This window comes from Manis pentadactyla, chromosome 6 (assembly GCF_030020395.1).
Source record: "Manis pentadactyla isolate mManPen7 chromosome 6, mManPen7.hap1, whole genome shotgun sequence".
Classification (NCBI taxonomy): Eukaryota; Metazoa; Chordata; class Mammalia; order Pholidota; family Manidae; genus Manis; species Manis pentadactyla.
The window spans coordinates 49,107,813-49,684,528 of NC_080024.1; the positions used below are offsets into that span (position 1 = coordinate 49,107,813).

The 576,716-nt window shown below is 37.6% G+C and overlaps 3 protein-coding genes, 1 long non-coding RNA gene and 1 other non-coding gene across 7 annotated transcripts; 1 reads left to right on the forward strand and 4 right to left on the reverse strand.

The window, feature by feature from the left end:
* Positions 1-29,047: 29,047 nt before the first annotated feature.
* Positions 29,048-49,112, reverse strand: LOC118920087 (uncharacterized). The gene is made up of 3 exons (XR_005027754.2): positions 48,671-49,112; positions 29,724-29,788; positions 29,048-29,154 (listed from the first exon to the last, which is right to left on the reverse strand). It is a non-coding gene; the product is annotated as an uncharacterized LOC118920087 (long non-coding RNA).
* Positions 49,113-108,302: 59,190 nt separating this feature from the next.
* Positions 108,303-440,125, reverse strand: PLCL1 (phospholipase C like 1 (inactive)). Of its 2 annotated transcripts, XM_036900516.2 has the most exons (7): positions 439,680-440,125; positions 186,790-189,264; positions 184,282-184,485; positions 150,199-150,274; positions 147,987-148,096; positions 116,330-116,362; positions 108,303-112,967 (listed from the first exon to the last, which is right to left on the reverse strand). In XM_036900516.2, the coding sequence occupies exons 1-7, from the start codon at positions 439,920-439,922 to the stop codon at positions 112,779-112,781; spliced, it is 3,330 nt and encodes a 1,109-aa protein (XP_036756411.2). In that variant the 5' UTR covers positions 439,923-440,125; the 3' UTR covers positions 108,303-112,778. The 2 variants fall into 2 exon arrangements, with proteins under 2 accessions (XP_036756411.2, XP_036756412.2); XM_036900517.2 differs by lacking the exon at positions 116,330-116,362 and having other exon boundaries at positions 108,304-112,967.
* Positions 229,640-229,744, reverse strand: LOC118920103 (U6 spliceosomal RNA). The gene has a single exon (XR_005027763.1). It is a non-coding gene; the product is annotated as a U6 spliceosomal RNA (small nuclear RNA).
* Positions 440,126-467,947: 27,822 nt separating the features above from the next.
* Positions 467,948-536,359, forward strand: BOLL (boule homolog, RNA binding protein). The gene is given in 12 exon segments (XM_036900524.2): positions 467,948-467,968; positions 471,091-471,228; positions 473,737-473,828; positions 475,664-475,718; positions 477,010-477,085; positions 480,590-480,717; positions 484,671-484,742; positions 488,725-488,772; positions 489,533-489,661; positions 494,546-494,644; positions 536,213-536,271; positions 536,273-536,359. Coding segments are annotated over 12 exon segments (996 nt in total). The 3' UTR covers positions 536,352-536,359.
* MARS2 (methionyl-tRNA synthetase 2, mitochondrial) lies at positions 518,105-548,980 on the reverse strand. 2 transcript variants are annotated; one of them, XR_008998238.1, is made up of 3 exons: positions 542,511-548,980; positions 519,447-519,535; positions 518,105-518,414 (listed from the first exon to the last, which is right to left on the reverse strand). XR_008998238.1 is itself a non-coding variant. In XM_057503818.1 (1 exon), exon 1 carries the CDS (start codon positions 548,776-548,778, stop codon positions 546,727-546,729), a length of 2,052 nt encoding a protein of 683 aa, XP_057359801.1. In that variant the 5' UTR covers positions 548,779-548,980; the 3' UTR covers positions 536,500-546,726. The 2 variants fall into 2 exon arrangements, 1 of the variants encoding a protein (XP_057359801.1); XM_057503818.1 differs by lacking the exons at positions 518,105-518,414; positions 519,447-519,535 and having other exon boundaries at positions 536,500-548,980.
* Positions 548,981-576,716: the final 27,736 nt, after the last annotated feature.

Genomic DNA, 576,716 nt, shown 5'->3' on the forward strand with positions numbered 1-576,716 from the left:
GAAAATATAACAAAGACAACCCTTCCTAGAATAAAGACCAGAGGACACAGGACAATATCCAGACCACATCCACACCTGAGAGAACCCAGCGCCTCGCGAAGGGGGTAAGATACAAGCCCCGGCCCCGCGGGAGCCGAGCGCCCCTCCCCCCAGCTCCCGGCGGGAGAAGAGCAGGCAGAGCGGGAGGGAGACGGAGCCCAGGGCTGCCGAACACCCAGCCCCAGCCATCCGGGCCAGAGTGCAGGGCCCTCGATACTGGGAAAACAGGGCAGCAAGAACAGTGAGCAGGCACTGGAGGCTGGGCGACAGAGGACATAAGAAAAGCGCGCGACCATTTTTTTTTTTTTTTTTTTTTTTTTGCTTTTTTGCTGCTTTGTTTTGGCGAGCGCTTTTTGGAAGTCTTAAAGGGACAGGGACCCCAATACTAGGGAAACAGGGCAGAAAGACCGGTGAGCAGAGGCCCGAGGCTGGCACCGGAGAATAAAGAAAAACGAACGACCACCTTTTTTTTTTAATTAAAAATTTTTTTTTTTTTTATTAAAAAAATTTTTTTTTGTTTTTTTTTTGTGGTCGTTGTTTTGTTTTGGCGGGTGCTTTTTGGAAGGAAGTCTTAAAGGGGCAGGGCGGGTCACTTAATCCAGAGGTAGGGAATCCGGGACCTCTGGGCACCCTAACCCCTGGGCTGCAGGGAGCAGGGAGGCCCCTTACGGAGATAAATAGCCTCCCAGCAGCTCCTGCTCCAACGCGACTCCACCACTTTGGAGTAGCTGCCCGAGCCAGGCCACGCCCACAGCAACAGCGGAGATTAACTCCATAGCAGCCGGGCAGGAAGCAGAAACCCTATCTGCGCGCAGCTGCGCAGCACAAGCCACTAGAGGCCGCTGTTCTCCCAGGAGAGGAGGGCCACAAACCAACAAGAAAGGAAGTCCTTCCAGCCGTCACTCGTCCCAGTTCTGCAGACTATTCCTATCACCATGAAAAGGCAAAGCTACAGGCAGACAAAGATCACAGAGACAACACCAGAGAAGGAGACAGACCTAACCAGTCTTCCTGACAAAGAATTCAAAATAAGAATCATAAACATGCTGACAGAGATGCAGAGAAATACGCAAGAAAAATGGGATGAAGTCCGGAAAGAGATCACAGATGCCAGAAAGGAGATCGCAGAAATGAAACAAACTCTGGAAGGGTTTATAAGCAGAATGGATAGAATGCAAGAGGCCATTGATGGAATTGAAATCAGAGAACAGGAACGCATAGAAGCTGACATAGAGAGAGACAAAAGGATCTCCAGGAATGAAACAATATTAAGAGAACTGTGTGACCAATCTAAAAGGAACAATATCCGTATTATAGGGGTCCCAGAAGAAGAAGAGAGAGGCAAAGAGATGGAAAGTATCTTAGAAGAAATAATTGCTGAAAACTTCCCCACACTGGGGGAGGAAGTAATCAAACAGACCACGGAAATACACAGAACCCCCAACAGAAAGGATCCAAGAAGGGCAACACCAAGACACATAATAATTAAAATGGCAAAGATCAAGAACAAGGAAAGAGTGTTAAAGGCAGCTAGAGAGAAAAAGGTCACCTATAAAGGGAAACCCATCAGGCTAACGTCAGATTTCTCAACAGAAACCCTACAGGCCAGAAGAGAATGGCATGATATATTTAATACAATGAAACAGAAGGGCCTTGAACCAAGGATACTGTATCCAGCACGACTATCATTCAAATATGACGGTGGGATTAAACAATTCCCAGACAAACAAAAGCTGAGGGAATTTGCTTTCCACAAACCACCTCTACAGAACATCTTACACGGACTGCTCTAGATGGGAGCACTCCTAGAAGGAGCACAGCACAAAACACCCAACATATGAAGAATCGAGGAGGAGGAACAAGAAGGGAGAGAAGAAAAGAATCTCCAGACAGTGTATATACCAGCTCAATAAGCGAGCTAAGTTAGGCAGTAAGATACTAAAGAGGCTAACCTTGAACCTTTGGTAACCACGAATTTAAAGCCTGCAATGGCAATAAGTACATATCTTTCAATAGTCACCCTAAATGTTAATGGGTTGAATGCACCAATCAAAAGACACAGAGTAACAGAATGGATAAAAAAGCAAGACCCATCTATATGCTGCTTACAAGAAACTCACCTCAAACCCAAAGACATGTACAGACTAAAAGTCAAGGGATGGAAAAACATATTTCAAGCAAACAACAGTGAGAAGAAAGCAGGGGTTGCAGTACTAATATCAGACAAAATAGACTTCAAAACAAAGAAAGTAACAAGAGATAAAGAAGGACACTACATAATGATAAAGGGCTCAGTCAAACAAGAGGCTATAACCATTCTAAATATATATGCACCCAACACAGGAGCACCAGCATATGTGAAACAAATACTAACAGAACTAAAGGGGGATATAGACTGCAATGCATTCATTCTAGGAGACTTCAACACACCACTCACCCCAAAGGATAGATCCACTGGGCAGAAAATAAGTAAGGACACGGAAACACTGAACAACACAGTAGAGCAGATGGACCTAATAGACATCTATAGAACTCTACATCCAAAAGCAGCGGGATATACATTCTTCTCAAGTGCACATGGAACATTCTCCAGAATAGACCACATACTAGGCCACAAAAAGAGCCTCAGAAAATTCCAAAAGATTGAAATCCTACCAACCAACTTTTCAGACCACAAAGGCATAAAACTAGAAATAAACTGTACAAAGAAAGCAAAGAGGCTCACAAACACATGGAGGCTTAACAACACGCTCCTAAATAATCAATGGATCAATGACCAAATCAAAATGGAGATCCAGCAATATATGGAAACAAATGACAACAACAACACTAAGCCCCAACTTCTGTGGGACACAGCAAAAGCAGTCTTAAGAGGAAAGTATATAGCAATCCAAGCATATTTAAAAAAGGAAGAGCAATCCCAAATGAATGGTCTAATGTCACAATTATCGAAATTGGAAAAAGAAGAACAGATGAGGCCTAAGGTCAGCAGAAGGAGGGACATAATAAAGATCAGAGAAGAAATAAATAAAATTGAGAAGAATAAAACAATAGCAAAAATCAATGAAACCAAGAGCTGGTTCTTCGAGAAAATAAACAAAATCGATAAGCCTCTAGCCAGACTTATTAAGAAGAAAAGAGAGTCAACACAAATCAACAGTATCAGAAACGAGAAAGGAAAAATCACGACGGACCCCACGGAAATGCAAAGAATTATTGGAGAATACTATGAAAACCTATATGCTAACAAGCTGGGAAACCTAGGAGAAATGGACAACTTCCTAGAAAAATATAACCTTCCAAGATTGACCCAGGAAGAAACAGAAAATCTAAACAGACCAATTACCAGCAACGAAATTGAAGAGGTAATCAAAAAACTACCAAAGAACAAAACCCCCGGGCCAGATGGATTTACCTCGGAATTTTATCAGACATACAGGGAAGACATAATACCCATTCTCTTTAAAGTTTTCCAAAAAATAGAGGAGGAGGGGATACTCCCAAACTCATTCTATGAAGCTAACATCACCCTAATACCAAAACCAGGCAAAGACCCCACCAAAAAAGAAAACTACAGACCAATATCCCTGATGAACGTAGATGCAAAAATACTCAACAAAATATTAGCAAACCGAATTCAAAAATACATCAAAAGGATCATACACTATGACCAAGTGGGATTCATCCCAGGGATGCAAGGATGGTACAACATTCGAAAGTCCATCAACATCATCCACCACATCAACAAAAAGAAAGACAAAAACCACATGATCATCTCCATAGATGCTGAAAAAGCATTTGACAAAGTTCAACATCCATTCATGTTAAAAACTCTCAGAAGAATGGGAATAGAGGGCAAGTACCTCAACATAATAAAGGCCATCTATGATAAACCCACAGCCAACATTATATTGAACAGCGAGAAGCTGAAAGCATTTCCTCTGAGATCGGGAACTAGACAGGGATGCCCACTCTCTCCACTGTTATTTAACATAGTACTGGAGGTCCTAGCCACGGCAATCAGACAAAATAAAGAAATACAAGGAATCCAGATTGGTAAAGAAGAAGTTAAACTGTCACTATTTGCAGATGACATGATACTGTACATAAAAAACCCTAAAGACTCCACCCCAAAACTACTAGAACTGATATCGGAATACAGCAAAGTTGCAGGATACAAAATCAACACACAGAAATCTGTGGCTTTCCTATATACTAACAATGAACCAACAGAAAGAGAAATCAGGAAAACAACTCCATTCACAATTGCATCAAAAAAAATAAAATACTTAGGAATAAACCTAACCAAAGAAGTGAAAGACTTATACTCTGAAAACTACAAGTCACTCTTAAGAGAAATTAAAGGGGACACTAACAGATGGAAACTCATCCCATGCTCGTGGCTAGGAAGAATTAATATCGTCAAAATGGCCATCCTGCCCAAAGCAATATACAGATTTGATGCAATCCCTATGAAACTACCAGCAACATTCTTCAATGAACTGGAACAAATAATTCAAAAATTCATATGGAAACACCAAAGACCCCGAATAGCCAAAGCAATCCTGAGAAAGAAGAATAAAGTAGGGGGGATCTCACTCCCCAACTTCAAGCTCTACTATAAAGCCATAGTAATCAAGACAATTTGGTACTGGCACAAGAGCAGAGCCACAGACCAATGGAACAGACTAGAGAATCCAGACATTAACCCAGACATATATGGTCAATTAATATTTGATAAAGGAGCCATGGACATACAATGGCGAAATGACAGTCTCTTCAACAGGTGGTGCTGGCAAAACTGGACAGCTACATGTAGGAGAATGAAACTGGACCATTGTCTAACCCCATATACAAAAGTAAACTCAAAATGGATCAAAGACCTGAATGTAAGCCATGAAACCATTAAACTCTTGGAAGAAAACATAGGCACAAACCTCTTAGACATAAACATGAGTGACCTCTTCTTGAACATATCTCCCCGGGCAAGGAAAACAACAGCAAAAATGAGTAAGTGGGACTATATTAAGCTGAAAAGCTTCTGTACAGCAAAAGACACCATCAATAGAACAAGAAGGATCCCTATAGTATGGGAGAATATATTTGAAAATGACACATCCGATAAAGGCTTGACGTCCAGAATATACAAGGAGCTCTCACGCCTCAACAAACAAAAAACAAATAACCCAATTAAAAAATGGGCAGCGGAACTGAACAGACAGTTCTCCAAAAAAGAAATACAGATGGCCAACAGACACATGAAAAGATGCTCCACATCGCTAATTATCAGAGAAATGCAAATTAAAACTACAATGAGGTATCACCTCACACCAGTAAGGATGGGTGCCATCCAAAAGACAAACAACAACAAATGTTGGCAAGGCTGTGGAGAAAGGGGAACCCTCCTACACTGCTGGTGGGAATGTAAGTTAGTTCAACCATTGTGGAAAGCAGTATGGAGGTACATCAAAATGCTCAAAACAGACTTACCATTTGACCCAGGAATTCCACTCCTAGGAATTTACCCTAAGAACGCAGCAATCAAGTTTGAGAAAGACAGATGCACCCCTATGTTTATTGCAGCACTATTTACAATAGCCAAGAATTGGAAGCAACCTAAATGTCCATCAATAGATGAATGGATAAAGAAGATGTGGTACATATACACAATGGAATACTACTCAGCTATAAGAAAAGGGCAAATCCAATCATTTGCAGCAACATGGATGGAGCTGGAGGGTATTATGCTCAGTGAAACAAGCCAAGTGGAGAAAGAGAAATACCAAATGATTTCACTTATCTGTGGAATATAAGAACAAAGGAAAAACTGAAGGAACAAAACAGCAGCAGAATCACAGAACTCAAGAATGGACTAACAGGTACCAAAGGGAAAGGGACTGGGGAGGATGGGTGGGTAGGGAGGGATAAGGGGGGTAGAAGTAGGGGGGTATTAAGATTAACATGCATGGGGGGGTAGGAGAAAAGGGAGGGCTGTACAACACAGAGAAGGCAAGTAGTGATTCTACAACATTTTGCTATGCTGATGGACAGTGACTGTAAAGGGGTTTATAGGGGAGACCTGGTATAGGGGAGAGCCTAGTAAACATAATATTCGTCATGTAAGTGTAGATTAGTGATAGCAAAAAAAAAAAAAAAAAAAAGGGCAGTTCCTGTGTGGTAACCTCCAACGAGTTCTACACAAGGGTATAAAGGGCATATAAAAGTGTAGGCAAAGGGTCTGTTTGTGTTTATACAGAGGATCAAAGCCTAATTGGGCTACCCCGAAAATGAACTAAGATACGATATGAAAAAGAACTTCCAACATCTGCACTCTCTGGAAGACTCATGCCAGAAGATGATCATCAAAAAACCCCAACAAAGATCCACGCACTGCTACAGCTGTAGATGCACTCATCCCACCAGTTCCTGGACTTGCCATGGGAATGAGGAAGGAGATATCTAAGCTGGCCTGTGCATACAGTAAAACAACAAATTTGACTGGATCTATACTGTTGGAACTCAACCAAGAATTTGGAGAATTGCAAATTGTAGCGCTCCAAACTCTTACAACTACAGACTATTTACTGTTAAAAGAACATATGGCATGTGAACAGTCCCCAGGAATGGGTTGTTTTAATTTGTCTGATTTCTCTCAGACTGTTCAAGTTCAGTTGGACAATATCCACCATATCATAGATAAGTTTTCACAAATGCCTAAGGTGCCTGACTGGTTTTCTTGGTTTCACTGCAGATGGCTGGTAATTACAGATATGCTTTGGTTATGTAACTATACTCCTATTATGTTAATGTGTGTGCGCAATTTAAGTAGTAGCTTAAAACCTATATATGCTGAAGTTACTCTACAAGAAGATTTGTCAAAGAAATAATCAATCTTCCCATGTTTTCTTCCGCCTGCTACTTCTATAGCTTTTCTTCTTCCTTCCTAATTACAACCCTTAAATAGAATTCGTGCCTCATATCAAATTTACCGAGTATCATAATTCTTCCAAGTGGTAAAGATACCTCAAGACAAATGCTGGGCATAGAAGCCACAGGGCATAAATATGCAAAGAAGTAAAAAGCTAACTTTTTCAAACAATAAGGCTTCTCTCTCACTTACCAACTTCACATTTCCCTGTATGGCCCCGGAAGATGACTGGTTAGCCAGAGACGGGTAAGATTCCTCAAGGGAGGAACAACCTAAGACAGGCACAGTCGCAGGGGGGCCATCAGGTGAGAAATTGGGGATCAACAGAGGTGAGGCTTAGAACCTCACCCCCCCGTTCTGAGAGAAATCTTCTGCATACGTGGATGTTTTATTGCCCTGGTCTAGCTTGGATTAACACATAGTCTACAGGCACACACCTGATCATCTACATGTGCTCTCTTACAACACTAAACTATGTTTTCTACCTTTATGTTGTATCTACCTACCACTTCAGCATTTTATTAAAAATAATAATAAAGAGAGAAATGTGGTATCCACATATAAATCAAATATAAAAACCAAAAGATTATTCATATTTGAACTGACTGTTTATAGTTCATAATGCATGAGCAAAACCGAAAGTTTCTGTGATGACTGCCCTTGTACTGTTCACTATGTAACTTATTCATTATGTAAGAATTTGTTCTACATGTAAAAACTTGTTTGTTATGCCTCAGAAGATTGGAGACTGACAAAAATTAGGCTTGGGGTGGAATAATGATTGTGCATTGAGCATTGACTCCCCTATACAGAATTTTATTGTCGTTAACAACCATTTGATCAATAAATATGAGAGATGCCCTCACAAAAAAAAAAAAAAAAAAGAAGGACAGACTTCCAATGCTAAAATAAATTAGTAACCGGGATGTAATGTATAGCATAAGGAATATAGTCAAGATATTGTAACAGCTTGGTAGGGTGATAGCTGGAACCTAGAATTATGTATATAAATGTTCTACCACTGTGTTGTACACTTGAAACTCATGTAATGTAATACTGTGTGTCAACTACCCTTCAATAAAAAATAATTATTAAAAAAAAAAAAAAAAAAAAAGTTAGAAAGTACAGAAAGACAACTGTAGTAGAAAAGAAAGGTGAAAATAAGGTTTGCATTTGTCAGTATTTCATTCAGTAAGGGATGTATGTGTGTACATGTTTGTAAATGTATATCAATGTGCATAAATACACAGATGTATTTTGTTGCTACATTAGTTTATAAGTGTATGTGTGTGTATGTGTAAGTGTATGGGTGTATTTATAATATATAATACACTGGATAAATAGGAAAGAAGGTGGAAAAAATGATTAGGAGTGAGCTAATAATAATAATAGAAGAAACTACTCAGAACCGGAAGGGCTGACTAGTACCCTAGGGACCCAGTTTTAACCACCTCTGATGGTCACACAAAGTAACTGAAAAGAAGCAAACTTCAACAATGTGCCACAAAGTGCCAAAACAGAAAGGTGGTCCAGAGGAGGGCTCATGAAGCAGGCTGACCTCCTTATTTCCTAGGAGCTAAAACCTTTAGATCACCCACAGATTATTATGAAACACCAGTAGTGAGCGCACATTTCTAATGATGCTAACAGACTAGGTCAAAGAATCATAATGACAGGACAATGGTTAGAACTCAACCATATGAATGGTTAGTACTCAACCTTGTTTGTGTCTCATCTGTTTTTAATGGGTTTCAATCTTTTTTAAGATAATCTGATCTGTTAAACTTGTGATTTTAACTAATGGCTTAAGGTGTTTGATTAAGTGTATGGTTATTATTTAAATGTTGGGGAAAATTAATTTTAAAATACATTTTGGAAGTAGTAGGTAAATAGTATAATTGTTTACTTTTTACAATGCTAATAGTTTGATATTTGGATACTTAAGGTTAATAAAAAGAGATTTTGCATACCTTTCCACACTCAAAAGCCCTTTGAAAGAGAAGAATCTATCCATTCTTTGTTCATTGTAAAACTAATGTAGAGTTGCAATCTTTATTTGCATTACATTAAATATAACTTATTTTGATAAATTTAATTCCCTTCTTAAAGATAGTCTTATGTAAATTAGCTTGAACCTTTTGTACATCAGACTGTATAAGTGGAATTAGCCTGAGATTGATCTTACCACTGATTCTGTTTTCAATACTTTCCAAATCAAAACTTTCAGAGCAATAAATAGGGAAGGACATAGCAAAGTTGGTGTTGGGGTAGGTGTGTATGTGTGTGTTTGAGGAGGAAAGGATAAAATAAAAGAATATGGAATTCTTCTTTTAAAAGTATAAAATGCTGTAAAATGTAAGGTTATTTTAGAAGTTGTAGTGGTTGAGGTAAGGTCATAAGGGGAAAAGGGTAAATAAAATTCCCAGGATGAAGTAAGCATGTGGAAGGCCACAAAGTGATGTGCCAGTGACCCCGGTTGGCTGAAGATCTTCCATGGGGCTCACAACAGCATCAGTGACAGTGCTCTGAGAGGAAGAATACAGGAGTCTCTCTCGTAAAAGAACTGAGGCTTCTGCCCAGGAGAGGCAAGGCTGCCGGGTAGGTGCCTCCTCAGTCAAGCAAGGGGGCACAGCTGGTGCTCACTGTCGCCCAGGGGCAATTCCAACAGGGTGGGGAGGGGGTTCCTGGCCCCTGCCTTCCTGACGCAGGGTCTGCTGACCCCATATGTGGAGTGACAGAGATGGGAGGCCCAGAACCAGGCCCTGGCCCCTTACTGCAAACAAGACGTCATCATGATTAGAGGGAGACAGTCCATTCTCCAGGAATGGCCCTGGAGCTCTCCGAGCTGAACGAGAGCTACCTGCGCCATCCCAGACGCCTGCCGAGACCTGCTCCTACTTCTCCTCAGGCTCCCCTGCCTTTGGGAAGAGTCCTGTGAGCAAACTGGGGGTTTCTCCCGATTTGTTCTGACTCTGGGTTTGCATGAACACCTGCTGCCCCTCAGGACAGTCCTGTGCCTGCCCTCACCTGGACTGGACTGCTGCTATCTGTCTGATCCACATACATCTCTGACACTTAGCTTTCTAACCTGGACCTTGACCTTGAGCCCAACGTTGGAGGAAGTTCTTGACGTTGAAGGGTGTTATCTCCATCTTTCCAGTTATCACAAGCACTCTGCAGCACCTGTTAAAAATCCATTGAGGAAGATGTTGTTGGGAGAGGATATGGACAGTCACCGAGGATCCTACATGGGATCCCCATTCGTTCCCACTGGGGAGAGGTACCAGTACAAGGAGAGACCTGGCAGACACCGCTTCTGAGATGAATTCTGTGTGTCAACTTGACAGGGCCACAGGATGCCCCGGTACTTGGCCGAACGTTATTCTGGGTGTCTCTGTAAAGCAGGCTGCCCTTCCTAATTAGGGGGGGCCTCATCCAGTGAAGGCCTGACTAGAACAAAAAGCCTGACAGTCCAGTAGAGGGGAGTTCTGTCTACCCAACTGTGGGCTGGGACATTGATCTTTTCCTGACTTTGTGCTGGAATGGAAAAATTGGTTCATCTGGGGTCTCAGCCTGCTGGCCTTCAGACTGAAGTTTACATCATCGCTGTCCTGACGCCCAGGCCTTCACACTCAGACAAGAACTATGTATGCCATTGGCAGCCCTGGGTCTTCAGTTTGCTGACTACATGTTATGGGACTTCTCCGCCTCTGAAACTGATTGAGCCAATTTCTTCTTTTATGTATTTTTCTTTTATATATATTTTATTCTTATATATATTATATAGATATATCTGTTATGTACCTTATATAATATAAATACTATGCATTTATTATATATAACACAAATATGTAAACATATATAAATATAATATATAAGTATATATTATATATAAATAAAATTATAAATATATATATTTTTATATAAAATAATAGGGTACATATAATAATAATGTATAATAAGACAGTTGTTAGCATATGGATGAGAGGCAAGTTATTATTTTTCTTTTTCTAATGTCATTAAATAAATTACACACGACTCAAATTTTACAATGCCTTGACCTTGGGGTACTCCTGGAGCATGTTTCTTAGCAGAACTCATTAAGTTAGGCTGGAGTTACTTTTGGCAGAAATGCCGCCAACTTCCTTCCCTAATCCATTTCTGAAATATGCTCCAATTACTCCTCCCACAAAGAATATAAGAGCAGGAGCTTTAAGATGCTTGTCTCAGCCTTTTAAGGACAAGCCTTCTTTAAGGTGAGAAGGGAAACAGCATACCATGGAAAGTGCACCCAACTGGATTCTGACCACCCTTGCCAGCCAGTTATGTTGCTCAGACAAATCACTCACCTTCTACTCTTCTCTCCAGGCTTCTTTTTCGTTTTTGTTTTTAATAAAATCGGCTGGCAGATGAATTGTGGGATCCCTTCGTACTCAGGCTGTCTAGAAGAGCTCTCCGGGGACACACACTCAGCCATGCCTACCTAGCAGCCAGCCCACTTACTGAACAGAGAAGGAGCTCGATTTGCACTTAATAAACGGGACAAGCCAGAATGCCAAGCAATGGGTGAACATGAGCACAACCCCCCCAACCTGTTGATCCAGAGAGTTTCTGACATTTGTCTGTCCCTTTGCCCTGGATCTTTTCAGGGTGTTAATCGCATTGTCCCCCGCAATTCCCCACAGGCCGCAGAAGTGAGGCTGGCTTATCACATCTGACCACTAGATGGCAACACGAACCAACCACAGAATCATTTCCAGCGCTCCAGGGAGCTCTGACCAGCTGCTCCAGCAGAGCCTGTACAATGGAGCCCGCGGTGAATAATTAAGGCTGATGCTGCTCTGGCTGGGGTCTATCCCTCCATCCCTTGTCTTTGTCTTTGATTATAAGAAACCTATAGGAGTTTCATTATTGATGGGAACATAACTGTTCTGTTGTTTCAACCCTAGGACACTGATCTTGTCTTTAAATTTTTGAGATTTTGTTCATCGTGGATATTTTTGCATTAATTTTTATCTTTTTAACAACTGCTTTAAAATCTGATTCGTCTTGGTTGCTGTTTTTTGGTGCCCAAGCCGAGTGCTTCACCTCACTGTCCTCACCACAGTCCTGAACAAAAATAAGATTGTTTCTAGCAAGCTACAAAATAATTGCGCAAAAACCCAGGAATAGGCAGCGTGGGAGACACTGAAGGCATTAGTGCATGTCAGCCCTCAAACACACATAGAAGGGGCTCAGTGATATGCATGGTGTTTGAATGAACAAGGAAAAGGATATTCAAAAAAGGAATACATGAGTTAAAGATGAGCCGTTGTTCCTTCATTTAGCCTCCACCCTCCACCTGTGTCACATTCCCCTCTTCCTAGTCTTGCCACCTGCTCGTCCCCTCCTCGAGCTCCCCCTGCCTCACTGCATTCTACATGCTCAGCTGCCTGTGCTCAGAATGCTTGTCTTACTCTCCTTCTGTCGTCGCCCTGTTGTCCTCTCTCACAGAGAGAAGTTCCCCTTAGTTCTGAGTCTCTCTTACTTCTTCTTAGAGCCAGAGGAAGCAAGAAGATGGGGACAGGGGGTCAGAGAAAAAGGGGAGAGATTCAGACAGCAGAAAACTCAGAGTACTGTGCCTGGAATCCAGGTCTCTCCATTCAGACTATAAGCTCCTCAGGCATAGGCTGTGACTGGACTTGGCACAGGGCCTTGCACAAAACAGAGGCACGATAAATATCAGCTGGTATGGATAATTACTTGGGTTAAATTAGCAGCATGTGCTCACAAATAAGGAAAAGTGATAAAATGAATAGCTGTAAACCATGCCCTATGAATGACTGTTTCAAAGGCTTAACCAGGTGACAACATCCATTAATATGGCAGATGATGCCCTTTGTGCCTCTCCCCACCTCCTGGGAGATTCCAGTGTTCCACTCTTGAGAAGTATGAGGGTCAACAGGCCAGCAGATCCCATGCTCCCCTTGGCACTCTCCCTGAGACCCAGTCAACATCAGGCCATGAGCCCTGCCACCTTGTCTTCTGGGGCTGGTGAAGCATTTACTGTGCATACGGTCGGATCTTGATCTGCTCTGTCCACTGATGTGGCCTGTGCCTAGTACCTTTATGTGCTGCTCTGCATTCACTCTGGACACTTCTGGGCCTGGGGTTCCCTATCACAATGACTCCCAAACCCTCTGCACTCTGGCTTTCAGCAGGAAGATATCTCCCTTTGCTCCCTCCCTGCAAGACTACCTGCAGATGAATATGTCTTTAGAAAGATGGTCACTCCTGCTCAAAGGCAGTGGTCTACAGACCGTGCTCCTCCCTCCATGCCTTCAGCTGGTTCAGCTCTGCTTCTGCTAGTAGATTCAGGCACTGACCAACCTTTACTGAGGTCCCCACTTGCAGAAATTGCTGTGTAGGCACGACCCAGAATTCCTGCCCAAATAGACACAAGCTGCTTCCAGGGACCAGGCAGGACTTATTCCCAGGTCCGTCTCTGAGTAGAGGGCTGCTGTGGCACTGGTATGACCATCTGTAGACTCAAGAGTGGCCCAAGAGCAGCTGTTTGTGTGGTTGTGAGCAGAGCTTGGACACACAGGCAAGGGTGTCTGTACAGAGCTGGCAAATGTGTTAGCTGTGCACAGGCAGCTGGAGGAAGGATGAAGAGGAGGAGGGGGCACTGACTGGCTGTGCCTCAGCACCATGTTCTGGCACCACATCTGCAACTCAAAAGAGTGTGATAATTCTGTATGGAGACCTAGTCTTCCAGGTCACCATGCAAGTACGCCATTTGTTAAGGTAGGAGGATCGAACAGACTGTATCCAACAGCATGTTAGCTTGAGTTGTAACTTTGAAATATTCTGATCTGTGACATGTGGGCCTCCACGTGTACTCTTGCCAATGGCCCCACAGCTGTCAGGGAGAACTGACTGCTGGCCCCAGCTCCTGCGCTGGCTTTGCAGATCCACTCACTCACAGCTCTGCAAACAGCCCCTAGTATGTAACCTGTCCTTGAATGATCTCAGTTAAAGTGTGCCCTGTTTTTGATTGATGCCCTGACTGATATAAATCACAAAGACATAACTGTATCTGGCATATAAACTCTCAATTTTAAAGAAAATGTAGATTTGAACTGAATGAGTAGAAAAGGGAGAGAAACAAACCCTCATACAAAACTAACACCCAAAAAATCTCACCCATGAGACAACTCAAATCAGCCAAAGTTGGCTGGATGAGGTCAAGGTAATGCTCTTAGGGATACATGTTCCTGGAAAATACAGGTATGCCAAGGACATGGAGGGGAGATGTCCAACCCCCTGGCTGAGACTCCTGGAACAGCCCCACTGGGCCACCGCATTTGAGAAGTTATGGGCCATAGGGCCTACAACATGCTCTCTTTTCCAAAGGCCTTTAAAATTAAACTTTCAAATGTTGTGTAATAACATCCCAGAGATGCTGTGAAAGTTCTGGTTAAACTGTTGCCTTTCAAGTGTAGTGATCTTGGGTGGATCTCTCTGAATTGACCTGGTCGCTGGGCCTTTCTAGAAACTTCTACGGATATGTCCCTGGTTTGCCATGACTATGTTTCCCTCAACAATACTCTGTGCATTGCTTCCTTCAGGATTGGTTCATGCATTCATTTAAAAATAGTTACTGAGACTGTATGTACTACCCACTGTTGCAGGAGCTAGGGCAACAATGTGAAGAGGGAGGCCGAGGTCCTTGCCCTTGGGGAGATTAAGTTCTAGTGGGAGAGACACATGATATTCAGGTACACATCCATTTGCTCAACTAATATTATCTTCAGTGAGCCAGACACTGTTGTAGGCTCTCAGGATACAACCCTAATGAAATACACACACACACAAACACACACACACACACAGTACTGCTCCAAGCATGATATACAAGGAGGGGAGACAAACAATAAACACAGGTAAAAAGTAAAGTATACAGTACATGATTTACACGAGGTTCTCTAGAATGCAGAACAGAGCCTGAGCAAAAGCTTGTGGCTAAAACCTTCTTTGAGTGTGAAATCCAGATAAACAGGAATAAGAGGAAAGAAGCTGAGTCAGAGAAAGAAGAAAAATACAAGAGGATGGGTTAGCAAATGGGCTACAGCTTCATGAAAAGCACAGCCTGTTAAATTACTCACTGTTGAAACACTGTGATGTATATTTGGAACCAACATGAAATTGTATATTAAGGAGATCTTAATTTAAAAAATTAAAAATTGCTCAGTCTTATGCAAGGCCTTATGAATTACTGTGTAATTCACCCAGAGCGAGAAGCATGGCAGATTAAAAATAGCTGCAACTTCTCTGACAGGCTTCCCACTGAAAGCTGGAGTCTATGTCCCTTCTCATGAATCCGGATGAGCCTGCATCTATTTGTCCAAAAGGATATAGTAGAAAGTGACCCTGTACAAGCTTCTGGGCCTTGGCTGTGAGCGATGGGCTCCTTCCACTGCCTGGCTTTTGGAGTGCTTGCTCTTCAATCCAGTTCATGTGCTGGGAAATTCAGGCAGGCCTGGGGCGGGCCCCCAGGTCGAGAGGAACAGGGATAGGATTTTCTGGCCTGTCAGGAAGTGAATGGTCATTAAGGCTACAAACCGAATAAAATAATTGCAAACAGCAATTTTAAGAGAATTAGCCAACAGGGTCCTGTAACAGAAGACACTGCCAAGGGGCTGCCCAGGTAGGATGGTCAGAAGCCTGTCGAAAGAGAGGAAAAGTGAGCTGAATCTTGAACATGCCCATGATCCCTTATACAAAGCTCTTGGGGAAAGATGAGTGTCATGATTAGCATTTTCGGGCCTCAGAAACAGACTGCAGTACATGTAATATATTGTGTTTGATATCCTCAGCAGCATCTGGGCAGCCACCTATGATCTGAGCAATATCTTGGCAGGAAACATATTTTCATCTCACTAACCAGGGGAAATAAACACCAATGGCTTCATGTCAGTTCAGATCACACTTTGCTGCTAAATTAGCTGCAATAAACCTATAAGTTTTTTTTCCACCTTGCAACGCAAGGCACTGCTTTAAGTACTCACATACATTCATTCACTTCATCTTCATGTCAGCTCTGTGAGGTAGGTTTGTTACGTTCCCCATTTTACAAATGAGGAAACAGGGGCACACACAGAGATGAACCTCGATCCTACCACCAGCCAGCTCCCAGGTCTGCCTCTCACCCACCATGTCACAAGCAAGAGCAAAGGTCCTCAAGTGGGAACAAATAGGGCATTTGAGGGCGTTTGAGGAACTGACTGGACAGAGGTGTTTGACAAGCAGGAAGCTGTGCGGGATGTGGCGGAGGGCCTGGCTGAGATCCAACCTACGGGCTCTCCAAAGACTCCTCTGTAGGGGTGCAAATCCTGAGTGCAGCATCTGTTTCTTCTGTTTCTGCTTGTTTGCTTTTTAGCAATGAATCAGTTATGTCTTCAGAAGTTCATGCTGGCTACCCCACAAAGAAGAATTTGGAGGGGCATATCATGGACGAAGTAGGTTGGTCCCTTCTCCAGGTCGCAGCACTTCAAACCCATATTCTGATCTCTGCAGCCTCAGAAAATGCAAATAGCATACTAAAGACTTCAAATTGAAATGTGATAAAGGGATACGTGGATGTCACCCAAGCCCAATATTGGCCATTTAATTAAAACAAAATCAATCCAAAACTTCACTTGTCATCTACAATTTTGTTCCATATATATCTTCTCTGTGATATTTCCTCACATAAATACTTCATTATTTTTTTAACTTTACCCCATTACTGCCTTTTTGCTGCTTTATGCCTTTAGGTTTCTTGAGCCAGTTATTGTTATTAAATTGCATGACCCTCCCAGTCTTTGAAACTCTGTCTCACTTTATCACAATAACCAGAATGGACACCGTGGTTTCTCCAGTCTGCAGAGCCACTCTGAGATCCCCACTTCCCTGTATCTGCCCACAGCTTTCAACAGTCATCAGGAATGCTCTGCTGGCAAATTCACTTGTGGGCTTCCTGGAAGGAAATTTTGTTTGACAGCTAATTGCCAAGTAGGACTGAAAGCCTTAAATATCTAAACGTGCAGTAGTGATCAAGGTATTTATAAGCAAATGCTTAACATTTCTTATCAGTCATAAATACTTTCTACATTGTCCAGTGTAGTAGCCATGAGCCACGTGGAGCCTCTGAGCACCTGACACGTGGCGGGACTGAACTAAGATGTGCTGTGAGTGCAAAGTACACACCGATTTTATGTGGAATCTAAAAATAAAACAAAATGAGCAAAACAGCAATAGACTCATAGACACTGAGAAGTGACTGGTGGTTACCATCGGGGAGGGGGTTGGGGTGGGTGGGTGAACTAGGTGAAAGGGGTAAAGAGGTACAAAATCTCAGTTATAATATAAATTAATCATGGGAATGAAAGTGCAGCGTAGAGAATATAGTCAATAGCTCTATAACATCTTTCTGTGTTGATCAGATAGTAACTACACTAGTTGGGGTGAACATTTACTAATGTATATATATGTTATATATTTGAAACCAATATAATATTATGTATCAACTCTACTTCAATAAAACAAAATTTTAAAAACTTAGTATCAAAAAACCCAAAAGAATGCAAAATAGCTCATGAACAATTTTTATATTGCCCACATATTTATGTCAACATAATATTTGGGGTATATTGTGTTCAATAAATTTTTATTTGTTTCAAATTAATGTTTCTGTTTACTTTTTAAATGTGGCCACAAACCATTAGAGGAGCAGAAGGAGGGGAGAGGAAGAGAAAAGAAAGGGGAGGAAGGGGGAGAAGGGGAAGGTGGGAGAGGGGAGCATATGGGCGGGGAAGAGGAACATAGGAAGGAAACCTACATTTTTATTAATACCATTACCTTTTTTCTCTGGCCTGGCCTGATTCTAGGTTTCCAGGGCTCAATGGTATTTCTATAGTTTAATAAGATCTCCTCTACATAATCTTTGTCTATGAGTCCTTTGATCTCTGAAAGAAAGAAAGAAGTTATGTGTGTCCTTTGATGAGCCCTCTCAATTCACTGCGGAGTCTGCCCAGCCATGTCTCATTCAGACAGAGCCTCTCGGATCCTCCCAGAAGTTACTGGGATGGATGGGAGATCTACTCAACTACACTAGGGGCTTTTAAGGCTCTTATCTTAAATGGTATAGATAAAATACCTCCCACGCCAACTTAGCTGGGACATGGTTCATTGAAAAATAATAATAATAAGGCAAGGGGAGAAGATTAATCATTTTCTTCTTGAACGACTTGTAAATGTACAAAGTCCTTCTCCTTAAAATAAGTGTATTTCTGAATATCATTAAAGGCAAGCCTTCTTTTCATAACTTACAAGGCATTATAATGTGCCTAAATATTATATCATTATACAACTGTGTTATAAAGTTGGCCTTCAGGTAAATTGTTAAATATTGTAAATACACCATCTTTAACAGCACTCTTAGAAAGGACATGGGTTACATTGTGAAGGATATTTCACAAAATGCTAATGGGTTGATATTGCCATTTTGAAATCAAGTGTACTTGTCAAGTTATCCTATACCATATAATCAAGTGGAGTCCGCCTCCTCCAGTAGACTTGGAAGTGGCTTTATTATATACATCAGAAGACAGCCTTGGGGACACAGATCTGGACAAATGTGTCTCCCCTTTTCAGGCATTAGCTCTAAAGGGAGGTTTAATTCCATTGACGTCCTTGGAGAATGCATTTTTCCAACTCTGCAACATCGAAAAGTAAATATTTATTTGATTATATGCTTTACTTTCTTCTCAGCTATACAAAATGTCCTAATGTTTATGGCTTTTGTTTTCCAACTCTGGAGAACACTTGAAAAGTCAAATCTTAGGACTTAAAATGATCGTCAAGTGCTAGTAACACTAAGCCACAAAGATGACTTAATAGTCTGGTCTCTTCTATTTCATCCACTGATTTTTCAGAATACAGACCACAAAATTGGCTCAGCTTTAGTCTTCCAAAGCATATAATGAGAGCTGTGCATTTTCTGGCTAAGAACCTCCTTGGTAAGGCCTTAGAGCATGAACATTACATATCCCATCAATCTTTTACTAAGTCCAGGGACTTGGCTACGCTTCAAGTAATAAATTGCTAGTGCTCAGCATCTAAGTAGACAAATGGAGAATATTTTGGGAATATGAGAACACATTTATTTCATGGAGCCCAGGGCAGATCTCAGCAGGACAGTGGTCCTCCCTGCCATGTGGATCCCTTTATCCCAGGACCTGCCCTCTCACCACACACAAGGAAATGGAGCCAATATCTGCAGAAGCCAGTGTTAATGCAGTGTATGCCAGAATGAAAGGAAGAAGAGAATGGAAACGTTGGGAGAAAGAACAGGGATGTTTCCTCTAAGTAGCTAAAACTATGCCATCTAGTGTCCACATATGCTGTCTGGTGATTGGCCCATTATAGAAACTAACTACTATAGACTGAATGTATGTTTCCCCCTAAAATTCATATATTGAAACCTAATCCCCAGTGTGATGGTATTAGGAAGTGGGGTCTTTGGGAGGTGATTGAGTCAAGAGAATGCAACCCTCATGAATGGGATTAGTGCCCTTATTAAAGGTGCCCTGGAGAGACCCTTGTCCTTCCACCATGTGCTAAAAGATGGCTGTCTAAGAGCCAGAAGATGGGTTCAAGGTGCCAGAACCAGATCATTCTGACACCTTGACCTTGGACTTCCCAACCTGTAGAACTGTGAGAAATGAATTTCTGATGTTTACAAGCTACCCAGGCTGTGGTCATCTGCTATAGCCAACTGAATGGATTAGGCCACACACTAAATCTTGAAAAATTCTATCTCACAAGATTAACAAACTGAATAAGGAAACCTGGAAAGATCATTAGTAGCCTCTGAATATTTGGAGATAATAGTGCATCTGTAAACAAGATAAGACTATGATGAAAATGAGTAATCAAAGACTTTATTTAGAAGAGTGCATAAAATGAAAATTTTATCTGAAATAAATATAATGGATGAGCTATAAAATAAAACTGGCACAGTGAAGACTAACTAGGTGATCCAGAACAGGGATTCTCAATTGTACTGTGCTTATTAAGCCCCAGATGACCACCTGGGATTTTGTTAAAATGCAGATTATGAGAGAGTCAGTCTCAGTTGGGGACTGAGAAATTGCATATCTAATAAATTCCCAGGTGATTCTGATGTTGGTGTAGGATCCAGAGTCTAAGAACCACTTTTCGAGATGTTTGCCAGTTACAGGGTGAGCCACACACCAGCAGCGTTATCCCTCGGCAGCTTGTTGGGAATGTCATCTGAGCCTCACCTGGAGTAGGAAGGTGAGGGTATGTCTCCGATTGTGATCCCTGTACTAGCAGCATCAGAGTCACCTGAGAATTTGTTAGAAATGCCATTTCTCTGCCCCCACCCCAGAACTATTGAGTCAGAAATTCTAGGGATGGAGTCCACTGATTTATTTTTAATAAGCCTTCCAGGTGATTTGGAAGCACACAAAAGTTTGAGAACCACTGATCTGGACATAGCAAAATGTCTCCCAGAACATACCACAAAAAAGAAAATTAAGGAGATAAAAAAAATTGTAAGAAGAAAAGGTGAAACAATAGGTGTTAGACATGGTCAAAAGAAGTCATAGAAGGTGAGAAGAGATGCAGTGAAGGTAAGAAAGGAGAAGTTTAAGATCAAAGGACCCATTAAATGCCAAGTAGGATAAATAAACAATATCCACATGCAGACACCAGCCTGTAAATGTGCAAGGAGGTAGTTCTAAAACCATCCATATAGAAAAGATTTTTGCTCTTTTCGTTCACTCTTTTAATTTACAAAGTCTATAATTAGTATTGGTACATCTTGTCTCCTGCCCAAGATGAACAACATGGAATTAAAATAAACGGACATTAAATCCTCTCAACTTCTCTCCCATGTATCCTTTAAATTATTTCTAAAACCTGTTTTGACAAATTATTTGGTATTTTCATATTTCTTGAAGAACACTGGAGCATGATGTCAGATCAGAATTGTAACTACCATTCTTCCTGTTGATGAAGCAAAAATGCTTAAATGATACTGAGTTTTGTTACCTTATACATGTATCAACCAGATTTTTTAAAAAATAGAAAGAGTTTTAACTGCCAGTCATTAGAAAGCAACCAAGTTAGCTATAATCTATTTAGTAGCTTTGAGTCTAGTAACATAATTATTAAATTATGTAGTTAATATTAAATACATGTACAATAAAAGAAAAAAACGTTATAAGATTTTGGGCAATAAACTTAGTCTCCAAGGCTTTTATTTGACAAATCAGAGCAATATATATTCTATTAGTCCAGAGGGAAAGCTGCAAATATACAAGGCATTCCCATGACCTTTTTGCAATTTGATTATCCTCAACCAGCTGTTGCGAACTTCTTAGGAGCCCATCAGGCTCTTAAGAAGCAACAGGAAAGGCAGCCACCGGTTTTGTCCTCATGGAGCTTACATTCTACTTTTGAAAACTGCTAGGGGAGAGAATAAGGGGAGAGGGGTGTTGGGGAAGGTCCTCGAAATGTGGTCAGCAATTGACCCATGAGCTGGACTGCAGCAATCCGAGTTTCCTCATTTCCCCTCCAAACCTTGGAGTGTGGGTTCTGCCTGCCTTCCCTGCTCCCAGAGGCCGCCTCAAAGCCACAGCCTTGAGATAGTGATGTAGCATTGAGACCATCTGGACAGTATATATAACTGAACCCTGTTGAGGCTTCTAAAAATCCTTTTAAGATGTGGTTGGTGTCTCAGATTCAAAAAGACAGATGCACACCTATGTTTATCACAGCACTTTTTACAATAGCCAAGATATGGAAGCAACATAAGTGTCCATCAGTAGATGAATGGATAAAGAATATGTGGTACATATACACAATGGAATACTATTCAGCCATAAGAAAGAAAGAAACAAATCCTACCATTTGCAACAACATAGATGGAGCTGGAGGATATTATGCTCCGCGAAATAAGCCAGGCAGAGAAAGACAAGTACCAAATGATTTCCCTCATTTGTGGAGTATAACAACGAAGCAAAACAGAAGGAACAAAATAGCAGCAGACTCAGAGACTCCAAGAAGGAACTAGTGGTTACCAAAGAGGAGGGGTGTGGGAGGGCGGGTGGGGAGGGAGGGAGAAGGGGATTGAGGGGTAATATGTTTAGTACACATGGTGTGGGGGATCACAGGGAAAACAGTGTAGCACAGAGAAGGCAAATAGTGAATCTGCGGCATCTTACTACACTGATGGACAGTGACTGCATTGGGGTATGGGTGGGGACTTGATAATATGGGTAAATGTAGTAACCACATGTTTTTTCCATGGAAACCTTTATAAGTGTGTATATCAATAATACCTTAATATAAATTAATTAATTAATAAGTACATAAATAAATAAGTAAGTAAATAAATAAATAAATAAATGATGTGGTTTTTAATTAGGTGGCTGTGGGATCTACTTATCTTGCAGCCACCTAAGACAAGCCTTGTATATTTTATTAAGCCTTGCTTATTAAACCTGCCATCTACCAACCTGAAGTGGCCTACCTCCTTCTTCAGTCTCTCCCTGCCCTCTGTGTGTGGGGGCCAGTTTCAGATTACACCTGGGGAACTCCCTGAGAAACTTGCAAACCCAAAGGGGGTATCCTCACAAAGGGTGCTTAGGGTTCCTTGTGGAGGGAGAGACCCACAGAGTGATAAGCAGCCATCCACTCAAAGTAAAAGAGTAGGGAAGTTATGGCAGAGTGAAGAAGAAATATAAAAGTCCTGACAAAGAGGAGAGTTAGGGTGCCCTAGGAAGGTAAGGGGGAATACAGAATGAAATTAGAAAAGTAAGCAGGGGCCAAATATGTTCAGGCCCGATGGCTATGATAAGAAGTCATGAAAAGCCAGGGGAGTTTTAAATGGAAAGAGATATTATTTAATTTTTGCTTTAAAAAATATCACTTGCATACCCATTAGAATGGTTATTATTTAAAAAGATAAAGATAAAAACAGAAAATAACATGTGTTGACAAGGATGTGGAAAATTAGGAATCCTTGTGCATTTTGGTGCATCTGCTGTGGAAAACAGAGTGGTACTTCCTCAACAAGTTAAAAACAGAATTATCATATGACCCAGCAATTCCACATCTGGGTATATACTTGAATGAATTGAAAGCAGGGACTCACACAACTGTTTGTACACCAAAGTCCACTGCAGAGTCATTCACAATAGACAAAAGGTAGAAACGACCTAAATGTCTGTTGATTGAATAGATAAACAATATAGTATATACATGCAATAGAATATTATTCAGCCTTAAAAAGGAAGGAAATTACACATGCTGCAACATAGGTGAGCCTTGAAGAGAGTAGGCTAAGTGAAATAAGCCAGATTCAAAGGACAGATGTATGAATCCATTTAATATGAGAAATGTAGCATAGTCAAATTCACGGAGTTAGAAAGTTGAACAGTGGTTACCAGGGGCTAGAGGGCAGAAGAATGGGGAGTTGGAGTTTAATGGGTACGGTTTCAGTTCTGAATGATGAAAAAGTGCCGGAGATGGATGGTGGTGATGGTTGCACAACATGCCTGTGCCTAATGCCACTGAACTGTATACTTGAAAATGGTTAAAATGGTAAATTTCATGTTCTTTATATTTTACCACAGTCTCTTTTTAAATGCTAGAGACCTTAAAAAATACATATCCCTCTGGCTGTCAGAATGGACTGGAGAGGGAGAACAATGGTAGTGGAAAGAACAGTCGGAAGACAGTGGGGCAGTTGAGATAGAAGAAAATGTCTAGCTTGGGCTAGTCACCTTTCTCATTGGTGAGGCCATTATAATAAATAATTTTGTAACAATAATATGAAACAAGTATCTTCTACTTCCACCACCACAAGTAGGTGAGCAAGGATACTTACATTTCTATTCCAGCCACTTCCACTTTGAGTCAATTTAATTAAAAAAACTTAAAAAAAAAAAGCCCAGTGTTCCTCAGGGTTGTAGATGTATGTATATGGCATGCATGTAGGCACTTTGGAGAGAGGGAACACAGTACTCTAAACTGTGGGAAAATCTTCCTGCAAACCCACATGAATGCTTAGCTCAGATTTCTAGCTTTTTTTTTAAAGTAAATGTACTTTAAAATCACAAAGATATTGGATTAAAAGTACAGATCCTATCAATTCTAAACTTTTATATGACAGACATTGGAATATTCCTAAAGACTGGGTCCTTTTTATTTCAAAATGTTCCAATATTAATTGGTCTCTATGAACTTTACCGAATGTTTTACAGTTTAAGTGGATAGACTTATTCAACCTGCATGACATATACATACAGGAAACAAATAGATTACTAGCATTTTAAATACTATTTGTGCAAAAGGTCCTTTCTCTTTGCTGAACATTCAGAAACATTCTATTTTCATCCAGATGGATTTCTTTTTTAATTTCTGCAGTTAAGAACTGTTCATGGACATCTTGTACTGATGTGAATGCAGCTTCCATATCAGACTTCACATCTATATTGCAAAGTGATATGTGACATATCATGACATAAAAACACATAGAAGGATTTTTTCAAGAGTAGGTTTAGCACACTGAGGCCAAAGAGTGAAGTGACTAGTTTTTTTTAAATATATACCTATAATATTTTAATATTCTCTCTATCCCAATGACCTATATAGAAGTGATATCTTTGTTCTAAATGTAGGCTTCACTTAAGGAATATTTTTCAGTCTTTACTTTGGCTTTTCTCTCCTCCCTTTATAACTTGTGAAAACTTGTAACTGTACTACTTGGTGAAAACTTTCAGAATGTATTACTTAATTCCGTCTGTTCTAAAAGGAACATTATAAAACAATTTCCACTGGCACATGAACAAATACCTTACATTTGTGAAACAATGCCCTTCTGGTTTTTAACTCTCTGGCTTCCTGAAAGTTATTTCCAAGGAAACAAATCATAAATGCAACATTCTATTTGTTCAGATTGAATTGCTACTTCCTAATGAATTAAGGTTCAGGAATTTTTACATCTTCCTCCGCAACCGAAGTTCTGCTAACCATCCACGTGACGGCAGCAGAAAATGAGAAGACAAAGAGGGAAAGCTCTCCACAAAATCTCTGTGGACTGCTGTGTGACCTTGGACTGTACATTGGGAAAATCTTGCTTTTAATTGGAAGCATACACACACATAATGCTTTTGCCAGCTGAGAAACTGAAGCTTTTCAAATGTGACTAGAAAAATGTGCTAGATGACTTTCCAGTGGAGGGGGTTAAAAAACTAAGATTTCACACGGCTACTCCTTCCTAGCATAAGCTCACTGGTTAAATTAATAGCTTGTAAGAGCAATACTATAAAACAAATTAGAAGTAATGTTGTGAAGTTAATGTATTTGTTTTGAAGGAGAAAGTACCTCACTTCATTATAATCTTCTGCAACACGAGAACCAGGAGTGGAATTTCATTTCTCCTGTATTTACTTCAGTTTCTAAATTAAACCATATCATAACTTTCAACTCTACTGACCTGACCAAGTAAGTATATTTCATCCCTGCCATGAATAATAGTTGGCCATCTTCCAAGACCTCCTACTTCAGTAATTGTGTTCTCAAAGAGTCAAAGCAGAAGGTATTTTAGTCTTACATACATATATTTGAAAATTGCCCAAAAAAACTGTCTGATTTAGAATTTAATATTAAGAGAGATAAAAATGACTTTAGGTTAATTTTAAAACCACTAAATGTTATCTTAATTTTCCATGAAAATATAATATGAAAATCATGGACTCTATAGTTCGCTTTAGCAGGGGTAAAGGAGAGTTGTGGACAATGTCATATTTTAGGAAAGCATTTTGCATTTTGGCATCAGTATCACATTAATAAATAAGGTAGCTAGTGAAAGCACAAATTAAATAGCCATATAAATGTCTAGAATTATCTTTTATAGGTTTTCTGACAAAGAAAAAATAAGAATTGCTATTTTGTTCTTATGAAAACCATATAAATGTTGTGCTCCAATGTATCTCAAACTTGTATATGCATATGAACATCAAATAGGGATCAAAATACACATTTGAAAGCATTAGGCTCAGCATAGGGCCTGAGAATCTGAATTTCTAACAACTTTTCAGGCATGCTGCCCACCATAGCTTATTACATGCTCTGCTTTAGTCTCTGTCTACACTGTGTACATGTTTTGATATAAAAGATATTCACCAACCATCATTAAGTGAAGAAAGCAGACTTCTAACCAGTATATATTGTATGGTACCATTTTGTGTGTGTTAGTGTGGGGTGGGGGTAATTTCTATATGCCAACAAGAGGGGGAAAATACTGTTAAAATAATAACTGGTCAGAGCTGCTTTTGCCCACTGGAGGAATGGCATGATTTCCCTCAAGCCTAAAGCCTTTGTTGTTTAGAAAAGATGTCTGAGTAGGCCTAAGTGTGGAAGCTGAGACCCTCCCGAAAAGGGTCTGGAGAGAACCATCAAAATAGAATGTTGAATTATTCCCTAGAAGGAAAGTCACAGGATCTGGGGCAATGGGAAGACTGAGTGAGGAGGGATTGGTTGAGAGAGAGATTATCCCAGCCCAGCAATGCAGCAGGCAGCTTATACTTTTAGATAGTAAAACATTTTCATGGTGAAGTAGCTAAAGGCTTTTTGAAAATAGAGATGCATTAAGCATTTTCTCTTCTGTGACATTTTCCAGCCCTCCCCCTCGCCCCCAGGAAGGAGAATCATGGAATCAGGGATAGGGGCTATGCTGCATATTTGGGACTACACAAGAGGCTAGACACTAGAGAGATCAATATAGCAGTGGAAGAAGCAAGCTGAAGCAAAGTGGAAGCTGGGCAACCATTTGCCTACAACAAGAACCCCTAGAGACACTGAGAAGGATATTAAGTTTCCAATGTAAAGGAGTAGTCCTGATGTGAATCACATGTAAAATTTACAGGGTAGAATGACTCCCACCAATCACAGGGCTTGGGGCCATCCAAGCAATTGCATGCTATGTAGACAGAGAAGACGTCTAGAAAAATACAAAGCAAAATATTAACTCTATTTACCTTTGAGTGATGGGATTGGGGATGATTTTTTTTTTTTTTGCTTACCTATATTTTCTGAAAATACATTTTTCATTTAAAAAATGTATTACCCTAGAATTGAAAAAAGCATTTTTAATTACACAGATACTCACACACACATGCACACATGATACCGCATTCCAGGAGAAGTGATACTTAAGCTGAGACCTAAGAAAAGAGTATCAGCCAGGTTAGGACTAGGAATGAGTGGGAGGGCTTTCTATGCCAAGACCCTGGGACAGAAGGGGGCTGGGTGCACTGCAAGAGCTCAGAGATGGTGTGACCAGTGTGAGCGAGAGGAACAGAGCGATGCAGGCTGGGACTAAGCCAACAGGCATGAGACAGAGCGCACTGAGTTTTGGAGGCCAGAGAAAGCAACCTGCTTTTCTTCTGAGTGCAATAGCAAGTGACTGAAATGTTTGAAATGAAAAGTTACATGATCTGATTTATGGTTTTAAAATATCGGAGTAGAAGAATGGGTAGGTTGAGAGAGGTGGCCGAGTGTGGAAGCCAGAAGTCAGTTATGAGCCCTTTGCAGCTCCCAGGCAAGAGGGGATAGTAGCTTTGACTACAGTGATGGACTTAAAATTGACAGGTCTTGAAGATAGATGGGCTGAAGATTATGGAATTCTAGAAAAACAAACAGAAAAAAAAATCATATAAATGAACAGAAACAAGTCTCTGGGATTTGGGATTTGAGCAATTGAGTGGGTGGAGGTGTCATTTTCTGAGATGGAGACTGAGGGCAAATGGGTTTGGGAAGGAAAAGAAAAAATCCAGTTTTAGAAATATTAAGTTTGAAGTGCCTGTACCATAACCAAAGAAAGATTAATAGCAGAAAACTCAATCAATAAGAAGCCATGGGCAAACTGGGAGTCATTGGTATCTAGCTATAGGGAGAATGAATCATTTATCATCCAACCTGGGACACTCTTGAAAGTGGAAGGGGATGCTATTAAGAATTTTTGCTGGGACAGTAGGCATAAGCAGGGCAACCCGTGGGAGAGTATAGAGTGAGAAGAGAAGGGGGCCTAGTACTGACTTCTGGAGAGTTCCAATACATATCTTTAAGTAGTATGTGGAGGAGGAAAAACCAAACTACAGGCAGAAAGAGGAATACCAAGAGAATGTGATGACATGGCAACTGAAAGAAGAAAGTAGTTTAAGAAGGAGAGACTGCAAAACTGAGTCAAATATGGCTAAGCTCTGATAAGATTGAGGGGAAATGTCCATTGGATTTAGCAATGTGAAAATCATTGATAACCTTAGCAAAAGTACTTTGGGTGCACAGGTGGGTGCAAAAGCCAGAAGAGATTGAGTTGAATGAGTAGACACTGAGTAAGTAGACCAGACAATGTGCACACAGCTCTTAGAAGAGTCTTGGCTGGAAAGGAGAACATTGAAAGCTAACAGCAGTTGCAAGGGAATATGGGGTAAAGGTAGGGATGGGCAAATTTAGCATAACAGGCAGTAGAACGTATTTAAATGATAATGAAAATGATCCAGGAGAAATTATTCTAGTAGAATAAATCTACTAGAGTGTTTATAGTAGTTTGTTCATAGTAGCAAAAACCAAATATCTATCAACAGAAAAGAAGACATATACAGTATGGTATATTCACACAATGCAATATTATACAACAGTAAAAGTGAACAAACAGTAAAAAGGAATGAACAATAAAACTATGTGAAATAGGAGGGAAAAGGAAAAATGATGAACGTGGTATTTTGGCTGATGGTCATCTCAGGTCAAGGAGGCAGGTGATGGGAAGATGGAGCAGAACCTGGGCCTAAAATGGAGATTATTTCAGCTTCCTGGTTTGTGTTTCAAGCAGTAAGTTTGCAGATATTTACTACATTGTGAAAAATAAAAATACCTAAATACTAAAAGAAGACAGGAACAGAGCTATGTTAGGAGTGTGTTATGAATCACATCTGTGATTAATTTAGGTCTGTGTACCTGAGGTCCAGTGGCCAGAAGGGGGTGGAGGAAAGAACTCACTTCATCAGTTCCGCAGTGATGTCAAGACAGCTCACAGAATACTGATCACAGAGCTATCTGCAACATAATGGCTCAGGCGGAGGAAGGAAGACTGCGGCAAAGACAAACAAAAGCTAAAGGGAAAAGTCCTTCTGTCTTTACAAATAAGGCAGTTCGAGGCATTTTCTATAGATAATAGAGAGCTATTGTGTCCCCCTCAATTCTGATATTTCCTTGTATCTCTTTTTCTGGGCATCAGAGAATATCCAGTCCACCCGTGCGAGTTGTTTGGGGATGGTTTGATTTTCCAAATCTATTATTCTCCTTGTTCCAATTATAACAGCTACTTAATTGTCTCACATATGGTGAAATGTTCTTTCTAAAGTAATTTTATTAGTGATATTTCTATTGATACACAATATACCTATTATCATTATAACACACTCACTTGGCTCATAATTATTTCACTAATAGTTGAATCTCCAAAACCAATTTAGCAGTATTACTGAAACTAGATTTTGCCCCATTAAAGGTTGTTTTCATTTCCCCCATGTGAGCTATTTTATTAAGTTTCCTTTTACTGATTTCGCCAATGTCTTTTATTTATCAAGATCACATTGTATTTTAAGAACATCTTCCTAAATAATTTGTAATTGCTTACCTCCCCAATTTTTATCATCTGTAGACTCATTCCATCAAAGTACTTTCCACTTTCTCTTCCAAATGCTGCAGAAACATATGGGGGAAAAGACTGAAACAGACACTTGACTGTAGGCAAGCCAGAAGTTTGTTAGAGACAAAAGCAGTGAGGGCAGAGCAGCCTCACACAACTCATGTCTCACTGCTTGGTTAGCAGCTGCGACGCACTTGTAAGAAAACTCACGGTAGCTTGGCTTTTGTGCTGTCATCATAACGATTCCAGAATACTCTTCAGGCTGGGCAGGGAGTACCTCTGATTTCCTAGGGGTATGTTAACCAAATGTCTTCCCTAGAAACAGATTTGCCCCCATCCCCTTCCCCCAGGGATTCTCCTTCTGAGTAGAATCCGGGGCTCTGGGATGCAGTGTTTTAATCAGCCTCAGCAGCACCATCACTATTCAGGCTGCTTCCTCAGACTGCTGGGCGCTCTCAGAGGAGGCAGGACGGCTGTCGGCCAGATTTTCAACTCTTCCTCTGGATTGTGATTAATTCAATGATTTGTTGATGTATTAACCTCTTCATTTATTTAGATAAGTATAGAGTCTAGCAAGCATGTAGTCGATTATGAGATAAGGTCTAGAAAATCCGAGCCAGCTGGCCACACCGTGCAGATCTCCTCATGACTCCCACCTCCCATACTGCATGGTCGCTTCCTCCCTTTGAGCAGAGAGGTAATGATCTTGCAAGCCAAGACTTGTGATTTGTAAGATCCACTATTTTGGAACTCAAAGGCCAAGGCTTAAAGGAAATTAGTTTCAGAGTTCTTGCCAACAGAAAATTGGAAGGAGACTAGAAAAAAGCCAGACCACCCCATCTCCACAGAGAAAGTCTGTTCACACTCTGAGCAGGACTTTCATACAGAGGCAGAGAAAAGCTTAGACGCTGTGTCCTGCCTCACCGTGGCTGAGTTCCCCACCGCTACCTACCTACATCATCCCAGGAAATCCCTTTTACCTGTCTCTACCTCAATACCTTCACTGGTCAGAAGGCGCTTACTGTGTGGTTACTGTGCCTTGCTCACTGTGCTAGCTGTAAAGTTCTATTACAAAGTCAATTACAAAACCAGCAGCTAATGACACCCTTCAACTTTCTCTTTAGAAACAGCCTAGTAATTGCTTATTCAAACGATATTTGTTGAGAGCTACTTTGTGCTAGAGCTATGTACACACACTGCATGAGGTACTGGGAACAAAGGAAGGAAGGATGAACAAAACTACACTTTCCTGACGCCTGAGACTGCCTTGCAACCCTGAGACTCCATGCCCGAGGATGAAAACCCTGTCGGGCCGGAGCTGGCAGAGGAGAAGAATGGAAGCAGCCCGGGCCACGCTGATACCACTGAGTGGATGAAACAGTTCCTTCTCCAGGCTTCCTGAGCTTCCTGCCTCTACACTTCCGGTTATGTGAAATAATTAAATGTTTTATTGTTCAAGCCACTCTTGGTGGGTTTTCTGCTTTTGTAGCAGAAGGCATCCTAAGTGATACTTACTTACTGTGTCTCCACTGTCAGCTGTCCCAAGACCTTTTCTCACTGTTGGCTTCTGAGGTATAAACTATACTCGCTGGTATTCAGAGAAGGCTTTATCGGGCCCCTGACATTCTCCTGTGATTTCAGAAGTACCAACCCCTTTCCATTTACCTCTGCCCAACATCTGTCTTCAGCGGGCTCTGCAATCAGCCCACAACCCCCAGCACAGGTACGACTGTGTCCTTCTTTCCGGCACCCACAAGCCACTCTCGCCTGATGAAAGATTCTTCTTTCAACAGTTCTTTATCTGAGTCCCTAAATATATCAGAACTTCCTTTTTCACAATATTTTAAACCATCAAATAAAAAATGACATAATCAATGCAAACAGTTTCACTTCACACAAAATCATTTTGTTAGTAAGTCTATAAAGTTATAGGCCAGGGCAGATCCCAATACTAATGTTATCAAACTATAAAAAACAGAGTTGAAGATATCATTTGATAAGTGTATAATCTTGTCCTCAGTTCTAAGGGGAAGGTAATGAAACTTGAAAAATGCCAATAGAGTTTGGCCAGAATGGCATTATTGTTTAGACTCCCTTATCTCATCTTGCTCCCTCTTATCCACACAATAATCAAAATTACCTTTCTGAAAGGCATATCTAACCATGTCTATATGAATTTGTAACCATGAACAAAGAACAGACAAGAAAGAAGTTTCTTAAAATCAGCCTAAAGGTCATTCTGAGCCCCATAGTCAGACACGTGTGAAGAAATTCTGCCTCAGTGATGAATGTGGCTCCCCTTCCTTTGAATCAGGCAAAGACCTTGCAGGACTGAAGCTTCTTTGGTCTTTACCCAACAAGGCTCATGCCTGAAATGCCCAGTGTCCAAGGCTTCCTGTCCCTCAGAGTCTGAGGAACTGCTGTTCCTGTGCCCTGGGGCCAGGCTGGGAGGCCCTCTGCTTAGCCAGGCTCACCTGGAGCATCTCTCACCCACTCTTCACCAGTGCAGGCCCAGACACCAACTCTCAGCAGGGTCAGGGAGACAGGTGTGAGCCTGCTACTTCCAGAGTCCTCGAACTGCAAGTCCTTCCCAGGCTTGGAGAACTTACTGTCTCTCTCCAAACCCTCACAGGCTCCCTCTCCCCCAGCCCCACTCAAAGACAGGTATCATTTCTTCTGTGAGCTTAATTTCTACAAAATCTAGAAATGCCTCTTATAATTAAGTAACTTCTCCTTCACCCACCTTCCATTGCCACCAAAAAGTCCTGAGTCAAGAGGACACAAGCACCAGCACTGCAGAACTGAAGTAAGAAAGGTGAAATAAAGTGGAGGGCAGTGGGGGGATATCTAAAAGATTGTCTCCACTTGACTATATCACTCCTCTGTTTAAAATCCTTCAGTAATTTCTCATTGCTCTTAAGAAAAAGTCTCAACTCCTTAATATGGCCTACCAGGCCCACCTTCCCTTTTGCCCACCTTGTCTGAACTGGAAGACCCAAAGGGGTCTGACATCATCCCACCTCTCTAGCCTTATCAAATGCCCAGTGAGATGCTTGTTCCCAAAATATTCATGAAATTGTAAGATGCTAAAAGACTAACTACCCCACATTCTAAGACTAGAGACCCAGAGTCCTGCCCTTTGTTATGGCCTTCCAGCTTCTCTAAGGGTTGCCAGAAATTTCTGCCCATAACCCTAATGCCACTATCGCTACAACTGAGTAGTAAGACTGAGGACAGAGAAAGGTTGCATTTTGGAGAAGCACAATGTCTGTGAAAAGACTATTCCTTCCCTAAGCTAACTCGGGGGGCAGTAAAGGGAGTTATTATCATCCCTAATGTCAACAGGGGGCCAAAACAAAAGCTCTCAAAGAATAGGTGTGACTCCACCCTATAAAAAAACTAATGACCATCCCCTCTCACCTGAAAGCCATCCCATCACTGAACCCTGGAACCACTAATACGGCTGAAATTCCCAGCAGGGCATATTTTCACCTTGTGGGGAACAAGAATCTACAAGTTTCTTGGGGGTAAGTGGAATAGAGGGAAGGTGGCTGAGTTTGAGATGTGTGTGTGTGTGTGTGTGTGTGTGTGTGTGTGTGTGTGTATAAAGAGATTTTTTTAAAGGGAATTGGCTCATGTTTTTGCAGAGACTTGACAAGTCCAAAGTCTGATGGGAAAGCCAGCAGGCTGGAGACTCAGAAAAGAGTTGCAGTTTAAACCCAGAGGCCATCTACCATAGAACCAGGCAGAGCCTTTGCAGATGAAGTCCGAAAGCAGGCTGCCCCAGAATTCCCACTTGCTCAGGGGATGTCAGTCTTTTTTTCTATTCAGGCCCCAGCTGACTGCATGAGGCCACATTATGGAGGCAATCTGCTTCACTCCAAGTCCACTGATTTAAATGTAAGTATCATCTAAGACCACCCTCATAAAAACATCTAGAATAATGTTTGACCATATCTGGGCATCATGGCCCACCCAAGTTGATACATAAAATTAACCATTGCAACATTACTTCACCAAAGAGTAGGAATGTCTACTCATTTTGTGGCAGCCCAAGATAAGCCTTGTACGGAAGTTCCCTGGTTATTAAAACTACCACTTACCAATCTGGTGTGGTCTACCTCTTTCTTGGGACTCTCCCTGCCCTCCGTGTAGTGGTGGGGGGCAGTTTTCACCTGAGGAACTCCCAAGATTATGAACCAACATGGGTAATAAAGGAAGGAGACCAGGTCATGATACTGACACCCCAGGAGCCACTACCCCAACCTAGACTTGTGTCATTCCAGACTCCTTATTTCTGAGTGAGAAATAGACCTTATTTTATTTAAACTACTGTTATTTCTCAATCACTATAGCTGGACCATATCCTAATTAATAGACCCCATTGGACCATAAGCTCTAGTATCGAGATCAAATATTAAGTTTTGCTGAAATCTCACCAGAAATATTAGGTTAGCAAATGGGCAGGAGACTAATCTGGTTGACTGGACAAATTAACCAACTCTTTCCTTAAGACATGCATCAAGTTTCTTTCTTGTCCCTACACTGATTTCTGACCAGAAACCAGGAACCCAAAAAAGCCAGTTTGTAAGCAAAATTTCTGCAGTTTCCTTTATTAGCAAATGAATCTGCCTACAAATTCCAACTCCACAATTTACTGCTTTTCATCTGTAAAATACTGGATTTGCACCACCACTAACAATTTTTAAAATGTAAAACCTATAGGAGCACAGTCAGCTTTTCTAAAGTCCCTCTACTGAAACTGCTTCATCCATTGGGAAAAGTCTATTTAAAACTGGATCACATAGAAAAGATCCCACATCCTGTTTTGGCTGATGACCTTCACCAGATGTGGTTTAACTGGTTCTATCCCCAGTGTTTCCTGTGAGTTGAGAGTTATATTCCCAAGTCAGTAACATAATTAATGTTAATTAGTCTCAAGTTTGACTTTTTGACATACATACCTCATAAGTAGTGATGTCATATCAGAAGATACCTCTTGTCTGGTTTTCTCACTTTTAATGTTGCTAAGGTTGATCAGACCATTCAGTTTATCTAATGCCTTCAATATTTGTTGATGACCATTATCTGCATAAGTTATTTCATTAGAGCTTGCAAAATAATATTTTCCAATTTGTTATTCCTTCTCCATTAGGTGAAATTCATCTGTACAGAAAACCTTTCCCTCATCAACCAACACTGTTTGATTGCCTGAAAAATAGTATTTACCAGAAAGCCAAGGTGAATATTTAATTCTTTTCTTTTAATTATCAATTTTCAGAGTAATGAGCCATGCCCTGTCTCCACTTGTTCTTAGTCAACCCAAAAGAACCCAAGTACAGCATATTCATCATTGCAATGAATATTCATGAGTGATCAGCCACTGCTTTCATTGCTCTAGGCAAGACCTGTTCCCTGACTCTATTAAGCTTTTCTTTATGCTTGAGGAGCATGTGGGCCCAAGCAAAACAAAAGGACTAAGTCAGGGCCGGTTTCACTAACGTTGTAAAACAGATGCCTCCCTGCTTCTCTGCTCAACACCCTGCTTGGTTATCCCTCTAATTCTTGGTTCTCTTAAAATGCCATTTGATGAACAACATCAAGAGTGAACTCTAATGTAACCCTTTGAGTGATAATGATGCGTCAATGTACCACTCTGGCAGCAGATGTTAATGGGGGAGGCTGCTCATGGGATGGTGGCATGAAGTATATGGGAAATCTCTGTACCTTCTGTTCAGTTTTGCTATGAACCTAAAATGCCTCTAAAAATATATTCTAAGAAATAAATGGATTATTTTATTGGCTTCCCAGAGCTGTCTGCATCCTCACCCCTTCTAAACCTGCTTCATTATGTCATGCCTGATGCCCCCCCAAATTATTCCTGTTCCCATCTAGGTACAAACTCTTGTAATGCCCACTTCCTTATTTCAGGTGTCAATTTCCATTAATGCACAATGGGATTTTAGAATGGAGTATTTAAGAAACATGATGTTTATCACCTTAAAGTATGCTAGAAATGTTCCCAAAGCCCTTTGAATTATACTTTTCACATCACATTATAATTATGATGTTTGTTTTACAGTCATCTAGACTGTGATACTCTCAAGTGTAGAATTTCATCTTACCCCTCTTTGTACCCTGCAGCACCTACCATGGCTTCTGACCCATAGTAGGAGCTCAATAAATATTCTGAGTGAGAAGAATAAATGAAAGATTTTCCACTTAATAAAAGTAAGTGCTGTGTATTATATACATAGCAATCTATACCAGAGCTTGGGATGGAAAATAAGAAAGGAGAAACCACCCTCTGATCTTTAATACCTCAGCCATAGCCAATGTAGGCCCTAGAGAAAGAAAACGCAGAAATGGAATGGTGCCTCAGAGTGTCTGCACCTGTTTACAAATTGCACAGTTGAATTACAGCTATCAAAAGATGATACTGTTTAGTACCATATGGATGTTTACTTAAAGACAATGCCATTCACATCACCTAGCACTCGAATCACTGAACACTGGGACAATTCAAAGTAATGATACACCATTTCTTTTACTTTATTATTTCTCTAAATCTCCCAGATTATCCTATAACCACAAGAGGTATAAGAAAATTAATCATGCTAAGTCTTAGCATTTCATTTCCTTTCATCCTGTAATACCTCCAAGTAAATCTCGAACCTGATCTATCTGCATATTCTCCCTGAACAATTTTTAGAAATTTTTGTTTAATTTAGGAAATACTATTTTTTGCCAATTCTCCTCTCATGAATGTGGAGGTACATTGTTTAGGCCCTCTTTCAATGATACCTAGAAATACAGCCATCACTGCTAAACTATGTTTATTATAATTTCTAGATGTTTGACTCAGTATCAAGCTCAATATTTCCATTTTAATTGAGGTTGGCTACTGAATTCATGCAAATCTTTGTTGAGTACACTAATTTATACAAACCTAGACATACAAAAGGAATATGATGGAGATAGTGTCATCACAGCAAAGAGGTTATTATTTTCACTCGTAATTGTGCAGGGAGGCCACCTCCCATTGTATGTGTAGATTTAAATCCTTAAAAGATAATCTTCAATGTCAACTTGGAGTTGATAACAAGTATTTTTATCTGACCATGCCTTGGCATTACCAAACACAATATTCTAAGTATTGTTTAATCTCCTACAGCTTAGACAAATTTATAAGACAAATCTTTGTTAATCTGAACTTTCAGATCTGTGTAACTTATTTCTTTTCATTACACTTTTAAATCACTAGTGAGTCATCCTATAGAGCCCCTCACTGCAAGCCACAGGAGTGACATGCCGTCCGTTCTCCTCTGCCTTTTGGCTCTGCATTCCATGTAGGGGGTTCCAGAGTTCTCTGCCTTAGCATCTGCCAAACTAAGATTTGCCTCCACTCTCCAGACCAGACCTTTCTGATTATTTCATTCTTTACTTAGTCAGAGTGAGGCAAAACTTAAAAGTTATCGAGAAAGAGATCAGTCAAAAGATTGTGCTTTCCCTATCAAATCCAATGCCAAGCAATATTTGCTTACTTTTTAAATGTGGTTATTAGAAAAATCTAAAATTATCTACATGGCTGACATATGTGGCCTGCATTGGATCTCTGATGAACAGCACTAATCTAGACACCACTCCTTCTGTCCCTGCCCTCCCCTGAAGGTAGGGTTCTTTCAACCATCCATGGAGTCTAAGCTTCAGAACTGGCCTTATCCACTAGGTGTTGGGAATGTAGGGCAGAAGAGGTCCCCGCAACTTGCAGCTGAGCATGTATGAACACAAACCTACCTGGGCAGTGTGCCAGGTGAGGAAATGGGAGTTGCTCTGACCTTTTTATTACATTCCCTGGGACAGGAACATTCCCTATGGCCTCATTATGACACTCCATCACTCAGTTACATCAGCTCAGATGTGGGGGATTTTCTCAGAAACATAAAAAGCAAATGAGCACTTGAAAGAGAAGGACTAGATAGGAACTTTGGCAAAATCACATGTGTTCCTCCTTGACATGTACCTAATCTGTATCTTGGAAGGGGATGCAGAGGTAGGTAAACCTGGCCCAAGAAGTGTAGAGCATCTGTACAGTCAGCTAATGGCACCCATTTCCATTAGAAACAGAAATGGTCACATGATGATCCTAGAAAATGTAGGCACCCATCAAAGGGGATTTTTCTAAGTGTCTTCCATGCAAGGTTAGTTGATTTCCCACAATGAAGAGGCCAGCACTATGTCATATGCGCACTAGGCTCTAACTATCTTGGCAAAGGGAACACTGTGCATCCTTTTTCAGAGGTCTCCAAAAATAGCTAATTATCAAGGTTACCTGGTAAAGAGCTTTCAAAGACCACAAACCCAGTCAGGATCTCTGGGGGTGGGTTAATATGAACCAATGGTCAGAATCTGAAGGTACTCACACTTCCTTCTGGCAAAGAGAAAATCTCAAGAGAATGAAATGAGAGGCCAGTTTCTGCATTTTGATTCTCTGATGAATTTTTTGTGTATATATATATATATGCTGTGGGGGGGATGGGTAGAGTAGAACATTATGGTAAGAAATAAAATAAAATTTGGGTATGTTAATGAACATGTATACCATAGAATGATTCACGGATTGTACTCCCTATGCTTATAGTACATAATATATGCAAACTATATTAATTTTTAGACATTTAGAAACATAAATTCTATGTGTTGTTCTTATAGTATTTTAAAAATACACTGGTGCACATTATGATTCTGTTCTTAAAATCAATGCCTAAGGATGTGGTATCATCTCTGGAAGACATCAGCTCCTTGTTGAAGGGCAGAGAAGCAGAATATCAGACAGAGCGAGCATCTCTTCTTTTTATCCATCTGCTGCCCTATTTTCGTTGTGAAAATGTTCTCCCCTGTTCCGTGTGATATGGCAGGAAGCGTCAGTTACAGGACCTTTCCTGACATACGACCACATGAGTGGGCAAGTGAACCAAGCCTGGCCAGTGATGATCTTCCAAACTGTAGTTGGTCCACACGGGGTCAAACAAAACCAAGTCCCCAAGTAGAGTCTAGGTATACGGACCCTACATGAGTGCTCCTCTTCTCTCTAGGGTTGTAACCTGGGAGAACCTTGAAGCTTAGACTTCTTCCATGTCCTTTCACTCTTTCGCAGTTAGGTAGCAGCCATAGTTTGGTGTGACTGGACCAAGCCCCAGCTGCAGAGATGGGCTCAAAGTGGCATACATGTCATCTGACCCTCCTGGCCACAGTGATTGGTCCCATCTGTGGAACATGGCTTTCTGTTTAATGGCTGAGTTAAGAGAGGTCGCCTCTCTTGTCCTGGACAATATGGTGTACCAAAGTGATAGATGAAGCTGCTATGGCCAATTGCCTACCTGAGAGAAGTCAGTGTGAGAATGTAGTCAACATGAAGGGACAGGGTCAAACCAGAGACCTGGAGATAGAGCCTTGATCAAACCTCACTTGAAACCCTAGCAACCTCTCAGCCTCCCGAGCGCAACCTCTAGTTTTGTTAAGCCATGTAACTACTTTGTTATTTAAGTTATATTTTCCTTTATTTGCCCCTCAAAGCTCTCAAACTGATAAAGAACTTAGTGCTAAGAATGAAGAAATAAACCTCTAAAAAGTAGACTCGGCTGAGAGGATTAGGACCAGCAGGGGGCAGTGTGGATCCCACTGTCCCCGCATGGAAGTTGGTGACCCCCATCTAAAGCAAAGTGTCAGCTACCTTTCACCACCTTTATTGTACTGCGGTTTTCCTCACTGTAGAGAAACGTATTCCTGAGCCCATGTCTCTACCAAGAGTAGAAAAACAGAGGATAGCAGAGAGTACTGCTGGTTCCAAGACAAGGGACAGGAGGACCTCTGGGCCTGCTGTAGTCATTTACACTGTAGGCTGATCTCTACAGGTATTTGAGTTTACAAACCCTGGAGTAGCCATACACCTCACTGCAGGTAGGAATGTGTGTGTGTGTGTGTGTGTGTGTGTGTGTGTAGAGGATATGGGGTCAAGGACGAGTAGGAAGTTGAATTACATTATCCCCAGGTCCTAGGGTCCTATGACTTAAAAATACATGCATCCTAAAAGTTCCTATTGATTTCCTTAACTGAATTTAGTCATTTCAGTCAACAAAGGAATGCATAAAATTAGGGGCTATCACATCAAGAGGGTATCCTCCTATGACAATAGTTTCAAAATTATTACTATTATTAATAAACCATTTCAAATATTCTCATTCTTGAATCTATATGGATGCTATCAAAATAGCTCATACCACTTAGGATTCTGATCTTTTTTATTACAATAATTCTGAACATTGCTGCATCAAAGCCTCCAAGAGTCATCAGGATCTTTATAAGAATATTCTCAGATACAACACCAAAAAAGAAAATTGCATAAAAATGCAGTCCAAACGTACCTGTTACTATAGAGGTCTTGCAAGATGGGTGATGTGTGCAAGCAAGGCACAAGGAAATGTAAATGTATTCAAGTTTTTATTTGACAGCATAAGTTCTAGGAACAGAGTACTAGGAAAAAATAATTGCGTACTTCTCCCAAGGAGTAATTTATAAAGATTGATATAATCAACTCTAAAACAATACCCAAAAGGTAGGACAATCAGGGTTCTGTGTTAGAGCTGTGGGCCTCTGCAGACACTTTGTGAGTCTGTTTTCTGATAACTTGTGTTTCTATTATTTTTTACTTCTTGAGCCAGGACCAGCCTGAACCAATTATTAAAAATGATCACCATCAAAACCAGATGTCTACAAAATCTTACCAGGCAAAATTCTATGTGGCTTTATATGACAGTCAGACATTAACCTGGCTAAATTGGTATTTTCTCTTTGGTGAAAAAGAATAAAAGATGACTAAAGGTGTTCTACAAAGAGAAGAAAGGGGCCTTTCCAAGGCTGAGCCCCATTCTGCATGATGAGGCAGGCTTTAAGAGGAGCAGGGACTTGGAATGAGACTCCCTAGTTTGTATCTATCTCTGTCATTTACTACTGAGGAAACCTTGCACAAGTTACTTACCCTCACTGGATTTCCAATGTTTTATGTAAAATAGAGCTGGTAATAATATCTCCTGAAGTTATGAGGATTACATGGGCTAATGATATTAAAACAAAACAGCATCCAATGATAACAGGTTCTAAATAAATAGTGCTATGCCCCTTGCACCTAAATGTTGACATTTTTCAAGATGTCTAGTAATATCAAGTTACTTTATGGGTTTTCATAATTTGTTATTTCTAGGATACATCTCATCACTTTCTTAGAATTGGTTGACTTCTTCTGCTGCCCTAGACTTTTGTGGGGAGGTGTATAATATTGATTCCCTAGGCTATTTCTCTGCAATATTTCCTAAAGGTCAGTTTCTGAGAATCTCTGAACAATATCTGAATTTTACAATTCCATGTATTAAGTTACTTTTATTAAATGCCTTCAAAATTGGACACTTATTGGCACAAGGCACAAAATACAATGGCTGATGGCCACTTTGCTCTTTTGCTTTAAACAACTCTGCTTAAAATAGTGTAAGGAGATTCTTCTTCAGGCTTAGGGATTTTCCTGTACAAACAGGATGTATGTCAAAGCTAAAAATTGGGTTAGTGTGCAAATAGGGGAAAAGCAAGTTGCACATTACTTATAATCCTATTTTTAGTTCCACTGCTTTCCACACTGCTGCCAGAGTTATACCAGAAACACAGATGGGATTGTATTATTCTGCTGCTTAATAGGCTTCAAATGGCTCCTCACTGCCTAGAAAATGTCCACATTCCTTAAAAGCCCAGGGCTTTAAACAATCTGGTCCCAGTCTGCCCCTGTAGGCTCATCTCCATGCAGCCTCTCCTCTACATCCATGTTCTTATATCCGAATACAACATGTACTTATTTTCTTCTTTTCCTCTACTTATGTGGTTCCTATGGCTGGAATACCTTCCTTCTCCAGGATATTATATTCTGCCAAGCTAAACTGATACACTATCTCTGTTAGGCTTACTTCATCTCTTTGAGGGTTCCAAGCAAAATTAATCATTTCCTTGTCTGACCTTATAGAGGACTCATGTTAAGAACTGTGCTGGGATACAATGAGAGGTTCAAACAGATATCATCACTCCCTTGTGGAACATACAGTCCATTGCAAATTGGATGTTAATCAATTATTATCACAAATATAAAATTAAACTATAATAAGAAAAGGAATACGGTATTATAAAATCATTTAGGTGTTAAACAAAAAAAACGCTTTGCTGAAAGATCTGAAGAATAGCAGTAAACTAGATAAAGAGATGGAGGAAGAATATTCTAATAAAATCATGGTCAAAGACCCTGTGGCAGGAATGAGCACCAGAGTGTAAGAGCTGGAAGGCCAGGGTTGCTAGAAAAGAAAGATCATTGAGGAGTTGGTTGACACAACAGCTTTTAGTCTCAAACCACTACATCATCTACTCTAATTCATCCTTCTGTTCTAGAGGAAGATAATATGAAATTGCAAGAAAATTCAATGTGGAATTTGTCAACCCTCTGGATTTTCAATATCCTATTACTGCTAATTCTTAGTGACAAGAAGGTAAACCATTCCCTAAAGATTACTTTCAACATTCACAAATGAAATTTCTCTAGTTTATTCTTCTTAGTTCTTTATATATTGCTCTCAACTGTTCATCTGATCACCATCAAATGCCATGCCCAGCACCAGGGTTAGTAATTGCTCAAAAAATAAGACAATAGCTTGTTTCCCTAGCAGGAGTAAATCAACATTCCTCACCAACAACCACGTCTAGTACATTTCCCCTAAGCCAATACCACTAGTATGTCCCCACCACACACTGTATCCCCTGTCACGGGTAAATAAACTCAAGAAGTTATCAACAGCCCAAGTTAACTCCAGGTTGGATTCTGCAGAAGACTCCCAGTATCATTGATCTTAGGAAAATTGAGTATATTGTTCTAACAGTAAATTCTTTTAAAAATTCCTTAAGAGATTCGTTCACTAGAGCCTTTTAACAGTAAAAACAAGGCACATAGTCAATTTCTCAGGGTTCATTAGAAAAACAAGGGTTTTTCCAGGTGGAGGATTCAGGGCTCTGCTATTTTTTTAAAGTCAGCTTTAAAAAGAAACAAGTGGGACTACATCAAGCTAAAAGGCTCTGCACAGCAAAGAAAACCCTCAACAAAATTAAAAGACAATATATTTGCAAGTGATATATCCAATAGGGGACTAATATCTAAAATTTATAAAGAACTCATATAATTCAACACCAAAAAACAAATAATCCAATTAAAATATGGGCAGAGGAACTGAAGAGACATTTTTCCAAAGAAGACATACAGATGGCCAACAGGTACATGAAAAGATGTTCCACATCACTAACCATCAGGGCAATGCAAATCAAAACCACAATGAGGTATCACCTTACACCAGTCAGAATGGTCACTACCCAAAAGACAAGAAATAACAAGTGCTGGTGAGGATATGGAGAAAAGGGAACCCTTCTACGCTGTTGGTAGGAATGTAAATTGGTCCAGCTACTGTGGAAAATAACATGGAGGTTCCTCAAAAACCTAAAAATAGAAATACCATATGATCCGGCAAAATCCCACTTCCGGGAATTTACTTGAAGAAAACAAAATCCCTGACTTGAAAAGCTATATGCACACCTATACTCACAGAAGCATTATTTACAAGAGCAAAGATGGAAGCAACCTAAGTGCCTACCGATAGATGAATGGATAAATAAGATGTGGTACATATTTACAATGGAATATTACCCAGCCATAAAACAGAAGGAAATCTTGCCATTTGCAACAACATGGATGAACCTGGAAGGTATCATCCTAAGTGAAATAAACCAGGCAGAGAAAGACAAATACCATATGATTTCACTTATATGTGGAATCTAAAAACAAAAGAAACAAACAAAAAAAGAAATAGACCCATAAGTATTGACAACAGACTATCAGTTGCCATAGGGAAGGAGGTAAGGGAATGGGTAAAATAGGTAAATGGATAAAGAGCTACAAACTGAAAATTGTAAAGTAAATTAGTCATAGGAATGAAAATACAACATAGAGAATATAACCAGTAATACCTTGGTAGGGTAGCAGGCAGTAACTGCTCTTACCATGGCAAGCATCTAGTAATGTATATAATTATTGAGTCACTATGTTGTACATCTGAGACCAATATAAGATTGTATATCAACTTGATTCCAGTAAAAAGAAGACAGATTTATATCTGAATCCTATGTGCATTATGATTACAGTTAGAAAATGCAATGATTTGATATTTATTTCAGTTACTCATTCAACAGCTATTTATTAAGTATATTACGATAGCCTTATTACCATAACAACAATGATCAGATGTACTATATATTGGTGACCTAAGTATTTTATTTCCTTAACATAGACAACTGAAGTGCCATGGAAAACAAAAGTAATCACTATAAGACTTGAATATGTTTTATTCACTTGATTTTGAAATGCATATGTAACATATTCATTTCCATTTTGTGACTGAGGACATTAGCATGCCATAACTAATTATAGTGCTGGTCTCAGAAATGATAAATGGGGCAGCAGGAATTGTGAAGATGAGTCCAAAATCAAAGCACTCTATCACTTTGATAGAATCAGAACAAAACTTTCCATTCTGTTTATGTGAAGCAGGTTACAGAGTAAAACAAAAATGTAACCACTGTCTCTCAATTCTAAACTTAGTTTTTTGTGTGTGTTTTTACAAAATGCCTTTGTTGGAGCTTCTCTCTAACCATTCAGGACAAAATATCACAAAGCTTAAGTCACTGGGGTAGGGAAAAGATAGAATTACGGCAGGCAGGGCTGTGCTCAGTTTTGGCTAGTAACCCTGCTTATGACATAAAAGGCACCATCACCCGTTTGCTTACAAGTAGACTGTCTTCAACTAGACATCCAAGCACGTTGTTATGGTGTCCCTTACCAAGTTCAGCTGATGTTATCTCTGTACTTTTTAAAAGGAACTTTATGTGACTGTTGCCTGGATACCAAAGACTCCGACTTGTATTGCAGTAGCTCATACTTCTGTCTCCATCTGTCAAGTCTTTAAGTGTTACAATATCAAACACTCAGCCTAGAATTTATGATTGTGGGGAAACTGAATGCCCTCCAAACAGTAATAGGAGAGATGGTGGTTTCTTTTTTCTCCATTAAATTAATGTTTTACAGAGAACTGTCTTTGTGATTTTGGAGAACACAAACTCCTCAGTATTTTATTTTCAACCAAGGGTCACCCTGCTTCTTGTGCTTGTGTGTGTTTAGATTAACTTTTTGAAAAGAGTGCATTTGCAACAGGATGACCTCTTTAAAACCATATCTTTAAGAATTTTGAAATTCTTATAGGTAGAAGCTTAAATAACTGACATTTAAAACCTGCAGGAATATTTCACCTTGTAAGATATAGCAACACTAATTCTCTTTTGAGATGATTTTCTTTGTTCTTATGACTGAATGGCAACTACTTTAACTTCAAAAACAAACAAAAAAATACTTATCCATTCACATTGGGGATGACTAAAGCTCCATAAACTCTTATGCTGGCATCATGAATAAGCAACTAGCAGATTGACTGCTAAGATAAACTGGATAGAGTCTCTGCAGACATTGTTGCTTTTTGTTGGGTGACCAGTTGCACAGAGAAAAATATTTCTTTTTCCTTTAGAATTTAGTGTGCACTCTGCCTAAATAGTGTCCTTGGTTTGTGTGAAGAAGTTGTATTCTTGTTTGAGCAGAAACTTAGTCAAGACAAGGAGTTGAAATCAAGAAACCTAGGAAAATGATTTATATAGGCTTCTTCAAGGCAAACTGGCAAAGAGACCCAGAAGAAAATGGATGGAATCCAGTGACTTTCAAGCAAGAACAAACTGTTAATGTTCTTCTTCTAGAAAGAAGAAAACCCAGACTTTGAGGAATACACTGATTTTGGACCATTATGTTGAAGGTTATTAACTTATTGAGGCCAGAGTATGAGGTCACACCCACACCCTGCAAGTTGGTCCTGGACTTTCCTTGACGGCAGTGGATTTCACGCTATCAATAACCTAAGAAGAGGTAGCTCCAGGAACAGGGGAGGAAACCCTCGGACTTTGCTGAGGGCAAACATTTCTTACCCATTTCTTGCCTCATGGCTATTTGTAATAAACCTACAAATAAAAAACAAATTCTGTTGCTTTCCTGGTTTTTAGGATCAAACCATTGTCAACTAGAAATAGTCTGGAAACAGCACTATCTACACTAGAGCTAAGCATGGAAGTCCTGGTAAGACTTCCCAGTATAAGAAATCTGGATCTGTGGACTATGAAAAGTCTCTCATCCAGTAGCAGTTGCACATTTTTTTGTGCTAATTTTCCCTTTGATTATGTCCAAACACACAGTAAAATCTAGTTTGAAGGTTGCAGCCTGATGGAAGCCTTCCAGAATGGTGGAATAGGGATCTCTAAAAAATCTGCTATTTAAAAGATTGTCAAAACCAACCAGTTCAAAATGCTGAACATTAACTAAAGATCTGCAACAATGCAAGGAGTTTTATTGAAGAGAAATGGCTGAATCTCAATAAAAACAGTGAGTTTTGTGCCATTTTAACTCACCCTAGTCCTGTCCACCATTCCTCAACTCCATGGTATCCTAGAAAAACAATAGCCTTATAACTATGATAGCTATAAATACCTCCATCCTAGCAACCACTGGAGGGAGAATTGGCTTGAAATGCTTCAAAAACCACATCTCCAGCAAACTGTCATTATTTGACTTGTCTGGAAGCTTTCTGAAAAGCTCCATTCTCAGATTGGGTCTTATTTGGCCTGACTCAGAGCTCACTCTGAGGTACTTGATGAAAGCTTCCCCAAGGTATTTGATGAAAACAATCAGCAACAATTGTATAACATCACAGCTACTGAGGCAGCATTTCCAGTTGGGGATAGCAAGAGGCTGACCAGAAAACTTGAAAGGAAAAACTGGCAAGTGAAATATCCATAGAGAGCTTTGAAAATCTGCTATATATTCTTGGGACTCTAGAAATCCATTCCCACATTTAGGAGTTAAGTGTGTGCCTACAGAAAACATAAGAGGACTGCAATCACTCCCAGCTGACAGACCTTGAGGCTGTGCAGGAAGTGAAGGCTAAGACAGAGCTGTGAACTGCCTGCTGAAGTACTGAAGTCAGGCCTCAACACACACACAAAGAGCTCCTAAGCAAAGGCTGAGAAACTTACTGGTTTAAGGCACTTAAGGAAATTTCTGCCCAAACCTTAGCTGACCACACTAAGAAAAACAACCAGAGACACCTATGTACAACCAACCAGGCTGCATGTAAAGAATACAGCATGTACAAAATTAGTGCAAGAAAGTCACTAAACAAACAAACAAAACAAACAGCAACAAATGTTGGGGAGTGGAATAATCTGATTCCCAGAGTTTCTGCATTATATTCAGTGTCCATTTTCAACAAAAAGTTACAGAACACACACCTATGTGCACACATACCCAAACAAAAACCTCCAGGAAATCATAGCCCACACACAGGAAGAAAGAAGTCAGTGGAAACTATCCCTGATGAAAGCCAGGCATTGGACTTACTAGACAAATGCCTTAAATCAGCTATTATAAACATGTTCAAAGAACTAAAGGAAACCATACCTAAAGTACTAAAGGGAAGTATGAGAACAACATCTCACCAAATAGAGAATAAAGAGAAAGAAAAAACCAAATAAAAATTCTGGAGCTGAAAAATATAGTAACTGAAATGAAAATTGCATTATAGGGGCTCAACAGCACCTCTAAACTGAAATAAGAAAGAATCAGCAAAGTTTAAGGCAGTTTAAGATTATACAGTCTGATGACAAAAAAGAAAAAGAATAAAGAACAATGAATAAAGCTTCAGAGATCTGTAGGACACCATCAGACATGCCAATTATGCATAATGTAAGGTTCAGAAGGAGAAGAGGAGAGAAAGTGACAGAAAAAAAAGTGGAGAAATAAGTAAAAAGCTTCCCAAATTTGATGAAAACTATTAATCAGCACATCCAAGAAGCTCAACAAATCCTAAGTAGGGTCAGCTCAAAGACACCCATACTTAGATGCATTGTACTCAAACTGTCGAAAGACAGAGACAAAGAGAGAATCTTGAAAGTAGCAAGAGAAGAACGTCATCAAAAACAAGGGATTCTCTACAAGATTACAAGCTGATTTCTGATCAAAAACCATTTAGGTGAGAAAGCAGTGGGATAAAGCATTCAGTGTTGCTAGTTCTATTCACCTAGAATTTATATCTCACAAAACTATTCTTCAAAAGCAAAAGAGAAATTTGAAGACATACTCGAATAAACAAAAACTGAGAGAATAATTGTCAGGTAACTCATGGCTAACACCAACCCATCTTCAGTTACTCATACTTCCTGCCCTAATGATTGTCTTTATGTTCCCGTTACTGCTCTTCTTATCCTAGACTTGACACTTGGCCCCCAGCTTTTATTCCATATAAAAGAAATTGTACTATATCTCTGAATCATTTATAATATATTTATACATCAGTGGGAATTGATACACACTTATTAATGTAACCAAGAAACAGATTTTAAAGTACACTTTCTCCTGTTTTGAATGGATGTCTTTCTGTCTGAATCAAGGAGTATACCCATAATATAAGTTCTTTCCCTACATGTATTTATAGATCTAGCAGGTAAGAATCAAGGGAGATAGAAAGAGGAGCTAACAATCATCATTTTTTAAAATTCACAAAGTTTGGTTAACTCTTAATAATTGGATAGGCTAATGTATTTCAAAAAGTGTTCATTATTTGAGAGCTCTGTGTATAGACTTTGCTTATCTTCCACGAAGATGCTAACCATATGCAACCTGCCCATCTGGATGTGCTCAGCCTCTGTCCCATTACCTTCGATAGTTGTTTTCAGGCCAGGCTCATCTCCTGCCCCGAGAGCTTAATGCCAGGGGCCTCTTTGGATGTGCCATAGTCTTCCTAGGTGGTCCATTAACCCAGCCAAATTACCTGTTTTTTTAAGATCAAAATACCCTGTCCTCTGCAAATCCTTTTCTGATATCCTGGGCAATTGGCCCGGCCCTCCTCCACAGTTCCAATTCTGCTTTTATTTCTTGCAAGGACTTTGCACATTATACAATAATTATCTGCCTACATGGCTGCTCTACCATTAGACTCTGATCTCCAGAAACGGTACCTCTCATAGATCTCTATATCTCTGGCCCTAGCACAGTAACCAGAAGTGGCTCAGTGAGGCCTGGCTTAATGAATTAGTTGAAATAGGTAACTAATTTCATTAATGAATTATAGATACAAGAACCTATAATGGAATAATTGGGGATCCTTAGCACAACAGTTTCTAACATCAGCTACCTGCTAATAATATGCTCTGTGATAATCCACCACAGTAAAGAAAACCCCTGCTCCTTCATGACTACTATTGATATAGAAGGGATGTGATTCCTCATTGCTCACATCTAGGGTATTTTACGTATGTTTTATTTATTTGAGTAAACATATGAAGCAGTATCCTTGAGAAGCAATCAGTGCTGCCCACAGCAATTTGATCACTCATGCAAATTTATGCCTGATTGGGGTCTCTCACAAGTATTGCAAATATGCCTAGGTATGTCTGACTCTGAAAATGAATGAAGGGCTGTCAGGGAATGTAGTACACACACTTAAGTAACTTCAAGCACCTGAATTAATCATCTAATGATTCTAAATTCATATGCCTTATTCCCTAACATAATGCTTAGCATATGGTAGATGATCACCATGCATTATGTCAATTAATTAAATACAATGGCCTTGGTTTAAATAGTACAATTATCTCCTGCATCTTTTCTTGTATTAACCCTTGCTTCTAACCTTAGCCAAAAGCAGAATCCTCTCTTTCAGCACACTTTTTTGCTAAGGAAATAAATCCTTTCTCAGAATGATGTTCTATAGTTATTTCTCTTGAGGTTGGTTCAGATTCTATTGCCAGCACTTGATATCTCTACTAGAAATGATTTTCTAGTTTCCCATTTCAGAATTTGCCCTGAAATATTTGAAAGTTTTATTTGATCACACAGAAATAACATCTTTTCATTAAGCTCTTAGCCCTTGTGAGCTTTCCAGAATTCACTCTCAAGACTTTTCTAAATGATTTTTCTGCAAGACAATCATAAAACTTATCTCCCCATTTTTCTCCATTTTCTTTTATAAGAAGCTATAAATAGCTGTAGATACATAGAGAAAGATAGCTACGGATAGTGGTCAACCATCATGTACATTTCTGTCCTTAATAGAGACTCCTTGACCTAAAGATCTGCCTCAATAGTGGTACCTTCTCTTGGCCCACTTTTAAATACCATGGAATTACATTTTCATCTGTGGCCAAATAGATTTCAGTGAAATCAAGAAATTGGAAAGAGAAACATTTATTCACACTCCTCTCAATGATGGATATTTGGAAATAATTATACCTGTAATATGAGAAATAATTCTAAACATATTTCTCTACTATAGCATTTTATATAAATGTTGGTAGAATATCAGTTTTAACGTATTAGTCAGCTTGGCCCGCTTTAACTAAGTACCATAGACTGGGTGGCTTAAACAACAGGCCTTTACATCTTACAGTGCTGGTGGTTGGGAAGACCAAGATCAGGGTACCATCAGATTCAGTTCCTGGAGGCTCAGGATGTCTGCCTTGTCACTCTGTCTTCACATGGCAGAGAGAAGGGAAGAGAAAGCTCTCTGGCATCTCTTCTTACAAGGGCACTAATGCCATCATGAAAAATGTGGCAGGATTCGCTGGGAAATTGATTACATATAGGTAGTTGAGCGAGTAAGTACTGTATCAGTCATAATGGACACCAGCTTCTCAATGAAATATGAGGCAATGTTAATTGCTAGGTGGGAAGACCTGTGAGAGGGTATTTAAGAAAAGAGCAGCCTTGAAACATTTGTTTTGGAGAACAGAAAACCAAGTATACTGGGAGGTATAATACAATTACCAGTATTGTTGATATTCCATAGCTATTGAAATTGGCTCTATGTACTGATTTTGTATTGATGCTGTGTAAGAGATCACCAATTATTTGGTGGCTTAAGACAATACAAATGTATTATCTTACAGTGCTGGAGGTCAGAACTCTGAAATGAGTTTCACTGGACAAAAATCAAGGAGGGCCTAGGAGAAAATCTACTTCCTTGCATTTTCCAGCTTCTAAAGGCTGCCTGCCTTGTTTGATCATGACCCCCTCTGCCATCTTCAAAGCCAGCAATCTTCAAGTCTCTGTCTCTCTCTCTTACTTGTTTCCATTGTCATACTCTCCTACTCTGACTCTGCTTCTGTCATCACAACACCTTCTCTGAATCTGAACCTCCTACCTCCATTTTACAAGGACCTTTGTGGTTACCTTGGGCCCACTTTATAATCCGGAATAATCTTCCCTATCTCAAGATCCTTAATCACATCGGCAAATCCCATATTCACAGGTGCTGGGTTTTGGAACATGGACATCCTTGGTGCAAAATGTTATTCTTTCGACCACATACTATGACTCCAAAGTACGAACACTAAAAAAAAGCTGCTAGGGAGTGAAGGCATGGAGGAAGCAGAGGGTTTGGTTCTACCGGGATTGTAACCCTGGAGGCAGAAAGGGAAAGAAGGTAATCCTAGTGACAGATCTTAGAATCTAAGCTGGATAAGACAGGAAGAGAAGACATGTTGGAGGTGGGAACGAAGACCGATAACGAAACACCACTGAGTTAAAGGTCTCAGTGAAATCAAGGACTTGCTGATCGGATGCCTAAAATAGACCAGTGGGTGCAAGGAATCAAGACTTCAGAAGTGTGCGTTCATGTTGTGGATGAAGGTAAAGGGTGACCCTGAGGAAGGAGAGCCGAGCTGGGTAAAAGAACACTTACTGGATGCAAGGGAGTCACCTGCAGCTGTTCAGTTTAAGAAAGCTGGGAAGGGGGCTCACTGAATATAGCGGGTGAGGTTCATGTTTGTCAACCACTGCAGGCCATGAAACCAGAGTAAAAGAAAAATTCTTTAAACTGGCTTACATTTCTAATCCTGTAGCTTTGGCTTATTATTTCTTTCACAGACTGCTAGTAATCTGGGCTACTAAGTGTTATGGACTGAATTGTATCCCAGGAATTCATGTTGGCCCCTAACTCCCAGTACCTCAAAATATGACTGTATTTGGAGACAGGACTTTTAAAGAGATGACTAAGTTAAAATTAGGTAGATAGAAGGGGATCTAATTCGAGCTGTCTTTATAAAAAGAAGAAGTTTAGACGCCCAAAAAGAGAGACACCAGGGATGCATGTGCCCAGAGGAAAGCCCAGGTGAAGCCACAGCGGGGAGGCGGCCACCCGTCAGCCAGCAGAGGGGTGAGGCTCCAGAGAAGCCAAACTTGACATCTTGATCTTGGGGCTTACAGACTCCAGAAGTGGGGAAAATTCCTTTTGTTAAAGCAATTTCATCTGTGGTGTTTTGTTATGGCATCCTTAGCAAACAAATGCACCTAGTTTGTTTTAGAGATTATTATTTAAAACTTGTTCCTAATTTTAACACCAGTTTAGAAAGTTCTTTCTATCTGGAAAGTCGTTTTTCTTTAGGATCTCAGAATGCATTCCTTCTTACTTCTGGTCTCAGAGAAGAGAACACAGAGAAGTGCTCGTGGTACGAGAGGGGATGGCCTGTTCTCCACCGGCGCTTAGACTGTGCTTCAGACTGCATGGAGGCAGGCTTGGTGCTATGTCATGACGTGCTCATCAGCAAGGACACACAACCAGGTCTTTTCCACAGGCTGTGCCTGGAAAAGTTTGAGTGCAAAGTTGGCAGTAATTTAAGAGCAACTTAGCAGTCCAAGTTCTTTCCTGCCTGCCTCTACCACATGTCTTCTTTGTGGCAATTGATTTTCCATTGGCAGATAAAGAGGTTTTGTCATTTTTGAGTGAAGGTGTTTCTGCTAAAATATCCAGGAAACTGGCAGAAAGAAAATGGCTGGCTGTATAGTTAGAAGCAGCAAGAAGTGAAACATGAAAATTAAGTAACTTACAAAAGATGGCTTGGCAAGATGGCCCTCATTCTACTACAAAGACGTTAAAGAGGCAATTTTATCATTTGGAAATATTACAAGAACATAAAGTTGTGTCTGTTCTTGTGTGTTCTTGCTTCTTAGCCACCATGACATTAACTTGTGGATACCTTTCTACTCTTTCTGATCTTAAAGTAGTGATAGAAACTATCAAACTTTTGGCCCTCAAACAACTTGTGGAGCTATTGTATGAAAAAAAAAAAAAAGTAGGAATTGGTCATTAACCACAAGCTGGGTGAGAGTCTTGGTGGTGTTGGCTTACCATGACTCATCACTGGCAGCAGACAGCTTTTATAGGAACCCACGCCTGGTGTCCTCAGTTGAAGCCAGCCACCTGCACTGTCCACCTCGAGAGCAACCTCCAGAGCACGCATCACACAGCACACCCCATCTGTAACTTGTCCAGAGAGGCCTTCCCACCATCCCATCACTAGTGCAGCATGCTGGTGCAGAGTGTGCACTCTCACAGAGCATGTCTGGATTCAGTGATGCTCCATCTGACACCCAAGAGGCCGCGCATAAACAGTAGTCCTGCCACAAATGCTTGCCACTGCCAAAAACACATGGCAAGAGAAGAGCATGTGTTAGCATGCTTACGGTGCAAAGGGATGCATGCCTGTATTTTTAAACAAACAACAGAGTTAAAGGCATAATTATCACTCTTGACTCCTTCATGTTGGAGTATCTTACCAATGTGAGAAAACAACCAATCTTAATATGTTAAATAAAATCATAGAACTGAAGCCCCTCATTTTACAGATGAGATCCAAAGACATTCAATGTCACAGGGAAGGTCACACAGATTTCTTAACATCTGATAAAATATACTTCTAAAAGTTTGCAGACCCTATGTCCCACAAGTTCTGATTCAGTAAGCCTGGATGAGGCCCAGGAATATGCATTTTAGCAAGCATCCTGGTGTTTCTTTACAGGTGAGATACTGGGATAATTGAGGGCAAGTCTCAGTCAGGGCTCTTTCCAGTAACAAGCCACCTCTTCAGTAGCCCAAAGATCTCTTGCCACATATAGCTTCACAATTATACCCTTGTCTTAAATCACAAGTATATGGAACTCATGTTGGGCCACATCTACTACAGATGACTTGTAAGCAGCTCAAGAGTTTGTAATTATTTATTTAGAAAGAAATAATAAACATTTTATTTATAAAGTACCTAATCATAGAGATAAAATAGTAAAATAGGAACAGTTGGAACACTGAAAGACCTACGTTAAAGCAACTACCTTTTAAACAGACAAAACTGGAGTTAAGAAATGTTTCCCCTTCTTACTCCAAAGTCCCAGATTTAACCAGTATCAGCCCATCAGCACAGGAAGGGACAACAAGACAGGGAGAGGCTGGTGGTGTGGGACAATGGAAGGACAGTAACTTAGGAGTCAGGAGATGTGGCCATTGACTCCAGCTGTTTTACTTAACTAGGTAAGTAACCTCAAGTAAATCCCTACATCTTTGTTTCCTATCTGTGAAAAACAGGACTGCAATGGCTTCCAACCTGACAGCCCATGAGAATTACCAGTGTAAAGATTCTTTGGCTGCACTCCCAGAGATCTGATTTGGTAGACCTACTTCCCCATGCACAGAGATTTTGGAATCCAAGAAGCACACCTGTTTTGAAAGGTATTTTCTGCCTCTGCTAGAGAACCTAACCCAGTATGAGAAATACTGTGAATGATGTATATATTTTAATATATCTAATATACTTAAAACTGTTCACCAGCTCTCCTTTAGGTACATTGAGGTTTTTTTTTTCCCTTTCTCACTTTACTGAGATATAGTTGATAAGTAACATGTGTAAGTTTAAGGTATACAGCATGAGTCAATACATACATTTTCAAAATGATTGCCACAGTAGGCCTAGTTAACACCACTAGCAGCTCACATAATTACCATTTCTTTTCTGGTGAAAAGAACATTTGAGATCTACTGTCTTAGCAACTTTCAAGTATATAATACAGTATAAACTCTAATTACCATGCTATACATTAGATTCCCAGAACTTACTCATCTTATAACTGGAAGTTTATACCCTTTGACCAACACCTCCTTATTTCCCTCACCCCCGCCCCCAGCAACCACTGTTCTACTCTGCATTTTGTAAGTTCAGCTATTTTAGATTCCGCATAGAAGTGATATCATACAATATTTGCCTTTCTCTGACTTATTTCCCTTAGCTTAATGCCCTCAAGTTCCATTCATATTATTGCAAGTGAATGGTAGGATTTCCTTCTTTCTCGTGGCTAAATAATATTCCATTGTATATGTACACACACACATTTTCTTTATCCATTCATCTATAGATGGACACTTGATTGTATACCTTGGCTACTGTGAATGATGCTGCAGTGAACACAAGAGTATCTGTTTTTATACACATGAGATACAGTTTTGGTTATTACAGTTTGTAATGTAATTTGAAATCAGGAAGTTTGATAAGTCCAACTTTGTTCTTTCTCATGTTGCTTTGGCTATTTGGTGTGTTTTGTGATTCCATATGAATTTTAGGAATTTTTTCTATTTCTGTAAAAAATGCCATTGGAATTTTGTAGGGATTGCATTGACTGTAGATGGCTCTGGGTAGTATGGATATATTTTAACAATATTAATTCATCTGGCTCTTGAACTGGGATAGCTTTCCATTTATTTAGTTAGTTAGTTTCTTTCATCAAAGTCTTATGGTTTTTGGTGCACAGACCTTTCACCTTCTTGGTTAAATTTATTTCTAAGATTTTCACTGCTTTTGATGCTTCTGTGAATGGGATTTTTATTTAATTTATTTGACAGGCATTTTGTTGTTCGTGTATAGAAAACCAACTGACTTTCTATACATTGATTTTCTCTGTATATTCCTCTTGTATCCTAAGCTTTATTGAATTTGTTGATTAATTATAACAGTTTTTTTTGTAGAGTTTTTAGGACATTTTTTGGGGGGTTATAATAGTTTCTTTTTTATTTGTATTTTTCTATTTTTCTTCAAAGAATATATATATTACTAAAGTTATTTTTAAAAGATTACAAATTGTTTTTAAGATTGTATTTGTAAAAATGAAGTGATTGTTGCAAAAAAAACAGCAAATCACTGCTGCTTTCGTAAAATCTACATTGTTGTTCATGCCCATGTTATCTGGGGGGCATGTAGGTATGACCCATCATGAGAAATAAAGTCAGATTCCTCAGAGTGGAATATTTATAAGGACAAATGAGTCTTCTTTTTTGCTACTATTAGGTGCCTCTCATAATAAAACATGAATATTTTATTGTGTTAACAGACTGATTCTTTTAATCTTACTAAAAGCTGCCCTCTCCTCCAAGGGTGAGGAGTGGACGTAACAAAGTGGTTACAGGGAAAAAAATCTCATTCTTTCATAACAAATAATTTTTCTCCCTGTAGGAATGAAGTAAAGTTGCAAGATTATCACAAGACTAGCAGTAAGCAATTGACAGAAAAATGCTGATAGACCGAGGTTCCTTTAATGTACTTAGAGGAGACAGCTCCCCACACAGGAAGATACAGATAGGGAGTCACATAGCAGCATGTCCAAGCATCCAAATACTCATGAATATTCCACGATACTGGGCGCAGGAGGGGAGACTGGGTGGAATCTGGTGGGATTAGGGGGGAATTCTCCTTCACTATTCTCAGTTTTTGTAACTGCATGGCCCTGTTCCTGCCTGTAGATGCTGGCCACCTGCTTGCCTGTCTAGTAGGTACAAGTAACAATGACCCCAAGACATTCCCAAATGCCATATGAAAGGTTGAGAGGCTAGGTGAACTTAAAGTCAGTTTTCCTTGTATATCACCCTTGGTACAATGTACAGCAAATCTTGAATGCAGTTAAAATTACCCAGGGAGCTTTTTTTAATACTAGTACCAGGGCCTCAGGCCTAGACACTGAGTGAATGAGCTCTGTGTGGATCTGGAGCATTGGCAGTTCTTAGTACCTGTCAAGCGTGGCCAGGGTTGAGGCTCACAACTCAGAGAGAACCATGTCCACATCTACCAAGAGTCATTTCTGAAAGTGCTTCTTAATACATATACATGAATCTACCATTGGGAATATCACAGTTCTCTGCCTCTATTGCCCAAAGCAAAGACGAAATGGAATTTTCCACTTGTTAACTTTAGCCACCTTAAAAAAGCCATTTTGCTTAGCATAATCCCCACTCCACAGGAAGACTGAAAGAAATGGGGTCGGTCAGCCTGCTGCCGGGCAACTGCCAAAGACCTTTAGTCCCATTCAGAATGGAGTGTGGGGTTCAAGAAGGAGAAACCATTTATCTCCTTCTCCACAGGTCTTTTTGGCACATTAGAGCTTTGTTAATTTTTCATTCCCACACAAGATTTGTCCAAATTAAAATTTAGGTGCACACATATACAACAACAACTTGATCTTAGCTCAAGTCCTGCTTTGAACAATAGGCCCTTAGCTACAACACTCCCTTCATGGAGAAACTGAGAAGGAGGTGGTCACTTTGTTCAGCTTAGATGCCCTTCTCCCAAGAAACAATCCCAGTTCCCCCATGATCTAAACCCTTGTTCTCTCATCCCCTCCCATACTTCCTCTATCAGAGCACGTCCCACGGTGTTACAATACCCTATTATGCACCAGACTCGAATCCCCCGAGAGCAGAGCCTGCATGTACTCTCCTGTGCTTCACTGTATCCTCGGGGCCAGCGCTAAACCACATTTTAGGGGAGATCATTTTCAACAAGTGACTGTCATTTTTTGAACACATGGAGTCATATGTCCTAATTTCTCATTACAAAAACACATTCCATCTTAAGGAACCTGATGGGAGTGTGTGCTCCCTTGAATCCATACCACTATCATCATACATAACGTCATGTTCAGAATTGACGTGGGAGTTTGGAATGGGTCTAATAATTTTAAAAAATTATAATGGATAACTGGGTAAGAATTAAGAATGTAGCCCAAATTGTGCCAGAATGAATCAACAACGTTTTTATTTCCAAAAAAACATGAAATGCGAAGGAAGTGAGTTGAAAAGTGGGCACAGACATCAGAGCTAAATTGAAGAGGAGTCACTGGCTGGGCCACAGCAGAATTTTTAGATGATTACATGCAGTTTTGGCTGGTTCGAGAGTGCTTGGAAGAAAATCAACAGCCTGTTATTACTAAAAAAATGAAACTATAAGATGTAAATCAATAGCACAAGGTACTAATCCCAAATACCTAGAAATCTTAGTTTTTCTTTTAAGAATATTGTGGAAGAAGATAGCTAATGCAATGTATGTTTTCAGAATCTCATACTTTTTCTAGGGTTCTCACTTTTCCTCAAGCAAAGCCAAGGTACCTTTAAGTCATCATTTTAAAGGAAAGCATTTTCTTGTTAAAATATATTCTTTCCCAGCAAATGCCCTCTGTTCCCTTGAATGTGTGAATATTTGGCTTTTCTTTTTTATCTTTTTAGAAAGACAACTATATTGGTTTTCTTTAGAATATCTGGGTCTTTGCTAGGTGAATGTGTCTTTAAAAACCTTTGCTCTTTCACTTGAAAATACAGAAGAAAATAACCTACCGTGTCTTTCAAACAACTCTGTAGAATTTTCTTCTACTCCTTGATTTCTTCATCTTGTGAACTGTGTGTTACTACCAGTACCTCCATCTGCCTTGCAAAAATGAAGATCTGGTAGGATCGTTTCTTTCCTACATGTTTGGCAAAACCAGAGAAGGCTGTGCTCATCTTTTTCACCAGCCCTGTTGCCGGCTCTCTGCATTCTGCCACAGGAAGAATAGGAGGACACTCTGTTTTTCCCAGTTCCCACTCCCTATCTCACTGATCCTATTAGAACGTGCTGGTGGTGAAAAAACGGAACATGGCCTCTTTTCTGCAAGTACAATGTTTGGTCAGAAAGAAAAGCAGTGTCCACAGAGCAGTGTCCCCCTGGGTGACTGGTAGGAGAGGCAGGCAACTGAGAGATGTTATTGGGAACAGTTACCTGAGAACAACAAAAATTTGAGCACTTGGGTAACCAAGACATGAGCTGATGGGTTGTGGGTCAAGCTGAATTAGGAACTAAAGAATTAGGAGAGAGTAGTGAACACACTGTTGGGTTTAGTCTCAATAGCCAACGTCAGCATGGTGAATCAGGTCTGGGCCAGCTCATTATCAGCTCTGAGCCTGGAAGTCCTGCTTCAAAGCAAAAGACTGAGCTCCCCTGCCTGGCTTGGGAATTACAGGTTCATGAACCCCAGATCAGGTCTCAGTGTCCTGATACCCAGTATAGTGGGATAACATTTTTAGAAATTAACTGATGTTTGCCCCTACTCTCTTGCTTAAAATATCTTTAAACAAATTAGTAATGAGAAAATATAAAAAACTTACTAAGTCTTGATCCAGGAGTAAAGGGCTATAGCAAACAAAATGCAAAAATTCAATAAGGAATTTATAGAAAAAGAAAATGGCTGGATCAGTGTTTCTAAAGCTTAGCACTAATGACATTTTGAACCTGATGTCTTTATTGAGGGGGAGGCCCTCCCAATGCATTATAGGATTTTAGCAGCATCGCTGGCCTCTATGCCAGTAGCAACACGCTCGCCCCTGACCAGGTGGTAACAACCAAAAATGTCACCAGATATTGCCGAATAGTCCCTAGGGAGCAAAACTACCTCTGGTTGAGAAGCATGAGGTTAGACTGTCATTGCTAGACTCAAATCAAAAAGAAAAGAATGGTTGGTTAACAGTTATTAAATTTTTGACATTTATCAGCTGGGTAAGTAAGTGACCGGGTTCCCAAACTAAGTTTTAATCCCACTTATGTTCTTCAGGAATTGGCTTAAAAATTTTATCAAAAATGAATTTTCCTCCCTGGAAGGAGGTTGTAAATTATGTTGCACGAAAGTTCTGTCCCAGATCAGATCAGTTTCTTTTACAGCCCCCATGACACACATCTTTATATTCATTAACTTCTCCCCAAGCATTTAGGCAATAACAATGGTAGTTTTTCATCATATGTGCTGCTCTTGAGAGAAGTGAGATAGAGCATGAAAAAGTCAGGTAGACAAATTTCTGAATATTATTATTAAATGCCTAGCAGGAACAATCACGGGAAAGTTAAAGTCCAAAAGCCAGACCTTCTATTGTAAGAACCAGGCCTTCTGAGAGACCAAAAATGTGTTGAGCTCAAAGTTTGAGAATCTGGAGCATTCAGAGTATGAAAAAAATGTAAAATAGATGTCTTGCCTGAGGGTTTCAGCCCAGGGCAAGTTCACAATGGATTCCGTGAGACTGAGAACAGAATGTTCTTGGTGTAAGAGGGTTTATACCTGGTTTTATCCTCATAGCAGTAGGTTGAGCACTAGAATCATGTCTGCATCCAGCAGTTGGAAGGTCTGTAATCCACCTCCATCTCTGCCTCTGCCCACAACACTGAGCAGAACTCTTTATATAGTGACTCAGTCAATAATAACTTTATTGCCTATGGTTGTGGAAGCATTAGCCTAGCAGTAGGCGAATTACATCATTAAGTAGTTTAGTGTCACATGAGGATCCTGGCCTTAAGAACTTCGTTTTCCCCACATTAGAATATTCACACACACAGAAAAAATACAGAAATAGAATTAGACACAAGAAGTTATCTAAAAGGGTACTACTCTTGACACCTAATAAAATTAAAACACTGAGTCTTGCCAGTGGGTTTCAGCCCCATGCAAGTTCACTTTTGATCCAATGAGACCAAAAAATGACAATGGAACATTCTTGAGGTGAAAGCATTTATATCCAACTTTATTCCCAAGGTGTTAGGTCAATCACTAGAATCCCATCCACCTCAGAGCAAGTCTGCATGCAGCAGTCAGGTCTCTGCCTCTGGGCCTCTCTGCCCCGCAGCCGTATCAGTCTCTGTGCTAGACACTGCCACCACCCCAGCCTCTGCTCTCCTGCAACCTTGCAGCCCAGAGCACTGAGGGGAGCTCTTTATAAGTGTCAATAATAATGTATTGCCCACATGTGTGCAGTGAGCAAGCCGACCAGGGTCAGGTGAGAATCCTGGCCATAGAGCTTTCATTTTCTCTACACACAGATATTGGAGAGGAGGCAGTGCCTCCAGTGTTTCCATTAAGAGAAGCACCTTGCTCTCAAGAGCAATGAGGACAGGTACCGACAGACAAAGGGCCTAAGAAGCTGCCAGTGCCACTCCCATCTCAATCTGCCTCCCTCGGCTTCCCAGTAACATGGGGCAGACAGGCACTGGGAAGACAGCTGAGAGTGCTGATGGAAAACTTGCAGAGGGGGAAGGTATCACTGAACAGCGACAAAGTGATCCTCTAGCAGAGAGTTAGAGGACTGATGACCCAAATCAAGGTTTAAATGAGAATCACAGCTAAATCTTTGGAGAACCCATACCTCCACTAAGTCTGGGTCAGCGAGTCAGCAGGATGAGACCTCTGCCCATGACCATGCTAAAAGAGTGAATGAGTTTACATCAGCAGTGGACACTTCAAGAGTAGATACAGCAAGAGAAGACTGGCAAGAGGGAAGAAAGGGGGCAGTAGAGAAGACATATCTCAGAAAATACAAGGTTGTAGTGCTTTAAACACATCATGAGAATAACAAAAGAGAGCCCTGGACCCTCTAGGCAAATTATAGTGACTCCTTGTCCTCCCTTTCTGAGAAATTCAGGAAACCACCTCTCACCTAAACACCACCAGCAACAAGCAACTGCAATTCAATTCCCTATAAATGTGTAAGCAGAAAACAAGAACATTGCTGAAACAATAAAGGCATACAATAAAGGCATTTGGAAATTCATGTACAAATACAAATGCATTTATAACATTTTAAAACAAGCTAAAAGAACTTAAGGAAACTGTAGAAGCTATAAAAGAACAGCATAAATCAGAATCTTAAAAACCTCAGGAATGAGAAGACTGGGCAAAAGAGAGCTGACAGAGCAGAAAAATTAGAACTAATAATAAGGCATGTCAGGAATTAAGAGAAATGATAAAGAACACAAGAACAAATTATAATCCTATAAAAATAATAAGAAATTTTAAAAATTGTTTTTAAATCAAAGGGAAAAAGGCAAAAAGTTTTTTTAAGGATTTGAGAGAAAGTGAAAGATTTAGAAGATAGGCAAAGAAACTTCAGCATACATACAATAGAAGTCACCAAATGCTTATAATTAAATGAAGACTTCCTGAAATAAAAAACTTGCATCTACATATTTAAAGGCATTTTGTATACCTGGAAAAAAGATCTCTTTCTGCGTATAGTAGCTTTCCCATTGATTCTTTTGGGCTATCCAGATATACAATCCTTTCATTTGCAAGTAGAGAGTGTTTTACTTCATTTCAATTGTTATACCTCTAATTACTTTGTCTTGTCCAAATTCACTGCCTAATGTGTCCAGCATAGTGTGTAGATGTTCACCTTGCTTGCCATTTTAGCAGAAAATCTTCTAATGCTTGCCCACTGAGTAAAACTGGCTTTATGGGGAGGCATATATATTTTCTCTTGTTCAGAGAGTATCCACTATTTTCCATTTTATTGATATAATGTTGAACTTTATCAAATTTTTCTGCATCTATGGAGATTATCATATGATTTTTCTCCTATTCCTATTAAAATAGAAATTATATTACCTGAATTTCTAATGAGCCTTCCATTGCAGGAAAACAACTTCATTTGGTTATAATATTTATTAGTAGGTTGTCGGATTATTTTTCTTAATATTTTATCTAGAATATTTTAAATCATGCTCATAATGAAACTGAATTTTATCAGGTTTTGGAAACTGCTTGATTCTTAGAATTTGAAAGATTTTTTTCTAAACCATGCTCTGAAATAGTTTAAATTCTATTAGGATTAACTGATCTTTAAAGTTTAGTAAATTCCTGTGTGAAACCTTTTGGGCTTTATAATGGAATGGTCTTTGATTTTTCTATTTCTTCCCTATTAATCTGTCTATATATACTGACAAATTGTAGTACCCCAGAAAATTATCCCTTTCAAATTTATTTGTAGAATTGTGCAACATAGTCTTTTATAGCTTTTAAAGGCTTCTTTCTTCTGAACTTTAACCATGTGACTACTAATTTTGAATAAAGATTTCTCTTTTCTTTCTTTCTTAATTTGGTCAGTGTTTTGTCTCTTATGTTAATTTGTTCCCAGAAAATCACCTTATGAACTTATTTATTAGTCCTTTCTTTTTATGTGTTCTAATCATTGTTTTCTGTTTTCATCTTTATTAATTCCTTCTTTCTGCTCTTTTTTTGCCTTTGTAATTCTTTTTGTATATTTCTTTGTAGGTATATAATTCATTTACTTTCATTTTAGTAGCCTATTAATACCTACTTATAATACCTTCTGTTTTCCTTTTCTGATATGTCAATAGCTGTGGAACCACATTTTGAGGTCTAACTTGATATAGCCAACTGATATTACAAAACACGCATGGGGAACTGGGTGGATTGAGTTACATTCATATCATTATGCAGCCATGAAAGTAAATGAGTTAAATCTATAGAGGATGCTTGGCATAAATTTCTACAAATATTTGTTTTGTGAGAAAAGCAAGGTGTATAAAGTCTGTATAATTTTCCCTAAAACAAACAAGGACAAGCCTTTCAATACATACTTGAATATGATTACAATCAATGGAAAAGGACTGGAAGGATAAACAGATGATTATGCGGGGAAGATGGAGAGCATGTGAAGATAAGAATACACACAGAACATTTTTTAAATATGGCCAACAAAAATAATAATATGATCATACTTAATATAAATTACAAATGTATGAAAAGAAATATAAAGAAACACAAAAAGATGACCCTGATTTCCCAAACTCGTGTGATTTTAGATTTTTTAACTTTTTAATTTATATTTACATGTCTAAAAGAAAATAGAAAACAAAAATTCTCTTTTTATGATGTAGGGAAAGCCTCTCACAGTTGTACTTATCCCAACTGATCTTCATTTCCACCAATGTATTTACATATTTTCTATAATTTCTATCTTATTTTCCATATAGATTAAAAAGTCTCTCAAAGATAAGCTGATTTTCTATCTGAGTTGATAAGGGTTTAGTTATAGCTTTGCAGAAAGTAGTAAGGTTGATGTCAGAAAACCATGAAGGAATTCTTTACTTAATAATGATATTTATTTTAAATATCATTATTTATTTAATAATGATATTTATTTTTTAAATGAATACTGTTTAGGAATAAGTAGCCCTTGCATTAATCTCAACAATGTTTAGAACTGTAGGAGAGTTCCATGAAAACTGAAATCCCACAATTTTACAGCAGTATGGTAAAATTAAAATAGATGTAGAGAAGCACCAAAAAGATCATTGAAGGATCTGAAAAAATAAAATTTATGGGCAAAGTTAGAGGAAAGTATTGTTCACCAAAGTATTTCAAGAGAAACTGAATAATCATTTTCACATCTTATATGGAAGGAGGCCAGCTGGTTCCAATCTCCATTAATGATGTAACCAGAAGGGTGAAGGAAGGTGGGGAGGAAATTGCAGCAGATGAGACATGGACTAACTATGAGGACCCTATGGTGGGATTTGTCAAACATACGATGAGTTACTAAGAGGGGTTGTGGGATTATTGCTTCCTTCTCCTAAGGGTCTCTTCTCTCATCTGTCTGGAATGGATTAAATGCAACCCAGCCTCTAGAGAAGTGAACACCTTCATGACTTACAGGCTGTATGTCTAAGACAAGGGTAAATTTGGACAAGGGTAAATTTAAAGTTAAAACAATTACATTCCCTTCCATCACTCTTCACCCCAGTGTCCAATAATAGAATATTTACTATAAAAGTTTATGAGGCAGCATGGCAAAGATTGCCTCCAGCAGGTGGTTTAACAGAATAGACCATGCAACAGCATAAACCTGGCTCCACTACACACAATTTCAACAAAGAAATTTCATTGTGTTCTGGTAAACCTAATTAAAATGTTTTTGCTGGTTTCCTACACAATTTGTTTTACTTTGGACCATTCTATTGATAAATAATCATAAAAGCAACTACAAAGCAAAGACTCTTTGCAAGATGACTGTCTTGTTTTGCAACTTTATTTCAAAAATAGTTGCCTGATTTTATCATTTATATCACAAATATTATTAAAGTAATAATGAAGAAGAGATCAAAGATTGTCCCATAGCAATATGGGATAAGGATCAAGGATCTCCACAAAGTAATATGGAAAACCTATAGAAATCAGGCTGAGGTTAATAAAGAGGCCTAAAATGTCTTAGAAATAGACAGTTCTTATGGACTCTAATTTTTTTTAATAGTGGTAAAATACACATAATGCAAAATTTAAATGTACAGTTCAGCAGTGTTTATACACACTGTTGTGCAACAGATCTCTAGAACTTTTTGATCTTTGTGAAACTGAAATTCTATATCCATTAAAAACCAACTTCTAATTTCCTCCTTCCCCCAATCCCTGGCAACCATCATTCTTTCTGTTTCTATGTGTCTACTTCAAATATTTCATATAACTGAATCACATAGTATTTTTCTTTTTGTAATTGGTTCATTTCACTTAGGATAATGTCCCCAAAGTTCAGCCATGTAGCATATGGCAAGATTTCCTTCTTGTTTTAAGGCTGAATAATGTTCTATTGAATGTCTATACCAAATTTTGTTTGTCCACTCATCACTGGAGGGACATTTGGATATGGGTCCTATATTTTTTAATGTAATGCAATTTATTTTAAGAAATGTGTGAGTTATTAAGCTATTGTCTCTCAGCTCTAAACCTACCTTTTTATCTCTGTTTCACGCCAGTGGGGTGGAGACTCTAAATTCAATTTGTTTGACCCCTGATTCTACGTCTGGTTGTCAATAGGGGGTGCTAGAGTAAGCACGCTAGGCTGGAGCAGGAGGTAGGAACTTAACTGTAAAAGTTTATGAGGCAGCATGGCAAAGATTGCCTCCAGCATAGACCATGCAACAGCATAAACCTGGCTCCACTACTTAACCCTTTTTGCTTCTGGTACACTTACAGTTCCAGGGTCAGCCAGCAGTGTTCACCTTACCAGGCATGTCCTTCTTGGGCTGTATTAGCAGCTGAACAGAGTTCACAAAGTTTTCTAACACTAGCAGGGCCAGCCTGATGACATCCTCCTCAGGGACACCCACACCAGCAACTGCTGAACACCTGAGTTGAGCCCTTGCAGGCTTGTCCTCCAAGCATCTGCATTTTAGTAATTTCAGCCTCAGGCCTCTAGCCCCCAGTTCCAGTTAAGGGTAATAGCCACTCCCTGCAGTTGCTACCTCTGAGGTATATCAGCATTCTCGTCTTTCCTTTCCAGTTACTTAGCTGATAAATTTATACCTAGTCAACAATTCTCTGTATTAAATTCACTCTGTTCAAATAGCTGATCTGATTTCTAGGTGCCCTGAACTGATGATATAGAAATCATGCAAAAAATGGCACCTAAAATTCTCTGAACCTTCCAGAAAGAAAGAACAAGCATGGGCATGGCCAAATAATGAATTGATCGATTCAGTTATTCATAAGATAAAAAAATTAAAGTATGGTAAGTTATGTTAAAAGAAAATGCAGGTTGCTGTGGGAAGGTAGCCATGGGGCCACTACCCCTGACAGGAGTCATCAGGAAAAGCCGAGAATCACGCAGCTCACCTGCGCACCACAGTGTCGGGGAGGGACCCGCGCACCTGCCTCTGCTCTCCCTCGGGGTGTTTCTCCATGGCCCTCCATCCAGTTAGGGAAAAAAAGTGCGTATGTGTCCTATCTCCTTTACATTCTGAGGACCTTAAGAGAAAAACGAAAACTTTATCTTTAACTCTGACTCTTCCAGCCCTGAGCAGGGCCCAGACTGAGGAAATTAGTTACCAGTAGTCAGTACTCTGAGTCTCTGTCACAAAATCCGTTCACATAGAAGATGTTTAAGAGCTATTGTGAGACAGACCCCTGGGAGCTCGTCAGAACTGTAACTAACATTTCCTGCACAAGGGTTACTGTGTCAAGAATTGTCTTGATTGTTTCTTATCCATTAACTTATTCAGTAATACCCTTATTATCATCACCATCATTTTGCTGACTCTCGAAGAAATTAGGCTCAAGAAGAGTTAATGAACTTCCCCAATGTCTCATAAGCAGGATTTGATTGAAGTTTCATCAGACACAAAAGCCTGCCGTGCTCTCTCTACTGCTCCATGTGACTGCCCATTTTTATGAAAGAAAATAAAATTTCAAGAAAGTATCCTGCTAATCTGATTTATCATCAACTTAATTATACTGTTTCAGATGTAATACTTAATAAAAATCTGTTGTTTGCTTTTAAACATAAATAGGCTCTCCCTTGAAAGTAGAAACTATTCATATTTTATGATGATAGTATGGATACATGTAAAGTTATTTGTACATGAGACTTTTGGAGTTGGAGAGTTAGACTAGTGGAACCATTCTAGAGAGTAATATTCTGGCAGTGATTAGTCAAAAAAAAAAAAAAGGTGTGCATATATCCTATAACTCTGCTATCCCACTGCTGGGAAAACATCCCAGAGACAAGATCACACAGTCCAAAGAATCTTCATTACAGTTTTGTGGTTGCAGAAGACCAACAATTTCATGCTGCCTGTATTAGGGGCACAGATAGGTAAAAAATGATGGTTGCATGTTACTGAGTTCTATGCTAGAAACTTTAAAACACACACACACACACACACACACACACAGACTCCCTTGCAGTGAGGGTTCTGGATATGGTTGAAGGTACCATCAGGTGTACTTTCTTGACATTTGAAAGACAGCAGGGGGGTGTAGGTTGGATTCCACTGCTTCATCTGGTTCTGCTGGCAGTGCAAGCAGTGTCCTGAAGGTGCCTATTTTTGCTGCCAGAGCTTCCTGGCCACACTAGCCTCATAGTCGTGACAGGACAGCTTGATTTTGGTACCAGCAGGTTCCTAATACTGTAGTTTCTTGTTTGTCTTTGTGCTGTCAAAGCAGTTCTTCAAGGATCAACCTCTAATCTTCCCAACAACTCTGTATGCTGCTTATTACCCTGTAATAAATCCATTTCTGCTTAAACTAAGTAGACGAATTCCTGTTCCCTGTGCTGACCAAAAATACCACATCACTGTCTCCCTTGAAAGGATGCCTTGGACAAAGCTGGTCAGGACCTGTGAAGAACAATCTGCATTTTGGTGTCAGAATAAACAGTTCTGGGCAGTTTTTTGGCTTTTTTTTTTTTTAACTAAAAATAAGACTTTAGTGTTTGGCATGTTTCATGGTCAGTAAATTTGGTATTAAAAATAAAGCTTCTTAAAAGTAAATATGCAATGATATTTCCTACAGGCTACATACACAAAATGTTTAGATATAAAACCTATCTACATCACCAGGCACAAATATGACTTTATTTATACCAGTACACTTTGTGCAAGACTTGCAGGCACCTCAAGAGAAACCTTGAATCATGTACTGTTTATTTTTGTTTTACTTTATAGTCCAAATTAAAATGGAATACACTTTCTTTGTTTGTGTGGTTTAACTTTAGCTTATGTAAAACCAACTATGGAATCTGAGGAATCTTAAGGAAACTTCTCAGATTCCCCTGCAATGAAACCAATAGCCCCAGCACTATATAGGATATAAACTCCACCCCTATTCCGACAAGGCATTTTCTGCAGTCTCTTTCCACTAGGAGCACCAATTTCAACATCAGGAAGGAGGGAAAGCATGTAAAGCTGGTTTTACAACAGGGCACATTGTTTTATAAAAACAGCATGTTCCTGGTAGGCTGCTCAGGCCAGGATTGGAGCAGTCGGGACCACTGAGAGGCCAGTGGAAGGAAGCCCCCTGAACAGCTACAGTTCCCGGACCACTGCCCTTCCACCCAGTGACCCCAACACCTGCGACATACTTGAATTTGGGGCAGAAACACTAGGCTTCTCTCACCTCCTATCCTTAATGCTACAGCCAGTTGTACCTGAAAAGCAATCAAGAAAAAAGTAATCTGTTCTCATTTACCAAGTAAAACAGAGAAAAGCTTAACCCAAGATTCTAGGAAGGAAAAGGGATAACCCGAAAGCCTACCAGCATTGCTTTTATTATTTGAATTGTTAAATGCCGCAGTTGGCAGAGAAAAGCCTGCCTATGAGCGCCCACCCCAGGACTCCTTACTCTGAGTCCTTGGTCAGGTCACTCCGAACAGGCTTCTGTGGCTTCACTGTGCAGATCATGGCTTTCTGCTCTACTCCCATGACCGGGTCTACGGTGACATAAAATATTGTGCATGATATCAGAAGAACTTGAGAAGGCTCATGCAATCATCAGGTATTAGCATAGAAATATGTTATATTCTTGTCATCCATGTGATAACGACCAAGTTCCAAAACCAGCATCTGCTCCAAAAACTGCTGATAACATCAATCATACTTTCTTCAGTAAATAGTTATTGGGTGTAAGTGTTTGTTGAATGACCACATGTATGAATGAGTACCGTTGCTCCAGGGAGGGGGGCCGAGCGCCGTCACCAGGTACTGCTCTGCACAGCATCGCCCGGAGCCAGGAGAGAGAACAGATGCTTCGTGGCTTCATCATCTGCATTTTTCGCTCAAAACAGAGTGAGTAAACTGTGATTACTTTTGAAATCCCTTGCAGGTGTTTTCCTTGGCCCCACCACACTAGCTCCAGTGACTTTCCACACTCTGGAATCTATGGTAATAGCTGATAATGATATGTGATGACAGTAATTAAATTATGAAAGAGAGGAAAATGTGTGTCATGGCTGCTTTCAATGACTACAAAATATAAATAAATCTTGTATCTATGATGATATTAGCAATTTAGAAACGGATGCTGTGGTAATACCCAGAATTCTAACAGACTCCAGACTCCATGGTGTTCCACAGTCATTTCACAGGCCTGGTGCATCTGTGCCAGCCGCTGCACAGCCCTCTGATGCATATAGATAGCACTTGCTGGGCCTATGAGCAGCATTAAAACATTAAAGGATGGGCAAACAATTTCATAAGATGTGTATTGAGCATGTTCTCTTTTACTTCCTCTTTTTCTAGGATACTGGCAGATGATTGAAATATGAACTCAGCTGTTTATTTTACACTCATTATAAATAACCTTTCAAATTCAGTGAATTACCATAGTGACTACTTAATGTTTACTACACAGGGTCTTTTTGATTCTTCTAAATTTGAAACAAACTCTGTGAGTTCTTCAAGTTATTTCTGGGTTAATATTTTATAAAATATTTAAGATTTCACCATCCCAAAGCAAACAACATTAGGAAGGAGAAATCTTGCCAAATTTGGAATCTTTGTATTTTGATGTAGACAATCTAACTGTCTGGAAAGTGTCCTCCTAAGGATTATATGAAACACATGCTGTTTCACTAGTCCAAAAAACTTTTCCTAATACATTTACCAATCTTTGGGTGGAAACTATTTTTTAAGAAAACGTTCCCTCCAATAATAGAATATTCCCAAGCCACAGTCCAGACTGCTAAATCAGCAGCTCTGGAGGGCAGGGGCAACAGGCTGTGTTAGAAAAGTCCATCGGCTGATTCCCAAGCATTGCTTCTAACAGTCACCAACCCAAGAACTGGCATGTGTAAGTCCCCACATAACATTGATGCTACTGATCTGGGGACCACATGTTAAAAACTACTGTTGTACAGTAGTTTTTAAATCCTGTTATCACTGTAAGAGTCTTACAAGCCAAAAAACTTTCCCAAGTAATTTGACTAAAATTATCAATCACTGAAAAATATCTTTGTGGATTTTCTTTCATAGGGACAATATATAGTTACATAGTGAGTAGACAGGTGTGTAATAGCATTTCATCTTACCATAGGAATTTGTTGTTATTTCAATAGTCCTGTGCTTTTCCCAAATGGCAGGGTCTTAAAACCTCTTGTTATGTTCTGTTGCCTTTTGGTGTTTATGGACATTCCTCTGTTAAGCTACTTAAGGCTCTGTTTGGCTCCATCACTATTTATAGATGATGGACTTGGGGAGAGGTAAAATTTAGTCCCAGAATTGCTCCAGCCTTGTGGCACAAAATTTATAAATGCCACATGAGTGATTTTATGGTAGAAGAAGTCCTTAAGCAAAGTTGAGAAAAAGGTTGCCACTTTGCAAAATTCCAGGAAAGCACCATTCACATTACCGCCGAATAGTGGCTCCTGGAGTTGCACTGTTCACAGCTTATAGGCCCTTAGCAGCAAACCTGGTTGTGAAGCAGACAAAGGTGTTTCCACCACCTCCACACACATATTTAGTACTTTCTTTAATTCCTGACATTTAGTTAAAGTGCCTAAAATCAACCATCTTACCTTCTGTTTGAAGGAAAGAGCTCTCGTAGAATGATGACTGTACGTGGTATAGGATCAGTACGCCTACATTTGAGTAGCTAATACCCTTCGGGGTGCATTCCCAGCCATGGCCCTCTCAAACTGCCTTCTTATGCAAGGGAGTAGACGATGATATCTATATCCATACTACAGGACAGACTGTGGGCATAGCTAATTCAGTCTGACAAAGGAAAGAGACTAGACTGCCTAGGTTATCTTTGTTAAGACAATGAACTTGGGGGGACTAAGAGATACTGGGTACTGAATCATATCAATGCAAAGCATTCAAAATAAAGTTCGATGAAACTCTAAGATTCTTGAAACTAGCTGGGAATAGACATTTCCTCTGGATAAGCATTTGCCTTTCCTGCACACAACCCAAAACTATCATCCTTACAGAATGTCTTAACCATTGTTATGGTATTCCACACAGCATTGCTTCTGATCAAGGAACTCACTTCATAGCAAAAGAAGTTCAGCAATGGGCCTGTGCTTAGAGAATTCACTGGTCTTACCATGTGAATTCCATCTTCAAATACCTGGTTTGAGGGAATCATGGAATGTCCTTTTGAAGACTCAGTTATAACATCTTCCACATGGCAATACCTTCCAGGACTGGTGCAAGATTCTGTAGAAGACTGTATATGCTCTGAATCAGTGTCCAAAAATGATGCTGTTTCTCTCATATCCAAGAATCAAGGCATGGAAATGTGAGTGGTACCACTACTACCCCTAGTGACTCACTATAAAAATTCTTGCTCCCTGTTCCCATGACCTTATGTTCCACTGGCCTAGAGGTCTTATGTCCAAAGGGAGAAATGCTTATACTGGGAGACACAACAATGATTCCATTGAACTAAAAGTTTAGACTGCCACCTGGCCAATTTGGACTCCTCATGTCTTTGAATCAAAAAGCAAAGAAGGGTGCTATGTGATGGTTGGGGTGACAGATCCTCACTTCCACAGAGGTAATGTAACTACTACTCTCTAGTGGAAGTAAGGAAGAATATGTCTGCAATACAGGAGATTCCTCAAGGCACCTCTTAGTATCCCCCCACCCTGTGCCTGATGTCACTGGAAAAATGACAATCACCCAATCCAGGCAGGATAACTGATGACCCAGATTCTTCAGGAATGAACGTTCAGATCACCCCACCAGGCAATAGCCCAACCAGGTGAGGTACTTGCTGAAGGCAAAAGGAATATAGAATGGGTAGAATGATTATAAATACCAGCTACCACCACATGACCAGTTACAGAAATCAGGAAACCCAATTTTCTCCTTATTTTGTTATGAATATGTGTGTTTTAAGCAAATATCTGTTTTTGTCCTTCTGGCACTCCCTTATCATGTAGTGTAAGATGCACTGACTTTATACCATGGTAGTTAAGTTATAAGATATCAAAGAGAAGAGGACATCATTCAAGGACTTTCCCTCTTCTTCTGGGGAAAGGGCAGGTGTGTTTTGGTTGCAGGTTAGCCATATCATGTTAGGTGGCATTATGACACTATATTGTCTTTTATTGGAGGTTAATTATGGTTTAAGGAGATGCAAATGGATGCCAAGTTGAGAAGGGTTGAACTTGTGACAATTTTATGTATCAACCTGACCAGACATTTGGCCAAACATTACCCTGGGTGTGCCTGTGAGGATGTATCTGTATGAAATTAACCTTTGAATCAGTAGATTGAATAAAACAGATTACCACCCCCCAACCCCATCCCAGCGCCCCACCCCCACCCCCACCGCCTAATGTGGATGAGCCTTATCCAACCAACTGAAAGTTGACAGAACAAAAAGGCTGAATAAGAGGGAATACCTCCGGCCTAACTGAGCTGGGACATCAGTCTTTTTCAGCCTTCAGATTAGGACCGAAACACCAGCTGTTCTTGGGTCTTGAGACTGCCGACTTTGGGGTGGGAATGTGTACCACCTGCTCCACAGGTCCTCAGGCCCGATGCAGACCGGGGCTGCCCCAGCTCTCCTGGGTCTCCAGCTTGCCGGCTGCACTTCTTGGTACTTTTCAGCCTCCATAAAAGCATGAACCAATCCTTTAGTTATATATATATACATGTATTTTTAATACTGCATATTAATGTAATATATTAATATATAATATCCTATTGGTTCTATTTCACTGGAGAATCTAATACAAAAGGCCTTACCAAGTACCCTTAAAAGAAACGAAAAAAGGTCCACAGCCAGTCACCACTGCCAATAACTATGAAGGGTCTGAAATTTCACTCAGCTTTGCAAGCAAACAGGTTAGTCTGCCAATTTCACAGATGCTGGCAGAGGATGTGAGACTCCTGGGTCAGAGACAAAAGATCTTATTACAACACAGCAAGTAGCATGAACTTCACATTCACATGGTTCTACTTGCTTCCCAAGTCCCATGTGGGCAACACAGAACAAAGGAAGATGCTGCACGTGTGGGTCGGGGTCACACATGAGAAACTCTGAACTTGGGAAACCCAATTTTTTATGATGGGCTCCAAGCAAAACTGCCCAAAACTTTGCGCCAGAGGGAGGCACTGCCTTTATTATGCTAGATAACAACCAAACATGCCCTCTGTGAAAAAGCATGATAGTGTATCTTTCAAGGCTGTTTTCTAAACAAACTTCTTTGAAGAGAGAGTTCAGAATGAAAGGCTATCATTGCCTCAGCTCACAAGACATGTAGAAATGCTAGAGATCCATGGAGAATTATCTCCCAACAACCTTATATAAAAACAAAAAGAAAAATTTCAATGTTTCCACAAGGAAAGAGCAGATGCATTCAGACTTTTAATCACCAACTCTGTAAGCAAGAAGACAACAAAGAAATGCCAAAAGTCAGAGGGCAACTATTTTCAATGTAGAACTATATACTCAGCCAAATTATCAATTGAGTAACAGATACAATAAAATCATTCTCAAACATGCACAGATTTTTCTGAAAAATTAATTTCTATGCACCTCTTACAAAAACTACCAGGAAGATAAGCAGCGAATAAAATGAATATAGGAAGGGAAAATATGACATCCAGTTTATAGGAGATTCTACACAGGTGAGCTGCAGAGAGAAATTTTTTTTTTTGAGAGGGCATCTCTCATATTTATTGATCAAATGGTTGTTAACAACAATAAAATTCTTTATAGGGGACTCAATGCACAGTCATTAATCAACCCCAAGCCTATTTCTCAACAGTCTCCAATCTTCTGAAGCATAACGAACAAGTTCTTACATGGTGAACAGTGCAAGGGCAGTCATATCACAGAAACTTTCGGTTTTGATCACGCATCAACAATCGAGTCAGATATGATTATTCGTTTGATTTTTATACTTGATTTATATGTGAATCCCACATTTCTCCCTTATTATTGCTATTATTATTTTTTTAATAAAATGCTGAAGTGGTAGGTAGATGCAAGATAAAGGTAGAAAACGTAATTTAGTGCTGTAAGAGGGCAAATGTAGATGATCAGGTCTGTGCCTATAGACTAAGTATTAATCCAAGCTAGACAAGGGCAACAAAACATCCACGGATGCAGAAGATTTTGCAGAGAGAAATTTTAAGGTGATGGTGAAAGAAATCTGAGGATAACTACACAACAGGTCATAAGCATATCCACTGTAGAATGCAAATGGAGAAGAAATGACTTTGGAGAGAGAGATCAGTTGGTAGGAGACATGAAGGACGGAGAACTGGAAGATTTCATTTCACTGACCATTCAAAAAACTGTATTGACAGTTTGATTTGAGTTTGAATATACCTATTTAGTAATAGACATACTTTGAAAAACAAGCAAATGAAAAAAGATTGAAGCAGTTATAAGTCCAGAAGAGCTAGAATTATAAAAATAGTGTAACAGTATAGTATCTGACTAGTAGCAAATATTAAATAACCAAAGTAATTTCAACACATTACTAGCTATTGAATAACTGTGTTGTAAGTACATTGGGAAGACAGGCAGGAAAGAATCAGAAGTGATAGTTATATAAAAGCTAAATTCTTTTCTACTAGCAGAAGTCAACAAACGATGTTTAGAATTAACAACTAAAATAAGTGGCAATTTAAGCATTTCATTGAAAAATATGAAAGTAATACCAGTAGCAATAGCTAAAAATATTTAAAGTGGTTTCTTTGTCAGAGAGTGAGACCAGGAGTGAGGCAAAGGAATGACTTGTGAGGGAGGTAGTAATACTAGTTTTCTCATTGACTTCAAACTTATTTTTGTTAGTATCTTTAAATTCTATATGGCTTTTAAAACATATGCTCATCTGACCTGGATAAACTAAAAATGAGCTGAAGACAAAGGAGGGAGAAAAAGAGAGAAACAGACAGAAAGAGACAGAGACACACAGAGACAGTAACATACAGAAAGTTAAGAGACCTCAAAGCCTTAAACCAGTGATTTTCAAACTGTATGTATAGAGCTCCAGGTCTATGGGGAGGTGTTTTGGGCCCCACCATTCTCTCAGTCACCAAAGCACCTCTGTTCTCCATGGTTTTATACACTGGGGTTCTATGCAGGTTAATTTCAAAACACTTCTTCTTTTAAAATATAAATAACATAATGAGTAAGATAGAAACCCAAAGTAATAATATGACCTAACAAAATAAAGTAATAATGAAATGAAATAAAAATATAAAGTAATAAAATACTTGGAAAGTACTACCTTAAAACATAATAAAAATTCACAGGATGTCCTATATTCAAAGTAGTCTAGTGTAGAGATAATTTGAGGATGAAGAGTGATTTTTGTTCTTTTAATTCAACCTACACTGGCAACACAGAGCAAGCTGTCACACAGTCCAGTTGTAATTCGTCTAGGGTAGGAAAATATTCCCTTACACCTTTGTCCTTTATTTATATCAGCCAAATCTTATTGATGCATTTGTAAGCAATCATCTTTTGATTGCAAGTGGCATAAGTTCAATTCAAATTAGCTTAATGGATATAAAATAGAGCGTATTGAACGACTCAAGTATAGATTTTTACACTTGGATGGATCCAGGAGTTCAAATATCAGGCCTCAGGCAACAAGTCTTAGTCTCTCCTTGTCCCTTGTTCCACCATCTCTGTACTGACTTTATTCTAAGGCAAGTCCTCTACTCATGGCATGAAGTTACAAGCTTATACCCAACAGTTTCTCTTATCCCTCCCAAAAGAGCCACTGTTTTCCAAAAACTCCATGAAAGTTCCAGATGGGTCTGATTGAACCAACATAAGTCATGTGTCCTATAATCAAAGCTCTCTAGATCCATATGGGACACTACAAATGGAGAATGAAAAATAGAGGACTAAGAAAATCCTTTGTTAGATTTATTGCTGATGAGTATTTAATGCTACCATAAATGGTATTATGATTCTGGTCACCAATTGCAATGTGTGTGTTTTTTCCCCCAAACCAAGCAATTCTCCAACAAGTTAATCCAATTCTGGCACTATCTACCTGGAGATAGAATTAGATCCCACAGATTAAGGACCCAGTCCTATAATACTGCTGCCCCCACACTTCAGACACCAATCACAAGTTCCAACTGTTTCTGACAAACTGGCTGTAGATCAGAGGTTGCACCAACTCTCTCCTTGGGTTTGATTTGTTTGGAAAGCAGCTCACAGAACTCAGAGAAACATCATACTTACCAGATCTCCAGTTTATTATAAAACAATACAACTCAGAAACAGTCAGGTGGAAAAGATGCACAGAGCAAAGTATGGAGAAAGGTTAGGGAGGCCCCATGCCTTCTCTAGGCACACCTGGGCACAAACCTTCTCCCCAAATCTCCATGTGTTCCCCAACCCAGAAGGTCTCCACACCCCCTCCTCTAGGGTTTTATGGAAGCTTCATTACACAGGCATGATTAATTTAATCATTGGCCATTGGCAATCAATTCAACTTCCAGCCCATCTCCCTTCCCAGAAGGTCAGTGGGGTGCAACTGAAATTTCCAACCCTCTAACCCATCCTTAGGTGCCAGCCAAAATTTGCCTCATTAGTGTAACAAAAGATACCTTTATCATTGTCATCACTTAGAAAATTCCAAGGATTTTAGGATCTCTCTGCCAGGAAGAGGGACAGCGCCAAATACATATTTCTTATTATAAACCACATTATCACTGGTATTTTTTAAAGTATTTTGTGTTTGTTAACTTCTGTCTTCGAGAAAGAGTTAATAAATCTTCTACTGCCCTCACTACTTCTGCTCATAATCTCCCAAACATTCTGCTACCTACTAAAATATAATTTCTACTCCAGTACTTCCTGCCAATGGCAGGGCGTCCTCCTTAATCCATACCTTACGCTCTGATAACCCAGCACGACACTGATGACCCTTCTGCCCTTCTAGAAACACTCTCTCCTCTTAGATTCTGTGACACTATACTGCAGTATCTCTAGTTCTCCTCTTCAGTTTTCTTTGGGAGTTCTTTTTATCTGGTCCCTAGGTTAGTACTTGTCAACATTTTTCTCCTCAGCCTTCTGCCTGTTCTATTTTGCATTGGCCCTCTCTTCTGCATTCATTACCTTAAATATGATTTATACCCAAATGACTACAAACTGTGTATCTTAAGCTCTATTCTTCCTCAAGTTCAGAAATCTTGCCAGAGACTGTTCATGTTCACCTGCATCTATATCTTCCTGTTCTGTATGGGTGCAAAGCTAGAACGTATTTTTCAGCCACCTTTGTTGTTCAGAGTGATTATGTGGTGCATTCTAGATAGGAGAAATGGGAAAATGATATTTTCCACTTCTAGGGCTATCCCTTCAAGCCCTCCCATGTGCTATACTCATTCTTCCGGGTGAATGGAAGAATGCAAAGCATCTGGAAGAAAGTCCTAAATGGAAAGAGTCTAAATTATTTTATGGAGCACATTTCATATCACTACTCCAACACACATCGCATTTTTGAGTGAGAAATAAATACTCCGAGTCCCTCCCCTTATACTGCTCTTCCACTCTGGGGGATAGTATCACTATCTACTTAGTCAAAACTGGGTCACCATGGTTTCAAGCCAGTAAGAAAGGAGAAAAGAACACAGAAGAGAAGGGAACATGGAGAAGAAAAGAACATATAGGATGTATCAGCCAGGATCCCACCAGAAAAACAGAAGCAGTAGAATAAATATATACTAAGATTTATTGCAAGTAATTGGCCTATATGATTACACGGGCTGGCTAGGCAAGTCCAAAAATCCATAAGGCAGACTTTATGGAAGAGCAGGCTGAGAATTCTCAGGCAGAAACTGAGTCTTCAGCATTAGGTAGAATTTCTTCCTCCTGGAGGAAATCTCAATCCTGTTCGTAAAGGCTTTCAATTGATTGGATCAGTAACACCCACAAGATAATCTCTTTTACTTAAAGTCAACTCAGATATCAATCACATCTACGAAATACCCTTAGAGCACACCTAGATTAGTGTTTTATAACTTAGGACTGTAGCCTAGCTAAACTGACACATAGAACTGACCATCACAGAGGTGAGGGGAACATACAGGAGGAGGGGGTCAGAGAAGAGAAGGGCCTAGAGAGCAGTATCACCCACTGCCTCGAGTTCTAGTTGAAGTGGGCCCATTCCGTCCCACTCACGTTCCATTATGAGATCTTAGTCACACGGGTGCACCTAACTGCAAGGATGTCTGGGAAACATAGTCCAGCCATGTGCTCAGTATAAAGGGAAAAACAGTTTTCCTGGATATTTAGTAAACTCCACCACAGGAATGATCAATTTCAAGAAAGTAAATCTCAATTTTTGGTTGTACATACCTGTTATTCATGCTACTGAAAATGCATTTTGCTCTTTCCAAATAACATCTTACTGATACCTAAAAACCCCAAAGCACTGACGATACAGATCAGCCCATGTAGGCAACAGACCACACAAGGTTACTCCTCACCCAGCTGCTGTTTTTACAGCATTGGTGTGTTTTTTGACCAAACTCTAGTAATTACTTCTGTAAATTTCCATCTCTTACAGTCCAGCTAAATATACTGAGTCAGTATAATATCATTACACTCTACCGCCTACTTTAGAGTAATCTATTGAAGACTTGCGATTCTAGCAATTACCTAAGAGGGAATAACACACTGAAATATTTTGACTACTTAAACCAGAGAGACCTGATCATGTAGGAGCATTCTCAAGCTTCCTGCATTCGGTACGTGTACAAGGGTATGAGATAACTCTGGGACTGCTGTGGGAGAAAGACATATTAAACCTATAGAATGGCCCTAGAATGAACCTTCTGCTGGCACCTTTCCATTTGTGTCCTCATTCTTACTCTTCCTAAAATCTAATTAGTAAGCAAGAAAGAAAGAAATAGGAGGAGACAGTCCCACCTGCTCTGCTCTTCCCTCCTTCCAGTTTTGATTTCTCCACATGCTGCACTCCTGACATTGCTGAAGTTCAGAGACCTAAAGTGACTCCTGGGTCAGTGAAACATCATATTGCTATGGGGTCCCTAAAACATGACACGTGGCCGTGGATCATAGAAGCACTTCTAATATTCGTCCCACTGCAAAAATGAGGTGAGTGTAATGGGGAACGCAAATAAGATATGGTGCCTGCTCTCTAAATACTTATAAATAAGCAACATCAGAGATGAGGATAGAGCAAACCTAGGGACCACCCTCACGAAAAGAACCTTGGGGCTTTTGTGAACAAACCTTCCTCCTCCCCTCCAGGCCCGTCTCTAGATCTTTCTGATAATGTTACTGAAGCTAGCCGGGAGGAAGTTAGTTTGGAATGAGGGGAGATAAGAAAGGCTTAATAAAACTAAGCCATTGATCCTCGGAAGAATAAACAGCTGACACCACCATTCTGGGCTGTGACATTAAGTTATCCATCCTCCTGGACTGTTTGCCTTTTGAGTCAGGTACTAACTAACAGGTTAAAGTGTGTTAAGCACTTTATGTTTACTTTTCTAAAAGCTAATTCTGTTAAGTATGATTAGCTGCAATTTTCAAATACAGAAATTAATGCTCAGTGAGGTCAAGGAATTTGCCCAAATTGCTAATATGAGGCAGAGCCATTGCCGTAGCTGTGCTTTTTCTACCACACATACACGACAATGAGTGATAATGAAGTCTACAGTAGATTTAAAAATTATTTCCACTCATTAAAGATGTAATAAATAAAGATATGAATCATTGAAGATTTAAAGAAATAAGGAAGCTGACTGCAGAGTATGTTTTTTAAAGATCACAAAACTGCTTGGATAAATTAAGTTGAGAGCTAGGCTGGAGAGTAAGAATGGGTACGAGGACAAATAGAAGGAAGAACCCTAAGTTTCATTTTTTCCTTTGGCTGCTCAAAAGTTTGTCAGAAGTTAGCCTTAACTAGAATAAAAAATCATCTCCCGCAAATACTCAGAATCAGTGGATCTTAAATTACAATTATATGAGATTTCTTTAGAGACCCAAGATATTACAAATGAAATTTTATTTCTCTATATTTTTACTCCCTCATGTTAAATACGCCCTTTAAACTAGTATTACAAAATACAGCTTTCACTTTCTGAATGACTTCAGTCTATGTTCTAATTGTCCTTCCAGACAGCTCATGGGGTATCTCATCCACGAAGACAGTTCCCAAAGGATCAGACTTTGTTCTGCCACTGCTAACATATGTTTTGCACTGTGATGGAATTCTTTTTTATACATATGTGAGCAACAGCTGACATGGTACCTGATGCAGAATAGATAATAACAATTTGTTCTAGAAAGAAAGGGGAGAGGGGAAGAAAAAGGGAGGGTAAGAGGGAGAGAAAGTAAAAGTAAAAGAGAAATAAAGGGTATTGATTGGTTTCCATGAGGACAAAGATTTCGCTAAACACCAAGAGAGAAAAGAGTATCTTTTCCCACAATGTACTAGTGGTCACAGAGGAGAGTCCCAGCTTTATTATCACTAATAACATCGAGTGAGTGCTTACTATGTGCCAGGCCCTCCTTTCTATATAGTGACCGTTATCCTTCTCGTTTTAATGGACACACTGAGACACAGAGATGAAGCAACAAGCCCAAAGTCACAGCAAATGATGAAGCCACCATCTGAACCTTAGCAATCCAAGCGCAGATGCCACACTCATGCCCAGGACGCCCTGCTGGCTCGCCACCCGGGAACTGTAGTGTTCCGCGCCAGAGGAGACCTCTGCTCCAAGAGCTGAAGGGAGAGCACAGAAGGGCGGTTCTGCCTGGGTGGGAGAGGCGAGGGTGTCCGGCGGGGCTAGGGAGTGGCTGGAGGAAGGCATTTAGGGACAACGTGTGTTTGGGTTTCATCTTGAATGGAGGGAAGGAATTTTCCAAATTTGTTTGGTTGGGGATGTTGAGGAAGGGAAGACAAGCCCACTCAGGGGAAAATGCGTCCCAAACTAAGGATATCTGGAAGCGCACGTTCTGAACGTGCAGAAGGTAGTAAGTATGCGGGGTGGGGGTAGCAGAACTAGAAACTCTCAAGGTGGGAATGGACTGTGAAAAATATTCGTATCTCATTTTCATTCAACAGTCAATGACAACTGAACACCTAGTATGCACTGGCACAGAGCAATGAGTAAAGAGACAGAAATTCTTTTATGGGGCTCACATCCTAGTGGAGGGTGACAGACAGGAGCCATAGAATACCGTAATAGAATGTGGCAGGTAGTGACAAGAAGGAGAATAAGCTAATATAAGGAGCCACAGAGTGAGGGGGCAGGTGCTGTTTGAAGCAGGTGGCAAGAAAAGGCCTTTCGGACAGGGCCTTTGAACAGAAACTTAAAAGGAAGAAGAGTTTATCTTATGAACGAGGAAAGTTTACGAAGGATTTCTAGCATGGATGTGGCCTGATCGCATTTCCTTTTCTGAAAGCCAGTCATGGCTGACGGCTGGGTGCGGAGAGGGCGTTAAGGCTGATGAGAGGCAGAGGGCCACTTAGAGAACCATCACGATAATCCAGATGAGAAAGTATGATAGACCAATTAGAGCAACTGTGTAATTTTAAAATAAGAATGAGCTCTGAGGGGGGCCTAGAAAGCTGAGGAAATCTTTCTAGTAACTTGGCCCGGAGGTCATTTTAGACACGCTAAGAGCCAGACGCTACTGGGAAAGCTGTCGAAGGCGGACGCTGAGAGTTTTGGCTCAGCCTGCAGCGTCAAAGGGAGTGGACAAGAATGACTGGAGAGAGAGTCTGGGCCATTTCCTCACTTCCAAAAGTGGGTGTGACAAAAAGGAGGAAGAAAACCTTCAAGCAGTCTTGGCTTGCGACAGTGATATCATCCAATGTCATTACTGTCAGGGAAGAAAATGGGAGATGAAGTGTTCTAAGAGCTCCGAATTCCTCCCGGTCACACAGACATTAATCTTCCCGTGTTCAATCCCCCACCTCTATGGTCACTGAGGGAGCAGAGATGAGTGAGGGCTGACACCCGGCTGTGGGGCAGGGCGCAGAGGCGAAGGCGGTAGGCAGATGGGGAATGGGACAAGGGGCTCCCGGCTGCATGAGCCCGAGCACGAGAGGATTAAAAGAGCTGGGCATGAAGACAAATTCCAAAGACTACCACACAAGCACATAATGGGGGCTTCAGGATGATGTGCAGCCTAGAGGCTGAGGGTGGGTGGCTGCATCCTCTTTCCTTCTCCCTCCCCAAAATTCCCACAGCTGTGAGTGGGATTTCTGGGGGAAGTGTAAGAATTAAACCAGAGCTGCTGTAAATAGATAATGGATGTTCCACAAAATACTGATGGCTGTAAAATTTTCTAGCATGATGACAAATTTAAATAATCTTAAAACAATGATCTACAAATTTATAACATTTGAGATTATGCTTGGTAAGTCATGGTCCTTCTGGATCTTTCCCGAATTCATGAATTCTTACTTTGCTGTTAAGGTTGTATGAATAACAGTCTACAGAGTGCTACCACATAGCACAACAAGGATGTTATGCAAATACAGTTTTTCCACGTTTGCACCAAGTGCCAAGACTGGTGGCATGGAGTTAAACCATTCTTTTTTAGGTGGGACGTGGTTTGTGACAATGTCTTCCTTACCACAGTGCCCTTACCACTCTCCTGGTACTATGAAGAGTTCAGTAAATGCCTGTTGAGCAGGAAGCTGATTTAAGAGCCCTGGGAAACTGCTTTAAGATCTCTAGTGGCCGTTTAGGCAGTTGGAGGCCCATGTGGGCGGCTAGAGGTGCCTGCAGCCTGCCAGTTCTTTCCGGTTCTGGAGTGCTAGAGGAACTGGAGCAGGACAGGGAGGAAGGGAAGCTGGCTGCTTGCCAGGCTCAAGCAGAAAGATAAGGAGGCTCCCAAAGTTTTCCTCAAGTCTATTCAGCCCAGGCTCTCTGGGAAGGAAGGGTGGCCTGGCAGGGTCCTGCAACCACAAGACGAACAATCATTTACATGCTTAACTTCCACGCATCCACCGATTTCTGCTCTGTAACAGGAGGTGACCAGGGTTGGGAGGAGTGAAAAGGGTTAGAGGAGATGAGAGAGAGAGAAGGAAGGAGAAATAGCCAAGTAGTTTTCCACACACTGAGCATCTCCAAGCAGATGTGAACCCGTTGTTCCCAAGGCCACTTGGTACCCACATGCCTTTCACAATATGAACATACTGCTGAGCTGTGCTCCTCAGACATTTTGTTTTTGTAGAGTAATGTATCTGAACACAGGCACTTCATTTGAAACTCAATTATAGAAAGACTTTGTTGGACTTGTAAGAGATGGGGTGTTGATCTCCACCATCACACCTCCCTAGGGGATTTTTAAAGGTTATTTGACACTTTATTTCACCTTCTGTGCTGGGCTTAGTGTCTAACTTTAGGTCTCTAATAACATATGCTATTGTTATTTTGCTCAGAGACCTGTTCCTGATGAATTGGAAAAATTAAAAAAAGCAACTTTTCTCAGCCAGGGACTTGGTGCTGCCATTTTAAATAACAAGCAAATTTGCCAACTTAGTAATATGATAAAAGACAGGGATATGAAAACATGGTTTGCAGTCAGGTGTATTGCTCTGCATGAGTCAGATGCAGCCAGAACTTCCTCATTGGAAGAAATAAAGTTTTTCTCTCTCCAAACATAGTTTCACTTCTACCTTATAGACTATCTCCCTCACAGTCTTCCAGGCACCCTGTATTCTAGTTCCTAGACCAGAACAGGGACTTGATAGTCCATGGTGGTTATTATTTTTGCTGTCAGTCCCTCTGCTACCCAACACTGCTATGTTGGGCCTGGCCTGTCACTATCTCTCAAGCTCTGCTATCTGAATACATCCATAGGCACCACTTCCCACGCACTCCCCTCAACACCAGGATTGGCCATACAGACCCTCACTGCTGCCCTCAGGGCCTCAGCATTTAGCGTCCAGTGCCTCAGCCATTGCCCAGGTTGCTTATGAGCTATTGCACGCAAATTGGGCTGAGTGCAGCCACTCAGGGAAATCCCCTAGGCACATCATTTTCCTCTTCTCTGACGGTGACTTTCTCTCCCTTGGGTCTGTCCGCTTCTACCTCACCTATCCCACAAACCCACCTCCTCTAGAAAAACCAAGCTAATCCATCTCAGTAATCTAGAAGCCCTTAAACTGTTTGCTGTACCCAGCAGGCTGCAGGTGAGGATAGAGGCAGAGGGCAGGAGAGGGGGCTCAGCTTCTAGGAACCAAGGCTGGTCTCTTTTCCCTGGGATGGGGAATGGGAAATGAAAGGAGATAGTCAATCTACAGGAAGGAAAAAACAGTTTTTATTTTCCCTTTTCTAATAGCTCTGCCTATTGCATGTGGTATTAAAGAAAGAAGAAGTTGGTAGTCTAGTCCATGGGGAAAAAAATCATTCTGAATTCTTGCAATACATATAAATTGTTTCTTGAACTAAAATGATGAAAGTATCACAGGAATGATTTGAGGGTAAAAAGTTCATAGAAAATATTTTCCTAATTTATAGCCCAGCCTTCCCTTGAACAGAATTTCAGCTCCTATCAGGATAATTAATAGACCTGAAAATTCAGCATTCCTAACAAAGGTGATACTTAAAAGTGCTTATTGCATTAAAAAAGCAAAATATACTACACAGCATGAAATCGTCCTTTGTTTCCATCTCATAAATCCAATCTTTCCCAAAACATAAAAACATCTTAAGGCTCAGCACTTCAGATATTAAACACAATCAGCTAAACATGAAAGTAAGTTTTGATATTGACTGATTAAAGTGCCAATCTGGAGTATTAACATTCAACAAAAACTGGCAGCAATTTTTAAAAAGTCATTTTCAGAGGTATCATCATTCAACCAGTGTCCTGCAATACTGTGAGAGTTCAAAATAATGTGGGAGTTGCGACTCCTTGTTCTGTCTTGAAGGAAACACATCCATGGGGAAGTCATTGCAGCTGACATCAAAAGGCCTGGTGTTTGATCTGGCACTGCAGACATCACCCTAGGCAGTGTGGGGCCAGCCATTGGCCCAGATGCTCCTTTCCTCCTCGCTACTTTGGGGATAATACCACTTAAAATGCCTGTCACCCTGGGGCTCAAATAGACAATATGCAAATCCCTCTTCAAAACCCTATGCACATGCTAATTACCATTACTACTGTGGTTGATGCCAGTCTTGCAGCAGTTGAGAAATGGTCCGAGACAGGATAGAAGAGACTGTGCTCTAAAATTGTTTCTTGAACTAAAATGATGAAAGTGTCACAGGAAAGATTTGAGGGTAAAAAGTTCATAGAAAATATTTTAGAAAAAGAACTTAAATTATGGTTACAACGATGTGTGTGTGTATCATGTCACAAGAAAATAACAAATAAAAAAGCAATGTTTTCGTGAAGACTTATACAAAGAAATATTTGGGCAGAATGGATGTCAAGTCCCTTTACCTTCTGTAGTATTTAACTTTTTCATTATGAGAATTTTCAAACATAATACAAAAATAAAACTACATAATGGATTCCCATGTACCCATCATAGAAAATCAACCCTCTGCTTAGAGTTTTGGGCTGAATTATGTCTCCCCAAAATCCCTTTGTTGGAGCCCTAACCCTGTAATACCTCAGACGGTGACTGTATTTGGAGACAGCCTTCAGAGAGGTGGTGAAGTCAGAGTGAGTGAGGCCCTGAGGGCAGGCCCAAACCCAACCTGAATGGCATCCTTGTGAGAAGAGAGGACTAGGACACAGCAGAGGAACCAGGCACACCCTCACTCAGAGGCAGCCGTGTGAGGACAGAGCACGGTGGCCACCAGCAAACCGGGGTTAGCAGCCTCAGGAAAAACCAAACCAGCCCCATACTCCCATCTCGGATTTTTAACCTCCACAAATGTGAGGAAATATATTTCTATTGCTTGATGGATCCAGTCTGTGGTACCTGGTTATGGCCGCCCTCACAGAATAATACATTGCTGTTCTTCCTTCTAGCCCCTGCTGTTATTCCATTTTTATCTTGCTAGGGTTCTTTAGTAAACTTGACACTAGTTAAAATACTGCTGCTTAGCACCTGAGCACCCTATTCTCTTCTGAAACAGTAAAGATAGTTTCAGTAGAATAGGTGTCATCCTGAGCTCCAGGGCCACAGGACAGCAGAGTATTAGGGGAGGACCTGAGGTTGGTACTCAGAGAAGGGAGAAGCATGATCACTTGTGTTCCTACAAGTGGGCAGGGCCTAGGGTCCCTCCCTCTTAGACCAGGGACAATGATAGCACGACTGTATTTTCTATTTCAAGCTCTGTCTCTTTGTTACAGGCCATTTTTTTTGCAAAATTTATTCCCACAGATTTGGAGACATACTGTTGTAAAGTTAAGGCATCCTTGAGCTACTCTACATGGGAAATATTTTTAAATATTTACACAAAAATAAAAATTTACCCAAAACATTTATAACCCAATAAGCAAATAAAATATGCTAGATAATAGGAACCTAATCACTCTACTTACAGGGCTGTCCCCAAGAGGAACACATCTATGTCAGCCCTGGGTAGCATGATAGCCTTGCAGCCACACCACAGAGATAAAGGTCAAGGGCAAAGCCCACAATATCAGGTCAAACTGGAAAGGTATGAACTGCAGGAGGTCAGGAGATCTGGAACTTGCCAAACTGGTCCAGAAAGGTGTTCCCATGGGGCTATGGGCCAGAGGCTATTTCCACAAAGTCCTTCCAATTCCACATCTAAGGATATGAAGGATTCAAGACTTGTGAGTTGAGGAAATAGGAGAGGAATGGAGCCCAGACTTGCAACTTGCATTTCCAATAAATGAAATAACAGAGACTAGATTTATCCTCCTACATGTAACAACTGAAAATATATATATATGAAACACAGGCTCCCATGTCACTGTACAAAAAACAGTGATCTCCTAGACCTGGGAAACAAATGAGATAAGCCTTATGAATGTCCAAGTTTACTGCCTAGAGAAAGTTTCTGGGCCATGATGCAGGGAGGGAAAATGTAACCCTTGAGTCAATGGTCTAACAAAGCTTAAAGGCAAGGCACCAAAAAAAATCAGACCATTTCTAAGTAACTTAGCTGTATAGCAAATATTACAGAATAAATGTTACAGAATATTGAAAATAATTAAAAATATCCAGCAGCCACTATGGTACAAAATACAATATCTGGCATCCAAACAAAAATTGCCAGGCAGGTAAGGAAGCAAAAAATACAATGCATAATGAGAAAATTAATCAAAACTGATCCAGAAATTGTAGAGATGGTAGATGGTAGATAATGCAATAACACTGCTTTACTGTCCTTATTTTATTATTGTAACTCTACTGTAAATGTGTAACTGGATCTGTATGTTCAGTTTAGAGGAAAAACTAAACATGTTACATAGACATGGAAGATATGAAACGGTTTTAACTTTTTAGAGATGTCTGAGATAAAAAACAAAGTAGATGATATTAGCTGCAGGTTAGACAATGCAGGACCAGTATTAGTGAACTAGAAGACATAGCAAAAAAAAAAAAAAAAAACTATCCAAAATGAAACACCAGGAGAAAAAAAGATTGAAATAAAAATGAACAAAGCATCCATGAACTGTGGGACAACTTCAAAGGGCTAAATATTTGGATAATTAGTGTTCTAAGAAGCCAAAAAGGGACAGAAAATATTTTAAGGAACAACCATTACAGTTATTAAAAATTTGATGAAAACTACAACCTTATAAATCAAGAAGCTCAACAAATCCCAAGCACAAAAGACATGGAGAAAATTGTAACAAAGCACATTATAATTAAATTCTCAAAACCAGTGATAAAGAACAATCTTAAAAGCACACAGATTTAAAAAGATAATTTATATAAAGAGGTGTGTAAAGATAAGAGCAATAGTATATTTCCTGTAGAAAATCATGCAAGCTAGAAAACAGTATATTTTCACATATAGAAAAGACAATTTTAAAATGCGTGTTGAGAGCCAAGGCAATTACAGGGGCCAAAGCCATTTTGACAAAGGACAAAGCTGGAGGACCCACACTACCCGTTTGAAGACTTAGTATAAGGTTCTAATACTCAAGACAGTAATATATTGGTGAAAAAATAGAAACATAGACCACTGCAACTGAATAGAAAATCTAAAAATAGTCCCACACAAATACGGTAAATTGATTTTAGACAAAGGTACAAAAACAATTTAATGTATAAAGGATAGTCTTTTCAACAAATGGTGCTGGATTTCCAACCTATACCTCACAACTTACACAGAATTAATTCCAACTTGATTGTAAATCTAAGTGTGAAATATAAAGAATTAAAAATTTAAAATATAGGAGAAAATCTTTGTACCTTTAGGTAGTCAAAGAGTTCTTAGCTATAACAACAAAAGCAGTCTGTAATAGAAATAAACTGACAAATAGTCTTCATGAAAATTTAGAACTTTTGCTCTATAGAAAGATTGTTAGGAAATCAAAAGTTACGCTAGTAAGTGGGATAAAATATTTGCAAATTACATATATGACAAGGACTTGGATCCAGAATAAGGAGCTCTCAAAATTCACCAAAAAGAAAATAAACAGCCCATTTTTTTTAAATGACCAAAAATTTGAACACTTGGCTGAAGAAGATAAATACTGATGGCAAGCAAGCACATTTTTTTAGAAATATGAATTTAAAATGTAAATAGAAAGTTAATGTCAATTTAATTTTATAATTTTAATGTAAATTAAAGCCACAGTGAAAGACCACTGTATACATATTGGAATTGTTAAAATAAAAAATAAATTTAAAAATGCCCATACAAAATGTTGAAGAGGATTAGGAGCAACTAGAACTCTTGTATTCCTAGTGAGATCACAAAATAGTAGAGCTACTCTTGAAAACAGTTTGACAGTTTCTTATGAAATTAAACATACACTTTCCTCATGAGCCATCAATCCCACTTTTAAGCATTTACCCTAGAGCAAGTCACACATTTTTGTAAATAAAATTTTATTGAAAACACAGCCACTCTTATTCATTTAAGTAATGACTATAGCCTTTTTCTTACTTCAGTGGTAGAACTGAGAAGTTGCAACAGAGACTAAATGGCCAGCAAAATCTAAAATATTATCTGTCCTTTTACAGAAAAAGTTTGCTTATCTCTCCCTGGAGAAATGAACACAAATGCACACACAAAAACCTTCATACAAATGTTCATAGTAGTTTTATTCATACTTGCAAAAAAAACAAAACAAAACTGGAAACAACTCAAATGTCCTTCAATGTGAATGAATAAACAACTGGATAAATCCATACAATGAAATTTTACTCTGCAATACAAAGGTATGAATGACTGACATAGGCAACAACATAAATGAATCTCAAAATAATTATGCTCAGTGAAAGTGGTCAAATAAAAAAATTCATGCTAAAGGATTCCCATTATAAAAAGTTCCAGAAAATATCAAATCAATAATGACAAAGTACAAATCAGTTGTTGCTTGGAAAGGAGGGAATGGGGCAGGAAGAGGTGGGAAGGAGGAATTACAAATGAACAAGAAACTAAGGGATGATGGGTATGCTCATTATCTTAGTTGTGGTGATGGTTTCATGGATGTGTACCTGTCTATCATCTACCTATCTGGTCAAACATGTTAAATGTGTAGTTACTTGTATGTCGATTTTATCTCAATAAAACTATTAAAAACCCTGATGTGCGTGAGTCCAATGTGCATACATTTAACCATATGCTTAGTTGTATGTTCCTTCCTAAGTCTTGAAAAAAACCCCAACCACTGACACCAGGCTGTATGTAATAACAGGCTGCGCTCCTTTAATCCCAATGCTCTAGTCTTGGGAGTTGAGCCAGTTAGGAAGACACAGCTGCCTCCTCACAGGACTCCTCTGCCGGCACCAGAGCCAGAGCCACAGGCCACTCGGCAAATGAACCTGCAGTGCTGCCCCAGCTGCCCCTGACTGCCTCGCACGGCCGGGGAGAGCCTCTCAGAGGTACTGAGAGAGGCATCGGCACCTTGATTTTTGAGACTCCAAGAAGCCAGAGTATAGATGTGTCTGTCTTAGGTTGGGGTCTTGGGCAGCATATACTGAGATTGTGTTAGGGTGCAAGAAGTTTATTAAGGATCAACACCTGTGAAAGGAAAGGGAAAGAAGCAAAACTGGGCAGAGGGAAAATTAAGTGACAGAGGCCCTGTAAAACCTTGGCCAACCTGGAAGGGAGCTCTGGAGGAGCCCCCGCTGAGAGATACCCCCCCCCAGAAGGTCCAGATGGCTGGTGATTACACCCCGGCCTGGCTCAGTCAGTAGAGGCAGGCTATCAGGAAAGGATGTGACAGGCGGGTACCTCTGAAGCTGAGGCTTACCCTGCAGGGGATAATGACTATATGCTGCTGCCCTGTGTCTGTCTACCACTTGGTCCTTACAGTCAGCATGATTCAAATAACTATATATGTTCATTTCTTATTTAAAAATCTACCAGGTAAAAAAAAAAATCAGTATGCAAAGTATAAATGCCACTTCTACCATTTTGCTGGACAGGAAGTCCAAGGCATGGGAAAAGAAATTGGGCCCCATAATTATAAACAAGTCAATTTCACTAATTTACCTTCTGTGTCTTTCAAACGCTACCCAAGGTTGCAAAACCTTGTCATAATGTAAGAGACGATGTTGAGTGGCATATTTAAGAGCTAGCTAAAAATTAAAGTAAAACCACATACCTACCTATTAGGAAGAAACTATATATTATATTCAGAAAAAGAAGGTAGAGAACTATACATTAATTATGGATATGCTTGACTGATGATAGGAAGCCAGATAGGTGTAATGCAGTAAGAAACTGGAAGAAGATAATGAGGCAGCCAGCAGGGGCTGAGAATCCTATTTATGGTGTTGCACGCTTAAAATGAGTGTCGGCAGAAGCAGCAGGAGGAGTGTGGGCTGCCAGCTCTGTGATTAACAACAGAATCTCAGGGAACAGTTGCTGCAGTAGTAAGATTTTGCCAAATACCAATCGCAAAAAGTTAGTATGCTACAGGATCAAGAATAGAAGCAAGTGACTATGAGTTGGTATTTCTCAAAAATGAACTGTCAGGAATAAGCTTTTATTAATCGAATGATAATGTTTTTGCAGCTGAGTGATACTGTTTGCAGAGTGTGGAAAAAAAATGAATTGAATTCACAAACTCTTGACATTCTGGTCCATGACAAGAAAAAGCATCACTTCTAATGATAATAGAAAACCTCTAGAATTTCCATGGAAATTATATCAGCAGACAAGTGTAAATAGTGCTGGCAGTAGAAAAAATGGTAAAATAGGCAAAAATGGGCCTGTGTCTTCTTTCCTTCATTTGTCTCTTCCACAGCCTCACCTGGGGCCTTGGGGTCCTGGCAGCTATTGGCTCCTCTTCCTCTGTTCTGCCTGCTCTGTCCTGGTCAGCCCCCACACACCAGCCCCTTTCCAACATACCCACTGTGTGGCTTTTATATTAGATGACCTTAATAAAGAAGGCACAGCAGAAAGCCTCCCAGGTCCCTTTATTAATCTCCAGTTAAATTAACCCTAATGAATATTATCCTTCCAGAACCATACAGATTTTTAAAAAGGACTTCAAGACTCAAGTTTCTAGAATGTTTGCAGGAAAATGTTTTTAAGATTGGGAGTCTTCCAGGGATTCCCAGATCACAGTGTAGGTAGTGACCTCTCTTCCTAGGACTCAGGCTAACCCAGGGTCTAACCTTGGCTACGGCTTAAGGATAGTACTTTCTTTCCATGCCTTGTTTCCTACCTCTTTTTATTGTTCAATTCCCTCTAAACACATGGAAGATGCAACTGGGATGCAGTGGAAAGATCAAGAGAGCTGGCCCTCCATTATGACTTTTCTACTCCTCAGACTGGGCCTTGAGCAGGCTACTTAAACTGCTTTAAATCTGTAATTCATCTGCAAACACACTGAGAAGATTGATTTACAGGGCAGCTGTGAGGAGAACAGTTTGATGCTGGGCATGTGGCAGGCTCCCCAAGCCAGTGGACCACAAACAGATATCTCAGACTACCATGTGCTCTCTTTTGAATACCAGCCTATGGAGAGCAACCAAATCACACTATACCCATTAAAGAATGCCCAGAGGCTAAGTACAGAGGAAAAGAAACACCCGTTTTCATACCACTGAAGGTCTAAGGGAAAGTGCCAGATTTGAAGCTGGGAGATTTGGCTGCAAAGTTGGACTTTCCCACAGACAGGCTGCATCATCTTGGACACTCAAGTGTCTCCCTGAACTTTGGGGTCTTCAAATGTAAAAGAAGCATAACACCCATGGCTTTCTCTATTCCAGCAGAACATAATACGGGTCAAGCATAAATAAAACATCTTTGCAACAGTAGAGGTTTGAACATAACATCACAGTCCCAATAATTCCTTGATGAGATGAAAGAAATATTTATTAATTTTTATTAAATAATTATTATATTATTTAATATAGTAAATACATATTATTAAAAATATTTTTTATTTATTATTAATTGAACTGCAAGAGATATACTGGTACAAGATCCACAGCTTGGACTTTAGCTACTCTACTTTCCTCCTGATACAAAATGCAAACTGGCTTCAGATACTACCAACAAATGAAAGGGTGAATTATTCTTTTTATTTTAAATTTAAAGAAGACAAGTAAGTTTAACAGTGTTTAAGTAAGAAAATATCAAATACTGTGTGAATTACTAAGGTTAGGTAATTCCTACATGTACCTAGCACCTTTTAGTATATGACACTTATTTCTTAAATCGGTCAAAATACTTTTGGTCAAAGAAGTCTGAACTTATACCATGGCCTATATTATTCAGAATAAGTTCTGTTTTCCAGAAGGAAATCCATACCAAACTGATAGAGCCCCCATATGCACTAATGTGACAGTAACCTCTCATTCAGACAGCCACGTCATGTGGTGCTCCCAAAGTGCCAGTTCTCAGCGAATGGGAGATTATATGAGAAAGCTGTTTGTGAGCATGTCTGAAGCTCCTTGAGGACTCCCAGAAATAACTGGGTAAGGTTTTCATCAAAGTGGGACTATATGTCCTGACAGGTGAGAGGGCAAGCGGCAGAAAGATATAGATTATTTTACCTGACATGACCTCCACCCACAAATTGAGGGGGCCTGGGTAAACACCACGGCGTCCACAGACATGCCAACAGACTGGGATGCAAAGAAACAGCACTGCCCCACCTTGCATGGTCAACAACTAGAAAATCTTCTGAGGTTCTTCGACAGAAAACTTGCAGTGTGGATTGGGCCAAATCCTTTCAATGTACTTCCCTTGCATATATATTGATTATGAAGAAAATATAATCACCACGAACTCTGCATCCTGAGATAATTAAATACAGTAATGGAAAAGGTGGTACTGTTTACACTAACACTATTATCTTGAGCTGTTTCATTTGGTTTAGTCTCAGTCTCTGCCAAGGATCTTAAAACAGGCTGGCATTAGAGGCAAATGGGAGCACATGAATAAATGTGCAGGGGAAAGCTGTAGTCCAAGTAGAAATGAGGGGATAGGAAGGTGAAATAAATACATGGGCAACAATGGTAGACATGGATAGATTAGGGCATTTTCTCAACAGCAAGTGACTTCAAATTGATGAGAATATCACAGGTATACAGAAAATCTGTATTTCTTTGACTTCTAGATAACCAAATAAAAGAACAAAACTTTTCTAAAATAAATTGAATTCTTATTTTTCCTTAAAAACTGTTAAAAGCAAAATTTTAGATCACTCAGCCCACTGGTACATGTCTGAGTTCTACAAGACTGTCAATAAACTGCTGGAACTCCCTCTAAAACATTGCTTCATTTAGTTACCTACCCTTAGTTGCAAGTTAGAGAAATTATTCGAAACCTTGAGTTTGTAAATCTCATTGGATTTGCAGTCCTGTGGCCCACTCTGTTTCCAATTAGCCAAGGCAAGTCCACCTTCTCCACCTCCATTACCTCTCAACAAACACCTGTCTGCGGGGAGAAGCTCTTCCCCCGTGGGGATAGTAACAGATTTCTTCCCACCCACCAACACCTGTGAATCTTTCTGACATTCTAGGGAGCAAAACACATCACTTCTCCATGTGGCCCAGATCTATCCTTTTTGAAAGGAGCCTTCTGCACCTGTAAAGCTCAACCCTTCAGCGTAGTTCCTTCACCTGCTCAGTCTTTGCCCATTTCTTTTGTGTATTATTTCTTTTTACTTGAAACCCTGGTCATGAGCTGACAAGCAAACTGGTTTTCCCACAAGCCTTTTTAGCTCCTCTGGCAGGAGACGAGCTTACTTCACACTCCAGGTGGTCAACTCCTCTGATCAGGGCCCACGGATTTTTCTTTATATCCCTAAAGTTTGTTGAATGCCCACAAAAAACAAATATCCAATAAATTCCTGTTGAACAAACTTGCATGAGTGGGAAGACACGCCTTCTCACACCATTATACATAAGTGACTAACTCCCTTGAGAGAAAAAGCTTTCCTCAATTTCTGCTTCTCCCTTGGAATTCTGCAGGTCTCCTGAGACCTTCCCCAAGACCTGCTGCATTCTTGCAGGGCTCCCAGAAAGGCAGCCTGTCGGCAGCCCATTCTCACCTATTCCTACTATTCTGTGCACAAGAGACAGGAGCACTAGTTTGCTCACCAAGAAATGACTAGTGTCTCTAAATATCCACTGCGGAGTATTGAATAGTGTCCCTCAAAATTTATGTCCACCTGGAACCTCAGAATGTGACCTTATTTGGAAATACAGTCTTTTCAGATGTGATTAGTTGAGGATCACAGTGTGAAATCATCCCAGACTTATGAGGCCCTCAGTCCAGGAGCTGGTATCTTTAAAAGACAAATGATAAGGAAATTTGGAACAGAGACACAGAGGAGGCACATGGGAGGCCACATAAGGACAGGCAAAGACTGGAGCGATGCAGCTACAAACCAAGGAGTGCCAGGGATCACTGGAAGCCTTGATGTCAAACTTGTGGCCTCCAGGGCTATAAGAGCATAAATTGCTACTGTTTTAAGCCACCCAGTTTGTGGCACTTTGTTACAGCAGCCTTGTAAAAGTAACATATGGAAAGACAATCTTAATATGCTCAAACCTGCCCTTTACGTTTCACCAAATCCCCCCTGCCCATTTGCTACCAAGTTCCCAGAATATAATCTGCTTGACTGAGGTTGATGAAGATGTGAAAGGGTAAAAAAGCACAGCAGCTTTAGAATCACAGGTGGTATGTCACAAACGTGACTCATAGAGTTACACAATGCCTCACGTTCCTCTTCTATCAGGGGGAAGTAGTACCTTCCCTACTAATCAGATGACTGAGCATTTAATGAGATTATATGTATAATACATATATACATACTTTGCAATATTTAAAACTATCTGGTGTGCCTTGATTAAAACTGGAATGTAGGCCCATATGTCAGAGAGATACGATGCAAAATGAAACACTTTATCAAATAAAATGCTAATAACTTTGAAGTGATCAAGCTTATCATTCTTGGTGACACAGTGAAATCACCTAGAAATCTTTTTTAAAAATTAGTCCCACCCTAGACTAGCCTCTGGGGATGGGACAAGCATTGATCTTTTTTTTTAATGCTTTCCTTTTAGCTGTCTTTCATATTTGTTTCCATTTCCCAAGACATGAAATAGAATCTTTTAATGGATTGTATCTCCTAATGTCTCCAATAATTTGCTCCCCTCATGTCACATCATAGAAAATATGAGAAAATAATGACGGTCCAGACACAGAAAAAGAGTCATAGCCCAAACAGCGACCCTTGCTAATATCCCTAACACCTCAGACACTTGGTGGAAAAGACACCACTGATTATGGCTTTCATCTCCATTGCAAATTCGAGTCAAGATGACTGGAAATAAGCCCTTCCACCTCAGTGCTTAAGAATATAGAGTAGCTGTTTATTATTCCATGATGTCTGCTCTGTTTTGTCATCGATGATGTGTGTGGGCACATGTGTAAGTTTATGTATATGTGCGTATATTACAGTTAGCAGTGGCTGACTTGTTATTTTCTGCCTATCCCCATTCCTTTTGTGTTTCCTTTGCTTAGCCACACAAAAACTTTCAATCACACAGTGTTGCACAGTCCTTTAACATAATCTTATTTTGCTTAGTAAAGAGGCATTGATTGTTACATATACTTGAAGTGGGACGGCAGTCATTTCAGTAGTCACAGTACCTCACAATGCACCTAAAAATAAACATTAATAAAGAAGATGGCTCTGAATCTCAAATATAGAGTAAGCCGTCTTAAAGAGAAAGCTAGAAGTGTCCTTGGTGATGGAGTTGCCTGTTGCCATGGGAATGAATACAAAGATTCTGTGATATTTCCTGGGACCACATGAGCCAAGTGGAAAGGATGCCTTTTAGACACCAACCCATGTTCATAATGTTTACCTGGCAAAATTCTGGGCAAGGGAAAACTCGAGATGATAGACATATATATAAGAACTCAGACATTGTAAGATTTCTATCTGAAAATTGTAATTTTTAGCTGGTACACAAACTGCAAAAAAAAGCAAAATGAGAGAAAACAACAGATCACTAAATTTTAATTCCATTATATCCCAAAAGTATAATGTGCAGGATAACTGAACTCTCAATGAAGACCCCAGTAGACTTCTCATTTTCATGTCACTAACTCTGCTCCAAGACAGGTAGTGCTAAGCCTTGCTGTTCACACATGCACATTTTATCTGTGTGGGTTTCAAATAAGGTCCTAAGGACTTAGCTGACTGGTTCTCTTAGCTGATGCAACCCAAACCAAACCGGGAAGCCATTCTGACTTACTTGGTCTGTTCTTTATCAGGGAACCATGCTCAGAAGTCAGCATGGAAGCTGACCTGCTCTGCAGCCCATGGACGCTGCAAGAGAGCATCACCAAGGGACAGCTCTGTTCATGGGACTGGGTCATCACTGGCCAGCTCCGCCCACCGGCCTGCATCTTAGGAAGGCTCATCCTTTTCTAAAAGTTGTTGCTGTCTGGATATTATGTAGAAGCAAACAAAACTGCCAGTCTTCAACTCTTTTTGCCATAAAAATGTCAAGTTCTTACAGCTGACCTAATACCGTGCTCATCTACCAGGCTCTACTTAGAACATAGGTAACAAATACTTTGATATAAAAAGAATCCTGTATGGTTTAAGATTTATTTAAACATGATAGCTGTAACTACATCACCTAGCTGTGCTAAAGGAATTTATTTCTTAGATATTCCTATATTTCCATAATAAGTATTGAGCATTTACTATGTCCTAGGCTGCACTAAATATGCTTTTTTTTCCCCATTTAAGTCAATAACTCTATTAGGTAAATACAATTATTACCCTCATTGTACAGATCGGTTTGAGGCTAAAGCTCATGAAGTGCCTTGTCCTAGGTTTTATAGCCCAGAAAAGGGATTGTGGGGAGGGCATGAATTTGACCTTAGGTAGTCAGACTTTAAGATTTAACCAACCAGGGTCCTGTGGAGTGTTAGAGTGGACAGGGCCTTAGAAAGCAACTAATCTAGTACTTTTCCCATTACTTTTTTTTTTTTTTTTTTTTTACTGTAATGGAAGTCTCTTATCAAGTGAAACTTTATGTGGAAGTCAGTGATAAACTAGTTAGAGCAAAGCTGCTTTGGTCGAACTGAAAGAAAGCAGGGGACTCCCCGACACTTCTGACCCCATTGGGCATTTCCACCTGGTTTAACCGTTGGCCACTAATGTGTCCATGCTTCAGGGAGCCATCCAGCAGCAAATTATGACCAGGGCCAAGTCCTTGCCCTTGCCAGGCAGGAAAACCTGTATTATGGGAGAATTCTCCCATGTAACCTCCTGTCAAGCCTTATGCTCTGTTCTCCATGATCCAATACTTCCCAGACCAAATCCCACGTGAGTTCTCTTGGTTTTTTCCAAAATATGTTAGTCAATTTTTTTTTCATTGAGTAAACTGTGTTCTCCTGGAAAACCCCCTCTTGGGCTATAAAAAGTCCCTACTTACTTACTGGTCTGGAGGAATGAAGCACGGTGAGGGTGAATCCTGAGGAGGACAAGCATCTCCTTTCAAGGCATCCTCCCCAGGTCAGGCCTCTGAGTGGGCCCCAGGGATGGGAAGGCAGGTGGCCTCAACCCTAGGACGAGGGAAAGAGGCTGCTGCTGCCAGTCCAGAGTTTAGAAGAAGCTAGTTTCAAGCTTTTCCGACTCCTCTATCCAATCATTCTCATTCCAAGTCTTTCTTATCACGACCTGTGTTTTTGCACAGGAAACCTGTCACACCTATGCATCCAGTCTCCCTTTAGCTCTTTCACATCGGCATGATTTTCAATATAGACTACCCCATGGCCTCATAAAAAAAGAATCTCTTTAAATCTTCCTTGAAGGACCTTAGATTTTTCTGGTTCACTCTGAGCTGAGAATTAGCTAAACTGAGCCTATTGTCTTTGTTCTTGAGGATTTCCACAGCCAGCACCATAATCCTTTAAATTACCAATACCACATACCACTCAGTTGTTAGCTATTAGATCAGCAACTACTCCGCCTTCCACCTGTACCTCATCCTAATCTACCCAGGTGAGTCTTTTTCATTGCATTGCTTCAGCATGCCACAGGTTATTATCCTGTGCCACAAGGCATCATCCCTTTCCCATCAACAATAGCTCCTTGTTGCTGATTGTCTAGTGAGTGTTCAGAATCCCATCCTAAAGGTCTGCTTTCTAGAGCTATAACTGATACCAACTAGCTTAGTTTAGGTTTCCGCCAGATCACTGCCTGAGACATGACTTGTGTATATGTAGTTTATTTAGGAGTTGATTCCAGGAAAGGGAAGTGAACCACCAGGAAGAGAAAGGGCAAATAAAGTGTCATGTATCACATATGTAACATGATTGTTATTGTTACGTTATTGACATGGCAACTGTGGAAAACAAGGACCTCGGTCTCTCCAGGACCTCCAGAGGAGGATAAAAAGTACTTCCCTAAATTGTCCCCTGGAAGGACTAGAGGTAGAAACATTTCTTCACTAGTTCCCATGCCCCACTGGTTGAAGTGTGTCCCCAGGTCTATTAACTCCTCTGTACTTCTAACTGCACATGGAGTGTGGTCCAAACAAACTCACATCCATCTTGGGGCATCAGACGGGTCCTGGAGTGGCTGTGTCCGCTTGAGGCACATCTCCATCAGGATGAAGTGAGCTGGAGCAAGCGTGGACCTATTGTCCCGTAGCTGGAATCAGAGTTACGGCCAAGAGGGTGTGCAGCAGAGCTCCAGGGTGTGTCTGATACACACAGTGAGCGTTCCTCCCTCTGAGTGTCCTATCCCTTTATCAGCCACAGCAGTAGAATTATCTAGACTAACTGTATTTACATCTCTTTAGAAGTGCCTTCACAGAAATATAATTTAACATTATACTTCTAAGTTTTATCATGAGTTTTGCAATGAAAGGAACTTCTCTGAGCCTTGTAAAATAATATTATCACAAATATCATTATAATTTTAATGACCTGTACATATTAATCTGATATGACCCCACCCAAAAACTCCTCAGAAAATGTTCTACCCAGTCCTGTTCTGCATAAACCTGGGTAAGACAGTATGAAGGCCACCACCCACACCTTTTCCACAGTCTGACAATGCATGCGTTAGGTAACCACTTTGTGTATCCTCGCACAAACCATCACTCAGTACCTCCTGGGTCTCTGATCATTGGGCTTCCTCAGATTCCATGTTTGGGACTCTTCTCAGGCTCCACATTCTTCCTGCGTGATCTCCTAGCCCCAAGATTTCAACTTAATTATAAATGCACATTTCATCGTGTTTTTTATTTGAATTTTCTGTATGGCTAATGATATACAGCAACTGTCCATGTGTTTGTTGGCCAACTTTACATCTTCTTTGAAGAAATGTTTATTTCAGATCTCTTGCCCATTTTTTAAATTGGGTCACTTATCTTTTTATTGTTGAGTTGCAATAGTTCTTTATGTATTGGTCATTTCTTTATACACAAACTCTCTTTCAACCCCACACTCTGCCTGGCACACTCTTTTAAGTTCTAACCCCACTCACTTGGTCTCATCCTTAGGACTCCATCTGGGCTTCGTTTCTCATGGAATGTCCTACCCAACTCCCTCTAGATTGGTTTGGGAGATACCCGCGAGTTCTGTTCTTCTCTGTCATGACACTTACAAAAACGTACTTTTTTAAGTGCCCACAATGTGTCAGGCATAACTCCCACTTAATTCTCTCAACAAAGTCATGATTTAATACTATTAATCCCATTTTACAGATACTGACATCTGTACAAATTAATTAATTGAAATTAATATAAAATTAATCTGCAAATTAATTAATTGAAATTAATACAGAAAGGGAAACAATGAATTACAAAAAGCACAGGCTCTGCAATTAGATTTACTAGGTTCATATCCAAGCTCAGAAATCATACTAGAAAATCATACTAGAAAATTCATGTTTTGCTTTATTCAACTATCTATATTCTCACTCACTGTACGCCAGACACAGAAAAAAACTGTCTAATTTGCTCACCACTGAATTTCTAGACCAATTCCAATGCCTGCTGTATCATAGTTGTCTAATCAATTATTATTATATTAATGAATTAATGGCTCAAATAATCAGATCATGCCTCACTCCACTTAAAAACTTTTGGTATTTTTCTGTTAAAGAAGTCCACATTGTTTTTCAGGGTATTGGGGCCCTCCCCACTCCCCATCTGACTATAACAGCACCCCTTCCTCACATTCCCCTCTCTTAAACCACATGATTTCATTCTAGCAATACTCAACTTTTTATAACCTCAGACCTCATCAAGCAGTTTTATAGTATAAACCATAGCTTGAAATGTTTGTTTCTACCATTTTACCTAGAAAACTCATCCACTGGAGATCCAATAGTTTTTTACAGAAAAATTTCCCTGATATATCCAGTGTACCTCCTCTACACAAGTACCTTGGAATTCACTCCCTCCTCTCTGTATCAAAATATTATGGGACTTTGCATATATTTTTATTGTGGCATTACCAAACTGTACCGTAACCTAATATAGTAATGTCTCTGCTTTCCCTATTTGACTGTAAACTCTTTACTCATATTTTTTTTCTTTTTAATCAGAATGTGCCTTTTAGATGAAGTTATGCTATTGTTGAATTGTCAGGATTTTTTTTCTGATTAGTATATAAAATAATGGTGCATTTTATAATTTATGGTACCTTGAATCAGCAAAGTACAGTACCTAGTACTACAGTATAGGTGTTCAATAAGATATGCTCAATAAATATACCTACTACATAATAAATGTTTATCTTTTGAATAGTCTTGAGGCTTTTGTTTGGTACAGAGCTGTGCAAATTTTTTCTACTAATAAGTTACTATCTTTCTTTGCTTTTTTATGAGAGCTTTACTAGGTATTCTGTCACACTTTTTGCCCAAGTTATCTAGAAGCTCAGAGCTAACTCTTATAGCCAATTAAAGTAAACTAACTTGCTAATATTACACATTGTTCCAAGATACCACGTATGGAAACAAGAGAGATTATATTATTTTGATTATATGAACATGAAAAACACCAGCTCCCCTTGCTATAGGAGGGGCAGCCTGCTGTATTCAGGTTACAAGAGACAAGTGCTCTTTTCGGAGAATTAGGATATATAGGAAGAAGTTTAGTTTTAAAATGTAGAATTAATGGGCCTGGAAAAATATCCCAGGGAAGATAAAAGAATTCTAGAACGGATCCTTTAGTAGGATTCAATGGTTTTTCTGAAGCAAAGTATACATAATCTTCCCTATGCAACTTCTGTTAGCCAATTTATTCTGTTGTGCTATTTACTTCATAACATTTATGAAACGGATATTTATAGGGCATTTCCTATGTGCCAGGCACTGTGCTGGAAGGCAGGAGTATAGTGATAAGACAGATGAGATCCCTGTTCTCATAGCATTTATATTTTACTAACAGAGGCTGGTAATAAACAAATCAACAAGTAAACCCAATGCTCCAAAGAAATAAACAGTAATGCTCTAGAGAATATTTGAGGACACTATTTTAGATCATGTGGTCAGGAAGGTCTTTCTGAAAAAATGACATTGAGATCAGAATAACATTAAAAAAACACAGCCACTGCAAAATAGTCACTTGCTTCAAGTGCAGAGGCAAAAATAAGTTTGGTGGACTGAGTTAGGATTACAGTGTCAGAGGGGATGGTACACGTTTAGGGCAGGGTCTCAGTCAGCTTGTGCTGCTATAACAAATACAATAGATTAGGTAGTTTGAACAACAGACATTTATTTCTCACAGTTCTGGAAACTGAGAAGTCCAAGCTCGAGCTGCAGAACAATTTGGTTTCTGATAAATGGCCTCTTCTGGTTTAGAGACATCTTCTTGCTGTATCCTTACATGGTGGAAAATAGCAAGGTCTAGTCCTTCTCTTACATGGATACCACTGATGCTGTGGGGGCTCCCCTGCCATGATTTCATCTAAACCCAGGTAAGACCTACCTCCTAATACTGTCCCATTGGGCATTGGGGTTTCAACACATGAATTTTGAGAGGATGCAAACATGGGGTCCATAACAGGAAATGAGTAGGCAGGGACCAGGGCTTACAGGTCATGAGGATTGTACCTGTCAATTTGGGTTTTAAGTGCATTCAGAAGTTGTTTGAGGGTTTTAAGTAGAAGTATGAAGCAAATATATATACATACACATATAGATATACATGTACATATATGTTTTTCTGATTACCACAGAGAAAAATAATCTAAAGGGTCTAGCTAGAAGCTAGTTCCATAATCCTGGCAAGACAATGGCAGATGTTGGTGATAGAGTTAGAGATAGAAGGAAGCAGAAAGATTCCAGAGCCATTTGGGTCAAGATGCTATAGGAGTCAGGTATAGATTGGATATAGGAGGGTGAGAGAGAGAACAGAGTGGGGATGGTCCTCTGAGATATTGATCAAAGCTCCTGAAGAGATGGGGATGCTGTTAATACTAGAGAATAACACTGGGGAAAGAACAGGTGGTAAGGGGGATGGGAGTTGAGAATCAAGACTTCTTTACATGATAATTTGACTTTAAACCTTGCCTGGTTGTAATGGCAGAGAATACTGCTGCATGTTTACAATAGTAAAAGGGAAAAAAGCATTATTTTGTGAATTGCAACAGAGATATTGCCATATTATAATTCTTTGCACATACCTTAAGAAAGAACACAATATATTTGTCACTGACTGAAAATTGAGTTCATAATCCATAAAGCTTCATTCTATCTGTGGAATATATTTTTCATGCCTATTTAGAAAGTGTTCAAGAAAGATAAAATTATTGAGCAGTATTTTCTTACTCATAAATTTATTTTAAATCTTAGAGGTATCAAAATATTCTCTATGGAAGAATTGGGGTAAAATGTGACACTATTAACAAATGAACAAATATAGAAACCAATTTTAAAAGCATATTCACTTATATTTTCATATTTAAAAATAGCAGAATTATAATTCCTTAAAAGGTCATGTTAAATTCCTCCCCACAACTAAGCTGAATGGATGGCACAAAGAACAAATCCAAATCCAAAATTTTGATGATATTTCAACCAAAAAAAAGGAAAATCTAACTTGATGACTGCTAAAAAACACAGCTTCAGTGTGAAAGCCTTTGTTTTCACAATGCTGGGTGGTCTGCTGTGGAACATTTGACCCACAGAATAGGCTCTGAAACATGGTTTATCTGAACAAATAGAAGAATTACATTTAGAAGTGGGAATGGCACATAACAACCAAAATCAAATGAATAAGGTAAAAGGATGAAAGTGGATTTGATTTGGAGGAGCAAACTCAAAGAGTACTAGTTGGTTTATCTTTGTGTGCTTAGGAGTAAAATTTTTAAAAGTTTCTCTGAAGACCTTGATATTTCTCTTGCTTGAAAGGCACACTGAAAATTTGAGCACAGGAGGGAATCGATGAATCTATGAACAGATCATGGAAACACAGACAAACACGCAGAGTGTGATGGGGAAGTGCAGGAAAACTGCCATGAAAGAGATGGAGGGAATGCAGCAGATGGGGCTATAATTGACTATAAACTTGGATCTTTTCCTATGTGTCCCCCTAGTGCTCTTCCAAAGGAATAAAGGCCTTCATAGGCACAGCGCACTGCAATTTGAACCAAATATGATGACAAGGTTAAAATATTGCAAATCCAATATCTTATTCAGGCCTTCTCAACAAAGTGCTAGGATGTTTACACTCTCTCAGTCCCATGTGTCTGGCAGGATTTTATTTTTGAAGGAAAATCTGAATACATGGTGTCCCAGGGTAGTACACTGCTAAAGGACACTGTGAAGATAATCTAAAATTGGGACTCTCCAGCTTGCAAGTCAAATTACTTTTATATGTGCTGACTAGCAGCAGCTACATCTTCTAAGTAAAACAGATAAAGAGAACTTCAAGAATACAGGACATTAATATTAGCTACTGAGAAAAACTTCTAATCATTGAACAGTTAAAATGCCCTTGTGATTTTGTTTGAATAGCATTCTTTTCCCTTCAGCTGTGTCTCATGGCTTTTTTAGAGATAAGAAGTGCTGTACAACGTTCATATAAAAGCAATTGTTACCCTTTCTTTTATGTCAATGGTTTGTTTTACTCATCAAGTAATTGTGAATTCCTTGTTGAGAAATGCTGAAACCTGTGGTTATATAAACAAAAGAGAGATAAAAAGGACTATTAAGCAATGTGTCAAGAGCTATCAGTATGTTTGTTTGTTTTAGCAACCCTAAAATGTAAACATTTATGTATTATATTTTACCAAGAGATTGTCCAGAAGAGGCAACAATATTTATACAGCACATTTGGAAATGGACAAATGCAGACACAAAAAGTCAGTATAGCAGCATCAAATCTACCAATCACTAAACAAGCAAAATATATGTATAAAATATATATTCCAATATTTGTTCAAATTACGGCCTAGAGAAATTTAAAGAATTTAGAAAAAGTTGAGAGCCTAGGAGTCCCTTTATGCCAATGCCACCAGGCTGCCAGTAACATGTTCACCACATGAAAACATATGAAGCAAGAAATTCCCACCATTGCATGCTTGGAACTTTCTTGGGTTTAAGCTGAAATTGACTATGACCTAAACATATTTTGGATGACTTACTGTTCCCATTTCCTTTATCTTGTTGACAAGGTACTGGTAACATAAATGTGGAGACATGAAAAGTCAGCAAACTGAGAGCTAGTAAGTATTCCTTTATCCCCAACAGCCAACAGAGGAATATAAAACCTAAGACTATTTATATAGACATAAAACTGTTGCAAAATAAAATGCTACACCATTTAGGTATAAAATCAATGAAATCATGCAAAATCATTCTTTCCCTTTTATTATCAAAAAGTTGTCTTTTCATTAGGAATTGGAACACTTGAGGCTTTGCTAAGTCTCAAGTCCTTACCTCTAAGAAAATCAGATTATTATATAAGTAACATCAGATCCTGCAGCTTAACTTAAATTTTTAGAAAGGGTTTTAACAGCATCCAAGTTAAAGTGAAGAAATCTATCAAGAATAACTCATACCACTTCTTAAGAAACAAAAGAATGATTAGATAAAATATTACAAGAGTAATCAGAAACCAATATGGATTTATAAAAATATTTTGTAACATAAAAGACTGTAACACAAAACTGAAACATAAAGGGACATGATCCTAATGTAAGTAAGAGTCATGGAAGGTCTTATACATTTTTTTAAGAAAATTTGAGATAGCATCTCTTCATACTCTATAAAATTTAGTATAATTTCTGTGAAATAAGATTTCTATGAAATAAGAACTCTTACTCTGTTATTATCATTTGACTTGGGAAAATTATTTCATTTCTCTGTGGAAGATTATAATTTCCAAAAATGGCAATAGCAACGTTACTGATTTCACACGCTCTTTCAGAACCTTACTGCACCTTATCAAGAGTTAAAGCCTGTTACACCTCTCCTCCTTGAAACTGGGTATGTATGCCTTTGTGGTTGCTTCAGTGAATATAATGTGGTAGAGATGGTGCTGCATGACCTGCAAGGCTAGGTCAAGACAGGTGATAATGGTTTCATCCAGGCTCACTCTCGTAAGGGACACTCACTCTCAGGACCCAGCCACCAAGTCTGAGGAAGCCCAGGCCACATGCAGAGGCTCCTTGTAGGTCTTCCAGCCGATGGGTGGGAATAAGTCTTCAAATGATTCCAGCCTCGATCCTTCAAATCATCCCAACTAACAAGGGAAACTGAGATGGGTACCCCTGTTGAACCCTATCCAAATGCAGATAAATGAGCAGAGTCAATGGACTTGATTTTTTTTAATCACTAGGTTTTGGGGTGCTTAGTTATGCAGCAATAGATAACTGAACACCTCTAAGTCTTGGTTTCCCTTTCTAATGAAAATAATAATAATATCAGTCTCTAAGGCTGTCTTAAGAACTAAATAAGATTATGCATGTAATCATTTAGCATAGTATTTGGCACATAGAAGGCACAGTAAATGTGAACTGTTAAAGATGGGATGAGAAAATAGATCATTAGGGAGAAAAACTATCTGAGAGGCAAGCAGGAATTTATATAAAGAGCCAGATGAGATAAAGAAGTGCATTGAAATGAAAAATGTTGAACAGCAAAATGGACAATATCGGTAATGGAAATTTTCTTGTAAAGGAAAGTCACAAGAAAACCTTCCAGGATTCAAAGAAAAATGAAGAGAAATAACACAATTACTGAAAAGATAAAGGAGAGGCTATGATGATGACATGGGCAACTGCTGTTCCAAAGGAGACTGAAGCAGGTACACAATGCGAATGTATCTCTAAACACACACGAAAATACAAAAAGAAACCTTTTTTAAACTAAAAAGACACCTAACTCTAAAAACTCATGATTTCCCAGGTAAAAGTAAAATTGAGCTATCTGAAAATATACAAAGTCTTGAACATCAATGAAAAAAAGAATAAACATAGAGGCAGGAGAAAGCTTTACTTAAAAATTAAAATAGTTTTGCTGAAGGCCAATCTTTTGTCACGTGTTCTTGGTGTTATATCTAAAGTTCATGGCCTTAAAACCTAGATTACAACATTTTCTCTTATATTTTCTTCTCAGAGATTTTCTGGTTTTATCTCTATAAATTGGTAAAAGTTGCATTTAAAAAATTTCGAATTCCCCAACAGAATCTACAAAAACCTAGGTTAAACATCACACATAATGATGAAATATTGGAAACTTTCTCCTGAGATTGGGAATGAGAAACTATCACTAATATTCTATAATATCACTAATACAGAATATTGTACTAGAGGTTTTAACCAGTTGAACAAAGCAAAAAATACATAAATAAAACACAAAAATAAAATGTATAAAGATCAGAAAGGAAAAAAAAACTCTCATTATTTGCAGATGACATGATTGTATACTGATAAAATCCAAAATAATACATAGATAATTAAAATTAAATGAGTTTAACAAATTCACTTATACATGACAATCACAAAACAATCTATGGTGTTTTCTATATACCATAAATAAGCAACTTGGAAATTTAAATTTTAAGATGTTACTATTTCTAAAAGCAGGAAAAACACCAATATCTAGTAATAAACCTAATGAAAGATGTGCAAGACCTTTACACAGAAATATATAAAACGGTATTAAGAGAAACTAAATAAGACTTGAATAAATGGAGAAATACATTATGTGAGTGGATTGGAATACTGAATAAAATAAATGTCAGAATTCCCCAAAATGATACATACATTCAATATAAAACCAAAGTTGCAGGATGTGCCTGACAGAAATTGGCAAGCTGATTCTATAATTTAAATGGAAATGGAAAGACCCAAAAATAATGAAGAAAATGTTCAAGAAGTGAGGAGGCCTACAGTCTCTGATATCAAAACACTATAAAGTTATAGTAATTAAGACAGTGCAGTAGTGTTGCCAGAACAAAGACTGATGGAAACCAAATAGAGATCCTAGAAAAATTGACACACACATACATGGGTGCTTCATTTTTTACAAGGATGGTACTACATAGTTGCAACAAAGGACAGTTTTTACAATAGATGGGCTGAGTCAACTGATTATCCGTGTTGGGAAAAAGTGAAATTGGACTTCTATCTTACACTACACATGATAACCAATTCTAGAGGAAGTTTAGAATTAAATGTGAAAAGTAAACCAAGAAACTACTAGCAGGTAATATAAGAGAATATCTTCATGAGCATAGGTAGGAAAAGATGTCTCAACACTAACAATTAAGATATTAGCAACACATATAACAAACACAGGGTTAAGATTCTTATCATTTAAATTCCTTTAAAAAAATTAATCATACAAAATAAAAATTTACCACGCCACCAAAAAATGATCAGAAAACACAAATAGATGAGCTATATGAGATTATTTACAGTCAATGAATATACTGGTATGTGTTCAATTTCACTAGAGAGTAAAGATAAAGATAAATTAAATTTTTTAACCTAGCAGATAGGCAAAGATGAAAATAAGAAGAGCTAAAGTTTAGTGTTAGCCAAGATTTGAGCTCTTTCATAAACTCCTTGGTGGAAATTTAAATTGGACAAGTTTTCCAGAGACTATTTGGCAAAATATCTCAAAATCCCTAGAAAATATACACATCTTTTGACCACTTCTGGAAATTTATCCTAAAGAAAACGTTGAACTTTGCAGAAATAGATTTTCATCATTGCAATTCTTATTTAATAATAAATGAAGAGAAAAAAGTCTAATAGGGGATTGGTTAAATATATTATGAAAATCCACATAGTAAGACCCTGTCATTATTATAAATAATAATTTGATTAAGGATCACCACCTAAGACATCCACAATGTCAAGGTGTAACAAATGAGCGAAGAGGTTCTTTGACAAACTAACAGCACACGCCCCTTCTGGAGCTGGCAGCTCCTATCAACTGATGCCAAATAAGAAGTGGGAGGTGTGAGCAGTGTCTAGTGTTGTCAGAATTTCCAGTATTTTAAAAGATGTACAAAACTGGATATTTTATGTGAAATCTCCTGATTTTTAAAAGGTTTCTATGGTTTAAAATTTTTTGGAAAAGATTCAGTGGCCAAATAAAATACGTCATTTGTGGACTAGATTCAATTCAAAGGCTGAGCATTCCAATGTACACAGATTTTTATTGACATAAAAAGATATCCATTATGTATTGTTTTTATTGTTGTAAAAAGCCAGTAATAAAACAATTTATATAATGTGATCTCATTTTTGTTAAAAATGAAAGTTTATTTACATGTATGTAAAAGACAGTATGTAAAATAAATACAAACTAAACAGTGTATACATATACACGGTGTATATGCACACTAAACAGTGCCTGAAAGGTTCTAAATGTTAATAGTGGATGATTTTTATTTTTACATATTTCTGTACTTTTGCATTTTCATATTGACCATCAATATTTTATTATCACAAAATATGATAAAACCTCTTTTCATTTGTTAAAGGAGTTAATAGTCTAGTTTAAAATTCTGATAATCCAACTGAAAATCAAAGCACTGAATAAAATACTTGCACACAATATCAGACAAACCAGAACTCAAAGTCAGTTCTTCCATTTACTAGGTTAGTAGCCTTGGGCTTTCTCACTTATGAAATGTCAGTGATAATACCTACCTACTCTGCCTCAAACCCCCTTGGTAGTGTAAAAATTAATAAGTAAAAATGGAATTTATATCTACCACGCTACTTTCCTAGAGCCACCAAAAGCCAAGTGGATAGAAGGGGGCTTTTTCTACTGCAGTTCAAGTGCAGAAAGGAGGCAAGACCCTTACAGAATAATAAGGTGAAAGTTTTGTTTGTTGGTTTTTGCTGTTCCATCCAGAGGCAAGACCGCCACTGTGACCTTTTCCCTCAGGCCCGCTCCCCTCCCCTTGCCCACCGCCTCACTCCCTGTCTAGCAGCAATACCAATGCAAAGGAGCAGAGAATGGCTGGACATCCCACTGCAAGAAGCAGCATGGGAGGAAGTGGAAGCAACACCATGTTCTCAAGAATAGTGGATTTTTTAAAATTCAATTTACTTAAACTAAAACAACAACAACAGTTCAGGAATATTTGGGTAGGCCCTAAGTATGACTGAAGCTCCCAGGCAAATGGAATGAACTAGGGAAGCCACTTTCAACGTTCAGGTTAAGAAATGAATAAATATTCTTCAAGAGTTTGCCACCCTTGATCTTCTCCTCCCATCTCTCTGTATCACCAGTAAAGGCAAAGATTTCCTCACATGGGAATCAGGGAGGTGTAGATGTCCACAAGTGAAACCAACCTGTGGCTAATGTAAAATGGGTTTTGTTTCTATATCACCTCTTCTTTATCAAGAGGGATTAGATACAAGTATTCCACTATTCCGTCTACCATGCAGGTTAAGTATAATGGAAGGTAATGAAGTTTTTTCAGGCTTATTACAGCACCATTGGAAACCTACCTTAGAATGAGCTCATGTACCTTCCCAAGTGCCCAGCTGTAAACTCAAGGAGAAATGTCATCATATCTGGTCCATGGAAATATCCCTTTAAGCTATTTTGGATATAATATCCCATTTTCATTATCTTTCCTTTTCAATTAATTCACAATAAAGGAAAACACTAAAAGTGTTGTTTCATATCTTTACTGTTTCAGTAATGTGCAACATGAACATAACAGTGTTAAGAAGTCAGAAATAACTTAACACAGTAGCTATAGAAGATATTTATATTTGCAAAATTTCAACAATTACCTTCCCTAGATTTCCCCTAATTAGCATATTTGTTAATCAAATTAATTAAGAAGCTTTTCAAAATAAAAGCAATGTTGTAAATAAATATATTTTCATAACCATAGAACATTTAGTTCTCCGGGAGGTAACAAACATATAACACTCAAGTACTTTATGAAGATATTAGGGTAAAAATGATCTGGATGCAATTAAGTGTACTAGTAGCCATCTGCCTCTTCTGTGTGCATGTTTTCTGCATGTGTTAAAATTATATCATAGATATTTTTGTGATCTGTTAGTTCTTAAATCATCATGAAGATGTTATCTGACCCACAGAATTTATATCAGCTCAACATGACGATATGGTATTGTTTAAACAATGTCTAAATTTAAATTTAGTACTTTAAATTCAATCCAAGCCAAGACCTCCTAGCTGCCCATGTCTGTTATAGAAAATGAATGCCACATTCCCAGTTTGGAAGAATACTTCCCTACAAATCTCAGACTTGAAATGTTAGAACTGAATAATATTGTCACGTCAAACTTGTAATTACAACAGATCCAGATCTTTCACTGTGTTTCAGAGTACCACACAGATGAGTATAAATTTAGTTATGATCAGCTTTTCCACTGAAATCTTATCTTTAGTGAATAACTACAGAAAACTTTCTAAAATTTATTTTTTTGATAAATATTTTAAAGAGGTCACTAACTGAAGAAATGACTTTGCTGATCTTTCTAGAATTCTGATCATTTGTTTCTCTTTCATTTACTTTTATTTCTACTATGATTCTTAGGAATTTTTCTAATCTATATTAAATCTATTAAAACATCTATGCCTTGGCAAATTTGTCTTCCTTCAATAATAAGCTATGTTAAGATCTCTAAATTAAATGACAAAGGTAAGAAGCAAAATTAAACAGCAACAGGTTATAGTAGGTGCTCTGTAGAATCTCAGATTAACAAATTTGTCCCCAAATGATAAAGTAATAACTTACAAAATGAATAATGCAACACAGAATAGATTTTAATAAGATTTCGATATCTCTCAATCTCTCTCAACTTCACTGCTTTTTTTTCTGTGTTCTCTCCTACTCTCTCCCCCTCTCTCTCACACATACACACACACTTCCACCCACATCCATACACAGGTGTGTACACACATCTCAGAATGTAAAACACGGCTACTAAAGGTTTTAACTTAGATAAATTAACTATGTTAAAATTCTGACATAGTGAAAAATATCAGTTTATATCCAACACCCTATAGAGGGTGTCTTTTTGTGAACTTCTAAAACGCTTAAAGAAAGAAAACCTGAAAGAAAAACCAGAGTCCTTGCCGGGCAGGACAGGTGCAGATGTCGGCGCTGCTCAGGGTCCCAGCCTCCCGTTCTCCTCGCCACTCTCCTTCTCCTCGATGGCTTCCAGGCTGCGCTTGCTCTTGGCCTCGGCGCCGGTGCTGGGGGCTTTACTGAGTCCACAAGACAAGCATGCCAGCTGGATCTGCTTCATGTTTTCTAGAGCTTCATTTTTGGCACTCTTCAACAGATCTCCTTGGCCCTACAAACAGATAGAAATATACACTGAAGAAGGAAGTTACGGGCCGGGCATATCCTGAGTAGCATCACTCGCCGCCCGTACCACTTAGGGAGAAAGCAGACCTAGACCCGAGAGCCACTTCTCCAGGGTTCAGCCCGAGGCACTTTCCAGCATCACTGAGGGTCTTTGCTCGGTTGCTGGAAGCCCTTTGAGATTCCAGTCGTGGGGAACAACCTCAGGGGACCCTCTTCCAAATGTACCAAGGACAGTCGTCCTTCCATCACAAGGTCTGAGACTTTGCACACCACTGCAACTCATGTCCCGTCCCCGCCCAGCATTCCTAAGCTCGGAATGAATGAAGAAAGAAGCTTTTCCTTCAAGAACTGCAAATTAAACCAGCCCCTCGGTGTACAAGAGCTTACCAACCAAATATCTTCTGTAAAGTAAATCACGCACCCTGATGCTTGGCGGGCAGGCTTTTTGTATACTGGGTTATCTCTGTAATCTGCCTTTTGATAAGTTGTTACCCACATTCCTGCTACATTTCCATCATCCTGAGGACAAAGTTCCCATCTGGCTAATGGAGAAAGAAAGGCTCCTGAAGTTAAGTATGTCAATGAAAACCAAAAGCAAATGGGGATTACAGGAACATGTTAGCTGTCAGTTATGTCAGTGCCTGAGAAACATCTTTTCCCATTGTTTTAATTTATGTTAGTTCATCATTAAAGTGATCAAGTGCAGACGCTGACTCGAACCTGAAGGACCAAGTGTGGGGAAGCCAGAACATGCTTCCGTAGGGTAGGGGACAAAAGAGGAAGTAGTTCCTTCTCTCTCTCCTTGCCAGTCCCAGAGCATCGCTCAGGAGTGCGACCCTGGAGCTGTGAAGATGATCTGGGAGGATATGGCACTCGCCCTGGTTGCTGGAGGATTCCTCTGCAAAGCAGAGACTCAGAGAAAGGATAAGTCACCCATTTTATGCAAGGACTCCGTGATACACTCTTTTATCTCTTTAATTTGATTAATGCTTTTCCCTTAGGGTATATGAGGAAGCTTGTAATAAAAATGCCTTGCTCTGCTTCCGTCCTTAGAATCTACTGAGGCACTTGCCAACCTATCCTACATAGTAACAGCTAAATCCTTCTGATAATACTCTTTAAATGGGATAAATAAGTAGGATTTTGCCTATTATTTTTATTAAAGTGAAATTACCCCGATTGCCTCAATCATGGAATAGGATTTTAGAAGTAGACTCTGAAGTTTTAGAGTCTAGCCTTCTCATGAGGAGAAAAGAAGCTGAGGCTGGTGAGATTAAATGACTGACCCAGGGTCACCACTGATCAGTGACTGAGCTGCAACCAGGTCTTCTGTCTTAGCTCGGTGCCCTATTCCACACCATGTTTATAATTTAGACTAAGACTGAAAACGAGAGACTGAACACTATCAGTTAGAGGTGAATTTTCTAAGGGAAAAATATTCACTACACCAGCAGAATGTGGGGAGGTAGTTCTTAAGAATGTGACATAATGAGTCTCCTCTGGACACTGATAAATGAAGCCACACACACTTTGAAAAATGCAATTCTAGGTAATAAGACTACAAGAAAGAAAGTGCCTGTATGATACGTATGTTCATTCATGCAATTGTCACTACATCCCCATGAGATAGGCACTTTCGTTAATCTCAGCCTGTGGATGAAAAAACTAGGCCCAGAGCCATCACCTTCCCTGGAGTCATGCAGCTGCTACACAGTGGAGCTGGGGTTTATATAAAGCCCAGCAGTAGGCTCCAGAGTCTGCAGTGTTAACCACTACATGATATGGCATGTCTTCAGGGCAAATGGTGAACTCTCGACAAAGCAAATTAAGCCTCCTATTCATCGTTACCCATGGAAACAACATGGATAAAAAGAAAATCATTGCCCATGTGGCACAGTCTGACAGAACTCAGAGGTGGGAACTAGAGAGGTAGGAAATAGGGTACAGCAAGAACACCCTGGCAAGGACAAACATCAGAGTATCTTAGCTTTATTTTTAGCTCCAGCTATTTCTCCCTGAGCCATTTTCTCTTCTGTTAAAACAAAATACCCTTCCACCTTCCTCACAGTTCCAAAGTGTAAAGAAAATATATTGAAAAACTGTTTGCGATTTAAATAATCACGAGTAAACTATGCTTTAGGTGACATGAAAAGCAGTTAACAAGGTCTACTACTATAATAAGTATCTTGATACTGTGCATATTTTAATATAAATTTTTCTAACTGGTTTAAAATGCATCTGTAAGAATCTGTTTACAGAGGTGTGTATAGTGCTACTGTATTTACAAATGGAGAGAGTCCTTTAAAAAGGCAAACTGTAATAATAGATTATATCCACACTCATTTTCAGAGCACTGCTTTTAAGCGCTCCCTTTTCTTTTAATTCGGAAATTTTCATCAAGCATTTTAAAAGCAAGACAAAAGCAAAATTGGCATCTTTCCTAATTGCAAGAGAACAGTGAAGCACGCAAAAATATCAAGCTTGATACTACTAATGCCTAATGCTCTCACATCCCTTTTCCTGCAGCAGGTCATAAAACATATCTATTAATCAGCCAGAATGTCATCTCATCAGTTCTGAGAGGGGGCACCAGGCCTAAATGCAAGACAGTGCCAGTTCTAGTACATAGAAGTCAGTTTCTCTAGAAAACAATGGCCAGTTGGGAAAAACAGTTTGTGCCAGGGCACAAAGTCACAACTACATCATCTCCTGACAACCAGGAGACAACACAATCTTGGCTGACAATCAGACATAAAAAAATAGAAAGAGAAATTACACTGTTAACTGATAGAAGAAAAAATGAAAGACTAAGTTATGAAAAGTTTATGGTGAAACATTTATGTAAAGATTTTGTTTTCAATTTTTTTAAGAAGGAGGAATAGAGATCATCTTTCTGTTCCACAGTTCATGGAGTCAATTCCATGAGTTGTCCTGATTAACGTATGAGAAACAGACAAGATCATTCGGGACAAAATTGTAGAGAGAGTGAAGTTTATTGCTAACAACCCCCATCCTGGCATGTTTAGTGCTGACTTATTCCCATTTATGTGCAGGGATTTCCCTTGACCAACTAGCATCCCTCTCTTTACTCTGTTACACTCCCTCCCAAACTCCTAAGTAGCCCACTTATAGTGTATCATTTCCTGCAAGATGTGTTAGGTATTCAGATTAGCTAAGCCATTTAAAAATATCAGGGTGTAGTATGTATTGAAGGAGTATTGTAACAGGGCATTCTAAAGAATATACCAAAAAATTCTCCTCAGACAGAGGGCTTGGGAGGGGAGGGGAAAGAAGAGAAGCCTGGGACAATTCATTTTACTTGGTGGCATATATATTAAAACACCTCACCTCCTGGATACCAAAATCTGGGATTGTTGTGGCCTGGAATGCAAAATTAACATGCAATTAGATCACTGAACACTCAGCTGGAAAGAAGTCAAGCTGCTGCTGACATGTCACTAGACTGGTAATCTCATGGAGTCCGGAGGTTCTGCTGGTACTAGGAATACTCGAGGAAAAATAAACGAGAAGGCCTGAGTAATGGGGTGCGTCTCAGTCAGGCTGAGGTGGATGGGACAAATGGGACTTTTCAAAAGTCTTAAAAGCAATAGCTACCAATTCAGCCTCCAGTTATTTGGCTTCTGAATGTAAGAATTCATGAAAAACCCAACACATTCAAAAAGTAACACCTGGAATCATAAAAAAACCATCAAGAGATAACTATAGAGACATTGAATCTACAATTAGAGGTGATTAATGAATTTTTTAAAAAGAGACATTAAGCATTCATAATCAAATCCTTCCAACTGCATTAAGTTGCAACTAAAATACATTATCTAGAAATCAAGAAATATCTGATGCAATTTAAATTATAAATGGGCCTGCTGTACAATACCACAATTTTTATTATTACTAACAAATGTACTTGCGACAATAAAATGCTATCACAACACTAAACAAAAGCTAATATTTATCGAACATTTAATATACTAAGTGCAAACCAGTTTCCACATATCATAACCATAAAGGGGGCAAGAATTCTAAATATGTTATCTGTGAGTTTTATATTTGTAAATTATCTACCAGTAATATATTTTATAGCCGACCAAAAGACATTTGGGATTTGTTATTCTTGTTCTTACTAACTAATGCAGTTCTCCCCGACTGTTTGAAAAAGTTTGGGCTAAATCTGGCAGAGTAAATTACAAAAGGCATCCATGGATCCTCCACACCCATTTTTCCCAAGAACTGCCCTATTCCTTGTGATGTTAGTGCACGAAAGGGCAGGAGGACATCATTACCAGTGCCCTTGTCATGTGTGAACAGAATGCACGGGTTGTCTCAGAGCACACCACAAATATTTAAAATGGCTAATTAGGGCTCTGAGAATGGAGAGACCCTCACATATACATAACTACACACATAAACAAATGCAGCTCTGTCTGCAGGCAGACATGGGTGTTTTTCAGTACATGGTCAGTGGCTTACTGATTGCCCTGAAATTCTTTTCATGTTAGAGTCTACGCCCACTGCTAGAGTCACCCATGATCCATGAGCAGATCCAAATGGATAAGACTGCCGTATAAGTCGACTACAGACAATATGGTAGAATTAGCAGCTCTTTATTTGTGCCAGTTACTATTTGGTGGACAAGACAATACTGTGGTGCCCTACTACCATCTTACTAGTTCAAAAATCAGGCTTATTAGGAATCTTTGTATTACCTAAAGAGGCTAAATGTTTTGCTTCAAAAAGGTATTATGATGTTCCTCATTTGGAAAATTAAACTAGCAGATCAAAAATGTGTTGATGTCATAACAGATATATTTCTCTTGACATTACATTTCTGGAATATTGGGTAAAACCATACAAAGATGGTCTGGAATTCTTGCTCTCCAGAATGAAAGCCCAGTCATGTAGGGAATGTATACAAGATGTTAACAAGAGGGCAGAAGGCACAAAGGTGTAGCCATTAGGGGACTGTGTACAAGATATTTTAATTGCACAAAAATAGAAGTTTCCATTGCACTTAGTTCAACAATCAGATTTATTATTTTTCAGCACATTGGCAACCAAATATTTCAACTGCCACTCACCACTTAAAAAGTTGAATTTTTACTCAATGAACACTCAAAAAATAAGGGTAAACAATTTTAGAGTATTTATGGTCTAAAAATATTGGCTTAATGAAGCTTTTTATATTACTCTTCTTCTGAAACTCTGAACTCAAAAAAATTAAACACTGCTTTCAAATCTTTTACATAATGCAATTACATTATTTTATTTTTATGGGAACAGAAAGGGAATTACATTGGACATGTTCACCTAAGCCATTAGATTTCATACTTTCACATTAAGTTCAGTTTTTAAGATTAGTTTTGTGACTAATACATTTTAATATTGGTCATAAACTCCATTAATCAAATGTTTCTGAAGACTATGGAAACAGAATATAAATAAGTCTTTTTAACACCTGAGAACCAAATTCTGAAGGAAGAATAATTTAAAAGTATAGAAGATATTTCAAAGAAATTTTAAGAATAATTTAATATCAATGAAAAGACAACATTGCAAAATAAAGCAGAATGACATGTTTAATAAGTACAATCATATAAAAAGTATAAAAAATTGAAGTCATTCTCTGTTAAATTCAACATAATGAAAATTTATGTGGAAGTTAAATTTGAAAGTATATATATCATTTTGTTCTGCTAAGTAAGAGTTCTGAAAATTTTTTTCAATTTTTTAAGACAATTGAAGACAGTTACAATGTTTTAACTTTACAGGTGAAGAAATGGACTCAAGAAAGCTAAATAAATATATTGCCCAGGTTCACACAGGAAATAAGTGTGAATGAAATGTTTAATAATGCCTGCTTCCCAGGCCAATAGATGCTTTTCTTTCCCTGTATTACTTTTCTTTGCATTTAGGTACATTACATGATATGTTGCATATGTCATCTAATAGATCTTAGAAATGTAAAGAAGAAAAATTATAGTTTAAGACCAGTTTGGTTTAAAAAAAGAAAAAAATGCTTTGATACAACCCCATGTATATCCCAAACATAAATACTACCTTTGTGCTAATACTTTGATGTCTGATTTTTTTTACCTTCAATGTGGGTACAGAGTTTGGAAGAATTTAGTAATTTTAATCTGAGCCAAATTTTCAGAAATCTGAAATAAAACGGCAATAATAGAAGACTCAGAAATGGGAGAAGTATGGAAAAAATGGTTCATTTTAAAGATATCATCGTAAGACCTAACTGATCAGATCCAAAAAAAGGAGATTATAAAAGAATCAAGTTCATCACAGGCACAAGCTATACATTTTGAAGAATGCTGTAAATGTGAGAACCCATCAGTTAGCTCCCAGATCCCCGGGAAACTGGTTCTCCTTGCTGTATCCCAGAACCCCTAAAAACTTCCACATAGTTGGTGGTCCAGGATGGCAGCATGCACAAACTGAGAAGCAAAACCAGAACTCCGGGAGTGATGAAGGAACAGATGAGTCGAAGGATTCCACATTTCTTATAACAATATTTCAAGAAACAATTTGGCCCAGAGGCTTTGAATTGTAACCACATTGCTATTCTATAGGTGAACTTAGCAGTGCAACCTCCACTGTCAGACTATCTGGATTCAAATCCTGGCTCCAACACTCACTAGCTTATTGACCTTGGGCAAGATCACTCGGTGCCTCAGTTTCCTAAAATGCCTATAATGATTGTACCCATCTCTAGGCTTACTGTAAGAGAGATAGTAAGTGTGAATAATTCAGAATAATGCCTGGCATACATGGCAAACGCTAATGACTGTTAGCTACTACTATTATTCTATAACAGAAAATGTAAACGTTTTGGTAAGTGCAATATTTCATTATTAATAAGGACAATGTTATAGATGTCTACCATACTTAAATTTGTAAAATACAAGAGAATGAAAAACAATTTGAAACTTGAAAAAGGCAAGTTGGCAGAGTAGGGGAATAAACGGTTACTGAGAGTAAAATTCAGGATTGATCATCCACTGGTCTTATGAAGGGCCCCATACCCATAATCACTAAAACCTTAAAAGTAGTAATTGCCTCAATGTGGGAACTTTCCTCGGAGAGCCCTTGAAATGTGTCATCCTTGTCCCTCCTAAAGCTCGTTTTCTTATTTATAATTCAGAGGGCACAGCATTATTCAGTGTAAAACACTGAAGCATGGCCCACTATTGAGATAAAAGGTTAAACAGCAGTTTCATTTAAGCCAGATGAGAAAGTAAAAATGAACTGAAATCATCTGTCACCAAAGGAAATTAATGCCAAATATTATCTTCTGTGACAGACCCATTGTATTTCTGAAGATACCATAAGATAGGCTCCTGTGAGGGTGCTCTGGTTAGGAAGCCATCTGTCTACTTTGGGCAAATGACTGCAAGCCTAATCCACTTACAGAAAATGTCAACAAAATTCCTTCAACACCAGTGAGCTGCATAATAGAAAACCCTGAGCTAAACTTTAAAAATATGAGTCAACTGCAGAAAGCTTCATGAATTTAGGTTTGTGTGATGATACTGGTATCCTGAGGATTCTCTTGTAGTCTTTTTGACAAAAGAACCATTCAATGAAACAACAAGAAGCCACTGATGGCTGATTCCCCTGATCTCTGCTCTTTCCTTCCCGTTATTGTGATTATCTGCCTTCATGTCAACAGATCTAATAAGAAAGGGCAGAAAAGTAGAATCAACCATTAGCAAGGTGACAAATGTAATTGCATTTCAAATGAAACCTTAGTAATGGATGGTCATCAGCACAAAAAACAAATATTGTTTAAAAGTTCCAATACCTCAAAATTTCTTTCCTTGGATAATAAATGACCCTGAAATCTGAATTCATACTAATGTGAGTGCCATAAGGCAAATGCAGAAGAAGCTTCTATAAAAACTTGTACTAAGCCAGCTCATGCTATTTCCATCTCAAATAAATCATTTATAACACCTTGAAAGATGTAGGGTGCTCCAAACTCCAGAGCAGAAAAAGGCTACAAAGACAGTGACTAATATTAGAAAGATATTATTTTTTATTAAGGTCATTGATATGCACTCTTATGAAGGTTTCACATGAAAAACAATGTGGTTACTACATTCACCATATTGTCGAGCACCCCCCATACCCCACTGAAGTCACTGTCCGTCAGTGAAGTAAGATGCCACAGAGTCACTACTTGTCTTCTCTGTGCTACACTGTCTTCCCCATGACCCCCCCTCACACCATGTGTAATAACTGTAATACCCCTCAATCCCCTTCTCCCTTCCTCCCCACCTATACTCCCACACCCCTCCCTTTTCGTAACCACTAGTCCCTTCTTGGAGTCTGTGAGTCTGCTGCTGTTTTGTTCCTTCAGTTTTGCTTTGTCATTATACTCCACAAATGAGGGAAATATTTGGTACTTGTGTTTCTCTGCCTGGCTTATTTCACTGAGTGTAATACCCTCTAGCTCCATCCATGTTGTTGCAAATGGTAGGGGTTTTTTTTCTTGTGGCTGAATAATATTCCATTGTGTACATGTACACATCTTCTTTACCCATTCATCTACTGATGGACACTTAGGTTGCTTCCATATCTTGGCTATTATAAATAGTGCTGCAATAAACATAGGGGTGCATGTCTTTTTGATTCTGAGAACTTGTTTTCTTTGGGTAAATTCCTAGGAGTAGAATTCCTGGATCAAATGGTAGAACGATATTTTTTAAATGCATTCTCCTTGCTTGGTAAGTTCTCACAAAATCACTTATCACCTTACTTAAACTATTGGCCACTTGATCCACCCAAAAAATAAATCTGCAAAAAAGCTGGAATAAAAGAATAGATGCAATAACAACAGTCCACACCCAGTGCCAACGGATTACAAAATGGCTTCAGTGGCTTAAGCATCTCCACAGTGCTGAGAAATTCAGCAAACAGGTGGCTTTTCATGGCACCTGGTCCTGTGCAGCACAGGAGCACTGATCACACAGCCTTCTATGTGCCTTGTTTGCCCTGCAGCCGAGTGACAGCCGCACTGCATCTGGTCCTTTGACCAGGAACATTTATCCTCTACCCTCTGTGAAATCATTGAAAATGGGCTAAAACTGTCCCCATTAAGGATACACTATGGTGGGCACAGGGCTAGCCCATCCAGTGGCCCTGTAAGGCACTGACTGACACCACCATGAGCTCTACGTTCAGCATCAGCCACAGTGTCCCAAGAGCTATTAGCAAGAGATGGTCAAAGGGGAAACTGCTTTGCACCCTCCATCTAGTGGATCACTCTTTGAGTAATGATGGTAAGGCAGCTGTCAAATAAAATGAGTTTCTTGTTAATAGTTAAATCAAAGATTGGCCAGCTTAGCTCCTTCCACAGTAATCTGAGGTTTGGTCACAAATGAGTGATCACTGTTGGTGCCTCAAACCCCGCAGAGCATTTGGTTAAATACCAGGCTACTGTTACTCCATGGAATTGTCAAGACCTGTTTTCCCTAATCTGAGACTCACTCAAATTTCAGATCTCACACTCAAGTCACCCACAACACCAAAGTACTAGCAATACATTTTCCTACAATTTTTTGTTTATTTTAAAAATTCTGCTACACAAAATTTGACATAAGAGCATCTACATTTTCCAATTGTTTATATCTTGTCATTTTGGCTTCATACCCTATTTAACTCCTATGATACATACATAATCTATCAATGTATGTATATTTCACCCTAAATACCTCAGTAGGTATATCATGAAAATGAGGATTTTTAAAAATAGCCACAATGCTATTATTACCTCCAATGAAATTAACATTCATTCAGCTATTTCATCTGATATGAAGTACATATTCAATTTTCCAAAATGTCCCAAACTATCTTTTATAGCTTATATTAACCTAGAATCCAATCAAGGCTCAAACATTATCAGCATCTTTGAAAACAACAGTCCAATTATATGAAGTGAGAGTAAAAGCATGGGTGGCAGAAGCGTTCTTCGAAACTCAACCGCAGGCTCGCAGCAGGATGTACCGCTTCCCTGAAAGTCATTTCCTCATCTTCACTCCTGTCCGCTTTATGGGATATACACCATTAAATTATCACACATACTTGTCAAAACATTTCTTCTAAATGTCAAATACCATCGCTCTTACATTCTTATTTTTGAATCAACTTTATAAATATATGTGCCTGAAAATATTCACCGTGCATTCACCAAGCCCATTCAATTTTGTGAGTGTCACACTGATGCCTCCCTAAGCATTCTTCATATCCAAGCCTCACATTTCTTCTCAGAATAGATGACTGTGAGCATCAAACTATCAGGAACTAGTGGGAGGGAACATTCATATTCAATTCCAATTTTTCAGTTGCTGATTTTTTTTTAGGTCTTAGATACACAGACAAAAAAAACCCCATACTTTCAGAGGAACTTTAAATTATCACCATGTAGAAAACCCACAACTTCATTTGACAAACCTGTGACCCTGTGCACGTGCACAAGCCCTCGCTAAAGAAACTAGCCCCAGGCTGACTGAGGTGCCACTGTTCAGTACTATAAAAGCCCACCTCCTCGGCCACAGCCGGCTGGACAGAGCATCACATGTGGCCCAAGAGTAGCCAGTCAGTAGTTGGCCAGTGACCTATGAGCTGGCCCAATGCCAGGCAGCAATGAAGGTAATTAGTCAAAGCAATCACATGAACTCTCTCAGAAAGTGAGCCTGGGAAACTCAAAAAGCCTTATTAGTAAAATGCCAACAGAAAGAGGTGCTAGAAAAAACAGAGGAAAGAGCTCAGCCCCACTAAAGCCATAGCACTGAAGTGAAAATCCACACAGTCCCCTAAGGCCTGCTTGAATTATAATGATCTAGCCCAAGATTTGGGGAGGCTGCCCATTCTGTGGCTTCTCTTCTTTTCAAAAGATGTGTTTCATAAGGGGGAGGAAAAAATGTAAAAAGTGGGGGACATTACTATTAGCAGACATAATGTGGAGGGGGGACGGGGAGGGCTGTGCCACACAGAGAAGACAAGTAGTGATTCTACAGCATCTTACTATGCTGACGGACAGTGACTGTAATGGGGTATGTCGGGGGGATTTGGTGATGGCGGGAGTCTAGTAACCATAATGCTCCTCACGTAATTGTAGATTAATGATACCAAAATAAAAAAATAAAAAGTAAAAAAAGATGTTTCCTACATTGTCACATATTGTTTCACCTGGAGTAGCCTGACTGAGTCCCTATTCCCTGAAACTCAGAGAAAAAAAGTTACTTGAAATGAGGAAATGGCAGGCCAATTACAATTTTAATCACACCACTTGATTGGTTGATAATCAAGGAAAAATAGAGTTTAAACCATGCTTTCGTCCCAGCTACAACTTACTGGGCTTCTTGTACAGAAAGACAGAATCTGTCGAAAGGATAGAAAGGGCAGGTGCTGCAGCTGGTGTCTGCAGTGGGGAGAATGATGAACAAATTATGGATCGGCGATGTGAACTTGAGAATAGCGCTAATTCCTGTGGGCTACACTTTCCTTTTCTGCTAAACGAGGGGATTGGCTGAGATGTTCTTTGAGTTCACCTTATATACTGAAGGTCTATCATTTATTAATTGTGCTCAGGTGACAATTGCTGTGTTACAATTCATCACTTAATTATTTTAAATAAGAGAGACTGTCTAGTGGGAAAGAGATAAGGAAGCAATTAAAGTGTTATGATAGGGGAAGACCAGGGTACTGTGGAAACACGTGCAAAGGCGCCTAAGCCTCATGAGGATGGAGGGGCAGAAGAGCCGGTGTCAGGAAAGGCGTCCTGAAGGCGTGGTGCCGCAGCCAACAGCAGAAGCACATGTGTGCTGACGAGTGCGGAGATAGCAGGCAGGGCTTCCAGGGAGCAGAAGAGACAGCCCACACAACTGCGCAGCATGACAGCACAGCTGGTGCCACTGAGGACCTGGGAAACTGTCAGGGTGGCTGGAGCGGCACAGCAAAGAGGAAGATGGGTGAGAGACGAAGCTGGGCTGGAGGACGTCACAGACAGCTCCGCAGGAGGCAGGAAGAAGGCTGCAGGGGCAGCCCTGGGACACCTCGGAGGGGCCGTAAGCAGGCAGAGCAGCCATGACTAGAGTAGGTTTAGAAAGGTCATCCCAGCTGCTGTGCGGGGTCGGGGCAGGGAGTGGGGATTTGGAAAGTGAAGAGTTTTCACTCATCCAAGTGATCAAGGAAGAGAACCAAGACAGTAGCCCTGGGAGTGAAGATCTCGTAGGGAGATATTTAGGAGGTTGACCCAACAATACTTGGGAAGTGCTTAGGGGTGGAGGGTTAGGGAAAAGATCAAGGATAACCCCCAGGATTCTGCAGGCGTAACTCCCGAGTTCATTCAGTTCGTTCATCCAAGCCGGGAGGGATACCAGAGGTGTTACAGAGACGGCAGGAGCTGAGGGCGGGGATGGGCACAGCCTGGGGCTGGCACCCCCCTGGGGCTGAGAGGCCTAAACCTCCAAGTGTGACGCCTGTGGGTAGCTGGGAGGCAGGAGTGGTGCGTGGAGGTCATCTGGAATAAGGAGAGACACAGGGACCAAAGATATACATTTGGGATTTGACAGCAGACAGAGGGTAATAAAAACCATTTGCATGCACAGCATGACCCAAGGAGAGGAGATGGAGTAAGACAGAGGAGAGAGCCTCGGCTCGAACCCTAAAAACACCCGCATGTAGTAGAAGAGTGGAGAAAGGGAAACCCGAAAAATCTCCTGGGAAGAAAGAGCCAGAGACGTAGGCAGAGACCAGGAGCATGTGGTGTCCCAGGAATCAAGGGAGGCACTGACGCAAGGAAGAGGGAGCGATCAGCCACGTAGAATGGTCCCAAGGAGTCCGGCAAAGAAAAGCTGAAAAATGACCCCAGGATATCATGACAGGAAGGTAACTGGTGACCTTGGGAAGAGTGATTTAATGGCCTGTCGGAGGAGAAGACAGACTGAAGTTGGCTAAGGAGTGCGTGGGAGGTGAGGAAGTGGATCGAGCAAGCGTAACAACCTTGGTTAAGAAGTTTGGCTGTGTAGGCAAAGAGAGAGAAAGTAGAGTAGTTGGAGGGAAGCTGAAAGTCTTTTATAAAACCCTTTTTACGTATAAACACAGGCTGTACAGTGAACTGTGAGAGGAAAAACACAAAATATGAAATGGAATAAGTAAAAGCCTCTAATTCTTGGATGGATCTTCTAACTCAATTATCATAGTATCTTAATGTTTTTCTCCTTATTTTAGAGGTTTTTTATCTGTATGAAGTGGGAAAGTTCTCAGCAATTTAAAATGTGAAGCGTATGAATTGAAACAGCTAAGTACATCTCCCTAAACTTAAAAGTAAAAATGCAGGGATTTCATATGGTCTATGCATTTATGACTACCTCTAGAAAATGAATTATCACATTGTCCACCAGGTGGCGCCCCTATTTGGGGCTTAGGTAGTGAAGTTTCTGTCCACCAAAAGCTTGTGGTCCAATGGTTAGAGATGGCCTTCTAAAATCATTTGGTTTATTCCTCTGCTTCCACGTAGAGTTTCACCTTAACCATGCTCAGTATGTAAAAGTGACCTCAAATAAATTCTGATAACTTACAAAGTCAACAGAAAACATTAATGTATCTTCAACCCGTATAATAAGCATGTAATTTAGAAAAGAATACTATGTACACAGGTTTTCAGAAAGAACGTATCTTAGCAAAATCTAAAATAATCATGGCCGTGCAAAGGTAAAAAAATAATAATAACTACTTTCTTTCACAATCTGATGAAAATAGACAAAAAAAGGTAACTCTAAAATATATAATAAAGTATATTTTATATAATAAAAAATAAATATGTTAACATATCAATGTCTCATATCTATAAGGCAGTATCTTTATAGTTGCTGCTTGGAAAAGTTAAACATACACAACTCAGTCTAATATGATGTAAAATTCTTAGGTTTAGGATGCTTATAAGACTATGAAGAGTCTTCCTCTACTTGATAGGGGTTATTAGCATGATTTTGCTTGCAGAAAATATTATTATGCATTTGTGAATATTCACAACAAGGGAAATACGTAAGTTGAAAATATATGTGAAAAATATTGAAAAGTTCTACACCATAGATAGTTCCCTTTGATTTTCTCCTCTCCTGCTATGGCTGAAGCACCTAGCAGAAATAAAAAGGGAAGGGGCAAAGGTCACTTTACAACTATCAGTGCACAGAAGGACTAAGAACACACACACACACACACACACACACTTTTTCTCTCTCTCACCATACTAGCTAAAACCACAGCTCCCTCCCTTGGCTAATTGTCTTAGGAAGCAGTTCTACCATCTTTAACTTGCTGATAGTGCAGAATGAACTCTAGCAACTCAGGTTTGGAATCCAAATGGAAATGAGAGAAGGGAGAGAATGGCTCCCTCCCACAGCCCCTTGGGAAATCATTTTACCCCTACTTTTTCCATTTTTCCTCATTTTCAGAGAAACTTAAAGAAAAAAAAATCCAAAAGATTAGCCACTGAGCAAAATCACTTTGGAAGGCAGGAATGACCATGATATATTTGGAGAATTGCAGAGGGATCACCATGGCTGAGCATTATGGGTAAGCAGAAACTAAAAGAAGAAGAATGGAAACCAGTCATTAAGGAAACTGACATACTTAACAAGAGGAAGCAACCTCACTAGAGATAAATGAAAGGAATTGTAAACACTTAGGACTTCAAGATGTTGTTAACCTAGTGACTTGAGAAGCTTTTTGCTCTAAGGAAAATATTTGTTTATTTAATATTGTTTATTTCATATTGTCATTTGTTGTGCTGCTTATGTAAAAATTTACATACTGTCTATTAAGAACAGACTTTGCAGCATTTTAACCATTTACTAGCAAAATCTCATGGGCCACTCTTCCTTACTCATTAACTTTCCATATTTATGTGTTCAAACAGCCAGGCTGACACCTGCCACAGGATGTGTCAGTACCAGAGAGAAATCAATGGATTCTGGCAGGCGCCTTGGCTTCCTTCAAAGGGTGACCTTTAGGTGTGGGAGCAAAAGCACATCCCCCACTGGGACTTTTTTTTTTTTAATCTTCAGGTTCAAGTTGCATATTTTAATAAAGTCTTCCACTAATGCCAACTTCAAGGGTAATAAACCACCACAGCTGATTTCCTTCTTCTCTGCCCACATATTAGTCTCTTCTTTTTTCTCTCTCATTTTTCTCATCTCCAAAAAGTGGAGATGGGCTGTGCTGAAGCTGACAGTGATTCCCTCAGTGGTGCAGAGTCCAAATGCGGCTGTACTCTTTTATAGTAACAGTTTCTAATACTCCTCATATCTGTAAACCACAGGATGTTTATTTTACACAGCCAGGTTTTTAAATAAAAGGAAAAAATATAAAAATCCCTTAGTCACTATGGACAGATTGTCCACAAATATAAAAATGAGCACTCCAAGAATGCACACCGTCAATACCCACAGTACTAAGAGAGAAGGGAATCTGTCCGCAGGGTAAAATCATGTCTGATTTCTCATTTTGAAGGCCAGATGTGGGTGAGATTTGTATTGCAGCCTGCAGCCAAACATGGACTATTTTGGTTGCTATATGTGTCTTTTATTCTCCAAGGAATTAATAGTTAAGAATTCTTTGATTTTGCCTCATAATTCTGGCATAACCCTGTACTCAAACCCGTATTCACCAAACAAAACTCCTGTGATGATAGAGCTATTCTAGATTTCAGCTGCTTAATGAGGTAGTCACCAGTCACATGTGGCTACTGAGCACTTGAAATCTGACTAGTGCTGAGGAACTGAATGTATAATTTAATGTCATTTTAATTATTGGCTAGTGTTTTCCACATTGGACAGTGTAAGCTAAAAGATAGTGCCAGCCATCAGCAATATAGTGAATTAAGTAAAATTATTCTCCACTCCAGCTTCTTTCCTGACATAGTACTTGTCACAATTATAATTTAATAACTAATTATGGCTCATACTTTTTAACATCTCTATCTCCCACAAGAATGAATACACTCCTTGAGGGCCGTGGCTGCCTCTGTCCTGTGCACAGCTGTACCCCCAGCAGCTAGCACAGGGCCTTGCTCAAGGCAGGGACCCAGAGCATTTGACACTCTGATCTCCGATGTCTCATCTCGGGAATGGTGAGAAACAAATGTTTGTTGTTTAAGCCACCCAGTCTATGGTCTTCTTGTTATAGCAGCCCAAACTGACTAAGGCGGTCACTATATTAATTTGCTAGGGCTGCCATAACCAAGTACCACAGACTGGGTGGATTAGACAACAGAAATTTATTTTCTCACAATTCTGGAGGCTAGAAGTCTGCTCTGCTGTCAATGTGTGGGCAGGGTTGTTTTTTTCTGAGTCCTCTCTCCTTGGCTTATAGATGGCCATTTTCCTTGTGTCTTCACACGATCTTTGTTCTCTGTGTCTCTGTTTAATCTCCCCTTCTTATAAGGATACTGGTCCCGTCGGATTAGGGCCCACCCTAATAACCTCATTTTAACCTCACTACCTCTTAAAAGATGGTATCTTCAAATATAGTCATATTCTGAGCTTCTAAGCACTAGGACTTCAACATATGAATTTCAGGGGAACAGAATCCAGGCCATAACAATCACTCTCTTCCAATGTTCCAAGCTGTGTCTCAACTTATTAAATGTTATATTTATTCTAAATTTAAAGAGATTTATGGAAATCTCTTTGTTTAAAATTTTGGGATGGTTTGCCTAGTGTACTATGAATGATAAATCTTTACCTATCTGAAGACCCCCTCTGCATTTACATATTTGTAAGCTTAGATCATTAATTATTATTATAAAATGTGGCTTTGCCATTGTCAATATCCTTTTCGATACATTATATATATATGAAACAGCGACATTACTGATGGGGCAGTCTTACCGCACTGGACAAGGACTTCGGGTTCAGACTGCCTGGCGTTCAGTTCTGGCTCTGCCGCTCTTTAGCAAGCAGAGCTGGGTGAATGTCAGCCCTTATTTAATCTTTCCATTCCTCACTTTTCTTGCATATAAATCAGAAATATTAACAGTACCTACATCATATGGTTGTTATTAACACTAAGTGATTTTCAATTAGGGTGAAGCACTTGGAACATTGTCTAACAGAGAATAAGCATTTTATAACTGATATTTATTATGATTTGTTTTTGTTCCTAAAGTGCATTCTTTATTAAGAAAAGTATTTGAAAGAGAATCAAATTCATCAATTCCAATCTGTCATATGCTTGATTCCAGTATTACAGTGAATATTTTGATTTTCCCTAAAATGTCCCATTTCTTTCTGGTATACAAAAGTTGCTTTTCAATAATTCTCTAAGTTAACGGATAAAAATGATTATGGTCTCAAGATGAGAGGATTTTTTCAGAAGTTTCCAAAAGATGAAAGGGAGGAAGTTTGCCTGTTTGGGGCATAAATGAATTCTAGGAAAGAGAGGGAACTCTAAAGGTATTTTCATATATTTATAGCACTTGGTATATGATGAGCTCTTGATAAATATTTAAAGAGTGACAGTGATGAAGAGGGTCGTGACTCACAAAGGGAGGAAGGAACTCAAGGATAAGAGTTACCCAAATTTTTTTTAAAAGATCATGTAAAAATAATGATAAAGTTCACTCACGTGGATTGCTAATGTTATCTGAACCATGCTGGAAAAAGACAACAGACCCAAAGAGAATTGAAATATCTTTTTTCAGTCCTCTTATGAGCAATTAAAGACAATAGTGACTAAAGTCTTATTGCTGTAGGATAATTTTCAATATTGTTTTAGGTTTATAGTGATTAAATTCAATTAAAGAACCACATCTTGAGCACATACCATGCTTTCTTTCACTTGTGATAACAAAAAACTGAATGTGGACATTAGAACTGTGAAATGTAGAACAAAGCCACCAAAAACTGTATACATGGATGCTCAGAATATTTGTACAGGTGTGCACACACTGCATGTGCACTGCATGAATTCAGAGAAATGTCTGCAAGGAGCTGAAGTAGTGATCTGGAAACTGGTGCAACTCTATAAAGAAGCCTGAGAATAATCACTAGTTGCCATACAGACAAAAGATAGGCATCTGGAGGATGAAAAAACTAATAGTGGACATTGGACCTATGGAGAGAAAAAGCTAAAACCAAATTACCAGTTTAGTGCACATGGGCACCTACCTGCGTTCAGCTCCCAGGAGGAAGAGGAAAGAAGAGGGCAAAATGTCAACCCCACAAGGAAATGGAGCTGCCCAGAACTGCAGAAGCACCCCTTTTCCCAAAGGGCACACAGGCTTCGAGTGGTGCCACTGGACACCGTGACCTTGGATGTTAAGAACAGGCTACGGAATCACAAGGATCAAGCTTTGCATCCAGTTGCACTGCTAAGTACTGAACCAGTGGCTCGGCTTTTGTGATCCTCTGTTTTCTCAGCTTAAGCTCAGCGCCAAGCTAAGGCGCAGTCCCCACCCTGAAGGAGCGCAACCCCATATGGGGAAAGGCTCAGGAACAAATCATTATGATGTGGGGAGTGAGGGTGGGGAACACAGGAATGAGATTGTGTATAAGCTACAGATAGAGTACTAAAAAGGAGATTATCTGATTTTGATTAGAACTGGGGATCAGGAAAGAGAAGAGCAGGAAGCTTCCCCAGAAAAGTAATAGATAATACTTGTGCTGGATTTGAGTGACAAGGAGGAGCTTGTTAGGCGACTGAGGAAAAGAACATTACAACTGGCAGGAGCAGCATGTGTGAAAGCACAGAATCCTGCAACTGCCCCAAATGGTCTAGGAACCACAGACCTGTGGGAGTGTGGAGCATGAAACAGCGCCAAGCTAAGGCGCAGTCCCCACCCTGAAGGAGCGCAACCCCATATGGGGAGCTAAGCAAAGGCCCCACCCAGAGATCATCTATCCAGGCCAAGAACTTGGAATGATGTCCTATAACTGACAAACATCAGAACACTTCTCTCACTCAAGCCTACCAAGACTATTTAAAAGTTTTCTTTGTTCATTTGTTTTCAATCCTCTTAAGTGAATTTAGAGCATTTTTTTCTGAAGATTAAAAATTTTAATTAAATTTTCTCTCACATGAAACTTGTATTAGACTTGAAAAGAGGATTGGATGTTATTTTTCCTAATACCTTCTGTTTCTGTCATCTGGACTTGCAAACTGAATCAACTCTGTTTGGTTGTCAAGACCAATCAAAGATCTAGCTATGCTACAAATGAAATTTTCCTCAGCTAATGTATAAAATATCCTGGACTGCTGAACTTCTTTACTGTGCTTCAACATGCAAACAAATGATAGGTTCAACAGAATTCACACCACTGCACCTGGATCCTTTGGAAATTATTAACAACTTCTAGATGTAAACCTTAGCAGGGAAAATAACTGGAGTAGACAATAATTGTAATTAATATAAGTAATAAATATTTAAAGACATTCCTAAAAACTTGATGGAAAACAGAAGTCTAGAGATAGAAAAATACTCTCAGATTGGCAATTTTCAGGACAAATCCCAAAAGCACCTTTCACATGGCTTCAAGGGAATGGTGCCCTCTAGATTGGATAGTGCCATGGTAGGACGTGGTAGCTCTGGCCAATTCAGGGATGAGATTGTTGCTAAAAGGGATGTGTTGCTAAAAGGGATGTGTTGCTAAAAAGAAATTGAGCTGGTGCAGAAATGTCTATTCAAGAGCTCCAGGGAGATAATCTGGGTGGTATTCATGTTTAACTTCAATGAAATTCATAAAATCTCGTGTAATTAATTATCAAGGCCACTGTAGTTCAAGGTCTCCTGTAAAGACTCTTCTTGGATATCCTTGGCAAAGGAGACAAAGGAAATGGCCTTCCCAGGAGCAGTTATTTAAAGAATGAAGACAGTAGTAATGACTTCACTATTTGCTCCTCTCCCTCCAACCAGAGAGGAAGTTCTAGAACAAAATCATACTTTCTGAGACAAACCCAATAATCTCCTAGGTGGTGGTAATTAAGTGAAGGATAACAGAAATAATGAGTCTGAGTGAAATAACTGTGATTTAGTAGCTGAGACAGTACTTTCCAGAATTCAGAAATGGACTTTCTACCCTGGCAGTGCTAATAATTATTATATTGTTATACACTTGTATGTTTTCCCCAAGAACTGCGAAAACTTTTTGATAACAAAAAATTCAGATGATGTTATTTCCCTAATATTATTATTATTATATAGTATTACAGAGCTTACAGTGAGTAGGGTTAATAAATGAATTGCTTAATATAAGAACCAGGGTCTATGTTATAATGCACACACAAGCACACACTATATATATATACACATATAATTGTTCCTTTCAATGACTTTCTTCCTCTCCCAGGCAAAAATGTATTACAGATAAAAGAGAACAGGAAGGAAGTTGCTGGCTTTATCCCTCTCTGGTTTCAGATTACATGAAAAGACTGGATGGGCTGACTCAGAGCATACACAATATACATTGTTAAGAATCTTTAGTCCCATTTATTCAGACTTAATATTAATACATAGCTACTATTAAAATATATTTTTCATACACAGCATCTGCATGCTTGTTTCATTTTTAGCAGCCCTGGACATCATTTTCTTGGTTGATATCAAATCCACAATAAACAAAAGAGCCTGTTTCCTGCAACATGTATAATAAGTATAAAGAACCATCTGGAAAGTAAGGGAATGAGGAAATGATGTAGTACCAGCCACGATTTCAACAGCAAATAAACAGTCTATACTCTTCAAGTGTCAATATGACTGTTCAATCAGATGTTCAAAATGTATTCATCCAAGCAGTCTGAAGGAATAAACCACTTTTTCAATAATATACTACCAGAGAACACAAGTAACTGTAAAATATTCAACCTGCTCTCTATGTTTTTTCCTAATGAAAGTGAAGCTCAATTAAATCTGGAGCAGTAGAAAAAATTACAGTGAGACAAACCCATATTTTTGACCCAAGGCCATCAGAATTAATTGCTAAAACCCAGGCCATACTTTAGGGTACTTAGTATATTTTAAATATGTATAAAACACATCTCTTATCATATATTTAAGAAAAAAAGCTCAACTTTCTGAAACTAGATTTGTTAGTAATTGATCAGGAACTTGTTGTTGACCCAAAAGATTAATATTTCTCAGACAACAAGATCCATAAACCAATTTTATTCCAGTTGTTCCATAATGCCAGGTGCTGAGTAATAGACACTGGGAAATCTAGAATATTCCAGTTGATTAAGGGATACCTCTGAGAGATCTGGACTGCAATCTTTTTTATACTGGAATACATTGCAAAGCAATTTAAGTACCTTCCATCCCTGAGTCCACTGACTCAAAAGTCCATTGAGAATAGTATCTTTGAAATAAACATTCAAAGTGTTGCTATTTTAGAACACATAGCTTTGTCCTGGCAGATTTACAAACCAAATCATGAGGGGTTAGTGTATTTTGCTGCATACCAAAGGATTCTCTTCAGCTTGAAAACAGCCAATAGACTTTTTTTTGTATCTGAAAGCAAAAAGCTTCTACCTAATGATTTGATAACCTTTCCATAAAATCAACTGATAATGCAAAAGTCTAAGACTCAATTCTAAGTCATAGCTCTGTGATAAGGAAATTTTTCCTTTTCCAGAAATTACCTTCTTTCAAAACATTAATATGATGATTATAATAATGATGATGAATGTTTCTTGCCCTGTTCAAATATTCTTCTGAACAGTAACGTGCAAATTTTTTATGAATCTAAACTTACTTTTAAAAATCTAAGGGTATTTCTTTTTCAAAAAATCTGCAATTAGTCTTATAAAACCATGGATTTAGTTCCTAATTATCCTGCTTTGGTGAAAAGGTAACTTCACTTCCTACAAGTGCTTAAAGTATCACTAATACATGGAGAGCAATTACCAATACAAAATTGTTTTACAAGAAGTAGGAAATAGGAGAGAAGAAAGATTCTTCCCCTAACCCCATATTTCCTTGAAATAAGAGAAGTCTATTTAAATTGGAAGACAATCACTTCTGGACTGAGGGAAATTTTCTAGCTGCCCAGTGTGATCTTTTCAATAGGGCTTTTAAAGAGTAACATCTAATTTCATTATTCTTAACATAAATTGTCCTTTACATATTTATTTTTACAGCTATGTATATACATGTGTGTATACACACCCACATAGAACATTTAGTATACATATTTTTGATGTATGTGTATGTGTGAGTGCATATATATATATACACACAGACAGCTTTTTGTTGTTGTTGTTTTGCCTGAGCCGTGTACTCCTGGAAAGGAGGGACAGTTAAGAAATCCCCCTCCCTCTTGTGTTCCAGGAAATGGCTTCTGCAAAGAACACCCTTCCCCATAAGACTTAGATAAGACTCATGCACGTGCCTCTGTCTGCCTATGCCAAGGCCAGACACAGACACTCCAAGTGCCTTTCAGAAGTGATCAGATGAACTATTTGTACATACCAACCAATCTGGACAAAATATCTGCTTGCTTGACTTGGCTTAACTTTAGTTAAGCTTCTTTCCTTCCTTCAGGTCCCTGAACTTTGACCACCCCTCAAGCCTAAGCCAGCATGTAGCCCTTTTTTTTTCTTTTTAATTTTTTAATAAAGTATGATTGATATACACTCTTATGAAGGTTTCACATGAAAAAACAATGTGGTTACTACATTTACCCATATTATCAAGTCCCCACCCATACCCCAATGCAGTCACTGGCCATGAGTGCAGCAAGATGCCACAGATCCACTATGTGCCTTCTCTCTGCTACACTGTTCTCCCCGTGATCCCACACACCATGTGTACTAAAAATAATACTCTCAATCCCCTCCTCCCTCCCTCCCTACCCACCCTCCCACACCCCTCCCCTTTGGTAACCACTAGTCCCATGTAGCCCTTCTTAATGGCCTTTCCGCATCACATACGCCAGCCACCCACTGCCCAAACCTGGTTCTTTCTGGCATTGTTTGCCCTTCCCAGTAAAACAAAAATATTTTTGCCTGACCTTTAAGAAGCTTACAGATTTTTATGGCAGGAGCATTCTCCCTATTTATTACAATTCCCTTCCCCATATTGCAATAATCCTTTGGAATAAAATCTCTCTTCACCTAAATCTGGATTTGATTTTCCTTAACAATGTACACACCACACCTACATATACATTCAGAGGAGTGAACTCATGCTTCTCTGATTTGGGTTAAGAATAAGGAAATTAGATGGATGTATCCCATCTTCTTCTCCCTAGAGTAACAAGAAAAGAGGAGGAGATTGTATCTAAAAAATCTAGAAGGGCTATGAAGAAATGAGAATGAAACACTTGTGTTATCAGTGTTTTCTCTCCACTTACATCATTGTAGACATCATGCTCACCTTAGCTATTACTCACCTTATACTAAGACCCTGTGCAGAAGAAACAAATTTTATCTCAAAAAATTTCTCCTGCAAGAAAAGTAAGATCTCTCATAATCTCACAAGTTGGAGCCAAGTCCTCTGGCCTATGATGCAGCTATTCATTAGAATTCTGTCACCTTTAAATTATTTAAAAATCATAAAATGCAGCTTTCATCTGAAAAAATATATACCTCCAAATTTAGTTCTACTGGAGATAAAGTAAAGTGGTCTGTGCTTCCATAATCATGTCAACAATCTGGCTTTTATCTCTACTAAACAGCTGGGATTCAGCCACCCAATGCAGAAATCTGGATACCATATAACCAGCCTGCTTACTACTGCTAAAAAGCATTAATATTCCATCTGAACTGTCCTATATTGTTGGACAGGAGCTGTTTAGTTTTAGATCTGTGACTTTTTTATTTTTATAGATGTATTCATTAAACTTTTTAAAAAAAGAATTTACCCTTTATTCTAACACTGACACAGCTAATATTGTATATTACATAATTCCCTCTTCATATCTTTTCTGCTTTAAATCACAGAAATCTCTCAAAAACCAACCTTCCAACATCTTCCTCTGCAACTATAAGCTTTCAAATGAATTTTATGTATACACTTGGATACAGAACGTTATTGCAGATTTTTTTTTAGAAGATGAGTGATTAAATTCGCTTGTAATTAACAATATGACTCATGACCAGATTTGACATAATAGCAAATTAGCTATGATGTTAATGAGTGTTAATCAAGTGAGCAAGGCAGGAATTTTATAATTCCCCAGATCAAGTCGAAGAGGTCCAGCACATCTTTATTTTGATTTGTTTTCTTTCACCATTATTTTCAGATTACTGTGGCAACCACACTGAAGGATCAAGACATAAGGCAGGATTTTGGAAACCATGAAAGGCTAAAGATATTTACCCTCTGCTCAACTGATACTTTCTCGTGGAAGACTTCCATCACCTCTCTGATTAGGTCAGATCTCACTGAACATTCTCATAATGCCACGCAACTTCTGCTTCATGGCATTCATCACAGTGGCAAATTTAATATGCATTGTGTGATTATTTATAACTGCCTCCCCCACTAGCTCCAGGAGATCAGGGGACCATGTTTTTTATTCACCAGTACATTCCCAGGCCCAGAGCCTAGCACCCAGAAGGAGCTTATAGACATTTATTGAATAGATGAATGTGGGTTCACCAAAAAAGTTTACTGTTCGATAATTTATGGATTAGAGCTTCTTTTTATTTATAAATGTTGGAATGGAAATAAATTAAATCAGCTTCTTGAGATATGAGGAAAAACTCGTTATTTAGCACTAATGAGCCAAGCAATAACAAGATTCTAAAAATGTGTCTAGAAGTGCCTTTTCAAATACCTCATCTGATATAAATATATCAAATTTAGCTTATAAAATCCTAGAAATAGATGCTATGCCTGCTAAATGTATACTCTCTACTTCATAAGGCCTAATATTTTAGAAAATGTTTACTTATGTGCATAGAGATAATGGTACTGACACATGAGATAAGAGTTGTTTTTCTAGAACTGATTCATCCATTCTGTCTCACCTGCCACCTTCTTCCTGGTGATAAATGATATGCATTACAAGGCAGCTGGCTGAGAGTACAGGTGAGTCTCGGGCTTGCTAGATTGAGTGAGACTAAACCGGCTGCCAGTTTAAAATCAGACCCTCAGTTTTGGCATCATCACTATTTTGCCCTTCACAGTTACAGTCACTAAATATTTCTAGCATGACAAATACCACAACTACTTGCCAACACTCAAATATTATTTTTAAAACATTTAATAGGCCAATGCAGAATTTTACAGGTGAGCCCTGCCATATCCTACTAATTCAGTGATTATGTCTTACCAGCATGGTTAATACTACAAATTCAACCAGTTGTAAGCAACATAAATTGACTGTAGTAAACTTAAGAAAAAGGGCATTTATTGATAGACTTTGAAGAACTTGGAAAATCAATAGGAAAGCCGGAGAACAAAGCAGGAACTGAGTGTTTCAGATCAAATATGTACAAATGGCCAAAAAGCACATGAAAAGAAGCTGAACATCATTAGTCATTAGGAAAATGCAAACAAAACTACAGTGATATACCACTTCACACCCATTAAGGTGGTCACTATAAAAAAAAGTGCCAGTGAGGATGTGGAGTAATTGGAACTCTTGTGCACTGTTGGAGGGAATGTAAAATGGTATACCTAACATGGAAAACAGAATGGTGGCACCTCAAAAGTGTAACACCTGGAATTACCACATGGTCCAACAATTCCACTTCCAGGTCTATATACACCCAAAGGATCACACTCATGTTCATAGCAGCATTACTCACAAAAGCTAAAATATGTCAGTGTCCAAGTGTCCATCAACAGACAAATGGATAAGCAAAATGCAATATTTATATACAATGGAATGTCATTTATTCTTAAAAAGAAGGAGATTCTAACATATTACAATATGGATGAACCTTGAAGACATTATGCTAAGTGAAATAAGCCAGTCACAAAACATATACTGCATGATTCCTTCCACATACATGAGGCACCTAGTGTAGTCAAAAATCACAGAGACAGAAAGGAGAATGGCAACTGCCAGAGCCTAGGGAAGGAGGGGATGGGGAGTTACTTCTTACTGAGTATAGAGTTTCAGTTTTACAAGGTGAAAACATGGAAATGGGTGGCAGTAATGATCGTACATTATGAATGTATTAATATCACTAAACTACACACTTACAAATGGTTAAGAGGGTAAACTTTATGTTATGGATGTTTTACCACAATAAAAAACATTAGAAAAAAATTCCCAGCAAGATGATAAGTACAGACCATCTTATTTGGAAAGAGCAGTCAGGATGGGAGAAGACAGTAATGGGAAGAATCACAGTGGAAGACTGTGAAATAAGAAGAGAAACTGAGTATGATTAGGGTTGCATAGCACCATAGGTTAAAAACAAGGTGGGGGAGCAAGACTAGAAGATATTTAAGTAGAGAGATTTAAGGTATTGATGTTTAGTGACAAAGGATCAATGTATTTAAGCAGTACAATATGATTAAGCCACAGAAAAAGATTGAACACAATATATAATTATAAAATGTGAAGCCTTTAGGACTCTAGCTATCATAAAGTCTGATTTCATTAGTAGGTGAGAAAAACTGGCCCCAGAGAAGATAATTTTGAACAATCATATTAGTTGCATATTCCTAGACTCATAGCCCAATTTCCTATAGATCTAGACTCTTAGATAATTTTAAGATAAAACAGATGGGAATTTGCAGACCAAGAATTTGTTATTTTGTACTTATTATTAGAGAGTATTTTCCTTAGACCTACTGGAATTAAAAGCTTTGTTTAAACTCTGAATGTTCAATTCTCAGGATTGGTGACTTAAAGTCTCTTCAACTTTGCATTTGGAAGGTTCCTTTCTCTTCAGAAAGGAAGCCTGAGTAATTTACTTATAAGAGGGACTTCATCTCTCATTCTGAACCATCTCAGGTTTGGTATTCAAAGAAAGAAGATTCCATGATTCTGCTTTAACAGTGGTGAAGGACAGATTGAGGATCAGAGAGGCAGAACTGAGGCCATGGAAGAGTGGGCTGAGGAAGGCATACGAAAAGCCTTTGCCAAGTTTTGATGGAGGTATGGCTCTTAAACTTCTATCTCATCACGATGTAGAGTCTGGCAATGTCTAGACTAATCACCAGTGAACAGTGAAACTGTCCAAGAAAAGCTGGAGGAAGCTGGCTGGGTTCTCAGGGTGGGTTCAGGGTCTGGCCCTCTGCTTTGGTATCTTTGTTATTTTGTTTTGCTTTCGTAATCTCAGTGGTTCTGTCCAAGGGCTCAGTTGCATCCAGTCACTTAGTGGTGATAAGGCCCTGGGGAGCTGATTCATGCTAACCAAGCTCATAGGAGAGGGACTGATAAAAAGGAAGTGACTGACTCATTCAAAGAGAAATGTGACTGCCAGGCAGATGGGACTAGTTATGTCACTTGGTCAACCCATTCTATCTCCACTAGAAAAGTATACTTGGGAAGTCAAGTTAAAAATAGAGAGTTGCTTGGTAAATGTAACTTCAGAACAAGGATTGGTGGTCTTAAGCTATTCTCTCCCGACGTACCTCTCTGCACACCACACTGTCAATGTGATTGGAATACTGCTGTTGGCTAGACACACATGCACTCACATGGATTAAGATAAATATAAAGCACCTACCAATACTTCATATTCAGTTAACACAAGCCATCATTATTATGGTGCTATATTTTGACAATACAGCATAGTGGGCTGACAGCATGGGCTTTGGAGTTAAAAAGCTCCATCACTCACTACTTACATGCCACTAGGAAGTTTACTTAACCTTTTGAACCTCAGCTTGCCTACCTGTAAAATGGATGAAATAACAGTAACTTTACAGAGCTACCTTTAAAATTACATAAGATGTGGTGACCTCCAATAAGTTCTTCACAATGGTATAAAGGGCATATCAAAGTGTGGGCAAAGGGTCTGTTTGTGTTTATACAGAGGATCAAAGCCTAATTTGGCTACCCAGAAAACGAACTAAGATACGATATGAAGAAGAAGTTCCAACATCAACATACTCTGGAAGAGTCATTCCAGAAGATGACCACCAAAAAACGTCAAGAAAGATCCTGGTGCTGTTGCAGTTGTAGCTGTATTCATCCCACTGGTTCCTGGACTTGCCATTGGAATGAAGAAGGAGATATCTAAGCTGGCCTGTGCATACAATAAAATGACAAATTTGACTGGATCTATACTGTTGGAACTCAACCAAGAATTAGGAGAAGTGCAAGTTGCAGCGCTCCAAAATCTTGAGACTACAGACTATCTACTGTTAAAAGAACATATGGGATGTGAACAGTTCCCAGGAATGTGTTGTTTTAAATTGTCTGATTTTTCTCAAACTATTCAAATTCAGTTAGACAATATCCATCATATCATAGATAAGTTTTCACAAATGCTTAGGGTGCCTAACTGGTTTTCTTGGTTTCACTGGAGATGGCTGGTCATTGTAGGTCTGCTTTGGTTATGTAACTGTATTCCTATTAGGTTAATGTGTGTGCACAATTTAATTAGTAGTCTAAAACCTCTACATGCTTAAGTTACTCTACAAGAAGATATGTCAAAGAAATAACCAATCTTCCCATGTTTTCTTCCATCTGCTACTTCTATAGCTTTTCTTCTTCCTTCCTAATTACAATCCTTAAATAGAATTCGTGCCTCATATCGAATTTACCAAGTATCATAATTCTTCCAAGTGGTAAAGATACCTCAAGACAAATGCTGGGCATAAAACCCACAGGGCATAAATCTGCAAAGAAGTAAAAAGCTAACCTTTTCAAACAATATGGCTTCTCTCTCACTTACCAACTTTACATTTCCCTGTATGGCCCCGGAAGATGACTGGTTAGCCAGAGACGGGTAAGATTCCTCAAGGGAGGAACGACCTAAGACAGGCACAGTCACAGGGGGGCCGTCAGGTGAGAAATTGGGGATCAACAGAGGTGAGGCTTAGAACCTCACCCCCCCTGTTTTGAGAGAAATCTTCTGCATCCATGGATGTTTTGTTGCCCTTGTCTAGCTTGGATTAATACTTAGCCTATAGGCACACACCTGATCATCTACATTTGCTTTCTTACAGCACTAAACTATGTTTTCTACCTTTATCTTGCATCTACCTACCACTTCAGCATTTTATTAAAAATAATAATAATAGTAATAATAATAATGGAGAAATGTGGGATTCACATATAAATCAAGTATAAAAACCAAATGAATATTCATATCTGACCTGATTGTTTATAGTTCATAATGCGTGATCAAAACCAAAAGTTTCTGTGATGACTGCCCTTGCACTGTTCACCATGTAAGAACTTATTCACTATGTAAGAATTTGTTCACCATGTAAGAACTTGTTTGTTGTGCTTCAGAAGATCGGAGACTGATGAGAATTAGGCTTGGGGTGGATTAATGATTGTGCATTGAGTCCCCTGTACAGAATTTTATTGTTGTTAACGGTTAACAACCATTTGATCAATAAATATGAGAGATGCCCTCTCAAAAAAAAAAAAAAATTACATAAGATGTTTGTGAAAATGATCACTGTAAGCAGTGAATGTTCATTATTAATAATAAAAATAACAAACATTTACATAGCACTTTTTATATGACAGAAACTGCTTTATGGATAATAGCTCATTTAGTCTTCACTGTACCCTATGAGGCGGGTAGAGTTGAGGAACCTGCCACTGGTAGATTATATTCACCAACACCTGTTCACCTTCCTTGACAAAGCATATACTTGCTTCACTCCACCAGTCAGATGTGAGCATTTGGCTGGTTTCAGCCACCCAAAATTGAATAATAGAAGGAACGTGATACTTCTTGGCAGCAATGTTTAAACCAATTTTTGCATCCCTACCTCTAAGACTGTGGAAATATGTATTGAGATACAGCCTAGTGCATTAGCCTGAGCTCCTCAGTGACCCTACTGACTCAGGATGGACATACAGTGTGAGCAACAAATAAGATCTTTGTTTCCACAGCACGACCTAGCATATCCCAACTGATTCTGAAGCATAGAGACAAAAGGAAAGATCCCCCAGGCTACATAGCTAGAAAGTGTCTGACTCCAGAGTTTGTACTCAATCATTTTTTGTGTGTGGTTCTTAATAATTTACAGTAATACCAATATGAAGAATAGTTTATTATTAATGTATGGTTGTCATTGGGGGTCTGTTTCTAGACTTTAAAAAGCTGTTCTTTTCTGAATGAGTTGGCTCAGGAGGAAATCTAGGCTTTCTGCAGCTTCTACTGCAACAAAGCCAGAAGCTGCCAGACCATTGGTGGAGAAGTTCTCAACAGACAACATGGAGGATACTGGACATGTTCGTTCCCTATATAACCTTAGGGCAGCCCCAGGGGCACAGTCACTGTGGCTACTAGAAAAGCCTGGTTTGATTTCTTCTGTAACACACACACTCATAAAATAATTTAAACAGTACTTCATAGAATAATCTAAACTATGGTCATTCAGTTGAAGGTGACTCCATTCTTACTGTCACTCAGTCTTTCAGAGATGCATGTGTCTCCTCTTACTTCTTTCCCCACTAGCCCATCATCTTGTTTCCCTTCTTCTTCTGTCTGTCCACAATAAGCAAAGACTTCAAATGTTTGCGGGCTCTGCTAGAAAGCATACTGCTACACTGACACCCATGTAATTTCCCTTACAGAGCAAAATTCCCCACAAATGTGAGGGCCTGAAATTTGGGAATTCAATGAGAGCATCTGCCTGGGTGCCAGGCAGCACCCAAGGAGAAGTGAGAAGCTTCAGCCTCTGCTTTAACCAAAGAACATGAAAATGTTGTGAAGATAAAAACAGAAGGGCAAAGGCTTAAGCAGTGATATAAAGCCAGAAAGTTAGGTGGAAAAAGATTAGTCACATCTACTGAACATAAATCTATAAAAGAGACCCAGTATTTTTATGCCATACACTGAAATGTATTAAATTTTAAGCTAGAAATTTATCTAGGGAAAGTATAAATACATACCAATTAATACAGGTGCTCGTTGATGAATTAATCATCTACTCATAATTTAATATGTGTTAGCCAACTAGTAATCAATGAAATTCATGAAAAAATAAAGTCAATCACTTCTTAATCCTTTTACTTCTTTTGAAGTTCTAGTGATTACCTACTTCATAGATTTTTCCTTTATAATTAAATGTTTACTACTAATTATATGTCTTCAATATTATTGTTATGTATCTCCACTTGACACTTCTCTAGTCTGCTAAAACCAATTTTTTCATCAAACTCTTAAAACTGTAAAGACAATAAAGTTTAGTACCTTAAAACAGCCAACAGGTCATGTTAGAAAAATATACATTGGGAAAGCTCGCTAAAATGCTACTCTCAGGTTCTTTCTAATTTCCGTTTCCTAAGTATGACCACCTTACAATGAAGTTCTTTTTGTACTTAAAGAGTCAAATCACTCTGGATGGAGCCCCAGCTTTTTAATTAATTCCTCTTCATAATACAATGTGTTTTATCAGTGATACAGTGCAAACTCATGTCCCTCTTCCAACAGATCTCATGAGTGAAACACTTCCAAAATTAATAACAATTTACTACAGTAGGTTGGCTGTGCAAGTAGTTGTAGTATCTCTTTCTGGAAAACTTAGAGAACAGGAAAAATTCCCATCCTAAGATTTTAATATTATGTTAATAACCAAACAAAACATCTCTGAAGGACAACATGCAGGGGACAGAAGGAAGGAACTGTTAAGATGTGAGGTGGGATGAGATGGAGCTATCTTGGTCTAATGATTATGCTGAGGAGACAGATACTGAAAACTGAGTCATTGAGATACGCATCATCATAGCATCCCAAATAAGCCCAGTAGCTATTTGAGGAGTTCGATTTTGTATTCATCAGTGAAAGAGAAAGAAAGGGATGGGAAGAAGATGACTGCTATTGTTGGCTATTGGCATATGGCAAAAGTGTGGGGTAATGTAAAAGATCTGCTAAGAAGTTCCTACTCTGGATCCGGGCATGGTGCTAAAATATGAATGAAAGAAAGATGTGTGGGAGCTTCCAGAACCACTTTGATTTCAGCCTCTTTGCTGTATTCTAAATCGTCATCTCTGGCTTGGAATATTTGGATGCTTTAATTATAATTTATATTCATTACATTGTAGAGTTATCCATTTTTGTCTCTGCAAATTTATCTCCCATTTATCTGGCATATATTAATATCAGATCAATGTATACCGCACTGAAGAAAACATAAACTAAAGGATTTACTTTTTGGTCTCAGCTTAATTTGCTTTAAAACCAATGTCCCATTCTACCACTCTAGGCTGCCAACCCACCATATCCCTCAAAACACACTCTTCATTTTTTCTAGCTTCTCCCTTACTTGTTGGAAATTACATTGAAATTAAATATTTTTAGCTACATGACCACATATATTCAACCAATGCTGGTCAATAGCCATTCTTTCCCCCTAGCTAGTGGGGAGTACTTGTATAAATTGTATATAAAGAAACCTTTTCAGTAGGCAATGCAGAACTTTATAGGTGAGCCCTGCCATCCACCACTAATTCAGTGATTATGTCCTCCAGTGTGGTTATTACTAATTCAACCAGTTGTAAGCAAAATAAATTGACTCTAGTAAATGTAAGAAAAAGGGCATTTATTGGAAGACTTTGTGAGGCTTGGAACACCAACAGAAAGGCTAGAGAACAAAGCCAGAACTGAGAGCTTCAGATCCAAGATGCAAGAAATAAAGGATGAGTCTGAGAGAGAAAGGTCTTCTTGGAGAGGCACCACTGCACTAACCAGTCTCCAAAAGAGCCCAGTCGCTTCTCCCTCAGATTAAAACTCAAAAATCCAAGGAGGCCATGTGTTCAGCACTTGGGGAAAGGGCACCTGGTTAACAGGTCCACCAGACACAGTAAGGAAGAGAAAGGAAATATGAGAACTTTGGAAAAGTTCACCGTTCTTGTTTAGTGCTCAGGTTGAATACCAGCAGCCAGTACATGAGCTATAATCATAAAAGACTGATTCTATTTCAAAAGATCAGTCTTGGAGTGATTACTACAGCATTTACTCAGGCCCATCCTGCAACAGGCTCCTGTCCACTAGCATGAATAAACACACAAACCTCAGAAAACAGTGAATGGGCTTAACTCACACGTTAACAAAGAAACAATCAAGTATATCTCAATTTAAAAAATATATGAATGAATATTTTAGAATGAAAAGAAACAAGAAAAACAAAAAACATATTCCTCCAATGGTCATCTTCACCTGGCAAAAGCAATAGCTTATATGTAGAAAAAGGAGATCAATATATATATATATATATATATATATATGTATATATATCAAGAGAGAGAGAGAGAGAACACACATACAGCTATCAGGCAGCGACCAGGCAGTCCCCGCAAGCCTGTGCCCTTGCCCCTGTACTAGGCTGCCTGGGCTGTCACACGTATTGAGTTTTACAGCAGGTAGGAGGTCAGAGTAGTAGTTAGAAACCATGGTCGTGAGTTAAAATCTCAGCTGCTTACCAGCTGAAGGCAAGAAATGTAAACCTCCCTAAGCCTCAATTTCCTCACTGTGAAATGGGGAGGGTCATGTCAGTATCAGCATGAGCTGTTGCAGGATCACAGTTGTGACAAAGAGGAAAGGGGAAATGTATACAAATTACTTAGTCCTAAGTGACTGTTATATATACATGTTGAATAATCTCTGGCCAATAATCTGTCTGTCTCCTCTTGTAGACTAGTCCTAGAGGCTCAAATATTATTCTTTTGATGTTTGTGTCCCCAGCCCCTTTCTCAATGATTTGGTGCATTAAAAGTGCACATATATATTCACTGAACAGGAAGTATTTGTATCAGGGTTGCACTCTAGTATTAAAAAAAAAAGCTCCTCTTCACATTAATACTATAGATCCTCCCTGCCCATTAATCAAATGATGCCAATTTTCCTCCACCCCATCCCCAGACTGTTAAATCAGGAGGTCAGGGGCTATACCTCTTTTGTTTTTCATAGATCCCCAATGTCTAGCACAGAGGCCAGTACACAGTAGGAGCTTAACAAATATTTGTGGACTGAATTTTTAGGAAACATTTATGATACATGTGACAGTTCACCTAGCACTTTCACATAAACATGTGCAGTATCTCGGCAGAGCAGGTTAAAGACATGCTCTAGAGCCAACTGCACCATTTTCTCACTGAATGGCCTTGGATACTATACATAAGTTTCCAAAGCCTCAGTTCTCTCACCTGTAAAATGAGAATAATGTTGGTATTGAATGGTTGCGAGTATTAAAATGTTAATTTGTATAAACCTTATAAAACAGTACCTGGCACATAAGCACTCTTTAAATTCTTTAAAATGCAATTATGAATTTTGTTTGTGGCTATTATTCTCCTATCACACCATCAAGAACAAATTATTCCAATTGCCTAAATCATTTATCCTTTCATATAAGAAAAGATGAGAAGTGGCATCTCTCCTTCAAAATCCTAAAATTAATTTTCAGCAAAACAAATCATAGTCCCAAGCAACTGACATCCAAAGCTATTTGCAAAATAAATGTATTCATAGAGACTGCTATAAAATAATCCTAAATGGCTCCAGATATTCTATAGTTTATGGCTCTTCCAAATCACGCGTTGGACACTTCTCCTGCAACATTTGGCATCATTCTTTCCATAAATGAGGTAGCAGCCACATTGGTTTGACCAAAGTGTCCATGTAAATAAAAATACACATGCACAAACACCAAGCATGCCGCCCTCTGCCTCCTCCACAAATCTCATTGTCGTGTTACGGCAAAAAGTGCGTGAATCCCAGTATGCATCTCCCCATCACTTAGAGCATGAGCCTGGAGATTAGGCCTAACATTTCTTAAGTATTTAAATCACTCTATTTAACCACTGATGCTTCTCTACATATTGGAGAAATGAGGAGGAGAAAAATGCAGGTGAAGGGAGCACCTGGGAATGTCATGTACCTTCAGCACTGTAATATTCCAAGCAAAGCTCTCAGTTGCCTTGTTGAGTTTTCTTCCTTTCAAGCCTTCTTTTGCCCCTAGATTATGAAGTTCCTCATGGAACTCCATCCCTTTGAGAAGAAAACATACAAGAATTCTTAGTATAAATTTCAGAAAAATAGACATTTTATTATAAAATATTATCAGTAAAAATATAATTTCCCATTCTGTCCATCTCTCATAATTTATAAATCCCAAAATTGAATTCTCCTTTCCATTCTGTTCATCCCCACCAAATGGCTATCCTTAGGGGCCAACTAACAATACTTAATGCTTTAGACCAAACTGCACTTTAAACAGCCAGGAACCACAGATAAAGACATGAGAAATTAAGAGGCAAATTCTTCCAAGAGGTTACATGTATCCTGTTGGTCCTCTGCCTAGGTTTTATGTGAAAAACCAGAGCATGTGACTAGTAACCATATGTTATGAAAGCACATATCTTACTTGTCCTTCTGAACCATCTATATGGCTTAATAGTAGGCCTTGGAGCCAACTTAGATGACAATGGGAATTAGGAAATGTTGAGTAAAAACTAAAAGATGATTTTAAGATAGCATTTCTGGAAACACCTAACACCTAAATGCTATAGATTTGGGAATGGCCGTAAGCTTAATTTTAGCTCAACCATTTCTCAAAAAAGCATCACCATCATCCACTTCCTCAGTCTTTGTCTTAGCACCTCAAAGATGGGAATCACACTTTCTCCTGGACATGTCATTCCATCTTTGGAAAGCTATGACTGATATCAAGCCAAAGTTTCACTCTAGAACTTCCACTCCTTGGCACTAGTTAGACTCAGATCAACAAGGTATAATCTCTTTTTCATAGTGCAGCCTTTAAATATTTGAAGAAAGATATTAAGTAAAGTCTACTAGAATCTTCTCTTCTCCAGATAAAACATTTTAACATGCTTCAGTTTACTAATAATGTCTCTTCTTGAAGGATGACATCCAGGCAGGGATTCCAGGAGTTGAGCTTGTGGGGACCTGCCTCCAGGAATATCCTACTCAAAGTGGGCTTGAAGGAGCCCATACTAGGTAAGGATTTACTACCGCACTTCTTGTTCTAGTTACTCTGCTTTTATCAATGCAGCCTAAAACCTTAACTTTCCTAGTGCTAACATCACAGACAGCTCATATTAAGAGAATCATGGGGCCCAGGCTTGTACTCTGGCTCTATCACCTACTATCTACATGAGCATGAACAAGTCCCTGAAACTCTCTGAAATTCAGTTTCCTCATTGATGAAATGATGATAACAAGAGTGTTTACCTCAAGGTACTCAAGTAAAAATTAAATAAATCAATATATATTAAGCTTTCAAAATAGTGCCTGGTACATAGGAGATGGTATAAGAATGTGGTGTTATTATTTTTGTGCTTCCTATCAATCGAAACACTTAAGCTTACAGGTCAGAGAAGAGCACCATTTTGAAAATTTGATCTGGGTTCAAAGGCCAGGCCTACCACATGTTGGTATAGCATTTTGGGTAATTCACTTCATCTCTCAGAGTCTCATATGCCCCATCTGTACATTGAGTATAATGATGATTACTGTGCAGAGCTGTTATGGAAACTAAGTAATATAGTATATGTGCTTAGTATTATCATATGCAAATATATCAATTATCATGATTACCATCACCTTCATCATAAGCATTGTGTGCAGGGATCAAGTATAACATGAATCCAACAGAAATAAAAGTACAGGGTATGGAAGAAGGTGAATGTAAACAAACAAGAGGTGTGTCCTTGCAGATGAGATTTTTCCAATCCTTAAAGAAAGAACAAATCTAAAATGAGGACTCATACATGAGGCAAAGGCCTAGAAGATTAATAGGATTATGGTTCAAGTTGTACAAATGAAGTGATTTTTAAGGGGCAATGTATAGTAAAAGGTCTAAGGTTTCCAAACCACAAAAGTATATTCAGAACCCCTCACCTCTCTATATATCTAGACACTATCCCCCTATATACACACATACAACCCACCTACTATTACTTAGATTTTTTTCTGTACCAAACAAAGACTTAAGTTTAACTCAAGGCATAAACTATGGCAGAAAATATTTGAATTTTAAGAATAAGAACAGAAACTTTAAAAATCTGCCAAGAATTATAATTATTATTTTTTGAACAAAATGTAGGTGAGAGGTGGTAGGGGTAGATTACCTGCTTTCTGACACTGCACAATCTTTTCCTGGACTGTATCTGCCATTTCTATGAGTAACCGGCTCTCTTGAATCATCTGTTACAAAATAAATATTAAAAAGATGGTTGTTAGAAATTCTTATACTAGATCTTTAGAAATATGACATACAGAGACCCACGTGATACTGGCAGTAATGGAGAACCATGGCCTTAACCACAAGAGATTGGAGAAGAATAATCTCTGTGCCCACCCTCATCCATTCTAACACTACAGCTAATTATATATCATGCCAAATAAATAACTGTTGAATAAATGCATACACATTCTTTAAGTCCCAGATAACATTCATGAACACCCCTATTCTGCCCCCTCACCCCAAAAGTAACTACAACAAGACAACTGGTATTGCAACAATACCAATGAGACTCAGAATAGGGAATCACCTAGTGATAAGCTAAAGTACTACTGTACATCAGTGAAGTTGGTAGCTTGGGTTTGGGTGGCCCAAAGATGGCACAGGTCTAGTCCTCCCTCTAGAAGGGCTCCTGCTCCACTGACAAGAAGGAGAAGTGAGTCAGATTTCAGAGAAACCAATTCAACAAAGCTTGTAGGCAATAACAATGAAATGGTTGTCCCTGCCCTCCACATTTGGGTAGAAAGCAAACGTAAGAGGTAGTTAGTATATACTGAGTGAAGCAGGAGAAATAACTGTTGTGGAAATGAAGAAAATAAAAGGCTGTATGTGAAGAAGGGGGATGATGATAATCAGTAAAGAAGTGATTAGAAAGATAAGGAGTTGGGGCCCTTTAGAAGAAGTGATGAAAGAAAGGTAACCAATAGGCAAACCAAAATTTCCTGAGTTTCCAGCTATTCTTCTACCCTCAGTAAATGTTGTCCCACTGCATCTGGCTGCTCCACACTTTATCTCAATATTCTGGGCTCAATATGATGAAGGGAGTTCAAGGCAGAATCCACAGTGGACATAAAAGGTCTTGAGTAAGACATTTCTCATTACTAAGTGCTGTTAAACAGATTGTAGTCTTGTACGATCACTTCCAAATACAAAGTGGTTTATGACTACAAATTCTCAAATGGGAAAGAACATTAAATCACAAATTTTTAGTGTCTCCATAGGAGTAAAATCATATCATTCATTCATTTAACAAATATCTATTGGGCAGCCACTATATATAAGCACTGTGATAAGTAAAATGGATATGATGCATCAGTGAGCTCATAGTCTAACAGGGAAGTCTACTCAAATGAGTGAAATATGGTAATTAATTCAACCAAAATTCAATTACTTGTATTTTTTTTTCACCTAAAGCAATAGTTTAAAGTGACTTATGATGGGGTTAGGGGACAAATTGACTATCAAAACCATAAAACTAGACACCTAAGGAGGTCTAGACTGAATCAAACTTTTTATTTAACTGCATTAAATTAACTCTACTCCAAAATTGTAATGCTTGTTAATAACAATTTATCAAAAGGCTAACAGCCTCAGTTACTGCAGATTCCATGTGAATGAAACTCAGGCAGAGAGAGAATTCATATGAGGATGAGCTGATTTAGTTTTTTCTAAGCTTAGCATCCATACCTGCAATATCAATTGAGTTTTTATAGCACTTCCAAAAGTTATCTGATGTTGCAATTAGTAAAGTAGCAGACAAAATGTTTTCATGAAATTCAAACAAGAGAAACATTCATAAAGAATGGACATATTCTGTGACTTTACCATGAGCAAAATAGTTAATACACCATACATTATGAGAATCATTTCAATTTAAGACTAAAAAAATCTTAGCTATCAAGTCCAACCCCTTAATTTTGTTAAAAAAGGAACTAAATTGTAGGATTTAAGATTCTCTCTAAAAAGTAGAACTAGTTAATGACTGCACTGGAGTTAAAATCCCAGTTTCCTGGTATCCACTTATTTTCATGAAAAAATAGTACCTATTTGGTTGTGTCTGGCCTGGTCATGCTCCATGAGAGAACACATGGCTTCACATGCATGCAATCTTTTGAGCCTGAAATATAGGGTTCCAAAGTCTAAGGGCCCAGTACAGTAGAAAAAACATGTGGGCATGCCCCTAAATGATCTATTTCAACCAGATTCAAATATATCCTTTTTAGGCCACAAAACAAGTCTTAATAAATTTAGGAATATTGAAATCATACCAAGCATCTTTTCTAACCACAAGAATATGAAACTGGAAATCAATTATGGGAAACAAAAACTGGAAAAAATAAAACATATGGAGGTTAAACAGTATGTTACTAAATAACTAACAGGTCAACAAAGAAATTAAGGAGGAAATCAAAAAGGGTTTGTAGAATAATGAAAATAGAAACACAACAATGCAAAATCTTTAGGATTCAGGAAAAGCAGTTCTAAGAGGCAAGTTTATAGCATTACAGGCCTACATCAATAAACATGAAAAATCTTAAATAAACAATCTAATCCTACACCTAAAGGAACTAGGAAAAGAAGAACAAACTTAGTTTGCCCAAAGTTAGAGAAGGAAGATCAGAGCAGAAATAGATGAAATGGAAACTAAAAAAACAATAGAAAGGATCAATGAAACTGAGATTGTTCTTTGAAAAGACAAACAAAATTGACAAACCTTTAGCTAGACTCATCAAGAAAAAAGAAAAGAGAAGTCAAATAAATAAAATCAAAAGGAAAAAGGAGAAGTGACAACTGATACCACAGAAATACAAACAATTATATTTTGAATTTACAGATTCAATGCAATCAAAATACCAATGGCATTTTTCACTGAACTGTAGTAAATAATCCTAAAACTTATATGAAATCACAGGAAACCCCAACTAGCCCAAGTAATCTTGAGAAAGAAGAACAAAGCTTGGGGTACCCACTCCCTGATTTCAAACTACACTATAAAGTTACAGTAATCAAACAGTATGATACTAGCAAAAGAACAGATACATACACCAATAGAACAGAATAGAGAGCCCAGAATAAACCCCTTATATGGTCAATTAATACACGACAAAGGAGGCAAGAATATACAATGGGAAAAAGACAGTCTCTTCAATAAATGGTATCGTGAAAACTGGACAGCTATATGTAAAAGAATGAAACTGGGTCACTCCCTCATACCATACATAAAAAATAAACTCTAAATGAATTAAAGACCTAAATTTAATACCAGAAACCATAAAACTCTTAGAAGAAAAGATAGGCAGTGAATTCTTAAATGTCAACTTAAGAAATTTTTTTCTGGATATGTCTCCCTAGACAAGGAAAATAAAAGCAAAAATAAATAAGACTAAATCAAAACTAAAATGCTTCTGCATAGCAAGGAAACCATCAACAAAACAAAAAGGCAATATACTGTATGAGAGAATATATTTACAAACAAAATATCTGATAAAAGGCTAATATACAAAATCTATAAAGAACTCATACAACTCTACACCAAAAAAACCCCAAATAACCTGGTTGAAAAAATAGGCAGAGGAGCTGAATAGATAATTTTCCTAAAGAAGAAATACAGATGGCCAACAGACACATGAAAAGATGCTCAACTTCAGTAATCATCAGGGAAATGTAATCAGAATGGCTAGTACCATCAAGGACAATAAATAATGAATGTTGGAGAGGATGTGGAAAAAAGGAACCTTCATACACAGCTGATGGACTTGCAAACTGGTGTAGCCACTGTGGAAACCAGTATGAAAATTTCTCAAAAAAACTGAAAATAGGAATTCCATATGACCAAGCATTTCTACTTTTCGGAATCTGCCCAAAGAAAACAAAATCATTAATTCAAAAAGATATATGCAATCCTATGTTTATTGCAGCATTACTTACAATAGCCAAGATATAGGAACAGCATAAATGTCCATCAATAGATGAATGGATAAAGAAGATGTGGTACGTATATACAATAGACTATTACTCAGCCACAAGAAACAATGAAATCTTGCCACTTGAGACAACATGGCTTGACCTATAAAGTTTTATGCTAAGCGAAGTAACTAAGAGAAAAACTACTATCATATTTCACTCATATGTGGAATCTAAAAAACAAAACAAATGAACAAATGAACAAAACTGAAGTAGACTCATAAACACAGAGAAGAAAGAGTTGGTTACCATATGTGGTAGGGGGAAGGAGGAGAGGTGAAATAGGTGAAAGGGAAAAAAATAGGTGAGAATGTTTGGTATCTTGTTCAGGGCAATGGCTCCATGAGTGCATACATAAGTCAAAATTCATCAACCTCTACACTAAGATGTGTGCATTTTATTATATGCACCTCAATTAAAAAGTTTTTTTTTTTTTTTTTTTTTCAGTGGGGCGGAAGATGGCGGCGTGAGTAGAGCAGCGGAAATCTCCTCCCAAAACAACATATATCTATGAAAATATAACAAAGACAACCCTTCCTAGAATAAAGACCAGAGGACACAGGACAATATCCAGACCACATCCACACCTGAGAGAACCCAGCGCCTCGCGAAGGGGGTAAGATACAAGCCCCGGCCCCGCGGGAGCCGAGCGCCCCTCCCCCCAGCTCCCGGCGGGAGAAGAGCAGGCAGAGCGGGAGGGAGACGGAGCCCAGGGCTGCCGAACACCAAGCCCCAGCCATCCGGGCCAGAGTGTAGGGCCCTCGATACTGGGAAAACGGGGCAGCAAGAACAGTGAGCAGGCACTGGAGGCTGGGCGACAGAGGACATAAGAAAAGCGCGCGACCATTTTTTTTTTTTTTGCTTTTTTGCTGCTTTGTTCTGGCGAGCGCTGTTTGGAAGTCTTAAAGGGACAGGGACCCCAATATTAGGGAAACAGGGCAGAAAGACCGGTGAGCAGAGGCCTGAGGCTGGCACCGGAGAATAAAGAAAAACGAACGACAACCTTTTTTTTTTTAAATAAAAATTTTTTTTTTTTTTTAATTAAAAAAATTTTTTTTCTTGTTTTTTTTTGTGGTCGTTGTTTTGTTTTGGCGGGTGCTTTTTGGAAGTCTTAAAGGGGCAGGGCGGGCCACTTAATCCAGAGGTAGGGAATCCGGGACCTCTGGGCACCCTAACCCCTGGGCTGCAGGGAGCAGGGAGGCCCCTTACGGAGATAAATAGCCGCCCAGCAGCTCCTGCTCCAACGCGACTCCACCATTTTGGAGTAGCTGCCCGAGCCAGGCCACGCCCACAGCAACAGCGGAGATTAACTCCATAGCAGCCGGGCAGGAAGCAGAAACCCTGTCTGCGCGCAGCTGCGCAGCACAAGCCACTAGAGGCCGCTGTTCTCCCAGGAGAGGAGGGCCACAAACCAACAAGAAGGGAAGTCCTTCCAGCCGTCACTCGTCCCAGTTCTGCAGACTATTCCTATCACCATGAAAAGGCAAAGCTACAGGCAGACAAAGATCACAGAGACAACACCAGACAAGGAGACAGACCTAACCAGTCTTCCTGACAAAGAATTCAAAATAAGAATCATAAACATGCTGACAGAGATGCAGAGAAATACGCAAGAAAAATGGGATGAAGTCCGGAAAGAGATCACAGATGCCAGAAAGGAGATCGCAGAAATGAAACAAACTCTGGAAGGGTTTATAAGCAGAATGGATAGAATGCAAGAGGCCATTGATGGAATTGAAATCAGAGAACAGGAACGCATGGAAGCTGACATAGAGAGAGACAAAAGGATCTCCAGGAATGAAACAATATTAAGAGAACTGTGTGACCAATCTAAAAGGAGCAATATCCGTATTATAGGGGTCCCAGAAGAAGAAGAGAGAGGCAAAGAGATGGAAAGTATCTTAGAAGAAATAATTGCTGAAAACTTCCCAAAACTGGGGGAGGAAGTAATCAAACAGACCACGGAAATACACAGAACCCCCAACAGAAAGGATCCAAGAAGGGCAACACCAAGACACATAATAATTAAAATGGCAAAGATCAAGGACAAGGAAAGAGTGTTAAAGGCAGCTAGAGAGAAAAAGGTCACCTATAAAGGGAAACCCATCAGGCTAACGTCAGATTTCTCAACAGAAACCCTACAGGCCAGAAGAGAATGGCATGATATATTTAATACAATGAAACAGAAGGGCCTTGAACCAAGGATACTGTATCCAGCACGACTATCATTCAAATATGACGGTGGGATTAAACAATTCCCAGACAAACAAAAGCTGAGGGAATTTGCTTTCCACAAACCACCTCTACAGAACATCTTACAGGGACTGCTCTAGATGGGAGCACTCCTAGAAAGAGCACAGCACAAAACACCCAACATATGAAGAATCGAGGAGGAGGAACAAGAAGGGAGAGAAGAAAAGAATCTCCAGACAGTGTATATAACAGCTCAATAAGCGAGCTAAGTTAGGCAGTAAGATACTAAAGAGGCTAACCTTGAACCTTTGGTAACCACGAATTTAAAGCCTGCAATGGCAATAAGTACATATCTTTCAATAGTCACCCTAAATGTTAATGGGTTGAATGCACCAATCAAAAGACACAGAGTAACAGAATGGATAAAAAAGCAAGACCCATCTATATGCTGCTTACAAGAAACTCACCTCAAACCCAAAGACATGTACAGACTAAAAGTCAAGGGATGGAAAAACATATTTCAAGCAAACAACAGTGAGAAGAAAGCAGGGGTTGCAGTACTAATATCAGACAAAATAGACTTCAAAACAAAGAAAGTAACAAGAGATAAAGAAGGACACTGCATAATGATAAAGGGCTCAGTCAAACAAGAGGATATAACCATTCTAAATATATATGCACCCAACACAGGAGCACCAGCATATGTGAAACAAATACTAACAGAACTAAAGGGGGATATAGACTGCAATGCATTCATTCTAGGAGACTTCAACACACCACTCACCCCAAAGGATAGATCCACTGGGCAGAAAATAAGTAAGGACACGGAAGCACTGAACAACACAGTAGAGCAGATGGACCTAATAGACATCTATAGAACTCTACATCCAAAAGCAGCGGGATATACATTCTTCTCAAGTGCACATGGAACATTCTCCAGAATAGACCACATACTAGGCCACAAAAAGAGCCTCAGAAAATTCCAAAAGATTGAAATCCTACCAACCAACTTTTCAGACCACAAAGGCATAAAACTAGAAATAAACTGTACAAAGAAAGCAAAGAGGCTCACAAACACATGGAGGCTTAACAACACGCTCCTAAATAATCAATGGATCAATGACCAAATCAAAATGGAGATCCAGCAATATATGGAAACAAATGACAACAACAACACTAAGCCCCAACTTCTGTGGGACACAGCAAAAGCAGTCTTAAGAGGAAAGTATATAGCAATCCAAGCATATTTAAAAAAGGAAGAGCAATCCCAAATGAATGGTCTAATGTCACAATTATCGAAATTGGAAAAAGAAGAACAGATGAGGCCTAAGGTCAGCAGAAGGAGGGACATAATAAAGATCAGAGAAGAAATAAATAAAATTGAGAAGAATAAAACAATTGCAAAAATCAATGAAACCAAGAGCTGGTTCTTCGAGAAAATAAACAAAATAGATAAGCCTCTAGCCAGACTTATTAAGAAGAAAAGAGAGTCAACACAAATCAACAGTATCAGAAACGAGAAAGGAAAAATCACGACGGACCCCACGGAAATGCAAAGAATTATTGGAGAATACTATGAAAACCTATATGCTAACAAGCTGGGAAACCTAGGAGAAATGGACAACTTCCTAGAAAAATATAACCTTCCAAGATTGACCCAGGTAGAAACAGAAAATCTAAACAGACCAATTACCAGCAATGAAATTGAAGAGGTAATCAAAAAACTACCAAAGAACAAAACCCCCGGGCCAGATGGATTTACCTCGGAATTTTATCAGACATACAGGGAAGACATAATACCCATTCTCCTTAAAGTCTTCCAAAAAATAGAGGAGGAGGGGATACTCCCAAACTCATTCTATGAAGCTAACATCACCCTAATACCAAAACCAGGCAAAGACCCCACCAAAAAAGAAAACTACAGACCAATATCCCTGATGAACGTAGATGCAAAAATACTCAACAAAATATTAGCAAACCGAATTCAAAAATACATCAAAAGGATCATACACCATGACCAAGTGGGATTCATTCCAGGGATGCAAGGATGGTACAACATTCGAAAGTTCATCAACATCATACACCACATCAACAAAAAGAAAGACAAAAACCACATGATCATCTCAATAGATGCTGAAAAAGCATTTGACAAAGTTCAACATCCATTCATGTTAAAAACTCTCAGCAAAATGGGAATAGAGGGCAAGTACCTCAACATAATAAAGGCCATCTATGATAAACCCACAGCCAACATTATATTGAACAGCGAGAAGCTGAAAGCATTTCCTCTGAGATCGGGAACTAGACAGGGATGCCCACTCTCTCCACTGTTATTTAACATAGTACTGGAGGTCCTAGCCACGGCAATCAGACAAAATAAAGAAATACAAGGAATCCAGATTGGTAAAGAAGAAGTTAAACTGTCACTATTTGCAGATGACATGATACTGTACATAAAAAACCCTAAAGACTCCACCCCAAAACTACTAGAACTGATATCGGAATACAGCAAAGTTGCAGGATACAAAATCAACACACAGAAATCTGTGGCTTTCCTATATACTAACAATGAACCAACAGAGAGAGAAATCAGGAAAACAACTCCATTCACAATTGCATCAAAAAAAATAAAATACCTAGGAATAAACCTAACCAAAGAAGTGAAAGACTTATACTCTGAAAACTACAAGTCACTCTTAAGAGAAATTAAAGGGGACACTAACAGATGGAAACTCATCCCATGCTCGTGGCTAGGAAGAATTAATATCGTTAAAATGGCCATCCTGCCCAAAGCAATATACAGATTTGATGCAATCCCTATGAAACTACCAGCAACATTCTTCAATGAACTGGAACAAATAATTCAAAAATTCATATGGAAACACAAAAGACCCCGAATAGCCAAAGCAATCCTGAGAAAGAAGAATAAAGTAGGGGGGATCTCACTCCCCAACTTCAAGCTCTACTATAAAGCCATAGTAATCAAGACAATTTGGTACTGGCACAAGAGCAGAGCCACAGACCAATGGAACAGACTAGAGAATCCAGACATTAACCCAGACATATATGGTCAATTAATATTTGATAAAGGAGCCATGGACATACAATGGCGAAATGACAGTCTCTTCAACAGGTGGTGCTGGCAAAACTGGACAGCTACATGTAGGAGAATGAAACTGGACCATTGTCTAACCCCATATACAAAAGTAAACTCAAAATGGATCAAAGACCTGAATGTAAGCCATGAAACCATTAAACTCCTGGAAGAAAACATAGGCGAAAACCTCTTAGACATAAACATGAGTGACCTCTTCTTGAACATATCTCCCCGGGCAAGGAAAACAACAGCAAAAATGAGTAAGTGGGACTATATTAAGCTGAAAAGCTTCTGTACAGCAAAAGACACCATCAATAGAACAAGAAGGATCCCTACAGTATGGGAGAATATATTTGAAAATGACACATCCGATAAAGGCTTGACGTCCAGAATATATAAGGAGCTCTCACGCCTCAACAAACAAAAAACAAATAACCCAATTAAAAAATGGGCAGAGGAACTGAACAGACAGTTCTCCAAAAAAGAAATACAGATGGCCAACAGACACATGAAAAGATGCTCCACATCGTTAATTATCAGAGAAATGCAAATTAAAACTACAATGAGGTATCACCTCACACCAGTAAGGATGGCTGCCATCCAAAAGACAAACAACAACAAATGTTGGCGAGGCTGTGGAGAAAGGGGAACCCTCCTACACTGCTGGTGGGAATGTAAGTTAGTTCAACCATTGTGGAAAGCAGTATGGAGGTACATCAAAATGCTCAAAACAGACTTACCATTTGACCCAGGAATTCCACTCCTAGGAATTTACCCTAAGAATGCAGCAATCAAGTTTGAGAAAGACAGATGCACCCCTATGTTTATTGCAGCACTATTTACAATAGCCAAGAATTGGAAGCAACCTAAATGTCCATCAATAGATGAATGGATAAAGAAGATGTGGTACATATACACAATGGAATACTACTCAGCTATAAGAAAAGGGCAAATCCAATCATTTGCAGCAACATGGATGGAGCTGGAGGGTATTATGCTCAGTGAAACAAGCCAAGCGGAGAAAGAGAAATACCAAATGATTTCACTTATCTGTGGAATATAAGAACAAAGGAAAAACTGAAGGAACAAAACAGCAGCAGAATCACAGAACTCAAGAATGGACTAACAGGTACCAAAGGGAAAGGGACTGGGGAGGATGGGTGGGTAGGGAGGGATAAGGGGGGGAGAAGTAGGGGGGTATTAAGATTAACATGCATGGGGGGGTAGGAGAAAAGGGAGGGCTGTACAACACAGAGAAGGCAAGTAGTGATTCTACAACATTTTGCTATGCTGATGGACAGTGACTGTAAAGGGGTTTATAGGGGAGACCTGGTATAGGGGAGAGCCTAGTAAACATAATATTCGTCATGTAAGTGTAGATTAGTGATAGCAAAAAAAAAAAAAAAAGGGCAGTTCCTGTGTGGTAACCTCCAACGAATTCTACACAAGGGTATAAAGGGCATATAAAAGTGTAGGCAAAGGGTCTGTTTGTGTTTATACAGAGGATCAAAGCCTAATTGGGCTACCCCGAAAATGAACTAAGATACGATATGAAAAAGAACTTCCAACATCTGCACCCTCTGGAAGACTCATGCCAGAAGATGATCATCAAAAAACCCCAACAAAGATCCACGCACTGCTACAGCTGTAGATGCACTCATCCCACCAGTTCCTGGACCTGCCATGGGAATGAGGAAGGAGATATCTAAGCTGGCCTGTGCATACAGTAAAACAACAAAATTGGACTGGATCTATACTGTTGGAACTCAACCAAGAATTTGGAGAAGTGCAAATTGTAGCACTCCAAAGTCTTACAACTACAAACTATTTATTGTTAAAAGAACATATGGCATGTGAACAGTCCCCAGGAATGGGTTGTTTTAATTTGTCTGATTTCTCTCAGACTGTTCAAGTTCAGTTGGACAATATCCACCATATCTTAGATAAGTTTTCACAAATGCCTAAGGTGCCTAACTGGTTTTCTTGGTTTCACTGGAGATGGCTGGTAATTACAGATATGCTTTGGTTATGTAACTATACTCCTATTATGTTAATGTGTGTGTGCAATTTAAGTAGTAGCTTAAAACCTATACATGCTGAAGTTACTCTACAAGAAGATATATCAAAGAAATAATCAATCTTCCCATGTTTTCTTCCGCCTGCTACTTCTATAGCTTTTCTTCTTCCTTCCTAATTACAACCCTTAAATAGAATTCGTGCCTCATATCAAATTTACCGAGTATCATAATTCTTCCAAGTGGTAAAGATACCTCAAGACAAATGCTGGGCATAGAAGCCACAGGGCATAAATATGCAAAGAAGTAAAAAGCTAACTTTTTCAAACAATAAGGCTTCTCTCTCACTTACCAACTTCACATTTCCCTGTATGGCCCCGGAAGATGACTGGTTAGCCAGAGACGGGTAAGATTCCTCAAGGGAGGAACAACCTAAGACAGGCACAGTCGCAGGGGGGCCATCAGGTGAGAAATTGGGGATCAACAGAGGTGAGGCTTAGAACCTCACCCCCCCGTTCTGAGAGAAATCTTCTGCATACGTGGATGTTTTATTGCCCTGGTCTAGCTTGGATTAACACATAGTCTACAGGCACACACCTGATCATCTACATGTGCTCTCTTACAACACTAAACTATGTTTTCTACCTTTATTTTGTATCTACCTACCACTTCAGCATTTTATTAAAAATAATAATAATAAAGAGAGAAATGTGGTATCCACATATAAATCAAGTATAAAAACCAAATGAGTATTCATATTTGAACTGACTGTTTATAGTTCATAATGCATGAGCAAAACCGAAAGTTTCTGTGATGACTGCCCTTGTACTGTTCACTATGTAACTTATTCATTATGTAAGAATTTGTTCTACATGTAAAAACTTGTTTGTTATGCCTCAGAAGATTGGAGACTGACAAAAATTAGGCTTGGGGTGGAATAATGATTGTGCATTGAGCATTGACTCCCCTATACAGAATTTTATTGTCGTTAACAACCATTTGATCAATAAATATGAGAGATGCCCTCACAAAAAAAAAAAAAAAAAAAAAAAAAAAAAAGGACAGACTTCCAATGGTAAAATAAATTAGTAACCGGGATGTAATGTATAGCATAAGGAATATAGTCAAGATATTGTAACAGCCTGGTAGGGTGATAGCTGGAACCTAGAATTATGTATATAAATGTTCTACCACTGTGTTGTACACTTGAAACTCATGTAATGTAATACTGTGTGTCAACTACCCTTCAATAAAAAATAATTATTAAAAAAAAAAAAAAAAAAAGTTTTTTTTCATCCTTAGGAAAAACTAAAAAAAGGAATAGGATTCCTTTTTTGATAATATCTTGACTGACATCCTATATTCATTTCTCTCGTTTTTGCTCTCAGTAGAGAACATATGATACCATTCTCTGATTTAAAAAAAATCTTAATCTATTGATTTGTGACCAGCTTTCTTTGTAGTGTTTACTAAATATCTCCTCAGTGTTGAGTATGAAAGAAATATATCCAAAACACAATAGCTCTTTGTAACAACCTGAGAAGGAAGCATCCTCTGGGCCAAGACTAACTCTTGTTGTTTGGTTGGTTGGTTTTATTTTTTTCTTGGTCTCATTAATCTACAATTACATGAGCAACATTATGGTTACTAGGCTCCCCCCTTCACCAAGTCCCCACCACATACCCCATTACAGTCACTGTCCATCAGCATAGTAAGATGCTATAGAGTCATTACCTGCCTTCTCTGTGTTGTACAGCCCTCCCTGTGCCCCCCCATATTATGTCTGCTAATAGTAATGCCCCCTTTTTTTCCCCCCCTTATCTCTCCCATCCCACCAATCCTCCCCAGTTCCTTTCCCTTTGGTAACTGTTAGTCCATTCTAGGGTTCTGTGAGTCTGCTGCTGTTTTGTTCCTTCCATTTTTTTCTTTGTTCTTATATTCCACAGATGACAGAAATCATTATTTGATACTTGTCTTTTTCCACCTGGCTTATTTCACTGAGCATAATACCCTCTAGCTTCATCCATGTTGTTGCAAATGGTAGGATTTGTTTTGTTCTTATGGCTGAATAATATTCCATTGTGTATATGTACCACCTCTTCTTTATCCATTCATCTACTGATGGACACTTAGGTTGCTTCCATTTCTTGGCGATTGTAAATAGTGCTGCGATAAACATAAGGGTGCATATGTCTTTTTCAAACTGGGCTCCTGCATTCTTAGGGTAAATTCCTAAGAGTGGAATTCCTGGGTCAAATGGTATTTCTATTTTTAGTTTCTGAAGGAACCTCCATACTGCTTTCCACAATGGTTGGACTAATTTACATACCCACCAGCAGTGTAGAAGGGTTCCCCTTTCTCCACAACCTCACCAACATTTGTTGTTGTTTGTCTTTTGGATGGTAGCCATCCTTACTGGTATGAGGTGATATCTCATTGTGGTTTTAATTTGCATTTCTCTGATGACAAGCGATGTGGAGCATCTTTTCATGTGCCTGTTGACCATCTGAATTTCTTCTTTGGAGAAGTGTCTGTTTAGATCCTCTGCCCATTTTTTAATTGGATTATTTGCTTTTTGTTTGTTGAGGTGCATGAGCTCTTTATATATTTTGGATGTCAACCCTTTAATGAATATGTCATTTATGAATATATTCTCCCCTACTGCAGGATGTCTTTTTGCTCTATTGATGGTGTCCTTTGCTGTCCTTTTCAGCTTAATTATAGTCCCACTTGTTCATTTTTGCTTTTGTTTTCTTTGCCAGGGGAGATTTGTTCATGAAGAAGTTACTCATGTTTATGTCCAAGAAATTATTGCCTATGTTTTTTTCTAAGAGTTTTATGGTTTCATGACTTACATTCAGGTCTTTGATCCATTTCAAATTTACTTTTGTGTATGGGGTTAGACAGTGATCCAGTTTCATTCTCTTACATGTAGCTGTCCAGTTTTGCCAGCTGTTGAAGAGACTGTCATTTCCCCATTGTATATCCATGACTCCTTTATCATATATTAATTGACCATATATGTTTGGGTTAATATCTGCACTCTCTAGTCTGTTCCATTGGTCTGTGGTTCTGTTTTTGTGCCAGTACCAAATTGTCTTGATTACTGTGGCTTTGTAGTACAGCTTGAAGTTGGGAAGCAAGATACCCCCTCCTGCTTTATTCGTCCTTCTCAGGATTGCTTTGGCTATTTGGGGTCTTTTGTGGTTCCATATGAATTTTAGAACTATTTGTTCCAGTTCATTGAAGAATGCTGTTGGTATTTTGATAGGGATTGCATTGAATGTGTAGATTGCTTTAGGCAGGATGGCCATTTTGATGATATTAATTCTTCCTAGCCAAGAGCATGGGATGAGTTTCCATTTGTTAGTGTCCTCTTTAGTTTCTCTTAAGAGTGTCTTGTAGTTTTCAGGGTATAGGTCTTTCACTTCCTTGGTTAGGTTTATTCCTATGTATTTTATTCTTTTTGAAGAAATTGTGAATGGAGTTGTTTTCCTGATTTCTCTTTCTGCTAGTTCATCATTAGTATATAGGAAAATCACAGATTTCTGTGTATTAATTTTGTATCCTGCAACTTTGCTGAATTCAGATATTAGTTCTAGTAGTTTTGGAGTGGAGTCTTTAGGGTTTTTTATGTGCAATACCATGGCCAAGACTACCTCTTTTACCTAGACTTTAAATCCCACCTCTCAGAAACTCACTCCTAATGTTGCCTTCTTTTTTATTCACAGTCTCTACTCTCCCCTGGCTTTTTCCCTTTTCCATTCATCCCCTACCTTAAAATAAGCATGCAAAAACAATAACAAAATATTTTATTGGCTTTTGAGTAGTTGTCTTCATCAATCCTTCCTTAAAAAATAAGTCCATGTTTATTGCTTTGAATTTTGCAGGACTTTATTGAGACCTTCAAAGTCTAACCTTGGTCTCACCATCAGCTACTCCCTGGCCACTCCTCCATCCCCCTTCTCTGCAGCTAGGCAGTTGATACCACAGATCATCCCTTCTTCCTGACTTCGAAGACACTGATTCTTTTTCTGCTTTGCTCTTTCTCTGCCTTCTGTACTGCTTCCTTCTTTTTTATATGCATGCATACAAGAATCCTCCAGGTCATCTGACCTCAGCTGTCCATTCTTTCCCTTTACTATGAGCTCTCTGCTTGGTAACATCATCAGTTCCTGCAATTATCAAATATTGCACCCATGCAGATTATTTCAAAGCCAATGTCTCCATCCCTGGCCTTTTTCATAAATTCCAGATTCACACTTCCAAAAGTCTACAGCAGTGTTTTTCAAAGTAGGAAGGTACATGCACTCTGGGCCAGGGGGCACAAGATAATCCAGTGAGGTGTGAGAAGAAACAAGGAAGACTTTTACTTACATTTATTTTCTCTGTAAAATGAGAAAAGAAATTAAGTTTTACAAATTGATCTTGGCCCTCTTGCCAAAATAAGACAGTGTGTACCAATAGAGTAAGTAAGGTAAGAAAAGAAAGGAATTCCACATTGGTGAAGGCCTGAAGCAGCATGCTTATTTATTAGTTCCTTCCAGAATATTTTAACTTACATATGCCTATAAAATAGTAAAGTAAGTATCACTTATATTATCTAAGAAAAACTAAACCTTCCCAATATGGATTCCTGAAAAGAAAAGGAAGATCACACAAGCATGAGCAAATCAAACAACATGAAGTGGCAGAACAGCCTCTCATCCCATTCCCACCATGATTTCTTCCTCAGCAACACTGAGAAGTAAAAACAATGTCATCTGATCAGATATGACATATTCAATCACATTGGGAGAACAAAAAGATTATTATTATTCATAAGGAAAACTATATTCAAAATCCAATGCTAATTTTTTTCTTCATATGCTTTATACAGTATACATCAGTATGTTATTAAGTTTATATAGTTTATAAATGAATGAATTCTCAAAATATTTTTAGAGTTGCCTCTCCCTTCATCCGAGATCCACTCTCTGCCATGCTCTGTGCTGAGGAGGTTGGTCTCTATGGGCAACAGTAACCAGGTCCCCTTGCCTCTGACTTCTATTGGGATCACTCAGTGGGTACTACCAACAACAATGGAAGGAGGCAGGAAGCAAGAGATTTAGGGTAATGACTCCCTTGACTGATGCCTCCCTGTTGGAATGTAGTTCGGTAGCATCCTCCCTGCAAGGCCACAGCTCCTTCCAAGTGGTCCCTCTCTGACACTTTGGATATTACTGAGTGCCAGGAACTGCTCCTTCCCCTTGCCCTTTTAGGCCTGGGTGTGATGGCAGCTCTCCACGCTGCTAATCCTACAGTGCTCACCATCCGCTGTTGCTTATCTAGCCTTAGCCCATACTTTTATAACCAATCCCCCCATTTGCTCCTTAAATCACCCTTTTTGAGTGTGCTGTCTGTGGAGAGCCTGAGGCAGCGCTCAATCAAAAAAAGTAGAGATGCTTGGCCTACCAGATACCTGTACCTGTAATTTCCAGCATTCTCTGTCTCACCCAGACATCCAGGCTCAAATCTCAGACCACTGCAGCCTGAAGGCAAGTCCCCCCAGTCTGTTAGTCACTAAGTCTTCCCTGTCCTACCACTTTTATCCTGTTGTTTTCTTCTTTACCACAACACTTCTGGTTTAAACATTCATTCCCGCTCCCTAGACCATCTTTCAAATTCTACTTATCCTTCCAGATGTTGCTCAAGTGCCTACTCCCACCAAAAAAAATGAAATATCTCCTGTTTTCTCCAAATTCTCACAAAAGTCCCTATAGGATACTCAGAGGTGACTTTGAATCCTTGCTCTACTACTAGCTGGATCTGGTTCTTCCTACCTAACTCCTTCCAAATGCCACTTCCAGAATCACCTTCCAAAACCATAGCACTGAATTCCTGGCTTTGTCATTTTCTCCCTCACCTGAATGAGGCAACATTTTTCAAAGCTAGAGTTTGAGTCTTTGTATTTGCCTCAGCAGCCTTTCCCAATATGGTTTCCAAATTCTCCCAGATCCCAGTTTGCCTGTGTGACTTACATTCTCCAAACACACGTTCCTCTTCCTACATATTTCTTTCTACTAGGGAAATCTTCTTAAGCCATCTGCCCTGGTCAAAATCTTACCAGGCCTCAAAGCTCATTTCAATACCCCCTCTTCTATTGGTGCCCTGATCTCCCCTTCCCTCACTTACTCCTCCAAATTCTAAGAACATTTTATTTTCTTGTTCTGTTTATAACACTTCTTATTTTCTACCTTAAATTGCAGTTAATTGCTTACTTATATCATCCCCTACCCTTAACTTCCCCAGGAAACTGTAATTTCAGTAGAACAGGGAGCAAATGCTATTCACCTTGATATCCTGATTCATCTATCCATTTACATAGTTACCCTTTTCCTATTTTACATTGTGGTACTTATTTCTTCTACATATTGATCACCCACACATGTATGCACAATAAAATACTTTTTATTATTGATCACTTCTAAAAGCTACAATTGTCTTTTTTTTTAACTCTAATGTCTCTTTTTGTCTCTAGTCTTCATTTCTGAGCTTCTCCATTTTTCTGTACTGTTACGTGTCCTTAACTCCCTTTCAAATTGAGTGCTGAATAATAAACATAAAGCTTTTAACAGTATTACACATATAAAAAATATGGTATTCAAATATCAGAAAGTAAAATTTAAAACTTCATTACTTATTTGAGGTAAAATAAATTCAAGACCAAAACATACTACAAACCGTTTAATTCAAGTTCTCTTCAAAATCCCTCAAGGGAATATCTGTTAACCCCTCAGTATAAGAAGTTTGTTTTTCCCATTGTCAAACAGATCACTCCATAAAGATAGTCAAATGATTTAACCTTCAACACATAAGAGCATCCCTTTGAGATTCCTTCAAGGATAACCTGAAATCCTTTAGTAAAAAAAAGTCTCTACTTTTACTCTAAAATACCTCATCGTTAATATTCTCAGAACTTAAAATCATTGCTCACGTGAACTTTCCTCATAAGAGCATTTGATCTTCTCTACAACAATTTCCATTGTATTTAAAGAATAGTTTTATTCTACTTTCCATACTCAACTTCCAATTATTAGTAGTTATAAAGAAAATAAATAAGATAAATGAATGTACCAGTAATTCCAAACCACATTTAAATCAACAATTGCAACCTTTTCCCCATCTAAGTAACTTTTCTAAATTGTCAGGAAGGAAAAATTTTGATTAGAATTTCATCTTATTAGGTCTCTACAGAATCTGACAGAAATAAAATATAAAGTACAAAAGCCAGGGAGAGAAAGTGAGAAGCATGTCCTCAGATAATCCTCCAGCAGGATAGTTAGTACAATTAACCAGCCAAGGATAGTTGATCAATCAATAGAATTTAGCAATGGCCTGACTAACATATCTGATGTCTAAGTCTGAGTTCCCAGTTGCCTTTGCCTGTTATAGTAACACAAAGAGCTTTTCTCTGGTTCTGTCATGTGAGTATCTTCTAATGGATCTTATTTCCTTGCCACAGCTTTGAATCTAAAATAATAGAAGACTTATCCAGATTAAGGCTGGCATTACTTTAAGCATTAGATGTATCCTGAACAGGGGTGTCTAAAGTTGTCAGTTAAGATAAAGATCGTTTATTAAAAGTGAAAACTTTACTGAAGGGGACAGTAATGCTTTTATTCATAGACAGATTAAATTGTCCGACCTGTGTGAAAAAAACTGTCCAGTCTTATCAAAAGGGAATTTAACTAATTGTGATCATTGCAGAATCAAGTAAGTATTTAATGGTGCTGAAAAGATGAGTCTTCATATCATGACTCAGAACCTTCCATAGGTTCCAATTTTCTCTTGAAGTATATATATATATATATATATATATATATATATATATATATATAAGTTCCTAGAACCACATAACTTTATAATTCACCTTATGGACCACCTATCGTGGACAATTCCATTTCATAGAAGAAAAAAACTGAGCCCCAAATTGACATGCTTACAGCCACACAGCTAGCTAGTGGAATAGTTTAGACAAGAACTCAGGCATTATGAGGAGCAGACCTGAGCTTACAGGTTGTTCTGTGATGTTATATTTAAGTGTATAATTCCTACTGCAGTGCAAGTTAATGATAAACATTTAATAAAATGGAATTTGCAAAGTAAAGCATCATGAAAATACATTCCTGGCATAACTGCTCCTCCTTCCAAATCTAATTTGCAATAGGCATCAATTAATATAGATACTCTTCCTATGAAACCTAGAAAGAAATGTACGTATGTGTGTCCATTGCTTTTTCAGGGAGGAATTATCAAATTTGGAAAGTCAATAATTTAAGAATATTTGAGTCCACAAAAGCCAATCTGCTCCAGACATATTTTGTTGTCTCCCCTTAAGAAAATTGAAATAATTAATCTACCTCTTACCTTCCTTTTAATCAAAACACTGGGTTTTAGTTTTGGGTTCTGTACTAGCTCATCTGTTCAGATTGTTTAAACTAAGACCTGAATTTTATTAAACTTTGTATGTTTTTTTAATCTGATTGCTATTAAAAATATATTTGCTAACTAGAATGGATATAACTTCCTTTAATTTTTAATTTCCTTAAAAGTTTTAAATCAGATGGATAAAAGCATTGTTAATAATTGGTATCTTTTGTTTTTAAGCAAAGTTAATCCTATGAAGACTGTTAATTTTCAATGAAACAGGAACACACATGAGGTCAGAAGCTTTGCAAGCTTTCTGGAAGGCCTCTGCCGGAGCATTCTCTGTCCTGGGACTACTGCTGAGTCTTGTTTCCAAGTCTAATTTTCATAATGATTCAGGGCAAGAGAACTCACACATAGCAGGCCAACCAATGTTTGTTTCCACATTCATGACTGACAGGATATACTTTAGGGAGTACTTTCTACATAAAAGGATCATTTTTAACTTTTCTTTGCTCCAGTTGTTCTGTTTCCAAGATATAGTTGCCATCTATATCTTTAATCATTTAAAATGTTTGTTTTTATCCCAATGTTATTAATATATAGTTCATTCATAAAATTACCAGGTGACTAACCTTCGTGAACCTTCTGCACAATTTTCAGCCCAGTTTGACTATCTCAAAATTTGCCTTTAACAAAAAGTGGTGCAAGAACTTGAGTACTCAGGAATGCAAAGTGAACTTTGATGATGTACACACTATATTCCACAAATGAGCCTGCCAGAAACACTTACTGATGCATCTCTGATATCCACTGTTCTTGGGACCCTGATACCAAGTGGGAATGTTGCCAGCCCTCAAGATACTGACAGTTCTCCCAAGATACAGAAAACGTATCAGAAGACATTGCCACATACACAAATGAAAGGGGTTTTGATGCACCAAGTGCAGGACATCTTGTTTTTAAATACCAGCTCTGGCTGAGCACATGCATCAGGCTGTTCTTTTTCTGAGCTCCATTAAGTATATAAGGTAACATACTTTTGGAAATCTAAATTAATATAAATTCCACACAAACTTCACAGTGAGAGAGAGTGAGGGAAAGAAAGTATCTTTGACTTATCTAATTTTAATTTATATTTATTTCAATAAACAAAACTATATTAAGGGACTGTAGACATACCCACAACTTGTTCCTATTCCAAGGCTCAATGTATCTTGGTAACAACACTGACAGAAGAGAATGTATTTAATCCAACCCACTATGTTTGACTGAATTGACACCTGCCAGTGTACTGATTCCACTCCAAGAGTGCTTAAAGATAGCAAACAGCCCTTTTTGCGAGATTCCTATCATGCTGACACAATCAACTGCTCTCCAAATCACATCCCAGCCTACTTAGTAAAAGATTAAATAACCCTTGACTCATGTTCTCTAGATTGTTTTGATTTCTTTTTTATCTTCAGAAAATCTATTGCTCTTACCACAGTAAAGTTTTAACTTTAATGTTAATGCTAAATAATTTAACACAGAAGTCACCTTCAGAGAACACCTTGGGTTTATTTTTTACAGTTGCATTTATTCCTCTGAAACTATTCCACCTCTGAATGCTATATTCAAAACACTAATTACCTCCAGAGTTTTCACATTAATTTAGTATGCTTAAAAAGCCCAAATATGTTAGGCAAATACTTCTTGACTGTGCATGAAAAATTAAACAGGTGTGAACACTAGAAAAGGAAATATTCGACTATCTAAAGGAAAAGTTACATAAAGGATAGATAATATTTTTCTTTTAAAATTACTTGCAAATCAAATTCTGCTAAGCATGGGGTGGGAGTTGGGGTGTGGGTCCATTATAAGTCACTGTGAGAAGTCCAATCCAGGACTCAAGATCCTTGCACTCCATCCAGCTCAGGACAGAAAACCATGTGATCCACTCTTTGGTATGTGTCTCTGCTCCTTTCCATTTAAGGTTTAAGTTCTGCCTTCCCATCAGCATTTCCTGTTCCTCAAGGACAGAAATTTTGCTTCATACCATTTCTTTCCCCCAGCACCTTGCACAATAACGGGTGTCCAAAATGTGTCTGTTGAGTTGATTAATTGAAAGCCTAAAGGCATACACAAAATAATATGCTAAGAGAAAGTATTGTTTTACAAACAGCAAATATGCATGTTCCCATCTCATTTTACTCATACTTCTCTTGAGTCAAAGAGCTGCCCTGCTTTACATTATGGCTATTTATGCTGATAACTGTCCCTCTTAATTCATCTCTGTATTGCATAGAGCCTCCTAAAGTTCTTTATATGTGGTATGTATTAAATGTCATGAATAAAATCAATGAATGAATCACTTCTTATTAAGATCATTTTTGTAAGAGCTTAGGACAAAGGACTGGACTTAGATTGATGGAAAGGCAAGTAAAGCTAGGAAGGCATTCTAGGTGATATGGAATGGGAAAACAAAGAATGGAGAATGAAAAGGAGGGGGCAAATACATCAGCCTGACTGAAGGAAACAGTTGAAACAGAAAGAAATGGGAAATGAAGCTGGCAAAATAGGTAGCACTGGTGGGTGAAGGTTTTGCAAGGCTAGTTATAAATGAAAAACAGGACTTGAAGATGATTAACCCAATTGCTGAATTAGGGAAAAGCAGAGATAAATGGAGGACTAGACTAGTTAGCCTATTGAAAACTTCAAACAAGACAAGAGAACCTGGTGAGAACCCTGGCTAAGTCAAAGTGAGGACATGGACAGGTGTGAGAAATACTATGAGAAAGAAGCAATGGATCTCATTAGCACTGAATTGTGAATAAAAAGACCTTATGGGAGTGAAAAGACAGAGAGAGCATTTGATATGATTTGGAGGAATTGAGGACCATTGGCATTGTGATATCTTTTGCAGTGGTCAGAGAAGGGTAAATGAGTACCTAAAAAATGAGAATCTAAAAAACCCAGTTTTTGACCTATTAAATTTCTGTTGTCTGTTCTTTAGACACCCAGGTGATATCCTGTAATCAAATGTACTAAAGTGACTAGAGTAAAATGTTAGGGTTGGGGCTAAAGATAGATCTTGAAAATCATATTAAATTTACATGCATAAAAACACTACTGTAGAAAGAAAGAAAACAAACCTATTCAAACAAACTAATTTTGATAAAGTCCTACCGAAATTGCAGTGTTTCCCGATGTAATCACTCAATGTTACAACCTTGTGTTAAGTGATGAGGAACATAAACAAGTCACCAATCCTATGAAAGCCCAGGAAAGGTCCTACCAGATCACCTGTCGCAACTGTAAACTCCTGGAGCACAGGGTCTGCCATACCTTCCACAGCATTTAAGGCAGTGGATTGTACCTGGGAGGAGCTTGGTACATGCTTATAAAATTAAACATCTTCACTTCTGGTTCTAACACTAGGCAGCTCTGTCAGTAACCAATTTTCATTCTTCACCCCAAGAATAAGATTAATTTTAAGTGGGAAAAAAACACTTCACATCATATTATTTATATTTGCAAAGCATAATTATACTGCATCAACAGCCTTAAAGGATTTAGTTTTGATCTATGACTCTGTTATCTACTTCAGTCAATATTTTCTATGAGAAAGTCAAAATCCAGAGTGGAGAAGTGGAGCTTGCTCTTTCAGAGACCTGAAAGGGGAAAAAGAAATCACAGTGCAATAAAGGGGCAAGTCACTTAGAAATGGTGTTCTGGTTTTAAATTAAGTTCTTGAGACAATATTTGGAAAACTGTCCTGATAACCAAAAAGCCACCAAAATGTAGCAAGCAGTGTACTGCCAAGAGCCCTCCTCTGTGTGTCCTTAGCCTGGGAAGGAGGCATCAATTCGAGTTTCAATTTTTAGGGCCTGTTCTACTTTCCTGAGTTATTGATTAAGATTCAATAACTTTTCCCAATTTACTTTAAAGCTTTTTTTGTTGTTGAAAGAACCCCATTTATTTATTTATTTTTCATTCAGATTTTTTTTTGGTATCATTAATCTACAATTACATGAATAACATTATGTTTACTAGTCTCCCCCCTTCACCAAGTCCCCCCCACATACCCCTTCACAGTCACTGTTCATCAGCGTAGTAAGATGCTGTAAAATCACTACTTGTCTTCTCTGTGTTGTACAGCCCTCCTGGTGCCCCCACACACACCATACATGCTAATCGTAATGCCCCCTTTCTTTTTCCCTGCCCTTGGACCTCCTTTCCCACCCATCCTCCCCAGTCCGTTTCCCTTTGGTAACTATTAGTCCATTCTTGGGTTCTGTGTTTCAGCTGCTGTTTTGTTCCTTCAGTTTTCCTTTGTTATACTCCACATGAGTGAAATCATTTGGTACTTGTCTTTGTCTACCTGGCTTATTTCACGGAGCATAATACCCTCTAGCTCCACCCATGTTGTTGCAAATGGTAGGATCTGTTTTTTTCTTATGGCTGAGTAATGTTCCATTGTGTATATGTACCACTTCTTCCTTATCCATTCATCTACTGATGGACATTTAGGTTGCTTCCATATCTTGGCTATTGTAAATAGTGCAGCGATAAACATAGGGGTGCATTTGTCTTTTTCAAACTGGAGTGCTGCATTCTTAGGGTAAATTCCTAGAAGTGGAATTCCTGGGTCAAATGGTATTTCTATTTTGAGCATTTCGAGGAACCTCCATACTGCTTTCCACAATGGCTGAACTAATTTACATTCCCACCAGCAGTGTAGGAGGGTTCCCCTTTCTCCACAGCCTCGCCAACATCTGTTGTTGTTTGTCTTTTTGATAATGGTGATCCTTACTGGTGTGAGGTGATATCTCATTGTGGTTTTAATTTGCATTTCTCTGATGACAAGTGATGTGGAGCATCTTTTCATGTGCCTGTTGGCCATCTGGATTTCTTCTTTAGAGAACTGTCTATTCAGCTCCTCTGCCCATTTTTTAATTGGATTATTTGCCTTTTGTTTGTTGAGGTGTGTGAGCTCTTTATATATTTTGGATGTCAGCCCTTTATCGGGTCTGTCATTTATGAATATATTCTCCCTCACTGTAGGGTACCTTTTTGTTCTATTGATGGTGTCCTTTGCTGTACAGAAGCTTTTCAGGTTGATATAGTCCCACTTGTTCATTTTTGCTTTTGTTTCCCTTGCCCAGGAAGATATGTTCATGAAGAAGTCACTCATGTTTATGTCCATGAGATTTTTGCCTATGTTTTTTTCTAAGAATTTTATGGTTTCATGACTTACATTCAGGTCTTTGATCCACTTCGAATTTACTTTTGTGTATTGGGTTAGATAGTGATCCGGTTTCATTCTTTTACATGTAGCAGTCCAGTTTTGCCAGCATCAACTGTTGAAGAGACTGTGATTTCCCCATTGTATGTCCATGGCTCCTTTATCAAATATTAATTGGCCATATATGTTTGGGTTAATGTTTGGAGTCTCTATTCTGTTCTACTGGTCTGTGGCTCTGTTCTTGTGCCAATACCAGATTATCTTGATTACTATGGTTTTGTAGTAGAGCTTGAAGTTGGGGAGCGAGACACCCCCACTTTATTCTTTCTTCTCAGGATTGCTTTGGCTATTCAGGGTCTTTGGTGATTCCATATGAATTTTTAAACTACTTATTCCAGTTCATTGAAGAATGCTGTTGGTAATTTGACAGGGATTGCATCGAATCTGTATATTGCTTTGGGCAGGATGGCCATTTTGACAATATTAATTCTTCCTAGCCAAGAGCATGGGATGAGTTTCCATTTGTTAGTGTCCTCTTTAATTTCTCTTAAGAGTGTCTTACAGTTTTCAGGGTATAGGTCTTTCACTTCCTTGGTTAGGTTTATTCCTAGGTATTTTATTCTTTTTGATGCTATTGTTAATGGAATTGTTTTCCTGATTTCTCTATTAGTTCATTGTTGGTGTATAGGAGAGCCACAGATTTCTTTGTGTTAATTTTGTATCCTGCAACTTTGCTGTATTCCGATATTAGTTCTAGTAGTTTTGGAGTGGAGTCTTTAGGGTTTTTTATGTACAATATCATGTCATCTGCAAATAGTGACAGTTTAACTTCTTCTTTCCCAATCCGGATTCCTTGTATTTCTTTGTTTTGTCTAATTGCCATGGCTAGGACCTCCAGTACTATGTTGAATAACAGTGGGGAGAGTGGGCATCCCTGTCTTGTTCCCAATCTCAGAGGAAAAGCTTTCAGCCTCTCGCTGTTCAGTATGATGTTAGCTGTGGGTTTATCATATATTGCCTTTATTATGTTGAGGTACTTGCCTTCTATGCCCATTTTGTTGAGAGTTTTTATCATGAATGGATGTTGAATTTTGTCGAATGCTTTTTCAGCATCTATGGAGATGATCATGTGGTTTTTGTCCTTCTTTTTGTTGATGTGGTAGGTGATGTTGATGGATTTTCGAATGTTGTACCATCCTTGCATCCCTGGGATGAATCCCACTTGGTCATGGTGTATGATCCTTTTGATGTATTTTTGAATTTGGTTCGCTAATATTTTGTTGAGTATTTTTGCATCTATGTTCATCAGGGATATTAGTCTGTAGTTTTCTTTTTTGGTGGGGTCTTTGCCTGGTTTTGGTATTAGGGTGATGTTGGCTTCATAGAATGAGTTTGGGAGTATTCCCTCCTCCTCTATTTTTTGGAAAACTTTAAAGAGAATGGTTATTATGTCTTCTCTGTATGTCTGATAAAATTCCGAGGTGAATTCATCTGGCCAGGGGATTTTGTTCTTGGGTAGTTTTTTGATTACCGCTTCAATTTCGTTGCTGGTATTTGGTCTGTTTAGATTTTCTGTTTCTTCCTTGGTCAGTCTTGGAAGGTTGTATTTTTCTAGGAAGTTCTCCATTTCTCCTAGGTTTTTCAGCTTGTTAGCATATAGGTTCTCATAGTATTCTCTAATAATTCTTTGTATTTCTGTGGGTCCATCGTGATTTTTCCTTTCTTGTTTCTGATTCTGTTGATGTGTGTTACTCTCTTTTTCTCTTAATAAGTCTGGCTAGAGGCTTATCTATTTTGTTTATTTTCTCAAAGAACCAGCTCTTGGTTTCATTGATTTTTTCTATTGTTTTATTCTTCTCAGTTTTATTTATTTCTTCTCTGATCTTTATTATGTCCCTCTGTCTGCTGACTTTAGGCCTCATTTCTTCTTTTTTCCAATTTTGATAATTGTGACATTAGACTATTCATTTGGGATTGTTCTTCCTTCCTTAAATATGCCTGGATTGCTATATACTTTCCTCTTAAGACTGCTTTTGCTTCATCCCACATAAGTTGGGGCTTTGTGTTGTTGTCATTTCTTTCCATATATTGCTGGATCTTCATTTTAATTTGGTCGTTGATCCATTGATTATTTAGGAGCATGTTGTTAAGCCTCCATGTGTTTGTGAGCCTTTTTGCTTTCTTTGTATTTCTAGTTTTATACCTTTTATTTCTAGTTTTATACCTTTGTGGTCTGTAAAGATGGTTGGTAGGATTTCAATCTTTTTGAATTTACTGAGGCTCTTTTTGTGGCCTAGTATGTGGTCTATTCTGGAGAATGTTCCATGTGTACTTGAGAAGAATGTGTATCCTGTTGCTTTTGGATGTAGAGTTCTATAGATGTCTATTAGGTCCATCTGTTCTAGTGTGTTGTTCAGTGCCTCTGTGTCCTTACTTATTTTCTGTCTGGTGGATCTGTCCTTTGGAGTGAGTGGTGTGTTGACGTCTCCCAAAATGAATGCATTGCATTCATTTCCTCCTTTAATTCTGTTAGTATTTGTTTCACATATATTGGTGCTCCTGTATTGGGTGTATATATATTTATAATGGTTATATCCTCTTGTTGGACTGAGCCCTTTATCATTATGTAATGTCCTTCTTTATCTCTTGTTACTTTCTTTGTTTTGAAGTCTATTTTTTCTGATACTAGTACTGCAACACCTGTTTTTTTCTCCCTGTTGTTTGCATGAAATATCTTTTTCCATCCCTTGACTTTTAGTCTGTGCATGTCCTTGGGTTTGAGGTGAGTCTCTTGTAAGCAGCATATAGATGGGTCTTGCTTTTTTATCCATTCTATTACTCTGTGTCTTTGATTGGTGCATTCAGTCCATTTACATTTAGGGTGATTATTGAAAGATATGTACTTATTGCCATTGCAGCCTTTAGATTTGTGGTTACCAAAGGTTCAAGGTTAGCTTCTTTACTACCTTACTGTCTAACTTAACTCACTTATTGAGCTATTATAAATGGAGCCTGGTAATTCTTTCTCTCCCTTTTTATTCCTCCTCCTCTATTCTTCATATGTTGGGTGTTTTATTCTGTGTTATTTTTAGGAGTGCTCCCATCTAGAGTAGTCCCTCTAAAATACCCTGTAGAGGTGGTTTGTGGGAGGCAAATTCCCCCAACTTTTGCTTGTCTGGGAATTTTTTAATCCCTCCTTCATATTTAAATGATAATCATGCTGGATACAGTATCCTTGGTTCAAGGCCCTTCTGTTTCATTGCATTAAATATATCATGCCATTCTCTTCTGGCCTATAAGGTTTCTGTTGAGAAGTCTGATGTTAGCCTGATGGGTTTTCCTTTGTAGGTGACCTTTTTCTCTCTGGCTGCCTTTAATACTCTGTCCTTGTCCTTGATCTTTGCCATTTAATTATTATGTGTCTTGGTGTTGTCCTCTTTGGGTCCTTTCTGTTGGGAGTTCTGTGTACTTCCGTAGTCTGACCAACTATTTCCTCCCCCAGTTTGGGGAAGTTCTCAGCAATTATTTCTTCAAAGACACTTTCTATCCCTTTTTCTCTCTCTTCTTCTTCTGGTACCCCTATAATGAGGATATGTTCCTTTTGGATTGGTCACACAGTTCTCTTAATATTCTTTCATTCCTGGAGATCCTTTTATCTCTCTCTGCATCAGCTTCTATGTGTTCCTGTTCTCTGGTTTCTATTCCACCAATGGCCTCTTGCATCTTATCCATTCTGCTTATAAATGCTTCCAGAGATTGTTTCACTTCTGTAATCTCCCTCCAGACATCATCTCTTAGCTCTTGTATATTTCTCTGCATCTCTGTCAGCATGTTTATGATTTTTATTTTGAATTCTTTTTCAGGAATACTGGTTAGGTCTGTCTCTTTCTCAGGTGTTGTCTCTGTGATTTTTGTCTTTCTTAGATTCTGCCTTTTCATGGTGGTAGAGATAGTTTGCGGAGCTGGGGCAAGTGACAGCTGGAAGAACATCCCTTCTTGTTGGTTTGTGGCCTTCCTCTCCTGGGAGAACAGCGACCTCTAGCGGCTTGTGCTGGGCAGCTGCATGCAGATGGGGCCACTGATTCCTGCTGGCTGCTATGGAGTTTAGCTCCGCAGTTGCTGTGGGCATGGCTTGCCTCGGGCTCCTGCTCCGATGTGGCGGAGCAGCATTGGAGGGGAAATGGCCGGGAGGCTGTTTATCTCCATGAGGGGCTTCCGATCTGCCCTGCTGCACAGGGGGTTAGGGTTCCCAGAGTTCCCCGGGATTTCCCGCTGCTCAGCTAAGTGTCCTGGGACACTTCTGTCCAGCTGTGGTGTCCCTGTCCCTTTAAGACTTTTAAAAAGCACTCGTTTTTCTTTGTCCCAGAGGCGCTGGCTGCGGGACCCACTCACAGATCTTACTGTCCTGTTTCCCTAGTTTCCAGCACTCCACGCATGCACTGTGTGTCTGCGCTCTGGTGCGGATGGCTGGGGCTGGGTGTTTAGCAGTCCTGGGCTCCCTCTCCCTCCCCGCTCTGACTCCTCTCCTCCCACCGGGAACTGGGGTGAGGGGCGCTTGGGTCCTGCCGGGCTGCTGCTTGTATCTTACCCCCTTCCCGAGGTGCTGGGTTCTCGTGGGTGTGGATGTAGTCTGGCTGTTGTCCTGTGTCTTCTGGTCTCTCTTTTAGGGAGAGTTGTATTTGTTGTATTTTCAAAAATATATGTGATTTTGTGAGGAGATTTCCGCTGCTCTACTCATGCCACCATCTTGGCTCCGCCTCCACTTTAATGCTTTTTAAAAGCTGTCACATCCCACCTCTGTCTGGGACATGTGTTTGGTATTGGGAAAGTCACCTTTGCTTCAGTTGCCCTAAATATCACACAGGCATTTATAGAGCTACATCTTTATTCAGTTTTAAGGGAGATTGTGGACAGGACTGCTCTCAGGAAAAATTGTGATTCTTTGAGCAATCTCACCCTCAATCTTATCCAGACTTGGGGAACCTAAGTCATTAGCATCTCTTCCTTTTCCCAGGTAGAAACCTGCTGTAGGACGGGATCTGTTAAATTCATTCAAAGATACAAATTACTGATAATCCAATATATTATTACTCATGGAGACTTTTTTTTAAGGTAGAAATTTTAAAAGAGAGAGAAAGTAAATATTATATTTCCTGTTGATAAGTTATGTAGTTTGATACACTAAGGTTGACTTTCAATAAATGTAAGTTACCTGGCTGCCTGATTTGTTTATTTTGATACTGAAATAAGCCAAATATTTGTATCTATTCAGAAATGACTTCAGGTTCTTTTTTATTCTAAATATATTCTGTATATTTTTTATTGGTTACAACTTTTCCTCTTGGATAGCAACAGTTTGTTACCATTTCTGAGAAATCAGAACATTTAAGTGATTTGAGTTTCAGTTGAATATGCAAGCTGTTCATTTTGGAATACCTTCCCTGCTACCATGACCACCAGGCAATAAACCGTGGACTTGTCTTCTGTCTTAGTCATTCAAATAAGTTTTTATTAATAGTCTGGAGGGGTATTTTTTTAGACATCATTTTTATGAGAAGTTTTAGGTTTACACAAATATTGAGCTGGAAGTGCAGCATTCCCATACAGCCTCTTGCCCAACCCCCACCTTTCCCTACTGTTAACATCTTGCATTTGTGTCACATATTTATCTCAGTTGGTGAGCCAACAGTGATGCATGATATTAGCTACAGTCTATGGTTTACACTCAGGTGTGACCTCTTTGTATTGTACATTCTGTGGGTTTTGAGTAATGCATAATGACATGTATCCAGTATTATTACAGTATCATACAGAATAGTTTCACTGCCCTAAAGGTCCCCACTGCCCACTGGTTCATTCCTCTCTCTCTCACCCCACCCTGCCCCCAGGCCCTTGTAACTACTGAACTTTTACTGTCTCCATACTTTTGCCTTAGTCTGTAGGTTTTTAACGGTAGGTACAAGACAGAGAACAATTTGGCTAGGGCAAGTCATAGTGGCAAAACAATGGAGATTTTTTAATTTTCCATAAAACACATCAATTACAGCATGTAAACCATAGAATTTTCACCAATAACAGATGCTTCTATTTACTTTTTATTCAACTGACCATCAATTCATAACATACTATGTGCTAACAGTAGTAACAAGACAGACAAGATCTCTGCCCTCATGGTATATAATTCAAATGAGGGAAAAAAAGACAGAAATTAAACAGAAAGTCAAGCAGAATATTTTTCAATACTGCTAAGTAGGATGATGGAAATAGAACAGGGTTATGTGATAGAGTGACAGGTGGGGGCAGTGGTTAGGGAAAGCTTCTCTGGGGATATGATATTTGAGCTGAGAATTAAGAGATAAGAAGCAATTATTCATGTAAGAAAACATTCCAGGCAGAGGGAATCACAAATAAAATGTCCCAGAGATGGTCTTACTGAAGGAAAAAAAAAAACCTCCTGTGATAATAGGGGAGGGAGAGTGAGCTGAGGAGAGAGTAAGGGGTGAGGCCGGGAGATGCACGGGAGGCAGGGAGAGGCAACTGGGATGGATGGGCAAGGCCAGATCATAAAGGGCGCTGTGGGCCACAGTAAGGAGCTTCAGTTTATTTCAATCAGAAGCTACTAGAGGATTTTAAGCAGGAAAGTGACATGATCTGATTTACATTTTTAGAATGATCACTCTGGATTTGCAGAGTATCTTAGAATACCTCTTCAAAATAAATACTAACACTAACATGTCAAGAGCATTAAAGATGCCAACCAATACAATTCAAATCCTAGAAAGTAAAAATGGTGCTTTTAACCTTCAAGTCTTATATCATCACTTGTATCTGTCCCTAAAAGAAATAACCAACACAGGTATCAATAGTATGTTTGATCACTTCCACAGTCTGCCGAGCTTACCATTAAACACAGGGATATTTACACTCAATTCCCTACCAAACAAAAAATCATTTCCAAAGAGAACTATAAATAAATATATCATTGTAGGTATTTCTGCTTTCCACTTTTCCTTTAAGCTTTGGAAAACCATGCTATGCGGGCAATTACAAATTGCATTTTAAAAATACAGATGAGAAGAGGCTGATGTTCAGATTTGGCTCCAGCAGATAAAAGTGAAAAACACCATGGGACACTTGGGGACATGAAATGGAAATTGGCCAACCACAGTCCAGGTGCTTCCCTGCTTATTACAGGCCCAGCTCCAGGGGACCAGGCTTCCCTCTCAATGAATGATTTTTCTTAGCTGAAAAGGGAATTAGAGGAATAGGTGATTTCTACTGTCTGTCTCTATGGCAACTAGAACCTTAATTTCACCTCTTAGATGGCAATTATACCTATTCACTGAATAGCTTTCAGTCTCTACTTTTATGATGAAAGAAATTGATTTCAATTTCATGGAAAATGAGATATAGGTAATTGGTGAATTTTCCCCCAGCAACCATGAAGTACAGTTTATAAGAGGTATGATCATTCATAAGAATACACTCAGTGTTTTTTTTCTTTTTCAATTATAGGATACTTATCCTAATATCTTTTTCTAGTTGTTTCTTAAAGATAAAATATTTTTCTTTCCTTCCTTAATGTTTATTTTTATCAATTATAAAAATTAGTTGGGTTTGTTGTAAAGAGTTTGGCAAGTACAGAGAAAATATAGAAAAACATAAGAAAAAAAAATTCACTATCCTTATTTAAAAATCATCACCATTAACATCCTGCTAGCATTTTAGATGTGTATCCACATAAATATAATTTAAATCCTATAGTGTATTTTTTTTTGCAATTGGACTTTTTAACAAAATATGACTTTTCCATACCATGAAATACTCTTCTAACACATGATTTTAATGTCTTCAAACAAGTCCATAATATGGCTTATTATATTTAACTGAATGCTTATGTATATCACTATTGGCTTAGACTAAATCCCTGGGAAAGAAATATATGAATCAAATGGGATTATTTTAAAATTATATTGATAAACTTTTCTCCTAAAAATTATACCAATTTATTTTCCCACTTAGAGGTAGGTGGATGACAGTATCCATTTCCTTAAATTCTTTCATCAGAAGTAATATGGAAAACAATGCCAATTTGATGGAGAGAGGGTGTATCTCACTATACATCTTTAATAAAAAACTTACTTTAAGGTTAAATTTGTCTTTACACTTACACTGATTTTTAAGAGGGAGGAGATACATGAATTGCCTGTTCACCTCTGATGCAAAGAAAATTTGTTATCTACTACTCATTCTCCCTCTATGTTTTAGTTAGGCACATAGCTCCTTCAAAAAAAGACATTTCCCATTCTCCTTGGCAGCTAAATGTGACTATGGGTTAACTCCAGACTGATGAAATGTAAACAGAAGTGATCTGTGCTAGTTCAGAGAAATGCACTTAAAAGGAGAAGATATACTCCGTTTTTCCTTTTCATTATTCCCAGTGGTTGGAATGCAGATGACTGGAGCACCAGCAGCCTTTTTGGATTATGAGGACAATGGTCACACTTTAGGGATGGTGAAGAAGGTTAGAAGGAGCCTGGTTTCCTAAGAACTTTGCAGAAATGCCATCCTTAATAGCTGGTCTCCCAATTTTTTATGTGGATGAATAAACCTTTGTATTTTTAAGCCATGATTGTCTTGCTTTATGTTATATTAAAATGAACTTAATCCTGATTGATATACTTATTTTCTCTTACTGATTTTTAAGTGTCTTTCTATTTTAAGGATATTTACACTTGTATCTGGCATATATGTTACAAATTTTTCCAGTTTGTCATTTGCTCCTTAATTTTTTTATGGGATTAGATGTAAAATTATAGTTATTCTTAATTTAATTGCTACATAAATTCTATTATAGATTCAGAAAAATAAGATAATAATATTGGCTTAGAAATATAATAGCCAAATAAATATTTTACATCAACTATTATAAGGCAGCACAAAACATAGGTTTACTTCCTACGGTATGCAATTAAATGGTTATATCACAGGCTAACGCCATTTAGATGATGAGAAATTGTGTATAGTTTTGAGGATGTAACCAATAATTCATTACTAAAGTACATATCTTCTATTTGCAATCTGTGGAGCTCTGGGTTCAAAGCATTGCCTCGGAGGCCTTCACTGTGGCTTAGGGGAAGTTGAGTAAGCCAGCTCTATCAGCCACTCTCAATCCAGGTTTCAAAGGCAGTCACTCTGTGTTATTTATTAGAGTTCCACAAAAGAGCCCCTGCCAGATGATTTCCCACACACAGAGAGAAGGAATATAGAGTCACAATTTCCTACCAGATCATAAGCAGCTAGCATCTTTTTCTGCACATCTGGAATTGCCCCCAGAGGCTCCAGATAAGGAAAGTTGTCTTTCATCACAAGAGACACTGAGGGAGTATTGTCACTGGTGATGAGCCGAGAGGACAGGGTCAACAGGCACTGCTTCAGACTGGCAATAGGAGGAAGTCCGCACAGTTCCTTAATGGACACTATGGCATTCTATGGGGAGGAAAACATGGAATTACACTTCTGACTACATGACACATCACCCCAGCACTTCTAGATTTACACAAAAGTATACTCATTAAAAGTACACCCTAAATACATATGTAACTTGGAGTAAACTGCATTAAAACCAATCAGAAACATATTGTTGTGCATGGAGGTAACACACACTCTTCCACTTCAACTTTCTAAATCTTTAGCAACCTCCACAAATGCGTCACAAAGCAAGACAGATTGTGACCCAAGGCTACACAGTGCTTTTCAAAGCAGAGCACTGGAATATTCACAGAAACCAGCATTGGTTGGTCATGAATATTCTGTCTGGTTTGTACCATGATGATCATAAAAACATGCCAGCGGTTGCAGACTGGGTGCACCTCCTTTGGGCTTTTCCCCTCAAGGGAGCAGGCTGCTATTACCACCGTCCATCTGACTAAGCATCAATTATATTCTTTTGTCATCCCGTTAGAAATGCACTTAACAAGCACACATACTAAACATATTCCATGTAGAACTACATTTGTCTATGTTGCAGGCTTTTAGAAAATTCATTTGAAATAGGAATTATGACTATTTTATATTTTATCAACAGTGAATACCTAACCTATTATATATCATGAATTTAATGACACTGATGGTATTCATCTTTCTACTGCTTAGGCTCCAAATAATCCTGAAAAGACTGTTGAGATGATACAAATTATCAGTATTACCTGGAAAGACTTTATCCATAACCACTTCTCCTTAATATGTGCTTTAAACACATAATATATGTAAAGGATATATTTCAAGAATTATATAGAAGTGTATGAAATCTATTTCTAATATATAAAATTAGGCATAGAAATTACTCATAACTAATCTAATAGGATTTATAATAGTTATAGAATCATCTCAGAAAAGGTCAGGTAGAAGATGCAAATATTCGGATCCTATTTTTAAAATAGTGACTAAGGCAACCCACCTCAAGTTACATATTTACAATCTAAGTATTTATATGAGATTTACGTACCACCCTATTTCTACCATTTTGGCTTTTTAAAGTTGATTTTAAGTTTATTCCAAAATTTCTCTGTGAAATAATGTAAAAATAAAATTTTTGCCAACTGATGGGTTTGGGGTTCAGTATTACATGACTAAAAACCATGAATGATCCTGGCTTTGGTAATAGGCAATTCTGAATTTAAAGCCCAACATTGCCATTCACTAACTGCAATTTTGAGAATTACTTAACCTCTTCAACCTTGTTTTCTGTCTTGAAAGAGGGGATGTTTTTGGTGAGTGTCACTATAAAATGTTAGTTAGCTAAAGGAGCAAATAAAATGCCTTGAAAAGCATTCCACCCTGTTTTGTTCTCATACACAGACTGCTGCCACTTCAGTCAACCGACACCTTCTTGCATTTTACAGGAACTTAGAATTTGTTGTTTGAAATAAAGAAATTGGTAGCCATCTCTGATTGCATGCATTAGTAAAGGGAAAGAAACATTGAATTTCTGCATGCCAAGACTGGGCAATTTACAGATGCTGTCATTTAATCCTCATAATAATCCTGTGATGTAGGATTTTTCTTAGTCTATGTAGAGAAAACTGATGATCAGAGAGATCTGAAATAATGTGCTCAAGATCACATGGGGATAGAGTTTAATCCAGAATCCATGTTCTTTCGATTAAACCACATTTCTAAGAGAAGACTAAGAAGTTTTCAACAAGTTCAAGTGCTGAATTGTGTTTGATTGGTCTTGCTTGCTCTTGTGGGGAGCGATTTATTATTGCTGTTGTTGGACATTTAAAGAACTAAAAAACAATTTAGTAGGCATTACATTTGTTTTATATGATTTCAAATTCCTTTTTATGTTCATTACTGCTAATATTTTTCATATATATTTGTAAGTATGTGTTGGTATATATATAATATTTTATATATTACACACATATATAACATTTTATATTCTATTTTTTCACATTGTTTCATATATACATTCCCAAATATTCATTTGGTTATATAGTAGAGATATCTAATTGGATATATATAAAGCATTTTAGTACATTGATACTACATTAACTGGCTTAGTTCAGGCCAAATGTAACATAGCATTTGTTCATAGTTAGAAACATAAAATGTATCTGTTTTATCACAGGCAATACTGTACTCAATTCAGTGGTACATGGGTTTACACAGCCTTTCTGATAACATTCTGAGGAATCAAGTCATGAGCAGAACACAGTGTTCACTGGAGAGAGAGGGACAGGGAGAAGTAGGGGAGGGGAAGGGAGGCGAGAATGGGGTTTTTCCTACCTGCATGTTTTCTCTCATATCTATGGCTTCTCGTAATGGATGAACTGCTATTTTAAAGATGTCATCTATGGTTTTAAGACCGATATTCCTGAGCATGGTGTATTCCCGAACTTTCTTCCCCATTCTCACGGAAAGGCTGCGCTTCTGTGCCTTTCCTCCTCCACTTCTGTTAGTTATTGCTATGTGGACAAAAAGGGTAACGTGCTCCATGACGTCACCCACAAAGGAGCGCAGGGGAACGTGCCGATATCCGGGCTGCAAACACTCAAACGGTATCGTATATTGCCCTATAAACTCATCCCCAATGTAGTCATCATCCAGAACCACAAAACGGATCATGGCCAACTCAGGTAGGTTCACTTGAAACTCAAAAGTTTCATCAAAAATTGGATTATCACTGTTTTGTTGTACAGTTTTAGTTCTTTGTTCTGAACAGTCCGCCGGAATTCCATGAATCTCTATACAAACATAGGGATCTATGACATCCCCTTTGGCACAAGCTCCCTTGGGCTTTGGGAAATTCTGACCACTGATGATCTTGATATGAAGAGCGAGAGGAGACACACCAGGTACAATGCCCTTTGTATTTGCGCTGAAGTAAGAGACTTCGTCTCGCATGATAGATGGCCTTAGAACATAACCACAGCCTCCATTTTGAAGAAACCAGCCTGTGTGAAGGTCCATCATTGGACCTGGAGTCTGGAAATTCATTGCCACAATCTGACAGCCACAATTCCAAAAGTCCTGTGGATTCAAGTTACTGGAATCAATCCTCATGGCACTTGGATAGATTCTTGATAAGAACTTCTTATTATAATTTACAAAATCCTCTGGGTATTCATTTGCAATTCGGCTGGCTTCTGTTTCACTAAATGAACAAATTTCCCAATAGTTTTGGCTTTTCATAGACAGTTCAAAATCCCTGTACTGAACAGATTTGCAGATAGATACCAAGTCAGAGAGCTCCCTACACAGCCAGATTTGTTTCTGTTCACCATTGTAATCTGCTGACATCCTTCGAGACATTTCAGCTTCTTCATCTTCATCTGTTACTTCTCCTTCCAAAACTTCTGGGTCAGAAGGCAATTTCTTTCCTTTTACGATGATCATTCTTTTTAACTTTTCTGGCGATGGGAGGTAGGATTCTGATGGCAAAGGTGCTTCAGTATAGAGTTTCCTGCCAAAGACCTTTTTCATCTGTTGAACCATTAACTTCTGCTGTGGTAGAGAGCAGTGATTCCCCAAGCAAAGAATGAGTGGGTATTCAGAAGCAACAAAGGCAAATTTATTTATTACCTCTATGACACTTCGAAAGGAAAGATGTATTGTCATGTTATTTCGATTGCAAAGAATTGGTTCATTGTCTGAACCGTCACTTACATCAAGTTCAATGCTTCGACAGCCCATTTTCAAAGCTCTAACATACCCGTTAATATCAGCTGGCCCCCTGAACTGGTCTTCTATGAGATAGGTGTTGTGAGAGGCATTGATGTAGTAGTGAGATAATGGCTGGGTCATATCTTGAGCAACCTTTTTTTGCTCGGGATCAAAAATGTCACATTCTGGGGACAACAAATACTGGGTAAAGCCATCAATTGCGAGAAACCCTTTTTGACGTCCCTCTTCGGAAAGCTCGTATCTCCGAATAATATCTAAGCACATATCCTCACTGATATGGGTAACTCCTTGCTCAGCTTCTAAAAAGAGCATGAGATCATTGGCATCCAAATATTCTTTGTTTTTAGATATCTGTACAAGTAAGAAATACACTTCTGGCCTGGTGCAAAGTTCACAAAAAGCTTCACAAAATTCCTCCTCCGTCACTCGGGTGGTTAGTTTTTCTTTGCTCTTCTGGATTTCTTTAAACTTTAACCTGATCTTAGATTCCTTCAGGGTAGGATTGAGTTGTTTTATTAACTCTACAGAGGTATGTTCCAACATAACCCCGTTGCCGTCGACATCTGCTGCTTCAAACACTGTTTTCAGCCACATGAGCCTGGGTGTATTCTGCTTGCCCTCCATAAAATCAAGAGGTTGCTTACTTCGAGAAACCAGGTACCGTAACCCTGACACCCAGATGTTTGCTACATCTGCTGAGTTGGCAACTAGGTCCAGAGACTCATAGTTCTCCCCATGGAGTACAGAAAAGGCAGAGTCCTCACAAATCTGGTCAGCAAGGCCGTTGTTTCTGAATGTTTCCGTGTTCTTCCCCAGCCGGATCTCTTTAATGGCAGATATATCAAGCTTAGCTTTCTCAAGGTCTTTCTTGGAAGGTTCCCAGCGAAGAGCCTGGAGGTCTGTGTCCAGAGTAAAAAAACGGTTGTAAATGCGAGAATTTGGCCGGACTTTCTTCAGTTCACAGCCAGCTTGCATAAAGCTGATGCAGTCGCTGGCACTGCTGATTTTCTTCTCCGATGGCATACTGCTGAAAGACACGGTCTTCTTTCTTCCACCACATTTTTGGTTTGAAGGATCCTGCAAAATAATTTGAAAATAATGAATCGATTTCCTGTAAAAAAAAAAAGACAAACTCAGTAACACCCTATGAACTCCTCAGACTCTATTCAGATATTATGATTATTCAGAAGAAGCTAGCCTAAAACATATCTTTTTTACTGCTTCAGAAAAGAGAAATTTCCAACAAGATTGATGTTATTAGGTTCAGAAAAAATGTGTGTTTCAAGTGGCTGTGTTCTTTGAAATACGATCAAGTATTAACTATAAATCACTTACTTGTTCATTAAAGCAGATTTCATAATAACGTCTGCAACTTAGCTCAAGTCCCTGTGTGTGAAAGAAATAAGGCCGGATTTCTTTTAAAAGTTTTCTTCATTTATACTTTGCAATGGTTTACATTCTATACATAAAACTAGTTCAAATAAAAGATTTTTCCCTCAATATCTGTTACATCAAAAAGGGTTCACAATATAGTTTAACTAAAAATCACTTTTTTTTCCTCAAGCTATTTTGAAGAACATAAGTGTCTTGAAAGTCAGATTGGGAGCTAACAATAGACAAAGGACACTCACCTGAGCAAATTTAAAAGCTAAGGTAAACAACTGAAGTGAACATTATGAGAATTCACACCTGTCTTTCAGTATAATGCTATTAGCAGCCACAGCTCAGACCAAACAGAAATGTGAATGGCTCTACCAACTTTTAAGGTTCTTCCAATGTAAATTAAATTTCAAAGCCTTTGCCCTCAGATTTCACAGGGAACACTTGCTTTTTTTACCCATTGCTGTAAATGTCCTTGTATCTTAGTTTCATAGAATCCTGGTCTCCTCAGCCCATTCCCGCAACAGTGCCAACAGGACATCAAAGTTCATCTTTTCAGATCAGAGTATCTTAAGCAGGTTAATTATTTCTTGTGGCTATTTCTTCTTGGATGTTACTCATCCCTCTTACCTATTGTCTTTCCTAAATTACAGGTCTAGTCCTCTGAATGAAAGAAGTGTGATGAATTTCATCTTAGGCCTGGACTATCACTGTGTCTATCACTCCCACTTCATTTGCACTGAACATCTAACTAATGCCACTTAAAAACTGGATATTTCTTTATTCTTTCCACGTTCAGACCAAAAACTCACGTTAATAATGTTCTCAATTGTATCTTCAACTCAGATAATTCTCCCAGGAACAAATTGCCCAAAAGCAAACTTAATGTTTACAGTGCCTGGTTTTATAAGCCTATCAAAGAGGCAGCAAAGTGTAGAATGCAAAAGAAATTTTCCTTAGGGCAAAAGTACCTAGTCCAAAATTGTGATTATTCCACTTACTAGATATTTGACCTTGGGTAAGCCACTTAGCCTCTTTGAATCTTAATTTCTGCTTTTAAATAGGAATTAATGATCCTTATATATATAATGATACTGTTATTGTGGGGCTCAAAAGAGAAAATGCTCATGAATATTCTTGTAAACTGTGTTTGTAAGGGTCATCTTTTTGACAGAAAAGGAAAATTTCTTCATACTCCTGGTCACTGTAGGACCATCAGTAACACAACCAGGATGTTGGGTGTTGTTAAGAAGCTGATTCATTCTGGACCTTTGATCATTTAACACAAATCTTCAGTGATGAACTGAAAATATTTCTAAAACAGCCACATGATATTACTATTTTCAGCATGGAAAAGTATAGCCAAAGTAGTCAAGGCTGTCTCTTTCACTGGCATTCTTTAAAACCGAGTAGAATCTCTCCTCCACAGCTTCATTTAATTGTGATCCTGCCAGTAAGAGCCTCCTTATCCTGTGATTCAGGAAAAGACAGGATGATTTATTGTTCAATTGACTAAAATCTTGCCTGTGAAAAGGAAACAAAATTTGCTTTAGTTATGGGATGTTGGTGGATAATTCATTAACTCAAATATATATCTGATCTTCAAGTGACAAAGAAATAAATTACCCAATTTATTTACAGAATAAATAAAAAATATTCTATACAGAAGAGAATGGTGCCTCTTGGTGCTCTGGCATTTAAGAACATAGCTCCTGCTTTGCCAGAGAGCTGTTATTTTAAATTATCCCATTGTGGTCGATTTTCTTATCCTTAAGTTAAAAAACAACTATAAATCTTTGGCTGCTTATGTGCAGATGTGCTTTTAGAACACATTTAAATTCAATGCAACCCACATGCTCAGAAATTTCAGTTGTTTGTGTGTATTTTTTCACACCATCAAGGCAGACACCTAATAGCACTGGTGAGATGGGATTAATCTACCAAGTAAAATAAAGAGGGAAACTGCACATTGTGTTAGTGAATTAGACTGTGACTCAGCTTTTAAAGCTACCACTTGACTAGTTTTTTAAGCTAATAGGAGCTTCCACATTAAATATTATCTTTATATAAGCAGATCATGTTCCAAATAGGATTATTGTCAACAGAGTTATAAAACCCATAGTAGTTCCTAACAGACTTTAAATGACAAATTAGTGTTCCCCTCTGCATGTATATAATTCCTGCACCCTATGTGTGATTTTTACACCACTCTTCAGAGTCTAATACCCCATTTTTGACAGAAGCCACTTTTTATTTATGAGAATAAAACTACTGTTGTCACAAGAGCTTTCTCTCATAAGCCTCTCTCTTCTTTGTGGTGCTTTCTCCTTAAATCAAGACTTTCTCTCCTAGTAAGATAAGCCTTCAAAAGATGAATGTATTGGAAGGAAAAAGGAAAGACTGATATGGAAGAAATCATTCAGAGAATTGAAAATGTTGTCCTTGATGCAAATTGCAGTAGAGATGTGAAACATGCTCTTGAAGCTTGTAGAACTCCAATCAAGTAACTGGGGTAGAGTCCATGCGACCTCAACACATAGAGAAGCAACACCTGAAAATGATCCTAACTATTTTATGAATGAACCAACATTTTATACCTCCGATGGTGTTCCTTTCACTGCAGCTGATCCAGATTACCAAGAGAAATATCAAGAGTTACTTGAAAGAGAAGACTTTTTTCCAGATTATGAAGAAAATGGAACAGATTTATCAGGGGCTGGTGATCCATACTTGGATGATATTGATGATGAGATGGACCCAGAGATAAAAGAAGCTTATGAAAAGTTTTGTTTGGAATCAGAGCATAAGCGAAAACAGTAAAGCTAAATTTCAGCATAGCGGTTTTAGCAGTTTAGGTTATAGCAATTTAGCAGAACACAGGAAAGCAAGAAAATTTGTCACACTTATACCAAATTAAGGATGTTGAGTTATGTTACTAATGTATGCAACTTTAATTTTGTTTAACACTATCTGCCAAAATAAACTTTATTCCCTATAACTTAAAATGTGTGTGTATATATATATATATATATATATATATATATAATAGTTTATTATGTACAGTTAATTCCACTGTTTTGGCTGCAATAAAATCGATTTTGAAATTTAAAAAAAAGATAAGTGTATTATATTTAGCCTATGAAACAATTCCTTACCCCATAATGCCTACTTCTTGCTTTGATCTCCAATACCTACATGACTATAAAACATCCCAAATGCCTTAAAACTTGGAACTAGTGAAAAGGATATAATCTTAGTTGTCATCTCACAAAGGATAAAATCTAAAGTTATTATAAGCTCCCAAATGAGCAAAAAACTGGCCATAGCACAAATGAATAAATAATTGACTTGTCTGCTGTTAGGTAGAGCCAAGATTATTTATTGTCAAAATATGCTGAAAGGTTTCAGGACTGATATTTCTCTAGGTCTGTTCTTTCAATGTTGGGAGGAGGGGAGACGGAAATTGTGTAAGAGTGGACAGGGAGGATGGACAACTTCAAATCTCCTTCTGAGCTTCTCTACCAGTTGTGGCCTCTTTGCCAAGTCCTACAACCCACAGCTGTATATCCCTCAGGAAGATCTTGGCAGATTAGGAGTGGGGAAGGAAAACTGTTGAGGTAAATACACAGGGTGTATCCCCCACTGATAAACGTTGAAGTGTTGATGATAGATCTTCCTGTTGATATATACAAAAAACAGAGAAAGCAAATCCATTGTAGTTATCTGTATATTGAGGAGACAGGTACTTTCAGAGAGAAACCAGACTTCATTATCAGTGCCGGGATGCTCTTGGAAGCTTCCAGCTCACTAGAGGATTGAATTGACTCCAGCGATCCTAAAGTCATTATTCTAAAGAGATTATTATAAAGCATGAGGACTTTCTGTTTATTTCAAAGCTAAACTTCCTTACTTTGGAATGAAGGGAAGAAGCTAAGGTACCAATTCCCTCCAAAGTTTCTCTTACAGCAAAGCAGCTTTAAAAAAGTTTAAATTTATTAGGATGTATAGCACATTGTATGCCCCTGTTGCCTGTATTAAAGATTAGCTTCCTACACTAGTGGGGTCTGAGAATTAGTCAGGCATTGAACTCAATCCTTTCTATTTTCTAACATTCTGTGTTTAAGTTTCCAAATCACCATTTCACAAGAAAGGATCAGATTTACAAGTTAAATTTTAAAAAAATAAGTTGTGTTTATATGGTTTCTGAACATTTATAGATAATACATTATATTTTGGAGTGATTGTCTTTAAATTAATCAACACTTCATATAAAGGATTTAATCATCAGAATTGAGAAGAGTCTCATAAACTAGTAGAGCAATAGACAAATTTTTTACTCTTTCATTATAACAATATAAGACACTGATTTGCCTATAAGCATTGTTTCTAATACATTCATATCCTGGAGATAATTTCTATCTGAACTCATGAAGTAAGGGTTGATTTCTAATCTTAGAAATAATTTCAAGGTATGAGGTAAAATAGCCAAGTGTTTGGTTTTTTTTTTAATTTTCATTCTTTTCCACAGCACTGCTGTTTTTCCACGATTAGGAATAGGAACCCAATCATAATTAAATAAGACTCCTATGCAACAGTAAAATAAATATATAAATATACTTATAGCCCCCTAAATATATTTTATTAGATAAAAACTGAAAAAATGTTCAAATAAACTAAACTAATAAACCTCTTTCATAAGCTCCCACTGACATTCACTCTCTGAGACCAATAAAGTAGGATATGCTGGAGTTCTTAACAAAAAGTCAACACACAAAACCGTTTTTCTTCTAAACATACCAATAAGCCCCTGAGAGAACTCTGCTTATTCTAGCCAAGCTCTGCTTTGGGTCGCAATAATCAAACTACTGCATTATTTCAATATAATAATTTCAGAAAAAGGTACAACTAAATCAGCACAAAAATGTGAAGATGCCACATAACTGTACCCTTAAAAATGGCTAAAACAGTAAATATATATTTCAACCACAAAAAAAGAGCCTATGGAAGCATCGCACAGAAATGTAAGAGAAAGGGAAGCATCATAGCCATATTTCCCTACCTCTCAAGTGTTTAAACATCTAATTATATCATCACATATTCTTTCTTTTTTTTTTGGAAAGTTGTTTTTAAGCAAACAATCCTAAGATGATTCTTTGTTAAAACAGAACAAATTTACAGAACCTTAAAGAATAGCAATCAAAACACCAGTTGTCAAACTGTGCTGTGAAGGAAACTGTTTCATAATGCAGAAATCCAACCATGTAAATGCAGAGACACTACAGTGACATTCATTTTTCTCTTTTACTAAAAGAGGTGGGGAACACTTCTTTTAAAGAGTTCCCTTAAGATAATTTTCACGTAAGAATGTATTAGATTATAACTACAAGACAAACAAAAATATAGGCATATAAGTTTTATCACTATATTGATCCTATTTGTTCTTATAGACAACTTATAACACTATGTTAATGATATTCATTCTGGTTTTAAGAACTTCCAAACAAAATTCAGAAACAAAAAGATTTGGTTGACACATGAAAGCTTAAAAGGATTGTGGTCAATATAATCTAGATCTAAATGAACCCCAATCTTGGATATTGAGTAGTCTTTGGTCTCCATTCTTCATTCCTCCATTCTCTCAACAACAGTAAGTACCCACACCATGCTGCTGAATAGCACATTGTTTTTAAATAGCACAAAATTTTAAAGAAGCTGGTAAGGTCTGACTTTGACCTTAGATAGGTCATTCTGGTTGTGCACTAGAAGGATTTGATATGCACAGAACTGAAGACAGTATAGTAGGTGACTACTGCAGCACTGAAGGGATGAGATGGAGATGGCCTGTAGATTACTAATAAGAGGGATAGAAAGAAATGGGAAGTATCAAGGAATGGGAGGTAAAATCAGAAGTTCTTGACTGATTTTAGAATGGCTCCTAGGTTTCTAGTTTGAATGAGAGGTAAATGAAAATATTGTTAACTGAGATACAGAATACCAGGAGACATGAAGGGGAAGGGGAACTAAGTTTACTTTGGGCCACGGTGTATTTTAGATAACTATGGGCCATCAAGGTAGAGGCAGGGCAGAGGAGAAGACATAATAAAAAGGCTGAGGGGTAAGAGAACCAGGAGCATGAGCTCTCACAGAATCCAAGGAAGAGCCTTGCAGGAGCACATGCTGGAAAATGATGTTAAGATGACTAATTGGATTCAGCTGATAAGATGTTTGCTGGTAACCTTGACCAGAGAATGTCTTATGTTGCCTTCGAGATGGTGAGGAGAGTGATGGGGTGAGAGCCAACTGCAGCTGGAGGAGTTGAGAGAAAAGGGCTCCAGGAAAGAAGCCATAAGCACAGATGTGGGAAAGGAGTCCAGGATGACTGCAGTATAATAAGAGGGGTAGAGTGACTCCAAGGGAGACTGATCAACAGGGAGGCCAATAATGATACTCTAGGAGAAAACTATCCTCAAAAATACTGGCTTTATTGATTGGAATTGGCGATGGCTCAAGGCTAATGTATGTACTTGGATACATTACATGTATCTAATGTATCCTGTCCATCAGGACCATACCCAAATCCACATCAATGTTTGGCAGTTATGCAGTCTAGAGAAACCTCCACACACACACAAGGCCTAGTTCTTCACACAAAACTCAAGAAGGTGGGGAGTTGGTATCCTCACCACATCTGTTGCTTTGACATTTCAGGTGATGGAGAAGTTGCAACTGTACAATTATAGCATTAATTCCATGTGAAAATTTCCAATTTTCTCACTATAATCTTAAATTACACAATGCAAAGTCACAAACAGGTGATACATCTTACTTATGATCAACACCATATGACCCACCTAATGTCACTGTATGGTACAATAGGGGTCATGGTCCTGATTTCACTGCTGAGAATTGGCTAAGGCCTGATGCAAGCTCTATGAACCACTGGTTGGTTCTCCCTGTTGACTCCTAGGTCTAGTTGTTAAGAAGATGAATAGCTATTTTATTATCCTTAAAGAAAACATTCATTCTCTATATCATTTTATAATTCATCAGAATTAATTATAGGCAATGTTATGTGTAAGCATGCACATCTCTCTTACCAAATTAAGTTTTATTCTTCATTTATAAAGGGTGATCTATTTACTAAAATGTACTAAAGCCATCTCCTTTAGGAAATCTACTCCAATATGTATATAGCTGTAGCAGGGATTGGAAATTAATTGAATTATAGGAAACCAGTGACTCTCTAAATATTCTCTAAAATGACATCTCTTAAATGACACTCCTGACTTGAAGGCAAAAGTAATTATGTTCTATAGACAAAAATGGGGATAGAGTATAGAAAGAGTCTACTTTAGGGTGGGTTCTTAGTATCTAATGTTGCCTAGTATAAATGCTTTCTCCCCATCACTCATTTAATGTACAGGTTTTTATAATGATGAGGTTATGAGTAAAATAATGACAAAAATCATTAGATTTAATGGTTAAAGCAAAGCATACAAGGAATGCTTCTAAATACATAAAACAGCTTTAATTATCATTAAGGATGTTTGAAAACCAAGACCATAAAGGGACACAAGAGCTCATGAGGCAATATTGTTTAAAAAGTACAATCTATCTTTAACACTAGGGGCTTTATTGAGATCCTTAAAACCAGACAAGAAAGAAACTAAGCACTAAAATGTTCAAAATCGATAAATATGGTCTCAAGAATACAATTTTCAAAGCATTCTCATTTAAGAAGAAAAATGTGACTTCCACATGGAGCCACATGGAGTCATGATCATTTTATGTCATGGAGAAAAAAATCTTAAATTACACAGCTCTGCATGGGGCTCCAGTATTCCTGGATGTGGTAGAAAGGTCTTGCCACTAACAATATGACTTGTAAGGGTTGGCTGACAGAATGCAGAAGATGGCATCAGCATGTTTAGTCACACCGTTGGCCTGTTGCCATGCCTTCATAGTACTAGCTGCTAATTGTCAGACTGGAAAGATTATAACCAGAATAGTACTGGATTTTCAACAGATTCATAATTTAGCCACTACTTTGTATACAGTTGCAAGGTACATTAAGACTCACATTTTCTAGTCAAAAACATGAACTTTTCAACAAACCCCGCTGCTGCATGCAATACATAGGTTTGCTTATCATTAAGTCCCTGGAGAATAGATGACAGTACTGTGCCGTAGCAGCATCAGTATGAACCAAATGAGGTAGACACCAATAAAGGTCATCTGACAATTATTCAGGGGCCTCTGAGGAGAGCCATGCTGCTGTCAATCCTGCTCATTTAAGACAGATGTCCACCTCACACTCAAAGCACTGCATTTAAAATTCATCAGTAGTCTGTACAACTCTCAGCAGAGGTGCCAAGAACCAAGTGGGTCTGGAGACTGATACGGTTCTGCCCTTTCTCATGAGACTCACTGCACAGCAGGGCCCAGGAATCCTGGCTGAAATAATGCCAGCACCGACTTTGTTGTTCCTGGTGTGATGATTAATCAGAGGTGCTCTTTATGGAAAGCAGCTTGTCATGGTCCCTACAGAAAGAAAGTCTATAATGAAGAATATGTAAATGCATACTTTTAATACCTACATCTAATGCATCTCTTTCAGTGTATTATTGAAGAGGTTAAATGTAATGCCCTAATCATTTCATAGGTATAAGAATATAATTTGATGTTTAATTAGGGCATCCATCAGATATTGATAAATAATTAGGCCTTCAAATCTATGCATAATCTTATTTTTTTTCATTCTAACTAATGTATATTTACTTAAATTACTTTATCTGAAAAATTAAAATACCAACAGGACTAGAACATTATTAAATAGAGTTCATTTCACAAATGTTCCTGATGAAATTCTCCATTTTCTTGGTGTGATAAATGGCCAATTCACAGAATAGTTCTCTTCATTATGACTTTTCAATTTTTAATGGTAATATTTATCCTCAAATGGGAGACACTAACATATTATTTACATTGATTTTGGTCACTTTGGAATTTAAATTTATTCTCGAGTCATCAAAATTTGGATAAAGTATATTTAAAACTAAAAAGGAAATACCCAATGTATTTGGATACCATGTGTTCTCATGGGATGTTATTGGACCCAGTTTCTTATTTATAAAAATAAGAAAATCACTGAGAATTTGAAAGTTGCTAGGAGAGTAGATCTTTAAAGTTTTCATTACAAGGAAAAACATAACTGTGTGGTGATGGATGATGTTAACTAAATTTGTTCTGGTAATCATTTCACAATAAATACATACATCAAAACATTATGTGTGCACGTAAAACTAATACATTATATGTCAATTACATCTCAATGTAAAAAAAGAAAATAATTCAGTTACATTAACTTAAGTGGGAATAAAAGACATAATCAGCCTTGCTTTAGAGCATGGCTTTATAAAATTTGAATTTTCAAATAGAACTTGAAAAATGGTCAACTTCCAGAAATTCATAATTTTCTGTGCAATATTTGGTAAGGACAAGATTTCAGATTATATACATCATTTATAAATTCCAATTAGGGTATATATAAGGCATATAACTGGTATGTCTTAGAGATGAAATCAGTGCCATTGTACTATGTAGTAACAGACACATGTAGGTCTCTCATCAAGAAAAAAATCTTACAGGAGATTTAAAAATAATTAATTTACTTAAAAAAAATTCTATAAATGTGCATGACTTGGGACATGCAGATTAAATGTCAATTTTATCAAAGTAAAATTCCATTCAAAGTTAAGAAACAATATATTTATAGTCTAAATCCATTTTTCTCTAGACTTGAGAAGTCTGGTCCCATTCAATAGATTAAGAAATGGACCACTTCTTACATTTATATTAAGTCTTTATAGATTCTAACTTTTATTTAAATTATTTTAGACTTCTCAATTGACTATTCCTTCTGTAATAAATTCCTGGAAGAAATCTCTGAGCTTCCTCTAACGTAGATCCCTAAACCACATACAAAATAGAATTTCAATTTTCTTGACCCAATGCAATATGCAAATAAATCCTTAATATATTTTTTCTTTTATGGTGATAATAGAATACGGCCTTCAAGAGTAGTTACCATAAAGATATAAAACCTTTGACTCAAATAACCAACTTGATTTGAGCATCAAGATGAATCTGATTAAAGGTTTCAAGTTTTATCTATAACTTCCAGAATGAGTTAGAACCATCTAATACTTTAACCTTTAACCCTTATTGTATTATCTCTGATTAACTGAACATCAGCATTTGTCCATATGCAACAGATGGCAGATCCCAGAGAATGCATATTCTCAGCACAAAGACTCCTTTAGGGTGAATGCCCCCCGCCCCCCCCGCTCAACCAACTGATATCCAGTGAAGGCTCTGTGAGCAAACTGGAAACAAGTTATTTTCTTAATTTAGAAAAATGAAAAAGAAACTATATGAGGATAGTTTTTATTTGAGATAATAATACTCAAAGTGCAAACTACCTTACTGATAGAAGTTACTGAAACAATTAAATTCCTTCTCCCTAGCACTGGATTGGGAACTAATGGCTTTTACTCTCACCATCTCTACCTACTTGCATGACTTATGACAAGCAGAAAGTTCTATGTCTCCTGCTTCTATTTGTCAAAAGAATATAATAATTCCTGGCCTAATTCATAGGGCCATCTGAAGGATCAAAGGAAAAAAGGATGTTAAGAACTTTGAAAAGAATAAAATTCCAAAACTCACTTATGAATATAAGTAAAATGTGGCAATAAATTAAAAGAGCAATAAATTCTTCAAAAAGTCAGTTTTATTACTGAAATGTTGAATGGATCAACATTAGGCAAGCCATCAGTGTAATTCAAGAAATAAATAGGTTAAAAGAGAAAAACAACAGAAGCATCCTATAAATTCTCCAAAGGCAATTGGTAAGACATTACATTAACTCCAAAAAACTCTCAGTAAACTGGGGAGAGAAAAATTCCTTAAGTTAATCAAAATCCTCTTTCAGAATCCTATAGGAAGCACCACATCAATTGATAAAGACTTAGGAGCATTTTCATTAAAATCAAAAAGAAACAAAACAAAAATCCTACAATTCACTCTATATTTGAACATAGTTTTGGATATTTAAGCCAAAGCAATAATGCAAGGATAAGAAATTAAGTATAAAATATTATAAAGGAGGTGAAAGTTCATTACTACTTGCAGAGCATATAATTATTTACCTAGAAAATCCAAATCAGCTGAAAAATTATTGGAATAAATAAAAATAGCAAAATAAATATAAGTATAGAAAAACTAATAATTGTCTTATATACCAACCTGCCTCTAAATGCAATGGCAGGGCAGGGATGGGTTGGGGGTGAGACGAATCCCCTTCAAATTAATAACAGATATTGTAAACAAGCCAAGAATAAACAACAAAATATGTGCAAAAATTTTATATGTAGATTTTTATTTCATTTAAAGTAAAAAATGTAGGATCAAATAAATGAAAATATTAAAAATTACTTACTGGAAAACTAAATTAGCAAAATTCAAAGTCTACACCAATTAATATATAGACACAATAAAATTGTTAGGAAAAGCCCAATGGGATTGTTTCAAGGCGTAGAGATGGAAGTGGCATTTCAAATAACAGAGGAAATAATATACTATTCAGTTATTAGTGCTGAAAAAATTCTCTATCCATTTCAGCTACAACAAAAAACTAGATTTCTGCTTTATGACAGACCAAACAATAATTTTAGATGAATTTCAGGTTAATAAAACATAAAAGTACTAGAAAGAAATGTAAGCATTATATGTATATAGTTTTGAGGTTAGGAGGATCTCTTTTTATGTACTAAGACCAGAAACCATAGAAGAAAAGACTGGTAGACTTGACCACATTAAAAACTTAAAACTATGTCCAAATTTAAAAAAACAAAAAAACAGAACCTCAAACTGGAAAATAGTTATTATATGTTCCTTAATTTATAAAAAGTGTTTACAAACTAATTTTGGAAAAGACAAGCTCGCAAGATTATACAACTGCTTCAAAGTGATATGGAAAGTTCTCAAAGAAATAATTACATGTATTTATGCATATATACACAAATAAAATTATCTTTGCCAATCAGATTACCAAAGGTTAAAAAATGTTAAGATATGGGGAAATGGCAATTTTCATACAATGTTATATTGAGTTATAAAGTGGTACAACTGTTCTGGAAGACAATGTGGTAATGTTTTAAAATGTTAAAGAAGCATCTACTTTGATTTAGCCATCTCATTTTGAGAATTTATCTGAAGGAACTATTTGAACAAATAAGCAAAGATCAAAGTACAAGGCAGTTCAATGCCACCATATTATATATTATATATTATTGTCTATAATATCAAAAAAATTAGAAATAAACTAATAAACTAAGCACCTCTCCTCAGTAAGGATAATGTGCCAAAATAAATTATGGCACATTAATGCAACATGATTCTATGAAGCTCTTATAAAGGATGACAAAGATCTACAAATTTTAAAATTGATAGTATGCATGTGTGTGTGTACTTAAAAAAGCAGGTAATGGCAAGGGAAACAAAAGCAAAAATGAACAAATGGGACTACATCAAACTAAAAAGCTTCTGTACAGCAAAGGACACCATTAGTAGAACAAAAAGGCATCCTACAGTAAGGAAGAATATATTTGTAAATGACATATCTGACAGGGGGTTAACATCCAAAATATATAAAGAACTCACACACCTGAACACCCAAAAAGCAAATAACCCAAATAAAAATGAGCAGAGGATATGAACAGACACTTCTCCAAAGAAGAAATTCAGATGGCCAACAGGCACATGAAAAAATGCTCCACATCTCTAATTCTCTGGGAAATGCAAATTAAATCCTCAATGAAATATCACCTCACACCACTTAGGATGGCCAACATCCAAAAGACAAGGAACTAAAACATGCTGGCAAGAATGTGAAGGAAGGGGAATGCTTCTACACTGTTGGTGGGAATGTAAATTAGTTCAATCATTGTAGAAAGCAATAGAGAGGATCCTCAAAAAACTAAAAATAGAAACACCATTTGACCCAGGAATTCCACTCCTAGGAATTTACCCAAAGAAAACAAGATCCCAGATTCAAAAAGATGTATGCACCCCTATGTTTATTGCAGCACTATTTACAATAGCCAAGATACGGAAGCAACCTAAGTGTCCATCAGTAGATGAATGGATAAAAAAGATGTGGTACATATACACAATGGAATATTATTCAGCCACAAGAAAAAAACAAATCCTACCGTTTTTAACAACATGGATGGAGCTAGAGGGTATTATGCTCTGTGAAATAAGCGAGGCAGAGAAAGACAAGTACCAAATGATTTCCCTCATTTGTGGAGTATAACAACAAAGCAAAACTGAAGGAACGAAACAGCAGCAGACTCACAGACTCCAAGAAGGGACTAGCGGTTACCAAAGGAAAGGGGATGAGGAGGGTGGGTGGGGAGGGAGGGAGAAGGGGGTTAAAGGGCATTATGATTAACGCACATAATGTAGCAGGGTCACGGGGAAGGCTTTACAGCCCAGAGAAGACAATTAGTGACTCTATAGCATCTTACTATGCTGATGGACAGTGACTGCAGTGGGGTGTTGGGGGATACTTGATAACATGGGTGAATGTAGTAACCACAATGTTGCTCATGTGAAACCTTCGTAAGATTGCATATCAATGATACCTTAATAAAAAATAAAATAAATAAAATAAATATATATGGCTAAAACAAAGGTAATATAGAAGAGCACATATAGTATGAGGTCTTATTATTTATATATGAAAAATCAGGAACGATATATTCTAATCAGTAATAGTGGTTATCTGTAAGGGAAAAGGAGCAGAATTATGTAATTTAGTTTTTTCTGTATTGCTCAAATTATTTAAAATTAACATATATTAGCCTATGTTATATAAAAACATATTAAAGTTATTCCCATAGCTTTAGTTCTATAACTACCTCATTAATTATCAGAGTTATATGTTGTAGAGATAATTTATGACTACCTTTTTAAGACTTACTTGATAAATAACTAATATTGTTAAAATTTCAAAATGCATGGGCTTCTTTTTATTAAAATAATTACACCAATGTTATTTTAGTTAAATACAATATTTCATATATCTATTGTTCTTGAGGCTGGCCAATGTATCCCTATTACAGTATAACAAAATATCCCTTAAATATCATGACAGACCTTTGATTTGGAAATTATTTTAGAACCTTACATTTTAGAACTACTTACTGACTTTAATTAGCGTTGGTGAAAAGAATGCCCAAAACACAATTCAATTTTATAATGTATCTATAAAATTAATCTCATGAGTACTTAATACATTTAAATGAAAATATACAGTTTGTCTTCTCTTAAACTTTTGGTACCTCTAAGCTTTGAGAGCAGATTTAAGTAGATGAATGTTCCCAGAGGAAGAAAAGATAAAACTGAGATTTCCTGACTAGTTGTTTAAATCAATCTGATTTCAATTAAATGCACTCCACTAGTAATGAGATTCAAATCTGCTATATTAAATTAGGATTTAAATATATTTCAAAGAAATTGGATTCAGCTAGAATTCCATATAGGTTTCAAGAACTTTTATCTTTCACAGCACACGTCCTAATTATAAAAATTTCAACTATTTTCATCAAATACAAAGTGTAGCCTTCAAGGTTCTCCATCAAGTTGCCTTGGCCTAATCCTCTACTTTCACATTTGGATGTATAATTCCAAATTTGCCTTTGCATTCTGTCTTCCTTAATATCCTCACAAGCCTTCAGAAAAACATACTATAGTACACAAAAAGTGTCTTTCATCATCCCCTAACTCACATTCCTTAATTTCTTTAATCATAGCTGTAGAGTCCCTTCTTTAATAGAGATTCCTTTTCTAAACTCAACTAATCCCAACTCACAAAGTAGTATCTGTCCATCCTTGCCACTTAAAATACTCTGGTACCAACTGCACTTAACTGTCTACATTTAACTAGTGAATCTTAGGAAATTCAACTAATTAACCCAATATTCTACCTTGAATGGTATTCAAAATAGCAAATATTTTTCTGACTCATTTTTACACTTTCAGGAAATATAATGGTTGTCAGTATATTAAAACATACTAACTCAGCTCAATTACCACCAGGATAGTTGCCTTGCAAGAATATAATCTGCAGCATGAGAATACAATCATAAGAAATAATAAGACATAGGAACTAGAATGAAAATTCTCTATATCCCATGTAAATCTGAGCCAAATGCCATTGAGTTACAGTCAATTCTGGTGTATATTCTTAAGCACTGGCTCACTCTTTCAAGAAACTGCCAGGTGTCTTGCTTTCTTGGCACTGAGAGACGTTTACAAAACCTTATGAAATCGTAAACAGTTAAGACTTGCTCATCTTAGCAGTTTTAAAAATGGGCTTAACATTAGAGCCTTTTACAGGACTACAAATTAACACATACTGATCTCAAGACTATAGATTTATCTGAACACAAGGATATTTAAAGACAATTTGAATTGTGTGAGGTTTTTGTTGCTATTGTTGTTATATAAGGTCATTAGTTTTACCAAAGGGCTTAGAATCTCCATTTGTTGATGAAACTGACTGGCACAACCCCTGAGAGGATAAACTTCTAATTCATCTACTAATGTTCTCTGAAAAGGGTAAGATATTTTATCCCAGGGAGTGTGAATCCCATAGTGAGGAAGAAAAAGAAAATTATTCACATTACAGATTCTTCTTTAGTACTTAATCATAAAAGAATCCTGGGCAGCAAGGATTCCAAGCCATGCTGGGTCAATTAAATTTAACTTATTTTAAAATAATGTTTCATCTCCCAGATCTCATTTAAATAATCAGTAAAAAGAACATGAAAATCATTCATTACTATAGAACTGGTAGAATGACAGGGAAATAAAGTACTTAATGAAAACATTTATAATCCATAATTATTTTCCTAAAACACCATTTCCACCAAAGACTTTACAGTGAAAAAGCATAGTAATTTACAAATAGCTTTAGAGACTAATCTCTAATTGATCTCTTAGAAAAAGAGACTTGACACTCCAACATATTTAAGTTTAATTAGCATTGCTATCAGGAAAGCTTATAAAGAAATAAAAAGGAAATACATAATGAATTCACTGCACTTACTTACTTTCATATATTATCCCTAGGTGGTTTCTTAATAGTAATTTTTATAAACTAAGAGAAAGTGACAGCTAGTTCTATCCATGAGAGTGACTAAGTTCATTATTCTTTATTAACTTCTAAGAAAAGTCACTTTATGTTCATAAATGAAAATCAAATAAGAAAAATAACCACCTCACTTTTCTAAGAAGTTTCGTACCTTTTGAAGGGCTTCCATGTTTGTTTTCTCATGAGAGCTCCACAAGATTTTAAAGATAAAAACCCAACACACAAAGAAACTGAAAAACTTGTCAGAAACATAAAAATCACTGGCAGAGTTGGACACCAACCCAGATATTCCTATTCCTGGTTGCATGTCTATCTATAAGCTTGCTCTACCTTTGCATTTTACTATTACGCTTTTCTAGTTCCAAGTGTATTTTCTCACCTCTTCATCATGTTAAAGAATGCAAGCCTTTCAAATCTAGCTATCTTCTCTCACTGAATGTTGTATGAAGGAAACTCACTTATAGTATCTCTTCCATACTTAGAATATCTCTTCCAACAGTACTACATTACTTGGCAAAAATGCCTCTCAAAAAGAGGGGCCACAGAAAGGGGATATTGTATGGAAAATTCCTCATAATTTGGGAATATTTTTAATTCTTTCAACATATGTTTATGGAGCCCCAATTTAGTGCCCTGCAGTCAGCTAGGTAATAGTTGTACTTTAAAGTCACTTACAGTAGGAAGATACATTAAAGGACAACTATATAAATATGTAACTTAAAAAGTGCTCTAAAAGAAAATTTTTGAAGTATAGAGGGCTAATTTAGATTGGAGTGAGGTCTTATCAGTCCCCTGAAGAACTAATATTTAAACTAGGCAAATTTCCAGGCAAATAGTGTGGGGAAAACATATGCAGAAGAAACAATATAGGAAGATCCTGAAGTAACTACATTAGTAACTACATTTGCAGGCCAGGGTAGCAAATGCATAGTAAGAAAAGAAAAGAAAAAAAAAGAAATGAAGCTAAAGGGTCAAGCAGACAGCAGATAAGGTGGGGCTGCAAAAGCCATTTCTAAAAAAATATGGAGTTTATTCTATGGAGATTTTGAGTCAAAGAGGTAAAAGTTTTTACCTTTAGAAAACATCTCTAGCTGCTGGAGAACAGATTTGGGGAAACAGAACTGTTAAGGAAGGGAGATCTCTTAGAGGGGTATCACAGGCAAGGTCAGGGCATACTGATCTGGGTTGGGAACAAGAGAGAAGTGGGCTTATTCAAGGACTTAGTGGAAACAGTGGGAGAGGGAGATGGGACTACTATGAATGAAGCCCAGATCTCTGGTCTGAGCCACGGAGAGGCTGGAAGAGCCATCTGTAGAAAGAGAAAAGAGTAGAGAAGGAGGAGATTTATAAGTGGCTCTGGAGGTATTGAGGATGTAGTTGCTAAAAAGGGACTAGACCTCAGCATAAACACCCAGGTTCTAGATATAAATTGGGGTCTGAGATTTCTCAGGTTATTCGTGATAACTGAAGCACTCTAACCAGATGAGATAACTTAAGAGAGCAGAATAAAAGAAGTGTATCTACTATTACAAAATACATTTTGAGATTAGTTAGAAGAATAAAAACTTACAAAGGAGATGGATAATGAAAGCCAAAGGAGTAGGAGGAAATCAGAAGAGTATGTTGTCATGACAGCCCAGGGAAGAGAATGCTGCAAGGTGGAAACAGTGGTCAGCTGTGATGGATGCTCATGACAGATCTGCTAAGAGGAAGAACGGTGTCCACTTTATCTGATAAAATGAATGCTGCTGTTGATCTTAGAGCAGTATCAATGGAGTGCTGGAATGGTGCATATAGAGAGTAGAGAGCAGCAGACTGAAGAATGAATGTGTAGAGAATACAAAAAGGGGGGCTGAGGAAGGGAAGTTGAGAGACCAAGCAATGGCTAGAGAAAGACATAAACTGAAGAGCTTTTTAAATTAGTTTTTGCTATTGTGCTAAGGGGAATGTATGGGCAACTAAAGATAAGGACAATGTGAGTAGGGGGAGGATAACTGAGAAGAGGAAGAAAAGCAGATCCGGGGTCTGTGTGGAGGGAAGCACTTTGATGTAGAAATTAGTCATCCATTGTAACAGGAAGGAAAAGGAGGATGCGTGCAGAAATAAGTAGGTAAGAATGAGAGGTAGTAAAATAGAGAAATTCCCCTCTGGCAGCTTCTGTTTTATCTCTAAAGAGTAAAGCAAAGTCATTTGTTGAGGAGGTAGAGGAAATTAGAGGTTTGACGAGAGTGAAGAGGAAACAGTCTTTGATTGTTTTTGTTTGCTCTCCTTCATTCACACTGCTATGAACAGTGTCTCCCTTAGGGAACCATCTTTCCCCATTCTTTGTCTGAGGTCTTGAGATGGATCTGACGCTAGTCTCCCCTCCCCTTTCCCCCATTACTCCCACCACCAATCCAGACCTGAGGTGGGCATGCACAGGTCTTTCAGTGAAAGCATTCACCACCTTTGCGTTAGTCATGGCTTCAACCCAGTGAAACCCAATCTCAGAATTTCTGAAGAAACCACTGGGAAAGAAGAAGCCCTTGGGAAAGAAACACACTTTTTCCTCTGGGGCCTTAACATAGTAGATTGTAAGTCTGGAGTTAGTGGAACCTGTATATTTAACATACCTGGGAAGCAAACCTGGGGAAGACACAGCTGAAAGATGAAAAGACAGAGGTCCTGGTGACTTTTTGTTGCCCCTGGATTCAACTAGATATTTGTAGGCATCAGTTTCTGAGCCAATACTCTTTTTCTGCTTGAAAGAGTACAAATACATCAGTTGGATTGCTGACAGTGGCAAGCAAAGGCATCCTGTCTGTTATAGAGCGGTATTAATTGTGGAGAATAGGGGAGTAACTTACTAGAGAAACGACTGTCAGGCATTGTTGAGGGCCCACCTGACTGCTGGTTATCGTGAATTTATGGTGATATCAGTAACCTCAGGATTTCCACTAAGAAAATCAAATTATTTGAAATTTTTGGTAATAATACCTAACATTAATATATAGTATGATTAGCAGTTTGATATAATTGCTATAATAAAAAACAAACAAGCTACTTAAAAACAAAAGTAACATAAGAGAATAAGACAAGCCACAGACTGAGAGAAAATATTTACCTTAAAAGTCAACAGTAAGAAAACAACCTGATTAAAAAATGGGCTTAAGATCTTAACAAACATCTCACCAAAGAAGACATATGGATTCAAAATAAACACAAAAGAAAATATTCCACATCATATGTCACCAGAGAAATGCAAATTAAATAGCAATGAGATACCACTACACAACTATTGAAATGGACAAAATCTGGAACACTAAGAACATCAAATGCTGGCAAGGGTGTGGAACAACAGGAACTCTCACTCACTGCTGATAGGAATACTAAATGACAGTTACTTTGGAAAACAGTTTGACGGTTTCATACAAAGTTAAGCATGCTATCGCCATACAATCGGTGATCATACTCTTTGGTATTTATCCAAAGGAGCTAGAAACAAAAACATACACACAAATGTTTATAGCAGTTTCATTCATAATTGCCAAAATTTAGAAGCAACCAAGACGTCCTTCAGTAGGCAAATAGATAAACTGATATATCCAGACAATGTAATATTCAGCACTAAAACGAAATGAGCTACCATGCCATGAAAAGACATGGAGGAACCATAAATGCATATTACTAAGTAAAAGTCAACCTGAAAAGGCTACATACTTTATTTTTCAGACTATATGATATTTTTGAAAAAGCAAAGCTATGGAGACACTAAAAAAGATAAGTGGTTGCCAGGGTTTGGGGAACAGGGAGTGATGAATATGTGGAGCATAGACCTTTAGGGAAATGAAAATATTCTTTATGATACTATAATAGTAGATACATGTCATAATACATCTGTCCAAACCCAAACAATATATGACACCAAGAGTGAATCCTAAGGTAAATTATGAACTTTGAGTGATAATAACATGTCAATGTAGGTTCACAGATTGTAATAAATGTACCATTCTGCTGTGAGATGTTGATAATTGGGGAGGCTATGCATGTGTGGGGGTCAATGGTATATGAGAAATCTCTGTACCTTCATCTTAATTTTGCTGTGTAACAATCTTTCCCTTGTCTAATGTTAAAATTAAAGACATACTGAACTTAAATGTAAAAAGTATGTAACATAAGATCACTCAGTGTCTTATCAACATCTAACCTGGAAAAAGACAAATTAAGAAAATGGCTTTCTTCTAAGTTTATACCCAAGGTGAGCCAGGAACTGCTATTTGCCTACAGTTTAACCAAGGGAAAACAGGCTTTATAAATTGTATTGCATTATTTAACAGCCACAAACAGATACAGTAATTCATTGTCAGTAAAACAAATAATTTTCTCTCTTCTCTCTCAATGCCAATAAAGCAAACATTCACAGGTACTCAAAATGTATCCTTTCATAAAACCAAACAATATAACCCTTCTATGAATGAAAAATGAAACATACATTAACAGAGTGATAAAAGAATGAGCCACAAAAGAGCCAAATCTTTGGAGAAATTTTTAAAAAACTACTCTGAAGAATACGGAAAAATTTTTTTACCAAGATTCTAAATGTAAAAGTGATTTCATTGAATCTGCATTTATCAAGCAAGTGTTGGCGAGAATTCCATAATAATTTGAAGATCAAGATTTGAAATACCTCTTTCTGAATTTCTTATTCATTTGGACTAGAAAAGTCGTTAGTCTTACCAACCCTGGACTAACAGTACCCTGGACTTAAGTTTTCTAAACTGAAGAAAGAAGTTTCCTAAAGAGGTTTTCTGGCAAGATGACACCTAATCCAATCCAGACAGGGCTACCAGAGAAGAAAACGCAAAACCTTTCTATACTAGTCTCACTTCCTAAAAATTATTCCTTATTAATTCAAATGATGAGAGAGCACTTCTCTCTGCTCAGTCTTAGAGGGCTCTGAGCATTCCCCTGTTCTCTGCAGTGCAGGGTCTACATAATGTATGTATGTGACTGTGCATCTGCATTCTTGAAGAAGAATCTTTGCAGCCCCTCATTCTTGTATTTTCCATTTCAAAAAATCCTAATACCTACCCTTTTCCTCATGAATCCTACTTTTCTGAAGCTTTAATATCTGGGCAGATGCCCTCTGCACAAGAATTTTACTTACATGGACAAATCATTAATGGTCATAACAGCACTGAGAGGAGTGAAAAGATGCCCTCCAGCCTCCTAGGCGCAATACTTCCTGTCACATATCTTTTATGTTACTGGTTTTGTATCTCATTTAAATGTTGAGTCATTCCAATTATCGTCAAACCCTAAATTACTTTCTGTCACATTTTTTCATGTCTACATTAAGTTTTAAAGCTTCTAGTATTGTGTTTTCTTGCTATCACTATGCTGCTTTGCCCTCTAGCTTTGGGGTTTTTAGGGGGCTCTGTTAGTTTGCAATATTCAAGTCCATAGGCAAATCTATCCAGCTAAAGTATCTATCCAGCTAAAATCTGTCCATGCTACAAATCTTCTAGGTGGCTAGACTTTAGAGCAAAAACAATGTTACAGTGTCTTCTGTGTATCATGGAGAAACTGGTCTTGGTCCCTGGTCCAGAAAGAAATCTGCCAGCCTGTTAATGATACAGCTTAATCTTCCCTACACTAAATGTTCTCCTGCAATTATTTGTCCCAACAATTCATATGCCTGAGAACAAATGGGTGCTCTCTTGTCTGCAAAACATGAAGACTTTCATTCAGTTTTTGCTTTAATTTAGTTATAATCTTATAGGACTAAGTACAGTCATAAATGAGTCACAGTTAATAATTAATATAGTTTTGGCATATTTTGGCAAGACTAGCATTCTCCTTTGACCCACAAAACAAATTTCACCTAAATTTTCAAAAGTAAGACTAGACTATAAAAATGATGAGGTTAGTTGGGATCAACAGCTTCCTAGATTTTGCAGTGAAATCTGTCCTCAACAAAATGACATACTGAATTATAAAGGAATTCCTAAGAAATCAAAGTGAACATAAATTTTAGACTTACAGTTACAATATTTTAATTGTGGCTCAATCTTAAATTACAGCCTCATCAAATAGTAAAACCATTGAAAGTTCACTGATATTTGCACTGGTAATATGGACAAAATCTATTAATGTCTAAGAGGACAGAAATGAATGATTTTTTTTTTTCAAGTTGCAAACTAGCCTCTGTTAAATCATTAAATTAAGGAACTGGGTCTGCTGGTGCAAATTCAAGTCAGGAAATCTAACCTATATGCTACCTGTAATGAACCAAAATAATGTGAACAAACTTAAACCCAAGGTATTATAATGGAAGTTCACAGAGATAGGGCATTTGTTTTTGTTTTGCTCATTGTTCCTTACTAGTGCCTAACTGTATTGTAGTAACTTTCTTATTTACAAGTTTATTGCATATCTCCCAGAGTTCCCTAAGAGTAGATGTCCCCAGTTTCTAGGATCATGCCAGGCACTTTACAGGCACTTGATAAGTATTTAATGAGTAAAAACTTGTAGAAATCCCACAGCTGTGTGCTATGATTATTATTAGCTTATTGAGCAGTTACTAAGGCACAGGCACTGTGCTAAGGGCCCTGTCTGAGACGTAGCACCAAGATTTGAACCCAGGCCTCTGAGAGCTGGACCATTTCTCTTAACACCTGCTCCAAGAGTACAATTTTATGAGAACACTATCTCCATATAATATATGGCCTCTACATAAACACTGGATTTTTACACTCAAACTGGCTTTTATTTCCCATATTATGAGAAAAATTAACACTTCCTCAGTGTTTGACTTCCATGACCAGCATGGAACACAGTATCCACATTTAAATAATCATGTTTTAATCCTTCGAAGGCAATAGTTCTATTTCTTCCTTAGAATTCTATTAAATTTACAAATATGTCATTAGTCATGGGTATAAGGAGAGCAGATAGCAATGATTTTTATCCTCAAATGACATGGGAAACAGCTGTCAGATGATTGGTTTCTCCATTTCAATATTTTTGTTTCAGTATCTGTATTTACAGAATCTTGACAGTAATGATTTGGAAAAGCATTCAAATTAATCAGTGCTATCACATATATACATCAAGTAATGTTCTCTTCTCACAAAGTTAGCAGTTAGCCTGACTTTGAAAGAGATCTACTTTGTAATCTTGAGCTGGATTCATGGTGTTGTTTTACTAGGATCTGGTTATTTCAGCACGGTAACACTGTTGGTCCCCCGCCCTCCCTCTTACCCACACATCAGCCTCCTCTCTTAACTTCTCATTCCAGTTTCCATCAGTGTTTCATATTTAACCAGTGGAGCTTATATTGTACTTCCCAAGCATAATAATATACATATTTATGTATAATGTATGTATAAATTTATTTAACTTTAGATATATTCAAAAAATTGAAAATAGAAGAGGAGGAAAAAAGCTAAGGGTTATTAAGTAACTATACTAGAGCTTCCCAGCTAATAAATAGGATTGGAGCCCAGATGTACTGGTCTCAGGTATACATCCTTCCCATTACATCAATGGATCCCAAAGTGCAGTGCTTAAACTAGCCGCAACACCGTCACGCCAGGGAGTTTGTTAAAAATGCAGTTCAGTTTCTAGCTTCACCCAAGACCCACTCAATCTGGGGTACAGTTCAAAAATTTTGGTTTTTATAAGACCAAGTTGATTCTGATACACCCTAAAGTTTTACTGCACTCACTTATCAGCTTACCTGACCATAAGAATCATCTCAGGTCACTCACTGAAGTAATATATTCCCAAGTCCTATGCATCTGATTCAGTAGGTCCTAGGAATACATATTATTTAACAAATGATACCCATTCCCACCCTAAGCGATTCTTATGGCAGGGAAATTTTTAAACACCACACCAAATCAGTATATTCAATTTTGTATACTTATTTTTTTAAGTAGATATTGCTTATAAAGTTGTGATTGTTCCATGTTAAGAATATCTGTATATTGATGCCATATTTTTTTCAACACTTTAAATTCTACTGTTAGTTCAGGATAAAGAGGAAGAGAACACAAAATCAACAAAAATAATAAGGAATCACCACTTGAAAAATATTAGAAAATATCACTTTAGATAAGCACTTATAAAGGATTAATATAATTCCAGAGTTGCAGATACTAATAGTTATGTATAGCTGAGGGCAATTTTAAGAAAGGCCCAACATCCATTTAAATATAGAAAAATTAGTAAAGAATTTCATTTGCATTATAAAGGATTTCTTGGCTTTAAGAAAGAATTCATCCCCACAGTCTTATATACATGTGGAGCTCTTCTAGTGTAACTAAAACTTGTTTTTGTTTTTGTTTGTTTTAATGCACAAAATTTACCAGGAAGGATAGTCTTTGCCATTTCCTTCTCACACACACAGTTATGTGTAGGTGAGGCAAACTCTGTTACAAATAAATAACTTGAAGGGCAGTTTGGGGCTTATTTTTAATCCCCATTTTCATTTCCTGAGCAGTAGGCTCCAGTATCTCATCATGTTCCGGATGATTCAGATTTCTGGTTAATGGGTTGTAGCTGTTGAATACACTCACATGAAGAGGAGGGGAGCTGTCATTTATTAAAGCCTCACCACTCTCTTAATAAACAGGGTGAAATACCTTCTCTCTCAGTATCATGCAATGTGTATGAAATAGAAAAAGAATCAACAGAATATATTGACCTAATAATGCATTCAAAAGAGAGGAGTGTTTTATAATTCCTAAAGCAGTGTTTCCCACTCTCCCAGATTATGCACCAGTAAAGCCAGTTTTACCAATTCCCTTAGCTCCCTTCCCAACATCCTCTCTTCAGTAACAGCTGCTCCTCCCCCTACCCACTATCCTTTACTTTTGGGGCTTACTATAGTGTCTATGAATGGGTAACATCCCCTTAATATATGTAGGTAGTATAAATTACACTGGAAAACATTATTTGCAGCCCAGGCATTTCCCAGTATTCAAGAAATAATCAAAATTCTACATTTGGAATCTAAATTTATTGAGAGTCACTAATTAACAAAGTGTGCTGCATAGGTTCCACATGAACTTTCCACATTTCTTATGCATCCCCTCCATTATCATAGCTTTCAGCAATCATTCCTTTCACATCTAATCCACTGCCACACACTGAATTCCTAATTATAATTACCCATAATCTTTTTTTCACAAGCAGATGGAACTAGAGTTCCACAATGGGTCATTTCCATTGCTAATCATTACACTTAACCAGGTCAAATTTGCAATCCTTACTTCCAACTGGGACTGGTTTACATCTAAAGTATCTTATTAAGAAGCTTAAAAATATAGGTAAGTTCCATATAGGTACTGATGCGTTTTCAAAAGTGGGTCTGGCCTTCTTTACCTAACAGTGTAGATAAATGCTTTCTGCTAACAACCACAATATTTGATACAACAGTATCAGAGCACTGATCCTGAAACAAGCCTATTAGTATTTATGTTCATTTTACTTAATGGTACTTTAAAGGAAGGTGACATGAGAAAGACAGAAATGAAATCTACCACTATCTCATAACAAAGGATTCAACATTATTTTTAAAAATAAATAGTAATGCAAAGGCAGAAGGCGCTTTTTAAGCTAACCTAATTTGTTTATTTTCAAAATGTAATTTGAAATGTATTAATCAAAAAGTTCTATGTGAAGGAAGGAGAGGATAAACTTCATCAAGATTTCAAAGGCATGTATTTGTGTTCCTGCATCACCATAGCTGTCCGCATGGACAATTTCATAGCACGATAGTGACAGGTAGGACGGAAGTACTCCAACTCATCCATCACTACTGCAGCAGCTTATCAGGAAAATACACCTGAGACCAACTCAACAAGCAGCTCATTTGGGTGGGAGCATGTTGAACATTACAATATTCTGCAGTCTCCAGCCTGGGGAGTTTATATGTCTGTGCTAAATGTAACATCTCTAGTGACCTACACAGAAACAGCTTTAACTCACTGACTAATCCATGCACCTTTATTAAAATTAGATAATAAATTTTCTGCTGAATTTTGAATTTGGACCTAATGCCCTTACCTTTGTGGCTTAAAGTTAGTACATTTTTCTGTTGTGAAGATGGCAGGAAATGAACCAACAGACCATCAAGGGCTTCCCTTCTGTGCTATTTAAGTGCAATGGTAGTTTCTGGTTTCTTCATTTTTAAGTAAACAGGGGTTAGAAAAGCTGACTAGTGGTCTTTTTTAAAGACTCAAGTCTTGCAAAATATCAGAGACTTGTGAGCTGTTAGTGGCACATGTCACTCCTGCATGTATACATGGGAAGGGCACATCCTCTGCCTGTAACATTACAAGCCACATATCTTTGCCCAGCCTGCCAAGCCAACACCCTCAGATGTGGGGCTTGGCATGTTCTGGATCCATTTCTACAGCCCAATGACAGTGCCCCAACCACACACATTCCTGGAGTTCCTGCAACAGAAACCCCCTCTTGCTGCCTACTATCTCCTGCCTGTTTTCCGGGGTTACCTCTATTCTAAGAGGTTTCTGTATGCAAAACATACAGTTCAGAACCTTTCCCAATTTCCTCAGAAATCCACACATAAATGAACTCCACAATATTACTTAAGATCCTGAATGTATGTGTACTGGGTGCAGGAAGCATGGGCACTAACTGGCAGCCATTTCACTGGTTCCAACCCCACTCTCCTGTCCTCCCTCAACTTTATCTTCCCTCAAGGTTAAAAGTACTTTCTTCCAACTACATATATAGACTCCTCAGGGTCTCTTCTTTCTCTGGCAAGCAAAATACTCTTTTCTCCCCAAACAAAATGCCTTGCTTACACAAAAGAGATGATGTCTGTCAAACACAGTTAAATCTAAAGACGTTTTCCCTTCATGATATATAAAACATACAATACAAATACCAACTTTACTGGTACTATACAGAAACCAACCAGCTAGATTTTCCAGAAAAAAAAATCTTGATTGTTCATACATTCTTTTTAATAAATTAGATTTGTTAAGTACAAACCTTTGCTTTTATTTTTATACATTCTAAAGCTTTTCATACACATCAATTCACAAACAGAGAATTTTGTGAGACCAGGTTGTCCATTTTCACAGATATATATGTTCAAAGGAGAGACCTTGCTGTGGCCCAAAAGGCTTGAGCTGGCTTCTGATAGACAAATTCAGATAGGTGTGGGAGATACCATTCCAGATTTAGGGGCCGATTTACCCAAAGAGGGAAAATGTTGTTGACATTGCTAACTGTCCAAGGGATATTAATTATATGAACTTGGCTAGATCTCATGATTTGTATCGGGGGTTATAGGTAGTGATGAAATACCATGTATTAATGACAACCATAGTGAGATGTACTCAGGATTCTCCTTGAAAATTCATAAGAAAAAGACAAAAAATAAAGTCATTTCCTGCTCTATTATCTGTTTTTGCATGAATATGTAAACTCTATGACTTCATTTTTGTCTTTAGTTAGCCTGATTGAAAGAACAAAGTCACTAGAATGAAATAAAATGGAATAAAACAAAATAAAATAGAGCAATCATACGTCTTGATCATTATACTAATATCTAAAGAAAATGGAGAATTTAAAAAACTGAGCCATACAAGCATACAAGACATATATTTGGGTAGGTAAAACAATTACTTTTCAGATTGCTATGATAGTTCATAAAGGGAAGTAGAACATGCTGCTTATATAGAATATAAATAAAATATTTCATTATTTTTAATACTTTAAACTATTTCCTTAAAATGACCTCTTAAAATGCTTAAAGAAGCCAAGCAGTTTGGTAATTCCATGTTTGATTTTACAAAATTGATCTTTTTACTCCCAAAAAATGCTCTCTATGGGTTTGACCATAAGGTGATGTAACATTGTTTTAATGTGTTGGAACTCACATAGTAAAATGAGTGTTTCCTCCTTCACAGCAGACAACTTGAAAAGGGATATACTTAATTCAAGAGGTAGCCTTTGTTTAAACAGTATTATTTTACTAAAAATTAAAACCAAATTTGTTTATAGAATTGTAGAAAAACAATGTCAAATGACAACAAATGGCACAAAAAAGTAAAATTCAACCAATATTACAAAATGCAGAGATACTACTATTAATATTTTAGCAAACATCTCTCCAGACACTATTTATGCAAATATATATTACATAAACCAAAAAATCACAAAGATGTCAACTTACTACATATGCAGTTCCATAACTATTTTTCACTCTACAACATAACACAAGCATCATTCAAAATAGTTTTTTAAACCACATAGTATTTATTTATTTAATTTCTCTGTGACTGATATTTCAGGGATTTTCCCCCTGATTTTTCACTATTATGAACAACTCAGCAACAAATTAAATGCATGTCCAGAACACCATTCAGAATTCTTTTCTAACTCTAGCTTATACACATCCTCCGTTTTAGGAAACTACACTTCTCTGAGTGTATCTTTCCTTGGAAACATCCAAGTCTTTCAAAGCCAGGTCTAGTTAATAAGGGTAGCACTATTGCTGGCCACAACCTGGAAGAAATTGCTTGGAGCTCCATTCATCATTAGAGCTCATTAGAGGCAGCACAATAGAGAGAAAAGGGCATAGACTTTGAGCCAAGCAGACCTATTTGTTTTGATAAATAACTTTTTATTGAAGTGTAGCATATACACAAAAAAAAGTGCACAAATCATAAACATACACCTTGTATTACAGAATATACTCTCTGAAACCAGGGCTGGTATTTTCTTCTTTTAATACTACTTTTCTATTCATTAGGTAATGTTGGACAAATCATTTTTCTGAGCCTATGAAATGGGCATGATACACATACCTTAAAGATGCACTGAGAGGGCTAAATGAAACAATGTACACAAAGCTTCTATACACAGTAAATGAATAACCTTTTCTTCCCTACCTCTCCCCACACTAGGGATCACATCCTGGCCAGATCCCCGCCAGCAATTCCTTTCCTTCCACACAGTGCCACCAGAAGCCCAGAATGCCATGTTTCCCTGACTGCTTGAATTACAAGCCTCTCCATTATAAAATTAGTTCAACATATTTAAGAGGAATGCAATCACATCAAAGATCCCAGTTTAGAACCACAAAGTATTAACTACTAAGAGATAAAGGGCTCCGCTCCATTAAGAAAAGTAGTTGTTAGAATGATTCACAAGTTTAATTGGGCTACTTGCCAACTTTTATTAAAAATGCAATGAAAACAAAGCCCCCTGCTTTCACCAGGGCACCCACACAAGCCAGGAACAGTCTCACTCAGCAGCTCAAAGGGTGTTACATCTTCAAACATAAAATCCTATTTTTATTCAAAAAAGCCCAAATCAAGGATTGTGGGTAGTGCTGATTGAAATGGAATTCATTTTTTGCCATTGGAGCTAAAGCTATACAGGTGCCGAATGTGGCATCCACAGGTCCAAATGGCAGTCAGTATCCCCCCCACTTCCATGATTCTGTCTAATCTGTGAGGTCTCAACCATCACTCAGAGGCTACTCCAGGAAGGCAACATTTAGTAACACAGGAAGCAAATTGAAAATTCTCATAGTCACAAAAGCAACAGCATAATTAAAAAAAAGAAAAAAGAAACAGCTACTATAGTTTGAAACTTACTATGTGACAGCTGCTCATTACAGCTCCCCATCCAACTTCCAAGCTCAGGAAGTTGCTTCAAGGAACCAGCCCACCTCACTTGCCTTCCAGCCAGTCATGCAAGCTCTTTGCACACATTACCTTATTTTCCCCTCACAGCATGTCTTCATGGTAGTGTCATCAGCCCTATTTTGCAGATGGAGAAATTGAGACAGAGAGATGAAGTCACCTGCCTAAAATCACACAGCAGAGATGGCTTGAGATTCAAGTGTAGGTCAAATGAGAGATCACTGAACATTTAAGCCTGGGTCTGTTGGACTCCAAAGTGTTTGTTTCTAAAGACCAGATGGCCAGAAACGTTTTCTTTGTCCTCACTAATGTTTCATGCAAAGCATTATGCCCGTTCTTTGATGTCTACAGCAATATAAAAGCCTAATCAATCCCTTTTGGGTCAAAAAAGCTTGATGTTGTGAGGACAGGAAAAAGTTCTTTAACCAAAAAACTTCCCTGGTGAAAATCTTTGAAGATAGTATTTTTTCTAGTTGTTTTGGTTTTAATTAGCAGGTAATTAATAATGGGCTGAACAACATGAAGACAGGGAAATGTTATTGAAGTGGTGGTGGTTGTCTATAATAATTTTCTCCATTTCTTTGAATGTTTATAATTTCAAAATTGAAACAGAGGCATGTTAGTGTAACTAGCGTTCCTTCTGAAGCCAAGAGGTGTTGGTGGAAATTTTAATAATCCCTTTCTCTCCAGAGCCAATTATTTTTCTTTCCTACTTGGAACCAGCCCACCTCATCTGACTTCCAGCCATGAGCTTGGAGATTGGATGGAAAAGCTGTAATGAGCAGAGGCTGCCAGCAGGTCAGGTTCCATTGCGTTTATGTGCCCACTGATCAAAGTGATGAAACAGGGATGAGTGTCATCTTTACCATGATAAATAAACGTGATTTTATGACAACACTGGCACTTCCAACATTTATTAAAAAAGAAAGAAGAAATGTAAAAGTGGCTATACAATCCTTATCAAAAAAATCTGCTTGCTCCCTGAGGTCAGCAGTTAATTTAATTTTATATTATCTAGGTTGTTTTGAATAAAAGACTTTATTAATGTGAACATCAATCCAAGGAGCACCATGCTTCACCTCACCATATTTTAGAGGATACAACATAAACGGTTTTCTCCAGCCAAACCTAATTCACTCAGAATTGAAAAAGACCATTGAAAATAAAAGGGAAAATACAGTTTGGAAAACTATAAAACAGTGATGCATTTAATATTCAATTGAATCAATTATTTCATTAATTGGAGATTATCTGGAAGTTGGATATAATGTGACACTCCAAGGACATCTGGAATCAATCTCTCTCTCTCATGCATGCACACACACACACACACACACACACACACACACACAGAAGGCTTTAACCAATAGTCCCTAAGGTTTGTGAATATTAGGAGCTTAAGAGTTTAAATCAGTTGGTTTGTGCATTTTTCAGCTCCAAGTTCCAACAAAACAGGAAACACTAAATTTGCAGAAGGCAGGTCAGAGCATTAGCTGTTTCTTCCCAGAACCTTCGACCTGCACAACGTGACTGAAAAGTATCTGGAAAGGCAGTTTGGGAAGGACTTCCTGTTTGTCTTCATTTATTAGACTGTTCTCCTCTTTCCCAACACACATATAAAATACATCATGAATGTCATATCATGTGTACTCACTGATTTGCTAGAGGAATTTTATGTTTGTTGCTCATCTGAGGTCCTTTCTTAATATATCTAGACATTGTTCCTGAAGATGCAGACTCATTTCTCTCCCTCAGAGATCTTTTTCCATAATGCCCTTACACCTGGAGGAAGTGGATTCCAGCCTTCTGTGGCAGTGTGGACCATCCCCACTATGAACTCTCTTAACCCATGGGGAAATCAAAACTCAAATATCTGCTGTTCTGTTTATTGAGTCTGGACCAAAAGCTGGTCCCAAAAATGTCTCTCGATTTCTGCAGGCCATTTGAAAGTGAATTTTTATCTCCTCCCACAGCCCTCCTCCTGCAGTGCTCTACTGGCAAGAGGAGTAGCCTGCCCATCTTGGTCACTCTGGTGAAGAGCTGTGGTCCAACTGGCAAAGAATGGATTCTGAGCAGCCAGCCTCCTGTCCTATTCCCTGAAAAGGTTAAATTAACAGGGCTGGAGTCAGTTCCATTGGAGAGATATGTTCCAGGCTCTGCAAGGCACCAAAGGGTATTTCCTTCTGAGCCACACACTGGCCTCTTCTCCTCTCTCTGAATTTCCCCTCTTACCCTTTCCCGAGAGAGAAAGACAACTCCATAAATACTCTTGCAGCTGAAATACACTTCAGTGTGAAAGGCAAAGGGTTCAGAGACAGGAAAATCATGAAGTTTCTTCTCTACACCAAACCCAGAGCTTCTACCCCAAATCCAGTGCCCCCTCCAACGGCCTATACTCATCCTTGGCAGTCACCATTATCTAAACTGCCTGATTTCTCCTGACCATCGCCTTTTCCTTCTAATGAGTCACTGCTCTGTCCCTTCCTCCTCTGACATGTCTCTCCTTCCCTTCTGTTCCTGTCACAACCAGCCTTATTGAAGCTCTCCTCAGCTAACAGGGAGATTACTGAAATGGACTGTATCAATAAGGGTCTGCCCAATAAGGGAACTAGAAACCACTCCAACTGTTTAAGAAAGAGGGAACCTAATACCCAGCATTGGATATATAAGAGCCGGAAAAGCTGAGAAGCCAAGAGTGAGCAATGAGGAAACCCAGAGGTCAGCAACAGCAGGTAGTCACTCCACTCCTGGCTGGAGGAACAAAAGGAGCAGGTGGTGTTACCAGCATTCAAGGACCAAAGTCACGGAAGAAGCAGAACCACAGTGGGCCTGTCTTGCAGACACTGGACTCACAAAGCAAACACAGCTGCTGCACTCTCCCATCAGCACCTCCCATTGGCCAAAATCAGAGCTGAGAAATCAGCCAGCAGGGGTTGAACCCTCTGCCCAGCAGAGAAAGGGAGAGGGACACAGGAATAGATCTGATAGCAAAAAGGCCAAGGACCAGCTCATAAGCTAAATGCACTCTATTATACTTAGTTCTCACAATATGTAATTGATACTTCCATTTTGCATACTAGGAAATTTAAGTCTCAAGAGGATAAGTACCATAACTGGGGTCAAATGATGCAGCCAAGGTTTGAACCTTGACCTCTCCAACTCTAAATTCCTTTTGCTTCTCCATCCTTCACTGTCTTCTTTTGCCAGTTGTTCTTCAGCTGTTAACATTTATAGCATAAAATGGGATATAGTATTTGTTTACTTCTAAATAATAAGTAGAGACTACAACTGTAATCTCAAGGTTCCAGTCTTCTCCCAGGCTAGGAATAAAGAATGAGGTGCTGCATCTTATTTAGAGACCCCCAACACCTTAAGTTGGTACATGAACTGGTCAGTCCCTTCTCCCCTACCTGGCCAAGGCTCAGAACCAGAGAGACTGATCAGCAGAGCCTAGGTTTCCTGGAATAGAGGAATGCTGCCCGGGTGGGATTTGAGGAGACCCAGGAAAAGCTCCACATTGCAAAATAATACTTCATATTTTCATTCATTTATTCTTAAAATGTTTATCAAATGCTGAAATATATGTTCAATGATATCTAATAAGAGAGGGTCAATCAGACTCTGGGTGTGAACGTATTTTTTTTTAATGTTATTGAAAACGGAGGATAAGTTACCAAGGACTGGAGAACCTAGTGCTAGAGTTTGACTTCCAAAGTTTCGGTTACTTAGCCTAAAGCAGTGGTTTTCAATTTTTTTTCAACCTAATAGCCATAATTCAAGGTATAGTGAACTTATACCTATAGAGTCTGTACATTGCCAGAGACCACCACAGAGTCCCATTTTATAATAAATTTTACCTTAAATACTACATGAATCTTACATTATACTCTACAATAGTTCCATGTGCATTTTAATATAAAAGTAAGGAGCTATTCCCCAAAAAAGTTCCACAGAAGCAATTTCCCAGGACGATATGCCATGATAACATACCTAAATTGAGAAGCTGAGGTATAAAGTTTAGGATCCCTGTTAAAAGTAAATAACCCTGGATCATTTCTTCAACCTATTATAAAATTTCATTGTTGTTTTTATTTTTCTTGACATGAATGCAGTTGGGAGTCATTTCTAAGAGCAGGTTTCAACAGCAGAGGAAGAAGAGATGTTGAGACCCTCCATTAATATGGAGCTGAGGAGGGATTACCATTAACCAATGGAATGGCACGAAACAGATGAATCAGGGCCCCAAACAAACCAGACCCACTTTACCCTCATAGAAGGGCTGGGGCAGAGGATTTGCTACAGAGTAAAAAAGATCATTCTCCCTCCCCAAATCTCACAAACCACACCTACGCACACTAGGAGCCCCAGAAATACTACATAGTCTTAAAGTGTAAACAATAACATGAAGTTTCATTATTTCTAGTTTTTTTCTAATAATATAAGTAGTGACATCTAAAAATCATAGGTTCATGTTTATCACAACCATTTAAAAACAAAACTATATAGGATGTTCACATTAAGGAAAGGTGAGGAGAGGGTATACAGGAATACCTGTGCTATCTTTACAATGTTTCTACTAATCCAAAATTATTGCAAAATAAAAAGTTGATTTTTAAAACCCAGCTGTATATTTACAGTCTCACATTACCTATGGAATATCCTTCCATCCCTGTGGAAGCCCCTGTGTTTGTTGCTCTTGCTATCCCTTTTTCAGTCCCCTTTCCAATGACTTTTTCTCCTTGTAGCTTTCTTGACATCTCTAAGCTTTCAATTTGATTTCATTTTGGGTTCAAGCCAGGGAAATCTAGCAATTTGAACTTGAAAGACACAGAATGCACTCAGCTTAATTTCCACTCTACACTGTGGTTGTACCATGTTACAATGTTTCCCCTTCAAACAACTATACTCCACAGCACTTTCAAATATAACCATTTGAAGAAAACCAATTTCAGAAAATCAAAAATAGCTCACAAAGGTGTTGACTGGGTAATAAACTACTTAATCTGAGACCACAGAAGCCTCTAAAGAGAGTTTCCAGATGTTCTTTAGCATATGAGAAAAAATAAAGGAAGAATTGGGAAAGGACGTGCAAAAGAGAGCAAAATAGTAAAAGATGACAGGGACTTTTTAAGGGAAAAGCGAGAGAAGGGAGTTTTTAATCCCAGATCATTTCAGATCAGTCAAACTGGCCAAGTGAATATACCTGGAATATCTAAGTCTTAAGTTAAATACCACTGTCTAAGGCAAAGGAATGTTGTGAGACTTACATTTTAAAATCTTCTCTTGGTGCACATCAGATAAAATGATCTTTTAACATCCCACTTTAAACTAAAACACTTGTAGTGTTTTGTTCGTTTCTTTTTATTACTCCCAAGGTTCCCAAAACAATACCTTCACTGGATCCTCATTTTGTACAGTCAAATAGAAGACATTTTTTTTCTTTTCTCCTTTTTTCCTTTCTCCCCTTTTTCTCCCACAACCTACTAGCTTCCAAGGATGTAAGAGGGATAAAGGATTTTAAATCATCTATACATTAGTTGTATTATTAGATACCAAAAAGAGTTAACTTTCACTTTTCTGTAAAGTCTGTTTTTCCCAAGTCTATTATTTTTTCCAAATCTCACCTATCATTGTCTACATACAATGATAACCATGGAGAAAAAAAGAGGCCTTGGCAAACAGAGGCCCTGAGAATGTCTATGGCCCAACCAGGCAAGTGTGAGCCCAAACCCTTCCCACCTCCCACCTCAGACAGAGCAGGACAGGAGACTACCCCCCATCCCCCCCGGCTCACCCGGGAACAGGCGCAGTCATCCTTGCCAAAGCCTTTCTCACTGCTTTCATTCAAGCTTCTTCAGGACGCAGAGACATCGGGGGTGATAGATGTGTGCATCAACACCGCATATTTACAAGCCTTACTTACAAAAGGACAGGCTTGCTTGGCATCCTCTTACTCTCTTCTCTGCAGAATCTTTCAGGGTCCCAATCAATCATTACTGGCACAGGCCTGTCCAATTTCATCATTCAATGGAAGTGCCATCTATTAATATGGTTAAAGTTAGAGACAGTGTGACCACCACACAATAATAAACTGGAGGTGCCAAGTTTCCCTCAAAAGGCATGAAATGTGCTGTGATTGACAGCAGTCCTAATGAGCTGGGGATTCCGGGCCTGTAAGCCCCTGCCACTTCTGAAGCCTCTGCCAACCCCACCACCATACCCTGGGGTCCTGGACAGCATCCCCTCACCCTCAGGAGACTTTACCTTGACACCACAGTGAAAGTTGCTCTGCCATCCACCTTCATTAAAAAGGTGCCTCTCATCAGCAAAGTTCATTTGGGGAAATGAGAGAAAGGGTTCTATCTTTGCTCTTTTTTCTTCCTCTCTGTGACTGCTCGCAAAAGGGGAGAGGTTCCCAACTAGCTCTACAGTGGAATACAATTAGGAGGTGATTTTATCTGTTTACTATTTAAAAATCAATTCTTCCACAGAGCAGAGGGCCAGCAGGCTACAGGAGCTCCCTGCTAAGAGGGAGGATGCATGCTTTTGGATCTTAGCCACTTGATGTTCCTCCTCTGCAGAAACGTGATTTGTCATCAGTTAACAACCAGAAGCAGACAAAACAATCCCAGTGATTCCCAAACCAGGTAGACCTGCTCACACCACATGACCTCTCTATGCTTTACTTCAGGAGATGCTCCTGAGCATTAAACACTCAACCCCATAGTGTAATGTGGTTACAGTCAGAAACCAGGCTGACCAAAACGACACCTTAATTCCTGTATGTTCTGCCATCCATCCACTCCCTTCTCTCCCTGCCCTTCTTGCTACCCAGCTAATCTACAAACTCTTACCCGTTCACTACCTCCAAGCTCTTCTAACTCACAAAACCATGCTCTTTCAAAGCCCAGAGTCACCATCTTGTTTCTCTATCAAACGAAATCCATACCCTTTTAAGAAACTGAGATCAAATCTAGTGATCTCCACCAGGTTTTCCCTAACTAGTCCAGGCCACGACACTGACCTATCCTTTCTTTTGATCCCTGTGGTATTTTGTAGTTGATACAGTATGACAAAAATGTTCTACTGTAGAAAGTTCTTAATCTGCCAACACAGGGAAGAGTTATGCAAGGTGAGTGGGTACCCTGCTCTCTGACTTTAACCTCTCTGCTCTATAACAGCCATTACAATTATTTCAAAAGTGTTATTATCTTATTCCATGCAAGGTACAAAACTAAATGTAAGGAAAACAAATTACAGATATTTCATCTTGCTTATATGCTTGCATGGAAGTTCACACCAATTCATAATTGCTTACAGTGCACCTCCCAAGTTTACCCATTTCCCCACATATGTTCATTTGCATGTCAGGTTATTTCTCTCAGCTCCATTTAGTCTTTGAAGACAGAAATCCACTATGTTTTGATCCCAAGCCTCCCCATCTAGGTCTTCACTAAAATTGTATTCTTCAGAAAAAGTTCTGAGGGCATCCCTATACACTAATAACAGAATCGTTCAGAAATGACTGCCTCTTTCCTAGCCCATACTCAAGAAAGCCTAGTATATCATCCTTCTGACCATATCACTGTGTGGCAAAAAGTTGGTGCTCCCATTTCTCAGTTATAAAGTCAAAAACTGTTCTAATATATTAGTGTGCTCACATGTGATTTTGACAACTCTGTCTTGGACCAGAGTGAAATGACTTTCAATTCACATATATTTATGATATAGAATGTAAGAGGGTTTTTTGTTATGATCACACAACTTAATCCTTGATTATGAAGTGTCATATATTCCTCTGGTTATTCCATCTACATATGTCTTGTCTGAAGAGTACTCCAAGGCAGAGAACAGGTTTTTCACTTCTTTTCCATCTCTCTGATCATCTTGGCAATTTGATTCCATTTTAACATGTAAACTATATATAGTATGCTGTCAGGTTTAAAGAACACTAGAAGGGAAAAGTTTAACTTAAACTAGGAGTTGACAAATTTAGTAAAGTGCTAGAAAGTTAGTATTTTAAGCTTTGCAGTCCATATAGCTTCTGAAACTATTAACTCGGCCATCGTAGCATGGAAATATTCATAAATAATACATACTCATAAATGAGTATGGCTGTGTTCCAATAAAACTTTATTTACAAAAACGGGGGCACACTGGATGAGGCCTACAGGCCATAGTTCACTGACCTTGAACTTAAAGTATGAAAACATCAGAAGAAATAAATGATATACGACCACTCCACCAGTCACTACTCGAATTCAAACTCCACAAGTTTTTGATAGCTCATTAAACTGAAATCAAGGGAGGTAATATATGCACACCTCAATGAAGATCTCTGTGAAATCAAGTGGTACATTTGTACCTAGAAAGGGCTCACTTCCAAGATTTTTGTGCTCTCTTACATCCTACCTCATTCCTGAATATTTTCTTCCAGAAATAATCTTAGCCAAGTTTAAAAAGATCATTATATACTATTATTGAGACCTTCCATTTGTTTTTATGTTTCATCTGAGTTGAAATAAATCAATTCCTAAATAAATGTCTATTTATTAAGATGAGAATTTGAATCTTTGGCTGACCCACTGGTTTCTGACAATTAAAAGTCATTGCTCAAGAATCCATATCCATGAATCCTTTCCTCCTTCTCTTCCTCCTGGTTAGTTCTCAAATGCTTATATTAAAAATAAATTAATGAAAAATTATCATTCTTTTTCATTGTTAATTTCAAAATGGAAATTCTATAAAGCAAGATGAACTGGCACACCAAAAATTTACACAGTCAAAACAACAGCAAAAATATCCTATATAATAAAAATTAAGACAACATACCCAAATTAAAAAGTTTAACTTTCTGCCTAAAATAATGTAGTATGATTCATATTCTCTATATTCCTATGATTCATAACCCTCATAAAACTACAATATTAAATAAAACTGAATAACCACTGGAAGAGTAAAACAAATCTGATTTGAATAGTCAGTTGATTCACTCTACTGGACATCTGATTTCCATTAGAAAACATAATGCGAAAAAACATACACAAATATTAAGAGGAAGGAAACCTGACTACATAAAAGGACTTATCACTTAATTTCTGTTATTTGGGGCTGAAAGTAAATATTATAATCAAGATGTAAAACTAAGATTTTTCTATACCTAGCATTAATCCTGAAAATGATATGGTATAAATTACTATACAGGTAAATCATTATCTTCTAAAGATTAAGGGTCATGGAGACTACTCACTACATTTTTTCAAATAGGAAGTTAGTAGAGGTGGAAAATTAGTCTTCCTCCTCCCAAAATTTCTATCTCCCACAGAAATTAAGCTTTCTGCTAACACTTAGGTTGCACGCTACCTATTTCTAACACCTTACAGAGCTTTCAGAAAATGAAACTAAAATTAGAAATTAATTGACCTTTGAAGTAGGAAACAAAGTTACGCTTAATATGATTCCAGTTTCAAACAAAAAAAATGTGCCCTTCCCACACCAAATATAAGCTAATAGTAGTTATTTCCAGGAAGTTAGAGCAGTTTTTACCTCCTTTCCCTTTTTCTCTGTTTTTCAAATTTTCTACCATGATAATGCCTTGCTTTTAAAAATCAAAAGAAAATAATAATGTAAAATCTACAAAAGGTTTCACAATTTATCATTTTCATACCTGATGGTTTAGGTGTAGTGTATATATATATACATATGTATGTCACATCATTATGGTGCTATAACACATATATGGAAAATGAGTCCCAATATACAAAAATGATCCCTTTATAAGTTAATATACACTTGAGTTTCACAGGATTCCTCCTGAGTTGAGAGCAAATTTTTTATACAGTTTAATTACAGTGTGGAAGTAACACCAGTTAGGAAATCACGCAACATGCCATCTGCCATCTCATTAAAGTAGTGTGCTTTTTTAAGGACATTTAAAATATGCTTCAAAGAAATTACTAGAGGAACTACTGTGAATGGAAGGCAGATTTCAGCAACACTGCTGGAAACCTATGGCTGAGTCCAACAAGAGTATAGTTGATTATGTGGATGGGCAAAATATATCCACAACTGGAACATAGATAGCTTTTTACTTCATATTTAGGAAGTCTCACCAAAGTGAGATAATGCTCATTAGATTTGCACTTTACATACACTCAGCCTAAACTGTATTTATTTTTTTAATATGGAACACTTCACGACTTTTCATGTCATCCTTGTGCAGGGGCCATGCTAATCTCCGTATCATTCCAATTTTTAGCATATGTGCTGCCAAAGCAAGCACCTAAACTGTATTTTTAAGTAAATAATACCCCAGTATATTTTGAATAAGTGCCATGTAATTTTGCCCACATATTTTTTTCTTCAAAAAAAAGGAATATTAGAACAAGAATTAAATCCACTTGTAACAAGCCACTACATCCAAGTACTGACACACAATGCCTAGGCCTTGCTGTCTCAAGGTCCTGCTCCAGGTCTGAGATCTCCATTTACTCCTCCGAGGCTACCACCCCTTACTCTGTCACTTCCCCCCACCACACCCTCCAAACTTCTTCAAACTGTCCTCTGGCCAATCGTCCCTCTTGCTGGCACACTAGATCTCTCATGCTCCTCCCTCCCTGGAAACATTGTTCTAGACTCCTTCACCTTCGCCACTGCCATGAAACCTCCACTTAATGCTGGGAGTCCTCCTCAGCTCCTGGCTCTCTGCTGTCGTCCTGCCTGAGAAAGATACAAACTCATACAATCTCGCCCTTGATGGCTTGTTGCCATCTCATTTAGGTTAGACCTGTTGATCTCTGCACAGACGCCTCTTTCACACACATCCTCACGATAGCTGCTCCAAACTTAATCCCGCCAAAGGCTCCCCTCCACTTCTCCCTCTCACCAGCCCAGCTGCTGATACCTGCTTCACCTACCCTGTGGAAACAGACATACCCAAGTACATTGGCTTCCACTTTCTATTTCCACAAGTCCTGTGACATCATCCTTGCCTCTAACTTAGAAAAACATCTGAACCCTCCCTAAAAGTAAAGTCTTTCTCCAACACCACTTAGAGCCTCTACTTTTGCTGTGTGTTTTGACCTTTCCACTAACTTCTTCCCTTTTGGCTTTCAATCTTTTCAGAACTACCTCTTGCTAATTCTACAACTCCTGTAAGAATCAGCCCTTCTCAATTCTCAATGTTTCCATGAATGATCTTTTCTACACCTTCGTCTTCTACTCCTTCCTTTTACCTATTACTACCCTACCCTCTTCTCAGAGCTGGGTAGCTGATATATGGCTCTCAAGTCTGTAGAAACTCCTTTCCTGGAAATCATTGGTGTCCTACTCGCACCAGATTTACTTCTCAACTCAGTCTCATCTTCCTTGACCTCTTTAGAGCACTGGGTACTGATAATGACCTCATTCGTCCCTGCGACATGCATTTATTGATGCCCCATTATGTGCCCTGTGCTTTGATAGCACTGCACCCTGTTTAATATTCTAACCCTGTGTAATCTCCTTTCTCTGCCTCCATGTTTATACTATTGCCTCTTTCTCTCAATTCATAACTGGAGGCATTGTTTAATGCTTTCCTTTCTGCACATGTCTACGGTCAGATAGGCATGCTACAGACTCACCTGAATTCAAATGCTGTATTTCCAACTGCTAACAGAATATTTCCATTTGGATGTCCCATCATCACCTAAAACTCAACAAGCCTTCAAAGAGAATGCATCTTTATCATCATTTGCCTTTCCCCAAAGACATATAGCTATCCCACTTATCTTCCTGTTTAGAAACTTTGAAGTTATGTAGCTTCATCTTTCCTTCCCTGAATCTGGCCTGAATCCTTTTGCTTCTCTAAGACGTCTGCCTCTCTCTTATTCCCCTTGCCATAGTCCTTTTCCCCTTGCCAGAACCTCTTCACTTCAGGCCTATTTGCTATGACACCCACCTCAACTTTCACCCCCTTCCAATTCACCTTGCACACTATCACAATTTAATTGCACTAAACTAATGTCAAAACACTGTAAATGGCTTTAAAAGCCATGACATAGAGTGTTTTACATAAACATAGGTTATTTTTCTCACATCAGAGTAGACAGCTATTGGTATGGGAACAGCACTTGGCAGTCTTGGAGACAATACCTCTTAGCCTTTTCCTAATGGTAGCAGACTCAGTGTATAACTCTAGACTTTGTATCTTCATTCAAGGGAGGGAAGAGGGAAAAGGAGCTCCAACGTTTTATCAAGAGAATAAACATTTCCAAAAATGCCACAAGCATTCTGAAGGTTGGCCAGAATGGGGTCACAGAGCTCTCCTACCTGCAAAGGATGCTGGGAAGGTAGGGAATAGAATTGTCATGAGTGGATTAGACCAATCATGATCCACCTCTTAGGGGTAGGACCAAAACTGAGGTTCACCTAGCAAGGAAGAAGGGGATACACCCAACTTTATTTTTTTATGCCTACTGTATACATACTAAGTTTGCCCTTGGGTCAGCCTGGTCTCTTCTTTCATTTTCCAAACATATGCCATGCTTCACCGTTTTACCTTTGCTCTCTTTAGAGAATGTCTTTCTTCCAGTTCTCTCTTCCTGCCAAATTCTATTCAACCTTTGTGGCTCTGCTCACATCCCATCTGCTCCATGACAAAGGCTAGCTCACAGTGATTTCTTCCTTGAATGACTACATTTTTCATTCATTCACTCATTCATCTATATTCTGTATTTGCTTACATGTGGCTCCTATAGTGAATACTGCATAGTTGAACATTTAACTGTTCTTTGTTTCCTCTGACTTGATTTCATTTGTCTGAAAATACTGCACCTACATGAAGACATGAGCTGTGCCTCAAATTTCTTTTGTATGCTCCAGTTCCTTGCACTAAACGCATGATATGTACTTTCTAAATTACTGACTGACTGAAAAATTCTGTAATTGCCTAAAAAGAACTTGAATTACTGAATGTAGAAAAAAACACTGTGGTTAGAACTTTGAAAACTACACTGTCTACTTATTTCAATCAAAATATACTCCAAAAGACAAGAAAATGACAATGATTATATTTGCACTTCAGTGGTGAAGGTAGCAAAATACAATCCATTTCCTTTGAGAAAGCTAAAAAGACCAGCAGGGCTAAGTAAAATTCAAAAATGTCAAGTAGAGAAGTTTTCAGACATTTCAAATCTGAGGGTTAGTTTCCTAAGCCATCCCCTACAACATTAGGTAGAAAAACGGCAAGTGATTTATTTTAGAGAGATACTGATCTATATGGGGATTAAGAGATCTCCTCCTAACACTGTGTTAGCCACAGAGCAGCTCTAGAAGTGCACCTAAGATTTCAAAGCAGGCGTTAACTTATGCAAGAGAAACAATTTCCACAACCCCCTACAGACCAGGTCTTTATAGAGACCTTATAATTTGCTTGTTGCCTTTTCCTTGTCCTTGTTACTGAATAGACACCTTTCAGTGTTATCTCCCACTAGAAATCCTGCAGCTTCACCACTCACTCATCATGGAGACTGCAGAAGAGAAAGCTGTACAATGTTTGCGTCCTTCCTCTTGGGCTTGAATGAAGACTGCCCTTCAGAAGTTGGAAAGAAAAAGCAGTTCACAGCAAGGTTCATAAACCACCTCACATCCTTGCCAGAAGCTGAAACTCAACCCTCAGGAGCAGCAGTCTGGACACACTTCACCATTGCTGGGCATGAGGCTTCTTTCTACATCTCCTCTGTCTCCACCAGGATGAGGAAGACACAACCACAGACCTTGGGCAAAGCTAAAAAGAGGCGTCCTTTCCCTGCCCTCATTGCTCTCAACACCATGGTATAATATTACAGTGGTTGCTTCTCAAAGACAACAAAAGCTGAAAATATTATCTCCTTTGAAATAATCACTGAAAGGGAACACCATGCTGATTGCTCAAAATATGAAGCCCAAAAGTCAATTTTTCAAATGAGTTAATGCTCACTTCAGAAAAATCCTGTCCCACTTAACCTGTATTTTCCCCTAGATTCCTCAACTAGCCTTCTGTGTTGGGGACATCGGCATGTTTGTGACTTCTTTACACATGAGATTCAAAAAAGTGAAATCTCAACTGAAAGAAATATTACTCTTGCATTTGGGTACTGAGTACTATTTAGGATACAACTTATCACCCTATTTAGGTGGCAATGTCTCTATCTGATTCCTCTCCCTACCCCAATCTCAAAGTCACCCCATGGTTTTCATGTAAATCAAAAGATATATTTGCCAATTCTAGCAAATAATATAGATTCTCCACCTAAATTTTATTTTATATACTACTATACATTTTCTAAAAACAGCAACTAAAGAAGGAATATTGAGCAAACTTTCAGAAAATTTTCTTTTTTTTTAACTGATGTATAGCTGATATATATTCTTACATTAGTTTCAAGTATACAACACAGTGGTTTACCAGTTACCCATATTATTAAATCCTCAGCCCAACTAGTGCAGTTGCTATCTGTCAACATAGAAAGATGTTCTCATTTCTTTTAAAAGCTCTAGTTCTTAGCAGTTATCTGACCCATAGATGTTTACTGAATGAGTGAAAGAGTGGTGCGAATGCATATTTAAAATGTTTACTCTTCCTAACAGGATAAAATTACCCCAAATTTATGAAAGTGCTACCATTGTGAGTCTACCAATTGACCCTATGGAAGCAAAAAATATAATCAGGTAACCATGAAAAAATGAGCAAAAGCATGAAAACTCCCCAAGAAGGAGGTTCAAGAGCTCAATTCCAAAGCACAAAAATGAAAGTCATCCCTCCTTCATGGGACTAAAAAAAAGAAACAGTCCATGTAGGTACACAAAGAAACAAGAAAAAATTCCTTTGGCTACATAACAAACAAATTCCGAGAAGTAATAATGTATTAGTTCCACAAAAGGTTAGTAGAAAGCTATGTCACTAACTACAGAAATATGATTTCAACATACTATCAGGAAGGCTCCTAAAAAGTCTATAGGCATTGATAGCAGATAACCCAAGCTGCTTAGCATAGAGTTTGAGCAGACAGATCATTAGAGTTTAGACTAGGATTTCCATGTTGAACCTGAAACAACTACATGCAGATTTCAAAAACACTCATGCCAAATCCTGCTCCTCTGCAGAGTGAGGAGCTCCCACTACACCTCTGTTCAGTTCTACCTCCACCTTCAGCCCCACTACATCCGATGTGGTTACCCTCCCCAAAATACATACAAAGAATCTGTCAAAATGAAGCACACAGGGTTTGTTTTAAAGCATTCATTCAATTACCATCCTAGTTGGCAGGCTTCTAATGTTTCAAAAGCAATATTGCACTGGGTGGAAATATCCTTTTCATACTCAACATTAACATTCATTAACACAGGTTAATGCAATTTGACAAATTACTATCTTGTGGCTCTGTTTCTGGTATTTGTAGGAGAAAAAAAAACATAAGATGAAAAATTGAATTCCAAATTTATCTGAGTCCCCCTGCTTTTTTTTCTTTATTGAAAAGATCAGGCAATATTTTCTCCATTTGTTCCATTTTGTTCATAACAAAAGCATTTTCTTGCCTCACCACTTTCATGAACTACAGATCTCTGTACAAACACAGTCTCAATTAAACCTTAAAATGATTGCTGTGGTATGCATTTTAAAAGAAAAAATGTGTCCACAATAGAATAATTACTTTGTTTACATTAGCACATGTGAGTATACATCCTAAAACTTCTTAAATAGCATCATAACCTTAACCTTGAATTACAGGCTGCTATGGCACTGAACCTAAAAGAACCCACATAGAAATCAATGACTATTCATTATACATTCTTTCAAGAACTTTTACTACAAAATAATATTGAAAAAATACACTAGTAATAAATAATATTTGTTTCCAGCCTCAAAACCAAAAACAGAGGACTGGACTCGCAAGGATGCATATATACATATGTATGGACCACTCCCAGAAAGAAATCAAAAACTTAATACTCATTTTTTAACAGAATTATGGTCACTAAGCAAACCCATGAACTTAAAATGAAGCCAAAAACTGAAGGCAGCAAGTCAGGGTGGCAAACGTTCTACACAACGGAGACTGGCTTGAAAGACTCTGACAAAACCTGTGTTGAATATTTTAAAACATACCACAGAGCAGATATACACTTTCCTTTGTGCAATCTCCTTTTTTAATTCTCTTCCTAGAACACAAGTCCTTTTTCCTGATACCCACTGGGCCTATAATTAGTTACTTAATCAAAAAATTCAGTAAAAGCAGGAAATAATAGAAATTGGTCTATGTACCTTAGATATTTTATTTAAATGTAAGGCTTTGAGTATGGCTCCACTAAGTTGAGTGCTGCAAAACAATCTACATAGAAAATCCTTTTTTATTACTTTCTCCCAAATCTTTGATAGTTGCCCTGCTCTCACCTAATTTAACACTTTTGGCAATTCTCCTTTACTGTGTCTTTCCAAAGCACTTCATTTATTTTTCAAGGAAACAATAACTCTTTATATTTATACTCACAAGTCACAGGATTATGTAATATTTAATTAAGTTATGTAATTGTAATTGCAAGTACAAATGGAATAAACAGGTTTTGGAAAAACTCAGTTGACTCTTTGTAAGCATACAGCTCAAGTGATAGGGGAGCATATTAGAGAGGAGATTGTTAATCACAAGTTTTAGGAAGGGAGTGCTGAGTATCAGTTAAGTGGACATTGATTAAGAAAGTTTCTTCTATCATCTTTAAAGCAGTGTTTTCTAAAGGAAAATTCAAGAGTGCAATGAATAAAAGGACTCTGCTCAACTAAGTTTGGAAAATATGGGGGTTTGGTCAAACAAAGCTAAGTAGTTTCCTTTATTGCAGGACAATGACCTCTAAATAGTTAATATGCATTTTAATTCCCAACTTGGCACTATAGAATACTGTTTTCCCAACACATTTAATCAATGACTTTGTTTTCAATATGAACCTCTTGGGACTGGGATCCCTAGGTACATCCTGGTGCTTAGACCATTTCCTCCTCCCCAAATTCCATTACAACTTGTGTAATTTACTTTTTTAAACTACAGCATGGACAGTGTGATGCTGTGTGCATGCTAGTTAGTTTGAACTCTGGGGACAGTAGGTTGTCTTAAACAAGGTTCCATATTCAGTATCTTCTCAGGAGGGTAACACTCCAGAACCACTATAAGTGCTTCTATTATCCATACTTTCATTAATAGCATAAGCACTTCTATTTTCCATATAAACACCCAAGACTGTGGGTATGAATATAAAGAATGCTAGCAATGTATTTTAATTAGTGAAGTTAGTGGCTTATTAACTGATATGAAGAATCTAAAAATGGTCTCTTACAAGTAAAATTAAAGATAAGTGGAGTAGCAAAAATATTCTGGAGTCACTCACTCTAATGTGAACAGAATATAAGGATCTAGAGAAGCTCTACCCATAGAGATGGACCTGAGGTTTGATCTCTAAATGGCCTTGTATCTACCTGTTAGTTTAAAAAGATTTGTTGCTGATAGTTGTGATAAGGGAAACAGAATTCAGCCTCTGAATGTTGCCCTGTCTTCCTTGAAGGAACCTGTACGCAAGGCAGTGGAACCTGGGCTTCCTACCAAATCATGAAACGAGCTGCATAAACTTGTTTCTTGCTTGCTTACTAGTAAGTGCTTACTTATTAAATGTTTCTGTACATAGCAGTATTTAGTCTGAGATTTGCTTGCATTATAATATTGTAACAAAGCTTTGGGTAGTAGATAATACTCATTCAGCTCAAATCTCTTCTGAATTAGGAACCAAGGTGGGGAGGGGAAGCAAACAGCAAAAGAAACAAAACAAAACAAAAACCTAAAGGCTGTGCATGGCCATCAGCTTGGGACAATCTCAATACCTTTCTCCAGTGCAGAAGAAGAAATTATCTACCAATCTATCCTGTGATGTAGGAGGAAGCCCAAAAGTCTTATTTGACCCCAATAGATTCCCTTTCATCTGCTTCCCTTTTACCTATCTGGATTTTACCAACAGCACATTTGAAAATGTACCATTAGCTGACAGGGAAAGATGCTTCCAGGTATCTTTGTCTAGCTCTCATCTTGATATTGACTGATATAAGCCAAATGTTTACTTGGAAAGCCTGAAGAATCTGAACAGATGGTAAAGACATTAATCAAATAGTGGGAAAGAAAGATATTTCTAGGTCTTAGCTACTCAGGCAAATGGCAGGATGGGCAGAGGGTAGGCCAGCTTAAGAGCAGATTTACTGTAAGTGTGAGTGCTGAAAGCTGTGGACTGAATGATTGAATGGGGAAGGGGAAGGGAAAGCAAATCTAACATTATTAATAAAGTGTGAAGCATCCATGGATGATTCTTGCCTCAAACAGCCATTACTATGGTCACTGACAAATGGTGATTTTCATTCAATCATTCTTTCTATGTCTATTTGTTGGAATTCTACTGTAAAAAATAACTTTGCTTGCTTGCTTGCTTGCTTACTTTGAGAATGGACTCATAGATTCTTATTCTATTCATTATTACCAATTATTTTATCATCAATGGGACTTAGCCCTTCAAGCTGGCTCCTGTGTACCTCTGATATATCTCCACCCTTTCTTTGCTCACATCTCCATTCTTTGCTCACTTCCTTACTTTCTGGAAAAACAAGCTGTTTCAGGTTCATCTAGTTCTTTTCCTGTCCCAGTTAAGGAAGAAGGTTTGGCTGATTTTATTGGAAAATGGTATTTAGAAAACAAGGTAGGACACTAGCTGTGTTCATTGTTACTGAGTTTACTGAGTTATCATTGCTTGTTTTTCCTCTCAGAGGATAGACCTAGGAGGATGGATAGATGATAGACACCTGTATCTATATAAATACAGAAAATGTGAGTTCATATTGCTATCTCTAATCTGAATCCAATACCACATGGGTTCATCATAGGCTTCTACCTTTCCATATCTGCAATTCCTTTCTCCAACAATGAGAAACTGATCCTCATTGTCCATAATAGATGCATTTATTTTCATAATCTCAAAGTATCTCCCCACAAGATAGTTATTGATTACAATAGGAGAAAAAAATTTTACAGTGCAGAAATGTGACAGACACTTAACTAAGTAGCCACAATTAATGGCATAAGTAGATATCATGTATCCTGACATGGCACATTAAAAAGGGCATAACATCATTTCTGTGGTAGTCCTGCCTAAATCTAATTATTAGGAAACATCAGACAAACCCAAAATAACTGGCCTGTACTCTTCAAAAATGTCAAGGTCATGAAAAATGAAAAAATACTGAAGAGCAAAATCCAACTTGTGATCCTGAATTGATTTCCTAGACCAGAAGAATTGTTTTTTTTCCCCTTAGTTATAAAGGACAATACTGGGACAATCGGCAAAATTTGAATGAAGTCTGTAGGTTAGATAATAGTATTTTTAATGTTAATTTTCTGATTTGGATAATTGTATTGTGAGTTACATTAAAGTATGTCCTTGTTTTTAAAAATATACACTGATGTATAAAAGGACATTAAGTCTGTAACTTGCAAACATTTCAGAAAAGTACACACAGGGAGTGTTATGAGATGGGTGTAGGAGGAGAGTGGGTGCTACATGATTCTAATGCACAGTCAGACAGACAAAGAATATAAAGAAGAGGGCTGGGAACAGGATCATAGGAAATAGCTGCTTTCAGAGGTGCGGACTGGGACTCAACGGAAGAAGAGCAGTGTATCACGTAAAAGTAGAATCAGAAAAGTTAATGAAGGACAGTGTCAATAGTGTCAAATAGGAGGAGAGACAGGTGATTTCCAGTGTTGCACAAAGGTAAGCAAGACGAGGTTGGATAAAGAGTTATAAGTTTTGTCAGTTTGGGCATAAGGGTACTCATTCAACCACATGTATGTTGTAAACAATGTGAAGCATGGGTATGTATGATAAAAATACAGAAACTCAAATGCTATCCTCAAGGGGCTTATGTTGCACTGGCTCCTATGAGAAAACTGTATCTGTAAAATCTTTCACATTTGAGAACACCTAAGTATCTCCAAATCTCCGTCTTTTCCTCCTCTCATAAGGAGCATTCTTGAAGCCAGTTAGTCCCAGGCCCTCTATAGAGTCTCCTTCGTAAAGGAGCAATTCTTTGGAAATGTGGCTCTCCCTGCAGCAGGGAATGAAAGCCTTTCTGGGGAGAACGTGCATTCACCAAAGTCATTTCAGTTGACTGGTTGAATTAAGCTAAAGCCTTAAAACAATGCTTAAGCTGCTCATGGTATTTCTGTGCACTAAGTGCATCAAATAGTCTTCACTATTTTTCTGACTTCATTTTATCTTTGGGGTTCAGATTCTAGGTTTGTCGCCATCATTAAATTATCCTCCTGTTAGCAAGAATCCATTAGCAAGAATCAAATTTTACCTATCCTACAATAAAACACATTTTCAACCTGGCCAAGAAGCTGAGAGGAATGATGACACTGCTCTTTGCATGCTGCCTGGTGACCCTGCATTTATTTGATTTTGTAACGTGTTAAGATGCTTGGGCTAGGGACCCTGGAGTAACAAATCCCACCTCCCAGTTCTTGGCTTTCAAACAGATACACCAAAAAAAATTTCCAGTATCCTAACAGAGCAATGTGGGTCAAAAGAGGGGTTGGCCATTTTACCTTATTGTCCAGATAATAATAACTAAGATGATAACAAGCAACATATTACATTTTGCAAAGCTCTTTCAAGTACATTCTTATTTGATCTCACAACCTTACAGTGAACTGCATAAATAAAATTTCTAATCAAAAGCCACTGAAAAAGTGATTTCTATTTCCAGATTCCTTTATCACCATTTAACAGTCTGTGTTAAAGGAGTCTGACACACACTAGCTTAAGCTCCCAAACCAGGAAATCCACCCACCCATAAATTAGATTAGGAAATGCAATAATCTAAAGAAAAGGATGTTAATCAAGTAATAATGTGGTTTACCTGATGCTTAACAATTTTTTTTTTAATGTAATAATAAATTTATCTGGCTGTTTGGTTTCTTGAACATTTCTTTTGTGTTCCTGGAAGCCAAAGACAGACACAGTCTTACTTTATCTTTCTGGGGCAATCTCCTGCCACTGATGACACACAGAAACTTTAATTAAAATGACAATTCACATAGGGATTGGAAGGAGTTTGTTTTTTTTTAAATCTCGTTTACTTTGAGCTGGCTTTAGAAATGTTAATGCCAGTGTGTTTGCCCAGTACTGCAGTGCCTCAGAGAAAAATACCCAAATATTTAAAGACTGCATTCTTTTGGCTTTGGTTAAAAAAAAGAAAAGAAAAGAAAAGCAATTGATAGGTTTTCACAGTCTGTTAGCACACAGATTTGTTCTTAGAAAATGATTAGTTTTTTAGAAACATATGTGATAAAACTGTCAGAGACCACAAAGAAATTTTAGTTATTAACTTTTCTTTTGTCTCCAAGGAAAAGAATAAATATTTTATGTCTTTTTAAAGGCATGTGCAGAAATAAACTTCACTTCCACCGAATTTTACAGATTCATTTACATGCCTAAAGAATGAAAAACAACAGAAGTCTATAGGTGCCATCCGTACACAACAGTGCTAGAATTTGTGCTCTCATATTATCTTTGATATAATAATTATCATCAGTTTCTGAATGTCACTCAACATTTTGAGAGTTTGGTAGTAACAAGTTTAATAGTAATGAGTAAATATTCAGTAATTGGTAACACAAATAGTTTTTGAGGGCCCATGAAATGAAAAAAAAAAAACTCAAAGAGCTTCCAATTCAATAAGACAAAACAAAACATATATGATATAAATATAATATAAAACCATTAGTGGTATGTAAGTAGAAATAAAGAAAAAGTACTGCTGAATGGTTAACCCTCATAGTTAATAAATATAAAGCCTCACACCTTCCTTTCATGTTGCTGATATTCCTAAATAAAGTAGACATCATAATTTAAAAAACAACCAATTATAATACTGAAAATATTATTTTAAACCAAATACTGACATACTCAAAAGATTTTGATAACAGCACCCCAGGAGATGAGCCAATCCCAAAATCACTATATTTATTCATCATGCTAAAACAAAATTATATATTTAAAAATTCAGTAATGATGCAACCACAAAAAAGTAGAAAATATTTATTTAATACTGTATTATGAAAGTAACTAAGATATGATATATGGGATTTTGTTTAAACATATTTTAGGGCATCTTATTAAGAAACCGACATTTTACTTAGGTAACCAATTTTGAACCTTTGAATAAAACGAAAAATGAAGCAAAAGAGGAAATCTTTGGCAGACCCATGTGACCTGTGAACTCAGGAAGTCTATGTTCTCCATGACAACACTCACAACAAGTTCATGCCTCCTGGGTCAAAGTAGAGAAAACAATAGAAAACACTTTTTGTTAAGAATTCTGCCTCTGTGGTGCACTAACTGTAAACTTGTGTAAGTTGCTCCCCCAAACCCTCTAAGCTGCAGTGAGAGTAAGCGTGCACTTACCTACCTCATAGAGCAGTTAAGGAAATTAACTACAATAATTAATTAATGAATTAAAGCAGGTACACTGTGTCAGGCACAATAGTAAGTGCCCAATAAATGATATCTACTACTACTATTGTCATCATATTATTGCTAGCATTTTGCATTTGTACATATACATTCAATGATTACATCAATCCTATACAAAGAGAGGAAAGCTATTAAAAACCCCATCATTGCTTTCTCTGCTTCCTAAACTTCTTTCATCTTCCTTCTCCCAGTTTGAGAAAAGTCTTTTAGTTATTAGTAATTCTGGGATCCAAAACTTTGGAGGACAGAAGGAGAAGACAGCATTACCAACAGGCAGCGTTTGCCCCTCCCCAGCTTAGCAAAGGCAAGAGAGAATGGGACAGGGCTGGGAGAAAGATCGACCACTCCAGCTGGCTGCAGATGGCTTCTACAGCTTACACTTGGCAAAGGGTCCCCAAGTCTCCAGTCGGCGATTCCAGGCACAGCCCCCGGGCCACAAGGCATACCCCTCTATCATTTGCCCAAAATACTGCCTTTCCTGGGCTCTGGTTTTTCCTCACAGGCACAGTGGGAAAAAAAATACACAAAAATGCCTGCCATCAAAGCAATTTAAACCTCAAACAGAATGCATTTCTCATCCTCATTACAGGAAAAATACAATTTCTAACACTGCTATCTAGTAGAAAAGTTGTGAAGTGTTTGTGAAAATCCTTAAATTATACTGCAAAACAATTACATTTTCTGAGCTTGTAGGAAAGACAAAAATCAGTCTGACTTCCCTAGTGATGGGCCTATACAACAAAGTAAGCAATGGGATATGCCAAAAGTAATGAAGTTGTAAGAACCATCAGAAAAGCCAGACAAGAACTATCACCTTCCTAAAGAATATAGAAAGTCTTTGAGAAGATAGTTCCTCTTAGTCTTAAGATCAGAGAGTTCCTCAAACAGCAGCTACAGCTCATGACCAGGCTATGAATAATGAAGTAAATCTAATTACTTCTTCATTGATATGCTATAAATATACCAAGTTAAGAACTGTCCTCATTTATTTGTTCATTTACTCAATTCTCCTCAATCCAACTGTCTCCAATTTCAGAATGTTTGAAAATCATTATATATTAGTTTGAAATCTCTTCTCTTTAAAAAGACTTAAAGTATATGTTCTATAAGAAAAAAAAAGGAGGTCTAAGATGGAAGTTTGTATGAATAGGCCAGCTAGAAGCCACATTAGAAGACTGTCACCTCAAAGAAAATAACTCCATGAAATTTCAAATTTGCTTGTATGACAACTCTGAATATCAAAAGTCAAGGAACTTGGTGAGAAAGCAGGCAATTAACTAATGCCCTTCTCCCTGAAATGAAAAATGTCAACAGTAATGTGAGGTACACATTTGTGTATGAAAAATGACTGTGACTTCTTATTTCCAGTGTCACATAAAGGAAAACTAGTTTTACTCTAGTCAGAAAAAAAAAAACCGAAAATTGGATTTAAGGTGTCTGAAGCAAAGAATCACCACCTATATATGTCTATATATTCATCTAAAATTCCATACAGAAAGAAAAGGGCCAGTGGCAATCCCAGTCCCAATCTTACTGAAATTATACATGGCCTAGAAAATATTTTAGTCTTACAACAAAAAGTCCTAGTGAGCTAGGAAAATTTCACATTAGACATAGCAGCTGATATTTTTAAAAATTACTAAGCTCTTTCCAGCTTCAAATCTTTACATATGGTAATACCCGTGTGCAGTCTGAGGACCTGACTTCAATGCAGGCCAGGCACATCACTAACACCTGAGCCTCAGTTTCATCCTCTGTAACATAGGAATGGCAACTACTGCATTCAATGGATTCTGTCTCCCTCCAGCTCACTCTCTAAATCATTCATAACCATAAGCTTAACTATTACATCTAACTTTCCTAAAATGTGCTCCACGAAAATAAGCTCCACAAAGAAAAAAAGCCTGTGAAAACAGTACTTCATATTCATGCCTTGAGAAGTTACATGTATATTAGTTATTAAAGGCTCTAAGAAACCTTGCAGTACAGAAAACTGTTGAAGCCAGAATTTTCAAATTTACTTGAGCATGGAAATGTGTTTCCAGGCATATATATATATATATACACCTTGTTTCCAAGAGGACACTCTGGCAAATTCCGCACGGTCCAGGAACCCAATACATACATCACCATCCACACAGTCACCTCTACCAAGACCTCAGACATAATGCTCAGGATTTTTTTTTCAAAGACTCTAATGCCAGCCTTGTAAACAAATCTATTATAAAAAGACAACAAATGACCCCATCACAAATATGATCAACTCTACCTTATTTTCAATTTGAATAAACTTTTGTCCAATGGCTCCAGAACAGGTTACCCAAACTGGGGACCTGTTTACTAGTTTAAAAATTCATAATCTAACATTTTTCAGATTTTCAGGAAAGTCCTACGTGGTAATTACCATCCTCACAAGCAATCCTTTTTCTGGGTTCTTAATGCTTACAGAGATTTCCCCCAGGCCACTGAGGATAAGTCCTCAGTGACAGATTGTGTCTTGGCAGCTTTACTGGCACTGAATACAAAAGTCTGGGACTTTAGTGTTTTCCTCAGAGTTGTGCCAAAACTGAAAAAAATGGTATTGACACACAAAAAACATACTTATATTAGGTATTAGTATGCAATTAGAAATATAACCACCAACAGGATAGGCATTCACATCAGCTGATCAGCCCATTTCCTTCCCACTTGGAAATATTATTTGAAGTCTGATATGACAACCCGTATGTCTATCAACAGGCAACCTAATGAATAAAATATTGTGTAACCACATATTATGGTACTCTGTAACTATAAAAAGAAATTGAGTGATCTTCAGGATCTACTGCTAGGCAATAAAAGCAAGGTCCAAAGGAGTGTGTCTAGTATACTATAGTTGTATAAGAATGGGAAGGGATTTATGAATAGATAAATGTATAAATATTTATATATTTATCTTTTATTTTTATATGTACGTGTGCATATGTTTGCTTATTTTTTTACAATAAACTAATTAAACAAGCGAAATACTAGAAATTAATTTTAGGAGGGGTAGAAAATGGACAGGAATGGTTTTACTGAATGTACCTAGTTTTATCCATGGTTTGATTTTAGAACCATGTACAAGTTTCAGATCATTAAAAAACAAAGTTAAGTCAAAAGGGGAAAAATAAGGCTATCCCTAAAAATAAAAAATAAAAAACTGAAACAAATTAATCTAATTGTATATCAACTTGAACTTAAAATACCAAATTATGACTATACACCCCAACAGGAAATATCCCAAGGGTAAAAGGGACCACAAAGAAATCTTGAAAACTATATTCAGTAATCCTGTTGCTGATGGTACTTTCCTTAGAAATTATGTAAAAGTCTATAGAAATAATGGGATTCAGTTAATTAAGGAAATTCATCTATTCAGAATTTCTCAGGATGCCACACAAAGGAGTAGTAATTGTTAACCATCAATTGCTTTGAAATATGAGATCATAGTGTCTGTATAACAAATAATTATAATATCATACATGGCAAAAAGAGAACCAAATTTATCTTTGATACTCCCACACAACCTAGAGCAATATATGGTGTGCACTTAAACGTTTACTCTTGAATGAATGAATGTTTGATCCATGTTGCTCAGGGAGTACCTATAAACGTGTTTTAAAGTCCACTTGGGTTATAACTTTGCAGAATAAATTTAGCATTTTGAACAACTATCTTATCCCCACAGCATTAAAAGGAAGAGCACTATTATCTGTCCCTATTGCCAGATGCAAAGATGTCCTAGAGCTTAGAAACCAATAAGCCAAATATCATTACAACATACTACATGGGTCTGTCCAAATCTTCATACTGTGTTAGAATAATGCCAAAAATTAGCTTGGAAATCTGAAGGTTACATAGAGATACACAAAGAGAACATTCCTTTTTTTTCTTCCTTTCATTCACTTCCTTTCATTCACTAAATAAGTATTAAGGGAAGATTCTACAGAGATTTTTCCTGATGTCCTTTATAACTGCAGCACTGCAGAGAGCCTGGAAAAACTCGATAGGAAGAATACAGCCTCTGCAGATTTAGTGGGACAAGGGCATTGCTGCCCTACATATTCACCCAACCTGGGTCTCCTCAGATATAATTGAAACCAGGCCCTCTGCTCCCAAGCCCAATTCTAAGGCTGAATCCTGTTAAGATGCTTCCAGACTGCCTCAAGAGGAAGCAGATGTTTAAAATTGGCCAGAATCCAAGACTTGGCCCCATGGCTATTGTTCTTCATGAAGGTGAATTCCCAATGTGTTTTGGAGCAGGCTAAGTAGGCATCACACATTTAACTGTGATTTTAATCATAATAAAAAACAATTTGGGCTACACATAGAGAGTGTTAAGTGATGTGGCACCTTTTATTTTTCTCCTCCCCTCCATGATTTTAAGAGTTGATTTCCCAGGCTGCAAGCTTCTCTCCCCTACCACCACCCCTCACCAAAACCTATGGGAGTACAGTACAAAAATCACCATTCTCCATGCCCTTCATGGTCCCTAATTTTAAGAAACTTTTTGAAAGATAGTCCAGAAGTGGCACTATAAACATTTATTAAGAGACCATTATTAATTGCAGAGAAAATTATTTATTGCAGAGTCCGTGGTGCTAAGGACTCTGCAAGGTGCAATGAAAGGTAGGAAAGAAGCATAAAATGTTTCCTGCCCTCAAGATTCTCACCACACCATGGAGGAAATGAGACTTACAGATGAAACAAAATGAAAATAACCTCACACTGCGCCTTGTAACCTCAAGGGCTTTCAAAGCAGAACCTAGTATTAAGCAGAACCAACCAAGTGTCAGACACTGTATAAGACACTGTACCTGTGGCCACTAGATTAATCCTCACTCATTAATCCTGTAAGGGAGATGTATCCTCCCCCATTTTAGAATCAAGGACGTTACATAACTTGCTCAAGTCACATAGCTAGAAAGAGTCACAGCTGGGATTTGAATTCAGAGCTCCTTGTGACCCTGAAACATTTCCATTAGGCCACAACCTCTAGTGTTTACAGTGCATGGAATATTGCAGTTTATAAAAGGCTCTCTTAGAAAGGAGGTAGCCATATGGGACTTGAAGGGAAGAGAATCAAAGAAATCTCCAGGGTGAGCAAATTCTTAATGCTTTCAAGTTGGGGGAAGACAATTTTCTCACACAAAACGGGTTTGCTTTTTGTGAACAGCACAAGTAACATTAGCCTGTAGATCTTTTACTCTTTTTCCAGCCTATTCTCCTATTAATTGGCTGCTACCATGTTGACCCTAGAAGTGAAAGACTCTATTGATCAGCCAGAACTTCAAATGTACTGCTGCCAACTGGAATCATTCATCTGTCCCTCCACAGCAGCATCTGCCTCCCCACTGATCCAGGCACTCAAGTCACTATTTTACATGATATTAAGCAGGGCATAGTAGCAATTTTGAAAGTTAAAAAAAAAAAATTAATCCACAAGTCAGACTCACTGTAAATTTCACATAAATGTTTTCCAGCACATAAAATCCATTGTGAGATGTATCAAATAAAGTGGTAAGATAAGTTTACCTTCAGAGAGATAGTCACATAAATAGGTAGATAGATAGATAGACAGATAGATAGATAGATAGATAGACACACACCTACATATAAAATTTGTAATGCATCATTCTAAGCATAACTTCTTTCTGACAAAAAATGATTTCAGAAGGGCTCAAAACTTTGGCTGCAATGTTTTAAACATGCTGCAACAATTTCATTTATCAAGCACATGCTCTAAGTACGCTACTTAAGTTTCTACCACCACCATGACTGCCCCTCATTACTGTACACTACTTATATCACTTATGCAATTACATTTTTATTTGTTAATTTGGAATTGTCTGATTCCCCCCATTGACCTGTAGACCATTTTATTCATTTGTATTATGAGTGCTCAAAACACTATCTACTCCACTCAGTAAATATCCATGGAATACATAAATCATTTCCACATCAAGAAATTCCAAGAGTGGATATATTTCTTAGTTACTTCTTAACAGCTAATCATTGACTGTTCACCATATGTAACAAGATTTACTACAAACCAACTATATTTGAGCCAAATATATTTTGCTTTCTGATTTTTCAAGTGATTACTTAAATTGTGAAGAATTTGTGAAAAATCATGCCTTTTATTTTGCTAAGTCATTATGATTTCCCATTGGTAAATATATCCGCCAATGACACTTTTTACTCTGCTTTTGTAGTTTCATTAAACTCCTCTTTGTGCCTAAATTGATATAGATAAGTAGGTAGATAGAGATGATAGATAATAGATAGATAGATAGATAGATAGATAGATAGATAGATAGATAGATAGATAGAAAGAAAGAAAGATAGATAGATAGATAGACAGACAGATAGATGAATGGAGAGGCCAGAGCAGTAAAAGGCCCATCATGTAGTCATAATCTCCCCAAGGCTTCAGATTTGATGAAATATAAAAGAAGAGATACACATCTTGTCGCTTTTTTTTTCTGCTCTGTTTCTAGTGGGGGGGGGGGCAGCAATCAGAGGGTTCCTTCATTTATTTTCTTCTGAACTTCTGAATATGTAAGTGCCAAGGGTAAAGCAGACAATAAGTTTTGAAATATTATGACAAAATGACTCAGTGACTCTACCAGAGAAAGCAGTACGGATGACTTTACTGGCTACAGCTACGCAAAATTGCATGTGGCAAAACTCTTCGTGTGGGGGGGGGCGAAATTTCTGTAATCAATCTGTGTTTCCAAAATCGATTAAATGAAAAGGAAAGCAATTTGCATAGGTAGACCCCACTCTGCACACCTACCAGAGACCAAGGACTCTTAAAACAACTGCCACACATTGTAGGTGTTATTAAGTGAATTATTTGCAAAGGGTAATCTACTTATACATTTCAACTGAGTCATTCATCTTTCATTTAAATGAATTAGGTATTTGGAGAAATGGAAGAATTGTTTATGCACTCATTACAGATGCTATTAAACATTCCTCTATTTAAAAAATCCAGTATCATTTATTACAGTGCAAAATTTCAGCATATAATTTCCCACATGAAAATAATGAAAATAACATCAAAACAAAATCAACAAAAAAATTAATACCTTTGAGAACTTATGTACCAGGCACTGCGCTAATCACCACTTTACCCAGAGTAGTACATATAATTCTAATCAAAACATTGTGGTCCTATCATTGTGTTCATTTTATAGATGAGAAAACTGATAATTAGGGGAGTGACTTGACCAAGGTGACACAGATGGTAAATTTGAACTCAGTCTGACACTTGAGCCAGAACTAAACTCTAGCTAGTAAAATACAGTTAAACCCTAATAATTTCCATTCTTTTGAGACAAACATCACTTTTCTTTCAGTCCCAAGTTTCTCTACTCAGATAGCCAAAGACTCACCAAGCCACAGTGTATCCTCATAGGTAACACAATAGTTTATGTTAGACTGTGCTGCTTCCTTTATAATAAAAAGGTTGCTTTGTTAACCTGTTGTTGATATGAAATACGCTCTGAAATGCTTTTCTAGAAGCCATGATCCATCAACGCTTCTTTGCCTCATTCAGCCGGGAAGAAAGGATATACAAGTTGAAACAGGCCAGTGGAATCAGGAGCAAAGGCTGTGGCCACCAAGAAGGCAGAGTTCACCGCTTCAGTCTCACATGCCCACTGACCACAAATCACATTAATGTTTCAAAAGAGGCATGAACTACTCGAGCTGAAAATTAGTAATTCTATTAAGCCAAATTCTTGAATCATTCAGCCTTAAGAAGACAAATGTAATGTTCAAAAAACATTGTTTTAATTTGGCTCAGCTATATAAAACGATACATTAAGCCCACAAAATGTCTAAATCCCATACTGTGCTGGTTCACTGGTGTTAATATGATTCATCTCACCCACATTCTCACAGCTTCCTTACCCGTTTATCTATTATGTGTCTAATCATTGCTCATATTTGCCTTAAGTTCAGACCTCTCTTCAGTTTTCTTAGTGAAAGTCAACAGTTTAAACTATGGTTTAATAAAGTGGTAAACTACTTCCCTCTGCAATATGTATAAACATGGTACATAGACATCATTAGAATCTCCAGGTAAGAAGTTTTATGCAAAGGTGCCTTGATATCTTTCCAAAGAGGTAAAAGGCTTTAGGGTCACAGCTCAGTTTCTAGAAGGCTGGTTAACAACCATTCTGTGGGGCCTTTGCAAGAAAGGCAGCCCTCCGTTTCAGTGCTCTGAAGGGCATCCAGTCTGCAGAATGCTCCAGTCTCCTTCGTGGAATATCAACACTGGAGAGACAGAAGCTCCAAACAAGGAGGTAGGACCTCGGCTATACATCAGCAGGCTCCCCAGTCAAGGGATTCTTCATTATGTTACTGAACACTCAGAGGTTCCAGATTGTTGGGAAAATTCAGATTCTAAAAATATATGTGGCAGGAATGAACTGAGAATAAATATAAACATTGTATATGAAATAGTTTAGATTTGGGGAAATGGATAACTCAACCCCCAAAGTTCTTAAAGTTAAGGAAATGACCTATTATAGGGTTTGGGGACATATATATATATATACTAAAAATTATACACATGTACACATACACACACACACAAAACCACGCAGACATTTAATGGGAGAAAAGGTCTACCCATCTTCATAAAACCAATGCCATTATCACTCTTAACAATAATGATAACTTACTTCTGAATTATAACATCACTAACTTAATTTTTTCATGTTTTCTCTCATCAGACACCTCACCCACACTTTTAACAACCCCTGTCCTTTTATGTTACCTCTTTTAAAGGGGAAAAACCATTAAACTGCCTCTCTTTTCTCTTTGTTTAAAATACCCTTTTCTAGACACCCAGGAATTATTTCTGAATGTGTTAAGTGTCTTTCAACTGCTAATCTAACTGCTTAATAAGCTCTGTTTCAAATAGTATTTATTAAGCAGTGATAATATGCACACACAGTATAGCTGTGCTGTACACATGTGCACGTTCTTGTATTATCAGAAAAGGAATGGTCTGAGTTGAAGAAATCTGCACCATTTGTCCAGCTGCAAAGAGACCCTCAGTCCCCGGCACCTTCCGACATGGCTCTGTGTGATAGTCCACTCTCCTGACCACCTTCCTCAGGGGATTGGCCTCGAGCCTCTTCCTCTGTCCCCTTTGCCCAGTTAACCAGTCTTGGGCTTCCTTGACCACCTCCCATACCTTCCCTTGCTCTCATGGCATGGCCTGCCTTTTCATTCCGTTCTGTCAGTTGATATTTGTGTGAGTTATTAACATCTGCCTCCCTGGCCAACACTTAATCTTTTGGGCAGGACCCCAAAACTGAGTTCAGTGTCTAACATAATGTGGGCAGTCAATAAATATTCTGTAATGAATAAATAAAAGAATGAAGGAAATAAAGATCTTTCTCAAGCACTTGCCTAGAGGGACTCTGAGGGTATAAAGTGCACTCTCCATTTCAGCCCCTCAAGAAGAGCATTCCTTCCCATTAAAGACTGGGAATGCTCTGCTGAAGGTCATGTCAAACCCTGGTACAAGAAGAGCATTGCAACCTTTGAAATCTGATGGTGAATTTGCTAAAATTTCCTATCTTTTTCACTTATTGCATATGTAAAAATAAAGTGGGTACTTCACGGCTCCCATCACTTAGCCCAAGGAAGACCTTGGATATGAAGTTTTAAGTTTACACATCTGGAGAAGGAGAAATAAAGGAGGGTGGGAGTGAAGGTGAGGAGGAAGGAAAGTTTAAAAAGAAAATTATTTTAAAGCTCACCTCCCTACCCTACCTTATCCGAATATTTTATTTTCACTAAGCTATCTTAGGAACTGAAGGCTAGAAAAGGATTATTTCTAGATGTGCTAATGGCCTCATGATTTCCTTTCACATTCTGCAGCTAATTTAGCAGTACGCACTTTTATGTTCATTGGCTAAGCCAGACCTTTTTAAGAAACTGAAATTGGAAACAGAACTTAGATTTCAAATAATCAGCCTAACATGACAAATCTAATCTCTCTCAAGAAACCTCTTATACAAAAGGAAGCAAGAAATCCTAATGTTGATGAACAATGCTATAAATTAAGATTTTTTTTGTATATGAGACAGAGACTTATATATGTTTAAATATTTTAGCTTTAACTATTAAGGGTTTTTAAAAGACTCTATTCTTTACCTTAAGGTCTGTTACCCCCCAAAAATTGTAAAATTAATTATCCCATTCTTAAATTTATCATTTAAATATGACTACCTTAGATTTTATGAATACTGTTAAATTCCTGTATTTCTCTCAAGAGTCAGAAAAATTCTTTAGCCAAATACATCATGGACTTAACTTAGACACACTTTCTATGGATAAGTTAGCCAGAGCTTCTTATGAATTAAAATTGGAAGAAAGCCTAAATAATATCAATAGGATACATTCAATATGATAAAGACATTCATTCAAAGAGTATTCTCAAATGACAAATTCATTCAGAATATTTTAATCAGCTTACTGTTTCCTGGCATTGGTACATGTGAATGATCCTTCAAGGGACTGAATGACTAATCCACTAAACTTCCTTGTAACTCTTGTTAATCTTTCTTGAAAGCAAAAAAAAGGAGTAATTTAAATGAGCCAAGTGTTTAAAATCTACTGTTTCCACAAAAGGCTAGCCACTGAGCAGAACATTTATAGAAATAAGTCCAACTTCCAGACTTGCTTTACAAAAAATTCTAAATATATTACATTGAAATCTTAAATTATGCATAAAGTTAATTTAATTTATAGGAATACAGCAGTGAAATGACATTTTAGTTCCAATTTTTAATTACTGTCAGTTTAATAACTTGTTAGAATAAGACTTCCCGGTCCCATGTGCTAATATTAATCACTTCACTTTCAGAAAAGCATCACACATATAAGTTAAGCCACAGACCAGGTCAAGTTCTTTTTAATTGATTCTCTAATTAGGATCTTTGGTTGTGTAACTGTGGTGGAAAGAGGTCTTGAAAAACAACCTGAACTCATCAGAAGCCCAAACTTTTCCAACCACAACACTTTGTAATACCTCTACCTCCAGTATTTTTTGTATAGATCTGTATAAAGAATGTAAAGTAAGAACTTATTTACATAGGCCATACAGTCTTCCTAAAACCACCTAGAGGATGACAGAGTTGGCATTAGCTAAAAATATTAAGCAGTAAGTTGGTCAAGAAAATACTCAGAGGAAATCATCTGTACTATTAGATGAGGTGGAATACACAGGCCCTCTATCTTGAGGAGAGAGTCAAACAACATCTAGAAGCAGAAGTATATATTTTTGGCTATCAAACTTCCCAGATTACATCTAGACCCATTAAACCAACAGAGAATTCCAGAAAGTAACTCCAAGATGGCAGTTTCAGGAATGGTTTTCATGTCTGGGTTCCATAAGGAACATCTCTATTATCCATTCATTTGCTCATTAAGTGCTTAACTATTCAGACCTGTCTTCCCTTTCCCCTGTAATAGGTCCTTCCTGACCAAGACTTTGAACCAATACAGACTAAGTTAGCACATAATGCAAACCCTATACCTTTTTTTTAAGCTATAGAAAGACAAAAGAACATTAGTGACTCTTAGTAGAGGTCTGCATTAAGAAATCTATTATTAAAAAATAATAATAATGATTGCTAAAATTTTCATATGACTTTCTTATGATTCTGTGTAATTCATCTAGCCTGTAGTGTAAACAAAGGCAATCTATCAACCCCTGAATCCAGAAGGTTAGATAGTACATACATCGGCTCCCCAGAAATTCATGGGAGCAGGTTAACTACCAGACACTGAGTGGCTTAGGAATGGTACATAGTACAGAGAGACGGCTGGAATTCTTCACAACTGCTTGCAAGAATAGCTTCCCTTATGTAAAGGTGATAATCAAATGTTTAACAAAGCACATGACAGAGGAGCAATCAACCAGAAGAGATATCCATCAGAATGGATGCCGGCTCATAGCAGTACTGGTGTGAACCACCTGCTGACCACAGGCTGGGGAGGACCGGCGGCCCTCAGGATGGATGCAGCCTACCCTACAGAGAGAAGCAAGGCCAAGGGGCAGAGCACTCAAGATCCCACAGCCTGGCCACTCGGCATTTTTATGAACTTACTAAAGCTACACAGTTCAGTTTTTCCTAATTTCATGTGCATATGAATCTTTACAATAACAAATCCCTCCCCACAAGCTAAGTTCATGGAAACAAGGCTCTATATTCAGTACATTCTAAGAACATTACTAAAATAGGATGTCAACAAAAGAGAATACCATACACTCATTTTTCACATGATTCAAATTGTGTTTTTGTAAAATCCTACTATGGATTTAACAGAATTTTACTGATGTTAAAGAATATTCTATTTGTGGAAGTGTAAACTGGTACAATCACTTTGGAATATTTTTGTTAGTATCAATTAAAATCAAACATATATATATATATATCTATATACACCCTGTCACCCTGCAATTTCACTCCAAGATATATATGCAACAAAAATGCACATGTATGTTCTCAGAAGACATATAAGAAAGATTGTGACAGCACTATTTGTAAGAGCCAAAAATCCATCAGCTAAGGAGTGGGTACATAAATTGTAGTGTAGCCATCCAACAGAATACCCTGACGCCATGAACTACAACTACATGGAACAAAACAGATCAACCTCTCAAACATAATGAGAGCTGCTAAAAGAGCCAGAAATGAGAGAGAACATTCAGTATGGTTCCATTTATAAGAAGTTCCAAAACAGAATAAAAACTAATCTATGGTGTTAGAAGTCATAATAATTATCTTTGTGGTGAGGTACGAGGGTGCCACAGGACTTGTAGAATATTCTAGTTTATGACCTGTGTTCTAGGTATATGGGCATGTGTACCTGGGGAAAATTCATGGAGTTGTACCCTAATGATGTATGTACTTTTCTGTATGAATGTTAAACTTCAATAGAAAGCTTACATTAAAATAACTAAATAAACTAAAAAAAAAAAATCCCTCAATAAAAAGTGTAACAGTGATGTTTACAGGGCCCTTTCCCATTCATTGTCTCCATGGCAATCACAGTCCTTCTGATGGACAAGCTGAGCAATATTATCCCCAACTTGCAGATGAAGTAGGAAGGGAATAGACTTCACCTGCTTAATGCAGGTTATCTATTTAACCTCTCAGCACAACCATAAGGAGGCTGTTACTCCTCCATGAGTTGGTTACACAGCTAGTAAATAGAAAAAACAGGATTCAAACCACACCTTTCTACCTTCAAAGCCCAAGTTTTAACTAATAAAATTTGGTAGGTCTGTAGGAAACTTCAGTCTCTAAAAAGTTAATTAGCTTAACTAAGTGAGTAATTGGTTCACTAGCTAAATTGTTACCACCCGGGTATTCTAACTCTCACTTCAGGGGTCTTCAAACAAATCTGATTCAGCCTCATGTACCACCCATCCTGCATGTGGAGTCTGATCTCAATTACATCTTGTGGATGGTGTTAGAGGCATCTTTATCGTTAAATGAATGAGAGGATGTATATAGTACTCAGCTCCTACTTTTATGTGTATAACACAGTGCCTGGCATAGAGTAAGCTATCAATAAATAGCTTGTTATGATGATTCATATTATAAGGGAATAAATATCCACAAATCAACTTCAGGCTCCATGAAAGTAGAAATCACAGAATTCAACACCCACTATAAACAGATTATATACCTAGCTCAGTGCTCAGCACATAAAAATACTAATATTTTTGAATGAATAACCATATTAGAAACAAAGACTTCATAAATGTGGGCCTAGAAGAAAACTGGAATGGTTCTTTTAAATAAAAGTATCCAAAAAAAACCTGAAAGTAATTGATAGCTGGTTATTCTCTTGCTTTCCGAGCTGTGACCTTGAATGAATCACTGAGTCATTGTGGGCATCCAGGTCCTTATTCATAAAATGAGGGCTTAAACCACATGACTTCTCTGATCCCTTGGAAGTGTAATATATTAGGCCTCCATAACCACACAGAAGGCCCCTCAACTGGGTATTAAATGTCAAAGTACTTTTGAAAAGTGCATAATGCCATTACAGCATTACTTTTTCCACATGGGGTGCACTAAATCGGCCTGGGGTGACAGGAATATCTCTAATGTTAAACTGAACCTCCTAAATTTTTCTTCAAAATCTCCAAACTAAGTATACATCTCTGCATTCACAAGTATCTGTGGGGTGCAAATCACTGCAATTATAATGTTCTGAGTTGGTGTCTTGCCAATGGGTTTCAGCCCTAGGCAAGTTCACTATGGATTCAGTGTGACCAAAGAAATTGACAGCAAAATGTTCTTGGGGTGAAAGGGTTATACCCAACTTTATTTCCAGGTGGCAGGTCAGTCACTAGAATCTCTATTCAGAGCGAGTCTGCATGCAGCAAGCCAGTCTCTGCCTCTGGGCCCCTCTGTCCACACAGTCATCCTCTGGGCCTCTCTGCCTGCACAGCCGTCCCACACAGCCATCCTCTGGGTCTCTGTCCTCTGCTCTGCTCTCCTGCAGCTTTGCAGCCCTGCACCATATCGCCCCAGAGCACTGGGCGGAGCTCTTTATATAGAGTCAGCAGCCATGTATTGCCCACAGGTGTGCAGTGAGCTAATCAACCAGAGCCAGGTGAGAATCCTGGCCACAGGAACTCTTAGTTTATACACAATTGGGGCAGAACTGAAGACTCACTCCTTAATCACTCAGGTGTCACCTTTCCTATGGGTAACAAGACATACTCCAGGTATATGAAAAGATTCTGCTTTAAGCATAAAATTGTCATCAACTCTGGGAGATCAAAGGTTATTGCAGATATTACCTTAGGTAATTTAACAATGAATATGGGTGATTATATTTAAAACATTAAAATACATTTCATAATTTGCTTCAAACAAAAATATAATTAACAACTCATTAGGCCTCCTATGTATGTACAGCTACCCTGAGGTAGACAGCTGTATGTGTGTTCTTTCTGAAACTCAACACATTCTGTGGATACACACACACACACATTAAGAGAGGTGGAGAGGGAGAAAAAAGAGCATATTGGTTCCCTGTCATTTCCATAGCCATATCTATCCATTCAACTTACAGCTCATGTTCCATCCCCTCCTTTCCAGAATCTGCATTTGAAATACAAATTGAGAAAGAAATAGATAGAGTATTTCTTTGTCATGGGTATCTATTAGGGCTGCAAAGCCCTATCCATCTCATCTATAGAATTCTATACAGTTGAAATAATAATTAAATTACAATTCTGCACATTTTTATCTGTCCAAATTAAAGAGGTACAGAGCTATAAATTCACACCTATGCACATTACTGTCAAAACAAACAGGTCTTACTTAAGACCATAATAATGTTGGGATATAAAAACAACAGTTAATTATTAGGTGCAGAGAGAATCACTTAGGGGTGGTATAGCTAAAACGTAGTAAAAATGTCCTAATTTTATTCCACTGCTGCTAGTCTGCTAGCCTACATTTAGAGGGTACTTACTATGCTCCAGACGCTGTGATAAATGCTTATATAGATCACTACATTTAACCCTGGGGAAACTGAGAGGCTGTTTTCTATTTGCCCCTCCCAAACCATTCTCCACCCTTCCCTACCCGGCCCTGCACCCCCGGAAGCTGACCTGTATGCACTCTGGCCTTCTTTCTTCTCTGGGGGCTCCACCAATGGCGGGATCAGCTGAAGAGAGAAATGTCAGGATACCGCCCCGCACCTGCTTTCTCCCTGCCAGGCCATGGTTCTAAAAGTGGTTGAGTTCTTCTGCCTACGGCCACAATTCCTATGGGAAGACCCCTCACCCAGAGCTGTAGCTCCTGCTAATTCCGAGAATGAGCTTCCTCTGCTCTGGCCCCTTCAGAATTAAGGGCGGCAATGTGTCCCTCTGTTGATAGTCCCTGGGTGATTCACCGTTATTTGTTGATCCCTTTCCACCACATCTCTATAAACTCTTCTTCAATTTGTGTTTGAACGTATCCCCTACTTGAAACAGGTCAGAGACGGGTGAAGACATAGATGTAAAGAGTGGTGTGCCCTTTGCCTCAGGTGGATGAGCAGAGCTTAACCGAGGAGGGCTGGGCCAAGGGCAGGCTCATCTTAAGCCACTAGATCAGCTGTCTGTGGAAGTGCTTTCTCTGTCAGGCTTAAACCAAATGGAGAGAAAAGCTTTTCTGATGCAGCATCATCCACAGTCTTGACCTCCCCTGTTACCATGGAAGCAGGAGGCCACCATGACAGGAAGAAGTGGTCCAGGTGGGCAGTAAATGCATTGCTATATTACAGTGACAGGCTAGAGGTCAAGAAAAGACAAATGGTGATTTCACAGAACTGGTGTGTTGGGCATCTGCAAAAGCATCACTAGGTATGGTTTGCCTCCCTTCACACACACACACACACACACACACACACACACACACACACACACACACACACCCCTCACAGACTCAAGGCCCATGACCACAAAGTTTCCAGGGAGCCTAGCACCACTCAATATATGTTAGCTGACAAAAGTGGACCACATGTATGGCTCTTCCCAGCTGTCATTTCCTATGCCAAACTTCCTACCACACCCGTAACACACTCATCTCTCTCCCCCTCACCTCCACCCCTCCCACACACATGATCTCTCGCACAATATATCGACACGCTGCTCAGGTCCTCTCAAAGCAACACCCAGGGGAATCTGAACACACAGTTTCTGCTCCATTGGTTCAGGTTTCACACTCTCCACCACTACTGCCCAAATCAGGGCACCAAACCTCCCAACTTCTCCTCCATTTGCCTTATCAATGTCTGAGTTCTTTGCAGTTCACTCACCATAAGGACTGACTGAAAAGAATAATACCCACATGCTATTTATATTTGAAGGTAAGACCACCGTGATCTACTGAGACCTCAAGGGCATTAAAGCAGCCTTAAGTGAGCAACGGTCTTCCTTCCTCCATGCAACTTGGGCTGCTTTACTAGTAAATTGGAGGAGTTAGAAAAACAGGATGTGCTACAGCCTGCATTCTGATAACAGCCGATTTGTTCAACTGATTATTTCTCTTTGAGAGGAGTGTTTTTTATTTCTTTTAACTGTCTTATGTAAGCTTGAAAAGAGTCTGCTCACCAGAGAGTCTACAAAAGTAAAGTTGCTATGCACATAAATGATCTTCACAGGCAATTTTTTAAATCAACAGACTTTATTTATTTGAGCAGTTTGAGATTTACAGGAAAATTGTGCAGAAAGTGCAGAGTTCCCATATACTCCCTCCCCACAACATGCAGTTTCCCCTATTATTAACGTGTGCTTTAATGTGCTACGTTTAACAATGTGCGGTACATGAACCTATATTGATGTATCATCATTAACTAAAGTCCATAGTTTGCCCTTAGGTGCACTGTTTGTATTGTATAGTTATACAGATTTTGGCAAATACATAATGTCATGTATCCACCCTTACAGTAGCATACAGAATAGTGTCACTGTCTTAAAATGTCCCGCACGGCACTCTATCCTCCCCTGCCCCTCTCCACCCATCCCTCACCCCCAGAACCACTGGGTCCATTCTTAGAAGAGTCATAAGAGAGAACAGGAAAGGCTTTACCTGAAATGGTAGCATATGAAGACCACATGGATAGCACAAAGAAGGCTGAAGTTATAAGAAATATGTAAGGCTGAGTTATAAGTGAAAGCAGAGCAAAACGACATGTTTGCACCAGAAAGGACAAAATTTAACATTTGTTACTTATTACAGTCATGGATATGTGTCACAAATTAAGCCTTCAGAGTTCCACTAAACCCATTTAAAACCTGAAAATTATGGGGTAAGTATTAGGAGAATGCTTTGAGACATGACAGCTTAATACATAGCTTAGGAAGGCAGAGGACAGGATACTCTTTCATGACTAGTACTCTGACCAGACAAGGAAACCAGTTCCTAGAACACATCTGCTTTGAGTGATCATACACAGGAAAAAGAAAGTGGCTTAAAGCTCATCCTAAGATAAATTCAAAAATTAGGCCTTCAAAATTAGAACAAATTAAAGAGTATAAACAAATCAGATGTGAAATTATTTATTCCAAGGAAGATACTCTATTGAACTTGCCAGGAACAGAACAATAATATTTCTAGTATGAATTTTATCTTTAATTTAGGTGCATATTACACCTTTTGAAATATTTTGGTTTACTTACTTTAGGTTTTAATTTTTTTAAGCTAAATAATACCTGGGTAAATTCTATGGAATTCATGAGCTATCCTGATTGACCTGTGTTTCACATCAGAAAAGCTTCCAGAGAAAGTGTATCTTATATCCCCAAATATAAAGCAATCTGCCCTATTTCCCACTGAGATGATTTGGGGAAAAGATGTGTTTAAGTTAACGCAAATATACAAACTTAAGGAAAGAGAATGTATACAATGCTTGTAACAGGATGTTAAAATAGTCCCAGTTTCTACAGAACTCCCCAGACCTTGGCTGATATATTTCAGAAGGAGGTGTAAGGTCACTGTGCACAACGGCAGCCTCACGGCTTTTATCCCTTCTTCTCACCCATACTGAGGGTGAGGGCAGAAGAGGGTAGGTGGTTGGAAAGTAAAGGAGAATATTTGGAGAAAGCTTTTAGTGTGCTGTGAGCCTTATCCTCCCCACAGAAAGAGGGCCCAGGGAAGGACTTGCCCCTCATCTCAAGCCTGGGGCAAGGAGCTTCAACAGAATTAGAGTAACCTGCTTCCTGGATGCTGTGGGATGGCAATTGACTCACACACCTGAGAACTCTAAAGGCAAGAGGCTGGCTAGAGAAGACTGGGGCAGCAAAGGTGGGGCTCTGGTCTCAGAAGTAACTGTACTCAAATGATAGGTAGAAGGGTTTATGAACCAAATGGGAACTCTACACATGTACTGGATATATTGTTTACCAATCCCGATCCAGATCCAGACTCTACCTTATACCATCCTGCTCTGTGCTTGGTGCCCTGGTAGCTGACCTCTGTGGATGCATTAACCAGACTTCCAACTAAGGTTGGCCCATGGGAGGTAAGGCAGGAGAAAGAAGATGGGGTATTTATTCCCCCACTTCCCTTGCTAGTGGCTGAAAGCTCTCGTGAAGCCCACAGCTCCTGCTAGGCAGTCCTTTTCTGCAAATATAGCTCCCTCCAAGCTCTCCCTTCCTACTACTTCCCCTTGTCCCCCAGGCCCAGGAGTAATAATGACCCTCCATTGTTAATAAGCTGTGTTTCACCTCCCTTAATGGTGTACCTTCACCTGTCCACACTTCACCAAACTCTCCTCAGTCCCTCTGTTAAAGTGTGCCATCTGTGTCCATCTGGGACTTTGATGATACAGCACACGGTGGCCAGCATGGGGTCACTTTGGATCCTACCCAAGAATATTGATGCTCAGCAACAAAAACACAATAATCCAATCTAAAAATAGGCAATGGACTTTAATAGACATTTTTCAAAGAGGATATATAAATGGCCAATAAGCACATGAAAAGATGAACATCGCTAGTCACACAGGAAATGCAAATCAACAATCAAAACCACAATAAGATACCACTTCACATCTACCAGGTTGTTTTATCAAATAAAAACAAACAAAAAAATAAAATAACAAATGTTTGTAGGGAACCCTGGTGTGTTTGCTGGTGCACAGTGTTATTTGCTGGTGCAGCCACTGTGGAAGATAGCGTGGAGGTTCCTCAAATACTTAAACACAGCTTTACCATCTGATCCAGCAATGCTATTTCTGGGCATATACTCAAAAAAGGTGAAAGCAAGGACTTGAACAGATATTTGTTTACCCATGTTCATAGCAACAATATTCATTACCGACAAAAGGGGGAAGCAACCCGAGTCCATCGACAGATGGATGGATAAATAAAATGTGCTGTATCCACACAATGGAGTATTATTCAGCCTTGAAAAGGAAGGCAATTCTGACACATTCTACAGCATGGATGAACCTTCAGAACATTATGCTAAATGAAATAAGCCAGCCACAAAAAGACAACCATTGTATAACTCTTCTTGTATGAGGCAACTCAAGTAGTCAGATTCTAAGACAGAAGGTAGAGTGGGGGATACCAGGTGCTGAAGAGACAGAAGAATGGGGAGTTAGTGTTTAATTGGTGCAGTTTCAGTTTGGAAAGATGAAAAGAGTTCTGGGAATGCTAGGTGGCAATAGTTGTATCACAATTTGAATACACTTAATGCCACACAACTATACACTTAAAAATGATTAAAATGGTAAATGTTGTTTTATATATATATATATTTATACACACACACACATATATATACATACATACATAGATATTTTACCACAACTTTAAAAAAGGAATGCTGATAAGCAGGTAAGGGCCTCAACAAAAGGAAATGGACCCATACAGCCAGAAGCCTAGGAAATGACCAAAGCATCAGAGGGACCAGCCAGGAGGGATGCTTTCACCCACGTAAGAAAATTCCAGATGAGTAATATTTCCAGAACCCATAGAAGACAGCAAGTATTCTCCTGCCCCAACCTTTCCTCTCTCAAATTATTCACCCCACTGTGTTTCAAGGTTAGAAAGCTGGAAGAGAATAGAAGCTCTGAGTGGGAAAGAAGCTCTCAGCATATCTCCCACTGCAGATGGCCCATCTGCAACTGCCCTCCACTGAGAGAAAGAGGAAGCTTTCATGTTAAAAAAATTTGAATTCTGGGATAAATACTCTAAATTGAACACAAAAGTCACTAAACAGAGTGCTTCATAACCTTCCAGAAGAAGTGGAAGTGGCTGGAAGAGTCATGGGGCTATACATACATAAACTTCAAACAAGAGCAAGAAAAGTAGGAGCAAAGAATAAATTTAAAAGAACAGTGGGTGACAAAAATTCAATTGTTTTAAAATGGCCTGCCAAGATTAATACTCATTCAGACCTAATGGTTATATGATTAACTAAATTGTCCATATTTTAAAACACACATCCCATGAAATTATGTATTAATTTGGAATATTGCAAGTTTCATGAAAAAATTTTATCCAGACTCTCAATTACTATCAAAATTTTAAGTGATCGGTCTTTCAAAAAGCACATCTTCACCTTTTGGAAAGTCTCTAGCACTGAGACAAGTCTAGAGAAATAACATTTGTGAAGCTACTCTTACTGGACATTTTATTGTAAGCCATGAGTTCCCACTCATGTAAGTTTAGAGAGCTGTTTTCCTTTTGCCCTGAGGTGTATTTTTGTGATATCCACAATATAAATACCTACTCTACTGCTTTAAAAGACCCATTCAAAATTATAACTAGCTCCTACAATGCCAAACTCATACCTCCAGGAATAATAACAAACTATACACTTTATTTGCCTCCTTTTTTAATGATCATGTCAGTGCACCTCCATGAGCAAACAAAATAGCACTAATTGAAGTCATTTTAGTCTAATGTGTTTTCCTCCAATAGTCCTCAGCCGTTCAAAACAAGGTAATTGAGTAAGTGCACTGTAATATGAGAAACTTTATAAGGACTCCAATATAAGGTGACTCCCATAGGCATACACAGAAACTAAAAATATAAAATGCTATTCCAGACTCAATACTATCTTCAGCAAAATAGGATCCTCTGACTGTAACCTGTTCCTGATAGGCATTCTTCTATACCTTTGCCCTGCAGGTGGTACCCTGGTCTCTGCACATCCTATGTTATGCCTTGGAGAGTCATTTCTACTTAGGAAGGTTTGGATTCTCTCCTGAGCAAACTGTCTTCTAAACTGTAACTACTAACAAAGGCATTTTACAAACTCCAACAATAGTTTATCCATTCCCAAACACTTTATAATGCATACCATATTCTTGACACCAAGTCCAGTGGTCAACTATGGAGCCACAGCTTTAAGATGCAAATTCTCTAGGCTGGGAGTCAAGGCCCTTCACAATCTGGCACCCTCCAACATGTCCAGCCCTCTCTCCCACTCTGCCAGGAAGTTCCTGTACTTCAGTCACATTGTCTCCTTACAGTTCACGGCCCCTGGGGCCTTTGTTCTGCCTCTAGCCCTCTCTCAAGAAACATCTACCATTCCTTGGGTATTTCAAATCCTACTCAACCTTCAAGGTCTAGTTCAAGGTCAACCTTCAAGGCCCTAGTCCTTATCCTTTAGAAAGTCTCCAGATCAAGCCATGAGAAGTGGTGTCTTCTCCCCTAAACTGTCAAAATTGATTCATGTGGGCTTATCTTGTATAGAATTTTTCCTGTCTTCCCATCTTAACTCCCCAACTAGGTCAAAAGCAAGCCAAAGACAAGGACTAGTGATTCTACCTTTGGATATTCCCCATTGCTCTGTGTGGTGCCCTCCACAGAGCAAACTGTCATAAATAATTATGACATGAATAATAACAAGAAAGACACTCGTAGCTACCTGGAAACATATTCATCTAACATTTTGTTTCTCTGCATTTTAAAGGTTCATTCAAAACAAGAATGTCAACTATTCATTGTTTATTAGAGTTATTTTTTGCAAGTGTCCCCCAGTTAGCTATTTCTCTCAATAGGTTATAATTTATCCCTTTAAATTTGAATTACATTAATCCATCCTAGAAATTACACTTCAGAAAAGGTAAGTGATAAACACTGTACTTCACTCAGCCTGTTTGTATACCTGACACCCTTTCTTATCACTGGGTAGGTCCCACCATCAATTCTTTCAAACTGCCTACACTCACTCAGTCTCTGCCTCTTCTTCATTGCAATGGCACACCAGTCTGCCCCAGCCTACACTTCTCTTTCCAGTCCCTCAGGATATACTCACATTTATTTACAGTCACCTCTCTTTCCCTAAGTTTCTCTTTAACATACACTATTGCCTAGCATGAGGCCTTCCAGAAAGGAAGCATTTATCAAATGCCTCATGATATTCTACTACATAGGAGAGAAAAATATACTTCTGCTTCTAAAACTGAAACTCAATCCATTCAAAAATGCACCCCTACAGATAGTAACTACACTTATCACAGTGATTAGTTTGCAATGAGCAGTCATTGAATCAATATATTGCATACTTAAAACTAATGTATTATATGTCATTTTACTCCAATTTTTTTAAGTGCACTCTTCAGCCAACTTCTCTAATATAAGAAAATAAACTCCATTTGTTCATTTTACATGACCATGTTTTATGAACTGAAACCTACAAACCAGAGTCTGATAATAAAAATATGAAATCTGGCTCATTTAGCATAAGTACAAAATAGATAGCAGACCCTCATTATTCATTTTTAAGAAGTGTGCATCATTTCTTGACTAATTATTATTCCTTTGTTGCTATTATTCTTCAATGATAGTGAAGAATATGGACACAGTGCCCGAGCCCAAGAAAGACCACAGAACAAGTCCCACTCTGGGAGCTGCCGTATTACCTTACTACTTACTTTCAGTTCCTCCTTCACCGAGTGAGTATTCTGGTCTACGTCAGGAGGCACACACTCAAATGCCTTCCACCAGCCAGACAGTTCTATAAATCACTGAAGTGAGCCTTGGCTGGGAGGACAACAGGGAGTGACAGAGGCTGGCAGAAACTAGAAAGAAAATGCCTGCTCCAAAGGAGCAGTTTTCATGAGTGTTTGAGTGTTTAAATCCAGCCTATTGCCATGTGCTTAGGAATATGGGCCCAGGCGGCCAGATATTCTGACTTGTCTAAAGAAGCTGGAAATCAGGACTTATTTGTATTACTAATTGACAGCTAATTCCATGTTTGTTTGTTTTTCATTAGACCGTGTAGAGGTTGATATTGTATAAGCTATGTCAAATACATCTGTAGGCCAGATAAGACCTATGGGTCAACAGTTTGCAACCTTGGGTTTAGATAATCTTTCTATCTAATGCAGAAGTTTCTGTGTTCTCTCCTCTATATGTTTATTTTGTAAACTAATGAGGTTTTACATTTTACCCATTTTTTAATAAATTTGGATGAGAAAGAATATCAGACAAAATGCCATGGCAGAAAAAACACAGGAAATGAAGTCAAGACAAATTCAAGTCTCTCCTTCACCCTTCATATCTGTATGGCTTTAGGCAAGTGGCTTAATTTTCTGGAACCTGAAGTTTTCATCATCTATATAAAAGGGGTAATTCCAATGCTTCTAATTTATAAGGTGAAGGTGATATTTGAATGAAATTGTGTAAATGGAAGCAATTTGTGAACTTAACTCGCAGGAATGATTATTGTATTGTCTAACTTCTCAAAGACAAATTCAAGAGAAAAAACAGACTTTGAGATTAGCCAAATTGTGCTTATTGTGAAAAATGAAAGAGAGACACTTCTCAGAACTTTCAGTAGAGGCCAACAATTGTTCTGATGTCAAATATATCAAAATTATTAAATTAAGTGGACTGTGGATCAAACCTTCAGGTAATTTGGAGCATACACAGCCTTATCTAGTTTGGCCCACTCAGCCACTGGAAGCATTCACTCCAAACACCAGGAAAATCCATTCGACTAAAGGTTTCTAGATACCTGGTGGCAATCTTGTAACTCAGGACTTACAAGGATACACCAGGACCTAATGAAAATGACTGAATAATTTCCATATCAGTAGGCTGGTAAAAAAGATGTGGTATCGGTCTCTAGTTCCTTCCCACTCTGAAACCGAACCACAGAAAGAGTTTCAGTCCTGTTCAAATCTCCTTCTGTAGGTCCTATATTTGTTGTTATTAGGGACTTACACCTAGCACTTTGTGAACTTAACTTGCAGGAGTGATTATTGTATTGTCTAACTTCTCAAAGACAAATTCAAGAGAAAAAAACAGACTCTGAGATTAGCCAAATAGCGCTTATTGTGAAAATGAAACAGAGAAATATTTATTATTATTAGTGATCTCACCACTAATCACAGATAATCCTTATACCTCTTCTATTAACCCCAGGAATAGCTAAATAATGCAGCAGTCTACTCCTATGGCACCTCACTTAAAGTGGATCCTCCCTTTTGTAGAAACCATGACACTTCATAATGGCAACTAAGCAATCCTGACAACAGCTTAGACAAAGGGTTGGCAAGTTTTTTCTGTAAAAGGTCAGATGGTAAATATTGCAGGCATAATGGGCCACAGGGTCTCTGTTGCAACTACATTGCTGTAGTTGTGTGAAAGCAGCCACAGCCTAAATGAAGTGAGCATGGCTGTTCTGCAATGAAACTATAGTTACAGAAAAGGCAGAAGGCCTTAGTTGGCCAACCCCTGGCTTAGATTGTTTATTCACTTCATTCTGTGAGCTGCATTTGATATCAAATGATATTGAACTTCTGAGAAAAAATTTTTTGAAAAGGGATGCCAAGTAAAATAACAACACTGTAAGTTTCTATATAAGGAATTTTGCTTTCTTCTCAAAGCAACACTGTGAAGTGCTTATTGCCCCCCACTTTACAAGTAAGGAAATTGAGATGTAACAAGTTTAATCAACTGGCTCAGAGTTACACAGATAGTACATGATAGGGCCAGGATTTCATTCTTGGTTTCTCTGACCCTCCCTTGCCCTCTACCACAGCATTCAGCTACCCATGTGGTATTCTCAAGAATTTCTAAATTCCTCCAAAAATTCCCGAGCTAATCTGAGATATGAACACTCATTAAACTTTAAAGAATGCTCATAATGAAAGTGAGTATTAAAAAAATTTAGCTGAAATGAATTATGTTTTAATACAATGAGAATAATAAGACCAAATTCCATTCGCTATCCTTTTATTTTTCAATTGGGCCTATAAATCCTTATTTCCAAACTCTTTTGCAGAAGAATCACATGAAGTAGTATCAGGACAATTTCTAATGTGGTAGATTTTTCTAGATAAGAGCAATTATTTTTCTGGCATTTTCACTAGGTTTTCTCACTCTCACAACAATGTTACTAGGAACATGTTTGCCTTTCCTTTTACTTAAATATGAAATTCAAATCTATTTTACAAATCTAACAGAATCAATACTGTAGACCACCCAGAAGACAACCATTAAAAAGAAAAAACACCATTATTTTAAAAATCCATATATTTAGCATTAGGAACATGATACTCTTTTCTATTGGTAAAAACATGTTTAAATGGGTTTTTTAAGTGTATTTTCTTAAAATTGAAAATGTTTTCAATAGATTTTAGTTCACCATTTGCAAAATCCAACCTGCTGGTTCTGATTTTCAAGCGAAATAATCTACTTTAAGTTCCTTGGAAATCAGAGCCAGCCATTTTTGAAGGTTTGTACGTTACCATTTTGGGTGCTAAGAAAAATTACTTTAAAATGTTTTTAAGATGACCAAACTTTTCTAACTACAAATGACCACAAGAGATAAACGTTAAGATTAATAAAGTAATTCCAAAGAGTTTTTTTGTCTTCTAATCAATAATATGCCTTTAGCTACTGAAACATAGAAAGTGAAACATGTTGAAACAAACCACTGAAATGTGTTTAGATTTTCAAGATATTGGAAAGTACCCATTTTCCACAGATCTGCTTAATCACTATGCTAAGAAATACAAATCTAAAAAGTTCTTTAGCAAAGCAAGATTTGTTCTTTGATAACCAACTAAATGAAGCTTAATATAAATAAAACTGGTGGTTGTGTTCCAGTTATGCCTCACTTGAAGGGATATGGAAGATACAACTGATAAAGTAAAATCAAAACCCTGGGAAGCATAGTCAGATTTTCAACTAGAGGAGGTTGGGGTTTAAGGCTACATCATGATGAAAATATTACACTTTATTCATCCTTCTGTAAATCTTTGTGCATTTTGAAGACCTGCGTATTACTTTAAGAGTAGATGTGTAGACCCAGAGTGTAAGTTGGTGGAAGGCTCTGATCCAAACTACAAAACAGACAAAATTCTATTTTCAGGAAACACTGGCAAATCTAACTCCGTCTCTACATGCCCCATACCAGGCTTTGATCCCTTTGAAATAGTGTTCCTTTATCTTCTTCTATCTTCAGTGCCTAGCACGGGATCCAGCAATAATAACAGTGACATTAATTCTATCTTTTCCATATGCCGGGTTCTGTGCCAATAACTCTTTTACAGAAAGTGCTTATTTAAGCTTTTAAACAACCTACTATCATTAAGTAAATTTTAAATAAATGAACAAACATATGAACCTATATATTTGTAATCGACTTCAAATGAAATTAGTTCACTTCTGCAAGGAGCTCCTCAGCAAGCTCATTTAAAAACCCTAGACAGGCTTTGCAATGCAAATAATCACTCCCCTCCTTAACTCCTCACTTGAACAGAGGTGTAATAAGGAAGAAAACTATTTTTTAAATGATGAACTAAAATCTATTATATAAAACTGGTTAATTCATAAGCCAGTTTTGTATATTTCCTCTTTAAAATTAAGCAGCTGTTTAGCTATGAGAAAGATCATGCCTTAAAAATTAGACAAGTAAAACTCTTAAGTGGAAAAATACTGATATTTAAAGGGCTTGAATGAATAAATTGTTGAGGCTCTTCTTTTGTTAAGGGAAACCAGTTGCCTTGTAGCTAAAGATGGAAGCAAGGTCATTCAAGGCTCCAACCCTGCTTTGGAGTATCCTGGGCAAGTCACTCAGCTCACATCTTTGGATCCCAGCTACCCTCAACAGCTCAGGCTACCTCACATTTACATCACAAGAGGAAGCAAAACAATGGAAAGGCCCACTTAAAATATGAAGTGGTATATTAAAGTTATACATGTGAGAATCGCACAGCTGAACATTTTCCAGAATGGTTATTAGTTTCCAAATGTTTGAGATCTATAAAATTCTAGTAGCAGAATTTGGATTAATTGGCAGGGGAATTGCAAGAGTTGGCCAAGTACCAGATGAAAGAGACAGAAAGAAAGAAAGCAATAGAAAAAAAAAGATTAATGTCTTAGAGTGCATGAGGGTTTTAATTATAATTATTGTAGAAAGAACAGTTAGTATGAGCTCTACCCTCTTAACAAATTTTAAAGTGCATAATACGGCATTGTAATTATAGCCATAATGTTATAGAACAGATCTCTATAACTTATTTTGCATAAATGAAATTTTATACCCATTAAATGGCAACTCCCCATTTTTCCCTCCCCACAGCCCTTGGCAACCACCATTTCACTCTCTGCTTTTACAAGTTAACTGTTTAAATAATTCACATAAGTGGAATCATGCAATGTTTGTCCTTCTGTGACTAACTTATTTCACTTAGCATGTCATCTCAGTTCATCTATGTTGTCACATATGGAAGGATTTTCTTCTTTTTTAAGGCTGTGCAATATTCACATATACATTCATCCTTTTATAGACATTTCAGTTGTTTCTACTGGGAAGATTTAAAGAAAGTAAAAAGTATAGCTTTCTCTACTGTCCTTCCACAAATTCCTAACTGTCCCCTGGGATTACGAACTGAAATTTGGAAAGTGTGTGTCCATCAATGGATGTGGAAATAATGTAAAAATATGAAGTCAAAAAGATAGCAGAGATATACAGGGTTCCTTATTGTTGTTTTTTATTTTATTTATCAGTTTTAGACTTCTATATATGTTATGGACTGAGGGTTTTTTATACAAAATTCATGTTGAATCCTAACTCCAGTGTAAATTTGGAAATGAGACCACTAAGGAAGTAACTGAGATTAAATGAAGTCATAAAGGTGGGACCCTGATCCCAGAGGATCAGTGTCCTTATTAGAGAAGACAGCAGAGAGCTCACTCACGCACTCTCTCCATGAGAACACACCAAGGGAAGACCACATGTGCACACAGACAGAAGGCAGCCATCTGTTAACCAAAGAGGGTGGTCTCACCACCAACCCTGCTGGCACCCTGCTTATAGGCTTTCAGTCTCTGGAACAGTAAAAAAATTAATTTCTATTGTTTAAGTCATCCAGCCTGCCCAAGCTGACCAATACAATGTATGTGCAAATTACTGGTCAAAGCACAGCACTTTTAATAAAAACTCGGACAGAAATTAATTTCTTCCTTAATTTGGTAGGCCAAATAGACAAACAAGAATTTTCATGTTCCTGTGGTTAAATGCACACCCATATAAATTAAGTCATTGCTCCTAAGACAAAAAATAAATTGAAATGTACAACTATAATACAAAACCTCCTTTTTAAGATACAATGATCAAAGCCTATAGATAAAATTATAAATGCAAGATTCTAGGCAAACATGCAAGTCTGACAAGAAATGCTACTCAGAATCCCACCACTTTAAGGTTGTACTTTGGAAAGATGACTTTGCCTTTCTTCATTTGCTGACTGAGGCAAGATCCCTTCTCAGCTTCTTTCCTGTAGTATGGTACTAGTTTTCATCATGCCCCTAATTTGAGAGGCCTTTCTACATGGACTTCTTTGATCAGTATAGACAAATTCATTTTAGAAAAAACAGGCATTTCAGGCCCTTAATGTGCTTCCTCTCTCCTATTAGCCATCTCAGTCTCACCAAAAGCTCTACCTGAGAACAGAAAGGGAAATAAAAGGTAGGACTTCAACAACTCATCTTCATGGTTGCCCTGAATGGTTAACAAACAGTAAAAGCTATGTGTCAATATGACTTATTGGCAAAACACTTACATATCTGAGGGGAAAAGGAATTTAAAAAGGGATGGCTTAAAATTGCTTGTTCTTGAGAACTTTCTCATTGAGAAGTTAGTCTAAGAAGGTAAACAAGTGAAGCAAAAACCTCTGATTTTGCTGTTCAGTGTTTCCACTTTAGCCTACTTTAAAATCAGAATAATTTCTTTATATTTGTTTCATATAATTTTCCTGATGATCTTTGTCATCCATTAGTGACTAGAAATGAGGTGTAATTCCCCAATCCCCACCCACAGGAGCGAAGCAGGCATCTCAATGTACACTGAACTATCTTCTGCCCTAACCATACAGTGAACAGAAAGAACTACTGCTCTTTGATTGACTGTAGATGAACTGAGGTATGATGTATTTAAAAGCTAGTGAATGCAATTTCGGTGCTTAAGAAAAGCCTTTACTCTTTTAGCATTAAAAATCAAAGATTTTTAATTTACTTGAGCTGTGCAGGAACACCCCTCCTCCACATCTCCTGATGGCGGGCTCCTTCACAGTTCAACTCAGCTGTAACCTTGGAGAACCTTCTCTGACCATTCTAAGTAACCTCAATACCCATCCACCAGCCCTGAATCACTTGCCACCACATTACCCTCTTTAATTTCCATCATAGGATTTATTTCCACCTGCTGTATGGGATTTTGTGGGATTAATATTTTAAATTCATGTCAAATGCTGAGAAAAGGGCCTGACACATAATAACAACTCTACAATATTAGGTATTATATCAGACTTTTCTTATTTATTTATTTTCTTATTGTCCCATTAACATTTTCACTGTTGTATTTCCAGTGTCTGAGGCACTGCCCAGTATATAGAAGGTGCTCAATATATTATTCATTAAATGAATTAATCACTTCCTTCTCTCACCCATGATTAAGGCATGGTTGAGTGAACTCATATATTCATTTTCTCATTAGAAATGAAATTCTTATGTACAAAGCAGTGTGATAGGATACAAGGTGAATTAAGTGAGTCTGTGCTCCTATAGGGGAACCAAGGCATATTAACAGATAATTATTTTACAGTATGGCATGGAAATAAAAGAAAGGTATAAATTAAGTACCTGGTAAGTTCAGAAATCTCCCTAACATCAACTGCCATTTGCTTGTTCGAATCTCCCAGAAAATTTATTTCATCTAAGCTCAAAACTAAACTCATAATTTCCAACTGGCCTGTTCTTTTCTTTTATTTCTCATCTTAATGAATGTTCACATATCTACTGTGAAATCTGGGGATTATTTTATTCTCTTCCACTTTCTGCATTCCCCCACATCTAATCAAGTACTAAGTCTCAGTATCTCTTTCTAATGCTTTGGGGTCTCTCAAATTTGATCCCCTCCATTCCTTCTGCACTCTCATTTTCTTGTATGTTTCCCTGCACAGCCTCTTATAGTCCTTATGAACAATTTGTCATAGTATCCCAGCATTTTTTACCACCTGGATTTCAATACATGAGTGAATGAATGAATGGTATAAGAAAATAGAAATGGAGCTACTCTCTAAGGATGTCAGGAAAGACCTCACAGACAAGATGATATACAAACTGGTCTTACATGATTAATGGGAATTGGCCAGGATAAGAAACGAGGAGGATATTTCAGGCCTCAGAAAATCATAGGCTTTTCTAGGAGTGGTGAAACTTTTCGCATGGCTAGGATTGAGTAAGTGGCAAAGAGATGAACCTGGGGAAAGCAATGGGGAATCTAAAGGGAACTTGAGGTCCCACAAGAGGATTTGAACTTACTTCATGAAGCAACAAGAGAATCAGAAAATGTGTATGAGCAGAGGGGTGGCACCATCTGATTTGTGTTGGGTGGAGACAACTCTGCGGTGGACAGATAGCAGTGGAAAGAAATTGGTGGCAGAAAGAACTGGTGAGGGTCATAAATCAGGCACCAGCATGTGAATGATGACAGAGAGATAGATTTCATAGGTATTTTAAAGTAAAACCAATAGAGTTGGGTGATATTAGAAAAAACTGGGTACCTCAGTGTTAACTTGGCAGTACTTGTTTAAATCTTTTTTTGCTGTTTCTTAACTAAAACACTGTATTAAAACTGAAGACACAAATAAACTCATATTGATAGAACTAAAAACCCAGGAGAACAATTCTCATTACAGTGTTTGGGCTTTTTCCAGGCAAAATTATGTACAGTCCCAGAGGGCCCCAAAGCCGGATGTCCTCTATGCATAAACAGATACTATCAGCTTTGGTAGGATCAGAGGCCAGAAAAAAAGTCTAAACAACCATTAAAACAACCAAACACCAAGTACTTGAAGAACGGTTCAAATTATATTAGTGGGAATTACTGAAAATTGGGGCTTCAGAGCAATTGGCTGTGGAGACATATAAAAATAAGCATACAAAACAAAAAATGACCTAAGATGATCGACTTCAAAATTCAGAAAAGACTGTAATTTCTTGCTGGGAATGAGAAAGATCAGGAAAACTTTTACAATAAGTGATATTGAAGTTCAATCTTAAAGTGTACCTAATTTCATTTGCAGAGTGGAGGGAAAGTTTTCTTCAGAAACAGGGAACAAAGACAGAGGTGGGAAAATCTGAGGAGCATTGAAGGAATAGCCAGGGATTTCCAGTTTGATTGGCTCACTGGGTACATGAACAGGAATAACGGGAAGTAAGACTGAAAGTGCATATGGAGCCAAGTCCTGAGGGACCCTGAATGCCACACACTGAGGCACCCAGGGAGGTGGACTGAACAAAAAGGTGATGCTCAGCAGCATGCCTCAGGGAGACTCACTCAGTCCTGGGTAGGTAAGATGGAGTGATGGGTGGGAGTGGGGCAGGCAATAGGAACAGATAAGGGAGAAAATTTTGAGCCAAAAAGAAAGTAAGTAGGGCTTAATGAATTTGGAATTGGAAAAGACTCAGACTAGCTGCAATAGGGAACACAACTTGAAGCTAATTAGCAATGAGATTGTAATAAAGCCAGAGAAGGTCTAACTCTGGGTTGATATTTGTGGTGAGTTCAATCAGACCAGTTTTCCTGAGACTTGTCTCTGTGTGGCCCTAGAACTACAGCAGCTGCCATGCCACCAAAAAGAGAACTAGTCAGAGTGAAGCTGACTCAAAAGGAGCAATAGGGTAGGAGGAAAATGGAAAATCCCAGGTCTGTAATGCTACTGAGTCATTGATTTAACTAATGGCAGGACTTTCGCCTGTAAGAATATAGTAATTTATCCTCCATTTGCCCCATGGTCCCAAGCACATAAGCTGGTGAGAATTATGCCTGGGCTTGCCTGGGGCTTACTCCGCCTTATCTCTAAACATTCCAACCCTCCCCCAAAGCAACAGGCCAAGCGGATCTGCCACAATAAAAGGCACCACGCTGCTGCCCTCTCTCTCTCTGTGTGTGTCTGTCTGTCTCGCTGCTCTCTCTGTCTCTGTCTATCTCTCGGCTGCCCTCTCTCTCTCTTTGTCTCTGTCTCTCTAACCCCCTGCTCTCCCTGCTCTCTCTCTCTCCCCACCCCCATCTGGGGCAGCCACTCTCTCCTTCAGATAATAAAGTCTCTGGCGTGGGCCCATGTCTCCTGAGTCGTTCTGGGTAAGGAGGGTTGCGGCGAGATACCCTTTCATCGCCTATATGCTAAAATTTTATAATAAATTTCTAATACAAAAACCAGGCAAAGACACCACAAAAAAATAAAACTACAGACCAATATCCCTGATGAACATAAATGCAAAAATACTCAACAAAACATTAGCATACCAAATTCAAAAATACATCCAGAGGATCATACACCATGATCAAGTGGGATTCATCTCAGGGATGCAAGGATGGTACAACATTCGAAAATCCATCAACATCATCCACCACTGCATCAACAAAACAAAGGACAAAAACCACATGATCATCTCCATAGATGATGAAAAAGCATTTGACAAAACTCAACATCCATTCAGGATAAAAACTCTCAACAAAATGGGTATACAGGGCAAGTACCTCAATATAATAAAGGCCATATATGACAAACCCACAGCCAACATCATACTTAACAGCAAGAAGCTGAAAGCTTTTCCCCTAAGATCGGGAACAAGACAAGGATTCCCACTCTCCCCACTTTTATTTAACATAGTACTAGAGGTCTTAGCCATGGCAATCAGACAACACAAAGAAATAAAAGGCATCCAGATTGGTAAGGAAGAAGCTAAACTATCACTGTTTGCAGATGACATGATATCGTACATAAAAAACCCTAAAAAATCCACTCCAAAACTACTAGAACTAATATCTGAATTCAGCAAAGTTGCAGGATACAAAACTAATACACAGAAATCTTTTGCATTCCTATACACTAACAATGAACTAGCAGAAAGAGAAATCAGGAAAACAACTCCATTCACAATTTCTTCAGAAAGAATAAAATACCTAGGAATAAACCTAACCAAGGAAGTGAAAGACCTATACCCTGAAAACTACAAGACACTCTTAAGAGAAATTAAAGAGGACACTAATAAACGGAAATTCATCCCATGCTCTTGGCTAGGAAGAATTAATACCATCAAAATGGCCATCCTGCCTAAAGCAATCTACAGATTCAAAGCAATCCCTATCAAAATACTGACAGCATTCTTCAATGAACTGGAACAAATAGTTCTAAAATTCATATGGAACCACAAAAGACCCCGAATAACCAAAGAAATACTGAGAAGGAAGAATAAAGGAGGGGGGATCTTGCTTCCCAACTTCAAGCTCTACTGCAAAGCCACAGTAATCAAGACAATTTGGTACTGGCACAAGAACAGACCCACAGACCAGTGGAAAAGAATAGAGAGTCCACACATTAACCGAAGCATATATGGACAATTAATATACGATAAAGGAGCATGGATATAGGGAAATGACAGCCTCTTCAACAGCTGGTGTTGCCAAAACTGGACAGCTACATGTAAGAGAATGAAACTGGATTATTGTCTAACCCCATACACAAAAGTAAACTCAAAATGGATCAAAGACCTGAATGTAAGCCATGAAACCATAAAACTCTTAGAAGAAAACATAGGCAAAACTCTCTTGGACATAAACATGAGCAACTTCTTCATGAACATATCTCCCCGGACAAGGGAAACAAAAGAAAAAATGAATAAATGGGACTACATCAAACTAAAAAGCTTCTGTACAGCAAAGGACACCATCAGTAGAACAAAAAGGCATCCTACATTATGGGAGAATATATTCATAAATGACATATCCAATAAGAGGTTGACATCTAAAATATATAAAGAGTTCATACACCTCAACAAACAAAGGCAAATAATCCAATTTCAAAATGGGCACAGGATATGAAAAGAAACTTCTCCAAGAAGAAATTCAGATGGCCAAAAGGCACATGAAAAGATGCTCCACATCACAAATCATCAGAGAAATGCAAATTAAAACCATGATGAGATATCACCTCACACCCATTAGGATGGCCAACATCCAAAAGACAAACAACAACAAATGTTGGCGAGGTTGTGGAGAAAGGGGAACCCTCCTTCACTGCTGGTGGGAATGTAAATTAGTTCAACCATTGTGGAAAGCAGTATGGAGGTCCCTCAAAAAGCTCAAAATAGACATACCATTTGACCCAGGAGTTCCACATCTAGGAATCTACCCTAAGAATGCAGCAGCCCAGTTTGAAAAAGACAGATGCTCCCCTATGTTTATCACAGCACTATTTACAATAGCCAAAAAATGGAAGCAACCTAAGTGTCCATCAGTAGATGAATGGATAAAGAAGAGGTGGTACATATACACAATGGAATATTATTCAGCCATAAGAAGAAAACAAATCCTACCATTTGCAACAACATGGATGGAGCTAGAGGGTATTATGCTCAGTGAAATAAGCCAGGCGGAAAAAGACTAGTATCAAATGATTTCACTCATCTGTGGAGTATAAGAACAAAGAAAAAACTGAAGGAACAAAACAGCAGCAGACTCACAGAACCCAAGAATGGACCAACAGTTACCAAAGGGAAAGGGACTGGGGAGGATGGGTGGGAAGGGAGGGATAAGGGGGAAAGGGGGCATTATGATTATTACACATAATGTAGGGGGGGGTGCACAGGAAAGGCAGTATAACACAGACAAGTAGTGATTCTACAGCATCTTACTACGCTGATGGACAGTGACTGTAATGGCATATGTGGTGGGGACTTGATAATGGGGGTAATCTAGTAACCATAATGTTGCTCGTGTTATTGTATATTAATGATACCAAAATAAAGAAATAATAATAATAATCAGGGTTTATGAATTTTTTTAAATTCAGTAGTGTATGAGCAAGAGTAAATAAATCAGAAGGTAAAGTCCACTTGGAGTTTTGGAGATATGCAGACCAGGTAAACTAGGACATGGGAATCAGAACCCAAAGGCTCTGAAGCTGATAAGAACTAAGTTTAAATGGCAGAGCAAAAGGTCCACTTGGATAGGGCAAAAGGTAAGGTCAGTGTGGCATGTCAAGGCAATGGATGGGGCTGTTACAAGCAAGGAGCTGTTACAGTGAGAACAAAGATTCAATAGGCCAGTAGACGGAGAAGAGGTGGAACCATAACCAGTATCATCTGAGAACATCATTTCAGACCAGGAGCACGGCTGTGCCTACAAGGAGCAAGAGTGTCATAGAAATAAAACTGCTTAACATCAGGAGGCCAAAGATCTCTGAGGATATGAACTGGAATGCAAGTGTTCAGGTTGCTTAAGATAATAGAAGAAAGAGAGGTAGTCAGCAAAAGTAGATTCTTAATACGGTGAGAAGCAAGCAGCAGGTGTGAGTTGAATTAGAAGATGGGGAAAGTGTGGTATATGAGGATAGACAGAGTTCAGAAGACAAGTTCCTGAGAGACAACAAACAAACAGTAGTCTGGAAGTGATGGTGGGAAGCAGGAAATGTGGTGACCTCTGCTCCTCACTCTGAGAGCCAGAGAAAGTGGGAGAAGTGACCACGAGTGACGAATTTGGCTTGGGAGCTTATAACTTAGAAAAAAGCCAAGACTGAGTTTTGGCAAGAATATAGGGAAATATTGAAGGGAAGAGTTAAAGAATGTGGGTTTGTTTAACTAATAGAATCCTAGAGTATAGTGGAAGAGCATTGTTAGGGATAAGGTAGGTATGGCAGAAGGGTAGGTTGGGGACAAAAATCTCTAAATAACAAACAGAAGCATAAGAGGATAGGCACGTGTACCTCGGGTGACCTTGTTTAAAAAGAGAAATGTTGGCAGTTGCTAACTGAGTATTTGGCTAGGAAGACACAAAAAGGTTGATGGGGAAAAACAAGGTTGGGAGAATTAACTAAAGGGAATTTTGGTAGTTTACCAGCCTGGCAGAATAAAAACTGTTGATAAATCTGGAACCAGACAGACCTAGATCTGAGTTCCTACCTCTGCTGTTTACTAGCCATGTGGCCTTAAGCTTTTGTTTCTCATCATTTAAATGAAAATTAAAATGCCTTTGCATTTTTTAAATTTAAAAGTTAAAATACTTTGCAGGGATCTTAATACAATTCGAGATAATCTATGTGAAACAACCAGCATCCTGCAGCAGTCAGTGGACACTCAATAAGGTGAAGTGTCACTCTATTACTAGAGTTAGTATCCAATCTTCCAGGCCTGCCAGTTCAAATAGCTTTTGAAGGCACGGCTCAGATGAAGGTGAGTGGGGGGATAAGAATTTCCCCAAGAGCATTCCTCCTGAAGTACACAGTACTGTTAGAGAATAAAACCAGCAGCTTAGCCATGAAAATTCTGAAACTCGCAATAATTCCACAGCCCTAAGGCTAAAAAAACCTGAACAGGAACTTCACACATGTGGCTGTAGAGACAAACTTTGTGCTCTCTATCTTGTTTACTCAGTAAGTCAGCCTATTATCAGTACTTGCAAATTAACTCTAATTATCAGAGAAAAATGATATTTATTCTAATTGCCTGATAATCAACTATGACAAAAAGCTAAGTAATAAGTAATAATTACCATATCATTTCATAAAGAAGCTTTTTTTTTTTCTGACTGAAATAGCACACACTCAAGATAAATTACAAGACTGGTTTACAACGTCATTCAGCTTTTCACAATTCCTACTAGGTCTGTGCCAATGATTGCTAAATTTAAATCTCCAGTCTAGTTCTTTCCATTGAGGTCCAAGTGACCTCTTTGACATCTCCTCTCTAATACCTAACAGGCAGCTCAAACTTAACATGGCAAAAACAGAACTCTTGGTACGCTTCTTCTGTATTATCTCTGACACCAAATGAGATGGTATATTTCTTCCCTACATATATTTATAACAGTAACAATATCATACACAGCAGGAATAGTAGTGTAACTTCATTTGGGTACCTAGACCCAATTCCAATGTGTGTAAATATGTGGGAGGGGGTCTTCCCACACATATTTACACCAAGCAATTCTCAAACACCAGCAGGGTGTTGGAGAACTCAACCCAATTATAACGCTATCTACCTGGAAACAGCACTACATTCCCAAGTTAAGGGCTCCGTCCTACAAGACTGACCTCTACCCGCCAACTCCAGATGCCAGTCACAAGCCCCAGGCAGTTCCCTGTGCTTCTAACCTATAGGCTACAGATTGGAGGTTCCCACGACTCCCCCTTAAGTTTGATTAATTTTCTGGAGCAGCTCACAGAACTCAGGAAAACATTTACATTTACTATAAATGATACAAGTTAACAGCCAGATGAAGAGAGACATAGGGCAAGGTACCAAATAAAGAGGCTTCAATCCTCTTGGAGCTCAGGGCCTGGCTCAGTGGCACATGGAGGCGTTCTGGTTCCCCAAGCATGAAGCTCTCTCTGGCCAAGAAGCAGGAACCAACTGAGCAAAGTGCAGAGTGCAGAGAGAGAGTGAGCTCTGCTCACGGGTTTTGTGAGGGCTTCGTTTCAGAGTCATGTTGAACTAAGTTATTGGCTATTAGCTGATTCAGCCTCCAGCCCTGCCCTTGGGTGGGGGTCCAAAAGTCTCTCATTAACATGACAAACACCTGTTTCACTTTTAAAGCTGCAGTATTTTCAGGAACTGTGGATGAAGACCAAATATACTTGGGAAATATGCATTTCTTGTACCTCATTATCTATCACACCTTCCAAACCAGCCCCTTTCCATGTCTCCTCCTCCTCAGTAAATGGGACCACCATCCACCCATTATTCAAGCTCAAAAAAAAGGACTCATCCTTGATTCATGCTTTGTCTTAATATCCTTACAAGCATCCATTAGCAAGTCCTGTGAGCTCTCCCCTAAACTGTGGCCCAAAGCCATGATGTTTCTCTCCTTCTTAGTCGCCATTAATCTTGTCTGAGTCACCATTGCCTCTCACCTGGATTACTGGATTACTAACTCTGACCATTCTCCCTATTCTAGCTTTCATTTGATACCAAACAGCCAGAGGAACCATGAAAAGCACAAATCAAATAGTGTCATTCTCATGCTTAAACCCTTCAGTGGTTAACTGCTCTTACAATGAAATCCAAACTTTTCCCTGCAAGGCTCACCTTACCCAGCACCAGCCCACCTCTCTAACCTCAATTCCTATAATTTTCACAGCACACACTACACCATGGCCACACTGACCTTCCTTCTGTTCTTTGAATGTATGGGGCTCATCCCCAGCTTTCCTTGCTAGTCCCCCTGGAATATCCTAACAGCAGACTTTTCCATGCTGGCTCCTTCTTCTCACCAAGGAGGAAATTTACCTCTTCAATGATTCTGTCCCATTCTTAACTATCATCTCCCTCTAATCTTTCTCTATTACATTACACTGTTTCATGTTTTAATACTTGTTACAAAAATGGCATATAGTTGGCACTCAATAAATGTAGAATTAATGAATAAGCTAAACACAATTTTTCTTCAGTGGGAGTATGGTAAACACATCAGGCAGGCTTAAAATATCATCCTATTTGGGACAGTCAAGTCTCAGGTCACCTGGGATTCACTTTCAATTCAAAAGTTGCTCAAAAATCTGCTGGGCTTAACTCCCATCAGCTCCAAAGCTGATGAGAAGGGATTAAGGTACACAGTCCCAGAGCAAAGTACTCTCGTAGCCATCCACAGTTCCATAGTTCACACCTCATGCACTGTTCTGGCTAGGAGCAGCTAAGGCTCCTGACAAAGACCCAGATTATATTTCTTGAAGAACACAAGTGAGCCTCCCCTGGCAGGCAGAATCACCATCAGCAGGGTAGCTTCAAGAAGACTTGAGGGCCAGGGACATTGCCTTGCAACAGGGAGAATATTTCAGGGTTGCCCACTCTGTACAGCTATCCTGTAGGTATAGACATGAATCTGTACAGGTTGGGTTTTTCCAATCACCATGGACCTTTATGACAATCAGCAAAGGCTTTCAAAGTGTGAGGAAAACTTGAAGAGACTCTGAGGAAGATCACAGTTCTAGACAATGCTATAAAGTCACCCACAGTGCTTTTCATACCATAGAAGAATTAGACCTTGATAAAAATATTTTTGCTGATATATATCTAATAGTATATGTATAGGCCAAAAAATCACAAAGTAGTTTGTATTTTACTTTCTTTGTACAATTTAGTTCTAGTTTTATATCTCTGTGGTCTGAGAAGTTGGTTGGTAGAATTTCAATCTTTTTTAATTTACTGAGGCTCTTTTTTGTGGCCTAGTATGTGGTCATTCTGGAGAATGTTCCATGTGCACTTGAGAAGAATGTGTACCCTGTTGCCTTTGGATGTAGAGTTCTATAGATGTCTATTAGGTCCATCTGTTCTAGTGTGTTGTTCAGTGCCTCTGTCTCCTTACTTACTTTCTGTCTGGTGGATCTATCCTTTGGAGTGAGCGGCATGTTGAAGTCTCCTAAAATGAATGCATTGCATTCTATTTCCTCCTTTAGTTCTGTTAGTATTTGTTTCACATATGCTGGTGCTCCTGTGTTGGGTGCATATATATTTATAATGGTTATATCCTCTTGTTGGACTGAGCCCTTTATCATTATGTAATGTCCTTCTTTATCTCTTGTTACTTTCTTTGTTTTGAAGTCTATTTTGTCTGATACTAGTACTGCAACACCTGCTTTTTCCTCCCTGTTGTTTGCATGAAATATCTTTTTCCATCTCTTGACTTCTAGTCTGTGCATGTCTTTGGGTTTGAGGTGAGTCTCTTGTAAGCAGCATATAGATGGGTCTTGCTTTTTTATCCATTCTATTACTCTGTGTCTTTTGTTTGGTGCATTCAGTCCACTTACATTTAGGGTGATTATTGAAAGATATGTACTTATTGCCATTGCAGGCTTTAGATTCATGATAACCAAAGGTTCAAGGTTAGCTTCTTTAGTATCTTACTGCCTAACTTAACTCGCTTATTGAGCTATTATAGACACTGTCTGGTGATTCTTTATTTCTCTCCCTTCTTATTCCTCCTCTTCCATTCTTTATATGATGGGTGTTTTATTCTGTGCTCTTTTGTGTTTCCTTTAACGGCTCTTGTGGGTAGTTGATTTTATTTTTTGCCTTTAGTTAGTATTTGGTTGGTCTTCTTTCTTTGCTGTGATTTTATTTTCTCTGGTGACATCTGTTTAGCCTTAGGAGTGCTCCCATCTTGAGCAGTCCCTCTGAAATACCCTCTAGAGGTGGTTTGTGGGAGGCAAATTCCCCCAACTTTTGCTTGTCTGGGAATTGTTTAATCCCTCCTTCATATTTAAATGATAATCATGCTGGATACAGTATTCTTGGTCCAAGGTCCTTCTGTTTCATTGCATTAAATATGTCATGCCATTCTCTTCTGGCCTGTAAGGTTTCTGTTGAGAAGTCTGATGATAGCCTGATGGGTTTCCCTGTAGGTGACCTTTTTCTCTCTAGCTGCCTTTAATACTCTGTCCTTGTCCTTGATCTTTGTCATTTTAATTATTATGTGTCTTGGTGTTGTCCTCCTTGGGTTCCTTCTGTTGGGAGTTCTGTGTACTTCTGTGGTCTGAGCAATTATTTCCTCCCCCAGTTTGGGGAAGTTTTCAGCAATTATTTCTTCAAATACACTTTCTATCCCTTTTTCTCTCTTCTTCTTCTTCTGGTACCCCTATAATACAGATATTGCTCCTTTTGGATTGGTCACACAGTTCTCTTAATATTGTTTTATTCCTGGAGAACCTTTTATCTCTCCCTGTGTCAGCTTCTCTGTGTTCCTGTTCTCGGATTTCTATTCCATTAACAGCCTCTTGCACCTCATCCAGTCTGTTCTTAAGTCCTTCCAGAGATTGTTTCATTTCTGTAATCTCCTTCTGGACTTCATCCCTTAGGTATTGCATATTTCTCTGAAGATCCATCAGCATGGTTATGACCTTTATTTTGAATTCCTTTTCAGGAGATTGGTTAGGTCTATCTCCTTCTCAGGGGTTGACTCTGTGATTTTGGTCTGGATCAAATTCTTCTGCCTTTTCATGGTGATAGAGGTAGTTGTGGGGAGCTGGTGCATGTGTTGGCTGGTAGAACATCCCTTCTTTCTAGTTGTGGCCTTCCTCTCCTGGGAGAACAGCGACCCCTAGCGGCTTGTTCTTGGCAGCTGCACGCAGACGGGATGTCTGATTCTTGCCTGGCCGCTGTGGAAGAAGCTCAGCCTGGTTGCTGTGGGCGTGGCCGCTGCCACTATGGCAGAATCGCGCCAGAGGGGGAGCAAGCGGGTTGCTGTTTATCACCATGAGGGGCCTCTGAGCTGTGCTGCCACCTAGGGGGTTGGGGCACCCGGAGTTCCCCAGGATTCCCAGTTACTGGGCTGAATGCACCGGGGTGCTTCCGTCCAGCTGTGAGGCCCCTGTCCCTTTAAGATTTTCAAAGGCACTTGCTTTTCTTTTGTCCCCAGGTCACTGGCTGCAGGGGACCCGCTCACAGGTCTTACTGTCCTGTTTCCCTAGTATCCAGCACACCACGCACTGTGTGTCTGCGCTCCAGTGCGGATGGCTGGGGCTGGGTGTTCAGCAGTCCTGGGCTCCCTCTCCCTCCCCGCTCCGACTCCTCTCCTCCCGCCAGGAGCTGGGGGGAGGGGTGCTCGGGTCCCACCAGGCACGGCTTGTATCTTACCCCCTTCATGAGACACTGGGTTCTCGCAGGTGTGGATGTAAGCTAGATGTTGTCCTGCATCTTCTGGTCTCTCTTTTAGGGATAGTTGTATTTGTTGTATTTTCAAAAATATATATGGTTTTGGGAGGAGATTTCCATTGCTCTACTCATGCTGCCATCTTGGCTCCCAGTTTGTATTTTACTTTAAAAAAATAAAACCTAGGAGAGAGGTTTTAGCAAATTTTATAATCCAAGTCATCCATCCATATTAGAGAAATAAGAAAAATGGGACCCAGAAAGTGTAAATGACTTGCCCAAGCTCCCTCAGCAATTCAGAATGCCTTTTGATACATAACACCTTATCTTCTTGCATGTTTTTAAACATGAAGAACAATGAACAATGAAGGATAATTTCCTTAGTCTGTCCTTGCTCAGGAGTTTCAGTAAAATTAACATTCTGAGGAAGTTTCTATGAGGTTGTCAGACCCATAATGGAATTCAACAAAGTCACAATCTCTTGCAAGGAAGAAAAACCTCCTTTTCTCATTTCACATCTTGTTACACTTTATTCTTCCTTTCCTTTTGCTACATGTAATTTTTTTCAGTAGAATGCCTTCACATTAAATTTATCTTGGAAAGATTTTCCAAGAAATTAGTTCCAAGTTTTCCAGATATTGCAAAACAAACCCCATATTTGCCTTCCTTTGACAAAACTTGGCAGCCTGCCTTGAAAACTGACATTATTCAGCATGTACCCTTGTGGCATAACTCCCAAATCCTCTATAATCTTACAAAAGCAGTTTCTTTTTTTTCTGAAGAAATGTTCACTTCTAGATAAGATGCTTCATGATCTGAAGTAGCTGTTTCCCTCTGTCAGTTACGAAGTCAACTGGAACCTAACTCCTAGAAGTAGCTACCATGTCTATTAATAAACACATTTAAAATATCCCCTGATAAGCAAAATGGATGGATGCATTCACTTAGTACATATCTGATTGCTTCTATTTTCTTATTTATAATAATTTGACAATTGTTTCAACAGAATACAAGTAGTATGGACAACTTCTTTGTGTCCTGATGTTACTCATAAATTTTGTCAGGATGTTACTCAGAAATGCTGGATCAGATTATTTACTGACATACAAGTGATAACTGCTCATTTGGGAAAAATTCAAAATGTTTAATAAACAAAGTAAAAAGCACCTGAAATTTAACCACCATCCAGAGAGAGGTCATCACTAATATTTTGGTAACTACTATGTCATATGTCTTTCTATGCACACAGAAACTATATTATACTATATTTTATTAGTATATAATTTTGTGCAAATGGAATGGTATATAAGTTGGTTTGTGGATAACATTTTGCTTATTCTACAGTCTTTTGATGGGGGCATCTATCTTCCCTTCCCCTGTGCCACCTTCCATCTCCTCCTTACCCAATGGAACAGTCTCACATATGTCCTCCAATAACTACCTCTAAGTTAATACATTCTTATGCCAATAGCTATAATTTATCTAGTGCTTAAAATTTTTTTCCAGAATCTTTGTTCCTTCATGTTCCCACTACCCTTTATTTTTTAAAGACATGTTACTATTTGTAAGGAATCCATTTACCAACTGTTTTGCTTTCTGTTATACTCATCCAGAAAATGAGAGCCCTGCTTCCTCACATGAGGGTCCCCCACACCTGATGCTGCAGAAGGTCCTAAGAACTGCTCCACTTCTTCCTTTCTGTTTCTTTTTGATTTACAGCAGAAGGCCTCATACAAAGGACAAGACAATATAATAAATAACAAAAATGAATGACACTGGTGAGTAATTAAAGGTCACCATCATGACTGAACAAACATGGACTTCTTGGTTATTTTTACAAAGATAAGAAAACGCTAGCCATAAGGAGTAACCTCGATGAAAATGTGATTGAAGCAAGTATTTAATGACCATAATACACAGCATTTTTTCAGTGCACATTTTTAAAACATTAACATAACATAAACCTAACATAAAAACAGAACATTAAATTTTCTGATGGTTTATAAAGATTAAGATTTTTTATTCTTTAGCTAAAGGAACTAAAAGAGGGGATTATTAAACAAAAATGCAAATAAGCTTCATGTTGAAGATTGTATTATTTTTAAATGATAAATTAAATATGTATGGAGACATAGTTTATTCATTAAACTGAATGTTTATTTAACATATCCCACATCCCAGACACTGTTAGATGTTGTGGGAAAGCAAGAGTGAAACATACAGAGCTCCTGTCTTTAATGAGCTTATAGTTCAGCACAGCACTGTCCAACAGAAAGATACTGCAAGCCACAAGAATAATTTTTTTAAGGTAAAAGAAACAGGTGAAACCCAACATAAACAAAATATTATTTTAACATGTAAACATTTAAAAATTACTGAGATGTTTCCCATACTTTTTGCACACTAAGTCTTCAAATCCAGTGTGTGTTCTGTATGTAGAGCCCATCTCTAACTGGACTAGCCATATTTCAAGGGCTCTGTGGTCACGTGGGCTGATGGCCATTGCACTGGAAGTGCATATCTGAGCATCTGTCAGAGCAGGCTTAATGATGCTGTGAACAGACAACCCTGACATCTCAGCTGTTTAAGGCAACAAAAACATCTTCCACACTCAAGCTACGTATCTTCTGCAGGTAAGCAGGTGCTCTGTCTCTGCAGACATTTGGGAACTCAGGCTCCGTCTCAATGCATGATAACAGTTAACAAGAAGGAAAGTAAGAGTTGAGCACTTTTTAAATGCTTCTATCTAAGAATGACAGGCATTACTTCTAAACCAGAGAGAGCTATGTAGCCAAAGGCAGTGAGAAGCGTAATCCTATTACCTGCCCTGGAAAGCTGAGAGCTGGAATATTTGCTGCCGAACACCAATGATGACCACATCTATTAAGCAAACATCATGAGTCAAACAATGTGAAAAGCAAGAATGGAGATAAAGAGGTAGATAGCTAGACCTAAGCTCCAACAGGGGGATGAAGGTGATGAAAGCACTCACAAGGGGCAGATAAAATGCTGAGGGAGTTTAGGGGAGAGCCAAGTTTCTTCTGGCATCAATGGAGAGGCAGCTATTAACAGAAAGTACCTTCCTGGAACTACCTCACATATCTAGAAGACAATACCACCTAATTAACTCAGAGACTAGCCTTGAGAAACCAGATATATCATCTATATTACAGACTACAAATTGCCACCACACACACCCTGTAAAAAAATGTATAGCACAATATATACTACATTCACGCATGCACTTTGACGGTAATTGCATGTATATTGTCCTTTTAAACCACTCACTCTGAAGTTATAAAACCACCATCTCTGAATCAGCCACCAGATCACTCCAACCATTCTAATACCTCAGCAAAGGGGAAGTGGGGTAGTAATCTATAGTGACTAACAGGAATTTACATCCTGGAAACCTCCAGTAGAACAAGAAATACAGCTAAAAAACAAATATGGCACCAAAAGACAATTTCAATTACCTATGCAATAACTTGAGATGTTATTGAGAAACATTTGATTGAGAGACCTTCTCCTTTGCCCTTGTAGGCTTCTCTTGTCATTTGGAGAGCTGTTAGCTATATCTGGGAATATTATATATATTGCAGAGTTGTAAGATTATTGGATTAAAAAGTATCATGGAATGTAAAACTGGTGGATGCCACCTTCCCAAGAAAGCCTCATAGAAAACAACCTGTCCTCACCTATGTGGGTAATTCAGTAATATAAAACTCTGAAAAAGACAATTACATCTTATAGAATATCTACTGATTTGCCATATGTTGCATAAGACACATTCCATTCTGTTATTTAAGGAGAGCATATTAGATATGCAAAATAACCTACAATAAATATTTCTCATGAAATATAACCTTATCCTCCAAAGCATATCCTAACCCAGAAACCAAGTGTCAGGCCAATTCTCTGTAAACCCTGGAAATGGCAGGGTCACCAATACGTAGTCCAGAAAATAAGAATACTAATTTTCAGACTATCCACTGATGTACTGTTACAAAAGATGCATCTCATTCTGACAATCACTTAAGGTCAAAATATATTAGATATTCATAACAGATAGACTGTCTCATCAGAATAAACCTTTGTTTCCAAATCCTTTTCACACAAAAACCAAATGTTAGACAATTACTTAGTAAATCCCAAAGGCTTTATATAAATGTCAACATTGTCCTTTAAAAAGATAGTAGATATTAAAATTTTTCATGTATTTAACAAATTCATCAATAAGGCCATAAGAATCTACAGAACATCACCATGAAATACCTATAACACCTCTGATTAATCTCTGCTTCTCAAAAGACTGTTAAGAACGTCAGAATTACTGAACCAAGAAAACCAATTGCTCTTCCAGTCTTCCACTGACTTTGACAGTGGCATAAAGATATAGGGATCAGTTGACATTTTGTGGGTCACAAAAAGTGTAAGATATAGTTCCCTGCCTCCAGCTCTGACAAGACAAAGGGTACATAATCATGACAAGGTAAGTTAAAAAAAGAGAAATCACTTTATGTTAGGATGGTTGAAAGACATCTTTTAGGATGCTAAAAGCAGGCTGACTCAAAGGATTTCAACTGCCAAGAAGACAGAAGAGCATTCTAGGAGAAAGGAAAGTTCAAAAATGCAAGGTATGTACCACAACAACTGGATATCCATATGCAAAAGAACGAAATTGGACCCCCAACCTCATATCATATAAAAAAATTAACTCAAAATGGATAAAAGACATAAATGTAAGAGCCAAAACTATAACATTTTTAGAAGCAGGGTAAATCTTCATGGCCTCAGATTAGATATTAGCTTTTTAATTATGACAAAGGAAACACATTCAACAAAAGAAAAACAGATATGTTGGACTTCATTAAAATAAAAACTTCTGTGCTTCACTATTAAAAAAGTGAAATAACAATCCACAGGAGAGAAAATATTGAAATATTGAAACTCATATAACTGGTAAGAGATTTTTTATCTAGAATACATAATGAACTCTTATAATTCAATAATGTAAACACAAATAGCCCATTTTAAAGATGAGCAAAGGGTCTGAATAAATATTTCTTAAAAGAAGGTATACAAATGACCAATAAGCACATGGAAAAATACTCAATATTACTGGTCATCAAGGGAATACAAATCAAAACCCAAAGTGATACTATTTTACATCCAATAGCATGGCTATAATAAGAAATAAAACAGAAATAACAAGGTAAGATGGCAAGGATGTGAGAAATCAGAACCCTCAGGAACTGCTAGTGAGAACGTAAAATAATGCAGCTGCTTTGGGAAAGAGTCTGGCACTTCTTCAAAAGGTTAAGCATAGAGTTACCCTATCGTTCAGCAATTCCATTCTTAGGTGTAAACCCAAGAGAATTTAAAGCCTCTGTCCACACAAAAACTTGAACATAAATGTTCACAGCAGGACATTCATAACAGCCAAACAGTAGAACAACCCAAATGTCCATCAGCTGATGAATGGATTTAAAAAAATGTTATATTCATACAATAAAATATTATTTGGCAACAAAAGAAACGAAGCACTGACACATGCTGCGACATGGTTGAACTTTGAAAACAGTACGCCAAGGCAAAGAAGCCAGCCACCAAAGTCCACATATGGTACAGTTCCATTTAATTGAAATGCTCAGAATAGGCAAATCTATATAGACAGAAGGCTTGCAGAAAAGGGGAGGTGGGGGGGGAGGGATTAACTGACAATGAGTATGTTTTGTTTTGTTTTGTTTTGTTTTGTTTTGGAAGAGGGGGAATGAAAAGGACATTATCAAATTGATTGTGGTGATGGTTGCACAACTCTAAATATAATAAAAACCGTTGAATTGTATACTTCAAATTGGTGAATTTGGGGGTTACCTGAATTATATGTGAATAAAACTATTCTTTAAAAAAAGACAAGGTGTTCTTATATGGAACCACAAATAGACCATTTCTACCAGATAAAGTAACTGTAGTAGTAGAGGAGTGCAAACTAAAACTAGAAAACTTAAGTTGCACAGTGGTGTGCTGGAAACTCTTCAGGGCGAAAAAAGGAGTTTGAATTGTTGCGGGGTTGGGGGTGGGGGACGGGAGGGTTTTACTGGCCTAGGGCAAATAAACCGGTGAAACCAAAATAAGTCAAGGGAAAGAGTAGGTTGGGAGAAAGGCTTTTATTGCTCACAGCTTACTTGAATTCTCTAGCTAGGCCCGCCCCCAGCCGCCGTTCACGCTCTGCCTCTGCGCGCTCTCTCCTTTCCCCTCGGTACCCGCTAGCTAAGCCCACTGGTGCTCTGCAAGCCACAACGTCTCTGCAGCCACGGCGCTCGCTCACTTCCCGCGCCAGCCCCTTCCAGCAGGAATCCCGCAGGTGGACTCCCAGCGACTGGCAGGCGCCAGACCAGTTACACACCACAAACCGAAGGGAAGAGAAAATAGCTGTCCTCTCTCCACAACTTGCCCATTAGGCTGCAGGAGGCTACAGCGGTAAACACATATTGATATGTAAATAGACGAAAGCCAGGCGGGAGATTCTGGAAATTCTGCGATTTACCCAGTAGTATTTCTACTTTCCCAGTTGATTGCATTAGGATAATATATTTTAAAAAGACCAAAAAACTAGTAAGTACCCACAAAACAATAGCTGTTTTCATTATTATCATTATTAGAAGGTCTCTGACAATTCTATGCTGTGTATTCACCTTGCTGGGACCTCTAGATTGGCCTTTTGAGGCCACCATAATCTACGTTTTGTGTGACCACTTGGGTTTAACTCTCCCAAGACCAGAGGTCCATCCAACTTAATCCAATTTTCATGTGAAAATTAAAGAAGATAACAGGAAACAACTTGACTATTGGATCCCTAAAAAAAAAAGCACAAATAATCCAGAGGTTTGAAATTCTAGACCACAATGTAATGCATAAAAGCAATATTCACATAGGTAAATTGGACTTACAAATTATCTTGATGTAATATGAATGTCACTGGAATAATAAGTGAAAAACAAGCTCAGTAATGGCTGTGTTAACTAGAAATTACTCAGATACACATCACCAGGGGAAGCTGTTAAAGAATACTGATGTGTGGAAGAGAACAAGTCTTAAGAACAAGGGAGAAACTGAAAGTCATCCAAGATGACTATAATTTTTCCAGCTTTGATGGATCAGGCCTTTGAGCAACATGAGGAAACATAATTTTTTTCCTCTCTCTATTCAACAAAGTAATTCAATGTACACATGCATTACAAAGTTCAGCATTTAAAGAGCACAAAATTTTATTAACATTAAAAATAAACCAAGAGAACAAGATGTAATTTTTCCTCTGGGTTTATCTTTTCATTTAGAACCAAGAGGGAGACATAACTTTTCTGACAAACTTTTTAACTGATATATGCACTTAAATGGATATACATACAAGTCATCAGAGAGTCACTAAAGAAACCCCTAAAATATATCAACAAACAAAATGGAAAATGGTGTTCCTACCTTTAAGCTGACTATTTCAGTTCTTAGTATTCAAGTTAAAATGTATTCCCATTGCCTGTATATGTCAAATGATACTCAAGTTACTTCTAAACAGAGGATGATTATCAATGATTGAACAAAAAGTGAATGTGACATCTAACATGACACAGCAGTTCTCCTATGCAGTAGAAAAGCAAGCTTTCCCAAGGGAAATCCTTCCTGGGATTCTACAGTGTCCACACCTGCTCAACGACCTGGCCTTCTAATTTCCAAGCTGGGGCACCAATCTCCTCTTCTAAGTTTGGCTCTGCCCCAGAGTCTGACGTTACCAAGGGCCTAGGCTGGTATAAGAAATTAGTTGGCATTAGTCAGCACACAGTGATAGGTAGTTCAGAACTCCAAGATGAAGGAAAACACTAACCAGAGATTTCAAAACCACCATGGATAATCCACCTGTAGTAATCATGTGTTTAACACAGCAAACCATAAGTATTTCTCTACTCTTTAAATGCCCCAAAACTGCATATGGTGACACTGAGTGTCAGCAGTTTGCTCATGGGCACACCAGGTGGTCTTTCCACTGACACCCTAAATGTCCAGTTAACACATACTCCATCCTTCCTTTTGTGTTTATGGATATCTAAACAGAAAGGTGAACAGGAATGAAGATAAAGGCATATGAACAAAATCTGCAAGCTATTTGGAGGACATAGAGTCTTTTACAATTTATTTTTATAAATTTAAGAAGAAAAACTTTACTATATTCTATGCCATGTAAATTCCAAGGATAGTTTAATCACTTCTATTATTCAATAAAAATTACTCGTGTTTCCAATTATAATAGAATAACTTCTTTAAACAGATTCAGTCTTCCTCCAAGACCATTAATTTATTTTTCTAAAATACAGTATGTTTCTTGTTACTTTCCACCATTTACCTGAATTGGAGAAGCAAGAACTATCTCTGCCTTTGAGACAAGAGAAAGACCATTACCACCTATGCTTATAAATCAGAAATAACCCCCTCAGGCCTGAATTTTCATTTCCAAAACCATCTCTCACATAGAGCCTATTATCCCACTAGAAGAAAAAGATGTTAACTGCCATGGCCCTGGGACCTAAGCTTATTTTGTCTCTGAGTCTAGCAAGACTACAGTTCCTAACAGAATGGCATAATAAGCAATTTCTAAGAGCTATAGTCAGTAATTTACTAAAATTATTCCAAAAAACAGCATAGGAAGCATAAAACTTTTGCAAGGATAACATTTCTCTTTCCATGATTTAAAAAAAAAGAAAATATATTTAGAAACAAAACTACTAGGGAAAAAGAAGAAATAAACTACTAGGTTAATTTAAAAATAAGAAAGCTAGATATCTATTCAAGATGAAAATAAGCAACTGGCTAGAGTTAATGATGACCTTAATATGTTCAAAATTAATAGAAAGAGAAAGAGAAAGTAATAGGGAATGTTCTAAGAATGGAAATATGCAGGCAAGCATATGCCTCCCAAGTAGAAAATCTTAGACTAAAAACCTATGCATTCTCTTTGGATCATCTTCATAAAAATTATCCACAGGAATCCTAGTATCAAAGAAAAAACCCTAACACACAAAAATCAATATTCAAATACACCCTCTGGGAAAAGGAACAGCAAAAACACTATTGCTGAAATGGAATATGGCAACTATTTAGAGCTAACACATTTATGACTATTACAAACTATCACTGATTGGGATTAATAGAGAGCAACCAAATGCTGAGTTCCAAAATAAAATTTGGAAATATTCCAGAACACTTCTAAAACTGTGTGTGTCCTATGGAGCATGAATATATAATCAAATAGCACATGCCAAGAAACTGACAAAAGATTCTAACATTCCTGAATTACTTTTATGAAGGACGACTTCTAGAGAAAGCATAATAATGCTATAGAGCTGAAATACATTTTTTAAACAGAGAAGTACATGTTTGCAAACCATACGCCTAATGGAATTAATTTTCAAGGCCCTAAAGGCAATTTTTATATATTTTGTCAAAAAAATAAAAAGTGGCCATAGGCATGTTAACTTAAAAAAAAAAAGGTGTGGCTGGGCCAGCCATACTAAGCAGCCAGTAAAGTAAAGCTTGGTCCTCTATGCCTCTCCCTTACTATACCCTTTTTCCTTCAACTGTTTTCAGACCTACAAGGTTCCTGGGTCTCATTTTTTCCCTAGACCCCTACCAAAATGTGCTTGCAAACCACTCTGTTTCTATGTCAATTTAGAATGTGTGTTGCTATTCTCAGAGGTCTCTGCTCTCTCTTTCCCATTATGAAATAAAAGGCTTTGTCCTGGTTGAAGTAACTTCAGCATTCAAAGAAAACCTAGGGAAGTTGTAAAGCTGTTTTACCTTTGAAATCTTCCTATTAAACAACTGCCCATTCTGTTGTCCTATAAAGCCGGCGTTGCTAGAGCAAAGGTAAGCCTCGCAGTTGAAACTGCTTCTTACACTAATTGAACTTCATGCAAAATTAGCTGGCTTTTTTTTTTACATCACTGTTCCTCCATCTTTTTAACCTGATGACCCTACTCAATAACTGAAAAACCCACTTCACAATTTCTGTCATCTCCTACGAAAAAAGTGTGCAAGAGTATAAAAGCATCCCTTTTGTAAATTCAAAAGAAGGTAGTTATCTGAGGAACCCAGAGACAGCTACCCTGGGAAACGTGATAAACCACACTATGCACAATGAAGAACAGCAATTTCCTCACCAGGCACAAGCTATCAGAGGACATAAGATAAATCATATATATAAAAACAGTAACACAAAGGAATAATCATACTGTTTGAGTACAGTATTCTAGCAGAGTTAAAGCAACAGTCAGGATTGACTTGATTATATGGTGGAAGGAGAGCAATATACCAAGAAGTGGCACAAGAAATGCCTAGAAGGAAGGAACAGAGAACACCCAAGTAAAGCAAGGGGTCAAATTCACAAGGACCTAAGAGTACTGGCTGGAGAGCTATGGGGGGCAAAGCTGGAATTCCACCCAACCGTCAAGGACCTCCACTGCTAAGTCACAGTGCTTGAGTTTTATTTGCTAGACAGTAGGAAGCCACTGAAGACTTTGACCTGACCATAGCTGGGTTTGCTCTCATTGATGAGGTAGAAGGTGGTATTTACAAAAGAGAAAAAGCCTAGAGAAAGCTAAGTGCTCCTACAATAATCTAGAGGAGTGGCAATAAATACCTAAACTATAAGTGGGGATAGAATGATAAGGAAAAGATTATGGAAGTCATACCTATTCCTAAAATGTGGAATGTTCTGATATTAATTAACATATATACTGCCTAGAAAATGAGTACATATATACATGCCCACTGGAATTAAAAACTCCTCCAGTTCCAGTATGGCAATTCTCAACACACTATCCTCAAATTCTTAAAACATTTCTCAAATGTTTCTTCCCAAAGATAGACTATCTTAGCCTCTGAATTAAAATAAATTAATTTATTATTAATAAAATAATAAATTAAAATATATACCTGTCAGAAGCCCTCCCACAAGAAGAAGCCCTCCCAGAGAAGGGACCAAGGAACAGCGCCCATTACAGAATGCCCAAAACAGTCCCTCACATTAATTAGCTTAAACATGAAATTCATAGAAACCTGGAGCTGTTATCACTTCCAAAGCTCCTCTTTTCTGAACATAGTCATACTATAGTAAACAAGCATCTCTAAAACTGTTATCCTCAAATGCACACATATTACACAGTGCCACAGATTAATTGTAAATTACCACACAGTTCTTGAGACTCAATCTGATCCTTGCTCATGAAAGAAACTACAGATGCTGAAGCATGATAGAGATGAAAATCTCTCCCCATTATTTTGAAGGAAACAGGAGGCAAGCCATCTGAAAAACTAAGACGAGGCTCTCCACAGGCTTTCTTGCCTTCTATTTCTATCCCAACACAGTGAACAACATCATTCATAGTATTTTCTTCTATTTCCAAAAGGCTTTTTGATCAGACACCAGAAAACAAATCTCCAATTATCTGGATTAGGGAATTCCAGTTTTTAAGTTGAAATGAAACCTGAAAATCATTTCTCACAGTCATTTCATTCTGAGGCCAAGAAAAATAAGGATCAAGGTCCTACAGCTTGTATGACGAAGCCTAAGTTTTCTCACTGTCAGTGTAAGATTCTATCCACTGCCCTCCACATTGTCTCCCACAAGCCTTCAGTTCTAAATATCTGCATACCCAAATGATGGGATATTAGCCCTAGTGTTATTTACTGGGCACAGTCAAGACAGGAAACTAGAAGACCAGACAAATACATACAGGGCAAGACTGCTTCAGCTTCATCCCATTATGGAGGTGTGCATTGTTTCCAGATTGCAGATGAGTCAAGATCAATGCAGATTTATTCCACTATGGCACTGGTGTCTACTTAGGAGCTAGCAAAAAGAAGACAGCATTAAAAAAAACAACTCTGGAATACACAAGTGTTATTAAAAACACTTAGAAAAAATAATAACACTAAGAAAATATTTTGTGTTTCTAGGAGAATATCAATACATTAATTCAGATGCCTCTAAAATGGAATTAATGATTAGGTGATGATTAGTGGTGTATTAATACATAAGCAAGAATATGACTGTGGTCCATTTGGAACTTGCAGGTATGAACTACCTCTGACATACCTCTTAGAATCATAAGAAGATATTAAGAGACCAATATGTTCTTAATCAGCTACTCAGTCACCATAAGGTATCACCTAACAATTCACAATAACCTCAAGGAATTAACCTCTGATCAAAATTTAGCAGACCATCAACCTGTACTCTGTATGTAGCATGTAGTGATTCTTGATTAATATCAATACTCTTACAACGCTGGGTTAGATCATGATCCATGCAAGTAGCCAGAGGCTTTTTGTCCCCTCAGGATTACCATAGAAACAGGGCCCACTCTCTACCTAAAGGCAGGTAAGGAGGTAATTCAAACAGGCAAGGAGTCCAATTTGAAAAAATAGCACTGGTAAGTGTCTTCTGAGTTATGCCCTCTCATTAGTAATGGGGCCTTAGCCAAACTGCTTAACTTCTCTGTGACTAGTTTTCCTCTCTCTTATAAATCAGGATAATACCTACTTCATAACATTGTTCTAAAGATCGGATTCAATGAGATGAAGTGTGAAAGTGCCAGCATCTAGCACATGGCAGCTCTCTACAAATGATGCCTGTTATTATACTATACGAAATATGATTCATCCATACAAGAGAATAATGTAGGATCCACATTGAAAGATATATTTGATATAAAATATTACTTACGAAGAATTGTGCTCTATTTGAGGCTTCCAACTAGAAATAATTTCAGCATCAATAAATTGAATAGCTTCTGCTACTGACAACTGCATGCAGCCCCCACAGAAGTCATTTTCCTCTCTTCCTACTCTAGCCTCAAATCCAGAACTAACTCACTTCAGTGAATTAAAAAGTAAGTACAAACTAGAAAGAGCAACAAAATAAGCCATTACCAATAAATTTCACTCCAGCATAAAGTACTTATTGAAGTCTTTAGCTGAACAGCAGGAGAGTATGGTCTTAGAGCTGGGAAGGTCATAAACTTTCACTATGTGGCTATATTGCCAATAAACAGCATATACTGAGTATATACTGCAAGGCTCCTGACTCGGGCCTCAGAAAGGACCTATTTGTTGAGCTATGGTACACAGTGACAGGGTCCTATCAGTCTTTGTAAATTAATCATGACTGCACGTCACGCAGACACAATGAGTTTGGGCAACTGTCCTGATGAACCAAAAGAGACTGATTAGTCTTTTAGCCCCTTGGCTGGCTCTGTGAGCCATTAAATATTTATCAGAAGGCAATCTCTCACCCAGTCAATCACTGGTATTTTTAACAATGCAAGTCCATGTTCCTCAGTCGTGTCTACCAACCAACCAGTTCAGAGTGTTATGAACCCCAGGACTGCTTTGATGCCAACAGCCTTCCAACTTTTAATAAAAAACATTGTACTTAAGTGCAAAGTCTTGTGTTTGTCAAGATTCTTTTTGCTAAGTAACAGATCCAGTCAGATTAGCTTAAGCAAAGTGCAAATATATAGGAAGCATACTAAAGTATCCTATATTATTAAGGGATTGAACACTCAAAGTGTGGGATTCGTGCTTCTCTCTACAGTCTGATCCTCTTACTATAGACTGGCTTCCTTCCCTGGGCAGCAAACCTGGCTATCAGAAGCTCTTAGGTTTCACGTCTTATAAATTCCCCAGCAAAAAGAAACTGACTCTTTCCCAATTCCCTTGAAAACTTCAGGGCAAGGATCAGTTTAATCAGATGCCCATTTCTAACAAGTCCACTGTGGCCCTGGTAAGAGAAAAGGTGGGAATAGGGAAGGGTCATATAAATAATGAGGTAGTGTGCCCACTGGAAGCTTTAGCCATTTCCAGAGGAATGGGAGCCCTGTTCCCAGAAGAAAGGCTGAAGGTAGGGTTGGATAGACAGTAATAGCAGACCACTACAGGTATTTTTATGTGCAATTTTATTTCACTGATCAGCTTGGTATGAAAACATGTTTGTTCATTCTGTTACTAAACCTTCACCAAACTTAAACATGGACTGTAAATTTTATAGCCATTCAAGTCAGTTAACCTATGGTATCCCTGATTTTCTCAGCCCACTCTTCCACCATTCCCACCTCCAGATTCTTAGCTAAGACAAATGAACCTCCTAAGTAGCAACTCCTACAGGAGAGAATACATTTACAATGATTTCACAACCATTCTTCTCTAGTATACAGCAGCCCTCAGGCAAGAATTATTTTCTTATTATTCTAGGTGTCTAATTTTGGCCTCAGATAACCTAAGAAGTTTTTTCAATGCAATTTTATTACTGGAAACAATTTCATTATGGGAGAATATTAAGCAACTGTTAGAGTGAAGTCAAAAGGCAGTATCTATATATAAACCACATTGCTATCTTAATTTTGCCTGCTTATAGTTGGCAAATTCTGAAGTAACAGACAGTAGAAATATTAAAATATTTTTTAATTATCTTATATTAGGATTTGTAATTATTTCCTACAAAAATATGTGCACTGACTTTGATGTTTACAGTAAACAAAGTATTTCCAAGACACTAATTCTGCTCATCACATTATGGCTGCTAACAAATCTTTTGTTGACTTCTTCCTTTAAAAGAAATGATCTTTTAATATTCTTTGCTATGCCATAAATCCACATGATCATGCAATATATGATCTTTGAAAAAACAGATGTCCCACCCAAAACACACTCAGGAAAATAATCTCCCAGAATATTAGTCATGTCTGACCTCCCTTCCTGAATGAGAGGCCTCCTGGGTTCAGGTGCTGGATGCAGGTCCCAGCCAGGTACAGAATTGAAGAATTATTCTCCCACAAGGCCACAGGAGCCAGGGAAGGAGAACCAGACCCAAAACAAAGACAGTTCAGACAAAGGAGACTGCACTGGTTAGGAAAGCTGACTGTGGAGGGAGCCATCAGTTAGGAGCATAGTTTCACGAAACATCTCGTGAGCTGAAGAAGAGTCGGGCAGCGGGTGGGGGGGATCACTTTAAAGGAGCTAGATAAAATAGCAGAGATAAATCATCTTTGCTATCCAAACTTTTATAATTCAAGAGTCTCCCACCAAAGCTCTACCCAAAATTTCTGAGGATCCCTTAGGTGTGTGCAGGGTAGGAATGGGAGCAGAACCTGCATTCCCAAAGTCAGCTCAGCTCCTGCTCCCACAGCCCTCCCTGTTCTCTACCATTTCACTAATGCAAGCTCAGGCTCTCTTGAGTTACCATCCATAAGCCCATTCATGTAGAGCTCCCGTGAATATAAGAGACTTTGTCAAATATTTAAAGGGAGGCATAAAAGAAGTTTATATAACAGCAAAGTAAACACTTTTGAATTGAGCACTGAACATCTTTCTTAAATCATCTTTGGTCATCCCACCACTGGATTATTTCCACAGGTATCTCTTCACCCAGCTTTGCAGCATCCACAAGCTCTTCTTTCCTCCCTCCTCTCTTTATTTACCCCCTTGGAAAGAGCACCAAAAAATTCCCCTTTGAGGGATACAGAGAAGGAAGAGGACTTTCTGTGCACTCAGGTTCAAAAACTTGTCTGATTCTGCTAAAATCACAGATGACAATGGTTCATGAGAAAAAGCAAAAAGAGACACAAAGCTAGAAGCCCAGACAAGTCTTAGGAGATCCCATTTACATCCCTTTGCCCAGGGTAACACAAGGAACACAACTCTGCTTACCCCAAAAACCCTCTGCCCTTTTGGATTCAGTGGGTTCATTTAGCCAGTTAAGTACTTTATAACAATCTAATTGAGCCATAATCTTTAACCACTGGATAGTTTATGACCCCTCTGTGATCTGAAGACACATCATCCATTAAAATGATAAATGGGCTTGATATATAAAGTAAGTTCATTTATTCATTCATTAATTCAACAAACATATTATATATTGAGTGCTTACCATGTGCCCACCAGCTTAAGCTCACAGATTTAAGCCTCTAGAAAGCTCCTGCCATGATTCTATTTACACATTTAAAAGATCACACAGTACAGGAGAGTTTACATTTTCCAAGATGCATATGGAATCCACATGAAAAATAACCCCATCCTAGTTAGCCTGTCATAGAAGCAAGGCATCTGCTTACCCCCAGTCCCACTCCTTCTCCGTAAAAACAACCTGGTTCTTAACTATTCTTAAAGGCATCTCTTAGAGTTAACAAAACCAAATTTAAAAAGGCTTTATTTCTCCCCAAACTTGTTTCTACCCACAATGTTCTCAGTTAATAGTGTTACCTTTCACCCAGTTGAAAAATGACCTTGGGGTCCTATTTGCCTCCCTCTCATTCACTTTCTCACCCCTAGTCCATCAAGTCCTTTCTGTTCTAGCGAAAATCCCATCCCCATTCTGCCTCCCATTTCACACCATCCCCACCACTATCCCCTCAAGCAACCCAAAATCACATTTAACCTGAACAGTTGTAATATTTTCTAACTACTCTCCTTATTCACTCTTAACCCCTTACAAAATCCATTCTAGCAGCCAGAAAGTATACTCAATCATGTTCTCTGCTGCAAAATAGCTTCCTGTAACACTTGAAATAAAATATTAACTTTGCACAGCTACAAAAGGCCTGTGTCCATCATTCCTAACCTTGGCTGTTTATCAGAATCACCAAAGGAACTTTTAAAAATACCTAAGTGCTATCCAGATTAATGAAATCAGAGTGTCTGGAGGTAGCTCTGGCATTGGTTTATTTTTTTTTTAATGTGTTTCAGAGTAGAAGACCAAGACTCTCCATGGCCTGCCCTCTGTCTTCCTCTCTGATTTCGTCTCTGCCACTGTCCCCACCATTCATGACACTGCAGCCTCACCAGCCTCTTTGCTGTCTTCAAACCAGTTTCTCTGCTTTACCCGGAAAGCTCTTCCTCATTCCCACCCTCCACTCTCCAGGCTCTGGCCATCCTCACATCATTGGTTCCTCCTCCTCATTCAGGGCTCTACCCAAATATCACCTCTTTGGAGAGGCTTTCCAGGACCACCGAATACCCTATGCCAGTTTCTTGAAGCGTGATCTCCACAGCAGCAGCTGACAACTTGTTAAAAATGTAAATTCCCAGACCCCACATCAGGCCCCAACTAAATTAGAAACTCTGAGGGAAGCAGCCCAGCAACCTGTGCTTTAATGTAAGTCCTGCAGGTGACTTGATGCATACTGAAGGTTGACAAGCAGTACTGCCTGTGTGTCTGTAAAGTGTGTGCATATGTATGTATTTATCTGACCACCTCCACCTCTCTGTTTTTTATTACCTGATTTTATCTTCTTCATAGCTGCCATCTGAAATCCTTATTTAATTTTTTTAATTTTCTGTTCCTACCAGTCAAAAATTTAAGCTACATGGAAACAAGTTCACTCTTACATGCCCAGTGATTAGAGTCTGACACCCAGTAAGTACTCAATAAATATTTACTGAATGAATGGACCTACAAACAAAGCAATATAATCTCTTTCTCCCCCAGAAGATCAGGGTTGGGTTTGGTTTGGTTTCCTCTAGAGACAGGGCCACTGAGGAAGAGGTGCACAGGGATCTACAGGACAAGGTCTCAGACAACATCAAAATCCAACCAGACGGCCACATGCCAGTCACTCTGGCGCTCTCAGAAGAGAGCCTTTTTAAAATGTTGAATATGCTTGGCTACTTTTAACTAACACATATCTGGAAGACCTTAGGAAAGCTCAGGTAACCTGCCAAAGCATTTTTCCAAGGAAACAAAACTGCAGAGGAGGAGCCTCACGTGGGTACACTGACAGCAACGACAAAGAGGAGGTCATGTGCCCAGGTCAGAGGCCAAGATAATCCCACCCCCAAAGGATGTCCATCCTCGACTCCAGACTCTGGAAATGGTGGTCATCTGTCCATATGTGTATTTCTCCCTACCCTCCACCCACACGCCACCATTCCTGATAAAAGAAAAATATCTTTCATTTGATTTACATTACTTTAAATTTTAGTGAGGAACTTTGCATATTTTACCATTTGTAACTTCTTTTTCTGTGAGTGCCCTGTTCTTGTAGTTTTCTTTCAGGCTGTTTACCATTTTCCAATGATTTGTAATTAAATTTGCTCTTGTCTATCATATGTGCTGTCATTATTTTTCCCAGTTTGTGTTTCACTCTTGACTTCATTTTGGTGATTCCTCCCTCAGTCAGAAGTGAAGATTTTATTTAGTCAAATGTACCAAACTTTTATTTTAAGGTTTCTAATTTTAAAGCAATAAATAGAAAAACTTCTTCCATTCCAACCACATGAAAATATTCAACCATATCTCCTACCAGTACTTCTTTGGCTTTTTTTTTTTTTTAGATGTAAGTCTTTGATCCACCTGGAATTCATTTTGGTGTGAGGGTTGAGGAAAGTTTCTAATAATGTTTTTCCAAATAATAAGTCCATCTGGGAAACTATAACCTCAGCATTTAGCATAGCAAAATTACACATGGCTGACACTCAATTTATGTCTGTTAAATTAAATTATCAAAAAATGACAAAGCTACAAAATATCTATGGATCACATACAACACATTCCAATAAGATTTTTGTGCATGTATGACTTTAATGTGATATTGATGTATATTAGTGTACATTTTAATAAGTGGACAGGTATTAACCAATAGAGGTTTGGTTATCACTAGTGCCAACCCCCACAGTAACAGTAATGACTACTACTGTTTATCAAGTAACTATTATGCTTCATACACAATAAGTAACTTAAACTCATTTAATCCTCCAAACAAGGCTATGAGGCATTTCTATTTCTTTTTTTTTTTTTTTTTTTTTTTTTAATAATTATTTTTTTATTGAAGGGTAGTTGACGCACAGTATTACATTACATTAGTTTCAAGTGTACAACACAGTGGTAGAACATTTATATACATAATTCGAGGTTCCGGCTATCACCCTACCAAGCTGTTACAATATCTTCACTATATTCCTTATGCTATACATTACATCCCGGTTACTTATTTGTTTTACCATTGGAAGTCTGTCCTTTTTTTTTTTTTTTTTTTTTTTTTTTTTGTGAGGGCATCTCTCATATTTATTGATCAAATGATTGTTAACGACAATAAAATTCTGTATAGGGGAGTCAATGCTCAATGCACAATCATTAATCCACCCCAAGCCTAATTTTCGTCAGTCTCCAATCTTCTGAGGCATAACAAACAAGTTCTTACATGGAGAACAAATTCTCACATAATGAATAAGTTACATAGTGAACAGTACAAGGGCAGTCATCACAGAAACTTTCAGTTTTGCTCATGCATTAGAGGCATTTCTATTTCTATCTTAATTCCACAGATGAGAATATTGAGCTACCATGAACTGCTGTAATATCCAAGCTTGCCCTCATCTGAAAGGTGTATACTACAGAGCTGCACTGAATAATTTGGTCTATGTAGCAAAGTCAAAAATTACTTCACAGCATCTTATACTATAAATTAGATTTTTAAAGATTTAGACAAGATTATTCAAAATGCTATTAACAACAGGTATCTTTTTTTTTATTAAGGTATCATTGATATACACTCTTACAAAGGTTTCACATGAAAAACATTGTGGTTACTACATTCACCCATATTATCAAGTACCCCCCCATACCCCACTGAAGTCACTGTCCATCAGTGTAGTAAGATGCCACAGAGTCACTACGTGCCTTCTCTGTGCTACACTGTCTTCCCTGTGACCCCCCACACACCATGTGTACTAATCATAATACCCTCAATCCCCTTCTCCCTCCCTCCCTCCCTACCCACCTTCCCCTACCCCTCCCCTTTGGTAACCGCCAGTTCCTTCTTGGACTCTGTGAGTCTGCTACTGTTTTGTTCCTTCAGTTTTGCTTCGTTGTTACACTCCACAAATAAGGGAAATCATTTGGTACTTGTCTCTCTCTACCCAACAGGTATCATTTTGTAACTCTAGCTTTTATTTAGAAAACCTCAGAACACCTGTAGTCAGGTTGCATTTCCCTGCCAGGAGACTGAGGATTTTTCTCTGGAGAAACTAAAGGCTGCCCAAGAAAAATGATTTATATATGATGATATTGGGGGTGGGGTGCCTCAGTGAAAACTCTAACTAACTTGTCTGATCATCCTAGAATGAATTAGTCCATCCAGACATGAAAAGCCTAAAAAATTCATTTGCTGAGCATACTTTCTCAACAAGCCACTACAGGATATGTTCCACCAAGGCAAAGGAGTAAACCAAGAAAGAAGAGGGTGTGGTTTAGGAAACACTGGAGAGAAGCAATGGACATTCCCAGAGTGACAGCTGTACTCAGGCTTGGTGACCACAGTGTACACTGGGGCAGGAGGCAGAGGGCTCCAAGAAGCAGGAATTAAAAAGCAGATGGTAAATTACCCGACTGCTTGAGCATGTGGAACACTGTGCTGAGAGATATTTTACAGAACTTTAAGGGGATGCTGGAAGACATAGCATTCAAAGAAAATTAAACAAAGGAAAAAAGATGAGTCAATTATTAACTCTGGGTAAAAAGGACAAGAACAAAAATAAGAAAAGAAAATGTAGTCACACAATAGATTACTCAACTGTGGAAAACACTAACATAGTCATAGTAAGATACCTGAAAAAGATGTAAGCAAAAATTTAGGCATAATAAATTATAGAGGGAAGAAATGAAATTTTTTACTTTGCTACATAGACCAAAATTAATCAATGCAGCTTTGTATTATACACATTTCAGATCAGAGTGTGCTTGGAAATTATAGTAGTTCACGGTGGGATTTTGAACTTAAAGGAAGAGAAGGTATAAGTGAGTAAAGATCCTAACATACCTTAATAGTAAGTAAACTAATCAAGAGGCTTATTAGTTTCAAGTAAGGAATACCAGAACAAACTGTTAAAACATTGAATTGGTTCTTCTAGTTAAGTGGAACAAGGCAGTGAGAGAAAAGGAAAAAAAAATGTTTTTGTTATATGCTTTATAAAAGTATTTGACTTAATTACTTTTATGTATACTTTCATCATAATTTTTTAATTTAAGTAATTAAGAAATAAGGAAAAATAAAATAGTTTATAAGTTATGGACAACACCAGAGAATGTGGGGACTTTTCTTCTATTCTAGCATTAAGAAGATTCTCACATTGTAACAACAGAAAAAAATTCCAAATCAGAAGTTTGGCTGAAACATATTGCAATAAACTATCTGAGTATCCATCATTGGGTACTAAAATCAGAGCCTTAATTAGGGACCATTAGACAAGAGAACCTGTGATGAACATGTCCAGGATAAATCAGGACAAATTTATCTCCTGACCTTCTTTTGGGGAATCCAGAATCTTTACTGGGGAAACCATACTCAGTTATCAAATGTTCACAATCGACAAAATTCATGTATCCCTCTGATAAGAGGCTAATATTCAAAATATATAAAGAACTCAGTACCAAAAACCAAAGAATCTGATTAAAAAATGGATAGAGGACCTGAATAGACATTTTTCCAAAGAACACATACAGATGGCCAACAGATACATAAAAAGATGCTCACTATTCCTAATCATCAGGGAAATGCAAATCAAAACTACAGTGAGCTATCACCTCACACCTGTCAAAATGCCTAGTATCAGTAAGACAAGAAATAACAAGTGCTGGTGTGAATGTGGAGGAAAGCGAACCTTCATACATTACTGGTGGGATTGTAAAGATGTACATATATGCAATAGAATATTATTCAACCATAAAAAAGAAAGAAAGTTTGCCATTTGCAACAATATGGATGGATCTAGAGGGTATTATACTAAGTGAAATAAGCCAGTCAGATGTACTACACAGTTTCACTTACATATGGAATCTAAAAAACAAAAAATCAAACAAACAAAATAGTAATAGACTCAAACACAGAGAAAGGACAGTTACCTTGTGTGTATATAGTAAATATAGTAACTATACTTATCATGGTGAGTATTTAGAAATGTATATATTTGATGAGTCACTAAGTTGTTCATCTGAAACCAAAATAATATCATATAGAAACTATATAGTAAAAAATATTTTAAAAAATAAAGATGAAAATAATAATAATAATAAAAAATAAAGATGAAGAAAAATCTTTTCATAGTTCTCTTCATACTTTTTATTTCTTGCTTTGAAACACCAATCTAATTTTAAGAAAGGAAATCTGATTTCATAAATGGAGGAAATTGGAAGGGGGAAAAAATAAATAATTCTTCCTGGGATTTTGGTGGGGAAAAGGCAGAACTTCAATGATAAGAATTATGAGGGCAAGAAATTTCCAGATAGGGGAAATCTGTGGTGTTCAAAGGCAAAAAGAAAAAAGGTTTAGATAGCGGTAAGAAGGGAAACTAAAGATGGAAATGGGTAAACTGAAAAAGAAAAGGGAATAGAAGGGTTGTTTCCTGGATGGCCTTAGTTTTTTAGTGGAAGTAAGGACCTAGTCACCTTCTGAGGGGGAAGTTATGAGAGTGGAAAGAATTGGAAACTGAGTGGACCACAAAAGAGTCCCCAAAGACCATCCCCTAGACCAGGGAATGGCTGCCTCACCGAGAATCACCCAGGGAGGGGGTTAAATAGAAGAGTGCCCCATCCCCAGCCTCAGAAACTTTAACTCAACAGGTCCAGGATGAAACCACAGATCAATTTGTAACAGGCTCTCCAGGGGGTCTCCATGAGTACCTAAGTCTGTGGGAGCCACTGCACCGTGATCCTCAAGATACAGATAAAAGAATTCCAAACAGTATGACACCAGTGAAGTCAAAGTGTAAACATTTGCAATGAGTCATATTTGTGAGGCTTTGTTATTTTTATCCAGCAGTGGAAGAAAGAAAGTAGAATCGTGAGGGCTAATAATCCACAGAATTACTGGGAATAACAGCAACTCTGGGTAGCTGACCACATCTCATCTTCTGATCCCACAGTGCAAATGAGTGAAACCAAAGCACAAAACCTCATTTCTCATTCTTTTATATTAATTCTTTTTAACCAAAACTAGTTCCCTTTATTGGGAAAATCATCACCTCAGTCGGCACCTGTGTCCCAAGTCAGTTCATTGTTTGAATAAAAGGAAAACACAAAATTTGGTTCCTTTCTTTGGATTCTTTGCTAGTGAACTTCCAGGGCTGCATTCTTAAGTGTTTTTAAGTAAGATACCTAAACATTGATATATTTAAGTTTAGCTTAATATCAGCCCATGGAATTATTGTAGAACTTTTATCAAGATGTAAGTACCCTACAACTTTAGAAAGTGATTATGTACTTCAGAGATATAATAGTAGTTTTTTAAGTTAAAAATTCACTTCCTCAAATCTCTATTTCAGAAATTAACAAGGAGAAAGGACAAATAAAAATCAACTACTCTGCTAGAACTGTATACTATAACACTTTTCGGAACTTAAATATTGCTTCTAAATCTCTTGATTAAAGCTACATAATTCAGTCAACATAGAAATAATATACTTAAGAATAACTTTCAAAAAACTGAAACTAAAAATATTATTAAGACACACTGGGAAACACAGTGTGTCCTTTGTAACATAGCATGGTAGAAATGTCTTTTGAAGAAATAAGAGTTGGCAAGAATGTGGAGAAAAGGGAGCCCTCCTACACTGTTAGTGGGAATATAAATTGATCCAGTCATTGTAGAAAACAATACGGAGCTTCTTCAAAAAATTGAAATTAGAGATACCATATAACCCAGCAATTCCACTTCTGTGAACTTAGACAAAGAAAAGCAAAATCACTAATTCAGAAAGATATATGTACTCCTATGTTTACTGCAGCATTATTTAGAATAGCCAACACATGGAAAAAACCCAAGTGCCCATCAAAAGATGAATGGATAAAGCAGATGTGGTACCTATACACAATGGAATAATTCCCAACCATAAAAAATAAGGAAATCTTGTCATTTTCAACAATGTGAATGGACCTAGAGGGTATCATGCTAAGCAAAATAAGTCATATAGAGAAAGATAAATACCATATGATTTCACTTAGATGTGAAATCTTAAAAACAAAATAAACAATAAAGAAATAGACTCATAAATACAGAAACAGACTGTTGGTTACTATATGGGGAGAGGGTGGGGAAGAGTGAAATAGGTGAAGGGGAATAGAAGTACAAACTTCAAATTATAAAATAAATTAGTCATACGAATGGAAGTACAACAGAGAGAATATGACCAATAATATTGTAATACCCTGGTATGGTAGCAGTTGGTAACTACACTTACCATGGTGAGCATTTAATAATGTATATAATTATTGAGTTATTGAGTCACTGTGTTGGACATCTGAAACCATATGATATTGTGTATCAACTATATTCTAATAAAATACAATTGATTTTTAAAAAAAGAAATGGTCTTTTGTCACTGAAACAACATACTGTTTCCTCATCCAAGGGCAGCCTTCTTTTTAAGCCCCAGTGAAGAAATGTACATATAATCAATTTAAGCAAACTACAAAAGCAGCTGATACATGGCTTTATAAAATAATCTCTGTCATTGTGCTGCATTCTGGGAAGCAGCCAGCTGTTGTCAGACCTTAATGAAAAATGCCAGGTAAGTGGCTTTACTTCAAAACACAGAAATTGGCTGATTAAATCAATGAATCTGTATCAGATTTTTATATCATCTGGAAAGGAAAAATCTAGCCCCATTCTGAAAGCTGAAAAACATCACTTCTTTAATCAAGAAGAAATTTCTTCACTAAAAGTTATGACATTTTAGTTAACTTAATCATTAAAGTGTCAATTGCTTCATTTCATTTGCAGCTATCTCCCTACTGAAGCTACTAAGCAGGACATAACAACAACAACAACAAAAAACTAACTTTAAGAAAGGAAATCTTATTTCATAAATGAAGGAAATTGGAAGGGGGAAAAAATAAATAATTCTTCCTGGGATTTTGGTGGGGAAAAGACAGAACTTCAATGATAAGAATTATGAGGGCAAGAAATTTCCAGATAGGGGAAATCTGTGGTGTTCAAAGGCAAAGGGGAACGATGCAAATGGACTTTAATTTTTTTTTTATTGAGGACATTGTCCACCCAATTAAGAACTCCTATAAGAGATGGTACCATTGAATCTCTCTTACCTCTGTTCCCATCCCCATCAGGGAAGGTGAATGTTTTTATTCTTATTGTGATGATATATTTGTTTCCTAACACTCACTGTTAGGGTTTCAATGTTCTTATTTCTAGCTCTTTATCTTTTCACTCAATACTGCCATTATTGTCTCTATTTTATATAACTGTAAACTTTACATAATTGTTTCAAAATATTTATTAATTTGTAGTGCAACATTCTGTGTTTTCTTTCCCCCTGAGAGTTGGTCTTGTGGCTTCTGAGTCACATAAACCTCAGATCCAACCAGTTCTGCCACCAAATAGCTGTTGACCATCAGTAAGTTTTATAAAATCTTCAAGCTTCTAGGCAGTCCCCTTAAAAGGACTGGGTATGTGTTTCCCTGGCTTTTTCCCTCCCACTTGTTGGTGGGAGATGGGAACATGTGGACTCTAGGACCCAAAATAGAAACCATGTTTTGGGGATAGTAGAATAACCCAGCAGCTGAAGACCCCCTACCTAGTTTAGATATAATTTGGGAGAGAATTAAATCTCTATTTGGGCTAAAACACTCCTTTTCAGGGACATTGCATTACAGGGCATAGCGTGTACCGTATTCTAACCATTTTGTGGAGAACTGGGAGAAAGGAAAATGTGGCAGCTACAAGATCAATTAGGAGGTTACTGCACAAATCTGGGAGCAGGAGTCAGTGGCCTGGGTGGAACTGGAAAGCTGGCGGAGTAAAGGCACACTTGGGAAGTATAGTCAGTGTGAACTGACGACGCACTGAATGTAGAGGGAGTTGTCAAAGATGGCTCCCTAGGTTCTAACAAATAGAGGCACTGTTTACTCAGGAAGACTAGAAGACGAGCATATTTCTAGGGGAAGATCAAGAAATTTAAACATGTAAAATTTGAGATGTCTGAGACACAAACATTGAGCTTTCACATCAGAGTTGAAGGTGTGAGTCTGAAGTTCAAATAAGTCTATTCCAGAAGTGATTAGGGAGTAACTTCTCTAATCATCATCAGCCTTGGGATCATTGCCAGACCATTCCAAGTACAAAGTGCAAAGCAAGCACAACCATACACACGCCATCATACATACTTAAGGAGAAGAGAGCCTCAAGTCAGTCCTTCCTCTACATGGAAAAATCATAATTCTTAACTTTTCCTTAGTTTTATTTTAACCAAGCCTTTTCTCTTTGGGACAAATCAACCTTAAGTTCTTTAATCCTTATACCAAACATCTGATTGATATCTTAATCTTTCACTGTAATTGCATATAGCTTGTGTGTCTAAAGTTTATTTCTAAAATGTCTTTATCCAAGCAATCTTTGCAACCTTTAGAGGCCAAGTGGCAAAGAACATCATAGAGCATTTGATGACTGCATTCTATAGAAGTAGCTGGTAAGGGAGGTAAGACCAGAAGAGAAAAGGGCTTTACAAAATTTTATCCAGAGGTCAAAATTTAAACTTAGGCCTCTCTTACCTGAAAGTACTCATTCAAATAATATCAATCATCTTAATAGTGCTTTTGAATATGAGAGAGAAAGAGAGAAATTTTCTGATTTGATTGCCATGGTTATAAGAAAGGCATGTGAATAAGGAGATGTTACTTCACAAAGTCAAAAGCATGAACGGCAATCTTCTGAGCTCTAATGAACACTCCCCCACTGCAGCTGCACATTTACAAACTTCCATGAACTCATTGAAAGTGGGTTCAGCGATCCATTACGCATTTTCTCAAATCATCCCTCACACTAGTTTTAAAAGAGCTGAAGAAAGTAATCCCTTGGAAGACAGCTTCCTATCTATTTATACCCTAGAGGGGATCCTAACAAAAAAGCCACTAGCTGACAAATTAAACCATTTTTCTGAGATAAGAGAAGAAACCACAAACATTCATTTTAAAGTACTCACCTTCTAACTGTAGCTGCTAATATTGAATGGCAGCTGCCATAAACTCTAATTGGCTGAGATGCATTAGAGCCAAAATGCTCTCACATTTGCCTTACAAATTTCTGGAAGCATCTCACAGCATGTTCTCTGCAGCTATAACCATTTTTAACCTAGCTTACTTTTCCAAGAAGTTTATTTTAGGCTCAGAAATTTAAATACTGTACAAAAAAATATAGAGTTTACAAAATCATTATATAATGCAGGCCATAGCTCAGGACAACATATAAAATAAGAAAAAACTAAGACCTCCTCCCACACTTGATCTAAGTCACTCGGTAGGCCCAAGTGCATTGGCTTCCAGCAGTAATCACTCATAATGATGATGAACCAGAACAAACAGCCAATTCACCAATACCTTCATTTGGCCCAAATATCACAGCCTTTTCTTATACCATTGTTTCTAAAGATTTGTAATTAATCTTTTTCATTTTCCTTTCTATCAGCTATGGAGGAATTAATACATAGAAAATAACATGAAGATCAGATAAGAGACAGAAAGAAAAGGAAGGGAAAAAGAGGGCAACTTAGATAATTTTCCAACTAGATATTGAGCTCCTGAATAATTAAGAATAGGCTAAGAACTCGTGTTCACCCCACTTAGTTTTTAAATGTTCTCTTCCCATAGCCTTAAGTCAAGGGCAAGCCTTTAAAACAGTAGAAAGCCAGTAACTGCTCCACTCATACATGCTGTGTTTCTAGGAACAGATAATTCAAAGTATTTTATTAATTTCTCACTCTTTGTAGATTGATCCTAAGCCTCAGCAAAGAAGGAGGAGAAAACAAAACAAAACCAGCAGATCTGAGCAAATCAGGATGACTTCCCTATTAGATATGGTCTCCCTTTCCTTTTAACACTCACAGCAAAATGCTATCTTCTCTTTCTTCACCATTCTGAACCCCATCACCCCATGCACTTTAATATCAACTTGAGGTCAAAGTCCCTGCCTCACTGTGGACCTCTGCAATACCTGGAATAGTACCTCACTCATGGTAGGTGACTAAGGAATATCTCTTCAATTAAACTATATTGAAAATACCTTTCTACATGCATGTACACACACACACTCACAAAATACTGAGTTATTAAAAAAGCATAAGTATGTAGAAATGGCAACTGTGTCCAGTGTAGAAGAGAGAGGTTTCAGGATGGCAATTCCTAAACCAAAACAGGAGGAAGAAAATACCCAAGTTCTCAGTCAACCTTGTTCCATAGGACCAGGCACTGAAACTGGCCATAGCTTATCAGATGGTAACTCTGTGGAATGGGCAACTAAGTACCAGAGGACCCTGCAATTCACATGACAAGCAAAAGCTAAACAAAGGAAGCATGGGGAGGCTCACAGAAGCCTGAAACAGAGAACCTGACAGTTCTTCAGGTCCTTTAGTGGTACCATGCCTTACTCATACACCATTAAAGAGAATTTCTCCTAAAATAGCCCAGTCCTGATCCTTGAAGGATATTTGATCATCTAGCCCTAAGCAAATTGGGAATAAAGTAGTAAAATTACCACAGTTTTCCAGTTTCAATAACCTCCCCCAACACCTTTAAGCTCTCCATTTCCCCTTCTAACATCAATTAATTCTGTGGTCATAAAAACATTCAAGAAAGAATTTTACCATAGTCTTTTATACTGCATGCTGAATTTAGACCTGGAAATAAAGGGCTCTGTCCCCTGGTAAAAGGATTAGCTGATGAGTTGCTGGATTAGTCTGTTGGTAGATAGGTTGTTTGGAGGAGAACAAGAGGTCTGTCTTACTGTCCCTAAAATCATACTCAAAAGGCTGTCTCTAAACAGGAGACAGAAACCCCATCCAGACCATTTGTGTAAAGGTACTGGTTGTTTCAGCCATGAAAGGGAAAAGAATGGGTGTAATTTGGATGGAGACATTATTAACGCAATTAAGGACCAGCCTTGTAAGATGCTGCCTGTAGCCACAGTTTGAGCCTCCTGTAATTCTCAGGTCAATGACTTTATGCTCTTAAAATATGGATAAAATATCCTCAGACTAGTATAAATTATAGTAACTATTCCAGACTGCTTCTCTAAGGTGGGTAAAGCAATAGAAAAGTGTATAATACAAATGACTTCCATTGGGCCAATAATGTAAACACTTTTTGAAGGACAAAGGGAGCCAAGGACTGGCTGCTGGTGACAGACACCGCTCTGTATCTGTCTTCCCTTCTGAGGTACCTACTCCTTCCCTTTCCCTGTCAAGGTAGCCCTTATTTTCACTCCAGCTGGAATTTACCCACATTAAGTTTAAGAGAGCGAGCACAGAATGGGACTTGGCCAAACCCCTCACTACATTCCCTGCCGCCCTCTAGCCATCCCAACCCTCCCGACCCTGCTATCCACAGCCCCTGCTCTCTCAGAGCTTCAACACAGAATAAGGCATGAATATCATAAAGAGGAAATTTCTACATCACTCAGTAGATTACAGAAAAGGAGCTAGATAATAGAAGATGCAATAAGCCAAATACGTCCTTACAAACCCTTCCCAGATAGAAAGAAAAACTTTGAAAACCTTCTCCTTAATGGAAGAACTGTGAGTTACAGATGCAATTAATTAAACTGAAAATATGCCCCTTAAGGTGTGTCCTGGCAGTTACAAAGTGGTTCTATGAAAATTATGGAGGCAGATGACCTACTGGATTACGAAGCCCCCTTCAGTGTTTGCACATTGCAGCTCAGCAGGCAGGGCCACTGATAAAGGAAGTCATTTGGTACAGCTCAATAAACTAGAGATCTATGACCATACATCACCTTTCCTAAGATTACAAGGACATGAAAAGTATCCAAGAATAGGGCATAGTGGGAAAATGAAGTCTCTTTATACAATAAACTATTAAGAAGGAAAATAAAAGACCCAGTTATTTCATTTTATTTCAACATGTTAATTTTCAAATATTCAAAGTCATCAAATATGAAAGAACCCAAACATCTTTCTCTCAAGATACTGCACAAAATAGCTCAACTGTACACATCTGAAGTTGCACTCAATCATACCATTTACATGTGTTTTATTTTGTGAAGAATAGTCCTGTTGGAGCAGTGTTTCTAACAACCAAAATTGTATGGTTTCTTAAAGCTATGTAATAACTGAACACTCTCCTTGACTGATATTTTCAAAAGCATCTCTTCAAAATGCAAGGTTGGAATATGCATTCTAAAGATAAGTCTTATATTAAAAGGTCACTATCTTCTCTTATAAAAGCTTGATCTGGTTAAAAGAACCCAAATGGTGTATATTCCATTTCACAGTTCAATTACTTTTAGGTTGTTCATATTTGTACAGGGAAGTAGTAATGAATTTTTCTTTACTCCAGAAGTTCTATCACTAGTAGTCATTTGCACAAATTACTGTACACCTTCCATGCAGATCCATCCCAGAAAATGACTTCTCTCTCATTCCATGAGACATTTATGAACTACAGGATAAAAAAATAGCAGCAGAACAACTTTAGGCAGTAAATTTGATTCAATAAGTGAATTACTATTAAGTATGTTACTTTCTTTTCTTTTCTTTTCGGTATTCTATAACCTCACACTGATAGAGAAAGGATGCAAGATGATACAAGTCAAAGACTAAGAAACAGAACAAGTGAGACTATATCAAACTAAAAGGCTTCTGTACAGCAAACGATACCATCAGTAGAACAAAAAGACATCCTACAGTATGGGAGAATATATTCATAAATGACAGACCCAATAAAGGTTTGACATCCAAAATATATAAAGAGCTCACACACCTCAACAAAAAAAAAAGCAAACAATTCAATTAAAAAATGGGCACAGTAGTGACTCTACAGCATCTTACTATGCTGATGGACAGTGACTGTAATGGGGTTTGTGGGGGGGACTTGGTGAAGGGGGGAGCCTAGTAAACATAATGTAGATTAATGATAGCAAAATAAAAAAAATTAAAAAATGGGCACAGGGGGTATTTAAGGGGGCGGAAGATGGCGGCGTGAGTAGAGCAGCGGAAATCTCCTCCCAAAACAACATATATCTATGAAAATATAACAAAGACAACCCTTCCTAGAATAAAGACCAGAGGACACAGGACAATATCCAGACCACATCCGCACCTGAGAGAACCCAGCGCCTCGCGAAGGGGGTAAGATACAAGCCCCGGCCCCGCGGGAGCCGAGCGCCCCTCCCCCCAGCTCCCGGCGGGAGAAGAGCAGGCAGAGCGGGAGGGAGACGGAGCCCAGGGCTGCCGAACACCCAGCCCCAGCCATCCGGGCCAGAGTGCAGGGCCCTCGATACTGGGAAAACAGGGCAGCAAGAACAGTGAGCGGGCACTGGAGGCTGGGCGACAGAGGACATAAGAAAAGCGCGCGACAATTTTTTTTTTTTTTTGCTTTTTTGCTGCTTTGTTTTGGCGAGCGCTTTTTGGAAGTCTTAAAGGGACAGGGACCCCAATATTAGGGAAACAGGGCAGAAAGACCGGTGAGCAGAGGCCTGAGGCTGGCACCGGAGAATAAAGAAAAACGAACGACCACCTTTTTTTTTTTTTAATTAAAAAAATTTTTTTTTTTTTTAATTAAAAAAATTTTTTTTTTGTTTTTTTTGTGGTCGTTGTTTTGTTTTGGCGGGTGCTTTTTGGAAGTCTTAAAGGGGCAGGGCGGGCCACTTAATCCAGAGGTAGGGAATCCGGGATCTCTGGGCACCCTAACCCCTGGGCTGCAGGGAGCAGGGAGGCCCCTTACGGAGATAAATAGCCTCCCAGCAGCTCCTGCTCCAACGCGACTCCACCATTTTGGAGTAGCTGCCCGAGCCAGGCCACGCCCACAGCAACAGCGGAGATTAACTCCATAGCAGCCGGGCAGGAAGCAGAAACCCTGTCTGCGCGCAGCTGCGCAGCACAAGCCACTAGAGGTCGCTGTTCTCCCAGGAGAGGAGGGCCACAAACCAACAAGAAAGGAAGTCCTTCCAGCCGTCACTCGTCCTAGTTCTGCAGACTATTCCTATCACCATGAAAAGGCAAAGCTACAGGCAGACAAAGATCACAGAGACAACACCAGAGAAGGAGACAGACCTAACCAGTCTTCCTGACAAAGAATTCAAAATAAGAATCATAAACATGCTGACAGAGATGCAGAGAAATACGCAAGAAAAATGGGATGAAGTCCGGAAAGAGATCACAGATGCCAGAAAGGAGATCGCAGAAATGAAACAAACTCTGGAAGGGTTTATAAGCAGAATGGATAGAATGCAAGAGGCCATTGATGGAATTGAAATCAGAGAACAGGAACGCATAGAAGCTGACATAGAGAGAGACAAAAGGATCTCCAGGAATGAAACAATATTAAGAGAACTGTGTGACCAATCTAAAAGGAGCAATATCCGTATTATAGGGGTCCCAGAAGAAGAAGAGAGAGGCAAAGAATGGAAAGTATCTTAGAAGAAATAATTGCTGAAAACTTCCCCACACTGGGGGAGGAAGTAATCAAACAGACCACGGAAATACACAGAACCCCCAACAGAAAGGATCCAAGAAGGGCAACACCAAGACACATAATAATTAAAATGGCAGAGATCAAGGACAAGGAAAGAGTGTTAAAGGCAGCTAGAGAGAAAAAGGTCACCTATAAAGGGAAACCCATCAGGCTAACGTCAGATTTCTCAACAGAAACCCTACAGGCCAGAAGAGAATGGCATGATATATTTAATACAATGAAACAGAAGGGCCTTGAACCAAGGATACTGTATCCAGCACGACTATCATTCAAATATGACGGTGGGATTAAACAATTCCCAGACAAACAAAAGCTGAGGGAATTTGCTTTCCACAAACCACCTCTACAGAACATCTTACAGGGACTGCTCTAGATGGGAGCACTCCTAGAAAGAGCACAGCACAAAACACCCAACATATGAAGAATCGAGGAGGAGGAACAAGAAGGGAGAGAAGAAAAGAATCTCCAGACAGTGTATATAACAGCTCAATAAGCGAGCTAAGTTAGGCAGTAAGATACTAAAGAGGCTAACCTTGAACCTTTGGTAACCACGAATTTAAAGCCTGCAATGGCAATAAGTACATATCTTTCAATAGTCACGCTAAATGTTAATGGGTTGAATGCACCAATCAAAAGACACAGAGTAACAGAATGGATAAAAAAGCAAGACCCATCTATATGCTGCTTACAAGAAACTCACCTCAAACCCAAAGACATGTACAGACTAAAAGTCAAGGGATGGAAAAACATATTTCAAGCAAACAACAGTGAGAAGAAAGCAGGGGTTGCAGTACTAATATCAGACAAAATAGACTTCAAAACAAAGAAAGTAACAAGAGATAAAGAAGGACACTACATAATGATAAAGGGCTCAGTCAAACAAGAGGATATAACCATTCTAAATATATATGCACCCAACACAGGAGCACCAGCATATGGGAAACAAATACTAACAGAACTAAAGGGGGATATAGACTGCAATGCATTCATTCTAGGAGACTTCAACACACCACTCACCCCAAAGGATAGATCCACTGGGCAGAAAATAAGTAAGGACACGGAAGCACTGAACAACACAGTAGAGCAGATGGACCTAATAGACATCTATAGAACTCTACATCCAAAAGCAGCGGGATATACATTCTTCTCAAGTGCACATGGAACATTCTCCAGAATAGACCACATACTAGGCCACAAAAAGAGCCTCAGAAAATTCCAAAAGATTGAAATCCTACCAACCAACTTTTCAGACCACAAAGGCATAAAACTAGAAATAAACTGTACAAAGAAAGCAAAGAGGCTCACGAACACATGGAGGCTTAACAACACGCTCCTAAATAATCAATGGATCAATGACCAAATCAAAATGGAGATCCAGCAATATATGGAAACAAATGACAACAACAACACTAAGCCCCAACTTCTGTGGGACGCAGCAAAAGCAGTCTTAAGAGGAAAGTATATAGCAATCCAAGCATATTTAAAAAAGGAAGAGCAATCCCAAATGAATGGTCTAATCTCACAATTATCGAAATTGGAAAAAGAAGAACAGATGAGGCCTAAGGTCAGCAGAAGGAGGGACATAATAAAGATCAGAGAAGAAATAAATAAAATTGAGAAGAATAAAACAATAGCAAAAATCAATGAAACCAAGAGCTGGTTCTTCGAGAAAATAAACAAAATAGATAAGCCTCTAGCCAGACTTATTAAGAAGAAAAGAGAGTAAACACAAATCAACAGTATCAGAAACGAGAAAGGAAAAATCACGACGGACCCCACGGAAATGCAAAGAATTATTGGAGAATACTATGAAAACCTATATGCTAACAAGCTGGGAAACCTAGGAGAAATGGACAACTTCCTAGAAAAATATAACCTTCCAAGATTGACCCAGGAAGAAACAGAAAATCTAAACAGACCAATTACCAGCAACGAAATTGAAGAGGTAATCAAAAAACTACCAAAGAACAAAACCCCCGGGCCAGATGGATTTACCTCGGAATTTTATCAGACATACAGGGAAGACATAATACCCATTCTCCTTAAAGTTTTCCAAAAAATAGAGGAGGAGGGGATACTCCCAAACTCATTCTATGAAGCTAACATCACCCTAATACCAAAACCAGGCAAAGACCCCACCAAAAAAGAAAACTACAGACCAATATCCCTGATGAACGTAGATGCAAAAATACTCAACAAAATATTAGCAAACCGAATTCAAAAATACATCAAAAGGATCATACACCATGACCAAGTGGGATTCATCCCAGGGATGCAAGGATGGTACAACATTCGAAAGTCCATCAACATCATCCACCACATCAACAAAAAGAAAGACAAAAACCACATGATCATCTCCATAGATGCTGAAAAAGCATTTGACAAAGTTCAACATCCATTCATGTTAAAAACTCTCAGCAAAATGGGAATAGAGGGCAAGTACCTCAACATAATAAAGGCCATCTATGATAAACCCACAGCCAACATTATATTGAACAGCGAGAAGCTGAAAGCATTTCCTCTGAGATCGGGAACTAGACAGGGATGCCCACTCTCTCCACTGTTATTTAACATAGTACTGGAGGTCCTAGCCACGGCAATCAGACAAAATAAAGAAATACAAGGAATCCAGATTGGTAAAGAAGAAGTTAAACTGTCACTATTTGCAGATGACATGATACTGTACATAAAAAACCCTAAAGACGCCACCCCAAAACTACTAGAACTGATATCGGAATACAGCAAAGTTGCAGGATACAAAATCAACACACAGAAATCTGTGGCTTTCCTATATACTAACAATGAACCAACAGAGAGAGAAATCAGGAAAACAACTCCATTCACAATTGAATCAAGAAAAATAAAATACCTAGGAATAAACCTAACCAAAGAAGTGAAAGACTTATACTCTGAAAACTACAAGTCACTCTTAAGAGAAATTAAAGGGGACACTAACAGATGGAAACTCATCCCATGCTCGTGGCTAGGAAGAATTAATATCGTTAAAATGGCCATCCTGCCCAAAGCAATATACAGATTTGATGCAATCCCTATGAAACTACCAGCAACATTCTTCAATGAACTGGAACAAATAATTCAAAAATTCATATGGAAACACCAAAGACCCCGAATAGCCAAAGCAATCCTGAGAAAGAAGAATAAAGTAGGGGAGATCTCACTCCCCAACTTCAAGCTCTACTATAAAGCCATAGTAATCAAGACAATTTGGTACTGGCACAAGAGCAGAGCCACAGACCAATGGAACAGACTAGACAATCCAGACATTAACCCAGACATATATGGTCAATTAATATTTGATAAAGGAGCCATGGACATACAATGGCGAAATGACAGTCTCTTCAACAGGTGGTGCTGGCAAAACTGGACAGCTACATGTAGGAGAATGAAACTGGACCATTGTCTAACCCCATATACAAAAGTAAACTCAAAATGGATCAAAGACCTGAATGTAAGCCATGAAACCATTAAACTCTTGGAAGAAAACATAGGCACAAACCTCTTAGACATAAACATGAGTGACCTCTTCTTGAACATATCTCCCCGGGCAAGGAAAACAACAGCAAAAATGAGTAAGTGGGACTATATTAAGCTGAAAAGCTTCTGTACAGCAAAAGACACCATCAATAGAACAAGAAGGATCCCTACAGTATGGGAGAATATATTTGAAAATGACACATCCGATAAAGGCTTGACGTCCAGAATATATAAGGAGCTCTCACGCCTCAACAAACAAAAACCAAATAACCCAATTAAAAAATGGGCAGAGGAACTGAACAGACAGTTCTCCAAAAAAGAAATACAGATGGCCAACAGACACATGAAAAGATGCTCCACATCGCTAATTATCAGAGAAATGCAAATTAAAACTACAATGAGGTATCACCTCACACCAGTAAGGATGGCTGCCATCCAAAAGACAAACAACAACAAATGTTGGCGAGGCTGTGGAGAAAGGGGAACCCTCCTACACTGCTGGTGGGAATGTAAGTTAGTTCAACCATTGTGGAAAGCAGTATGGAGGTACATCAAAATGCTCAAAACAGACTTACCATTTGACCCAGGAATTCCACTCCTAGGAATTTACCCTAAGAATGCAGCAATCAAGTTTGAGAAAGACAGATGCACCCCTATGTTTATTGCAGCACTATTTACAATAGCCAAGAATTGGAAGCAACCTAAATGTCCATCAATAGATGAATGGATAAAGAAGATGTGGTACATATACACAATGGAATACTACTCAGCTATAAGAAAAGGGCAAATCCAATCATTTGCAGCAACATGGATGGAGCTGGAGGGTATTATGCTCAGTGAAACAAGCCAAGCGGAGAAAGAGAAATACCAAATGATTTCACTTATCTGTGGAATATAAGAACAAAGGAAAAACTGAAGGAACAAAACAGCAGCAGAATCACAGAACTCAAGAATGGACTAACAGGTACCAAAGGGAAAGGGACTGGGGAGGATGGGTGGGTAGGGAGGGATAAGGGGGGGAGAAGTAGGGGGATATTAAGATTAACATGCATGGGGGGGTAGGAGAAAAGGGAGGGCTGTACAACACAGAGAAGGCAAGTAGTGATTCTACAACATTTTGCTATGCTGATGGACAGTGACTGTAAAGGGGTTTATAGGGGAGACCTGGTATAGGGGAGAGCCTAGTAAACATAATATTCGTCATGTAAGTGTAGATTAGTGATAGCAAAAAAAAAAAAAAAAAAGGGCAGTTCCTGTGTGGTAACCTCCAACGAGTTCTACACAAGGGTATAAAGGGCATATAAAAGTGTAGGCAAAGGGTCTGTTTGTGTTTATACAGAGGATCAAAGCCTAATTGGGCTACCCCGAAAATGAACTAAGATACGATATGAAAAAGAACTTCCAACATCTGCACCCTCTGGAAGACTCATGCCAGAAGATGATCATCAAAAAACCCCAACAAAGATCCACGCACTGCTACAGCTGTAGATGCACTCATCCCACCAGTTCCTGGACCTGCCATGGGAATGAGGAAGGAGATATCTAAGCTGGCCTGTGCATACAGTAAAACAACAAAATTGGACTGGATCTATACTGTTGGAACTCAACCAAGAATTTGGAGAAGTGCAAATTGTAGCGCTCCAAAGTCTTACAACTACAAACTATTTATTGTTAAAAGAACATATGGCATGTGAACAGTCCCCAGGAATGGGTTGTTTTAATTTGTCTGATTTCTCTCAGACTGTTCAAGTTCATCTGGACAATATCCACCATATCATAGATAAGTTTTCACAAATGCCTAAGGTGCCTAACTGGTTTTCTTGGTTTCACTGCAGATGGCTGGTAATTACAGGTATGCTTTGGTTACGTAACTGTACTCCTATTATGTTAATGTGTGTGCGCAATTTAATTAGTAGCTTAAAACCTATACATGCTGAAGTTACTCTACAAGAAGATATATCAAAGAAATAATCAATCTTCCCATGTTTTCTTCCGCCTGCTACCTCTATAGCTTTTCTTCTTCCTTCCTAATTACAACCCTTAAATAGAATTCGTGCCTCATATCAAATTTACCGAGTATCATAATTCTTCCAAGTGGTAAAGATACCTCAAGACAAATGCTGGGCATAGAAGCCACAGGGCATAAATATGCAAAGAAGTAAAAAGTTAACTTTTTCAAACAATAAGGCTTCTCTCTCACTTACCAACTTCACATTTCCCTGTATGGCCCCGGAAGATGACTGGTTAGCCAGAGACGGGTAAGATTCCTCAAGGGAGGAACAACCTAAGACAGGCACAGTCGCAGGGGGGCCATCAGGTGAGAAATTGGGGATCAACAGAGGTGAGGCTTAGAACCTCACCCCCCCGTTCTGAGAGAAATCTTCTGCATACGTGGATGTTTTATTGCCCTGGTCTAGCTTAGATTAACACATAGTCTACAGGCACACACCTGATCATCTACATGTGCTCTCTTACAACACTAAACTATGTTTTCTACCTTTATCTTGTATCTACCTACCACTTCAGCATTTTATTAAAAATAATAATAATAAAGAGAGAAATGTGGTATCCACATATAAATCAAGTATAAAAACCAAATGAGTATTCATATTTGAACTGACTGTTTATAGTTCATAATGCATGAGCAAAACCGAAAGTTTCTGTGATGACTGCCCTTGTACTGTTCACTATGTAACTTATTCATTATGTAAGAATTTGTTCTACATGTAAAAACTTGTTTGTTATGCCTCAGAAGATTGGAGACTGACAAAAATTAGGCTTGGGGTGGAATAATGATTGTGCATTGAGCATTGACTCCCCTATACAGAATTTTATTGTCGTTAACAACCATTTGATCAATAAATATGAGAGATGCCCTCACAAAAAAAAAAAAAAAAAAAAAAAAAGGACAGACTTCCAATGGTAAAATAAATTAGTAACCGGGATGTAATGTATAGCATAAGGAATATAGTCAAGATATTGTAACAGCCTGGTAGGGTGATAGCTGGAACCTAGAATTATGTATATAAATGTTCTACCACTGTGTTGTACACTTGAAACTCATGTAATGTAATAGTGTGTGTCAACTACCCTTCAATAAAAAATAATTATTAAAAAAAAAAAAAAAAAAAAAAATGGGCACAGGATCTGAAAAGACACTTCTCCAAAGAAGAAATTCAGATGGCCAATAGACACATGAAAAGATACTCCACATCACTAATCATCAGAGAAATGCAAATTAAAACCATAATGAGATATCACCTCACACCAGTTAGGATGGCCAACATCCAAAAGACAAACAACAACAAATGTTGGCAAAGATGTGGAGAAAGGGGAACTGCTGGTGGGAATGTAAATTAGTTCAACCATTGTGGAAAGCAGTATGGAGTTTCCTTAAAAAACTAAAACTAGAAATACCATTTGACCCAGGAATTCCACTCCTAGGCATTTACCCTAAGAATGCAGCAGCCCAGTTTGAAAAAGACATATGCACCCCTATGTTTATCACAGCACTATTTACAATAGCCAAGATATGGAAGCAACCTAAGTGGTCATCAGTAGATGAATGGATAAAGAAGAGGTTGTACATACACACAATGGAATATTATTCAGCCATAAGAAGAAAACAAATCCTACCATTTGCAACAACATGGATGGAGCTAGATGGTATTATGCTCAGTGAAATAAGTCAGGCAGAGAAAGACAAGTATCAAATGATTTCACTCATCTGTGGAGTATAAGAACAAAGAAAAAACTGAAGGAACAAAACAGCAGCAAACTCACAGAACCCAAGAATGGACTAACAGTTACCAAAGGGAAAGGGACTGGGGAGGATGGGTGGGAAGGGAGGGATAAGGGGGAAAATGGGGAATTACAATTAGCACACATAATGTAAGGGGGTGGAGACATGGGGAAGGCAGTATATACTGAGAAGACAAGTGATGATTCTATAGCATCTTACTATGCTGATGGACAGTGACTGTAATGGGGAATGTTGGGGGGACTTGATAATAGGGGGAATCTAGTAACCATAATGTTGTTCAAGTAATTGTATATTAATGATATCAGAAAAAAAAAAAGAATAAGAAACAAAGATGTAAGCGGCACAAGTACACAGTCTTCTGTTTCATGTACTTTGCTAGTTACCTAGCACTGATTTGACTGTTTTGCTTGGTCATTTGTGAGAATTTGCACCTGCCCAAATCCAAATATGTAGCTTTCCAGTCCTCTATCCTAGAATTAAAATACATAAAATATTCATATTTCAATTGTTCCTGTTAAATATCCTTCAACGACTCACATCCCTTTTACCCAACCTTCTGAAGATCCTGAAAGGTGAGAAGAAAAGGAGGAGGGATTTTTGCTGAGGATCCCAAAGAGTCACTGTGAGTCAAATGGGCCAGGCTACTCCTCCTGGTCTGCTAATAACAGAGCTGCAGTTACTTTCAAGTGAAGAATGGGGGCCTTCCTGGGCCCAAACAAGGACTGGAAGTCGGGAAGCATCATCATTCACCAGAAACATACCTCCTCAACACCTGGAAAGTGGAGCTGTTTCCACCTGGAGTGTTTATATGACCACTAATATAACTGTATAAAACTAAAAGGGGGCAGATGTGTATATAAATGTCACTAATGTACAAGTAAAGCTACAAAATGATTAACCTATAAATATTTTTCTCTGTTTATTCATAATCATGATTTTTTTTTACATCATTTTTATTTTTACATCATTATACCCAGACATCCACATAATGGTGGATCCTATTATTTTATTTCCTATTATAACATCTAAGTTATTAACAAATCTTTGTAAGTATCATGTATATGACTGAACTTAATCTTTCAGTTAAGCAAAAGTAGAAACAGTGACTCATCAGTGATTTAATACACACAAAAAAAGAAAGTTCAAAGATACACTTCCATTCATTAACAATATGATGATATCGCTCTCATAAGTATTTTTTAAATTGTAGGGTCACAGGTCCCTAACAGTGTTTGATAAAACTTTCAAAAAATAATCCATTTCAGAAATCTTCAGAGCTAAAAACTGTACCAGTGACAATAATGTTGGTATGGATTCCATTCAGAACATCTCAAATGTTTATCTAAAAAATATTCTAGGCTTTGGTTAGGATCTATTTTACTTCTTTAAAAATTTAATCAGGTCAAGAGAAAATTTTTGTATCAGTAACTGCCTGGAAGCTTCTAACAACTCTTAACAGTTAGGACTTAGAATACCAAATAAGCAACATTTGCTTGCTTAATGCCACTGAGTACACAGCCAAGAAGATTTAACCTTGACAGTTAAGCCATTTAGGTTGAGTGATAATGTAAATTAGAAAAAATTGCTTGTCCAAAATGAAGAGCTAATTTGTCATTCCACATGCTTACCCACCACACAATGTATTGAGCGACGCTAAAGGAAAAATTGACACTTGTATGAAAGGAAGTTTCTGAAACTGTGTACCTTTAGTTGAAATATACGCACATAATAAATAGATGCAGATAAAAAGCAATATACTAATTCAAAAAACTTTCATACCATCAAATTTCAATAAAAATAACCTATGGTTCCAAATTCAAGCTTAACAATTTGTACATTTCTCCAAAAACTATGACCTTTCTTTGTGCTTTTCCTAAAAGAGAAAAACAACCCCACCCTATTTATCAGTTTTTACATGAGCTTGTCATAACTTCACTAATGCTACTTATAGGTATCAATTTGGGTTATTCCTACCAAACTACATAACCCCAAAATTTTCCATAATTCACACAGATCTTGATACTCAAATTAATTCACCTTAGGAAGAGAACCACACCACCTAATCTCTGGGAAAATTATAAATACCTCACCCATTTGAATCAGAAATCTGAACCATGAAGAAAGATGTCTACTGAGAACCACTCCTCCCAAGCAGTCCCTCCAAATGAGCCAGAAAAATCACTAATTGTAGCCATTTCTCTAAAATTATTATAAAGATGCCCTCTAAGTTGACTTATATAATACCTGGATATTTTCCCTGTAAAAGCTAAAATTGTTTATTAAAAGATTCTTTTGGCCTTCTAGCTCTCTTCTTTGTATGACTAGCATTAGCAAAAGGCAGAAGGTAACCCTCAAAATAAGAATGTGAGAACACACAAGACAAATTAATACTTGAAATTTCAAAGGCAAGAGACACACAGAGGAGGGTAAATACACTAAGGGGCTCACTGCCACTGGCAGCCAAGAATGAATTTAGGTGATGAACAGAGACAGAATTAAGTAACACTGAATTCCATGGTGAGAAGGCCATTCCCCTTTTGGTTTACTCTCAAGCCTTCTGACTACATCATAGAAACCATCTAAGTTTGGCACTAGTTCTTAAAACCACTCTGAACAGTAGCTATAATACATTTAAAATGACCATAAGTTATTTGCAATTCTCCTTGAATCTAGACTGGCCTTAGTGACTTCTTAACCAATAGAAAGCAACTACAATTTTATGGGACTGTAGAGACTAGGTTGTAAGAAGCCCCATTGTGTCTGCCCAGACGCCATGTGTAAAGATAAGCCATGAAGAAGCAGAAGCTACAGTAAACAGTCCCAGGGGAAGTCTCAGCAAACAACCAGCATCTACTGCCTGGCCAGGAGAGAGAGCCATTGTGATATCCAGTCCATGGATATTCCATTCAGATGACTCCTGCCCCTGCTGCTGATGAAACCACAAGACAGAGCCCTAGTGAGAATGATCAGGGGACCCAAGTCAACCCACAAAAGCATGAGAGATAATAATAAAATGTTATTTTAAGCCACTCAGTTTGGGGTGGTTTGTTTTACAACAACTGATAACCAGAATACTTCCTGTTCTCCCTTTTCAAGAAAAAAGAGAATAGGCTCAAGTTCAGAGAGTACATGGACCAAGAACAGGAAATACAAAAAAGACTGTTTCCTGTTAATTTTATTTATGTTTATAGCAATTGATAGTGAGACTTTAAATTTATGATAATGATTAGAAACAAACTCCATATGAATATATTTAGGTTAGACAAAGTTTTAAAATATCAAGTAAATTATAATTTGAGTTTGAAAGCTTATAAAAGAAATTGTGATTGTGAATGGCTGACATCTGGGAAACACTATCCAAAGGGATGAAGATGTTAGCATGGGAAGGTTCTGAAAGATGAGAATGGATCAGGAAACCTGTTCCTTTGCTTAGGAGAGGTAAAATAGTAGTGCAAAATCCAGATGCGGTTCAGCCCATGCTTGACACATTCTGATGTTCTCTGTTCAGATGTCACCATTTATTCCTGAGTTTGGGAGCTCTGTGGCATTACTGTCCTGATATTGTTTACTCCACATACTCTTTAGAGGTTAAAAAAAATCACAAACAACCCACCGAAGTCTGACACATTATACGACATGCTGTGAACAAGAAATTCACACATGCTGTAGAGCAACAAATAAGGATTCATAAAGATGAGAGAGAAAGCAAAGACAAAGCAAAAACCTTAATGGGAAGACAACATAGTTTGAATTCAATGGAAGACAACCTTCAAAATAAGATTCAACTTGATTCAGAATGTGTTTGGAATACAGAAGAAAATGGATGTGCTGTGAAAAGAAATGATTATACTTTAAGTATACTTTAAATATTACACTTAAGAGTATTTGAAACTGAGTTGAAAAATCCAGCCATTGGTGAGAAGAGAGACCAAAATGAGAAGAGGCTCATGACAAATGGCACGCAATGAGTGAGTGAGGGAAAGTGAGAAAATGGGGAAAGTTGTAAGTTAAGGACAATAGACTGTGAACATTTGTGATGAGTGTCCTCAACTTTTATAATTACCAAAATAGCATCATTTCCTCTATAATATACACACTTGAGAAGATGTGGGTACAGGCTCTCCTTTGCTGTGACTGGCTCCAGCAAACCAGCATTGCATTCTCAATGTCATATTTATGATGTGACAGAATTATAAATCACCATATTTCAGTGCTTAAGGCCTACTCCCAAATACTGGAAGGTGAAAATGTTAAATCTGGCAAAGCCAAGAGTCTACTGTATTCTCTTGGGAAGAAGCTTCTTCCCAGAAGCTGAATATTGATGATTTGATTGATTAAGCAATCCCCTGGCTTAAACTGAGCTATTCCACCCAAAATTCAAGCTAATTGATATTTTTTAGACAACTGATATTCAAAACTTCCTCAAAACACTTTAATGGCATATAAATGAGTCCTCCAGAACTCTGAAAATTTTGTTTTATATTTTTTACTTTATCACCCAAATACAGATTTTTTAATCTAAATACTCCAGTGTTTTCAGTGTGGGAGACTGCATGTGTTGTTGATAATTTCCTGGCCAGTACATTTATAAATTGGAGCTTATTAGGAATTATGTCACTATTCACAAAAGCTCATTAAGGACTTTCTGAAAAGTCAAGAGGAATTATTAATCTTTTGACTTCTAAGTCGCTTTTCCATCTTAAAAATAGTTACTTTAGGCTACATCCCAGGATGGTCTAATGCCCTAATTTTTCAACAAATTGGTAGGAAAAGCAGAGCTAGAAATCAATCCTCTCACTCAATTTCATATTTAATTTTTGGTCACCCCCAAATATTATGGAAACCCTAAATGTTTAATCTTTAATTGTTCAGAGTTTTTAGTCAACTATTTAAGTCCTCAGAACATAATGAAGACTTTTCTACTTACAAGTCACAAAATGAGAAGGACATTTACATGAGCTGCCACCTGCCCCATGCTGACAGTAGGTCAGCCCAGTGCTTCCACATATGGTCCTGGAGTCAGGCTCAACTCTGTGGGGCCCTCGGGAAACAGCTTAAGTCCTCTGTACTTCAGTTGCCTTGTCTGTAAAGTGTCGACAATAATAGTATTGCTCATGGGACTGTTATGAGGATTAGATAGAATGAGATTGTAAAATACTTTAAATAATGCATGGCAGAGTAAGCACTATATAAATTTTAGCTGCTACCATTATTGTTGTTGTTATTAGAATTTACCACAGTTAAAATGAACGCAAATCTAAAGGTAATCTGTCAGAGCTTCCTCCATTGTCAAAACCAACGGAAGACTCACCTAAAAAGATGTTTGTCTATTATGATGTAAGTGCTTTGAATTCCCCAACAATTAGAATTCATCCATCAACCTGCATTTGACATCTCTCTCAGTGCCCAAAATTCTGTATTTAGGGTGCTTCCATGAAATAACACAGCCCAAATGCAAAGGGGAATAAACACAGAAACATGAAATATAAAGATAACAACACAAGATTGCATAATAGGTTATAAATTACTAAGATTTGTAGATTTTGTAGATTTTGTAGATTTGTAGAATTGTAAAAATCCTGAGAAACATCAGTGTGGGCCAGAGAAGTCAGCTGATATTTTGGAAAAGACATACAATTTCTGTTGGATGTTAAGCTCAAAGAAGTGCTTTTCATGTAGGGAGAGGCAGTGTGACCAAAAGAACAGAGGTGGGAACGTGGATAGAAATTAAGTGACTAAAACAGAGATCTTGGTGGGTAAGGACAGGTATGTTTTTCTAAGCACAAGCTAAAGGAATGCTTGCTTATTTATTTATTTATTTATTTATTTATTATTAATTTTTTTATTAAGGTATCATTGATATACACTCTTATGAAGGTTTCACATGAAAAGCATTGTGGTTACTACATTCACCCATATTATCAAGTCCCTAATACCCCATTGAAGTCATTGTCCCTCAGTGTAGTAGGATTCCACAGAGTCATTACTTGTCTTCTCCGTGCTACAGTCTTCCCCATGAACCGCCCCCACACCATGTGCACTAATCATGATACCCCTCAATCCCCTTCTCCCTCCCTCCCCATCCACCCTCCCCCACGATGCCCCTTTGGTAACCGCTAGTCCCTTCTTGGAATCTGTGAGTCTGCTGCTGTTTGTTCCTTCAGTTCTGCTCCGTTGTTATGTTTACTTATTTCTAATATTTTATTTATATTTTTATTTTTCAACATTTATCTGTGTAATTAAATTACATTGCCTTTATTAGAAATTTACATCTCTCCAAAGTAGGTGAGTACATTTTATGCATGCCAATATTCATAATCAAGGCATACATTACTGCCATGCCTAAAAACTTTTCACCCCCAAACTTTGAAAATTATTACACCCCCATTAATAAAGGTGCCTGTTATTTTTCTGCTTCATATGTTCCAGGCAAATGATAGATGCCTAACATAAACTGAGTGGCGTGCTGCTATAGACTGTTCGTGTCCCCTCAAAATTCTTATGTTGAAACCTAACATCTAACGTGGTGGTATTTGTAGGTGAGGTCTTTGGGAGGCTATATTAGGTCATGAGCACAGAGTCCTCATGAATGGAATTACTGCCCTTACAAAAGAGGCTCCAGAGCTCCCCCACTCCCTTTGCCCTATGCAGTTAAAGCAAGAAGACAGCCATCTATGAACCAGAAAGGAGGCTGTCACCAGACAGCAAATCTGGTGGCGTTTGAATTAATATAATAATTCAAATCTGTCAGAGCCTTGATCTTGGACTTCCCAGCTTCCAGAAGTTTGAGAAGTAGATTTATGTTGTTTGTAAGCCACCCAGGTTACAGCATTCTGTTATGGTTGTCCAAATGGACTAAGACACTTAGGACTGTTCAATTTAAAACAACTTTTCAGAAGAAATACAATCACTAGATACTAAAGACATAAAAATAGCTTCAATTTCATCTCTATGTCCTTTTTCATTCAGCTGGGAAATTAACCTGCTCATAAATCAGAATATAAAAAGTTTATGTGCTTTGGTTTGCAGTGAATATTAAACTGGCTTGCAAATAATGCTGGATATTTGTCCCCTTTTAGAAAAAAGCTGCAGCAAATTTACAGAAAATATGCCAACTTCTTCCATTCTTAGTTATATATATATATATTCTTCTGAAAGGCACAAGACCATTAGTGTATCTTTTTACACTAGACACTGTCCATAATAACTACAATAGTTTGAGTATGCATTAACCTTTGTGAGCAAACTTAGGTGCTTTTTGCATATTTCATTGTATACTTGCTTTATTTTGCAGTCATTTCATTAATTTCAGTTGTTTCACTTAGCAGAAATGTTACAATAAAATGCAGCAGCCATTTGGTTAATAATAAAGAAAAGATGAGCATACCATTTCAGAAGCTAGAAAAATAGTAACAATTTCCAATTTCAAGAAAGAAATCTGTCTTCCTTAGACACTCTGTCCTCTGCCTGTCACTAATGTAGCATCTCATACTACAATGTGGTATCCATTTTCCTCCTGTCGCCCAAACCACTTAACATCAAAAGCACTAGAGAGAAAGATGATACAAGTGAGCCTCCCAGGGAACATTCTAAGACAGTCTGTGGAACAGCTGTCCCTATGACACCACCCTGTAGGATTAGCTGTGCTGTTCTGAACAGCATTGCACTTAATATATTCAAAAGTTTAATTTGAGATAAATTTTGAGTTACTGTATCAAAAAGGCCAAACTATAAACACAGACCCAGTTGTCATTAACTCCATGTCTAGGGATGGCATATATTATCTTATTTCATCATCACAAGATTCTTATTATTATCCTCATTTTACACATGAAGAAATCAAAACAGAAGTGAAGTGGCTTGCCTAAGATCACAAAACTAGAAAACAGTCTAGGCAAGGTTCAAGCCTGAGCAATCTGACTTACGAACTTATATAATTTTTTTTCCAGTGACTTAACACAATTAAAGTTTATTTCTCATTCATGCAACAAGTCCAGGTCATTAGAGGGGCTCTGCTCTTCATAGCCACTCAGAAGACTAGGCATAGAGAAGGTAGAAAGACATTTGTATTAGGACGTCTGCACTAGGCATACAGACACAGATAATTCCTCACTCATGAAAGCAGGAAAAGGAAATGTGACAAACCTCATGCCAGCTCTTAAAAATGTCCTCCAGAGAGGAACAAAAATCATTTCCTCTCTTATTTCATTGGTCATCGAAAGTCATGTGGCTATGCCAAACCTCAAAGGAAATAGGAAATGCAATCTTACCATGTGCCAGGAAGGCAGAGAGCCAAAATATTTCAGAACAGAACTACTGACAACCATAAAGGAAGTCAATTAATAGGAGTTTCAAAGACAAAATGAACATTAGAATTGGCAAGAAGGTGGAATTTCCAAGAACATCAATATTTTTACACTATGTAGAAATATCATTACAGCAAATGGTATATGGGATAAATGCACCATAGGAGAAAAAATGTGCTTTAGTAGATCGGCTGCTAATGAGTAAGACACAGAAGAACTAAGATATAGAGAGGGCACAGTCCTTGCCTCAAAAAAATGCAATGCTTTGCACAAAAGGAGGTTTCAACATCTCCAAGTCACAGCAGTTATATGCCGACAGGCAGCATAGATCTATGCCTACCAGGTTCCTGAACTGTAGGAACTAAAGCTATCAAACAGCCTTTGTGTGAAAGGAGCACATGCTCTTAAGAAAAAAGTAGTTCTACCTTCCTCTGCTTAGCCCTCAGCACCATTCAGCTGAACTCTTCATAGCCTACTGTCACCAGGACTTTTCTTTTCTTTTTAATATCCTTCTAGAAAGTAAAATTGCATTTGATTGAAAACTTCCCTTTACCCACAGAGTTCCTGGAAAGAGAATCTTTTGGCTATTTCTCCTCTTTCTTTCACACTTGACACTTCAAGTCCCTTCTGAACTCACTCCCCATTTAAATATGAGCAGGAAGTAAGATTTGGCATTTCTGTAACATGGAATTGTGTACATACAAATCCTGCTACTTTAGTTCACATTGTTGGCTGTGCCATTACTTCTTTTACTGGATGATCCTGGAGATCAGCTTTAAACATGTGAACCGCTATTTTTTTCAAACATCAAAAAAAAAAAGCAGATTATTTGAAGACTAAATCCCTTCTGAACACCAATCAAACCCTTCAGTCTCATTAGGATGATGGAATTGTTGTTAACTGAACCACAAGCAAGGGAGTGTGGCCAATACATGAATTAAGGGTCTCTGGAACTCTAAGTGGTATTTTGGCTTCTTGGGAAGAGTTCCGTATCCCAACAGTGTTTTAAACAAATACTCCTTTATCTACCTCTTAAATCCCACAAGATAAATTTCTTTCTCTCTGGTCACAACCAGAGGCCTCACTACTTGAAGTAATGATTAGAAATTGGGGTTTTTTTTTCCATAGTGGAAATCATGGCTTATTATCTAGTAGAAATGACGTTGGCAAAAGTAGTGATATTCAAGATACATGCACTAATTGGAAAATATTAGAGAAACTCCCTACCCTTGCATGGAAAGGACATAAGAACCTAGAAGACTTCCACCTCCACACTCCAAGACAGAATCAAAAGCTAATCAATCCCTTACCAATACTGTGTCTATTGATAGGTTTGGAGGATTCTGGGAAAGAGTTAACTGAATCCTGTCCCTAGAATACCATCTATCTGCCTTGAGTAAACCTATCGTACAATGTGCAGACAAAGCATTTCTTCCTTGATCACTTGCAACTTCCTCAAGTTAATAGAACAAGTTGCCTAATAAATGTTTATCTTAAAATATCCAAAATTTGTGTGATGGAATTTGGTCAAGTGTTACTTTCACTGTAACCTGGGAGGGGAGTGTAGTGGAGAAGCTAACTTTTGTCTGCCCCTAACTACTAGGAATTATCATCTATCAAAAAGAACCTAATAGTCCTACTTAATACACTAGCTTAGGTCAGTTTGAAACATTCCTGTAAAATGCTTGCTGTTTGTTGGGGCTTTTATTTTACTTACACTTTATGCTAAGAAAGCTTTTCCACAGCTGAGTATCATTGATGGAGAACATAATTTGCAACCTTATTAGGATATGGGACTAATAACTTGGCAAAGCAGCATTTGGAGTACCAAATAGGAATTAACATCTACATGAAAAACTTCCAAGCCTTTTCACATAGGTATTTTTGCCTAGTAAGTAAAAGCTACCCTTGACCCCAGAAGAGTAACGGAGCACCCATGACGTCACACCACAGGGAAAGCTATTCATTTCCTATCCTTTAGGCTAAAAGGTACAGTTTCAGCTTTGCTCCCATTATTTTCCCGCTATGTGTTTCACTTTACATTGTTAAACTCAAAGAACCTTTCTCAAACTAAAATCTGAAGCCCAGGAAAAGAGGGTAAGGTTTAAAATTCCTTGCCTAGTCAGAAAACCAGGCTGATGGTCCACAGACAGACCATTTTCTTCAACTATCTCATCATGCGATAGCAAGGGAGTGAATAGAACTTCAACATTCCCTTAGCCATGTCCAATGCTGCCACTCAAATTTATTTTCAATGAGGCCAAAAGGGTCATTAAATTATTTTATATTTAATTTTTGTTTATATTAATAATGAAATAAAGGAAATAGCCCTGGAAGTGTTAAGATATATGAAGTTAAAACACCTCTCTCCATTTTCTTCAGAAGCAAACTTTCCAGAGATTGCTATGCATGCAAGGAATGCATTCCAGGGGGGCTTGTTCTGGCTGGGACTCGGGCAGCAGACACTGGAGACTGGAACAAAAGGCACAGTCAATGTTACAGGTCATTGAGCAAAGCCCAATATTTTACCAAAAACTTTTTCTTGATCTGTTGTTTCAATCAACACTATATTCTAAAAGTGTTCAGGTATCACACTCAGGATATTATGCATTCCACACAAAATGAACAGGATACTAGAGAAAGCAGAAAGGGAAAGAGGCAAATGATTAACAGTATCAGATATTCTTCCTATCTAATGCTCATGATATCTGCAAGCAATGGATAATCTTCCAAAGGCAAATAAAATACACTGTGCCATGAACTTTTAATTTGTATTTAAACTTTTATAATCTCTGAAGGAAACCTGATATTTTTCTATTCTTGAAGAAAATCTGATTATATTCTCTCAGAAGCTTCTCTTTTTCAAATTGCTAAACTCTTAGTAAACTATGACTGAATCAATATCACAAACACAAATATTGATTGTGCCTCTTAGAGCCTTATAAACAAGGCATTGTACCCAAAATATCAACATTCTGGATTATGGTTCATTTTACAGTGTGTGTCAGCTTTGTTTTAAGTGAAGACCAAGTCCATTAATTTTATATAAAAGTATAAAGCATTCATTTATGGGTAGTCTTTATTTATTCTAGTCTTTCTTACAGCTTTACAGAGCAACAGTGGAGAGAAAGTTATTGGACTTCTAAAGTAAATACCAGATGTAATACACATTACACTGAACACAAAGCAATTAATTTCTCTACTAATTTACCACAGGATATTTGAGTTGACAGAAAAAACTAAGAAGTGAACTTTGAATTAACTAGGAATTCAAGTTTAAGAGAATTCAAGGGTTTTTTTTCCAGGTTGCTGGGAAGAAAGGAATGTGGTTCTATATCTGAGGCCTATTGGAACAGAGATGAAGACTCTGCTTCCAAGTAACTGACATCAAGTGGAGAAGAGGCAGATATACAACAAGGAACAGAATGAAACAAGTTATGAGGTAAGAATATAAACAAAAACAAAGATGTTGAAAGGGCAAGAGAAGAAATACTTGTGTCTGAGGAGTGGTGAGGTAGAGGGAGGGCTTGGGAAAAGCCTTTGGAGAAAGGGAATGAGAAATGGAGCTAATATCTGTTGAGTGCCTACTATTCCTGCCCAAGTAGGGTAAGATGGTCCATGTAAGTCTTGAAACAACCCTCTGAGGATGATACAGCTTTACAAAGAATGAAGCTAGGGATAACAGAATGTCTTTATTAGAGATGATGCAGCTAGGCAAGAACAGAACGGGACGGAACCCAAATGTGAATGGTTCCAAAGTTCAGGCTCTTTTGATGAAAAACACATGCTTTCCTAAGAAAATTTACTAACTACTTTATACACATTAACCCACCTAACCTTATTTGTGCAATAGGCATTGTTTAACTCCCTTTTACAGATTAGGACAACTAATCCAAAGAAGCAAATTAACTTGACCAAAATTCCATACTTAAGTGAGGACCAAGGTTCAAACACTGGTGAAACAGTTCACTCTGACTTAGAGATGAGCTCGAAAGCCCAGACCTGTAATAGGTGGGGACGGAAGGAAAGGCACAGGGTTCTCTTCTCATTTCCCCATACTGATGTCTGGAGGTCACAGTATGCACAAAGCCAGAACAGGAGGTCTTCTGGGTTTTTCACTTTCCCAAAGAACATTTACTACTACATCATATGACCCTTAACAAAGGGCAGACAGTATAAACTTTATAAGCTGACTGCTACCAGCGCAACTTTTCCCTAGAGAACTCCACTCTGAAATTCCGGGCCACCATCCAAAATTCCAAATATCCCCTCAGAGAGGCAGCGCTGAGGTAAACAGTTCCCATTCTCAGAGAGTAACTGAGGAGCCTCTGGTTATGACTCAGGAGATTAGGCATTGCCTTGATTCATCTCTTTAAAGTATGCTCACAGGGCTTCCCCAGGTCATGAGCAGGAAGTGGGCCAGGAGGGAGTCAACAGCCACCACCCACAGAAGCCCATGAAGTGCTATAGAGAGTGATCAAGGACACCTAGGAACCGTTCTCAGAACACACAGCCAGCCCTCTGTGTTGGAGCAAACCTTAGTTCTTCCAGGCACGACTTTTCAGTGCCCACTGCTGCTCCTTTGCCCACTGCCAAAAACTCGGGAATGAACTTTTAATAACATTCTCTCCAGTCAGAATGAGCAACAAAGGTTTTTCCAGCCACATACAGAAATAAGTCCTGGCTCTGCCAAGCACCTAAAGGAGACTCTCCAATTCTATGACGTAGGAAACATGATCAAAACAAATTCTGGCTCAAAACAGTTTCCTAGGAAAGAAAAGGGAGATCGGTTATCCAAATGTGTACATTCTTTCTGGAACAGAAATAGTGGGAAACTAAATGCCACATTTATCCTTGAAGATTAAATCTTCCACAAGAAGAATAGCAAAAGTCTCATGTTTAGCCTTTTTTTCAGTGACTATACTCTTCTAAAGTTTTACAGATTTTTCAGTGACCACTGTCTTCACTCTTGAAATGAAGAGGTCAAATGTTTCTCCACACTGAAATAAAAATGTAAGATAACAATAGGTGATCATTTTATTCAACAAAATGTAATGCATTTTACATAAATTTTCTATTTTTAAACCTAGTTGTCTTTTAAATATGATGGGATACAGAAGGAAAAAATGTTTTTCATAGAAGAATATCACCTCCTCTATAGTGCAAACATATAGTTTTTTAAAAAGAGTTCTGATATTTAATAGGGAATATAGCTCATAATAATGCAATATCTTTGTATGCTAACAGATGGTAACTACACTGATCATGGTGAGCATTTAAAAATGTATAGTATTGTTGAATCACTAAGTTGTTCATGTGAAATCAATATAATATTGTATACAAACTATAATTCAATTAGAAATTTCTTAAATTAAAAAAATCAAAGTTATACCATTTAAAGTCTTTAGATGAAGATGTTATCAGGAAATGCTTATTCCCTTTACTACTCAAGCTTAAGGTATTTAATTAATATTTATGTTTTGGCTGGCTTGGTAGGAAGATGTGTTAGAAAGAATGGCTATTGCAAACATGTTAAATGAAGAACTTACCTGAGCCCAAGACCAAGAACATTTCAGAATAAATTTATTCTGAAGCATGGAAGAGAAAGTGGACTTGTTTTGAATAGCTCCAAAAGCAAAGAGAGGATCACTGGATAGAGGTTAGGAGCAAGGCAAACTCAAGTCAATATAAGGAAGGACTTCTGAACTATTTAAGCTGTTCAAAGATAGAATGAGTAATTCATTCTCTATTGGCAGAAATATTTATGCAAAAGTCAATAAGCTTCTGGTAGGGATTCATTAATATGTTTAGCAATAAAGAATAAATCCCTATTCCAATTTTGGTCAGCTATAATATTTTAGATGTTTTTTATCTCCAGATAGATGTTTCATGGATCGCTCAAATTCTCAATCCAAAACTGAACCATTTTCTCCCCTAAGCATTATACCTATTTTTGCTATCTCAGTACAATGGCACCATCATCTGTCCCTTAACAAGCCCAGATTCTGAGCAACATCTTATACCCATCCCTCTTCCTCATCTCAAACACGTTATCATTCCCCAAGTCCTATCCATTCTCCATTGCAAGTAGCTCTGATGTTGGCTATAGGGCAAAACAGATGACCCTCTTGTACTACAGCAATGGCTCTCAACCTTAGCTGCTCATTAGACTCATCTGGACAGCTTTTGAAAATGTAATATAATTTTAATTTGCTCAGGCAGTACCCTAAACCAATTAAATCAAAACCTTCATGGGGTGCGCTAGGCATAATTTTTTTTTAGACCTCTCAGCTGATTCCGATGTGCAGCCAGAACTAAGAACCACTGAAAAAGAGGCAAACAGGTCTCTTAGGAAGATATTAAAGTAACTGAATATGAAATGATAGACTAGAGCAGTTGCAATTGGGATGGAAATCTGAAAAATGTATTAAGATAATTAAGAGAGACATTAGAGCATGGAGCCAGCCTCTCATAGCAAAATCCCAATTCTTTTCATCCCATGCCATGGTCAGAGATTATAACCCATGAACCAGTCATCTCAGGGGTCTAGGTGAAGGTATATGGAGAATCAGCTCAAATTTTTCACTATCCCTGTGGAACAGTTTATAGTGAGCCAGGCAAATCATCTACAGATGTACAAAAAAGAAAAAAAATCAGAGAATTTGTGTAAGTAGGTCACAAAAATGGTTTCCTACAAAGTCACTGAAGGCATGTTCCAGAAAATTAGATTCTAAAAACATTTTGGGTACCTAGAATGCAAGGAAATGTATCCATCTAAATCACGTTCTAATATCTAATATTCACAAATAGAACTAGTTATGTTTTTATTGATGATCAAACATTATGCTTGAGGTTGACCTTTTTGTTTACTATATGCCACAAACAAATTTTCTTTAAAAAAACTTTTCCAATTAATATAACATGGAAAAGTTATGGTACCACCATGTGCATTTACTTCAAAGATAAAATCACTCTCAGACCAATAGACGTTGTCATTCCTAGAAACAGCCCTGATTTACCACAGCAATTTCCTCAGGAAGAGGGGTGGGAGGAGAAAGCCACTAACTCCTACACTTGTCTGTCAGCCCATGACATTCTCCCCTCTGGCATGAGAAACCCAAGAATAGGCCATAAAGTAAATTAAAGTCAGGTACTGTAGGCACCCTACTCTGGCTTCCTGAACCTTCTCAGCATATTGCCAAGAATAAACCAAAAGAGAAATCTGCAGCTATCCACTAAGCAAGATTTGGCTATCTTTTTCTAAACTTTTCTAATACTACAGAAATCAAATAAAACCATCTAAGAATAACATTTAAACCCTACAAGAAGAACATGTATACATAGGTGAAACCATGAAGAAAAACAAGGGAATAAAGGACACAAAATTCAGGCATATGACTCTGGGATGAAGAGAAAAAGGTAAGGGACTGAGGAGGGTCACACCCAGATTTTCAAAGGAAATGGTAATTTTCTTTTCCTTAAACTGACTGTGATGGTTACACAGATGCTCATTTGATTGTTATTTTTTATATCTTCTATATATGTAATGAATATTCTTTTGTAGCTATTTAATAATTTAGACAATTCTTTAAAAAATTTTAATGGAGTAGAAAGGAAAATATCTAGATTTCTGTCTCAAGCCGGTCATTATGTAACCTTTAGTCAAACACTTCTCTGGGATTTAGTAAAGTATAGTCATGAGATGAGAGTAAGGGTCACCAAATTATGGCTCACTGTCTGCTTTCATTAGTAAAGATTTATTGGAATATAACAAAGCCCATTTATTTGCATACTGTCTGTGATTGCTTTGGTGTTAAAACAGCAGCTAGAGCTAAGTACTTGCAAGAGAGACCATATGACCTGTAATAAAAATATTTTCTATCTGGTCCTTTAAGAAAGGACTCCCAACCATGAGTCTGAGAATTATTATGAGTTCTCCTAACTAACAAAGAATGATATTGAGAAAAATAAGATGATATCAAAACATGCTGACTCCAGTTGGCCCACTAATCAACCAAAATTTCTCTTTAGTACTTCCCATAAATGGTTTGTTTAGGTTAGCTGCCCCACAGCCTGTAAAATCTCATAAATCATATCAACAGATTTTAGATGAGAATTTTGTGCAAAATGTAACTTCCTCTAGACTAATGGTAACATGAATGCAGAATCAGTAATCCCCTGCCCTAGATGCTAAGGTCTATCTCTGAAATGAAATCTCATAACTGAAATCCTGGTTGGGAAATGTCAGAACCTAAAATACCCCCTCTTGCAAAGGGTCTCAGCTCACTTAGAATAAAAGATAGATTCATGCTCAGGATTCAATCTGATGTTACCCCATATGCTGACCCAAGGATGATCTCAAGGAGATTTTCAGTCTCTTGACACACACATTCATATCCATACAAAAGCACAGCATTTACCATTTGTAAATGACAGGGGTGGTAAATCTATCCTCCTTAGTAAGTTCATTTTTCCATCTGTGCAAATAGCCCTTCAGCCTTCTAAACCTTTGGGAGCTGTCTCTGCCAGAGATAAAGAGTAGAGATTGTCTACCCAAGCTTGTTCTAAAAACTTAATTTCTCGTTCTCTTCTAAGCCATCATGTGATGCCAATGACACAATGTTGCATTCACAAAGGATACTCACAGATTCCAACCCCAAACTTGCCATGCTGTCTAAAGCCTAACAATTGCTGATGTCACCTCCGCATGCTAGAATGATCAAGTGACAGGAATGACTAGAAACCATTTTGAATGTCTAGCTTCCAATTATGCAAAAAAAAAAAGGGGGGGATGTTTGTAACTATCCATTTTAGGATCAACAGATCCACAAGAGCAAGAGACCCAACGTTCTCCTTGATTGCCTTGATTATATCAGGATAACTGGAAACCCAGCCTACAAAAACAGTGTGATTAAAGAAAAGGGGCTACTCAGTGGTCCCAGTAGCCTCTTGAGTCACAGCCAGGCACTGTCCTTATATAACACACAGCGCCTCTGTTCTGGTCTTTCAGCTGAAAGCAGTAAATCTTTTTTTTCCCTCTAAAATGAGATGTTTATAAAGGTTCATCTGATTTCTTTTATAGCCTGCATTATCATGTTCCTAGATCAAAGTTATTTATTTGATGAGGAAATGCTTAACTTAGAAAATTATTTTTGGCATATAGGTCTTTGGGGGATTTTGAGTTTTGCCAGGAAAGAACTTTTGAAGTTGAAATCAGGACCTGGGTTCTAGTATCCTGTATCAAACTGTCACCTTGGACAATTCCATAACCTCTCAAGATGCATATCTCTGAAGCAAAGTTCTTGGAATATGTGAATTTGAAGATAATCTCCCTCCTTCTCAACAGGTAACATTGCTCCCTAATCTAATAAGCTTGAAGTTATGAAAGGATCTCCTCTACTCCTCCACCTTAAATTGCTCTGAACATTCAACTTGCTGGTCTTCCTCTCTAAATTCGAAGTATCCTTCCTTCTCATCACAGGTAAATTTTCCACCCGAACTGCTGACTTCATCTTCTTCTGCCTATTCTGGAACATAGCCGTTATGTTTTAACATAACCCATGATTTTCCACCTCCGTGCCTCTGCTCATATGGACTGAATTCCACTCCTCAGAAAATCTTATTCAAGATCCAGCACAAACCCCACTTCCCACCTCTTGCTTTTTCTGCATCTTGACTAGGAGATCCCTTTGTCTTATGCACATCATCAGCTTTCATTTTATTCATTTATTATAGTATAAATGAATTGCATATGCTTCTTAACCTTTCTGCTAGATTATAAACTCCTGATTTCTTAGTCAACTTCGTATACCTTATAACATCTCACACATAATAAGCATTCAGTCTACACGGAGTTATTATGAATAAAATAGATTGAAAATCTCCTCATACACTGATTCCAGATTCTGATTAGTAAAAGCTTAATTTCCACCATCTGTTGTCCCTACATGAAAGTTATATACTTTAGAAACACTTATCTTTATTTGAATAAATTACCTACTAGTCATAGATTCAATCCTAAAAGACATTACTTCTGAATGAATATGTAGCTAGTCCACTTTTCTGTTTCTCTAGTTTGGAGACTTTTTTTCAAAATCCCAGCTGGTAAAGATGAGTAAGAGAGAGGTTGGCAATGGAGGGTTAAAAAAATGTTTACCATCTTTGGAGAAAAATCACTATAGATGCAGAAACTTTGGGTTCAGGGACAGGATATCCACTTCAACCAACTTTCTCTTTCACCTCCAAGCAAGCAGCCTCCAGAAAAACCCATAGGTTTTACTGGGTGTTGAATATTAAGCTTTTTTGTTTGTTTGTTTTTAAAGAAGTTTCCTATGGCAATCTTTTTACTTTGTAAGCAACCAGTGGATGTTAGTTGAGTGAAAAATAAAAACTTACTAATAAGAGCACGGGAGACTAAGAAGTAGTAATAAAAACTGAAATGAGATGCCAATCGCTCAATTTATGTTGCCCAGATTCTTCAGGGATTTCATATTAGAGCTAAGTTAAACAATGATTCCTAAGTCCCAAGGACTGTTTGTTCTTTCACACACTCATGTTTGTTCTTTCACACACTCATGAGAGCAATAGCATCATCTGCACTAAAATATTTCTGAATATTTATACTCTTGGATGTATTCAAGTGAATAACATTAAATTACCTACCCCATTCCTCTTTCTTATCATTTTATTAATTTCCCCAATGAAGATTTATATCCTCTAGGAGTCCATTCCACTTAATGTTAACCATTACTTGCCTTGCTCTTCTTAAGAAAGAAATTATGATATTTAGCTCCATTTCACCTACACATATATTCTGTCTGTCCTACTTACTACATTCTAAAATGTTTCCTCTGCAAAGTCAGCAGACTTTTTTGCATTGATTTATTCACATTATGAATATTTTTGGACATTTACTGTATGCCACTCACTAGTCTTAATTCTAGGAAAATAGCAGTGATCAAACCACATGAATTCCTGCTCTTAAGGAAACTACATTTAAGTGGGGAAGACAGATAACAGACACATGTAGATAGGGATATTAGTGCTATAAAGAAAAATTTAGCAGGATTAAGGACTACAAAGCACTAGGGTAAGAGCATTATTTCAGTAGCATGGTGAAAAGTGAAATGGGGGAAGCAAACCTTATGAAAATCTAGAAGAACATTTCTGGAAGAAAGTACTTAAGTGCCAAAGCCCTGAAGCAGAACCCTGTTTGGTCTGGTCAAGGAACAGCAATGGCTTCCTAGGAAACACTATAGCTCATCAGATTACACCAGCAGAAAATTTCATTTAATTAAGGCTCATAAACTTTCTACTATTTTTTTAAATTAGTTTCCCAATACAAATGGCCACATAAAATGTAAAATAATCCAAACTATATTATGCCCTTGAATTAATTATTCCTGAGTATTAGTAGGCATTCAGATAGTTTCAGGTAGACAAAACCAGATTCTGACTCTAAAGCATCCTAGATGTGACATATGACTTTGTATGGTGGCAATTCAGTTCCTCCAAAATCTCGTTATTACTCTTGGCCTTGGCATGTCTAAGTAAATGAAATGACAACCTACATATATATATATATATATATATATATATACACACACACACACATAAATTACTACACAAGTGTCTAATGTTCTTCCTTATTCTTATCACTACTAATATTATACTTCTTTACGCTCCTAGAACATAAGCTCCATGAAAGCAAAGGATCTGTTTTGTTCAAGACTCCATCCCTTGTGCCTAGAAAAATAGTACCTAAGCTATTTATTAGACACTCAATAGATATTTGTTGAAATAATAAGTGATTTTTAAAGGAATCAAATGAAAGATAAAATTGCTAAAGTGACAGCCAAAACATGTAAGTTGGTATTTAAAATAAGAAGCATGTCAGAAAGCTAAAGTTCTGCCAGTGTGAATCTCATGGAGCAGGGCAAGGGATAAAGGTAATGAGAATACCCTGGGAGCCATGGACAAAAATGTGTAGTGGGAAGGCTGTCCAAGTTAGGTGAGATAGAGTCTACCATAGACTTTCATGCATCAGGTCCTGGCTTAAGTGCCTTAGTAAATAGCACTCTATTTATTAACTAGACTAGAAAAGACAAAATAAAATATGTAATGAGTTCCATTTTGAACAGATTGAGTTTTTGATGCCTACAGAACATCAGATATGAAGAGAAATATGTTTGTTGGTCTCATACATGTAATTAGTACTAGAAGCTGCTGGCAAAAAAATGAGATGAGTTTTTTTCAAGAGCAAGTTAAATTCAAATTGTTACATGTAATCTCTCAATATCTGTAAGTTGGCAGCGCATTAAAAATTTTTTTTGAATTTCTGTTCAGGCCAAACAACATAAGAGTATACTGGGTTTGATATACAGGACACTACTTTGCCATCTCTGACAAGAGTAAGGGAGGAAAGAAAAAACAAATCAGGAACAGAAACCTAAGGAATAATTTAAAGGCAGACAAAAAATTAGGTGAATGGTCATAGGGAACAGTCAGAGTTAGAGAATCGAAAGAAAGCATGGTATTAGAGAGTTTAAAGAAAAAAGAGTTTAAAGAAGGGAATAATTAACAGTTTTAAATATTAAAAAGCATCAGATAAAAGCAGGACCAAAAAATCCTTAAACTCTGGCAAAAAGGTCCAAGATTGTTTTCAATGCAGTTTTACCAAAGTAGTAGAAGAAAACGTTTGAGTTCAGTGGCAACTCTGTTTTGCTCAACACTTTTCTCAGTGCCTTGAAAACAGTACCTGAGCTATCTACTAGACATTCAATAAATACTGAAGAGCAAGTAAGAATATGACAAAAGGAAATAGAAATATGCTGTGTTATTTTGGTCAAAAGAGGACATGTTGGTGTAGTGATGACAATAACAAAACTAGAAATATTTGTGATTCCTTACGAGGTGGCAGGCACTATGCCAAACACCTTGTGGTGTAGTATGCAGTATGTACAACCTTCTGAATTAGGAACTATTATTATCCTTATGTTACAACTGAAGAAACAGAGGCTGAGCAAGGTGAATGTGACCAATTTGTAAGAGGCAGAGCTCACATTTGAACCCAGGATGTTTGAGCCAAAGACTCAAACAAGGAAACACACAGGCAGGCACACACATACAAAAAAAATCTTATTTTAATAAATCATAAATATTATGGGAAATGTTCTGTGAGGAACATGAAACAGGAATAGAGCACAAAGTTAGAGATGAACAGGTACTTCTTTGATAGGAGAAGGGTAAACATGAGGCTTCTCCGAGTGATGCCAAGATCAGCTTCACTCTACACTTTATAAATGGACTAGAAGAGACTGAGTAATCTGATGTTTCAAATTTTGCAAATGACACAGTAAGCATCTCTGGGGTGTGAAATGCCAACCTGACAAAAATAAAGCAAAGTATACTTAGAGAGTGACTGATGAGCTTCAAGTTCACAGGGCCCAAGAATGGGATCTGGCAACTGCATGAAGCAGGTAGGTCTCACTCCAGTTTCTTTCTCAGTACTGCTTCCCTGTTTCAGTGTTCTCCACTGTCCTCTGATCTTTTGAGGCCTTTGGGCCTGGTAGGCTATCCCATGGCAAAGCTGAGACTAAAGGTCCCAAGGACCTAAAAGCTAGCCAAGAACTGAAATTTGCCTTAATCAAAGGCTCAGGGTTCAGGCTGCAAGCCCTGAAGACTAGAAAGAGCCCAGCAAGGCCTAGTCCTCACGGGAGCAAATGCAAAAACACTGCAGCTAAGTTGCTCCTACCCAAAGAGGACAGAAGCCTTTTCAGCTCAAATACCTGGCCTGCTCTGTTCAGAGATACAAACCTGTTTAACTCATTACTAAAACACATGGCACAAACTGAAAATATGCACACATTTAAGAGCTTCTTAAGTGAATCTAAATTGGGAATTAAAGAAAACTAGAGCCACTTCTAAGCTAACAAGGGTCAACTTCAGCCCCTATCACATCTTTCTTAAGGCAACCTGTTATATGCAATATACAATGCAGCACAGATCTGCAGCGAACAAAACTTCTCATATAAAATATTTAGTACCTACTAGATCTTAGAAACTAATTTGCATCTTAAGACTTTTAAACATAATGTACATTCACGTGACATCCAGAAACCAACGATCCTTGTGTTTTAGGTCACTAAGCAAGTAATTACAACACTAAGAAAAATGCTCAGTAACAATTATCTCCACTGGATTTAAGCTATAATTAATGATAATTTCTGTTTGTTTATCTCTTTTAGTCCATATTTTTAAAAAAAATACAAGAGGCAAGTAATCTTATTGTCCTGATATTGCAAATAAGGAAACTGAGGCTTTGAGAAGTCACGTGACTTAGCCAAGACCACATGGCTATTAGTGGATGGAGTAGGCATTCAAACCCTGGGCAGTTTGACCCCAGAAGCTACATTCTGAACCACAAATACTCTATATTGCCTCCATTCTCTTCTACAAAAATAAAGCATCATTATGTTGTACGTCCTTATACATTAATCTGCAAATTCATTCATGTCAAATTAAATCTAATCCAGCACAACTGTATATTGCATATAACAGAATTAAACAAAAGAAAAAAATGGGTCACAGTCCTGTTTCCAAAAGTATTATTATAAAGTATTCCACTATACTTAATAGCTTGATCAGAAAATCTTAAAAGCAATATATAGTTTTCCAAATAAAAATGGTATGTCTATCTTAAATCCCAAAGTTTAAATTTTGGGGTTTATATATTTCCATCTGCTCTCAAATACAGAAGTTGGTTTTAAAACAGAAGAATGCTGTTAGAAAGTCATCAGAGGTCATAATAATATTCAAAGATAATATTTCCATGTAAAACAAGATCAATTATTCTGCAGAGACAAAAATTTCTGTCTAGAAAAAAGTCACCAATGAAAGGAAAACAAACTAAAGGCTATTTTAACATCTTAACTAAATTATATGTAAACAAAGACCACTAAACATTGAACAACAAAAGTGGTGGTTTGTAGAAATGAGCTTGGAGGCAAACAAATGTGTGAAACAAAGATATGAAATTTAATGTACCTGATATTAAGTGTCATTCTCACATTTTACACTTCTACTGTATTAAAAAAATAACATGTCAAACTGTTTAATATTAGGAATAGTTTTTATCTTGTAGTCACATAACTGAAATATTTATGGATGAAATTATACGACATGCTTCAAAATAATCAGGTTGGGGAATGGGGGAGAAGGAGGAACAGATGAAACAGGGTAGGCCAAGAGCTGTAAAGTACTGAAGCTGTGGGGATGGATATATTTGAAGATTCACTATATGATCTCTTTATGCTTAATGTATACTAGCTTATTTATGCATATATCTGACATATCCCATAAGGAAGGGATTGAAGAATTTTTAAAATATATATTACATTTGTATTAACTTTGGTGTATATTTGAGCACCAGATAGAATAACCTGCCAACAATTTAAAATTCAGAATGTAAGCAAAATTAAAAATGCCTCCACTGAACACAGAACAATTTATAATCTGCCTCATTTAATTCTGTGAAGGCCTGGGACAACTAGGTCAAAGTCATAGGTTCCACTTAATTAATATGCATTTTGATTTTTTCTGTTCCTCAGATTTATAATTCTAATCTCAGCAAGTCATTTTAAAAATGCATTTTTGCCTACAAAACAAAGGGTGATAAAAATCCTTGGATAAGGACAGCAATTACTGAAAAAAAACCTCTGAATATGTGGCAGTATCACCAAAAGATGATCAATTCAAAAGGCATTGCTGGCTATGGTTCCAATAAGCTGTAAAACCAACACACTTAGAGCTTTACTGATGTGTTTCATTTTTATTCAAGTTTTCTCACTTAGAGCTCATACTTCACATGTCAATTTTGGTTCTCATGATCATTCTATGACATCAAACTGTGAATTCCAAACTTTGATTCTAAAATACAAATCGTCTTTACACAGTGAGATGCAATTCATTACTGAAGTGTTTATTGGTTATTTAACAAATTTGTGTTAAAAAATGTTTTCAAGTATACTGCTTAAAGTAAATACAATGAAATTTTCCAAAGTGCTCACTGGAACTAATCAAAGTGATGGTAGCATTTAATTATATTTTACAACCTGCTTTATAAATATCACAAAACAAACTGTATCAGAAAGAGCCTTTACTGACCTCATTAAGAATTACATGAATTTCTATATGTGAAATTCTGGTTACACACATATAAAATATACATACATATGTAAAATAAACAACAAAAAGAAAAATTAAAACAACCTTTGATTCACCTATATTCTTCCTTTAGATTCACATATCCAAATTAGTGTTTTCCTTTCAAAATGAGCGTAAATGTCATTTTTCACTTTCTTGACTCAAGACAGCCTACTGGCATGGCATGAAGAGAAAGAAAGGAGGGAAAGAGTACAGGATTCCATGTTGAGGGCACACTTTAACCCCAGATAGAGAGCAGCTTTTTTTCCAACAAGACAACCTGATAATTTAATTGGGTACTTGCCTCTCTTCTTTAGACAGGTTTGCTGTGTATTTAATCAGAAGGGAAGTCCACTGGGCCAAAATTTCTAAATTACTTCCCCTTTCTGTAAGAAACAAAATTATACCTTTTTTTTCCCCCAAGATAAATAGACAAATTGCTTCCAAATTCAACAAGCCAGGCTGTTGTTGGGGTCACAAGGAACTAGAAGGAGGAAGAGAACTAAAATATAATAAACCCCAGCTCTGCGGTGCCTCGTCAGGAATCCTCACAGCTCTGAGATGAGCACCATCACTCTCACTTAAAAAACATGCGAACTGTGGTTCAGGGGGTGATCTGGAACTGCAGCATTAGTCCATCTGCTCCAAGACTTCTCTTACTCCACTAACCTGGGCAAAGCAATACATGCCATCACGTTGCTGCAACTTCAGGGAGATTCATGAACAGGCCTGTACTTCTCCATAAAAACACTCAATTCCTGTCAAACACACAAACCAAGTCCTGCTGGTCCTACACAACCCTTCTTAAAGATAGTAAACACATTTTCATTCCTATTCTTTACTAATTTTCAAATATGCAAAAAAAAAACCCAAGTGTTTACAAAGGATGATAAAGTAGATGTGTAACTATCTCACAAATAATCTTATGAAATATATATGCTGGCAAAGAACTGTTAACCAAAAAACAACCCAACCTTCCACTAACCTCCAAATGTAATTATATCAAAAACTGAAATGGAGTTATTTAAATTTTACTTTCTCAGGAGGTGATCAGGAATAAACTGTCCAGACTCAGAAGTAATAGTCACAAAATCCATACAGTGGCAGGAATGTATAGGAGTTCTCAATCCATGTTTACCCAATGCTGTTTGCTTCAAATGGAATTACAACAGTAAGACTGTAACAGACACTGTAGTCAGGCCCACTCAACCCCCAATGCCAGCCACCTTTCTCCCTTGCCTGCCTCTGCTTCTGAGGTTGACAAAACTAGTAATAACTTTCCCTGGCTCTTTGTAAGGTATCAGGAGGACTGCGTAGACTCAGGAGACATGTGCAAACTCTCTGGCCAATACTACTTCAGCAGAAGTCAGCTGGTAGAATTTCTGGGCAACACTTTGTTTTTCTAAAAAGAGGGATGGGTGAAACCAGCATTCTTACTACACACACTCCACCCCCTTCTGCCCAAAGCTAGGGCAGCCATGAGACCAGCAAGAGGCCAAAAGTCAGTGAGTTCGAGAATGGCAGAGTATTAAGTCAGAAAGAGCAAAACCAGCACCAGCAAGTGCCTATCTCCAGGCTTCTAGCGATATGAAAACACTGAATCCCTACTTGTTAAAGTCAGTTTTTAAGTCAAGCTTTCTTTGAAGTTGAACATCCCCCTCACAGATACCCACTTAAAGCCCGGCTAATCTAGAGTATTTAAGCATTTAATTTACTTTGCATATGAGGTTTTTCGAGCTGAGATGGATAATACACTGAACTTTAAAGCAGGAATTGACAATGACTAGCTTTTGACCTTTGGCAAATTATTTCACCTCTCTGAGCCTGTCATCTCACATTTGTAAAATGGGGATAATGATGCCTGCCTTGCCTATCACACATGATTGTTATGAGGATCAAAGGAAGGACTTACCTCTGAATAAACCCTAAAGTGCTACATGAATGTAGAGTTGCATGTTCCATGTGTGTGTGTGTGTGTGTGTGTGTGTGTGTGTGTGTGTGTGTGTGTGTATCTGGTTGTCTCCTCTCCCACCCCCAAATCTTATATAAATATACAATGGCACTGGTTTGTTGGAACACTAAACAAGATAGTATTTATTGGGTTTTATCATTGTTCTTCATGATAGGATATTTATACTTCCTCTCTAGCCAATAGAACCTGTGTATACTAGAAAGGGTTCAAATCTAATGATAGACAGGGCAAGTGTAGTCAAGGCCAACAAAAGAAGTACTCTACAGTTACAGATATTCTAAACCCTACTTTTTAATTCATCTCTTGGCTGTATTTGATTAAGGAACAACTATATCAAGAAATAAGCAATAGTGGCTTTGTGACTCAATATAGTTAACCAACTTAAAACCTCTTCATCTGTGAAAGACCAATAGCATTTTCCAGTTATTTGAAAGGCTAAGGTTTATCTCAAAAATTGGCTCTGAATTAAAAGCATATATTGGTTGGAACCTCTTTGAAGCTTTCACATAGTAAACCAAGAGTAGGTAGGATGCAAAGAGAAGAGTCAGTTGGAATCTAACTTTGTTGGAAGTGTTACAATAACAGATAGCAAAGTGAACTTACTGAAGTCCCAGGATCATAGAGCATACTCATATTGAAAGAAGAAAATGGAAATCCCCACTTAATTGAAAACCGTCTGCTAACACATCTTCTATACTACTGTAACCACAGATCATGCCCATCAATGTCACCTGGGAGCTTGTTAGAAAAACAGAATCTCAGTTTCCCCTACCCTCAACCTACTGATTAAAAATATTTTAAGTGTACCTTAAGAAGATGGCAGGTGATCCAGAGGCACATTAAAGTTTGAGAAGCACTGATCCCTGCCCATGTGATATTTAGTTCTGATTTATTTTTTGCAAAAATAACCAGCAAACTTCCATATTATATTCTGCCTATCAGATTAGTTTACTTAAAACACAGTTCTAATAATGACACTCAAAACCTTCAATGACTTCCCATCACCTACCCAAAAAAGTCCTTAGATTGATAGTCAATGTCCTTGGGCATCTGGGAGCATCTCCCTTTCCAATCCAATGTTCCACCATAGCCCCATGCCTATTTGTCAAAGTGTAATGAGAAGACCACCTACAATAGAACCACCTGGGGTCCCATCCTTGAGCTTCTGGATCATGTTCTCTAGGGAATAAAACTGGGAAACAGCTCTCAGAGGTGATTCTTGCAAAAGAATTACCATTCTTTCAGACTAGGTCTCTCATCCTTAGTCAAGTTTTTACCAATGCACCCAAGTAGAGGGGCACTCTGTCCTTAGTGCCAGCATTAGCCCCTTTCCCACCTCTGTTGTCACCCACCTCACACAGTATTGCAATTACATGTTTCTATGCCTGTTTGCCCTTTGAGTCCCTGAATGTAGGAAATGTATACTATGTAATCTTGTGTCCCCAACTCTTAGCACTTTGTCTGAGAGAGTAAGTATTCAATATTTACTGATTTACTATAGCATTGTTTATACTAGGAAAAAAAAAACTGAAGCAACCTTAAGCTGCATCATTTGGATGCTACCTAAATTAATTACAGTACAACTATCCGGTGGAATGCTACACATTCATTAAAAATGACATTGATTATTAATGATCTTCTGGAGGACTACCCAGGATATATAAAGCAAAAAGAAGCAAATTGCAAACATAAGTATAAAATGATGTTGGGGAATGTATACCAAAATGTTAACAGCAAGTATCTCTGAATGACATTATTCTTTTCCTTGTATCTACTATTTCAACTTTTTCCAATAAGAATGTATAACTTTTTTACATTTTAAAGCAATTCCCTTCTTAAATGCTTTTGGAATGAACATTGTTATAGTAAATGATTGCTTCACTTATTCAGCTTCCAAGCACAGGGATTTCCAAAGGTTGGCAAAGGTTGGAGATATTGCTAAGAAGAAAGAGAAAGTAGGAAATGGGCAGTCCTTAGCAACTGGCTGTCACCAGCATTCCTCCTCTTACATGGCATTTGGAAAAATATTCAAATGTCCTTTAATATCTTATTACATAACATTTAATAATGTGGCTTCTACTGGAAACAATTTTGACGATATCAAATAGTTTCAGCATAAAGAAACTATCTGTTGTCAATTTTTTCAGTTGTGAAAATCAGCTTTCAACCTCATCTCACTTCCCCCACTGGTTTTTCTTTCACTTTTCAAAATGTTCACTGTCAAAGATGAATTTGTTAAATACTATGTTTTACTCCATTTAGCATGATGCCAAAACTGGATGTGCTAGGTGATGTCAATGACTTTCAGTTACTACCACCAAACTGGGGCATTGCTTCTGTTATGAAAAGGGTGGCTGAGAAGGGCGAAGGGCTGCCTCCAGCATTTTTTCTCCTACTTTAAGGAAAACTTACAAGCAAAATTCATTTCAATTAATATTTTACATGAAATGAAGATGGCTTGAAGAAAAATAACTAAAATAAATTAAATCACACCTCCAACAACAGGAAGAACATGTCAATTAATCTGGTTTTTTTCCAACATTCTGGTTAATTTCAACATTCAACCTAAAGCAAAAACAAGACAAAGATTTGCAAAGAGAAAAAAATTTATTTAACCCTAGTAGGATTTTATTTCAGCTTGTATCAATTTCAAATGCTTTAAATATATATTCTGTTTGAATAATATCAACAGAAAAACATGTATTGTTATAGCTTAGCAATTTGAATATATGCCCCACTTGGGTTCTCCTAAAATGTCCTCACTTCATGAAAACATAAAGTGAAAAGTAAATGGAGAAAAAAAACTTTAAAAGACTTGCTAGAATATTAAAAATTCAGTGTAAATTCAAATATATTTTAAAGCCAGTATTTTTTTAACATGTTCAAAATAATCTCCCCAGAAAAACAAAATTTGACTATAACTTACTATCCTGAGGTTGAAGAAACACGGCTGTTCATTTGGCAAGTTTAGAAGAAGTATAGTTGTTATCATAAATCCCAAACATGCAGACATGCAACCAATGTGTCCCAAATGTCACAGGTTGGTGAAAGGGGCTTGAACTGGGAGGAAGGAGACAGACTGAGTTCTTTCCTTTTGTTCTGCAGTGACCACATGACTTAAGCAAGTTACTCTGCTTCTTGGAATTTCTGACTTCCTCATCTATGAAAACAGACACTGGGCTAAATGATGTCTAGGTTCTTTCCAGATCAAAAAAATGTTAAGCTCTGATTCTATACATTCTCTCCATACATAAAAAAGAAAAGAAAAATATCATGTTTATAATATATGAAAGTTACAAAATAAAAGAACTATTTTCAGCAGATTTTCCCACTAAATTTTTGAAAAGGGAAAGATATAATTCTACCATTTTAACATAATGATTTCACTTTTCAATATGAGTATCTTCCTTTGTCATTCATTAGCATTATTAAACCATACCACTACAACTAGAAAAAAATTTATCTTTCCTAACTTTTGAATTAGCAGGAATCATAAGATGAGCTAAAGGCAAAAAAATATCTGAAATATAATGAGAATTGTTAGTTTTATTTTCAAAAAAATGGCTGAAGGCAGAATTTCCAATTTCCCAAAACATTATATTCCAATGTGTAAGATAGCTCCGTTAACAAATAATTATAAAAAGTAACATTCACTCAATACTATTTATAGATCTCTTTCACATGCATGATGTTACCAAATTCTCATGACACTGTGATTAAGTAACATAATCATTCCCACTCTATAGTGGAGGAAACTGAGACTTCCTGACATTAAGTAATTGTCCTAGGTCACAAGGCTAAAAGCATCAGATTCATGACTCAACTTCCTGACATTTTCCTCTGAATCTCTAGCTCTGTGACATTCTGCCAGTTAATAAATTTTTAATGTTTCAAATGAAGCACATTTTCAACTAATTTGAAGAAGGTGGTTGCTCATAAACATCATAAATAACTACTTGGATCAAATATTTAAAATACATATGACAGAAAAGGGTTAATCTCCGACCTTTAATATATGTTGTGTCCTTAAAAATTAAAAAAAGAAAAAGATGTGGTACGTAGGTATAATGGAGTATTATTCAGCCATAAAAAAGAATGAAATCTTGCCATTTGTGACAATATGGATGGGCCTACAAGAAGTTATGCTAAGTGAAATTAATCACATAGAGAATGAGAAATAATATATGATTCCACTTATAAGTGAAATCTGAAAAACAAAACAAACAAACAAAGCTGAAATAGACTCACACATACAGAGAATGGATTGGCAGTTGACAGAGAGGAGAAAGGTGGGGGGATGGGAAAAGAAATAAATAAAAAGATCAACAACTCAATATAAAATTAGAAGAGAAAGATAACCCGGAGAGTTTACAAAAAATTCAATGCAAATAATTTTGAAATACTTAAAATAAAGAGGCTCAATCTCAGTCAATTAAATAACTACAAGTAAGAATAAAATTTTTATCACTATTTTATTCACAAAAGTTTAAAAATTGGTCATGTGCTGAATTGACCATGGTGTAGGGAAAAAGTTGCACTCCTATACCATCTGTGGAGAATGCACTGGTTAAAACTCTTTGAAGGGCAATTTTGCAGTATTTAAGAAGAATTCAAAATATATACTCTTCGACACAGCAATTCCATCCCTAGGGATTTATTTAATTTATGTGGGAAAAAATGCTCGCCATGTAAAGGATGTTCCTGAGAGCAACAGCTACTACAGCAAAATACTAAAGACAACCCAAATATCCACCCAACAGAAATAATTAAACAAATTTTGTGTACTTCATACATTAGAACACTACATGCCAATGTGAAACACCACACTTTTTAAAAAAGCAAAATAATGTTGTATACTGCTTATTTGTATAAGAAAAAGACTGCAAGAAGATCATACCTTAAGATCTGAGCTAGTAAGTGCTTAAAATATTTCTGGAAAGATAACCAAGAAACTCCCCTATAAAGAAGGGAACTGAGGATTCAGAACCAGCATCAGCTGTCATCTGAATCATGATGTCACCTTCAGAATGGAATGCACATGCTGAGTATGGCAGATTAGAAAGTTTAAATGGAGACTAAATTGACTTCAGGAAGCAACACACCAATGCTTGACTGCCTATCTCTGGCCTTCTTTTAAGTGGGTAACTTCTTGTGTTTAGTTATTTTGAATTTTCTGATCATGCAGACTGACAAAATAGTAAATGACACACTGATGTAAAAATAGAGATGATCTGCCTATTAAATACACCAGGTAGGTAGAAACCCCATTTAAGGATGAGAAAACAAAATGTCAGGGAAGTTATTTGCCATAAGTTAAACAGCTTGATAGAGAGGCAAGATTTAAACTGAAGGCAGTCTGACTTCAAAGTTCATGCTTTTACACTATACCAGCCTATACTGAAAGAGAAAAGAAGAAAGGTACCAAGACAAATATTTCCAAGAACACAATCACGTCTAGAACCACTTCTGTACATGGTACCTCAAAATAGCCCTCCTCTGAAACCAAGAGCTGGTTCTTTGAGAAAATAAACAAAATAGATAAACCCCTAGCCACACTTATTAAGAGAAAAAGAGAATCTATACACATAAACAGAAAGACAAGAAACATCCTCAGTCTGATATAAGAACCGTTTTCTACATAAAAGTGTTATTATTTACATGACACCAGTATTGTATCATACTTGCTTTACCCTTTTTTTGAAGGCAGTATATTTTTAACTATACTCACCTGACCCATTTGTGATAGATTTATTTCTGTTGTATTAAAATTTTACTTTAGATTTATGCTATTAAAATGCTACTTATATATATATATATATATATATGCATTCCCTTGCATTAAATATAGGCTGAAGTTCATTCTGAATTCCTCTTGCCATACTAAGGGAATTATGGATTCTATTCCTACTTCAGCACTGAACCAGAACCTTCTTCTACATGCTCCATTAATTATACTTTTTGTAGGATAATAATGATAAGCTCTCCAGAGTTCCCAAACCAGCAGATCTGACTAGCCACTCATCTTTACCACAGTTTCATGGTTTACTGATGATTATCTCATGAAGCAGAGAAACAAATGTTTTTTATAATAAAAGTATTATGCATCTATCACTCCTTCCTCAGTCCACCAGTTCTGCTCTATAAAAGAGAGTATCAGATTAGTGACACAAGTCTTATTTCTTATAAGATCAGGTGGACAACTGGCCTAAACTTAGGTATTCCTTAGTAGTCAAAAGGGAAAGCTTTTTCTTTTTCTTTTCCATGAAATACAATACACACGCTGTAATGTACACAGGTCTTAAGTGGACAGCTTGACGAAGTTTTAAAAAATGAGGACACCTGTGTGGCCACCGCACATACCAGGCTACAGAACATTTCTAGCACCCAGAATGCTCCCTCATGCCTCTCCAGTCATCACCCACCCACCCCCATAAAGTTAACCACTACCCTGATTTTTGATTCCACAGACTCATTTTGCCCAATTTTGAACCTGATATAAATGGAACAACACAATAATAACCTTTCACTTAACATTATGTCTGTAGAAATCATCCATATTGTTTCAGATAGCCATGGTTTATTCTTTTAATTACTGCACAATTTTCCATTTATGCTGTTCATGGACATTTGAATTATTTGCAGATTAAGGTCTTATAAATACTTCTGCTATGAACATTCTTGTCCAAGTCTCAGTGTATACTAAGGGAGATTTTTCACTTTGAGTTTTTTATTCTTGTTTTCATTTTATTTATGCAATTATGTAAACAGCATTGCCTATATACTTGGAGTAGTGCATTCAAAGCAAGCACTCAGACCTTGGCTAAAGTGTATTATGCCTAATTCAATGCTCTGAACAAAACTCCTGTGAGGGCTTGAGCACTGCTAGGAAAATAATGAAAAGAAAAGAAAGTGGGGTAAAGAGGTTATTGCAAAGAAGATACAGAAAGCTTAGGAAACAGGTAATAGAAAATGTAAAACAAAGTGAAGTAGCTAGATCAAGTCCTTCCTGTGAGTTTTCAAGTTCCCAGCAAAATAGATTATAACAGTTTGGCCTTTAGATTGTACCTTCTACTACTGAGATCTATTAACAATCTCTACTGAGATCATTTCTCGAGATTCACCCATCAAGTCAGATGGCTTTTTGCTGACCTTTGACATGTACCTTAACTTCTCAGGGCATGCTGGCGCCTCCTGGTGATGGGGTGCTTACATGTAATAGGTACAGAAGCCCTTTAATCTTCCAACCACATAAAAATTCCCAAGATCTGAAAACATCAGCCTCTCCTCCTCCTCCAATCTGAGAAATGAAAGGTTAAAAAATTTTATTAAATGTTTAAAATACGTTTAATTTGGGGAGTGGGCTGGGGGTTCCTAACCTCCAGTCCTTTCCCAGATCACCTCTAACCTTCAGGAGCATATGGACCAGTAGGAACATTAATATATGCATTCGAATAGCCAACTGGAATGTAAAGAGGCCATGGTAATTATGAATCCCAACTTTGACATTTTAAAATTGAGACAACACCCAAAAAGGACTGATTCTGAGATCTAGAGGTTAAGTGACTTGCCAAGGTCACCCAGTCAGTGGCAGAGGAGACACTGAAAACTAGATCACACACACACACACACATATGCATGCAGGCACCGCTGGTTCTTCCAATCAGAGTGCTACAGAGCACAGTGCTATATGGCAAAAGCCAGGAAACTAGTCCAAAGTAGATGCACAAGAATTCAGACAAAGGAGACACCACCAAAGGCTGCAAATCATGGCCTATTTCACAAATTGTCCTCTACCTACAATTAGAAGGGCTGTCCCCCTTAATAAAAGAGAGAAAATCTGACTAGAAAGGCAAGAATTTTATGTTTATTTGCATGGTTGTTAAATTGACCTCTGGTTCTCCTAAAGCCACATGGTTTCCTCACAGGGTGCTGAGACCCACATGGATGAGGAACAGGAGCCCTACCAGCTGAGCATTCAATCACTTACCAGTCAGACAAGATACAGTGAGCATCACTATATGCCAAGAAATGTGCTCAGGAGTTGGAGAACTGCAGAAATAAGCACAGTCCCTGCTCTCTGGGGGCTCGCAACCCGGCAGAAAACTATTCATCAACAATTCTGAAGGAGAACCCTGGGGTACTCCAGCAATCTAAATTCCCTGTTACAGCTCTAGATTCAGATTGACTTATATTTGAAAGGTACTCTTTCCAGACAGTTAGACACTTTCAGGTGTGCAAAATTTTAAAGAAATAAACCAGCATAAATAAATGAGCCAGGTACTGTTCTATTTTAACTAGTAAATTATCAGGCACTAATAAGGTGAAGGCAACTACCTATATAACAAGACAAAACCTATCAGGCATTGGTAAATGTTTGCTTTTGACCATGATACCTGTATTTTGAATATTTTCCCAGGTGATGTTCCCTTAAGGGAGCTGCATGAATGACTTTCATGGAGATTTAAGCTCCTTGAGGACAAAGTCCATGTTTCAGTCTTTGTAAGACAAGCTAGCAGAGTATAAATGTAACTTAATTAACATTTCACAAGTGAAGGAACAAAGTAAGACCAAATTGCATAGACTGTAAATGTTCCATTTTCCTTCCTTACTAAATGACTTTCATCAGAAGCCATAAATGTGCTAAATAAAATCATAATCAGGCATATTCCTACTTCAAGCTCTTTTGGAGTACACTGCCTTTCCCCTAATAGACTAGGAAAGGAATTCAGTTTTTTTACTTGTGTTTTCCACTGTATATTAGAACATCTAAAGATGAGTAAAACAATAATATAACTTTAAAAAGTGGAAAAGCAGCAAAAAAAAAAAAATTCAACTCTCTTAAAGTAACTTGTTTTTATTTTTCACATATATGTTTCCTTTGGTCAGCATGAAAAAATTACAGAAACAACATAATCTGTACTCAGAACATTCTAATGAATTTTCAAAAATTTCACTGTTGGGGGAAATTAAGCAAGTGGTTTACTCAAAGGTCCATGGCTGCCTCTATGAGAAAAGAAAAGAGAAAGAGGAAAGAGACACTTAATTGCACAATCATTAGGTCACTTCTCTGTTCCTAAGAGAGCATTGCCAAAAATGATTTATAGGTATAAAAATATTACTGATTTGGACTTTCAGAATTTCATGGAGCTTTCTAAATTTGGACAATAACTATCATTCTCATCATAAAATATTTACCCATCCCCACACTCAAATCCACTGAACTTTTTAAGCTGTTATGCTTCTATTGCACTGGTAATCTAGCAGCATATGAAAACTAAACTGTTTGAATGTCATTATTCCAAGTCACCACACTTGGGAAGTTTTTCTTCTTTTAAAAGTTAAATACTAATTACCTTCCCATTCATAACATTACTAAATACCTCATGTGGCAGACCCTCTATCTTAACTAAACTGTAGAATTTACTGAGATTAAAAATGATTGCTTTGACCTTAGATACCAAGATAACAAGTTGAATATGAGTTCTGGCAAGATTTCTGTCTTCACCAGAAGGATTTTTGGGGAGCATTGGAAAGGAAGACTGCCTGGATTTGCCTACCCCTCTATCCTGACCAAAATAAAAGAAAATTTAGAAATTAGAAATCTGCAGCCTCATGAATTAGAGAGACAACCAAAAATCTATTAAATTTTCCTCAGGATTTTGTTGGCTGTACTTCAAAGCATAAAAAAAATTACATTATCCTAGGAGTCTACATGTTTCAATGCCTTTTAAATGAATCAACTCTTTTTCTTAACAAAAAAAATTTCATCATCAAATTCCAAAACCAGCAAACACACTTCCATTATAGCACAACTAAAATTATAGCTTCAGACCAGTTTTGGTAGACAACCTAACAGAAATTGTATGTCTGTTAGAAAAGATAAGCATTTTAGGCATTTATGTTCTCTTTTAACTGCATTTCTAGCCCATCCTGGGCCCAAATTAGGAATTCTAAATCCTTTGAACCTGAAAATTATTGAGAGTTGATGGCCAGATGTCTGTGTAACAGTAAGGCTCCCAAGGATCAAAAAGATAGCTGTTATACAAAACCCAGTTATTAATCAGAAAACTAAGGCAATCTCAAAGTCAGCCTTAAACCAGTCCCAAACTTAGATGTTTCCAGCAATCTAGCAGGTAAGCAACTGCACAGATTCATTGTCCAAGTGGGGAGTGGGGAGCACTTGCATGAGCTGCAGAAAGAGACTTCAGCCCAGGGTGAAGGGGACAGCTGCCCCTCAGCTCCAGCCAATTGTACCCCTATCTTCTGATTTCTCAAGACAAGCCAAAAATGCAGATTAGTATATGAAATCTTCCTATTAAAATGTTGGCTTGAAATTTTTTAAAGCTCTGCATGGGCCAAATAAAACATGTCTGTGGGCAGATTCAGCCAGCTGGCTGCCAGTTCAAGATTTCAGGGAAACTATGGAGAGAGAAGTAAAATATTTCCTCAACTCCCCCCCTGCCAAGGTGATAATGCAGCCTCAGAGATCACTGCGGAATTCTGGTCAGAGGAGGATTAAAAATGTTTTGCAGACTTCAGTTTGATGCTAAGGGAGATGTTATTCTCTCCCATACTTTTTTCAACAATACACATACACATGCACACACCCACACACATTTGTTCTTCACAGATCCAGAATTACAAATCATTTCTGAGGCACTTCCATCACTAAGTTAAAGGATATCATGCTTGTGTGTACCCCAAAAAGTGGAAATCCATTAAAACACATTTATATCCTAAAAGATACGCTGACCTTAATTACAGTTGTCATTGCTCTTAATAAAAAAGCAAAATGTACTTAACAGCTACAAATTGTTCTCAGGGGTATGAAGTAACCCATTCAAAATTCAAGAAGCTCATTCTCAGTGACAAGCCAAATGCTTGTTGCTACCACGTTCCCCTTGCTTTATTCATCATTCAGACTGTGATGTGGTACAAGCAAACCATGGTAACAGGAGAAGAATAAACAAAAAAATAAGTCCAAATTCCTGATTTACACACAGCTCTTATAATGGAGAATGTTATTTCTCACTGTCACAGAGCACAGGAACACAGCACAGAGGAAAATAAAAGTTTGGCATCTCAACCAAGGGAACAAAATAATCTGTGCAAACATTTTAATAACATAGGTATCATTTTATTGCATTCCCAGATATATATAGGCAACTTTCATCTCTGTTATCATATTTATGGATTTATTTTACAGGCTTGTTATATTTTCCAACAATCTATCCACTGTCTCTAATAAACACACACTGGTCACTTTAGTTTAATCCATGGTTCGTAACTTTTTAAGAACCTGATAAAAGTAGAGGAACAAACCGGTCCCTGAAAAAATGCTTTGACTTACCACATTTTGCACACAATTTTAAGAGGCTGAGGTACCCCTGAAGAAGTCCATCCAAGGGCCCTTATTTAAGAACTCCACTGCAAAATCACTATAATTTCATTTTTGTTTCATTTATGCCAACCTCCCAAAAAACATTAATTTCAAGATATGCTCTAAGAAATTGAGGCAATGTACTTGCATGCATTTCCTTTCATGTTTGAGAATTATAATCATTTTTAAAACAGTCAGGCCTGAACAGATAAATTAGGCTAATACTGGCTAAGAATAGGTTACTGTTCACTTACTAAAATGTAGGCTTTTTTAAATTTCTGGATCATAATTGCTTTTTCCTTTCCATTATTCAGTTGTTACAAATAGATAAGTAACATGGGAAAGGAATGAAGTGTAAGAGTATCACTTTCAAAATATATATATCCCTCAGCTGCCATGTAAGATGGCCTGGTATTTCCCATTTTACTAACTTTTTAATGGTATAACAAACTTTCAAAATCCATGAATAACAAAGGGCCCTCAAATGTCCTCTTTTGCTTTATCATAATGTTCTGATCTCTCCCCACTTGAACTTTCAATGAATTCCTTCTACAAAAAAGGGACAGGATTTTGTAAGGAACTATTTGTTTATTACCTAACTATTCTAGCAGGGATTACAAACTATTTTAGAGAGCCACCTTAGTGATGTCTTTAGAGATGTTAGAATATGTCTATTTGAAGATGCAAAATAAAACTTCTGAAACAAGATTCTGATGCTATTGTATTCTCCTTCTGTAACTGAATCTCATTATTAAAGTGTGGTTAGGTCTCACTTCTGTTTACAAACAAGAAATCATGTATTGAACATAAAAAAAAAGAATAAGATGATGCAGACATCAGATCTGAAAAACAAAAATGTCAACCTTGGGAGGTCGCCTATTTTGGCATTAAGTAATATGCATGAGATTTTGCTTCCTGGGAGCTTTTAAGCTCACTTAAATGCCTGTAATTGAAATCCATAGCATGGCCAACTTTAAAAAATAATTACTATCAAAAGGCTCTATGCAGCTCAATTGAATTTATTTGCAATTGGATTGTAATGTGCATGATTTAATGGTGTTAGAATTTGCTGATAAAAACATCTGAACGACCTTGAACCTAACACTTTAGATTTGCTAACAAATCTAATAAATAAATAAAACTCAGCACTTTAGATTTGCTAACAAATATCGAATAAATAAATTACTTCTACCAAAAATAGCCCCTTCCACAGAGCACAGAGGAGGTTTAAGGCAGTGAAAATACTCTGTATGATTCAATAATGATGAATACATGCCATTATACATTTGTCCAAACCCAACACAACCTTAACATAAACTATAAACTTTGGCTAATTGCAATGTGTTAATGTAGGTTCATCCGTTGCAACAAATGCGCCTCTCTGGTGGGGGATTCTGCTAATGGGGAAGGCTCTACATGTGTGGGGAAATGGGAAGGCTCTGTACCTTCCTCTCAATCACTCTGTGAATCTAAAACTGCCTTATAAAATTAAGTCTGAATAAAAGTGCCTTCTGAAATGGCCCCACAATGGTCTTAATGAACAGGGTACTATGCTATTGGATCCTGTAGGAAAAATAAAGTAATAAGTCACCCAGTCGGTTTTCAAGGAGTTTACCACCCAGCTGCCATCTCTGAAAATTCAATCTGGTGTTTCAAATTCAGAAAGATGTATGTTCACTAAGAATCTTAAGTTTCCTAAAAATGGAAGGTAAAATATCCCAAAGGAGTCAGGCCTCTCCCTTCCTTCAAAAGACCTCTGAGATATTCCTTTCCTATGAAGCTGGTGACTAGCACTTCCTCAGTGATCCCAAGAAAGCCTGTGTAAACCTTCATTATTTCACTTTTCACATTGTATTATATAGTCTGTTCCTGTCCATCCTGGGTCTGTTTCCCCCAGAGACAGGCACAGTACCCTGTGCTCAGAAATGCTTGTTGAATCAATGACTACCCTTCCCCACTGTTGCAATGTGCTTATCCACAGTTCTTAGATACAAGTGCAAATTTAATCTACAAAAATATTTTTACAGGTAGTGCCTGCCTGTTCATGCACATGGAAATATTTTTTCCCTGAGAGTCCAAGTTATTTGAAATTCTAAGGTATCTATAATGGTAGCAGAGCTCTGTAATCAGACAGCAAAGAGAAATGTCAAAAGAACTACATTCCAATTCCAAGCTCAGCCAAACATTTACCCTCCCTGTTTCTACTTCCCTTATCTGAACAATGGAGACAGCAATACCAGCCTGTCTCGCACATCTGCTGTGCACCAGAACTAATAAAATTTATCAACCATCTAGAAAATATTTAAATGACTTGGAAACTTTATCACAACAGAGAAAAAACAAATGATAGCAGTTTGTTATTTTTAGAAACCCCATTGCATTTTTGGATGAATGTCAGTAAATGAATGAATGACAGTAAAGCAGATCATAGTTCCCTGAGGAAACAATGAATGCTATGTGGCCAGCAAAGAGTAAATATTAAGTAAATATGACTTCTTTAATAACTATATTTTTATAGAAGTATATTGTACATAGAGCACAGTATACAAAATATAATGGAAGCCCAAAAATTATTTTTAGAAGTGGATACACATGTGTAAACCTCAGCCAGTTCAACAAACAGACCATTTTGATGTTCCCTCTGTCTTTCCCTATCACTAACCCCTTTTGCCTCCCAAAAGTGACAAGTATCCTGACTTTCTAATTATATTTGACTTCCCAACTATCCTGATTACCCCAACTATAATTTATTTATACCTATTTGTGAACTTTATATAAAAAAAATCACACAGTACACCTCTATTGTGTCTGGCTTCTTTCAGACAACATATGATCATGAGATTTATCCATGTTGCACATGGTTGTAGTTCACTAGTTTTCACTGCTGCATAGTATTCTATACAATAATGTAAACCATTATTTATCTAGTCTAGTGTTAAAGAAAAATTTGGTTGTTTTAACTACTACAAATTTAAATTAATAAAATTAATTTATACTATATATGTATAAGATACACTATAAATGTATAAGAAACCTCAGTGTATCATATGTAAGTTGTATCACAATCCAAAATTATGCTACATAATACAAAAATATAACTATTGAATAATAAATTTCATCTGAATCTAAAATATGTAAGAAACATTAATATTTAATTTCCATTTCTTTTTGTCTTAAAAATTTCAAATGAGGTTTTTCTTACTTCTTTTTAATGGTTTGTAGGGCACAAAAGTAATGAAGACAGACTGCCTGAATCTGAATGCTTTGCTCACCCACCCCATTCCCTGGCTGCATGACATTGTAGATCATATGGATGCAGGAGCTATGACTCATAAGTCCCAGGGATAGCCACAAATAAGGGTTCCATTATTTTCATATGTGTAAAACTCACAGCCAGATGGGTTAGGGTAGCAGAGCCCACGTGCTTGCTACTTTGCAGAGGCCAATTATAGCCTGGTTGTGAGCAGCCACAGCCCATAAGAACCTCTCTGAGCAAGGGCGTTCTCCATCACAGAGTTTAGGAACTTGACCATCACACTTGATGGCACCATCTCCACGGAGTCTTATGATGTTCCTCCACTGGACAAAGGCACTGGGGTTCACGCTGGTTACTTGGCCCAGGCAGCCACCAGACACAAAAAGAGCAATCCATGCCTGCAGGCTTGCACTTGGAGGTTAAGTTACTGAGGTTTTAACCCCTATCCCATAGGACCTGTATTTATGATGTGTGTACTAATAGGAAAGTTTCTCAAATAACTTTATAGTGCACAATTTTATTGAATAAACAAACATCATGTCAAATAATTCTATAATAAAAATAAGTAATTTGGAAATGGTCCCTCCATTAATCTGTTAAAGCCAATAGAGTGACTCTAACATGGTACATGTTAGAAATTTTGAACAAGTTACTTATCACTCTCTGTTTCAGTTTCATCATTAGGAAAATGGAGCAATAATAATAGTTCTTACCACACTATAATGATTAAATGAGATCATGCATGTGAGACACATTAGAATGGTGCTAACACCTATTAAGAGCCTAATCAATGACCATTATTATCCAAATGATTGTATACCCAGCCTATTTCTGTAGTTAATGACTTCTTTTCTAGTATCTTTTTTCCAAATCTATCTTATATACATTTTAAACAAAATAGAAGAGAGAAAGCAAAGTTCAGACAACAGCAGCCTCAAAAAAATAGTATGTACTAATAGTTATCACAAAAGTACCTAACACTTACTGGAACTTACTATGTGCCAAGTACTTTATAAGGATTACCTCATCTAATCCTCTCAATCATCCTATGTAGGTATTACATCATCATCACCATCTCCATTCTTTAGCTGGGAAAACTGAAGCCTAAATAAGTTAAATAGCTGCCTAAGGTCACAAGCTAGTAAATGGTAGAACTGGAACAAACCTGGATCTGTGGCATGGCCCTCAGGGAATAATGCCTCCCAGCAAGACTTGCCAATCATAATCATACACTTGGTATAAGTTTATGGGGTGGGCACTGATGTCTAACAAAAGAGGTAAAACAAGAAGGACAAAGAGAATATAAATGGGGAGAGAGGAGGAAGCAGGAAAGCAAAGAGATTCAAAACCCCAAATGTCTTCCAGACTTAGTATAAAAGCAGTAATTAATTAGGTGATTGATATTGTATTGATTTTGCTGCATTTTACTCAAAGAACTTCCTCTACTTGCATGGAGCAGGAAATTTGCTACTTACAACTAAAGACCACCAAAGGACCTGGTGAACTAAGCAGAAAGCTCTTAATTAGTCCAGAGGAAAAAGAAAAAAGCAACAACAACAAACTATTTCAGGTCAACTGATATTTTTTAATTTTATGTCTTCCTGCATTGTAAATGTTAGTCAAAGAGTTTCTCACAAAATGTTTTTAACCCACATGGGAGTTTAGTATCAACAGCAATAAAGCTGCAGCACAGCTGAAAAAATTAGAAGTCAGAGAAGCCAAGTCCCCCACCAGATTCTCACCTACTGAATGCAAGCCACCTAGGAAAGTCACAGGGTTGACAGGCTAAAGAGTTTCTCAAGCCTTGGTTGGGTGTGGGTGACATGCAAAGGGGAAAGCACAGATTTCCTTGTCAAACCCATCTGTATGCCAGTCCTAGTTGTCTCACCAGCTGCTCACAACCAAACCAATAAGAGACTTACACAGGGCCCTGGAGGAAGGAGCCCCTAAAGAGACCACCTAACTTAATGTAGGTAGTACATCTTATTTGTTTTTGTTTTTTATTTTTTTAGCTATTAGAACTTTACTTTTCATTGGAAGGTACGGGTGGGGTTTTTTTTTATTGAAATATCACTGATATACAATCTTATATTGTTTCAAATACACAACACAGTGGTTCAACAGTTACCCAAACTATTAAATCCTCACCCTACTAGTGTAGTTACTATCTGTCAACATAGAAAGATGATACAGAATCATGGCTATATACTGTGACTGACTTAACATTATGATTGAGAATTTTTGTGCCCTTTTATCCCTTTCACCTTGCCACCAAACCACCCCAACACCTCCCCCATAGTAACCATCAGTCACTTCTCAGTGTCTCTGGGTCTCCCTCTGTTTTGTTCATTTTGTTTTGTTTTGGTTTGGTTTTAGATTCCATATATAAGTAACATCATATGGTAAATACCTGGCTTTCTCTGCCTGGCTTATTTCACTTAGCATAATACTCTCTAAATCCATAGGAGAGGAGTTCAAAGAAGTCTTCCTAGGAGGTTGTGTCTAAGATGAATCAAGTGTTTGGAGATTACAAAACAAAGTGGTGAACCAGATTGACCTAGTTTTCTGATTTTAGCAAAAAAAGTAGACTAGGGGCCTAAGTTATCCTATATTTCCTTTTTCTGGAGTGAGAGCCCTACCCTAGACCTACTGAATCAGAATCTCTTGGTGTAGGGCCTAGAACTGTCCATTTGAAATCTAATCCCCAGGTGAGGATTTAGGACATGAATGTTTGGGAATTGCTACATAGGCTTTCTAAGTATGATAACACCTCCCAAATTTGTAACACTTCTAAGCCTCAGGGAATGTTACTGTATTTGTTGAGAGGGAGGGATAAAGAAAAATGTCTACCTTAAACAGTAGAGAACTTTGAGCCTCTTTATTCTACTTTCAAACCTCTAAGCCATACTGCCTTGGCCTAATTGTGTTTCTTTAAAATCCATATTTTCATTCAGCTCAAATAGAGCTCCTTCTCCTCAGGTATGGAATTGAGGTAGGTTAGATGGTGATGACACTCTTCCTAGAGTAGAGATTATTACAAAAAAAAACAAGACCAGGCTGCCTCTATTCCAACTCACCCTACCATGCTTATTCTGATTCATTATATCTGGTAACTGTGATTTAAATGCTCACTCCTTGGTAAAAGTGTATTGTATTCTCTTTGGGCTGCTATAACAAAGTACCACAGATTGGGTGGCTTATAAACAACAAAAATTTATTTCTCACAGTTCTAGAGGCTGTAAAGTCCAAGTTCAAGATTCTGGGATATTCTGGATCTGGTGCAAGCCCTTTTCCTGATTTTCAGGTGGCCATCTTCCCAGCACATTCACATGGCAGAGAAAGAGCAAAAGAACTCTCTGGGGTCCCTTTTATAAGGTCACTAATCCTATTTATGAGGGACTTATCTTTATGACCTCACATAATCCTAATTACCTCCTAAAGGTTCCATCATCCACACATTGGTGGGTGGAGTTTCAAAATATGAATATTGTAGGGGGGCACAAATATTCAGTTCTTAGCAGTGTGGTTTTTCTAGAGGTTAGAATATGTGACTGAGGTGAATATATTGCACTTGTGTAAAATTCCATGCTTGGGCTGCTGTTAAGAGTTGAGGGCACTTTCCTGGGCCCACCACCAAACAGAGATTTGAGACTCACCATCAAGGAGGAATGAGGAGATACATTCAAGTTTTTTGGGCTTAATTTAGACTTCTCCTGGAATTTGTTGAGGGCTGTTAACTCACTGGCTTGACCCTTGTGTTGAGGCTGACAAGAAGTCCCTGGTCTTCTCCGTGGCCCTGGTGTGTCTCTCAGATCCATCCTCAGAATGAGGGCCCTGAGGACAGGGGAAGCGTGGCCTCCAGAGACCAGAAGGAATAGGACAGAGCGGAGGCTCTCAGGTGTTCATGGACACCAGGATCTCCAGGGTGCTTGGTAAAATGCAGATGCCCAGACACCAACCTGGATCTCCTGAGGGTAGTGGCTTAGTTTCCTAGGACTGCCATAACGTATTGCCACAAGCTGGTGGCTTAAAGAAGAAATTTATTCTCTCACCATTTTGGAGGCTGAAATCAAAGTGTCTACAGGGTTGGTTCCTCCTGAAACCTCTGAGGGAGAATCCACTCTACGCCTTCCTCTGAACTAGTGGTGGCTGCTGGCAAACCTTGGTGTTCCTTGGCTGGGAGATGCATCAGTCTGTCTCTGCCTCCATCTTCACATCTGTTTCTCCTCTATGTGTCTTCTGACCTTCTCTCTAAGAGCAGTAGTCACTGGATTTACCACCCACCCTAATGTGGGATGGTCTCATTAATTACATCTTCAAACACCTTTTCCTAATTAAGGTCACACAGATTCTGGTTGGACATATCTTTTGGAGTCATCATTCAGCCCTTTACAGGTAGTATCTAGGGAACTGCTTTTAAACAAATTTTCTAGTGATTCTGATATGGATGTTTGTAGGATTATGTTTTGAGAAACACTGGGATGGGCAAGCCAGTCTCCAGAGCTGCCCAGAATGGATTCTTCTGTACTATCAACATTTGAAAAAGCAAATTACTGTTAGAATTTTCTATAATGGTAGCTGCTAATTATCAAGCACTGTGTTAAATGCTTTAATATACATAATTTTAACATTCACAGTACTCTGAGAGACAGATATAACACCTTATTTTCAAAGGTGAAGGAACTGCAAGCATCACATAGTATAATTGTCAGTGTGGAGATTTGAACCCAGGTCTCTCTGGTAGCCAAGTGAGATTCACTAAGATGTAAGACTAGATAGGGATTTGGAGCTGCATGAGCTTGAATGCTCCTTGCACTGTGTCTGTCCCTCTGGAACCAAACAGATGGATGGTAGTAAGTGACCAGATAAGAATTCACAACAGGTCAAACAACCTAAAAACAGGAAGGCATCGCCTTAGAGTTTACTACAATTTCTTCATGGCTTACTGGTTCTAGTTCTGGCATAAACCATCTCTAATTAGTTTTTTTAATTTAGTTCAGCTAAAGTTCAGTAGACGTACTAAAACCAGTTAACTTCAGAGAGGTATGAAACAAAAATCCCATAGTGCTTCACAGCCTCTCAACCACACTGGAATTTTTATTACCTTTCATGTTTGACAAAGTTTGGTCTCTACCCTTTATGATTTCTGATAAATAACACATATGAATAAAAGTATGCTAAAAATCTTTTTATTAAATCAGATAAGAAGCTAGAAAATAATGTGGTTTTCTTTTATGTAAGAAGTCTCACCATGAAACTTCCTATTGCAGCATATCTTCTATGGATTGTTGCCTCTGTTTTTGCATGACTGATAACATCAGCAGTATTAAGGGCTGGGGAAGGATTAAAACCAAACTCTAGGATAACATCAAAACTTCTATCAGGTACGTCTGTCCCCGTTATTTTGCTCTCTGAGTCAGCGATGGCTCAGCAAAGAAATTACTTTTATATAACTATCTCTTCTCTTTAATCACTGTACCACCAGTGGCAGTTGCCACAGTTATCTTGAAAAGAGTTCTGACACATTTCTGGCTACCCCTTGACACAAACTCTCACCACAAACATTCAAAGTGCAAGTACATATATGACTGCAAGTCAAACAGGGTCAGGCCTGAGGCCAGAAACAGTGTTATTGAAGTTACAAACTTTATCTACACAAAGTGGAAGCATTGTTTATATAAATATAAGCCAAAATAACCAAGGTTTCTAAATATACATTCAGGGGCAAAAAAGACATGTCAATTCAGGAGAGTCAGAAGAGGTTATTATTAGGTCCTTCTCTTAAAACAATAATTGCACTAAGTATGTTATGGAACATTCTATATGGAAGCAAGCTGGTAGGATGGAAACACCACAGAATTTTAAATCAGACAGTCCTGAGTTCAATTCTGGCTCGGGTTTAATACTGACTCAGTTACTAATTGGCCTCAAACAAATCATATCATTCATAAGAACGTCAGCTGTTTCCTTATTTTTAAAATGGCAATAATAATGTCCATCTCAAATACAAGATTAAGAACAAGAGAGGGCATTGGTAAAGAGTGCACAGCATTGCACTGTGGATTAGATTTCAAATGGACAGTTCTAGACCCTACACCAAGAGATTCTGATTACATGCATTCAACAAACTGTTAGTTTGAAACCTAAAACAATTGTTACCAGTTTTTCAATTAAATGGGAGAAAACCCACCCTTCCACTACATTGAATGCCTAATATAAGTATTAATAAAGTAAAATTTCTTAGTGTTTTTCTCTGATAAACTGTTTGCTTCCACCTTGTAGTTTGCTACTAACCAAGATATAATGTAACCAAACCAAACCTTTTAAAATTATGTGTAAAATAAAAAGAACAGATTTTGCATGGAGGTATTCAAGGGGCTAATGAGTAAAGGACATAATAACAGATACTGCATAAACACTGGGGTATCTCTTAAGTCATCACATGAGATGAATTCAGCTTCTTACCTGTTCTTGGCTAGGTTTCATCTAGTTGAGGTTGCCAGATAAGCAAGAGCAGATAAGAAAGATACTGCAGTAATCAGCTCACTTGCCAGGAAATGCCTAACAATGTATTCAAGTGGAAAAAACATATGTATGAATGCTTGTTTAGCTTGAAGCACTATTCATAAGAATATTCAGAGTATGCAGTTTTGGCCGGACACAAAATGTTCACAGAACTTTCAGAAGGAGTTATAATAGCTAAGACTAATGAATAATGCAGTGGTAAGGGGGTGGGTATACTTTTCAATTATAACAACTCTTGCCTCTTCTTTTCAATTATTATTTGGTATTTTACTTATAAGATTGGTCATTGTCATGTTTAAATTAAAGTACACTCACAGTTGTCACTGAAAGAATTAAGAGCAGTTAAGCAAGTTTGACTCTGAATTGAGAAGGAAAATTCATAGCATAGAGCAATCCTCAGATTTTTTGTGCAAGTGTTTCTGAGATCCCCGCAACAGTCAGAGTGACATCTCTAAAGAGCTGCTGATAAAGACATCTGATTGGGAATGGTGAGCCATGCTGGAAATTCTTGAGCAGAGTAGGGGAAAGGATGATAGTTTTCACCTAACTCCTGCCCTGGATCCCAGCAAACCATAGACCGAAAAGCAAGGTGCAGAGTGGGGACTGTCAACAACAAGTGGCCAGAAGGCTGCCAGGCGAGGCTGGATGAGTGCCTTAGCACATGAAAGTTGCCGTTCACAATATCTTGCACAGAAATATTGAGAACTGAAACAAAAGGTTAGAGGTCATATTTATTTGACTACTTTGTTATCACTTGTTTTCAAAAATAGATAATTAGAAGCTAACCTTGCCAAGGACTCTTTGAGGAGAAAATGGAATATTTGACAAAAGGCCTTATAGCCTTATGGTTCACAAAGACCTACAGATGCTAAAGAGTAAGTGATGTAACAGGTGATATATTTCCTGACAATACAGTGCTCAGCACACACCAGCACATTAATTGACAAGTACTCAGTATCTATGCATGTAGTGCTAGGGAAGATTCAGGAATAAAGAATAAGATGAGATCACTGCCAACATCAGTTAGTCAAGGAAAGAATGTAAGAGTAAAATAAGTCATTAGAGAGGATTAAAGACACTGGCATGAGAGATGAGACAGAGGCTTCCTCCTAAAACCACATATAATAAGAAAATATAATTAATCCAACTAATCCTGAAAGAGCAACAGGAAAGAGGACTGCACCAGACTGCACACACCTGGAAAAAAGAGCAGACCTCATTAAACAAGGTAATGTACCAAAGGTGTGGCCCGGTGGGACCCAAGCCCTTATCCCACCCCAACTCACAGGCAGGAGGAAGAGAAACGGAGCAGGGAGGGAGTGGAGGCCTGGGACTGCTGAATACCTAACTCCGGAGATCTGCTCTGGGAGCACAAACCTACATTTCACAGTGCTTTCATGATACTCTCATGATTAGGGGGTTGGAAAACTAAGATAGGCAGAATTCCTGGAGAGACCGAGATTCCAGCCACTTGTGGAAAGCAGGGATCCATACCCAGCTGCTCTGGGACAAAAGAAAGGTGGGCAGTCTGAGAGACGTCCTAACAAGGAAGGCCTTAGCAAGAGGACTGCTAAAGGGGCAAGGATTGCACAGAGCTTACTGGTGAAGAGAAAGGACTGGTAGAATAAATTGCCTGGGTGCATTCTGCCCAGGAGGTTGGGAGCTTTCATGATCTTCAGGTGCTCCAGCTCCCTGACTGGCTACACAGCTCCAAGGACCCCCTCCATGATACACAGCTTACTGCACCTTTCTCCCGGCCAACCCCACCTGGCTCACAAACTGGCAAACCCTACCCTGGCGTTAGGCCAGTCAAAGGGAAAATCTATCTACAGTAACTACAAACGCAAAACATAGAGGCTTATACCTGTGTGCTCGGCCTACTGGTTCAGGCAGAGGAGACAGGCATAAGAGCCGGGAAGCAGAAAACAGCTCTTTCCTTCCCCCAGGCACCAATACCACTTCCCTGTGACCCCTGACATTGCTTCAGGGGCTGAGCAGCTACAGAGAGTAGAGCTTCTGGACATTATAGGGCACCATATACAAATATGAAATGCCAAAGGAACCTGGCTCAGAGTAAAATTATTAATACAACTCCTGAGAAAGATTTAAATGACATCAACCTCATGAATCTGCCTGAAAGGTAATTCAAAACAAAAATCATTAACATGCTCATGGAGGTATGGAAAGATATTCAAAAACTCAGGAATGAATTCCGGTCAGAGATCCAATCATTGAGGAGCAAAATGGAGGGTATTAAAAGCAGATTAGATATGGTATAGGAGACAATAAATGAAATAGAAACTAGAGAAGAGGAATACAAAGAAGCTGAGGCACAGAGAGAAAAAAGGATCTCTAAGAATGAAAGAATATTAAGAGAACTGTGTAACCAATCCAAAGAGAATGATATTTGCATTACAGGAGTACCAGAAGATGAAGAGAGAGAAAAGGGGATAGAAAGTGTATTTGAGGAGGTAATTGCTGAAAAATTCCCCAATCTGGGGAAGGAGATAGTCTCTCAGGCCATGGAGATGCACATATCTCCCAACACAAGGGACCCAAGGAAGACAATGCCAAGACATATAGTAATTAAAATGGCAAAGATCAAGGATAAGGACAGACTATTAAAAGCAGCCACAGAGAGAAATAAGATCACATACAAAGGAAAGCCCATCAAGCTATCATCAGATTTCTCAGCAGAAACCTAACAGGCCAGAAGACAGTGGCATGATGTATTTAATGCAATGAAGCAGAAGGGCCTCAAATCAAGATTACTTTATCTGGCAAGATTATCATTTAAATTTGAAGGAGGGATTAAACAATTTCCAGATAAGCAAAAGCTGAGAGAATTTACGTCCCACAAACCATCTCTACAGTGTATGTTGGAGGGACTGCTATAGATGGAAGTGTTCCTAAGGTTTAATAGCTGTCACCAGAGATTTAAAAAACCACAGTAAAGAAAGTAAAACAGCTAATTACTAAGCAAATGCAAAATTAAATTAACTAACCCAAAAGTCAATCAAGGGATAGACAAAGAGTACAGAATATGATACCTAATATATAAAGAATGGAGGAAGAAGAAAAGGAGGAGAAAAAGAAAAGAACCTTTAGATTGTGTTTGTAAAGGCATATTAAGTGACTTAAGTTAGACTCTGAGATAGTAAGGAAGTTAACCTTGAACCTTTGGTAACCACGAATCTAAAGCCTGCAATGGCAATAAGTACATACCTATCAAGAATCACCGTAAAGTAAATGGACTGAATGCACCAATCAAAAGACATAGAGTCACTGAATGGATAAAAAAAACAAGACCCATCTATATGCTGCCTACAAGAGACTCAGTTTAAACCCAAAGACATACACAGACTAAAAGTAAAGGGATGGAAAAAGATATTTCATGCAACTAATAGGGAGAAAAAAGCAGGAGTTGCAGTACTTGTATCAGTCAAAATGGACTTCAAAACAAAGAAAGTCACAAGAGACAAAGAAGGACATTACACAATGATAAAAGGGTCAATCCAACAAGAAGATAAAACCGTTAAAAATATCTATGCGCCCAACACAGAAGCACCTACATATGTGAAACAAATACTAACAGAATTAAAATGGGAAATAGAATGTAATGTATTCATTCTAGAAGACTTCAACACTCCACTCACTTGGAAGGACAGATCAACCAGACAGAAAATAAGTAAGGAGACAGAAGCACTGAACAATACATCAGAACAGATGGATGTAACAGACATCTACAGAATGCTACAACCAAAAGCAGCAGAACACACACTCTTCTAAGGTGCACATGGAACATTTTCAAGAACAAATCACATACTAGGCCACAAAAATAGCCTTGGTAAATCCAAAAAGATTGAAGTTGTACCAACCAGTTTTTCAGACCACAAAGGTATGAAACTAGAAATAAATTATGCAAAGAAAATGAAAAATTCCACAAACACATGCTCCTAAATAACCAATGGATTAATGCCCAAATAAAAACAGAGATCAAGTAATATATGGAGACAAATGACAATAAAAATTTAACACCACAAAATCTGTGGGATGCAGCGAAGGCCATGCTAAGAGGAAAGTATATTGCAATACAGGCCTAACTCAGGAAAGAAGAACAATCCCATATAAGCAGTCTAAACTCACAATTAACGAAACAAGAAAAAGAAGAACAAATGAGGCCCAAAGTAAGTAGAAGAAGGGATATAATAAAGATTCAAGAAGAAATAAATAAAATTGAGAAGAACAAAGCAATAGAAAGAATCAATGAAAACAAGAGCTGGCTCTTCAAGAAAATAAGCAAAATAGATAAACCCCTAGCCAGACTTATCAAGAAAAAAAGAGAGTCTACTCACATAAACAGAATTAGAAATGAGAAAGGAAAAATCACTACATACACCACAGAAACACAAAGAATTATTAGAGAATACTATGAAAAATTATATGCTAACGAACTGGATAACATAGAAGAAACAGACAACGTTCTAGAAAAATACAACCTTCCAAGGCTGACCCAGAAAGAAATAGAAAGTCTGAACAGACCAATTACTATCAATGAAATTGAACTGGTAATCAAAAAACTACCCAAGAACAAATCGCCTGGACCAGATGGCTTCACTGCTGAATTTTATCAAACATTTAGTGAAGATCTAATACCCATCCTCCTTAAAGTTTTCCAAAGAGTGGAAGAAGAGGGAATACTTCCAAACTCATTCTATGAGGCCAGCATAACTCTAATACCAAAACTAGGTAAAGACCCCACAAAAAAGAAAATTACAGACCAATATCCCGGATGAACACAGATGCAAAAATACTCAACAAAATAATAGGAAACCAAATTCAAAAATACATCAAAAAGATCATCCATCATGATCAAGTAAGATTTATTCCAGGGATGCAAGGATGGCACAACATTCGAAAATCCATCAACATCATCCACCATATAAACAAAAAGAAGGACAAAAACCATATGATCATCTCCATAGATGCTGAAAAAACATTTGACAAAATTCAACATCCATTCAGGATAAAAACACTCAACAAAATGGGTATAGAGGGCAAGTACCCATAAAGGCCATATATGACAAACCCACAGCCAATATTATACTTAACAGCGAGAAGCTGAAAGCTTTTCCTTTAAGATCAGGAATAAGACAAGGATGCCCACTCTCCCCACTTTTATTCAACATAGTACTGGAGATCCTAGACATGGCAATCAGACAATACAAAGAAATAAAAAGCATCCAGATTGGCAAGGAAGAAGTTAAACTGTCCCTGTTTGCAGATGACATGATATTGTACATAAAAAACCCTTAAGAACCCACTCCAAAACTCTAGATCTAATATCTGAATTCAGCAAAGTTGCAGGATACAAAATTAATATGCAGAAATCTGTGGCATTCCTATACACTAACAATGAACTAGAAGAGAGACAAATCTGGAAAACAATTCCATTCACAGTTGCATCAAAAAGAATAAAATACCTAGGAAAAAACATAACCAAGGAAGTGAAAGACCTATACTCTGAAAACTACAAAACACTCATGAGAGAAATTAAAGAAGACACCAATAAATGGAAACACATCCCATGCTAATGGATAGGAAGAATTAATTTAATACTGTCAAAATGGCCATCCTGCCTAAAGCAATCTACAGATTCAATGCAATTCCTATCAAAATACCAACAGCATTCTTCAACGAACCAGAGAAAATCGTTCTAAAATTCATATGGAACCACAAAAGACCCCGAATAGCCAAAGCAATCCTGAGAAGGAAGAATAAAGCTGGGGGGATTATGCTCCCCAACTTCAAGCTCTACTACAAAGCCACAGTAATCAAGACAATTTGGTACAGGCACAAGAACAGACCCATAGACCAATGGAATGGACTAGAGAGCCCCAATATAAACCCAACCATATATGATAAATTAATATATGATAAAGGAGACATGAACATACAATGCGGAAATGATGGCCTTTTCAACAGCTGGTATTGGCAAAACTGGACAGCTACATGCAAGAGAATGAAATTGGTTTATTATTTAACCCCATACACAAAAGTAAACTCGAAATGGATCAAAGACATCAATGTAAGTCATGAAACCATAAAACTCTTAGAAGACAACATAGGCAAAAATTTGCTGAATATAAGCATGAGCAACTTCTTCCTGAATGCATCTCCTCGAGCAAGGGAAACAAAAGCAAAAATGAACTCATGGGACTACATCAAACTAAAAAGTTTCTGTATGGCAAAGAACACCATCAACAGAACAAAAAGGCATCCTATAGTATGGGAGAATATATTTGTAAATGACATATTCAACAAGGGGTTGATATCTAAAATATATAAAGAACTCTCATGCCTCAACACCCAAAAACAAATAACCTGATTAACAAATGGGCAGAGTGTATGAAGAGACAGGTTCTCCAAAGAAGAAATTCAGATGGCCAACAGACCCATGAAAAGATGCTCCACATCACTAATCATCAGGGAAATGCAAATTAAAACCACAGTGAGATATCACCTCACACCAGTAAGGATGGCCAGCATCGAAAAGACTAAGAACAAATGTTGGCGAGGATGCAGAAAAAGGGGAACCCTCCTACACTGCTGGTGGGAATCTAAGCTAGTTCAACCATTGTGGAAAGCAATATGGAGGTTCCTCAAAAAACTAAAAATAAATATCATTTGACCCAGGAATCCCACTCCTTGGAATTTACCCAAAGAATACAACTTCTCAGATTCAAAAAGACATATGCACCCCTATGTTTATCGCAGCACTTTTTACAATTGCTCAGATATGGAAGCAACGTAAGTGTCCATCAGTAGATGAATGGATAAAGAAGATGTGATATATATACACAAGGGAATACTATTAAGCCATAAGAAAGCAACAAACCTACCATTTGCAACATGTATGGAGCTGGAGGGCATTATGCTCAGTGAAATAAGCCAGGCAGAGAAAGACAAGTGCCAAATGATTTCACTCATGTGTGGAGTGTAACAACGAAGCAAAACTGAAGGAACAAAATAGCAGCAGACTCAGAGACTCCAAGAAGGAACTAGTGGTTACCAAAGGGGAGGGGTATGGGAGGGAGGGAGAAGGGGATTGAGGGGTATTATGCTTAGTACACATGGTGTGGGGGATCACAGGGAGAACAGTGTCGCACAGAGAAGGCAAATAGTGACTCTGTGGCATCTTACTACACTCATGGACAGTGACTGTATTGGGGTATGGGTGGGGACTTGGTAATATGGGTAAATGTAGTAACCACATTGTTTTTTCATGTGAAACCTTCATAAGAGTGTATATCAGTAATTCCTTAATTAAAAATATCTTTAAAAATTTTTAAAAAAAGAAGTCGTTGCAGAATCCTCCACCCTGGACCACTAGCTCTGCAGCAGATCCAGCACAATGTTGACATAGCAAAGGGAAGGTTCATCTCTCTAACTTGAATCTCACTCTCCAGTCTCAGGTCAGGGGCTTCCTCCAAAGGCCAGATTTCCTGTGTTTGCTAATGCATCTCAGGTCATGCTAGATAACTCTTCCAATCCATTAGCATGCACTATTGATCCTACAGAATCTGTTTTAGCTTTAAGATTAAGGCTTCTTATGTAAAACACTTGAGAACTCCTAAACTAGATTTCCAGAGTTAATCTAGGAGGTAGTTGGAAGTCTAATAACAATAATGCATAATATTGTGACTTAGTTTGGATTCTCCAGAAGCAAACCCCAAGACAAGGATTCAATTGCATATTGTTTATTCACGACATGTAGGGAACAATGGTAGAAAAGTGGGAAAGAGACAGGGATAGAAAGGCAAATAATAAAGGGTGAGCTCTCAAATCAGCTGCTACCACAGGTGCCTAGAGCTGAATTCCCTGGGGAAATCTTGTGAAATGGTGCAGACACAGTCTACAGATTATCTCATCTGAAGGCAAGGGAGCTTGGGTGTTTTATATCACCCCTACATAGTTATTGGAAGAGTGCAGAGAAAATGAAAGCTCCCATGGCCAAGAATCTCACCTGACCCTGGGCTGCTTGCCCACTGCACATGTATGGGCAATACATTATTATTGACTCTATGTAAAGAATTCCACCCTGTGCTCTGGGCTGTGAGGCTGCCCAAGAGCAGAGGCTGGAGTGGTGGCAGCACCGAGAACAGAGACTGAGATGGCTGCAGGGATGGAGAGGCCCCGAGGCAGAGACCAGCTTACTGCATGCAAACTTGTCCTGAGGCAGACAGGATTCTAGGTCTTGACCTGCCACCATGAAAATAAAGCTAGGTAAAACCCTTTTACCCAAAACATGCTCCACTGTCACTTTTCAGTTTCACCGAGTCAAGAGCAAATTTGCCCAGGGCTGAAATCCATTGGCAAGACAATGAGGCCTGCTGGGGAAGGGGGAATATTAATTCCCCAGAACTGCTGACTGTGAACAAAGTAGCCTTTGATGGGCAGCCCTCTGACACAGGGGTGCAGCTGCTGACAGCTAGAAGTACACTGGAACAGAGTGAAAGATCCTGGGGACAAGGATGGGTGCTGTCTGCATCTGCCACACCAACAGTCAGGTTCATTGGCTCTATTTTTGTCCACTAGAATAAGTGACAAATTAATTAAATCTAAAAATACTAGGAAATATAACTAGTTCTTTAAAAACAATAATGAAAACCAAAGCCTTGTTCTCCCTATATACACAGAACATTTTCAGCCAATGCAAATGTTCAAGGTATTTTTAGTGTTTAAGAAAAGCTTTCGTAAATTTCTGCCTAGCTATTCAATTTTGCTCATCTTAATCTATAATAAATATTTAAAGTAGTAAAATACATCATTTGAAGCATGAAGTTTGGTTCCACTGATAAGTTTCATTTATTTTTATGTGCTAATCAGCATTTCCCATCTATGTTTGGGCTTTTTTAGTCAAAATTGTTTTTAAAGATATATAATAGGTTAAACGCAAGAAGTATTCACCAATCCTAAACTTCCATCTAGAATAGCAAAGGATGTGTCCAACATATTCCCAACACAATACCAGATACCAGACATTTAAAGAGAGAAGTATTAGATCCAGCCCCCCATCCTCAAGAAGATCACAGTCCAGCAGATGGGAGAACCGGGGGGTGTAGGGGAAGACCACACTTGAAACTATGGACACAGCCATAAGAGTAATAGGAACTCAAAGAATGAGACCAGTGTGCATTACATTCATTCAAGGTGAGAAATGAGACCTTAATGGGCTTTTAGGAACAGATACAATTTGGAAACACAAAAAGGAGAAAAGAAAATATTTCAGTTAAAAAGAAAGCAGTGTGAGCAAAGGCATCTAGAGGGGCATGGTAGGGTAGAGGTCAATGAGGAAACTGAAAGGGTACTGGGACTGGGGTTCATATTGGCAAGTTACATGATCTGGCTCCTACCTGTCTCTGATTTCATCACATATGTTTCTTTCCCTCACACTTTAACCTCCATCCCTTCTGGACTGATGCCTCTTCCTGCCTCAATCCTTTGTGCTTCTCATTCACTCTGCCTGGAATTCTCTTCCCTGGAGCTGGTCAAGGCTCTTCCTACTCTTCATTTAAATCTTAGCTCAGATGTCAACCACCCCCATCATCCTCATAAAATCCTATTTTGTTTTCCCATGGCATTTAACTCAATTGCAAATATTCCTAATTTAATCTACATACACCACTGAAACATAAAGTTCCGCAACAGCAGATATCTCCTTTGCCTTCTTTATCACTTACATCTGCCTCTAGACTAGTGCTGGGCACATGCCTGCTACATGGTAAGATAATGAGCTGAATGACAGAAACAAAGTGATAGGCATAGCCGAGGGCCAAATTGATAGGGCCTTGTAAGCCAAGTACACAGGGCAAAAAGGAAACCTCTATACATGTCTGAGCAATGTCTTAAGAAAAAGAGCATAAGAATAGTACCTACATACCAGGCATTTAACAAAATTATCCTTAATCTTCAAGCATCCTACAAGGTAGACAGACAGCTGTTTTTCCCCATTTTACAGATGAGGAACCTTGGGCCCCACTCATCAGAGGGAGTAACCAGGATTCAAAGTTTGATCACTCCAAAGCCCTTACTCCCCCCACTAACCATGTTACAAAACAAGCATTTGCTTTAATGTTTAAGTGTGTATATACTCAGATAAAAGGAAAAAAACTAAAAATTAGAAGGAATTATATCAACACATGAACAAGTCATATTTCTGGGTTGTGGATTATAGAAGTTTTTAATTTTCTTTTACTTCTTGATACTTTTCAAACTTTTCACCGGAAGTAAGGTTTACTTTCTAATTTTTTAAAACCAGTCTGGTGTTTTTTAAACAACTTGAAAAGGAGAATCAAAATCTAGTAGAATTTCTATAGTGCTGAGAAATGCCCCTTACAATATTCAACCTGTAACTCACCTTTATAAACTGTCTGAACTGCCTCCCTTGCTAGTTTTCCCAGTTTCACGGAAGGACTACAGGACTCGAGGAGATCTCCCAGCAGAGCATTGTATTGGCAACTGCAGCCTTGGTCTGAGCTTTCTGTCCTTCAATGAGTCACTTATCTTGCTCTACATTAGATTCTTCAATTATAAAAAGATGTGTGCTGCTTATTACTTTGATTCTAGCACTGACTGAGTACTAAAGTGCAAGTTATTAGAGGGTCTCTGTGCACTGTGCTCAAGATCCAACTAACTTCAAATAAAATGGCTTAATGTAAAGTGGCTTAGATAAAGATGCAATTCATATTAAGAGCACTCAAATGACTTGGGATGATAAGTATTGTGTGCACCGTGCTTTCACAAAGAAGCTCCCAAATGTTTCTGTAATTGCAGGGCTTTAACATGTTCTTAGGCCTTTTAAAAATGCTACGGACATACAAATTTACAGTACTAAATATTTATTAAGTTACAATAGTAGAATAGAAATTATACATAACAAAGAGAATCCATTCTTTAAAAAATAAAAATCAACAACAGAAATCAAGCAACAAAATAGGAAGAATTAATATGAGACTTGTTGTCTTCAGTCTTTGGCCCTCTGTTACCATGATACCCAAATCTTAAATGCCACCCATGGAAACAAGGATATGGGAAGATAACTGACATTGGCAGGGCAAAAGGTAGGACAAAAGTAATGGACCTCTTGGTGTTCTTCAACCTCCACTGCCTCACTGAGGAGGTTTTGTCAATTATGCTATCAAGATATCTTTATCAGGCATTACTCTCATAGTTTACCTTTTATGGTCTAAGTTAATCTAGTAAGTGGCCAGCATGTGGTTGGAGAACTAAAATCTCTCACTTAAAAATTCTTTGTTACTAAATGGAGAAGGAAGCAGTGGGGCTTTCCAACACTACCGTGATCTATAAGTGTTCAAAATATCATGATCTCTAAAGGAAAAAAATAGTCCATGCCAAGTCACATGACTTATAGCTCATTTATGGGAGTGCTTTACAGAACAAAAATGTACTTTGACTGTCCTTCATAGAATTTTTTTTCAGTGCGCCATTTTTTAAACTTTATTAAGATGTAATTTACAGATCATAAAATTGACCTATTTTAATTGTACAATTCAATTAGTATGGATACAAATCCCTTATTAGATATGTGATTTGCAAATATTTTCTCCCAGTCCACAACTTTTCTTTTCACTTTCTTAATGGTGTCTTTTAAAGCACAAAAGTTATCAGTTTTGATGAAGCCCAATTTATCCGATTTTTCTCTTTGTTTTAAACTAAAAAAAATAATTCACCTGCATCTCCCATCCCTCCCCACCACCACCTTCTTCCTCTGGCAATCAACAGTCTGGTCTCTGCATCTGTGAGGTTGTTTTTTTTTTAATATATGTTTCTCTTTCCACACACAAGAGAGATTATATGGTATCTGTCTTGTTCTGTCTCATTTCCTTAGCATAATGCTGTTGAGATCTACCCATGATGTCATAAATGACAAGATTCCATTCTTTCTATGGCTGAATAATATTCCATTATGCATATCACAATTTCTTTAACCATTCACCCATTGACGGATATGTAGGTTGTTCCCATATCTTGGCTACTCATGGGAGTGAATGTATTTTTTTGAATTAGTGCTTGCATTTTCTTTGGACAAATACCTAGAAATTGAATTGCTGGATCATATGATAGTTCTATTTTTAATGTTTTTAGAAACCTCCATACTGTTCTCCATAATGGCTGTACCAATTTACATACCTACCAACAGTGCACCTACCACAAGGGGTTCCTTTTCTCCACATCCTCCCAACATTTGATATCTCCAGTCTTTTTGTTGATGGCCATTCTAACAGGTGTGAGGTGATATATCTCATTATAGTTTTAATTTGCATTTCTCTGATAATGAATGATGTAGAACATTTTTTCATTAACCTGTTGACCACCTGACTGTCTTCTTTGAAAAAATGTCTACTCAGATCTCCTGCCCATTTTTTAATCACATTGTTTTTTGCTACTGTATGAGTTCTTTGAGTTGTATGAGTCTTTATATATTTTGGATATTAGCCCCTTATCAGATATGATTTGAAAATATTTTCTCCCATTCAGTAAGTTGCCTTTTCATTCTGTTGATGGTTTCTTTTGTGCAGAAACATTTAAGTTTGATGTAGTCCTACTTGTTTATTTTTGCCTTTGTTGCTTGTACTTTTGTTTTCAGACTCAAAAAATTCTTGCCAAGACCTTTGTCAAGCAGCTTGTCACCTATGTGTTTTCCTAGTAGTTTTATGACTTCAGGTCTTCTATTCAAGTGTTTAATCTATTTTGAGTTAACTTTTGTATACGGTGCAAGGTAGTGGCCCAGTTTCATTCTTTGCATGTAGCTGTCCATATGCCCAACACCACTGATTGAACAGATTGCCTTTATATATATATATATCCTTGGCTCTTTAGTCATGCATGGGTTTATTTCTGGGCTCTATTCTATTCCATTGATCTACATGTCTGCTTTTGGGGGTTTTTGCCAATACCACACTGTTTTAACTACTATAACTTTGAAATTAAGTTTGAAGTGCTTTGAAATCAGGAAGCATGACAACTACAACTTTGTTCTTCTTTTCCCAGATTGCTTTGACTGTTTGGGGTCTTTTATGGTCCCATACAAATTTTAGGACTTTTTGTTCTATTTCTATGAAAAATGTCATTGGAATTTTGATAAGGATTGAATTGAATCTGTATAATGTTTTGAGTAGTAGAGACATTTTAACAATATTAATTCTTCTAATCTATGAGCACAGAATATCTTTCCATTTACAGTTATCTTTTATATATTTCAATTGATCTGCAACATTGCCAAATTCATTTATTAGTTCTAATAGTTTTCTGATGGACTCTGTAGGGTTTTCTACATACAATGCCATGCTATCTGCAAATAGTGACACATTTCTTTGATTCCAATTTGGATAAATTTATTTCTTTTTCTTGTTTAGTTTCTTTGGCTAGGATTTTCAATACTGTGTTGAATAAAAGTGGTGAAAGATGGCATCCTTGTCTTGTTCCTGTTCTCAGAAGAAAAGCTTTCAGATTTTCACCATTAGTATGATGTAGGTGCAGACTTGTCATATATGGCCTTAATTATGTTGAGTATGTTCCCTGTATACACACTTTGTTGAGAGATTTTATTATAAATGGATGTTGAATTTTGTCAAATGCTTTTTCTGCAACTATTGAGATGGTTGGGTGATTTTTATCCTTCATTTTGTTAATGTGGTGTATCAAATTGATATGCAAATGTTGAACCATTCTTGTATCCCTGTAATAAATCCCACTTGATCATGGTATAGGATCCTTTCATTGTATTGTTCTATTCAATTTGCGTTCATCAGGGTTATTAGCCTGTTGTTTTCCTTTCTTATGGCATCCTTGTCTGGTTTTGGTATCAGGGTTAATATTGGTCTTATAAAATAAGTTTGGAAGAGTTCCCTCCTCTTCTATTTCTGGAAGAGTTTGAAAAGAATTGGTATTAAATTTTTTTTAATATTTCATAAAACTCACCAGTGAAGTATCTGGTTTGTCAGTTATGTTTATCTTTTCAAAGAACCTGCTTTTAGTTTCATCAATATTTTCTATTGTCTTCTTAGTCTCTATTTCATTTATTTCTGCTGTAATATGTGTTATTTCCTTCCTTCTACTAACTTTGGAATTTGTTTGCTTTCCTTTTTCTAGTTCCTTGAGGTGTAATGTTAGGTTGCTTATGAGACTTTACTAGTTTCTTAAGACTGGCATTTATCACTAGAACTACCCTCTTAGAATTGCTTTTGCTGCATCCCAAATTGACCTTAATTATGTTGAGTATGTTCCCTGTATACACACTTTGTTGAGAGATTTTATTATAAATGGATGGCCTTTTTTATTTTCCTTTTGGTTTTTTTTAAACATTTGCTAGTAAATAGTAGCAAATATATGTTAGCTTTCTATATATTTGTTCATTTTCCACTTTTCTTTGTGTAATTAAGTTCTAGTTTCATACCATTGTGGTTGGAAAGGATGTTGGGTATTACTTCAATCCTCTTAAATTTATTAAGACTTGTTCTGTGGCCTAACATTTGAATTTATAAAATGCTCCATGTACACTTGAGAAGAACGGGCATTCTGTTGCTTTTGAATGGAATGTTCTATAAATATCTATTAAGTCTACTTGGTCTAATGTGTCATTTAAGGTCAATATTTTCTTATTTGTTTTCTTACTGGATAATCTATCCATTGATGTAAGTGGGGGCATTAAAGTCCCTTACTATTACTGTACTGCTTCTATTTCTCCTCTTAGGTCTGTTAATATTTGCTTTATATATTTAAGTGCTCCTATGTTGAGTGCATAAATATTTACAAATATTAGATTTTCTTGTTGGATTGACCCTTTTATCATTATGTAATGTTCTTCTTTGTCTCTTATTACAGTCTTTGTTTTAAAGTCTATTTTGTCTAACATAAGTATAGTTACTCCAGTTTTTTTCACTTACATTTGCATGGAGTATCTTTTTCATCCCTTTACTTTGTGTGTGTCCTTACATCTAAAGTGAATCTCTTGTAGGTAGCATATAGATGGGTCTTTTTTTTTTATCCATTCAGTCACTCTATGTCTTTTCATTGGAGGATTTAGTGTGTTTACATTTAAAGTAATTATTAATAGATATATGCTTATTACCCTTTTGTTCATTGTTTTCTGGCTATTTTATAGTTCTTCTCTGTTCCTTTCTTCTTCTCTTGCTTTTTTCGTTTGTGGTTTGATGACTTTCCTTAGTGGTATACCTTTATTGGATGTCACATTTTACATCTTTTTATCTTGTGTGTCCCTTAAGTAATTATTGTAATCATAGTTATTTTAACTACCTTTGACTTAACTTTCATTCTAGCTTTGTAAGTGATTATTCTAGTGCCTTTACTATGTATTTACCTTTACAGTGAAATTTATTCTTTTATAGTGTTCTTCTTACTAATGAATGCCCTTTATCTCAATTAAAAGAAGTCCTCTTAACATTTCTTATAAGTCTGGTTTGGTGGTGATGAACTTCTTCAGCTTTTGTTTGACTAGAAAACTCTTTACCTCTCTTTCACTTCTGAATATAATTTTGCTTGGTACAGTATTTTTGGTAAGGCAGGCTTTTTCTTTTACTTTCAGTGCTTTGAATATATCATACCACTCCCTCTGACCTGCAAAGTTTCTGTTGAAAAATCTGTTGATAAGCCTTATGGGGTTTCCCTTGTAAGTAATAAGTTGTTTTTCCCTTGCTGCTCCCCATATAGATAATTTAATATTAAATTTGCAGTTAATAAAAATTACATTGTTTATACATAAAGTGACCATAAGCCCCAGTTTGTATACATTGTACTTGGCTTCCCAGTATAATTTTCCCCTTTCATTCACAATGATGTGCTGGTTTGAATGATTGATTATATGGTCACTTGTTTATATAGTAATCTGTGACAATATAAAAGGCAATTTCATAATACCTTATGGAATAAAGCCCCTAAAGTTCTTAAATAGGTCAAGTTGTCAGGAGCTAATTCATGTCTGACTTGAATTTTACCAAAAGGCAAAATAAATTAGAATACCTGTTCTGTTTTTACATCAATTTTACATCAATTGTGTCTAAAAATTCTACAAATAGTATCATATGACCAGTTTTCCAAATGCATGTAAAAATAAATCACATGTATCAAAACATGTTATCAGACTAACAGTCACAGACTATCTTTAAGAGTTAATTGGAACAAATAAATACACTTATCTGTTTGAGTACTTTTTAAACACAATTTACAAAATTTCAAATGGAGAAAAGTATTTTCTTCTAAGTTTGTCCAGTATTGCATTTTATAAATACTATCAAGCCTTTTCAGCATATACACTGTCTTCCATTTGTAAAATGGGAACATTATTGTTAAATGACTAGATAGAAAGAACATAATCATTAACAAATGTTTTGAAAAAAATGATGTGAAATTGCAAATTCTTATCTGTTTCTCAGCAGAGGTCTGAGAACAAAATAACTACACAAAAAAGTATCTAAAATATACATTGCTTACAACTATCTCTAATTCAAGACATAGTATTGAACTTCTACTGTATGCTACGAATACACACATGACATTTGTAACAGACCTTAGCTGTGTTTGGCTTGCCATCATAGCTCCACCTTACTTCTAACAGTAGCCCCAAACTGTTGCTGGGATCCACACTTTCCAAGCCTCAGTCTGTGGTATTGAGATGAGGTTCCCCAACCTAGCTCCAGAAGAAGAATATGTGAAGCATGAAAGACGCCTGAGACAATTAATGTATTCCATCCTCCTGATCATAACAGTTTGTCTGGGGATGGACAGACACATAACTCATACCAAACCCAGAACAACTAATCAGAGCTAATCTTGGGCTTTTCCTAAACAACTACTCTTTTCCACTGTACTTATGCCTAACAGAATATAGGGATTTAAACTACTATAGCCAATTTGTTCCCACATCAAGCCTGAAACTGATACCAACACTGATGAAGAAGACACAGCTCATGGTTGGATAAAACCTGGATCATGATTTCCTACTAGGGCCCCTCCAGCTAGGTGAACCTAAATGTTCACTTGACTTTCCCTTTATAGGAGTCAGTAATTTCCCATTTTTCATTTTCTGTCCTCTACAGCTAGAAAAACTAAAGACAACTAACAGCTTGCACTTCCTTTTCCATTTATTTCTGTATTTCTTTCTACTCATTATAATCTCTTCAATAGTCATAAAGACAAGATGGTATTCACAAAAGAAACATTTATTATTATCAACTATACAAGGGACAAGTGTTTCAAACTCATTCTCCAAATGTTTGTTTTTAGTTGTAATTGTGATTATGATGATCACAGCATCACAAGGAGGACCTGGTTGATTCTCACAATCGTTTGTTTAACAGGCAAAAGTTATGGAAGCTATCTGTATCATTAAACACAGCATGTAACTCATCTATCATTAGACTGATTGATTTAATTACTCAATAAGCAAGCAACTAACTATCACTGAAAGGGAAAAATCATGGAAGTTTACTTTATTGGATTATCCTAATGCCATGTATATCATTTCACTAAACTTTCAGAGTGGCATGTACCTTTATTAATAAGCTGCTACATATATCCCTTTTTCTGTATTTTAAATTATTAATACACTTCTCCTACCAAACTGAACTTTCTTTAACAAACTCTTACTAGTGATGTAATGTACATGATGATTATAGTTAACACTGCTGTATGATGTATATGAAAGTTAAAGTGAATCCTGAGTTCTCATCACAAGGGGAAAAATTATATATATATATATATATATATATATATATATATATATATGTATACAAAAATCTATATGAGATGATGGACATTAACTAAACTTATTGTGGTAACCATTTCACATATAAGTCAATCATTATACAGTATACCCTAAACTTATACAGTGTTGTATGTTAATTATATCCTAATAAAACTGGAGTGGAAATTTACAAAATCAAATATCAGACAGATCAATGGAAACCTTATTTTCTCTTCCTCCATGGAAGCCTTTCTTCAATTCATGTTTAACTATAGCAGAAATAAGAAGCCAAGTGGGACGAGAAAGAAGAAAAGAAAGCTAACATATATCAGTATCTTTTATTTCAGGCACAGAGTTTGTGTTAGATTAAAAATGGCTACACAGTCTTTGCAGCTTATTCTATCAAGAAGTGGAATTTCTCCACCCCTTAATAAGGCTAAACCTGTGACTCGCTTTCACAGAATGCAAAGCAGAGGGTGTTGTGTCTCTCCCGCCTGGAATGGTGCACCATGGGAACAGATCTGAGCTAGCCCACCAGAAAGGCCCCGGGGAGGAGAAACAAGGTAACCCAACTGCCAACTGCCAGTTATCTGAGTGAGGCCATCTTGGACCATCTAGTCCTGCCAGACTGCTGACTGACTACCACCCAGGAAGCAGTAAGCCCGGCAGAGACCAGCAGAAAAACCACCAAGTTGAGCCCAGGTCAACATGCTGATCAACAGAACCATGAGCAAATAAGATAGCTGTTATTTTAAGCTCTAAATGTGGGAGGTGGGTTGTCGTGGCAATAAATAGCTGACACAGTACTTCACATGGTTATTTCAGCTACTTTTAGTAAGAATCTTATCAAGTGAACCAGAGCAGACCCAGGTTTTGTGCGGCATAACGTTTTTATAATTTGGGCAGTTCTCTTTAGGAAAAACAGTAGGTATAATACAAAAACAAGAAAATAATACAAAATTACCAATACAAAGGACACAGACACACACACACACACACACACACACACACGTATAAAACACTAAACCCAAAATGTCTATGGCCACTCCAGTGCCAACCCACACAAAGGGAAGTGTGATAAAGGAGAAATCAGAATGGAAACAGGCTTAATAAAAACATATGGAATGGGAAAATACAGCTAGTTACTACTTCATTTTACAAAGATAAGCCCAACTATGAGTGGCTGTCACTTGTCTTAGGGCACATGGATGGTAGACTGAAGAGCAAGGATGTGAGCTTTGTTTCCAAAACACATGCTATTTGTACTACTCTTATGTTTTCATTTTTACCTTATGATCTACTCTTCACAAAGTTTCATACTAATCAAAAACATCCCTATTTCAGTATCCCCAAATGTATCCCCATGGAAATGGAAGTTCTCTGGAAGAGCCCATCTAAGCATTTCTCATCTTGTGAGGTATGTTCAACAGCCCTCTTAGGCAGGGGCAGGAGGGCCTGGCTTCCTGTCCATTTCTCTGATTAGATGATGAAACTGCAGAGTGCATGTCCCAAATCAGGGACCCTTTTAGCGTCTTTTCTTTCAGGATCCCTTTTACCATATGTCACTTCCTCATAGGCAAGGTTTTATGATGCCAAGAACACTGAATACGGCTCTTCTCCTACCTGTTATATGCCCTTGCCACTGCATCTTCTGTTCATTCCCAAGCACAGTCTCCTCATGTTTGGCCTATTTAAATCAAGTACCTACAAGAACATATCTAAACTTGCCCATGCAGACTAAGCCAGATTTCAATAATGTCTAGTCCTGTGTTCAGCTTTGTCCATCGCTGCTCCCTCTCCTTTCAAATGACCTCTACTAGAAACTGGTGAATCACTACTACAACATGAAAACCAGATTTCTTCTCGTTTAACATTTACATAGGCTGTTTGTTTGACAGGAATTCCTAGTTTTTCACCTCACTAAGCTGATCCAATCAGTTGATCACTTGTTTTGCAGCCCAGTTTCAAGGTCAGAAGTCCTGATCTGCAGTATGCAGTGGTTTATTCAATGGACCTATTCCTATCACAGAACAAACTTGCTGTGTAAGGTTTAACCTTGGGAGAAAAATCAAGTTGCTGGAGAAAATAGCTGAAGCTCTCTGGAGAAACTTATTGGTGGTGATTTGAAAGCTTTCGCGGCAGTCTGGCATAGTGGAAATAATGCAGGAAGGGATCAGAGACCTCAACTAGCCACATGCCATCTCTGAGTCTCCATCTGCAATAGCCAGCTTGGATGACCTTTCTGATCCCTTCATCTGTAAATTCACCTCTGACTTTCTCCTTTCCCCTTACCAAAGTGATCTTTTTTTTAAAGTATTCAATTCTCAATAAATATTTTTTAAGTATGGAAATTTTAAATACACAATCTTCTCAAAGGTGGTCCACTTGGAAAAAATTTCAAACAGCCTCATCAAAATGTATTTCAACAAATGGTTTAAACACAATAATGTGGATAATAAAATCTAAGTCACAAATATTGCAAATGATGGTGAAATAAAAGCACATTTCATCTTTATACATTGGTTATAGAAACTTGGCAACAAATCAGTGAACTGTCCTTTAAAGTGGTTTCCTATCTTAAATGTTATATAAACCACAGGGCTAGCTGTAATTCCTCAACTTCCAATTAAAATATTCCAGATTTGAATTTTAATAAAATTCCAAATGATTCAAATCAAATATGGCCTTTGGTTGATAGCCAAAATTCATTTATATCACTTGTAATTGCATACCTACAATAAATGAAAAAATGCTTTGACAATAACATTCTGTTCAAAATAAATGCTTTTCTTATTTTTTCCACATTCAATCCATGCATATGTAGCTTTTGATTGGTTTTTTTAAGTAGCATTTATAAAACTATCAGTGTAGTCTTATAGCTACACTGTAGTTACAGTGTAGTTTGACTTGTAGATAGCAAGTTAAATCCAACAACCTATGATATCAGCAAAATATTAGCATCATTCTCCTCTAATTTATTGCAACTTCCATCCCATCTTTTTTCAGCAGATAGAGGTCTTTAATCAAAAAAGTCCATTTCCATCTCATTTATAGATTGTCTTTACATGGTTTACATAACCACCATGAGAGGAAAGTAAAATGCTACATTTCCATCACAGCATTACTATGGCCTATGGGGCTGGGCCTATGGACCCCTAAGGGGTCTATGAAGTCCTGAATTTATATACAAAATCTTGTGCATATATTTTCTCTAGGACCAATACAATGAAAACCACAACCAAACATGCAAATCAAAACTACCTGCTGTGCTCTTACAGGCCAAGTCAGTATCACCTTAGAAGGTAAGGCTATGCAATAGGAGAAAACTGGTGGTGACCCCTACTAAGATATGCCTGAATTCTGTTCATGTCAATAAGAGGAAGCCAGGTTAAACAGATGCCTTATTGAATAACATTCTGAAATGACATATTTTACTGTGCTCAAATGGCACATGTGAACTACTGGCTGAGACAGAGAGGTTAACCAAGACATTTATCTTTTAGTGATGAAAAGCACAAATGGTAATAATTTAGCCACTGAATTGGGCTTTGGTTCAAATCAGGACTCAGCTGAAGCAGGATGGGCCATATCAAGGAAGGCTGGGACACAAAGAGTAAACAGACTCACCCAAGTAGGGAGGTAGTTTGGGACCAATGACGAACATCACATGAGCAAGCCTATGTAGGTAGGCAACCAGTAGAGTTAGACAGAGGTCTAAGTAAACTACACTCTTGGCATTAGGAAGATATGGCAGTTGGTAAATTAAAACCCAGCCAATGAGGCTGCTGCAGAAAAGACTAGAGAAGCCAAATAGGAGCCCAGGCCCAGAATAATTGGGATACCAGAGAAGGTGGAAGGCAATAACGGAGAAGTTTGGTCACAAGGAACAAGAAAAATGTTTACTATCAGAATCATGCAAGAGCAAAACAAAACCAATGGACAGTTTGATTCGTTGTGAACAAGTAGATTAGCCCCTAAGAAAAACCCTAAATTAAAGCTGAACCCACATATGGAGATTAAGTGCCTTCAGCTCTGAAAAAAATAGCAGAATCTTGGAAAAGAGGACAAAGCTAAAATGAGGAGTAGAATTTTGATGGAGAAGAAAGGGTAAACATTTCAGATGAGAGGAAACTAATGTCAGGTGCCAATCAGAAGCACTGATGCAAGGAAAGAGCTATTTCTCTCAGTCCAATGCTCAGTTTATCAAAATTCCTTCTGCATTTTCCATAACCTAAATGAGCAAATCCATTTACTGACCTGAAAAGCTATGAGTTTTATTAAGTTATTTGCTCCCAGGAGATTAGATGAAAGAGGGCCTCAGCTACCACAGGGATATTTATCCTAGTGCCTGACCAATTAAGTTATCCAAAAGAATATTCAAAATAACCTTAGGACTGGCTGCAAAATTTGTCTATCTTTATATTCAACACAAGTAATTTTCCAAATAATATTTAATTTAAGCTCTAAACCAAAAACCCAAAAAGGGAGAAAAGCATGGAATTTTATTAATACCAAGAAAAGTGACAAGCCAACCAATTGAGCCACTCCATAATAAACTCAAGTAGATCCTGACTGCTAGAAATTTCAGACCCTTTCATAGCTCAAACCTACCCACCTTTTCTCCTTTACATTTATGCTCAAAAACAAATTTACCTCTTCTACACTTCAACAAAAATTAAAATTATTGACTATTTCATAGTCTACAAATCCTAGTATGCAAGTGTCATTCTAGTATACAAGTTTTTATATTATGTATGTATAAATTATGTCATCCAGAGAACTTAATTTCAAAAGCTTGCGTGATACACCTCTTCAAGCATTATAATCCTTAATAAGAGCTAATTCAAAAAGATGTTTCCCTGGGAATTAAAGAATCATTAGCATTTAAAAGACTGCCATGAATCTGAGGTACTTTAAAGTGAAAATGGCCCATCTCCTTCCTTGAGGAAATCTAGAGACCAGGCAGAGGTAGAGAGAAGACTACTGAGCATGAAATCAATAAACATTTAGAAGCTGGAGACTGACTAGGTACTTCACGTGTAGGGAAAAGGTAGAGTTAATCCCTACCCCATGCTAGTGCTGCCCATGCCTCCTACGGGACCCACATGGAGTGTGTCATTCCAACCTGATTTCAGTTCAGAGTACCCTACTTCCGCAGCACATATTTTCTGTGTACCTACGTGTGCCAGGAACTGTGCTCAGGGCTAAGGATGAGGTGCTGACACAGGGCCCTCCCTCACAGAATCTCCTAACTCACAGACCAATGTGCACAAGAGTCGCACAAGGTGAATGTTAAAACTTCAGATGTCCAGGCCCTGAGTGGGTCACCAAAGTGTTTCTGATGCAGGTGGTCTTTTAGATCACACCCTGAGAAACTTGTCCAGATGGAGATCCCTGCAGATAGATTCCATGTCTCCCTGCAGATAGATTCCACCACTAAATCCCCAGCATGGGGTACATAGTAAATATTGCAATATGTACTAAATGAATCTACAGTTAGGAGACAGGAATGAGAAGACAGACCCTATACAATATTGTAGGTGCAATAACAGAAGTGCCATAAAACACAAAAAAATGGGCATGTAACATAACTTGGAGAGAAGCAAGGCTAACTTTCTAGAGAAGGCAGCCCTGGGAAAATCTTACAGGTAAGTAGAGGTAGCCTGGCAACAGTGGGTATTACAGAGGAGCAGCAAGAGCAGAGATGGGCAAGAAACAGCAAAGTTTGGGCAGAAAGTACACGTTTTCTTACTACCATCTCTTGAAGCAAGAAATGGTGCTGGAGCTTCACCTGCTTCACTTGCTTCAGCCCACTTCAGAGTGGGGATTACTATTCCTGTTTTATAAATCAAGAACCTGAGGCTAGGGAAGTTAGAATTTGTCCCAGCAAATAGTATGGCAGTGTTATGGACTGAATGTTTGCATTCCTCCAGAATCCGTATATTGAAATCCTAACCACCAATGTGGTGCTATTAGGAGGTGGGCCTTTGGGAGGCGATCAAGTCCTGAGGGTAGAGCCCTCATAATGAGAATAGTGCTCTTATAAAAGAGACCCCAGAAAGTTCTCTCTCCTCTTTAAGGACACAGAAGATGTCAATCTGCAACAAAGAAAAGGGACCCTCACCAGACCCAACCATGCTGGCATCCTGACCTCAGACTTCCAGCATCTTTCACAGTGGAAAACAAATTTTTAGCTTTTTATAAGCCACCAGTCTAAGATACTCTGTTATAACAGCCCAAACTTACTAAGACAGGCAGTTCCTCAAAAAATTAGACATACAGTTACCATATGATCAAGCAATAGAGTAGAAAATTGAATAGTAGTTACCAGGGGCTGGGGGAACAGAGGGATGGGGAGCTCTTGTTTAATGGGTATAAAAGTTCACTTAGGGAAGATGAAAAAGTTCTAGAGATGGATGAGAGTAATGGTTACAATACAATATGAATGTACATAATGCTACAGAAGCGCAACCTTAAAAATGTCGAAAATGGTGAATTTTATTATGTATATTTTATCACAGTAAAAAACAAAAATTAATATTTGTCCTAGTGGCTGTACTAGGATTCAAGCCCAGCTCTGTTTCCTAGAAAGACTAACTATGTTCATCCTCAGGGCCAGCACAGGAAACTTTAAAGAATTTCTGGCCAAAGCTACCAATAACCCCCACCTTAGAATCATATTAATGATTAGTGACTGGCACCTATCAACATCTCTGTGTGTATTTGAATAGTGAAAAAAAATTAATCAGTGAAAAGATGAAATTTTAAAATTAAAAGATAGTTACGGACTTTCATCTCCTTTTAATCTACCATAAATGCAGATAAGTGAGCATATTGTTGCACATCTTTTAATCACATTGTGCATAAAGATTTATTCAAAAGGCACAAAAGCCATATAACAGTTATAAAAGTGGTAAAATAATATGCAATCAGATGACGGTCTAGAACCAGGATTCATGCTCTCCAGCTGACGTGTCAGAGTTTGGCCAGCCAGGGCAGGCTGCTGCACACAGTGGTGGTGCCATCTCCCTGTCCTCCTCCCCCACCCTGCCACACTGCAGCTGTGCAGCAGGGATTGCCAGGAACTGAGAAGCACGCTGCCTTGAATGACATTTTGCCTGCCTTCTGCATGCTGTTATGTCTCTCCCACCTCCAACTCTCACCACCCAATATATCAAAAACATGTCCAAAGCCTGTCACTAAATTCATTTGCTGCATTTGCTGCAGCTTTCAAATACACAGCAAAATCAAATGCCAACCGTCCTTATTTGTACATGAAAGGGGTGTTACTTGGAAATTGTTCTACATTCACTTTTCACTACTAATGGCAAATCCAAATCCCAGGACAGGAGCGATTTTTCATGTGGCCTCACACAAGTGCCAAAACTCCATCTTACTCATAAGAACTGAGGAGCAAAGGAATCCGGTGAGTGGAGCTGGGTCTCAGTTCTCCTTTTTTTCATCCTGTGTGGGTCTAAAGGCCCTTGAACTTCATCCAAAGCTTCATTCCTCTACCCTTCTGATCTCCTCTGCCAGGCCTCCTTCTGCACCAGGACCTCCATGTGAGGAAGTAGAGAAGTGAGGTATTTTCTCCTCCATTGTCTGCTGCTTTTCACCACTTTCTCTAGGTCTTGACTCCTCAATCCTCTCACTTACACCCAGGTTTTAGGCATCATTGGGAAAGTCTTTCTGGTTATTACTTGAATCATGGAAAATATTTCCTAGAGTAATGACATGAAACAGGCACCACACCTTCTCATAAACACCAATAACTTCATAAGCTTATTTAAATAAAGACCCCGGCAGCCAACTGTAACACTGCTTTCCTTTGCAACCAGCTAATCTATACTTCCATCACTGCAGTAGGAAAAAATCTTCAGCTTCTAGGCTGGTCATTGCTTGATACTTACAAGCCACTTCATCACCAAAAACAACTACACTGAGTTCTTTGTTTTATTTGTTCTATGTATTTCTATATATGGAACTGCTCCCAAAATATGAAGTTTCCAGAAATCCTATGTCCATACAACAAAACTGTATTCACATACAATAGAAGTTGAACACCTTGAACAAGTAGGTATAGTTTTTACTGTATAACCTGTCTTCTTCAAGATGGGAAGGAAAAATATAAGCTGTAAGTAACTCTCCTAAAGTGTATATGGCCTTCAGATTTAATCTATGAAATATCTATTCTCATCAAGTACTACATAATCCTAATCATTTGCATTCCAAATACTACTAAAATTGTAAGCTTGCTCATTTGTTCCTATATCCTAACATGTTTTCTATCTCACACAAACAGACACATTTATTAAGACAGTTTGGTAATAACATTCTGGACTCCAGGCAGGATTTACACTTTCTCAAATCACTTCTGCATTCCTTGAGTTCATATATTCAGAAAAGCACTTAGCTCATTGTCTGAACTGGGAATAGTTTAATTACCTTGAAGGCAAAAGGAAACGGTGGAGTAAAACCAATGAAGAAAAAGAACAAGATCAATGCCTTAGAACAAAACGGTCAGAACTGAATGGAACCTGGGAGAAAGCCTGACTCTCTCCTGTCATGCTACTAGCAAAGGAACTGCTAAGACTCAGAAAGGTTAAATTACTTGCCCAAGGGTATGCCACTACCTGGTGAGTGGGCCAGACTTCATGGCTGCCAGTCATGTGCACACACACACAATGTATTTAATGGAAGCAATGAAAATATGGGTGAAGATGCTTCAGTGGCACTTCTGGAGCACCTGAGTGAATCTGAACCATTCTCTCAAATGACAACCTACTTTCATTTTAATGATCTCCCCAAAGAGATCTTTCTTTGGTAGATATTTCTACACTTGACCAAAATGATTTAAGGTCTGTTCCATACATCCTAAAGGAGATATGTCCATATCTCCTTTATTACTCAGAAAGGTTAAATTATTAAGGTTAAGATTATGCAGTACTTGAATCCTTCCATAACACCCTCTTGAATCCTCCCATGTGAAGTTTCTTCCCCTCATCCCATCCCACCCACTCCATAAATATTCTAAGAAAAAAACTTACTTTAAAATGCCACTCTTCACCTTTTACGTTTCTCCAAATTTCTTGCTTTGAGCCTGTATTACTCTTGCAATTAGTGTGGGGAAAAAAGTCAATACTGATATATTTTATAATTTCCATTACTCTGTAACAACTGAACATCTCATAATTAGATTGATCATATAGATGGGTAAATCTTCAAAGCAAAGTTTAAGAAAGACTCCCACCCCCAAAATAGCCTATTTTCTTTTCTGTTATTATTTTGTTGTGGTTTCTAAATTACACATGCTGCAGAATTGCTATTCTCATGCCTGTTACCATCGCCCAGGGATTAAAGGAGGCAGTGAGGAGGGTTATACTCTGTAGACAGTGGCCTTGGGAACAGAGCCATGCCTGCCCTTTAATTCCCTCAGTACCAAATCCTAAGCCTCAACTCAGTCAAGCACCAAGGGCATAAGAAACAACTTGTGAAATATATCACAGCACAGAGACATACAGATCTGTAAGTACTCAACATAGGGTACTAGTTAAAGAAAGGAATTTTCTTTTTCTTTATTTCCTGCTCTATTCCCAATTCCCAGAGCAAGCAGCTCTTCTCCCTTTCCCATGGCCCTATATTTCTCCAGGTAGAAGAAACCATGACAGGGATCATGCCCAAACCAATTTCCAAGCAGCAATACAACATCTCTAGCTGGTTTGACTGGCCTATTTGACCAGAAAAAATCTTGACCTTGTCTATTTCCATCACTATTTGTTCTAGTTTATCATCTCAATCTGCCCTTCTCCAGAACCTGCTTTGCATACCTTTCCACAAAAATTTTAGCTCATTTTCCTTCCCTGTTTCTTTGTGAACAATGTTCTCCAACAGCAGTCCATTACAGTCTGCAGCAAAAGATGGTCCATGTTCACATCAACTTCAGCCTAGTCCTTGATTCCAGGAAAATCAACAAGAAAAACTATCAGGATAGGAAACCTTTAATAAGCTATCTTTATTTCTCCTTTTACAAGAACCCATTTCCAAGTTTCAAATCTTGAAGTGCTCCCACTTTACCAGGTAAGTTGGATTTCTCTGTTTTCTTCTGCTCTCTTTTCTGAAATCTTAGTCTCTCTCTCCAACTCTATCATAAATAGCAGGTTCATGTTAGAATTTAGCAGTTAATGAGGTCTGAAACTCCCAAATCCAATGTTTTCCTTTCAATGAAACTGTTCAGAAATTTCAGAAGTTCACCTGTTTACACTGAGCCTACTTAGTTTCATCTGACTTAAATTCACTGGTATCCTTTAATATATATGTCAAATTCATCCATTTCATTCTATTGTATAGGTTCTAAGTAGTTTGGTCAATTTTAAGACTTTAAAAGTCTGACTATAGCTTTATTTCATTGAACTCTCTTTAGACACTGGAATAGGAATAAATCATCTTAAATTGCACAGCTGTACTCTCTGATTCAAGCTACCTAGCAACTATCAAAATACAACCCAAACCACAATGGTTTGAAGCTGCAAATGTCAGTATCAGTGGGGACATGTCTTCACAAAAATTCAAATACCTCTGTCTCTAAGGTCCAGGTGCTTAATCCCATTCCTCAAAACTCATGTTTCAAAGTTGCCTTTCAAAGAAAAGTTAAAGATCATTTGAGGATTGCCCACCATGGTACTACAATTACCTTTACACCTCCCAGGGGTAAAATTAAAACCATATCACTATAAAAATAAAACATCCATTGTGTGAAAGACCATTGTATACTATTAACAGTGGTTGCCGCTGGGGTGCTGGGAACCTGGGGCTTGCTATTCACTATATACTCGATTATACTTTTAACTTTTTTCCCTATTCACTTGGTGCTTTTACAATATTAAAACAAGCATTAAAAAGTAAACCAATTCAAATGTTACACAGATTTGATCATGAGATTATCCCCCTGGGCTCAGGAATGGAAACATATTTATGCTGGTGCCTGCAGACAATCACAGATTCCTACAGTAAACACTCCTCCCCAAGTTCTTTCTGACCATATTTAAGAAATATAGCTTTTCTCACTGGGACTACTGAGAAAATAAACTGGAGTTCTATTTTAAGAATTCAAAGTACATACCATTCATGCAAACCAAATAACACACATTTGCTCAATGATCCAGCCCACTACTTCATAGCTATAAAATGTGGAAAAGAAGCCATAAGTCTCATACCAGCTGTATAACTGCACAACTCCCCAGATCCTTCCCTACAGAATAGGACCAATTTTTTGCCATCAATATATTAAACCCATAAAACATTCCTGAGAGTCCATGGTTTATGTATGGCTCTGCCTTGCCAAACATTTACCATCAAAACTCTGTATTTGCACAACTCCTCTTTTTTACCCTAGATATTTATACTACTTTCTTACCTATGTCAAATTATATTAGGAAATCATTATTTTATAAATTGCTAGGCACTCGTAAATCACAAGATATTTTATCTTTTATCCCAATTATCTTGAGTTCTTTTTCAGATTTAATTGTCAGCTTCTTGAGGTCTAGGGGACTCCATCTTATTCATGTCTGCCATTCTCCTGATTAAATTATATGCTATTCCTCAAAGGCAGGAATTCAGAGCTCCTACGTCATTCTTTTCCCCACACCTTGAATTTTTATCTTATGGAAGTTCTACAAATATTAAATCATTCAAATATGAAAACAAAGCAGTAAAATTGAACAGTTTGGTAATCTATTATAGCCTATATACATAGCACAAAAACACTCCCCTACCTGCCTTGAGCTGAACTGTATAAGAGATCTATATCTATATCTATATCTATATCTATATCTATGTCTATGTCTATGTCTATATCTATATCTAATCTATCTACCTATAGATAAAGAGAGAGACAAAGAGAGATCTATAGATATAGATAGGTAGATGGAGATACCCACCTAGCTACCTACCTATCTATACATGGTCTCTGGTTCAAGACACTACAGGCCTCTATCCTACCCCTCCTTACTTTGCATTCATTTTAGGAGAATTTCTTCATCCTATTTCTATAGAAGATGGTGCTGAGAATGAGACTCCATCTTTCAACAGGATTTGTCTGATATAAAATTGAGCAGCTTGACAAAGGCAGGGAAAAAGAAAGGGGGCATTATGATTAGCATGTATAGTGTGGGTGGGGGGCACAGGGAGGGCTGTGCAACAGAGAGAAAACAAGTAGTGATTTTACAGCATCTAACTATGCTGATGGACAGTGACTGTGAGGGGGGGTGTGGGGGGGACTTGGTGAAGGGGAGAGCCTAGTAAACATAATGTTCTTCATGTAATTGTAGATTAATGATACCAAAATTTAAAAATAATAAAATAAAAAATAATTGAGCAGCGTGAGCTGTGCTAAAATCTCTTACTTACCCAGCACCATGCTCCCCACAATAGACAAAGCAAAGTAGCTTGAAAGAATGGGCATCAGATGGCGAACAGAAGTTAACAAACAAGCCTATATAAAAATTCAGATTTGAAAGCATATTTTATCTCACCTATGATGTATGTGGACAGATCTCCAAAGCTGACAAAATTAAAATCATTTATCATCAAAAGGTTGCTGCTATTTGTGTCAAGTAGCTAGGCAGACATGAGCGGGTCCTTCCTGTCCTGGACAAGGTCCTCCTCCCCTCCACCTACCTCCTTGTCACCAGAGGCAGAACATGCCCAGAACCCCTCCTTGTGTATGGTTCAGGCTCCTGTCTTATCAAGGCCAAACAAGATGTAAAAAAGCCCAACAGGGCTTCCAGACCACCAACACAGGTTGGCCACAGGCACACTAAGACCCAGGAGGTGAGCCAGAGTTATCTTGGGGTTCATTATGCCATAATTGTAATAAATTTACATTGCAGTTTTGGCGTCCCCATGGGTTTTGCTTGGGTACTTATGGGTAAGCACCTGCACACAAAGGTTATGTAACCTGAAATTGTCAATCAATATGTCAAATGAATGACACAGGACGCAGGGAGGACCTTTCCACCATTTTAAAAACCAACCCTAGCCCTAACAACAGAGCTGCTTCTGGTTTCCAAACAGCCTGCTCTCCATCCTTCTTGAAAGTGTACTTTCATTTTGCTAAATAAACTCCTGTCGCTTAAGACTATTCTCTCTTGATTGAATTCTTTCTTTCAAGAAGACATAGAACTGGAAAACATAACACACCCAACTGGTAACATTTTCATTTTAATCAACCAGTGAAATCTTGCCCATTCTTTGATGATGACGTACCTTACTGACATGACTGGGGAAAGTAAACTGAGTGCAAAAGAGCTTCCAAAGAAGGTGAACCAAACTGTCTTTAATTCACCCTGAAGTTTCAAGCTTTGTTTCAGAAATGCTGCCAAGTTTCAGGGTAAAATAAGGAAACTTCCCTTCCCCTCTAGCCAACTAAGTCATTTACCCTTAAGATACATTCTTTCCTTAGAAATCTAGAGTCTTTTGTATTTAGAGATGACTTTGCATTTTCTACTGTAATACTTTCTAGACAAGAGAACAGTCTTTTGCTGCCAGGTTTTAAGTAGAGAAGAAAAATAAATTCACTTAAGTTTCTGTTTACATTTATTTTCCTAGAATTCATCTCTATAGGTGTTTCTAGTTGTCCTCTGCAAAGGTTAAAACTACTAAGAAATGAAATTGCAGCTTTGGAGCACACTAATACAATAACACACCAATAAATGGATAATTTTTCTGAAAAGTCTAACCAGCTTAAAGGACTCCCTATAGATATGAAATATAAACCTGTTACCTTAAACATTTTACTCCATAATGCCCCATATTTTTGCATTCCATATTAAGGTGGCTTGTTAGAACTAATATTTACAGCATAAGTTTGACATGAAAGTAAGTCTGGACTATTTCTAACAGTTGATTTCAAAGTTATTTATAAAACTAGCCTGTATATTATTGACAGGGAGATTTTAAATAATAAAACTACAATATATTAAATAAGAAACAATACATTAAATAATAAATAATAATCTATTCATATTAAATAAATAAATGTGCTAGTGAAATGCCTTTTTAAGTACTTAGGGTAGAGTTGAAAACAACTGCTTTACAATAATATATGTAAGAAAAAATAATGTGGTATTATATTTTTCTTTTATAAAGTTGACAACAGCATTAGGGATGCAAAACCTGAAGAGAGTGGATACATAAGACAATACTTTTTCATTGAATAGTCTTCCATTTAAAAGCATACATACAAAAACAGTGGATTGTTCATCATGACAACTTCCAAAATAAAGTACGTTCCAAAACAGCAGCAGACTCACAGAACCCAAGAATGGACTAAGTTACCAAAGGGAAAGGAATTGGGGAGGGTGGATGGGAAGGGAGGGATAAGGGGGAAAAAGGGGCATTATGATTAGCACACATAATGTAGCAGGGGGGGGACAGGGGAAAGGCAGTATATACAGAGAAGACAAGTAATGATTCTATAGCATCTTACTACGCTGATGGACAGTGACTGTAATGGGGTATGTGGGGGGAACTTGATAATAGGGGGGGTCTAGTAACCATAATGTTCAAGTAACTGTACATTAACGATATCAAAATAAAAAATAAAAAGAATGACCTTGACCAGAAAAAAAAAGATAAAGTAGGTTCCTAAGAGAATCCTCACAGTGGCCTCTTTAGATGAATCAGGAAGAAAATCATTCCCAGGTCAGTTACAACTGAGCCACTTGTTCCACCATGGATCCTGCTGAATGTGACCACCTCTGGCTCATGTTACTGACATATCCAAGGAGAACCAAGTCGGCTCCTCTACTGCCACCTCATCCTCCCTGTAACACAGAAAGGGTACCTAGCAGACACTCTACTGCTTCAACCCCTCAAAGTTAAACTTCAATCATTCTGTGAGGTACATGTCTATATTTCCTTCAAAAAGTGTCCCCTGACCTAGGTCCTAATGGTATAGAAATACCTAACAGAAACAAAGCTGTTTGACTTTCTCAATTCATTATTTTTTTCTTCTAAAAGAAACTGAAGGCTTATGCATGTCCTTTGTGACCCAATACTTCTCAAGTTAGAAAGTCATTTATTTCCTGAAAATCTCAGCTTTGTCTTCCCAATGCTAAAATTGAGGATATAACCACTGTCCAGATTTTCCTGCCACTACAAAATAAATTTTAAATATTTATGATTCAATAATTGACTATGTGCTTTTCTTTGGAGATGCTAATAGCTATTGAGTGTAGAATCACATGGGCCCTTCCATATAAGTGAGGAAAGCAAAGGACAGTTTATCAAACTCTACTTCGAGAAATAGCCAAAGGGAAGCTAAAACCCCAAAAGATGATTGCCAGGCCTGCAATGAGAAATCAACTCAAATTCACAGCCCCTGGGGTGGGCTTCTTCAGAAACAGGCTGCCCCCTTTAAGACTAGTATCTATGCAAGGTATTTTCATCTTTAACTCAACCTGCCAATTTAAGCTACTGAGGAGAGAAACTTTATGCATCACACACAAATTTGAGAATACAAGAATTACTAAATTTGTGGCTGAATTCAATTTACTAATGACTTTTTGTTCTTTGAAAAAAATCAGATTGTAATAGCCTTTGAAAAATGTAATTGGAAGAAGCCTTTAATTTCAAACAGAAATACTGCTACTGTTCCCCTTCCCTGGTGATACTAAATTGCCTAATTTTTAAATTGATGCATGTTGTCTTCTACTTTCAGCATAGTCCAAATGACTTTTATGATGAATAAGGACAGACTTAGCTTTTATAATAAAGTTCCAAATTTTTTCCCAAAAATGTAACTTCAGTTAACACTTTTACCCTCTAATTTTCTGTACTGAAACTCTCTACTCACTTAGTCGATTCAGTGGCTCATCTGTTGAGAAGGAACTTGGTTCGGAGATGTAGGGAAGTGAGAGTGAAAACAAAGTCAAGAAAGCAATGTCAGTTTCGCTGCGCCCTGTAATAGAGTAAGAAAGCGGGCCTGTGAACACTAAGACAGGCTCCTAAAGAGCATGACATACAGCTCCAGTCCTGTCCTGGTCGCCAAGTGACAGAAACTTGCAAACCCAAAGCAGAGCTCTCAGTAGCCCCTCCTTACTTGTCTGAAATAGGACAGAGAAAGACTTGTGCTTAGGTCTAAAAAAACAGAATGAAATAGCAAAATAACAAAGACGTTTGCCACTGAAAGAGTGCAGAGACAAAACGCAGTAAGTTGAGCAGAAAGAAGTCTTTATTTAAGGCAAAAAGTACACACTTGGAGAAAGGGGAGTACGGGCAACCTCAGAGAGGAGGTGCCCTTAAGGGTTTAGGGTTTGGGGTTTTATAGGGCCTTTTGGGTAGGGGTCAGCATAAGGCATGATGTATACCAGTGACTCATAATTCTTTGAAGTTTTTTCTTAATAATAGGGTTATTTAGGTGACTGTGTTGGTTCAGATCTTGGCATTCTTTATCCACATAGTTCATTTACACTTCGGATGTCTATCACCTGTCCTGGTTACAAAGCTACCTAACTGATTAAGGGGCTGGAAGAAGAGGAAGAACAGCATACAGATTGAGTTAAAGAATAAGCTGGGTCTTTTTCACAGGCTAAGTAGATTTTATAATGGCATGACTCTTGTCCCATTTCCCTACCCTACCTCATAGGGTAGGGCAGAGAAGTCCTTGATTGAATATCTTTGGTCTTGGAAATGTGATCTCATTGGTACAATGAAGACGTGGTCTGCACTCTGATGTTTCTCTTTATCTGGGGAATTGTTTTACATCTGAGGAATATTCGGACATTCCAAGTCATTCCTAGCCTTTGAAATTTCAACTAATTAACTAATTAACTCTGTGAGTCCTTTCTGGGTCTTTGGTTTCATCTGGGAAACTCTTTGAGTCCCTTTTAGTGGACTTTACTGGCTTTACTCTCTCCACCCTGCTCATGCCTGTCTTTCTACCTAACACGTCCCCTGGTAAATACTGGAAACCTTTCCAACAACCCTAGTCAATCCTGGCTCTCCATTCCCCGTACTTAAATTCTCACCCTTAGTGCAGCCAGAGAGATTACTGGTGTCCATCTGCCTGGAAGAAATGGTAAAGATATGTGGCCCAAAGTGGACAGAACTTGATGTGCAATCTTAGCATATTCCTGATGCCCTTCCAACACAGATTCTTCTACCTTTAAGATTATTTTATCTGCCTTTACTTTTTATTTATGAGAAATAAATACATTTTCTCAATGATTGTGAGAAAATGGCTAAGAGACTACAGAGAGATGTAGCAACTGAAAACAATTATTAAACTTGACCATTTTGTTGAACATTTATAATATTCTTAGTATTTAAGGAGCAAGATTTACAAATTGTGCCAACGTTCTATTTTTTTCATTAATGTGTATACACCCTTTATGTAGCTAACTCTCCAATCTTTTGTCTTTCTTCAACTTGAATACAAAGTGGCCACAGCCAAAACTGTCATCTTTCTTTCAAAACCCATGCCTCTGAACTCACTGAACTATAACCTGAAACTTTAACGCACAGGTAGCCTCTCTTTCCAAGGGGACTGTAAACTCTTTGAAGGAAGAAACAAAATTCAGGCTTTTTTTAATCCCCCATAGAAACTACTCCCTAGTACTTTTCAGTACAGAAATGCTCAGTAAACATCTGTCAATGTATAATTCAAAAATAGTTAAATATATAATTTAACAATATAGGGATCTGACTAGGTTGCACAAATTGATTATCTGGGTGATTTAACACACTCTAATTCCCATAATACAGAAAACCTGTTATATAAGCCTTGCCAGAGCTAACAAAATTTTGGCAAACTAAGTTAAACCTCCTTGTATTTCCTCTATCAACTCTAAAATGGAAATCCCAAATAGTGAGTTGGACAAAAAAACATGGATTGTTTACAAATAGGGTAATTTGAATATGAAAAACAGAGATTTTTAAAAAACACTGACCAAAAATAAAATTCATGAGTTAAATCACTATTTACTTTTCTATTGGTAACAACTAAAACATTTATTTCTACAGATGAGTCAAAACACTGTTTAAAACTTCAGTGCATAAAATGCAAGAATTTATAATTTTTACCTTCCAAAGTAAAAAAAAAAAAAAAGTTATTTGTAACATTGTAGGCCACCTGAGAAATAGGTAGATTTGAAGCCACAGTCCCCTAATATTAAACTTATTTTTTACTAGCCCCTTCAGAATCATTTAAAAATTGTCTAACTGAAAAAAAATGAGTTAATATTTCAAGAACATTTCTATGTATGTAATTATATTATTTAGTAAATGCCTATTATGAGCCAGATGTTTTACATACATTATATCATCTTATCGTCCCAAAAGCACAACAACTTACTATTTCCATGTTAGAGGTGAGGAAACTGACCCTCAGAGAAGTCAGTTTCATCCAGATTTTAAACTGGAAAATGACAGAAAAGGTTTGACTCTAGCCCGAGATTTTTCCCATCTTCTTAGGCTACTCCTATTAATAGTGGGTGTCAATTTTTAACACTATTAAAAATCTCCTTCACAAATTCACAAAAACAGAAAGTAGAATGGTGTTTGCCAGGGGCTGGTGGGTGGAAGGAATGGAGACTTATTATTTAACACATAAAAGAGTTTTAGTTTGGAATGATGAAATGTTCTAGAAATGGAAAGTGGTGATGATTGCAAAATAATAGGAATGTACATTTAAAAATAGTTAAAATGATAAATGTATGTTATGTGTATTTTACCACAATAGAAAAATCAAGCATTCAATATCAACCTATTTTGTTGGTTTCCTACCAGTTCTATAATTTTAATTATAGAGTTCTGAAGGCTTTAAAATCATGGACATTTCAGTAATATGACTGTTATAGGGGAAAATTTCAAGACAGTTTGAAGCTGCAGAGTGAAATAATGATAAACATTTTTAAAGGCAAATATTGTGTCACTATAATTAATACATTTTTATACCACTCATTAGAATCTCATTAAATTCTTTCACAGCGTTCATGGTTTGTTTTTAAAATGTAGACTAAGAACAAAAATTCTGAAAGACATTAGTCCACTTACTGTTTTGGTCCAATATCTGTATGTTTAATGCAATCAATTTATTAGTAAATAATCCCTTATCATCTTTCTAAATAGTTCCTAGTCTGTTATTATTATTTAATCAAAGTGGCTCCTTCTTTACTCTTGAATGTTTCAAACTGGTTTTACTATTGGGTGTCCCTATGAGGAAATAGTCCATCAGAGCAGAAAAGACAAAAGGATGTTAAAAAATAAAAATCAATCTAAGTCATTTCAACCATTCTCAAGAGCTTATTTTTAACTAATGTAGATTGCAATGTTTTTGTCTTTCTATTTAAGAGGTTCCAATTCCAAGTCCTTTGTGACTCTGTTAGATTTTATATATTTATATTTCTAAATGAATGACTGCAGGTCATGAATTACTGCAAGGTCTCATATGTGGTACCTGCTTAATTGATAATGAGGGCTAAGTCATAAAAGGCAACCACTGTCACTCATGGGAAAAATGTGTCCTCTAGTATGGAAAGAGCACTGGATGATTGATGGTTACAACAGAAAAGATGGAGACGAGCCAAACTAAAGAAAAAAGCAGAGCAGTGTGCAGCTCCAAATCGTGGCTGCTTCCCAGTTGCATGATGCAAACACAGTAATTCAGTCTTAACAAGAAAATTAAAAGCAAAGTACTATTTATCATGCAACAAAGCAAAAACATTTGGTTAAACTAATGAACACCACTTAAAATAGAACAGCAAAAATCTACATGCTTTTTGAAAATTCTCAAGTCAAAAAACCTAACTTCAAAAAGAAAAAAATTCTGCTTATAAACTAATTACTTAATGTAAATAAAAGATTTATTTTAGTGGCTTTATGATGCAAAACTTCGATATAATACAGTATGAAACAATGTGTAATATCAGAATTACTTTTAATTTCACAACACGAAAACCAGTATATGAGAAGTAGTGATAGAACATGGCCCTTGAGCTAACTCCCTGCATTCAAATCCAGGCTCCAGATTGACTTACCAGCTGAATGACCAAGATACTCTTTATTTGATTCTGGAGGAATTTTAAGAAAAAATTCTGTTTCATCAGAAAATCTGTTCCTTTACTGTTACCTCTACTTTATTTCAATCACCTATAGCTAGGATTGCCAGTTTTAACAAATAAAAATACAGCATGCCCAGTTAAACTTTAATGTCAGATAAACAACGAATGCGTTTTTCCATAGGACATATTTATACTGAAAAATTGTGTGTTGTGTATCGGAAACACAAATTTAACCAGGCATCCTATATTTTGTCTGAAAACTCTACCTTGAGTGCTTCTGCTAACACCAGTTTCTTTTTTCATTCTTCTGTTTAGTAAGCACACCATAACAATAAATGATCATAAATCATGCTTTGCACTGTATGGCATGTAATTACACAATTAGCTGTCAGCCCATGTAAAGAATTGTAATGAATTCAATAGGATTCCTAATTTTTGAAAGAAAGTGGTAAACATTTACAGAATTGTTTTAGGACAGTTAAAGACACTGTATATCCATCTATTCTTGATATGCTTCTTAAGGAGGCAAAACAGTTTTTAGTATTTGCTTTCATGTAAATTGCACTCATTAGAATATTCAATTACAGATTTATGTATGTTATTATAAAACTGATCAAAGCAATTTTCATATAAGGGCATTTCACATCACTATGTGGATATTTTTACAAACGTTCCCATGCCATGGTAAAACTAATGACTTTAAAAAGATTTATTCTAAACTTCCAAATTACCAATACTGAGTGCTTTTTCAAAATCCATACTTGATTATTAAATCATAATCATCCAAGCATAGTAATTTTTAAATTCTGTTAAATAATAATTTTACTTAATCAAATGTATATATTGAATTAGCAAAAAATTAAAAATTTGAATCCAATTTTTAAATTCAAAGGCATTAAATAAAATATTTTAGTTTTTTTTTACTGTCAGCTTTCTTAACTTTTGAACTCAAAGGCAGTTTTGATCATTAAAACATCTGAACAATATAAGAAAATCCTTTATGAGATATCTATACTACTCCAAAGATATTTGACAACAGTCATCAGATAAACTAACCAATCTCTTGCAAAAGAGTTCATTAAATAAAACAACATCACCAAAATACTGATATTTTCAAAAATCTCTTTACTCCAAACTAAGAAAAATAGATCTTCCAGCCAAAATGATAACAATACTACAGAAAAACAGTAGTGACAAACTTTCCTCTACTTCTAAAGCAGGACCTACATGAGTCAGTCTCCAGTTATTAATAATATTATCATACTAGACACAAGATGTTGGCTAAATTAAATTTATTTTCTCCCTCATACACACATTTGCTAATCTGTGAGAGTAACAGAAATGTAGACCTTTGACCACGTGAAGATAAAGATCAGTAAGCTAAAACAGAAAACAGTTACATTCCCTGTGAGTCATTATATTCCATTGACTAAAAGTTACAATTTAAGGAAATTCTGTAGCCAACGAAACACTTAACAACAGTGCCATGACCATTTGGGGGACATTGGAAAACAATGTAGATCTTGAAGAATGAGTATCTGGCAACTTTTCTAAACTAGATCATAATCTCAGGAAACAAAAAAAGTTAAGATCCAACAGAGTCCTTTTGTATATACTATACTGAATTATTTATCAAAACCAACCCCCAAAAAAATGTTTTTCAAAAGTTCAATGGATTTACTAATTTCTTAATCCCTATTATGGTATCCATTATCCATTTAGTTGCCAGCACCTAGATTATTTTATTGTCTCTTCTTGTCAACTCAGAGCTCCTCACCCTTCTAGCCTTCCCTGTTTAATGTTTCTAAAAACATTTTTTTCCAGTTGTCCCACTTTCAGAGGAGGCACATCAAGAATAATAATAAATATCATATATTGAGCAGATGGCAGGGCCCTATGCTCTATATATAGTGTCATCTCATAGAATGGAACATGAGAAGTAGGAAGCAATAAGAAATGGAGCTGAAAATTTAAGTAAGGTCTATATTATACCAGAGCTTCTGAACCATGTGAAGAGATTTACACTTTGTTCCTTGGGCAGTGGGAAGTCATCAGAAAGTTTCAAGCAGGAAAGTGGTATAATTAGATTGACCTTTTTGAAATATGACTCTAGCTACTATTATGGAGAATAGATTAGAAAAAAGAAGGTGACTAAAGGCAGAAAGGTAGCTAGGAAGGTGCCATGGTGATAGAAGCCAAGCATGAAAGTAACCAGAATTAAAGTAGAAGTGAGAAATATTCAGAAGGTAGGACCAAGAGATCATGCTAATAGATCACATGTGATGGGAGAGAGAAGATGGAGCCAAAGATGACATCCAGATTGCTAGCAATAGCAACTGGGGAGAGGGGGTGCAGAGAGAAGGGCAAATCTGGGGTAGTGGAAATATCCAGCAAACAGATACATAGGCCTGCACACATTTATTCACTCAGTAAGCATTTTTCAAGCCCCTATCTTGGAATTCAGATCTATACCCCTTTTACAGAACCTATTTTCTGTATGAGATTATAGTATTAATACATTGTGCATCAAGTATGTCTCCATCACCTCTGAATTTCTATATTACAAAGTATTGTTTTGTCACAAATAACAGAAGCATCAATAAACAGACAAATGAATGAATCAGTCATTAACAGTAACTTTGCCAAATGTATTATAGCATGAAAGATAATTGATAAGCATTGCCAAAAAGGCTGTTAGTAGAGTCAAATTTCAATGGTCTTGGCTCCTCTTTGGAGATATTAAGCTTATATTTAAAGATTTAATAATACAAACCATTGAATAATGAGACACATCCTTCCCCACCTTGACATATGTATTATTACATATCAGTTTAGTTTCCAATATTTGAATGAAAAAGTCAAAATCTGTCACAACAAAGAAAGTCCTTTATATGTAATTATCTAAAATTAACATTATTTTTACTCTAGTTGTAACTCACAGAATGAGGTATAGGTAGATGAGAGGGCTCAGATGCCAGACATGGCCCATATTTACATACATTAACTTAAGCGGTCACAGACCAGGCATCTTAAGACAGAGACGGATAACTTGATTGAATGAATGTCATACATAATTAATTAAGAGATGGTGGCAGCCAAGAGGAATGCTTCTTGTAAGACTAGTTCACTACTATTGTGAGGTTAGGTGATAAGCCACTCAGAAGGAAATACTGATCACAACTGTTGGGAGACTATATAAACTGTGCCATAAAAAAATTTATGGAGTTACAGACTTTTCATTACTAGCCAATAGGCAGTATTTTTACTAGAGTTGCTGATGGTTAAATGTATTGGTGAGACCTTTTTTTTTTAGGGACAGCCTAAAATATATCTTAAATACATCCTCCAGGCCTTACAACAAACTTGCAGGACAGGCATCATAATTCCCATTTGACCAGTGGAGAAACTGAAGCTCAGAAAAAATTTAAAACTTGCTCATGATCATGCAGTTAGGAATAGCAAATCTGAAATTCTAGGATCCCAGATAGAATTCTCAATTCATTGTCCTCTTGCCTGACCAAGCTATCTCTCAAAAATTTAAGCTCCTATTAAGTAAAGTGAATCTAACCTAATGGTGGACCACATTAACTCAAGTCAAGGATGCTTTCAGGAATGTGGAAGACAGTAAGTCATCTCAGGGCGATTTGAGGAGAGAAATAAATCAAGTATGTGCCTAACATTAAGTAGCAGATATAGAGGACACAAGAAAAGTCTAAAATGTGATGTCTCTCTTCAGAGTTGGCAAAATGAGACTACCAAATAATAAACAAAGTATCTGTAATTTCCCAGGATTATAGGATAGTTTCTATTTCCTTCTTGTCAAAATCAAGGTACTACCTGATAAGCCTAAGGAATACTGCCTAAACATTCTACTGAAAGGACTTATAGGAACATTGGATCCCTGGTTAAGTTTACTAAAGTGGGGTGCTAGGTTTGGGCCCAGTGTCATGCAGCAGCAATATATTCTCTCTGGTTCTTATCACAACTTTTCAGATTAAATACATGATGAGTAATACTTATCCATAGGAAAAGAAAACACTAATTCAATGAGGTATCTGGAAGAAAAAAAGATGGTGGCATGAGATGTGAGGCAGATATAATATGAAATATAATATGAAAATACAGCAAATACAGCAAATACAACTAATCCTAAAAGAGTGACCAGAAATAAGATTGCACCAACCAGTTTACTTCAGGGAAAACAGAACATCTCATGGAAAAGGGTAAATAAAGCCATAACCCAGCAGGACCTGAGCACTCCCCACCCCCTGCTCACCATTGGGAGGAAGTGAAACAGAGTGAGGAGGGAGTAGAAGCCCAGGACTGCTAAATACCCAGCTCTGGAGATCTACTCTGGGAGCATAAACCCATATTGCATGGTGCTCTGATATTTAGAGGGGTTGAAAAGCAAAGTCAGAGACTGAGATTCCAGCTGCTTGTAGAGAACAGGTTCCCACAACCGGCTGCTCTGGGACAAAAGAAAGGCGAGCACTTTTAAAGATTTCCCAACAGTGAGAAGGCTGCTAAGGGGGCAAGAATTACACAGAGCTTGTTGCTCAGAAGAAGGAACAGTTGGACAAAATGGTCCTGGCACACTCAGCCCAGCAGGTTGGGAACTTTCAGGAGCTTCAGGCACTCCATTCCCCGGGCAGGCAATGCAGCCCTGAGGACCCCCCACCATGATAAGAAGCTGGCCGCTCCTTCCCTCCACCAGCACCTGTACACAAACCTGTTGCCCCTGCCATCACACAAGGCCAGCCAGAGGGTAGCCCACCTAGAGCAACTACAGGGGCTTAACACAGAGGCTGCTCGTTGCATGCACCACTAACCAGACCAGACAGTGGAGGCAGGCACTGCAGCCAGGAAGCAGGAAAGAGTTCTCTCCTTCAGGTAGGCACCAGCACTGCTTACCTGCAACCCCTGCCATCGCTCCAGGAATATGAAAAAGCAGAAGAACCTTGTTCAATCCAAAATCCCTCAAACACCAGAAAGAGGGCTCTGTGAAACTGAAATCACCAATATTCCAGAAAAAGGACTTAAAATAAAAGTCATAAGCATTCAAATGGAGCTACAGAAAAATATTCAAGATCTAAGGAATGAATTCAAGACAGAGAAAGACACTTAAAAAATACAGTAGCTGAAATGAAATATACAAGGGAGGGATTTAAAAGCAGATTAGATGAGTTAGAGGAGATGGTAAATAGACATTAGAGAACAGGAATACAAAGAATCTGAGGCAGAGAGAGAAAAAAAGGATCTCTAGGAATAAAAGAATATTGAGAGAACTGTGTGACCAATCCAAATGGAACAATATTCACATTACAGGGGTGCCAGAAGAAGAAGAGAAAGGGAAAAAGGGATAGAAAGTGTCTTTGAAGAAATAATTGCTGAAAACTTCCCTAATCTAGGGAAGGAAATAGTCTCTCAAACCATGGAAGTGCACAGATCTCCAAACACAAGGAACCCAAGGAAGATAGCAGCAAGATATATAATAATTAAAATGGCAAAGATCAAGGACAAGGACAGACTATTAAAAGCATTCAGAGAGAGGAAAATGATCACATACAAAGGAAAACCCATCAGGCTATAATCAGACTTCTCAGCAGAGACATTGTGGCATGATATATTCAATGCAATGAAACAAAAAGACCTTGAATCAAGAATACTCTACACAGCCAGATTATCATTTAAATTTGAAGGAGGGATTAAACAATTTCCAGATAAGCAAAAGTTAAGGGAATTTACCTCCCACAAACCATCTCTACAGTGTATTTTAAAGGGACTGCTCTAGATGGCAGGGTAACTAAGGCTAAATAGCTGTCACCAGAGAAAATAAAAACACAGCAAAGGAAGTAGACCAATTAATTACAAACTAAATGAAAAATTACATCAGCTACCCACAGTCAGTCAAGGGATAAACAAAGAGTACAGACTATGACACCTAACATATAAAGAGTGGAGGACAAATAAAAAGAAGGGAGAAAAAAAAGAATCTTCAGATTGTGTTTATAATAGCATAATAAGTGAGTGAAGTTAGACTGTTAGATAATAAAGAAGCTTCCTTTGAACCTTTGGTAACCATGAATCCAAAGCCTGCAATGGCAATACCTATCGATAATCACCCTAAATGTAAATGGACTGAAAGCCCAATCAAAACACATAGAGTCACAGAATGGATAAAAAAGCAAGACCCATCTATACACTGCCTACAAGAGACTCATTTCAAGCTCAAAGACATACACAGACTAAAAGTGAAGGTATGGAAAAAGATATTCCATGCAAACAACAGAGAGAAAAAAACAGGAGTTGCAATACTTGTATCAGATAAAATAGACTTCAAAACAAAGATAGTAACAAGAGAGACAAAGAAGGACATTATATAATTATAAAGGTCTCAGTCTAACAAGATGATACAACCATTATAAATATCTATGCACCCAACATAGGAACACCAAATATGTGCAACAAATACCTACAGAATTAAAGGGGGAAATAGAATGCAATGCATTCATTTTAGGTTACTTCAATACACCACTCATTCCAAAGGACATATCAACAAGAGAGAAAATAAGTAAGGATGCAGAGGCACTGAATAACACATTAGAACAGATGGACCTATCACACATCTACAGGACACTTCACCCAAAGCAACAGGATACATATTCTTCTCAAGTGCACATGGAACACTTTCCAGAATAGATCACATACTAGGCCACAAAAAGAGTCTTAGTAAATTCAAAAAGATTGAAACTGTAACAACCAACTTCTCAGACCACAGAGGTATGAAACTAGAAATACATTGTGGAAAGAAAACAAAAAGGCCCACAAGCACATGGAGGCTTAACAACATGCTCTCAAATAATCAATGGATCAACAGCCAAATTAAAACAGAAATCAAGCAATATACAGAGGCACATAGAAACAACAGCTCAATGCCCCAACTTCTGTGGGATGCAGCGAAGGCAGTTCTAAGAGGAAAGTATACAGCAATTCAGGCCTATCGAAAGAAGGAAGAACAATCCCAAATGAACAGTATAACTTCACAATTAAGGAAACTGGAAGAAAAAGAACAAATGAGGACCAAAGTCAGCAGAAGGAGGGACATAATAAAGATCAGAGAAGAAATAAATAAAACTGAGAATAAAACAATAGAAAGAATTAATGAAACCAATAGGTAGCCCTTTGAGAAAATAAACAAAATAGAAAAACAAGACTTATCAAGATAAAAAGAGAGTCCACACACATAAACAGAATAAGAAATGACAAAGGAAAAATTACCACAGACACCACAGAAATACAAAGAATTATTACAGAATACTATGAAACATTATATGCTAACAAACTGAATAATCTAGAAGAAATGGACAACTTTCTAGAAAAATACAAACTTTCAAGACTGGAAGAAACAGAAAACCTGAACAGACCTATTACCAGCAATGAAATTGAATCAGTAATCAAAAAACTACCCAAGAACAAAACCAGTGGACCAGATGGCATCACAGTTGAATTTTATCAGACATTTAGAGAAGACCTAATGCCAATCCTCCTTAAAGTTTTCCAAAATGTAGAGGAGGAAGGAATACTTGCAAACTCATTCTGTGAAGCCAGCATCACTCTAATACCAAAACCAGGCAAAGACACCACAAAAATAGAAACCTACAGACCAATATCCCTGATGAACATAGATGCATAAATACTCAACAAAATATTGGCAAACTGAATTCAAAAATACATCAAGAGGATCATACACCATGATCAAGTGGGATTCATCTGAGGGATGCAAGGATGGTACAACATTCAAAAATCCATCAACATCATCCACAATCAATAAAAAGGACAAAAATCACATGATCATCTCCATAAATGAAGAAAAAGTATTTGACAAAATTCAACACCCATGCATGATAAAAACTCTCAAAAAAATGTGTATAGAGGGCAAGTACCTCAACATAATAAAGGCCATATACAATAAACCCACAGCCAACATCATACTTAACAGTGAAAAGTTGAAAGCTTTTCTTTTAAGATCAGAAACAAGACAAGGATGCCCATTCTCCCCGCTTTTATTCAATATAGTACTGGAAATCCTAGCCAAAGCAATCAGACAACACAAAGAAATAAAAGGCATCCAGATTGGTAAAGAAGAAGGCAAACTGTCACTGTTTACAGATGACATGATATTGAACATAAAAAACCCTAAAGAATCCACTCCAAAACTACTAGAACTAATATCTGAAGTCAGCAAAGTTGCAGGATACAAAATGAATACACGGAAATCTGTGGTTTTCCTATACACTAATGATGAACTAGCAGAAAGAGAAATCAGGAAGACAACTCCATTCACAATTGCATCAAAAAGAATAAAATACCTAGGAATAAATCTAACCAAGGAAGTGAAAGACCTATACCCTGAAAACTACAAGACACTCTTTAAGAGAAATTAAAGAGGACACTAATAAATGGAAATTCATCCCATGCTCTTGGGTAGGAATAATTAATATTGTCAAAATGGCCATCCTGACCAAAGCAATCTATAGATTTGATGCAATCCCTATCAGAATACCGACAGTACTCTTCAACGAACTGGAACAAATAGTTCTAAAATTCATATGGACCCAAAAAAGACCCTGAATAGCTAAAACAATCCTTAGAAAGAAGAATAAAGCAGGAGGATTATGCTTCCCAACTTAAAGCTCAACTACAAAGCCACAGTAATCAAGACAATTTGCTACTGGCACAAGAACAGAGCCACAGATCAATAAAATAGAATAGAGAGTCCAAATGTAAACCCAAGCTTATATGGTCAATTAATATATGATAAAGGAGCTATGGATATACAATGGAGAAATGACAGCCTTCCTCAACAAATGGTGTTGGCAAAACTGTACTGCTATATATATATAAGAAAATGAAACTGGATTGCTATCTAACTCCATACACAAAAGTAAATTCAAAATGGATCAAAGACCTGAATGTAATTCAGAAACCATAAAACTCTTAGAAGAAAACATAGGCAAAAATCTCTTGAATATAAGCAGGAGCAACTTTTTCATGAACATATCTCCTCAGGCAAGGAAAACAAAAGCAAAAATGAACAAACAGGACTACATCAAACTAAAAAGCTTCTGTACAGCAAAGGACACCATCAGTAGAACAAAAAGGCATGCTACAGTATGGGAGAATATATTCATAAATGACATATGTGATAAGGGGTTAACATTCAAAATATATAAAGAGCTCACATGCCTCAACACCCAAAAAGCAAATAACCTGATTAAAAAATGGGCAGAGAAGCTGAACAGACACTTCTCTGAAGAGGAAAGTCAAATGGCCAACAGGCACATGAAAAGATGCTCCACATCGCTAATCATCAGAGAAATGCAAATTAAAACTACAATGAGATATCACCTCACACCAGTTAGGATGGCCAACATTCAAAAGATAAGCAACAACAAATAGTGGTGAGGATGTGGAGAAAGGGGAACCCTCCTACACTGCTGGTGGGAATGTAAACTAGTTCAACCATTGTGGAAAGCAGTATGGAGGTTCCTCAGAATGCTCAAAATAAAAATACCATTTGACCCAGGATTTCCACTCCTAGGAATTTACCCAAAGAAAACAAGATTCCAGATTCAAAAATACATATGCACCCCTGTTTATCACAGCATCATTTACAATAGCCAAGACATGGAAGCAACCTAAGCGTCCATCAGTAGATGAATGGATAAAGAAGATGTAGTACGTATACACAATGGAATATTATTCATCCATAAGAAGAAAGCAAATCCTACCATTTGCAACAACATGGATGCAGCTAGAGGATATTATGCTCAGTGCAATAAGCCAGGTGGAGAAAGACAAGTACCAAATTATTTCACTTATCTGTGGATTATAACAACAAAGCAAAAACTGAAGGAACAAAACAGCAGCAGACTCACAGAACCCAAGAATGGACTAGCGGTTACCAAAGGTAAAGTGATTGAGGAGGGTGGGTGGGAAGGAAGGGAGAGGGGATTAAGGGGTTTTATGATTAGCACACATAATATAGGTGGGCATGGGGAAGGCAGTATAGCATAAAGAAGACAAGTAGTGACTCTAGAGCATCTTACTATGCTGATGGACAATGACTATAATGGGGTATGTGGTGGGGACTTGATAATAGCGGGGAATGTAGTAACCACAATGTTGCTCATGTGAAACCTTCATAAGATTGTATATCAATGATACCTTAATTAAAAAAAGATATCTGTACCCAATGTTCACTGCAGCATTATGTACAACAGGCAAGACATGGAAACAACCAGTGTCTATCAATGAATGAATGGTTAAAGAAAATGGGGCATGTATATATATATATATATATATATATATATATATATATATATATACACATACATATAATAAAAGGTATTTTATTTTTTTAAAACATATTTACAATAATAATTTTAAAAGCTGTGTTTAAACCTAATGACTAAAAAGAGGCAGAAAATGGTACTTCCTTTATATCCTGCCATTTGTGATGACAACATGGATGGACCTTGATAGTATTATGCAAAGTGAGATAAGACAGACTGTGAAAGACAAAAACTGTGTGATCTCATTAGTATGTGGAATTAAAAAAAAAAGGAAAAACAAAAAAGAATTGGTGGTTGCCAAAGGAAGGGGATAGGGGATGAAATGGGTGAAGGTGGTCAAAAGGTATAAACTTCCAGTTATAATAAATAAGTACTGGGGATGTAAAATCCAGCATGGTGATTATAGTTAATACTGTGTTATGTATTTGAAGTTGCTAAGAGAGTACATCTTAAAAGTTCTCATCACAAGAAAAAAAAATTGTAACTGTATGGTGATAGATGTTAGCTAAACTTGTGGTTATCATTTCACAATACCTACACATATTGAATCATTATGTTGTACACCTGAAACTATTATGGTATGTGTCAGTTATATGTCAATATAAGCAACCAAAAAAATGATATGAAAACAGTAATAATAAAAGAGGCTGTTTAAATCTAATGACTATAAAGAAAGAGGCAGAAAATGGTACACCCTTTCTATCTCTTCTACTCACTGACTTGCACCTCATCTATAGGAACCTGGCAGGTGCAACACCTTAGAGAGAACACAAGAAGGAGACTCCTTGGATTCTCAGGAGGCTTGGCAGGGAAGCCTGCAGAAAGAAATAGACAGCACTGCCCTCTAACCATACTATTACTCATAATAAACTGAGTAGTAGCTGCCAGTTTTATGGTTCACTCCTTTCCTTAATTTTGAGGATTTATTTAAAGATTGGTCATTATTTATTTAAGGCTGAGGACCACAGTTTGAAAGAGTTCTTGCTTTAAGGAATTGACAGTCTAACAAAGAACACAAAATCTTGAACACTCAGAAAACTGAATGAGCCAGACGTGACTTTTTTCATTCTTAGTCGTTTTCATTCACATTTTGTATATATTCACAAATTTTCCCAAAGTGAGAATAATTTAAGGAGAAAAAAGGACTCTGAAGTAATTAGCTGTGAGGAGTCTTTTATTCAGTAAAAAAAACAAAGATTCAGTTGAATTGTAAGGTGAAATTATTTTAGCTAAATTAATGAGGAAGCTATTTCTAAAAGAAGTCTTCCCCAAGTTTTGGGTGTCCCTTAAGGCTGAGTTAGTGCCAGAGTGAGCATTATGAGGGCTTTTTTTTAAGATTTCAATCAACATGAAGCAAGACTTTTTAAAAAACACATTATATACTGTTCATTAAGATGAGATTTTAGGCAAGAGAATGATCAAAGCCAAGCACACAGCACAGTGTCTTAAAAATTATTTTTTTAAGAACTAAATGGAGCCATATTAAATTCATATATAGCTCATGCTTTCACGCTAGAATTTGAGGAAGTTGAAACCTATTTTTTAACAAACTTGACACTCTAGCAAAAACTGTACAATTGTTTGTCAAAAGGAGCAAATAGTGTAAAAATTACAAATACTGCTGGTTGGCTTACAGAAAGTTTTTGGTAAACATGGGAAGCTTTTTTCTTAACTATTGACTATATCAACTAAAATCAGTTTCTACACATTTTCCTTTGGAATGCTACAGGAAATCAGAGAAAAACCATTAATAACCAATCTCTACACTACAAAGACTGTGAGCAGAGACACTGGAGTCCTCACCACATCAGAAAAGTGACCCCTAACCCCAAGCAGGTTGGCCAAAACACAGCTTTTGCTCCATGACTCCAAGATACCAATCCAATCAAAACCCACCATAATCAAATTCTTAGGAATTATTTTTACTTATTGATTCCTTTATTTCTCTGAAAAGTCCTGACTATTTTTACCTCAAACTAATCTCAGATTTTACCTTTTCTATTTCACAATAATAACTAATATTTACTGGCTATCTACCATGTGCCAACTACTTAGCTAGGCACTCTACATAAATTCTCTCGTTTAATCCTCCCAACCACCCTATGAGGTAGGTTCTACTACAGTGATGAAGCTGAGGGTCTAACAGATTAAGTAACATGCCTCATGTCCAGAGCTAACAAAAAAAGAATCAGGATTTCAATTCTGGTAGTCCAATTCTAGGCCCTACCCCTTTAGTAGCAGTGCTACATCACCTGCTGGACCTAGTACCTAATTCTAGATATTTCCACCCAGTCTCCTAATCCCTAGTTTATCTCCATTGTTTCACATCATTATTAAGAAAATCCTTCTGAACTACCATATTTTTTTACCAATTACTTTCCCATTTAAGAAAAGAGGAATGGCTTTATATATCATATTAAATTGAATGCAGCTACTATATCGAGGCTGTCTTCCATCAACCCATCAGATCCTCTGAATTTCAGAAGCATAGCCTCTTGAATACAAAGACAATATATTGAAATGCTGCCAATGGACTGTGCTTCTTTTTTCCCCCAAAAGAAAATTCCCCTGATGGTTATATTCATAGAAATACAGAATCCAGAAAAAGGGAGGTAAAAGAGTCTGCTACAGTGGATCACATTGCATCTACACATCACAACCAGTGTTGTGGTCTAGGAACATTTTAAATGAAACACTAACAAATCAGAATGTGTCACTTACTTACTGTATGAATCTGGGCAAGTCATTTAACCTATCTGTGCCTCAATTTTCTCATCTATGAAATGAAATAGACAGTTCCTACTTCATAAATCTAGTGAGAATTATATGAGTTAATACATATAAAGTGTTTAGAACAGTGTGTGGAACATGGTGAACACCCAATTAATGTCAGGGGTTATTAATGTGCTGGGAGTGTGGAAGGAGACATCCATATCGCTCCCTTCCAATATATCAAGAGTTGTCACCTAAGTGTCAAAACTTACTCTTTCTAACTCCTGAGGTATAAATATGACTAGGAAGTGCATCAGGGAAGATTTTTATTTGGGTTCATCATAAGAATGTTTTCAAACAACAAAAGCACCCTGAAAATGGACCTGCTCCCTTGTAAGAGAGGGAGCTCCCTGTTGACTGGCAGTCAGTATCCACACATTTACAGGGGCTCCTGCTCTAGCGTGGTTAACTGCACCCATGGACCTCCAAAGGCTCACCTAAGATAGTCCGTCAGATTCTTTCCCACACATGGTAGTGACTCAAGGCATACTGTACGGTTCTTGTTTGGGGTTTTCTATGATTTACATATGGTATGCACTTGTGAGTCAGGACAGAGTGCAGTCCATGTCTGTGAGACATAATTTTGAAGTTAACTGGTTCATACTGGTATTAAAATAGAACCTTTTAGCAAATGAGCCATGCTCTTTTCAGTTGCCCTAACCAGATCAAACAATGTGAACCCAAAAGCATATCAGTGTAATGTTTGACTCCCTCAAATCACAAAACTCTTAGATTCCTTGGCCAAATTAAAAACAAATTCTGGTACTAATTCTTTAAACATTAACGAAGTCTCTTCTTCATTTTGCTAATAAGAATCTTTCTTTAAGCTGAACACATGGCCACCTAGGTAAAGACTACATTCCCCAGCTTTTTGCAGCTGGGTATGGCCATATCAATAGTGGGCCAATGGAAATGAGAAGTATTATGTGCAACTACAGGTCACTTAATTAAAAGAAATCTGCTTGTCCTCTACTTTTTTTGTTCCCCTTCCTATGAATTAGAAGGGAGATGTGGTGGTGAAGGGCTAGTTTAATCAAATGGACAAAACAACAAATATCCTAAGGGATGGCCTCAAAAGAAAACAAAAGTAACCTGGATCCCTGAATTACTTTATGGAGCAGAGCCACTTACCTGACTTGAAATAACCTGCCTACTGATGGAATTGTTACTTATTAGAGAAACAAACTTCTATTTTGCTTAAGCCACTGTGTGTTTGGATCTCTTTGCAGAGAAACTAAGCTTCCTAATAAGTGGAGGGATTTATAAATATGGAAAGTGAATTCCTTCATTTCAAAAACTCAGAGATTCTTGGCTAAATTACACATTTAATAAAGATTTTTATAGTGAAATTTTAAATTCTGATGTAGAACAAGTCAACAAGGAACAAGGAAACAATACTTTAAGTTGTTTAAATACCATAAACAATACCACCACCAATCATACACTTTTTGAAAGCTGGAAATAGGTTATGAAGGAAAAGACTCAAAACTAGAAAAAGAAAAACTACCAAGACAGTTGCTTGAGGGTCATGGAACCAAGATCCGATCCTTATAATAAGAAGAAAAATAATCTACCTTAATCATCTACCTGATCTTTAAAATGCTCAAACCATTTTCAACTGTAAAAACTAAAAATCAAAATTGAAGCCATGAATGAGTTTGGAGAGATTGAAGACATAATCATATAAACATGAAGTTAAGTTTTTATGTCCATGAGAAGCTTCAGAGCAATGCTACCTTGTAAGAAAGCAGATCTTTAAAAGATAGCAAGATATTAGGCATAGTTGTTAAAGAACTTAAGTCAGAGTTTGTTTTTTTCCCCAGACTTTTCTTGAAGGAGTTCAGAATAACAAAAGTATTCTGTGCAGAGTTTTCATTTTATATAAATAAATATCTAATATCTATGTCCAGGAATTTTTTTAATTATGATTCCAACTTTTTTTATCTGATTTAATGTCACTAAACCTACTATAGTCTCAGTAGATCCCAATGTTTTTCTCTTCTAGCTTTTAACAGGCTTTATACAATGGAAAACATGCCATAAGCTGGTCTTATTATCCATAAAACCAGAGAGCAACTGGTTCTGTTTGATGTGAGCTTGCATGGAAATTACCTTTAATACAGACAGCACAGAGGAAACTGTGGGCTTTATTCTTATTTTAACATTCTACATTGCTATACAGGCTGGAAACCACCTTAAAATGCACACGGGAACACAACAATGACCTGAGGCCCATGTAAGTGTGTGTTTTGTGTATGAGTGTTATGAGTAGCTTCTCCAATACGATTCCTCTAATGAAACTTACTCATCAAGTTGAAAGGGAATAAAACAAATAGTTGATTTTAGATACTAGCCACCAAAATTCATCAAAATATCTCTTCAGGAAAAGAATAAAATACTCATCCCAAGAAAAATTACCCACATCTTTAAACACAGAAAATCTTCCTCTGTCTAGAACATCATCCTTTTTTTCCAGTTATGATTTGTCAAGTTTTATACTTTAAACAGTAAGGGTAAAAGTGGACAACTCCAAATATAGACAGTTGAATCAATTTTCTCAGAGAGTTTTCAAAGGTACATTCTACCCAGAGTCGAATCAAATGTGTGAGAACCTGTGATATTAGATGATGTTACAACACTATTGTTAACTAGTGTGACAACATTGTGATTACATAGGAAAATGACTATTTTTAGGAGATGCATACTTCAGGAATTAGAGGTGAAATGTCTTGACATCTGTAACTTATTTTGGATTGTTTAATCAAAACCAGGTATATATGTATATATACAGATACGAATAGATATACATATCCTTGTTTTTAGATATATCTTTGTAACTATATCCATATAAAGGGGAGGAGAACTAAATGTGGTACCAAAAAAAATGTGTGAGAATCTGAAAATCATCCTTCAGTTGATGTGAAGAATGTATCAAGAATAAAATCCATAAAACTGAATACCCTTCTTTTTAAATTTTATGAGCTCATGAAAAGTTGGGAGACATTAGTACCAGTTCTCCACCAATTTGCTTTATGAATTGAGTAAGTCAGTATACAAAGCTGTAAAGACTTGGATTCAGCTATTATGTGGTAAACTCTAAGAATTCTTTCAGTTTGATTTTTCTATTAAAGTTCTATATATTAGGGTATAAAAACTATATCATGTAAAACTGCTGATACAGTTAGAACTGAAATGTTCCTAAAATTCATTATTTTTCTTTAAAACTACTACCAAAAAATTATATTTGTTAACAAATTATATTTTCATTTAAGGAATCTAAGAGAATTCATCTAGAATTGGAAAAATCATCATTGCAACAATGACCTAGTTCTGAAATTGGGATGTGATAGAATAATGGCCCCCAAAGATTTTTATGTCCTATTTCTCAGCACCTGTGAATACATTAGGTGAATTAAGCACAGGGGAATTAAGATTACAGATGGAATTAAGATTGCTAATCAACTAACTTTAAAATAGAAGATTATCCTGGATTATCTGCATATGTCCAATGTAATCACAAGGATCCTTAAATATGGAAGAAGGAGGCATAAGCATTAGAATAGAGTAGGGTAGAAAATAAAAGTTTAGGTGGTGTGATGTGAGAAAGACTCCACCAGTCATTACTGGCTTTGAAGATAGAGTGGGCCATGATCCAAAGAATACAGGCATATTCTAGAAGCTGAAAGGAGTATGATAACAGATTTTTCCCCAAGAACCTCCAAAAAGGAACACAGCACTGCCAATACCCTGATTTTAGCCAAGCGAGACAGATTTCACACTTCAGACCTCTAGAGCTGTAAAATAATAAATTTGTGTTGCTTGAAGCCACAAAGTTTGTGATAATTTGTTTAGGCAGCAATAGGAAACTAATATTTAGGGTTTCTAAAATGGAGGTTTTGAAGAGTAAAAACCCAAATCTTCCATCTAGAAGGTATGCCAAAACAATCATCCCAAATCTACTGTTGCTCTGTAGATCCCATCCCTCTGACTTCCAACTTAAATGACATGATTTATGTGCACCTAGCTCAACAAAGGTGGTTGCTTTTACTGCAGAACAAAGCAAGATTGAACCACCTTAACTTTGTTTTCTGCCTGGTCCCATACCAACCAGATCAATACGTTCTTAAATCACTGTGCTTGGGAAACTTCGGGTACTGCAATTGCAAGATTGCTGGATAAAAGAAAACAGAGAGGAAAAAATTCTTCCCTCCCCCCAGCTTATCGTACACACTTGTGCTTAATAGCTGTGGGACCTGGAACAAGTTTCCACATCTCTCAGAACCTGACTCCCTCATCGGTAAGGCTGAATGGTAATGATAGCTACATCTCGCCAGACTGTTATAAGAAGTAAAGAAAACATTAGATCTTAACAACGTTAGTGCCCACTATTATTCTATACCATGAAATCTTTAAAGAAACCGCTGGTACCTATCCACGGCATCATAAACAATTCTCTCTAATGGCTCCCTGGGAGAATGGGAGAGATGGTGGTCAGCCATGCACCGTAAATGAAAGGGTAGAATTAGGGACTCATCTCTAAGCTCTCCAGTTCTATAATAATATAATTGGATATTTAAGCAGTGCTATGTTGCTGGAATATAAACATGTAAGTTTTATTTTTCTCACAAATGCTTCCTCCCAACTATGCCATTTTGGATCCCCCTGCCCCTGGGCAATCTGGTTATCACCAATAGCTTACTCACATTCCAGTCTCTCTTTCAATTATTGAAAGGGTACTTTCAAGTTCTTAAAAACTCAGTCTTACTCATTTTAAAACTTCGATCTCATGTTTAATTCAAGGTCCTCTTATTTACTCCATGGCCCCCAAAGCAAGCCAGAATGGTGGTTATAGTTGCCAGGGGTGGGGGTAGGATAACTCTACCCATTCTCCCTTTCTTTTCCTACCAATGGCTCCCTTCCAGGGTTGGGCTGGAGGAAGGACAGGAGAGCCAAGGTTTCCCCGCAGACAGCCCCATAGGGATGTTGTCTGTGTTCCCTGGGTTAGCAGTGAACTGACTGTTGGTTCTTTCTGAGAGGCAGGCATCCAAATGCAGACTCTCTGTGGAGCTGCTGTTCTCCACAGTGCCCTTCATCCCTGAATACTCACCATCCTGGTGTAGGGGATCTGGCTGGGACACTGACCTCTTCCTCTCAGCCTCACCTAGCCCCTGCCCCAGAACTTTGTTAACAGAGTCCCTCTGCCCAAATGGCCACTTTGGGTGGGGCACCAGCAAGAGGCCTGGCCATCCTCTGTAGTGTCCCCTTTCTCCACACCCAGGACAGCCTCAGGCTCTCTGATGGTCCAGTAACTCATTGTCTTCTAGAGAGAGATGAGAATCAGTTCCAACTTACAAGGATCCTTGGTAAAGGGGGGATTCCTGGATACCATCACCATCACACATTCTCTTGAGTTCTCTCTCTCTCAACCTCAGACAGGGTCATGAGCTCTCCCCCAACACTGAGAAAAGTGGAAGGAACAGGCCCTCTTCAGGAATCATGACCTCCCTCCAAGGTTTCCTCCTCTTACTTGGTCTGTGGAGGAAAGGTAAGCAAGAGCAATAGTGAAGGCAGCCTGACTGTAAGAATGGAGGTGGTGGCTGAATACAACAGTCCATGCTCCTCTGATCTGTGGAATCTTAGGCTTTTGTTTTAAGCTGTGGGGGCTAATTCCAGCCCTCACAACTACTTCCATCCTGCTACACCAACTTCTAAGGTGACTTGTTTGTCAGAAACCATTTCTCTGTATTGGCAAACCTGTCATGCTGAGGGTGCAACAATGAAGATTTTCCTTGAACTTTCCTAGGGCTACAGCTAGAAAAACAGCAAAGGAGACAAAGCATTTTTAATGTCAAGCATTCCCACCAACAACCCATTCCAATCCTTCCCAGGAATCTGTAGACTTAAAGGACTTTGTGCACAGCAATTGCTCTTGGATGTGTTAAGGTGTGAGATGTTAATTAGTTAAAACGCTTCCCAAAAGAACCAAAAAGTCCTCAAAGTCCAAAGAATGAATTCCTAAATGTACAACTTCTGGCAGAATGATCCAGGTAAAGAGACGTTCATTGGACCATTTACACTGTCCATTTATAAATATGATCCCATGTGACTCCACTCCCCTCTAGCACACTTTGATTCTTCTCTCCCTCTTTTCCCCAAACTCCAGAATTCTGAACTTCTGGTCAATCTTAACTAACACTTCAAAGTGTGAGTTCTCACAGCCCATGCAGCTACTTTTGTAGCAAACATGTCTTTGGATAAAGACCATCGCCCCATCTATAGGACAGAGAGCTGGGGATCAAAAGGTCACCTTCTGATTTCCAATGTGTCTAATACAAGTGTGTACACACACACACACACCACTGCATTTATCACAAAACCATCTTGATCCCACACTAACATGAGAAACTATTAGGAAAAATATTTCTTTTAAGTTTCAGATGTTTGGAGAAAGCATTACATTTTTTTCCAAAAAAATATTCCACATTTTAAGAGAATGTGACCAAACACTTTACTGTGCAATGCTGCAACAGAAAGAGAGCGAGAGAAAACCAAAGGCCTGTGTCATTTCAGTAACTGAACATAACCGCAGCTAGATAATTAAAGTTCACATATCAGAGTTTCAGTGAGAGCTAACTGTGCCTTCAACTCCCAGTCAGTCTCCAAGTAATGGCAGTAAACCTCTAGGTACCACTCGGCCACTATACTGTATCTCTGCACAGCAGAATGGACTCATTACCTTTAACACAGTAAAGCAGCCACAAGCACAGTAATTTCATGGCAATCATATATGTCAATTTACCACATACTGACTTTGGAATTTCTATGAAAAAAAAAAAAAGAATTAATGATCAGATAGAATTTCAGTTTAATGGAATTCCACAATTCCTATGTGTGAGGAACTATACCTACTTCAAATGTAATTGGAAGGAAATATCAATCATATAATCATATCCATTACCACTTAACAAAACTACAGTTTCCTTGAGTTAGAAACTCTGATATCCTTATTGATTTGTTGATGCTGGGAGACAAAACTATCAAACTGTAAAATAAATCAGATCGGGTTGCAGTGATTAAGTAACAGTCCATCCTTAGCCTGTGAAATGTACACTAAAGTTGGGTCATAAATTCTTGCTTCATGGGTTAAAGATGCTAATTCTGGTCAAAGAGTAAAAATATACCAACAGGAGTTCCACTCTTCTCAAGGGAAAGTAGAGTACAATACTAAATGTAAAGTTATATGCATTTTACATGAAACAAAGATGTATTCAAATAATCCTTAAGAATTTCCCAAAACTGTTTTAGAAGCATCTCTTTTGATTTGTCAACTGAACTTCATTTTTAAGGTAACCATAAAATGTCTCCTGTTTGATCCAAAATATCTAAGGTTTAAATCAATATTATTTAAAAGGATGTATAGCATAAAGATTAAAAGCAACCTCTAGACCTAGACTATTTGGCTCTGTTTCCTGGCTCTGACATTTACTATGTGACCTTAGGAAAGTTACTTAATATCTCTCCAACTATAAAAATGAAGATACAATAAAAAATATTCACCTCATGGCCCCGGAAGATGACTGGTTAGCCAGAGATGGGTAAGATTCCTCAAGGGAGGAACAGCCTAAGACAGGCACAGTCGCAGGGGGGCCATCAGGTGAGAAAATGGGGATCAGCAGAGGTGAGGCTTAGAACCTCCCCCCTCCTGTTCTGAGAGAAATCTTCTGCATACGTGGATGTTTTATTGCCCTTGTCTAGCTCGGATTAACACATAGTCTACAGGCACACACCTGATCATCTACCTTTGCTCTCTTACAACACTAAACTATGTTTTCTACCTTTGTCTCGTATCTACCTACCACTTCAGCATTTTATTAAAAATAATAATAATAAAGAGAGAAATGTGGTATCCACATATAAATCAAGTATAAAAATCAAATGAATATTCATATTTGAACTGACTGTTTATAGTCCATAATGCATGAACAAAACCGAAAGCTCCTGTGATGACTGCCCCTGTAATGTTCACCATGTAACTTATTCACTATGTAAGAATTTGTACTCCATGTAAGAACTTGTTCGTTATGCATCAGAAGATTGGAGACTGACGAAAATTAGGCTTGGGGTGGATTAATGATTGTGCATTGAGCATTGACTCCCCTATACAGAATTTTATTGTTGTTAACAACCATTTGATCAATAAATATGAGAGATGCCCTCACACACATACACACACACACAAAAAAAATATATATGTATATATATATGTATATGTGTATATACATATATATATATATATATATATAAACACACTTCCAATTGTAAAATAAATAAGTAACCGGGATGTAATGTATAGCATAAGGAATATAGTCAAAATATTGTAACAACTTGGTATGGTGATAGCTGGTACCTAGAATTATCATGTATATAAATGTTGAATCACTGTGTTGTACACCTGAAACTAATGTAATACTGTGTGTCAACTACCCTTCAATAAAAAATAATTATCCAGGAAAAAAAAAAAATATTCACCTCATATGGTTATTGTCAGGATTGGCTAAGTTAATACACATGAAGTGCTTAGAACAATGCCAGACATAATACAAACTATACAAACATTGAGTATTATAAACAAAATGTCTCAATAGGACAATCTCTTCAAAATGTTGCTGTTGTTTTATGTATTAGATTAAATATAAAAATAAAGCTATTTAATTATTCATGACATATCTAAATATACAATGTTTAATTATAGCATAGAATCAATAATCTCAAAATATTTCAAAATGGCAGTTAATCAAATGCTGAAGATGTCTTTGCATCTCGTATGTCAGCCTCTAGGGGGAGCGCACTCCAACCCTACACCCTCCCACCCTCCACTCCCATCCCTATTTCATGGTCCAAAAATTAATCATGATAAATGATTAAGAAACTGCAGGTTAGTATAGCAGAGAAGACAAGTAGTGATTCTATAACATCTCACTACGCTGATGGACAGTGACTGTAAGGGGTATTTGGTGGGGACTTGATAATGGGGGGAGTCTGGGAACCACAATGTTGCTCATGTAATTGTATATTGATACCAAAAGAAAAAAAAAAAGAAAATCCATGGCACAGTATTAAAGAACTTAAGAAAAAAAAAAAGAAACTACAGGTTTACCAAGGTGAAGTTTTCACAGGAGAAAAAAGGCAGCCACAAGCACAGTAATTTCATGACAATATATTTCAATTTCCCATATACTGACTGGAATTTCTACCAAAAAAAAAAAAAGAACTAATGATCAGACAGACTTTCAGTTTAATGGAATTCCACAATTCCTATGTGTGAGGAACTATAACTACCTCAAATGAATTGAAAGTCAGGGTGCACATAGTGTGTTCCCCTCTCTCTCCTCACCCCAACAACCTGGGCTGACCAAAAGGGGAGCAGAGCAGGACACTTTTCAGTCTCTCTTTCCTTCTGATAGACTTGCCCTTTTCCAGAGCCAGACCCTTACCCAAGCCTGAGCCAAGAGACGTTTGGAGCAAATACCCCTGCTGACTTCTTACTCTCTGGCTTTAGGAGCTGTGCTCCTGAGCAGCTCACCCTCACCCCTGGCTGTCAGATCTGGGACATAGGATGTGGGCTTTAGGCACACAGGCTATTGGCTTGCTTGGGTTCGAAATCAGTTGGGCCTTAGGGAAAAGCGCCTACATCATTAGGTCCAGTTTTTTACAATTCTGCTTGTAATCTTGGCTCCAGCTGACAGAAAAGTGTTCTTTTGTCTCTTTTGCCTTCCTTATACATTTACTCCCCTCAACACCTCACAGGGAAAGTGTTCTGAATACAATGTCACCATCATTTCTAAACATTATATTGTACTATACATATGAGTTTGCCTGCTTACACATACTGCCTGCATTTAGTCTAGAACAGACTTAGCATCTTTGAAAGTTTCTTGAACAGGTCAGCGTGAAAAAAATAACAAAGCAGATATTATCTTTAAAAGGCATTTTAAACTTTTGAAAACAAGTTGTATAATTAAGGGAAAACACAATGTCCTTGCCTGTAAGAACTACATAAATACAAATACGAATTAAGAAATCTTAGGAAACCAAGCACACTCACGAAAATAGTTCAGTTTTATGTTGTTTTGTTTTGGATGGATTGTATTATTTTCAAAATTAACTTGCCTTTCTTCTTCCTGGAGAGCTAATGATAATATAAATAATGATTCTCTTCTACTCACCATGTACAATCCTATTTTTCTCAAACTAATGCTAGATTAATTACTAACAAGGTAACTTAAAAAGGTACAGTTGAAAACAAACTAGGTTATATCTCTCTTAAACACATCCACATAAGATGTTACAAATAAAACTCCAAATCAAATCCAATTTTAAATCCAAGGAACTATTCCAATACTTTGTCACACTATGATTTTGTTTCCATCACATGTAAACTGAAATACAAAATACATTGGTGAAGACTTAAAATGAGATAGAATATTGTTGTTATAGAAGTTGACCATTTGTTCCTAATTTTTAGTATCACTTTAGCATACTCATAAATTACAATAAATTCTGTCTATTGTACCTTATTATAGGAACTAGGATACAGAAATAATATTCAATAAAACTATAAACAATTTTCAAAATGTGAGATTTTGTAGAACTGACAGGTTTCACTATAATGTTTACTGACTTATTACCTTAGATACAGATTGAAAGTTCAATCAAATTATTCTCTCATCTAATAACCAATAGTTCATGTACTGGTGCTGCGATCCCAATGGGAGGCTCAAAAAGTTACTCCTGCCTTTTACTTCTGTTTAGTCATTTTGAGCTGGATAATTTTTTTTAATGTACACATCTTATATGTATACAGTCTTATAGATGTCTCAGTTTGGACATTGCCCTGAAAATTATGTTAATGTTCACAGTTACTAAAGCTGAGCAGAAAGTCTGTGGGAGCAGGGAAGATGACTGCAGTTCTCTCATTGATTTAGCTTCCCACTGCCTCACCAGTGGCTCTGGCACTACCTAGACACATTAACGGGTTGTTTGCTCAGAACTCCGGGAGGTAAAGTAGGCTGTCTCCTAATGTCTTTTCTTAACACCCTGTGATCACCAAGGTGCAATATCTGTAAAATTGACATTTTAACCCACAAAATTTAATTTCTTGTTTTCTCTATGAAAAGGAAAAGGCTGGGAAAACAAGTATTCAGTCTTAATTGCAATGTATACTTAAACCCCTCAATAGCTAGGTAAATAACTTATACTTTTTGAACCTTAAAATATTTTCCAAGAAGGAAAACAAATAGGGAAAATTTTGATAGTAGTAGCAAACACTAACTGACAGGCACTTCTAAAAAAAAATCTTTCAAAATATGACAAGCCTGCCTCTTTATCTAAATTGTATTCCTAATTCTCTTGAGAAGTGCTATCAGAAATCACATCAGAAAGGCACCACAATGAGAAGCAACCACTTCTAAGGTGAAATGTGACCATGTTTCTATGGCAATTTCAGAGAAAGGAAACCCTCTGAAGTTGCTGGGACAATAAACATGATCAGCCTAAGAAGTTCAATGCTATTTACACAACTGAATCATACCTGAGAAGAAGCACCCCCAACAAAAGCCACCAGGGCTTGTTCACGGCACACCTTACAGTAAAGGCTAGCCAGCTCCACTCTATGATCATGTTGTTTTTGCAAAATTTATCCATAAGTTTGTTATTTGGAACTTTCAACACATATCTCTATGGGCAAAAAAAAGTCTATAAATGCCAATTAATTCCCAAGCCAATCTACAAAAGCCTACTTAACTTACAGTGTGCCTAAAATTTTTGTTATTTTTTCAATTATACTTAATTTCCTTTCAGAAGTATAATTGAATCACCCATCTACAGGGGTATGGAGGAAGTGGGCCTGATGTAAAACAAGTGTGCCCTCCATATACTGACGGCAAGTAAAATGCCTGCCAAATTTCTCTGCCTTTTAAAATATAGTGCAGGTTATTTACAACAGCCAAGATATGGAAAAAGCAACTAAAATGTCCATCAGTAGATGAATAAAGATGTGGTACATATAAACAATGGAATACTATTTGGCCATAAAAAAGAAAGAATCTTGTAATTTGCAGAAACGTGGATAGACCTAGACAGTATTATGCTAAGTGAGGAGAAATGCCAGGTGAAAAAAGACAAATGCCATATAATTTCACTTATAAGTAGAATCTAAAAACAAACAAAACAGCAATAGATTTATAGACACTGAGAAGTGACTGGTGGTTACCATGGGGGAGGGGCTGGGGTGGGTGAGTGAAATAGGTGAAGGGAATAAAAAGGCACAAAACCTCAATCATAAAATAAAGTAGTCACGGGATGAAAGTATAGCACTGAGCATACAGTCTCCTGACAGATAGTAACAACACTAGTTAGGGTGATCATCTAATAATGCAGATAACTGTTGAGTCACTATGTTGTACTTGAAACCAATACAATATTTTATATCAACTATATGTCAATTAAAATAATAATAATAAATAAAATAAAATAAAACACAGGCCTAACAAAATGACCAAAGACAGGAAAGTTTGCAATCCCTTTCTAGAATCATTCAAAAAGAGTGAAGGAAGAAGGGGGGCAAAAAACGAATAATTTAGCCCACCAGCCTTACAGCCCAAGATTCAGATTCTTCCGCCACTCTCTTTTATGTTCAGGTTGTATCTACAACAGAAAGTATGTGTGGATTGTGGACTTCCTGCATCTGAGAATCAGAATGAGACCACAAGTTCTGCAGTTAAGGAGACATGGATAAGATCCTGACTGCACATTGTATCAGTAGTTCTCTATGTCACCCTTCTCTACTTCAGAGAGTTTCTCCAGGGGATTAAGTAATATAATGTACGAAAGCTCTTCATTTAGCATCTGATTCACAGTAGGCAGCACTGTCTAAATGTGAATAAATTTTCCTTGCCCCTCTGAGGAGAGCCATAATTTTGATATGGGTCAGCAGGTACCCAAGGTGCATCTTTAGGGCTGCTACTCAGAAACCCACTATAGCAGTCCCACAATGAGCATGACAAGAATGAGACTGGCCATGACCTAAAATAACAAGACACAAACACAGAAGCCATTACTTAAGCTGCTTCCATGATGGTCACAACACCTCTTACCCACCTTTTATCTTCATCCCACATACCTATGTCCATTTCTTCTGGAGAATTCATACTTGCATAGAATCAAAAGGAAAAAAGTAGAACCCTTCAGTATGTTACATATAATGAAAGAAAAATCAACTATTTTGAAAGCATGTATGGATCTTAGTGCCCATCATCTAGCATAGGGAGGAAGCTACACTGCTTTCTAAGCACACTACAGAGTTACAGAGCTGTAAACTATAATCTAAAATGTTTTAAACATACACGTTTGTTATCAAGGATTAGATAAATGGTCTAATTTCTTAAGTAAAAATGCATTCAAATGCAGACAGGTATGTAATTGTTAGATATTATCATCTTGCATGTAACTAAATTATTTTAAACCACAAATCATCTAGAAGCCAAGAAGGAGGAGTCTGTTGCAGAATCACCATATGCAACAACCCATTTACCAAAAACATGCAACATTTATCAATGTCAGTGTTGAAAGTAATCACACAGAAAAACACAGGGAAAAAAATGGATGGATTAAAGAGAGCCTAGTTACATTAAACTTTATAAAATTTAGGGCTGGGCATATAAGGGAAGAAACAGTTAGTAGAAATACTTTCCAAAGATACGTAAAGAAAATTACTGTCATTGTGTTCATCAGCACAGAAGGAAATTGTTTTCTCAACTAAACACATGTTTTCACAAATTAAGGAAGGCAAATTTACTGAAAACATTCCTTCTATTAATATACAAGGCAGAATGTTTTCTGGCATGAGAGAGGAATGCACTGATTTATCTAATATTCAAGTTAAAGAGAATTAGCAGTCAAATAATCAGAGTAGAAGAAATACCCTAAATTGAACTGAAAAGAATTTAATATCTGATGATCCAAAATCTTTCAGTGGCTCAATGCTATGATCATGAATATCAATTATTATTGTACTAAGGGTATTCAGAACAGCATTTAATAGTTTGATTAATATAAAATGTACTGAAACCTTTCTCTTTTGTGTATGTTTCAATGACAAAAAAAAAAGAACTCTTGAAAAAACTACAAAGAATGGATTTTTATCTCAATACAGGACGTGTGTTACATATTTCTTATGTGATATGGATCTTTTCTAGAAACTCATTTTTATTACATGAAAGTGAACAAGCCATGGGGCAGAAGATTCAAGATGTCAACAAAACATCCATGATCTCAGAGAGGGGCTGAAACAGAGCCCACTACCTGCCTCTTTCCCCAATGGAAGGAAATAAAGGCCTCTAGGAACCCATGCCCATCATTGACCTACCACATTATACTTGAAGATTAAATGACCCATCACAATGACTTTGGACAACCTTCTAGGCATCAGAAATGTTTGGAGAAACTCTGAAAATATGAAGCCTGTAAAACTTGAACCAGATTTTATTATGTAAATCAGGAACGCCGATAGTTCCCCATAGATAAGTATAGATATGCTTTATATATGCATGGAATATTTCTGGAAGGATAAGTAGTGTTAACATCTGTGGGGATGGACTATGTATGTGAGAGTGTGTAGTGGCTGGGAGTCTTCCTTTCACACTTATTCACCAACATTTGTTTTTTTTATCATATGTATATATTGATTTTCAATAAAACCTAATTTAAAATAATAACAATTCACTTCATTCTCCAGTATCTATAACTTAAATGCCATTTATTAAATACTTATTTTACTTTCTATTAATAGGGAAAAGATCAAGTTGATACTCTGTTGACTCCCTCTTTTTTGTCACAAAAAGAAACTTCAAAAAAAGAGGAAACATTATTCAGCAGGACCCTTCTGAGAATATAAACCAGCACATAGTACAATTTAAAAATTGCAGATACAGTTGCAAGGATTTGTATATTCCTTATAATCCATTACTTTTATTATTTACAAAACTGTGGAGCCCACTGCCTCTTATGATGGTATATTTTAAACTATCTTGTGGTGCCTGTTTTCATACACACAGGTCTACATGCAGTACCAATATCTTAGAATCCAAAATGTGTGTTTCCTAATTGTGATGCTTTTCAAGTTTCAAAACAATATGCTTTCTGACCTGTGAGTTAAAAGGGAAAAAGAAGTGGTCATTCCCTTTGTATCCAAATTCACACAAAGAACAGAATACTCCTTTTCCCATAATCTAAAAGTCACAAATAACAGAAACAGAAACTACTACTAGTCACTTGCAACTATCACCCACTCTTCTTTTAATATAGAAATCTCCCTGTTGGTTTTAAACTTCCATGTATCTGTGCTGGGTAAAAGCCTAGACAATACTTGGAGCTGGGTGATGTACTGTAGGCAGTTTACCCACATTGCTGCTGGGAGCTCCAATTTAGATCTGTAGAGAGACCTGCATTATGTGGTTACACAACTTAAAACCTGAGCAAGGGTTTTGAATGTATTAGCACATCACATCAATTGAATTGTAAGTAATTCAAAGTCCATCTTTGGCTTTTACATACATGGTTTCATACTGACTGCTCTAGTAAAATGGATTTTAATCTCACATGCATATACACATGATTATTCACATTATTTTATACCAAGAGGCCCTTGTCCAAAGCCTGTGGGAGGGTTTTGACTTCCAGGACATCTTACCCAGTTGTCATGCACCCAAGCGATAGAAATCTCAAACAGCAAACAAGCCTCAAGTGGAAGGAAGACAGAAAGAGATAAAGGAGGGGTGAGGCTTACAACTTCTTCCAAATGGATGCAGAGAAATCCTGTCTAGTAGTTGAGAGATAGGAAAGTGTTTTCCCTGAATGTGGCGGTGACCACAAAGACCCGGGATGATGCTTGGAGGATTGATTGCTTTCTGGTCGCACTTTCTGCAAAGCAAAACTCTGGGCTACACCATAGCTTTTCATTTTGCCTCAGGGTCACCAAGAACTCTGACTGCCTGCCAGGAAAGTTCACGGTTCTTGGCATTTGGGGACTGTTTGAGTCTGGAGGGTTGGTTGGTTGTTTTAACGTGAGGTTAAGCTATGCATTTCCTGTTCTGTGCGAGGAAAAAAAGCTAACCTTCCTCTGGAGAGCACTGCACAACCATCCCGTGGGGCTGCATTCATACTGAATCCACCCTTCCTCCTTCCATCAACGGGGTTTAGTGAAGCTTTCAAAGAAAATGAGGGAGGGCATTCATCAAAACGCAAAGATGCAACGCGGAACTTTTCCTCGCTATCAGGAAAAAAAGTCACTTTTGCTTCTCACCGTCAAGAACTGAGTCTGGGAACCTCCGGACAAGGAAGGAAGGTTTTGTAATGAAGGAGGTGGGAGAAAACAATGCTGAGCCTGAGATGCCTCCAGACACCGTACATCCTGCCCGGGTCCCCGGCTCCTCCACCACCCTCACCCACGCACCCGGGGCCGGGAACGCCCGCTCACCTTGATGATGCTGCTCCGCCGGGGGGTCGCCCGCGCCGCCTCCAGGAGGATGGTCTCGGCATCAGCCGGAGCCCCTCCAGCGCTCGGCAGCACGACCCCGCTGCGACGGTCCCTCGACCGGCCCCCCGGCGCCGCCGGCGCGCAGTCCCCGGAGCCGGCGTCCGGGCCCGTTCGGGCGTCGTCTTCGCCCGCGGCCGCGTTTGGCGGCGCGGGACCCTCCCTGCTGGCCGAGCCCTCAGCCATGGCCCGGAGCGTTTCGGGCTCTCCGCGGGGAGACTGCGCGCCCCGCGGCGGGGTCCAGCCGCTGGGCACGGGTGCGCTCCTGCACCGGGAGGCGGCCCCGCCGCACTTTGTTTCACCGCCCGGGGGCGGCGGCGGCGACAACTTTCTGGAGCGGAGACATCGCTCGGGCAGAGACGTCCGCGGGCTGTGGTCCCGCAGGCCGGCAGTCCGTGGGGGGACGGCGGCGGGAGTGGGGAGTTGTGAGCGGGAGGGAGAAGGAGAGGCGAGAAGGAGAGGGAGGTGTCCGAAATGTAATGAAACGCCCGCTCTGCGCCAGACAAAAGGCACCCGACGCCTGGCCCGGCGGCCTCGGAGGCGGGGGCGCGCGCAGCCTGAGAGGAGCCGGGGCCTGTGGACCGCGGCCCGGCTCACCCTCCACCTGCCCGCGGACCGCGGCGCCGCGGCCCCAGGAAGTGCGGCGGCGGCCTCCACTCAGCTCCGTTGTGACAGGGAGGGAAGACTTGTTTTGACAGCCCGTGGGGATTGGCAGGCGCCTGCGCCTCTTAGGAGCCTCGACTCGCCGGAGAGGGGGTCGGTCCGACCAATCCCCACTGCGAAGGGGTGTGCCCGAGCGCGAAGAATGGAATGTGTTCTGCAGCCGCGAGCCCGCCCAGCCCCGCTCCAGTACCCAGGGAAGGTGCAAGCGAGCGCGTGTGCGCACACTCAAGCGCTCCGTGTGGGTTTTAGGAAGTTCACAAATTTGAAATGAGCCTGACGATGCAACAAAATCGGGGATGGGGGGGAAAGGAGGGTGTGTTGAGTTTTCATGTCAAAGCGTTTGGAGTGCAGCTTCGCTTCAACAGGGGTATTTTGCAGGCTCTCACGCCAACTCTTAGAAGCCAAGTCCATACAGATAACCAAGGGTTTACTGGGACCTTGGAGTTGAACATTTTTCTTCAGCTTCCATGAAAAGATCCTCAGTTCACTCTGTAATGTGAATAAATACGAAAGGACAGGGAATCTGATAAAAGAGGTGAGGGTAATAGGAAACTGAACCAACTAAATCCCTCTGGAGAGTGACTCCTAACAAAGCACAGATATGATGACAGATGGCTAAGTACAAGATGAAGTGGGGGGGTTATTAGGTAGGGATCCTAAAACATTCCTATTTGATAATGGTTCAAATTCCTTTCTCTAGATAATCCTATGTAAACATATTTTGCCCATTTCCAGCAAGCTAGCAACGAAAAAGAGCTATACCTTTGGATGATGCATTAAGTCACTGACATTAACACAGAATGCTTAGATAGATACAAAGGATGGCTCTGAGAGTCCCTGGTAGGACAAAAGACTAGATGTTTTCATTTAAAGTCTTCTTAATATTAGAATCTATATTAAACCTCATTTATAACATTAAATGTATTTTAATTATTAATAATTTAGTAATTTGAAATGTTACTAGTTTGGGCCAAGAACATGAGAAATTCTTTGGCCTATTAGACCCAGAATTTTGTTAGAGTCTCAGAAATTTGTAGATGCGAGATTAAGGAGTCATCTAAGGACAGTCCCTTTATTCCACAGATAAAACGAAAGCCCATGGAGCTTTAGTTTCTTGTCTACTACACCTAGTACAGGAGCTGAAATTAGAAGCTGCCACTTAACTCTCCAGTAATCTCTTCACTACTCTATCTGGCTCCTCTGGGGCTGCAAGCAGATAGAATTGGATGAGGTCCTTGGAAGTCTGCAGACTTCACATTTTACCAACTTTTAGGGAAGACTGAGAAAGCTTGACTTTACCTTTTCATTAAATATAAATGCACACCAGTAATGAATGTGCCATAGACTAGCGACCTCTGGTTTTTAGAACCAACACTACCCTCTAGTGAGAGTCTGAGAACTGCAGCCACAATTTAAGTGCTTGCTTGCTTGCTTTCTGATATGTAAAAGACAGGAAGGGAAACTCAGTTTCCTTTTCAGCGCACCTGCCTTTATAGTCCACAGAGGAAGTAAAATGGCACCCAGACTTAAAACACCCATATATATTCATCTCCATTAGTTCAGGAAATTCCCATTGTTAAAAAAAAAAATGAAACAATTCCAAAATGGAGTCACTTGCCCCTCAAATTAAGAATTAGAATTTCACCTTACCGGAGAAATGTGACCTTAACAGTCAAATCTGTAACTTTCTGATCCGCTCTAGAAAGGTAACCTGCATGACAGTAACCTGCTATTCTCTTTTTCCCAAAAAAGAAGATGTCCTGGCCTGAACCAACCCTTTCTTTTCTTTTGCTAATAACTTCTTGCCCCACCTCCTTTCTATAAAGCCTTCCATTTTGTACACCTCCTTAAAAAATCTTTCCACTTTGTAGGTAGGGTGCTGCCCGATTCATGAATTAATTAACAAAGCCAATTAGATCTTCAAATGAACTTAGTAAAATTTTGTTTCCTAACACCAACTATCTTGTACAGGAAATATTTTTACCTGGCATCCTCACAAATATAACCTATTTTAGGCTATCATTTTTTCTTAAATATTCAACTATTACTGTGTTTTATTTTCATCTTCTACAGTTGCTTCCAGAGCTTCATTTTTGTTTCCATAATAGAAAATCCATTCTTGGTGTTTTCTGAGAAAATGTAGAACTGCAGTTATCTCACTCATTATCTTCCTCTATGATATTAATATAATTTACAAAGATTTCCCATCCTCAAGTTTAGTATGTACCATTCTGAGAGTAATCTGCTTTTTAAAGTATTAAAATTAGTGTCATCTAACTTACATTTAAAGTCAGTAATCTTAAAAACAAAAAACAAAAAGCCAGAAATCATAAGTGTACAGAATTTTTTATGTTTAAATTTGATGATATCCAGTTGCATTCATCTCTTCCCTCCCTTAGCAACCTTCTCTCTCACCCTCAAGTAAAGGCAAGTGCACACACAAACACACACACACACACTGTGCTCTGAATCCTTTGCCCTGGACATCTGTTAATAAAAGCTGTTGTCTAATTTATTCTTCTTCAAGCAAATAGTTGGACCCTGTAACTCCAGGGCGAAAATATGTTCCCACCCCAGGTCAAATAACCTTTGAAGCCAAAATTAGTCAAAGGGAGAAATAAAATGGGAGAGACCCGTTTATTGCTTAGAGGCAGTCATCTACTTCTACTCACCTGTTACTCTAGCGACCTGGCTGCAAAAAGAACACCACCAAACCTCTCCAGTCCAGGTGCGCCCTTGCTTCCCACCCACTTTGTACTTACCTATTGATATGAAAATGAGCTACTTCTCTCCACCCCTGGGAAACACCTACTGATATAGAGATGTACTAAGGCCAGGCAAGAAATTCTAGAAATATTGCAATTTTACCCACAGACCCTGATCTAGCAAATCTTTCATACTGTTGTTTTCTAGCATAAGCTCAGAAGGCTCCTCCTGATACTCAAGTTTGCAGTTAAAAAAAAAAAGAACCTCCACTGAACCTATTCCTACCAGGGGACAGATTCTACTCTGTGGTCCCACTCCCAAGAGACAAAGAAAGGTTTAGCCAGATTTAGTTAAGTCAGCAGCCCATCCTATCAACAGCCCCTTACAAATTCATATCACCCACAATTCCTGCTAAGCAACACGCAATTATTTTCACTGGCAAATTGGAAGTTGGGGGTGTTGAAGACAGAGGAAAGGGATGTGAATAAGAGTAATGAATTGATGATTCAAATGTCAGCACTCCCAGAAAGGGCTTTTCTGACCATAAATATCAAGTTTCCCCTTCAACTCTGTACACATACCATGTTATTCATATTACTGTTTTTTTTCCTCCTAGGATGTTACACTGTGAATAAACTGTCCTGTCCATGCAATTATTTTTTTATATATTCTGTCATACTGATCTCATATATCTGCCCTATTAAAATGGAAAATGTAATTTCCATGTGCAAAAAGACTGCCTATTTTGTTCATTGCTGCATCTCCAGCTCCTAGAATAATGCTTGGCACAGAGTGGGTGCTCAATAAATATTTTGGGGCAGAATCTTCACCTTTGCAGTCCTCTGACTAAATAAAACAATTCTGATAAAGAAGAATGACTCTGTCACTGCTCAAACAATAGGACTTCTTATCCTCAAGGATCCTAGAACTCTATCCTAGGGCAGAAATCAGAACAGATCCAAAGCAAGCAATTGCAAAATTAGAAGGATGCTTATAAGTTGGAGTAACTTGAAATCTGAAATTGACTGTAAGACAACTGACAGGAATCTATCTATGTCCAGCAAACCTGAAAATACCTAGCCCAGAACCAAAGACCTGTTATGTCAATACAGCCCTTTCAGCCCAGAGAAGTCACTCCAGAACCCTGGGCCTAAGAAAAATACAGTGAGAATATTAAGACTTTCCATATACTACCAGGAAATCAAAGTTGAGGAAATGTTAACTGCTTTCTATGTACAAGACCATTCTCTATGAAGTATTCTGATCTGTACTTTACAGATGAGGAAACTAAGGATCAAAAGCTTGCTTAAAATCAGAGCCAACAGGAAATGATGGAACCAGGATTTGAGTCCTCGTCTATGACTTCAAAGCTTGCACTCTTCCTGCCACACTAGGCTCTCAGAGGGCACAAATTCAGAGACAGTCCTGAAGACTTCACCTATTCTGTAGAATCACTTGAGATGTGGGACCAGCCATATTAGGGACAAAGACTACTTTTATTTAAATTTATTAAAGTATCATTGATATACAATTTTACCTTGGTTTCACATAAACAACACAGTGGTTTCAACATTCATGCATGTTATCAAGTCCTCATGCCCTCTATTGCAGTCACAATCTGTCAGCATAGTAAGATTTTATAGTCATTAATTGAAAGACCTCTTCTCTTAATATCAGCATTTACCTCTATGTGATCACGATGGAGTATGAGGCCAACTGATTTATTAGTGTGTGAAGAAACATACTCATATTCTAATCCATGTGTGTATAAGAAAGAATATTTTGATGATAAGAACCAGTTCTTCTGACAAGTTCAAAAATGCATTGAGCCTGAGTAGAACATTTCCAATTGAGTCAAGTGTATCTCTATATTCAGTCATCGTACTCCCCGATGCACATTGTAATCATTTCAATTTGCTTGTTCAAGAAAACAGAATTTGCAGGGTAATTTGTCCTATAAATATTATAGTAGAGTAAAATATATAAAAGTCAATAAAATATAAGAAAACTTAATTATACCCCCTTTAAATTCAAGGGTTTTTTTCCTTGAAAGGTATTCCTTTGTCCCTTATGTTAGCAATTAAATAGGGAATTTCAGTAACTGAAACATTAAAGTCAACTAATTTTATTTCAAAGTACATATAAAACTTCATTCTGTGATAATAATCCTACAAAAATGAGAAGTGACAAATTGTTTAGATCTAGATTTCCCAGGTTAATACATCTTAAAAGTACTAAATGGCAATAAATTTAAGAATTTGTAATTGCAGCCTCTGTTCTTCAATGTGTGATAGCTGCTGATTCATTTATGTTGGGAGCATAATGCCTGGGTGTCTGTCCATTAATACTATCCCCTCAGAATTCCCCCCAGATAGATCTTGGGGTGACTTACCAGGAGCCCGAGGCCAATTGTGTGGGAATACTCTGTATGTGCAGGGCAAAAGTCTTAAAAATAGACAATCAGTGTTGATTTATTTTCTGTCTGTTAACTTACTTCGACATGGATCCTGGAGCCTATGTCATGGTTATGTTTCCCACAGAAGCCACAGAGGCATTTATGAAAAGTACTACTGGAATGGCACCAATGAGTTCCCCATGAAAATTTGTTTCTCTTCTGTATTTTATTTGACAACTTGGATCTTTTCCAGATATGAGTTATAATAAAAACCTCTTCAAATCAAACACTCTCAATGCCTGATGCTTGTGATACAGGAATGAACTCTTCCCCATCCCAGGTACATATCCCAAATCTAATTCATCTACATGTAGTGGGGGTTTTCTCCAATTTATGCCAAGACATGAAGTTTATTAATGCTTTTAGCATCGTAGGACCCACTGGAAGAAACTGTAAAGTCATTTCTTTCCCTACTGCACTCCTTTCCTTTGGTCATGATGTATTAGTCTTATGCCTATTTGGTTAGCCTTACTGATATGTCTTTGTTGCATTCTACCTCATATCCTTTGGGAGGAAGACGTGGAGAACAATATTTAAATGAACACAAAATTGTAATGTTTACATTAAATATTCTAAATTAAAATATAAGACAAGAGAGCAAAGTATGGTCTCTTTTGTCTGCCATTTTTCATTCCCGGTCAGGTGTGTCACTCTTTCATTAAGCACAATACAAGTTTCTCTGCTTTACAAAAGGAAGAACAGTAAGAAATGAGTCCTTTTAAAAAAATTCCATTTGAAGCCAAATGTCTAGTGATAGCCAGATTGCTAGCATTTGCTCTGCCATTAACCCCTGCAAGAACCCCACAGTTCCCACCCTCACTGACTCATTTGGGTCACCATGGATACACTGTCTCTACCCTTTACCCACAGCAGAGGAACAGCTGTTGAACTGCGCTTGGGACTTTTGCCATTCTCTGTTCTACATTAAATGTACTGGTGAAACTGTTCAGATAATGTCACAATTGTTTTTGAAACAGTAGAGAAAATAAAATGTTATAGGAATGTCTAAAATATTAAGCAACAGCAAAGCACTGAAATTTAAACTGTGAAGTGGGATAATAAGCAATAACATTGTACAATAATACACATAGTATCAGAGGTTATTGAGCTTTCTTTAATTTTCTCCTAACCAAATGGAATTTTAATAACTAAACTAACAGCTGCAAATAGAATTTACTTGGAAGATCCTTTATGAGCAAATACTTAAACTCTGGGGAAAAAGTACCAAACCTTTTATTTTTAGACTATTATTTCTAAAGGAAGGAATATTTTTCTGATTTTTAATAGATGTTACATTTCTCATCAACATGCTGCTGTGAATTCTAAATTCAGAAAAATTAAATATGTGGACACTTCCATTTACCTTAATTTTTCCTATCTTCAAAATATGGATTGGAAAGGTTTTAATTTGTTTTCTGAAAATGTAAAGGATGGTCTATGGTCTGTGATTAAAACTAAAGTCAAAAGGAGTACCTCTTACCCATAAATCCAGTGGATGAGAAAAATAGTGTTTAATTATAAAGAAGTATTTTCTCTTATTTCTCATCTTAATTCTCCCCACTCACTAATCTTTAATAATATCTACTAGGATGATCATGTGGAAATACTTCATTAGCACTCTACCATAAAGCAGATCTTCATACTCAGTGGGATGGTCTGTGATGCTTCCTGTGGGAGGGTTTATACATCCTCATCCCATCGACAGTAGTAGTCTCAGCCATGCGACTTGCTCTGGCCAATAAAAGATGAGTAGAAGAGCCCTTTCTGAACAGAAACTTTAAGAGTCATAAAATGTTTAACCATAATCTCATTTTCCTCTGCTACAAGATTAATTGGTCACCAGATGAAGATGGATCCTAAGTGAACACTGTATGGAGCAGAGTTCAAGCGTATATACAATGAACAGGTAACATGAGCAAGAATCTCTGTGGTAAGCCCCTCAGATTTGGGAGTCATTTGTTACTACAGTATGACCTATCCTTTTCTCCTGACTGATACAGATATATTAAGTTCACTGAAGGCCCTATGCTTTCCACAGCCATGCTATTGGTTCATATGACTAGATTCTGTTTGATTCATATAGCAAATAAGCATTCCTAGCATCTACTAAACTAATAAAAATGAAAAAAGTTTGTATATTCAATAAAATTGTATATAGCTATTTCCATTTCTGAGACATATTTTTCTCATTTATTTCTTTCCTACAAGCTATATAATAAGTCCCTGATTCTGCCTTTCTTATTAAGTTTAGAACTGATAGCATATATGTGATCATATGCATGTTTTGGTTCAATTTTTTCTTATCTTCTTTTACTTGTTTTACACATTTCTCTCTTTTTTCCTGGCCAGCCCCACCTGGCTCGCAAACCAGCAAACCCTACCCTGGCATTAGGCCAGCCAGAGGGAAGATCTGTCTACAGCAACTACAAATGCAAAGCATAGAGGCTTATACCTGTGTGCTCGGCCCACTGGTTCAGGCAGTGGAGACAGGTATAGCAGCTGGGAAGCAGGAAACAGCTCTTTCCTCCCCCCAGGCACCAATACCACTTCCCTGCGACCCCCAACATTGCTTCAGGAGCTGAGCAGCTCCAGAGAGTAGAGCTTCTGGACACTAGAGGGTGCCATATACAAATATGAAGTGCCAAAGGAACCTGGTTCAAAGTAAAATTATTAATACAACTTCTGAAAAAGATGTAAATGACATTAACCTCATGAATCTTCCTGAAATGGAGTTCAAAATAAAAATCATTAACATGCTCATGGAGATACAGAAAGATTTTCAAGAACTCAGGAATGAATTTCGGCTGGAGAGCCAATCATTGAAGAGTACAGTGGAGGGTATTAAAAGCAGATTAGATATAGTGGAGGAGACAATAAATGAAATAGAAACTAGAGAAGAGGAATACAAAGAAGCTGAGGCACAGAGAGAAAAAAGGATTTCCAAGAATGAAAGAATATTGAGACAACTGTGTGACTAATCCAAACAGAACAATATTCACATGTATAGGGGTACCAGTAGATGAGAGAGAAAAAGGGATAGAAAGTGTCTTTGAGGAGGTAATTGCTAATAACTTCCCCAATCTGGGGAAGGACATAGTCTCTCAGGCCATGGAGCTGCACAGATCTCCCAACACAAGGGACCCAAGGAAGACAAAACCAAGACATATAGTAATTAAAATGGCAAAGATCAAGGATAAGGACAGAATTTTTAAATGCAGCCAGAGAGAGAAATAAGATCATATACAAAGGAAAGCCCATTATCATCAGACTTCTCAGCAGAAACCTTATAGGCCAGAAGGGAGTGGTATGATGTATCTAATGCAATGAAGCAGAAGGGCCTGGAACCAAGATTACTTTATCCAGCAAGATTATCATTTAAATTTGAAGGAGGGATTAAACAATTTCCAGATAATCAAAAGCTGAGAGAATTTACCTCCCCAAACCACTTCTACAGTCTATTTTGGAGGGACTGCTATAGATGGAAGTGTTCCTAAGGTTTAATAGCTGTCACCAGAGGTAATAAAACCACATTAAAGAAAGTAGAACAGCTAATTACTAAGCAAATGTAAAATTAGATTAACTATCCCCAAAGTCAATCAAGAGATAGACAAAGAGTACAGAATATGATACCCAATATATAAAGAATGAAGGAGGAAGAAAAAGGAGGAAAAAAAAGAACCTTTAGATTGTGTTTATAATAGCATATCGAGTGAATTAAGTTAGACTCTTAGATAGCAAAGAAGTTAACCTTGAACCTTTGGTAACCACAAATCTAAAGCGTGCAATTGCAATAAGTACATACCTATCGATAATCACGCTAAATGTAAATGGACTGAATGCACCAATCAAAAGACAGAGAGTCACTGAATGGACAAAAATTAAGGGAAAAGACTTCTCCTCTCTCCTTTTTAATTTTTCCGGAAATTATTTCTCTGATTAAAATATATGTAAATATTTATAATGGCTAAATAAGCACCTTGCCAGTCTCACAACTCAGGAATGTTTCTTCAAGCACCATTTTTTTATGCACCTTTTTGAAATGCAAACATCAGAGGAAATAGCTCATCTCCCAGGTTCAGTAAGAAGGTAAGAGCCTAACTAATTTTGGTGGTTGCCCTGCTCCAATTTGCAGAACAACCTCCTATTATAAAGATGTAAGTTTTTTTCCCTCTGGATAATGCCAAAAATGATCACCCTAATTACCAGGTATTGTTAGGTAGGAAGAACTATGTCTGATGTAATGGGCTATATCTTCTTGGCTAAGGGGGTGAGATTCTTGTTTGCTCTTGCAATTTTTTAGTGGACTGCCTATAATGCACACCACAGGTTTCATGCTTATTCAATAATGAAATTGTTTTCTGTCCCTATCACCTTTACGGAGAGTTTTCTGAGGTGGTAGAAGACTTTAAAAAATTATATTAACAGAATAATGACCAATATGGATATTTTCTGGAGTATGGAACCAACAGAGGACAAACTCATGGAAAGATGTTTTAAGCCCACAACAATATGCAATCTGGACTTTTGGTGTCATGATTTTAGGTTTCCAGATCTGTGGTCCCACTTTTCATCCCATGTGCAATCTCTGAGGTACAAAAACAGATTTTTTGCTGGAGTTATTCTCTTCTACCATGTTTTACTTTAACCAAAAACAGGGAGTAAGTAACCTGCTTAATCCGATTGTGGAGAAAATGTCTGAACTTGCTTTAGTATATATTGTGCCCAAATTCCCCTTCAGTGCTGAGCCCTTGCTCCACCAGATGCTGAGTGTGTGGATTGTTCCCAGCTGAGTCCCTCTCCAGAATTGTCTTCAGCTTAAGAGAGCCATCTTGTCCAAAGTCAGGCCTCCTCCCTGGGAACAGTCTGCCACCAATGACTTCAGATGGTGTCAAAAGAAGCAACATGCCCCAAATACAGTTATTTCCCCCTACAACAGAAAACCAAGATATAATTACAGGCATGTCACCTTTTAAGAGTCAATCTGAAATTTCCTTTATCTACATGATAAAAACCCTGTCTTTTCCATCCCCCAAAAAAGATGTCCTGGCCTGAAACAATCCTTTCTTTTCTTTTGCTAATAACTTCCTTGCTCCACCAACCCTTCCTATAAAATCCATTTTGTACAACACCTAAGAAAATCTCTCTACTTGCTACATGGGATACTGCCTAATTCATGAATCACTTAATAAAGCCAGTTAGATCTTCAACTTTACTCAGCTGAATTTGGGTTTTTAATAAATTTCTTGGCAGCATCAAGATCCAAAGTAAACTTCTGGCAGCAATGAGAAAAACAGGTGTGGTACCCTTGAATTCACTTTTGAGTTCAGTCTTTCTCACCATTTCTGAGGGCTGCTGGCAAACTCCCCTCGGTTTGAGCTCCACTGTCTTTGTGTCAAGCTTCCAACCTAATAGGCTTTCTAGTTCAGGGTTAATGGGTCAGTTTAGACTGACAGCAGCTCTAACAGCATGCCAGTTCTTAGCCCTTGGTTCAGTCCACAATTCCACATTGGAATCCTTTCCCCAGTTCCAGTTTGTAGTCCCCATTTACTGGGGTTTGCTGGTTTAGTCCTCTCCACAATTTTTCACTCTCTATTAATGGAGTCCACTGGTTTAGTCTATCCTGGGTATTGCTGAAGGTGTGCACAGGGCTTTCTTTTTTTTTTTTTTTTTTTAAATAATTATTTTTTATTGAAGGGTAGTTGACACACAGTATTACATTACATGAGTTTCAAGTGTACAACACAGTGGTAGAACATTTATATACATAATTCTAGGTTCCAGCTATCACCCTACCAGGCTGTTACAATATCTTGACTATATTCCTTATGCTATACATTACATCCCAGTTACTAATTTATTTTACCATTGGAAGTCTGTCCTTCTTTTTTTTTTTTTTTTTTTTTTTTTGTGAGAGCATCTCTCATATTTATTGATCAAATGGTTGTTAACGACAATAAAATTCTGTATAGGGGAGTCAATGCTCAATGCACAATCATGCACAATCATTATTCCACCCCAAGCCTAATTTTTGTCAGTCTCCAATCTTCTGAGGCATAACAAACAAGTTTTTACATGTAGAACAAATTCTTACATAATGAATAAGTTACATAGTGAACAGTACAAGGGCAGTCATCACAGAAACTTTCGGTTTTGCTCATGCATTATGAACTCTAAACAGTCAGTTCAAATATGAATACTCATTTGGTTTTTATACTTGATTTATATGTGGATACCACATTTCTCTCTTTATTATTATTATTTTTAATAAAATGCTGAAGTGGTAGGTAGATACAAGATAAAGGTAGAAAACATAGTTTAGTGTTGTAAGAGAGCACATGTAAATGATCAGGTGTGTGCCTGTAGACTATGTGTTAATCCAAGCTAGACAAGGGCAATAAAACATCCACGTATGCAGAAGATTTCTCTCAGAACAGGGGGGGTGAGGTTCTAAGCCTCACCTCTGTTGATCCCCAATTTCTCACCTGATGTCCCCCCTGCGACTGTGCCTGTCTTAGGTTGTTCCTCCCTTGAGGAATCTTACCCGTCTCTGGCTAACCAGTCATCTTCCGGGGCCATACAGGGAAATGTGAAGTTGGTAAGTGAGAGAGAAGCCTTATTGTTTGAAAAAGTTAGCTTTTTACTTCTTTGCATATTTATGCCCTTGCACAGGGCTTTCTATTGGCCAGTTCACAGTAATGTCTACACTCTAGCCCTTGGTTTCATCCCTGGATTCCACATTAGGAACTTCTGATGGTCTGCAGTTCATTTGAAATCCTTCCCCTGATTCCACATAAGGAACTGCTGGTTGTAGCTGCAGTTCTCCATTTATTTGGAATTAGTTGGCAGTCCATATTCTTGGAGGCCTGATGGTTCAGTCCTGTCCCCCATCCATAGTTCATTGGTTACTGCTGGCATCCACAGTTCTCTTTCCTCTGTTACCGTTGGTTTCTGTTAATGTACACATGAGGTAAATACCATAACTAAACGGAATACGGGAAACCAAAGAGCTTAGGTGTTAGTTTGGCTCTGAGAAAGCCAAAAAGCATAGCTAATGAAATGCAATCTGTATATCTGAAGAGAGAGATGGAAGTGTTTGGAAATGAACCTGTATTGTCTTCTTCACAAATATTAGTAAAAACAAAAGCTGTAAGATCTCTGTTTGCATCTGTCTGTGTGTGTGTGTGTATCTACACGTTGTAAATATAAGATATATTTCTACTTCCAGATGGCACTGTTAAATTAATTTGTAAAAGAGCTCTATTGAGTTGGTTTGTAGGCAATTGTGTATAAGGATTGGGCATTCTAAATTCTCAGAGACATAATATAAAACTAACTAAAGTATTTTTCAAGTTCACATAAACTGGGATAATGTTCAGTAAATTTAACCTAAGTTTGTTAGCTTAATTAAAACAGACATGTCTTTAGAGTTTTCAACATTGAATATAAGGCAGATAAATAACTTTTATCCCACTTGAGTATTTAAATTCACGTTGTGTCTATCGTGAAATGTGTCAGCAAAACATAGAATGACAGCTGATTTTGTCTAATGTTTAATGAAATTTTGGTTGGTAATCTAAACATAATTGTTCAGTGAAGGTGATTTTGACAGACGTAAATGGAATAAGAGTTTATAGATAAATGTTTTGGCAACACTTATATAAACTTTATTTTTAGGGTGTCCGTTTTCTTTCTTTTTTTAAATTTTATCATTAATCTACAATTACATGAAGAACATTATGATTACTAGGATTTCCTCCTTCACCAAGTCTCCCCCGACAAACCCCATTACAGTCACTGTCCATCAGCATAGTAAGATGTAGAATCACTACTTGTCTTCTGTGTTGCACAGCGCTCCCCATTCCCAACCCCCCCACATTATACATGCTAATCGAAATACCCTCTTTCTTCTTCCCCACCCTTATCCCTCCCTTCCCTCCCATTCTTCCCAGTCCCTTTCCCTTTGGTAACTGTTAGTCCATTCTTGGGTTCTGTGAGTCTGCTGCTGCTTTGTTCCTTCAGTTTTTCCTTTGTTCTTATACCCCACAGATGAGTGAAATCATTTGATACTTGTCTTTCTCCACCTGGCTTATTTCACTGAGCATAATACCCTCTAGCTCCATCCATGTTGTTGCAAACAGTAGGATTTGTTTTCTTCTTATGGCTGAATAAGATTCCACTGTGTATATGTACCACATCTTTATCCATTCATCTACTGATGGACGTGTAGGTTGCTTCCATTTCTTGGCTATTGTAAATAGTGCTGCGATAAACGTAGGGGTGCATCTGTTTTTTTCAAACTGGGCTGCTGCATTCTTAGGGTAAATTCCTAGAAGTGGAATACCTGGGTCAAATGGTATGTCTACTTCGAGCATTTTGAGGAACCTCCATATTGCTTTCCACAATGGTTGAACTAATTTACATTCCCACCAGCAGTGTAGGAGGGTTCCCCTTTCTCCACAACCTCACCAACATTTGTTGTTGTTTGTCTTTTGGATGGTAGCCATCCTTACTGGTGTGAGGTGATATCTCATTGTGGTTTTAATTTGCATTTCTCTGATAACTAGTGATGTGGAGCATCTGTTCATGTGTCTGCTGGCCATCTGAATTTCTTCTTTGTAGAACTGTCTGCTCATCTCCTCTGCCCATTTTTTAATTGGATTATTTGCTTTTTGTTTGTTGAGGTGTGTGAGCTCTTTATATATTTTGCATGTCAAACCTTTATCAGATCTGTCATTTACGAATATATTCTGCCATATTGTAGGGTACCTTTTTGTTCTATTGATGGTGTCTTTTGCTGTACAGAAGCTTTTCAGCTTGATGTAGTCCCACTTGATCATTTTTGCTTTTGTTTCCCTTGCCCGGGGAGATATGTTCAAGAAGAAGTCACTCATGTTTATGTCCAAGAGATTGTTGCCTGTTTTTTTTCTAAGAGTTTTATGGTTTCATGACTTACATTCAGGTCTTTGATCCATTTCGAATTTACTTTTGTGCATGGGGCTGGACAGTGATCCAGTTTCATTCTCTTACATGCAGCTGTCCAGTTTTGCCAGCACCATCTGTTGAAGAGACTGTCATTTCCCCATTGTATGTCCATGGCTCCTTTATCATATACTAATTGACCATATATGTTTGGGTTAATATCTGTGGTCTCTAATCTGTTCCACTGGTCTGTGGCTCTGTTCTTGTGCCAGTACCAAACTGTCTTGATTACTGTGGCTTTGTAGTAGAGCTTGAAGTTGGGGAGCGAGATCCCCGCCACTTTATTCTTCCTTCTCAGGATTGCTTTGGCTATTCGGGGTCTTTGGTGGTTCCATATGAATTTTTGAACTATTTGTTCCAGTTCGTTGAAGAATGTTGTTGGTAATTTGATAGGGATTGCATTGAATCTGTATATTGCTTTGGGGAGGATGGCCATTTTGGCGATATTAATTCTTCCTAGCCAGGAGCATGGGATGAGTTTCCATTTGTTAGTGTCCTCTTTAATTTCTCTTAAGAGTGTCTTGTAGTTTTTGGGGGTATAGGTCTTTCACTTCCTTGGTTAGGTTTATTCCTAGGTATTTTATTCTTTTTGATGCAATTGTGAATGGACTTCTTTTCCTGATTATTCTTTCTATTAGTTCATCGTTAGTGTATAGGAAAGCCACAGATATCTGTGTATTAAGTTTGTATCCTGCAACTTTGCTGTATTCCGCTATCTGTTCTAGTAGCTTTGGAGTGGAGTCTTTAGGGTTTTTTATGTACAATATCATGTCATCTGCAAATAGTGATAGTTTGACTTCTTCTTTACCAATCTGGATTCCTTGTATTTCTTTGTTTTGTCTAATTGCCATGGCTAGGACCTCCAGTACTATGTTGAATAACAGTGGGGAGAGTGGGCATCCCTGTCTTGTTCCCGATCTCAGAGGAAAAGCTTTCAGCTTCTCACTGTTCAGTATGATGTTGGCTGTGTGTTTATCATATATGGCCTATATTATGTTGAGGTACTTGCCCTCTCTACCCATTTTGCTGAGAGTTTTTGTCATGAATGGGTGTTGAATTTTGTTGAATGTTTTTTCAGCATCTATGGAGATGATCATGTGGTTTTTGTCCTTCTTTTTGTTGATGTGGTGGATGATGTTGATGGTGCATGACAATCAAACAATACAAAGAAATAAAAGGCATCTAGAACAAGGAAGGAAGAAGCCAACTGTCCCTGTTTGCAGAAGACATGATATTGTACATAAAAAACCCTAAAGAATCCACTCCAAAACTACTAGATCTAATATCTGAATTCAGCAAAGTTGCAGGATACAAAATTAATACACAGAAATCTGTTGCATTCCTATACACTAACGATGAACTAGCAGAAAGAGAAATCAGGAAAACTATTCCATTCACAATTGCATCAAAAAGAATGAAATACCTAGGAATAAAACTAACCAAGGAAGTGAAAGACTTATACTCTGAAAATTACAAGACTCTCATGAGAGAAATTAAAGAAGATACCAATAAATGGAAACACATCCCATGCTCATGGATAGGAAGAATTAATATTGGCAAAATGGCCATCCTGCCTAAAGCAGTCTACAGATTTAGCACAATCCCTACCAAAATACCAACAGCATTCTTCAATGAACTAGAGCAAATAGTTCTAAAATTCATACGGAACCACAAAAGACCCCAAATAGCCAAAGCAATCCTGAGAAGGAAGAATAAAGCAGGGGGAGTTACATGCCCTGACTTCAAGCTCTACTACAAAGCCACAATAATCAAGACAATTTGGTACTGGCACAAGAACAGGCCCATAGACCAATGGAGCAGACTAGACAGTCCAGATATAAACCCAAACATATATGGCCAATTAATATATGATAAAGGAGCCATGGATACACAATAGGGAAATGACAGCCTCTTCAACACCTGGTGTTGGCAAAACTGGAGAGCTACATGTAAGATCATGAAAACTGGATTATTGTCTGACCCCATACACAAAAGTAAACTCAAAATGGATCAAAGACCTGAGTATAAGTCATGAAACCAAAAAACTGTTAGAAAAAAACATAGGTAAAACTCTCTTGTACATAAACATGAGCAACTTCTTCATGAACATATCTCCCCGGGCAAGGAAAACAAAAGCAAAAATGAACAAGTGGGACTACATCAAGCTGAAAAGCTTCTGTACAGCAAAGGACACCATCAATAGAACAAAAAGGCATCCTACAGTATTCATAAATGACAGATCTGATAAAGGGTTGACATCCAAAATATAAAAAGAGCTCACACACCTCAACAAACAAAAAGCAAATAATCCAATTAAAAAATGGGCAGAGGAGCTGAACAGAAAGTTCTTCAAAGAAGAAATTCAGATGGCCAACAGACACATGAAAAGATGCTCCACATCGCTTATTATCAGAGAAATGCAAATTAAAACCACAATGAGATATCACCTCACACCAGTTAGGATGGCCAACATCCAAAAGACAAACAACAACAAATATTGGTGAGGATGTGGAGAAAGGGGAACCCTCCTACACTGTTGGTGGGAATGTAAATTAGTTCAACCATTGTGGAAAGCAATATGGAGGTTCCTCAAAAAACTAAAAATAGAAATACCATTTGACCCAGGAATTCCACTTCTAGGAATTTACCCAAAGAATGCAGCAGCCCAATTTGAAAAAGACATGTGCACCCCTACGTTTATCGCAGCATCATTTACAATAGTTAAGAAATGGAAACAACCTAAGTGTCCATCAGTAGATGAATGGATAAAGATGTGATACATATACACAATGGAATATTATTTAGCCATAAGAAGAAAACAAATCCTACCATTTGCAACAATATGGGTGGAGCTAGAGGGTATTATGCTCAGTGAAATAAATCAGGTGGAGAAAGACAAGTATCAAATGATTTCACTCATCTGTGGGGTATAAGAACAAAGGAAAAATTGAAGGAACAAAGCAGCAGCTGACTCACAGAACCCAAGAATGGATTAACAGTCACCAAAGGGAAAGGGATTGGGGAGGATGGGTGGGAAGGGAGGGATAAGGGGGAAAAAGGGTCATTACAATTAGCACATATAATGTAGGAAGCAGGACATGGGGAAGGCAGTGTAACACAGAGAAGACAAGTAGTGATTCTATAGCATCTTACTATGCTGATGGACAGTGACCGTAATGGGGTTTGTGGTTGGGACTTGCTAATAGGGGGAGTCTAGTAACCATAATGTTGTTCATGTAATTGTTCATTAATGATAGCAAAATAAATAAATAAATAAATAAAATAACATCCCAAATCTCTTTTGCAACTCAAAAATTTAGAATTTTGCTAACTTAAGTTAAACGATGGAAATTTATTGACTATTTTGATTATTTCCAAATAAGATAAAGTACTGAAACATTAATTACTGAATATATGTTTACCCACTTTTGCTTTCCTATTGCTGAAAAACTAAAGATATCGGCTCTATTAGAAAATATGTTTTGTGCCCTGGTAAGAAATTCACTATGAGAAAGCATATGCTTCCAGAAATTATAAAAAATACTTGTCAAGCCACAGAATGCTAATACAGTTCATTGTTTACTTCTTAGTTTTCACAAAAAATTAAGGTTTCTAAGGATTAATAATTCTAATTACCATATGTAATTAAAGCTACATATATTAGGAATAATAAAGAAAACATCCCCATATGCAAGAAAAATAAAATGTGTGTTTTTGGTAAAAGAAGGTATAAGAAACAGAGATGCATTTTTTGAGGAAAAGATAGTTGTAGAAAGTTTGTGAAAAAGGAATCTTTGAAAAGGAATTTTATGCATGGTCAGGAATGACTGAGATTGTAATGAATAAGTTTTAATACCAGAAACAAGCTGGTGCAAAATTAGAATTTGGTTTTCTCTCTATTTAAAGGGAAAATTTGGGGGGTTTTTTTGGACTTACAATCTGCTTTTGATAACAGACTGTAAGAGGTTTTTTTTAACCTTTTAGGTGCTCTGTGTAGAAAACAAAGATTCTGTATTTTATCAAAAGAATTTTCTGTGTTTGCTGTCTGTATTAGGTCTTTGCTTAATTAGGAAAACTGAGTCTTCTTACTATTAAGAAAAGCCAGCTTTTGCTAATAGATAAGTATTAAGTTTCATAATGGTCAGTGATCACATTTAGACTAGTGCTTTAAAACCTTTTAAAAATATTTTTGACAAACTTACCAAAATCAAATTTTAAATGAAGTATTTTTGACCTGGAAGAAACTTTGGAATTTTTCCATAGGGCCCCCTGGAACATTCCAAAGGATCTGTTAAACCTATTAGGCTTTTTTGATATGGTAAATTACATTGGAAGTATTGTCAAATAAGAAGTAATAATAAACCTTCTTTATATTGTATTTAAATAGATACATAAGTGTTCTGGAAATTTTGTGAAATTCCTAGAAATCTGGTATGTCCTTGTACAATGTTATCATTTATAATTCTTGTTAATATCTTATAATGTTATATGATGTCCTCTGTAACCCCAGTGAAAAATGGGCAACTTACTGCTATTATCTTACCTTCTGAAATTTCTCATCAAGATTGAGAATCACACTAAAAGGTCTCAACCTGAGTATCAGGGAAATGCCCCAAATGACTTTCACGCAAAGGTAACAGTAACAGAATCTATAAGATTGTGGCACATGTGAATGAAGTCCATTCTGCTTCTGCAAAAAAAATATGGCTCTTCATTCCCAGACTTTTGCCATCCTGATGTCCTTGTAACATGGCCAAAGTCTGCTCCTGAATCATAGAAATTAAGATGGGTAAACAATGGCTGCAAATTCAGTGAACATTCAAGATTATGGGAAATCCAAGACAGCTGCTTGACTCTTCCTGGTTTCCTGGAAAACCCCACATTTTTGGTTTTTGCACTCCTTCACCCTTTGTCGTACCTTTAAAAATGACTCAAATTATGAATAGACATTGATGGGGAGACTTCTATAAAATTGCAAAAACAGTCTATGAGCAATGTCTCACCTGTCAGGTCCATAATGCTGTAAAACTGTTTTTGTCCTCAGAAGCCTCAGACCTCATCCCTCTGGATCCTTTTAACACCTACAGCTGGACTTTATTCATCTACCACTTAGTATGGGTTATCAATATGTTCCTGTTATTGTATGTATGTTTTCTGGATGGGTTGAAGCTTTCCCCTGTCACAAAGCTAATGTCCTCACAGTGGCAAAGAAACTACTAGAAAATGTGTTTCCCACTAGAGGCATACTTTCCAGTCTCCAGTGACTGAGGCATTCATTTCACCAGACAAATCATGAATCTTAATGAAAACCTTGAAAACTTCCTGGAATTATCGCTGTCCTTACTCTCAATCATCAAGCAAGGTTGACAGAACTAATGGGATCCTCAAACTTGAAGTTCTAAACTTGCCAAAATACTGGACTTCCCTAGCCTAAAGTCTTTGGCTGATTGTTCACAGCACCTGATCTGGGAAACACAAACTCACTCCACATGAGATGATCACTGGCAGAACAACACTATTGATATACAACCTTCGGACAGTCTCTTGTCTCATGTTAGTATGACCAGCTACTGTAAGTTTCTAATGTCTTATGCTCACACCTATCATCAACAGGATCCTGTTGTCATAGTTTAGAGATGGTCACTGGGTGTTCTAGAAATGGCATCAGAAGAAGACAACACTCAAGCCCCATTGGAAAGGACCTTACCAGGTGCTCCTGACCACTGATATTGCTACAAAACTAAAAGATAATGGGCCTTGGGTACACATCTCATGGCTAAAGAAAGCTCCACTTGACTCCTGGTCCTATCCAGGTGCTGGAGATCTCTAAATCTAATCGAAAAGGAAGAAAAGTAGCTGACATTGAGGTCAACTGTTTCTATCCAAGATGACAGATCAAAACTTCATACTTCAGCTAAACATGAAGACCTTCCCTTTTCCTTTCTTTTCTTCTCGCATAATCCTGGAAAGATAATGCCCTTATCGTGTCTCCCAGGCCATTGTTAAGTTGGGTGTAACTCCAGGGGGGAAAATCCCGGGGCAAAATACTTCTGAAACCAAAATCAGTCAAAGGGAGAAATAAAGTTTAAGAAACCCATTTATTTCCCACAAGCAGTCATCCTTTCTCTCTCTCGACCTGGCTGCAGCAGAAAAGAGCTCTATCCAACTTCTCTGGTCTAAATAAACCCTCACACGCCTTTGTAATTACTTATTGATATGTAGATGGACTAATTCACTCTACTCCTTGGAAATACCTATTGATATGCAGACGCCCTAAAGCCAGGAAAGAGATTATGGAAATATTGCAATTTTACCCACATAGAGTAACCTCTGGAATTTAGAATAACCTTTTATTTCAGGCCAGGAGAAAATCTAACTGCACCTAACTTCTCACAGGCAAAATAAGACTCTTCACTGGTCTACACCCCTGAATTTACATCATTGAATAAGAAAGGGCCTATCAAGAGACTTTTAGGATTCAGGATTCACTCCTTTTGGTTGGTCCCTCCATCCCTGGTTGGGGATAAATGTAAATGAGGCTATGATAAAGAACTCCTTAATTCTTGAAATTGTTGTAGAATCTGCTACTAAAGCATTAGCAGCCCAACAACAGTCCTCAGACTCTCTGGCCAAAGTTGTTCTTGATAATAGGATAAACCTTCATTATCTTTGAGCTGAGCAAGGATGTAATCTGTGCTATAGCCAATACCACCTGCTCTACCTGGATCAATACTTCTATGGAGGTTGAAAATCAGTTACATAAGATCACTGAGCAAGCCCTTTGGCTTGAAGGGGCGACTCCTTCAACGGGGTCTTTCTTTAACTTACTTGATTTTGATTGGTTATAGTCTTGGGAAGTATGCTGAAGTACACTCCAAACATTGGGAATTACCCTGCTTATGATCTTCCTGGTGTGTCATATCCTCTCAGAAGCTCTAAATGCATGTTCACAGCTGCTAACTAAGGAATGTCAGAGGAGAAGTGAAGAAGAGAATGACAAATTTGAGGACTGTGAGCCTGGAGTTGTGATCTGTGTGTACCACACGGATTAAGCAAAAACATCATGACCTGTGAATATCACACAGAGGGTCAGTAAAAAACCATGAGAACTACAGCGTGGTGGCTGAGACTGGTACTAATGCCTTAATATTTTATCACACTTGTCAAACTAAAAATCTGATCAAAAGAGGGACGACCGTTAAAAATGAAATAAGCCCAAAATGGAGTCATTTTCCCTCCACAACAAAAAAGCAAGATTTAATTAGTTTCACCCTATCCCAGGAATATGACCTTTTAAACAGTCAATCTGAGATTCCAGTGATCAGCACTACTGAGGTAATCTACATGATAAAAACCCTGTCTTTCCCTTACCCAAAAAAGATGTTGTGGCCTGAAATCTTACTTTTCTTTTACTAATAACTTCCTTGCCCCATCTCTCTTACAAAATTCTTCCACTTCTTAAAACTCCTGAGAGAATCTCTCTACTTGCTACCTGGGATTCTGCCTGATTCATGAGTTGTTTAATAAAGCCGATTAGATCTTCAAGCTTTCTTGCTTGAATTTTGTTTTTTAAATGGATAGATGGGGGTGGTGAGTTGAGGGAGACCCTGGTCTCTATTGACAACTCTGAAGGTCATCATCCTAGGTTTGCTGTCTCTTGCAATATCACGATTCAATTTCTGCCTAGTCCTACTTCTGTCACTCCTCTCAGGTGCTGTTCTGAAGCTAAGGTTCCAAAAAAACTCCTACATGTAAATCTCAGTCTGTTTCCTAAGAACCCTACATGCAACACCCACCAAGATGAACATTTTTTCAAATGTCAAGCAGTTACCAATGTCTGAGAATATGATAGTAAAACATACTGAACACTATTTCCTGAAACCATTTTATAGTGCAGGAGCTATATTTCGACAAGGAATTAGAAAAGGACATTCCCATTGAATGGATGGGGTCCTATAGCTACATGGTTCTGTGAGTGGAGCAGCAGGGCTAGATTTCAGCCTATTCACTCTTTTGACCAGACACCCTTATACACTGAGTAATTTACACAACAGTACATGGTGGCCTGTCTGCCAGTCCAGGGAAAGGAAGTCCCGGGGCAAAATACCTCTAAAAACCAAAATCAGTCCAAAGGAGAAATAAAGTTTAAAACCCGTTTATTGCTCACAAAATTGCAGTCCAGCCCATCTCTCTCTCCAGCTCAAGCAGCAACAACACCCGCCTTCCCCCTCACCTCTCAGGCACAGATAAGCCTTCTGTTGCCCTGTCCAGGTAATTACCCATTGATATGGAGATGAACTTCTTCACCCCTGAGGAAAGATGCAAATGCACTTAAGCCATACTTCTTTCCATCTCTGAACGCCTACTGATATGCAGATATACAAAAGCCAGGCAAGATATTCTGGAAATCTTTCAATTTTACCCACACTGTCTTAGGTACCAAAGATCAGAGTGCAGCAAGGCAACAACTGCCCACTACTCAAAAACAATGTAGTTGCTGGAGGAGAGCGGACAAGTGGCAATTCAATTCAATAAGTATTTATAAACAGATGTTTGAAACATCATAGATAAAGAGACACTAGGACACAAGGTATTGCCAAGATGCCTAAGGGTGTTAGAAATACAAATTAAGAGATGTCAAGACAGTGCCTATGAAAATACCTTAAGCATCTGAAAGAAATCAGAGTATGTCACCCCAAAATGTGCCTCGTTGACATACTAATTACTTTAGATTGAAGGCAATTAAAAAGCAGTAAATGCAGGAAAAACTCCCACTTTTCTGCCTAAAGACAGGAAATAAATTCTCCTTTACTGGAGACAGACTTACCAGCTCAGAAACAGGCACCAGAGGAATCTATAAACAAACCTTGTTAAACTAACCCTTATCTACCTAGTTACTTCTTTACCATTTGCTATCTCTAGCCCAAACCCCATTATCTTGTCAATTACTCACAAATATGTTGTCTAAAAGGCATAAAAGATTCCTGCTCTGGTCAATTCTTTGGGTCTTCATTCCCTTGTGAAGGCTTCTGGATACATGTAAAGATTCAGTAAAATCTGTATGCTTTTCTCCTGTTAATCTGTCTTTGCCAGTTTAATTTTCAGACCTAGCCCAGGGACCCTAAGATGGTTAAGGAAAACTTTTTCCTCCCCTACAAGTTAAATCTGAGGATGAGACAAGAATGGATAGAGGTTTAAAAACAGCAAGTTAGTAGCCAGGAGGTGAGAGCAGGTAAGGGTAAAATAAAGGGGTAAGCTGAGGCAAAATGGGTAGGAGTGAGTCTGCAAGTAGACAATATGTCCTGGGTAACCATTCTTGCACTGAAGTCCTGCTGTATGTGTCTTATTTTTGTATATAGTGGTATTACTTGCTCTTAAGGAAGTATCTGAGAATGTTCAAAGGATTCTGCAGGTGAGATGTTCCAAACATAAGATCTTCCCCTAAAAAGCAACTGAAAATGTATATAATTATAGAACCACATTTGTGTGAATGAAGCAGGGAAAAGGTTCACTGGCAATGATTAACTGTTCACTCTCATGTAAGAAGTAAGAATAAAATTGTGAGGGGTGAGGATAAAATGGAGGGTGAGCTAAGGGCTATTCACTTAATCCCTTATTCCACAAATATTGAGTTCCTACCTCATGCTGCACAGTTGGTTCTATATTGTACACTCTTGTGTCTAAGTAGTTGCTCAAAGAAAACAGCATAATCAAATAAAGCAATTAATTTTTACAAGGAATTTTCCAATAAATCAGGTATTGCTCTAGTCTGCACCATCTCTGTAACATCCTCTCCAAGTATAAGCATTGTGTTTCCTGTAGAGGAAAAGATCTGAACTGACCTCTTTACTTCCTTAAGACAGAATTTTTAGAAATCCTGTCCCTCACCTCTATTTCAAATATCCAAACATCATAGAGAAAAAGAAAGCACCTAATAATCCTCCAAAATATAAGAAAGAGTTGAAAGACCTGGGAACAAGAAATAAATAAAATGGAAGCAGAGACATCTTCTAAACATGTCTTTTTATTTTGTTTTATCTACCAAGTTAAGTCCCTTGTCTGGGCTATCTCTGCACCTGGCAACTCTTCTACTGCTATGCTTAGCACATGGAGTGAATAAACTTTCTATCTACTTAGCTCCTTCTCCCACTAGACCACAGGCTGTTGGAGAGCAAGAGCCAGGTCTGAATTATTGCCAGATACCCTGCCTTAGAGTAAAGGCTGGCCTATGGAACCAGGCAAATGGTTATCTAGGTCTGTAAGCTAGAGAACACATTCAAAGGGTTATCAAGGAATTGACTGCCTAAAACAGACCTTAGGAACTAGAATCTGTAGCTAGAAAACTCAAGAGGCAGGAATGGGAGAACTGCCAGGAAGGGAAGGCAAACAAGGTGGGCAAGCTTGGATAAAGCCCTAAAACAAGAGCTAGTCTTAGCAGACTGTGTGAAGGAAAAAGATGAGATGTTGGGATGCTATAAAAAGCATAAGAAAATGGGTTTGCAATTATGTGTTGTACTTTTATATTTACCTTTGTCAATAACACCTCCAGTATCTGAAACTTGAGACTTCTGAATGATCCTCACCAATCCCTCTCCTTGCCCAACAGTCTCAATTCCTTTCTGGTTTCTCCTTAACCCTTTCCTAGCATTTTATTCTCACTGTTGTCACTTTCATTTAGGTCCCCATTACTTTTCACTAGAGTAGTATTCTCCTAAGTCAATTATCTGATTCTAGTACCTTAAAAATTGTTCTCTGGTCTGAGACTATCTTCCTAAAGTCTGGCTCTGATTACATAATTCCTGATTCGGTTTCAGTAATCTTCAATGGCCCTCTATGTGCAAAGGTCTCCAGAATAATTCTTAGTCCTTAGTACCATGGGATAAATAAAATGGCAGAGTGCACCATGAATGGGTAATGAAGTCAGATAGAACTAAGTTTTGAAAACTGCATCTACCACTTGTTAGCAATGTGACTACACGAGTCACTTTTACCTCTCTAAGGCTCAGATTACCAGAGACAGAGAATGATAGCCAAGAAAATTAAAAGAGAATGTGCCTAACCCAGTGCTGGATACATGACCAGGACTCAGTATCTTTCCTCCTATTTTCCCACCCAAACGAGCATTTCAGCTCTGATGCTGCCCTTACCCAGTCCTGGACACTGCTGCACAATGCTGTCCTCTATTCTTCCACACACCTCTGATCATAGTCTTAACATATATCACTTATCCTATTCTTCTTGAATCTTACCTATTACAAGAATATTAGGTATAATCATTGTCTTGAGTTATGAAGTCATTTCTCCCCTTCTAGATTTAAAACACCTCAGCAACAGAGGTTTTATCTTCTTTATCTTATCTGCCATAGCATATAGCATTATGCATTGCATATAATAGGAACTGTGTAATTTTTCATGATTTATCCAAATTTTAAAATTAAAAATTCCTTTTTCTTTAGGAATCAAGAGTTACAAGCAGAGAATTATCACTCTATAAATATAGTGTATTCCCCTAGCAGCCAATACAGCCCTTGAAATAGTGTTCCCTAAATTGTGTTGATTAGTTGGTGTATCAGAGACTGAACAACTACTACAGTGAATACCATCTTCAAAAATAAGTGGTTTTAGTCAAAAAAGACTTGGGCAAAAGATAGTAATATCTACTTAAATCCATCATTACTACTGGGAAAAAATGCCCCAAGATCAGTTCTAATGGTATTCAACACTAAATTATTCTGCTCCTTAATATATGTTTTAATTTGAATAGGTTTGTATTCTGTCTCCACAGAAACTAAAACCTAAGAGAATGAGCTTAAATTGCAAGCAGAAATGTACAATGACTTTCAGGACGCTTTAGGTGAATTGCATTCAGTGAAAAAAAATTGTTTCCCATTTTATTTTTGGTAAATAATATTATAAGCTAATCTTTGAGCAGATTAAAAATTAATAACAATCACACTGCTTATTTTTTAACTGTTTAACTTGAAAGTAAAATAACCCAAAGTCAAATTTCTGTAATAGTATTACTGATGTAACTTTTAATAGTTGTTGCTGCTCATTCTTTAAAATACATGTCAAAATGGTTAAGATTATGAACTGTTGTCAGAGAGATCCCCGGTTAAATTTCCTATAGCTTTAGACCTCTACCAAATTACTTAACCTCCAAATCTCCATTCCCTTACTTATAATATGAAGAAATAGGAAAATCTATCTGACGGGTTGTGAATGAAATGATTAAATGGTACTTATTATAAAGCACTGTGTAGGGCACAAAGTGAGCCCAAGGTACACTGGGAACTATAATCATCATCATCATCATCATCATCATCATTACATAAGTTTACTTGGTTGTAATTATTTTGAATTCGGTTCTACATTATATACATCACAAAAATATACGTTATATCGGCAGTACATATCATTCGCAGCTACCTTTTAAAGATACTTTTACAAAGCAATCTTCTTTCAGTGGAGATTCCAAGGCTATTTTATTACAGCTGGAGAGGCTCTAGCCAAGTTGCTGTCCTCATACTCTCCCGGGCGCTGGGGGCTTCGTCGCGGACCCGCTCCGGAGGCCCGGCGGGGCTCAGCCGGGTCGGGCCGGCGGGAGCCGCTCGGGACGCAGGCCTGGGGCGGGCGTCGCCTCCCGGACAGGGCTGCGCGGCGGGCCTTGGCCAAAGCCTCCAGCGCCGTCCCGCCCGCTCGGCGGGGATGAGTGACTGCGACAACAGGTGCAGCGCGACATCCGCGGCTGCTCGGGAGCCCCCGGTTGGCGCGTCAGGCCCCGAGAGTCACTGACTCTGGAAAGTGCCCCTCCTCGCCTTGCACCAACCTTGAGAAGTAGCCCCTCAACCGGCTTCTGGCGCCTTAGTAAAGCCTGTGTGCACGTCAACCTCTAGAAACCCACCAGTCCCAGAGGCAGACTTTTCTACAAGAGAGAGAAAGGCGTGCAGTGCATGGAGCGCTGCATAACCTTTCACTCTCTCCTCCCCAGCCGTCCGAAAACAGGCGAGAGTGGCCCCAGAACAGAGCCCTCGGTCCGCACACCCCACGCCCGCCCTTACTTGCTGCATGCACGTTCTTTCCCTGAGACTGCTCAACCCGGCGACCACTGGCCACAGACGAAACACGCCCGCCCGCCCGCGCCCCTCCTCGGCTTGCGGCGCCCGCCCGCACTGCCGCCCACCGCCCGCCGCGACATCGTCTGCTCCACCCCGCCCCACCCACACCCCCGCGAGTGGCAGGTTCAAGCCCCCGGGTCCGAGCCTGCGCCGCTACAGCTGCCACTGCCGCTGTTGCCGCCACGGGGAATCTCCGTCGGGAAACGTGGTGTTGCTTCCTTGGAATGAAGGTGCTTTCAAAGTCCAGGTTTCTCTTCCTTTCTCCCAGCTTTTGAACAGCGTAGGGGAAGATGGAGACAGAGTCCGAGGCGGTGAGTACGGCAGTCAGGGCCCCGGGCCCTAGGGTACAGGGGAAAAGGAGCAACGTGGACTCCGTCCCTGACGAGCTGAAAGAGCAAAGTCTAGTGCCCAAGTGCCCACTAGCTTTTTGGGAAGAAAGTGGACAGGGTGCCCATTGACCTCTGCAAAGGGTGCCCGCCTGCAGGCCCCATCTAGTTGTGTTATAGGGCCGAGAACGTGGAGCCATCGGGCCTGGACTGAGTGTAGGCAGACGGGGGACCTCGGAAAAGGCCGGGAGGTATAGGGAGGCGGTGGGTGGATGGGCCTTGTGCACCAGGCGGGGCTAGTCTAAGGGAAACAGCTTTCCCGCCGAAACCGGGCTCGGCTCCGTCTTTGACGCTCATTCCAGCCACCGCAAGAAGTTGCCAGGGCAGCTGACACCTTTTCTCCCCCACTGATCAGTGAAGACCGCGAGGCCTGAGAGACCCGCTGGGGGTTGGGGGACTAGGGGCAGGGGCTCAGGTCGGATTCAGGCCCCATCGCCTAGCGTGCTCGTCGTAGCCGGCAGGGGCCGGCTGGCGTGGGAGGGCAGAAACGGAGCAGACGGAAGAAGCCGCGCGCTGCACCCATGCTCGCCGGCAGCCAATCAGCTGCCGCGTGAGGACCATGGGGGGTGGCTGCGCACGAGGTCGACGCCTGGGCCTGTGCCGTTGAGTGTTTCCGCCACTACCGCTGGCCGGTTAGCAGGACAAAATTTCTCGCTGGCTGGCCTTCTTTTCCCTCCCGCACTTTGGTGGGGAGGGGGTGGATCCTCATGTCACTGCCCAAGTTCGTGATGGCCTGAGAGAACCCGAGGAAGTTGTCGCCACGGCCATTTCCCCCAGCGCTTTGACTTACTGGCTTCCGAGGGGAAGGAGCGCCGAGGCCATGACTGCGACGGTTAGCCTGCCCTCTTCCTGTGGTCTTACCAGGCCGACTAGATGGTTGATTTTGAGGTTAATTTTCCAGGGAAGGAGGCAGTGAGGGCACATTACTTTGGAGGAAATTTTTAAATAAACTCTGTAGTGCTAGATATAACTCAGTTAAGGAAGCTAAGGACCCTCACTTCTAATCCAATAACACTTACGTAGGTGCTTTTCATACATTTGGAAAATTATTTAACTCAATGCATCACTAAGAAACTTAGATGTTGCGTCTACCTGGGCCTTGTTACTGCTAACAGAATATTTTCTAGGCTATTATATTGTATTCTTCAACCCACAGTCTAATGGTTGGCATGTCGTGAGCAGGAATAAATGATTCATTTATTCATTTGTTTAATCAATATTTATTGAATTACATTCTATATATACCGTCTTTACTTTGGTTGCTGCCGTGAACAGAACAGGCAAAATCCCTGTCCTCATGAATGTTACATTATAATGAAAAGAGATAATAAGCCTAAAAACTATACTATATAATATGCAAGTGGTTAAGTAGAAAACCAAAGCTGTTGGAACAGAGCAGGAGCCTTAGAAACTGAAGGATGAAATGAATGAGATGTAAAAAAGTTTGTTTTCTCAGTATTGCTTAACTAGTTTCTCAACATTGGAAATAGAGCACTCTGTTCACTTAGGTACATGTCATCCCTCTCTCAATGAAAAATACTGAAGTTGACTTTTATTTGAACAAATGTGAGAACAAGTAAGTTCATCTATTGAATTTTTTAAGAAGATAATTTCTTGAAGACTGACCAAAAATTTCTAGAACGTAGGTAATTTCTACACTCTAACAAACAGGCAAAGAGACGTTTTATCTACCAGAGTGGTTATATTCTAACAATACATATCCACAGTTGAAATAACACCTCGCATCCCAGAATCATCCATTCCAGGCACTACTTCCTGTGGTAAAGTGGCTGAAGTTACAGATAACTTCCAAATACCCAGACAGGATATTGTAAGATTGATTCCCAACTTCTTTTAATTGGGAACTATAATATAGAGGTTATTAAGTGTGATGACTTTTTGTGGTTTAATAAATGTTTTTATGAACTCTTTTATTAGAGAGTATGTAGTTTTGCCCCTTAAGACTAGATAAGGAATAGAGTCTGTAAGGTCCAGCCTGTGTAACCCTATATAGTCACCACTAGCCTAGTTATTTCTCTGTACGTCTTGCAGAGTTTAAGTATTATGGTTTTATTAGCCAATGAAGTGAAAGTAAAGCAAATGTGAGAAAGAACAACTCCATTATCTAAGTTGGAAATTCATTTTCATGTATTCTTTTCTCAAAGAATAGAAATTATGAGCTTCACGTTTTTTGAAACACTCATTTAGTATATCAGACAGTCTCAGAAGTCTGTTTATGTTCCCAGAAAGAATAATTAGCAAGTTCTTGAACTCATTTCATTTCAAAATTCTATTCTCAGGTCTTGTGTTTTTCATCTATATCTTAAGAGTCTACTGTCTTGCGATTGTACAAAGGCTTATATGTTAATATACACTTATTAAAATCTCAGGACCCCTGACTCAAGAGTTGTGAACATATGAATATGTACTGAGCTCAATTCTTTGGTATAAGAACTTATACCTATGTGTTATAGATGTGCATATATTTTTTAAATGAAATCAGTCCAATCTTTATAAAGTACATTTAAAAGTTTTACTTTAGAGCTGAAAAACAGTGAATTTGAATGTCATAGTTTATTAACTTGTCAATACCCTTCAACCAAGGGCTATCAGAAACACACCTATACTTTTAAATAAAGTTGAGTGTGTTGAATTGTAGCAACATGAAAGAACATAAACTATGAGGCCTTCCCAGTAAGAGCATATTAGAACTTATAGAATTTAGGCTTGTGTTAAGCAAGTTTAATATTCATCATAAATATTTATAATATTTAAATAGTATATTTAATAATTGTTAACATAAGTACATTTAAGTAATATCTTTAATATTTAAGGTTTTCTTTGTAGTGGAGTAGATTCTACATTTCCTGTATTTTTGTTGCTCCAAAGAGTTTTTAGCTCAAATTATAATCTTCAGAATATTAGAATAAAGTTGAAGTCTAAAATACTACATTTTGTCTAAATGATTCACCTTTTTGAAAGATGTTTTCAGCCTGCATCAAAACTTTCATCCAGTGCTAAAAGTTTAAAAGAATTTTATTTTGCAGCAAGCATCAGATCAGACACACTCATTATCTCCATCCCCCTATCCTGTGTCACCTGTGCCTTTGAATAACCCAACAAGTGCCCCAAGATATGGAACAGTGATCCCTAATCGCATCTTTGTAGGAGGAATTGATTTTAAGGTACCTATTTATGCATGCAATATGGTGTATTTTTTGCATTGGAGGTTGTTTTATTTCTGAGAAACTGTTTCTTTGTGCAACTATGAAAATAGCATATTTACTATTTGCATAATGATTAATAGGTTTCAAATTATCTTAATATAAAGAATCTTTGCAACAGCAATGTAGGTTAAATAGAGCATATGTAGTTGTCCAATTTCACATACAAGCAAACTGAGGATCACTGACATATCTGTAGGCTCTTAGCAACTTAGTGACAAAGTAAAGACTAGAATCCTAGTATTCTGACTCATAGTTCCATATTTTTTATTTCACCTAAACACACTACTTATACTTTCTTGCATAGTACTCCAGTAGCCCAAATAATGAGTAATTATAATTTTCAAAAGAAGACTGAATTAGAAAAATACATACACAAATCTTAGTCCTATGGATATGAAATCCTGCCTTTATCTCAACTTTTATCTCCAGTTCCTGAGCAATCTTCTAAACTTCCATCTTTAGCAAATTGCTTTCTGTCACCTGATTCAGAATTTGACCACCAAAAAAGGACTCAGTCCTTATCAGAATAAAGCATCTTAACAGTAATATATTTTAAATAATGTAATCAGCCCATTTCACTCTTCCAGAGAGACATGGTTTGTGAGATGTTTTGTAGCACCCCAAAACAGGATGAGGTAGTAGCAAACACCTCCAGGAAAGGCACGCATGGATATGTTAAGTGGGATACCCTTACTTCCAAGTGGATGTATAGAAGGATTTCCAAGCTTCTGTACTACATATTGGAAATTACAGAAATAGTAGTTGTCCTTGATAAAAAAAAAATCCTTGTGCCATTAGGGTATGATATTTGTCAGGTATAACTCATGATTTCCCTATAATCCTTCACAATTTGGATCGAATTACTTTCATCCTGCTTAAGATAAATGCACTTAGGGTATTTGTCAAAACAATGAATCTTAAGCAAGTATGTAATTGGTTCACTAAAAATAAAAATTATTTCTTATGAAATGCTTAGTTTTTAAAAGATTTAATTATACTAGTGGCTGACCATAAGAATATTCAAGTTGAATATTCTTGTTTAGAATTTATTTATATTACAATAGTTTAGTATATTTTCAAAATATACTAAAAATCAATCAATATACTAAAAATAGATCATCAATACATGTAATAATTTGTACAGCTAGGTTATTCTAGGTTCCTGAAACCTATGAGCTACATTATGAACTTTGGGGGCCATTGTTACAATGCAGTCACAGCTTTAAGGTAATGCTAGAGTTCCCTCCTTTATACCTTTTCCAAAACCAAAGACAAATGCCAACAAGGAAATAGTTTACTGTAACAGAAAGCTTTTTAAAACTCTCTTTTTAGAAGCCTACAGCTGTCACTGTTAGTATTTAATCATCCTGACTTTCTCCTTACTTTTCAACAAAGAAGTAGAGCTGCAAAATTGAGCTAGTGGTTCTTCTACCAGAGAATAACTTGTAATATGTTCTCAAATCTTTAAAATAGAAATCCTTATTCTGGCATTGATTTCATTTTAAGTTTATTCAAATACGAAGCATTCATTTATTGATTAACTCATTATTTGTTATCATCTGGTTTAGCAGGCTTTAGGTTACCAACTAAACACCATTATTGTATACAAGTAGTGAGGTACCAGTGGAACTCAGCAGGCATAGCTGCGCTGCTAGGCATGTCTTTTCCTATGTATATAAAGAAATTTTTTTTCTAGGGATATTTAAAGTTCCACTTGGGGGGCAAACAATTATAGCTGAACCAGAAAATGAAATTGCAGTGAATGTAATGTGAATACTCTAGGAAAAGGTAATGAGTTTGCTGTGAAACTATTTCAGATATGTCCAAACCATCTTTGTAGACATCTTGTACATTATAGTCTAATAATTACTCAAATTTTTATTTTGAATATCATCTTATCTGTATTTAGCTGAAATGTGTATTGAGTACAGCTAAAGTTTCTAAAAACGTTAAATCTTGTAGCCACTTTATCGTTAATCACAAATTGAGTTCAAATACTTTTGGAAACGTCCTTTTCGTAATATCTTACTCTTCCTAGAGATCATGCTGATTAAAATAGTGACTGATGTAGGCCAACGTAACCTTGTTCCACTGCCATAACTGTGGACCTCCTTGAGCCACAGAACCACTAGTAGTATGCCCTTAATGTAGTTATAGCTATGCCTAATTAAAATTATTTTTTTAACTGATCAATAAGAATTTCTTTAAATAATAAGCTTTCTTTATAGTTTTAAAACAATTCAGCTTAAGTTTTTATTGGTATGTGATCTTTTAACAACATAGTTACTGCATAAAGCATTTATGTTGATTTTAATAACCTTGTGGTTTCATCCAGTTTCTATGCTTAGAGGCATTCTTATATTCCTATTATTATTTATTTATAACCTTTTCTGTCTCTAAAAAAAGCATGAGTTGATTCATCTTTTAGCCATTAAAAATTTTTGTTATTTATTTTTATGCCATTAGACAAATGAAAATGATTTAAGAAAATTTTTTGACCAGTATGGGTCTGTAAAAGAAGTGAAGATTGTAAATGACAGAGCTGGAGTGTCCAAAAGGTTAGTATCACTATAGATAGTACAAAAATTAACAATTGTATTTTTATGGGATTGCTAGGTTTTGTATGCTTACTTTTATTCCATTTTTTAAAAAGAAAACTTTATGCCCCCTTTCCCTCTTACCTTTTGATCTCCTATTGCATGAGTGTGTGTGTGTATTCTGGAGGAAGGGGGCCATTTAATATTCTTTAATTTGTTGGGAAGTTATCCTTGCATTGGGTTGAGGTATCATTCAGTGTTAGGTAGAAAGCACTTAATGTGGAGTAGCTAAAAAACCAGAACATAAAGGAATGAGATACATTTGGAATTGTATGCTACTTTAGACTAGAGAGCACTTTATTTAAAAAAAGCTGACACAAAGGAATGTCTGTAGGTTATGCCTCAGAGACCTAATTAGGGGACTCATCTGAGAAACATTGCTCTAATGAGAATGATTTTTAATTGCCAAATCAAGGAAAATTAAAATTTAGAAGAAAACTGTAAGATTGGTCTAGAAATATCTAATACCCTTAAAGCAGTTTCAGTGAATTGGTTTATTCAAAAGCCAAACTTCAGAGAAGAAAAACATTAACTTACGTGGTATACTCACTCAAGAAGTTTGACTGTAAAGTTAAGAGAAAATGGGTAAGGCAGTGGAGATCAGTGGAGGATTATATTTATTTTCTTGAAAGAGAGGTAAGACATACATATATAGTCATACAAGGGACATACATATGCATACATATATAGGCAATGAGGTGGATAGAAAGTATTAGTGAGAAACTATATATAAATTTGACAGGCACTTTGGAAGAGATGGAATCCTGCAGAGAGACTATTTTTTAAAAATAAGATCCTCCTCAGACTGACGAGCAATATTAGGATGAAATGAGATTGTGCCTCTCTTGTTTGTCTAATAGAATTTGCAGTATTTTGTTAATATCCATTTTTTATCACTGAAAAACACAAATAGAAATGTAAACTGTATTTTATGCCTTTTCCACTGGGTGGTGTATGTGTGCTACCAAAAAATTTAGTCAGAATACCTTCCAAATCCTTGTTTAATGTTTGGGCAAACAGAAAAATTCCTTTGTTAGGAAAAGAAATTTATATATTATACAGTAGTTATGAATGAAGAAAATAGTAGTCAACATATTCAGTATTACCCTAAAGGGTTTCCTTAGGTTATCTAAATAGAAATTAAGCTCTGGAGGAGATATACTTTTTATTTCATTTCTTTTTTGTCTACCTGTTTTGGCTTTTTAGACATGGTTTATACATCATATGTTTGTATCTTGAACATTATGTGAATTGTACTCTGAAAACAGTTATATATGAAAAGAAGATACAGAGTTTGGGTTGTACATATTTTTAATTGATTTTGTTTGGGAAATATACTAACAATTGCATTATCAGTTTATATGTGCTACAGTAAATAATACATTTACCAATATAAAAATTTTATTGTGTTGAAACTAAATTTTTTTAGTTTTCTTTCTACTTTTAATTCCTGTTTAAGCTAACCCTCTCTTATTTTAAAAGGAGATTATTGCTCTGTACTGAAATTTTTTGCATCTTAATTGTAAGCCAGACATTAATCTTTCATGCTTTCCTGCTTTATATACAGCTCAGATCTGGAACTGTTTCAAGATTTGGGGCTTTTTTTTCTTTTAGTCCCCTAACTAGAAGAGGTGGTGACAGGGTTAAGCTGTGACTGACTCTCCTAAGTTTTGCATGCTGGCACACCATAGAAAAATGCCCACTATTACAGCGGCCCATTCTTTAAAAATAATTTTTTTTTAATTTTATATAATTCTAGGGTAATGTTTAAGAAAGTAATTAATGCATTTGTTTAGGTATGGTTTCATCACTTTTGAAACACAAGAAGATGCACAAAAAATTTTACAAGAGGTGAGATCTTTTTGTGTATTTAACTTCATTTTTGGAACTAATTTCTTTGAAACTAATCCTTTCAGATATTTATTTTAATAGAGTTCCAATAAAATCATGAATTGCTAAAAAAAATTTTTGACTTATTTGCATCTTAAGATTCACAGTGGTCTCTGAAAAAATTAAATTAAAAAAAACGATTGCAAAAAAACAAATTCCGAATCATTACTTGAGTATGATTGTGAACTTGTTATTTGCTTAAACTGAGAACTTGGGGATGTATCTTTTCTGCAGTATTAATAGCACATTGAATTCCTGAAAAACACTAGAAATATGGATTCCTTGAGAGAGGTTTTCGTCATCTGCAATTATTTCCTTCCCATGAAAAACTTTATATAAACTAAAAACACTCATAGTAAATGTCTGTAGACTGCAGTCCAGTGTAATAACTTTAAATTTGGCAAATCTAACATTTTATATTTTTAGGAAAAAGAATTTGAATTTCATAGTGTTAAATCATATGCAGCTGATTCTCATTATTCATAGTAGTTATGTTCTGTCAAGCCACTATGAACACTCAGCAAATACTGAACTGCTGCTCCTAGAAAAAATATAGGGCTAGGTTCCACAAGCTTGTGGTCACAATATTTTTATCAACCAGTCAATACAGAACTTTGTTTTGTGTGTTTCTGTTTAAAAATGTATATATTATTGATTCCTTAACATTGAACTCATGGCCAACACTATAACTCATACCTGTGTTAAGCATACCTAACACATATTGTTCTTGTGCTTAGAAACATTAACGAACACTTTAGCACTACACTTGAGAGCCCTTTTAAATAGCAAAATCACCAACATAATGCATAAAAATGTGGCACTAAATAGAACACGAAAAGGACAGTTGTTTACAGTGTAAGATGAAAGAAGGATCACCTTGTTTGACCTCACCTGGTACGATGCAGATCAGGTAACTCAAATTGTTCATCTCTCGGTTCATGTCCGCTAATAACCACTGAATTGCCCAAGGTGCTGATTTGAGGGATTTAAATGAATGTTAGTGAATTAGCAAATTCCCAAATACAGATTCATAAAAAGAGGAATGACTGTATTTCAGATGAGGAATTAGGGTCAGAACATTGGAATCAAGATTCAGACCCAGACTTATTTAATTCAGAGACTTTGCCCTTTCTATTATACCTTGCTTTCAAAGAATACTATAGTCTGAATTTTAAAAATTGTTTCTCACTTGTTTTTCCTTATTTTTATAAAAAATAGTGACAAGATAATGACATACTTTTTCTTATTTTAGGCTGAAAAACTTAATTATCAGGATAAGAAACTGAAAATTGGTCCAGCAATAAGAAAACAACAAGTAGGGATCCCGCGTATGTATTGAGAACTAATGTATTTTCCAATATATTCCCATGGTGCTTCTTTGAAGTATTAGACTTTTGTAGAACTTCATTAAAATACCAGGTTTCTTTCATTTAACAAAGCTATTTCATCAAAGTCGATGGTCAGGTGGATATTTCTTAACCACAATTAGTGTACATTAGATTTGGGGAAGGATAGGGAAAAATTTACATAAATGATATTTAGATATATTCCATACAGTTATATTTTTAAAAGAAGACTCCTTTATGATAAAAATATAATCTAAAATTGCAAAAGTATATACAAGTAATTTAGAATTACTAATTAGGAAATTTTCTAATTGGAAAAATAATTTAAAATTAGAAATTTAAATTTAAAATACAGAAAGTGAAACAGTATCAGAAACTCTTATACTGTAAAACTACATGTGTCATAATTACCAGAAGGAACAATCCCTAGAACTTAGGAATTAGCTAAGTTACGTACCTTCCTCAAATTTTTGTAATGCTTTCAACTCTACTCTTCTTTTTTATCTTACTCTTCCCATTTATTATATTAAGCATTTTTACAGTTAACTTTTTACAGAAATATTTATTAAAAGGAATATTTTACAGTTAACTTTTTACAGAAATATTTATTAAAAGGAATAAAAGAAGGAGAAACGTCACATACAGTTGGTAACTAAATTTTCTTATTCTTACATAGCTATGTACTAATGTCCACTGGGATGTTTAAAACATTAGTTATTATACACCTTTTAACAAGCTAATAGACTGGCTCATTTGAACTTCTGTTTTTGAGAAGTTAACAGATCGGAAGTTTAATTTTGGCTTGGTGTTTGTTCATTTAGAAGGTAACTGATGTGTCATCATTAGGTTGATACTTTAAAATGGAATGCATTAAAAATGGCAGAATGCTGAATATTTTCAGATTACTATTGTTAGTTGCAAGAGTTAAGCTGTAACATGTAGTAACAGTTCTTTAACCCATTATCACCAGCTGTAGGTACAAATAGTAATGTTCATGTTATGACCCACAAGTTGCTAAAATGAGAACATTAATCAGCACAATGCTGAATGCTTTCAAACAGATGAATGGTTAAGAGATATACAATGCAAGCAAGGGTCAGTGTTACAGGTTTTCATTTAATTTTAACAACAACCTGTTGAGGTATTATTAGCTCTGTTTTTATGAATAGAAAATTCAGTCTTAGAAAGGTAAAGTCGTTGTTTTTGAAACATTTCTGCTGTAGTACCCCTAAATGTAGAGAAAAGTGAATCTTGGCATGTTATGGGTCTCAACCAGTGCAACATACCAGAATTAGAAATCTTCTTTAAAATCTCAAGGCTCATATAAAAACTTCATGCACAGTTTGTATTCTGTCCCATACTATTATATTGCTTATTTTTATATAGAAAATGTTCCCTAAAAATAAATATTTGATTAAAACTGATTCTGTAGGAAGATCATCATGTTCAGCCTGTGCTTTTTCCATTTCCTGGCATACTGTCCCATGCCCAAATTTGAGGAGTATAGGGTTAAATAATTTAGCAAAATGATAGCATTAGCCTTCAAATCGAGGGCAGGTTGACCCCAAAGCTCTTTTTAGTTTTCTATGAAGAAATAGCAAGTATTAAAAGTACGTTTACAACATAAGAAAGTCTTGGTTTTTTTCCTCAAATCTACCACTTTCTTCCATCTCCGTTACCAATATTCTAGTCCCCGCTACCCACTTCATTTGCCTTGATTGCTAGAAGCACCTCCTAACAGTTGTCTTTGAATCTAATCTTGCTACCTTCCAACCCATCATACACAAGGTAGTCAAAGTGATCTTTCACACATGCACATCTTATCATGTTATATTCTGTTTATTTTGAGCTTCTCTTCTGTTTTCTTTCTATTCATTAGCCATTTAGCCTTCTCTTAGTTCCAGAACATACCATAACCCTGATCTTTTTCCTTAATCTAGAATGCTCTTTGCCAGCCCATTCATTTTCTAAAGCTCAGCCCAAATTTTCTCACAAATGCTCCATATATATATATATAATTGAATATATATATATACATATATATAATTGAAATGGTCAGCATAATACCCTGTACTACCCGGTACTATACAACTTCTTCATGTATTTATCAAAATTGTACTTGATTAACTAATTGTGTAATTATTGTGTGACTGTCTTCCCATCCAGAACCTAACTCCTATGAAGAGACTATGGGATGTCAAATTTTTTTCTTTTTGGCTGTATCCCAGGGCCTAGTTCAATGCCTTGTAATAGAACCCAGTCTAAATTAATTTATTTAACAGATAAGCCATGGTTCCTTGGTAATCTTTGGAGGGAAATCTCCTGAATTGTGTGCAGAATTTTGTTTGGATGTATAGCTTTCTGAGAAAAGGATCCATGGCTTTCACCAGATTCTCAAAAAAATTGGATTAAGAGCCACTAAAATAAGCAGTAGCAATACTAGATGAAATGAGTAAAAACATAAAAACTGAGAAGTAGCGTGCTATTTAGGTGATAGGCCAATGCTGCTTACAGTGTGGTTTGCAGCCAGCAACAGTTCACTTGGGATCTGTTAAAATGCAAATCCTCAGGCCCTATCCCAGATTTAATAAATCAAAATCTCCGGAGATGTGGCCCTGGAATTTGTATTCTAATAAACTGTCATGGTGATTCTAATGTATGTTGAATTTTGATAAGCACTTGTATAGTGGAAGGAGGATTGCAAGTTCCAGTAATTTATATAACCTTGCTGGTCAAATACATAATCTAATCTGGTTTATATAAATGCTTAAAGTCTCCTCCTGACCAAAAAATATATATATTTTTTATCTTGGGGGGATAAATATACATAACTTGACCTGAGAAAAGAGATGGGGACCCAAATCTAGCCACGTTAAAATTTATGGTTACGTTGTAACAGCAGCAGTTGTAGGAAAGGAAGACCAGAGAATAAAAGAGAATCATAGCATGGCTGTGCTTGCCGATAGTGCATCCAAAATATTTGTAGGATGGAAACAAAATGTCTTCAGGCAAGTAAAATCTCCAACTTCAATGTTTCCATGATTTTTGACCTTTTACAAATAAAAGGTCTTACTAAGGTCTTAGGAGCTTCACTATAGTGTCTTTAATCTTCAGGTAACTCTAAATTATATGTAATTTATATTTGTAAATATAATGACTATGCTGATAATCTAAATTGTTAAGCTTTGTGTTTCGTTATACTGGCGTTAAAATCTGAAATGGTCAATTTTTAGTATTCTTTATTAAATTTGCTTCTTTTTCTTTTATTCACTTTAAGCTAATGAAAGCACTAGTGGCAGTGAATTCGAAAATGTGTATTTCAAAGGTAATTCAATATGTGGATTTTTTTTTAGAAAGCTTGTAATATCGAATTTTTGCTATAGCTGTGTAGATATATTAAGCTAAACATTTTCCAATGTTCAGAAATTACATTTCAAAAGTTAAATCAGTATTTCAATTATTATTATTTAATTTTGTTTGCTTTAGGTTCCAGCATAATGCCAGCAGCTGGAACAATATATCTAACAACTTCAACTGGATATCCTTACACTTATCATAATGGGGTTGCTTACTTTCATACTCCAGAAGTAACTTCAGTCCCACCACCTTGGCCTGTAAGTAATTTCATTTTAGAAGAGTTTCCATCTATTACTGTCAAAATTTAAAAAAAATTTTTTTGATTTCTGAAATATTTCAACATCAGACAAGTACAAATAATAATATAACAGCCATGTAGCTGTACTCAAATTTAATAGATGTTAACATTTTGCCATATTTATTTAAGTTCTTTTATTAGGGGGCAATAAAATATGATAAATTCAGGTGAAGTCTCCTCACCCATTCTCTTACTCTCTTTTTCTCCTCAGAGGTAACCAGGATATCCTTTTTGCCCATTTTATATCCTTAAACAATATATTGTATTGCTTTGAGTGGTTTTTAAATACCATATAAATAATCTTTTTTCTATGCAGTATTATGTTTTGAGACTAAACCATGTTTATCCTAGTATATTTAGTTCACTTATTTTAATATTGTATAATATGTCATCATGAGTGTATATTCCTCTATGGATGGGCATTTAAAGTTTTTTTCACCGCAAGACTACATACAATGAACATCCAGATCTTATATGTATTGTATAAGAGTTTGTCTAGGAAAGTCATCTTCTAAGATTTTTGCTGTATGTCCTCCAAATTTTTTTGAAAAACTATAAATACTGTCACTAATCTTTAAGTTGGTATCTGAAATTTATCTTAAATCTAAATAATTTATGCACATTATATTTAGATTTGTTTTAGATTTATTTTATAAAACTTTGCAGGTATAGATTTCATTCAAGAATGGAAGATGTCTTATGTGTGGTGATAGATGTTAACTAGAATTATTGTGGTTATCATTTCACAATATATGCATACACTGAGTCAGGTATTGTATACCTGAAATAATATTATATGTCAATTATATCAATAATAAAAGTGGGAAATGTCTGCTTTACTATAACTCAGTTAGCAAAACTAGTCAAAAAAACTTAGTTTCTACCAGAAAAATCTGACTTTAAGTTCAAATAAATGAGTTAATTTATATCGTAGTGACCATGATGTAAATGAATTTTGTTCCCTGGATGTATGTAATAAGGTACTATTCTCCCCTTTATGTTTCTTATACAAGTTCTTTTTGCTTTTCTATTTCTCAGGGGCATTGTCTTCTTGAACTGTCTATTTGTTTAATGCACTAGTGGAGTTTACATTTCAGAACAAAACATTATAGCAAGATGAAGAATGAATGAAAAGTGTGCCTTTCATAGTGAAGGAAAAGGGTAATTGTGAAAGAGATTTTCAAAGAAGAAACGATAAAACACAGATACATTCACAGATAGATCAAATCAGGAAGGTGTACATAGGAAATAATGACCTGAAAATTAATATTCTTAAACCTAGTCATACCCGTGTACCACTGGAAATTTTTTGTATACCCCTGCCTTGGTGTAGGCTATGATATGTGTGGTAGTAGAATTTCACATTCATAGAGTATACACAGCTTTGACGAGATGTTGCCAAATAGCATTCCAAAGTGTACAAGTTTACACTTTAGCTAACAGTTTATGAGAGCTACAATTTCTCCCTAATCTGCCAACCCTTTAATTTCTGAGATTTTTATGTTTTTGCCAATATTATAAAATTCTATCTTGTTTTACTTTCTATTTGCCTAATCGCTGGTAAGGTTGAACACATTTTCATATATTTATTGACATTCCAGTTTCTCCTATGATCTGCCTCTTCATTTCCCTAGTCTATTTTCTTATTGGGGTTACTTCTTTTTCTTGGGTTCATTATATGAATTTTGTGGGTTGTGTCTTCTGGTTTGTGGTGTGTCCTTTAGCTTTATGGGTTTTTGTGTGTGTGTCATACACAAGTTTTTTGTTGTAATGTTGACAGATGTATTAATGTTTTTGTTCATGGTTTTTAAAAAAACTTCTTGATTACAGGTATTCTCCAATTAAAAAAATACTGTAATGTTGCTGTTTTTCACATCTAGATGTTAAATCTGGAATTTATGTATTAACTAATCCATCGTCTTCCACTGCTTTGAAATGAATCCTGTCAAATGCCAAGTTTCCATGTTTGGGAGTCTCTTTCTGGTCTCTGTTTTGTTCCATTGGTATATTTATTTGCCCTGCTCAATTCTGTTTTATTCCTCTTGCTTTAAAATGAGTCTTAATATCTGATAGGACAGTCCTCTCACTTTGTTCTTTAACAGTTTCTCATCTGTCCTTTAGTCTTTGCTTCTACAAATACAAACTTTATAATCCAGCTTGTTCAGTTCTGTGAAACGCCTTTGTTGGATTTTTATTAGAATTACACTAAACATATAAATTAATTTGGGACATTTGGTATAATAGATTTAGTCTTTGCTTCTACAAATACAAACTTTATAACCCAGCTTGTTCAGTTCTGTGAAAAGCCTTTGTTGGGTTTTAGTTAGAATTACACTAAATATACAGATTTATTTGGGACATTTGGTATATTGAATTTCCCCATCCATAAACATTTATTAGGTCTTCTTTTATTTCCATCTGTCAATAAAATTTTCTTTATAGGTTTCTTTAAATCACATTTCCTAATAGGTTGTGGCTGGTGTGTAGCGACACTTCCAACTTTTAGTTGTTGATATGTATCAGTTAACCCTGCCAAACTCTCCTATAGATAATCACTTATGTTTCAGTATACTTCTGTTTCTCAATTTTTTCCCTGAGTTCCTACAGTAGCAATGTCTCTGCTACAGTGTTTATGCAATAACCACTGCAACCTTGTTCTTGAAAAAGGAAACAAGATCAGTGATTGACTGTTAAGCTTTATGTATTTATATATATAGTAGGTTTTGGAAGATACTCGTAACCCTAACTAGGGTTTCTTAGCACTATAGTAGACATTTGGGGCCAGATGTTTCTTTGTTGTGGAAAGCTGGCCTGTACATTATAGGAAATTGAGCAGTGTCTTAGCCTCCCCACATTTATGAAAACTGAAAATATTGCCAAACATTCCCTATGGGAGCAAAGTTGCATCTGGTTGAGAATTAGTGCCCTAAATCAATTAAAGAAGTTACTTTCTATTCTGTTTGCTAAGAGTTTTTATCATGAAAGGGTATTGAATTTAAACAAATGCTTTTTCTGTATCTACTAAGATAATCATTTTATTCCTTTAATCTGTTACTATAGTAAATTACATTATTCTGTTAATCTGAAGTACAATTTTATTAGCATATGAAAATTGTGCAAAACTATGATATTTTCTTCAGTTTCGGGGGAAGATGAACATTAAAACAAGACAATGTAAATTAGATCCCATGTTAGAATTTTAATTGCTATCATTAAAGCCTAATTTACCTATCTTGTAATACAACTTGCCTGTTTTATTAATCATTTGGTTTTAGGTAACCTATTTTAGGGTTTAGTCTATTGGTTTGAATAATCAAGTGTTGCATGTGCTTTCTTCAGACAGAAAGCACTTGTTAATGATTAATTCATTTAAATGTCTAATAAAATAGAATTTGACAAATACATTGGTAAATATATATATTTTTAAATTAAATGTTTAACAAGAATAGGATGTTGATTATTTGTAAATAGTGGGAAGTCGGTGGCAAAGTCAGATATGATTATTTATTCAATTCTAAATTCTATGTAAACTTGATCTATTGCTGGTCTCCATTATGGAAATAGGCAGCACCACCTTAAGTCCAGCTGCCATTTCTTCTAAAAACTCTCTTAGAACTGTATTCTCATAATTTTTGGACTAAAAGCAACTTTTCTGGTGGTTATTTTTGCATTATTATGGAAATAAAACCAAATGGAATAGAAATACTATGATAGTTTAATGGATCTAAGTGGAATTGGTAATAATATCAGTAAGGGGTAAAAATGACATTTCCGATCACAAACCATAAGTTTATGTAAATTGTTACAAACAATTTAAGATGTAGGTAACAATTTGAAATAAATTTTATAATCAACTATTTTAAAGAATTTTGCCTAAGATAACTTTTCTTGTTTTCTTCTTTTTCCTTATAGTCACGTTCTATATCTAATTCACCTGTGATGGTAGCGCAGCCCATTTGTCAGCAACCTACGTATCACTACCAGGTAAACATTCAGTTACAATGAAAATCTTTGGTACCTTCAATCCTTTTTGGGATAACTTGCATTTATTCTTTCTCATACAAATACCCTAGTAATTAAAAACAAATTGTTAAACCTTGATAACAGTGGTTTTTTTTATGAGGGAATTAAATAATGTCGTAGGAGAATATGGACTGTTTGCTTCCTTTTACCAAATGTAATTAGGTCAGTTTTGCTTCCCTATTAACATTTAATCTTAAAAGTCTTTAGAAATAATTCCCAAAGTAAGATACAGGTATTAGGCTACAGGCTGTTTTTTTTAATCTTACTGCTAACATTATGTCAGTTTCTTATTATTATATTTAATATAATGTAAATTTAAATAATTAATATATTGTGAGTTATATTATGAAAGCCTCTTGCAGTTAACCACTCTTTTCATTAATTCTTGTGGAAGACTGAAGATTAGAGAACTATAATCTTAAGACCACTTTGGTGTTTTATAAATAAAGTGTATTTGTTTACAAATTATCATATTTGTTTATGTATTGTCTGTGGCTGCTTTTGTGTTACAGTGGCAGAGTTAAGTAAGTTGAAACAGATATTATAGCCTGCAAAGCTTAAAATATTTATCCTCTGGCTCTTCATAGGAAAAGTTTGCCAACATCTCTGGTCTGTAGCATTCACAAATAAAATCACATTCTTTAATACCTCTGGCATAAATAGTGGAAGAGAATTTGTTTCTTTTTTTTCTCTTCAAACTTTTAAAATAGACCCACATGAAATGTTAAGGTTACTGGAGTTCTTTTTAGTATTAGACTGGGCTTTGGAGGTGGGAGTGTTATTTATTTTTAATTCCATTACCATGCTAAATATAAAACGAATGTGTTTCCTTAACTTACTAAAAATGAAAGTGACTTAATGGCATTTATTTAAAATATGTATGTAGCATGACTTTTCCTAAGTTGCCTTAGAATTTTGGCAGAGGTCCCAAAGACAGAACACTAGGCACCAGACCATTTAACATGACACGCGAAATATTGTGAAACCAATTGTGGAACCCTTAGGTCATCATCCACCTTGAGCACATATAAGGTAAGGATGATCAGGAGATTGATAGTGAGGCTTTGTTTAACGAGAGTTGTTAGAATGCCGTGGCATTTCCCCTTCTCCTCAAGCACGTGAAAAGGACTTCAGAGAACGACTGGGAAAGCTAAATATTTGTCCCTGAAATTTGTGAGATGGTACTGCTTGATCCCGACCTCTGCTAAACATGTTCAAAGAAGAAGCTGGAGTGGTGTGTGGAGGCAGAGCCAGGAAAGAAGGCTACAGTGGGAGTGTGTTGAACTACTCACAACAAGCAGAGGTTTACATTTCCCAGGACCAAGATGTGAACCTCAGAAGAGACTCTCCGAAAAACATTAAAGTGACCCCAGTACACCTTACAGAAAGAATCTGTATGAGGAGACTTAGAATCAAGGGCTAGAATTGCAGTCAGAAGTTCTCAGCAGGAAGATCGCCAAAGAATCTAGTGAAGTGTCTAAATGGAGACTTTGGACTCTGTCACACTCCCAAAAAAGTCCTCATTTTTACCAGTGGTGACAAAGGACACCTCTCCACAGTGTTTTTAAAATGGCAGGGGTAAGGAAGAATAAAATTGCTTTCTGCTTTTGAGTCTAGCTCCTTCTTCATTAATTGATTATATACATACAGCTGTAGCTCACTTGACATAAATGTATTCTGAAAAGCTTCTAATAACTATTTAATTTTATACTTTGACTCTCATTTTCTGATTGACACAAATTATAAAACTGGAAGTATATTACCTAGCTATACTCAGGAAAGATTTTGGTACCAATTTATAACAATATTTTGCAATATAAGAAATAATTTCACTTTATATATTTCTTTCCAGTTGTGTATTCATCATTATTCTGCCCTTAAAATTGCCATTCTGATAAGAATCTTGCTTTGCTTTTTCTTTTTACAAATTCTTAGATTGATAGCTTTATCAGTTTTTGTTAAGTCAGATGAGGCAATGCATGTATTAATCAGTTTATTTCAGATTTTGTATTAAAGTAAGAAATTATACATTATTCTGCCTTTTTTAATATAGCATATAAAACAATATAGACTCCACATAATCTTGGTCATTATATAGTGATGTCATCCATCAGCAGTTGAAGTAGGCAGCACTAAATTTGCAGTGATTTGATTTAGATGGTAGATCCATTGTGTCTTATTCTCTTTTCTGTTTTTTTACTTTACTGTTCACTAGTGAGAAAAAACTATTAACAATGGAAAATATGTAAAGAATAAACCATTTATTATGAGGAAATAAGACAACCAATTTAAGAAATGGTCTATCTTTTATATTGTCATATTACATTAGGTACCTTAAATAATTTGACCCTTTTTAAAAAATAGCTGTTTTATTTAGAAATTCACATACCATACAATTGAGTGTTTTTTACTAAATTTACAGTTGTGCAATCATACCACAATCAATTTTATCATTCTAATCACTCCACCAAAAAAACCTTGCTCATTAGCAGTCACTCCCTCTCTTACCCCCTTACTCCCAGCCCTAACCAACCAGCAGTCTACCCTCTGTTATTATGAGCTTATCCATTCGGGATGTTTCATGGTCTTTTGTGACTGGATTCTTTCACTTAGCATAATGTTTTCAAGGTTTATCCACGTTGTGGCACATATCAGTGCTTCATTCCTTTTGACAGCTGAATAATATTCTATTATATGGATATATTTTGTTTATCCATTTATCAGATAATGGACACTCAGATTGTTTCCACATTTTGTCTATCATTAAAAAATACCTCTATGAATATTCCTGTACAAGTTTTTGTATGGACATATGTTTTCATTTTTTTAGGTCTTCTACCTGGGAGTGGAATCGTTGAATCAAACAGTAGCTCTCTGTTTAATCTTTTAAGAATCACACTGTTTTCCAAAAAGGCTGTACCATTTTACACTCCCACCAGCAGTTTTTATGAGAGTTCTAATTTCTCTACATCCTTGCCAACACTTACTTCTATCATTTTGATTAAAGCCATCATCTTGGTATCACATTGCTGTTTTTTGATTTCCATAACCAAGGTTAATGACGTTGATATCTTTTCATATGCTGCTGACCATTTTATATATATTCTCTGGAGAAATGCCTATCCATATCCTTGAGCCATTTTTTAATTTTATTTTAGAGGGCATCTCTCATATTTATTGATCAAATGGTTGTTAACAGTTAACAACAATAAAATTCTGTACAGGGGACTCAATCATTAATCCACCCCAAGCCTAATTCTCATCAGTCTCCGATCTTCTGAAGCACAACGAACAAGTTCTTACATGGTGAACAAATTCTTACATAGTGAATAAGTTCTTACATGGTGAACAGTACAAGGGCAGTCATCACAGAAACTTTCAGTTTTGATCACGTATTATGAACTACAAACAATCAGGTCCTTGAGCCATTTTAAAATTTTTTTTAAATTAAGGTATCATTGATATACACTCCTATGAAGGTTTCACATGAAAAACAATGTGGTTACTACATTCACCCTTAATATTGAGTCAGGTTCTTTTTTATTATTGAGTTATAAGTGTTCTTTTATATTCTAGATACAAGATCCTTATCAGATATATAATTTGTAAATATTTTTTCTCATCCTGTGAATTTATTTTCACTTCACTGATGGTGTCCTTTGCAGCACAAAAGTTTTTAATTTTGATGAAGCCCAACTATTTTTTCTTTTGTTGCTTTGTTGCTTGTGCTTTTGATGTCATAATTTTTTTAAATGCCTAGTTCAGTCACAAAGATTTACACCTGTTTTCATCTAAGAGTTTTATAGTCTTAGCTCTTATATTTAAGTCTTTGATCCATGTTGAGTTAATTTTGTGTAGAGGTCCAGCTTCTTTTGCATGTAGATATCAAGTTTTAATCCTAGTTTATAACATGGGTTTTGTATTTTTTTTCCCTTCGTTTTAGGTCCCTGCACAGTGTCTACCAGGCCAGTGGCAGTCGGGTGTTCCTCAGGTATTAGCTTTTTCAATGTATTTTTGTGAAGACTGCTTGGATTTTAAAGTCATATTGAAGAGAACTAGATTTGAAACCTTCCTCTTCTGTTTATTTATTGTGATACCTTTGGCGGTTCATTTAATCATTGTATTTCTCAGCTGCCTCATTTGCAAAATGGAAGTAATGATACCATACCTTTATAAGTTTCCTCGCATTTTTGGGAAGATCAAATGAGTTCATGTAAATGAAAGTATTTTAAATAAGTGGTGTATAAACGTGAAGAATTACTTCTTTTACTATTGGTACTGTGGTAAAATTTAGCATTTTTCTAGCTTTACTTCAGATTTTGCTTCAGTTTGACTTATGCTCCTAAATAAGTACTCGATCTCCTAACTTTTAAAATCAGGAGTTAACAAAGCTTGTTTAATGACATTTCCCCCTTCTATGGGAAGTCACAAAGCTGAAAATAGATGTATGTGCCAGTTTCCCATAGATTATATTATTACAAACTTTAATGGTGGTATTAATATATAATATCTGAGTTTATGAGTGTCTGAAGCATTAAGAACTTTTAGTACTTACACTGATAAAGTTCTTTAATGACATCTACACAACTTGAATTTATAACAACCCAGAGTTCCTTGTTAATTGGCAAATACCTCTGAAAAAGAACCTCTGGAAAATATGAAACAAGTATTTCTTTCATCTTTAGGGTAAGCATTTGATTTAACTGAAATAACTAATCATATTCGAATTAGAAATACATTTTGTATTTTAGTTTCCTGCCTCTTCTGCTCCTTTCTTATACCTGCAACCTTCTGAGGTTATTTATCAACCAGTGGAAATAGCACAAGATGGTGGCTATGTTCCTCCTCCACTGTCTCTGACGGAAGCGTCAGTTCCAGAGGTATGTATTAGTCTCAGAGTAATTTATCTCTAACTACCTCATCTGAACATACTTGTACAAGACCCTAATTGAAGCTATGCATCTTACGTTTTCTTGGATTAATTAACATTTCTTCACCTTTTTTATGTCTAGGGATGCTTCATCTTAGACTTCTTCACTAACTAGTTCTGAATCATTTCTCAAATCAACTGTACTCCACTAGGCTAATCACTGACTTGATCTCTTTGAAAGAGTAAGATACCAAATGCTTCTCCTTCTGGTTTGCCTGTCAATCTACATTACTACTAACATTACATCAATTAAAAGCATATAAGAATTAAGTCAAAGAAGAAAAAAATCTAAAAAATCTCTTCCTTTAAAAATGTAAAACAAGTGTATTTTATAATTACATTGTAAATATCATCTCCAGTGTGTTTGGAATTATATTCTTGAACCATTACTAATAATATCACTATGTGCCAGGAACTGTACATTGTATGTTTTAAATCAGTGTGGGTGAAAGCTTAGGAAATCAGCACCCAGTTCCCAATTTGAGTGCATTGTATTATTTTTTTATATTGCCAAGATTTATAACATTATAATTTTGTTCTGGAACAATAGTTTCCACATTTGGATCTTAATGTTTACCATCAATAGTTTTACTAGGATTTCTCTGTTCTTTGTCTCACCTTCCATTTATCACTTGGTTGACTGACTTTGCATGTTCTCTTTATTTAAAGAATGCTTACGGATGTTACATTCTCTGAAGTCTTCATGCGTATTTGCTCAACATGTTTGTGTCTATGGATCTGAAAGAAAGTATAAAATAGCTGCATCATACCTGTGTTAGTTTACTAAGGCTGCCAGAACAAAGTACCACAAACTATATGACTTAAACAACAGCAAATTTATTGCCTTACTGTTCTGGAGGCTAGAAGGCCAAGATCAAGGTGTTGGCAGGATTGGTTCCATCGAGGGCAATGTGGGAGAGATCTGTCTCTTCCATCTCTCTTCCTAGCTTGTATGTAGATTGCCATCTTCGTGTATCTTCACTTTATCCTCCCAGTCTCTTGTGTCCAAATTTCTCATTTTTATAAATATACCAGTAATTCTGGATTATTCCACCCTATGACCATACTTTAACTTGATTACCTTTGTAACGACCTATCTCCAAATAAGGGCACAACTATGACGTACTAGGTATTAGGACTCAACATAAAAGTTTTGAGGAAACACAATTCAACACAAAACAATACTTTTTTCTCTTAGAACTTCTGGTCTACACTTTTCTGGTGTTGAGTATATTTGTAAAGAAGTTTGAAGCCAGCCTCATTTTCCCCCTTATGCATAATTGCTTTAAGATGCCTAAAAAGTCCATCTTAACTTAAAGTCACTTAACCAGTATATGTCTTGGAATTTCTAAGTCTGTATAATATTTTCCCCAGGACAGTTTTCACTTTTGATTTTCAGACTAGTTTTTACTTCAGGATTTCTTTTTTTCCTGTTAGAGCTTTGAAAAAATAACCCTTTATTTGCAGTTCTGTTTCTTCTTCAGGAACACCTGTTATGCATTTGTTAGATCTCTTTTGTCTCTCATATCAGTCATCTCTCAGGTAAATTTTTTTATGGTACCTTTTTATGTTGCTTTTATACGTTTTCAAGACAACTATGACTATTTTTTTTTCTTTGTGCTTATTAGTCTGTATTTTATGACTAATGAGGCCTTCATCTCTAATTTATTTTTATCTTTTTTGTCCCAAGCCCTGCCATTTAGCTTATATCATTGTCTATAAATGTTGTCTATTGGTTTAAAATATCTCCTTTGAGCTCTTTTTTAGAGATCATGTTATTATAATTTCTTTAAGTTTCAAAAGATTTATATTTACCTGAACTTTTCCATTATTTTCTGTAGTCATTTCTCATCTTTTTCTTCAACCTTTTGCTTTCTCCTTCACGGTGTTGGAGAGGATGAAAAGAGGTGGTATCCGTGCTTAAGTCACTTGCTTTTCCTTCCCATCTTTACTTATCTTTAAATGAGGTCAGCTGTTTATTGATATACGAAGTGCGAGAAGCAGGCTGTTGTCTCAGACATCCTACTGCTAAATCTGTTATGTCTCCTGCTTGAGGTGCTCTTCCCTCAGCTTTCAACATTCTGGAGATTATTTTGGCTCCTGCTGAAGTCCCTTTTATCACAGGTTTTCTGGTTTGGGATATAGTTGGGAATTGCTAATTCCCTTTACACCTTCAACCTGCTTCACCTCTAGCAACTTTGCTCAGCTATCAGGCAAGGTAGTAGACAACAAAATGGTGAAAACATTTCTCCTTCAATTTTACCTCCGCTGCTATTAGGTAGTGTAAAATTGAATCTCTGAGGGTACTCCCTTCTTCTGCCTTGACCTGATGCACCCCTACACTTGAGACTCATAACAAATCTTTTAATAGGTCTTTCAGAACACTGAACTTTAAGAACATGTGAATCATGTTTGATGTCTGAGGAGGCTTCAAAATACTTCCTTATATTGGTCCAGATTGCATTGCATTTGACAGACATTCTATGTTGTGGTTTGGAGATCACGGGCACATCCTTGTTTAATTGATGATGGCATTTTAAAAATTTGTCTTTTGTTCTTTTTGTTGTTTTTCTGGTTTTCAAGGAGTGAGGTATTATCTTTCAGCCAGAATTGACTCTTGGCATTAAACCGTGTTCTTACACTGACACCAGATAGTTTATCATCAGGTTATATTCATTATTTAGTAGAATCTAATAAGATTTTTCTGGAAATACTGCTTATGTTAGCTTATAGCTTGTACTATTAATTTCTATGATATTTCCATACAAAATGATACATGCATGCTTTTATTTTAATATTGTTGCTGGTAGAAAGTATAGTCTAATATATATTAAGGGTAGAGTGGGGTGGTTTGTATTTCAAGTGTTTTTTCTCTAAAATTTAAAAAATGCAGCTTATTCTTGTAATTTTTATAATTAGGTTTCCTAAATTTACATAACTGGAAAAAATATATATGTATATGTTAGCATCATCTCTCACATATTTCAAAGGCTATTTCCCCCTTCATTTTTAGAGTTTAGCTTTGCCTTCTACTTCTCAAAGTAGAAACCACTGTATCTAAACCAATTCAGCCTTCAGTCCCCAACATACAAACTTACATGAATCGTATGATCATGTTTTGCTTCTTACATTTTTTTATTGACTTTCAGTCTTGTCCAAGGTTGTTCCTGCCTCTTTGCTCTAGAAATTTTCACTTCCCTTTTTCTCACAGCACTCATTCCTATTAACCTTTTTTCCTTTTATATTTTAAGCCTTTTTCCTTCTGCTAGTTCATAGCGTCAGTACTTACTAGGGTGGTACTTTACTTACTTAACCCTTCACAGTCTTGAGTTTCATAATTTGTTAAGTGAGGGCATCAGGAAAATCTGTTCTGCAGGATTGACGATTAGAGTTGTGCATACAAAGTTCTTTGTATAGTGCCTAGCACCTGGTAAGAGGCAATTATTATCCTGGGACACATCCCACCACCAATGCCCTAATTCTCTTTAACATTTCAAAGCCAGGCTTGAAAAAGTAATCTGTATTCAGCATTTCTACTATCTCATAACCCATTCACCCCTCACCTGCTGAGTCTATTACATTTACTTTTCAGATGAAGCTGCCTTCAATAAGGTCCTCAATGACTCCCTAATTGCCATATACTTTCCTTCCTTCTTAATCTTTCCTGACCTCTCAGTTACTGGGCATACTTCTTGAAATTCTTCCTACTCTGGTTTCCACAATACTGCTCTCTTCTGGCAATCCTTTTACCTCCTTGTATTTTGCTTTGTAAGCTGATCTGCTCCCCATAATTTCATATTTGATTCTCCATTCTTTCACCCTACATACTCACTCTGATGTTATCATACCTATGTCTGTAGGCCCAGTCTCGCTCTTTAGTTTTAGATCTGCACATTCAGTACAATGATAGCCACTACCCACATGTGGCTATTGAGCACCTGAACGTGGCTAGTCTGAATTGAGGTGTGTTGTAATTCCAAAATACACACTAAGTTTTGAAGACATAGTATGAAAAAGAGTGTAAAATTTATGAGTAATTTTATATTAACTACACATTGATATGTAGTATTTCATATGTATTGGTTTAAATAAAATATATTAATAAAAGTTCATTTCACATTTTACTTTTCTAAAATGACCACTGGAAAATTTTAAATAACATGTGGCTTACATTGTATTTCTATTGGGCAGTGCTGCTCTAGAGCCATCTAGCTTTTTATCAACTGTATACTTCTACTAGAAGTCCTACAAATACCTCAGATTTTATGTTACAACCTAACTTCTTTCCTTCAGCCTCCTCACATACAATTACATAAATATCACATGTGCTTTTCTTGTATTTTCATATTTTAATGAATCATACCACTGTGGGACAAGCCACAAATCTGCTTTACATGACCTGTCCCACCTGTTGCTCTATGCCTCATCCTCCAGCTGTCTTTTAGTGTATAATCTTCCTTCCAGCTGTACCAACCAATCAAATCTCCCAGATGAGATGTGTTCTTAGCTGCCTCTGCCTTTGTACATACTATTTCCACCTTCTTTCTCTAATTCTTCAAATTCAGGCATCAACTACTCTAGAAAACAACCTCGCCAGATTTCTTAGCTAAGTAGTTCTTTTCTTTTCTCCCATGCATTCCTGTACATGTCTCATAGGACTTACGGTAATTGTGACTATTTGTCCCTGATCAGTCTCTAAGTTAAAGATAGGGAATATGTTTTTCATCTGTGTTTCTCCATTGTGTAGCAAACTGCCTACTATATTATAATGCTGAAAAAATATTGTAAGTTAATAAATGAAAGGCAATAAATTTTTTCTTTCTTTCTGTAATAGCCTTATTATTATCATGGCGTTCAAGCAATATATCACCAGGTTTATGCTCCAGGTGCCATTGGTGTGCCTGCACCTGTGATGCAGCCTGAACCAATTAAAGTAAGAAGTTTGTTTTGTTTTTGTTTTTTCCAGTCTTATTTCAAGTTTTACAAATTTCCTTTCTGGAAAGGAACAACTTTTGATATTTATATCATGTTTATGATCAGAAGTATAAAATAAGTGAATTCTTTCGTGTGGAGGAAATACAATTCTAAATTAACTAAATATCCTATTAGTTTCAAGAAAGTTATAAACCGGAGATCACAGGAAGACGGCGACGTGAGTAGCTCAGTGGAAATCTCCTCCCAAAAATATATATGTTTATGAAAATATAATAAATACAACTATTCCTAAAAGAGACACCACTGGATGCAGTACAACAGCCAAGATACATCTACATCTGCGAGAACTCAACATCATACGAAGGGGGTAAGATACAAGCCGCAGCTAGGCAGGACCCGAACGCTCACCCACCCCAGAACCGGGCGGGAAGAAAGGAGTCGGAACGGGGAGGGAGTGAAAGCCCAGGACTGCTAAACAACCAGCTCTAGAAATCTGCAACCAGAGAGCAGACACAGGTGCACGGGGTGCTGGATATTAGAGAAACGGAAAAGCAAAATCTGTGGGCAGGTCCCCGCAACTGGCGCGCCTGAGACAAAACAAAAGCGAGTGCTTTTTGCAAATCTTAAAGAGACAGGGACCCCACAGCTGGATTAAGTCATCTCGGCACACTTAGCCAGCAGCTGGGAATCCCGGGGAAATTTAGGCGCCCTAAACCCCTGGGCGGCAGCACAGCTCTAAAGCCCCTCATGGCACTAAGCAGCCTGCCAGTCATTCCCCCAACTGGCGCGGACCCCAACACACTGGCCCAGTAGTGGGAGAGTGGCAGCGCGCGCTGGAGGTGGTGGCACTGGAGGGGACCGGGAGCAGCTCGTGCGAGCCCACCGTGGCGGCAACTGAACAGCCTGGGAGTGGTGCGCTCGCACCAGTGGCAGCGGCGCTAGAGGAGCCCGGTAGAGGCCCGTGCACACCTGCAGTGGTGCTAGAGGGAGCAGCCACACTCCCAGCAGCCAACCAGAATTCCAGCCTGATGCACAGCCACCTGGGCTAGACCCAAAGGCCACTGCTGGCACACAGCTGCCTGGCAGGGGCACCACTATTGCTGAGGAGCGCACCTGGCATGCCTGCCACTCCCTGCAGGGCACCACACTGCGTTGAAAGAGACCCCGCCCACAGCAGCTTAGGAGATTAACCCGGTGGCTGCTCCAGGAGTGCAGGTAACCGACACAGGCAGGGGAGAAGGCAAGGCATCCAACAAGCAGGAAAGGACTTTCTTCTCCCAGCTGACACACCCGCAACCTGCCTACAGCCACCGCTATCACAAAGAAAAGGCAAAAAGACTTAGTCCAGTCCAAAATAGTTCAAACAACCCCTGAGAGAGGATCAGCAGAGATAGACCTAACCAGTCTCCCTGAAAAAGAATTCAAAATAAAAATCATAAACATGCTGACAGAGCAGCAGAGAAATATACAAGAGCTAAGAGGTGACATCTGGAGGGAGATTACAGAAATGAAACAATCTCTGGAAGGATTTACAAACAGAATGGATAAGATGCAAGAGGCCATTGATGGAATAAAAACCAGAGAGGAGGAATGCATAGAAGTTGATGCAGAGACAGATAAAAGGATCTCCAGGAATGAAACAATATTAAGAGAACTGTGTGACCAATCTAAAAGGAACAATATCTGCAATATAGGGGTACCAGAAGAAGAAGAGAGAGAAAAAGGGATAGAAAATGTCTTTGTAGAAGTAATTGCTGAGAACTTCCCCAAACTGGGGGAGGAAATAGTTGCTCAGACTACGGAAGCACACAGAAATCCCAACAGAAGGGACCCAAAGAGGACAACAACAAGACACATAATAATTAAAATGGCAAAGAACAAGGACAAGGACAGAGTATTAAAGGCAGCCACAGAGAGAAGAGAGGTCACCTACAAAGGAAAACCCATCAGACTATCATCAGACTTCTCAACAGAAACCTTACAGGCCAGAAGAGAATGGCATGATATACTTAATGCAATCAAACAGAAGGGCCTTCAACCAAGGATACTATATCCAGCACGATTATCATTTAAATATGAAGGAGGGATTAAACAATTCCCAGAGAAGCAAAAGTTGAGGGAATTTGCCTCCCACAAACCACCTCTACAGGGTATTTTAGAGGGACCGCTCTAGATGGGAGCACTCCTAAAAAGAGCACAGAACAAAACACCCAACATATGAAGAATGGAGGAGGAGGAATAAGAAGGGAGAGAAATAATCATCAGACTGTGTTTATAATAGCTCAATAAGAGAGTTGTTAGTAAGATAGTAAAGAAGCTAACCTTGAACCTTTGGTAACCATGAATCTAAAGCCTACAATGAGAATAAGTACATGTCTTTCAATAATCACCCTAAATGTAAATGGACTGAATGCACCAATCAAAAGACACAGAGTAACAGAATGGATAAAAAAGCAAGACCCATCCATAAGCTGCTTACAAGATACTCCTCTCAAACCCAAAGACATGCACAGATTAAAAGTCAAGGGATGGAAAATGATATTTTATGCAAACAACAGGGAGAAAAAAGCAGGTGCTGCAATACTAGTATCAGACAAAATAGACTTCAAAACAAAGAAAATAACGAGATAAAGAAGGACATTACATAATGATAAAGGGCTCAGTCCAACAAGAGGATATAACCATTCTAAATATATATGCACCCAATACAGGAGCACCAACATATGTGAATCAAATACTAACAGAATTAAAGGAGGAATTAGAATGCAATGCATTCATTTTGGGAGACTTTAACACACCACTCACTCCAAAGGACAGATCCACCAGACAGAAAGTAAGGACACAGAGGCACTGAACAACACACTAGAACAGATGGACCTAATAGACATCTATACAACTCTACATCCAAAAGCAACAAGATACACATTCTTCTCAAGTGCACATGGAACATTCTCCAGAATAGACCACATACTAGGCCACAAAAAGAACCTCAGTAAATTCCAAAAGATTGAAATCCTACCAACCAACTTTTCAGACCACAAAGGTATAAAACTAGAAATAAATTGTACAAAGAAAGCAAAAAGACTCACAAACACATGGACGCTTAAAAACATGCTCCTAAATAATCAATGGATCAATGACCAAATTAAAATGGAGATCCAGCAATATATGGAAACAAATGACAACAACAACACAAAGCCCCAACTTCTGTGGGATGCAGGAAAAGCAGTCTTAAGAGGAAAGTATATAGCAATTCAAGCATATTTAAAGAAGGAAGAACAATCCCAAATGAATAGTCTAATGTCACAATTATCGAAACTGGAAAAAGAAGAACAAGTGACGCCTAAGGTCAGGAGATGGAGTGACATAATAAATATCAGAGAAGAAATAAATAAAATTGAGAAAAATAAAACAGTAGAAAAAATCAGTGAAAACAAGAGCTGGTTCTTCGAGAAAATAAACAAAATGGATAAGCCTCTAGCCAGACTTATTAAGAGAAAAAGAGAGTCAACACACATCAACAGAATCAGAAATGAGAAAGGAAAAATCATGACAGACCCCCCACAGAAATACAAAGAATTATTAGAGAATACTATGAAAACCTATATGCTAACAAGCTGGGAAACCTAGGAAAAATGGACAACTTCTGAGAAAAATACAACCTTCAAAGACTGACCCAGAAATAAACAGAAAATCTAAACAGACCAATTACCACCAATGAAATTGAAACGGTAATCAAAAAACTACCCAACAACAAAACCCCCGGGCCAGATAGATTTACCTCGGAATTTTATCAGACATACAGAGAAGACATAATACCCATTCTCCTTAAAGTTTTCCAAAAAAGAGAAGAGGAGGGAATACTCCCAAACTCATTCTATGAAGCCAACATCACCCTAATACCAAAACCAGGCAAAGAACCCACCAAAAAAAAAACTACAGACCACTATCCCTGATGAACGTAGATGCAAAAATAATCAACAAAATATTAGCAAACGTAATTAAAAAATACGTCAACAGGATCATACACCATGACCAAGTGGGATTCATCCCAGACATGCAAAGATGGTACAGCATTCGAAAATCCATCAACATCATCCACCACATCAACAAAAAGAAGGACAAAACCACATGATCATCTCCATAGATGCTGAAAAAGCATTCGACAAAATTCAACACCCATTCATGATAAAAACTCTCAACAAAATGGGCATAGAGGGCAAGTACTTCAACATAATAAAGGCCATAAATGATAAACCCACAGCTAACATCATACTGAACAGCGAGAAGCTGAAAGCATCTCCTCTGAGATCTGAAACAAAAACAAGGATGCCCACTCTCCCCACTGTTATTCAACATAGTACTGGAGGTCCTAGCCACGGCAATTAGACAAAACAAAGAAATACAAGGAATCCAGATGGGTAAAGAAAAAGTCAAACTGTCACTATTTGCAGATGACATGATATTGTACATAAAAAACCCTAAAGACTCCACTCCAAAACTACTAGAACAGATAGCGGAATACAGCAAAGTTGCAGGACACAAACAACACACAGATATCTGTGGCTTTCCTATACACTAACGATGAACTAATAGAAAGAATAATCAGGAAAAGAAGTCCATTCACAATTGCATCAAAAAGAATAAAATACCTAGGAATAAACCTAACCAAGGAAGTGAAAGACCTATACCCCCAAAAACTACAAGACACTCTTAAGAGAAATTAAAGAGGACACTAACAAATGGAAACTCATCCCATGCTCCTGGCTAGGAAGAATTAATATCGCCAAAATGGCCATCCTCCCCAAAGCAATATACAGATTCAATGCAATCCCTATCAAATTACCAACAACATTCTTCAACGAACTGGAACAAATAGTTCAAAAATTCATATGGAACCACCAAAGACCCCGAATAGCCAAAGCAATCCTGAGAAGGAAGAATAAAGTGGCGGGGATCTCGCTCCCCAACTTCAAGCTCTACTACAAAGCCACAGTAATCAAGACAGTTTGGTACTGGCACAAGAACAGAGCCACAGACCAGTGGAACAGATTAGAGACCACAGATATTAACCCAAACATATATGGTCAATTAATATATGATAAAGGAGCCATGGACATACAATGGGGAAATGACAGTCTCTTCAACAGATGGTGCTGGCAAAACTGGACAGCTGCATGTAAGAGAATGAAACTGGATCACTGTCTAACCCCATGCACAAAAGTAAATTTGAAATGGATCAAAGACCTGAATGTAAGTCATGAAACCATAAAACTCTTAGAAAAAAACATAGGCAACAATCTCTTGGACATAAACATGAGTGACTTCTTCATGAACATATCTCCCCGGGGAAGGAGAACAAAAGCAAAAATGACAAGTGGGACTACATCAAGCTGAAAAGCTTCTGTACAGCAAAGGACACCATCAACAGAACAAAAAGGTACCCTACAGTATGGGAGAATATATTCGTAAATGACAGATCTGATAAAGGTTTGACATCCAAAATATATAAAGAGTTCACACACCTCAACAAACAAAAAGCAGATAATTCAGTTAAAAAATGGACAGAGGAGATGAGCTGACAGTTCTGCAAAGAAGAAATTCAGATGGCCAACAAGCACATGAAAAGATTCTCCACATCGCTAGTTATCAGAGAAATGCAAATTAAAACCACAATGAGATATCACCTCACACCAGTAAGGATGGCTACCATCCAAAAGATAAACAACAACAAATGTTGGCGAGATTGTGGAGAAAGGGGAACCCTCCTACACTGCTGGTGGGAATGTAAATTAGTTCAACCATTGTGGAAAGCAGTATGGAGGTTCCTCAAAATCCTCAGAATAGAAATACCATTTGACCCAGGAATTCCACTTCTAGGAATTTACCCTAAGAATGCAGCACTCCAGTTTGAAAAAGACAGATGCACCTCTATGTTTATTGCTGTACTATTTACAATAGCCAAGATATGGAAGCAACCTAAGTGTCCATCAGTAGATGAATGGATAAAGAAGAGGTGGTTCATATACACAATGGAATATTACTCAGCCATAACAAAAAAAACAGATCCTATCATTTGCAACAACATGGATGGAGCTAGAGGGTATTATGCTCAGTGAAATAAGCCAGGTGGAGAAAGACAAGTACCAAATGATTTCGCTCATATGTGGAGTATAAAAACAAAGGAAAATTGAAGGAACAAAACAGCAGCAGACTCACAGCACCCAAGAATGGACTAACAGTTACCAAAGGGAAAGGGACTGGAGAGGATGGGTGGGAAGGGAGGGAGAAGGGCAGGGAAAAAGACAGGGGGCATTACGATTAGCATGTATAGTGTGGGGGGTCATGGGGAGGGCTGTGCAACACAGAGAAGACAAGTAGTGATTTCACAGCATCTCACTACGCTGATGGACAGTGACTGTGAAGGGGTATGTCGGGGGGACTTGGTGAAGGGTGGAGCCTAGTAAACATAATGTTCTTCATGTAATTGTAGACTAATGATACCAAAAAAAAAAATTGAGTCACACCACAAAGAACAAAAAGTAAAGATAAATCAAATACATATTTGAAATATAGAAAAATGTCATATACTAAACTCTGCTTTTAGTCTTACCTTGACTGTAAAAGTTTGCTAAGTTTACAGAAGACATCTTCTGGAGAAAAATTTTAAATTTTTTAAATCTGATTTCTGAGTGTCAGACTTACCATTCACATGAAAGTTTTCTTTTTATTTCTTTATATTTTTTTTAATTAAAATTAACCTAAAAAAAAGTTATAAACCACACATGGTCAAAAATGTTTTATTTTCTGTGGTAAAATATATATATATAACAGAATTTGCCAGTTTTAAGTGGATAACTAGGTAGTATTACTGACATCCACAAAGCTGTGCAGTCATCACCACTGTCTGTTTACAAACTTTCTCATCACTCCAAATAAAATCTCTGTACCCATTAACCAATAACTTCCCATTCCCCTCTCTTCCCAGCCCCTGGTAACTTTTAATCTACTTTCTGTCTCTATGAATTTGCCTAGATATTTCACATACTCAGATTTTTACCATCTATATTAATGGCATATAGCATGCTATTATGTTGAAATGAAAACAATTAATGGTCTACTCAGGGAGATGAAAACAGTTAATAATCTGCTCTTCCCATTTGGGAATTGTACCCATGTATAGTAAATCAGACCCAGGCCAAAGAGTGGGAATCTAGTTAGAATTTTTTCAATATAATTCAGCTATCATGTAGCAGAAAATATGGTGCGGTTTCTTAGTGAAAGTCTTGCATCATCACTTTAGGGAAATGAGACTCTATCTCTAGTAAAGAACCACCGATCGAGTAACTGTTGTGATGGTAGTGTGAATCTTGCTTGTGATGTACTTTTGGGAAGAAAAATAGGCATACTCTTCACAATAAAATGATGGTGATTAGCTATTTTACACTCCTGTTTCTGTTTCTGACCCATCCCATATGATGGAACTTAATACCAAGACTGTCATTTTAAGGAGTCTCCCACTCTCGTGTCCCCTCACTCTATCACCACTCAGGGCATTCCTCAACTCCTGTTACCACTCTACTGCAGACATGAAATAAAACCATAATTTTGACCTAGTGTCAAAGATTAGAGTATTACTAAACCTTATTTATAGTTCATTATAGTATCAGAATCTTCTAAGACTTCCTCTGATGTTAATATTTTCTTCAAATATACTTTGCTAGAAAAAGCTGAAATAACTAAGCTATATTATATAAGTGCTAGTTATTTTCAGTTACTGATTATATATATGAGTGTGTGTGTGTACATACATATATATAAAAAAATATGAACACAAATGATTGAAGTGTACTGCCTGAATAATTCCAACAGAGGATGGAGTGGTACTGGAAAGGAGAAATTTCCAAAGAATGTTAATGTTAAACATACTTAAAGTTTAATTCTTCTAGTATAAGAGTATAGACTTTTCTACATTTTCTTAGATCTATGAGTAGGAAATGGCAGAAATTATACAGAAAACATGGTATCTTACTCTTCAGTTTAGTAATATTAAAATTATATATGTTGAATATAAATCATAACAGTGCATATAGGTATAAAACTGCACTCAGAAACCTGTCTCTTGCATATCTAGAGAAATGCTGCTAAGAGGAGCTTTAACCATTGTATCCTGACACAAATCTTTGCTCCACTATGCAAAGGCCAAAGGGGAAAAAAACAACTAACTTTTTTCACTCTGGAATTTAACCTGTGTGTTAATGGCTATAATAAGTCTGATGATCACATGGAATACATACTAGGGAATATTTTGATCTTGCCAAAGTTAAGATTCAAAAATTAGGGAAAAGTTGAAGAACTATAAACTGATTAACTGGCTTACTTCAGAGCTCATGTCTCACACAACTGTAACATCAGATTTCACCAAATGTGAGACATCATGGATTGTAAGACACACCATTTTATTTTATGTATAACTATGAAAGGAAAAAACGTTGCCATCAATTGTAAATGTATCTCAATTCAGTAGTTTTGAAATGTGAAATCGGAATCAATGAAATTTGGCATTTTTTATTTTTAATTTAGAGATGCAGGATCATGGGAAGCTTGAGTTAAGAAGGACAGAGAAAAAAACCTACAATTCCCCTTTTGTTACAAATGGGGAAAAAAAAAATTTAATAGACTTCCAAGTCAAAACTGGAACACAGGGCTGTTGTATAGTTTTATATTTTATATATCCTGTTTTTATATATTGGGTTTTTAAGGCTGAATGATGTATGTATTTTATATTCAATTCTTTTTTTTAAGTAATTTGACAGCCCTCAGTAGAAAATGGTGTCCCTACAGGAACAGAAATCCCAAATCTCTTCTGTAGTTTTCTAGAACTGTGCAACACTGTAGAAATGTTTTACTGTATGAAAAATTACTTACTTAAGTTTTTTATGCGTCTGTATTATAACAGAAATTTTAATACACAAATGTTGTTATATTATTAGGAGGCTTTTCCTAAAATGTACTAGACTAATATTAAATTTTGACATTTGAAACATTAGCTTTCATTCTTCCTATGTGAATTTTCCCTGGTGTACCAAAAACCTTGGAGACTTAGAAAAGTGGAAATACTCCTTGGAAGAAATTGAGCCTGTTGTTTGTATAGGTGTAAGTCATTTTAAAAATTCTAATGATTATAATTTTAAGGATGTTAATCGAATATATCCCAAAGTAGCAATTTCAGTATAAAAACTATCTTGGAGCTGCAAATTTAATCAATAAAATAGAGACATATTCATAGCTCAGAGCACAAGTCTAACTACTGTAAAATACTGTTTACCAAAAACTACTCATTAACTAGAAGCCACCGGTTACTGTGCTTTGTCAAATCAAATGCATATATTGTAAAGCAGACCAATATGGAAACTACTGTTTAATGCTCTATTGATTAAGGTATCATTTCCTAAGTCAGCAGAGTCATATCTTATATAGAATTAAGTTTTGAAGTCAATAAAGCAAAATCAATGTCAAAATTATCCCATTGAACTAGACGATAGGAAGGAAAAAAGGAAAGTTTCTGTATATCTGGGCACTTGGAACTATTGGGCTTTTAAGATCAAAATCATATCCCTAGGTAAGAAGCGTATCAGTGGAGAATTACAAAGGTTTTGTTTTCTTACAATATTTGTCCAGTTTTGCTTAAAGTAAGTCTCTAATAAATTTGTTCTTATGAGAATTCATTGAGCTGCTGGAAATGGGAAATTATAAATGAAGTTCATCTTTAAGTTAAATGTTCACTTTACTTAACTCCAATGTATACTAGCTATTCATGAAAATATCTGATAAGGATAATATTTACTCACTAGGCTATGAGGAATTTCTTCTAATTAAGCACTGATTGGACTTGAATGAAAAATACAACTTAGTTTGCTTGTTACACCTTACCCTTTGATTCAAAGTAAGTTGAGAAGGGATTTGACCTATGACCACTATCTATTTCTAGCTCAGAGACCTATAACAAGCACTCATCTAAAAATTAGCATCTGTACTTTACAGAAAAATTCCAGTACTTTTTCCTCACCATTTCTTCATTTAAATATCAATACTTTTTATAAAGTAACTTCGAAATCAAAATTCCCTCATATTCAGCAAGTCCTCAGGGTAAAGGAGGACAGGTATAAAGCATTGTATTCTAGAGGGACAGGAAAAGCCTGTGCTTTGCAGCTCTTAGCATACAGAGGGTATATATTTATATTCACTGTACATAATCAAACTATAGAAAGCCTCAGTTTCTAGAGAATAAATTATTTTACTCAATAGTCAGAGAACTAGGTAGAAGAAACCCAAAAGACTCACCCAGTTAGGCATTAGAAATTGCATAGGTTCTTTGTGTATCAAGCCTCCTTCTTGATATAAATATGAGAAGGGACAGAGGGACAATAAGGGAAATCAAGGACTCATGAAACTAATCTTTTAAAATTGTCGTGGATAGATCTTAATTCAAAAATGAGTAAACAGAAAATTGTACACTATATGGGTCCCATGAGAAATTTTTTGCATATGGCACTACACTGAAGGCAAGCATAAATAGCATACACATGTATAAGAATATATATATGAGGAAATAAAATAATTTTTAAAAAATATACCTGTGCTTCCAGTAACTGCAAACTGAAAAACAGGAAAGGTGAGATTGTTGCTGGTCATTGTAAGAAAACAGTGTATGAAACTATGATATGATGGAAAGAAATAAATTTGTCTTTACCATAAAAGGCTAGTAGTCACTACAGAAAATCAAACCCTTGGTATAGATTTAAAGTTCTCCCAGAATGCAAAAGATAATATGAAAGATGAAATGATGAAAGATAAGATACTTGAATAAAGAGAACAGAGAGATCCAACCTAAGAATTGTGTTTCTCAAAAAGAGTATAGAACAAAAATTGAATGAAAAGAATGAACACAAATTGTAATAGTAAAACAAAAACACCCTTGATTTCTTTAAATTTGCAAGTCAAAAAGGATTCACTATGCTTCATCCAAAATGAATGAGGGGCAATCCATCATAAATATCCTGGTAAATATCCTTCTCCCTCCCCAAACATCCCAGTCTTTTTCATTTTTTTAACTACTTATTTTTAAACAATTTTGGACTAACAAAAGTTGTAGTACAGTATTCATGTATCCCTTTACCCAATATCTCTAATTTTAACAACTTATATAATAGTAGAACAATTAGGAAAAATGAAGATTTAGCATTGGTACAGTACTTTTAACTAACCTACAAACCCATTTTAACTTAAGCAATTTTTCTATGAATTCTTCTTTTTCTATTCCACAATCTAATTCAAGATCCCACATTACATTAATTTGTCTTGTCTCCTTATTTTTCTCCAGTCTGGAATTTACACAGTCTTTCCTTGTCTTTGTGACCTTTTAAAGAGTACGGGTCATTTATTTCATTGTTTCCCCATTAATTTGAGTTTGTATGCTATTTTCTCTAGATTAGATAGAAGTTATGCATTTGGGGCAACAATATGACAACAGTGATGCATCCTTCTCAGTTTATCATATCAGGGGATAAAAGATGCCATTATACCTGATTACTGGTAATGTTAACCATCATCACTTTAAGTATAAACTGTAACTTGCCCAAGATAGCATAGGTAGTAAGTGGCAGATTCAGGACATACTACTTGGCTCATTAGTGAACAGTATCTACTTAATAAAATGTAACAATGAAAATAATTAACATAAATTTAAGCAAAACTTATAGAGAGGATGGATGAGGAAATAAAGGAGTTATAAGGGAGTTAAAATCCTCATCTACCATGTGAAAAGTCATTAGATTATGAATAAAATTGTTCAGATATTAGAGAAAGAAATATGGAAATAATAGAAGGAAGAACTCAGACAAGTGAGTGTGGCCACCTCTAAAGAAGTAAAGTGGGCTAGAAAGGGCGTTGAGGATTGTTAGAGCCCTTTTTTCCTTACCCTTTAGCCACTATTTGATTTTTTAAACTATATATAAATTAATAAAAATTAACTTCGTAAGTGCAAAGAATACCAATTGTTTCTACCCAAGGTATAGTAGGTGAGTGTGAACAATAGTACAGGAAGAAAACCAGGATGACATTAATAAGAAAGTAAATTTCATAGTAACAAGCATTAAACAAGGCAGAGAAGGCCAGTTTATTGTGACAAAAGGTTAAATCTATAATGAATAAGTAAGTCTAAATTAGAACATTAAAAAATAAAAACTTCTAGAAATACCAGGAGAAAGAAACAGCCATGATGGGAGACTAATATAATGATCATAACTTAATATTTGAATAAACAAATCTTTTTTCTTTTATATAAAATATTCTTTTATATAAAAATATATATGAATAATTATATTGAATATTGTGCCTTGCAAAGAGAAAGCTATTTCTTTCTAACATCCAGAGAATGTCCAAAAGTTGAGAATTTAGTTCCAAAGTAAGTCTCTAAATTCAATAAATTACATTGGCCATACTCTCTGATTATAAAGAGTGTTACATACAGTCAAAACAGCACTGTGCAAGGCAGAAGTATGGAGAGACTGACTCCCTGGCAGGCAAGGTTGCCTACTGAAATGGCATATAGCATAGGTGATGGTGCCAAGGGCTCTGTGTTCTGGGCATGAAAACTCCCACTCCTTCTCAAACCACAGCATGAGCTAGGTCCTGATTTGGGCCCATTATACACCTCTCTAAATATTAATCAATGATCATAGCTGATCATACCCTAAGGAGAAAACTGTCTCAAGTTAAAAATCACAAAACATCTGAGAAGAACGGTAAGTGACATGAAAAAGAGAAGAGGAGCTGACATTAGCTATTCCTTATACATATAACCTATCTTTTAAAATAACTAATAAAACCATCAGCTTTAAGCATATTTGAGAAAATCATCTCCACACTTTACACTTATGCTTGTTTTTTTCCTTTCTCTTGATCTTATCCACTTTTTAAAATAGTTAGTTTACAGGTAATTTTTACTTCAAACTTATGCAACCTGGAAATAATTGCATATCTCAACGGTCCACTTTTTTTCCCTTCAATGAATGTTTATTTTTTTATAGTTGAGACATAATTGACATAAAACACATTAGTTTTGGGTGTAGTACAAATGCATATGTTGCAAAATGTTTACCACAATAAGTCTAATTAACCACTAAAACCTCACAGTTACATACTAAAAGAAACATTTTTTTCTTATGATAAAAACTTTTAAGATCCACTTTCTTAGCAACTTTCAAATATACAATACAAGATTATTAATTATACTTACCATGCTGTATATGAGTGGTCCACATAGCAATATCTTTTATATCTTCATATTACCAAAGCAGTAATTTTCTGTTTACTTTTTCATTACTCCGACTTAAGGTAGAATTCTATCAATTTGAGTTAGTTTTCTCCAAACGATTAAATCAGATAAATATTTAAATTTCTTAAACATTCTCTTGGCCATTCTTTCTAAAGTACTTTTGTTATACCCTTCAGGAAGCAGTATTGTTTAAAAGTTGTATTTGTTAATTTATTTTACAACTTAAGAATGAACACATTAGTAACAGATTTTTAAGTATTTGTAAATCGCAAAACACCTTATCTTCATTCTTTCTATGGTAAAATATTCCCACCTAAACTATATTGGCTCTTCATTGCGCGGTGAAAAAAGCCTCCTATTTCATCTTGTAAGCCTCCAAGAAAGAGACTTTTATGTCATTCTAGAAATTTTAACCGAGGTTTATTTAAAAGCCTCCTCTCTCAACTTTAAAAATTGGCCCATTTTTACTTGAAAAATACTTATAGGACATAATCTCTATTTCGTACTATTTTGTCTTTTTCTAATGTTTATACCACCTAGAGGTTACCTCAGCTCCTTTATTTTCACTTAGTACCTTAACTGTCCCTAATTTTTTCCCCCTTTTTTTGAATGCTTCTTTAAAAAGTGTCTTTGAAACAAGTGAAGGGAGTCAAAATCAAATGTTTGTTTATCCATCTAATCTGACAAAAATGATTTACTTGGAGGATGAGATTAAAAGTATAGCTAAAATAAAACTTTAAATTGTGGATTTAAATTATTCATTGCCATTTCTGGCTCATACTATGTACTGTCAAATCTGGCAGAATCTAAATGAATTATGGGCCATAAGCTAATAAATCACATAAATAAGTCACTTCTTGCATAGACATAGCATATGGACTCTACCTTATGACAAACCTTAGGTAATAAATCATTCTCAGTTTAGTTCCTCTAATATTTATTGAACATTACATTTGAAAAATAGTATTTGAAGTGCTAAAGGTCTAACTAATAAAACTTTACCCTCCAGATTACATTCAGCTCTATTTCCTAAACCCATAGTTTTCTTCTAATTTTTACTGTTACTTTAGGATCATCAGTGGCTACTTCCTTTAAGTATGGCTTACATTGAAACTGGAGGGACCTGACTTAAATTGTTCTGTTTGCTTTGTTTTGGAAAGAAGTAAAAGGAATAAATGAGGAAAATGTCAATGGATCTTTTCTTGAATACTAGGTTAAATTATATATCTGTTGTAATGTCACATTTAAAATCTTTCTTGTGTGAACATTTTGTGGGCTCAAAGGTACCATATCTCTATTTTGAAATGTAATAAAGATTGTTAATCAGAAACTAGTCAAGAACATTCCCTCTCACTCCTTTTCAATATTGTACTGGAAGTCCTAGCTATTGCATAAGATAAGAAAAGGAAATCAAAGTATATAATAGAGTGGGAAGGAAGAAATAAAACTGTCTTTGTACACAGATGACATGATCATCTACATAGAAAATCTAAAAGAATTGACCAAAAATCTCCTGGAGCTAATAAGCAATTATAACAAGGCTGCAGGATACAAAGTTAATATGCAAATGTCAACTGCTTTCATAATTCACAATCACAATATAAGGTGGTAACTGGGACAGTAGTACAGCATGGAGAATATAGTCAGTGATTCTGTAACATCTTACTATGTTGATAGATAGCAACTGCACTAGACAGGCCAAGAATTTAATAATATGGGTAACTGTTGAAAATTGTGTTGTATATTTGAAACCAACATAAGATTGTATAACAATACTTTAATTTTTAAAAAGTCAATTGCTCTCCTATTTCCTGCAATGAATTTTTAAAAATAAAATACTTAGGTGTAAATCTAACAAAATATGTACGAAATCTAGATGAGGAAAACTACAAAAGTTTTGTAGTTTTGAAAGAAATCAGAGAACTTAATAAATGGAGAGATACTCCATGTGCATGCACAGGGAGACTCCATATTGTCAAATATTAGTTTTTCCCAACTTGATCTACAAGCTCAACATGATCCCAGTCAAAATCCCCCAAGTTATTTTGTGAAATAGACAGACTAATTTAAGGTTTATATGGAAAGGCAAAAGACCTAGAATAGCCAACTAATATTAAAGAATAACAAAGATAAGAGGACTGACACTACCCAACTTTAAGACACTATAAAGCTACCTCAAGACAGTGTGATATTGGCAAAAGAATAGACAAATAGATAATGGAACAGAATAGAGAGCTCAGGAATATACTCACATAAATATAGTAAACCGATCTTTGACAAAGGGACATGCAATACAATGGAGAAAAGACAGTCTTTTCAATAAATTATGCTGGAGCAATTAGATATCCACATACAAAAAGTGAATCTAGATGCAGATGTTACACTTCACAAAAATTAACTCAAAATCAATCACAGACCTAAACAAAACTATAAAACTCCTTGAAGATAACAGGAGAAAATCTAGATGACCTTGGGTTTGATAATAACTTTTTAGATAAAATACTAAAGGTATGGTCCATGAGAGAAATATTTGATGAGCTGGGCTTCATTAAAATTAAAAAATACTGTGAAAGACAGTGTCAAGAATGAGAAGACAAGCCACAAACTGAGAGAAAATATTTGCCAAAAAAACCTGTCTGATAAAGGAATGTTACCCAAATATATATAAAGAATTTTTTTTTAACTCAACAGTAAGAAAATGAACAACCCAATTTAAAAATGGGGTAAGGGCCTTAATAGACACCTCACCAAAGAAGATATACAGATGGTAAATAAGCATAAGAAAAGATGTTGAATATCTTATGGTATTAGAGAATTGCAAATTTAAAAAATGAGACATTACCACACACCTATTGGAATAACGAAAATTCAAAACACTGATACCAAATGCTGACACTCACGTGGAGCAACAGAAACTATTCATTGCTGGTAGAATGCAAAATGGTATAATCACTTTGGAAGAGAATTTGGTAATTTCTTACAATGCTAACCATATGATTACCACAGAATCTATCAACAGAACTCTCATGTATTTACTCAAGTGAGTTGAAAATTTATGTTCATACATAATCTGCACACAGATGTTTAGACAAGCCTTATGCATAATTGCCAAAACTTGGAAGCAACCAAGATGCCCTTCTGTAGATGAATGGTAAACTGTGGTACATTCAGACAATGAATATTATTTATTGCCAAAAAGAAATGATCTACCAAGTCATGAAAAGGTATGGAGGAACCTTCAATGCATATTACTAAGTAAAAGAAGCCAATCTGAAATTGCTACAACATACTGTATGATTCCAATTATATGACATTTTGGAAAAGGCAAAACTGTGAAAACAGTAAAAAGTTCAGGGGTTAGAGGGAGAGAGAGATGACTAGGCAGAGCGCAGAGATTTTTAGGTCAGTCAAATATTCTGTGTGATAGTATAATGATGGATACATGTCATACGTTTGTCAAAACCCATAGAACCACCACCAAGAACAAACCCTAATGTAAATTCTGCCTGGCTTATTTCACTGAGCATAATATCCTCTAGCTCCATCCATGTTGTCGCAAATGGTAGGATTTTCTTTCTTCTTATGGCTGAATAATATTCCATTGTGTGTATGTACCACATCTCCTTTATCCATTCATCTATTGATGGACACTTAGGTTGCTTCCATGTCTTGACTATTGTAAATAGTGCTGCCTTAAACATAGGGGTGCATATGTCTTTTTCAATCTGTGATCATGTTTTCTTTGGATAAATATCTGAGAGTGGAATTCTTGGGTCAAATGGTATTTCTATTTTTAGTTTTTTGGGAACCTCCATACTGCTTTGCACAATTGTTGAACTAATTTACATTCCCACCAGCAGTGTAGGAGGGTTCCCCTTGCTCTGCATCCTCACCAGTATTGGTTGTTCGTTGTCTTTTGGGTGCTGGCCATCCTAACTGGTGTGAGGTGATCTCATTGTGGCTCTAATTTGCATTTCCCTGATGATTAGCAATTTGGAGCATCTATTCATGTGCCTGTTGTCCATCTGAATTTCTTCTTTGGAGAAGTGTCTGTTCAGATCCTCTGCCCAGTTTTTAATCAGGTTATTTGCTTTTTGGGTGTTGAGGTGTTGAGCTCTTTATATATTTTGGATGTTAACCCCTTATCATATATGTCATTTATGAATATATTCTTCCATACTGTAGGATGCCTTTTTGTTCTGCTAATGGTGTTCTTTGCTGTACAGAAGCTGTTTAGTTTGATGTGGTCCCACTTGCTAATCTTTGCTTTTGTTACCATTGCCTAGGAGATAGGTTCATGAAAAAGTTGCTCATGTTTATATTCAAGAGAGTTTTACTATGGTTCATGTAAAAGTTGCTCATGTTTATATTCAAGAGAGTTTTACTACTGTTTCTTAATGGTATAGAATAATCACCACTACAATCATTCACACTTATTCTTTGAATTCAAAGTAAAGAGGTACTAAGATTGAATTTTAAAGTTAATTGGTCCAAAACCCCCTCATAAACAGTCCATGGATATAAGTGAATTTTGGTGTAATTTGCTTCCATTCTAATCCTATGTTATTTTATGTAATTAAAAATTTTGTATATTTAAAAACGTGATTCAGAGAAGGGCTCCATAGACCTTCAGTAGGCTGCCTAAGGAGACTGTGTGCACATACACTTAAACAGTTAACCTTTTGTAATTATTTATGAAGATTTCTGTTGTACTTTTAATAAGTATGTAGAAAAGCAAAAATTAAAAAATCAGTCTCTGTGTTAGAATCACTTTAGTTCGCTTGTAACATAAATTTTTATAAGGAGGAATGTCTTTAGCTACATTTGCGTAATTCCAAGAGAGCTTTTCTGGTTTACATACTGGTTGAGGTTATTTAAGGTAAAGAAGTGATGACATAGGAGCAGGTATATGAGGAATAGTACTAAACAGATATTGCACATACAGTTTACCACAAGAGTAAACACAACCTTCTAAAACAAACAATATAATGTATAATTTTCCATAATAAACACTAATAATCTCAAATAGTCAAGGCCTTGGAAGTGCTAAGAACAAACTTAAATGTTACAGGAAAGTTCTTTGTGCTTTTGTAAAGACCTAAAAACTCAGCTTTCTGACAATAAAACATGAAGTATAGATTTAACTAAGCATTATGGTAACTAGTGCACAAATACTTAGTTATGTCCCAATATATCTAAACATACATCTAATTAATCCTGTTCTTTTGAGACTACTATTCAAAAGCATTAGTATCAATAGCTTATTTTCTCTCAAAGTTTCTATTGAACATGTAATTTATGATTTTGACTTTCATTTACTCGAGATGAATCCAATATATTTGAGGCTGGTGATAACTTATTTCTATAATATATGTATATACACTCTTTGAATTTAAGGCATCTTATTAAGATTTTCTTTCATTGATTTTCAGAAGTTCTCATCCTGAAAATTTCTTTCTAGCTTGAATAGGTTAAACCAAGGGTCAACAAATGTTCTCTAAAGGGCCTGATAATAAATATTTTAAGCTTTGTTGGCCACAGAGTCTTTATCTCAACTATTCAGCACCACCAGTGTAGTATAAAAAACAACCATAATTTAAAATATAAACAATGAGTGTGACCAGGTTCCAGTAAGACTCTGTTTACAAAAATAGGTGATGAGTCAGATTTGGCCTGCAGGCCATGGCTTCACAACGCTTGGGTTAACCCATTGTCAGGTTATGTAACCTCTTAAAGTATAATGTGAAATACAGTACAAATGCTTTGCTTATACTTCCATTTTTAATAATTTCTTTTTAGCCCTTTTTTAAACTAACATGACTGTTTTACCTTTAGACTCTGGACTGTTTTAATATTTATAATTGCCATAAAGGGAAGTGTGGATAAAGATGATCTGAGATATTTATTATTATGTAAGGATAGGTATTAGTTGATACAGTAATCTAAGTAAATTTTATACTACTTTTCCAGGGGGAAATCTCATTTTGTGCCACATTTTATTTGAATATCCATTCTTAGTTTGAGCACTTACTTCCCTTGCATTCTGAGTCCATCATTTCCTCTGATTAATTTTTTCCCCTTTTACCCAATCTTGTTTATTTCCCCCCAGCACCCAGACTACTGGATGAGCATCTTACTGTTCATGGCATAAGATTCAACTAATCAAATCTTAATCCCTTACAGAATTGTTTCCTAAACTTTTTATGGATAACATCTTCCCCCATTTTGAGGACACATCATAGCAAGCAGTAGGATTTTTTATTCTACAATTAACTAATAATATTTTTAATTTATCTGCTTTGGAAAGGCATGAGGGAAAAGTATAGAGGTGTATTTTTCATTCCATATGAAATTATTGTTCCTTAAGTACTGAGATATATTCAAACTACTTATCTAAGATTTATTGTCAAAATTTGATGGCTTATTAGCCAAATCCAAGGTTCTTGTTTTAGTTCTTGTCGTTTTAGATTCCCTTTAACTTAATACTGTCAACTAGCCTATGCTAAAGTATTAATTCTCAGATGTGGCTCTCATTCCTTTCATTCAGTTTGATCTTTCAGTGTCATTCAGAAATACATTTCTTCCCCTTTTACTAGCTACTAATCATGGCCCAGTTCTCTTTCCCCTCTAAATTGTCTTCTGAGTTTTCCAGTTCTTCTGCATTTTAATAGTGTTCAATAGTGAAATCCACTCTAATGCCTTGATTCTTTTCCTAATTTAACCTTAAAACTATAGCACCTGGATGGATGGTCACTACTTACTCATACAGAAAGTCATGAATGTGATTTTACTTCCTACATTTTTTCTACCTAATATTCTACATTGTATTGTCAGACTCCTTATCTCATATGTTAGTTTGTCCATCTTTCTTTTCCCCTAAAATCAAAAAAATGCCAGTGATTTTTCTGACCTCTTGATGCTACACAGTCTATTTATACTGTTTTGTGTCCCTTTTTCAGCCCACTGACTTTATAAAGATAATACATTCATTTCTCTTTCCACTGCCAAATCCCTTTTCTAAGTCCTAGTATTGCCTAACCAGATTATTATATACTTCTTCAAAACTTTTCTGTTGTCAGTTTCCATCCTTTAGTCATGCATAAAATCTGAAATTAAGTCTGAAGTTTTTTTCCTCTTATCATTGTCATCAACTCTTATACCCACATCCTTACCAAATTCCTTGCCATTAAATACTAAAATACTCTTAAAAAATACTAAAATCCTCTCCTTTCAATTTTCTCATACTTATCAACCTAAATTATTCATATACAACTATTTGTATTTCTTTTCTTTGAGCCATATTGAAGCCAGCACTGCCCCATTCTCTCCACAGGCGTTTTGAATTTTCAACCAAGCAATTCCATACACATACATCAGAGACCTCACTTCTTAATTTTTTCCTGAGAGGACCAGAACATATTGCCAATAAACTATGTGTAGTTGACTAGGCATGAATAGCTGTATATTAATTACTACAATAGATTCCATTAATTTACCCAATATTTATTGAGCACCACCATGTGCTAACCAGTATTCTAGGCACTAAGAATACAGCAGTGAACAATATTAAGTGGTATTGGACAGTACCGAACAGGCCAGATAAATGCAGTCCAGTGTATAGTTTAGCAAACCAGACAAGTTGGAACCCCTGAAGTCATGCTGTCCCCGATGTGGTAACCATTAGCCACATGAGGCTAATTTCAAGTTAATTAAAATTAAATGAAATTTAAAATTCATTTCCTTGGTTATAATTAGCCACATTTCAAGAGCTGAATAGCCCCATGTGACTCGTGGCTACTACATTTGACCGTGTAGATACAGAACTCTTCATCAACATAGAAAGTTCTATGAGACAGTACTGCTCTAAAGATACCAGAACACGTGGGGAAAGTGTTGAGCCTATCCAAAATTTAAAATGTGTTGTAAGGAAACTTGGTTCCCTTAGGAACTGGCTTATGTGCAAAGTGTCAAAAAGATAGTAACAAACAGGTTGTTTCTTTGGCCCAAGTTAATCTAAACAGAAAAAAAATCTCAGGATGACCCAGATATATAGAATTACTCTGTATTATATGGCATAGGTACCTATATTCCTGTTCTACCTGTGCCAACTTGAAACATACATTTTTAGGTTTCGACAGTTTTCTAAATAGCCTTTTGCCAAACTCTAACTCCTCTTTTAAAAACACATTTTTAAAACCCACCTAAAAACATTTTCAAAAATAGAAGGAATATTGTAACTCATTTGTTTCTGTGTGACCTGTTCCTCATTTTTATATACTAACCATTTATCCTGTGACACTAGACTAGAGGTTGTCTAAAATAGATTGTAAGCTCTCAAAGAGCAGGGAGAAAGCCTTCCCTGAGTTCTGGACCCCTCCTCATCTCTAGCCTCTCAATTCATAACATGCTAAAATAATTACTACCACATGTTCTGCAAGTATTTAATAAAAGTTCATTTATGTCCTACACTCATCTACTCTAACTTGTTCATTTTTTTTCCCATTCTGATCTTTATTTTCTTTCTCTTTACTTTGACAGATAGTGTGGAACATTCACTATTAAGACAATTGGGCAGCTCTAATCCAGTTCAACTGATTTCTGGTCTAATGATCCTGTGTAGCCAAGATCCAGCTTCAACAAACCATAAAAGCTGCCCGTTGTGAAATTTAGGGTTAGGTAATGCCACGCCATACTTACTTATTTATTCTACCATAAACTGTCTAAATTTGATGACATTTGCTTTTTCAGCCATTCTACAAAATTATTTAAATAAATATGATTTGTTGGCTTTTTGTATGTGTTAATCTAACTGTTGTGACATTTTCTACATGTTTTATCCATTCCATAAATAATAACCATATTGGGAATAGTGAAGTATCTTTTATTTTCTATGCTTTGTGTTTTTACTCAACTTTTTAGAAGTTATGTTTCATATTCTTTGCTATTTATTTTACTATTTAAAATAAGAGTAATTTCTAATTCGAATAGAATTTTTAATACTTTCATGCCTTTTAGCAGATAGTATATTTAATCTTAATGATTCAGTTCCACTACTTTGCTGTTTTGTCATTTAACTTGCTTTTGTCTAACTTTTTATTTATTTGTTACTGCCACTCTTTAATTTTGCTTCTGCCATGGTTTTCAGAATTTGAATAATATTTTCACTTTTTTTTAATAACATTTTCCAAATATGAGAAATACCATCAACATGATCAGTATTCTTGCTTTTCATATGATTAATTGGACTATATTAAATTTTCTTCTCTAGTATTTGAGATAATGCTGCAGCCTTCCTATAGCATAAGCTATTTGGTACCAAATTTTAAATAATATGGATCACTTAGTAGAATTGTTTTGATAAAAGAAGGGCTCACCTCTGACATGATCTCATCACATTCACTGATATTCCACCATATTTAGTGTTGTTTGAATGCTTTAATCTTTTGACCTTTTCTTCTTACATGGTACCAATGTGTTAATTGTACATGTTATTAATTTTAAAAAGGACAATTGTTTTCATAAAAAGTAAAACTATTATACACCAAAGGAAAACTTTAAATTCTGATTTTAATGCCAATTTCTATAAAACTGGAAAATAGATGGGGAGGAAAAGGAAAAGCTATTGTTCAATAGTTACAGAACAAAAGTGTTTTTATCACTAAAATTTGTGTAGTGGTATAAAAACAATCCCTCCTCCATTCATTGCTATTCTTTCATTGACTTCCTAATTTTAGGAGAGAAGGGGGAAGCCATAAATATTGGTATTACTCTAACAAATCGATCTCTTCCCTCCCTAGTTCCATCCCCAAATCTCATATTCAGCAGCAGCAGCACCAAAGATACTAGAGGTGAGACCCCAAAGCTTCCCAGTGAGTCAAATAGGATGTTTCTTTTGAAACATGAATAGGTTTGCCAGCCAAACATTACCCATGTAAATTAATTAGTCTCAGTGTCTAGAAATATAAATAGACTAAGTCCCACAATGACATTCCAAAAGGTTTTGTTCTGTAAATAAAAACTATTAACCACAGATGTTAGAGATTGTCTCATAATAGCACTAACCTTGAGAACAAATAGTTCATGTTTTGATTTTCAAAATGTTAAACATGATGCTAAACAAATCCTGGACTTCTAATAAAAATTAATGATGTATTATTGGATAAGGAATTTTGATAATTGATACCCAAGTGTATTTCTTCCACAGAGCTATATAGATTACATGCATACACACACATATATACGCACATATAATATGCATACACACATATTGCATACATACATGTATATATAACTCATATATACAGTTTCTTAGAATTTAGGTTTATTTTGAGAAGCTAATCAAAACTGTGAAAATTGTTGTCAACCTGAATATATGGAGGACATCATCAACCTTCTTCATGGCCTTCATGATAGCTGAAACATGTTACTTCTAAAAACAGATTGGGAGAAGAAAAATTATCCTTACATATACTAAGTAAAGCCAACTTTATTTTTCCCTTTTTAGTAGTTTATCTTATATAGATAGATTTGAAAGTAGGATTTTATTTACTTAGTACCCATTTCGAAAGGCCAATCCAGACATATCTGAAATTCACTCTGTTAGAGAGAAGTGGATAATACAAATATTAGAACATGTGTAAAATCACAAGGTAATAATTTTGTAACCTGTTTTGCCAAAATATTTAATATAATCAGAGATAGAAAGATGGTAGCATATAAGATAAAGAATATTGGAAAATTAAGGCTTTAACTTTATCTACCAATTTCAGAAGGACACCTTAAGGAAAAAAAGGTATGATTTAGTTTATAACTTTGCTAAGTTAGCAGTACAATATTTTCAAACAAATTTAGACAGTGATAACTCCGATATGTGGAGTGTTTTTCCTGGATTTATGCTATATTGAACTATAAAATAATGATTGGGGTCACATACTCAAAAATTCTTTGTATCTTTCCCAGAGGTCGTGCTTGGATAATACTAAAATATGAAACCAAAGAACTAAAAAAGACTTTAGGAGGACAATCAATACAACTTTGATATCATGATTCAGCATGCTCTATTGTAATAGTACATTGCTGGCCCCTAGACCTATATTTTGACTAAAATTTATTCTGAAATCTCTATAGACTTAAGGGAAAAAGGGCAAAATTTTACCCAAATAATGGATATAATATTCATAATTGGTGCTTTTTCTTTCAATTCTATTCAGTGTTTTAATTCCTGTGCATTAATTTCCTAAAAGTATGCTATTGGCTGTCCTTCCAATTTGAGTATCACTCTGGTTAGCAGCTGTAATTACTGCCTTTTTTTGGACTTGCTATATATATGTGTAGATTATCTCTTTGCTCTTATGTGTTGCATAAACTTGCTAATATTTTCTGCATTCTCCGGGTTCTTTTCAGAAATCAAGAGCCATTCAAAATCATTTGTTTGATTTTACATGGTCATTATTTTACTTACCCTTTCCATGTGACATAATACTTCTTCAGCTTTCTGTAAACTTGTTTCATGCTTATCTTGATGTTACCTACTTTCTGATCTGTCAAGATCTGCAAATATAAAAAAGCAGGCATAGATTTCAAACTAGTGAACTAAAAGATTAAGAATTTCCAATTTTATCATTCTTTTGTATCAACCAGTATAACCCCAATCCTAATTGTATTGAAGATAACCCAGCAATAGGCTGAAGAGTCATTAAGACATTTTATTTAGCCTAATGATATATTATTGCCATTGACTTATTTTATGTAATTAAAAATTTTTCCATCTACTGATCTGTCAGATTTCCTCATGTGATACATATTTCTTAGCTAAAAGTACATATTTCTTAGCTAAAAAGAAGCCAATGCTTGCAGTAGAAAAGATGGCAGCATGAGAAGTGTGGCAGAAATCCCCTTCCAAAACCACATATATTTCAAAAATACAGCAAGTACTATTCCTAAAAGAGTAACCAGAAGTTAGAGTGCACAAGCCAGTCTACAACCGGGAGAAGCAAATATCTCACGGAAAAGGGTAAAGTAAAAAAACCACAACCCAGTGGTACCCAAGCACTCCCCTAACACAGCTCAACAGTGGGAGGAAAAAATCAGAGAACAGAGGGAGTAGAAGCACAAGACTGCTAAATACCCAGCTCTAGAAATCTACCCTGGGAGCACAGACCCACACTCCATGGTGCTCTGGAGATTGGAGGGGCTGAAAACCAAAGTCAGAAACTAAAACTGCAGAAAGGTTCCCACAACCTGCTGCCCTGAGGCAAAAGGTGCTTTGAAAGACAACTCAACAATCAGAAGGCTGCTAAAAGGGCAAGGGTTTAGGAGAAGGAACAGGTGGATAAAGTCGGCCCAGCACACACAGCCCAGCAGGTTGAGAACTTTCAGGAGCTTCAGGTGCTCCATCCCCCTGGTTGGCAATGCAGCCCCGAGGTCCACCACCACAATAAGCAACCTGCCACTCCTTACTCCCCACCGGTACCTGTGTGCAAACCCGCTGTCTGTGCCATTGCTGCAGACAAGCCAGAAAGCAGCCCTGCCTACAGGAACTACACAGCTTAATGGAGAGGCTTCTCCCAGCATGTGGCTAACCGGCCCAGACACCAGAGATAGGCATGGCGACTGAGAAGCACAAAAGGGCTTTGCCCTACCTGCAAACAACTGCACGGCTTGCCTGCGACCCTCTCCATCACCCTAGGCCATCACGAGGGCTGCCCCACCCACAGCAGCTTAGGGAATTAACCCAGAGGCCGCTCCAGGCACACAGCTAACCGGCTCAGAAAGCAGAGACAGGCACTGTGACCGGGAAGAGGGAAGGGACTTTCTCCTCCCAGCTTACACCCACGCTACTCACTTGTGACCATTTCCCATTGCTCCAGGACTATGAAAAGGCAGACAAACCTTGTTCAATCCAAAATCCCTTAAACACCAGAAACAAGGCTTGGTGAGACTGAAATCACCACTCTTCCTGAAAAACAATTCAAAGTAAAAGGCATAAACATACTAATGGAGCTACAGAAAAATTTCAAGAACAAAGGGACAAATTCAGGAGGGAGATAAATGAAACAAACTGGAGAGATTTAAAAGATTAGATGAGGTAGAGGACATAGTAAATGGAATAGGAATCAGAGAACAGGAATACAGAGAAGCTGAGACAGACAGAGGAGGATCTCTAGGAATGAAAGAATATTGAGAGAACTGTGTGATCAATCCAAACAAGACAATATTTGCATTAGAGGGGTACCAGAAGAAGAAGAGAGAAAAACGGAAAGTGTCTTTGAAGAAATAATTGCTGAAAACTTATTTAACCTGGGGAAATAGTCTCTCAGGCCACGGAAGAACACAGATCTCCCAACACAAGGGACCCAAGCAGGACAACACCAAGTCATATAATAATTTAAATGACAAAGGACAAAGACAGAGTATTAAAAGCAGCCAGAGAGTGGAAAAAGATCACCTACAAAGGAAAACCTATCATGCTATCATAAGACTTCCCAACAGAAACCTTACAGGCCAGAAGGGAGTAGCATGATATATTCAGTGCAATGAAACAGAAGACCTGCAAACCAAAAATAGCCAGCAGAATTATCATTTAATTTTGAATGAGGGATTAAATAATTTCCAGATGAGCAAAAGTTGAGGGAATTTACTTCCCACAAACGGTCTCTACAGGGTAATTTAAAGGGACTGCTATAGATGGAAGTGCACCTAAGGATAAATAGCTATCACCAGAGAAAATAAACCACAGCAAAGGAAGTAGACCAACTAAATACTAACTAAATGCAAAATAAAATCAGCTATCCACAAAAATCAGTCAAGAGAAACAAAGAATACAGAATAAAACACCTAACATATAAAGAGAAGGATGAAGAAAAAGGGGGGTGGGGAGAATCTTCAGATTGTTTTAACAATAGCATAAAAAGTGAGTAAAGGTAGACTGCAAGATAGTAAAGAAGCTGCCCTTGAACATTTGGTAACCACGAATCCAAAGCCTGCAGTGGCAGTAAGTACATACCAATTGATAATCACCCTAAAATGAATGGACTGAAGACACCAATCAAAAGACATAGTTACAGAATGAATAAAGAAGCAAGACCAATCTATATGCTGCCTACAAGAGACTCACTTCAAACCTAAAGACATATACAGACTAAAAGGAAAGTGATGGAAAAAGGTATTCCATGCGAACAATAGGGAGAAAAAACCAGGAGTTCCAATACTTGTATCAGATAAAATGGATTTCAAAACAAACAAAGTAATGAGACAAAGAAGGACATTATATAATGATAAAGGGGTCAGTACAACAAGAAGATATAACCATTATAAATATCTGTGCACCCAACATAGGAGCACCCAAATATGTACAACAAATACTAAGAGAATTAAAGGGGGAAATAGAATGCAATGCACATTTTAGACTTCAACACACCACTCACTTCAAAGGACAGATCAACCAGACAGAAAATAAGTAAGGAGACAGAGGCACTGAACAACACATTAGAACAGATAGACCTAAGAGACATCGACGGAGCACTCCACCCAAAAGCAACAAGATACACATTCTTAAGTACACATGGAACATTTTCCAGAATAGATCACACACTAGGCCACAAAAAGAGACTCAGTAAATTCAAAAAGATTAAAATTGTACCAACCAGCTTCTCAGACCACAAAGGTATGAAACTAGAAATAAATTATGCAAAGAAAACTAAAAAGCTCACAAACACATGGAGGCTTAACAACATGCTCCTAAATAATCAAAGGAACAATGACCAAATTAAAACAGAGATCAAGCAATATATGGAGACAAATAACAACAATAATTCAACACCACAAAATCTGTGGGATGCAGCAAAGGCCATGCTAAGAGGGAAGTATATTGAAATACAGGCCTACATCAAGAAAGAAGAACAATCCCATATGAACAGTCTAAACTGACGATTAATGAATCTAGAAAAAGAAGAACAATGAGGCCCAAAGTCAGTAGAATATCCCCAAAGGAGGGACATAATAAAGATTAGAGCAGAAATAAATAAAATCAAGAAGAATAAAACAATAGAATCAATGAAAGCAGGAGCTGGTTCTTCAAGAAAGTAAATAGATAAACCCCTAGCCAGACTTATCAAAAAAAAGCAGAATCTACACACACAAACAATCAGAAATGAGAAAGGAAAAATCACTATGGACAACACAGAAATACAAAGAAATATGAGAGAATACTATGAAAAACTATATGCTAACCAACTGGATAACCTAGAAGAAATGGACAACTTTCTAGAAAAATACAACCTACCAAGGCTGACCCAGAAAGAAATAGAAAATCTGAACAGACGAATTACCAGCAAGGAAATTGAATCAGTAATAAAAAAAACTACCTAAAAACAAAGTGCCTGGATCATATGACTTCACCACTGAATTTTATCGAACGTTTAGTGAAGACCTACTACCCATCCTCCTTAAAGTTTTCCAAAACGTAGAGGAGTGAATACTTCCAAACTTATTCTATGAGGCCAGCATCACTCTAATACCAAAACCAGGTAAAGACACCACAAAAAAAAGAAAATTACAGACCAATATCCCTGATGAACACAGATGCAGAAATCCACAACAAAATATTCACAAACCAAATACAAAAATACATCAAAAAGATCATCCATCATGATCAAGTAGGATTTATTCCAGGGATACAAGGATGGTACAGTATTCGAAAATCCATCAACATCATACACCACATAAATAAAAAGAGGGACAAAAACCACATGATCATCTCCATAGATGCTGGAAAAGCATTTGACAAAATTCAACACCCATTCATGATAAAAACTTTCCATAAAATGGGTATAGAGGGCAAGTACCTCAACATAATAAAGGCCATATAAGACAAACCCACATCCAACATTATACTTAACAGCGAGAAGCTGAAAACTTTTCCTTTAAGATCAGGAATAAGACAAGGATGCCTACTCTCTGCACTTTTATTCAACATAGTTCTGGAGGTCCTGGCCAAAGCAATCAGACAACACAAAGAAATAGAAGGCATCCACATTGGTAAGGAAGAAGTTAAACTGTCACTGCTGATGCCATGATATTGTACATAAAAAATTCTAAAGAATTTACTCCAAAACTACTAGAACTAATATCTGAATTCAGCAAAGTTGCAGGATACAAAATTAATACACAGAAATCTGTTGCATTCCTATACACTAATGATGAACTAACAGAAAGAGAAATCAGGAAAACAATTCCATTCACAATTGCATCAAAAAGAGTAAAATATATAGGAATAAACCTAGAAGGGAGTGAAAGACCTATATCTTGAAAACTACAAGATACACATGAGAGAAATTAAAGAAGATACCAATAAATGGAAATACATTCTGTGCTCATGGGTAGGAGGAATTAATATTGTCAAAACGGCCATTCTGCCTAAAGCAATCTACAGATTCAATGCAATCCCTATCAAAATAGCAACCACATTCTTCAACAAACTAGAGCAAATAGTTCTAAAATACATATGGAACCACAAAAGACCCGGAATAGCCAAAGCAATCCTCAAAAGGAAGAATAAAGCTGGGGGATTACACTCTCAACGTCAAGCTCTACTACAAAGCTACAGTAATCAAGACAATTTGGTACTGGCACAAGAACAGACCCATAGACCTATGGAGCAGAATAACAGCCCAGATCTAAACCCAAGCACATATGGTCAATTAATATACAATAAAAGAGCCATAGACATACAATGGGGAAATGACAGCCTCTTCAACAACTGGTGTTGGCAGAACTAGACAGCTACATGTAAGAGACTGAAACTGGATTATTGTCTAACCCCATACACAAAAGTAAACTGAAAATGGATCAAACACCTGAATGTAAGTCATGAAACCATAAAACTCTTAGATGAAAACATAGGTGAAAAATATCTTGAATATAAATATGAGCAACTTTTTCCTGAACATACCTCCTCAGGCAAGAAAAACAAAAGCAAAAATGAACAAATGGGACTAAATCAAGCTAAAAAGCTTCTGTATAGTAAAGGACATCATCAGTAGAATAAAAAGGCATCCTACAGATTGGAGAATATATTTGTAAATGACGTATCCGACAAGGGGTTAACATCCAAAATATATAAAAAACTTACACTCCACAACACCCAAAAAGCAAATAAGCTGATTAACAAATGGGCAGAAGATATGAACAGATGAGTCTCCAAAGAAAAAATTCAGATGGCCAACAGGCACATGAAAAGATGCTCAATATATCACTAATTATCAGGGAAATGCAAATTAAAACCTTAATGAGATATCACCTCACACCAGTTAGGAAGGCCAACATCCAAAAGACTAGGAACAACAAATGTTGTCGAGGTTATGGAGAAAGGGGAACCCTCCTACACTGCTTGTGTGAATGTAAATTAGTTAACCATTGAGGAAAGCAGTATGGAAGTTCCTCAAAAATCTCAAAATAGAAATACCATTTGACCCAGGAATTCCACTCCTAGGAATTTACCCAAAGAATACAGGATCCCAGATTCAAAAAGACATATGCATCCCTATGTTCATTGCACCACTATTTACAATAGCCAAGATATGGAAGCAACCTAAGTCTCCATCAGTATATGAATGGATAAACAAGATGTGGTACATAGACACAATGGAATATTACTCAGCCATAAGAAGAAAATAAATCCTACCATTTGCAACAACATGGATGGAGCTAGAGAGCATTATGCTCAGTGAAATAAGCCAGGCATAGAAAGACAAGTATCAAATGATTTCCCTTATCTGTGGAGTATGACAATGAAGCAAAACTGAAGGAACAAAACAGCAGCAGACTCAGACTCCAAGAAGGGACTTGCGGTTACCAAAGGGGAAAAGTTGGGGAGGGCGGGTTGGGAGGGAGGGAGAAGGGGATTGAAGGTATTATTATTAGTACACATGGTGTGGGGGGAGTCATGGGGTAGACAGTGTAGCACAGAGAAGACATAGTGACTCTGTGGCATCTTACTACACTGATGGACAATGACTTAAATGGGGTATGGGGGGGGACTCGATAATATGAGTGAATGTAGTAACCACTTTGTTTTTCATGTGAAACCTTCATAAGAGTGTGTATCAATGATAACTTAATTTTTTTAAAAGGTGATCAAGCTAAGAATTACCTTCGTGTCTAATTCCTAAAGATCATATGCAACTACAAAGGATAAATTAATACATCTTTTTTGTACATCTATATCATATTCTTGATTTCAGAAAGGCTCTCCTGCTTCTTCAAAGGATTTCATAGGTGCAATCCTAAATAATAATGAAACACATTTTATATTGCACTTTGGGAATTTGTACTTTTGAGTTGAAAACTTTTTTAAAGATTCCAACTGATTTAGAATCTAAACCTAACACAACTCATTTAATCCATTCAGTTGCCCCTTGAAAATTACTTTCAAAATCATTGTCACCTTCACTGAAATTCTGTGTAGCCATTACAGAGAATTCATCTTTCCTTATTTAATTCTAGTGAATTATTTCAGAAAATACACAAGATTCATTCTAAAGATCATTCCTTCATATAATCATTCAATTGGTCTACTTTCTTTACTAAACATTCTTCAAACTAAACCTCTTCATGTACTCTAGGTAAATGTCACCAACAATACAGTTTTCACAGAGGATCATGTATAAGAATCTACCTATATTCTTGGTTAGAGATAATTATATTCTCAGAGACTTGCCAAATTCCATTATGACTATCAGCTTATTAACCTTCTCTGAAATGATTATATGGATTCAGAATTTTGATAAGGACACTTGAGAGTAAAAGAGGGCACCGAAAATAATTAATTTAAAAATCTTACCAACAAAGTTTATCGTGTTCATAAACCTATAAAAGTCATTCTATTCAAAGACCATTTTTCAAAAATGAAATTCTAATAATACAGTAGGCATAAACCTAGACTGTCCCAGGGAAACTGGGATGTAGGTAACCCTATTAATTCATTATGAAATCTATGTAACATTAAACCAAGATCAAAAAGTATAGTCTGAAAGGAATTAAATAGGCTTAACTCCTCTACTGCTTTAAGTCTCAAAAGCTTTATGGCTTTTGGTTTAGCCATTGAAAAAAATATATATTAATAAATTACACTTAGGTATAAGCCTGTTTCCCTGTGTTATAAACAGGGAATCGTAGAATCATACAATGAGGACTACAAAGTCTACAACTGTGAAATGCTCTTAAGATACTAGTCACAAAATATCGATAACTTGGGAGGAGTAGCCGATGGTGGTGTGCGTAAGACAGCAGAAATCTACTCCCAAAAACAAATATATTTTTGAAAATACAACTATTCCTAAAAGACCGGAAGATAAGGACAACAGTCAGGCTACATCTACATCTACGAGAAACCAGTGCCTTGCAAAGGGGGTAAGATACAATCCGCAGCCCGGCGGGACCTGAGCAACACCCCTACCCCAGCTCCCCGGCGGGTGGAGAGGAGTCAGAGCGGGGACGGAGAGGGAGCCCAGGACTGCTAAATACCCAGCCCTAGTCATCCGCACTGGGAGTGCAGACAGTGCGTGGTGTGCTGGATACTAGGGAAATGAAACAGTAAAACCTGTGAGAGGGTCCCGGTAGCTGGCGCCCCTGGGACAAAAGAAAAGCGATTGCTTTTTCAAAGTCTTAAAGGGACAGGGGCCTCACAGCTAGATGGAAGTGTCCTGGCACACTCAGCCCAGCAGCTGGGAATTCCGGGCACCCTAACCCCCTGGACGGCAGTGCAGCCTGGACACCCCTCACGGCAATACCCTCCTGCCTGTTCCCCCTCCAGCGCGGCCCCGCCATAGCAGAGCAGAAGCCTGAAAGCGGCCACACCCACAGCAACTGCACGGAGCTTACTCCACAGCGGCCCGGGCAAGAATCAGAGACGCTATCTGCGCACAACTGCCCAGCACAAGCCGCTAGGGGTCGCCATTCTCCCTGGAGAGGAACCGAGGGGCAAGCAGGAAGGGATTTTGTTCTCCCAGCTGACACATGCACCATCTGCCCATCACTATGAAAAGGCAGAAGAATTTGATTCAGACCAGTATCACACAGACATCCTCCCCTGAAAGGGAACCTGGGGAGATAGATCTAACCAATCTTCCTGAAAAAGAATTCAAAATAAAAGTCATAACCATGCTGATTGACCTGCAGAGAAAAATGCAAGAGCTAAGGAGGGAGAATACAGAAATAAATGTCTGGAAGGACTAAAAAGCAGAATGGATGAGATGCAAGAGGCCATTGATTGAATAGAAATCAGAGAACAGGAACGCAGAGAAGCTGATGCAGAGAGAGATAAAAGGATCTCCAGGAATGAAAGAATATTAAGGGGACTGTGTGACCAATCATAATGAAACAATATCCGCGTTATAGGGATACCAGAAGAAGACAGAGAAAAATGGATAGAAAGTGTCTTTGAAGAAATAATTGCTGAAATCTTCCCCAAACTGGGGGAGAAAATAGCCTCTCAGACCACAGAAGCACACAGAACTCCCAACAGAAGGGACCCAAGGAGGACAACACCAAGACACATAATAATTAAAATGGCAAAGATCAAAGACAAGGACACAGTATTAAAGGCAACCAGAGAGAAAAAAAGGTCACCTACAAAGGAAAACCCATCAGGCTATCATCAGACTTCTCAACAGAAACCTTACAGGCCAGAAGAGAATGGCGTGATACATTTAATGCAATGAAACAGAAGGTCCTTGAACCAAGGATACTGTATCCAGCATGATTATCATTTAAATATGAAGGAGGGATTAAATGATTCCCAGACAAGCAAAAGTTGAGGGAATTTGCCTCCCACGAACCACCTCTACAGGGTATTTTAGAGGGACTGCTCTAGATGGGAGCATTCCTAAGGCTAAACAGATGTCACCAGAGAAAATAAAATCACAGCATAGAAAGCAGAACAATCTATGCTTCAGAAGATTGGAGACTGACGAAAATTAGGCTTGGGGTGGATTAATGATTGTGCATTGAGCATTGACTCCCCTATACAGAATTTTATTGTTGTTAACAACCATTTGATCAATAAAAATGAGAGATGCCCTAACAACAACAACCAAGAAAAAGTACACACTTCCAATTGTAAAATAAATAAGCAACCGGGATGTAATGTATAGCATAAGGAATATAGTCAAAATATTGTAACAACTTGGTATGGTGATAGCTGGTACTTAGAATTATCATGTATACAAATGTTGAATCACTGTGTTGTACACCTGAAACTAATGTAATGTAATACTGTGTGTCAACTACCCTTCAATAAAAAATAATTATCTAAAAAAAAAAAAAAAAAAAAGAAAGCAGAACAATCAAATACTAAATAAAGGCAAAAAATAAAATCAACTACCCACAGAAGCAGTCAAAGGAAACACAAAAGAGCACACACACACACAAAAACACCTAACACACAAAGAATGGAGGAAGAGGAATAAGAAGGGAGAGAAATAAAGAATCATCAGACTGTGTTTATAATAGCTCAATAAGTGAGTTAGGTCAGACAGTAAGATAGTAAAGAAGCTAACCTTCAACCTTTGGTAACCACAAAACTAAAGCCTGCAATGGCAATAAGTATGTATCTTTCAATAATCACCCTAAATGTGAATGGACTGAATGCACCAATCAAAAGACACAGAGTAACAGAATGGATAAAAAAGCAAGACCCATCTATATGCTGCTTACAAGAGGCTCACCTCAAACCCAAAGACATGCACAGATTAAAAGTCAAGGGATGGAAAAAGATATTTCATGCAAACAACAAGGAGAAAAAACTAGGTGTTGCAGAACTAGTATCAGACAAAATAGACTTCAAAACAAAGAAAGTAATGAGATAAAGAGAACATTATATAATGATAAAGGGGTCAATCCAACAAGAGGATATAACCATTATAAATATATATGCACCCAATACAGGAGCACCAACATATGTGAATCAAATACTAACAGAATTAAAGGAGGAAATAGAAAGCAATCCGTTTATTTTAGGAGACTTCAGCACACCACTCACCCCAAAGGATAGATGCACTGGACAGAAAATAAGTAAGGACACGGAGACACTGAACAACACACTAGAACAGATGGACCTAATAGACATCTATAGAACTCTACACCCAAAGGCAACAGGATACACATTCTTCTCAAGTGCACATGGAACATTCTCCAGAATAGACCACATACCAGGCCACAAAAAAGAGCCTCAGTAAATTCAAAAAGACTGAAATTCTACCAACCAACTTCTCAGACCACAAAGGTATAAAACTAGAAATAAATTGTATAAAGAAAGCAAAAAGGTTCACAAACACATGGATGCTTAAAAACATGCTCCTAAATAATCAATGGATCAACGAACAAATCAAAATAGAGATCAAGCAATATATGGAAACAAATGACAACACAAAGACCCAACTTCTGTGGGACTCAGCGAAAGCAGTTTTAAGAGGAAAGTATATAGCAATCCAGGCATATTTAAAGAAGGAAGAACAATCCCAAATGAATAGTCTAAAGACACAATTATTGAAATTGGAAAAAGAAGAACAAATGAGGCCTAAAGTCAGCAGAAGGAGGGACATAATAAAGATTAGAGAAGAAACAAATAAAATTGAGAAGAATAAAACAATATAAAAAATCAATGAAACCAAGAACTGGTTGAAAAAATAAACAAAATTGATAAGCCCCTAGCCAGACTTATAAAAAGAAAAAGAGAATCTACACACATAAACAGAATCAGAAATGAGATAGGAAAAATCACAATGAACCCCGCAGAAATACAAAGAATTATTAGAGAATACTACAAAAAACTATATGCTAACAAGCTGGAAAACGTAGAACAAATGGACAACGTCCTAGAAAAATACAACCTTCCAAGACGGACCAAGGAAGAAACAGAAAATCTAAACAGACTAATTACCAGCAAAGAAATTGAATCGGTAATCAAAAAACTACCCAAGACCAAAACTCCTGGGCTAGATGGATTTACTGTGAAGTTTTATCAAACATACAGAGAAGACATAATATCCATTCTCCTTAAAGTTTTCCAAAAACTAGAAGAAGAGGGAATACTTCCAGACTCATTCTATGACGCCAGCATCACCCTAATACCAAAACCAGGCAAAGACCCCACCAAAAAAGAAAATTACAGACCAATATCCCTGAGGAACATAGATGCAAAAATACTCAACAAAATATTAGCAAACCAAATTCAAAAATACATCAAGAGGATCTACACCATGACCAAGTGGGACTCATCTCAAGGATGCAAGGATGGTACAACAGTCGAAAATCCATCAATATCATCTACCACATAAAAAAAAGGACAAAAATCACATGATCATCTCCATAGACTCTGAAAAAGCATTCAACAAAATTCAACACCCATTCATGAAAGACACTCTCAGCAAAATGGGTATAGAGGGCAAGTACCTCAACATAAAACTGGCCATATATGAAAAACCCACAGCCAACATCATACTTAACAGCAAGAAGCTGAAAGCATTTCCTCTAAGATCGGGAACAAGACAGGGATGCCCACTCTCCCCACTGTTATTCAACATAGTACTGGAGGACCTAGCCACAGCAATTAGACAAAACAAAGAAATACAAGGAATCCAGATCAGTAAAGAGTAAGTCAAACTGTCACTATTTGCAGATGACATGATATTGTACATAAAAAAACCCTAAAGACTCCACTCCAGAACTACTAGAACTGATACCAGAATACAGCAGTTGCAGGATAAAAAATTAATACACAGAAACCTGAGGCTTTCCTATACACTAACAATGAACTAATAGAAAGAGAAATCAGGAAAACAATTCCATTCACAATTGCATCAAAAAGAATAAAATACCTAGGAATAAACCTAACCAAGGAAGTGAAAGACCTATACCCCCGAAAACTACAAGACACTCTTAAGAGAAATTAAAGAGGACACTAACAAATGGAAACTCATCCCATGCTCTTGGCTAGGAAGAATTAATATTGTCAAAATGGCCATCCTGCCTAAAGCAATCTACAGATTTAATGCAATACCTATCAAATTACCAACAGCATTCTTCTATGAACTGGAACAAATAGTTCAAAAATTCATATGGGACCACCAGAGACCTGGAATAGCCAAAGCAATCCTGAGAAGTAAGAATAAAGTGGGAGGGATCTCACTCCCCAACTTCAAGCTCTACTACAAAGCCACAGTAATCAAGACAATTTGGTACTGGCACAAGAACAGAGCCACAGACCAGTGGAACAGATTAGAGACTCCAAACATTAACCCAAACATATATGGTCAATTAATATATGATGAAGGAGCCATGGACATACAATGGGGAAATGACAGTCTCTTCAACAGCTGGTGTTGGCAAAACTGGACAGCTACATGTAAGAGAATGAAACTGTATAATTGTCTAACCCAATACACAAAAGTAAATTCGAAGTGGATCAAAGAGCTGAATGTAAGTCATGAAACCATAAAACTGTTAGATAAAAACATAGGCAAAAATCTCTTGGACATAAACATGAGCTACTTCTTCATGAACATATCTTCCCGGGCAAGGGAAACAAAAGCAAAAATGAACAAGTGCGACTATATCAAGCTGAAAAGCTTCTGTACAGCAAAGGACACCATCAACAGAACAAAAAGGCATCCTACAGTACGGGAGAATATATTCATAAATGACAGATCTGATAAAGGCTTGACATCCAAAATATATAAAGAGCTCACACACCTCAACAAACAAAAAGCGAACAATCCAACTAAAAAATGGGCAGAGGAGCTGAACAGTTCTCCAAAGAAGAATTTCAGATGGCCAACAGACACATGAAAAGAGGCTCCACATCGTGTCATCAGAGAACTGCAAATTAAAACCACAATGAGATATCACCTCACACCAGTGAGGATCGCCACCATCCAAAAGACAACAAATGTTGGTGAGGTTGTGGAGAAAGGGGAACCCTCCTACACTGCTGGTGGGAATGTAAAATAAAATAGTTCAACCATTGTGGAAAGCAGTATGGAGGTTCCTCAAAATGCTCAAAACAGAAGTACCTTTTGACCCAGGAATTCCACTCCTAGGAATTTACCCTAAGAATGCAGCAGCCCAATTTGAAAAAGACAGATGCACCCCTATGTTTATCACAGCACTATTTACCATAGCCAAGAAATGGAAACAACTTAAGTGTCCATCAGTAGATGAATGGATAAAGAAGAGGTGGTACATATACACAATGGAATATTATTCAGCCATAAGAAGAAAACAAATCCTACCATTTGCAGCAACATGGATGGAGCTAGAGAATATTATGCTCAGTGAAATAAGCCAGGCGGAGAAAGACAAGTACCAAATGATTTCACTCATATGTGGAGTATGAGAACAAAGGAAAAACTGAAGGAACAAAACAGCAGCAGAATCACAGAACCCAAGAAAGGAGTAACAGTTACCAAAGGGAAAGGGACTGGGGAGGATGGGTGGGAAGGGAGGGAGAAGGTGGTAGAAGAAGAAAGGGTTCCTTACAATTAGCATGTATAATGTGGGGGGGCTATGGGGAGGGCTCTGCAACACAGATAAAGACAAGTAGTGATTTTACAGCATCTCATTATGCTGATGGACAGTGACTAATGGGGTATGTGGGGGGTACTTAGTGAAGGGGGTAGTCTAGTAAACATAATGTTCCTCATGTAATTGTAGATTAATGATACAAAAAAAAAATCTCAAAAAAAAATTTTGGTAACTTAAGCTGTGTAACTCAGTTTGCTATTTAATTACTTGGTATTTTAAAGAAAAATTTTGGTTTAGTCATCGAAGATTGTTTAACATCCATAATAATATTCCTTATAAAACTGTATTAACTCTGTTGATGTTGATGACAATCTGCTATAAAATCATGCCTAGAACATCACATTTTTGCTTACTGTATTACTCCAAGGCAAGGAAAACACCTTATATTTATATAGCATCTTAAAATTAACAAGCACTTCACTACTTTCATTTTATCCACTCAATATTTTCTGAAATAATCACGCAACTTTTCATAAGAGAAGTGAGGCTTAGAAAGGTTAAGAGAATTGGCCAAGATGACATTACTATTAAGTGGTAAACCCACAACTTCTAATTACAAAAAAACTGTCACCTGTACAGAGGCAAGTGTTTTCTGGGGTCAGGAGGCTGAGAGGGAAGATCCTTAGAGAACACAATACTTTTCAGAAATAATTTTTGTCTTTATTCAGGAGTTTTGAACCATCTTTCATTGTATCACTAAATCTTACATAAAGTAAATCATAGACACAAATAGTCTATTCTAATCCCTTAAGCATCTTGCAGTTTAGATCATGAAATACTTAAATTCTAAAATAAATTCTGGCAAACATGAAACCATTATCAAGCAACCTAAGTGTGAACAGTTTCCTAACCAAAAATAGTGGAAATAAAGTTACCCTAGAATTTACTTTTTAGATTGTCAATACAAATCTTTCTTTAAAAGTGTTGAGCAATTCTGAGAAATAAAAAAAAAAAAAAGATGAAAAATCCTTTTACATTATCCCAGAAAAACTTCAATCCCTCTGCTAACAAAAGGGATCTGTAAGTGGTGCTGTCTGCTCTTTATATTTGGGGAACATCACACATTTCTGTGTGTTTTTGAAAGCATAAAGTCCACCAACAAAAACAAGCAAAACTTCAGTTGCTTTTCCTTTGTTCCCATTCTTCTTGCTAATAACTACAATGTAGGCACTTACTGGTCTTTGTATAGAGCTTCCACATAGTGTTTGCTATTTTGAGTATGGGTTATGTACTTCAGTTTTCTTTTTTACATCCTAGTGACAAGTACCAGACTCATGTCACTTTTTGTTTTGATAAAATACATGTGATTCTAAGATAAAATGCCTACTAAAGTCTCCTTAACTCAACAATTTTAACAGTGCCTAAGGTTACATATGACCTCGTCATTGGAGTGAATTTTCTCATAACACTGATTTTGATAACTATCTTTAACTTATTTACAATACTTCATAAATGTTTCCTTTCTAATTAGACTATTTTGTGCCCTCACTAAGTATCCTGAAGTGATAAGAATAAACTTGTCTGTGTAATGGCACAATTTAAAACATTTTTAACCCTAGAAGCATCTAGGTCTGATATGCCATAAAAAATTACCCATTGTTTTTATGACTGACTCCTGATGGTTACCTATTCTAGCATTACACATTGTTTCATTGTTTAATAGACGTGCTCAGTCTTGGTAGGTCAGTAGAGTGGCATATGTGCCCAAATCACAGAAAGTATGATATATAATCAACCATGGCTCTTTATGTAAATTTTGCTTTTTATCTTAGAAGCTTCAGTTCATTTCCCTTAACTATATGTAAGTTGCTAGTTACATTTTTAGAAGAACTACTAGAACATTTGGTATTAAATTTGTTGTCAGATTCAGGCTGGACAATTGCTTTAGCCTATGTGCTACTTCTAAAGTTTTATTCAGCTTCATGAAATAAACTCAGGCTCCTTGATTCTTGCATTCTTCTTCAATCACAACACTCAAATCATTTAAAGCAGGCAAGGCAAATGATGAGATTTTTAGGCAAAAGGATTTGGCTAAACACTGATGCTCTTTAGTAGGCATTTAGTTAGTCATAGATGCTTTAGCTGAAATTTTCCTATTCTCAAGTATCTTGAGCAAAGCAGTATATCCAGCAATCCCTATGTAAGGCAGCGGATCAAATAAAAATTATTTGTTGGAACACAGTCTATTCATTGGATGTTTTACTAAACGGTAAGATAAAATGTTACTCTATCAACATGTAAGTTTATTAATTCCATGGTTTTTCTCTGGATAGTTGCTTTCTCAATCATAGGATCTGACTAATTTTGTATACCACTAAGTATATAAATCTTTTTTAACAAATCTTAACCAAAGTTCAGGGATGGCACAAAGGAAGTACAGCCTAATAATTTATAACTAGTAATATAGCCATAAGAGATGGCTATTTTCAGATCCTTTATAGTTCTTTTTTATAGCCTTAGAATGCCTCCCTGTCCAGCAGTTTATTAGGTAACCTACTCTTTCTGGGAGGAAATCTAAAGCACACTTTCTCTCCTCAGAATCCAAACCCAGTTAATAATACTTTTAAATCTTTCCCTTAAGTAATTATAAAGTAAGAGCCATTTAAAATGCATTAAAACTTGAATTTTCTTTAAATCTCTTAATAGGAACCAAGGTTACATTCTGTGAGAAGAAGCTTTTCTCTACCTTCATCTGTACGTTTGAAACCCACACTTTCATCCTAGAAAAGGTTTCAAAGAGGAATCAATTCTTATTCCACTTTCCTTTACTGATTCTGTTAATTAGAGTCTTGGATAGCTATTTTATCCAATAATAGAAAACAACTAGCTCCATGTGTGGTATGGTAACAAATATGACGGTTTTGAATGTGCTTAAGTTAAAAGTTTTTGCCTTTTTTAAGAGAATTAAATATTAGTAGCCAGAACAGTGGAGGTACAGGATAAATCATAGTTTCCTTTAATTCACACACACTTAAGTAACATAGACTTATAATCTATAACAAACAGAACAAAGATTATAGCTATAAAACAAATATCTTGATAAGTTTGAAAAAGTTGGTCATAATTTGGCTATCTTATCAACATAATGTCAGATTCAACCATTTAAAAACATCTTTGGTGTTTGGATTTTTCAGTTTTATTCCAGATGTTTCATATTTGTAGACATAGCCATGACATGTACAGAATATACATAGCAACAGGCCATTTGTTGTAATATGGTAAATTTTTTAAAACACTGTCTTATTAGGAGAAAGTATGTGTAGAAGATTCTAGCTTCCACATTATTTCAGTTTCATTGCATTTAGATCCATGTATATTTTATGAATAAGACATTTCAAACTCTAGATTCACATAAGAAATTTTGACGGACATTAATACACATAAAAATAATTTGTATGTAAACATCTGGAAATCATATCATTTTATATGAATTACTATGGCTAAAGTTGACACTATTATTAAATATACTTACAAAGATACCTCCATATCTACTTCTGGCCCTCTGTTGTCATTCATATAAGAAGTAAAAGGGTTCTTACAGCATCTTAGTAAGTATAAGCATTTACTACATATATCATGTCAGATTCAATACATATTTAACACAGTGACAGTGTCAAATCTTGTCTTTCATTCAGGTCTTAGTTTGTGAGGTTCTAGACTTTTGAAACATTGACTGAATAAAATAATATTATAATTCACTTTTTAAATACAAAGAAACTGCTCTTATAGAACTGAAAGCATTTATCATTAAAAATCACACCAAGTAGAACTTTTAATGGCCATATCAACACTTCTTTAAATGCTGCCTATTATATGTGTGTGTGTGTGTGTGTGTGTACATCTCCCAACTTTCTTCTGTAAAAATATTATATTTCTTTTATAGAAGAGAAATAACATCAAAAGTTATATAATATGCAATGCTTAAATTGACTACATGGAAATTTATTACAGCATTTATTGAAATTTGATTGCACAATACTAAAGTCTTGTTTTTTCAATATTTTAATTTCACGTCCACTCCCAGAACTAAAAGTTGATTTGCGCTTCTGTTGAGAAAGTGTAAGAACTACATATTAAAATCTTATATTAGGAAGATGATAACCCAATTATAACTTGAGTTAATTTTTCTACCTGTCTCATAAAGGATAATGAATTATCCATTAATGTGTATATTTGTTGGATATATCACCAAAATGTTTCTGGGCTAAAAATATTTAGATTGAGGAATAAAACATAATAATAGCATACTTGTATTAAGCAATATCCGGCATATCCAAAGCCACTTGGTCTACTGAGAATATTTTATCTTGCTACCTTTATTCTGAAAGTAACATATTGTGTGTTAAGGACCAGTTCTATAGTTAGAGCCCTAGTCAGAAATATCATGAAACAATCTAATACTCCATTTGTCTGATGTTTTCAGTATACATTTTAATCCTGTATTTATTACTCAGGCTTATTCAGTAGACACTAAGGCATTTTGTTCTAAAGTTTTTGTTCTACAAGTTTTATATATTTTAAGAGTCCCAAAAGTAATTGCATTTGTTCCAAAAAAGATTTACATTTGCAGTGTTTTTCTCAGCTAATTTTAGGCAATTATGCACCATTCCTAAGTGTATTGATGTACTTTCACAGTGCATTCATTCAATTCCATAAAGATTATATTTCTTTCCAGATTAAAGTATAGAAAAGTGGAGGTGGTATGAAAATTCATTAGTGTACAAAAAAAACCCTGTTCTGCTTAAATTGTGATATTTTATTCTTATTTTATAAATAATGTAACATATCCACAATAGCAAAAACCACTTTAATAACTCTAAGAGATCAAAGTTTTAGCTTTTAATTATTAAGGTCCTTTTTACAAGTCATGACAAAAAAATGAACAAAGCTATGGAGACCAAACCCTCATCCTTAGCATCAATACAGTCCTGAAACAACCAATGATAGTATATAGGACATGTTTAGTTCATATAAAAACTATTGACTAAAAAGCATACCTTTTTTTCCTTTGGAGTTTTGGAGAAAATATGTAATGGAGAAAAATTTTTAAGTACACTTAACAATTTGATATAATGTTAGTACTTTCAGTTTGTTTCTTGCTATTCATATTTAGGATCTGTTTTTAACACGTCTAACTTTAGTGCCAAAGCAAAGAAAGCTACACAATATCCATTTATGTAACACATTTTTAGCAATACATAAAAGAAACTTGCTAAAATCCTTATTAGTATTTGACCTATTATGCAAACTATTAAAAGAAGATACTAATATATGTACATTTTTCATGCCCTATATGCCCAGATACTGACTAGTAAAGTTAACCTTAGGATTACTTTATTCAGGCTGTATCCAACTGCTTGTGAGAAGAGCTTTCAATTAAAATAATGCATCTGATATCCTAATGTCTCTGCCAAAGGGAAAATGAAAATAAACTCAGCAACAATTCTGTTTACCAAATAGATTTTTATGCCTGTGCCCTAGCTATGTGTCTATCTTCAGAGGATGACTCGTTTAAAACTCTTGAGCTCAGACTTTCATACCTTCAGATACTGAAAATTTAAAACATCTACCTCTCCAAACTTAACCAATGATGGGTTTTGACAACTTTGTTGACTTAGCTAATCCCCTTCTCACTACTCTCGATATTAAGCAGTAAGTTTTCACTGTTTCTTTGTTTTTCTGCCTGAGATCAGGTTATTTCCTAATTTTTACACTTAGCTACACACACACATGTTTATATTGGATTTTGGGCCCCAGAGCTGGTAACTCCACTTTTAGAGGGTCTCCATGGATTATGGAAAAAGAAGTGTTTTATACTCTCCTTTATACTCTCCATAGGCTAGAAAACTAATTTTAAAACATCAGTTACACCTGAAAATGTTTTACATAAAATCTGTTATGAATTGAACTACCTTCTAAATACTGATTTTTATGTAGGCATTTTAATAAAAAACTTCTCACCTTGAGGATTAACTAATTTTTTATACTAGGTCAGACAATGTCAAAAAGAATGTTAAAAATATTTCTTTTATATTCAGCAAAAAGCACTCCTTCCAAATTTTAAAGTGGCATGAAAATCCATCAGCCTCCATGTAATTATATTTTCAATAATTCATTTTATTTCGGTGCTTACAATTTTCTTCTATAAAACCAAAATAGGCTTCTTACACATTGTAACTTGATTTAATGGCTTTATGAAAGCCTTTATAAATTCCTTTGGTAAGTGATTTTTAAAGAAAATCCTAAAAATGCTACATAGAATTTTTTTACAGTGCATCACTTTTATTCGATTGGCAAGTCATAAATCTGTGCAGAAAAATTCTGAAAGAGTACTCATTATATCTTGCTAACTATGGGACTGTGTAGCTTGAATTTGAAATGAGTTCTGAAGAATTATTTAAAACAGAATTAAGATGTACTTGGCTTCCAAGTTAGCAAGGACTTGAATACTTTAGAAATTTTTAAAAATACAATTTATAGATAGCTAAGAAACATTTATAAACAGGTTTCATCACCCTTCTTCAAGGCATAGCGCATGTCCAACACAATAGCTACATCTCATAAAAAATGTAAAACATGGAGTATTCTTTATGCAATGTGTAATAACGTCTCTAATTTTAGGAAGTTAGAATATGTCTTGACTCTTACATATGAGGTACAATTTTCCAAGCATTATCCAGTATGTGGCATTTTAGCTAAAAGGGTGGTATTTGCTTTGGTAATAACTAGAGTCAAAGGGCATTTAATCTGGTTTCTGCAGGCTTGTTAGGAAAGATCTCATAAGAATACAGTAATAAATGTGCAGTAAATTCATAGAATTTAAATTGTTAGTAAGATGAGTCTTTACTAAGTTCATTTGTATTACAAATGTATGTATGAAATGAAAACTTTCAGTTTTTGTCACCTCTAGTAAAATTCTCTGGCTTTGTTACTCTAATACAAATAAAACTTTTGAATATTAATGTTTCCATGTTTAGAGATAAATGTGTATTTAAAGCATTAATTAGTGAAGTGTTATTTCAAAATCTTAGATAAATGAATTTATGACAAAACATGCTTTCACTTACAGAATAGATTCAAGTATTTGGAATGCTATTCTGAAAATAAGAAACAAAATCTTAAAGAAAAAGAAAAGTAGAGACTATAACATTATTAAAACTTTTAACAATTTATACAAGTACACATAAGCAAGCTTAGGAGATAAACTACTGAAAGCAAACAAGAAATGTATTTCATGAAAAGGTAAGTATTTTTTCTAAGTTTCTATTTTGGTACTCATCTGTTTCATGATCTAGCTTTCAAGAACTAATTCCTCATCTTGAAACACTCATTGATATATTTCAATGAAGGGTTCTCATTTAAACTTTCCATCTTGTCTTTGGATCTGATTGTACTACTTCCTCTTCCCCACTACAGTGCCCTCAATATATACTGGGTGCTGGATTGTGGTGCTGGTGCTAAGGATGGTGCTGAGCCTCGGGCACTGAGACAAGTTTGATTCTAGGCTCTCCTGTTTTACTAGCTGTATAACCCTAGCCAAGTTACTTAATCCCTGTTCCTCAACTTGTCTTCTGTTAAACAGAGAAGGAATAATACTTTATAGAGTTGACAGGAGAAGTAAAAGAACACAAATAAGAGACACAACTATTAGTTCTCTCCCTTCACCTTTGCTATGCAACCAACAATTAGAAAATTTGGCAAAATTATGACCCTGGTATTCTCCCCTTTCAGTAATCTGTAAAACGACTTAGTGAGCAGGCATATTTGCTGACATTTCCATTTAAAAAGCAAGTTATTTTCACTGAGGCATGCATGGAAAAAGACAAAGTTTTTGTCACAAAACCTTGCCTGCTACACAGTTTTATTTTTTTTCTACACTTAGCAATGATGATATGCTTGGTAGTGAGTAGTAAGGACTGTTAATGTCTAGTGTAACTTATTAAATTTTTATTTTCTCATTGCCTAGTTTCTCTGAATTCATGAACGGCAGCTTCATTTTTTTGCAGACTTGAATGTTTTTCAATTTTAAATTTTTATATTTTGAGACTATATTGTTAGACATAACAAGTTCATAACTGGTGTTAACATTTTGGTACATTATTCCTTTCTTATTAATTGATAAAAGTCAGCCAATCCTATACATTTATCTTTACTAATGGTTTTTCCCCTTAGTATACACTGTCTATTAATATTATGATACCAGCTTTCTTTTGGTTAATAAATGCATAGTATTTATGTCTTATTTTCTAAGTATATACCTTCTAACGCATAAAACTAACTTTAAAATTTTAAGCTTGAACATTGCTTTCTTTTAATAGAAGGTTCATCCTGTTTTATTACAATTACTGATACATTTGTATTTCTGCCATCTTACTATGCATTTTCTTTTTAATATAATTTTCATTTTTCTTTGCCTTTTTTCTCCTTCCTGTTTCGTGTTGGATTAGGTTTTGACATTTCTTTTTATCTTGCTTGAAAGAAATAATTACATATTTTAGTGATTAATTTAAAATGTGTAATATGCTTGTTAACTTATATTGTTGATATTTATAGCTTTTAACCAATAGATGCTTCTAGACTAGTTCAAAGGAATACAAATTATTGAAACTATCTAATGTGTTCCAAACTAAGTTACTACCCTTTTAAAAATATTTTAATCAGGAAAAATGTATAATGGTCATGTTTTTATTGAACATATTGATGAGAACAAAATGATGATTCCAAACTATACCAGTCAATCATAAACCTTTACTTATAGGTTCATCTTCACGTTAAACCCCACAAGCCATTGACTGTCAACTAATGAGGGGTACATGCACAAGGCACAGACTTAGGAGTAGGAGCATACTGAAGTTAGTATCATTTTTCCCCATACCATACCATATTCTAAGAACAGTGGCATCATCCATTTCCAGTTATTCCTAGAACTGTCTCTCCAGCTTACCAGTGTCTTCCAGGCCCTCTGTAGATATTTCATCCCCAAATCCTTAATCACTTGAAGCCAAGTTTTATCTCTCTGTGGAGCTCTGATTTTCTTCTTGAAGGTGGTACACTTGATTTCCTGAAACATCTGGCATCTCATACCATCCTGTTCTTAGATGTGAACTTTAAAATCTGTAGTGAATAAACTGTTTTAAACCAAATGGGAGTGAAATTCAGTTCAGAGCCCAGATATACTATAGCCTTGCCTTACTCTGGTGAAGATCCAAGTATGGCTGAACCTCTCAGTAGTCTTCATGAGGCACAGTAGAGACTGTAGCATTTCTAGTTAATTAAGCCCATATCCTCTTGGTGTGTAGCTCTTCCCAATTCCCTTTCCTCATCATGAAAATATAAGTAGAAACGGATTAATCATAATCTTAAGCAGGGTATTTTAGAAATGATCAACTATTCCCTATTACATTTTTCCCTTAATTCAGAGGATTTATACTGGGTAACCTAGGACTAACTAAAAACTAAGAGAAGACGATTTCACCTTTAAATTGGTTAGTCTCTTCCCCTCAGCTCAAAGTAGTTCTTGGTGATAGAGGAAAACAGCTTAGCCTGGGCTTCTCTTACCCTCTCTCTCAAAAAAGAGTAAGGCCTTCTTAGGTTAAAATCCCCACTAATTAACTTTAATAACTTTGCTGTTACCATTCTAGCCATTCCAGCAATATTAACCTCCAAATTAGTATGTTCCTATTGATAAAAGTTAGCTAATCCTATCCAAAACTCCTGCAAGAGAAAGGAGCAGGGCCAGCTACGTTGTGTGGAAATGACATTATTTCATACTGTGTTCGTTTTGCAAGGGACTCAACAGCTTTCCTCTAAACTGATCCCCTAAAATGCGCTCTTTTTGCCCTAGCTCCTCCAAGCCTAACGAGTAAACCTTTGCTGCAAAAACAGACATATGGCTAATGCTATGTCCACACTCTTTTAGGTCCATTGATATTGATCCTGGCAAAAAAGGAACACAGGGATCCACCAAGGTCTACAACAGCTTCAACCTCACCAAGAACAGTCGTTGTCTGTGATAGAAGTATGGATAGTGGGGAATTGCCTCCAGGAGGCAACTGCAGATTATCATACTGCAGTTCTGTGGACTAACCCTTATTCAAGAGGTATGGCCTCCCCAGTAACTCAAGGTTACATTGATGTAGGCCAACAATGCAACTACATACCAGGGATAAGGCAGTCAGAGGCCCAGGAATGACCAAGGAGCACTCTGTTGAGTGCTTGCTACTTGCCATTTGCTGTCCAAGCGACTTCATGTTTATAAGTCATTCTAGTTGGGAGTCCCATACATAACCTGACCAACTATTGGCTTTACTTCAGTTTCAGAATTTCCCAGATTGAAAGAACTTTATGCCCCATTCACAACTGTGAAAAAAAAAACCTGTGCCTCAGGACCCATGTTCCAGCTTAGGCTTGCATGAGTACTTTGGCATCAACTTAATCAATTTATTGGACTCTTCTCAGACCCTGTAGAGGTCATAGAGGTCCTTAAGAAAAATAATGAAGCCTACTTCCACAATAATTGACATTTCAATGAAATTAGAGATTATATCTATTTCTTGTTCTTGACTATTCTTGACCGCCATATATAGCCATGTCTTCTACTTCTGAGGTGCCTAATCTGTGAGTCCACTTGTGGAATAGCTCACCAATTTACAATGGGGCCACTTAACATATACACTGCCCACAACTTCTTGCATGACTTCATAGACAGGACTGTAGTCTACTGAGCTGACAGCTTATTATTACTTTAACATGAGATCCCATAAACTCCTAATCAGTGCTAACACTGCCTCCAAGAATACACCAAAATGAGTATTTGAGAGCCTTAAGGGCAGTATTTGGAAGAAATTTCCTTCTGGTCAAGGGATCCACAGATGCCCGAGAAAAGTTCTGGAATAGGGGTATTCTTAGATGTCTACAAGTTTATCGTCTTCTCCCAGAAGGGGTTAGGATGCCGTCTCTTGGAAGTGCATGTCCTCCAGTTCTAAGTTTCACATATCCTTCCTTTGCCATTCTTAAACTGCTGGATCAAACTGAACACATCACCTGAATACCCAAAGGATATTTGCTTTACCTATTCTGCCTGCTACAGAGAATCCAGCTGGTTCATCTTCCTTAACACCACAGAGTTAAGTCAGATCCAACTTACCACACTTCTTCACTCAAAATATCCTGTCTTCTGTATAATTATGCCCTCTCCTCTTCGGTTCCTCTACTTCCTTGTGCTCTCTGGTACCTTACTCTGGTAGCCAGGTAAGTGCCTGCTCAAATGACAGCACAATAGGAACTCCATTAACACCCAGCAAGCCAAGGTCCAGTGTACTAACCAGCACTAAGTCATAGGAAAGATCATTCAAGTGGGAGACACTCTGTCTTCATTTATGATAGGGACTGTACAAGTGTAATAAGGGCACTTCTAAAGCAGAGATTCATTCCACTGGATTTCCAAGTCTGTTTTCGTCCATCCAGAGAAACACACCCCATCTCTTTGACCACATTGCTCTGTCCAACTCTAGCAGATTAATTACACTCCATCATAGGCCCTAGTAATCCCAGCAGGAAATTAGAACATGTCATACAGAAAGCCCTTCCATTATGAAGAATAGGAGGGTCTAAAGGAACATTTGTAGAAATGGTCCTTCCACATTCAGAAATCAAGCATTCTTTTCTAAGCAATGTTTCCAAGCAACAAGAAATCTCTCCCCACAGTGATTAAAAAACAGAAACTGGAGCTGAACAGTAGCACCTAGAATAAATCTGGGGTAACTACCAGCACAATAATTTACTTCATAGTGAGCTCTCTCTGCTTGCTACCATACTTCGGATGGATAGTTCAAGGCAAGTTCTCATTTTAAATTTTGGCCTAGCTGTCCAGTCACATTTGAGATTTAACACTGGCTTACTGTGTTACAGTCATGTATAAATTGATAGCTTAACATCATTTCTGTGATGGTGTCTTATGGAGCCTTGGAGAGATCCCTAAACCCAGTTTGAGATTCCTGGAGCACTGATCATTTCCTCTCTTCACCATCACTTTCAACAAATGCAACAGAACAGACCTGAACAAGGTATTTACAAATTTTTAAACTTTAATAACTTAAAAGAGAAAATGAAATAATCAGTTTAAATTACTTGAAGTAAATGTGTTATCATTTACATAACCATTCCACAATTTCCTTATTGTATTACACATCCTGGACCAAAAGAAATCATATAAAGTAAATTATGTATGTGGATCCCAAAATTAAGACTAAGAAATATAAAGAAACTACTGCCTTTTTGACCTATTTACAGATTTTTAAAAATCATAATTATAAACCTAATGTTATTAAAGTTTAAAAATTTTAACATACCAACTACCTCAAGAGAGCTTTATAATTTATCATAGATAATCCAAACAAACATGATACATTTACTTACTAGGTTACTAAACATTTAATAAAGCGAATGTCCTTTTTCAGTAGTCTGAAAAAAACAGGATTCTGGGGGGTTTTGTTGCTTCCTATTAAAATAAAAAAAAGCAGTAGTTGTAGTTATTCCTTTTATTCTAAACATTCTGAAAGCATGATGTTAAATATGTTTGGCTAGAGCCATCTACTGGTTGAAGTGTGATGTTACAAAGCATATCTGTTGGACTACTAACAGTCATGGTTTTAAGAATTGAAAATATGGGCAAAATTCAACTAAGTTTAGGACACTGGTTTTTAACGTTTTAATGAAAGAATCTCTTTTCTATAGGAGAACCAACATAAATAACAAAGTAGGGCTACCTTGTAAAAGCTGAGGTAGGGGCCTCCAACCCCCTCTCACTAGTTTGCCCAGTAGATGCCAGGCTAATGAAAATCAAGCCATGAGAGGTAGTTAGGGCAATTAACTGTGGTTTGGAAGGAGGTATAATGAAAAGGAATAGTCTCAAAAAGCTGTTTCTTACCCATCTTTCCCTGGACACATCTAAGAGACATGGTGTACAAAGGACAGTGGTTAATGGACGCAGAGAACTGAAGAGTGGAGCACCTGAAAGGCTACAAACCTCTTTTCACAGGACATTCTTATGTGCTCATTTGATGTAACACTTGAGAAAACATTGGTATAACTTTCCTGAAAATGCAAAATAAGAAAATAATACATTCATTTTTTACCACAAGCTAAAAAGAACTGAGTTTCTAGGTCCTATGGGCTTTCAGCAGCCAAGCCCTGGACTGGTCTAGTCTTGGAAACAGGAGCCCAGTTTCAGGTCCCAGCCTCCTCCCTTCAAATGGGCATGGACATCCATAGAATCGAGGCAAGAAATGGAGCCCTCCAAGGCTCCTCTCTGTGGCAGAGACCCCCAACCTGGACAACAGCTTGTCAGCTAGGCTTGGGGTGACAGGCTGGAGCAAAGTTCCAAAGACTCGCAAACATTCCAGGGCCACATGCAGCACAGTACCCAGCCAGAGAGCATCCACAGGGCTCTCCCAGCTTAACTTCCACGGTGCATGCCTTTGGACAAAGCTATTAGTTTGCCGGACACAACTGGACACTGCCTCCAGAGCCTTATAGATCTGAAAGTTATCATAGTGGTCAGCGACCTGCTTGGGCAAAATGGCCACTGCTCTCACCAGAGCATAGTCCTCTATCTGGGCACGAACTGATGGCCCCACCAACCCTGGCTCACTGGGAAAGCAGGCAGTGCAGAAGGCCGGATAGGTCCCAGAAGGATTTATTCTGTTGGCAGTGCATCGGTTCAAGAGACCTCCCAAAGCATCTGCCAGCTCGGAATCCAGCAATTTAACCACCTTTTCATCATAGTAATCACAATCCCAGTTGGGGACGCCCTGTCGTAGGAGAAAGTAGCGAAAACCATCCACAGTATAGCGTTCAAGGCAAATCCTGGGATCCACCACGTTGCCTAAGCTCTTAGACATTTTCTGTCCACACACCGTCCAGTGGGAGTGCACATAGATGTGGTGTGGTGGGCTCATGCCTGCCCCTAAGAGGAGGGCAGGCCAATAGATAGCATGGAATTTAAGAATGTCCTTGCCTATGATATGAGAGGTGGTTGGCCACCAAGATTTGAACTCAGCATCTGGGTAACCGATTACAGTAAGGTAGTTGACCAAGGCATCCAGCCATACGTAGATGGTCTGCGAATCGTCCCCGGGCACTGGAATGCCCCAGTGCAAGTGACTCCTCCTGCGAGAGACGGAAAGGTCTGGAAGCTCCTCTTCCAGCCACTGAAGGACTGCGCGCTGGAAGGGCTCGGGTGTGATTGCCTGAGGGTAATCCCGCAGCCACCGCTGGAGCGGCTCTCGGAACTGAGAAAGCCTGAAAATGTAGTTTTCTTCTTTGGTCCAGGACACAGGATGCCCGCTCTCGAGAGACACAGGACACGAATCCCCCGAAGGGCCTGGCTGCCGAGTGACCTTGGCCTCAGGCAGGAAGCACTCTTCGGAGGCGCAATACCAACCCTCATAGAGCCCCTTGTACAGCAGACCCCGAGCCTTCAGCGCCTCCCAGAAATGTTGCACCGCTACCTGGTGCCGGACCTCGGTGGTGCGGATGAAGTCGGTGGAGGAGATGCCAGCTTCCCGGAAAAGCTGCTGGAACTGGGCAGAAACTCGGTTGCACAGCTCGGTCGGGGCCAGGCCCGCAGCGGCAGCTGCCTGCTGGATTTTCAGGCCGTGCTCGTCGGTACCAGTGGAGAATCGTGTGGCGGCAGCGCTGGGAACTCGCAGGCGACGGTAGCGGCACAAGGCGTCCGCCAGCAGCGCCGAGTACAGGTGCCCAATGTGCGGCGCCGCATTTACGTAAAAAATGGGCGTCGTGAAGTAGGCGCGCGCGTCCCGAGCATCGTCGCGGGCAAAGCGAGGGCCCGAACTGTAGCAGCGGGGCCTACAGTACTCCAAAAGCGAGACCCTACTCTTCCTTCCGTGTCCCAGTAGCCGCAAGAAAGAAATTCGCAGCATGCTGCCTGCTGGGCAGAAGCGGTGGACGGGGCGCACTGGAAGCACGTGTGAGGAGCGCATGCGCAGCAGAGCCGCGCGCCGCCTCCGGCCCGAAAGCCAATGAGGTCCGGCCGGGAGCACTGCCCCCGCTGCCCCGCCCGCGTCGCGTCCCCCGGCCGGCCTGGGACCTAGGCTTTTTGAACTGCGGGAGCGCGCGAGAAAAAAGCGCAGAGAGAAACTGGGTTTAGGAGATGTCGTGAAAGTAGATCCAGCTTTATGTTTCTTTAACATCCTGTGTTCCCTGCTTCAGGCTGTAAATTCATATTTATAGATCTGTTTTCCCCCTCTAGTCTGAGTTGCATGTGGGCAAGCATTTATACGCCTGCTTTCTCAAACCCTGGTCGGTGACTGGCACCGTGCCGAACAGAGTATGTCCTGTACTTGGGCCCGGGACCACGTAGGTATCGGAAATATATCCAGATTTGTCTCAGACCCTAGTGGGCACATTTAATCTGGGAGGTGGGAGAAAGGAAGAAAATAATTAGAGCACTTGAGGAAAGGTAAGTCCTGCAACAGTAAGGAAACTCCTCTAAAAACAGTTTTTGCTGAATCAACCAAGGAGGTAAATTCACCATCTTTGCCTAATATCATTGAGATCAGAGAGGTAGAATACAACATGTTGTCACTGTGTACGTAAGGAAGAATCAGTCTTCAAATTCATCAAAGTAATTGTTAGTATATATATTTTTTAAATGGTCTTGATGTTCTTCTAGAGCAGTGTTCCTCAAGTTTTCAGGCTAGTAAGGGAATCCTAGCTCTTTGGGGATGGATGACTCAGGAGCCCAGAATTGGATTAATAGTAACCCCTGCTTCATGACACAGTCTCATCTTGACTGGCCATCTTTTTTTCCCATTTAATTTAAATACTATATTCATTTATTAATAAAATAGAATGAAACACCTGCAAACCCACAACCCAACATAAGAACTAGAAGAGGTTCTGTAAGTGGTCCGAGAAGAACAGCATTAGCAGCACCTGGAACCGTGTTAGAAACTCCTATTCTTAGGCGTACACCACCTCCCCAGCCTCTACCTCCTGAATCTGAACCTCTAGGGGTGGGGTGCAAAAATCTAAGTTTTAATGAGCTTGCCTGAGGCACACTGAAGTATAAGAACCACTGAACTAAGAGATTACCAATGATTTAGTTCTTTTCTGCGTGCTTCTTTCCTTGTCTTCCTGTCTTCTTCCAGAGGTAATCACTGTCTGAATTTTGTGATTTTACACAAAATTTTACTTTTATGTTATCACATATATATAGTACATCTAACCAACATATTATTTAATTTTGCTTGTACTTAAACATTCTAAAAAAGGATATCTAGGGAGGAGGAGCCAAGATGGTGGTGTGAGTAGGGCAGCAGAAATCTCCTCCCAAAACCATATATATTTTTGAAAATACAACAAATACAACTATACCTAACAGATGGACCAGAAGATACAGTACAACAGCCAGACTACATCTACATCTGTAAGAACTCAGCATCTCATGAAAAGGGTAAGATACAAAGCCGCAACCCAGTGAACTCAAACACTCCACCCACCCCAGCTCACCGACGGGAGGAAAGGAGTCAGTGGGGAGGGAGTGGAAGCACAGGGTTGCTAAATAACCAGCCCTAGTACTCTGCACCAGGAGCACAGACACACATTGCATGGTATGCTGGATATTAGAGAAACAGAAAAGTAAAATCTGCAAACAGATCCTCACAGCTGGCTCCACTGGGACAAAAGAAAAGCAAGTGCTTTTTGAAAATCTTAAAGGGACAGAGGCTTAACAGCTGGACGGAATCGGCCTGGCACACTCAGCCCAGCAGGCTGGGAATCCTAAGGAACTTTAGCTGCCCTAACCCCCTGGGTGGAAATGCAGCTCTGAAGCCCCTCATTGCAATAAGCAGCCTGCCGTTCATTCCCACGGCAGGCGCTGCCCAGCCACAGCGGCCGAGCAGCCAGAGAGCAGCCCCTCCTACAGCAAATGCCCAGAGTCTCCTCCTGGGACAGACCCAGAGGCTGCCACCGTCTCACAGCTGCCCAGCACAGAAAGAGGAAGCCAGGGCAAGGCATGAAGGGGCACCATTCTCGCAGGAGAACACACCCAGCATGCCTGCCACACCCTGCAGGGCTCTAGGCTACCCTGAGGGCTGCCCTGCCCATGGAAGTTCAGGGGATTAACCCAGAAGCTCTTCCTGCTGTGCAGGTAACCAACACAGGCAGCAGAGAAGGGCAAGGCAACCAGCAAGCAGGAAGGGACTTTGTTCTCCAAGGTGACATGCGTGCCACCTGACTATGACCACCTCTATCACTATGAAAAGGCAGAAGAATGTGGACCATTCAAGAATCACCCAGAGAAACCCAGAGAGATGGCCTGGGGACATAGATATAACCAATCTTCCTGAAAAAGAATTCAAAACAAAAGTCATAACCATGCTGATGGAACTGCAGAGAAATATGCAAGAGCTAAGGGATGAAGTCAGGAGGGAGATAACAGAAATGAAACAATCTCTGGAAGGACTTAGGAGCAGACTAGATGAGGTGCAAGAAACTGCTAATGGAATAAAAATCAGAGAACAGGAATACAAAGAAGCTGAGGCAGAGAGAGATGAAAGGATCTCCAGGAATGAAAGAATATTAAGAGAACTGTGTGACCAATCCAAATGGAACAATATTCGCATTATAGAGGTACCAGCAGAATAAGAAAGAGGAAAAGGGATAGAAAATCTCTTTGAAGAAATAATTGTTGAAAACTTACCCAAATTGGGGGAGGAAATAGTCTCTCAGACCATGGAAGCACACAGATTTCCCAAAACAAGGGACCAAGGAGGACAACACCAAGACATATAATTAAAATGGCAAAGATCAAAGACAAGCACAGAGTATTAAAGGCAGCCAGAAAGAGAAAAAAGATCACCTACAAAGCAAAACCCATCAGGCTATCATCAGACTTCTCAACAGAAATCTTACAGGCCAAAAGAATGGCATGATATATTTAATGCAATGAAACAGAAGGGCCTTGAACCAAGAAAACCGTATCCAGCACAATTATCACTTAAATATGAAAGAGGGACTAAACAATTCCCAGACAAGCAACAATTGAGGGAATTTGCCTCCCACAAACCACCTCTAGAGGATATTTCAAAGGGAATGCTGTAGAGGGAAGAATTCCTAAGGCTAAGTAGATGTCACCAGAGAAAAAAAAATCACACCAAAGAAAGCAGACCAACCAAATACTAACTTAAGTCAAAAAATAAAATCAACTATTCACAAAAGCAGTCAAAGGAAACACAAAAGAGTACAGAATAAAACACCTAACATATAAAGAATGGAGGAGGAAGAATAAGAAGGGAGAGAAATAAAGAATCATCACACTGTGTTTATAATAACTTAAGAAAAGAATTAAGTTAGACAGTTCGATAGTAAAGGAGGTACACTTGAACCTTTCGTAACCACAAATCTACAGCCTGCAATGGCATTAAGCACATATCTTTCAATAATCACCCTAAATGTAAATGGACTGAATGCACAAATCAAAAGACACAGAGTACAGAATGGATAAAAAAGTAACACTCATCTGTATGCTGCATACAAGAGACTCACCTCAAACCCAAAGACATACACAGACTAAAAGTGAAGGGATAGAAAAAGATATTTCATAGAAACAATAGGGAGAAATAAGCAGGTGTTGCAGTACTTGTATCAGAGAAAATAGACTTCAAAACAAAGTAACAAGAGATAAGAAGGATATTACATAATGATAAAGGGGCCAGTCCAACAAGACGATATAACCATTATAAAAATCTATACACCCAATATAGGAGCAGCAACATATGTGAAACAAATACTAACAGAATTAAAGGAGGAAATAGAATGCTATGCATTCATTGTAGGAGACATCAACACACCACTTACTCCGAAGTACAGATCATCCAGACAGAAAATAAGTAAGGACACAGAGACACTGAACAACACACTAGAACAGATGGACCAAACAGATATCTACAGAACTCTACACCCAAAAGCAGCAGGATACACATTCTTCTCAAGTGCACATGGAACATTCTCCAGAACAGACCACATACTAGGCCACAAAAAGAGCCTCAGTAAATTCAAAAAGATTGAAATTCTACCAACCAACTTCTCAGACCACAAAGGTATAAAACTAGAAATAAACTGTACAAAGAAAACAAAAAGGATCACAAACACTTAGAGGCTTAACAATATGCTCCTAAATAATCAATGGATCAATGACAAAATTAAAGCACAGATCAAATAATATATGGAGACAAATGACAACAGTACAAAGCCCCAATGTCTGTGTGACGCAGCAAAAGTAGATCTAAGAGGAAAGTATATCCAGGCATATTTAAAGAAGGAAGAACAATCCCAAATGAATAGTCTAAAGTCACAATTATTGAAACAGAAAAAAGAAGAACAAATGAGGCCTAAAGTCAGCAGAAGGAGGGACATAATAAAGATCAGAGAACAAATAAATAAAATTGAGAAGAATAAAACAGAAAAAAATCAATAAAATCAAGAGCTGATTCTTTGAGAAAATAAACAAAATAGACCGCTAGCCAGACTTATTAAGAGAAAAAGAGAATCTACACACCTAAACAATCAGAAATGAGAAAGGAAAAATCATGACGGACCCCACAGAATTACAAAGAATTATTGCAGAATACTATGAAAATCTATATTCAAACAAGCTGGAAAACCTAGAAGAAATGGACATCTTCCTAGAAAAATACAGCCTTCCAAGACTGACCCAGAAAGAAACAGAAAATATAAACAGACCAATTACCAGCAACGAAATTGGAGCAGTAATCAAAAAACTACCCAAGAACAAAAGCCCTGGACCAGATGGATTCACCACTGAATTTTTTTTTTTTTTAGATAATTATTTTGTATTGAAGGGTAGTTGACACACAGTATTACATTAGTTTCAGGTGTACAACACAGTGATTCAACATTTATATACATGATAATTCTAAGTACCAGCTATCACCATACCAAGTTGTTACAATATTTTGCTATACATTACATCCCGGTTACTTATTTATTTTACAATTGGAAGTGTGTATATATATATATATATTTTGTGTGTGTGTGTGTGTGTGAGGGCATCTCTCATATTTATTGATCAAATGTTGTTAACAACAATAAAATTCTGTATAGGGGGGTCAATGCTCAATGCACAATCATTAATCCACCCCAAGCCTAATTTTCGTCAGTCTCCAATCTTCTGAAGCATAACGAACAAGGTCTTACATGGAGTACAAATTCTTACATACTGAATAAGTTACATGGTGAACATTACAAGGGCAGTCATCACAGAAGCTTTCAGTTTTGCTCATGCATTATGAACTATAAACAGTCAGTTCAAATATGAATATTCATTTGATTTTTATACTTGATTTATATGTGGATACCACATTTCTCTCTTTATTATTATTATTTTTAATAAAATGCTGATGTGGTAGATAGATACAAGATAAAGGTAGAAAACATAGTTTAGTGTTGTAAGAGAGCAAATGTAGATGATCAGGTGTGTGCCTGTAGACTATGTGTTAATCCAAGCTAGACACGGGAAATAAAACATCCACGTATGCAGAAGATTTCTCTCAGAACAGGGGGGTGAGGTTCTAAGCCTCACCTCTGTTGATCCCCATTTTCTCACCTGATGGCCCCCCTGCGTCTGTGCCTGTCTTAGGTTGTTCCTCCCTTGAGGAATCTTACCCGTCTCTGGCTAACCAGTCATCTTCTGGGGCCATACAGGGGAATGTTAAGTTGGTAAGTGAGAGAGAAGCCTTATTGTTTGAAAAGGTTAGCTTTTTACTTCTTTGCATATTTATGCCCTGTGGCTTCTCTGCCCAGCACTTGTCTTGAGGTGTCTTTACCACTTGGAAGAATTATGATACTCAGTAAATTTGATATGGAGCACGAATTCTATTTAAGGGTTGTAATTAGGAAGGAAAAAGAAAAGCTATAGAAGTAGCAGGTGGAAGAAAACCTGGGAAGATTGATTATTTCTTTGACATATCTTCTTGTAGAGTAACTTCAGCATGTATAGGTTTTAAGCTACTAATTAAATTGCGCACACACATTAACATAATAGGAGTACAGTTACGTAACCAAAGCATACCTGTAATTACCAGCCATCTCCAGTGAAACCAAGAAAACCAGTTAGGCACCTTAGGCATTTGTGAAAACTTATCTATGATATCACCACTGAATTTTATCAGACATATAGAGAAGACATAATACCCATTCTCCTTAAAGTCTTCCAAAAAATAGAAGAGGAGGGAATACTTTCAAAAACATTCAATGAAGCCAGCATCACTCTAATACCAAACCAGGCAAAGACCCCACCAAAAAAGAAAATAACAGACCAATTTCTCTGATGAACATAGATGCAAAAATACTCAACAAAATATTAGCAAACTGAATTCAAAACTACATCAAGAGGATCATACACCATGATCAAGTGGGATTAATCTCAGGGAATGCAAGGATGGTACATGGTACAACATTCGAAAATCCATCAACATCATCCACCACATCAACAAAAAGAAAGACAAAAACCACATGATCATCTCCATAGACACTGAAAAGGCATTTGACAAAATTCAACATCCATTCATGATAAAAACTATCAACAAAGTGGGTATAGAGGGCAAGTACCTCAACATAATAAAGGCCATATATGATAAACCCATAGTCAACATTATACTTAACAGCTAGAAGCTGAAAGCTTTTCCTCTAAGATCAGAAAAAAACAGGTATTCCCACTCTCCACTGTTATTCAACATAGTACTGGAGGTCACAGCCACTGCAATTAGACAAAACAAAGAAATACAAGGAATCCAGATTGGTAAAGAAGAAGTCAAACTGTCACCACTATTTGCAGATGATGTGATATTGTACATAAAAAAACCCTAAAGACTCCACTCCAAAACTACTAGAACTAATATCTGAATTCAGTAAAGCTGCAGGATACAAAATTGATACACAGAAATCTGTTGCATTCCTATACACTAACAATGAACTAGCAGAAAGAGAAACCAGGAAAACAATTACATTCACAATTGCATCAAAAAGAATAAAATACCTAGGAATAAAATACCTAGGAATAAACCTAACCAAGGAAGTGAAAGACCTATACCGCGAAAACTACAAGACACTCTTAAGAGAAATTAAAGAGGACACTAATAAATGGAAACTCATCCCATGCTCTTGGCTAGGAAGAATTAATATTGCCAAATGACCATCCTGCCTAAAGCAATCTACAGATTCAATGCAATTCCTCTCAAAATACCAACAGCATTCTTCAATGAACTGGAACAAATAGTTCAAAAATTCATATGGAACCACAAAATACCCCAAATAGCCAAAGCAATCCTGAGAAGGAAGAATAAAGCAGGGGGCATCTCGCTTCCCAACTTCAAGCTCTACTACAAAGCCACAGTAATCAACACAATTTGGTACTGGCACAAGAACAGACACACAAACCAGTGGAACAGAATAGAGAGTCCAGATATTAACCCAAACATATATGGTCAATTAATATATGGTAAAGGAGCCATGGACATAACAATGGGGAAATGACAGCCTCTTCAACAGCTGGCATTGACAAACTGAACAGCTACATGTAAGAGAATGAAACTGGATCATTGTCTAACCCCATACACAAAAGTAAATTCAAAATGGATTAAAGACCTCAATGTAAGTCATGAAACCATAAAACTCTTAGAAAAAAACATAGTGAAAACTCTTTTGGACATAAACATGAGAGACTTCTTCATGAACATACTTCCCCAGGCAAGGGCAAAATGAACAAGTGAGACTATATCAAGCTGAAAAGCTTCTGTACAGCAAAGGACACCATCAATAGAACAAAAAGGCATCCTACAGTATTCATAAATGACAGACCCAATAAAGGGTTGACTTCCAGAATATATAAAGAGCTCATGCACCTCAACAAACAAAAAGCAAATAATCCAATTAAAAAATGGGCACTGGATCTAAGCAGGCACTTCTCCAAAGAAGAAATTCAGATGGCCAACAAGCAAAAGAAAAGATGCTCCACATCACTAGTCATCAGAGGAATGCAAATTAAAATCACAGTGAGATATCACCTCACACCAGTAAGGATCACCACCATCCAAAAGACAGAGCAACAAATGTTGGCAAGGTTGTGGAGAAAGGGGAACCCTCCCACACTGCTGGTGGGAATGTAAATTAGTTCAACCATTGTGGAAAGCAATATGGAGGTTCCTCAAAAACTCAAAACAGAAATACCATTTGACCTAGGAATTCCTCTTCTAGGAATTTACCCTAAGAATGCAGCAGCCCAGTTTGAAAAAGACATATGCATCCCTATGTTTATCACAGCACTATTTACAATAGCCAAGAAATGGAAGCAATCTAAGTGTCCATCAGTAGATGAATGGATAAAGAAGAGGTGGTACATATACACAATGGAATATTATTCAGCCATAAGAAGAAAACAAATCCTACCATTTGCAACAACATGGATGGAGCTAGAGGGTATTATGCTCAGTGAAATAAGCCAGGTGGAAAAAAACAAGTACCAAATGATTTCACTCATATGTGGAGTATAAGAACAAAGAAAAGAACTGAAGGAACAAAACAGCAGCAGACTCACAGAACCCAAGAATAGACTAACAGTTACTAAAGAGAAAGGGACTGGGGAGGATAGGTTGGAAGGGAGGGACAGGGGGGAAAGGGGTCATTATGATTAGCAGACATAATGTAGGGTGGGGCACGGGGAAGGCTGTACAACACAGAAAAGAGAAGTAGTGATTCTACAGCATCTTACTATGCTGATGGACAGTGACTGTAATGGGGTATGTGGGGGGGACTTGGTGATGGGGGAGTCTAGTAAACATAATGTTCCTCATGTAATTGTAGATTATTGATACCAAAATAATAAAAAATAAAAATATAATTAAAATATGAATAAAAATAAATAAAAAGGATATCTACTACATATAGTCTTCTTCCACTTGCCTTTTTCACTCAACATTTTGTCACTACAATTCATCCATGTTTCTGCCTGTAGCTGTAGTTAATTCATTTTTACTGCTGCATAACAATTTTATCAATGGATGCCTATGGTAATTTGATCATTTCTGTGGTGTTACGAAAACTGGACCAAGCAAAATCTCTACAGAAGTTAAAATAGGTACAACAAATATATTTTGGGTATTTAGTTGATGTGCCCTACTTGATCCAGCAGATTACGAAGGGTGAGTGAAGAGTAGGTAAAACTTAAAACCGAAAGGTATGCGTATCATCGTCCAGAACTAGGAGACAAATTCAGCCTCAGTGTCTTAGAAAGAAGTTTCTCCAGCATTCTTTTTTCTGCCTTTTCCATAGAATCAATTCTTAACATAAAACTGTGCTACTTTTTCTCCCATTTTAAGAAGAAAAAAATTCTCAACCTCCACTTCTGCTCTATTTCTTTCTTTCCCTTTATAGCAGGATTCCTTGAAAGAAATGCCTGCTGATACACATTTGAGTGATTCAAGTTTTTTGCTCTTAGGAATATTACTGTTATAAACTTTCTTGTATGTATCTCCTGGTGCTTACATGCTGAAGTTTCTCTTGGGTAAATATATAAGAGTGATATTGCTGGATCATAAAAGGTATGAAAGTTCAGTTTCACAAGATAATGCCAAGTTGTTTTCCAACAAACTTAAATTTACATCCCCATCAGCAACGTACCCTTGAAGTGGTCTCTCCAAAACTTGATAGGATCTTCTTAATTTTTTATCTGCCAAGTAAGTATAAAAGTTTATCTCACTAATGTTCATAGAAGCATTATTCACAATAGCCAAAAGGTGTAACAACCCAAATGTCTATCATCTGATGAATGGATTAATAAATGTGACATATCCATGCAATGAAGTATTATGCAGCCATAGAAAGGAATGAAATACTGATATATGCCATGAAATATAAAAAAATCTTTAAAACATTGTGCTAAATAAAACCGTATATTGTAGATTCCATTTAAACTGAAATATCCAGAATTGATGAAAAAAGTTCTGTAGCTTGCTAGTGATGGTCATTGCACAAGGCTGTCAGTGTACTTAATGCTACTTAATTACACAGTTTAAATGGTAAATTTTATATTATGTGTCTTTTACCACAATAAAATGTTATCTCACTGTGGTCTTCATTTGCATTCCCTGAATAGAAGTGAAGTTGAGAATCTCTTCATATATATATATATATATATATACACACATTTCTCTACATGTGAAGTGCCTGTTTATATTCTGTGTCTATTTTTCTATTGACTTGTCTTTTTCTTTATTTATTTACAGGAGTTCTTTATACATTTTTGATACCATTCCTTTATTGGTTGCTATTTTGTGAATATCATCGACCAGTTTATGTATTATCATTTCACATTAAAGAAGCTTATGAATAGAAGTTATTAATTTTAATAGTATATAATGTATCAAAAGTTATCTTATGATTGTCATTTTATGATTATGATTATTTTATGACTTTTTTGCCTTAAAAACACTTAGTACTCCGATGTCAGAGTAAATATTTTTATTTTCATAAACATATAAAATTTTCACTTTTGATGTTCAAGGTCTTCATGCAGAATTGAAATTTTCATAGATGATATGAGGTAGGGATGTAATTTCTTCCCCATATAGATAACCAATTGTCCCAGCTCCATTTCCCCACTGATTTGATACAATGTGTTAGTATATAGAGACCTAATCTCCTCATTTCCTCATTTGTCTTCAGAAGTATCTTAGATATTCTTGATCCTCCTATCTGTGATATAAATATTAAAATCATCTGACAAATTCCATGCAAAAAAAGACTGTTGGGGTTAAGGTCACCATTGCATTAAATCTGTAGCTTAATAACAGGTATCAAGGGCTTGGAGAAGCTATGTTTCCAATCTTAAGTGTTCCTAAAAATGATTACATCTCTCCTTTTCATCTCCTTTAATGATGTTCAGTATAGTTTTATAATTTTCTAAGTAGAAGTCTGGCTTATGTTTTGGTCGATTTATTCCTAGAAACTATATAGTTTATCAATAATAGAAATGGTGTCCCTTTATGGGAATTACAGTTTTTTAATTGATATTGGTTTATGAAACTGATAAAAATATAAGCCATTCTGTTTGAAGAAAATGTGGTGGGACCCAGGCTCTGCCTGTTCTGCCTCCCCTCTGACCAAACCCCACTTTCTTCAAAGTTGGTGCCTCTTTGGAACCAGAGGCCTCTGCCATACATAGTTTAAAAACTTCTCATGTAAAAGAATAAGCAGTTAAGAATGTCAATAGTTTTTAAAAGAATAATAATAATTGAACTGCTGGATTTTGAAAGAGTATAAAACCATTAAAAATTTTAAATATGTAATGTTGAAAAGCCAGAATATAGAACAAAATAAAAAGTCAAATACAAATCTTACTCTGTATAACTATTAAGTATGTGATGAATGCGGTATTTCTAATCATTAAAAATATGGTTTTTTCAATAAATAGTGTTTTCAAAAAGTAATTAGGAAGTTTGACTACATTATGAAGCTAACAATACATTAAATAATTAAAATTCACTGTTGGTCTACTACCTTGTGAGTTCTAGAGAGCATAAACTGGCTTTTTCATCTTCATGCCCATGTAGTGCCTTACACTGTGGATGCTCCATTAAAACTTGTTGAATTATTAACTTTACTTCTTTGGATTAGGGCCACATAAAATAGATTGAATTTTAAAGTTACTATTATGCAAAAATTTTCTCTGTAGGGAGTGGATAGGGTGATACATAATCCCTTAGAAGCTTTAAGACTTTAGTAAACTCAGGTGATCCAAGGTTGAGAGCTTGAGTAATAACTATGAGAATAATATGCTACCAGTTATGAAATATGTTCTCAGAAAGTTCATTCATTCATTCTTGGACCAAGTGAGCCCATACTAGAACATAGACAAGAATAGATAATACATCTCCATCATATCCAGCCACAGAGCCTGTGCTTAGGAAAACTCCATTTACAATACAGAACTAAAAGCTGTCCCTGAAATCTATAATAATTGGCAGCAATCAAATGTAATTCAATACAGAAAATATGACCAATGTTGGAAAACATTCCAAAAATTTATCCCAATTACTATAATTAGTCAGTATATGACAAGCCTGGGGAAACATGAAGGATAAAACATTATCTGTAAAAACAAATGTGGTTATGACAGTTGGATATTAGAGTGGAAGAGAACTGACTTCATATCTATAAATATGAAGAACTTAGATCCATATCTAACCCTTTATATTACAAATGCCAGATACATCAGAGTTAAATGAGAAGTTAAAAGAGTGGGATGAGTAGGTGGAACACAGATTTTTAGGATGGTGAAACTATTCACATGATACTATAATGGTAGATATACAATTGTCCATTATACATTTGTCCAAACTCCTGAGATATACACCACCAAGAGTGAAATCCAATGTAAACTATGGACTCTGGATGAAAACACTGTGTCAATGCAGGCTCATTGATTGTAACAAAGGCACCGCTCTGGTGCCCAATGTTCGTGGAAGGTTGTGGCTGTATAGGCACAGGGGGTATGTGGGAACTCCCTGCACTTTCCTCTCAATTTTGCTGTGAACCTAATATAGCTCTAAAATATCAAGTTTTTTAATTTAAAAAAAACTACAAAAACATTTGAAACAAATCAAAAACATTTTTGGAAACGAAAGAGTATTTGTTTCAAAAGGGGACATATACTATTGAAGAAATGCACATTTTTAAATTCATTTTATTATCATTAATCTATAATTACATGAAGAACATTATGGTTACTAGACTCCCCCCTTCACTAAGTCCCCCCCACAAACCACATTACAGTCACAGTCCATCAGCGTAGTAAGATGCTGTAGACTCACTACTTGTCTTCTCTGTGTTGCACATCCCTCCCTATGCCCCCCCACATTATACATGCTAATCGTAAGGCCCCCTTCCTTTTTCCCTGCCCTTATCCCTCCCTTCCTACCCCTCCTGCCCAGTCTCTTTCCCTTTGGTAACCGTTAGTCCATTCTTGGGTTCTGTGATTCTGCTGCTGTTTTGTTCCTTCAGTTTTTCTTTGTTCTTATTCTCCACAGATGAGCGAAATCATTTGGTACTTGTCTTTCTCCACCTGGCTTATTTCACTGAGCATAATACCCTCTAGCTCCAGCCATGTTGCTGCAAATGGTACGATTTGTTTTCTTCTTATGACTGAATAATATTCCGTTGTGTATATGTACCACATCTTCTTTATCCATTCATCTATTGATGTACACTTAGGTTGCTTCCATTTCTTGGCTATTGTAAATAGTGCTGCAATAAGCATAGGGGTGCATCTGTCTTTTTCAAATTGGGCTGCTGCATTCTTAGGGTAAATTCCTAGAAGTGGAATTCCTGGGTCAAAAGGTATTCCTATTCTGAGGTTTTTGAGGAATCTCCATACTGCATTGCACAATGGTTGAACTAATTTGCATTCCCACTACCAGTGTGGTAGGGTTCCCCTTTCTCCACAACCTTGCCAACATTTGTTGTTGTTTGTCTTTTGGATAGTGGTGATCCTTACTGGTGTGAGGTGATATCTCATTGAGGTTTTAATTTGCATTTCTCTGATGACAATCAATGTGAGCAACTTTTCATGTGTCTGTTGGTCATCTGAAATTCTTCTTTGGAAAACTGTTCAGCTCCTCTGCCCATTTTTTAATTAGATTATTTGCTTTTTGTTTGTTGAAGTGTGTGAGGTCTTTATATATCTTGGATGTCAAGCCTTTATCAGATCTGTCATTTATGAATATATTTTCCATACTGTAGGGTACCTTTTTTTTCTATTGATGGTGTCCTTTGCTGTGCAGAAGCTTTTCAGCTTGATATAGTCCCACTCATTCATTTTTGCTTTTTTTTCCCTTGCCTGAGGAGATATGTTCATGAAGAAGTAGCTCAGGTTTATGTCCAAGAGATTTTTGCCTATGTTTTTTTCTAAGAGTTTTATGGTTTCATGACTTACATTCAGTTCTTTGATCCATTTCAAATTTACTTTTGTGTATGGGGTTAGACAGTGATCCAGTTTCATTCTCTTACATGTAGCTGTCCAGTTTTGCCAGCACCATCTGTTGAAGAGACTGTCATTTCCCCATTGTATGTCCATGGCTCCTTTATCATATATTAATTGGCCATATATGTTTGGGTTAGTATCTGGGGCCTCTATTCTGTTCCACTGGTCTGTGGCTCTGTTCTTGTGCCAGTACCAAACTGTCTTGATTACTGTGGCTTTGTAGTACAGCTTGAAGTTGGGGAGTGAGATCCTCCCCACTTTATTCTTCCTTCTCAGGATTGCTTTGACTATTAGGGGTCTTTGGTGTTTCCATATGAATTCTTGAACTATTTCTTCCAGTTCATTGAAGAATGTTGTTGTTAATTTGATAGGGATTGTATCAAATCTGTATATTGCTTTGGGCAGGACGGCCATTTTGGCGATATTAATTCTTCCTAGCCAAATGCATGGGATGAATTTTCATTTGTTAGTGTCCTCTTTAAATTCTCTTAAGAGTGTCTCATAGTTTTCAAGGTAAAAGTCTTTCACTTCCTTGCTAAGGTTTATTCCTAAGTATTTTATTCTTTTTGATGCTATTGTGAATGGAATTGTTTTCCTGATTTCTCTTTCTATTAGTTCATTGTTAGTGTATAGGAAAGCAACAGATTTCTGTGTGTTAATTTTGTATCCTGCAACTTTGCTGTATTCCGATATCAGTTCTAGTAGTTTTGGAGTGGAGTCTTTAGGGTTTTTATGTACAATATCATGTCATCTGCAAATAGTGACAGTTTAACTTCTTCTTTACCAATTTGGATTCCTTGTATTTCTTTGTTTTGTCTAATTGCTGTGGCTAGGACCTCCAGTACTATGTTGGATAACAGTGGGGAGAGTGGGCATCCTTGTCTTGTTCCTGATCTCAGAGAAAGAGCTTTCAGCTTCTCGCTGTTCAGTATGATGTTGGCTGTGGTTTTATCATATATGGCCTTTATTATGTTGGGGTACCTGCCCTCTATACCCATTTTGTTGAGAGTTTTTATCATGAATGGATGTTGAATTTTGTTGAATGCTTTTTCAGCATCTATGGAGATGATCATGTGGTTTTTGTTTTTCTTTTTGTTGATGTGGTGGATGATGTTGATGGATTTTCAGGTGTTGTACCATCCTTGCATCCCTGGGATGAATCCCACTTGGTCATGGTGTATGATCCTTTTGATGTATTTTTGAATTCGGTTTGCTAATATTTTGTTGAGTATTTTTGCATCTGCGTTCATCAGGGATATTGGTCTGTAATTTTCTTTTTTGGTGGGGTCTTTGCCTGGTTTTGGTATTAGGGTGATGTTGGCTTCATAGAATGAGTTTGGGAGTATTCCTTCTTCTCTTTTTTGGAAAACTTTAAGGAGAATGGGTATTATATCTTTTCTGTATGTCTGATAAAATTCCGAGGTAAATCCATCTGGCCTGGGGGTTTTGTTCTTGGGTAGTTTTTTGATTACTGCTTCAGTTTGTTTGCTGGTAATTGATTTGTTTAGATTTTGTGTTTCCTCTTTGGTCAGTCTTGGAAGGCTGTATTTTTCTAGGAAGTTGTTCATTTCTTCTAGGTTTTCCAGCTTCTTAGCATATAGGTTTTCATAGTAGTCTCTAATAATTCTTTGTATTTCTTTTGGATCCATCATGATGTTTCCTTTCTTGTTTCTGATTTTGTTGATGTGTGTTGATTCTCTTTTTCTCTTAACAAGTCTGGCTAGAGGCTTATCTATTTTGTTTATTTTTTCAAAGAACCAGCTCTTGGTTTCATTGATTTTTGCTATTGTTTCATTCTTCTCAATTTTATTTATTTGTTCTCTGATCTTTATTATGTCCCTCCTTCTGCTGACTTTAGGCCTCATTTGTTCTTCTTTTTCCAATTTTGATCATTGTAATGGTAGATTATTATTTGGGTTTGTTCTTCCTTCTTTAAATATGCCTGGATTGCCATATACTTTCCTCTTAAGACTGCTTTCGCTGCGTCTCACAGAAGTTGGGGCTTAGTGTTGTTGTTGTCATTTATTTCCATATATTGCTGGATCTCCATTTTAATTTGGTTGTTGATCCATTGACTATTTAGGACCGTGTTGTTAAGCCTCCATGTGTTTGTGAGCCTTTTTGCTTTCTTTGCACAATTTATTTCTAGCTTTATTCTTTTCTGGTCTGAAAAGTTGGTTGGTAGAATTTCAATCTTTTTGAATTTACTGAGGCTCTTTTTGTGGCCTAGTATGTGGTCTATTCTGGAGAATGTTCCATGTGCACTTGGGAAGAATGTGTATCCTGTTGCTTTTGGGTGTAGAGTTCTATAGATGTCTATTAGGTCCATCTGTTCTAGTGTGTTGTTCAGTGCCTCTGTGTCCTTACTTATTTTCTGTCTGGTGGATCTATCCTTTGGAGTGAGTGGTATGTTGAAGTCTCCTAAAATGAATGCATTGCATTCTATTTCCTCCTTTAATTCTGTTAGTATTTGTTTCACATATGCTGGTGCTCCTGTGTTGGATGCATATGTATTTATAATGGTTATATCCTCTTGTTGGACTGAGCCCTTTATCATTATGTGATGTCCTTCTTTATCTCTTATTACTTTCTTTGCTTTGAAGTCTATTTTGTCTGATACTAGTACTGCAACACCTGCTGATTTCTCCCTGTTGTTTGTATGGAATATCTTTTTCCATCCCTTGACTTTTAGTCTGTGCATATCTTTGGGTTTGAGGTGAGTCTCTTGTAAGCAGCATATAGATGGGTCTTGTTTTTTTATCCTTTCAGTGACTCTAAGTCTTTTAATTGGTGCATTCAGTCCATTTACATTTTGGGTGATTATCAATAGGTATGTACTTTTGCCATTTCAGGCTTTAGATTCGTGGTTACCAAAGGTTCCAGGTTACTTTCCTTACTATTAAGAGTCTAACTTAACTCACTTAGTATGCTGTTACGAACACAATCTAAAGGTTCTTTTCTGTTTCTCCTCCTTTTTCTTTCTCCTTCATTCATTATATATTAGATATCAAATTCTGTACTTTTTGTCTATCCCTTGATTGACTTTGGGGATAGTTAATTTAATTTTGCATTTGCTTCATAATTAGGTGTTCTACTTTCTTTGCTGTGGTTTTATTACCTCTGGTGACAGCTATTCAACCTTAGGAACACTTCCATTTATAGCAGTCCCTCCAAAATAGACTGTAGAGATGGTTTGGGGAGGTAAATTCTCTCAGCTTTTGCTTGTCTGGAAATTGTTTAATCCCTCCTTCAAATGTAAATGATAACCTTGCCAGATAAAGTAATCTTGGTTCCAGGCCCTTCTGCTTCATGGCATTAAATACATCGTGCCACTCCCTTCTGGCCTGTAAGGTTTCTGCTGAGAAGTCTGATGTTAGCCTGATGGGCTTTCCATTGTATGTGGTCTTATTTCTGCCTCTGGCTGCTTTTAACAGTCTGTCCTTATCCTTGATCTTTCCCATTTTAATTACTATGTGTCTTGGTGTTGTCTTCCTTGGGTCCCTTGTGTAGGGGGATCTGTGGATCTCCATGGCCTGATAGACTATGTCCTTCCCCAGATTGGGGAAGTTTTCAGCAACTACCTCCTCAAAGACACTTTCTATCCCTTTCTCTCTCTTCTTCTTCTTCTGGTATCCTTATAATGTGAATATTGTTCCACTTGGATTGGTCACACAGTTCTCTCAATATTCTTTCATTATTAGAGATCCTTTTTTCTCTCTGTGTCTCAGCTTCTTTGTATTCCTCTTCTCTAGTTTCTATTTCATTTATTGTCTCCTCCACCATATCCATCCTGCTTTTAATACCCTCCATCATGTTCTTTAACAATTGGATCTCTGATCTGAATTCATTCCTGAGGTCTTGGATGTCTTTCCGTACATACGTCCATTAGGATGTTGATGATTTTTATTTTGAACTCCCTTTCAGGAAGAGTCACGAGGTCCATATCATTTAAATCTTTCTTGGGAGTTGTGTTAGTAATTTTACTCTGGTTCCTTTGGTATTTCATGTTTGTATATGGCGCCCTCTAGTGTCCAGAAGCTCTATTCTGGAGCTGCTGAGCCCCTGAAGCAATGTCAGGGGTTGCAGGGGAGCGGTACTGGTGCCTGGGGGTAGGAAAGAGCTGTTCCCCTCCTCCTGGCTCCTGTGCCTGTCTCCACTGCCTGAGCCAGTGGGCCGGGCACACAGGTATAAGTTTTTGTCCCAGAGCAGCTGGATATGGGTCCCTGCTTTCCACATGTGGCCAGAATCCCAGTCTCCCCAGGAACTCTGCCTGTATTAACTTTCCAACCCGGTAGTCATGTGAGTCTCTTGAAAGCACCATGAAATGTAGGTTTGTGCTCCCAGAGCAGATCTCCAGAGCTAGGTATTCAGCAGTCCCAAGCCTTCCACTCCCTCCGTGCTATGTTTCTCTTCCTCCCACCAGTGAACTGTGGTGGGGGAAGGGCTCGGGTCCCATGGAGCCACAGCTCCGGTACGTTACCCAGTTCGGTGAGGTCTGCTCTTTTCTCCAGGTATGTGCAGTCTGACACCGTGCTCTTTCCTGTTGCTCTCTCAGGATTAGTTGCACCAACTATATTTTCTAATTGTATCCAGTTTTAGGAGGAAGCCTCTGTCTCTCCTCTCACTCTGCCATCTTTAATCCTGCATGCCAGAAATGCACATTTTTAAAGGATAAAATGGAGAGGCAAAAAATTGTTTGAAATTATTTAAAAATGTACAGGCATTAAAGAGATATGTAACAAATTATGTGATAACCAATAAAAACTTACACCCCAAAAACAGTTTTAAAAAATATAAAGCTAATGAACACCTTAAACAGTTTTATGCAGACCACATATTTCTATAAGTAACATAAATGAATTATTTACTCATTAGAATACATTTTTTCTACTCATTACTTTCTGATTTCCTTGTATGCAAACTATTTCTTTTGACCATTTATGAAGTAGAATCAAAATACTTAGGAAATAATCCAGAATGAGGAAAAAAGTAATCTTTACAAAAATCTTCATCATATAAATCTGAAAATAGCTAAACTGTTACTTATTAGTGAAATCACATATAATTACTGCAAAAGCAAGAATGTGTGCTATACTGACACATGGAAATGTGTTTTTGAAATATCATTGTATCAAATAAAATTGTATTTTGGTGGATTTTTAGAGAGAAAAATGATAGTTTTCTAAAGATAAAAGAAATTATTTAAGGACTTAATGATGCTCCATATTCACTCATTCATACTCAGTCATCAGCGGGACCATTCAGTACTCTCCTGATCAGCTGGTCTCCCTCCATTGCTACTCCCATTAAGACCATCTTCCTCAAAGCCTCAAAGCAGCCATAGTGACCCACTGAAAATGCAAACTGATGTTACTTGCCCTCCTTTGATTTTTCCATTTAAATACTTGATTCTCTTTTGTTGCCTACAAAATAAGGTGCAAATTCCCTTTGTATCCCATAGAAGATCCATTATAACTTAGCTCTTTCCTCCCTTACAGCTTGGTCTTCTTTCAAATTTTATTTTCTAATAATTCTCAACTGCCTCATGTTCCTTCAAGTTCATGCCATGCTGTTTCATGATTCTGTGACATTGTTTATGCTTTCCCCTTTTCCTGTCACATGCTCCCCACCTTTCTCTATATACACCTTCAAGACAGCTCAGATATCATCCACCAAGCTGAGGTGGAAGCCTCTTTTTGGGTTTCTAGAGCATCTTATGTGTAGTTCTATCTCAGCAGCTACCAAGTAAAATTGAAATGATATGTTTATTAGTTCATCCTCCGCATTAAGCCATAAGTTTCTTTAGGACAGAGGCCACGTTTAGTCATCTTGGTACCCACCCAGTGTCTAGTTCAGTGCTTGAAATATAGCAGGCATTTAATGACTATAAAAGTACTTAATAAGAGAGGGGCGGAAGATGGCGGCGTGAGTAGAGCAGCGGAAATCTCCTCCCAAAACCACATATATCTATGAAAATATAACAAAGACAACCCTTCCTAGAATAAAGACCAGAGGACACAGGACAATATCCAGACCACATCCGCACCTGAGAGAACCCAGCGCATCGCAAAGGGGGTAAGATACAAGCCCCGGCCCCGCGGGAGCCGAGCGCCCCTCCCCCCAGTTCCCGGCGGGAGAAGAATAGGCAGAGCGGGAGGGAGACGGAGCCCAGGACTGCCGAACACCCAGCCTCCGCCATCTGGGCCAGAGTGCAGGGCCCTCGATACTGGGAAAACAGGGCAGCAAGAACAGTGAGCGGGCACTGGAGGCCGGGTGTCGGAGGACATAAGAAAAGTGCGCGACCATTTTTTTTTTTTGCTTTTTTGCTCTTTTGTTTTGGTGAGCGCTTTTTGGAAGTCTTAAAGGGATAGGGACCCCAATACTAGGGAAACAGGGCAGAAAGTCTGGTGAGCAGAGGCCTGAGGTTGGCACCGGAGAATAAAGAAAAACGAACAACCATCTTTTTTTTTTTTAATTTAAAAATTATTTTCTATTTTTTTTTTTTTTTTGGTGGTCGTTGTTTTGTTTTGGCGGGTGCTTTTTGGAAGTCTTAAAGGGGCAGGGCGGGTCACTTAATCCAGAGGTAGGGAATCCGGGGATCTCTGGGCACCCTAACCCCTGGGCTGCAGGGAGCAGGGAGGCCCCTTACTTACGGAGATAAATAGCCTCCCAGCAGCTCCTGCTCCAACGCGACTCCACCATTTTGGAGTAGCTGCCCGAGCCAGGCCACGCCCACAGCAACAGCGGAGATTAACTCCATAGCAACCGGGCAGGAAGCAGAAACCCTGTCTGTGCGCAGTTGCGCAGCACAAGCCACTAGAGGTCGCTGTTCTCCCAGGAGAGGAGGGCCACAAACCAACAAGAAAGGAAGTTCTTCCAGCCAGTCACTCGTCCCAGCTCTGCAGACTATTCCTATCACCATGAAAAGGCAAAGCTACAGGCAGACAAAGATCACAGAGACAACACCAGAGAAGGAGACAGACCTAACCAGTCTTCCTGACAAAGAATTCAAAATAAGAATCATAAACATGCTGACAGAGATGCAGAGAAATACGCAAGAGAAATGGGATGAAGTCCGGAAGGAGATCACAGATGCCAGAAAGGAGATCGCAGAAATGAAACAAACTCTGGAAGGGTTTATAAGCAGAATGGATAGAATGCAAGAGGCCATTGATGGAATTGAAATCAGAGAACAGGAACGCATAGAAGTTGACATAGAGAGAGACAAAAGGATCTCCAGGAATGAAACAATATTAAGAGAACTGTGTGACCAATCCAAAAGGAACAATATCCGTATTATAGGGGTCCCAGAAGAAGAAGAGAGAGGAAAAGAGATGGAAAGTATCTTAGAAGAAATAATTGCTGAAAACTTCCCCACACTGGGGGAGGAAGTAATCAAACAGACCACGGAAATACACAGAAACCCCAACAGAAAGGATCCAAGGAGGACAACACCAAGACACATAATAATTAAAATGGCAAAGAGCAAGGACAAGGAAAGAGTGTTAAAGGCAGCTAGAGAGAAAAAGGTCACCTATAAAGGGAAACCTATCAGGCTAACGTCAGATTTCTCAACAGAAACCCTACAGGCCAGAAGAGAATGGCATGATATATTTAATACAATGAAACAGAAGGGCCTTGAACCAAGGATACTGTATCCAGCACGACTATCATTCAAATATGATGGTGGGTTTAAACAATTCCCAGACAAACAAAAGCTGAGGGAATTTGCTTTCCACAAACCACCTCTACAGAACATCTTACAGGGACTGCTCTAGATGGGAGCACTCCTAGAAAGAGCACAGCACAAAACACCCAACATATGAAGAATCGAGGAGGAGGAACAAGAAGGGAGAGAAGAAAAGAATCCCAGACAGTGTATATAACAGCTCAATAAGCGAGCTAAGTTAGGCAGTAAGATACTAAAGAGGCTAACCTTGAACCTTTGGTAACCACGAATTTAAAGCCTGCAATGGCAATAAGTACATATCTTTCAATAGTCACCCTAAATGTTAATGGGTTGAATGCACCAATCAAAAGACACAGAGTAATAGAATGGATAAAAAAGCAAGACCCATCTATATGCTGCTTACAAGAAACTCACCTCAAACCCAAAGACATGTACAGACTAAAAGTCAAGGGATGGAAAAACATATTTCAAGCAAACAACAGTGAGAAGAAAGCAGGGGTTGCAGTACTAATATCAGACAAAATAGAATTCAAAACAAAGAAAGTAACAAGAGATAAAGAAGGACACTACATAATGATAAAGGGCTCAGTCAAACAAGAGGATATAACCATTCTAAATATATATGCACCCAACACAGGAGCACCAGCATATGTGAAACAAATACTAACAGAACTAAAGGGGGATATAGACTGCAATGCATTCATTCTAGGAGACTTCAACACACCACTCACCCAAATGATAGATCCACCGGGCAGAAAATAAGTAAGGACACGGAAGCACTGAGCAACACAGTAGAGCAGATGGACCTAATAGACATCTATAGAACTCTACATCCAAAAGCAGCGGGATATACATTCTTCTCAAGTGCACATGGAACATTCTCCAGAATAGACCACATACTAGGCCACAAAAAGAGCCTCAGAAAATTCCAAAAGATTGAAATCCTACCAACCAACTTTTCAGACCACAAAGGCAAAGAACTAGAAATAAACTGTACAAAGAAAGCAAAGAGGCTCACAAACACATGGAGGCTTAACAACACGCTCCTAAATAATCAATGGATCAATGACCAAATCAAAATGGAGATCCAGCAATATATGGAAACAAATGACAACAACAACACTAAGCCCCAACTTCTGTGGGACACAGCAAAAGCAGTCTTAAGAGGAAAGTATATAGCAATCCAAGCATATTTAAAAAAGGAAGAGCAATCCCAAATGAATGGGCTAATGTCACAATTATCGAAATTGGAAAAAGAAGAACAGATGAGGCCTAAGGTCAGCAGAAGGAGGGACATAATAAAGATCAGAGAAGAAATAAATAAAATTGAGAAGAATAAAACAATAGCAAAAATCAATGAAACCAAGAGCTGGTTCTTCGAGAAAATAAACAAAATAGATAAGCCTCTAGCCAGACTTATTAAGAAGAAAAGAAAGTCAACACAAATCAACAGTATCAGAAACGAGAAAGGAAAAATCACGACGGACCCCACGGAAATGCAAAGAATTATTGGAGACTACTATGAAAACCTATATGCTAACAAGCTGGGAAACCTAGGAGAAATGGACAACTTCCTAGAAAAATAAAACCTTCCAAGATTGACCCAGGAAGAAACAGAAAATCTAAACAGACCAATTACCAGCAACGAAATTGAAGCGGTAATCAAAAAAACTACCAAAGAACAAAACCCCCGGGCCAGATGGATTTACGTCGGAATTTTATCAGACATACAGGGAAGACATAATACCCATTCTCCTTAAAGTTTTCCAAAAAATAGAGGAGGAGGGGATACTCCCAAACTCATTCTATGAAGCTAACATCACCCTAATACCAAAACCAGGCAAAGACCCCACCAAAAAAGAAAACTACAGACCAATATCCCTGATGAACGTAGATGCAAAAATACACAACAAAATATTAGCAAACCGAATTCAAAAATACATCAAAAGGATCATACACCATGACCAAGTGGGATTCATCCCAGGGATGCAAGGATGGTACAACATTCGAAAGTCCATCAACATCATCCACCACATCAACAAAAAGAAAGACAAAAACCACATGATCATCTCCATAGATGCTGAAAAAGCATTTGACAAAGTTCAACATCCATTCATGTTAAAAACTCTCAGCAAAATGGGAATAGAGGGCAAGTACCTCAACATAATAAAGGCCATCTATGATAAACCCACAGCCAACATTATATTGAACAGCGAGAAGCTGAAAGCATTTCCTCTGAGATCAGGAACTAGACAGGGATGCCCACTCTCTCCACTGTTATTTAACATAGTACTGGAGGTCCTAGCCACGGCAATCAGACAAAATAAAGAAATACAAGGAATCCAGATTGGTAAAGAAGAAGTTAAACTGTCACTATTTGCAGATGACATGATACTGTACATAAAAAACCCTAAAGACTCCACCCCAAAACTACTAGAACTGATATCGGAATACAGCAAAGTTGCAGGATACAAAATCAACACACAGAAATCTGTGGCTTTCCTGTATACTAACAATGAACCAACAGAAAGAGAAATCAGGAAAACAACTCCATTCACAATTGCATCAAAAAAAATAAAATACCTAGGAATAAACCTAACCAAAGAAGTGAAAGACTTATACTCTGAAAACTACAAGTCACTCTTAAGAGAAATTAAAGGGGACACTAACAGATGGAAACTCATCCCATGCTCGTGGCTAGGAAGAATTAATATCGTCAAAATGGCCATCCTGCCCAAAGCAATATACAGATTTGATGCAATCCCTATGAAACTACCAGCAACATTCTTCAATGAACTGGAACAAATAATTCAAAAATTCATATGGAAACACCAAAGACCCCGAATAGCCAAAGCAATCCTGAGAAAGAAGAATAAAGTAGGGGGGATCTCACTCCCCAACTTCAAGCTCTACTATAAAGCCATAGTAATCAAGACAATTTGGTACTGGTACAAGAGCAGAGCCACAGACCAATGGAACAGACTAGAGAATCCAGACATTAACCCAGACATACATGGTCAATTAATATTTGATAAAGGAGCCATGGACATACAATGGCGAAATGACAGTCTCTTCAACAGGTGGTGCTGGCAAAACTGGACAGCTACATGTAGGAGAATGAAACTAGACCATTGTCTAACCCCATATACAAAAGTACACTCAAAATGGATCAAAGACCTGAATGTAAGCCATGAAACCATTAAACTCTTGGAAGAAAACATAGGCAAAAACCTCTTAGACATAAACATGAGTGACCTCTTCTTGAACATATCTCCCCGGGCAAGGAAAACAACAGCAAAAATGAGTAAGTGGGACTATATTAAGCTGGAAAGCTTCTGTACAGCAAAAGACACCATCAATAGAACAAGAAGGATCCCTACAGTATGGGAGAATATATTTGAAAATGACACATCCGATAAAGGCTTGACGTCCAGAATATATAAGGAGCTCACACGCCTCAACAAACAAAAAACAAATAACCCAATTAAAAAATGGGCAGAGGAACTGAACAGACAGTTCTCCAAAACAGAAATACAGATGGCCAACAGACACATGAAAACATGCTCCACATCGCTAATTATCAGAGAAATGCAAATTAAAACTACAAAGAGGTATCACCTCACACCAGTAAGGATGGCTGCCATCCAAAAGACAAACAACAACAAATGTTGGCGAGGCTGTGGAGAAAGGGGAACCCTCCTACACTGCTGGTGGGAATGTAAGTTAGTTCAACCATTGTGGAAAGCAGTATGGAGGTACATCAAAATGCTCAAAACAGACTTACCATTTGACCCAGGAATTCCACTCCTAGGAATTTACCCTAAGAACGCAGCAATCAAGTTTGAGAAAGACAGATGCACCCCTATGTTTATTGCAGCACTATTTACAATAGCCAAGAATTGGAAGCAACCTAAATGTCCATCAATAGATGAATGGCTAAAGAAGATGTGGTACATATACACAATGGAATACTACTCAGCCATAAGAAAAGGGCAAATCCAACCATTTGCAGCAACATGGATGGAGCTGGAGGGTATCATGCTCAGTGAAACAAGCCAAGCAGAGAAAGAGAAATACCAAATGATTTCACTTATCTGTGGAGTATAAGAACAAAGGAAAACCTGAAGGAACAAAACAGCAGCAGAATCACAGAACTCAAGAATGGACTAACAGGTACCAAAGGGAAAGGGACTGGGGAGGATGGGTGGGTAGGGAGGGATAAGGGTGGGAGAAGTAGGGGGGTATTAAGATTAACATGCATGGGGGGGTAGGAGAAAAGGGAGGGCTGTACAACACAGAGAAGGCAAGTAGTGATTCTACAACATTTTGCTATGCTGATGGACAGTGACTGTAAAGGGGTTTATAGGGGAGACCTGGTATAGGGGAGAGCCTAGTAAACATAATATTCGTCATGTAAGTGTAGATTAGTGATACCAAAAACAAAGCAAAAAAAAAAAAAAAAAGGGCAGTTCCTGTGTGGTAACCTCCAACGAGTTCTACACAAGGGTATAAAGGGCATATAAAAGTGTAGGCAAAGGGTCTGTTTGTGTTTATACAGAGGATCAAAGCCTAATTGGGCTACCCCGAAAATGAACTAAGATACGATATGAAAGAGAACTTCCAACATCAGCACTCTCTGGAAGACTTATGCCAGAAGATGATCATCAAAAAACCCCAACAACGATCCACGCACTGCTACAGCTGTAGATGCACTCATCCCACCAGCTCCTGGACTTGCCATGGGAATGAGGAAGGAGATATCTAAGCTGGCCTGTGCATACAGTAAAACAACAAATTTGACTGGATCTATACTGTTGGAACTCAACCAAGAATTAGGAGAAGTGCAAATTGTAGCGCTCCAAAATCTTACAACTACAGACTATTTACTGTTAAAAGAACATAAGGGATGTGAACATTCCCCAGGAATGGGTTGTTTTAATTTGTCTGATTTCTCTCAGACTGTTCAAGTTCAGTTGGACAATATCCACCATATCATAGATAAGTTTTCACAAATGCCTAAGGTGCCTAACTGGTTTTCTTGGTTTCACTGGAGATGGCTGGTTATTACAGGTATGCTTTGGTTATGTAACTATACTCCTATTATATTAATGTGTGTGCGCAATTTAATTAGTAGTTTAAAACCTATCCATGCTGAAGTTACTCTACAAGAAGATATGTCAAAGAAATAATCAATCTTCCCATGTTTTCTTCCGCCTGCTACTTCTATAGCTTTTCTTCTTCCTTCCTAATTACAACCCTTAAATAGAATTCGTGCCTCATATTAAATTTACCGAGTATCATAATTCTTCCAAGTGGTAAAGATACCTCAAGACAAATGCTGGGCATAGAAGCCACAGGGCATAAATATGCAAAGAAGTAAAAAGCTAACCTTTTCAAACAATAAGGCTTCTCTCTCACTTACCAACTTTACATTTCCCTGTATGGCCCTGGAAGATGACTGGTTAGCCAGAGACGGGTAAGATTCCTCAAGGGAGGAACTACCTAAGACAGGCACAGTCGCAGGGGGGCCATCAGGTGAGAAATTGGGGATCAACAGAGGTGAGGCTTAGAACCTCACCCCCCCCCGTTCTGAGAGAAATCTTCTGCATACGTGGATGTTTTATTGCCCTGGTCTAGCTTGGATTAACACATAGTCTACAGGCACACACCTGATCATCTACATTTGCTCTCTTACAACACTAAACTATGTTTTCTACCTTTATCTTGTATCTACCTACCACTTCAGCATTTTATTAAAAATAATAATAATAAAGAGAGAAATGTGGTATCCACATATAAATCAAGTATATAAACCAAATGAGTATTCATATTTGAACTGACTGTTTAGAGTTCATAATGCATGAGCAAAACCGAAAGTTTCTGTGATGACTGCCCTTGTACTGTTCACTATGCAACTTATTCATTATGTAAGAATTTGTTCTACATGTAAGAACTTGTTTGTTATGCCTCAGAAGATTGGAGACTGACGAAAATTAGGCTTGGGGTGGATTAATGATTGTGCATTGAGCATTGACTCCCCTATACAGAATTTTATTGTCGTTAACAACCATTTGATCAATAAATATGAGAGATGCCCTCACAAAAAAAAAAAAAAAAAAAAGGACAGACTTCCAATGGTAAAGTAAATAAGTAACCGGGATGTAATGTATAGCATAAGGAATATAGTCAAGATATTGTAACAGCTTGGTAGGGTGATAGCTGGAACCTAGAATTATGTATATAAATGTTCTACCACTGTGTTGTACACTTGAAACTAATGTAATGTAATACTGTGCGTCAACTACCCTTCAATAAAAAATAATTATTTTTAAAAAAAAAAGTACTTAATAAATAATATTCCAGACACTGCAGTAGGGACT

Coding starts and splice junctions, on each gene's coding strand:
- PLCL1 (XM_036900516.2), bottom strand. CDS start 439,922: ATGGCTGAGGGCTCGGCCAGCAGGGAGGGTCCCGCGCCGCCAAACGCG. Junction 184,486..186,789: donor ATATGAGAGAAAACATGCAG/GTAGGAAAAACC, acceptor TCCTCCCCATAG/AATGCCATAGTGTCCATTAA. Junction 112,968..116,329: donor CAGATTTTGGTATCCAGGAG/GTGAGGTGTTTT, acceptor ATCTGTTTGTAG/GGCCAAGGAGATCTGTTGAA.
- MARS2 (XM_057503818.1), bottom strand. CDS start 548,778: ATGTTAAAGAAACATAAAGCTGGATCTACTTTCACGACATCTCCTAAA.